The sequence below is a fragment of the Malaya genurostris genome, chromosome 2, assembly GCF_030247185.1.
Source record: "Malaya genurostris strain Urasoe2022 chromosome 2, Malgen_1.1, whole genome shotgun sequence".
NCBI lineage: Eukaryota > Metazoa > Arthropoda > Insecta > Diptera > Culicidae > Malaya > Malaya genurostris.
In genome coordinates, this window is record NC_080571.1 from 74,286,212 (window position 1) to 74,862,927 (window position 576,716).

Genomic DNA, 576,716 nt, shown 5'->3' on the forward strand with positions numbered 1-576,716 from the left:
ACAAAATAACTCAACGCTTTCTAGCTTATTTAACTTAACGTAACGGTTCCCATGTCATGAAAATATCGAGTGAAACGCTTCGTCAAATGAAACATTTTTCCATATTGGAGACGGTTATAGCGTTATGGGTAAGTCGATGCTGGCAACTAACCAGAGCACAGTTGGTTAGTTCATATTTCTCGGATGATTTTTCAAAAGGCCGTAAGACCAAATACAAATAATAATACCCCTAAGTCCCATACAAACGAACCGCTGATGTTTGATTCACAGCCTGAACAAGTAAGCCTTGCAAATTACTCCCTTTCATTGCGATAGTTTGAAAATGTGGAAGGAGATCGTTTCTGGCAACGCTTTATGCTAGTTGCTACGGTGCAAAACAAACTTGTTTGTTTATGTTTATCGTTGCTGTATTAAACTGCATCAATCAGTCTAAATATCACCGGCACAAAAGATGAAAAATGAACACAAACACCCACGAATATACAAATATCAATACAGCTAGTAGTATATTCATGGTGGCTTAACCATTCTAGATTATTGTTTAACTTACATTTCGCTTGTGATCTTGATTATCAGATAAAAACTGTTTGTTTATTTATTTTTCAGTATAATAAACAGTAACTATGGTGATGCCCCGTTTACACTTCTGCTGGCTGCCAGCATGCTGGTGTCAGTGTACTGCCCTCTTAGGAAAAAACGTTCAACTGTGGTCCAATGATCCAAAGTATTAGACCAACGAAGGACCACCGTTGAACGGTTTTTTCCTAAGAGGGCAGTACACTGACACCAGCATGCTGGCAGCCAGCAGAAGTGTAAACGGGGCATGAACTTGTTCTTACCCTTCAGTGTTGCTAGTTTTATAGAAAACTCGTTAAAGTACATTGTCACTCTGACAGTGTATCATGACAGTATACCGCACGATGCAAAATGTGTCCTTGAAAATTTGTCGAAGTATTCCGTATTATAATTTGTATTTGGTAAGACCAAGTGATAGTTTACATTCTCTTTTATTAATTACCAAACGATTTTCACATCCATCACTCAACTCTTTGTATAAAATGATACTCGAAACCTTCGACTTTCAAACAGAATTGTAAAATCTAAGAAAAACTTCACAATCAAGCCACAATAATCGAAAGAGAAAATGGACAAAAAGGAACTGTCAATTGCATAAGCAATTAAAAATCAACCGAGATCTGCGTGTTACACAGATAAAAATATTTACAACTATTTCCATGCACATATTTGAAGAAGGAAATTGAATATAAATTTACTCCTCAAATCTTTACTTTTCAATATACTTTAAAAGCAAAACTAAGCGTCAATTAAAATATATTGCCAAATTCATTAAAAAAAAACAAGGTATTCTAATTTATATTTTACATCGATGATAATTTTCAATAAAATTTTTTATTCATTTGATGTCTATTGCAACGTACCATTGAATTGCATGTCGTGGTTATTTCATTATTTTTTTCTGTGTACATAGTCAGAGCCGATGAAAGAGGTGGGTGCGGTGGGTAGAACTACCCACCCAAAAATTCCAAAGGTGGGTAATTACCCACCTGAATATTCGAACGAAAAACAATAGTAATATTGTTATTATTTATAAAATCAAGAATATTTTATTGTGACTAGGAATAATAAATAAAATTAAAATTATCGATTGCTTGTACTCAAGGTAGAGCAAGGATGTGAAGATATACAACAGAAAGGTTAGACGTGACAAGGGTTATTCGAGCAAGCAAAAATCTCTCTAGTAACCTTCAACCAGAGGAGTCTAGCTTATGCATCACATCAATGCAAATCACTCGAGTCTCGGGTATGCCGGAAAGTAGTTACCAGAATTTGTTACTTTCTGCTTGAGGCAGCTTTCTCATACACAATGAGTTCTTCACAATCTCTAATAGAAAAAAAATTACTGTCTGGTCGTGAGCGAATGAGACATCCGTTTGAACCAGATTTTCATGCACAGATTTTCGCGAAAGTCTATTCATCTTAGCTCATCTAATCTCATGAATTTTGATTCGGCGTTCATCTATCATGATGTTCAAAACATGCTGTAAATTTTTTCCGAAAGAATACTTCATTTGGCCACGTTTAAAATCATAATACCACAAATCTTTGTTTTAACGAATCCAAGTAACATTTATTAAACCTTGTGCGGGTTTCTCCTTTTAAAAAGCAATGTTTTATCAACACACGGAGTTCGTAATCTCCATTTTTGTTTCCAAAAATGAATAAGTAACGTCACTTATATGTCGGTAGGTTTAGTGTTTGTCGTGCGATTGACGAGAAAATTTGACGTGTCATCTGGAGGTTGGTACTTTCGAAAAATGAAGTTAGTTTGACATTACAAACGTCATCTCTGGGTCAGCCTCGGGACTTTTTGAACAATGTGTTATGGACATCAGCGGTTGGACTGTTTGTGGATTAGTTTGCTGTGCCGTTCAATTCTCGCGAGACACATTTTGATCGAAAATCGCCTGTTTCTTCATATTCGAGAAAATGCAGGATGATCGCGATTATGGAGTACTGGATGAACGAGTTCAGCACCTTTCATCATCAAGCCCAACAAACCGAACCGTCAGGATAACCGAAAGTCTAATATTTTTACAAATTCGCAGACACAATTAAGTTTATACGAAATAGAAAAGACTGCTGCCTTAATATTCAAAACAAATATTGGCAACGATTTTGAAACTAGCTGGGTAGTCCTACATCAGCAGTTCAAGCAACCCCACAATAGCTTTATGTCGTATTTAGCCCATAAATTCGCAATTTTGTTTCGAAACAAAATTCCGAAAACGCTTCAAATTTACGTATTTTATGTAAAGTTATATCGAAACAAAACATTATAAAAACAGACCATACACTTTTAAGGGATGAATATCATTTCAAAAATTAAAAATAGTGGGTCGTTCCCCCGGTAGGAAAAATTACTCACCTGGGCATAACATGTTTCACCGGCCCCGTACGTAGTTAACTAAAACGAATTTATTTTTGAGCATCTCTAAAAACCAAACAAAAAAGAGATTCGAATAAAAACTCTCGTGCCAGGATGCATTACTATAAAAAGTTTCCTAAATGTTTATGTAACTAAAAATATTATAAAAATTACGAATACCGACGAAATATTTGGCGAACATGTTCATGGATGCATTCTAATTTCAAAGTGCTCATCGATATTACTGATTGATTGCCCCCAATGTTCTTGGTGTATGACGAACTGTTATTTTACCAAGAATTTGATCTTTATTTTAAATCAAGATATTCGAAGATTGAAAGGTACAGTTTTTTTTGTGAATAACAGTTTTGCAATTTGAAATAATGCTTCATATGCGCTGTCATAACGAATCGTCGAATTCTCTCAAATTTACCAACGCTCTTCATAATTTATTTATCTGCATTTACTTCACCACAAATTGAAAACTTCACCAGAATTTACTTGGAATCCCATCTATGAAAACATTACCCAGTAAATCCGAACATCGGACGCATCGTGCACGAAAGCTTTTGATTGCGTTTCGAGCTTACATAGTGCATCGGTAGAACAAAAGAATGAAGATATACCAAAGCAGAGAGCGGATGTCTGATACTCGGGGGATGGAATATAACGGGGTTGGATTTCAAACCCCGAATTTAGGACCAGAGTTTTTCTGGGCCTAACAGGCGAATTACCTTAAGGTTAAAGCCTCTATGATCGATACAAATGTTTAACAATCTCACCCTATCGGGAAGACGTCGGCTCGAAAAAGTCTTGTTTGATATTCCTTCGCTATGTTTCTCTAGCGATACATAATGTAAACATAAAGCTTTTTTAGGTCAGCGCGGTTGATGCAAATGGTGCAGAATTGTCCGATGACGGGCCGATCGAAGCGCTACGATCGGCCCTATATCGTGCTCAATCGGTCCGATAATCGGACCGATGATCGGACTTATGCGGGTCTACAAATTTCACTGGGAGTGTACAGCAACATCACAGTTAATTTCACGAAAAGCTTTGCCAAAGCGTGCGAAACAACTAACTGCAGGCGTATTCACAGCCTGTTGTTTGTTCGCTGCTTACCAAGATACCAACTGCATGTAGCTACTGCACAGTGGTCCAGATGCATCATTCAGGAGGACAAAAACGATTTCAACTAAGATTTACGTTTCAGAGCTTATATGTTTTCAAGGCAAATGATCACTTTTATTTATCAAAAAAAAGGTTCAAAAGCATCCTTGTACTAGGATTCTAGGTTAAATGCTAGATTCAAACTAAACTTTTTCAGTTAACATAACATCTGGTTTCTGAACGTTGGATTAGAGTTGTGTTGTTTTTTCAGTCTTAATTTTTATCTTGGCTTGTTTGGATTGATAACTTTGGATATCCACTGGGTTTGGATATAATTTTTTCTCTTTGGTTGAAGTACCTGTGAATCATGATGGCTTCGTGCAACGCTATGTAGGTGACATTTTTCGATACCAAACAACATTATAGCAAACGGTTATCAAAAGATGAGATAACTAAGTGCTGACAAGTTCATCACCCCTATTCTGCAATCTAACGGATTTGTGATACGAACGAATCTACACTTTCGTTCGAGTTCGAATTTTGCCTTCTTTATTCCGTTCGACTTATACGGTTCGATCGACTCTCGTTCGGGAGCACTTGAAATTTTGAACATCAAAGCTGTCAACACTACTTACACGTTCTATATTATTTATATTATTCATTTCTTAGTAAACGAAACCGTCACCGTTATATAAACAAATTAGAATGGTTCTAAACCGAACAGAAGTAATACGTACGCAATTCGATCGAGTAATGTTCGAAAATTGAACAACTCGAAAGAAAAATATTCGAGTTCATACTCAACTCGAACGGAATGCAGAATGGAAATTGAACATTCGATCGGAATATTTCGAATCGATCGACGTACAGAATAGGGGTGCATATCTCTATCGCTGCCTTTTTTAGAGCTTAGTTCAAAAAAGCTAGAACAAAAAAACCTGTTTTAATCCACCTAGTGTTGTGATAATGCCTTTAGCTTTCGTCGAAACAACCTCATTGAAATATTTTTGCGTTTACATTAAGCGTAATTTCGGCTCATTGACACCAAATTATTCAGACTGATTCGGGTAGTTCACAAAAGCATGCGTCAGCACTTATGTCATATATTTTGAAACATATCTCGAACTTAAAGTATCAGCAATAATACATTTGAACGTGATCATATGTCATCACTATCGCCAATCGTCGATTACGTCACTTTAACGATCATATCTCCAAAACTAGAAATTTTTGCCATATGATATTCGAAACTGATTCCTAGCTCGATTCTAGTCTCGAACGAGCCTAAAATTATTGATATTGGTTATGAAATGAGTTTTGACGCGATAATGAGTTTTTAAGTTTACGTCACTTATGCCATTATACCACCGGAATCGTAAGTGATAGCCATTTAAACTTCAAATTTGTTTAAAGAACCAATAGTAGTTTCCAAAAGAGCCCAAGTTTGTTGAAATCGGTTCAACCATTTCTGAGAAAATTGAGCGCGAAGAAAACAACGCGTTTTGTTGGTTACGTCACTTATACCATCATATATCCGGAACCAAAAGTCACACTGTTTTGATCTTTGAACTTGATCAATGACCTAATAGTAGCTTTAAAACGCGCCTAAGCTTGTTAAAATCGTATCGGCCATCTCTGAGAAAGTTGAGCGGCTAACATATTTTCAAAAAGTGCACACACATACACGCATACACACACAGACATTTCCCGATGTCGTCGAGCTGAGTCGAATGGGTTTTCGAGGCTTCGTTCAAAAGTCTGTTTTAAGCAATTCTAATACCTTTCTATAGAGAAAGGTTAAAACCGTCCATATCATTCCTTTAAAAGGCACGACCGAGTTTTAGCAATTATTTTTATCTCTCTCATATAGAAAATTGAAGCTCTCACTGAGAAAACCCGACTTTTGAACCAAGGATCAGGCAGAGTATCAGGTAACATTTGAATCAGTACATCGAGATCAGCAAATGTATGTGGGTGACAAATACCCAGTAAATCCGAGCATCGGACGCATCGTGCACGAAAGCTTTTGATTGCGTTTTGAGCTTACGTAGTGTATCGGTAGAACAAAAGAGTGAAAATGTACTAAAGCAAAGAGCGGATGTCTGATACTCAGGAGAGATGCGATATATCGGGGTTTGGATTTCCAACCCCGAACATAGGGCAAGAGTTTTTCTGGCCCTAAGAGGCGAATGACCTTAACGGTAAAGCCTCTATGATCAAAACAAAACAGCGTTTAACACTCCTTCACATACAATCGGGGAGACGGCGGCCCGAAAATGCCTAGTTTGATTTTCCTTCGCTCTGTTTCTCTAGCGATACATAATGTAAAAATAAAGCTTTCTTAAGTCGACGCGGTTGATGCAAATGGTGCAGAATTGTCCGATGACGGGCCGATCGAAGCGCTACGATCGGCCCCATATCGTGCTCAATCGGTCCGATAATCGGGCCGATGATCGGACCGATACGGGTCTACAAATTTCACTGGGTAGTGTCACTCAATTTTCTCAGTGATGCACAGTGGTCAAAACCTGCAATTTTATGCCTATAATTAATTGGCTGCCTTATCATAAAATTTTCTTTGTTGGTGTCTTCTGCACAGTTGTAGGGGTTATTGACGCGGACTTATGGAAATGAACGGCCATGTTCCAGCACGTGTGTAAAGTCAATTAAATTTAACTTTCCTCTGGGGTATTATCACAGACTAACAGACAGGACACTCAAATTAGATTCTTTAACCAAATAAACGGTCATTTCGAATATTCCTTTAGTTGGGACAGTACTCGCATATGTTATGGTGGCGCCACGTTACCCTATCAAATACATCGTGTCTGTCATCTAGACTGTGTTTATTTTTTTCATTTACCAACCGAGTTGCCATTCATACATAATTACCTGTAATGTATTGATTTGTATACCTCCATGCGAATTTCATGCAGGATACAGATTAATCACATATTGCCAAAACTATATACAGAATTGTGCCTACTTCTCATTCTACAACGCAATACAAAATCGAACTCGTTTTGTTACAATATTTACTTGCTTCTGTTCTGCCGTCACTTAATTTCGGGTGAAAATTACCAACACAATCAAAAATAGTCTAGATGAACAACGTTGAGAAAAATAAACCTTACCTTCCAACATCGCTAAAAAAGTTAAATATATTACCAACGTAATCCAATAATTTATTGTGACGATTCATTATCAAATATTTCGATAAAATCAGGCAACCCTGCAAGCAGCTGATCGGTGTTGACAAACGAGGGGAAACCAACTAGTAAAAAAACTTTTTCGTAACACAAGGGGTGTACCGATAGTAAATAGTTCGCGCAGTACAATATAGGTGGAACTAGTGCATCACGAAAAAAGATTTTTATAAGAATTTACTCATACTGTCATGTCTGTTAGTCTGTGGTATTATGGTACGACCAATTTATGCCAATAATCGTCAATTTTCATCATTACAGGAGCTAAAAAGTTCTATTCTTCAGTCTTGGGAACCTATTGAACTGGCAACACTGCAGCAATTGGTGCAAAGTATGCCAAATCGTATTTTTCAGACAATAAACCGTTCCGGTGGAGCAATGGATCATTAGATGCTTTTTGTTTCTTATTTTAATCATCCGAACCTGAATAAACTGCAAGTGGCCTTATAATTTTGAAAAGCCATTTTTCCTTAAAAACGTTCTATCACGAAGTTTTTCAGCGAAATCAATCAACTCTTGGACTCACATTCGTGTTTTGCAATCTAATTTCATGTTCCATCGAGAAAAAAAAATCCTAAAACTATTCCTTTTTTTTTTGTATCTTGAAATTTATGGGTGGCCTTATAATTTTGAAAAGGTCTGTATAAAATGAACATAATGGAAGGTATATTTCGACAAACTCTATTTCATCTTCTAAATCGTTTGAACTAAAAGTATATGATGAATTGTCATTCTAGCTCAACAACCTTCTTGCATCCGATGAACTTCACGGTGTTGTCGATAGTTTCCTTCAGTTAGTTACTGCGGAATCGGAAAACAAAAAAAAAGTCGCATGAATTCATCTTTGTTGGTTGAAAATTTCTACGATTTTCTTATATCATAATAAAATTCTAAGTTCCTGTTGTGAGACTCTTGTTTTCTTAGAGAATTACATTTTACAGACAGCTGCCAACATGTAAAAGTGTAAGTTGTTGCAAGTTTAGAAAAAAATTTATTAAATTTAGAAAAGTTTTGAGGCCAGTGTGATTTAGGGCGTTTCAAAGAACTATTTTTACGCTTCAAATCTGATTTTCTCAGAAACAGTGACGAATATAAAAAAAACCAACTGACAATCTCTTAGAAAATTAGTTTAGATTATTATGTAAAAATTTCAGAATTGTTTGACTTTAGCGGTCGGGAAAGTCTTTTTTCTGGAGGAAGAATTGCATAGCTAAAAACGGCAACTTTCAACTTGTTCATTGAATATCTCGCCTTCAAAAGCATGGATCAAAAATCTATCCTGACAACGTCTAGATAATTTAATTTAGATGCGATTAGTGCATAAAAACATATATGTTGTCGCGATGAAAATGAAGTGTAAGTTATTTTTGTGGAGGTAAGTCGATTTCTAAGTCGGTGCCATTTTAGTTCCCTGGTAACGTAACGAAACATGAGAGAAATAAAATCGGCTCAGCAGGGCTGCCAAACAAGCGGTAGCTTTATTGGATTTTATGTGATTTAGTCAAACTTGTGAATCATTTTGCACATTTGCGAGAGAGCATGGAGAGAAATGTAATACGCACAGCGAGCCACGTGGTTTTACGCGACCTACTGGCCTCAGATTAAGGGCTCATGTAATCATTTGAGTAATGCTTGCGTATCGCTAGAGTACGTCAATAACCGTTATATTGACCGTTTGTTCCACGAAACAGTTTTTTGTCAAATAAATATATGAAATACTTATAGATACGCAGGACTGCACTTTATTTTAGAAATCATGCAAAATATCATGAAAAAAGCCACTTGACAAAGATGCATTCACGCAACTTCTTTTGTCTTCTGATTCCTTAGTAACTAACTGGAGGAAGCTATCGAAAACGCCATGAAGTTTTTTTTACCGGATGCGAGAAGGTTTTTGAGTTACAGTGATAAGTGTAAGCATTCATACTTGTAGTTTAACCGATTGAGAAAATGAAACAGAGTTTGTTGAACTTTTATATCTTATGTTATGTTCATTTATAAAGGGTGATTTTTTAAGAGCTTGAGAACTTTTTTAAACAATAAAACGCATAAAATTTGCAAAATCTCATCGGTTCTTTATTTTAAACGTTAGATTGGTACATGACATTTACTTTTTGAAGATAATTTCATTTAAATGTTGACCGCGGCTGCGTCTTAGGTGGTCCATTCGGAAAATCCGCTTTTTTATCGACAAATTTTGTTCAGCGATGAGGCTCATTTCTGGTTGAATGGCTACGTAAATAAGCAAAATTGCCGCATTTGGAGTGAAGAGCAACCAGAAGCCGTTCAAGAACTGCCCATGCATCCCGAAAAATGCACTGTTTGGTGTGGTTTGTACGCTGGTGGAATCATTGGACCGTATTTTTTCAAAGATGCTGTTGGACGCAACGTTACAGTGAATGGCGATCGCTATCGTTCGATGCTAACAAACTTTTTGTTGCCAAAAATGGAAGAACTGAACTTGGTTGACATGTGGTTTCAACAAGATGGCGCTACATGCCACACAGCTCGCGATTCTATGGCCATTTTGAGGGAAAACTTCGGAGAACAATTCATCTCAAGAAATGGACCGGTAAGTTGGCCACCAAGATCATGCGATTTGACGCCTTTAGACTATTTTTTGTGGGGCTACGTCAAGTCTAAAGTCTACAGAAATAAGCCAGTAACTATTCCAGCTTTGGAAGACAACATTTCCGAAGAAATTCGGGCTATTCCGGCCGAAATGCTCGAAAAAGTTGCCCAAAATTGGACTTTCCGAATGGACCACCTAAGACGCAGCCGCGGTCAACATTTAAATGAAATTATCTTCAAAAAGTAAATGTCATGTACCAATCTAACGTTTAAAATAAAGAACCGATGAGATTTTGCAAATTTTATGCGTTTTATTGTTTAAAAAAGTTCTCAAGCTCTTAAAAAATCACCCTTTAGTTAAGAACATATTAAATTACATAAAATTCATAAATCAGATATACACGGATACAAATTCATTGCCGGTACCATGATCAAGTAATTATGGAAATCATGAAACATGTCTTCTTAACATAATTGCAATTGAATTGCAGGGTGACATGCACCAAAAATGTAAAAAAATGTCCCTAGCTATTCTCAAAGATTACTGCACTTCTTTTCACAAATTGATATTTCAATCAATAGTATTAATACTCCATCAATATTTCCTGTATATCATTTTGATTGACTTTTGGTTCCGGAATTACAGGGTGATTCATTTTTCTCTAAGACAGTTTAACCGCTATTCACCATCTAAGATTGAAATCGAAGGTCTGCAGGTACCCTACAAAATTTCTGATTTTTATTCAAATCTAACCTCCAGTTCCGAAAGTACAGGGTGATTAAATTTAATATGAAAATGGGTTTCGTCATAATAAATATGCTGTCGTTTTCTCAAAATTTGTGTTTTCTTTCCCGATGATACTCTGGAACTTTTGAAATAGAATGTAAATATATTTCCAGTAAACAAGACCAATTTCAAACGTGGGGGTCCGCTAAAAATGGCCATAGAGGTCAGCTATATACAAATATTGGGAGCCACTGGTTCGTAGAAAAGATATTCTTATGTGATTCAATAGCATTTTATATTCAGAGGTTATACGATACGATCTAGAAATGTTATTTATAAGAAAACTGAATTTTCTAGACTGACATACACTCTTACCAACCGCTACGTAATTTTGGGTCAAAACCTACGCAAAATCAACTAAAGTGCATCATCTCATTTTTAGTGATGACCTTTAGGTAAATGTTAGTTTACTCAGTGCTATGCCATGACAAATCACGCTACCCATTTTTTATGATTAAATCAAAGTTTGAGTAGATAACGACCTAATTTTGGGTAGCTTGTGGAAGAGCTCGACAATGAGTGATTTCTCCTAAAAAATAGGTAAACTTGGTTTTTTAGTGTACAAATCCGTTAAGTCTATTTATGTTCGATTCCCAACCCCACACAAAGGGTCAAAAAGTTAAAAATAACAAATTCGGATAGTTTCTCAATGCATTCGAGCAATGACAGCATTTTTTAATAGAGTTCCAATATATTTCTCTCTGTTCGTTACAATGAAGTTTATGTCACAAAAATCTAAACATTTTCTTGCATCTATGCTGTAATGTGGAAGCTCACATTGAATTGTAAAAAAAGAATATCTGACACTGCGTCATGCAATTATATAATAATTTGTTTTACTTGGTTGATGATATAAAAAAAAAGTTTAAGAAAATGAGATTCATTTGTGATAAAATGATAATGAGCGACGCAGATGCAAAATACAAACTGAAATAGTACAAAAACAAAACCATGATCTACTGCTCTTCAATGCTCGGATTGTTTTGCTTACAAAAAATGCGGTTAAAAGAAATTGTACTAACTCAATAGAAAACTACTCAAAGTGGTTCGCTAACTTAGGGTATTTACAAAACAACAAATTAAACGTGCGCAGAATGGATTCGTGCAAGCTTAACATAATTATTCTCTACCGGGAAATAATGATGAAAACCAATAGTTGTACAAATCGGGCAGTTCAAGGCAACTCATATAAACGAAACTGTAGCTCTAAACGAAACCATAGCATAACTGAATGAGGGAAGTAAACATAATTTCCAAAAAGAAACTATTTGTTACACTGGCCTCCCGCCCGCCCTCATGTGTCGGCGAAGTTCCGAGCAGTACGGGGCGAGAGGTTGTCGTTTCGTTTTTTGTGGCTCTCTACGCTATTAGTAACTAGTGTCGTATTTCATGTTTAAATAAGTGTTTCGACGTACTAACTCTGTACATAATGATTTGCAAAACCTAAAACTATATATATATGCTTACGGGACACTAAAACCTAACAAACAAAAGTATAATCAAATCGACTAGAATCTTGTTTTTTTCTGTTGTTTGCTCTGCTGACGACGGATGGTGCCTGCTGTGTTGCTGTGTTGCAACTGTCAAACCGTCAAATGACAACTAACTCTACATCCAATGGCCAACTAGGATCCAACGGGCTGTAATTTGTGCTCCGTGCTGTTGGTTGATTGGTTCTAATCTCGACGTGTGAGGTCCGCATGAGTGATTCAAAGGCACGTTAGATTATCTGGAACGATGAAATTCGGTTTAGTGTGTAAATGATACTTGCTTTTCGTTGAATCGCGGTTGGATACTGAAATAGTTCTTGCTAAATTGCGAAACATCAAAATAGAACTATGATCATGATTCATGAAATACATGCACAAACAGTTCTACAACACTGAGAATCACTCACCACATTCTGTACATATATCCCACCCACCCAAATTGATGCAATGGTTCAGGGATAATCGATATCCAAACCCTTCCAGAGTTACACACATGTTAGTAGTTTCAAACATCCACACGGGGGATTGTTGCTGCTTGCCTTTTTTCCGACTGCTGCTCGGCTATTCCAGATATCAATTTTTTGTTTTTTACAATTTCTATTACACCCAACGGGCGAAGCGGCTGCGAGCCTACAGGACCAGGAAATCAAATTGTCTCACGTTAGATTATACAGTCTACCACCATTTTCAACACTCAAAAAACCAAAAAACAAAGCTCCCTTGATACCACTTACCTCCTCGACAAATGATTTCTTTGGCGTTCGAATGCCTCGACTTTCGGCGTTCAGAATAATGGTTTCGGCCAAGCTCTTCACTTCTTTGGTTTCCGTGACCGGTCTCGACATCGGGAATTTGATCTTGTCCTACGGAGAAACACGGTACGATTATCAAACGCGACTACCGCTAACTTCCGATACAAACCTCACTACCGCTACTATCTCCGCTATCCCCGGGGAATCTTCGATTGAGCGGGTGAATTTCGTAGCCCAACTTGGAATAGCACCCCTTAACTGGTCGTTCCAATTCCTGAGCGAGACTTCGGGCGTAACCAGATTTGGTCTGGCCGGTAGCAGCCTGCAACTGCAGTTGACCAATCTGAGCCTGTTTGGCTTGCAGCTCCTCGGTGAGATGTTTGATCCGTTCGTCATCGGCATTTCGCAAGGTTAGCAGCTCACGGATTCGGGTTTCCAATGTTTCAACCTCCTCCCGCAGTTCACTGTTGGTTACCTCAATGTGATTCAGCTCTTTCGTCGCTCCCGTCAGCTTACCTCTCATCTGACCGACTTCGGTTTTGTGCGTTTCTTCTACCTCCTTCAACAGTCGGGTGCTCAATGCGAGCTCCTCTTCTAGAGCAACAATTTTACGTTTTTCTTTTTCAAGGTTTTCCACAGCCGGACCTCGCAGATAGTTTTGCAACTTCAGATATTCTTCCTTCAGAGTGCTGTACTCTTCCAACAGTGCCGTATGCTTCGCTACCAGTTCTTTGTTATCTTTATTCAACTTGGCCACTCGATTCTTCAGATTGTTTTCAGCTTCCTCCAAGTGAACGATTCGTTCGTGAGCATAGTCACTGTCTTTGCTCAGTCGCTCCTCCAGTTGAGTGATCTTCGATTTGAGATTCGACTCCACCATCTCACATTTGGATATTTTATCTTTGTACTCTTTTTCCATCTGAGCCCACAGATTGTCCGCATTCTCCAGGGTTTCGTTGTAGGCACGATTTAGTTCGGCAATGTTTTGCGTAAGTTCTTTCTCCCGAGTTAACAACTCACCGAGTCTCGCTTGCAGATCATCATTAGCAGACTCGTAATACTCAATGTTATCCGGTGGGATTTGGTTCAGCGAAATTGTTTTCCGACAAGCCGCCATCTGTTCCTGCAGTTGCCAGCTGTTGTACATCAACAACACGGGAATAAACGCCAGTATGAGATCGATACGATCGTTGAGTTCGTTTTCGGTTTCCTCCAGGACAAATATTCTTTCTTCACACTTGTGCACCAGCTCCTCTAAGCTTTCGGCACTATCCCTGGCATCCTGGTACTTGGATTGGTACGAACTTTTGGACATCTCCAGTTCCGTGTTCCGTTGGCTCATTACCTCGTAATCCACCTCCAGTCGTTGCAACTTTAGCCTGGTATCGTTCTCAATTTCCTCCAGCTCACATCGCTCCTCTTCCAGTCGCTCATTGTCGTCTTCCAGCTTGTTAACCTGTTCATTCAACAGTTTCACCCAACCTTCCAGTTGAATCTCGCGTTGTAACCTCTCCGCTAGCTGCCTAATTTGCTGATCACCACTACTTTCGTAAACTTTAATCTTATTCTCCAACTGTTCCAAACGTTCCACGTAGTACTGTAGGCGTCGTTTCTCACACGATTCCGCCGGCAAAGACAAACTAACTCCCACCGGGTTTTTGCCCCGTCTCTTAATCGAACACTCTTCGATCTTCTTCCGGAAACGGTTCAGCTTCTCGATCTCTGCGCAAAGTTCGGCGTTGGTACGTTCCAAACAGGGAAAGTCCTCCAGTTCCGTTTGGGTGCTGATATTACTAACCGAAATTTCGTCCACGAACACTCCACTCTCCTGCAGACTGGTCGAGCCCCATTTGGCGGACTTTTTCATTCCGCCAAAAGTTTCCGCAATCGATGCGATCGAGAGACTTTTTGGTTCGGTGCTATTGAAGGGCTGCACGGTGGCCACAATTTTACCTTGCTGGCTCTTGAACGGTGTCGAACTCATCGCCAACGTTTTCGGCGGATGACTATCCGGCAAGGGATAATTGTACTTCTACAATAGGGAAAATGACAAAACATTTCATCAAATGATACCATTTTGAATCGAAAAACAGAACTTACCGCAGACATCTCCAGACTCGAATCCTCACTGATAATCTCGTGATCCTGCGACAACGCCTCCAGATTGTTCAGCAGCGACAGAATCTGCAGCAGACACACCCGGTCCTCTTCGTCGTAACACGACCGCTTGGACATGGTGATGATGCGCTTCCGGACGTCGTCCGTTGGAATCTGGTCCAGCAGTGACAAATCACAGCACGGCGACGGCACTCCGCTCGTCCGGTGGTCATCCAGATGGTGGTGGCTGTTCGGAGACGTAACTCCCGAATCCGACCGTTCCGAGTGCATAATCAGATCGTCATGCTCCTTGTCCGTGTCGGTCCATACGTCCTTGGTGCTGTGGCTACCGTTGCTACTACCGACCGTTGGGCTCGGGTTGCTGCGAAGTGACCACTGGAAAAAAAACGAAAAAGAAAAACGGAATAAAGCTCTTGTTCAGTTCCAGATGAATCAATGACTTTGTGAGGGGATCAGCTGTTTTAGAATTGATCAACATTTCAAATGCGCGATCGTGAGTGCCTTGTTCGGGAGAATCATGGGTTGCACAGGAGACTGTCATATCGCACAAAGCCGGTGAGTTTATACATATTTAACAGCGCTATCAATTAAAAGTTGGCGTGAGTAATTAATGTCGAAAGTGCTTCTGCTACGCTAAAATGACAGCAGGGAATTATTTTTAGGTTAGATTCAAAGGTAGCGCAAATGTTATAACGAGCGGCAACTATCAACGTTTCTTATTAATTATTAATTTTTTCGATCTTCCCATCTAAAACATACACTAGTTTTAGTTTCCGTGGGTGAAACTGTTTATTCACTTATTTTTAACTTAGGAAACCGTTAGTTATTCACGGTGTATGATAAATGGTTCAATTCAAGCACATGTAAGTGGTCAGTCAATTTGATAACACTCATTCTAGTGGGGTAGATGAAAAAAAAGAAACACAGAAAAACTGTCCCATTTGGAACGGAAAAAAATCTTCACAAAGGTTCATAAACAATATGCTTAGCCCTGTCACGAATAACTCAGTGCGTTGTTAACATAATTGCTCGGTTTCAGGTGAGGAAACATCATCGAGTCGTTCTCTTGCCGTATGCTTGCAAATTGGAATTTTCATTATTGTGCTACGAACCAGTAAAATATGCTACCAAAACCAGAATCTCGGTTTAGAAACGCACAATTCCTATTTTAATTGCTAATTAGATCGGTTTTTAGCAGGTTTTTTTTTCAATACTCAGAACGTAGATGTAACAGCCAAGTTTTATTTTTTGCAGGCTTTGTTGAATAATGTTAATATTTATTATATTTTTCATTTCATAAAATGGAGAACAATCAGGATCGATATGATCCGATTTGAATGAAACGTTGTATACGTCTTTAGTATTTCTCCAAATCTTTCGGCAACTGTTCAAAAATGAGTTCCAATAAGTTGCACACTCATACAAAAACTCACGTCTGAATTACGTTAAAAATCAGGTAAAATATGATTTATTAGTTTCAGTTGATTTTACGTAAAATCGCCATAACTAAGCTCAATTATGCAACGGTTGAGTGGAAAACATATATTGGAGAAGATCACAGAAAAGATGATTTTTTTTTAAAAAGATGCGCTCAGATACCATCAGGAATCAGAACAAATTGGCTCAAATGGCACGTTCCCCTTGATATTTGGAGATTTGTGCCTTGCCATCAATTTGTTTTTAGCATCATTTTCCCGATATATAAGAGGGAAGGATTGAAAGGAAATAGTAAGAGTTGGACTAGGAGGATGGGGAAAATTGACGACACAAAAACACAAAAAAGCAGAAGTAAATTCTACACCCCTAAGGGATGCTGAACAATCTGCTGGAGAAGTGGAGTTAGTGGAAGCAGAAGTAAATTCTGAACCTCTACTAGGTCCCGAACAGTCTGCAGTAAAACCTATTTAGGTTTGTTACTATGTGCGTTCCTTCTGATGAACGTAGAATGTAGAACGATTCGCAGTATGAACGAGCAGAACAATCTGCTAAACCCTGTTTGAGGTTAATACAGAAATTCATTCCAGGAAGAACGATGAACCCTTCTGACTCTAGCTCCTTATCACATTGGGTGAGAAACGAGATAATATGCTTTTACTGGCATGTTTGGATGCAGCCCAAGAACGAATCTTGTGCTTCATCCAACTAGTTGAAAGTGGTAAAGCTAATTCCGGACCAACGCAATCATTCGTAGCACCAGCTCTAGCCAACTCATCAGCCCATTCATTTCCAGTAATACCAGAATGGCCGGGTGCCCATAAGAAGTAAACAGCATTTGAAATGCTGAGGTCTTCAATTTGAGTTCGACATGCGATCACTAGATTCGACCGTGAATCTTTCGAACTGAGTGCTTTTAAAGCTGCCTGACTGTCAGAACAAAAGTAAATTCGTTCACCACATATTCTCTGCTGAAGTGCCGATTGTATTCCAAACAGTATCGCGTAGATTTCTGCTTCAAAGACAATACAGTATTTACCAAGTGAATGAGACTGCTCTAGACTCATTTCACGACAGTAGACACCAGCACCAGCACGACCACCCAACAGAGAACCGTCCGTATAACAAACTATGTGTTCATCAAATTGTCGTTCTTAATAACCAGATAACCATTTCTCGCGAAGAGGATATCTCACATTGAATGTTTTGAAAGGAAAACTGTATGTGCGAGTTAGGTCACTAGGAGCTATTTACTCATCCCAGGTAACTATTTGAGATCACAAGCGAGTGTGGCTAGTAGCATAATCTAATGGGTTACTGTTCCAAAGCCCTGTAACCTTAAGACGGTATGCACAAGATAATGCTTCTTGTTTTAGGAACACATGTAGTGGTTTAATGCACAGTAGCGCCTCTAGAGCAGCAGTAGGAGTTGTCGTGAATGCTCCTGTCATCGCCATCAGGACCATCCTTTGGAGATGATTTAGCTTTGACTGAACTGTCGCGACTTCTCCTTTCTGCCACCATACAAGACATCCATATGCTAAAATTGGTCTAACGATAGTTGTGTAGATCCAATGAATATATCTGGGTTTGAGTCCCCATGATTTTCCAAAAGCTCGTCTGCATTGGCCGAAAGCCATGCAAGCTCTTTTAATCCTGAAATCAATGTGAGCAGACCAATTCAGTTTTGAGTCAAGAATAACCCCGACGTATTTGACTTGATCGACCACAGTGACCTCTGAACCAAAGAACTGCAACGGACGAGCTCCTGTGATTATCCTACGATGAGTGAAAAGCACCATTGATGTTTTGCCCGGATTTACAGATAATCCAACCTGACAACACCATTGTTCAACAGATCGCAGGGCTTGCTGCATTAAATCAAAGAGAGTGTTAATGCTTATACCGGTCATCAATATATGATAATCGTCGGCAAAACCATAAGTCGGAAATCCAAGGTTATTAAGTTTCCTTAACAAAACATCAGCGTCTAGGTTCCATAAAAGTGGGGATAGTACACCACCTTGAGGACACCCACAGACACTCAGCTTTCTAATCTCTGCTTGCCGAAGCGATGAACAAAGAAGTCGATTGCTAAGCATTGCGTGTATCCAATTTGTGATACTTGAAGGTATGCCATGACCACGGGCTGCTTCCAGAATTGAATTGAAAGACACGTTATCAAAGGCACCTTCAATATCTAGGAAAACTCCCAAGCAAGATTGCTTTTGTGAGAAAGCTTTTTCAATGTTGTACACAACATCATGTAACAGGATTATAGTGGACTTTCCACGCTGGTAAGCATGTTGCATTCCATGTAGCGGATGCACGCCCAGACTAACGTTCCTGATATAGTGATCGACTATGCGTTCCACTGTTTTAAGAAGAAATGAGCTAAGACTGATAGGCCTGAAACTTTTCGCTTCCTCATAAGTGTCGCGACCGCCTTTGGGAATAAATTTGACAATTATTTCCTGCCAGGCTCTTGGAATATATCCTGTCGCAAGACTAAAAGTAAGTATTTTCTTCAAAACATGTTAGAAATGTTCATACCCTTTCTGCAGTAACACTGGGAAAACTCCATCCTTTCCAGGAGACTTGTACAGAGCAAAATCCTCAACTGCCCATTTTACCGATTCAATCGTCACAACACTTCGAGCAAGGGCCCAAGAATCGTAACTACCTGAAAAAGTCTCGGGAAGAGTTGTCGGTGATGGCTCCATACACCCTGAAAAGTGAGTGTTAAAAGGATAGTACATAGTACATCACCTTCATCTTCTTTTTTTTATATAAATGTAGCGTTTTCTTCATACTTTTAAGAAAAAATACGGATGAAATTATTCGTCACGGTTTCGAAGGAATTCTCGAATTTTTGCGGTAACACGTCTCATTAGGCGGCACACACCTTCTTCGTCCATTGTTTTAGCTATCTTTTGTCCACCAGATCGTCATCTGATTGATGTCTTTGACAACCTTTTCCTTTGCCTTGAGTCTCCTCTTCATGATTGCCCAGTTTTTCTCAATAGGGTGAAACTGGGGGCAGTTGGGTGGGTTAAGGTTTTTCGGAACAAACTGGACTCCTTTCTCTGCATACCATTCTTGAACGACTTTGACAGCTTGCCAAATCTGGCCAAAACATTACGGGATGGTCGTGGGATCGAATAAACGGCAAAATTCGTTTTTGGAGACACTCTTTTTGGTATAGTTCCGATGTCATTGTCTTATTTGTAACGAAAACTTTCTTTTTTTTGCCACAACTGCAAATGCCCTGCCAAATCATAAATTTTCATGAAAATTTGTCTTCAAAAACAAATTTAAATTTTAAATTTGCCCGAAGTCAGCCTTGACATAGGTTTCATCGTCCATCAGAAGACACCCGTCGAACTTGGTCAGCACCTGGTCATATAGTTTTCGAGCACAAATACGACTTGATTCCTTCCCGGAGTCGAGTTCTCCTCAAGGTAGTTTGGGCAGCACAGAATTTTCTGGCCAAATCACGGTCCGACAGATTAGGATTCCTCTTATTCGTCTTCAAAATTTTACCACGCAGTTTCTGGTCGACAGTTCCACTCCGACGATTGGCTTGATGCTTCCGAATCGTCGTCAATGTTTCCTTATACTGTTTGATTACGCACCATACGGTATTTCTGGGCAATTTCAGCTGTTTAGCTAGCCTAGATGCAGATCAGAATGGATTCTCCAAATAACTGTGCACAATTTTTTTCCGTCTTTCGGCTTCCATGTTGATTGTTTTCAAAGTCGATTTGCGGAATGTCAAAAATCATACGTGAAGCTGACAAAATTCACGCGTCAAGAACTTCCAAATCCGTCCACCAGGAGCGCCACAATATAAGCAAAAGTTTGTTCCAATTCTAAATGAAGCAAGCTTTATTAATAACTGAATGTTTTAAAATCCTAAAATTAGCTTTAGAATCCTATATAGTGTTTCACAATTATTTGCTTAAGTTTCAAATTTAAATCTGTTGATGAAAGAGTTTCAAAATTGCATTTTTAATGTCATTATGATCGGTCGTGTATCCTACACAACCTTGTTATTTTTTGTACAAAAGTACCTATATTTGAGCAAACATTTAAAGCAGTATACATACACCCATACCTCTGTTTACGTAATAATCGGGGGTTCGTAAATAGAATAATGACTTTAAATTCGATCAGTATCTGACGGAGAAAATAGATTGGAAAGATGACATGCGAATGGAATTATGTAATGAAAACCGCGAAAATGTTACCCCAGTAACGGGACTCGAACCCATAGCTAGCTTCTAGGCGGGAAATTGTTTTGCCAATTGAACTACACTGGAACTACGTCTTAACAAGTTTTGGGATCGCATATTATACGTCGCATATTTGATAAAGTTTTTATATCCGCACGGTTTTTAGATGGTATTTTATAAGATAAATGGCAACATGATGCACAAATGATTCTCGTTTTCCTTGTATTTTGACAGAAAAACTTACGATGATAATCATTTAGGGGTTAGCCAAATTTTGTGCTAGGGCACATAACCGTTTTTATTAGTTTTACGTTTCGTCTTTGACTCATCAGTGCCTGCATCGGCCAGAAATAGTCGAAACACGTTTTCGTTCGGCACGTCAGAAAAGACATTGCACTCCGTTGCAAAACAAAAAGTGTTCTGTAAGTAGCAGAAACTTTACGTCTGCTTAGCGGTTCAAATTGAACTGCCGAGTCAGAGATGGCATTTCACCAGAGAGATACACGCTAGAGTCAGATTTTTGCCACACCGAGGATGAAAAAAACGAAGCACCGCACAAAGCGGAAAGCGCACTTCTTCTCAGTGTCGAATAGACAGCATTTGAGTGTGTGCTTGTGGTTAAAGCAGCTGGCGCGAGTGAAACACATTCTCTTCGCATGAATCGCTCACACGCGCTCTCGTCTAAATATACCCAAGTGACCACTGGCGCGTGATGGAGAGCGAACACTTCTGTGAACTTCAATTAATAGAGAGTAGATCTGGCCTTGCTATGAAAAATTTGCAAGGAAAACCGAAAATTTTACGATAAATTGTTTTATTTTGCTGATTTTGCGTGTCCACGCTTCATCTACGCAAACCATACAGCAGAGTGCTCACCGGCGTGTACACCTCTGTGAAAGTATCTGCATCCACCTCAGAGAATTTATTAGCTAATGCTCTAGCACTTTGGTGCGATTCAGTGGAAGAGGTAAAAGGAAATAAACAAACGCACTCATGATGCGTGTACACTTTACACAACAGTGGTGTATAAATGTGAAAGAGAAGAGCTCTCGTTGAAGTTGTCAGTGCGAGGGGAGAAATTTTGCTTGCTCTTCGTCACACAGAGGAGATAGACATCTCTGTGCCGAGTTTAGCACTAAGCAGTTCAATTTGAACTGCTCTGCACTGATGAGTCAAAGACGAAACGTAAAACTAATAATTACGATGATAATCCACGCGTACGTTCGTCTCTAGTAGTGAATGTCGGAGCGTCCATTACTATTGAGCGACAGGCAATCATTTACAGTGGAGCTCTGATGATTATTTGGTTCATGATTTCGAATTAAGGTGGATTTAATATCAGGTTCATAATAAAAAATATTGCAAAAGTTTAAGTGCGATATGAAAAAAAAAAGTTCGGTAACAGTTAAATTAAAATCTAGTTTCATAACATGTAAGCAATTTTCCATTCAACATTGGTGAAAAATTGATCAAAACTGATATTTCATCCAAAAAGTCAGGCTTAACATTCGTTTGAGAATAAATCAAAACGAGCTTAATCCACCTAACAGTGAGATGATACCTTTGTTTTATCAATCAGCATGTGTTTTTCGCGTGAATATACTTCGTTGTGTATAGTTTTCATGAAATTATTTTAATGACCGTCGTTTTAAATTAATTGTAATTAAAACTTTGAAGCTGCAAGACGAATCAAAGATAGAAATCCGTCCGGGCCTCGAAAAGTTTATCTAAAGTTTGAGCGAATTATATACCTATTTTTATATCTAATAAAAACGTAAAAAGATTGTTTTCAATTTAATCGTTCAAGCCACTTTGATAAACTGGTTGCACTGCATATATTCGCTTACACGGTGCACTTTACGTGCAGGAGAGGAACTTCAGAAATTTTTACTCATTACCATAATTAAATTGAAAAAGAAACACAATCCTTATCCACCTAGTGGTACGATACTTGCCTTCTTCTAGTCATTGACGTTGTCTCGTTAAAACATCTTTTGCCTTTTTTATTAAGATAATTTCAGACACGAATTTGGGCTCATTTTTGATACCAACTCATTCAGATTGATTAGGGTAGTTCTCAAAAGTCTGCTTCTGCGCTTACGCCAACTATTCCTCAAATCAAGTGTTCAAACAATAATAATTTGAACTTGAAATAATTGTGCTGACGGGGGAAAATTGATTTATTAAATAATTGTAACGTTCGACTGATTCTTCAAAAACGAGTTATAAATGAAAACGCGGTGAGCGACACTCCAGTGCTCCGTGATGGAAACCTACCGTTATAAACCTTCATTCTTCTACTATCCGATGCCGTGTTCGGTTTGTCCCTCCCTTGTTTGGTTCCAGTGTGTAGCCAGAAAACAAAATAGGGCAGGTTCCTTTGCGCAACCCTGTAAATGATTATATCTCGGGTACTTGATTGGTCGGCCTTCGGATCTTCGAAATCCATCCATTAACCAATAATATCTTAGGCTCGCCTACAATTGATAAAATCGATTCATCCATATCCGATCAAATGGAGAAATAATGAGTTCTGTCACCATACCATGGTATCTCCAGAACCAGAAGTGATAGCCATTTGATCTTCGAACTTGATCAATGACCCAATAGTAGCATTTAAACGAGCCTACGCTTGTTGATTTTAGTTTTAAGGGTTTCCAAGGAATATCGATAAACCGAAAATCGCCATCTTGGATTTCCCGTACATCATTTTCCGAAATCTACACTTTAAACCCGTTCCAAAAATACCCATATTAGTTTTCATGAAATATAAATGAACCGGAAATTGTTTTCATTATATGCTAAAACCTCGTTTCACGAAGTAGGGGATTTGGTTCGTAAAAAACAACGTAAAAAGAGGTAACGTAAGAAAAGTGGTCGTAAACGGAGGTTTAGGTCTATATGATACTTAGCCCAACGAGCCTCGAATTTTTTTAAAATTTTGTTTAATAACGCATTCTAATCAGATGTTTAACCTAAGAAATTGATCTTTATTAGGAATCGACTGTATCGACTGATTGGTAACGATTACTGATGCTTCATTAAACGAAGCTTAATAATCAGTAATCAAATTCGAGCTAAACTCTAGTAATACAGATCTTCTAAATTATCAATTCATCGAACCAACAAAATATCCATTATTCACATTGAATACGATTAAGAACAACAAAACCCGTTACTCAACAATCAAAACGGAGAAAATCCCCTTTCGTAAACGTTCCTAGAATTGTTCTGAGCCGATGATTATCAATTTAGTTCAATTTCGTTCCTTTTTCTCCTTTCAAGATTTTTCTGATAACTCGAAACAAAAATCTATTTTCGACCGCAAATTACGATAATGCAAAAATAGCACTCAAAACAGAACAAAAATCTAACGGATCGGTGAAACCGATACAGAAACGTGCCAATAAATTCACTCCACCACACAGGTCAGGGATGCCAATCCGATGGATTTTATCGTATATTTTTTCCGTCCGGACTAGGAATCCGGGTTTGAAGTAAGAATTCAATGAGTCTCAACATTCAGGGATTTATAGCCAGCATCCGTATTTTGACTAAAGCTGTGACGTTAAATTGACGGTTTCTTTCAGCACACGGAAGCATTTCCGAAGAAGCAATTCAATTTCATTCGAAAACATCAGTAAATATTTTCTCGGCATCATGGTCAACTCAACCATTTCCATTGGTTATTCATAAACGATCGCAGAGACAAAACATGCGGAAACATTTTCTTAACCCCCTTAATGGTGTACAACAATTAAGAACATGACCTTTCTGTTTAATTCTTTAGCTCGGATCTCCGACTTGGTAGGAAATTTTCACCACCACGAACGACCGTGGCGGCTGAAAGCGGTGGCCTAATGGTGGTTTCTCGTCGTACGCAAACCTGCCTCAAGGTTATCAATCGTCGTGAATCTCTTGAATAGAGCAGTTCGACAGTTAAAGCGCAATAACGAAAAAAATCAGGGCAAGGAGTATGACCAGGTTAGCTCTCTGGCACGGAAATAACACCCTTAGCAACTGATCTGTACCATTTGTCGAACACGTCACTCTGGGATTTGGTCGCTCTTCGAAAACCAGTAACGATCTTTCAAGCCGATTAAGTATTATCTAGAACCGAACTTCTGTCGGCGGGTGTGAGTGGTGAATTATAATTTTTGATTGGGCTGTGAGCTAAGCTGAAAACGGAAAAGATTCAAATAGCTCAACGCACCCACGATCGTATAATCATCGGTCTAATTTACGGTAGCACTTTACGCTTCCTCGCTGTTGTCTAAACACAAAACCCCAACCGGGACCGTGCCGTAGAAACGCTCCACCAGTAAGTAAGTGAGTGAGTGAGTGAGTGAGCGAGCGAGCGGACGAAGAGGGCCCGAGAAAGAAGAACATAAATTAACACCAAAACTGCCAAATTACACGCCAAACAAAGTGGCAGAGCGGAAACGAACCCGGGTGGGAGCGGGAAGCCTATTTAGCTGTTATGATGGGAAACCCATATACATATATTTTGTGTTGCCGAAAGATCCACTTTACGATCGAAATTAAGCATACGGACGATGCAGTGCAGTTCCGTGATCTGCTCTGATATGCATAGACGCAAAAGATGTTAGCCGGGGAATTAGAAAACAAGGGAAGTACATAATTGAATTTTACGAGGAAGAAGCCGTTCGTGAAATTAACCGAACGGGCCCCAAATGAACTTGGATTATTTGGGAGAGAAAAAAAAACACGTCGAAAACAAAAAAAAACCATTGGGCACGAAATTCCCATCTGTTTATGCTACAGTTTGCCACGGTCAGTTTCGTGCCAGGCTCATTACCCCCCCGTTGGAGGGCTGATGGGGTACGAATTAGGAGAAAAAACTGGTGACGCGGTATCTTTTAAACAGAGACTTCGATGCTTGTTTAGTCCACGAACCCGTTACGGTCGATGGAAGTGACCCATTCGAGTTACAAAACGGAGGGACCCGAACTGCCAGTTTGGGATAAGTATTTTATTAGATTTGATGATGTACGCGGCTGAATAAGTACATCGATCAAAACTTATGGATGCAATTTGTTCCTATTTCATACTTCACCGAGCCGGTCGTTAGCCGTTGAACCGTCAAATAGTGGCTAGTGCTGTTCACATGACAGTGCTGAGCTAAGCTGCTTTGAACGACGGATCTTTGACCAGCGCAACTGGAACTCAAATGACGTTTTTGTTGCTGCTGCCGAGATTAGGCGACCCGTTGAAACAGAAAACTTTCTCCTGATGATGCTTTCATTCAAACCTAGTTGATGGGTCTATCAACATTTAGGCGGCGTCGATCTCCTGGTCTGGCGTCGTGCTCCTGATCATTTCATCAAGTTGCTAACATAAAAGCCTAGTAACAAAATTGACATTTTCCCTTCTGTTGAGCAGCATTTGTTCGACCGCAAAGAACATATAAGAAAAGTGAGCATTTACCATACTTCATATGTTCGAAAAACAGAGACGAGATTTTTGAACCCGAAACTGATGCCATGTATATATTGCAAATCTGGTGGTGAGCACGGAGAACCCACCGATAGTAAAATGGCAAAATAATAGATGTAATTTCTTGTGTTGACTGTTTTAACCTGAATATATAGATTCAAGGTTTTTGGCCCTTTCTTTCAATTTTGTTCATTATGACAGATAATTCATAATGATATTCTGGCGTTTCTGCTTGAAGCAAAGCTCAGCCCAGCTCAACTGCTGACAAATGTATGCATATGATAGCGTTTCAGTTAGTATTGACTTCAAGCGTAAACAATATTAGTTTAACTTTTACCAGCACTCAACGAAAGAATAGAGGAAATCGCTTAGAAACAATATTTTTGGGCATTGACGGAGGACTGCGTTTTTATTTTCTATACACGAACTCAAATTACGGAAAGTAGAACCGTGAACACAGTGGTAAGGTTTTGAACACATTTAGCTCAACCGATTTCAAATAGATTCCCGATATCATTACACCTAAAGACTGTCCCAGAACGTATGGACGCAACCAAAAACCGCTGCCATTTCGCAATGGTTCAGTATCTGTCAATTTTTATGGCTGCGTCCTGTTGTTTATACTCTTCTCTAACCACTTGTGCAGTTGTTTATTCGTTTTCATTAGTTTGTTTCGAAATGCGCGGACTTTCAGCAGAACAACGTCGAAAAATTGCTTACAAATGGTGCACAGAACGCGAACTGTCACTGAGAAAGATAGCAAAAATGGAAGAAGTAAGTGAAAAAGCCGTGCGAAATGCAATCAGGAAGTTCGTTGAGGATAACACCTTTGAAGATAAACCGAAAACGGGTCGAAAAAAAGGTCCTGCTAACCCAGAGTTGGATAAACGTATACTGAAGGCGTTCGAGCAAAAGAAGGAGGTTTCAGTTCGAGATGAGGCCAAAAAAGTGAACACCTCGAAGTCAAATGTTCTTCGTGCTAAAGAACGTTTGAATCTTCGAACCTATAAGAAGCAGAAACAACCAAAACGTGGTCCGAAACAAGAAGCATCGATCAGGCCGAGGGTTCGAAAGCTTTATAATACGATTCTTGCTGGAAATTTGAACTGCATAATCATGGACGACAAAACCTACGTGAAACTCGATTACAAATCCTTGCCTCCACAATAATATATGGTGCGAGAAGGGCAAGTGTTAAACCAGTCCGAGACATCGATTGAAGTCGAAAAAGTTGGTAAGAAAGCTATGGTCTGGCAAGCAATTTGTAGCTGCGGTAAGATTTCGAAACCCTTCATCACCACTGCTTCAATGAACAGCAAAACAGCGAAATATACATCAAGGAATGTTTACAAAAACGACTTCTACCCATGATTCGAAGCCACAAGGATCCTGTTGTCTTCTGGCCAGATCTTGCTTCTTGCCACTACACGAAATCAACGGTAGAATGGTATACTACCAAAAATGTCACTTTCGTTCTAAAAGACATGAATCCACCAAATTGCCCACAACTTCGACCAATTGAGGAATTTTGGGCATTAACGAAGGCACATCTTAGGAAATATGTCTCGACAGCCGAAACCAGTCAACAGTTCGAAAAAGATTGGAAAAAAGTGTCAAAACTTGTCGCCAAGAAGTCTGTACGGAATTTAATGAGGAACTATGTAGCAAATGTTGAGAATAATATTCTGTTGTTGTAGTCTAATATTAACAGTATATCGAATAAAATTTTAATATCTAACACTTGTGAATTATTTACAGCGAAATCAAAGTGCGTCCATACTTTCTGGGACAGTCCTTAGGAACAAATTTCATAAATTTCTTTGTCCCTATTGAATTGTACTGTTCACTGTGATCTTAAACGTTAAACCTAACTCCCAAGATAATAGAATGTCAAGTAGAGTCGATAAATTACTTAATAAGGAGTGTATCGATAAGTATCAGGTGTACAACTTTGCTTCCGTCGTTTTCCGATAGGTGGCTGTACCGGCTGAGGCTGGTCAAAATACATAGATGATAATGCCTTTAAAGTGAGTGTGTACAGTGCCTAATGAATTGTCATCCCCGTTTCAGTGATAGTTGTTCTTGTTTTCGTATTATTCACGCTCGAAAATGTCTGTTTATGTGCCCAATTCTCGCCATTTGCGGGAAGTTTTACTTTTCTGTTACAATTAAAAAAAAATGCAGCTGAAGCGCATCGAATGCTCTCAGAAACTTTCGGTGATGCTGCTCTGAGTGAAAGAACGTGTCGGGAGTGGTTTCAACGTTTTAAAAATGGTGATTTCGATGTCGAAGACAAACATGATGGTGGAAGAGAAAAAACCTTCAAAGATGAACAACTAGAAGCATTGAAGATGATGAAGATTCGTGTTAAAACCAAGAAAAGCTTGCCGAACCGTTGGGAGTGAGTCAGCAAGCCATTTCAAAACGTCTCAAGGCCCTGGGTATAATTCAGAAAGAAGGAAACTGGGTGCCGTACGAGTTGAAACCGAGGGACATCGAGCGCCGTCTATTTGTATGTAAGCAACTGCTTCAAAGACAAAATCGTAAGGGGTTTTTACATCGAATCGTAACCGGTGGTTCGATACGATAATCCTAAACGCAGAAAATCATGGGGAAAGCCCGGGATCAGCTCGGTGTGATTTACTACGAGCTTTTGAAACCGGGTGGAACCATCACAGGAGATCGCTACCGAACGCAACTGATGCGCCTTATCCGCGCGCTAAAAGAAAAGCGGCCACAGTATCAAGAGCGACATGGCAAAGTCATCATCCAAAACGACAATACTCGGTCTCACGTCGCAAAAGTGGTCAAAAAGTACCTGGAAACGCTGAAATGGGAAGTCTTGCCCCACACACCGTATTCCCCAGATGTCGCCCCTTCTGACTTTCACCTATACCGTTCGATGGCACACGGCCTGGCAGATCAACATTTTCAATCCTTCGAAGAGTTGGAAAAATGGATTGCTTCATGGATAGCGTCAAAAAAGGACTCCTTTTTCCGAGCCGGGATCCGAAAATTTCCGGAAAGATGGGAGAAAGTTGTCGCTAGCGACGGACAATACTTTGAATGATACATCTGTAAGCACTTTTTCGCAGTAAAGCTTTAAATTTTGGAAAAAAAACGGCGGAAGCAAAGTTGTACACCTGATAGTTAGCAACATTCAAACAGTTATTACTCTGAAATGGCTAAATTTTTTGCAGCGTGTTTTGCGGTGACATGTTTGTTTACATGTCAATAACAGCTGCGCAATCGGTTGGTTTCGGTACGGTTTATCGTTTCAATGATGAGTCGAATTAATCCGGAAACGCGAAAGATAATTCTGTACACTTGGTGCTTAGAAAGTGGTGTCACGTACAACGAAATTGCAAAACGGGTGAAAGTGCACCACACCAGTGTCAAAAATATTATCGAGAAGTTCGGTAAGACCCTTTCCATGAAGGATTTGCCCCGATCCGGGACACAGAAAGAAATAATGAAATTTACACGAGATGTAAATCAACAGTAACATGGAATAGACATGGGTTGAATAGAAATTTTGATTGAAAACCTTTATCGATGCAAAACTAAATTGAATTGCATTGAATTTTCGATGAATATAACTGTATCTTTCAATTAACGTTTATTTTGCGATTAAATTATATTGAAACGTACAGAATTGTAAAGTAATTTTATGTTTAATTACCTGCTCCAAATATGTGCATGAAAATAAATGTAAATTCACAAAATATTTTTATCTGTGTAGGAAAACGGCTCTCAGCCAGCCCGCCGGGACTTAAAAGTGGTTGAGTACATCAGGAAAAACCCATCGCCGTCGACGCGGGATTTGGCCAAGCAGTTCAACACCAGCATCGGGATGATTCAACGGATCGAAGTTCGGAACTTCCTGACAACGTACAAGAAACAGAAGGTGCCGAAAAAGTCCGCATGTGTTTTTGGCATGAATATTCTTCGGTGTTTCAGTTCTCATGATATTATATTAATGACCGTCGAATTAAGCAGCAATTTGAGATTTTATTCACTCATTACTCTGTAATATCGAAACTGCAAATCGGATCGAATTTGAATCTAGAAGTGTGACAATCGATTGAACATTCTATGATATGTCTAAGTAAGTTCCACTTTAGAGTTTACGGTTATTTAAGATACTTCCAGGGCCGGTATTCAGGAACCAGCACAACCCAAACCGATTCGTATGGCCATATGACGAATAAATTGCAACAGTTTTGAGTCCAACTTTTAAGCTTTTCGGGATTGCATTTTCTATATCGGTTTGAATTTAAAAAAATCATCATCCAGTAATTCCAGAATCGGAAGTCAGAATTGGATAATATTTATTAATTTTGTCTTTGTAGATCTGGCTTTTCTTTTAGAAAACGATTGAGCTTTGAGGAACGATTCGATACTGGAACCGGAATTCGAAAATCGATGTAACCGAAGTCAGATAAATTCACCTGAGTAGCTGTTTTGTTTACATTTGTTTCAAAATATTTGAAAATCAGTACAAACATCTTTGAGAAATCATAGTGCGAATTAAATCCGAATCGAAAACTGAATATCACAAAAACTGAAATGAGTTTATTTGGTTATCGACTATCCAAATCTGCAAACCCGATAAACCTGATTAATTTATGTGAAATAGACATTTTTATACTAATCATCCTGTATCCCCTAAACCGGAAGTTGGATCTGACTGAAAAGCAAGATGTTTTACAGGATCTTAAAACTTTTCATTTGAATTTTAGATCGGTTCAGCCATCTACGAGAAAAATGGGTCAACAATTTTAATTTCGTTTCACATATCATCCTGTAGCTCCGGAACCAGAAATCGGATCCAAACATAATTCAGGAGCATACGACTTTTCATATGAATCTGAGTTTGTAGAAGTTGAGTCATCTCCGAAAAAAATTGAGTGAAATTATTTGCCACACACGCATTTGCCGATCTCGACGAACTGATTCGAATGGTATATGGTTGTTATGTTCTTCCAGCATTCATTGCTGTAAGTAGTTTAAATCAATATAATTATGGAATTGCTTTCAACTGGAAAATGCAAATCGGAAGTCGCCATCTTGAATTTCAAAACTACCTCAAACATCGTTTTCTGACATCTACTCATCAATTCCGTTCCGAAAATACCCATATTGCAAGGGTTTTTGAGGAATATCAATCAACCGGAAGTCGCACATCTTGGATTTCCAAAACACCTCAAACATCATTTTCCGGAATCTACTCTTTAAACCCGTTCCAAAAATACCCATACTGTAGTAGTTTCCATGGAGTCGGAAATCGCTTTCGATGAATGACAAAACCTCTTTTTACGAAGTAGGTTCGTAAAAAAGTTTACGTTATTTCGGATTTGGTACGTAAAAAGAGGTACGTAAAAAGAGGTACCGTATAAAAAGTGTTCGTAAACGGAGGTTTGGGTGTACTGCAAAAAGTAGTTCAAAATACGAATCCGCATTGTAAGTATTACATCTTAATGAAAGTGTGTTGGCGTGACAGTATATATTAGTGAGATTGATTAAAAATTCTACCAACAGACCAACGCAAGATAGTGATTCATTAAGTAATTTATCGATACTACGTGAGTTTCTATTGCCTTGAAATTTAAGCAGGTTTAACGTTTGAGATAACGGCGACAATTTGATTTTACCACTTATGCATCTCAATCCTATTGTCTCTGAATGACATTTTAACGCATTGCAACAGTGACATCCAAGGATTAAGTTTGGAAATTGGAGCTTCACTACCATGGAATTTTCACCCTTCAAAAATATTCTACTGTGAGCCAAAAGTAGTAAGATTTTTTAATTATATTTCGCGTGGAAACCTTAGCTATTCGTTTGTATGGGACCTAGGGGTATTATTAATTGTATTTGGATCTAGCCTGGATTAAGTGGAATATCCAATCCCATACAAAACAGTTTTCTAGATTTTTTCAACTTTTCCGATGGATGCTATATTATAGAGCAAGTCGAGGCGGATAACATAAAATGCGCTGATAAAGTGTGCATTGTTCCAATTTTTTAATGGTATAGTAAATTCTTATCAAATGTCAAAAAGATCAGTTTTAAAAGTGACCTTCTGCCGGAATAAATAACACCTATTATTGGAAATCTCTTTATAACGTTTTTGGTTCTGTATGAAATTGAGAATTTTCAATATTTTGAAAAGTAAGATTCGTATCAACCTACACAGAAAAAAATTATGAGGTTTACAGGTTGCACGATTCTACAAACGATACAATTCCTAACTCACACATGGATCAATAAGTCCCGAGACTAAAGCAGAGATGGCGCTCGTAGTAAACCAGTAACCACGTCTTTCTAGAGTACTAACCTTTGCTTGAAACGGGTCAAAATTTTAAGTCGATCCGACCAGAAACAGCTGATTTATCGAGGTTGAAGTAAAGTCGTTTTGTAGTTTGTTTAAAAAATGGAAAAAACCGAGTTTCGTGTTTTGATAAAATATTGTTTATTAATGGGTAAAAACACCGTGCAAGCGAAACAATGGATTGAAAAATGTTATCCGGACTCTTGTCCATCAAAAGCAACGATTTGTCGGTGGTTCACCGAGTTTAAACGTGGTCGTACCGACACAAATGACGCGGAACGCTCGGGTAGACCTGTGGAAGCCGTTACACCGGAAAATGTGAGTGAAGTGACAAAAAATATAATGAAAGATCGTAAAGTGAAGCTCCGTGAGATTGCTGAGATGACACAGATATCATATGGCACTGTATTTACTATCCTTCATGAAAAATTGAGCATGAAAAAGGTTTTTTCCAAGTGGGTGCCGCGATTGCTTTCGATGGAACAAAAACAGCAATAAACAAAACAATGAAAACAATGGCGAAATTGAACGAATTGGGCTTTGATCTGCTTCCCCACTTCCCATACTCGCCAGATTTAGCCCCCAGTGACTACTGGCTCTTTGCTGATCTTAAAAAAGTGCTCCAGGGAAAAAGATTTGGCTCAAATGAGGAGGTCATCGCTGAAACTGAAGCTTATTTTGAAGCGAAAGATAAATTTTTTAATAAACATGGTATTGAAAAATTGGAAAAACGTTGAAACCATTGTATCACCCTAAAAGGTGATTATGATGATGAATAAAAAAAATTTTCGCAAAAAAAAATGTTGTTTCCATTGTTAGTCTCGGGACTTATTGATCCATGTGTTACTTATCGCAATATTCCATTCGTACAGAATTTTACAAGCTCCGAATGTAATTTGCACTCGGTTACCAAGTGCTGCTGTATGGATTAATATGTATCAATTATTCCTTCAGATATATACTTCTGTGGCTCAGTCAAGTTGCTATCGATCTATTGTTTTCTATTTAATTCGATTTCAAGTCATGTAATTTTCAAAGCATACAATTTTACGTGTTCTTTACGATAAATTTGTGTGAAACACGACGCTCCATTTATGTACATCTTATAAGATGTAAAATCACAAGATTTTTTCGAACTCTGTACGTTTAGGTAATAAGCTTCACAGATAAAAATATTTACATCGATTTTTATCCACATATTTGGAGTAGTAAATTGAATAAAAAGTTTCTCCTCCGATCTTTACTTTTCAGTATACTTTTAAAGCAACACTAAGGGTAAATTAAAGTATTTTGTATAAGTCATTGAAAAATTAAGACATTCCAATTCACTTTTACATCGAGAATGGTTTTCAATCAAAGTGTTGATTCAATTGATGTCTATTTCAAAGTATCATTGAATTACACGTCATGTAAATTTCATTATTTTTTCTGTGTAATCTTCTAATTCACATCACATCACATCAGGAAAATAGTTACCGACATTGGATTGAATATAAATACGTGTGCTGTAAACGATACGGTACGGTACGGAAAGTAGTATCTAGTTCTTGTTTTCTTTGTAATCTGATCATTGATTTGATTCAAACGTGTTGGGCGGTGAAAAATTGTTCGATCAATACAATGGCTTTGATCCGACTGCAAAACAAATTGATTCAATCGACATGCTACAATTAGTTTCATTTTTTTCCGTTGAACCTAAAAGTACAAATATCAAATGTTGTTCACTCGTTTATGCCGTGTATTCGAAAAGACTGGCTCACCCTCACGACTGCGGTGCGGCCCCATTCAGGCCCAACCAATGAATAACAAAAGTAAATTCACACTCTCGATAAGTAAACAGCGGCTTCAACACCCATTGACCATTCGTGATTGCCACGAATCGCCCGCATTTTACCCCCAGTCCACCCAATGACTAATAACAACAAACTGCTAATAGTGGATAATTTATGGAATCATTAGAGTACAAATACGACAATCGATCGCTCGGGAACCTTCCCCACAAAAGAGTACGGCGACATACCATTCAATCGTCTATCGGCGCTATCGATTTGTTTTACGCTCCGGTCGCGATCCGCGTCGACTCCCAAAGCCGAGCAGGACGTCGGCAGCTGCATGCAGTCGTCGTACCGCGTAATCACTTTGCTTCTCACGAACGAAAACAAACTTTGAACGGGCTGCTTGTTGCCACACATGCCCTAGCACATTACACTCCTCCAGTCAGCGGCTTGGATTGACAGTCACTGGTTGGCAATTTCGTAAATCTGCCATCCCCCGTTGGCCCAAATCTCTCCGGATGGAAGTTTTATGGACTTGTGACGCCGCGCGCCAGCCGAACTTAACGCTTTGGCGCCATCTCAACGATTTACCAGCAAAGCAACGAACCTGTGGACACTTTCGATTTTGATGGGAGCTTTCCCGCCTAAGCAGTTCATAAATCAAGGATTAGAATCGGCTTTCGCGGCTCCGGTGTGCGACTCTCGGTATCACAATAACGGCTGGAAACCTAAAACCGGATCCGATGCGTATCAATCACTGTCAACTGTAATCAGACGCCACGGATTGATCTCTCCCGAAATATCACAACAACAAAAAATCACAACAACACACACTTCTTCGAACCGATCTGCTCCTGCCGTACGACGTGACCAACTCCCTCGCACTCGCGATCGCAACTAACTCGGCGCTATTTTTTTGACCAGGCGGTGGCTCGACTATAGGCGCCTTCTTCCCTCTCTTCGGGCTGAGAAGGGTTGTTTTGTTTGGTCGATCGGTTGGTCGTTGAGGACTTGAGTCAAAATAAAAATTTACGAGAGCGAGCGGGTGAACGCGCGCACCCGCGATCGTTTGCACCAAAAGATGCGGAACCAACGCGGTCGTACACCGTGGGAGACCTTATGGCTGGCTCGTCGTTTGGAGCGCTTCGTGGTTATTGGGGCTCGTTGGGCTCTCTGTATAGAAAATGATGCACAAAGAAAATCAATTCACGATCGACGCTGATCGGTCGGTCGGTCGGGCGGTGGGGGTACACTACAGATCGATAGATTTTGGACAAATATCAATAAATGATTTAGCTTTGTTCTAATTTTTATGTTCTGCAACTTGCAGTAACAAAATGGTAGTTGAGTAATTCCAAAATTAACAGCAGGAAATGTATGAAAACCTAGGTCGCTTTTATCCGATTTTGATAAATCTTCGTACACGTCTTCAGTATGGCACGGATTGAGAGACGAGATAGACTCAACACTGATTTTTAAATAATAACGCTTTTATTTTTTCTTCTAATATTTTTAGTTCAAACTTCTTATTACAACAAACATTCGACGTTCATTTGATTAGCACCTTAAAAAAAAGGAAGCAGTTATAGAGAGCCCAATCGATCCTCATGTTTCTGAATTAAAGTTGTCATTTAAGCACTAGAATGTGATTTTAAATAATGAAAATAATAAATGTTACTCACAGTGATCTTTTCTCTAGACGTAGCCACTTTTGTCGTGGGACTGTCGAATCTAACTTGAACCCGAAAACTATTAGTGGTATACTCATACCTAAGTTTACGTACACTTATTTACGTTACCTCCTTCTACAAAACACTTTTTTTCTAACCAAACCCCAAATAACGTTAACTTTTTTTTTACAAATTTGTGGATAAGTAATTATAATCAGAGATGGCATTTGACTAGAGTGATAAACCAGGGCGTAAGTTGCAATTGTACACTGCAAATGCATTTGGTGTGCTCCACACAAAGAGGAAAGCGCACTTCTTCTCAGTGTCCATTAGACAGACTTTGAGTGTGTGCTTGTGTTGAAAAAAGCTGGTGCGAGAGAATGAAATTCTCTTCGCACGAATCGCTCTCACGTGCTCTCGCCTACATACACCCAAGTGATCACTGGCCCGTGATGGTGAGCGAACACTTCTGTGTTTTCATATGCAGGGTAGTTTAATTGGCAAAACAATATCCCCGGTTAGGAGTCAGCTACGGGTTCGGGTTCCGTCTCTGCGGTAACATTTTCGTGGTTTTCATTATATAATTGCGTTCACATGTCAATTTTTTAATCTGTTTTGCCCGTTAGATACTGATCATATTCAATTTTTTTTGCTATTTACATAACACTTATACGTATGCTTAGCGGTTTATGTTGAACCGTGAGGTGGCATTAGTGGTGTATTGTTAATGCGCTGATGAATTAAAAAGGAAAAGTAAAATCAAATCAAAATGGGTATGTGTACCTAGCATACATCTGGATGTAAAAAAATAATTGCCTTTTTCACATAGAAAAGCTATACAATCACTGTGAAAACCGTGAACTTTTCTTGGTGATGGTAATACGTGAAAATTAGAGAAAAATGTGCACTCAATTTTCTCTGAAACGGCTCAAACGATTTTCACAAACTAAGAATCAAATAAAAGGTCTTATAGTATCCTAAAAATTTCCCATAAAACTGTCTGATAAATTCTTCTAGTTTGCAGAGCTTGTTAGTTTGTGGGCATAAAAACCGAAAGTGGTGAAGAAAAACTCCAAAAATAGAATTCACTTCGTTTCTTCTGCGATGCTTCAACTGATTTTCACAAATCTTGATCTGAATTAAAACTCATATAATCTTTAAAGCTTTTGTGAAATTTCATCCGGATTCGACCTCCGGTTCCGCAGTTACAAGGCGATGAGTGTCAAAGTTTTCAAATTGCCATATAGAATGACAATAGGTGCGACACCGGTACGTGGTGGTACAATGGAAGAAAAAAAACACAAAACGAACGAAGTGTGCTTTGTTCTATTTCGTACACGTTATAAAGAGAACGAAACGGTTACGGTTATCTGCTACTAGAGTGTCATATTAGAGCAAGTTCAGCAGCTGCAAGATTCATATGGGTGGTCTATAATGTAAATGAAACTGAAAGAAACGTATCCCCAGCAATCCGTTTTAGTTTTATTTTTTCGAGCAGTTCTACTGTCAAATTTAAAACTGGTATACATTGCCGTTCTATTTTTTCTATATTTGAAACACAGATAAAACGCTGCTAGGGCTGCCAGTTTATTTTGTTATAATTTCTAGATTTAAATTTTAAAACTGACATAAATTATGCATCTAGGACTAGAACACTCCTGAATATGCCCTTGAGGTTTCTATGCCCGGTGAAAAATAAACGGCGACTCTAGTGGCGGCCAATATATTTCCTGCTGAACACAAAACAATATGTAAAAGCGATTCACACGTGGCATCAGGTGACTATCACCAACATGGAACGGTTACGGAACAACAACATTATTTGTGAGCAATTCATATGAAGCTACACAACGTCAAGTTCACGGAACATTTTGACGTCGGCTATGTGAATAATATTCGGCTAAAATAAATTATTGAATAAATTTTGATGTCGATCGAAGTTGATTGATCGTCTGAATCGTGTTCAATGCAAGCGTTTCCTGATGAAAACAAACCATTCTCATCTGCATTTGTTGTTGTAAGTGAGCTGTCAAAAAGCTTAATTGGTAATAGGCTTATAGGTACAAAGGAAAAGTCTTACAGTTTCATACGAAATTCCTAAATTTGTTGTGGATACTACTTCCGGTTCCGGAACTACAGGGTAAACAGGATTTGTTAAGTCCGAACAAACTTTCCTATTTCTAATCAATGAAGTTTTTTTTTAATTTTTTTAAATTGGAATTATGAGTTAAAATTAAATTTTTTTTTTTTTATTCAAGAATATAATGTTTAAGGCACACTGCTTAAGCTCTAAGATGCCAAGGGCTTTTACTAATTTTAATTTACGACTAACTTAAAACTAGGGTTGTATCATTGAGTAATGTCATATTTGGGTCGCAATGGTTGACTTTGGCAGATCCAGCCTTCAGCTGGTGATCGGCAGTGGCCGGTGAATTGAATATTTCATGAGAGTCTTCCATATGGCGTTGGTGAATGTTCATGTTGGCCGCATTCTTCGGTCCGTGTGGGTCCGCGGGAAACACCCCCAGGTTACGAATACCCGGCGGGTGGCCCGCATGCTGTTGGTAAGTTTCCGTGGGCGATGATGGTGTTGTTACAGAAAAAAATGAGAAAAAAAAAATAGCGAAGTAAATATTGCGGAAAACGGAGTAAAAAGGGGACATGGGAATGAATTGACTAAAACGACAGAGATCTAATTAGTTGACATCGAGATGGTGAAGAGACGGGGAGGGGGGAAGCGAAAAGGTTAGTGACAGCACAAAGATCTTGTTAGTTCCGATGAAGATGGTGGACAGATGAGGAATCGGGATAATCGGCGGAAGTTAGTGTCGAACCTGCAGGTGAAGATTATTCTTAGCCACAGTTGAAACAACGTCGATAAATAGGAGGAACTTTCTAAGCCAGATGTAACAGATTACACTTGTATATAAATGTGTTTGAGAAACTCGTATATCAGAAGCATATATGAGCTATCCCGACTCGCCAACACATCCCGAACCGGAACTTCAGGCGGTCTACCTCGGGCCCTGAGGGATTCCAGTAGCTTCGACCTGGCGTCGCGATACTCTACGCACGACCACACGACATGCTCGATGTCCTGATAACCGTCGCCACAGGTGCAGAGCCCGTTCTCCACGATCCCGATACGCCGGAGATGTGCGTTGAATGTATAGTGATTTGACATGAGCCGAGACATAACGCGAATGAAATCACGACTCACGTTCATCCCCTTGAACCACGGTTTCGTTGATACCTTAGGAATAATGGAGTGTAGCCATCGTCCCAGTTCGTCATTCGTCCATGAAGTTTGCCAACTTTCGAGAGTTTTCTGACGAGAAATACTGAAAAATTCATTGAAGCAGATTGGTCTTTCATAAATATCACCTTCTAATGCGCCCACCTTAGCCAATGAGTCTGCCTTTTCATTTCCCGGAATGGAACAATGCGAAGGGACCCAGACTAACGATATTGAATAAGACCGTTCAGATAAAGTTCTCAAGTGTTCCCGTATTTTCCCCAGAAAATAAGGGGGGTACTTTCCTGGCTTCATTGCCCGGAGAGCTTCTATTGAGCTTAGACTGTCCGTGACAATGAAGTAATGGTCTTTGGGCGAGGTTTCAATGATCTCGAGGGTGTACTGAATAGCAGCTAATTCTGCGACGTAAACTGAAGCCGGATCACTGAGTTTGTACGAAGCGGTGATGTTTTGATTGAAGATACCGAAGCCTGTGGACTCGTTGATGTTTGATCCGTCAGTGTAAAACACCTTTTCACAGTTGACTGTTCTAAATTTATTATAAAAAATATTTGGGGCCACTTGAGGGCGCACGTGATCCGGAATTCCACGAATCTCTTCTCTCATGGAAGTATCGAAAAACACAGTAGAATCAGAAGTATCCAAGAAATGAGCACGGTTGGAAACAAACGAAGAAGGATTAATATTCTGAGCCATGTAATCAAAATACAAGGACATAAAACGGGTTTGAGAATTGAGCTCAACTAACCTTTCGAGATTTTCAATCACCAGAGGATTCAAAATGTCGCATCGAATGAGTAAACGATATGAGAGATCCCAGAACCGGTTTTTCAATGGAAGAACGCCCGCCAGCACTTCGAGGCTCATCGTATGAGTCGATTGCATGCAACCCAAGGCAATACGCAAACAACGATACTGAATTCTTTCCAGCTTGATGAAATGAGTGTTCGCCGCGGATCGGAAGCAAAAGCATCCGTATTCCATCACGGACAATATCGTTGTTTGGTACAGCCTGATCAGGTCTCCTGGATGGGCACCCCACCACGACCCGGTTATTGTACGAAGAAAGTTGATTCTTTGTTGGCATTTTCGTTTCATATACCTAATGTGACATCCCCATGTGCCTTTGGAGTCGAACCAGACCCCGAGATATTTAAATGTGAAGACCTGAGCTATGTTTTCACCCCCTAGTTGAAGCTGTAGTTGTGCTGGTTCTCGCTTCCTTGAAAATACAACCAGCTCAGTTTTCTCCGTAGAGAACTCGATACCCATTTGAAGAGCCCATGTGGATAAGTTGGCAAGAGTATCTTGTAACGGCCCTTGCAGATCGCCAGCTTTGGGTCCTATAATAGACACAACGCTGTCATCGGCAAGTTGTCTTAGCGTGCAAGATGTGTTGATACATTTATCGATGTCGTTTACGTAAAAATTGTATAAAAGGGGGCTTAAGCATGAGCCCTGAGGAAGACCCATGTAACTGAATCGTATTGTCGACAAATCACCATGCGCGAAATACATATGTTTCTCAGACAATAGATTATGTAAAAAGTTGTTCAAAACTGGCGAAAGACCATGCTGATGCAGCTTCTCAGATAGGATGTTTATGGAAACTGAGTCAAAAGCCCCCTTGATGTCTAGGAAAACTGACGCCATTTGTTCCTTACGAGCAAATGCCATTTGAATTTCGGTTGAGAGCAACGCCAAACAATCGTTCGTTCCTTTGCCTCTGCGGAAACCAAATTGTGTATCTGAAAGTAAGCCATTAGTTTCGACCCAATTGTCTAGACGGAAGAGAATCATTTTTTCGAACAATTTCCGGATACAGGAAAGCATAGCAATCGGCCGATACGAATTGTGATCGGTGGCTGATTTTCCTGGTTTTTGAATGGCGATCACTTTCACTTGTCTCCAGTCATGTGGAACAATGTTGCCCTCAAGGAACTTATTGAATAAACTCAACAAGCGCCTTTTGGCGGGGTCAGGCAGATTTTTCAACAAGTTGAATTTTATTCTGTCTAATCCCGGGGCTTTATTGTTACATGACAAGAGTGCAAGTGAGAGCTCTACCATCGAAAACGGTGTTTCGTTTGTGTTTGGTGTCGCGGCGCGGGTGATCTTCTGTTCCGGTACAGAGTCTGGGCATACTTTTTTAGCGAAATCGAATATCCAGCGGTTGGAATACTCCTCGCTTTCATTCGTGGTGTTATGATTGCGCATTCGTCGGGCTGTGTTCCAAAGAGTGCTCATAGATGTTTCTTTCGTTAAGCCGTCTATAAACCGACGCCAGTAACCGCGTTTCTTGGCTCTAATCAAGTTCTTAGTTTTAACGTCTAACGCCGCGTAATTCCGGTAATTATCAGGTGTTCCATTTTTTCTGAATTTTTTATACGCGGAGGCTCTCTCCGCGTTTAAATTTGTGCACTCTTTGTCCCACCACGGGTTGGGAGGACGGATGTTAGTTTTCGCGCCGGGTACACGTTTCGTCTGAGCTTGAGTCGCGGTGTCGAGAATCAAGCCAGCCAAAAACGTGTACTCTTCCTCCGGAGGAAGTTGTTGAGTTCTTTCAAGTTTCTCAGATATCGAGGTCGCATAGCTATTCCAATCAATATTTCGTGTGAGGTCGTACGAAACATTGATTGTCTTCGATGGTTTTGAGCCGCTGGTGATTGATATTACGATCGGTAGGTGATCGCTACCGTGGGGATCAGGAATTACCTCCCACGTGCAATCCAACCGTAGCGATGTCGAGCAAAGGGATAAATCCAGCGCACTTGGTCTTGCTGGTGGTGCAGGAATCCGTGTCATTTCTCCCGTATTCAATATTGTCATATTGAAGTTATCGCAGATATCATGGATCATAGCTGATCTGTTATCATCGTGAAGACAGCCCCATCCCGTACCGTGTGAGTTAAAGTCTCCCAAAACCAACGTCGGTGCGGGAAGGAGCTCAATGATATCACTGAGTCGCCGATGCCCAACCGAGGCTCTTGGGGGAATGTAGATGGAAGCAATACAAAGGTCCTTACCTTTGATTGTAACATGACATGCGACAACTTCAATACCTGGTATCGAGGGGAGGTTAATTCGATAAAAAGAATAGCACTTTTTGATCCCTAAAAGTACTCCTCCGTAGGGATCATCTCGATCCAGGCGAATAATGTTAAAATCGTGGGAGTTTAAGGGTATTTCAGAAGTTAACCAAGTTTCGCACAATGCAAATGCGTCACATTTCAGATTATTTACTAGAAATTTAAATGAATCTATTTTTGGGATAATACTTCTACAATTCCACTGTAAAACAGTGATTAGATCCGTGACCTCGGTGGATGATTTAGCCATCGAAAGATACAATCGCTGAAAAAAGGGGCCAATTTGCAGTCAACTGCTTCAAATATGTTTTTACTGTAGGCATGAAAGCAATTAAAATGCTTCTAAGAGGGTCTGAAATATTGAAAGTTGTAAAAATCCAGTCCACAACATCAGAAAACTTGATAAGTCCAGCACCTAGTTGGTTCTCTGGTGGATTTTTAGGGACGCTTGGGGATTTTGTAGTCCCTGGAAGTGGTGGGAATTCCATCTCGGAATTGAGTTTTCCGAGACCAGGAGCTTTTTGCTTCGGTGATTTTTCCCGATTCCCGTTAGCTGTAACTTTTCGAAGCCCTTCGGAAGACACCTTCGAACCCTTACTAGGTAGCTTATGAGAAGATTTATTCATTCTTTTCCTACAGCTATGAGGGACCGCTGAAGATGGACCTTCCAAAGGGTCGTCAGAATCGCTCTCGTCAGTCGACAAGCAGGCATATGGATTCGTTGTCTGTTTAGGAGGGGTGGCACTTTTAAGCATCTCTGCGAAGGAACGCTTGGAGTGCTCCTTTAGGGAACGCTTCATTCGATCACCTCGCAGTTTGTAAGCGGGACAATCAGAGAGGTCATGTGGACCCTCCTTACAGTAGAGACACTTTTCAGCATCCTTACCGCAAGAGCCGTCCGCATGAGCTTCCCCACAGTTAGCACAACGTGGCTTATTGCTGCAATGGGTAGCTGTATGCCCCAGTTGTTTGCAATTGGTACAATTCATTATCCGGGGTACAAATAAACGAACAGGCAAACGAACCCGGTCCAAGAGGATGTAGTTGGGCAAAGCAGTGCCGGCGAAGGTCACACGATAAGAGTCTGATTGGGGATAAGACTTTGTTCCATCCCCTGCGATCGATACTGAATGCAATCGCTTGCAATCCAGTATCTTGACATTCTTAAGTGAGGGGTCTTTAAAACAACCCGCCCCGTACTTAAGAATATCCTCGCAAGTCAAACTCGCATCGGTGACCACACCGTCGATTTCTACTTCGCGAGCGGGCACGTAGACGCGGTACTCCTGCGTAAAGGGATCCTTTTGAACAAGCTCATTAGCCTGTTTAGAGCTGGTAAACAGGACCCTGAGCTTGTCTGGCCGTATTCTATCAATACTTTTTATAGTATTATATCGCGAAAACAGGTCTCGCGATATTTTTAAAATATTTAAATTTTTTTCTCTTGATTTGGTCCGGAAATAGACCGCGTAAGGCCCGGCCGGTAGTGCGAGCCCATCAGGATAGCTCTTTATGCGGGACATTTTACAGACAAGGGAAGTCTCCATTTGAACATCGGGAGCGGGGGGGCCAGGACTTAAATTAGACATGTCGCGGAACTACTTCCGCGCAGAAACAAGTAATTCGGGGGGAAATATAATGGTCAAAAACGAATAATCGAAGTAACGGTACTTAACTTAAGATCCAACGGGGGACACCAAGCTGGTCTTCGTCGGTCGGCGTATCGCCGCTTTGATGATGTGCAAAAAACCTCCGAGAGGAAAAAGCACACTTATTTATAATCCTCACACAATGGCCGCTTGTTTATAATCCGCACACTTGGCCTTGATCGCCGAAACAATAACCGGCTAACGGTACCGTTTCGATCCACCGCTCACAATAAGGCACTGTTCTATTATATAATGCGAAAAAAACCTCTCAGAGGAAAAAGCACTATTGTCTATCACACAATATCGTTTCGATCGTCCGACCACTTTATCACACACACACAACTGGTTTTCAATGCTTTCGCAGTAAATCCAAATCACGTCCGTTCGCTCGGAAGGTTGAAACGGCAATGAAAAAAAAAAATTAAATTATTAAGATTTAAATTGGGTGTTCAGCCACAAGTGGTGACTTTTCAGCCCTATTATATATATATATATATATATATATATATATATATATATATATATATATATATATATATATATATATATATATATATATATATATATATATATATATATATATATATATATATATATATATATATATATATATATATACAAGGTGAGATGAAAAAACTGCAACCAACTTCAGACTGCTGTCATTTCTAAACCGCTCGTCCCACAGCTGTCAGATTTATTCTAGTGACAGCTCATTATATTATTTACAAGCGCACAAAAGCATTTTGGTGGGAATTTTTCAGAAAAAAAGTTATTTGTGATGGAATTCAAGTGTGATAGTGTGATTGCTTTGCATTTGGCTGGAAAACCACAAGTGGCTATCGTTAGAGCCCTCCAGCATTTAAAAGTGAATAAATCTTTTGTGTCTCGTACCATCGCTCGTTACCGTGATACTGGTAGCGTAGCCCGACGTCAAGGAAGTGGACGAAAAAAAACAGCAACATCGGCAGAAATGGTTCGAAAAGTGAAGAAGCGAATTGAACGAAATCCGCGTCGCAGTGGCCGAAAAATGGCTCGTGAGCTGAACATATCGCAATATGCCATTCGGCAAATATTGAAAAATGAGCTTGGACTAAAGCCATTGAAGTTCCAAAAAGTGCAAGATCTTACTGATGCGCAAAAAAAAGTTAGACTCGAAAAAGCTAAAGAGTTGCTTCGCTTGGCCGAAAGTGGTGAACTGCCGAATTTGGTTTTCTCCGATGAGAAACCATTCATTATCCAGCAGTTTGTAAACAAACAAAATGATCGTGTTTACTTGCCAGAGAGGTCAGCTGAAAATTTGCAACTTCGGTTGGCCACCAGAACTCAAAAGCCGGCCATGGTGATGGTGTGGGCCGCCATAACAGCCGATGGTCGCTCGCCGCTCGTATTCATCGACCGTGGGGTCAAAATAAATGCGCAAATCTATCGCGAAAATATTTTGGAGGGAGTTCTGAAGCCCTGGGCACGCAAACATTTCGGCCGCAGACCTTGGACATTCCAACAGGACTCAGCACCATCGCACTCAGCACGCGCCACCCAAGAATGGTTAAGAAATGAGGTTCCTCGCTTCATTTCCACCGCACAATGGCCACCAAAATCTCCGGATGCCAATCCGTTGGACTATTGTGCCTGGGGTAATTTGGAAAGCAAGGTCGGCACTAAAAAATACCAAAGTGTCGATCATCTCAAGCAAGCGCTTCGCCGAGAATGGGACAAAATACCGCAGAGCCACTTTCGGGCAGCGTGTGATGGTTTCATTGGCCGTTTGAAGGCCATAGTTCGTGCCAAAGGTGGCCAATTCGAACAAATCTAAACCGATTCTCAAATTTGATGTTATTTCCGACATTTTTTGCTTTCATTCAATAAAATTTAAAAAAAAAATGAAAAAATTATGGCGTTTTACTTTGTTGCAGTTTTTTCATCTCACCTTGTATATATATGATTTGGTTTTTACCATGAATTTTTGTGTAGGGAAAATTCTAAACCTACTTGTATTGTGTAATGGGGAAAAGGAACTTATATACTAACTTACTAACTAATACAGAGAGCGAATCGATTCAATTGAAGATTGCATCGATTTTTGTCGGAATTTGCTTATAATATTATGTGACATTACATCTGATGGTTCTATATTTGTGAGTCTGTGTAACTCATTTGTACTAAACCAGGGAGGACGCTTCAAAATCATTTTCAGAATTTTATTCTGAATCCTTTGAAGCATTTTCTTCCTGGTGGAACAACAACTTGACCAAATTGGTACTGCATAAAGCATGGCTGGTCTGAAAATTTGTTTAAAAATTAACAATTTGTTTTTTAGACAGAGCTTAGAATTTCTGTTTGTAAGAGCAAATTCAGCAGCTGCAAGATTCATATGGGTGGTCTATAATATAACGGAAACTGAAACAAACGTATCCCCAGCAAGCCGTTATAGTTTTATTCATTCGAACAGTTCTACTGTAAAATTTAAAACTGATATACGCTGCCGTTCTATTTTTTCTATATTTGAAACACAGATAAAACGCTGCTGAGGCTGCCAGTTTATTTTGTTATAATTTCTAGATTTAAATTTTAAAATTGACATAAATTATGCATCTAGAACTAGAACACTACATGCCCTAAGAGGATATAAACATTTAATATATTTATTACACTTTGCCTGGATTCCTTCAATGTGATCCTTGAAAGTGAGTTTTTTGTCATACGTTAAACCTAAGTATTTAGCTTGATCAGACCATGTCAATTCCAAGCCATTCAATTTGAGAATGTGGTTATTGTTTGGTGTGAGAAAAGAAGCTCTTGGCTTATGAGGAAAGATAATTAATTGCGTTTTTGCTGCATTTGGTTTAATTTTCCATTTTGACAGATAATCACTGAAAATATTTGAACTTCTTTGTAGGCGACTGCAGATCACTCTTAGATTTCCACCTGTGGCTAACAGACTTGTGTCGTCACAGAATAGCGATTTCTGACAACCAACGGGTAGATTTGGAAGATCAGAAGTGAAAATATTATACAAGATTGGAGGTACGCTCGAACCCTGCGGAACACCGGCTCGTACGAGTAGCAATTCAGATTTACAATTCTGATAGCTAACCTGAAGAGTACGATCAGTTAAATATTTTTGAATCATTTTGATCAAATAAATAGGAAACTGGAAATCAGACATTTTTGCTATTAAACCTTTGTGCCAAACACTGTCGAATGCTTTTTCTATGTCTAGAAGAGCAACTCCAGTGGATAACCCAGAAGATTTATTTGATTTTGTCATGTTCGTTACTCTGACAAGTTGATGAGTAGTTGAATGTTCATGACGAAATCCAAACTGCTCTGGTATAAAAATTGAATTCTCATTCATATGAGACATCATTCTCAACAAGATAATTTTTTCAAAAAGTTTACTGATAGTAGAAAGTAAGCTAATTGGTCGATAACTTGATGTTTCTACTGGATTTTTATCAGGTTTCAGGATAGGAATTACTTTAGCGTTTTTCCATCTTTTTGGGAAGTAAGCTAATGAAAAACACTTGTTGAAAATTTTAACCAGGAGTCTCAAGGCAACATCGGGAAGATTTTTAATAAGAATATTAAAAATTCCATCATTACCAGGAGCCTTTATGTTTTTGAGTTTCCTAATAATTGATTTAATTTCATCAAAATTCGTCTCAATAATGTCATCGTGTGATAACACTTGGGTTGAAATATGCTCATATTTCAGTGAGACTTCATTTTCAATAGGACTCACAACGTTCAAATTAAAATTGTGTACAGTCTCGAACTGCTGAGCAAGTTTTTGAGCTTTTTCGCCATTTGTAAGAAGTATTTGATTTCCTTCCTTGAGAGCAGGAATTGGTTTCTAAGGTTTCTTAAGAATTTTAGAAAGTTTCCAGAAAGGTTTAGAATATGGTTTAATTTGTTTAACTTCTTTAGTGAAATTTTCATTTCGCAGAAGAGTAAATCTATGTTTAATTTCTTTTTGTAAATCCTTAACTATGTTTTTAATAGCAGGATCACGAGAACGTTGATATTGTCGTCGACGAACATTCTTCAACCGAATGAGCAGTTGAAGATTGTCATCGATGATAGGAGAATTTAATTTAGTTTGAGCTTTGGGAACTGAAAGATTTCTAGCTTCGATAATGTAATGATTCAAATTATCAATTGCTGTGTCGATGTCCGCAGAATTTTCTAAAACAGTTTCATGATCCACATGATTTTCAATGTGAGATCTGTAATCCAACCAATTAGCTCTATGATAGTTGAATATAGAACTAATAGGATTAATTATAGCTTCGTTGGAAAGTCTGAATGTTACAGGAAGATGATCTGAGTCAAAGTCATGTGTAATCGGTTCACTACAAATGTGATTTTGATCCGTTAGAACCAGATCAATTGTAGACGGGTTCTTCACTGAAGAGAAACAAGTCGGATTACTGGGATAAAGAACTGTGAAGTAACCAGCTGAAAGTTGATTATGAAGTATTTTACCATTACTATTATTTTGCCAACAATTCCACTGGACATGCTTAGCATTTAAGTCCCCTATTACGAAAAATTTCGGTCGATATCTTGTGAGTTTTTGCGAATCGCCTTTAAAGAAATTTAATTGTTCGCCGGTGCATTGGAATGGCAAATATGCTCCAGCGATGAAATAAATTCCATGAATGGTTTCAACTTCGATTCCCAAGCTTTCAATAACTTTAGTATTGAAAGAAGGTAAAATTCGATGTTTAATTTGCCGTTGGACAAAAATGGCAACTCCACCACCCATTCCAGTAAACCTGTCAAATCGATGAACCACATAATGTGGATTACTTTTCAATTTGTCATTTGGTTTAAGAAAAGTTTCTGTCACAATGGCAATATGAATTTTGTGAACTTCGAGAAAATTATAAAATTCATCTTCACTCGATTTCAAAGATCGAGCATTCCAATTTAAAATATTGAAATAATTATTTACCATCACTGTTAAATTTTAAATTCATTATAATATTTTTTGCAAATTTCCATCCGATTTGAAATGCTGAAGTCGAATTCATTTGGATGATCATTTGAAAAAGTTGATCTTGTAGGTAGATCATTTTATTTTCAGTTATATCGCCTAAATCGACTTCATTTAAAGAAGCGAATGGCATTGAAGAAATATTTGTGGGTAGACTGCCATTAAAAGAAGATGATATGGCCGATCTACCTATTAATAAATTGTTTTCGTTAGAAGATGAACTGCAAGGCGGTCCTGTGTTTTGATTATTTACATTAGAAGAATTAAGTAGTAGATTTATACCTGTTATACTAGCATAACTGACATTAGAACAAGACGATGACGAGGTCGATCTACCTGTCAAAAAATTGTTTTCGTTAGAAGACGAATTGGAAGGCGTACCTGTTTTTTGTTTTAAATTCGAAGAAATAAGTGCCTTAGAAGAATTAGGCGTGGCATAAGTACCGGTTTTTTGATTATCAGGTATGTTCTGTAAATTTAAGGTCGTTGATTTGACTTGTTGTCTAAACGAACGAGCGTTTAAATTTTTTTCCCTGACAGGACATTTCAAACAATTGGATTTATGATTTCCATCGCAATTTGAACATGAAAATTTATCAGTGGTTTTATTCATTGGACAAACGTCTTTCGAATGCGATTTACCACAATTCAAACACCGTATATCCATATGACAATTTTTGGTTCCATGACCGAAGCCTTGGCACCGACGACATCGCGTTAAGTTTGCAATACGATTATGCCGTTTATAATATTTCCAATGAATTTTAATGTGGGAAACAAAACGTACTTTTTCTAAAGTTTTCAAATTGTTTACGTCACTTCGATTGAAGTGTATTAGGTAAAATTCATGGGAAGGGGCAAAACCAAGCAATTCTTTTAGTTCATTTTTGATTTCATCAGTACTTTGATCATTTGATAAGCCTTTCAAGACAGCCTTGAAGGGTCTGATTTTATATCATATGAATAAAATTTATGAAGTTTCTCGGACAAATATCGGATAAGACGTTCGTAATCTTCCAATCCATCAACCAAGACTCGATATTCTCCTCTTCGTCCGATTTGAAATGAGACTTTTACTTCCGGGAGAAAATTAGAAAGCTCAGTACGGAATGCTTTGAAGTCGGAAATCATCACCGTCACTGGAGGCTTAGATTGTTGTTTTTTCCCAGAACGACAAGCGTCCATTTTGAGAATTTTTGAAGAATTTTCTTCTATGTCGCTACAATCGGATTCAGGAAGAATATCGTAAATATTGTTAGACGGCAAAGAATCAACGGAAGGGAAATCCGTCCGTTGTCTTTTATTTTTACATTTAGATTCCATAAGATCGTGAATGTTATTAGAAAAATGTTGAATAACGGATTGTGATTTATTCCGTATTGAATTATTTTTAGCCTTAGGCTTGTTGCCTTTCCGGTTGGACGCAGGCATTTTTGAAATGAATGAAATTTTGAAGTTTGAATAATAGTTCTTTGAATAGCTAGCCTTAAAAAAGGCTGATTAATTTATTAGTCACTCTACTATCACTCTTTCTATCACTTAGTCACTCTAATATCTCTCTTTGTATAGCCTTGAGAAAGGCTGACTAATTGATAGTCTTTAAAAAGACTGTTAGTGATTCAGGTAGCCTTGAAAAAGACTGTAGCCTTGAATCAATGAAACTCTAGGTAGCCAGAAAAAATTTCCATGAGCCAAGAGCTATATGCGTGCGATGCGAACGACTGTTCAACACCGACTGAGATCAATGAACAGTTGTTTTTGCAAATTCCACAGTTATAGTTATGATGTTATGAGTAATATGAGAAAAGCATCACTACACCACTAGGTGGATTACAACAGGTTTTTTCTCTTGAAATTACAACATCTGTGTGTGATTTTGCCTCCGGCATTGCCATTCGGCGTCATTTTAATTATTTACGATTTTTTGTGCCTTGCACGAAAGTTTTACTCAAATGCAGTTTTTTCATCTTTCTTCTAACAGAACTCTTGTGAGCTTGAATCACTCGCTTGTGATCCTTTTCACTATACGGATGTCAATTTTGGGCGCTTTTTTGTCTTTCTCATATAGAAAGATATATGCAATCACTTGAAAAATCAACTAGCCAAAAAATAGACCCAAATGGCAAAGTGTCAAATATATCATTCGACTCAGTTCGTCGAGCTATGCAATGTTTGCGTGTATGTGTATGCAGAGATTGCATTTCACTAGAGTGATACACCAGAGCGTAGTTTTCAATTATACTCTGCGGATACATTTGCTCCGCTCCACACAAAGAGGAAAGCGCACTTCTTCTCAGTGTCCAGACAGACAGACTTTGAGTGCGTGCTTGTGTTGAAAGAAGCTGGTGCGAGAGAATAACATTCTCTTCGCATGAATCGCTCTCACGTGCTCTCGCCTAAATACACCCAAGTGATCACTGGCGCGTGATGGCGAGCGAACACTTCTGTGAACTTCAATTAATAGAGAGTAGATCTGGCCTTACTATGAAAAATTTGCAATGAAAACCGAAAATTTAACGATAAATTGTTTTATTTTGCTAATTTTGCGTGCCCCCAGTGCTCACCGGCGTGTACACCTCTGTGAAAGTATCTGCATCCACCTCAGAGAATTTATTAGATCTGCTCTAGCACTTTGGTGCGATTCAGTGGAAGAGGTAAAAGGAAATAAACAAACGCACTCATGATGCGTGCACACTTTAAACAACAGTGGTGTATATCTATGAAAGAGAATCTCTGCGTGTATGTATATGCACGGAACGACCGAAATTAGCTCTGCGCCTAATTCGTATTACTGTTTTTGAATTAGTTGATTTTAACAACAAAATTCCCAAAATAACTATAAAATTAGTTAAAATTGAGAATTTACTTTGCTGAAAAAAACTCTTATTTTTAGAGAATGTGTTTAGTTGGCGAATATTCTGGACACAAACCAGCAATATTTCAATCCAGTACGAAATTCTCATTGACAACAAAATTTGTTATTAAAATCAGAAAATTTGTTTCTATTTATCTATCACCATCATTACTGAAGGACAGCGCAAAGAAAACAAAACTGAAATGGGTATTATTAACAAGTTTATTTGCTAAAAACTCATGAGAAGTGTCAAAGCAAAACAATCCATTAAAAAGCTAAATGGGACAGTCTTGTTGAAACTGCTTGCAAATTGTTTAGATGTTTTTCTCATGTGTTACGATATAGCCATATATAGATTTCTAAACCGATATGTGAAAATGACGTAAACTGTTAGTGGAAATCGTATTTATTCAGAATTTGTGCGCACTTGAAGCGATTGTGCGTAATAATGTTTTTACGCGGAACAGTGAAGTGAATTTCGAATGTTTCACTCTAATTGTGATGAAGTTTTTTTGTATCTTCAAACCTTCCGAGCTGCGCCGTCCGGTGTACTACTTGTATTCGGTTTTTGTTTTCCGAGTGCTCAAAGTTTTCAGTGAGAATGGAGAAAACAGTGATTTAGAAGAAAAAAAATACAAAAAGATGTTTATGTTTCGTTTATGTCTTTTTCTCCAATACAACATCATATTTATACCTGCCAATATGGAAAAGACAACCGCGTCTGAAATTTTTTCGGCAGTAGTGTGCCATCTAGTGGCTAGTAGTCATTACGGTGTTACCGTTTCGGTGACAGGGCGCCATATAGCTGCAGATTGCAGAAGCCAATTCAACCATTCATATTGGTTGAAAACAACATTTTATTTCTTTGATTCAACTAAAAAATTAGTTGAATGGAAATGAAATGTGCATTAGCTAAGAAATGACAGCACGTTTAATTTGTGAATTCGACTAAAAAAAATAGTCATTTCAACAAATATTTTATTATTATTAGGGGAATGAGAATAAAAAATCTAAATTAGCAAAAGTAAGAATTTTTTAGTTGTCTCAAAAAATAACTAACTAAAATCAGCAAATCAACTAAATTTTTCGCGAAAATGCTGATTTCGGTCGTTCCGTGTGTATGTAGAATTGAGCAATTCCACCAAATGAAGTTTTTTTTGTACTTTTATATTTGAAACAATTTGAATCATCAGTTCACTATTTTACCTCTAGTCTTACTTTTGAGAAATGACTAAAAAAAAACACTTGAACTTTTTTTTTTTTGTTTCGATTATAGAGGTTTTAACCTTAAGGTCATTCGCCTCTTCGGGCCAGAAAAACTTCCTGACCCTATGTGCGGGGTTGGGAATCGAACCCAGGCGGGCTGCGTGAATGGCATCGACTTACCCATCACACTATACCCGTCCCCCTCGTCACTTGAACTTATTACTTTTTGAGTTATACTTTGTTTGTTGACAATATCTATCACAAAAGCTTGAACACCGCAAATTTGGAATTAAAATTAGACACAATTTTCAATAAAAATTTCTTAATGATTGCAAAAGAACATAATTGTTTGACTGTCACGTGTTAAACCTTATATTAGAAATTTTTCATTATAATTGAATTCATAGTGATAACCCTTACATATGATGTAGAAAACATGTTGATCTATAAAAAAGGTATCATCTCACTGCTAGGTGGATTAACGTTTTTGGAGCTTCTCTTCAATATTACCGATGCGTTCGGAAGCGGAAACCAGGGACTAGTAATCCCAAAGTAGTTTTATATATCCACTAACTAACAAGGTCTGCCATCTAGATGAATTTACCAGCAAAGTTTTATACAAATTTGCACCTCGTTTCGCCATCGCTTATGAAAAACTACTTATGAAATTGAAAATTTTTACTAATCGCGCTGTGATACCAGAACCGGAAGCCGAATCTGGATCTACTTTTTGGGGACATTTTAAAGGATTTCAGGACTTTTCGTTTGCATCTTAGTTTGTAAAAATCGGTTAAGAATTTTCCGAGAAAATTGAGTGCGCATTTTCTCTTAGATATGCACATATTGCCTTGTAATTCCGGAACCGGAAGTCGGATCGGAATAAAATTCAATAGCGATCCATGGGACAATACGACCTTTTATTTAAATCTGAGTTTGTGAAAATCAGTTCAGCCATCTCTGAGAAAATCGAGTGACATTACTTGTCAGATACACACATTTTGTGATCTCGACTATCTAAAGGCAAAAATGTAGTACTGTTGAAATTTTTTTTGTTTATTTTTTTTTTCATCCACAGAACGACTTCAATCCTCTGAACGCATCGGAACTGTGGCCAATTGAAAAGTACTGGGTACTTCGGGTAGGCACTTCGAAAATATCCTAAGAAAGTAGAATCGGAATTAGACATGAGGGAAAAATGCATTTCCACGCAACATTTTTTTTGTGTGTGTTTGAACATTGTATTGAAATTGAAAGAAACGAACATGTAAAAAGTTAAATAATATCTTTGATTTCATTCCCTGAGAGGGAGGGGGGGGGGGAGATGATCGTTTAAATAAGTGAATTTTGCTATAAATTTCCTTGTGATGCAATTCGAATACATACACCCTTTTTAAGCAAACAAATCCTCAATGTACCGCAACTAATTCGACGAGCCCCTCAAGATTTGTTTTTTCCTTTGGCCTTAAACTAGTAATTGAAATCTAATATATTTCCACTGATTACATTCAAACCCGACACGACAAGCACATATTCAAGAAAAATATTATCAAAATGACAGTTTATTCATTGCAGAATTCGTATCCTTCATATTCCGAATCAATTGATCGTAAAGCTGGTTTCAAAATTTTCTTGAATTTGGAAACATTTCGAAAAAGATTCAACGCAGGTTTACGCTGACCTTACGAAGAATGGTCCACTAGGCAGGAATATGCTTTTATAGTGGTTTTCAGTAGGCTTTCGTGGAGATTAAAGTTTTAATGAAAGATTCATGATGAAGCATTAAAGACAGCTACAAGTATTAATATTAAAACTATTGTTTGGAATAGCATTTTTGCTGGTTATTTTTACGAAATTTTAAATATAGAACAAAAAATATTTCAATTGATACTGGAAATGTTTCTCAACAGGAATGCGATAAAAAGGGTTTATTTTTGGGTTGCCCAATCTTTTTATGTTTCGAATACAAGAAATATAAGTGTTGAACGGATTTTAAAAAAAATGGCTGGTCAGTTTCATTACATGCTTTGCATATATTGTTGTGCTAGGGTTTAACAACTTTGGTCGTTCTACTTTGAAGATGATGAAATAAATTTTCGAAACGTTAACTAGCAGCACAAAATTAACTTTTGATAAAAGAAAAAAACAAATTGACCAAAAAAGAAGTTTTAATTCAAAATAGATGGGAAAGGAATTATTTCACTTTGGATGAATTAAGAATTGTTTTAAATAAAATCAAGCGGTAATGATTATAAAGAGATTTAAATATATTATGATTGAAAGCTATTGATCAGGCAATTTTCGAATATTTAGGGTTTTTGCCATGTTTTATATGAGCTGGCAACACTGCGCGAAGGGATGATTTTTACCCTACTTGATGCCTGTTACGATTTGTCGTATAACATGTATATTGATTTACAGAATTCTGGAGTAAAATTGATCGTCCGGAAAAAATTACTTCATTTCAGTAAACTAAAATTCATGATGGTACATTATATCAGTTATTTCCAATGACTCCAAAGATTGATTGTTTTCGTCGAAAACAAATTCCAAAATCAAATCTTGTTTATATAATTGTCCGTAAATATCGAAATATTTCACCATTTAATTTGATTTAGTCATTTAGAACTTTGCAAAACAGATATATTTTCAAGTCTTAGTTTTACCCAAATTTGAGAAAAAATTAGCGTAAAGTGAACAAATTTATAGTAGGAAAAAACTTACATTTTCAATACACAATAAATCAAGAACAATAATAAAATGTAAAAATAATAGATGTCTTGTTACGGAGAAAAATCACTCAATTATTACTAACACACTCAAAAAAATTCGCGTAAAAATCCTGAGTCAGTGTCTCATTGTTACGGTTATTGTTATTTAAAAAAAAAATACGTAGAAGTAAGTAATTATATTTTGGCGGTTTTATTTTTTTGCAGTGTAATCGAAGAGAAACCGTAAACAAGCGTATGAAGAATTGTTCAAACACAGACAAACGACGTTCTTGCAGAATGACTCACACCGGACGGACACAAGTGCGAAGTGAAGAGCCTTCAAGTTTTTTTTTTCGAGGCTCCGCGCAATTAGTCTACCCGTGACCCCGTTGCGATTTGGGTGGTGCAGCAGTCAATTGCTGGCGTGAGTTCGACAGAAGAGGAGAAAAGCAGAAATCGTCGAAACCCTGAACGAAAATAATCGACGTTTGATTTTTTCTATGCCCATGGGTCAATGGTTTGAAGAGACGCACACACACAATATAGTGAAATTATGATTTCCTTTCGTCCAAAAGACGCCGTTTAAGGGAGTAAGAGTTAGTTTTCATCTTCAAACACCTAACCTCTTTATGACTCCTGAAACAATTGCCTTGTGATGAGACGTCGTCCATAAATCGCAAAACTTCCGCAACAAACTGTGTATTATAGGTTAACTAAATCACGAAGCAATCCCTAATAAATGTCAGAGAGCAGGATTATCACGAGCCGGGTGACAGCCCCGTCAGTCCGTCCGTCCGTCCGTCCGTTCGTCTCTCTGTCCAATGCCACAGCTTTAAAAAGTAGAAGAAACAAAATGTAGAACACTAACAAGGCTAGGGTCATCAGCAGAGACGCGAGAGCCCGATGATAGACTAGACACGGATGATGGCTTGACATCGCGTGGTTTTGAAAATGAAATGCTCTTCATGAGCTAGTTATCCAGCATGGAGGAAAGAAGGGTCGCTAGTTTCTATAGTTTATTGCGCGTCTTGCTCTAAGGTTCATTAAGCGTATTTTCACACCGGTAGGGCAGGTTAGGTTTTGATAATTAACCAATAATTTTGTTCCAGATAGCGATTACAAAAGGGTCTATTTCATCAAACTAACTGCAAACAACTTCATTGCTGTCATAGAAGAAACGGCTGTATGTCAGCCCGCGTCCGTCGCCAGTCGTGCTTGAATGACTTGTTGTAGCGTGACGCACTAGGCTTTTCGAACCGAAACAGAGGAGGAAAAAGGGGCCAACGTTGGCAAGATACACAAAGGTGCGAGGTGCCTATTCCGGAACTCGCATGATTAGCGTGTGACTGAGCGACTTGCTCCGTGATCTCCAAGTGTTCTCACTCGTAAATTAGCGGATCACCACCAGAAGCAAAAAAAAACAGAAGTCGAAGCCGACAGGGTGGAACCGAGGTAAAAACGAAATTAGTGGAGGTGGTTTAAGAGTTACAGATGGCGGTGAGAATTATAATTCTCTAAGCTAGTACCCATGAATGCGAATTACTAATGGAATTTTAAGCGCAATAGTTAGATATGGAACTGCGGATGCACTTAGCAAAGTTGTAAATTGCTATAGTTATCCGACAAATGTGGATATGGATATTAACAAATTGTGTGCTTAGAGCGATTATCATAACTGAGATTATAGCAAGGTTAATGTTGAATGTTGCTGTGATACTTGATCTTGGAAATAACTCTTTTAGAAAATAAACTAACATAAACCATGACATACTTTTTAATATGATGATAGAATATTAGGTAGTATAAGGTTTCTTTGTTTGAGATTAGTTGCCGTTGACTTAATTAGGCCGTTTGCACATAAAAACAATCCGGCTTTCATCCATCTAGTGATGTAATTATACCTTTTTTTTGTTAGTAATATTTACACGTGAATCAATAAGTCCAGGAATTGACTAAGAAAAATACTTTTTCGGTGGCAAAACTCAACTTTATTCATTAACATAGTCTCCTTCAAGAGCAACACAATCAATCCAGCGATTCTCTAAGATTTCAATTTTTGTTATAAAACGAATTATCTTTTGTTTCGAAATAAGGCTTTGTTTCAGCGATGACTTTCTCGTTGAAAAAGAATATTCTCCCGTGGGGCATTTTTTAAGGCCTGCAAATAGATAGTTATCACTGGGGGTCATATTCGGTGAATATGGTGGATACGGCAACAATTCAGAGCCTAATTCATGCAATTTCAACGAGGTTCACTTCTGTATGAGATATTTTTAAGATGATTTCGATTTAGAGGAGACCGGGGCTAAGCAGGATACTTTTTGGGGATTGAAACAAACATCAATTACACTAATACGTTTTTACCCAAGTGCAGTGTCAACCTTCATCTACAATTCTTAATTTGTGGTTCGGAAAAATATCGAGTACAGTGGGCGCTGAATCTTAAGATAACTTAATGAGCTCAAAACAAAAATGAAAACGTGTTCGTGAGACGAATGACCACCAGGTTAACACTTCTATCAAAACAAACACTGATATTTTCTTCATATGTCACACTGTAACTCTGAAACCAGAAGTCGGATCCGGATCATTGGCTCAGCCATTTGTGAGAAACACAAGTGCTTATTTTGCCATATGGACACAGACATTTTGCGATCTCGACGAAATGATTCGATTGGTACATGCACTCGTTTATTAAGTCGATTTTCACAGTAACTGTAAAGCCTTTCTCATTTTGTGAAAATCAAAAAAAAACTATCCAGTGAATGGTTTTACACCCACGAGCATTACACACTGTTAAAAATAGATCAAAACACGTGACTTTACTTAATATTTTCATACAAATCCAATCAAATATTTCCAACGTAAGCGTTTCTTAAGCAAAAATGTCCATCTGTACTTTGAAAACCGACTGTGAAATTCTTCGAAAATTGAATGCGTGTTACAAAAAGATATTTCTGACATGTTGATAACTTCAAAAGATGAAAAGAAGCTGCCCAAAGTCTTACAGTACATAGCTTTCATCTTCAGTAAATATTCGCGATACAATTTCCGATTCCGGTTTTCAGCCATCACATTCTGTTGATTATTACGGTTTGGTACAGTTTTTACCTTAAACGATTTCATACTTTGCCGGTATTTAGAAGTGTGCACGAAAGTTGGAGACATTTTTATTTTGCTAGCCACAGTAAGTACCGAAAGATCTGGTCTCTTCTACCATATTTAGAAAAACTTAAGCACGTGCTGTACAGTGCTTGCAGGAAAATCAACTATAGGAGTATCCAAAGATATTGCATTTTCGAAAAAAATCGAAAACTTCGGAACTATTCCAACATGCTGCAACCTACAGACTGTCCCAGAAGGTATGAACGCACTTTGATTTCGCTGTAAATAATTCACAAGTGTTAGATATTCAAATTTTATTCGATATACTGATAATATTAGACTACAACAACAGAATATTATTCTCAACATTTGATGCTTAGCCATTGTAGACTAGCTGGCGCACCTTCTTGCGAACGTTCCTCATTAAATTCCGTACAGATTTCTTGGCGACAAATTTTGACACTTTTTTCCAATCTTTTTCGAACTATTGAATGGTTTCGGCTGCCGAGACATGTTCCTAAGATGTGCCTTCGTTAATGCCCAAAATTCTTTAATTGGTCGAAGTTGTGAGCAATTAGGTGGATTCATGTATTTTGGGACGAAAGTGACATTTTTGGTAGTATACCATTCTACCGTTGATTTCGAGTAGTGGCAAGAAGCGAGATCTAGCCAGAAGGCAACAGGATCCTTGTGGCTTCGAATCATGGGTAGAAGTCGTTTTTGTGAACATTCCTTGATGTATATATTGCTGTTCATTGAAGCAGTCGTGATGAAAAGTTTCGAAATCTTACCGCAGCTACAAATTGCTTGCCAGACCATAGCTTTCTTACCAAATTTTTCGACTTTAATCGATGTCTCGGACTGGTTTAACACTTGCCCTTCTCACACCGTATAATATTGTGGTCCCGGCAAGGATTTGTAATCCAGTTTCACGTAAGTTTCGTCGCCCATGATTATGCAGCTCAAATTTCCAGCAAGAATCGTATTGTACAGCTTTCGAACCCTCGGCCTGATCGATGCTTCTTGTTTCGGTTGTTTCTGCTTCTTATCGGTTCGAAGATTCAAACGTTCTTTAGCACGAAGAACATTTGACTTCGAAGTGCCCACTTTTTTGGCCACATCCCGAACTGAAACCTCCATCTTTTGCTCGAACACCTTCAGTATAAGTTTATCCAACTAATAGCAGGGTTAGCAGGACCTTTTTTTCGACCCGTTTTCGGTTTATCTTCAAAGGTGTTATCCTTACCGGACTTTCTGATTGCATTTCGCACGACTTTTTCACTTACTCCTTCCATTCGTAATCAAATGGCGCTCCTTTTGATTAAAAAAGTTACTAGGGTGGTCCTTATTTAGATTGAAATCTGAAATCTAACTTTCTTAATTGAACTCAAAAATTATTTTGTTGTACAATAAAGTTGGAGGAAATTTTATTGCAAGCAACTTTGCTGAAAAAAGCACTTCTCTAGCTCTTCATTTGATCGAGTTACATCAATTTTCCCGAGTAAAAGTAGGGTGGCTTCTGAAAAATCACTTTTTTTGTTCTAACTTTTTTATGAAACGTTCCACAGAAAAGTTGTCTTTAGAAAAGTTGTTGAACTAATCATTGCGCACAATTTTGCTCAACAAAGCTTTTACATATGAGCTACCAGTAAAAAGTTATGATTGTTTTTTCATCAAAAACTAGCCATGCTTCAAATATCAATATTCATTAGATGCCAGATCGATAAAAATGTATCCTTTGTCGCGCCATTTGATTACGAACAACTTTTGTGAAGACATCACCTACAAAAAACTAATATTTAATAGTGAAAATATTTTTGTCACGCTAATTTCCCGTTTCGGACCACTGTGCAATGGTGTAAAAAAAATTTATTCTAACTTAAATATTCTACTAAACACTCAGACCCTGTTAATTAGGAAAATCAAGCTTTTTCCCAAGTTTGCTTACTGACAGATTGGAATTGTCATTACGACCGCACCCAACTACTTTTCGCATTTGCTATTCTTTCCACACCACCTTCGATCTAAAAGCTTGAACTATCATCAGTCTGCGAAATATTTCACGCGTTGATGAAGTATTTCAAGAGATGTATGTATTTAGGGGTGTCCATATTTTGCGCGGATAAGCATTGTATTACGTAGAGAACCCCCTGGAATGACATCACGAATACAAATGTTTGTCAGATTTAAATTAGTCTGCATAACACGATTCAGACGGTCATTGGAACGATCTGTAGCCTACTTTTTAGGATTGACTATGTAATATAAATCAATATTGTTCAATCGTATAACTAAAACACGATTTATGAATATAATTGAAACGTTTTAAATGATCTAGTGCTTCTATTCCTATTTCCAATGTTGATTGGAAGTATTTGATTTGCTTCAGGATTGTAGCAATTTCAACTAAATATTATGACAAGTGATAAAGTTGAGTGAAACGGTATAACTCAGTTCGTGCTCGCATCTCTCCCGACAAAGTCGAAAATCGTTTACGGTCGAAACAACAGAAACAAAGACAATACAGTGCAGTGAACAATAGAATGTACGGAATGGTCAAATACGATTTAACAACGTCTGAAACTTGACCGAATTCAATTTGTATAGATTTCAAGCGTTGCAAAGTTAGACCAGCAGCAAATGAAATTGAAATCTTACTTAAAGAACGAATGCATCTAGACGCTTATAATGTAAGTGAGATTCAATTCAACAAGGCGTCTAACTGTGTGTACATTAGGTTCAAACGTGAAAGCGATGCAATTGCATTCGCTTCGGTTAACAACGAGGTGCACAGCGTTGAGTGTGACAACATTGAATACAAAATCCCTGTGCACATGGTGGACAATGTCATAGAAGTACGCGTGCATGACCTTCCCCCGCAGACCAGCGCACAGTGGTTCAAGAGCGCAATTTCACGCTCTTAATTGATAACTCATAGGAACGTGGTTTTTGAGGTACAGTATCTTCAGCAAAGTTGCTCAGAATAATAGATGCCATCTTTTGGCAAATTTTATTTTTGTATTATTTTTACGTTTCGTCTTTTACTCATGAGTGCAGAGCAGTTCAACTTGAACTGCTTAGTGCTAAACTCGGCAGTTCAATTTGAACCGCTAAGCATTGCATTACTCATTTTTTAGTTATTTGTATTTATTTTATGATAGCTGACAATATTTTTAAACAGCTAAAAGACTCTTAGCATCGCCCGACAGATTCTTCTTGGACTGTTTTGGCCAATTCATGGGATCGATTCGTAAGTATTGCTCGCGTGTACCTTATGATAAAAAAAGAACCGGAATTTTCATTTTAAAATTCCCGCGCTTGTCCATTCGGTAAACTTTTATTCTCCCTACGTTGGCAACACTTTTATACAGATTCTGTCAAATTTTGACGCATATCGTACGATTAGTTTATGTTTGGCGTCTATACAAAGAAGTTGAAAAACTTTCGTGTGGCGATTTTTATAATGGATGAAAATTTAGAACAACGTGCGTGCATCAAATTTTGTATTGCAAATAGAAAAGGCCTTTGGTGAATCGTGTCTAAGAAAAACACAGGCATACGAGTGATATAAACGCTTCAAAGGTGGTCGTACAAGCTTGGATCATGATGAGATCCCTGGCCGCCCAACAACATATGTTACTGAAGAAAACATTGAATCGGCGAAGCAAATCGTGTTGCAAAATCGTTCTGTACCGATTAGAGAGATTGCTGTGATGTTGGGCATCTCTTATGGATCAGCCGAACACATTATAACTGATGTTTTGGGTTTGAAACGCGTCGCTTCTCGGCTGGTGCCAAAAAAGCTGAATGCGCCGGCTCACACAGCGTTGGTTGTGTCGCAGTTTTTGGCCAAAAACTCAACCAATATCAGCAACCAAGCACCGTACTCTCCAAATATGGCCCCGTGTGACTTTTTCCTCTTCCCCAGACTCAAACTGCCATTGCGGGGAACGCGTTTTGAGACCATAGAAACCATAAAAGAGAATTCGCTGCGTGAACTAAAGGACATACCTTCGGCGGCCTATAAAACTTGTATGGAAAATTGGATCAAGCGTTGGCATGCATGTATTGCCGCAGGAGGAGAGTACTTTGAAGGCGATAATAAAGAAATTTATTAAAAATTGAAATTTTGCGTTTTGCCTTTCTCATATAGAAAGGTTATGTAATCACTGTGAAAACCGACTTTTGAACCGAGGCCCGGAGGGCCGAGTGTCATATACCATTCGACTCAGTTCGTCGAGTACGCAAAATGTCTGTGTGTGTGTATGTGTGTGTGTGTGTATGTGTGTGTGTGTGATTCAAATGATAGGTCTTGTGGTCCCATACAAAATTCCTGAATATTATTTGAATCCGACTTCCGGTTCGGGAATTATGGGGTAAAATGTGCAAAAAATTGTGAAAATAAGTGCACTAACTTTTCTCAGAGATGGATGAACCGATTTTCACAAACTTGGGTTCAAATGAAAGGTCTTGTAGTCCCATACAAAATTCCTGAATATTGTTTGGATTCGACTTCCGGTTCCGGAGTTATGGGGTAAAATGTGCAAAAAAATGAAAATATGTTTTCTAGCTTTTCTCATAGATGGCGCGACCGATTTTCATAAACTTAGGTTCAAATGAAAGGTCCTGTGGTCCCATACGTAATTCCTGAATTTCATCTGGATCCGACTTCCGGATCCGGAAATATAGGGTAAAGTGTGTTAAAAATTGTATACCATCACTGAAAAGGACGAAAAACCGTAAAAAGTTTAGTAAATCGACCTCAAATCTTCTCCAATTAATAGTTTTTTTATCAGCAGACGGTCAAACAAACCGATTTCGGTTATTTTTTTTAGGAATCGAAAAAAATTATTTTGAAGAATACCACAGTATTATATATGATAGTATGATTGATATGGGAAAGGCATCATTACACCACTAGGTGGATTAAAACAGGTTTTTTAATAAAATTCCGGTTCTTTTTTGATCATAAGGTATAATACTCTTGAAATCTGTATGAAAGAAACTTCTTGATCATTGTAAACAGTACAATAGCAATAGCAAGCGATTATCGATCTCTACTTTAATTGATGAATAGAGGATATTTATCCGCAGAGCTTTTCTATAGAAAAACTTACCAAAAAAAGACATAACGTAATTTGACATGATGATTACCTTTTTTCAAAGTCTAATCTTTCTAATCTCACTTTCAAAAAACGTCCGTAATGATTATTAAATTTTTCTATTTGTAGACTTCGATGTCCATAAAAATCATTTATTGTGAGAGTTACCATGGTAATGAATATATACTAAAGTCTGATCTGATACACAATAAACCTTATCATTGCAAATGTCAAGGACAAGGATATTTTAAAAAACCATATCTCGCCTGCAGACGATCGCAGACGAGTAATTCAACGACTGTATGAAAGCTCTTTTGAAGTAATTTAATATGTAAGTAATCTCATCTGTACCTTCCTGAACCTTTTAATGATAGACAAGTTGAAATTTTGTAAAAAAACATGAAAAATGGCTCTATTTCATTAAATTGAAATGATAGCAGCATAGTCTGTTTGAGAAAGTTGTGTAGTTTTTAATGATGAAAAACTTTGTAAAACATGAAAAACTCATATAAATTGAAAATATATGTGTTTTCTTACAAAACCTGGTTCTAGGACACCCTTTTCAGAAAATACATTACATCATGAATTACACTCAAGTTATTGGAATAATACCTTCAGCAAATTTGTTTGAAATAACTTTCTGCACAATTTTGTCGAAGTAACTTGGCCCCTATGTTGGCCATGAACTAAAATAATATTCGGATCTCACTTTTAGGGGGATTAATGACATAAATTAAATTTGCCAAAAGATGGCGTCTATCATCCTGAGCAATTTTGCTGAAGATACTGTACCTCATAAACCACGTTCCTATCAGTTATCATTTAAGAGCGTGAAATTACGCATTTGAACCACTGTGCAACGATCAGTCCGTTCGGGAAATCATGTCGCAGTACGGTGAAGTTCTTTCCATCGAAAAAGAAGTATGGCGGAATGTTTTCCCCGGCATCTGGAATGGCGTGCGAATGGTACGTATGCAACTACGTAAGGCAATTCCATATTACATCATTTGTGGTCAAGGTGGAACACATCCGTGAAAAACGTTGATTACCTATGAAAATCAGCTTGTAACATGTCAGTTTGGTGAACAACCTGCACACTACGGTAAACCTTGCACTGCGTAGTACTCCTGTTTCACCATCAAACAAACCAATAACTGCAACCAATGTACAACAAGGCGCATCTACAGCAACTAGCAACGAGCTCAAGACTACGAACAACAAGGAAAATCAAAAGAAGACGGAAATCAACAACAAAACCGCCGATGCGGCAATAGATGCCGAGACGAGCCACGAAAAAAGTTCCCCTCAACCCTTGCAGGAGAGAAATGGAAGCTCTTCTCCTTCTAGAAAAAAAAGTGACAACGAGATCCACTTCAAAAACTTCTTTATTTCCAAAATCTGGTAATTCGGCCACGTAAAGTTTGTACGCAAATAGGCCTGAATTAAAATATATTTTAAATTAAAAAAAAACAGTATAACGATAAAAGAAAAGTCGTAAAACAGTCGTAGTATTTTTTTATATTAAAATAAAATTCAATTATCAACTGCCATATATCAGAAAAAAAATAGATCGAAAATACTTTTTTTGAGGAAACCGATTTTTCAATTTCATTTTGGAAATAAAATAAAAAAACTACTACGACTGTTGACGCAGGACTACACATATGTTGTCAAAATCACTTTGAATTTTGAAAGACCGTTTAGATTACCTCGGCCAAATGAATCTAACAAGTAACACTTGTAACAAATACTGTAATCTTTTCCAAAGTGTAAATCGGTACAATACTAATTCTGGTTGAGTAAAGTATAACCACACACACACACACACACACACACACACACACACACACACACACACACACACACACACACACACACACACACACACACACACACACACACACACACACACACACACAAACACACACACACACACACACACACACACACACACACACACACACACACACACACACACACACACACACACACACACACACACACACACACACACACACACACACACACACACACACACACACACACACACACAAATACATTGAAGAGTAAATGCGGAACTAGCATAATGGAAAACTTAGGGCACACGTTACAGATTGTTTCTTGGTTGATTATTTTGTTGCTAAATGATTGAGTTTAAACAACGAAAATCCCTACTAGTTCTTTGTGATTTGATTGTCGTTCTTGCAAGAATCGAATTAATAAATTTCTCTCACATTTAACACAGTCCATGGTTGCTTTGATAATAGCTTGAAAAACAGGAAACACTGCTGGAATTGTTCATGTCATGTAAATTTCATGTTTTTTCTTTGTAGTCAGAACATGAAGCATATTTTGTCATTCTTGATTCTTGGTACTTGCTAATATTCCACTATGCTACATAGAGTATCGAATCACTCGTTATATTTTTGTAACAAGTAACTCTAACTTCATTGAACATTTATTACGTTTCGCTCCTTGATGAGATCAGTTCCATTTACCTACTACCAGAACAATGTGACGAGCAAACCAAGCCCTCCGCACCCAGCGTTAATCCGTTGAGTTGAAAACCGTATCAAATAAATTATTCATAGCTTTTGGCCCAAAACGACAACAACATCCCACAAGCACGCATTTTTACGCATCGCACCGAACTGATCGGATCGGAAACTTATTTGGTTACCCTCCGACCGCCCGCCGGCGCAAAAGATGCTTATCTAAACGCTCTTGACTTGACGCTCCGAAACAAGGCCAATCCGCGCAATCCGGGCAGATCTCGAACCACCGCCGTGAGCGTATATTTTTGACTATTGATCTATCGACGCACGGAGCCGTTTATTTTTTCTCTTTCTTTAATTCCATTAGTCATTCGAAAACAGAAACTCCATTACCTGATGCCACGGCAAAGCCTCTGAGGTTTGGGGCAATATGCGAAAGGCCTTTCGCGTTTCAATTCGAATCGCTCTTGAAAAAAAAATCCATTCCGATTTATCGCTTGGATGCTGAAGGAAAAGTTGCTGCGCCACTTCAGCTGGCGGGTGCTTCGAAGGTTCCACAACCGAGTGGCATTTATGAATGAAGAGACTTCGGACCTCCGCCGGACCTCGTCTCGGGATTGGAACCCTTGCCAACAACGTATGTATTTGCATAGCCGGAGCCCCCTATCAGCAAGTAAGCAAGCGAGCAAACTAACGTGAGAATTGATCGGCAAAAGTTTTTCAGGTACGAAAGACTTGGGTGCTTGGGACGCCAGTTGCATGACTCAATTTCGTCGTCGTGGCTCGCAGGTCGCATAGCCATGTGGACGCTAACCATTCGAAGGTGGTTGCCAGCGAGTAGATTAGATAAATACAACGGCAACGGCGCGGTGTAAAAACTGTCTGTTTGACGGCTGTGAGCGAGTTCCGAACTATATGAAAAGTGAATTTATTTCGCACAGGTGGGGCTACCACAGTGGAAACGCATAGGTGGGTTACCTTTTTATCCGTGAAATTTTCAGTAAGTCGATTCAAACGGAAAAGTTAATAACGGTAATGAAAAACGATTGATGAAACTGCTTTTGTAAAAGTTGAAACACCACAGAACACGATCGATTCCTGAGAACCATTTACACTTATGGTCTATTCATTACCGCGTCTAACCGCAGCGAAGGATGCTAACTCAGGGTGCCTACCCTCGATCACCACAACCCTCTACTGGGTCTCTCCGTTTACCGCTAGAAATTTTTACGCAACCACAATCTGCACATGGGATTAGTCATAATTTAGTCATTCCGGTGCTTATGTTGTGTGGTGCCATTAGCCTTCGAGGGCAACGTATGAGTGAGTGTGTGTGTGTGTGGTTATTTTTTCCTGGCTCCTAGCAGATCCGTCCGATTACCACCCGCCCCATGCATATATTGAGAGAGAGAAAAAAAAACAACTGAAACACTCAGTACCTGTACCGAACGAGTGCTTAGCCGATGCATTTTAATCCACCACATGTGGCTGGTGGCCGGTGATTTATGGTGTGCGGCGGTCTATACGATGCTAGTCGGAATCAGAAACGGTTCCAATCAAAAGCAGCGCAGATTCGATCGTTAATTGTTTCAAAAGCTTTGTTTGTTCTCACGCAAACCCGTGGCAGTCTGCGATGAGAGCTGGAGGTGGTGGGGTTCCCACTGATGGATGGTGCAACATTATGCCTCCCAGTGCTAACAACAAATCCAACAATCGGTCAAGCCTATCCAAGTCAAGTTACGGTTTGTATGGGAAAAACCGGTAGGTCCGTCCAATCAAACACACTCTCAGAGGGCAATAAAAACATTACACGCATTTTAACCGGCTTTTTAGCCAATGTTGGATGGATTTCGTTTGTCAGTGCCGCCCTCCGGGGGCAGTAGTTGAAAAGTGGATAATTTCTGGTTCACTGGAAAGCTTGTTTCGCGTGACAGATTTTGTGAAATATGTGTACGATCGGTAGATGCCCGGGGGACAACAAAACGAAAGAACCCAAGAGTCGTGGCACAAAACACAGAATAGAGTAGCAGTAAGTTCTTCGGTTCCATGGCTTGGTGGTTGCTGATGAAATTATGTCAGTTTTTGTCGTGACGGTTGACAGCTGTGACAAAACTGACAACAGTTTTCATTGCGAGGCAGAACATAGGCTAACTACACTTGCGTCTCCAACGGCTTGAACTAGACCGTTTTGATCTTAGTGTCTTAGTCCACACAGAAAAACTGATATCTCAAACGAAGCCTCAAAGCGAGTAGTTCGAAAATTATGCAATACACAAGGCAATACAGCTGTTAAAGCGAAGTGAAAACTCGAACCAATTGAACCTAAATTAATCTTACTCTTAAAGTCTATCAATCTATGAAACAGAGATAACGGATCTTACTCTAACTGATGATTTTCATATATGAGAAGATTACTGGATCAGGAGTGAAGGTGGGTACCATTACCCTAAAGACTGTCCCAGAAAGTATGGATGCAACCAAAAACCGCTGCCATTTCGCAATGGTTCAGAACCTGTCAATTTTTATGGCTGCGTCCTGTTGTTTACACTCTTCTCTAACCACTTATGCAGTTGTTTATTCGTTTTCATTAGTTTGCTTCGAAATGCGTGGACTTTCAGCAGAACAACGTCGAAAAATTGTGTACCAATGGTACACAGAACGCGGACTGTCACTGAGAAAAAAAGCAAAAATGGAATGAGGAAGTGAAAACCCCGTGCGAAATGCAATCAGGAAGTTCGGTGAGGATAACACCTTTGAGGATAAACCGAAAACGGGTCGAAAAAAAGGTTCTGCTAACCCTCAGTTAGATAAACGTATACTGAAGGCGTTCGAGCAAAAGAAGGAGGCTTCAGTTCGGGATGTGGCCAAAAAAGTGGGCACTTCGAAGTCACATGTTCTTCGTGCTAAAGAACGTTTGAATCTTCGAACCTATAAGAAGCAGAAACAACCATAACGTAGTCCGAAACAAGAAACATCCATTAGGCCGATGGTTCGAAAGCTGTACAATACGATTCTTGCTGAAAATTTGAACTGCATAATCATGAACGAAGAAACCTACGTGAAACTCGATTACAAATCCTTGCCAGTACCACAATATTATACTGTGCGAGAAGGGCAAGTGTTAAACCAGTCCGAGACATCGATTGAAGTCGAAAAATTTGGTAAGAAAGCTATGGTCTGGCAAGCAATTTGTAGCTGCGGTAAGATTTCGAAACCCTTCATCACCACTGCTTCTATGAACAGCGAAATATACATCAAGGAATGTTTACAAAAACGACTTCTACCCATGATTCGAAGCCACAAGGATCCTGTTGTCTTCTGGCCTGATCTTGTTTCTTGCCACTACTCGAAATCAACGGTATAATGGTATACTACCAAAAATGTCACTTTCGTCCCAAAAGACATGAATCCATCAAATTGTCCACAACTTCGACCAATTGAGGAATTTTGGGCATTAACGAAGGCACATCTTAGGAAACATGTCTCGACAGCCGAAACCATTCAACGCCTGTGAATTATTTACAACGAGATCAAAGTGTGTCCATACTTTCTGGGACAGCCTTTAGGTGTCAGAAAATTTGTCAGTCGCAAATTGAATTGAAAATTCAAAGAAAAATCTATAGCGACATGCCAATTCCAGTTATTCTGCTTCTGTGTAGCTATAGACGAATTTAGCGCTAAACCGTATTCGCAGTTGGCAACACTATCTCAGATTTAAATGAAACTTTCTGGACATGTTGACTGTGCAACTTTGCATAACCGTTTTTACTTTTCTTTACGTTTCGTCTTAGACTCGTCCGTGCAGAGCAGTTCAAATTGCGCTGCTTATTGCGAATTTAAACAGTTCAATTTGAACCGCTAAGCAGACGTAAAGTTAATGCCACTTGCAAAACACTTCTTCGTTTTGGTACCGGAGTACCACATCTTTCCTGACGTACCGAATAAAAACGTTGGTTTCAGCTTATACTGGGTGATTCAGGTATGGTCATAGGCTAACCCCTAAATTATTTTTATATTCAAAAGATATTTTATTCAGGCCTATTTGCGTACAAGCTTTACGTGGCCGATTGAGCTGAGTTTTTAGATAATTTTTTTTTTGTTTTGGATCTCGTTGTCACCCTTTTTCTAGGGGGAGAGGAGCTTCCATTTCCCTCCTGCGAGGATTGAGGGACAGTTTGTTCGCGGTTCGTCTCGTCATCCATTGCCGCATCGGTGGTATTGTTGTTGATTTTGTTGCTAGTTGCTGTAGATGCGCCTTGTTGTACATTGTTTGCAGTTGCTGGTTGGTTGAATGGTAAGTTGTTAGCTGCAGCTGGTGTACTTTGTTCTATAGGGGATACGTTGAATGGTTTCGTTGAAGGGAACGCTTCACTGTTGTTGGTGACTGTCACATAGCGACTACATTTGGGTGCTACATTCATTTAACACTACACTTTTTTTGGCTGTTGGTTAAAATGCGAGTTTATTTTTGTTTTGTTCCGACCGAGTTTTCGTTAAGGAAATCATGTGAGAAATGTTCAAATTGTTCTAGTTGAAATATTTATGTAGCAGACAGGTGGATTTTGTTAGCGTTCCGAAACGTTTCGAGAGATCACTGCGAATAGTCGAGTAGATGGCAGTAGTATTTTCAACGTATAGAGAATTTGAAATTTACACATGATATTGAAAAATTTGGTTCGAGCCTGTATATTTGTGATTTGCGATTTTATGTTACAAATAACACACTCCGGGAAAACGGATAAATCACAGTTTTGAGTGCCTTCCGTCCTTGCTACCGCTCGATCGGACCCTAAAAAAGGCATCCATTGAAGCGTTTTCTTCCTGGTGGAAAAACAGCTTGACCAAATTGGTACTGCATAAAGCATGGCTGGTCTGAAAATTTGTTTATAAATTAACAACTTGTTTTTTAGGCAGAGCTTAGAATTTCTGTTTATAAGAGGATATAAACATTTAATATATTTATTACACTTTGTCTGGATTCCTTCGATGTGATCCTTGAAAGTGAGTTTTTTGTCATACGTTGAACCTAAGTATTTAGCTTGATCAGACCATGTCAATTCCAAGTCATTCAATTTGAGAATGTGATTATTGTTTGGTTTAAGAAAAGAAGCTCTTGGCTTGTGAGGAAAGATAATTATTTGCGTTTTTGCTGCATTTGGTTTAATTTTCCATTTTGACAGATAATCACTGAAAATATTTAAACTTCTTTGTAGGCGACTGCAGATCACTCTTAGATTTCTACCTGTGGCTGCACTCAGTCAAAGACAGGTGATGCATTTTGTTCTCTCTCTTCTTCTTCTTCTTCACTTCTGGTGGCGTCACCTCACTTGAGATGACGCCGATTGATGGCACAGCGATTTAGCTATATTGCCAGTTAGTTTTCGTTTATAGTCCAATGGACTTTCTTTTCACTGGACTACAAGTGAAACCCTCGCTATGTGACAATGTGGAGTCACCGAAGTACGGATGAAAATCCTTTCTTTCTCGCGAAATACTCGAATTTGCACCGCACTAACAGGATACGACGTGTTCACTCGTTGAGGGTTTCACCGGAAGTGTTCTCTCTCTCATTCTCCTATTCCCTGTTGAAGTAAAAAAATTCCATGAGAGTACTAACATAAACATAAATTGATAAAGTTCATTGTTCTTTGTAAAAAGTCATCGGATTTCGGTGTTTATTGGTGTACATGAATTTGATTCAATGTTTATGCTGCTTGATTAATATTTAGTCACATCGTAATCAAGCAGTGACAGGAGAAGTGAAGATAATATCAATCGCATCGGCAATCAATGAGCGTCGTGGTGAGTATAATATCAAGAGAATTTAAGTTATGACAGATCGGCTCTCAGACACTCAATATATGACGATTGGTAGAGCCTGGTTGGCAGCAGTCCGGTGACATAAACTTTCCAATCTTCGTCGTGCAAAGTTGCTCGTTGATAGTGACATTTAGCAGCTCTGTTTCTTACATCCAACGGGTAGATTTGGAAGATCAGAAGTGAAAATATTATACAAGATTGGAACTATGCTGGAACCCTGCGGAACACCGGCTCGTACGGGTAGCAATTCAGATTTACAATTCTGATAGCTAACCTGAAGAGTACGATCAGTTAAATAATTTTGATCAAATAAATAGGAAACTGGAAATCAGACATGTTTGCTATTAAACCTTTGTGTCAAACCTTGTCGAATGCTTTTTCTATGTCTAGAAGAGCAACTCCAGTGGATAACCCAGAAGATTTATTTGCTTTTATCATGTTCGTTACTCTGACAAGTTGATGAGTAGTTGAATGTTCATGACGAAATCCAAACTGCTCTGGTAAAAAAAAATAATTCTCATCTATTTGAGACAACATTCTCAACAAGATAATTTTTTCAAAAAGTTTACTGATAGAAGAAAGTAAGCTAATTGGTCGATAACTTGATGTTTCTGCTGGGTTTTTATCAGGTTTGAGGATAGGAATTACTTTAGCGTTTTTCCATCTTTTTGGGAAGTAAGCTTATGGAAAACATTTGATGAAAATTTTAACCAACATCGGAAAGATTTTTAATAAGAATAAGTTTTTTTAAGTGAAATAACCAGCTGAGAGTTGATTATGAAGCATTTTACCTTTACTGTTATTTTGCTTGCAATTCCACTGGACATGCTTTGCATTTAAGTCCCCTATTACGAAACATTTCGGTCGATATCTTGTGAGTTTTTGCAAATCATCTTTAAAGAAATTTAATTGTTCGCCGATGCATTGGAATGGCAAATATATATTGTTTTCGTTAGAAGATGAACTGCAAGGCGTTTCCATGTTTTGATTATTTACATTAGAAGAATTAAGTGGTAGATTTCTACCTGTTACACTAGCGTAACTGACATTAGAAGAAGATGATGACGAGGTCGATCTACCTGTCAATAAATTTGTTTTCGTTAGAAGACGAATTGAAAGGTGTACCTGTTTTTTGTTTTAAATTCGAAGAAATAAGTCCCTTAGAAGAATTAGGCTTGGCATTGGTAACGGTTTTTTGATTTTCAGGTATGTTTTGTAAATTTAAGGTCGTCTAAGCGAACGAGCAATTAAATTTTTTTATGCCTGACAGGACATTTCAAATAATTGGATTTATGATTTCCATCGCAATTTGAAAATGAAAATTTATCAGTGGTTTCATTCATTGGACAAACGTCTTTCGAATGCGATTTACCACAATTCAAGCATCGTATATCCATATGACAATTTTTGGTTCCATAGCCGAAGCCTTGGTAACGACGACATTGCGTTAAGTTTGCAATACGATTATGCCGTTTATAATGTTCCCAATGAATTTCAATGTGGGAAATGAAACCTACTTTATCTAAAGTTCTCAAATTGTTTACACCACCTCGATTGAAGTGTATTAAGTAAAGTTCATGGGTAATTCCAGAGCGTGGTTTGAAAGTACCATTCGCTCTTTTATCATAAGTATTACTTGGGAAGAGGCAAAACCAAGTAATTCTTTTATTTTTTTTTCATAAATACGTTTATTTCTTAAGGCAGTTTACATAAGTTTTTCTTCGCCGTAGCATCACTTTTACATAATATTCTTATCCTAATTTAATTCTAACATAGTCACAACGTTTGGCATTTATTAAAACATATTCTCTTATTACTTAAATATCATCTTAGGTAACTCGTCATTAATTATGAAATCTACTCGGAAATATTATTTGAACCAAACGATTAACTTCTATAAATTATAAAATAAGCTGTTATTTTCAGACATTTTGTTAATAATTTCATAAACTGTTTCGAGTTTGTTTGTATCATTACATTATTTTTATTCTAATTTAGCTATTGGTTGAACTCATGGACGCAGCTGGGATCAGAACTAAGTCTTGAAAGGGGCCTTTATTAAATTGAAACTCCAGTTTTCTTTATGAAATGATAAATAAGTTTCATGTATGAAAGGTCACGACAAGCAAGAATGTCTCGAACTGGGATATTGGATAGTCTACCTTGGGTACGCAAAGAATTTATTAGTTGAGATCTGACATCACGATACTCCACGCATGTCCAAACGACATGATCAATATCTCGATAACCTTCGCCACAAGCACAATGATTAGTCTCGGAGAGCCCAATTCGAAGGAGATGTGCATCTAACGTGTAGTGATTGGACATGAGTCTGGACATCACACGAATGAAATCTCTACTCACATCCAGTCCCCTGAACCATGCCTTTGTCGATATTTTCGGAATAATTGAGTGCATCCACCGACCCAGATCATCTTTATCCCAAGAAGCTTGCCAGCTGGCAAGTGTTCTTTGGCGAGACGAGCTATAGAATTCGTTGAAAGCAATTGGTCTCTCATAAATTTCACCCTCAATAGCACCACGTTTGGCTAAAATATCGGCTCTTTCATTGCCAGGAATGGAGCAATGAGCCGGGACCCAGACTATAGTGATTAGATAATTATTGTTCAATATGTCGTTCAGGCACTGTTTTATTTTGCCCAGGAAAAACGGTTCAGTCTTGCCAGCCATGTTTGAGCGAATGGCTTCAATTGCACTCAGACTATCTGTGAAGAGGAAATAATGGTTTGGAATTAATGTGACGATTACACTCAAACTATAATGAACTGCTGCTAGCTCTGCTATATAAACAGATGCAGGTTCTTGAAGCCTAAATGAGGCCGAAACATTATTGTTGAACATACCAAACCCTGTCGCTTCTTCAATTCGCGATCCGTCCGTGTAAAACATTTTCTCAGAGTCAATATGCCTGAACTTACTTGAAAATATTTTTGGGATTTCCGTCGAACGTAGATGATCCGGGATTCCACGCACTTCGCGCTGCATGGATGTATCGAAAAATAAAGTTGAGTCAGGGACATTTAGGAGGCTGACACGGATAGGAATATATCTTGAAGGGTTGATTTCCTGTGACATATGGTTAAAATATACTGTCATGAATTTTGTTTGAGATCGAAGCTCGACTAGTCGTTCGAAATTATTAATTACCATGGGATTCAGCACCTCACATCTTATTAGCAGGCGTGATGAAAGCTCCCAAAATCGATCTTTTAATGGAAGAACTCCCGCCAGAACTTCAAGACTCATTGTATGTGTCGAATGCATGCACCCTAAAGCAATTCGCAAACAACGATACTGAATTCGCTCCAGTTTGATAATATGAGAGTTTGCAGCGGAACGAAAGCAAACGCATCCATATTCCATCACTGAAAGTATCGTTGTCTGATACAATTTTATTAGATCTTCCGGATGAGCACCCCACCAAGATCCTGTTATTGTTCGAAGAAAATTTACTCTTTGTTGGCATTTTGTTATCAGAAACCTAATGTGTCCTCCCCACGTGCATTTGGAATCGAACCACACCCCGAGGTATTTAAAAGTTAAAACCTGTTGGATCATTCTTCCCATCATATGGAGCTGAAGCTGCGCGGGATCATGCTTTTTTGAAAAGACGACTAACTTTGTTTTCTCCGCAGAGAATTCGATACCAAGATGAACAGCCCAATCGGACAAGTTATCTAAGGTATCTTGCAATGGTTTATGCAGATCAATAGCTTTGGGTCCAGTAACTGAAACCACGCCATCATCTGCCAATTGTCTTAGTGTACATGGGGTTACTAGACAGCTGTCAATGTCATTTACGTAAAAATTATAGAGGAGCGGACTGAGGCATGAGCCTTGCGGGAGACCCATGTAACTATTTCTGAGTGTTGCCAAATCGCCATGTGAAAAATGCATGTGTTTCTCTGACAAAAGGTTGTGCAAATAATTATTTATAACCGCTGGGAGTCCATTTTGGTGGAGCTTGTCTGAAAGAACATCAATGGAAACTGAATCAAATGCTCCTTTAATGTCTAAAAATACAGATGCCATTTGTTGCTTTTGAGCGAAGGCAATTTGGATGTCAGACGAAAGTAATGCAAGGCAATCATTCGTCCCTTTATTTCTACGGAAGCCAAACTGAGTATCTGACAACAAACCGTTCGTCTCGACCCAAGTGTCGAGACGTCGTAGAATAATTTTTTCGAACAATTTTCTGATGCAGGACAACATCGCAATGGGTCTATATGAGTTGTGATTGGAAGCTGGTTTCCCCGGTTTTTGAATGGCGATAACTTTCACTTGTCTCCAGTCAGGTGGAACAATATTTTGCTCAAGAAACTTGTTGAACAATTCCAACAAACGTCTTTTTGCGAGGTTGGGCAGATTCTTCACCAAGTTGAATTTAATTCTGTCCAACCCTGGAGCGTTATTGTTACAAGACAAGAGTGCTATAGAAAATTCCATCATTGAAAATGGGTTATTAATAAAACCATTATTTAGAGGAGATTCCCGTATAATGCTCTGCGTAGGAACAGAATCTGGGCAAACTTTCCTAGCAAAGTCAAATATCCATCGGTTCGAGTATTCATCACTCTCATTGCCCACGTTACGATTCCTCATTCGTCTGGCCGTGTTCCAAAGAGTGCTCATTGAGGTATCTCTTGACAAACCTTCGACAAAATGTCTCCAATAGCTACATTTTTTGGCTCGAAGTATGCTTTGTACTTGGTTTCTAAAACCATAAGTTTTTCAAAATTCTGAGGAGTTCCTCCTCCCCGTTTTAGAAACGTCTTGCAAGCATTTTGTTTTGCGAGTTTAGCCTCTGAGCACTCTTTGTCCCACCAGGGGTTGGGAGGCCTTCTGTTAGTCGTTGGCCCAGGAAAGCGTTTAGTTTGGGATTGTTCTGCTGCCTCCAGAATCGAACAAATGAGGAAGTCATATTCTTCAAGTGGAGGGAGCTCTTCCATTGAATTCAAAATACTAGAGATACTACTTTGGTATTTAATCCAGTCGATATTTTTTGTCAAATCATATGGAATACTAGCTGAAGTAGCAATGCAATTGCTACTGCTAATTGAGATGATGATTGGTAAATGATCGCTACCGTGTAAATCAGGCAATATTTTCCAGGTGCAATCTAGTCGAATTGATGTTGAGCAAAGAGATAGATCTAATGCACTTGGGCGTGCCGGAGGTCTTGGGATCCGTGTCATGCTACCCATATTTAATACCGTCATGCTAAAATTGTCACAAATGTTTTGTATTAAAGATGATCTGCTATCATTGTAAACGGAACCCCACATAATACCGTGCGAATTTAAATCTCCCAGAATCAATCGTGGTGCAGGAAGGGCTTCAACCATTTCATTAAGCTGTCGCTGTCCAACTTGTGCTTTTGGAGGAATATAAACCGAAGCTATGCAAATATCTTTGCCTTTAATGTTTATTTGGCAAGCAACAACTTCTATACTAGAAGTTGAAGGGATGTTTAATCTATAAAAGGAATAGCATTTCTTAATTCCCAAAAGCACTCCACCATACGGAGAGTCTCTATCGAGACGTATAATGTTAAAATCATTAAAATTTAAAGCTATGTTTGAAGTAAGCCATGTTTCGCATAAAGCAAATACATCACATTTTTGACTATGCAATAATATTTTAAATGAATCAAGTTTTGGCATGATGCTTCGACAATTCACTGCAGGACAGTGATTGTATCATTTGCGACGGGTGATAAATTATCCATCAAAAGATACAAAACCTGAGACAAATGGCCATTGAGCTGATAACTGCTTCAAAAAGGTTCTAGCTATTGGAAGGAATGCCATTATGAGGGTCTTTAAGGGTTCAGATATATTGAATGCTGAGAAAATCCATTCAACAATTTCCGAAAACTTCAGTAATCCTGTTGGTGGCTGTGAAATGGAGCCCACTGGATTATTATCTTTTTCTGTACTAGATCCTGGATTGGTTTGTGAATTTGACAAACCAGGAGGCACAGTCTTTGGTTTTGACTTTTTTTGTTTAACACGGGGATCTTTTTTTCAAGATGAAATTTTAGGTGTCTTTTTTGGTAATTTGGAGGAAGACTTCTTTCTCTCAACTGACCCTTGGGTAGTGATAAACGAATTACCTTCACTATTTTCGTCAGAGTCAGAGTCCTCTGGTTCCTCTAGATTTGAAAACCCGTTTTCGGTTTCCAAAGGGGGGACATCAATGACCGTTTTAAGCATTTCTGCATATGTGCGCTTAGACCGTGCTTTTAAAGAAAGCTTAATTTTGTCTTTGTGCACTTTAAATGCAGTGCATACTGAAATATCATCATGAGGACTATTCCCACAATAAATACATTTTTCAATTTCCTTGTTGCAATCATTATCTTTATGAGGCCCTTCACACTTAATACATTTTGGTTTATTACTACAGTAAGTAGCTGTGTGGCCGAATTTTTTGCAGTTCGTACAATTCATTAAATTTGGGACAAAAAGCCGAACAGGGAGGTGAATTTTATCGACATAGACATGGGACGGCAACGCAGACCTGGCAAATGTCACTCGAAACGAGTCTGATGGGCGATAAACTTTTTTTTCCTCTTCATGAACTACTGAGTACAGTTGTTTGCACTCCAGTATTTTCACACCCTCAAGCATAGAGTTCTTGAAACGACCAACACCATGCTTGAGTAAATCATCTACCGAAAGACTCGCTTCGGTAACAACACCGTCAATTTCGACATCTTTGGAGGGTATGTAAACTTTATACTCTTTATTGAAATGTTCCGAAGAGACAATATCATTCGCGTGTTTCAAATTATTTACCACAACACGAATTTTATCGTTATTTACTTTTATGATCTCTTTGATTGAAGAGTATCGTGATGTCAAACCTTTATTAATTTGAAAAATGTTTAATGGCTTTGATATACGTCTAAAAAAGACTATCCAAGGCCCAGAAGAGCTCTCCTGATATTTTTTCGTTCGTGGGGGTATCGGATTCATGCTAGGATTTACGTCCATGGATTCATCCATTACATTAAAATTTTTAACTAAACTTTAAAATAAAATTTGAAACCAACACTACACAGTACTCAATCAAAAGGAAAAGAAAAAACTTCTACCTTGAAATTGTTGTCTATCTCCGTTGCACTGCCGTGTAGATCCTCGTTGCTCTAGATGTTCTTGTTGGATGTATCTGGACGTTGATACAATGCTGAAGCTCACTGTAGCGATAGAATACGATGTGATGCTACTGCTACCTGACATCCAGCACCACTCGAATTCCGATTTACTTTCGTCTTCGCCAGCTGTAACCAGCGCAGGTCACCGGTGTATACCTGCGTGTTGTATGGCAGTGGAAAGACCGAGTTGTCTTGTCTCCTTCTTCCTAGTGCTCCGCACCGATATGCTTCTGCACCGAAGTGCCTTCGCACCGGTGTGCCTTTGCACTCTCCTGCTTCTATGTTCCTTTGCACTCTTCCTCTTCGATGTGCCTTTGCACTCTCCTGCTCAGCACTTGTGGCTGTATATTGCGGCCTGGGTAGAGTTTGGGAAACGCCCTTTGTTGTTTCCTTCACCAGCTTGGCCCAGCACTAGGGCTCTCTTATGCAGCACGACTATACGTTTTAACGGCTGCTGCCAACAGGTCTCTACCTGTAGTTCAACCGTTGTCGTATTTAACGCGTGTAAACCAACCAGCGTTATTAAACTGTACGCTTCTATACACAACCTTCTCGGTTGAACGGCTATTACTGAATGAAGTAATTCTTTTAGTTCAGTTTTAATTTTATCAGTACTTTGATCATTTGATAATCTTTTCAAAACAGCCTTGAAGGGTCTGTCTGATTTTATATCATATGAATAAAATTTATGAAGTTTCTCGGACAAATATCGGATAAGACGTTCGTAATCTTCCAATCCATCAACCAAGACTCGATATTCTCCTCTTCGTCCGATTTGAAATGAAACTTTTACTTCCGGGAGAAAATTAGAAAGCTCAGTACGGAATGCTTTGAAGTCGGAAATCATCACCGTCACTGGAGGCATAGATTGTTGTTTTTTCCCAGAACGACAAGCGTCCATTTTGAGAATTTTTGAAGAATTTTCTTCTATGTCGCTACAATCGGATTCAGGAAGAATATCGTAAATATTGTTAGACGGCATAGAATCAACGGAAGGGAAAATCGTCTGTTGTCATTTATTTTTACATTCAGATTCTATAAGATCGTGAATGTTATTAGAATAATGTTGAATAACGGATTGTGATTTATTCTGTGTTGAATTATTTTTAGCCTTAGGCTTGTTGCCTTTCCGGTTGGACGCAGGCATTTTTGAAATGAATGAAATTTTAAATTAAATTAACTAGGCTAAATTAGTCTTCGATTAGACTCCTAGTTTGGAAAAGTCTTGATAAAGACTGATTCTGTGGTAGTCTTAATAAAGACTGATTAGTTCGAAGAAAAAAAGCAAAGTCTTGGTTTTACATTCCTTTGGTGGAATTTGGCCTTTCTGTTTCAACAGACTTCGCAGCCGATTCTTAGTGTACAGAATCATTGCATGGCTAGTACTATGGATCCTACTGACACTAAGAATCCTTCCAGGTCGGGGCTCGTACTATGCATTGAACCGCCATCCCGGGACAGTTAGTTCGAAGAATAGTTCTTTGAACAGCTAGCCTTAAAAAAGGATGATTAATTTCTTAGTCTTGAAAAATACTGATTATATTAGAATTTCACACTTTGTGTAGCCTTGAGAAAGGCTGACTAATTGTTAGTCTTTAAAAAGACTGTTAGTGATTCAGGTAGCCTTGAAAAACATTGAAGCCTTGAATCAATGAAACTCTAGGTAGCCAGAAAAATTTTCAGGAGCCAAGAGCTACACGCGTGCGATTTTTTTTATTTCTCTCCCTTTTCCGAACGCTACTACTTAAAAGTGAAGATATTCGATGAGCACGTGGAGGTATGTCATTCAAAACGTTGCAGTTTTTTAGCAGTTCTTCAACTACAGCAAAAATACAGCTCGAGCGGTGCGCTCAATGAATCATTTTGAAAATTTCACAGAATATTCTTAACCAAATTTCAAAAACTTTGTCAGGTGTATTTTTCGATATTCATCAGCGTTTCAAAGAAAATTTGATTTGAAACGGAAAAGTATTTAAAAACTTACGACTTAAATGTGCTGTCCTTAGCCCTTAGTGAGACTGTCTAATTGACAAGAGAAAAGCATTATCACACCAATAGCTTTTAGAACCCAAAACAATGATCTAAAATACTTTGATTGGCCATCAGTTAGAAATACACCGTAGGGTTGGGGAAAATTATTAAACATTTTTAAAACATTTACCAGCGATTAGCCTAGTTCATGACTTATCAGATAATGTTAATGGGCAACTTTAGATTGCCTCAATACAGAAAATCGTTCAGATAAGTTTATGATGATTATGATAATTATTTAAAATTTCAATTCAAGCCATAACAACTTTGTTTGATTTGAACAACCATGCACCCACTTTGAATCCAATTCAGACAATATAAACGGTTATTGCATTTTCGAGTAGATAACTCCCAACATATCCGAACTTAGCTAGTATTCAAACCACTAACGATCTTCGGTCGTTACTCACATTCAAACAAACTGCGTTACATCTCACTTACCTTATCGTGGCTCTCCTCCAGTTCTATGATGCGAAATTCGAGCAGTTCATTTTGTTCGCGCAGTTCATGGCTCTCGCGCAACAAACTCTCCTCTCGTTGCTCCAAGTAGTCCAAGCGTTCAACAATTTTCGCTCTTTCCTGTGTTACTTGGGTAGCCTAAAAGGGGAGAAACGATAATGAAACCAATGAACGGTGGAAATTGCAACTCGATTACTGAGATACGAAATCGAGAGTTTCGCCTCTATCTTGTAACCGAAGAGTTCTACTGAGTAGTTACTGACCTCCACCAATTCCCGTTCGAGTTCATCGATCTGCTCCTTGGCCCGACCGTAGTCTGCGCTGAGTAGGTCGTACTTGGCCTGCATCCGGTCCAGTTCCATTTTGATCTCGACTAGTTGGCTTTGGTCGCGCAGTGCTACCTGCGGATGATGATGGGCTCGCCAAACTTCCGGAGAATTCGGACAGCCGGTCGCCTGTGGGCTGAGCGACGGCGGTGCCGAAGATATGGCCGAATCGGCATCCGATGTCACCGACAGTTGCCGGGGTCCGATTTGGTCGATTCTAGTCGTTCCGATTTTACTCGGTGATGTGCTGCCGTTCATCGGAACTGGGTCGGTTGTGTTTTCTATTCTACTGTTACTACTACTAATACTACTGCTACTAGAAGAAGCGTGCAAATCGTTGTGAGCTTCCATGGTTCGTGATTCGTGTGGCTGAAAATTTTCAAAGAGCGGTTGAAATTTTTTTAGTGCGATTAAGTCATACAGTAACTCACCATTGACCTATGTTCGTCATAGCCACACGTCGTCGTTTCTAAGTCTATGCTTAAGCTACTACAGTTTCTACTAGAATTAAAATAGTCACTCGTTGATTGACCGATGCCGTCAGGTTTGACGAAGTCCGGCGAAGGAGAACATTGCGGATTTAGTGACTGTCCTAAAACTGCGTCAGCTTCAGCATCGTTCTGTCGTTCCAATTCTTCGCAGACCGAACGGATGCTACTGTGGCTGTCACTTTGGCTGACGTTTCCGCTACATGATTCGGACTCATGCAGTTTTCGCATCTGAAAATAAAAAAGAGAAAGGAGTTTTCATTAGTGTATAATTTCTTTATAACACTCGAATCGGAGTTGCGCTTGAAAATATTTGTTTTATGACACCACCAGCGGAAGGTTGTCATAAGCTGTCATGTCAACCAGATGGAAGCATAAAAAACAATCCGACCGATGTCAGAAATGTCAGCTTTCGCGATGCAAAATTACATAAACTTTTACCACGAAGATTGCCATCTTCGTCTCGGCCATCTGACAGTGAGAGTAAAAGTAAATTATGCTACGAGGCGATGTTCCATAACTTTCATGCATCATCCTACGCACTTGTTGTGCATGGATCGAAATTGCACCTCAAAGCGCGGCAAGATGTCAGCAGAGTTGAAGCCAGTGGTTCCGAGCACCATCGCAAAGGCACATCTTCGACCAGCACGGCTTCAACCCTGCCCTGGCAGCGAGTGAGCCCACGATTGTCGCTCGGTTCAGCTCCAATTGCCCGACTTGCTTCTGGGAAAAAATGTCTGATTCGTTTCATCCGCGAACCGGCCATGTAACTCGGTGCCAGCATAACCGTCTCACATTCCATGCTCGAACTAATGTTGCGAATGTGAACACGATTAAGTTCAATGTTTCCTTCCCCCCTGCGGCTCGGTTGGACCGCCGCAAAAAGCAAAAACAAAAACAGTAAATACTAATTGTTAAGCGGAAATGCTGTTGCATGCAATTTTAGTACTAATAGCACAATACCACGGACTTATTCTCAGCACTCGCACGTGCGTTGGCTTCCAATGCATTCAAATCACTTAACTTGGGTGGAATGCGTGGCACAAACCCACAGTCGTGCGAACGCCCCATTGGTGTAAAACAGAACAGAAAGGAGACCGCCGAACCGTGTCAACATTCACAAAACTCGAAATCATCAGTTGTGTTGCGGTGCGGTGCGGTTTTGCACGACTTTCGTTGATGCGGGCAATTAGTCCTAGCCGATTGAAGATTGAATAAATGTTGGCAAACGTAGCTTTGCATCGCTGGCAAATTCGCACCTGACACAAGTCGGTGGACCGAATTTGAAAAGGCGTTACCGCCAATAAGCAGGCGATTCAAGCTTTCCAAATTCACCCTACCACGTGAAATCCACGGTCGCGAACGCACCGATCACATTTGCGTTTGCAATCACTGGAATGAGGTTGCGAGTCGGTTCTATCGATGATTGCTCGACAGATAATTGGTGATGTTGAGGTAATTTGGGCAAATTTTTACGACCCACCAATGAACAACCTCCATTTGAACTTGCAGTCCCTCGTAATGTTCTATTTAGTTTAAATTTTGTTCTAGTAAGATTCGGTGAACTAATCATTGCTTAATTTTTACGTTTCGTCTTCGACCTAACAGTGCATAATAGTTCATGAAGAACTGCCACATCATTCAACATAAGCCGCTAAGTAGGTGTAAAGTTTACTCTACATGAACTTTACCGTTACGATTTACCATTATACTGAGCCTTTACTGAAGATGTTCAGAATTTTATTAAATTACGACATATTGGTTCGGTGAACCTTAAAGAGTTTTCCAAAAGAATTTATGTTGAACTACTGAGTGGCGTGAAAGCTCAACATGAACTGCTCAGAGCTGATGAGTTGAAGTCGGAACGTAACAATATATGAAAAAAGTCATGAGAGCTTCACACAAACCGGTTACTTGTAATCGGAAACCCTGGATGACTAATCATTTCTTAAACTCAACCAATGAACAGTCATTCGCAGCACATACGAATAGCTATTGACTTCTGGATTTTTTCTGGTTACTTTGAGTCAAGCGCTTACAAAGAGATTTTTTTTTGGGTGTAGGTTTCAGAATATGATGATTAATCTCCATGCGCTTGGAAATATGTATACAATTATTTGAAATTTTTTTGGATAATAATGACCTCCAGTTTAGTTTAATTCTCCATAAAAAACACATTTTTTTATTAAAATAAAAAAGTTCTTTTTTATCAGGTGTACAACTTTGCTTCCGCCGTTCTCCGATAGGTGGCTGTACCGGCTGAGGCTGGTCAAAATACATAGATGATAATGCCTTTAAAGTGAGTGTGTACAGTGCCTAACGAATTGTCATTGCCGTTTCAGTGACAGTTGTTCTTGTTTTCGTATTATTCACGCTCGAAAATGTCTGTTTATGTGCCCAATTCTCGCCATTTGCGGGAAGTTTTACTTTTCTGTTACAATTCGAAAAAAATGCAACTGAAGCGCATCGAATGCTTTCAGAAACTTACGGTGATGCTGCTCTGAGTAAAAGAACGTGTCGGGAGTGGTTTCAACGTTTTAAAAATGGTGATTTCGATGTCGTAGACAAACATGATGGTGGAAGATAAAAAACCTTCAAAGATGAATAACAATTTACTACGAGCTCTTAAAACTGGGTGAAATCATCACAGGAGATCGCTACCGAACGCAACTGATGCGCCTTAGTCGCGCACTAAAAGAAAGGCGGCCACAGTATCAAGAGCGACATGACAAAGTCATCCTCCAACACGACAATGCTTGGCCTCACGTCGCAAAAGTGGTTAAAAAGTACCTGAAAACGCTGAACTGGGAAGTCTTGCCCCACCCGCCGTATTCCTCCGATGTCGCCCCTTCTGGCTTCCACCTATTCCGTTCGATGGCACACGGCCTGGCAGATCAACATTTTCAATCCTTCGAATAGTTGGAAAAATGGATTGCTTCATGGATAGCGTCAAATAAGTCCAGGAAAGATGGGAGAAAGTTGTCGCTAGCGACGGACAGTACTTTGAATAATACATCTGTAAGCACTTTTTCGCAATAAAGCTTTAAATTTTGGAAAAAAACGGCGGAAGCAAAGTTGTACACCTAATAATTGTTTTTGAATTTTCATAGTCAATTCGATATGGAAGTTTTTCAGTATTGTTATTGGAAACTTTGACAGATTTTGCGAAAATCACTTGTGAAATATTTTTTTGTGTGCTCTGTCATTTTTGTCAACTATTCGAAAAAAAAATTTTAAAATTGTTTAGCCCATTTTAAAAGACATTCTAGATTAATTTTAGAAAAACAAATTATGGAATGTGACATTTTAGGACGAAGTCTACATGTCCTGAATGTTTAATTGTCATATTTAAGTCAATTATAAAAAAAATAATTTTCAACAAACTACAGTCCACTCACAAAAAATATCAATTGGAGAAGATTTGAGGTCGATTTAGAATTTTTTTTACGTTTTTTGCCCTTTCAGTGATGGTATAAAATTTTTAACACATTTTACCCTATATTGCCGCATCCGGAGATTGAATTCTGATGAAACTCAGTTATTCCGTATGGCACCACAGGACCTTTTATTTAAACCTCAGTTTGTGAAAATCGGTCGCGCCATCTATGAGAAAAGTAAGAACACATACATTCATTTTTTTGCACATATTACCCCATAACTCTGAGACCGAAAGTCTGATCCAAATAATATTCAGGAATTTTGTGTGGGACCGCAAGACCTTTCATTTGAATCTAAGTTTGTGTAAATCGGTTTAGTCATATCCGAAAAAGATTGATGCACATATTTCCGCATAACTCCGGAACCGAAAGTCAGATCCAAATGAAATTCAGGAATTTAGTATGGGAAATAAAGAGCTTTCATTCGAATCTAAGTTTTTGAAAGTCGGTTCAGCCATCTCCGAAAAAGATTGATTCACTTATTTTCACAATTTTTGCACATTTGACCCCATAACTCCGGAACCGGAAGTCGTATCCTAATAATATTCAGGAATTTTGTATGGAACCACAGAACCTTTCATTTGAATCTTAGTTTGTGGAAATCTGTTCAGCCTTCTCCGAGAAAAATTAGTGCAAAAAAACGTTACATACACACACGCACCAGAGCCGTAGTGAGTGTTTCTGGCGCCCGAGGCGAACCATAAAATATTCGCCCCAACAATTTTTTTACCAACTGAAGTTGAATGAAGATGTTCCGACTGTTGCGAAGATCGTGTTATTAACATTTCTAGATGGGTTTAGATATTTTTGCACTTTAATGGTTTACATTAAAGGTATATAGAAAAAATGATTGCATTATTTGACGAGCATAGTGCTTTTGGCACAACTCAGAGATTATCAACCCTTATGATATGCATGGAAGAAAAACTAAAAATAAACTAAAACAAACTAAACTACTAAACAGGGGAGTCTATTGTAATGATTCATCGAGAAATAAAACCTTTTTGCCTTTTTCTATAGAAAGGTATTAGAATTGCTGGAAAAACCGACTTTTGAACGTTTTACCACCAACTTGAAGGTTTTTTTACATATTTTTTTAATATAATTAAATATTTGTATCACAACATAAATCTCGCCATGAGATTATAAACTACAGATGCTCACTGCAAAAATCATTTTGAATGATACAGGATGATATGTGTAACGAAATTAAAATCCTGTCACTTAATTTTCTCAGAGATGCCTTAACCGATTTTCACAAACATAGATTCAAATAACAAGTTTTATGGTCTCATACAAAGTTACTAAAATTCATATGGATTCAACTTCCGGTTCCGGAATTACAGGGTGATATGCGCCAAAAGAGTAAAAATAATGTCACAGGCCCGTGCGTAGGGGGAGGGGGGGGGGAGGATTGGCACTTTTAAATCTGCAACCATCCCCCCCCCCCCCCTAATAGAAGATTTTTCAACAGTAAGTACCATGAACAATAGAGTACTTTTTCTATAAAAGTGCAAAAATTTGACTTTTCTTTCAAATTTTTGCCTTTTTTACCTTTTGAACCCCCCTCTCTCCCTTGAATCCTCACCCCCCTTGAAACCACCCCGTTGAATGATTCCTGCGCACGGGCCTGCAATGTCACTGAATTTTTAGTTGATGATTGAACCGCTTGGATTCAACTACAAAGTTCTAAAATGCCATTAGAATATCCTAAGTTGTATTCTGATCCAACTTCCGGTTCTGAAGATAGGATGCTCAGTGTAAAAATGTCAATCTCAAGAATATTTTTTCCATAGGTTACCAATTGTTTAATTTGACTTATCAATTTCGCTAGTCTGCAGATTATGATAGTCAAAGCAAAGTCTTGACATTACATTCCTTTTGTAGAATTTGGCCTTTCTGTTTCAACAGACTTTGCAGCCGATCATTAGTGTACAGAATCATTGCATGGCTAGTACTACGATCCTACTGACACTAGGAATCGTTCCAGGTCGGGGCTCGAACATACGACAACTGGCTTGTAAGATCAGCGTTCTATGCATTGAACCGACAACCCTGTGACCAAATAAAGTACTGACTATTTAAAAAAAAATTCGCTGAATTTTCTCCAAGTCTGACTTCTGATTCTAAAGTTGCAAAGTGATCTGATTTTCAAATTTCAAACCGTCATGGAAAATCGTAAAAAATCCTCTAATTCGGGCTCAAAACGCACTTCAGCGGTTATCTTAATGGTTAATGTGCAGCAAATGTCCCCAACAAAGGGGGTTGTTGACAGGAGGTATAGTAAGTGTACTTAACAGAGAGAGTCTGAGGAAATATATTTCGTAAAGTTTAATGAAGATGTTCCGACTGTTGCGAAGATCGTGTTGTTAACATTTCTAGATGGGTTTAGATATTTTAACACTTCAAAGATTTACATTAAAGTTATATAGAAGAAATGATCGCATTATTTGACTAGCATAGCGCATTTGGCACAACTCAGAGATTATCAACCCTTATGATATGCATGGAAAAAAAAACCATTCTTAATCCACCTAGTGTTGTGATAATGCCTTTCTCTTCTTTCATAACAGTCTCATGAAAATATGTTTCATACATTTATAAAATAGTTTTAGACGCCAATTGATTCAGATTGATTCGAGTAGTTTTTTTTTTTGTTTCAATTATAGAGGCTTTAACATCTTAGGTCATTCGCCTCTTCGGACCAGAAAATCGTTCTGACCCTATGTGCGGGGTTGGGAATCGAACCCAGGCGGGCTGCGTGAAAGGCATCGACTATCCCATCACGATTCGAGTAGTTCACAAAAGCATGCTTCAGTGTTTATGTCACACAGTCAGCATCATTTTTCCAAACTAGTGCTTGACATTTGCGTTGCCTATTTGTATGAGAACAGTGATGCTAATCTAAAAAAAAAGCCTTCTTAGTCCACTTAGTGAAATTTTCATATATCTTGAAAAATCACCATAGGGGGGAGTACATGAAATTTTCGAAATCGAAAAAAAATTTTTGATGCCAAAAAGCTTAGAATTGCATGAAACGTCGAGATTTAGTGTCATCTCGAAAAAAATTTTTCTGAAAAAATCGACTTTTTGGGACTTAGAAAAAATATGAAAATGAAGTCCCAGAAAGTTGATTTTTTCAAAAAAAATTTTTTTTTTAGATGACACTAAATTTCGATGTTTTATGCAGTTTTAAGAGTTTTGGCATCAAAAAAAATTTTCGATTTTGGAAATTTCATGTACTCCCCCCTATGGTGCTTTTTCAAGATCGAAAATTGTCAAACCTTTACCACCGGGCAGCACCCCTTAAGCATGTCCGATTTAGGTCAAATTTTGCATGAAGGCTTTTTTCGAGGTGCTTAAACTTTTGAGCACTAGAACTTAACGAAAATAGAGGTGATCCCAAAATTTTGGCACCCTTATATATAAGAGCGGTAAAAATCAACGTGTTTTGTCGGTTACGTCACTTATACAATCATATATCTGGAACCAAAAGTCACAACCATTTGATCTTCGAAATTGATCAATGGCCCGACAGTAGCTTTCAAACGAGCCCAAGTTTGTTAAAATCGGATCAGCCATCTCTGAGAAAATTGAGCGCGTTCAAATACAACGCTTTTTGTCGATTACGTCACTTATACAATCATATCTCCGGAACCAAAAGTCACAGCAATTTGATATTCGAACTTGATCAATGGTCCGATAGTAGCTTTCAAACGAGCCCAAGTTTGTTAAAATCGGTTCAGTCATCTCTGAGAAAATTGAGCGCGTTCAAATACAACGCTTTTTGTCGATTACGTCACTTATACAATCATATATCTGGAACCAAAAGTCACAACAATTTGATCTTCGAACTTGATCAATGGCCCGACAGTAGCTTTCAAACGAGCCCAAGTTTGTTAAAATCGGATCAGCCATCTCTGAGAAAATTGAGCGCGTTCAAATACAACGCTTTTTGTCGATTACGTCACTTATACAATCATATCTCCGGAACCTAAAGTCACAGCCATTTTATCTTCGAACTTGATCAATGGCCCGACAGTACCTTTCTTAAGAGAAAGGCAAGAACTAAAAAAAAACTAAGCTACTAAACAGGGGAGTCTACTGTAATGATTCAACGAGAAATAAAACCTTTTTGCCTATTTCTATAGAAAGGTATTAGAATTGCAGAAAAAACCGACTTTTGGACGGAGCCTCGGAGACCCATAGTGTTATATACCATTCGACTCAGTTCGACGAGATCGGAAAATGTCTGTGTGTGTGTGTGTGTGTGTACTTTTCGAAGATATTTATACGCGCTAAATTTTCTCAGAGATGGCTGAACCGATTTTAACAAACCTATGCTCGTTTGAAAGCTACTGTTGGACCATTGATCAAGTTCAAAGACCAAATGGATGTGACTTTCGGTTCCGGAGATATAATGGTATAAGTGACGTAACCAACAAAACACGTTGTTTTTTACTGCTCTAATGTATACAAGGGTGCCAATATTTTGGGATCACCTCTAATTTCGTAAAGCGCTACTGTTCAAAAATTTAAGCACCTCGAAAAAAGTCCTCATGCAAAATTTGAGCTATATCGGACATGGGGAAGGGGTGCTGCCCAGCGATTAAAGTTTGAAAATTTTCGATCTTGAAAAAATACCATGAAATTTCCGAAAGAGAAATTTTTTTTTTGATTTCAAAAATCTTAAAATTGCATGAAACGTTTTTGATAGTATCTGTCACAATTGACCTTGAAAACAGAATATATTTTCAGACTTAGATTCCGCACGGTAATACCTATTCAACAAGCCATAGATTGTTCAAATCCGTCCATTTTTAACGGAGATATCTAAATTTTTGTGTAAGCGACTTTATCCCCTATTCCAGCAGTAGAAGTTTTGAGCGCTGTCTGGCATAGAAATGCTTGGGAGCAACATAAAATACCATTTTTTATAATGTTACATACATTTGTTTCCAAGTACCCAAAAGACTGTGTACAGCATCTTTTTATGACATTTTGCCTCGGACCGATTTAGGCACGGTTCGTTTTTGGCAACATAATCGTTCGAATATGGCATATGTAAACCAGATGATGGCAGAATTTTCGAGTTGAAAGTAATTCCGTAAATATATTGATTCACACTCCTTACAGCAATAAATGCTGGAAGAACATAACAGCCATATACCATTCGAATCAACTCGTCGAGATTAGCAATGCGTGTGTGACAACGTCACTCATTTTTTTCGGAGATGACTCAACCGTTTTCTACAAACTCAGATTCATATGAAAAGTCGTATACTCCCGGTTCCTGAATTATGTTTGGTTCCGACCTCTGGTTCTGGAACTACAGGATGATATGTGAAACGAAATAAAAACTGTGTAACTCATTTTTCTCGTAGATGGCTGAACCGATCTAAGATTCAAATGAAAGGTCTTAAGATCCTATAAAACATCATGCGTTTTAGTCAGATCCAACTTCCGGTTTCGGGAATACAGGGTGATTAGTATAAAAATGTCTATTTCACATAAACTAATCAGGTTTATCGGGTTAGCAGATTTGGATAGTCGATTGAGTTTTCGATTCGGAAGGTACCCAAAAATTAATTTCGTACTACGATTTCTCAAAGATGTCTACACTGATTTTCAAACATTTTGAAACAAATGTAAACTATACAGCTACTCAGGTGAATTTGTCTGGCTTCGGCTACACCGAATTCCGAATTCCGGTTCCAGTATTGAATCGTTTCTTAAAGCTCAATCGATTTCTAAAAAAAAAAACAAATCGAATATCAGAAACAAAATTTCAAATTAAAATAAATCCAATTTTATTCAATTCTGACTTCCGATTCTGAAATTGTAGGATGATGAATTTTTAAAATTCAAAGCGATATAGAAGATGACAATCCCGAATATCTTTAAAGTTGGACTCAAAAATATTGCAATTTATGGCCATACGAATTGGTTTGGGTTGTGCTGGTTCCTGAATACCTTAAATTACCCTAAACTTTAAAGTGGAAATTACTTCGACATATCATGGAATGTTTAATCGATTGTTACACTTTTAGATTCAAAGTCGATCCGATTGCAGTTTCGACATTACAGAGTAACTGCTAGGTGGATTAAGCACGTTTTTGCCTTTCTCATATAGAAAGGTTATGCAATCACTTGAAAAACCGACTAGTGAAAATTGGCCAAGTGTCATATACCATTCGACTCAGTTCATCGAGCTGCGCATTGTCTGTGTGTGTATGTGTGTGTGTGTGTGTGTGTGTGTGTGTGTGTGTGTGTGTGTGTGTGTGTGTGTGTGTGTGTGTGTGTGTGTCAAATATTCTCACTAGGTTTTCTTGGAGATGGCTGAACCGATTTTGACAAACTTAGATTCAAATGAAAGGTTTTCCGGTCCCATACGGAATTCCTGAACTTCATCCGGATCCGACTTCCGGTTCCGGAGTTATAGGGTAAAGTGTATTCAATATTGTACACCGTCACTTAAACTAACGGAACAAACGCCGTAAAAAATGTTATAAACTGGACTCTAAGCCATTATTCCAAATCTTAGGGTCAATCGAAAGGTCTTATGGTCCTACCAAAAATTACTGCATATTTTCGGATGCAACAAACATTTAAATCGTAAATAGTAGAGTTTGTATGTCATGTTAGTTGGTGGCCGTACGAACCGACTTTGATTATGCCGGTTCTCGGGTTCCGGTGCCAGAAGTGCATATAATAGTGAACCTACTTCGTTTTCTTAAGGATGACCTACGCAATCAAAGCACTGTTTTATTATGTGTTATACTAGTTAATGCACAAACAATCTCTTGGTTTCTTTCAAAAATCGAAGAGAAATTTTTTGAATAGAATACCACAATATTATACATGAGAAAGGCATCATTACACCACTAGGTGGATTAAAACAGGTTTTTTAGATTAGCATCACTCTTCTCATACAAATTGGCAACGCAAATATCAAGAACTAGTTTGGAAAAATGATGCTGACTGTGTGACATAAACACTGAAGCATGCTTTTGTGAACTACTCGAATCAATCTGAATCAATTGGTGTCAAAATTAGTATCCGAAATTATGGATTAAAAGTATGAAATATATTTTCATGAGACTGGCATGAAAGAAGAGAAAGGCATTATCACACCACTAGGTGGATTAAGAAGGGTTTTACCTTTTTTTATATATATAAAAAATAGGTATAGAATTCGCTCAAACTTTCGAAAAATTTTCCGAAGCCCGGAGGGCCGAATGACATATACCAATCGATTCAGCTCGACGAACTGAGCAAATGTGTGTGTGTGTGTGTGTGTGTGTGTGTGTGTGTGTGTGTGTGTGTGTGTGTGTGTGTGTGTGTGTGTGTGTGTCTGTATGTGTGTTGTCAACTAAGAGGTCGATATCTCAGAGATGGCTGGACCGATTTTGATCAAACAAGTCGCAAATGAAAGGTCTCCCCGTCACCCAAAACGCTATTGAATGGTTTTGAGATCGGATGTTTACTTTTTGAGTTATACAAAGTTTTATGTCAAAATTTTCAGTTTTTTGACAGTATCTGTCACAATTGACCTTGAAAACAGAATATATTTTCATACTTAGATTCCGCACGGTAATACCTATCCAACAAGTCATAGATTGTTAAAATCCGTCCATTTTTAACGAAGATATCAAAATTTTTGTGTAAACGACTTTTCCCCTTATTCCAGTAGTAGAAGTTTTGAGCACTGCATGACAAAGAAATGCTTGGGAGCAACGGAAAACACGATTTTTCATACTGTTACATACAATTGTATCTAAGTACCAAAAAGACTGTGTACAGCATCCTTTTTCATGACATTTAGCTTCGAACCGATTTTAGCACGGCTCGTTTTTGGCAACATAATCGTTCGAATATGACATATGTAAACCAGATGATATAAGCATTTTCGAGTTGAAAGTAATTCCATAATTATATTGATTTAAACTACTTACAGCAATATATGCTGGAAGAACATAACATCCATATACCATTCGAATCAGTTCGTCGAGACCAGCAAATGCGTGTGCCCAAATAATTCCACTCAATTTTCTCGGAAAATTTCTTTTCTACAAATTCAGATTCATATGAAAATTCGTATGCTCCCAAACAAAGTTCCTGAATTATGTTTGGTTCTGACCTCTGGTTCCGGAACTACAGGATGATATGTGAAACGAAATCAAAATTGTGTAACTCATTCTTCTCGTAGATGTCTGAACCGATCTAAGATTCAAATGAAATCTAAGAATCATCTAAGATTCAAATGAAATCTAAGAAGCATCTAAGATTCAAATGAAAAGTTTCAAGATTCTATAAAATATCTTGCTCTTCAGTCAAATCCAACTTCCGGTTTCGGAGATACAGGGTGATTGGTATAAAAATGTCTATTCCACATATATTAATCAGGTTTATCGGGTTAGCAAATTTGGATAGTCGATAAAAAAATTAACTTTTTTCAATTTTAGTGGTATTCAGTTGTCGATTCAGAAGGAACCTAAAAATTTAATTCGTGCTATGATTTCTCAAAGATGTCTTCACTGATTTTCAAATATTTTGAAACAAATGTAAACTATACAGCTATTCAGGTAAATTTATCTGACTTCGGCCATACCGATTTTAGAATTCCGGTTCCAGAATAAATTCGTTTCTCAAAGCTCAATCGTTTTCTCTAAAAAAGCCTGATCAAATTTCAGAAACAAAAATTCAAATTAAAATAAACTTATATACAAAATTAATTAATTTTATACATACACACAAAAATTATTAATTTTATCCAATTATGACTTCCGGTTCTCGAATTACATGATGATGAACTTTTCAAATTCAAACCGATATAGAAGATGACAATCCCGAAAAGCTTCAAAGTTGGACTCAAAACTGTTGTTATTTATTCGTCATATGGCCATACGAGTCGGTTTGGGTTATGCTGGTTCCTGAATATTGGCTCTGGAAGTACCTTAAATTACCGTAAACTCTAAAGTGGAACTTACATATCATGGCATCTTTAATCGATTATCACACTTCTAGATTTAAATTCGATCCGATTTGCAGTTTCGACATTACAGAGTAATGAGTGATCTCAAATTGTCGCTTAAAACGACGGTCATTAAAATAATGTTATGAAAACTTAAACACCGAAGAATATTCATACAAAAAACACATGCGGATTGATAAAAAAAGGTATCATCTCACTGCTAGGTGGATTGAACACGTTTTTTTTTTTCATAAATACGTTTATTTCATAAGGCAACGTACATAAGTTTTTTTTCGCCGTTGTATCCACGAAATAAAACCTTTTGATGAGTACAGATTTTACCATCAGATAACAGTGGGTTATAAGGATATTGTAAGAGAAGGGGAATTCAGCAAGTGTCTTGAACATGGGGAAGTGTAAGATACAATTGATCAGATTTGACGGAAAATGGTAATTTTCGACGATTACTGCACATTTATGTAGTAATTGAATGAACTGAAGAATGTAACATTGATTTAAGTTGGCCATTAAATTTTATTTTTTTCAATGATCTCGGTCGACAAATTTACCAAGAAATACTAGGTGTGACAGTCGGTCTGTAGGTGCTGCAAATTCAGAAAACCAATAACCAGGTAACTTACTTACCAGATCTGGCACCATCCAACTACCATCCTCTTCGTCCCGTTGAGCCACGCAGTATCCACAAATTACCAGACAGATGACAAAAATGTGTAGAAAGCTGTGCAATATATTTCGAATAGTATAACCATTTCTATGTTATTGGAGAAGTGAAGAAAATTTCCGGTTTTTTACAAACCTTATTGAAAAGTCAAGTTAATTGAAATACTAATAAATAAATAGAAAAAGAAAAAGTATGAGCCAGTATGAAACGTTCAAAACCGGACCTTCGGCATTACGTATCTGAGGAAAATATGTTAATGCCATTCGATAAGAATCGTCTCTAAACTTATGCGTCGAACGACCTTTGAAAGTTCAAATACCACTCATAACATCAACAGTATTTTTTTCTATCCGCGGATGGCAAAAAAACGAAAATCCTAATCAACCTAGCGAACACATGTAGTTACATCATGTTACCTTTCATTTTCTGTGTTGTACATTCTCATCCACCGTTTCATCTGCCGCAACATATTGCCCTCAATTATAGACACAGTAGTAAATGATTTGGCACATGCAAAAATGTTGGCAGTTAATGACTCTCGAGCCGGCTAAGATCAACAAAAACGAAACAAAAACACACACACACAGACATGAAACGAATATGCTAGCAAATTGCAAACCGTCGATTTCGTGCAACATTGCCGGAGGCTTTCCGATGATGACCAACCAGCGAGCCAACCAGCGGAAAACCGTGATGTATGGATCGATTCTTAGCCTGGGCAGCGCTGCTGGAGCGACGCGACGGTAACGATCCGTGAAACTGACCGCCGCTTCCGCCACCGCCGCCGCCGTGAGTTTTCAATAGAATGGAATGGCGTTAGCAGCGGATCTTCGGAGTGGATCACTTTCACTGACGGAGCGTAGCAGATTGTACACAGATCGTACGGATGAGTGTGTTTGTGTGTGAATGTGTTTTAATCAAATTTACCAACGCTTAGGGCATCAGGTGGAAAAACAAAGAAGGATGATGGTTACAAAACGGTTTGTTATGGAGGAAAACAATCGAATGTATGTCAGCCGATCGGTCCGTTGCATTTCCCTTTCGATTTCGATCGGTTCGATGACCCACGCAAAGGCTCATTCTATGGGCCTTTTTTTACGATGAAAGGCTAAAAAACGCACGGTAAAATGCAAAAAATGAAAAAAACAACATTACATGCGGTAGGTTTGATTGTCCCGGGGTAATTTGAACGCTCGGTACCCCCATTCTGGGTGGAAAGTGGCCAATTTGATTTCTTTTTACATAATTAGTCCGAGTGAGGAAAAAACAATTTCGAAGAACAAGTCCAACATCGCGAAAAACCTCCGCATGTGTTCGATCTGTTGTTACATAAACCGTGTGGTGGTCCACTTCCACACCTTTCTCGGTGCCATTTCCCAATCCCAATCCCATTCGCGAATCGAGGATCGTAAAAACACGAAAGAACACTCCACTGCGGCGGACGAAAATTGACCGAACTTTCACTTGTTGACTGATGCAGGCTGAACAGGGAAAAGATCAAAACAAAACCACTTTCCCCTTCGCCTTCCCAGGCTGGCTTGGCGCGGTGGTACAGTTCCTAAAGCCAGACAGGACCGACAGGAGGCGGACGGTTTGATAATGACGAAATTCATTTCACCTTACGGCGGTACAGAAATGGCACCGAGCCTTCGGAGGTTATCTCGGGCTGGTTCGAGTTGAAATGGAGAGGAAATACGAGGCGCTATACGATTACGTGCCAATATCAATTGCAACCTCGAACTGGGACACTGTCGAACCGTTCCGTGCAGGAAGTGTGTTGAGATAAGCGGGATGGAGGATCACTAGGAGCAAGGTGAAACTAAATAAATCGTGATAGTTAGTTTCAGAGCTGGAAACCGTTTATCATGAAAATGTTGATATATCGTTGCGCTTTCAAACATATACATTCAGGGGTAAACTATTTGAAATCATGATTTACGGTGTCCTCTGTCTCTCAATGCGAAATTATCGGAAATAAAAAAATCACCAAATTAACACAGTTGTAGTAGATGTTTTCATAGTTCCCTACGTTTCTAAGTTTCATTATATTATATTTTGATTTTTTGGTGATTGTTTACAACCAAAATTGCTATTTTCCGCGAAAAAATCCTCTATTTCGTTGCTGTAAAACTTTCAAAACTAACAAAAAAACGTTGGGGTTGGGTATATTATATGTAGAAAGTGTGTGCGAAATTAGAAAATAATTGGTGAAGTAGTTTAAGGACACGGACTGCTCTCTCGAAAACGGGTTGGAACTTTTTTATCTATAAAATCGAAGGAAATAATCTTTTCTTCTAAGTAGGGTCAAACACATTCGAAAAATCATATTTTTTCTTTGTTCTGTCAAATTTTCAAGTCAATCAAGCAGAACTCTTGGGTCTAAGCGTCGAGCAGTATGAGATAAAGAAAAGTTAAAGGCCCATAACTTCCAGAGCATTGCTAGGGGCTGAGGTCCATTAGGAGATTGATAGTACCTATTGTCTTTCTCCGGACAGAACCAGCCTAGATGCCGTGTGGAATCCGGCGGAAAAAAATCTTAACCAAGAATAGATCTACTATTAGATTTTTTCTACGTTTTACATCTGGTTACTAAATTATCTCTTCATTCAATAAAGAGTATAGTTCAAAAATATTTTCCCCTCATTTCACTCATCTATTTCCATCTAGCTTCTGAGTTTTATCCGTTTTTTTCTTCCATGCTATTATTTGTTTTGAAACATTATCAATTAAATGATAAAAATCAACTATGGCGAATATCCGTTAATACTACACATTCAATAACATTGATCGGTAGGCTAAATAAATAGTAGGGAAATGCTACTCCGATAGATTTCAAGTAAATACATAAATAATTTAATGAACCATTTTTCGCGGTAAATTATATAGTGAAAAAAGTAAACAATCAAAAATTTCAAATATTTTTATATAATTTATAGAATAATTAATTTATTTATCAGGTGTACAACTTTGCTCCAACCGCCGTTTTCCGATAGGTGACTGTATCGACTGAGGCTGGTCAAAAAACATAGATGATAATGCCTATAAAGTGAGTGTGTACAGTGCCTAACGAATTGTCATCGCCGTTTCAGTGACAGTTGTTCTTGTTTTCGTATTATTCACGCTCGAAAATGTCTGTTTATGTGCCCAGTTCTCGCCATTTGCGGGAAGTTTTACTTTTCTGTTACAATTTGAAAAAAATGCAGCTGAAGCGCATCGAATGCTCTCAGAAACTTTCGGTGATGCAGCTCTGAGTATAAGAACGTGTTGGGAGTGGTTTCAACGTTTTAAAAATGGTGATTTCGATGTCGAAGACAAACATGGTAGTGGAAGAGAAAAAACCTTCAAACATGAACAACTAGAAGCATTGCTTGATTAGGATTCGTGCCAAACCCAAGAAGAACTTGCCGAATCGTGAGTCAGCAAGTCATTTCAAAACGTCTCAAGGCCCTGGGTATGATTCAGAAAGAAGGAAACTGGTTGCCGTACGAGTTGAAACCGAGGGACATCGAGCGCCGTCTATTTGTATGTGAGCAACTGCTTCAAAGACAAAATCGTAAGGGGTTTTTACATCGAATCGTAACCGGTGGTTCGATACGATAATCCTAAACGCAGAAAATCATGGGGAAAGCCCGGGCATACTACTTCGTCGAAGGAAAACCGAATATTCACGGCGCTAAGGTGTTGATTTGTATTTGGTGGGATCAGCTCGGTATGATTTACTACGAGCTCTTAAAACCTGATGGGTCCATCACAGGAAATCGCTACCGAACGCAAAAGATGCGCCTTAGTCGCGCGCTAAAAGAAAAGCGGCCACAATATCAAGAGCGACATGACAAAGTCATCTTCCTACACGACAATGCTCGGCCTCACGTCGCAAAAGTGGTCAAAAAGTACCTGGAAACGCTGAAATGGGAAGTCTTGCCCCACCCGCCGTATTCCCCAGATGTCGCCCCTTCTGACTTCCACCTATTCCGTTCGATTGCACATGGCCTGGCAGATCAACATTTTCAATCCTTCGAAGCGTTGGAAAAATATATTGCTGCATGGATAGCGTCAAAAGAGAATTCCTTTTTACGAGCCGGGATTCGAAAATTGCCGGCAAGATAGGAGAAAGTTGTCGCTAGCGACGGACAATACTTTGAATAATACATCTGTAAGCACTTTTTCGCAATGAAGCTTTTAACTTTGGAAAAAAATTGCGGAAGCAAAGTTGTACACCTGATACATTATCTGCTGAATAGAGCTTTCGGATGATGTCATGTCACTGAAATTAATCAATCATTTTGTCTAAATCTCATTCACTGGTTTATATTGTAGCAGGCAGTTTCATTTCGGAAGTTTTTATTCGTTCTACGACAGCACTAAAAATTTTCCCTCAGATTCAACGAATAAGAACTGAGAATCGAGACTTTCCGGGACTTCAATATAGGATATTGTTGAAACGTTCACTCGGGAAGTCCATTAGTTTTGTGGAACATCTGAGCATCTAAGCATACTAAGTCGCGCGCGAATACTTTACTGAAATTCATACTAACAAATTTTATACTCCTACTCCCGTGACACTTGTCACTGCGCAGTAGCAAATACGGTCTCTAGAAACAACAAGTGTTTGACTAACATCCCTTGCCATTCCTTAGGCGATCTACGTTCGGGCCTAGCCGGCGCCGGTACTGATCAATGAATTCTGGGATTATTTTGATTTCTTGTCGAAGGGGAACGAGTGACGTTGGTATTGATACTCGCTTTTGTTGCAGGGAGAGACGAAAATGCTGCGACTCTCTTCGTTTGTTTTGGAAGCGTTCACTTACGAATAAGACCACGAATCCATCTTTCTAATATCTCTCATATTCTCATATATCAATGTGTAATATTCTTCAAAATAATTTTCATTGATTCTTGAGAAACGAAAAGATTTATCCATAAACTAGTATAGCCCACAGAGTGAAACTGAGTACTGTTTCGGCCATCTCTGAGAAAACGAAGTGAATTTCACAATAGCAGGTACTTCCGAAAACGGAGTCTTGATCTTGAACGGAGTGTTTGATTGTCTATTGATAATAGCTACTGGTTGGAATAGTTTCGAGACCAGCTCAGAATGTTTTAACGTGTTTTGTTCCGCCGCTTCAAGTGACGGTATCAAATTTTTAACACACTTTACCTTCTAACTTTGAAACCTGAAGTCGGGTCCTGATCAGTGCTGTAAAACTTCATTCAATTCAATTGAAACTGAATGTGGAACACATTGACGATCTCTCGAATGCAGTAAACTTCACTCTCTGACACACACAATGTTTGCTGACGGCCCGAACGGGCAGCATTCAGTCATCAATCGTTTCTCTTCAATCGAGGCTCAGTTTAACCACCGTCAGTTGATCTCTTGAAGTAACAAAATATCTCTTTCAATAGTGTGAGAGCGGACTTCAAATGAGGTTCATGTAAACATTCCAATTGGTTCAAGATAATAGATGAAAGACAAACCAGATTGCTTAAATATCAATCACAGAATACACATAAATTAATTGTTTCCTCCTTCAGTTTTCATTTTTAATACTTTACTCCATTTATAATTCTATTCGTTCGAATTTGCTTACTACCAAGAGCGAAGGCAATGAAGGAGCTACACTACTCCGCACTTGAAACTGAGCAAGCAAAACTTCAAATGACTATCAACGATTATTCAACTGACGATGAATTCCGGGAGCTTCACTTGAAAATGGCAGCAAAAGTCAAATGAATTAGTAGGGATATGCTGACGGTCAGCGGCCATAAATTTCGTTTTCATCTTATATTATTCGATTGAAAATGAAATTTTACCGCACTGGTCCTGATGCCATTTGGAAGTTTAATATTTATATATACCTTTGTTGAAATCGGTCGCGTCATCTCTGAGAAAAGTGAATTGCTATTGTACAATGTGTATCGAAAGATTTAAGAACGTTATGAACAGTTTTCTTGGTTTTTGGTCACTTTTATTACTGACAGGTTTAGATTGTATTTGCGATCGCGCAAAGCAAAAAAAATTTTAAAAATTCAGGAATATTTCAGGAATCATGGGAAACCTTTCTGATTTTTTTCAGAATTTTTCAAAATGTATTACATGTGAAAAATATGTTAAAAATTTTCGTTTTTTTTAATCGCACTCACAATTTTGGTACCACTCTAGATTTATATAAATAAAATCATTAATGAGTACAATACGCTGTATTTTTTTCAGATTTTTAAATAATGTGGACGAGTATAATATCAGACTTCAAAAAAAAATCATTCGGAAAACCATGCGTTCCCATCAAATTGTCATCATCCGATGGAGACGCATGGTATTTAGTTCTAAAATCATATATCACATGCCCTTAGAACTATATACCATGCGTTTCCATCTACAGCTTGAGTTCAGGGATTGAGTATTGACGTAATTACTAATTATAAAAGAATTTTATTCCTTATGTTATTTACACACGCCCGCACGCCTGGGGCGATTTACCAAGCAATGATGTAGGGAATACATTAGTGAACATGTGTGCCAACGGACGGTTGTAATTCGTTTCTAACTTCAACATCTTGCGGGATAGACTGGAGGTTAGCTATTAGCAGTCCTAAGAAATAATATAAACCAGAAATCAAGTCGAAGCGCCTGCAGCAAGTCCCGAAGACCCAAAAATAACGTATTAATTCGCATTATCGATTTTCTATACAAAAAACATGTTCTTTTAAACTTAATATTTTCAGTTTTTTGCTATTTCCTGAAGAGGACCCCTTTATTAAACAGTTTCGGAAAATCGTATTGTTTTATTGCTTTAATCGAAATATGTAATATATAATATGTAACCACCCTAACTACACAAATATGGCAGCTAAAGGGTTAAAATTTTGGGAAAATAATCCCCAATATAAATTCTTTCAAACAGCGTATATCAATTTTTATTCTGTTTGGGGACCATTTTTATATGCAAATCCGGCTACATCCTTTCGCGTAAATTAAATAGAAAATTGCGTTATTTCAAATTTTCGCTTAAAAAAGGTTTTTTCTACTCCATTAGATTTTAGTAGAAATAACCAAAAAAAAAAATTAAATTACGTCCGTACGCAAAAGCATCTAGAACTATACGAGTATATTCTGCGACTATGACAATCTGTACGAGATATTCCAACATCCAAGAACTACTTAGAATTTTATTGTTAGGGAGTACGCTGTGCCACAGCAAGAACTACAATGGCTAATTTAAATTTATTTTTGTTTGCTGTTCATATTTTTAGCCCTACACATTGCTTACTTATTATTTATAGCTGTTTTAGGTATGTTCACAGCAATTAGTAGCTTATGAATAAATTTTCAATGCTGTTCATAGTCGTGGAGTTACATAGCTGTTTCTCTCTCATGTTTCGTTACGTTACCAGGAAACTGGAGCAGAAAAAATGGCGCCGCCATAGAAATCGATATCATTAAAAACTACTGATATCTTTCGAAGTTTATCACTCGCTAAGAAACTGTCCTGCAATATTCATTCTTTAAGAATCGTTTTCGCGAAACGTCAGAAATTTTGGAAAAGAATCTGATGCTACAGATATAAATGTAGAATAAAGTACTCGGTCTGCTTAGCGGTTTCATATCAATATTGGAGTATTGGATTCGTCTGGCATAGGAGGAAGTGGCTGAATAAAACCTAACATTACGATATTCAGTGCATTTTCAAACGACATCAGTAATGCAGTACGCCAATGGGAAAAAATTATCAGATTTGCACGAAACTCTCCAGAGTAATCTACAGATGTGAGAGTGAAAAAACGGTGAATTTTAGGTAAAAGGAAATGTAGTTCTCTACATTTATATTGAAAAATTATTCCAATGAGTTAACTCGAAATGAAAGACGGCGAACATTCGATGAAAACTAACATCTACGAGGTCTGTTCAAAAAGTTCCCGGAATTTTTTAATTGCGCGCGTCTGGAGAGTCCGGTGGTCAAAATTTTTTTTTATTGTGTTGGTACATATGTCCCTAATGTATGGTAAAATTTTCAGCTGTATTCATTGTTTACATTCTGTCTTGTAGCGGCTGGTGTAGACGTGTTTTTTGAGCTCGGCGATTTTTGTCTTGGTGACGTTGGGTGCTTCCACGTGGACGATTGCGCTTTTGTTTCGACATCATAACCGTACACCCATGTTTCATCACCAGTTATGACCCTTTCAAGTAAATTTGGATCGTCGTTGACGTCGTTTAACAGCTCCTGAGCGATGGTAATGCGTTTGTTTTTTTGATCAAAATTCAGCAGTTTTGGAACGAATTTTGCTGCCACTCGTTTCATGCCCTAAACATTTGAAAAAATATGATGGCATGAGCCAACTGATATGCCAACTTCATCAGCAACTTTTCTAATAGTGATTCGGCGATCATCCATAATCATTTTTTCCACTTTTCTCACATTTTCATCGATTATTGACGTGCTGGGTCGACCGGAGCGTTCGTCGCCTTCAACGTCTTCGCGACCATCTTGGAAACGCTTATACCACTCGTAAACACTTGTTTTTTCATAGCAGACTCACCGTAGGCTCTCTGTAACATTTCGCACACTTGGTTACATTGTATTTCATTTTTCACGCAAAATTTAATACCAATTCTTTGACTTTTCAATTCTTCCATTGTTTAAACTAACAAAAATCGCCGAGCTCAAAAAAACACATCTACACCAGGCGCTACAAGACAGAATGTAAACAATGAATACAGCTGAAAATTTCACCATACATTAGGGACATATGTACCAACACAATAAAAAAAAATTTTGACCACCGGACTCTCCAGACGCGCGCAATTAAAATAATCCGGGAACTTTTTGAACAGACCTCGTATATCCAATAAAAACATTCACATGATTCTCCTTTCTTAGTGTCGATGTTACATCTTTTCAAGTACCATATGTGCGCGTTTGTGGATTACTAAACAGCACTGCTTGAAGATCTAATAGTCAAGCAGTACGAGTGAAGAACCCCGAGAGGTAAATAATCTGTTATGACAGGTTTGACAGCATCGCCAATGTTGATTTTCGACGTTCGCACTTTTGTATTCCTAACCCGTCCGAATTACATCCCAACCATTCAACCAACGACGACGACGACGAGTAAATTGTTCATAATCGACCGAACGTGATCTAATGATTATAGGGCAAAGTTATTCCAACGTGTTTCCTTCGTTTCACCTGTGCGTTTGTCATACAGAACATCATCGTCTGATTAATCGTCTCTCTATCTCTCTCTCTCTCGGCCGAAACCACCTGAAGCTGCGTTCGAACCAAACAGCCAGATCCCTGGGCACGCGTGCCGACGCAATCGGCGCAAATTGATGGCTACAATTTATCTGTCCACAAGCCGCTTTCTTCTCATCGGAACCATCGGATCGTAAAACAAGAAGGAAAACACGCAATAACATAACCACCTGCGATTATTGTACTCCCACATAATGGATGCCGGCGATTATTGATGGGGAAGCTGCCTGCGCTGCGTCGCGACCGCCGACTGCTGACCGGCAAAAACCATGCACAATTTCGATTCGCGGCATCACTTTTCTGTGGGGCTCAGTTATCTCATCTCTCTCGCTCACTGGGTGGGTAAACGGGCTTTTATTGGCCGGCAGATCGATGCAGTACCCCGGTTCGGTTCATCATCGGGGAGGTGATTCGAGCGGTTCGTTGGTTTGAAGTTACTGAGCTGCGATCGTCGATTGCGATAATTTACCGTCCGATCAAAACGTTTATCGTGATTTCGGGTGAAACGCAGGTGGTTCGTGTTTTGCGCATTGATGGCTTCTTAATCGATAGCCGCAGATGTTCTGTTCAGAGCAGCAGTTTTAGATGCTTAAACCGGTGCTATGCAGAATTATCTCGGTAATCAGTGCCAAAAACAGTTGCGGTTTGCACATTTGTAAACGCTTTCGGGCCATCATTTAACAGTTTCCAGAGTAGATTAATTGTGGGTTAAACTTACCTGAAACAGAAATAAAAAAAAAGGAAATGTTAGTTGAACTATTCATAATTAATAGAAACATAAGTATGGTAAACAAAATGAATTTTCTGATACAATTTGTACAATCGAAACATTGAAATATTGGCGAGCTCACTCGTTCATAAGTAAAGTATTAGGAAACTTTCTATGATTATCTACTACTTATCATAAACGGTCTTAGAAAAAGCAATTGAACTCACACACGTGAGCAGTAAAAGATCATTGCTTACGCAGTGAAAATAACTGTAATGTTGGTCGATGTGAAAAAAATATAGATGCATTAAATATAAGGCACAATATTTTTTCACCTTATATACATACTGCACAAAAATAGCGTAATCTTACATCGAAATAACGCAGTTAGCTTAGTACATCATTTCGACTTAATATTGTGCTCAAACTTGATAGATAGTAGCTCTTTTTTGTGTAATTTTATTCACATAATACTAAATTAAACTCGACGTGAGAAATAATGTGCAGCAACTCCGATGTAATATCACAGAAATGTTTTTTATATTACACGAAAAGATTCATAATTTTCTTTCATATGCAATATTTAGTCAAGCTGATGTAGTAACAGGTATATAAGTTTTTGGATGAAAATACATATTTAGTGTGAATAATAGGTTCAAGACCCTACAGACAAATTTCGCGATAACTCGAACAAATGTTGACCGCACCCTCTTAGATTTTAATGAAACTTGCTGTACTTGAAGACTTTTTCACACAAAAAACTTTGCATACTTCGTTTTTCCAAAAACGATCAAGACTGTTTTCTGAAAAGGGCCAAACAAGACAGATTTTAATTTAAACTTTCAAATGAGCGAGTGGTCGTTGCTGGTGAAAAATCTAAATAAAAGGAGATAAGACAAAGCGAGGTACTCACTCTCACTTAGCAACACTGAGAAAAAACGCCTTAAAATAAAAGATTAGGTCAAGATCCAATTTCTACCTAAGAACCGTTTGCCACTTTTGATTACCAATCTTGAAATCGTTACCATTTCACCAATCAATAGAACTATAAAATTAAGCCCTTTAAGCAGTCTAGTAACAACGAAAAGGTATTCTAATTCAAAATATGAAAAAAAAAAAAATATTTTCAGTGTATAGAAGCAATAAAAAACATCATGCATGCTATTGTAGAGCTTCAAGATTTTTTTTTTAATAAATAAATATTTGTGTAAAATTCAATTCATAATGGGCTACTCTGGCCGAGGGGGTGGTTACAACGATCCGCACTTTCCATACCGGACGAACTAGGCTATGGTGCCCAAGTGAACACTAGTAACGAAGGAGGAAATCCTCCAGCATGTAACCCAAGCGACAGATTCCTTTACGGTTATCAACTTACAACGAAAGATACGAATATCTTCTATTGCAAGTTCGCCAGAGAATTTGTCACTTGGGCAGGAAGTGTGTGCTTCACCTTATAACTAGTCAATCATTGAGTCGTGCGTCTGTATCGTATTAGTATTTTGTCATCCTACCAACCGCTTCTGTGTCTTAAATGTCCTCGTCGATGAAACTATGCAAAATTTCGCTTTGTATCCGCTTCGGTCTTGGCCCTGCTTTTCTATATAGTCTTTTATGTCTGAAGCGGTACTAACGATTATTACTTTAAAGTTCCTAAATAGATGTAGATATGTTTGGTCTACTAACACTATCCATTCTAATCTGCTCTGATTATTTCTATCTTTGTCGAAGTTACGTTACATTTCCTTTTCCCCCATTGCATTGTTATTTACTATGACGGAGAAACCTGTTAATATCACAAGCTAATAGATTATCAAGAATAAAGGAATAATAATAAGATTGATAATAATAATAATAATAATAATAATAATAATAATAATAATAATAATAATAATAATAAAAATAATAATAATAATAATAATAATAATAATAATGATAATATTAATAATAATAATAATAATAATAATAATAATAATAAAAATAATAATAATAATAATAAGAATAATAATAATAATATTAATAATAATAAAAGTGATAGTAAAAATCGTAAGGCATTTTACTTACCAAAAGTAAGGTAATTTTATAAAATACCTATTTTTCTTCATTTTCTTGAGAGCATTCTAGGGTCTTTCTCTTGGTCTTAAATCTTCGATGATAATCCTTTATTTCAACAGGCTCGTTTTTCGTCAAGAAAATAAAATAAAATAAAATCAGGTGTTAGTAAGTTTGTTAAATTATATAATGTAAGGATGCGCATTTAACACTAGATCGCCAGAAAAGTAACAATATGTAAACAATGGAAGGATTGCTTAAAATTCTGTGAACTTTTTTTATTCTTTATTCAACGATATATGCACTAAGGGCACACTGCACTAGCTTTTATTTATTCTGTCACAGTTTTTATTATTGACTTTCTCTCTTCCAATCATTTTAACTGGTTTTGAGCAATTTAGGTCTATACTAAGTTTTGGGCCTTCTAGTGTTGAGCACGCATCCAGGAAACAAGAACTACATGTATTTAGTGAAGAAATACTAGGTGTAATTGTATGAAATGGTCCACGTGAACCGTTCTCTTCCAAAAACACACATCTCACATTCTTAGTTAGAAGGTGACATCTGTGTCCAAGTTGGAGAAATCTAAGTACATTCAAACCTTTCCCGATTTTAGAGTGTATTTACACCTGATCAATCAGTTTCGCCGTCATTGCAATTTGTAAACATTACCGATACCGAACTGGTTCGGAAAGGTTTGAAAATTCCTAAGCGGTTCATAAGATATCAATTTACTCCTATTCCTGATAACAATAGTCCTCCTTTTTATATTAAATTCACCAGTTCAGGATGACTATTATATATTAATATTCATTCCAACTAGATCAAGATAATTCAAATTGGTGACCAATTCCAGGCATAAGAATGCTCGAAACCACCTAATGACCTTGTGTGTTAGTACAACTAACGTATCTAGCCCCGTTTGAATAAAGCTAAAGTAGCATAAATGATTAAAATGTGATTTGTAATAAAACACTTATCTTAAACATAATTTCCCTTAATACAATTAGCTCAAATATACTTACCATACAAATACTTACCTTACTGTAATACACTTACATTGCGCTCGATTGTGTTGCTCATACTTACCTACTGTCAGATGAAACTGAATACATTTTTTACTTTTGTTTGAACTGTCGAAGAGTGAACAAGCATTCCTTTGCACAAAAAGAAATCTCCCTGCTGAGTATAAAAGTTTTTTTTTCTTACGAAAGTTATCGTCGTTGTCGAAGTGCTACACCGTTTAGTCCGTTCCTGCCGAGTCCCGTGAGAGAGATTGGAATTATCGTCAACAAAAATTGGTGCCGAAACCCGGGAACGAAGTTGCAGACAAAAAGGAACGGAATCGTCGTCGCCAACAAGGAGCAGCCATCTTTCTCGCTGTGGTAGCTCATGTTGGGCATAAATCTCTGGAACTGGAATTTGTCGTCGTGGATTCAGAAACAGAAAGGATCTATTTCTCGCAACATTCAACATTGTCGTCGTCGGCCGCTGCAGTGCTATTTGCTGGTAAAGTCGAAATTACCAGCTGTATCGTGGAATTACACTAAGGAAATCCAATCCAGCACGTGTCTGGAAAGCAAGTTTGAGGTTACGTCGAAGGTAACGCATTACATCACAATCAGGTGGGTGCGTTTTATTTGTATTTCGTGTCCATGAGCTTGATTAAAACGTCACCGCCGAAGAAAAAGGCGATCCGTTCATATGCTACCAAATTGAAAACGCTTATGCGGCAACGTGCGAATATTCTCGGTTCGGCTGCTTTAATAAAACGATTCAATGAACAATACCAGGAGGGTCAAGTGCATCAGGTACGGGTGCGGATAGACTCTCTCGATCAACTTTGGGCAGATTTTGCGAGTGTCCAAGATGATATTGAGGAAATTGAGCATCGTGCGGACGGTGACGGTGAAATCGAATTGACTTTATCTGATGAACGAATCCAATTTCAGGATCTTTACTTTGACCTCAAAGCCTCTCTTATTAGTAAATTACCTGACTGTAGGCCTGCCACTGAGCAACCAGTACCTCGCCCGCAACCAGCTCCGTTACATTCTGTACGTTTACCGGAAATTAACATACCTGATTTTTCTGGAAATCCATCAGAATGGATTGCCTTTCGAGATATATTCAAGTCCATGATTAATGCTAGCGTTCATTTGTCACCTGTACAGAAAATGCATTATCTGAAAGCAGCTCTTCGAGGTGAAGCTGCTCGTATAGTCGCTAATTTGGAGGTAAATGCTGATAATTTTTTGGTCGCATGGAAATCGGTTTGTGAGCGGTATGATAACCCGAATTTATTACTCAAACATCATTTTTCGGCCTTGTTCACTATTCCTAGTGTTAGAAAGGCTTCTTCGTCTGCTTTGTACGATCTTGTAGACGAATTCGATCACCATGTAGGTGTGTTGGAGAAATTAGACACACCAGCGAATCTTTGGAATACTGTTCTCGTTGAAAGCTTGAGTAAGCGTCTTGATCCAGTAACGTTAAAGGAATGGGAAAATACTTGTGAAGGGGATGCAAGACCTACTTATCAGAATTTAATTGATTTTGTTCGGAAAACATCAAGAGTATTACAGTCAGTTAAATTGCTGCACAATTGCAATCAAACCGCTGATGTTAAGCCTGTTAAGTCCAAACCGATTTCTGCACATATAACGGCTGATGCCACGATTAAATGCCAATTGTGTAAATATGCTCATCCACTGTTCAAATGCGATCAATTTCTCGGAATGGAAGTCAAGCAGCGTTTTGAGTTGGTGAAGAAGCATGGATTGTGTATTAATTGTCTGAAGGGATCACATATAGCAAAGAATTGTAGCAGCGGTTGCTGCAGAAATTGTTCAAAGAAGCACCACACATTGTTGCATTTGCCCCCCCTTACTGGAGCCACAAAAACTTCAACACAAACATCTTTAGCGTGTTCAGTTGTGTCTAACAACTCTATTTCTTCAGAACAACAGTTGTCGCATGCAAGTTCGTTCGCATCACAATCGTGCCCTTCACCACCTCCGCCGCAAGTTGTCACGCGTTCGTCGGATCCGGTAACGGCTTTTTCGTATTCGGTCGTCGTTGCTCCCTCCTCGTCGCCGGTTGGTTCGTTCGCGAAGTGTTTGGCAAATAATTTTGATAAACAATCTCCTCCTATGGCTTCATACATATCTCCGAAGAAGGACACTGCTAACGAGAATGAGGTATTTCTGTCAACTGTTGTTGTGAAAGTTAAAGACATTGCTGGTAATTCTCACTTCATTCGTGAAATTTTGGATAGTTGTTCCCAAGCAAATTTCATTTCGGAGGCCCTTGCCAGAAGGCTCGAATTGAAACGTAATAAGACAAACATGGATGTAAGCGGCATTGGGCAAGGAGTTGTCCATATTCGTTCGAAAGTGCATATGAAAATTTCCTCACGTTTTGGAAAATTTGAATACTCTCTGGAACGTCTCGTTATTCCACATATTACTGTGACTCTTCCAAGCAAGCACATCGATATTTCGCGTTGGAATATTCCTGCCAATATACCGTTAGCTGATCCGCGCTTTAACATAAGTGCTGGTGTCGACCTGCTCATCGGAGCAGACATTTTCTATTCACTGCTTGAAAGCCATAAAGTACTTTTGTCCGAGGGCTACCCAACCCTGTTCATGTTTACATGCTTGTGTAATTGAACGATTGTTAAGAAACCGAACTAATCAAAATACACCACAAAAAACTTTTCTTCAATATTTTTTTTCAATTTTTTTTGCTTCACTTTAGTCTGTATACAACCCCTTAAAACAGTCTTCGGATACGTCGTAGCTGGAAAGCTATTCAAGTCGTCCAATTCCTCGCCGATTTGCATCGTGAGCGCTTCAAAGGTTTTGGATTCTGCATTACAGCGTTTCTGGGAGGTGGAAAACTTCGATAATGACAAGACTACGACTCCCTTGGAGCAGGCATGTGAATCGCATTTCAAGGAAACGGTTTCTAGATCAGAAGACGGTCGTTATGTGGTTCGTCTTCCGTTGCGCGAAGAGCTCCTACCCTTCCTGGGAGAGTCGTACGCGGTAGCTCAACGTAGATTTTTAGCAATCGAGAGAAAATTCTCTGGGAACAAGGAGTTCAAAATGGAATACGTATCGTTTATGGAGGAATATCGCAATCTGGGCCATATGGAGTTGAGTCCTCGAGCCGAACATCCCCAGTTTGTCCTGCCACACCATGCCATTCATCGTCCAGAGAGTTCGACCACGAAGACACGAATAGTATTTGACGCCACATGCAAGGGTACCACACAATTGTCGCTAAATGATATTTTACTCGTCGGGCCGATTGTGCAGCCATCGTTGCTCACCATCGTGTTGAATTTCAGATCACCAAAATTCGTCTTTATAGCAGACATCGAAAAAATGTTTCGCCAAGTGTGGGTTCATCCAGCGGATCGCAAACTGCAGCAGGTTCTTTGGAGATCGGACACATCACAGCCTGTACACCGGTACCAGCTAACTACGATCACGTATGGAACTGCAAGTGCTCCATATTTAGCAACTCGTGTGCTCAATCAACTAGCAGAGGACGAAGGTGCAAAATTTCCGCTTGGTGCCAGAATCATTCGAGAGGGATTTTACGTAGACGATGTGCTTACCGGTAGTGATGACATTGATGAATTGATAGAATCAAGCAAACAACTCTCGCAGCTTTTAGAGTTGGCTGGTTTTCGATTAAGAAAATGGTGTTCTAACAAACCGCAGATAATAGCTCACATACCCGATCAGTTGAAGGAATCTTTACCGTTAACGGAAATCGACCGTTCTACCACTGTCAAGACACTGGGTCTGCTGTGGTCGCATGATTCGGATCATTTTGGGTTCAAAATTCCTCATCTTCCGAAGTTGAGCACTGTAAGCAAGAGAATTGTAGTATCAGAGATGGCTCAGCTGTTTGATCCTCTTGGACTGGTGGGAGCTGTCATAGTGAGTGCCAAGATATTCGTACAGCAGCTGTGGGCAATGAACCTTTCGTGGGATGAAGAACTGCCGGCTAAACAACGAGATTGGTGGTTCAATTTCCGGAATGAGATTACTAAATTGGCAGAGCTACAAATACCTCGACGGGTCATAGCAAACACTGAACATCGATTTGCCTTGCATTGTTTCTGTGATGCGTCACAGCGTGGATACGGCGCTTGCGTCTATGTTGTATCGTCGGACGCTTCTGAAGTCTTACACAGCTATTTGCTCATCTCAAAATCTCGCGTCGCTCCTCTTCGGGGTCTCACAATACCGAAGCTAGAATTGTGTGCTGCGCTACTTGGAAGCCAGCTTGTAGCTCAAGTGGTAAAAACATCTCAGTTCAATGAGACTGTAACTTTCTGGACAGATTCCAGCATTGTTTTACACTGGATCAAATCACCTCCGACATCGTGGAAAGTTTTTGTGTCAAACAGAATTGCGGAGATACAGAAACTCACAGAAATGGATAGCTGGCGTTATGTTCCAACTCATTTAAACCCAGCTGATCGACTTTCCAGAGGAACACTACCTTCGCTCGTACTTCAAGATTCTCTATGGTGGCATGGACCTGACTTTCTCGTGCTACGCTCGACGCCGTGGCCAGAGAATATTGTGAGACTAACAAAAGCTGATGAACTAAGTACAGAAGCAGAAGCTCGGAAGGTGTTAACGTGTACAGTATCTGAAGTTGTAAACCCTATTATTTCTTATTACTCCGATCTTGGAAAGCTTTTAAGAATCGCTAGCTATTGCCTGCGATTTTGTCGAAACAGTAAACGTTCAAATGAACCTCGTGTTGTTGGCCCTCTGCATCCTACAGAAGTTGATGCCGCATTGAAATCGCTTATACGCTCGGTGCAGTCTGTTGAGTTCGCAGAGGAAATTCGTTATCTTATTTCAACTCCTCGTCGGGTCCTTACGAGTAAGGATAGAAAACTGAAATCATCAATCAAGGCTTACAATCCGGTTTTGGATGAGACTGGACTCCTGCGAATTTCGGGACGGCTGGTGAACATGCGTGTTTCTTTGGATACAAGAGCACCAATTTTACTTCCTGCAAATCATCACTTAACATTGCTCATCGCTCGCTCTATACACATTAGAACCCTCCACGGAGGACCAACACTTCTTCTCGCTACAATGAGACAAAGGTTCTGGCCAGTACGAGGAAGAGACTTGGCTCGCAAAGTCGTACATCAATGTGTTACTTGTTTCAGATGCTCTCCCAAACCAACTGAGCAATTCATGGCACCTCTTCCGACTGTACGAGTGATCCAGGCACGAGTGTTTTCAAATAGTGGCTTGGACTACTGCGGTCCATTCAACATTCGTCCGTTGTATGGGAGAGGAGCAAACGTTAAAGTTTACGTCGCGGTGTTCGTATGTATGGTGGTGAAGGCGGTACACCTCGAAGTCGTAACTAATTTGTCGGCGGTCGCGTGTATAAATGCGGTAAAACGTTTTATCGCTCGTCGCGGTCGGTTGATAAACTTGTACTGCGACAACTCCACAGCCTTCGTTGGCGCTGATCGAGAGCTAAAGCAGCTGCGCGCCCAGTACTTGGAACAATTTTCTTCAGAAAGGTGGAATGGATACTGTCTCGAAAATGGAATTTCTTTCCATTTTATCCCACCCCGCTCTCCGCACCATGGAGGATTGTGGGAGGCGGGTGTGAAATCATTCAAGCATCATTTTCGTCGAATCTTGGGAAGCAGATCCTTTACACTCGATGAGATGTCTACAGCTGTCGCACAAATAGAATGTGTGCTTAATTCTCGACCACTTTCTTCATTATCGAATCATCCACAAGACCTCCTGAGTTTGACCCCTGGACATTTCTTAGTTGGGGAGCCGCTGTATTCTATTCCGGAGCCTGACTACACCGAAAAACAACCTAACAGGCTCAAACGGTTTCAGGAGATGAAACGAGGAATTCAGGATTTCTGGAAGCGGTGGTCCCGTGATTATGTCAGTGAATTGCACCAACGCTCAAAGTGGCAATACGTCCGTGATGAAGTCAAGGTGGGATCATTAGTCCTATTGAAGCAAGAAAATGCGCCACCATTACAGTGGAATCTCGGTCGCATAGTGACAGCTACTCCGGGAGATGATGGACATGTGCGAGTTGTAGAGGTTCGCACTGCTAAAGGAATCTACAAACGCGCTATCACTGAAGTTTATCTCCTTCCTCTGGATGCTCAGGAATCAGTTAGTTCCAAGCGATCAACCACGACTATTAAGGATGGAAGTTATGAATAGTTGAAACGGACCGTTTCAACGGGGGCCTGTGTGTGTTAGTACAACTAACGTATCTAGCCCCGTTTGAATAAAGCTAAAGTTGCATAAATGATTAAAATGTGATTTGTAATAAAACACTTATCTTAAACATAATTTCCCTTAATACAATTAGCTCAAATATACTTACCATACAAATACTTACCTTACTGTAATACACTTACATTGCGCTCGATTGTGTTGCTCATACTTACCTACTGTCAGATGAAACTGAATACATTTTTTACTTTTGTTTGAACTGTCGAAGAGTGAACAAGCATTCCTTTGCACAAAAAGAAATCTCCCTGCTGAGTATAAAAGTTTTTTTTTCTTACGAAAGTTATCGTCGTTGTCGAAGTGCTACACCGTTTAGTCCGTTCCTGCCGAGTCCCGTGAGAGAGATTGGAATTATCGTCAACAGACCTATTGTCAATTTCAAGCAGTATTAGTCCTGTCCACTCCGAGATCGATCCAGATAACATAATATTATACATCTTTTTAATTTTATAATCGAACGATCGATCGATCTCGGTGTGGTCCGACTTTGTCAATTCGAGGTATAAATTGACTCCCACCCCCATCCGCCAAAGGGGGGTACGCGCCCTGTAGTTGCTCATCCAAAGCCTAGGGAAAAATATACTTAGTTTGCTATATTAGACAATATCTTCTCACAAACTGAGTTTCATTGAATTCTGAGATAATTATGACTTTCGTTGGTTAAGTTTTCGATAAATTCACACTGAAAAACAATATCAAATTGGACAAGAAAAAGTTTTTTCAACTAAATTTGTTTTCCTTAGAAGAGCCCAACTTGAATTTTTGATTGTAGGAAGAGAACATAATCATCTTGTAACTAAATTTCAAACAAATTTTCAAAATCGTTTTTTCAATGTAGGATTAGTATTTTGGTCAATATGTTTATTCGAAAACTCGACTAATTTTGTAAAAACCAAACATACAACATTTTTTGTAGGATTTGTTATTTTTCGACTACAGTCATTCAAAAAAAATGGTAAAAAAAGTTGAAAAAGAGTCTTGATATTTGGGGAACGTGCCATTTGAGCCAATTTGTTCTGATTCTATACCGGTCACCTGAATCCGGTTTCGGAAGAATTGGAAATGGCGAATAAAAACTGCAAAAGGGTCTCACTCGTTTTCCTTCAATATGGCCAAATCGATTTTCACAATCTTATAGGTTCAAAGGAAAAGTCTTACAGTTTTATACAGAATTCCTAAATTTGTTGTAGATACTAATTCCGGTTCCGGAACTATAGGGTAAACAGGATTTGTTAGATTAAAATTGGCTCGGCTCGGCTCGGTTCGGACAGTAAATGGCAAACGACCTTTGCCTTTACTCAGAGACTCGGATGACTCGTATCGCTAAGATGCCTAACAGTTCGGCTGAAAAGTTCGTATCGTTTAATAGAAACACACATTTTTTGCCAAAATTCGTTTTTATTATTATATTATTGCCATCAGGGGCGATACAGCGATTATAGCGATCTTCCAACTTTTCGATACCATTTTTGTAGTACGATTTGTCCTTTGCCTCAAAATAGGCCTCAGTTTCAGCGATTACCTCTTCATTGCTTCTAAATTTTTTACCAGCGAGCATTCTCTTGGGGTCTGAGAACAGGAAAAAGTCACTGGGGGCCAAATCTGGAGAATACGGTGGATGAGGGAGCAATTCGAAGCCCAATTCGTTCAATTTCAGCATGGTTTTCAATCATCAATTCGTTGTTGTTTTTGATCGATTGTGAGCTCACGCGGCACCCATTTTGCACAAAGCTTTCTCATATCCAAATATTCGTGAATAATATGTCCAACACGTTCCTTTGATATCTTTAGGGTGTCAGTTATCTCGATCAACTTCTCTTTACGGTCATTGAAAATCATTTTGTGGATTTTTTTACGTTTTCATAGATAACAGCCTCTTTTGGACGTCCACTGCGTTCATCGTCTTCGGTGCTCATATGACCAGTACGAAATTTTGCAAACCCCTTACGAATTGTTGCTTCGCCCGGTGCAGAGTCTGGATAACATTCATCAAGCCATTTTTTGGTATCGGCGGCACTTTTTTTCATCAAAAAGTAGTGTTCCATCAACACACGAAATTCTTTTTTTCCATTTTTTTCACAATAACAAAAGTAGCTTCACTCAAAATGCAATATCTCACAAACTAATAATCAGACAGCTGTCAAATTTATACACGTATCTTTTGAAGGTTGGTACTAACTGAAAATGGTATGGATTTAATTCTAGTGGCGCCCTCTCATAGAAACGATACGAACTTTTCAGCCGATCTGTTAAGTTCGACTCCTCTGGTAGAAGGTAAAAGTTTAGATACGAGAAGCCTTCTGCTTACTTAAAATGACCCTTGTCACGTTTCACTTTTCCGCACTTTATTCTTCACATCCTTGCTCTTCCTTAAGTACTATGGCTCTATGATTTCATATTCTTTCTCCTCTTATAATCTCCAGTTAGTTTGATATCGTTAAAAAACCGAAAAAAAGTAAAAATTTCTGACTGACCAGAAGTCATAAATAAAAAAGTAAAAAGTTATTTATTATTGAATTCAAGATCTTTTTTATACAAATATAGCGTTTTCTTCATACTTTTAAGAAAAAATACGAATAAAATTATTCGTCACGGTTTCGAAGGAATTCTCGGATATTTCCTGTAACACGGCTCAATAGGCGGCGCACATCTACTTCGTCCATCGTTTTAGCTATCTTATTCCACCAGGTCGTCATCTGATTGATGTCTTTGACAACCTTGCCTTTTGCCTTGAGTCTTCTTTTCATGATTGCCCAGTATTTCTCAATAGGGCGAAACTGGGGGCAGTTGGATAGATTAAGGTTTTTCGGAACAAACTGGATTCCTTTCTCTGCATACCATTCTCGAACGACTTGGATGTAATGACAGCTTACCAAATCTGGCCAAAACATTACGGGATGGTCGTGGGATCGAATGAACGGCAAAATTCGTTTTTGGAGACACTCTTTTTTATATAGTTCCCATGTCATTGTCTTATTTGTAACGATAACTTTCGTTTTTTGCCACAGCTGCAAATGCCCTGTCAAATCATAAATTTTCTTGCAATTTGTCGGCAAAAACAAATTTAAATTTGGCTGGAACATCTCCCCGAGCCGTTGCCAAGTAAAATTTCTGACCTGGGATTTGCCCGAACTTGGTCAGCACCCGTCGAACTTGGTCAGCACCTGGTGATATAGTTTCCGAGCACGAATTTTGATCACACTATTCTGTTTTATGGTCCGATTTGGCTGTTTGCTAGCTCGAAACGACTTGAATTCTTCCCGGAGTCGAGTTCTCCTCACGGTACTATGGGCAGCACCGAATTTCCTGGCCAAATCACGGTCCGACAGATTAGGATTCCTCTCAATCGTCTTCAAAATCTTACCACGCAGTTTCCGGTCGACAGTTCCACTCCGACGATTGGCTTGAGGCTTCCGAATCGTTGTCAATGTTTCCTTATACCGTTTGATAACGCGCCATACGGTATTTCTGGGCAACTTCAGCTGTTTAGCTAGCCTAGATGCAGACCACAATGGATTTTCCAAATAACTGTGCACAATTTTTTCCCTTCTTTCGGCTTCCATGTTGATTGTTTACAAAATACAGTCGAATTGCCGAATGTCAAAAATCATACGTGAAGCTGACAAAATTCCCGACACGTTGGCGCCAAGAACTTCCAAATCCGTCCACCAGGAGCGCCACAATATGAGCAAAAGTTTGTTCCAATTCTAAATGAAGCAAGCTTTAAGTAGTTCCGAATTACGTTTTTATGCCCACAAACTAACAAGTCCTGCAAACTAGAAGAATTTATGAGATCGTTTTATTGGATTTATACCTGTTTTTGACAATCGTTTGTGAAAAAATACTAATGAAATTCGTAATTTTCCACTCATCACGCTTCAGTTCGGGAACCGGATGTCGGATCTGAATAAAATGTTCTAGAAGTTTTTAGGAAACGCTAAGACTTGAATCTTAGTTTGTGAAAATCGATTGAGCTGTTTCAAAGAAAATTGAATGCACACTTTTTCGCTAATTTGCACATATTACCATGTAACTCCGGAACCGAAAGTTCGATCCAAATGAAATTCAATAGCAGGCTATGGGATCATGAGACCTTTCATTTGAATCTTAGTTTGTGAAAATCGGTTCAGCCATCTCCGAGAAAAGTCAGTGCATATTTTTGTTACATACATACACACATACACACACACGGACACATACACACACCCAGACATTTGCTCAGTTCGACGAGCTGAGTCGAATGGTATACGACATTTGAAAAGTCGGTTTTCACAGTGATTGCACAGCCTTTCGATATGAGAAAGGCAAAAACAGAACGGCTGTCCGGAGTTTTACGAGTCTCGGAAGAAATATAGTATTTTAGTAGAAAGCACATATTAATATAAAACGCTATAAAATTGCATCGTATTCTCGGTAACTGGCTACCCAGAGCAATATACACATGATAATATTATTCGTAATAAGTAGATCCCATTATCTACCAACATAAATCCTCGCCCCACTAACACCACTCCTTTCCTGTGACACATGTGGCGATGCAGAGAATTCCTCGGTCATTAGTAGCAACAAGTATTGAACTAACGTTCCTTCCCTTCCCATATTGACCTGCATGGGCGTGACCATCTATGTTATTGATCAGCCCATGTTTTAATGCATTTGGTTCAATATGCAATTCCCACTGGTTTCTGATCGAACGCGGGAAACTCACGAGAGGTCAAGTAAGCTAAGCTAAGCTTAAAGCTTTTTCTAAATTTTAGTTTTAGATAGCTATTACACCAATTTAAATTTAGTTTTGATACAAATTCATTCAGCTTGATTCAGGTAGGCTACAAATGAACAATTCCACCGCAAATGTCAGATTTTTTTTAAAGTTTATTTTTGTATTTTTTCCATAATCGTTATCCATGGCCAAACGAAACAATTTGCCGTTTTACACTAGCCTTACTTTTGAGAAGGGACTAAGCAAAAATCTTCTGCAATATTTTAGGACTATGTAAAAAAATGTAGTATAGTCAGAGTAGTGTAGTCAACAAATTTTTTGCTTGATTTTCAGTCCACAAAGAACACTTAGAATTCAAATACCTAAAAAAAAGCATTTTTGATTTTTTTAATTTTTTTGTTTTAGTCGAAGTCCAAAGTTAAATACTTTCACTAGAATGAAGAATTAATATCAGAAAAAGTTAGAAATTTTCAAAATAATGTAAATTTTTTAAAATCATTACAAGCATTTTTTTATATTTTTCAACAAAATTTTATGAAAGAACGCTTAATTTCCAATTAAAAAGATGTTAATCAAAATTTAGCTATATGCTACAGTTCTCGAGATACAGCGGTTTTTTTGTTTTGCAAATTGTCTCTTTTGATCATAAATGCAAAATTTGAGCCAAACCAAAAAAAAAAAACTCAAGAAAAAATCGATGATTTCTTAATAGTAATAACCAAATCATGTATGAAAAAAAAAGCTGAAAAATCACCACTTGTGGCTGAACACCCAATTTAAATCTTAATAATTTAATTTTCTACTCATATTTGAATAAAAAAATACATTTAAAAAAACACCAGTTTTACAGAACAAAATTGTCTTGAAACAATTAAAACAAAATATGATGGAATCAGTGGTGGTTTTACTTGTTATTGCTTAGCTCATGTTAATGAAAAAAAACGACGTGAAACGTAAATAAAATCATTATTTTTTTCATAAAATTCAATCAGTGGAAAATAATGCACTACGGAGCTCAACAACTAAATCTTGGTCCCGCGTTTTTTCAAACGAACGGTGTTCCGTAACTTGATAAAAAAAAACTAATAAATAACATCCGTCGTGATCGCTGCAACGCCAGGTAGGTTGGTTCCTTGTTGAGACAGGTCACTTCGATACGGTCCCTCACTGATAAACAATCACTGGTCCGCAGAAGTCCTACAGTTACATTCGAACGCACATTTACGATGCTATCAATTATACGCGAGGTAATCGAATGAAAGTTATTTATGGCGGCACGAATTTCCTCGGATTTCGTTTTTATGAGCTGATGCGATGCAATTCATGCTGCTCGCCGACAAATGAAGTAATTATGGACACATGAATCAAACCAAAACCGCAACGGTGCCGGCGTTTCATTTATGCGACGTAAGGAAAGATAAAATCTTTCGCCACATCAAGATATAGCTGAAATTCTTTCGTTGTGTCAATTTTCGTGCTATTACAAAAGAACCGCACCGAAAAATGAGCCTTCATCTGTTCCAAGTACGGAATGCAGGTCACCAGTGCCAAAGTCGGCAACCTGCACCCAGATTATCCGAAAGTTTCAACAGCTAATCTATATTCAGCAACGGGTTGGAACGACGACGACGATGACAACGACCTTCTTTGGGCATCCATCGCGCAACTTCGGTACTGCGTGTAATAATAGATCATCGACGGGCGACCAAGTCGCCACTCCATCTCGCGACTCCCAATAACTGTTCAATTATGATTGAAAACAGGCGGCGGTGACTAAACAAAAAAAAAAGGAAAATTGGAACACCGTTGGCACCCACTGCCATGAATGAATCTGGTGCCTGGTTGCGTTGCGTCGCGACGCAAGTGCCTTGCGCTATTTGGCCTGAAGTACAGACCGACTGATTGCTTATGATTCCTCGGTGGCACTACTAATCAGCTTGTGGCATTGTTTCAGCGGCTCAATAATAGATCCAACTGTCCAACTGAACTGCAACTATTATCGATCAACGAAGTTCACCCGAAAGCTTGCGAATCGATCGTTTGGCTGCCGATGACGATGATAATGGCGGTCGATGATGAATAGGTTCGACCTGATACTTTGTTTTGAAAACATGCCCGTCTCGTTGCCGTGGTCGGAGGTTGGCTTTCGGAATTTTCGCAAATCGGTGCGGGTGGGGTTTGCGAGGATAAAGTTTCGTCAGTTTGTCTCCCTGCGCCGGAGACACGAGTGACTGACTGGCGCTTTCGTCGGTCGGTTGGAATGCTGCAGTTTGCAGTTGCGCAACGGTTCAAAATAGTTGTTACGCAAGGAACACACGCTGAAAGCGCGTTTTTGCGTCCAGTGCCGGAATGCGAGCCACCCACGCCACGAACAGTACCAGCCACAAATTAGTAACTCTAAAAGGTGGCCTTTTTGGTCCTGGGAACTGAAACACGCACGACAATGTGTGTGTGTGTGTGTGTGTGTGTGTGTGTGTGTGTGTACAACCTTTCACTTCTTCAGTGCAACGAACGGTTTCATAGATCATACAGCAGTTGCAGTTCGAACAGTTTTTTTTCCATCGGTTTTTTTATGCACGATGACTAAAATCGCTTAATTTGTTCGGCCGGATTAGGACAGATCGTAATTAATTGTAGTACCGTAGTTATTAATGAACCGGAGAGGCACGACTTTGCTCGCATGTTGTCTGTCACGTGTGGGATTCTGATGGGTTAGGATGGAGTGTACGCGAGTGAGTTTCCCGGAGCGTAAAAAGTTTCCTGATGTCGGCTGACTAAGCTGGACCCTTTCTTGAAATAATTTGCGATTTGATTTGTGCAGATCCCATTCGTTTGGATATTCTCTTAATAGGGAATTACAAATACTAAAAAATATTTTTTTTCTCAAGCATCTCGCAACGATAAATAATAATTATGAAGATATATGCTTTATTGCATGAATCAAAGTTAATGAAATTTTGGGTAAAACTAGTTTAGAGTATAATATTTACAAACACAAACTTTCGGTACAATCTGGTTATCGATATAGTTGGGGATTGACAATTCGACCGTTCCCCGTAAGATCAAATCATTCCTAGCAGACCAAATTATACAGCGACGAGATGGCAGCGAATAAAATGCGTACAAATGCAATCTCGTGAACGCAAGGAAGACGAGAGATTACTTCAAGCGCAATCCGATCCCTTCGATTCGGGACTTGACAAGGAGGGTCAATTTAAAGGGTTTGGTTTACACAGCAAACAATGAGGCAGACTGAACTTCATGTTTTCACAGTAAGGAAAACGTCTGACCGAACCGAATATGCCCAAGTAACAATGGTAACTTATTGAACTTTCAAGATGTTTTACAATTGATTTAGAAATGTTATTTATGTTAGATATGTTTAGAAATATACATTAAGATTGGTTGTGCAACTGTTAAGTTTCACAATACTACCGAAAAAATCATTGTAGAACAACTTTAAGTACATCTAAAACAATTGTGCAGTAAATCACCAACTTGTTACTGTTTCACTAGAAGCTCTACAAAAAATTTCACATCGTCATGTAAAACGGGAGTAACTATAACAATTGTGTAACTTATCAAAAACTTTCCAAACGGCTGTCATAATTGTACCGGGCACAATATGCGTCGAAATTGTTATAAATCTCTTGTGGAAGAAAAATTAGTGAAATGATTGATGCTCTTCGCAAGTAAAAAATCTCCGCTGTAAAAAATATATTTCTGGAGAGTCCGCATTGTTTTGGCTGCCTCATGAATTTTTAGATCAGTGTGCGCAGTTTTCTTCAGTTTTAGAAAAACATTGATATAAAATTGCACAAAAATGTTGTGCAAGATGTTCGAATTGAACGCAAAACTTGCAGACATGAGATTTTTATCATAAAATTTGCAGGAATACAGCGTTATATACGCAATGAAAACAACAATATATCAGATAATTTGTATTCGGTTTTCATCTCGCGAAAAAAATATAAGCAGACCTGACATCACTTTTTGAAGATATTGAACGAAAAGTTATATTAACCGCTTGTGCAATTTATTTTTGCAATTCCAGCACACGGACTTTCCAAAATAATACCAACAGTGCGTTTCACAAAAGTCGGGCCCTCTAAGATAAATAACTATACTGTATTGTTGTTTAATTTAACTAGAAGATTAAATCTGATGAAAAACAAAACGTAGAGAATTTCTTTCCGAAATATTAACATGTTAATGTTTCTTGTTATTTAGATAATATATGCCATTACGTTGGGTGAACCATTTTCTTTTCAACTCACTGTTACAATCGATGCCATATTGGAAAGTATTCAAGAAAAAATCATTTCGAGATTTTTCAGGTTTAATTACACATTAGTTTGATCAAAATCGTCTGAGAATTTTAAAGAATGTTTGAATACACGTATTTTTTAAACACCATTCCGAAGATACTCATTAAAATAATAGACTGTTATTTTCACAGAAATTTGTGTACAATCATCAAAACACGATAATTCTAAGGCGCTTGAAAATTTCGGGCGCACGAATACATGTTTCACCATAAAAATGCAGTTCGTTGTGGATTTTTCATTTACAAAAACACAAAAGATTAATTCTACAATATGTAGCATTATCATTTTTCACGTGCAGATTATTTTACAAGATCCATGTTTGTGTTGAGTGTGCAGTTATATTGAAAATCAAATGTGAAACTTATTTATTACAAATTATGTTTGTTATATTTTTGTAAACGTCATTCCATTTCTTGTTTATATTACGTAATAGTTCTCATGAATTTCACAATTGTTTTTTCGCTGATTTTATTACTGCCTTTTTGATGGGATCGACGCATGAGTTTTTGTATCAGTTGCACAATCGTTGTGAATAATTGTTCATAATAACGGATGAACTTGAAAGTATGTTGCACAACACAGAAAAATTGCGCTTTTTCCATAACACAACAGTTACTAGAATAGTGATATAAACTTACTTGATAAATTGCACAATCGGTAGAAATATACAGGACAGCAACTTAACATGCTACTTGGGAGGTCTTACGAAGGGAAAACTCAAGTTTGGTCGGTTCTGGCATCGTACCACTACGCGAACCAGATGATGGAATGGTACGGATCCAAAGATGTTGGTTTTGCACAGAAAGAGGTTAATCCGATAAATGCACAATTGGAAAAAATCAGGGCGATTAATGAAAGGCAATCGCCTGAAAAAAAAAATTCGAAAGTGACAGAGTGGATGGAAGCGTATAAGATAGATGGAGCATGGATTGGATTTGATGAGTAGCTCTATGAAACGGTTGAATAAAATAAAACATTTCCTTTATTTTACTGTACAGAATCAGAAGACGACCGGAAAATTTCTTTTAGTGTATCTTTAGATGTACGTTTGTAGATAAGAAACACAATTTTTATATATGTAAAAAACAACAAAATGGTGGACATATTGAGGGTCTTCCGATGCTGGATCTAAAAGAGCTCTCTTTCAGATCACACGGTATCGTCTGAGGCTGAGCTCGGATGCGTCCAAACATGCCAACAAGAAAAACAGGATATTTTTTATTGTTTCAATTAAAAATACAATATTCAAAACAAACATTTTATGCAAGTGTAACATCCAACAAAATAAAATAAACCGTCTTAATCCACCTAGTGGTGTGATAATGACTTTCTCTTTTTTCAAAACAGTCTCATGACTTTTTGTTTTTATTAAATATTTTTTGACACAAAGGGTGTAGCCGGGTTTTCTTATAAAAACTGCCCCGAACAAAAAAAATTATATACGCTATTTGAAATAGTTTATATTGGAAGTGATTTTCCCAAAATTTTAACCCTTAAACTACCAAATTTGTGGAGTTAGGGTGGTTCTTCATTTTATTTAAATTCTTCAAAAACCTCTTTAGCAAAAAAATTGAAAAGAATCAGGAATATTTTAGGAATTATGGGAAACCTTTCTGATTTTTTTTCAGAATTTTTCAAATGTATTTCATGTGAAAAATAAAGGTTCAAAATTTTCGAATTGTTTGAGAATATCGGCTTTCTGGGGAAAAAGTCTGTTTCATGCAACTCTAAGACTTTTGGCATCAAAACATTTTTTTTTAATTTCGAAAATTTCATGAACAACACCTCCCCCCATGGTGATTTTTCAAGATCGAAAATTTTCAAAACTTAGCCGCCGGGCAGCATCCCTTACCCATATCCGATTTAGCTCAAATTTTGCATGGCGACTTTTTCGAGGTGCTTAAACTTTTGAAACTTAAACTTACGAAATTACGAGTGGTAAAAAGCAACGCGTTTTGTCGGTTACGTCACTTATACCATCACATCTCCGGAATCAGAAGTCACAGCCATTAAATCTTTAAACTTGATCAATGGCCCGGCAGTAGCTTTTAAACGTATCTAAGTTTGTTGAAATCGGCTCAGCAATTCGAAAAGTGCACACACATACACACACAGAAGCATTTTCCGATTTCGACGAACTTAATACAACACTATGTGGAATGGTATATCACACTTTGCATCTCCGAGGCTCCGTTCGAAAGTCGATTTTTCCAGCAATCATAATACCTTTCTATAGAGAAAGACAAAAAGGCTGGAGAGTAATATCAGAAACATAACTGAATGACGTGAATACTAATAACATTAACATGCTTTTGCCAAACATCCGAATATCGATTATCGTACGTACTAGTTGGTTGTTGAACCGTTAAGCCATCTAGGATTAAAAAATCTAATATGACATTGATTTCAATAACTTACTTGTCAAACCTGTCTCGCAAACACAAATTGTATAGCGATTTGAATGAATATCAGCAAACCGAATAAAAAAATATGGTAAAATATAAACAACAAGACAAAAAGCCTCTACAATTCCTTCAAAAATTCATGAGAAATTGTGAAGTGGTACTCATTTTTATACTGATATGATATGCACCTCACAAACTATATATTTTCAATACACATCTTACAAGTCAGTTGTAATTCCATATGGAAAAGATCTTGTTTGAAAATTGATACATAGTTGGAATCAGCTAGGTGAAGTATTGTCACCATGCAAAAGGTTTCGATCTGTAATAATTCAATTCGTGCGGTTGGAATTTTGCACGCCTTATTTTGGCACTGAATTTTATCTTATTGCTCGTTCATACCAAACATTTTAGAAAACTTCAATTTTGAGTTATGTGTGGTTATCTCATACTACCGCTTTTACATAGTGGCAGTGGGGCACCTGCTCCCGGGCCCACGGTTTTAGGGGGCCCTTCATGGGACCCACCGAGCAAAAAAAAAGGCTTTCAGTTAGTTAGGGGCACAGAAATAAATCTTGCAAAATTTTGGCTAACTGAAATCATATTAAATTTAAGAGAAACATCCTCAATGATTTGTTTTGGTCTTGTTAAGGCGTAGAGCCGTCTCGAGCTAGTTTTAAATTAAATCCGTATCTAGCGAGGAAAACAGATTGAAAAAATAATATGCGAATACAACAAACTGCAAAAAGCTTACCACATAGATGGGATTCGAGCCCGTAACCTATAAGGAGAAATTGTTTTGTCAATTAAACTACCCTGCATGTGAAAACATGTGAAAAAATCGAGTATGCTTTGCTTTACTCGGGCACCACAGTATTCATTTACCCGAAATCAAAAAATCTCATATCCGCGTCTGACGGCAAAGCAGAAAGTGATGATAAACTGCGATGCGCTATGTATGTGATTTGCTGGCGGAGGGGTTGCCATAGAGATAGGACTATAATTGAATGCTGTGGCGCCCGAGTAAAGCGAAGCATACTCGGTTCTTCTAGTCAATTTGGCAATTTTTTCATGTGCTTCACATGCAGAGTAGTTTAATTGGCAAAACAATTTCCCCGGATAGGAGCTAGCTACGGGTTCGAGTCCCGTTTCTGCGGTAACACGGTTGTATTCGCATGTCATTATTTTAATCTGGTTTCCTCGTTAGAAACCGATCAAATTAAAAAATTCTGATTTCCAGTGAAACCGCTCCGTAATGGGAAAACGCACCCCAGACTTTTTTTAGATATTTTTTTTTTGAACCTACTATTGAATCCAATACATTGACGTTAATGAGACTCATATTATTTTGAAGTATAGCAGTTACAACTAAAACAGTTTTTATTTACGGTGTAATTGATCAAAGATCTGAGCTCTGTGCATTACTGAATATCTGCAATTCCAGGAATGAGTAGACGAAAAAGTGACAAAATCAGACTTGACCTTCTCCGATTTGGATGAAACTTTGCACATGGCTTCAGTATGGCAAACCATAAGTTTTGAACCGATTAAAAGGTCAATCCGACTCACGACTGAATTTCAAAAAGGGCGTATGTATTTTTGCATTTCACGAAAATTACCTTTTTCAAATCGTTATAACTCGGAAACCGTTAATTGTACAAAAATGGCGTTCAGGAAGAAATTGTAGGGAATCGATTGGGCAAAAAATATACACTGAAATTTTTTTTTGAATTTTTTTCTCAATAATTACAAAATAATCCGAAAAAGTTAAATGAAAAATAGGATGGTTTAATTTTTTTTTTTGATAATTTTTATTTTAAAGATGTTATTAAAACCTACAGATTGATGGCTTTTGAAAAATGAAGAAGTTACAGCTAAAACAATTTACAGATATATTCGAAATTTCAAGTTCTCGTTGAAAGATAATCATTTAAACAGTAGAATATTATTCTACACGTTAAAGGCAATAAATTTGTTCATAATATCCTTTCTTCTAAAAGTAGCTGTTCTTGAGATACTTGGATATTTAATTATAACACCTATTTTTATGTTTCCATGAATTGTTTATTTGCTTGCTATATCTACAATTATTACATGTACATGAATAATTCTTAATTATACTTAAGGTTTTAAGTTTTTGAAAATTGTATGAGTACTGCGTGCATCGTCATTCGAATACAGTCTTGTGACGATTGTGGTTTCTGAAATCGGAACGAAAGAATGGTATTTCTGTGTGCCTGGAATCATTTTGGTATCCTTATAAACACTACTCCACTCGGTCACACCCCGTTCATATTCTTCTTGTGACACAAAACAAAAAGACATGGTCGTGAATGCATCTCGACGTCTCTGCTCTGCCCATTCATATAATTGTTTTGCAGTTGTGATTGGGTGTTCATGTAGCCAAGCTTTCACGTCGTACCATTCGCTTTAAATTGCCCCCGAGTGCATCACATGGGCCTTCGTCATGAGAAGTTGCAAAAAAATGCCACTCAGCATCAATGTTATACATTGATTTAAATTTACAGAGACTTGCATTTTTTTCTGTTTTTGTACTGCGAGGCAGCTCCGTCAAACATAAATAAACCCTTAAATATAATTAAGAATTATTCATGTACATGTAATAATTGTAGATATAGAAAGCAAATAAACAATTCATGGAAATATAAAAAATGGTGTTATAATTAAATATCCAAGTATATCAAGAACAGCTACTTTTAGAAGAAAGGATATCATGAACATATTTATTGCCTTTAATCTGTAGAATAATATTCTACTGTTTAAATGATTATCTGTCAACGAGAACTTGAAATTTCAAATATATCTGTAAATTGTTTTAGCTGTAACTTCTTCATTTTTCAAAAAGCACGGATAGGATAGACATCAATCTGTAGGTTTTAATAAGAGCCTTAAAAAAAATTATCAAAAAAAATCGACACTGATTTTTTTTAATTTAATTTTTTTGGTTCATTTTGAAATTATTGAGAAAAAAACCAAATTTTTTTTTCAGAGTATATTTTTTAAAGAGTGATTCCCTACAACTTCTTCCTGGACGCCATTTTCGTACGATGAACAGTTTCCGAGAGACCTGTAAACTGTTTTAGCCGTAACTTCTTCATTTTTCAAAAGGTACGAATGGGATAGCCATCAATCTATACGTTTAAATAACAACTTTAAAATAAAAATTATTAAAACCATGCTTTTTTTAATTCAACTTTTTCGGATTATTTTGTAATTATTGAGAAAAAAATTGAATTTTTTTTCCGTGTATTTTTTTTTTAGAGTGCCCAATCGATTCCCTACAATTTCTTCCTAAACGCCATTTTTGTACAATTAACGGTTTCCGAGTTACAACGATTTGAAAATGGCAATTTTCGTGATATCCAAAAATACATGCGCCCTTTTTAAAAATCAGTCATGAGTCGGATTGACCTCTCCATCGCTTCAAAACTTATGGTTTGCCATACTGAAGCCATGTGCAAAGTTTCATCCAAATCGGAGAAGGTCGAGTCTGATGATCTGCTAAGCATTTCTGGAATTGCTCATATCTCAAAAAAATTGAATCGACAATATTGGCAAATTTTCGCATCTGGAAGACCAGCCAAAAGCATTGCAAGATCTCCCAAATCCCAAAAAAAGTCCCTATTTGGTGTGGATTATGGGCCGGTGGTATTATTCGTGAGAACCTGCCGATATGTTGGAGAAAGTGTGTCAAAATTGGACCTTGCGCATGGGCCATCTAAAACGGAGCCGCAGCTAATATTTGCATGAAATCATCTTCAAACATTAAATTGTATTGATCGTTCTATCGATTCCAATTAAGATTTTTTTTAATCCTATACTTTTTATTTTTTTTAAATCCTATACCTCTTAAAAAATCACCCTTTATATTCTACTTCAATTTCTCAATTTCTTCACGTGTCGCCTTCGGCTCATCAGTGCTTAAAGCAGTTCAAGTTGAACTGCCATCTCAGCTTAGCAGTTCCATTTAAAGCGCCAAGCAGACACAACGTGAAGAAATCGAAATTAGATATGTGGTTTTTGCACAAACCGAGAACCCCTAAATGTTAAATATATTATATACTTTACGTCTGCTTAGCAGTTTAAGTTGAACTGCTGGGTGACATAACAGGTCGACATGAACTGTTATGAACTGATGATTCGAAGACGAAACGTAAACAATAATTTTACTTTCATTGAGACTCTCGTAACAAACTGGTAGAAAGTGAAACCAACTGGATGACAACTTCACGTCAAAAAAGATTTAATTACCATTGATTATGTCAATGCGTTCAGAATTATCCAGCCTGTTTTAGTTTTGTTTGCGTTTGCAAAATATCGTTAACCGGTTAATAAGCTTGTTTATTTGATAACCGAATCCGGTAAATGCGGTGTTGCATAAATCCACCAAATAAACAAACATAATCAAATGCAAACAATCAAATCACGTTTTCCTGTTTTACATGATCTAATCCACCCACCTCCCACAAATCACTTGTCATTCATTTTTCAACAACAACAACAACAACAACCACGCATGACTAGCCTATTTTCAACTAAATTACTGGAGCAAAACCGACTGAATGCCACAATCCGGTGGTGTCGTGTGTCAAGTTAAACTACCAACGGAGGAATCTTATCAAACGCAATTAATTTGCATCTCTTACGCTTCACACCTTTCTCCGTTCCACGCACGATCACCTTTTTCCCGATCGGCCGGCTGCAGTCGACGTCGTCGTCGTCCGATTGCTATCAGTCTGGGCCCGGTCAAGCGCGGGAACCCGTTTTTCGATTCGATTCGATTCGATCCCATGGAGTGGATATTGCATCGGGCACCGGCACTGACTGGCTGTCATAACGATAATCCATTGACCGGTCGTTCCCTGCTATGGAATTACGACCCACCGCAGAGAGGTCGGTCCAACGGTCGGCAACATGTCCTGCTTATGACAGAAAGGTTTATGCCAATTTTTGCCAGGCCGGTTTCTACACCGTCATTACTTAACACCTTCGGTGTTGGCGATTAAAATTTCGTTTCAGGTGTGATGAAATTCAATATTTTATTAACTTTCCAGTGAATGTTGGTAATACTTATTTTTATTACTGCCCCCTGGGTGGCAGCCGGTACAAGGATAGATGGACAAATTTTCTGACGGACGGCTTTGTTTTCCTCAAGATTTAAATATCCGCTTTTCCAGGATTGATTTTATCAATAGAAAAGCCAATCTGAGGAAAAGCATGCCATCCCAACTTGCCAAGTAGCTCAAAGCGAATTTAGTTTCTTCACAATAGCACTTCTTCATGCATTATGCAAAAAACGAAACCAAATGATTCTAATTTATACAATTTAAATCAACTGTCGTTAAACTGGCCGTGATAGTAATAATTCCATTGAAATCGGTTCGATAGGCACCAAGCCGAGGCCAAGCAGCCACTAGCGACACCTGTTCGAAACGATCGCCGTCATCTTGGTTTGTTTCAAATTGAATTTTATTTGACGACATTACTTGAATAAGCTGCTAATAAATACGAGATACCCGAGGGTCTAGTGATAGCAGTTGCATAACCACTGAAGCACCGATCAGCTAAATATGGATTTTTCATATCGCGATTTCGTATGCCCCTAGCGATTGAGTAACGCCCGTATGACGGCACATTTATTAGCTGCGAAAGATAAGCTTCAGTCATATTAAAACGGCTCCAACAGAAATTCGTGTCCAGTTGTTTGGCAAGGTTTTTGTGCATGACGAAAAAGTTTGCATAACGAAAACAGAACTTGAGCTTCAAGCACGATCATAGATCATTCAACTTTCATGGAGTGAAATTAATGACAACAATTTAAATTAATCCACCTACACTACTTACTGAGAGATGTCAATCTTAAAAACTGCAAATATTCCAAGCTTTCATATACTTCCACTCATTGACCGCAGATCCGTTGCTCATTTCAGATTTTCCTTTAAAAATAATCCATTTGACTCAAACCTAATTTTAACCTAATCGCCATTCGCCTCTCTTGTCAGGAATGCTTACTGATCCTATGTGAGGGGATCGAAACAGAAACCAGAAGTTCATGATTTTCTCCATCACACTATGCGGATGTTTCTCTCTATTAAAATTGGGGCGGGTCATTCGGCAAAATGACTTTCGTCGAAATGACATTCGGGGTAACGACTTTCGGCGAAAAGGCTTTCGACGGAATGACCCGCTCCCCAAAAATCCTACACGGAAAGAAATCCGTTATGATTTAAAAATCATGAAACTAATCATTTTAACTTTTCATGAAGTCATGATGAATGTTCATGATTTTATGATCAAAAGTGTTCAAAGCATGAGCAACAAGTTTTCTCTCATGAAAATTAATCATGGTCAGAAAAAGTATTACTTGATCATTACTGACAGAGATTGTCAGTGTCCCTTTCGGTGAAATGGCCCTTTCGGCGAAACGACTTTCGGCAAAATGACGCGAATTATCGAAACTAAGCGGTTTTTTTTGCGCAAGTTTCCGAAAGTACGCGGGAGAGAGAGAAGTAGGCCTTGCCAAAGTTGGATGTCAAAAATTTTCGTGCCAAGTGTTTTTTTATTGAAAATTAGTTTTTCTATCAATTAATCCTAAACGGTTTATTCCAATGCGTGTCTCTCAATTTGTTTAGCTAGTGTAGTGAAGAATACATTATTTTCTTTTGGGAGATTTTACTACAAGGAAGATTCTCGGAGCTTGAACGGACTTGACTATGAGCATAAAAGCTAAGTATTCAAATCGATTTAGTATTATTCTTTTTCAATGCTACCCTCTACATAATCTGTGCGATGGCTTCCGTAATAAATATTTCACTACCTGCTGACAGATTCCGATACGTTTTGATGACTGTTAATAGTCATGTTGAACTGAACTGGATTCTCTCAAGTCATATTTATGTGCATAAATTCGGAAATTCTCATTAAATGAAGCCGCATAACTCAGAGAATTAGGAAAAAAATGTTGTTGCTTGCCAGATTCGAAATTTTTTGAAAAATCGACTCACTGAGACTTGTATTTCGAGTGTTTTTTCATGTAGGCTTTTTTAAAGGTGCCTTAGGCGTCGGAATCCGTCGCTGTCGCGAATCTGGAACTTGAAAAATTCAATTTTTTTCAAGCAGACTAGAATTAATTAATCATATAATCAGACTTAGACGATAGGAATAGAAAAGGTTTCCTAGGATTTTTTTCTTATATATTTTTTTGATATTGATTTATTCGATTTGATTTTAATAGTATTTTGAAGAATGATATTTGTTAAATCGATAGACGGCAGATTCTCTTTACTAAATTTCTCTTCTGATGATAGTTCTCCAATTTTTACGTCTACTTCATAACTATTTGTAAGGAATGACATCCACGTTGTTCCCCCTTCTATCCTGTAAATTTGATCGAGCTACTTGTGAAACATGATTTTGTAACGAGTATCTTTCACTTTGCATAACATAACTACGATATCTGTGGTCCTTTGTTTAGTGACTTAAAATGACTTGATGATTTATTGAATATGTCAGTAGAATGAATCAACTATATTGTCTAAATCCTATTCACTCGTTTATTTCGTAGCAAGTAATTCCATTTAGAAAAAAAATAGGGAAGTTCTTTTTCGTTACATGATAGTATTTCGAATTTTCCCTCAGTTTCCGCGAAAAAGAAATTTGAATCAATACTTCCCGGGACTTCAGTATCGGATATTGTTGAAACGTTTACTCGGGAAGTCAGTCAGTTTAGTGGTGCATCCGAGCATCTTGAAACCGGAACATACTAGGTCGCACGCGAATACTACCATTACCACTTGTGGAGTGCGCAGTAGTATATACGGCCTCTAGTAACAACAAGTGTTGGACTAACATCCCTTTCCATTCCTTAGACGATCTACGTTCGGGCCTGGCCGGCGCCGGTACTGATCAATGAATTCTGGGGTTACCAGAAGATGTACATTGAAGGATGATTTGCCAATCCCAGGTCGGATCATCTAGAAATTCCCTGTACAATTTCAGCTAATCCCGATCAGTAACGGAGTAGCAACCAGGGATGGTCGCTCAAGCTCAAGCTCAAGCTCAAGCAAGTTTCCGAAAGTACCCGGATTTCCCAAGTTACGCGGTTTTTTATGCGAATTTGCGGTTTTCTTGTTTTTTATTACAAATGCACAAAGCGTCGAGATCTAGTGTTATCCCATAATTTTTGTCGTGAATACGACTTACTTTACTATGGGGCGCCTTTTCAAACTTTACCATGTACAAGAGTGGGTAGAATTCAATCATGAAAATCCCTTGTTGTACTTAACCCAATAACATATTTTTTCATATAAGTTATCGGAAATATGATCAGGAATTTATGATTAACTTTTTCAACAGTGTAAGATAACTATAAATAACTCAAAAGCAAAGTTTTCTAAAACTTTTGGAAACAATGAGGAAAACATATCACACTTACTTGCCTTTTTCGCACCCGGACGACGGTTTTGAGGTAGTCAGGCACTATCAGTTCTTCTGGACAAGTATAACACTTTGATCCGGAGTCGTTCGTTTCTTCTTCCACCAACATCAGTAACAACAAACCTGGTTTAAAGCGTCGTGATCTTATTTAGACTTCGGAGAGGAGCATTCGCCAGCTATGAAAGCAGACCTTTTGCATGGTACAAAATCTCAAACGCTCAGGTCGGGCTCTCATTTGTGCGCAGATCGCATTCAGCTGCTGAATATTGGATCTGGATTCGGGAGCTGAATTTTGGATTTATTTCTGTAAATGAATTTTAAAACTGAGTTCCGCATCTAATCCTGGTCCTGAGTTCCGAACTTAAGGTGAAATGTTGCGGAATGCGCGAATCGCGTTTTTGATCAATTATTCAAAAACTAGACCGATTTTCGAAAAACCAAAAACACTTAAGTTTTCGAAATCAAATTTATCACAACTAAGTATTCTTAAAATTTTGAAATTTTGGTTTGCCGAGCCGTAATTGGTTTTTGAAATGTATAAACGGTTACTGTTCCGTTCCACGGGGATGGTTTTAGAACTGAAACATAATGTTTGTAGCAGAATTTCACAAAGAATCTGAAAATGCAACTCAAAATTGTAAAATTAAGGTAAAAAAAACCAAAATTTGAAAAAGTTTACATAAACTTTTCCGCATTTTTTTATTGCTTGTGCGTTGCTGTTTCGTATGGAGATGGTATGAGCAATGAACGATTTGAATACAATAAAATAGGTACCTTATGATCAAAAAAGAACCGGAATTTTCGTTTTAAAATTCCCGCGCTTGTCCAATCGGTAAACTTTTATTATCTCAACGTTGGCAACACTTTTATACACATTCTGTCAAATTTTGACGCATATCGTACGATTAGTTTTTATTTGGCGTCTATACAAAGAAGTTGAAAAATTTTCGTGGGAAGATTTTTATAATGGATGAAAATTTAGAACAACGGCTCGCCTTCGAAGCGCCATTCGGTCGATTGTTGTGCGGTTTCGACGTCATATTCTTAGATCCACACCTCATCACCAGTTATGATGCATTCGATGAATGTGGGGTCACTATCTGCGTTGGAAATCATCTCTTTGGCCACATCAACACGACGCTGTTTTAGAATGAAATTCAGCTTTTCTTGGCACCAGCCGAGAAGGGACGCGTTTCAAACCCAAAACATCAGTTAAAAAGTGTTCGGCTGATCCATGAGAGATGCCCAACAACACAGCAATCTCTCTAATCGGTACAGAACGATTCTGCAACACGATTCGCTTCGCCGATTCAATGTTTTCTTCAGTAACAGATGTTGTTGGGCGGCGAGGGATCTCATCATGATCCAAGCTTGTACGACCACCTTTGAAGCGTTTATACCACTCGTATACCTGTGTTTTTCCTAGACACGATTCACCAAAGGCCTTCTCTAACATTTCCAACGTTTCGGAACACCTAAATCCATTTGCAACACAAAATTTGATGCACGCACGTTGTTCTAAATTTTCATCCGTTATAAAAATCGCCATACGAAAATTTTTCAACTTCTTTGTATAGACGCCAAACAAAAACTAATCGTACGATATGCGTCAAAATTTGACAGAATGTGTATAAAAGTGTTGCCAACGTTGAGAGAATAAAAGTTTACCGATTGGACAAGCGCGGGAATTTTAAAATGAAAATTCCGGTTCTTTTTTGATCATAAGGTATTGTAAGAAATCGTTTATTTTCTATGTAACTGTCATTTATAATGCTAAAAATGTCCAACTCTGTTGAGCTCAATGCATTGATGTTGCTGAAGCTATAATGCTAGGCTGTGTAATATCATATATATAAGGTATAATTTTAGATTGTAGCAATTTTTAAAGCAAAACTAAAACTTCTACCTTGACAGACTACTGATTGAAATGATTACAAGCCAAGTATTATCGTTCATGTAGAATATTTGAAAATATAACTTTTATAACATATAACCTGTGATACAAACAATGTGGCCTGTTAAACTACTGGCAAAGATATCGAAAATACTTGAATGTTCTCTTGTCTTCAATCGTTCTTTTGAAGAAGAATCCATGCTTGCTACTAAACTAAGGATTCAAAAATCCATTACGAGAGTCTCTTTTTCACAAGACATCATAACGAGTGGTAAGCCCACTGCGCTCAATCACAGAAAAAAGTTCTGGTTTCTATGTGTCGGTTTTTCTTGTTATGCTTTGTGCAACGGTTCGTTCAACTGAAGCTGATGAAATTTTGCGCGCATTTTATGACGCTACATTTCACCTTAATTTCAGGTTTTGAATTTAGTTTCAAAATTCTGTTTCAAAATTTAGCTCCAGAATTCAGAGCCTACATGCTGGAACTGAATTCTGGGACTGGACTTCGGAGTTCAATTCTAGAATGGTTCAGTTCTAGAACTAAATTGTAACTAAATTTTGAGCTTGTTTAGTTCTTGAACTCAGGTCCAGTTTCTGAATCGGCATAAATCGGTTCGTTTTAGAAATAATAATATAAGTTTTCCTACTATGTAAATCTAAGAAAAAAATCTATAACATTGTTGTAATTTTACTGATGTTTGGACGGCATTTTTGTCGTGAATACGACTTACTTTACAATGGGCGCCTTTTCAAAATTTACCCTCTGAGAGAGTGTTAATTTTAAGATAGTGAATATCTCTCGTTGTATCTAACGTATCAAAATTTTTGTTACATTCCATTGGATATATGATCATCAATTTATGATGAGTTGTATGGCACAATCACTAATAACTCAAAATCTTTATGAAATGTTCAAAACGACGAATGTAACAATGAGAGATTCTCTTTGTTTACTTTCTCTTTCGATTATTACGGTACTCCTAGCAGTCATTCTCTTCAATTATTTACCGATAATAAAAACTAAAGCTATCATCTTTCAATCTGCACTGCAGAAATTACCGAAAAGAGCAGGAATATTTCGTAATAATCGAAAGAAAAAGTAAACAAAGAGAATCTCTCATTGTCACATTCGTCATTTTGAACATTTCATACAGAAATTTAAGTTTTCTGAAATGTTCTGTATCAACGAGTATCAAAGAAGAAATCTTATGACGCCTTTCTCGTACCTGTGCAGGTATAAAAGTTTAGAATTTGAAATATTTACAGTTGCACCTTGCAGTTGACTAAGCATGCGTCATTCCTGTTGGTTCAGGTCTAGTTCAAGTATCGGGAATTCAGTTCAGTATTGAATCAATTGCGAGACGTTCTCAGAGCCAGTTTTCCTTTAAAAAAGATCGACTGCGTCTTCCTGCTGCTGGTCGTTTGCATTGGAGAAAAATACAACGAAAAGTGGACAACGATGGGGAACATTATGCAAAATCAGCTCTTTTTATGACTCTAAATGTTACCTAAAGAACTTTAAAGATTGCTTCTTTGAAAATCGGAGATAAAACCCATCAGTTTTGTGCAAATCTTGAATAATTTGATAAACTTTGTGCAATGTTTGCAACTCGTCATTCGCACCAAACAAGTGCGAATGAAGCCAGCATTTGACTGCTTCGCGTTCGACAAAAATGCTCCAAACAGTGTTCAATATCGTAGAGAACTCCACAATTTGGCCCTTCTAAATGCCATAAATTAATCCCGTACAGCATTTTGACCTTTTCTTCACTGAAATATGCAAATCAGAAATGGAATAATCGACATAAAAAGTATGAATGTTTGTATTTTTTACCCTCATATGTTCCGCGTTATTTAATTATGTGATATAAAATATTTGTCGCCAATAAGTCAATCTTTAGTATAATTGCATCATTGCAATTCTGGAAGAAAAGCAGTAAAAGTTGCGAAATTCACACAATCAACTAATACGAAGCGTTATCATTTTTATCCGTATTCACGTCCCCCATTTATGTCTGTGGCATAACATCACCGCCGTTTTTTTCTCAGTTTTAAGTCTCTTTGACACTTGGAAAATTTTCGACATTTTCAAAAAAAAATATTTTTCGAAATTACACCAGATTTCCGTTCATTTGTTTGAGTATAAAAAACATTTTTTCGATTTCGTAAATTTCAAAATTTTTCAAACTAATTTTTGTCGAGATAATTTTATAAATTTTTGTAGACATTTGGCAAATTTGTCTATAGTTTTGCGGATTTCTAAAGTTATGCAGTATCTTTTTTACACGGATTTCCGAAGTTACGCGGTTTTTGTCTGGTGTACGTGCACGAAAACTCGACCCAATGTACGTACTGTGTTCGTTCGTGTACGGTGCTCGAGATGAACTTGAACATGGACTCACAGTAATCTTGCTGTTGAATATGTGCTTGAAATTTCGTACATAGGCTCAACCGTGTCGATGGGAATACTGGTGAAAATCGTAGACCTCGGAGAAGATGAGACTTTTTATAATGATCGTAAATGTTTCGAAATTCAAAGCGATCGCCGCCACTTTTTTCCAATCTTTTTCGAACTGTTGAATGGTTTCGGCTGCCGAGACATATTTCCTAAGATGTGCCTTCGTTAATGCCCAAAATTCCTCAATTGGTCGAAGTTGTGGGCAATTTGGTGGATTCATTTGGGACGAAAGTGACATTTTTGATAGTATACAATTCTACCGTTGATTTCGAGTAGTGGCAAGAAGCAAGATCTGGCCAGAAGACAACAGGATCCTTGTGGCTTCGAATCATGGGTAGAAGTCGTTTTTGTAAACATTCCTTGATGTATATTTCGCTGTTCATTGAAGCAGTGATGATGAAGGGTTTCGAAATCTTACCGCAGCTACAAATTGCTTGCCAGACCTTTCTTACCAAATTTAACACTTGCCCTTCTCGCACCGTACAATATTGTGGTTCCGGCAAGGATTTGTAATCGAGTTTCACTTAGGTTTCGTCGTCCATGATAATCCAGCAAGAATCGTACTGTACAGCTTTCGAACCCTCGGCCTGATCGATGCTTCTTGTTTCGGACTACGTTTTGGTTGTTTCTGCTTCTTATAGATTCGAAGACTTAAACGTTATTTAGCACGAAGAACATTTGACTTCGAAGTGACCACTTTTTTGGACACATCCCGAACTGAAACCTCCTTCTTTTGCTCGAACGCCTTCAGTATATGTTTATCCAACTGAGGGTTAGCAGGACCTTTTTTTCGACCTGTTTTCGGTTTATTCTCAAAGGTGTTATTCTCACCGAACTTCCTGATTGCATTTCGCACGGCTTTTTCACTTACTCCTTCCATTTTTGCTATCTTTCTCAGTGACAGTCCGCGTTCTGTGCACCATTTGTACACAATTTTTCGACGTTGTTCTGCTGAAAGTCCACGTATTTCGAAACAAACTAATGAAAACGAATGAACAACTGCACAAGTGGTGAGAGAAGAGTGTAATCAACAGGACGCAGCCACAAAAATTGACAAATTCTGAACCATTGCGAAATGGCAGCGGTTTTTGGTTGCGTCCATACTTTCTGGAACAGTCTTTATTATAGCATCCCCACTTTACTAATGAAAGTTTATTTCTATAGTACCGCGAACAGTTTGTTTTAGCTCCAACCAGGAACAGTTCTTGGTGCCTGTAGGATTATATCACTAGCCATGCAATTGCTTTGTACACATACGAATCGCTTCCGCTCAGGAATTCAGTATCCTAACTTTACTTCTTAGTATAGTAAGTTTTTCCTTTACTTTATGTGAGTATCTCGATGTAATCAAAAATTGCGAAATAGAGACTTGTATTCAAAATTTTTATATGATCAATAGAATATTGCAGAAATATTGATAACAGCAATTTACTAGTCATGAAATATGATACTGTTTTCAGCTTACCTTATTATGGGTTTAACATGACACTACTTACAGTTTTCAGATGATTTTGGTTATTAATCTTATTAATCCAGCTTACCTGAAAAAAAATTGAAATAGAATAGAATTAATGTTTAATGTCACTGAGTTACAATACACTGAGGAAGGAATATGGCAAATACACCACAAAAAATTAGCATAATTCAACTATCAAAGTAAATCTTTTCCCACACATCCTCCACCCAGTTCCGCCTGATCCATGCTACAATAAAGGTGAAAACTGCACGATTCCATCAATCATCCGGAGTCGAAGACGCCCCGAAGGTATATAAATTATGGATTGGCAGCAAAAATAGACTCAACCCACGCCAGCCTACCGCGCGCCCCTTCCTGTTCCCTCTCGGTGAGTTTCGATGCATCATCACAATCATTAGCGGATTTCCCTGCCGCACGAAGGAAGTTTGCATACGTAAACAACAACGTGCACAGTGAGCCCCTGCATAGCGAAGGAGGGCTGGAATTCTCGTCTGTATTGACGTATTTTTTTTTGTTATTCCCCTGCCCAAACGCTCAATCGAATACCCCAAGGGGCAACATAAATAATACTCGTGTTGTTGATGGGCACTTGAAAAAACGACGGGGGTCTCCGTGATAGGGGCCATTGGAATATACGAATGATGGATCGACTGATGGATGTTCCGACAGCCGATGAAACTGATTATCTTGCACTTGAAGTTTGATAGGTGCACGACTACTTTGTAGCGGCACTCCGCGGTGGATCCTGACCGGGGGCTGACTGTAGCCTATTAGTGTCCGTCCACAGCCAACAGCGCAAAAAGGTCGATGCAAAGTTCGAAAATCTTTTCCGTGCCATCTTCAAGTTTAAACCTTCAACCTACCATTAGATGATACTTTCTAATCCATCCGGCGATCATGGCGTTTGCTTTCCTGAACTGCGCTGAACTTAACCTCTCCTCCTTGGGAATACGGTGGCAGATTGATTCGAGTTGTCCCCGGGTAAATATTGTGACTTTCTGCGGTAGCTTTTTCACCAAATAAACAACTGAAAACATTCACCGAATTGATTGCTTTGGTTCAGTTTGCATTTCACAACAGCTTCGAGGAAGTTTTCAATTCTCGGCCATGCGCAGGGCTTCGTTGTGGTTGTCGGAGTTACTATGGTGACGAGTAACAATAAACAAACAAACTAATCAAGCAAGCGTGCTCGGAATTACGCACAACGTTAAGGTATTCAGTTGAGTTTCACAAGTTAAATTGCAAAACTTTTTAAGCATTCCACTACTGATAGAGCCTTTCATGGCAGCATTCTATTTTTCTTTAATTATGAAATCGCAGTGAATAATTTTTTCGAAGAACAAGAATTACACTACCGCGGTTAAAACAACTTATAATAATTACCCACAAGAAAATATCATCAAAATAGTCCAAAAACATGTTTTTTGGTGTAATTTCTAGAGCGGTAAATAGTGCAAAAATAATTTAGCACATTTAGAAAGACTCTAACCAAAATTTCAGTTACTTCGGACGATTTTTAATCTTTAAAAGTCATTAAATTTGCTTCAAATGTCCGAAATGGAACATATCTTTACCAAATGCATGGAACGGCGAGATCTTTGTTCCACTCTCTTGAACTTTCGAATTGAGATGCGACTGAAGTTTAAAGTAGCAGTTTTCAATGGAATTGCTAAGTAGTTATTTCCAATGGTATACAAACGTTTCTCAGATCAACTGGAACCAAAATTTGTATCTGGCATGTAATATTCTATTTCAAAATCTTGTCATGCCTAAATACGAAAATTTTCTTCGTCCGAGAGAGTCAATTTCCCTCCAGAAATGTTTCGCGTTGGCTGTCATCACTTAATCATGAACATGACTTAATCAGTCAACTTTTGCAGGAGATAGCGGGGTACATTGAATGAAACAAAGTTCGAAAAAGTCTTGTGATTTTACATCTTTGAGGATTCACATAAATGGATCATTGTATTTCACACAGATTCATATTCAATAACATGTAAAATTGTGTGGTTTTAAAATTGCAGCAGTTTGAAATCAAATGAAATAAAAAACAAAAGATCGATATAAACAGCACGACTTGAACCGAGAAACATTAGATCTCAAAACACGTCAGATGATCGACTGAACTACAGAAGCAAATATCGGCTTGATGAATAATTGATACACATAAATCAATACAGCGTTACTTGTAAGCAGAGTCAATAAAAGTCATTTTCATTGACTCAAAATAGATGAAAATGACGATAAATTAATGTGACTCTCAGCTTCGTCTGCAAACTATGAGAACGAAAACCATGTCCAGTCAATGACATAAGCGGAACATAGTTTCAAAATTATGTTCTCTTTTTCATTTGCCATTTCAGTCATTTGCGGTTTTCAGTGAAAATCCAATAATATCCAGTGTCGGTATTCAACCGAAGCTTTGAGAATCGAAAAAGACCACAAAAAGGTTTCACAATGATTTTTACCTGTTGGTGCAAGAATTTGTAGTAGTTTTGGTTTCCAAACCGGTTCTGGGATGTAATTACTTTGATTTGTCGTATTTTAGTAACTTTTTATAGCCAAGCGTATCATATTTTCAATACATCGATGAAATAACGAGAATTAAAATTCTGCTGATGCTCCCTGCTGACGTTAGTTTGATTTCGTCTTGTCATTGAGGAAAGAGTGACGTTGGCAATTATACTCTCTCAATTTTTTCGATGAGGAACGAAAATTATTCGTCTCTCTTCGTTTGTTCTGGTGTTGGTCATTTACGAACGAGACAATAAAATATTGAAAATAATACTGTTGGAATGGTTTCTTTCATTGAGAATGCGTGACAATTTTAAGCTCTGCTTGGAAGCCGAGTGCAAATTACACTTGAAGTCTGTAAAATTCTGTGTGAGTAGAATTTTTCGTCATTTGAAACGTTAAGTAATTATGAAATGCACCGTTTGTACACATTTCATAACTACTTAACTTTCAATATTTTATTGTCTCGTTCGTAAATGACCAACACCAGAACAAACGAAGAGAGAAGAACAAATTTCGTTTCTCATCGGAAAAATTGATGTCACCAGTAGAATTTAAATTTTTTTTCTGTGAAGCAATTCCAGAATTTATCAGTAGACAAGGTGGCAAAATCAAGTGATAGAGTCGACTCTCTCTCTCACTCTTTGATTTAGATGAAATATTGTACACGTATTGAATGTGCAAACCATTCATTTTGCATGGATTGCTTGATCGATTCAACTCATTACTAGTAATTGAAAAGGAAGAATTCATTTTTTGCAAGCACAAATCGTTGTAACTCAGAAAGAAGGCAGGAAAACTCATTTTGAATCATCTGTAGAATTATGTTTGAAAAAAAGAAAACCAATGTTTATACATTAAAACTATTCAAAATGGCGACCATATCGAGCATCTCGCGAGACTGGTTTAAAAGAGGCCACTTCCCGTTCACATGATCTCTTCCGATATTAAACTCTGACACATCCGAATAATGTGTGAATGTTTAATACTTAGCTACATATGAATCATACACAGTACGAAAATACACTGTGATAACAGCTAATATCTGTCACTAGCAACTAGCAACATTGCACAATAAAGATAGAATGGCTCGTGTCACTGGACAGCTGCCAACCATGCTCTACAAATCACCATGTATTGAGCGTCTGAGGCTGTGGATGTCAAACCTAAGGTTTTATCGATATTTCACTGGTTAGGACGCTCATCGGTTGCCGATGCATTTGATATTATCTTCAATTCTTCTGTCACTGCTTAATTACGATGTGACTAAATAATAATCGAACAGCATAAATATTGAAATCAATTCATTTACTCCAATAAACTTCAAGTCTGATGAATTTTTGCAAAGAATAATGAGCCCTATCAATTTATGGTTATGTAAGTACTCTCTTTTATTTTTTTATTTCAACAGGGAACAGGAGAATGAGAGAGAAAACAAAAAAAGTCGTCTGTCTTTGACTGAGTATACTTCTGCTTGGTCATAGAACTATCGAGTTTCTCATTTGGCAGCCACTTTCACAGTACACATAATAGTTGACGATGATTTTAATCAATCTGTCAAGGTCATTCGACGTGACTGACAAATTGCAACACTGCTTGTGATTTTATATCTTATTGGATCCACTTGCGTGAACCGTCGTCGCAATTCACGCAAATTCCCGTGCGAGGGCATGTAAAATTTTGTGATTTGAAAATTACCAGGCTTCAAATTAGATGGAACAAAAAACAAACAAAAAATTATAGTGACTACGACTTGAACCTAAGCCACAGAAGCACGAGCAAAACAAATGAATGTAACAGGTAATCTAATCCTACATATCATGCAATTCATTAAGACTTAATTTGTCTTACCAGCCACGCTGTTGAGTGCTTCAATGTGTACAGCAAAAAAATATTAAAATTAAACGGCATGTAAATCCATGAGTTTAAAAATATACATTACTGTACAAATAATGACTTACTTGAGTGTACAAATATTACATTACAATTTATTTGAAAATTCAATAAGAATCAAAGCACATAATTGGAGCATGAGAAACGGTGTAATTTAATTAGTTTTAACAGCTTGTAGTTTTCAGTCATTAGTTTCCAAACCATTTAGCGGTCATCAGCATTCTTATGATTAAAAATCTAATTTTTAATCGGCGTGTAAAATTGAAACAACTTTTTTAATGGTGCACATCCCGTCTTCGGATTGAATCAATATATGATAAAAAAATGACATCGTTGAACGTAATTTCAAAGTTTTATTGATTGTGAAGTGTTTAAAGTGCTGTTTATATGTGGAGATATCTTTTTCCTGTTGAAAAATGTTTTGTTGTTTCAAAATATATTTAAAACCCCTATTACGGTTGGCTCTCTACGGTTGGTCATCTATACAAAAATCTTTTGCACAAAAAGCTTTCATATTCGAATTTTACCAAAACCAGTGAATAAAGTAGCGTTCATGGGCTAAAGTAATCCATTGTTCAAACTCCCGAGGCAGACGCTCTGGAAATCAATCAAAAATCAAAGAAAACACTTACTACAACCATACCAGATATAATCGATAATTTTTTGAAAATATTACCCATATTTATTCATTCAGCATGCATATGATTTGAGAATCTTTTGTTATGCTATAACCGTTAATTGAGCTGTTTGATATCTTCACGATAGTTACCCAACCGAATGAAGATACTTTTGAAGTGATAAAGCCATGTTCCAAAACTAACTGTAAAGACACAAAAAGTCAAACTTTTATTGTAAAGAAATAGGTTTTTGGTGACTTCGACAATGTCAAATCCTGAAATTAGTTTGCTGAAGGCATAAATTCTTTATCTCTTATAACGAATTGTATTTCAGTCTTTGTTAAGACGTCGTCTTGAGCTACTGTAAATATGATCAGTGTTTAACGGGGAAAGCATATTGGAAAAGTGACATGTGAATGCAATTATGTAATAAAAACCGCGAAAATGTTACCGCAGAGACGGGACTCGAACCCGTAGCTAACTCCTAACCGGGGAAATTGTTTACCAATTAAACTACCCTGCATATGACAGCACATGAAGAGAAAGTCCAATTGACTGGACGAAACCAAGCATGCTTCTCTGTACTTGGTCACTACGGCATTCACTTTACAGTCCTATATCTTTATCTCTTATATGTCGTTTTCGCTTGATACCAAACCTAACCCAGTTTCCACCCTAACTGCTGTCAAACCGTTTGTTTGCGGCTAGTTCCGAGCATAAACAATTAAAAAAAACCCTGTGATTTAACATCTTATTAGATGCACATAAATGGAGCGTCGCATTTCATGAAAATTTACGTGGAAAAACATTTAATATTGTGTCTAAAACTCCATGACATGAGATTCATTGAAATAAAGAAAATAGTACTGTAGCAACAACCACCGCGACTTGAACCGAGAATCATTGGATCGCAAATTCGTCTGATAATCGACTGAGACACAGAAGCATGCATCTACTTGGCCGGTAAAAGGTGCATTTAAATTCATACAGTCGCACCTGCTAGTAGAACGCAAGTTACAATCGAAACCAGTAAAATTCAAGCTCATCTAGCATTAAGTCATTACAAATAAAATATTCCGCCATTTGACAAATTAGGTCTTTATGAATTACATCGTATGAGGGATTAAGTCACCTGTAAAATTCAATTTTTTTTTGAGTGTAGTTTCAACGTTGTTGAACAGAAAATCAAGTCAATTTTGAACATGATTGTTATATCAAGTTTGCTCAAACCCCCGTTGCTAAGTGCGAAATCAACACAGTTTCGTGAAAAGTGTTTGTTTGATGAAACTACCCTGGGTCAGTTTCAGTTTTCTCAAGCGAAAACAACAATAGTTTAGAAGATATGGACGATGCTATTACAGTAAGTTTTAAATTAAGTAAGTTAGTTAGTTACAGAAAGCATGGTTTGTCAAATAAAAAGAATCTTCATCTTATGCTGAGTAACAATCGTGAAGACATCAAACAACTCAGATTAACCGTTACAGCACAAACATGGAAAGCAAATCATATAACGACCACTAAGGACTGTCCCAGAAAGTATGGACGCAACCAAAAACCGCTGTCATTTCGCAATGGTTCAGAATCTATCAATTTTAATGGCTGCGTCCTGTTGTTTACACTCTTCTCTAACTACTTGTGCAGTTGTTTAATCGTTTTCATTAGTTTGTTTCGAAATGCGTGGACTTTCAGCAGAACAACGTCGAAAAATTGTGTACAAATGGTGCACAGAACGCGGACTGTCACTGAGAAAGATATCAAAAATGGAAGGAGTAAGTAAAAAAGCCGTGCGAAATGCAATCAGGAAGTTCGGTGAGGATAACACCTTTAAGGAAAAACCGAAAACGGGTCGAAAAAAGGTCCTGCTAACCCTCAGTTGGATAAACGAATACTGAAAGCGTTCGAGCAAAAGAAGGAGGTTTCAGTTAGGGATGTGGCCAAAAAAGTGGGCACTTCGAAGTCAAATGTTCTTCGTGCTAAAGAACGTTTGAATCTTCGAACCTATAAGAAGCAGAAACAACCAAAACGTAAACAACCGGAACAAGAAGCATCGATCAGGCCGAGGGTTCGAAAGCTGTACAATACGATTCTTGCTGGAAATTTGAACTGCATAATCATGGACGACGAAACTCACGTGAAACTCGATTACAAATCCTTGCCGGGACCACAATATTATACGGTGCGAGAAGGGCAAGTGTTAAACAAGTCCGAGACATCGATTGAAGTTGAAAAATTTGGTAAGAAAGCTATGGTCTGGCAAGTTGCGGTAAGATTTCGAAACCCTTCATCACCACTGCTTCAATGAACAGCAATATATATTACGGAATGAGCCATTGTTCGAACCTTGTGTCGACTTTCGTTTAGTAACTACAAATTTCAGACTGTTTTGCGGTCTTCGAAGATTTTCTTCTTCGTTGAATTTCGTACGAAAATAACACATGCACTGACTTTTAGAGCCTAGAGGGTGATCTCCAGACAATTTTTTCAAGTCAATTTCCCCATAATAAATCCCATATCAATTTTAAACCTCGGGCGCGAAAATATACCTTCCACCGATCGAGCTAAAATTTTTCAAACTTCTTGTGGGATCTAAAAACAGCACGAAAAGTTTGGTGGAGTGAGAAAATAATCCTTTTCATTTTTACCTTTTTTTATATATATAAAAAGTAGGTTTAGAATTCGCTCAAACTTTAGAAAAATTTTCCGAGGCCGAGTGTCATATACCAATCAATTCAGCTCGACGAACTGAGCAAATGTCCGAGTGTGTATGTATGTGTGTCTGTATGTGTGTGTGTGTCTGTATGTGTGTTGTCAACTAAGAGGTCGAGATCTCAGAGATGGCTGGACCGATTTTGATCAAACTAGTCGCAAATGAGAGGGGGACCCCAGAACGCTATTGAATGGTTTTGAGATCGGATGTTTACTTTTTGAGTTATACGAAGTTTTATATCAAAATTTTCAGATTTTTTGACAGTATCTGTCACACTCGACCTTGAAAACAGAATATGTTTTCAGACCTAAATTATTCAAGGTAATATCTATCCAACAAGCCATAGATTGTTAAAATCCGTCCATTTTTAACGGAGATATCGTTATTTTTGTGTAAGCGACTTTTCCCCCTATTCCAGCAGTAGGAGTTTTGAGCGCTGCATGACAAAGCAATGCTTAGGAGCACGTAAAACAAGATTTTTTATACTGTTACATACAATTGTTTCTAAGTACCAGAAAGACTGTGTACAGTATCCTTTTTCATGACATTTTGCCTCGGGCCGATTTATGCACGGTTCGTTTTTGGCAACTTAATTGTTCGAATATGACATATGTAAACCAAATGATGGCAGCATTTACAAGTTGAAAGCAATTACATAATTATATTGATTTGAACTACTTACAGCAATAAATGCTGGAAGAACATAACATCCATACTTATACCATTCGAATCAGTTCGTCTAAATCAGTAAATGCATGTGTGACAAATAATTTCACTAATTTTTTTTCGGAGATGACTCAACCATTTACAGGATGATATGTGAAACGAAACAAAAATTGTGGACCCATTTTTCTCGTAGATGGCAGAACCGATCTAAAATTCAAATGAAAAGTTTTTAGATCCTGTAAAACATCTTGCTTTTCAGTCAGATCCAACTTCCGGTTTAGGGGATACAGGATGATTAGTATAAAAATGTCTATTTCACATAAATTAATCAGGTTTATCGGGTTTACAGATTAGATAGTCGATAACCAAATAAACTTTTTTCAGTTTTAGTGATATTCAGTTTTCGATTCGGATTTAATTCGCACTACGATTTCTCAAAGATGTTTATACTGATTTTCAAACATTTTGAAACAAATGTAAACTGAACAGCTACTCAGGTGAATTTATCTGATTTCGGCTAAACCGATTTTCGAGTTCCGGTTCCAGTATCGAATCGTTTCTCAAATCTCAATTGTTTTCTAAAAAAAGCCAGATCTACGAAGACAAAATTAATTAATATTATACAATTCTGACTTCCGATTCTGGAATTACAGAATGATGAATTTTTAGAATTCAAACCGGCCCTGGAAGTACCTTAAATTACCGTAAAGTGGAACTTACTCCGACTCATCATGGAAAGATGAGTTGATTGTCACACTTTTAGATTCAAATTCGATCCGATTTGCAGTTCGATATTACAGAGTAATGAGTGATTGAAATCTCAAATTGCCACTTAAATCGACGGTCATTAAAATAATGTCATGAGTACTAAAACACCGAAGAAAAAACACATGCGGATTGATAAAAAAAAGGTATCATCTCACTGGTAGGTGGATTAAGCACGTTTTTTCCCATACAACCTTGTCCCAACCTAGTGTAATGTAAAAATTCCACTTTTGAAATTATTCACTCAATTTTCTCAAAGATGGCATGAACGATTTTTACCAACTTAGAATGAAATGAATGATCCTATGATCCTACACAAAATTTCTTAATTTCATTTGGATCCGACTTCCGGTTCCGGAATAAAAGGGTAAAGTGTGTTAAAAATTTTATACCATCACCTAAAGGGGTAAAACAAAAAACGTAAACAATTTTCTAAATCAGCCTCAAAACGTCTGCAATCGGTAGTCATTATCAGTGGACAGGAGAACATTATTTTGAAGAATATCACAGTATTATGTATGACAGTATGATTGATATAAGAAATAATATATAAGGCATCATTACACCACTAGGTGGATGAAAACAGTTTTTCTTTTCAATAAATTATTATTTATAAGTTATCGTTACTGACAAACTACAAGACAGTTAAGTAATAATGTCATATCGATTACCGTATCCGCTGTTCTTCAAAAAAGAAAAAAAACGAGTGTGACGTACAGTGTGGATTATAGGTTTCCCGGACAATAATATTAAATCAATAAGTTGAGAAAAATTCTGGAATTAAAAAAAAGGTACAATTCAGTTTGCGCTAATACGAAAGAAGGGAACATTATTACGCTTTGTCACGGCAGTGTAGGTTAGCAAAAGTCTTCTATTAAATGCAGTGAATGAAATATTTCGACTTTTCGCGCATGTTTTCAATAAGTACAATGATCAACTTATGGTGAAATTGCGAATAGCACATAATTTTGAAATATTTTGTTATGCCAAATATCTTAGAAATGCATAAAATGTAGAGATCTGGTGAAATTTGTTTTTAATCGAAAATTGTCAAAACGTGTCAAAGAGTTGACTTAAAAAAAATTCGGGACAACACCAGATCTCGACATTTCATGCATTTCTTAGACAAAACTAGAAAAAGCGGATAACTTTGAAAATTCGCGTAAAGAAGCCGCGCCAAAAAACAAGAATTCAATCCATTCGTTATAAAGGACTTGTTTGACAAACCTCGGTTAGTAGCACAAGCTCTGGCTCTTTCATTTTTCAGGTTTCACAGCAGTTATAATGCATGTTGCTTTGTCTTAACCTTGTTCCATGAATTTGGTACTGTTAGTAAAGTATAACAACCTTACACTTACTCACTAACCAAAGCTGCGGTTTTTGAGTCACTTGTATGATTAGATGTTAGTGACAATCATACGATTTTTTTGTTACAAACTATTCACTAATAAGCTACCGTAATCAAAATTGTTACTTGGGATAAGTTCTTCAAAAAATGTACGATTCGGCGAGCGATTGTCAGTTGCGCTCTTAAAACTCGAATTTAGCTCCATGAACTTGCAAAAACATGTTCTACCATTCAACAAAGAACAAAAAAGCATTTAAAAAATTTGATGAGATTTGATCGGCTGCCATCACAGTTGAGAGAGGCTTTATTAATACATATCATGACAATACAGTGGAATTAGTCGAAAAAGGTCTCAATCAAAATATATTGGACAACTGTTGGACGAAAGCTGAAAAAGATTGGAAAAGTGACTCGGGATGTATTTTGATTGGAATAGATGGTGGAGTAAGATAACCGCTGAAATTGACGAACAAAATTTCCATAGATCATCTTTTCTAGCAAACAATTAAAATTAATTTCTACGTACAGATATAAGTGCGACCGAGCTCTATTGAAAAAAGTTGTTAGTTATTCAATAAACAAAGGAGTGAACATTCAAAATTGTGGAAATGAAACGGTGTAAATTTAGCTCAACTATTGAAAGAACGTTATACCTTATCAAAAAAGAACCGGAATTGTATTAAAAAATGCAAAATTTCAATTTTTAATAAATTTCATTGTTACCGCCTTCAAAGTACTCTCCTGCTGCGGCAATACATGCATGCCAACGCTTGATCCAATTTTCCATACAAGTTTTATAGGCCGCCGAAGGTATGGCCTTTAGTTCACGCAGCGAATTCTCTTTTATGGTCTCTATGGTCTCAAAACGCGTTCCCCGCAATGGCAATTTGAGTCTGGGGAAGAGTAAAAAGTCACACGGGGCCATATCTGGAGAGTACGGTGCTTGGTTGATGATATTGGTTGAGTTTTTGGCAAAAACTGCGACAAAACCAACGCTGAAATTCAGCTTTTTTGGCACCAGCCGAGAAGCGACGCGTTTCAAACCCAAAACATCAGTTAAAATGTGTTCGGCTGATCCATAAGAGACGCCCAAAAACACAGCAATCTCTCTAATCGGTACAGAATGATTTTGCAACACGATTTGCTTCGCCGATTCAATGTTTTCTTCAGTAACAGATGTTGTTGGGCGGCCAGGGATCTCATCATGATCCAAGCTTGTACGACCACCTTTGAAGCGATTATACCACTCGTATGCCTGTGTTTTTCCTAGACACGATTCACCAAAGGCCTTTTCTAACATTTTCAACGTTTCAGAACACCTAAATCCATTTGCAACACAAAATTTGATGCACGCACGTTGTTCTAAATTTTCATCCATTATAAAAATCGCCACACGAAAATTTTTCAACTTCTTTGTATAGACGCCAAACAAAAACTAATCGTACGATATGCGTCAAAATTTGACAGAATGTGTACAAAAGTGTTGCCAACGTTGAGAGAATAAAAGTTTACCGATTGGACAAGCGCGGGAATTTTAAAATGAAAATTCCGGTTCTTTTTTGATCATAAGGTATTCGATTAATATTATTATTATATTATTTACACAATCAACAGAAAATAACCAAACACTCGATCATCTTTCTATTCAAACATATTGTTGTTACCCGGTTTTTTAAAAGCCAACAGTTTATCATACTTTTATTGTACAAATTGGGTCATGATATATATTTTAGTTTTCTTTTTGGAGGCAACAGATTTGTCCGCAGTGCCTCTATTACGATATTAAAACATTAAACACGGCGAAATGTCAAACTCTTGTTCCACGTTCAGATAAGAATCTTCACCTGCGGCCACCGTGACTTGACCTGTACGGAATTCTTCAACTGGTACAGTAAATGAATTGAAAACCGTTTAGCAAGTCGCGTTCGAATGGTTTTCGAGTGTCTAACTGCATACCCTTGTCTCACATTACTCACAAGCAGTTTTGTCACGCGGTGATTCGATTGCTGCTGAAATTGGCGTGACTATTTTTTTCCCCAGTTCCCACAGCTACTTAGTTTTCAGAACGATTTAGCTAGCGAGTAGCTGCTACTCAATGAACGTCATTTGACTGATTCGTTGGCATTAGCAAGTATTAGTGACCAGTAAGCCTTTGTCACTGATCGAAACGTAGCCTTATCAAGATTGCATACCGCAACCGTTATGCTTCTAACTCCTATTAATTGGATGCCAAATTTACCGTCCGGAGAACTGGCTAGTTTCAAATCCAATTGGCGGTTCCAAACGGTTTGTCTCGAAGGTGTTGCATGATAAAAACCTGCTGGTGCAGTTGAACTGCTTTCGGTTGATGATTGCGACGGCCGTCTCACTTCAGTGGCCAAAAAGCGGGTCAATCAGCGTAATTTGATTGATGCTTCGTCGATTGTTATTTGTTTATGATCATTTATGGTTGGACGACGCTAATTCGTTGTTTTGTGTTAAATCAATCGGTTTGACGAAGGAATTTTCTCACAACGCGAAGAATCATGTGAAATGTGAATGGAGGATTACGCTAATACTGCCCTTGCATCGCATGACATGGTTCGGGTCCTTTGGATCGGTTGTTTTCAATTTTTCGCTTATTTTTGACTCACATCCATCTCTTAACTATAGGCATATTCAGTAGAGCATGTAAACTTTGAAACAAACACAAACCATCAAACAAGTGATTAATGTCGGTAGCAACAGTCGAATTCAAATTAACTGCGCAAAACTTGCAAGGTCTCCCATGCATGGTCTTGGGCCTGGCTTGCATAATATGAATGATGAAAGCTGTTTGCCGATCATAAATCATACAAAGACCGTAATTCGGCACTTTTGATCCCTAGTGCATGCTTTTTAAAGATGAAAATTTTTCACAAGTGATTTTCAGACAAAAAAAAATGAACGATCAGAAAGCTCACTAACGATAAGTTCAGTACTGACGCGATTCTCACTGAAACTGATTTCACATGGAAAAATATCAGTTGTAAAAAGTTCACTAACGAACATTTTATTAGATTATAATTAAGAAAAAAAAAGTTCGCATTTGAATCTCGAATAGAAGATTTTTGAGAAAATAATTTTCATAGGGTCAACTCTTCGCAGAATACATGATGAGAAAACACGCAACAGGAGCGGGACTAACAGGAGCGCTACGCCAAATCAAACGCTCCATTCAAACGCTGCGCCCGCTGTGTGTTCGAGACATGCCGACAATGCTGCGCTCCTGTTACTTCTATGAATAAAATTAATGCGTGTTATTCGGTTTAATCTAAATAATTCAGTGTAATCAACCAGCTAGAATTTAAACAGTTTTTCGTTGCAATTCTCACTATTTAAAATGTAGAAAAATAATGATATTCATATTTACTACCCTACGTGCATCGAAAATATCGCACTCAATTTTTTTCTCATTTGCGATTCAGTCACCGTCGAAATATCATCGAAGACTATTCTCCCTTTTGACTATCTCTTTAGCGATATTTCTATGAGTGAAAATTCTTCATCAAGCTTCGCTGAAACAAAAAAAACACTTGTGAACTTCGAGGTTCAAAGTTTTGTGTACGCTTGTTTCATGAATGAAAATCCCGCAAGTTTTTGTTTTTTAGAAAATCTCTTGAGCAGATTTTTTCACAAATGATAATAAAATGAACTTTTCCTGATCATGATTTTCCCGTATTCGGTGCTTGATACGTACGGAGCTCCACGTTATATTCATTCAACCAAAACAAAAAAATTTTCGGAATATAATTGATTGAAGTCTGCAGCACCTATTCAAGTTTTCTATCTAGAATTTTCAAGTTTATAAATTTCGGGTTGAAAGGAGAACCCGAATTTATTATTGCACTTACAACTGGCTGTAACTGTTTTACTGTTGAACAGAAATTACCCAAATTCTGATTTATACATCTTCTACTTTGTGTTTTTGAATGCATGTACAAAGTGAATAACTGTTATCCTCGTTTTTCCTCCGCCTCAAGAGTGTTAAATAGGTTCAAACACCGCGAGACCGGTTGACTTTGGAGCACAAGCGCGGAAATCTCCATAATTTTCTACCTGAAATAGTCTCTAAGGTAGTAATCTAGCATGCTCTTAGAACAGTGACATGAAGTTAAATCCTACCAAAATAGGGTTTTCGATGTATTGAAACAAGAATGGTAATAAATGGTTTTGGGGTGGTCTTCACTTTTCTCATTTTCAATGCTGATGGAGTTTTTGGCGAAGAAAGTTTCACTTCGCATCCCATAGATGAGGTGTTTCGGTGCAAATCTAAACCATTTCTTCGTTTCGAAACGATCTTCCACATTAAAATTATATTTTTTGTATAAATCAGCAGTGAAAATTAGAAAAGTGAAAACCATTCGAAACTATTTATTATCACTTTTGTTTGAATACAACGAGAAAGCCCTATTTTGGTAGGTTTTAACTTCATGTCACTGTTCCAAGAGCATGTTGGAATGCAATGCTGGTTACTTTATAGACAATTTCTCGTGGGAAACTGTTTAAATTTTCGTAGAAATTACTCCTAATCTTTCGCAGTTACGGATATTTCCACTTGTGGTTCAAAGTCAACCGGTTTCCCGGTCTTTGAACCTAGCAGGTGTACAACTTTGCTTCCGCCGTTTTCCGATAGGTGGCTGTACCGGCTGAGGCTGGTTAAAATACATCGATCGGGAGTGTCGGGAATGGTTTCAACGTTTTAAAAATGGTGATTTCGATGTCGAAGACAAACATGATGGTGGAAGAGAAAAAACCTTCAAAGATGAATAACAATTTACTACGAGCTCTTAAAACCTGGTGAAACCATCACAGGAGATCGCTACCGAACGCAACTGATGCGCCTTAGTCGCGCGCTAAAAGAAAAGTGGCCACAGTATCAAGAGTCATCCTCCAACACGACAATGCTCGGCCTCACGTCGCAAAAGTGGTCAAAAAGTACCTGGAAACGCTGAAATGGAAAGTCTTGCCCCACCCGCCGTATTCCCCAGATATCGCCCCTTCTGACTTTCACCTATTCCGTTCGATGGCACACGATCTGGCAGATAAACATTTTCAATCCTTCGAAGAGTTGGAAAAATGGTTTGCTTCATGGATAGCGTCAAAAAAGGAATCCTTTTTTCGAGCCGGGATCCGTAAATTTCCGGAAAGTTGGGAGAAAGTTGTCGCTAGCGACGGACAATACTTTGAATAATACATCTGTAAGTACTTTTTCGCAATAAAGCTTTAAATTTTGGAAAAAAACGGCGGAAGCAAAGTTATACACGTAACTCTTGAAACGGAGAAAAACGAGGATAACAGTTATTCAATTTGTTCATGCACTGAATTCAAAAACACAAGGAAGGAGAAATTTAAATCAGAATTTGAGTATTTTCTGTTGAAAAGGCCTTATTTTAGGAGGTTTTACCTTCATGCCACTGCACTGTTCTAAGAGCATGCTGAAATACAATACTACTGATTCGATATATTTGGCTTCCAGAAATATGAATTCATGAAACTGGCATAGATTAAGTTCAATCGAAACCTAACGAGAAACCATGTAGCCGGAACTCGGAGAAGAAAATAAATAATACAGTTGAAATGCTTAAGGGCTGAGGACGGCAGGTTTAAGACGAAAGATTTTTTAATTTCTTTCCATTTCAAATGGATTTTTTTTTGGAAACGGGAATGAATATAAAAAAATGATGATGTCTTTGAAGTTTAGTTATGAATATTCTGTGAAATTTTCAGAATGATTTATTGAGTTTACCGTTCGAGTTGTGGATTTTTTACGAACTGAAAATTGCTGAAAACTGAAACGCTTGCAATAGCATACCTCTACTTGTTCACCGATTGTCTCGATTTTTAAGGCTTATATCATAAATCTACCGAAAGGACCGGGGCTCAATAGGAGATTGGTAGTATCTATTATCTTTCTCCAGACAGGATCAGTCTAGAGGTCAAGTGGAATCCTCGGACAAAACAATGTAGCCAAGAATAGATCCACTGGGTTTCTGCTTCCATGTCGTAAAAGGCCCAATTGCAAGAGTTTCCTACCTTCACTTACCAGAACATTTCTTCCTGAACTATCACTTTGTTCAATTATTGTTTATAGTTTTCTTTATTTCATATGCATTTTTTGCTAATGTAAATTAAATTATGAATTTAGTTTTCTAATGCATTTTCTAAGTCGTCTAGATTAGAGCACATACATTCCTAATTGAAAACTATTTTGAAGTATTCGAATACCAAAGTCTGAATTCTGCTTGGTTCGTACGTCATGGCCATCCTTCACATTTTAAGGTTCAAATAGTTGATGAGGTGAGGTTGAAGATCAGAACAAGACAAGCTAAAACTTTGTTTTGAAACTGTTAGGATGAGAGTTGATACAGAACATACAGTTTCACTGTGAGACAAATTAAGAATCACTAAACTAGAGCGATATTTGTTCTTAGGAATCAGTTCATTCGAAAACAAGCAAATATATAAACATTATTATCATAGCACCTCAATTTAGAACTATTTGGCCGTCAATTGAAATAACTCAATATTTATCTCTCGGTAATCGGCTGCCTAGAGATAGAGGAAAAAACTGTATGCTTAAAAACCTACGTTTTGTTTCTTTCCTTCTTCCTTCTACTGAGAATCCTTCCATATTGTTGATAGAACCTACCTGCACTACCGGCAATTAATGAGACAAGAGCCCCCAACTCGAAGTAAATGCGTTCAAAAAATTTCACGAAAATGATTAATTTCTATCTATTTCCCAAAGACACGTGTGGCGGAACGCCACTCTGCAAAAGTGGGAAAGCAAAAACAAATCTCAATTTCGTCGCATTAGGAGTTTGAATGATTGGAAACGCTCGCTTTGAAATGGACGGCCCGGTGCCAAGCTTTCAGATTTAACATGCCTAATCCGCTAATTTATTATTATGGTCTTTTTGTGACTAACGAAACCGCATTCAGTCGGACATTGGATTCATCCGTACTAGGAGAGATGATATTTAGTTGATTCCTAGGACTGCATGGGGCTAATGGTGTGGAATTGAGATGCTTACATAAAACGTGTCATTAGTGCGGCTTTTTAGCCGGGATTATTTATTCCACGTCGAGCATCGAAACTCTTACGGTAGGTTTATAAGGTCAAACTCTAAAAATGAATAAAAACTTATAAGTGTACCACTAACCGTGCTGTATTATCAATTTAGGCTGACGTTCCAAAATTTGCTAGACAAATTATTTGCAAGCCTAATATTTTAGATAAGTACCTGGTCATTTGTACTAGTATTTCTTCTTTTTCTGAGTATTTCAATTAAAAAGAAAACTTGACAACCTTATGAGATACATGTTCTATTGCGCTAGGATGTATTCGAAAGGAAAATGACAATGTTTCGTCACCTGTGTAGATGTTTTACACCACATATGAAGCACCACGATTGAATTTTTTAGCATTTCTTTGCACCAATCGACACGAATCTTTTTGTGAGCAATTGCCAAATTATGGGGGATCAAGGCTGTCTCCATTTCACGATACGTCACATGGCGTTCTTTTATTATCAGATTTTTTTTACAACTACGATGTTTTCTGACAAAACAGTTGATTGTGGACGACCTTCTTTGAATTCGGATTGCGGTTTCAATTATCTAAAAAAAATTCAAGCACGTTAAATCGTAGCTGAAGTATTTTTCTATTCAACGTATATTCTTTTGTCGAAATCTGTAGAGAAACATCGGCACACGAGCTCTTCAAAAAAACGTTCACATTACCCTTTTCTACTCTACATTTCGTAAAATTCAATTCGTTTAAGAATGTTGGATTGTTTCGCGAGTCATTTCGCCAAAAGCCATTTCGCCGAAAGTCGTTTCGCCGAATGCCATTTCGCCGAAAGTTATTTCGCCGAATGCCATTACGCCGAATGCCATTTCGCCGAAAGTCATTGGATTGTTTTGCGAGTCATTTCGCCAAAAGCCATTTCGCAGAAAGTCGTTTCGCCGAATGCCATTTCGCCGAATACCATTTCGCCGAATGACATTTCGCCGAAAGTCGCTTCGCCGAAAGTCGTTGGATTGTTTTGCGAGTCATTTCGCCAAAGGCCATTTCGCTGAAAGTCGTTTCGCCGAAAGAGTCATTTCGTCGAAAATGACATTTCGCTGAAAGGGACATTTAGAATACATCATATTATTATTTTTTGTGTTATTATGATTACTGTATAACTGATGTAGCTCGGCGGCATAAAGCCACTGAGGCGACACCGGCTGAGTTGGCCGCCGACCCGCCGTCGGAAGCGGTGGCTTCTTGCATACAAACCTGTAACCGCCTCGGTTTACTCAAAGCTAGGTTTCTTTGCTTTAGTTAGGTCCGAACGAGCGGAAGCGAGGTTGGACAGTACATGAACCAAAACGATGTGGCGTAGCCGCATTAGATATTTTTTTCATTTTCACTAAAGAAAACGGAAAATACCACATACATTTGCCGGGTCGATACATCTATGCCATTGCTTTGATGCTTAGTAGCTAACAGTCAACAAGTTTTCTTGTGAACTCCGTTCTGTGGTTCATGAATCAATTTTCATTCAAGAAGTACAATTGAAGGTCAACAAAACTGGCGTTAACGTATTATCATTCATTTGTGTTTATTTTAAATCAATTCAAATTATAATATCAAGACAATTGCAGGAATCGGCGAAATGGCTTTCGACGAAATGACATTCGGCGAAATGTCATTCGGCGAAATGACCCTGATACGATTATTTGGTATACGTATAAATAAAAACTTTCCTTCGCGTAAATTAAATTCGCGTTGATTAAGTACGCGTAACAGGACGGTTTTACATCTCATCCAAGTCAGTCAATAAAACAAAACCGCTTACGTTGAGGACAGAAGAAACCAAGTACAGTATTGTGTAGTGAACAATAGACCTCGAAAATGAGTGAACCAAACGAACAAAAGCAACCACCGACACGAAAGAATACAATTGTTGTTGACTTCAGGCAGTGCAAAATTCGACCTTCGATACGAGAACTTGAAGGTTTGCTTAAGGAGCAAATGCAGCTTGACATTAACCGTGTGCATTTACTTCAATGCAATAAGACGAATAATGTTGTTTACATCCAGTTTTATAAAGAGTTGGATGCAATTCAATTCGCAAAAGACAATAACAAGGTGCACTATGTGGAGCACGAGAACATTAAGTACAACATTCCAGTATATATGGATGATAGTGCTATGGAAGTGCGTGTGCATGATCTTCACTCAAGCGTCACCGATTCTTATATTCGCAAAACTATGTCCCAATACGGGGAGATTCTCTCTATCGAAAAAGAAAAGTGGAAGAATTTTTTCCCCGGTATTCTAAATGGCGTACGTTTATTACGCATACACTTGAAGAAGCCTATACCTTCTTATGTGATTTTCGGTCAAGATACAAGAATTCCGTGCAAATCACATGTTACCTATGACAATCAGATGGCCACATGTCAATATTGCCAAAAAGCTGTTCACTACGGTAAGCCATGTGATAAACTGGACAAGGAGACAACTACACCAAAGGACAACGGTGCTTCCTTCCCACCAACCCAAAGCAACCTCAGTACAGCTGTAACAGTCACCAACAACAGTGAAGCATCCCCTTCAACGAAGCTCCTCTCCCCCTAGAAAAAGGGTGACAACGAGATCGAACTCAGTAAAAAATTTATTTAAAAAATCGGCTCAATTGGCCACGTAGAGCTTGTACGTAAATAGGCCTGAATAAAAAATATCTTTTAAATAAAAAAAAAAGTATGCGTAAATTCATGTTTTAGTGTATCGCATATGTCATATAACAATGTACAAAAATACAAATATGAAATTGAAATTTGGCTTGAGATAATATAATAGTTTTCCAATTTATTCACACATTGTTCGAAAAAATATAAACTTTAAAATCTAATCAAATGTTACGTTTTTCGTTTACCCCAAATCAGGATATCGTTAGTTAAAAAAAAGCTTTACAAATGAATAGTTAAACCTTAAGCCGCTATAATAAAAAACAGTAGTTTGTGAGGTACAACGAATCTCTTGATTTAACCAAATCTCCAAGCCCAAAGATGAAATCGAAAACAATCGTTTTCTGCTAAAATTGCTTTCTGAGCCACTGTGCAATGTTCGAATGAGTTCAGTACTTTTTTCGGCGTATTTTTTCTCAAACTACCCAAATTGATTTCCTAAAACTTTTTCTCGAGCGCCATTTGTGTAGAAGTTATCTGAAAATATAAATAATATTTTCCTATGTAGCTTTTCATAGGAAAATATTATATGTTTTTTCATCTTTTCATAGGAAAATATTATATGCTTTTTCATCTGAAAAAACATATAATATTTTCCTATCGCCTAGATTTATAAAAGGTGAATCATCAGGGTGGCAAGTGAATTAGCGATTTCAATTTCCCGGTTTTTTCCCGATTTTCCCGGTGCGCGAGATAAAAAATAAAATAGTCTATGTTCAGTTTTCTTTAAATATTTCTCTCATTCAAACTTTAAGTAGAAATCCCATATCCAACAAAACATCGAGAGTTGAGAAATAAGTATTTTTCGGGTATCTCCTTGGAACTACGATTTAAAATCTCATCCACAGTTTATCCAAACCTGCATCATCCAGCACAATGTATTCCATTTCTATTTTGTCTTTTACTTCGCCAGTAACTTCGAGGTAACAGTAGGATCAAAACAAGAAACATATCTGACCAACGGTGATGAAAGTGATCAGTTTCTTCTTATTTTCACGAAGGAATGAAGCATCAAAATTCTTGAAATTTTATTGAAAAATCAACACATTTTTGCCTTTCTCATACAGAAAGGTTATGCAATCACTTGAAAAACCGACTAGTGAAAATTGGTCCGGAGGGCCAAGTGTCATATACCATTCGACTCAGTTCATCGAGCTGAGCAATGTCTGTGTGTGTGCATGTATGTGTGTGTATGTGTCAAATAATCTCACTAGGTTTTCTCGAAGATGGCTGAACTGATTTTGACAAACTTAGATTCAAATGTAAGGTCCCATACGGAATTCCTGAATTTCATCCGGATCCGACTTCCGGTTCCGGAGTTATAGGGTAAAGTGTGTTCAATATTGTACACCGTCACTTACACCGGCGAAACAAAAAACGTAAAAAATTTTCTAAACTGGTCTCAAAACAACACAAATTGATAGTCATTATCAGTAGGCAACTAAACAAACCGATTCCAGCTATCCTGGTTCCCGGTATCCGATTCCGGAAGTACCGGAAGTAGTGGTCATATATACCAAAATAGATTTCACTCACTTTTCTCAGCGATGGTTTGACCGATTTCCACAAACTTAGATTCAAATGAAAGGTCTCGAGGTCCCATACAAAATTCCTGAATTTCATCCGGATCCGACTTCCGGCTCCGGAGTTATAGAGTAAAGTGTGTTTAATATTGTACACCGTCACTTAAAATATTTTCGGATGCAACAAACATTCAAATCGTAATTCAGAGTGCGTACTAGAAGAGTTTGTGTGTCATGTTAGTTGGTGGCCGGACGAACCGACTTTGATTATACCGGTTCTCGGGTTCCAATGCCGGAAGTGCATATAATAGTGAACCCATTTCGTTTTCTTAAGGATGACTTACGCAATCAAAGCACTGTTTTATTCTGTATGTTATACTAGTTAATGCACAAACAATCTTTTGGTTTCTTTCAAAAATCGAAGAAAAGATGTTTGAATAGAATACCACAATATTATAAGTAACATACATGAGAAAGGCATCATTACACCACTAGGTGGATTAAAACAGGTTTTTTTAGCTTTCACATCATATACGATTATTGGTCGTGTTTTGTAGTTTTCCAGAAATATCAATTATTTTAAAGCCTAATGATGAAAAAATAAATTTAAAGTCTTACAAATAAAATCAAAATAATTATTTTTCGAACTTTTCAATCTTTTGCAAAACTACCACTGAATCAGTCTTTTTAAGGCTATCTGGAAAATCAGTCCTTCTTAACACTTATGCAAATTAGGAGTGTATTCTAGAGATGGGCCAAGCCGTGCATTTCGAAGAACTGTTGAATACTTAATAGTTGTACCGAAAAAATTAGTTCTATTCATTTTTCTGAATCTTTATATGCTTCTTCGAAAAGAATATGAGAGCTATAAATTATATTTTGTAGTAAACGGATTCAATAATAGTGAGTGCTTTTTGCATGTGTTCTACCAATAATCATTCTCTTTTGTAGAGATTTTCAAAGTTCGGGAACTTCTACCAGATTCCTCAAACCAGCAAACGTTTCAAAAGACGCGACTTATTTGTATACATACTCAAAAAACTCGATTAATTTCATTTCTACATATTGAGAAGAATAAATAGTTATCATTCTTTTATAATTCTTCTACTGGAAACTAGTTCTTTTGAACCGTTCGCGGACTGACCATATCTAGTGTATTCCAATAATATTTTAGCCTAGTTTAGTCTAAAAAAAAAAGTATAAGGTTAAAAATTAAAAATGAATGAACTAAAGAACATCACTTCTCCCGCAAACCCGATTCCTTCTAACAACCAGTGACGTCTCGTGACAAAATTTACGGGTTGTGCACTGCTTAGGTATGGTATGATATCACAGCCATTTCGACGTTGCAACTGAGACAGCAATTTCTTTTCAACTGCCATAAGCATAAGCCTCTGAAGCCTCTCCTGAATGTGTGCATACAGGTTCTCACAGAGCCAATTTGACCAGTTGTGCAGTGCCCAAGGTGTACTAGGTGTAAAATTATTAGACATGTTACCTGATGTTACTTTTACCATTGCATACTTATTCTGAAATTTGAAGACAAACAGTGCAAATGACAGTTTCTCTTTCTTTACTCTTTCTTTCGATTATCACGGTCCTATCGGCAACCCTTCTATCTTACACTTTGCATAGAATAACGACTGAAACTATCAACTTTCGATCTGCTGTTAAAAAAAAATGTTGGAAAATACAGAAATACGCCGTAATAATTGAAAGAGAAAGTGTCATTTTCACTTGGAACCTTTTCTAATATTTGTTGGGATTTAATAGAAATCCAGCAGAAGTATCCACATTATCCTTATTTTTCATTATGAGCATTCATTGTGCCGTTATTGATGACAACTAAGAAAGCTCTAATTAATTTAAAATTGCTGTCAAACCCATACAAAAACCGTTGAGACATGCGGTGTTGGCCCCATTTTCAATGGATTGTACACCACTGAACCTGTGTGAGATAATAAGATGTTTCAAAACTTGTACTGAACTTCTAGTTCAAACACAAAATTGAGTGTTGCCTGCAACTTTTCATTTGTTGTATCAGGAAAATCACGATACTGAAAATCGTTACTAAGATTAGGACTAGTAAATTTTTCCGGATTTGCAAGGTTTATAAAACACGGTAGACTACAGTGGGCTGGACATTAGGCAAGAATGCCGGGAGAGAGAATGGCCTGGGTGTGCGCAATCGAAGAAGATGCACGCGCAGCGGGAGTACAGATACAGATTGGAGAGCGGCGGCTCAAGAGCGAGTATCCTGGAAATCTACACTTCGTTCGGTCATGTTCCGGAGACGGGATGTGCGCCGTTAAAGCCAAAAATGTTTGCCAAGTTTCATAAAAAAATAAGTAAGTGCGATGCATTGCTACCCATTTTGGGAATTGTTCTGTCCCCGTAATTTTTCACGAGAACAACGATTGACGGTTATTTAATCAATTTCTTCTATTGTAAACCCATGTTCTAAGGTTGAAAATGAATCCATTAACCTTAACCAAAATACCAGAACACAAAATGAGAACGGAAAAAAATGAACTACACGTGTCTGCTCCAGTGGCCCAATTATCAGTTCCCTTCGAATGAGACCGGCGAGAGAACCTGAATGAGTTGCATATTTGCGGGTGGTTACACCACTGTTATCTAAAACCTACTAACCTATTGAAGGTTGCCCCGATGAAGCGACCATATCCGCGGGACTGGAGTCACATTGATTGATTTCTTCCTTCGTTCTTCACTATCCCATGCTACCGTAGTTCCCCGTCATCTGTCCCACATTCCACGCCAGTTTCGATCGCGTAACGCAAAATAGTAATCAATGTCGGCACCTCGCTCCAATGATGTTATTTCTTTTATTTTCTCCGATCCAACAAGTCTGAACAAGTTCCTTTTGCTACACTTCCCCACATGAACTCAATGAAAGCAGGAAACCGTCCGTTTCTAAATCGGTCATGCCCAGCGTTCAGGGACTACAAGATCGTAATACGGTCATAATTTTCGGAGTCGGAGTGTTCGATCGGTGTGGTGCAGAGTAGCACGTTCGGATGGGTTCTCGCTTTCCAATCTGGTTCGGAACTTGTTCCAGCTGCATTGGCTGGTTCAAAAAGATGTCAATATTGTAGATTCTCTAAGTCACGGACGGTAACTTTTCATCATTCGCCATCAAATAGTCCTACTGAATTACGCAATTCATATTGATTAGTCTTCTCCTAAGCCGTTGCGTAAGGATTGATTTAAGTACAAAAAATACGCAAACATTTAGTTACCAAGCTGAAATCAGCGGCTGTATTTACGGTCTAATCCTCAATTTCCAACCTAATAAGCGCACTTAGCGATGATTGCGTGCATGCTCCGAAACATGATTACCACGCAGTTTCAGTTGGAAACATCAACGATTAACCTGTGCCGAGGTGCCAGAGGTACGATCAACCCCGATCGGGCCGAGTATTGCACCACAAAGGCAACTCTTTAATGAGCTGTCGCGCGTCAGCATCTGAACAAGTGGCAACTTTGCCGCATAACTTCACATGCGACGAAACTTTCACTTTCTTGGCACCCCGAAAAACTTAACCTGCCCGAATAGAGTCATGCCCGAAGTATCGAGGAAAAAATACCGCACCGAAATCCGCGGAATCTCCGCTGCCAACATATCTTCACAGTCAAAAGCATACGATTGAATTGTTGAATTGAATTGGATGATGCTGAGAGGGCTGCCGGGAGAAGCCAGAAATGAATGCAATTTGCAACTTCGCTAACCCCGTCATACGTGTACATCGGAACAGACAGGAACGATGGCATAACGAAATGGGTGCGGTATGTGACAAGAGATGGAAATGAATCTAGTATTCGATTCAGGTACCAACGTTTTCGACCATGTTCGGTTAAATCCGGTTCCAGTATTAAATTTTTATAAAATGTCGTTGAACACATAGCACTAAGAGTAAACATTCAGCTAGAGTTTTTGTTGTTTTAATGAACCAGAGAAATTCTAGCGCACTGTAAATAAATAATTCGCAAAATTACGGTATTTTCAAAATAGCACAAGAGGATTCCAGTGGTCAAGTGTTCTGAGCACGCATACCATTTAAAGTTCTCAACCATACGGTGCTAATTTAAAATTGTACGTATTAAATTGGAATATTTTGTCTAGGTAGCCAGTCGTCAAGTTCGATTAGTCAATTTGCGCTTCCCAAAGACCTCTGATTATATCAAACTGCTCGTACAAGAAAGTGAAACTTAAAATTATTAAAACTGTTATAAAATAATCCACTTACTTTTCTTGATAACGGCTTTCTCCAGTTCGCTTTCACAGCTCATCCAAAACAATCGATAAAACAAACCACCGAGAGCTTGAAATCTATAGCTTTTTATGTGACGTTTGGTCAGGACACAAGAAATCTAATTTCGAAGGCCGGAATAGCCGCAGTTGGTTCGTATGACCAGCAACAAATATGACCTACAAGTTGAAACAGTATTGAACCTAGTTAAAATGAATTTTTCATGCTTTCACTTCGTCGCTTTAGGTGGTGGTATAAAATGTTCAAAGCCTAATCAGCTCTGAGAAAATAGTATCAGTTTCATTTTGGAGTATTTCAACACTATTTTCAGTGCTTCCAGAATCGGACATCGCCAGGATAGCAGCAATTAATTTGGTAGTCCGTCTACTAGCAATGGCTAACGGTTGGAATAGTTTCAAGCCCAGTTCAGAAATCTGGAGGTCCTTCCACCCCACCTGTCCTATGCTAGCTACGGTCCTGGTTTAAGCCTATGTTTGTGAAAATAGATCACGCTATATTTGAGGAAAGTAAGTAAGTAATCAGCTTTGGCGTGTGCATCGTTTGTGAAGGCATGTTGTGTTTTCTTCTTCAGTGCCAGTACGTACCGTTGCTTCCCGGCTTTGTATCGGCATTTATACATGTTTTTGCAATCGTTTGTGAAAAAATACTCATGAAATTGAAGATTTTCCACTTATCGTGATCTGGATGGAATTTCCTAAGCCATTTTTGAATAACTTCAATACCATTCGTTTGAGTGTTTGTTCGTGAAAATCGGTTAAACCATTTCCGAGAAAATTGAGCGCACATTTTATTGTTAATTTTCACATATTACCCTATATCTCCGGAACCGACAGTCGGATCGGGATAAAATTCAACAGCAGACAAAGGGACCATAAGACCTTTCATTTGAATATAAGTTTGTAAAAATCAGATTAGCCATCTCCGAGAAAAGTGAGTGCATATTTTGAATACAAAACATACATACACACATACACAGACACAAACAAACATTTTCTCAGTTCGTCGAGCTGGATCGAATGGTATATAACATCTGCCCTTCGAGCCTTGGTTGAAAAGTCGGTTTTAACAATGATTGCTTATCCTTTCTACATGAGAATGCCTAGACACGCTCCTGAAAATGAAATTTCAATACCTATCAGTCTGTAATTTCGGAACCGGAAGTCGTATCCGGATGAAATTTGGTAGGGTTGTATGGAGTTTCATTATTTTATTTGAACTAACGCTTGTGAAAATTGGATGAGCATTCTCTGAAAAAATCGATTGCACGTTTTCAATTCATTTTGCACATTTTACCACGTTACTCCCGAACCGAAAGTCGGATCCAGTCCCATTCGAGTAAAATTCAATAGCAACCTATGACCAAAAGACATTTTTTTTTAAATCTAATGTCGTATTTCATTGAGAACACTCGTGGAGTGTTTTGCTCGATTCGTGCACTTTTCGTGCAGTCGGGCAATCAAAACAGGTGCACTGTGTTTCATTGACTTGCACCGCACGAGAAAAATGCACTTTCGGGGCAATTCGCGGGCAACTTTTTTGTACCCGTTCTCTTTTCCGAGCAGCATGCGTGCAAACCAAACTTTACAAAACCGTTTCATTGATCGGCTGTCAGGGCAAAACACTGGCACCGAGCGAGTGGAATCAATGAAAAACGACATAAGTTTGTGAAAATCGATCCAGTCATCTCCGAGAAAATCTAGTGCACATTTTTATTACATACATACATACATACATACACGCACGGTATGAAATGTTCAACGCCTAATCAGCTCTGAGAAAATAGTCTGAGTTTCATTTTGGAGTATTTCAACACGCACAAACATTTACTCAGTTCGTCTATATCGGTTGAAGAGTCGGTTTTCATAGTGATTGGGTAGCCTTTCTATATGATCTCTTTATATAATGGCCACTTTGAGCTTACGAGCAAATGAAAAACGTTCTTAATCCACCTAACAGTGATATGATACCTTTCTTTTCCAATCCGCATGCGTTTTTGCATGAATTTTCGTCGGTGCTGTTCGTTTTCAAATTAATTCTAATAGTCTATAAAGGCATGTAGTACATGATAAAAAAAAATGTGGGTGGGGAATGTCAGAGACATAACTGGATGCTGTGAATACGAATAAAACTGAGGTGCTTTTTCACACTTCCGAATATCGAAATCGCACGTACTAGTTGATTGATTGTGTGAAGTTTTCAAACTTTCAATGTTTCACTTGCAGAATTCGAACAGTATAACGCGGAACACGCCAGAGCAAAAAATTGCTGGGTTTTGAAGGGAACTGAACATAAAAATTCATGAGAAATGGAAATTACACACATAATTTTACACACAACTGAAACGAAATGAAGCAAACCAATCATATATTCCAACCCCAGTTTTCCTAAACCATAAACCTAATTTACTCCAATTGCTCCTTTTTGAGAACCTGCGAATACCGATTGAAACTAAGCAGTAGGTTTGATAGACAACTGATCGTTTTTTTGTTTTAAATGATCGAGATTATTCGGTGTAAAGTGCTTCGCGATCCACAAGTCTGCCCCGAAACGGTATATGTGAGTAGAGTTACATATTAGCATAAGCTTCTGGTTTAATCGAAAAAATTTCTATCTATGGTTCATGATATAAAATTGAGCATATAAAAAAGATTTGAATATTATTCAGCTTTTTCGTAAAATGATGCACAAATGGAATTAGCTAGGTGAATTATTGTTAACATGCCAAAAATTTTGATCTGTTGCAAAGAATTTTTTTTTTATTTAAAAGATATTTTTATTCAGGCCTATTTGCGTACAAGCTTTACATGGCCGATTGAGCCGATTTTTTAAATAATTTTTTTTTTTGAGTTGAACCTCGTTGTCACACTTTTTCTAGGGGGAGAGGAGCTTCCATTTCCCTCCTGCGAGAATTGAGGGGCCCTTCGTTCAAGGTTCGTCTCGTCATCCATTGCCGCATCGATGGTATTGTTGTCGATATCCGTCTTTTTTTCGTTGCTAGTTGCTGTAGATGCACCTTGTTGTACATTGGTTGCAGTTGCAGGTTGGTTGGAGGGTAAGTTGTTAACTGCAGCTGGTGTACTTTGTTCTATAGGGGATGATGATGGTTTCGTTGAAGGGGATGCTTCATTGTTGTTGGTGGCTGACACAGATGTGCTGGGATTGCTTGGGGTTGGTGTGAAGGAAGCACCGTTGTCCTTTGGTGTAGTTGTCTCCCTGTCCAGTTTATCACATGGCTTACCATAGTGAACAGCTTTTTGGCAATATTGACATGTCGCCATCTAATTGTCATAGATAACAAGTGATTTGCACGGAATCTTGTATCTTGACCGAAAATCACATAAGAAGGTATATCCTTCTTCAAGTGTATGCGTAATAAACGTACGCCATTTAGAAAACCGGGGAAAAAATTCTTCCACTTTTCTTTTTCGATAGAGAGAATCTCTCTGTATTGGGACATAGTTTTGCGAATAAAAGGATCGGTGACGCTTGAGGGAAGATCATGCACACGCACTTCTATACCACTATCATCCATATATACTGGAATGTTGTACTTAATGTTCTCGTGCTCCACATAATGCACATTATTATTGTCTTTTGTGAATTGAATTGCATCCAACTTTTTATAAAACTGGAGGTAAACAACATTATTGGTCTTATTGCATTGAAGTAAATGCACACGTTTAATGTCAAGATGCATTTGCTCCTTAAGCAAACCTTCAAGTTCTCGTATCGAAGGTCGAATTTTGCACTGCCTGAAGTCAACAACAATTGTATTCTTTCGTGTCGGCGGTAGCTTTTGTTCGTTTGGTTCACTCATTTCGAGGTCGTTCTATTGTTCACTACACAATACTGTACTTGGTTTCTTCTGTTCCGAACGTCAGCGGTTTTGTTTTATCGACTGACTTGGATGAGATGTGAAAGCGAACTGTGTTACAAAGAATTGATAATTACGCTACAGACGAGAATACCAATCATAAGAACATATTGATAACAAATCGAAATACTAAATTGATCGTCGTTAGTGTCTATTTTACTAGCGACCTAAACATGTCGGCCCACTGCGCTCTATCACTGAATATATTCCATATTTCTAGGTGTCGGTATTCCTTACCTTTCCTAACCTAACAGCTATAGGCCTGGGGTGTCCTTTGCTGTATCAAGCATACGTCTCCACATAACTGAGATCACCCTCCACTTGATCGATCCACCTTGCTCGCTGCGCTCCTCTTCTGCTTGTACCAATCGGATTAGATTCAAGAACCATTTTCACTGGGCTGTCGTCCGACAACCTTATGACATGCTCAGCCCATCGTAGACGTCCGATTTTAGTTGTTCGTACGATGGGTGGTTCTCCTAGCAGCTGTTGCAATTCGTGATTCATACGCCGTCTCCACGTTCCGTCTTCCATCTGCACTCCGCCATAGATGGTCCTCAGTACCTTTCTTTCGAAAGCACTGAGGGCGCGTTGGTCCTCTGCCAGCATAGTCCAGGTCTCGTGGCCATATAGAACAACCGGTCAAATTAGCGTTTTGTAGATGGTCAATTTCGTGGGGTGGCGTACTTTTCTCGATCGAAGGGTTTTCCTAAGTCCAAAGTACGCACGATTTTCTGCCAAAATACGTCGCTGAATTTCTCTGCTGGTGTCATTGTCGGCGGTCACCAGTGAGCCCAAATACACGAACTCGTCAACCACCACGATATCGTCACCGTCTATCAATATTCGTGGTGGGAGGCGTAGTGTTTCTTCTCTAGAGCCTCTTCCTCTCATGTATTTTGTTTTCGACGCATTTATGGCCAGTCCGATACGCCTAGCTTCAGCTTTCAGTCCGATGTAGGTTTCCGTCATCTTCTCAAGGTTACGTCACGATCGATTGTGTCGTATGCCGCTTTGAAGTCAATGAATAGGTGATGCGTGGGTATGTTGTATTCACGACACTTCTGGAGTACCTGTCTTATCGCGAATATGTGATCCGTAGTGGCGCGGGCTCCAGTAAATCCCGCTTGGTACGGCCCTACGAATTCCTCAGCTGTTGAGGATAGACGACGGCAAAGGATCTGGGAGAGTACCTTGTAGGCGGCGTTCAGCAATGTGATTGCGCGGTAATTGCAACAATCCAGCTTATCGCCCTTTTTGTATACGGTATATACCACTCCATCCACCCATTCCTGCGGTAGAATCTCCTCCTCCCAAATCATAGAAATCATCCAGTGCAGCGCTCTAGCCAGTGCCTCTTCGCCATGTTTGATCAGCTTGCCTGGTAACTGGTCATTGACCGCGGCTTTGCTGTTCCTCAGCTTGCCGATCTCCTCAATTATCTCCGTCAGATCAGGTGCTGGCAATCTGTCGTCGACTGAGCGTGCACCCAGATTGATTCCTGTGTCGTTCTCTGTTTCCTGTGCTTCGCCATTTAGATGCTCGTCATAGTACTGCTTCCACCTGTCGATCATCTCACGTTCGTTCGTGAGAAGGTTACCACTGGTATCTCTGCACATTTCGTCCTGTGGCGTGTAGCCTCTACGTGAGCGGTTCACCTTCTCATAGAATTTCGTGTGTGATTTCCGCGGTACAGCTGTTCCATCGCTTCGCGATCTTGATCTTCCTGGTGACGCTTTTTCCCCCGGAAAACCGTGTTCTTTCTGTTCCGTGCCTGTCTGTATCGTTCCTCGTTCGCTCTAGTGCGGTGTTGCAGCATCCTCGTCCTTGCTGCATTCTTCTCTTCGACCAACTGCTGACATTCGCCGTCCTCGATTCGATAACCTCGTACCTAGTACGGTTGAAGCAGTGTTACTCACGGCGGATCTTATATTCCTCCAGCCGTCTTCAAGAGTCGCCGCGCCAAGCTGCTCTTTCGTTGGTAGCACTAGCTCCAGTTGTTGGGCGTATTCCTCTGCTGTACGAACGCTACGTAGCTGCTCGAGATTGAGTCCCGGCGTTCCTGTGCGACGAGTATTGTGCACCGTCGATAGTTTTAAGCGTATACAAACCGCGACAAGGTAGTGGTCAGAATCAATATTGACACTGCGGTAGGTGCGGACATTGATGACGTCGGAGAAGAATCGCCCGTCGATGAGAACGTGGTCGATTTGATTTTCCGTATGTTGATCAGGTGATCTCCAGGTGGCTTTGTGGATATCTTTGCGGGGGAAGAAGGTGCTTCGAACTATGTGGGCAGTGCACATTGATGATGCTGTAATTGAAGAAACGACCCTTGATCTTCAATACGCACATTCTATCACTGATTGGCTGCCTCCCAATCACGCGCTGGCGCATCTTGCCCAACACTACAAATCCCGTTCCTAGAACGCTGGTTGTCCCACAGCTCTGGTAGAAGATAGCCGCTCGATGCCCACTGTTCTACACCTTCTGTCGCGTACAACAAAGTTCCCGCAGTGCTACGACATCGAAACCGCGGATTTGAAGCACATCATGCAACATTCGGTCGTATCCTGGGAAGCCAAGCGATTTGCAGGTCCAGTCCAGTAATCAATCGCTCGTAACATGGAGAACAGACGCTGTTTCGACCCGCACCAACATGGGGAACAGACGCTCGGGTAGACTCGCTCTCTGTAAAGAGAAGGCAAGCCCCCCCTTCTCTGTCAGCAAACGACCAAGGTCTCACCGGGGTTGGTTACCCGATCTTTCCTATGGTTACTCGCACCCCAGCCGTCACCGCAGGGAGGTAGGGATAGGAGTTACTGGACAAGAGGCTATGAACCACATTGGGGCCTGAATTGCGCATTGTCCAGTCGTTTACCAACCACTATTCGGTATTCGGTATTCCTCTATACGCTTTTTCGATTCATACGGTTGAAATTTGGCGTGCCTTTTTTTAGCACTGAATTTCACCTTAATGCTTGCTCATATCAAAACCATTCAAGAAAGCTTCAATATTGTGTTATTTGTGGTTATCTCATACTATTGAAAATTTTATCTAAGCATATTTCTGACGGCATGGAAAAAAGATTATGTAGCTGGGCTAAATACAACAAGAGATATTCACGGATAAATTTTGCCCAGTTTTTATGATTATTTTTGGTATCGTCATTTTCTATGACGGTTTGAATTCTAGAATCCGTTCTCTCTGAAATTTCGGAATTGTTGGGTACCTTTCGGGATCGAAAACCGAATATCGGTAGAACTGAAACAAATTTATTTGGTCATCGACCATCAAAATCTGCAAACCCGATCAACCCGATTGATTTGTGTGAAATTGAAATTTTATACTAATTACCCTGTATCTCCTGAACCATGTACAGAATCTGATTAAAAAGCTAGAAGTTTGTATGGGATCTTAGGAGCTTCATTTGAATCTCAAATGGAGGGAATTGGTACAGCCGTCTATGAAAAAATGAGTGACATCATTTTAATTTATCACCTTTCATATGAATTTAATTTTGTAGAAATCGGTTAAGCCATCTGCGAGAAAATTGAAAGAAAATAATTTTTCATACACATTTGCTAATCTCGACGAACTGATCTCGAATGGTATATGGGTGTAGGAAGTTATGTTCTTTAAGTAATTATTGCTGTAAGCAGTTTAAATCAAACCCCTGAAGAAATATCTTTTACTTGTCCCGAACCCGTCGGAGCGAATTATATACCTTTTATTATATTTATAAAAAGGGTGAAAATGTTAGGGTAGTTCTGGAATATAAAAAGTGTAAAAAAAGGAAATTCAAAGATGTCGAATATGAACGGTTATTGAACAAAGACAGTTATAAAACGCAAATGAGTTTGAGCAAATTATTACGTTAGAAACGCCCAGATACTATCGAGAGACGGAACAAAGTGTGGTATCGATTCTAGGACTAAATCGAAACTAGCAAGTTTTATTTATTTTTTGAAAAGATGATCAGGATTGTTACCCGAAAGGTGGAAGCAATGAGCTCGGCCCAATAAAATCGTGCTCTTGATAATAAAGTATTTTAACGATAATATTTCTATTGAGAACAGAGCAATAACGGATTTGTAAGCCCAACGCGTTTTGAAAAAGTTAAGTATCATATAGCGTTCCCATAGTTGAACAAATTGACTAGAATTTTAATGACTCGCTCTTAGACTATTTCCACAAACTTCTTTCTTAATACATCTCCGATAGGGTCTAAGATCAAGACAACTAATTTAAATACAATATGGTAAATCTCCCAGACAACCAAGACAACCACCAACCACAACAACCAACAATTACAGTAACCGGCACCGGAGAGAGAGAGACAGTGTAAAAACACAGGAACGAAGGCAAAGATTCTTGTCTGATTCCTTCCCGTCTATAGTTTGACAAGAAAACCACGAAAGTGCTGCAACGATCAATCGCACAGACGATTTTCCCATCGGCCAATCGGGGTTTCTGACCAACATTGACTGCGAAAATCCCATCAATTATCCATCGTCTTCGTCGTTGAGCACTGAACCGCAACTAATCGTGTGGTCATTAGCAGCTACACATTCCACGAAATCATCCCCTACCCCTCCTGAACTTGGTTTTCCTTCACTATTAAACAATTAGTCGCGAAGCGAGTGCCGCAATTAAGTCGTTGGTGTGCTCTCCGAGGCGTACCGAGTTCGGTCGGAGTGTCTACTGAAATACATCGGTTCTACTACTACACGGCAGCGAATGGATGTGAACTCTTCTTCGGGACAAGATAAATCTAGCTTTCCTTCCGTGCAAATCATCTGTTACATATCAACCCCCGGTAAGTGGCGGCCACCAGCGGAACATCGGAACAAGCGTGGGGAATGTAAATCAGTTCAAACGGGTTGCCCCATGCGAAGTGTAACCCTTCTGCACCCCGCGATCAGTGCGCCATTGTTTCGCTAAGTGGGAAATGGATTACTTTATAATGTTTTACATCCCTCCGGTTCCCTTGACGGAAAGCAGATCTTCACTTGTGGCGATTAGAGCAAGCAATTGAGATGGGGATCAATTTACAGTTTAATTAGGTACATTTCGATTAGATCGTGGTATTTTTTTTCTGTGACTATTCAGACTGTTGGTGCTGGTGGTGGTGAACACAATTCGGCCGTGTCACTTATCAGCTTGAATTAATATGAGCATCGATTTTATCAACTGTGCTACAAATGAGGATATTTAAAGGACATTGCGTTTGGTTTTGAGAGCAGAAACTTTCATTTTTCACTGGGACAAATAATACATCGGCCGAAAAAATCTTGTCAGATAATTATTAAAACGGTTTTTTGACCGAATTTTCAAAGTTATATGGTTTTTATACGGATTTGTCGTAGAAATGCATGTAACATCGAATTCTGGTGTTATTGTGACTTTTTTTAAGTCAACCGTTCTGTTTTTTTTTTTTTAATTTTATTCAAAACTTTTTTTTATTTCTTATTCCTTCATCTGACCTCTCATAGTCTCCATGAAGCATTGGAAGGGGAAAAGCCCAATTGAGGATAATTCAATCGTCAAATTGGGCGTAAAAACCCCTTCATCTTTTCTGACGGTTGACAATAATACAATTATACATACATTTTCATATTACATTGTGGGCTTACACTTATACACTACAATAATCTTCTTAGTCTGTCTTTAAAAACATCACATGAAATGGAAAAATTCATAGGCACTATTAAAACTATTACACATTCCCCTAATGGGTTCGTTTTGTCCATAGTCAGTACGTTGATAGTCAAGTCTTAAAAAGTTCCGCGATCTTCAAGTTCTAGGTGGTACATTGATATTTACTTGAGAAAGGATATTAGGAGCGTCAATTTGTCCCATCAATAGCTTCCCTATAAATACAGCTCTGGAAATATTTCTCCTTTTTGAAAGTGTGTCCATGCCCAGTAATCGACAACGATCAGTATAAGGTGGTAATTCTGTCGGGTTGCACCAAGGTAAAGATCTGAGGGCGTAGCGTAGGAATTTAGCTTGTATTGATTCAATTCGGTTAATCCAAAAGTCCGCGTAAGCACACCATATTATCGATGAAGCTTCAAAAACAGATCGGACAAGGGTGAAATACAATGATCTGAGACACTAAGGATCACTGAATTCTTTTGCTATTTCAAAGATAAATCCAAGATTCCGGTTAGCTTGTGCGATGATATGGGAGTAGTGGTCTCTGAACGACAACTGAGAATCAAGTACTACACCTGAGTCCCTTACAATTGATACTCTCTCTAGGAATTCTCCAAAAATAGTGTATCTCCAGAGAATAGGTTCTTTCTTGCGTGTGAATGAAATAACGGAGCATTTCGATATACTAAGCGTCAATCGGTTACGCGTACACCAGTCGCTGAAGACATCAACTTGTCGTCGTAAGACGCTGCAGTCTTCTTCAGATCTAATGATATGAAATAGCTTGAGATCGTCTGCATAAACAAGCCTACACCCTGGTGGCAAGACAAAACAGATGTTGTTGTAGAACAAAGAAAATAGCATAGGTCCGAGATTGCTACCTTGAGGCACACCCGACAGATTCGAGAAGCTATTTGATTCACAATTTCCAAGCTTAACAGAAAGTGAACGGCCAACAAGATACGATTTAAGCCAATCTGTGAATGTTTCCGATGCACCTAGTTTTCGAATTTTAGCAAGTAGCAGAGTATGGTCAACACGATCGAACGCTGCTTTAAGGTCTGTATAAACTGTATCAACCTGTGCTCCATCTTCAATGTTTCTGATGCAGTGTGACGTAAACTGAACTAAATTCGTAGCTGTTGATCTACCGGAGAAAAAACCATGTTGATCGGTCGATATGTATGATTTGGTTTTTTTAAACAGATCATTGCTAACGAGAATTTCAAATAACCTAGAACCAGCACAAAGAGAAGTGATACCACGGTAATTTGCTACGTCTTGCTTATTTCCTTTCTGGAACACATGGAACATGTACGATTTTTTCCAGCATAGTGGAAATATTCCTTGCGACAGAGACTTATTGAAGATTATCTTTAGAGGAACACACAGTGCATTCGCGCATCGTTTGAGTATGATGGCAGGAATACCATCTGGGCAAGTTGATGTTGATGACTTCAGTTTTTTCAACGCAAAAATGATTTCTTCGCATGTGAATTGAATGTTACCGAGACTTATAATATCGCATGGAACATCTCTGAGCCCGAATTCCATCTGAGCAGGATCAAATAAAATTGTTTCGAAGACACTTAAGAAATGTTCAGCGAACAAGTTGCAAATTCCAGTAGATGAATTTGAACATTCATTTCCAAGAGTCATAGTAGAAGGGAGGCCTAACTCCTTGCGTTAAGACCAGAAACGTTTTGGATGTTGTTTAAGATCGGCTTGTGTTTGAAAAACATGTCTAGAATAAAGCATGCGGTTATAGACCTTGTAGTTGTTACTAGCGAGAGTGAATTCGTGCTTAGTTATAGGGTTGCGTCGAATTGTGTAATGCCAAAGTGCAGTTGCTCTTACGCGTTTCAGTGCACGAGGGTGCCGATTTGACCAAGGTGGTTTTAGGCGGGGTCGTGACGCTGGTACATGTATATTAAACAAATATTTCAGCACATGTGTAAGCTTTCCTACCGCTGCATTGACATCAGTTACATTATCCAAAAGAGGTGCCCAATCGATTGACTCTAATGAGCTATTTAGTCCGGTGAAATCGGTTTTCGAGAAGTTAAATTTCGAGTCTTCGACAGTATTGTTGAAGCCAACTTTTTGGTAGCATGTCAATTCAGCCAGAAGAGGTGGATGATGAGGACCAATCCCAACGAGAGGCTCGACAGCTTGACGCACGTGACAATTCGCTAATGCTTCCTCGTTTATGAACAGAAGATCTAGAGTACGATTCAATCTGGTTGTCACCATACTAATTTGGAACATATTTAAAAGAGACAACCCGTCTATTAGAGTGCAATTTGCTCCCGAAAGAGAGGAAGATGACGGATCGATGGTAGCATAACCGTGGGAAGTATTCTTCCATACAAGACCAGGTTGATTGAAATCTCTAAATAGCAAATGAGAAGTAGAAGGATCCAGTTCACTTACAATATTCAATGAAGATTCAAAACTTATATTTAGATAACATGAAATTTCGACGTTTCTTGCATTTTTAAAACATTTGAAATAAAACAAAAATTTCTAAATTTTTGAAATCCGAAAGTCGATATCCAAAAAAAAAAATTTTTTTCTAGATAACACCAGATCTCGACATTTCATGAATTTCGAAGACATCGAGCATCAAACATTTTTGCGAATTTTTCAAGTTAGGCGTGATGTTACGTCATTTATCAACTTTATATCACTCTGTTTCCACGAAACACGAAACGATAGTAATTCATTGAATTGCAAAATTGAATGTTTGACGGACGATCCTTTCGACGAGTAAACAAAAACGCTTCTGGTACGACATCTTTAATTTCAAAAAGGGCACGTGAAACTTGGACAATATTTCAAAATTTTCCCCGTTTGTTTTTTCGTCTTAATTTCAATTGTTTTATTTGCAAGGCGGGTTAAAGAATTCATTATCTTTCTAATGGTAAAAACCATCACTTTATAAATGAACAATTATTTTTTTTTTCATTTTCAACGGGTAAGGGTTTGAAAAAAATGCTTAACCGACCATCTCTTATGTGTACATACGAGGTCTGTTCAAAAAGTTCCCGGAATTTTTTAATTGCGCGCGTCTGGAGAGTCCGGTGGTCAAATTATTTTTTTATTGTGTTGGTACATATGTCCCTAATGTATGGTGAAATTTTCAGTTGTATTCATTGTTTACATTCTGTCTTGTAGCGGCTGGTGTAGACGTGTTTTTTTGAGCTCGGCGATTTTTGTCTTAGTGACGTTGGGTGCTTCCACGTGGACGATTGTGCTTTTGTTTCGACATCATAACCGTACTCCCATGTTTCATCACCAGTTATGACCCTTTCAAGTAAATTTGGATAGTCGTTGACGTCGTTTAACAGCTCCTGAGCGATGGTAATGCGTTTGTTTTTTTGATCAAAATTCAGCAGTTTTGGACCGAATTTTGCTGCCACTCGTTTCATGCCCAAAACATTTGAAAAAATATGATGGCATGAGCCAACTGATATGCCAACTTCATCAGCAACTTCTCGGCGATCATCCATAATCATTTTTTCCACTTTTCCCACATTTTCATCGATTATTGACGTGCTGGGTCGACCGGAGCGTTCGTCGTCTTCAACGTCTTCGCGGCCATCTTGGAAACGCTTATACCACTCGTAAACACTTGTTTTTTTCATAACAGACTCACCGTAGGCTCTCTGTAACATTTCGCACACTTGGTTACATTGTATTTCATTTTTCACGCAAAATTTAATACAAATTCTTTGTATCTTCAATTCTTCCATTGTTTAAACTAACAAAAATCGCCGAGCTCAAAAAAACACGTCTACACCAGCCGCTACAAGACAGAATGTAAACAGTGAATACAGCTGAAAATTTCACCATACATTAGGGACATATGTACCAACACAATAAAAAAAAATTTTGACCACCGGACTCTCCAGACGCGCGCAATTAAAAAATTCCGGGAACTTTTTGAACACACCTCGTATATGGAAAAATTACACAAAAATATGCATTCAATTTTCTCAGAGACTAATGAAACGATTTTCACAAACTTTGATTCAAATGCACGGTCTTAAAATTCATATGAACTCCCTAGGGGTGTCACAACGCCTTTGCCGTATTACTCTTGTTCTCGTAAACATTACAGAGATATTCTTCAAAATTCTTCTCATTAAATCTAGAAAAAAATACAACAATGTTCGGCCGTAAACTAACATAACCCAGTAGAATTTTTCCTATTTTGCTTCGTCGCTATAAATGACGGTTTTTAATTTTAAACACACCTCACCTTGAGATACCAAAAACTAATGCCGGATCCAGATGAAATTCAGTAGCACTTTTAAAGGCTGTAAAACCTTTCATTTGAGCCTAAGATTGTTAAAGAGCTTCGGTCATATCTGAGAAAATGAAGTGAGATCCGTTTTGGAGTTTTCGAATTACTATTTCCGGTTATTTCGGAACCCGGAACTGAGAACATCCGAAATCAATTTTGTTATTGTCATTCACTAACAAGACGTACACAATATAGAACACTTGACTGTAAGAATCTAAATTTGTTCACTTCGATTCAGCCTTCTCTGAGAAAATTGAGTGCATATCTTTTACTGTTTTTTGTCTTTATCACTCTAATCTAATTAATCTAATTATCTAATTCTGGGAATCGAAGTTGGATCCGCATAAATTCCTGTGTTTGTTCAGCCATCTCTGAGCAAAATTCGAGTGTTTTATGAAAGTTTTTACCGTTCTCATACAGAAAGGCTATGCAATCACTGTGAAAACCGAAAACCAGAGGGCCGATTGTCATATTCTGTTCGACTCAGTTCGTTGAGTACGCAAAATATCTGTTTGTGTATGTGTGCGCTCCGAGATAACTGAACCGATTTTCACAAACTTAAACTCAAATGAAAGGTACCATTGTCCCACACCATTTATTTTTTAATGAACGACTTTTCTCAGTCTAAAAAGTGAGGCAGACGATTTATTTCCAAACTTACCAAGCCGTTCGTTGCAGTACAACAATCCATAACCAGTCGTTAAAGCAATTTTTAAAAATTTAATATGGATCTGATTTTCGGTTCCGGAATTACAGGGTGATGAGTGCAAAATTCAAAAGGAACTAACTCATTTTTTCTCGCGACCGGTTCCAGATCTTCCAGATTTGGCCAAAAACAAGCTAAACAGATTTTCGGAATGCCATCTAACCCAATGAAAGGGATTTTAGTCGCAGAGAACGCTACTGAATTTTAACCGGATTCGACTTCCGGTTCCGAAGATATAGGTTAAAATGTTAACCATTTGCAAAAAATTGCAAAACGTCAAAATTTTGTCGTGAATACGACTTACTTTACTATGAGGTGCCTTTTCAAAATTTACCCTCTGAGAGAGTGATAAGTTTTTGATCGTGAATATCTCTTGTTGTATCTAACAAATCAACATAATTTTTGCTACATGCCGTCGGAAATATGATCTCAATTTTATGATAAAATAATCAATTGTCTGACATCAATCTCAAATAATTCAAAATTAAAATTTTCTGAAATGTTTGGTATAAACGAGTATCAAAGAGGATAATTCCTAAGGCGCGTTTGCCTTTCTCGTATTTTTAAAGCTCATAGCTCAGTGATCTGTGGAAGGATTTATATAATCTAACTACCAATAGAATCGAAATTTTTCAACTTAAATGTGTATAGCAAAAGCATTGAAGTATTTCAATAGTACACTATTGAAAAACCTGTCTCATTTGACCCATGTCAACACCAGCCAATCAAAACGCGTTCTGAGCAAGAGAACAAAATATCTGCTGCTGTACAACAAATCGTTCGAGGAAAATGTTCCGAACAGTGTTTAATATCGTAGTGATTTCCACAATTTGGTCCTTCTGAAAGGCAGGAATGAATCCCGTACAGCATCCGGATAGTTTCTTTCAATGAAATACAAATCCGAAATTAAAATTCTATATGCTGCTATTTTTATAGCCGTTAGGACCGCCCATTAGTGAAAAAGCTACAGACGAAATCACGTAAAAAGAAACCTCTTAACAAAAATTGGATCAGTTTGGATTCTATCGCCACAGCGAGCAGATGTATTTTGTGTCGTTTGCGAAGCTAGTTTCGCTTTCGGCAAGAGCGGTGAAAAAACAAAGGTGGCGAGCATTACAAAAATCAGCCGTTCTAATGGCTCTAAAAGTTTTCTAAAGAACTATTAGGATTTCTTTTTCGCAATTCGAAGGTAAATATTCTCAGTTTAGTGCAAATCTAGGACTGTTTGATTTGATTTGTGGACTTTTCGCTGTGTGAAATTCACAGTAATCGAGATCAAGTGAAGCCTTCTTCGTTTTTATGAAAAATGTGAAAAAGGGGAATGCTTGCATAATTCATACAATTGATCAACTAATTGATATTCGGAAGTGTTAAGGAACATGTCAGTTGTTTTCGTATTCACGACATCAAGTTATGTCTCTGACATTACCCACCCGCTTTTTTTATCAGTTTCAAAAGAACTTTTCCTTTGCAAAAAAAGGAAAAGTTCTTCTAAAATTGATTCAAAATTGTTTCATTTTGTAGATCATGACAGTTTCTTACAAAACGCAACGAAGTCGGCTGTACCGATTCCTAATTCTCGGTTCCAAAAGTAGTGTGCTGAAAATTTCAAACCGTCACTTAGAGCGAAGCAGACAAAACGGAAATTTTTTTCCTAAAATGGCATATTTTTTACAAATTTAAAAAGGTTATGTAAGTTCATACCCAAATAAACTTCCTAGTTTTTCTTCAAATGTTTAAAACAAATTTTTTAATGATATTTTTTTTCATAAATACGTTTATTTCATAAACAATGATCTAATGATATTTATGAAAATATAAGAATATGAGAAAAGCATCATTAAACGACAAGGTGGATTAAAACAGCATTTTTTTGGTTTTACAAGTGATATTGTAAAAAAGAGAGAAAATATTCAAAATGATTGTTAAAATCTTCTAGTTTGTAGATCGTTGTGGGATTTTTTTTTCATTTTCGTCATTATTATTCTGGTGTTGTTATAGGCAGTAACAAACGTATCTTAATTTGAATTAGTAGTAGTCGATATCTTATCAGAACAATTTTTTTACCGGTTAGATGCCTTTTTGTACAGTTACTCGCAAGGCAAACCGTAGTGAACGGGTTCGGAAACATTCACAAGTGGCCCGCTGACTGTCGTAGGGGACAGCGGTACATTGTGTTCGGATCGAAAATCATACAAGAAGGAGTTAGTTTCCCAAAGCGTATACGTAGAACACAAACGCCGCGTAGAATGCCGGAAAAAAACTACAAGGATCAGCCACATGGGGTTGTCCGAGCCATTGATGTGGAACAAGGCAACCAAAATTTCTAATGAACTACAATCAAAGAGTTCAATCAATCCGAACCAACACCGAACATCATTTGTCTTGGTTTGCATTCGTTTTATAGCCAACGAAATTACACTAATATCCCAAATGTATGCAATTATCTTTGTACATACTTGCGATTTCGATAATTAAGCTTCTCTTCGCCAAGCTTGTGTTCAAGTTTTTTATGCAAGCAGTTTTTTTTAGCGTTAAGTTTCTTTACCATTCTGCGATTTCGGTTGAAGCGATAAACTATTTCTCATTATCAATCGAGATCATCTAATATAAATTAGAAATTATTCTTAAGCATCCAAAATTTATCCAGAGGTAGTTGTCAATTTCTCATGGGGAAACGACATAACATGGAATTCCGAGCTTGCATGACACAAGATCAGAGCATTACCAATTAAGGGCTGAGGCCAGTGTGTTTTAGGGCGTTTTGAAGGGCTATTTTCACGCTTCAAATCGGATTTTCTCAGAAACGGTGACGAATATAAAAAAAACCCAACTGACAATCTCTTAGAAAATTAGTTTAGAATATTCTGTGAAAATTTCAGAATGATTGTTTGACTTTAGCGGTCGGGAAAGTCTTTTTTTCTGAATGAAGAATTGCATAGCTGAAAACGGCAACATTCAACTTGTTCATTGAATATCTCGCCTTCAAAAGCATGGATCAAAAATCTATCCTGACAATGTCTAGATAATTTAGTTTAGGTGCGATTAGTGCATAAAAACATATATGTTGTCGCGATAAAAATTAACTGAATGTTATTTTTGTAATGGAAAGTCCATTTCTATGGCGGCACCATTTTTTTCTGCTCTTGTATCCTGGTAACGTAACGAAACATGAGAGAGAAATAAAATCGGCTCAGCAAAGCTGCCAAACAAGCGGTAGCTTTATTGGATTTTATGTGATGTAGTCAAACTTGTAACCGAAAATATCAAAACTTTTTACACATTTACGAGAGAGCATGGAGAGAAATGTAATACGCACAGCGAGCCACACGGTTTTACGCTAACAACTGGCCTCAGCCCTTGAAGCTTCAAATCGTTTCATGGCACGTTTTTGTCTTGCTGTCTAGCAGCAACCTACCTCTAGCATGCTACGAGTAGGACTGAAACGCTAGCTTTAATTTCGCTTCTATTTATAGATTCGCGTGCTTCCAACAGCTTTGCTTTTGCATCGATTGACCAATCAGAGCGATGCTCTCTCTTTGATTCATCGCTTACTCCTTCAAAACCGTCGTCTATGGCAGGGAAATCCGATATGCCGGAGATTTTTAGCAGACAAAATGAACGCTGCTCGCTACTAATCAAAATTTCAATCATATATAAATGAAAATACGTGGGTTGATACATTCAAATCGAAACGTAGAAATATTTCCTATCAAATGATGAAATAATATTAATAATTGATACAAAATAGACTGAGCTGTAAGTGTTTAAAACCTGACCACATTTCTACGTGTAGTTTTTCTTGAGTTTCTGATTTGCACCACTTTATAGAAAATAAAGATGTGTTCCCCATCAAAAATCTTCAGCCCTTTCTTTTCGATCCCTCTGTATATGTTGAAAATTAGTTTCAGTCGTGTGAACACATAACCCGTCTTGAGTTCGTTTTATGTTTTTATCAGAATCTTACAAGAAAACCGCTTTAATCCACCCTGTGCTGTAATGATGCCTTTCTCATATTAATTATACTAAAAAAAAGTATCATTAAAATTCTGTCAAGAAATTTTATTTTCAAAAACTTTTTCGGTTTTTTTTAACAATATCAAACTAACTAGAGATCGTAAGAGGAGAAAAAATTTAAAAATTGTAGAGCAATGGTATTCAAGGAAGAGCAAGGATGTGAAGATAAAGTGCGGAAAGTGAGACGTGACAAAAGTCATGTAAGTAAACAGAAGGCTACTCGCATCTAAACTTTCACCTTCTACCAGAAGAATCGAACTTAGGCATCAGCGATGCGAATCATCCGAGTCTCTGATCATAAGATTTACTGATTTTTCTCCTGAACAATATAGCATTAAATCTGACAACTCTGTAAGCTATACGAAATTGAACAAAGCACTCTGTGTGCTAGGCGGTGATGTTTTCTTCTTCCGTACCAGCACATACCAATGCGTACCGGTTTTGCATTGTCGTTTTGTATGGCGGTTTAAATGTTTTGACACTCAACACCACATAATTTCGGATCCGAAAGTCGGATCTGGATGGAATTGCAAAGTATCTTATACGGCAACGAGTGTTTTAATTTGAATCATTATTTGTGAAAATCGGTTCAAACGTTACTGATAAATCGAAGTGAGTTCCGTTTTTGGAGATTTTATTAACTATTATCGAGGCTGTTCAAAAGCGAACACCGGACTAGTGGTCCCAATGTAGGTTTATAAAGGGTGATTTTTTAAGAGCTTGAGAACTTTTTTAAACAATAAAACGCATAAAATTTGCAAAATCTCATCGGTTCTTTATTTTAAACGTTAGATTGGTACATGACATTTACTTTTTGAAGATAATTTCATTTAAATGTTGACCGCGGCTGCGTCTTAGGTGGTCCATTCGGAAAATCCGCTTTTTTATCGACAAATTTTGTTCAGCGATGAGGCTCATTTCTGGTTGAATGGCTACGTAAATAAGCAAAATTGCCGCATTTGGAGTGAAGAGCAACCAGAAGCCGTTCAAGAACTGCCCATGCATCCCGAAAAATGCACTGTTTGGTGTGGTTTGTACGCTGGTGGAATCATTGGACCGTATTTTTTCAAAGATGCTGTTGGACGCAACGTTACAGTGAATGGCGATCGCTATCGTTCGATGCTAACAAACTTTTTGTTGCCAAAAATGGAAGAACTGAACTTGGTAGACATGTGGTTTCAACAAGATGGCGCTACATGCCACACAGCTCGCGATTCTATGGCCATTTTGAGGGAAAACTTCGGAGAATGGACCGGTAAGTTGGCCACCAAGATCATGCGATTTGACGCCTTTAGACTATTTTTTGTGGGGCTACGTCAAGTCTAAAGTCTACAGAAATAAGCCAGTAACTATTCCAGCTTTGGAAGACAACATTTCCGAAGAAATTCGGGCTATTCCGGCCGAAATGCTCGAAAAAGTTGCCCAAAATTGGACTTTCCGAATGGACCACCTAAGACGCAGCCGCGGTCAACATTTAAATGAAATTATCTTCAAAAAGTAAATGTCATGTACCAATCTAACGTTTAAAATAAAGAACCGATGAGATTTTGCAAATTTTATGCGTTTTATTGTTTAAAAAAGTTCTCAAGCTCTTAAAAAATCACCCTTTATATCCGCTAACTAACAAGATCTGCCAACTGGATGAATTTATCAGTAAGTTCTAAAAAAATTTGCACTTCGTGAAAAAATATTCATGACATTGAAAATTTTCCACTTATCGCGCTACAATACCGGAACCGAAAGTCGAATCTGGATGAACTTTTCGGAAACTTTTCATTTGCATCTTAGTTTGTGATAATCGGTTAAGAATTTTGCTCATAGATTTGCACATATTACCATGAAACTTCGGAACCGGAAGTCGGGTAAAAATGAAATTCAATAGTAAGCTATGATCCCATAAGACCTTTCGTTTGAATCTGAGTTTGTGAAAATCGGTTCAGCCATCTCTGAGCAAAGTGAGTGACATTATTTGTCACATGCACACAGACATTTTGTGATCTCGATGAACTGAGTCGAATGGTATATGACACTCAGCTCTCCGGGCCTCCACGCAAGTTCTCTCCGACAAGAACTTTGAAATACAGTAGAAGTTCAACTTGAAAAATAACATTGTAGAGAACGAAACTTGAACTTGCCCTTAAGGAAATCCAACCGATCCAAACCAATCAGAACGAAACCCGAGCAATTTTCTGCTTCCCACGATCCGTCAGATGGCTTCATTTGATACGGTTTACATTTTGCTGTGCGATTATTTATTCATGTTTGCTCATCCACGTTTCCATCGGCTCAATCTTGACGATTTGCATCGTTCCGAAAATAGCGACACCACACTTCTTGATTATGCAACTCTCGGTTGATTATCAATCGATAACCGCAAAATCTCAGCTCTTCTCCCTCATCAGCCCCGTTTCCGAATCCGCTAGTAAAGGAAGAAAGAAGGTTTGTTCAATTTCTCTCTCTCTCTCTCTCGCGCGTCACGCATTTTTTACAATTCGTTTCGGTTATGCTCGACATCTCGGGCTAAGCGTGCGTTGGATACCGTGCTGTGATTTCATTCACAACTGTATCCTGTCTCTCTCTTTTCATCGCTCGACTCCGTCCGGACCGTTCGTTGCCGTTCGGATAATGTTGGTGATGGTGCGTAGCGAAGCTGCAGTTCAGGTTTCTTCCAGCTGCTTCATTTACCGGATGAATTTCATACATTTCTCACGCTGTCTTGGCGGGAGTGCGACTACAAGCGCCTTGAGAAGAATATCACAAAATTGTACCGGTAAGGGTCGATCCGGCTCGGGGGGTTGGTAGAAACTTGATCCCTTTGGACTCGATCTCGTACTGGTGCTGGAGAAGTTTTATGCATTGCAGCAATGATGTTGATCCTCACCATGAAAGGTTAGTGGAATTGGAGCATCGATTTGTCCCAAGTATGGTCATTTGGGACAGTAGCGCATACGAAAGCGCATCGATGAATGATGCGATGCGTGTGATTAGATGGAGCGATTGGGATCGTGGATTTTGCAGATGTATGTCGATCGTTTAGTTTCATATTCAGAGTAATAGACAGTTTCATATAAATTTTTTGATAGTTTGATTCAACTTAAATGAACTAGAAAGTAATGACTTCAGTGGGTTCAATTAATGTTGAAGAAAGAGAACACCGATTGTTAAAAACCCGAAGCCCAAGCGAGAAAGTGGTACAGTAAAATTTTAAATAATCCGTCGTGTAATAGAAAAAAAAACAAACCGATGATTAAGTATACAGTGTACATGTTCACTATAATCAGAAATCATTTTTCGATGAGAAAATCGTCTGCTACAAAAGTTCAATACTTAATACGACCGAGACAGGCAAATAAATTAAGAATAAAAAGGCGGGTGGGTAATGTCAGAGGCATAACTGGATGTCGTGAATACGAAAACAACTGACATATTCCTTAACACTTCCGAATATCAATTAGTTGATCAATTGTATGAAATTGTATGTAGAATTTGAAACGATGCACCTAAACTAAAGTACAGATTAGTTAAATTTAACATTCTGAAACACAAATATCATGAAATAACCAGTATAGTTCTTCATATTAAAATAATGGTGGCTCTGAAAATAACATTTTATGAAAGCGTTTGTGATGGAGAGTGATGAGTTGAATTCGAATTCCGATGGATGCCGCTGACTTCCGTCATCTAATTCCAGGCTAAACTATTGTACGTAGGTGCGATACTGATATGGTTGGCGTAGGTGTAGCGTTTACAATCGATTATAATCTTCCAATAAAGAAAACATTAATTCGCTGAGTTGATCAATGATACATAAGCCTAATTTATTGAACGAAACTATCAATATGCTATAGGGATTCGTTTCTAGTATTCAGAGGGGTCAAATTGCGTAATTTTCTACGACATTAAACTCTGGAACACATTTCGCAAAAACAAAGAAGGCTTCACTTGATCTCGATTACTGTGAATTTCACACAGCGAAAAGTACACAAATCTAACCAAGCTGTTCTAGATTTGCACTAAAATGAGGATATTTACCTTCGATTTGAGAACAACAAATCCTAATAGTTCTTTAGAAAACTTTTGAGCCATTAGAACGGCTGATTTTGTGTAATGCTCTCCACCGTTGTTTTTTCATCAATGCAAATGACTGGCAGCTGTGACGTAATCGCTCTTGTCGGAAGCGAAACTAGCTTTGCAAACGACACAAAATACATCTACTCGCATTGGCGATAGAATCCAAACTGATCCAATTTTTGTTAGGAGCTTTTTTTTTACGTGATTTCGTTTGTAGCTTTTTCACTAATAGGCGGTCCTAACGACCATAAAAATAGCCGCATACAGAATTTTAATGTCGATTATTTCATTTCGGATTTGCATAATTTATTGAAAGAAACTATCAATATGCTGTAGGGATTCGTTTCTAGCATTCAGAAGGACCAAATTGAGGAACTCATTACGATATTCAACACTTTTCGGAACATTTTCCTTGAACGATTTGTTGTACGGCAGCAGATATTTTGTTCTCTTCCTCAGAACGCGTTCTGATTGGCTGGTGTTGACATTGGTCAAATGAGAAAGGTTTTTCAATAGTGTACTATTGAAATACTTCAATGCTTTTTCTTTACATGATTAAGTTGAAAAATTTCGATTCTATTGGTTGTTAGATTATATAAATCCTTCCACAGATCACTGAGCTATGAGCTTTCAAAATACGAGCAAGGCAAACGCGCCTTATGGATTATCTCCTTTGATACTCGTTTATACCAAACATTTCCGAAAAGTTTAATTTTGAATTATTTGAGATTATGTCACACAACTGATAATTGTATCATAAAATTGTGATCATATTTCCGATGGCGTGTAGCAAAAATTATGTTGGTTCGTTAGATATAACAAGAGATATTCACTATCAAAAACTCATCACTCTCTCAGAGGGTAAATTTTGAAAAGGCACCCCATAGTAAAGAAAGTCGTATTCACGACAAAACAGTGCGGCTTACAATAAGACCTCTATCGAGATAAGTAAGCTTAACGAAAAAAACCCTTCTTAATCCACCTAGTGGTGTGACAATGCCTTTCTCTTCTTTCATAACAGTCTCATGAAAAGTGCTTTGCGAAATTAGAGGTGATCCCGAAATATCGGCACTCTTATATATATGATCTGTAAACTTGATCAATGGCCCGATAGTAGCTTTCAAACGAGCCCAAGTTTGTTCAGATCGGTTCAGCCATCTCTAAGAAAATTGAGCGCGTACAAATATCTTCGAAAAGTGCACACACATACACACACGCACACACACACACACGCACACACTCACACACACACACACACACACACACACACACACACACACACACACGCACACACTCACACACACACACACACACACACACACACACACACACACACACACACACACACACACACACACACACACACACACACACACACACACACACACACACACACACACACTCACGCACACATTTTCCGATCTCGTCGAACTGAGTCGAATGGTATATAACACTATGGGTCTCCGAGGCTCCGTTCAAAAGTCAGTTTTTCCAGCAATTCCAATACCTTTCTATAGAGAAAGGCAAGAAGACACGGACACTACCGTTGCCTCGACTAGAGGCAATCGTTATTGAATTCAAACAGTGTAAAATATAATCAGTGTAATTCCTATATGAAATTCAATTCAACAAAAGTAATAGTGCAATTTACATTCAATTCTTCTCTGAGTGCGAGGCAGGTGAGCTCGCTGATGGCAACATCAACATGCACCTTTTTGCCTCTCTCATATAGAAAGGTTAAGCAATCGCTGTGAACCGATTTTCACAAACTTAGATTTTAATGAAAAGTTTTAAGGTCCCATACAAAGTTCCTGAGTTTTATTTGGATCCGACTTCCAGTTCCGGAATTACAGAGTGATATGCACCAAAAAAGAGAAAAAAATTGTCACACACGTTTCTCAGAGATGGCGTGACCGATTTTCACAAACTTAGATTCAAATTAAAGGTCTTATGGCCTCATACAATTTTCCTGAATTTCATTTGGATCCGACTTCTAATTCCGGAATTACAAGGAAATATGTGCAAATTTATTAAAAATTCGCACTCAATTTTACGGAACTCTCTTAACCAATTTTTAAAAACTAAGAAGCAAATAAAAGTTCTTAAGATTCTTTAAAAAAAATTCGTAAAAATGATCCAGATCCGACTTCCGGTTCCGGTATTACAGTGCGAATAGTGAAAAATTTCAATTTCATGAGTATTTTTTCACAAGCGATGACGAAACGAGGTGCACATTTATATAAAACTTACTGCCAAATTCATCTAGTTGGCAGATCTCGCAAGTTAGTGAATATATAAAACTACTTTGGGACTGCTAGTCCCCGGTTTCCGCTTCCGAAAGCATTAATAATAGTGCAGAAAATCTCCATAAACGGAACTCCGGTCGATTTCTCTGCAACGGTTAAGCCGTTTTTCACGATTTATTATTCAAATTAAAGCTCTCATTGTCTTTAATCATACTGTGCAATTTCAACCTGATTCGACTTCCGGTTCCGAAATTATAGGGCGATGAGTGTTGGTTAATTCGGTTTTCCTTCAAAATTCTAATGTACCCAGATATATGAACACCAAAATATATGAAAGTGGCCAAAATACCTCCTTTGTCCTATTTTAATTTTACTATCCCTTTTTGCTAGCTATGTCATTTGCAGTAGCCACTTTTCAAAACTAAAAAGTAAAACAAAAAAATCGATTCAGTTTGGTAATGGAACTATCCTAACGCCCAAAACCATACGAAGTTTCGAGCGCTAACCCAAAACCAGGTAACCCACATAAACACGAACTGTTCGACTAATGAAGTACATGACCTACCTACTCAGTTTTGCACAAACAAAATCGCAAATTCATACACCGATTGAACCCAAAGATAGATCAAATTCCGAACCACACGCAACAACATATTAACCCAAAAAACCGCACGACTCCGCGAAAACTGTTCCGCCTGGATTCCTCCCGGCACCATTTTCAAATCTCATTGAACACACACGTATATTACCGCGGTTTTTTCAAGCCCCAGGTACGTACACCTATCGCACAAATTCGGCCAAATGTGAACAGCAAATCTTCCCGAACTGGAGAAGAAAAAAATCACCTTGAAACGAACAGAAAAAAAAACAAACACAATTAGATGCCATCAACACGCGGGGGGAGGAAGGGTTGCATGGAAAGGAGGCGAAACTATGCCGCTACGGTTTTTCTTTCAGGGTCACGCAGCGCTGTGACGAGCGGAGCGATGATAAGTGAGTAGTAGTAGTGGGTCACTAATTTCGTGGCGTCGTGGCGCGTCGTGGCGCGTCGTGGTGGTCTCCGGGTCGGCGGGAACCGTTTCCCCTCATCGCACCCTCCCCACCAGACCATATCGGTGGGTCACCACAGTTAAGCAGCATCTAATGGAGCGAAATTGGCCAGCTTCCCGCGCACGACGAGGTGCGACAATGATTTACGGTTTCAATAGTGACGCACTCACCCGAAAGAGACGCGGTAATTAGGGTGCAAAATCTTGTCTAACAAGGCTTCACGCAATGAAACTGAATAGTATAGGTTACCTGGAAGGAAGAGAAAACGAAATGAGCGCATTAGTTTAATTGTTTTGTCATGTTTGAGTGCGAAAATGAAACAGTGTTTTCTAAGCTCCCGGTGAGTGGTGAAAGATGTGCTAAATTTGTCATTTTACATTTTCGAAAATGCACAATTTTTTTCAATTATGTTTTCATGTTTCTAATTGAATCGAAAACGAAACCGGAGCTCATTATTTTAAATATATCATTTCATGCGTTTTTCTAAATATTTGACTAATCTATAAAACATTATTTAACTCACTCAAATATTGATCGAGTAATAGGTAGTTATTCTTATGAATATCACAAAAAACAAGTCCAATTATTTATTTGATTCTGTTACTACCATGACAGGCTAAAGCCAGTGCCGGCCCTTCTTGCACGTTTCTGGTTAGATTATTATTCTATTTTGTATTTTAATCTTTCGATTGTACTTTTACAGTGACTCTCGATGATAGTTTCGCGGTGTCGCAACACTGATTCACTCCAGAACGAGAAAAATCTTTCTTTCTCGAGAAATACACAAAATTTCGCCGCACTAGAGGCGAAACAACATGCTCACACGTTGAAAGCTTCAATGGAGTTTAAAAAACAGCGGATGGGTAATGTCAGAGACATAATCGGTGTGACGGGAATATAAATAATATTGGCTTGCTGAAAATGAAACCTTGCCCTTATAAAGAACGACATCATCTCCACCAACTACAAATGAAGGTTAAAATTAGGGTTTATTAGGGTCGCCAACTCTAAACTGGAACGAACTCACTTTTCTCAGTGATGGCTTGGTCGATTTTAACAAGTTTAGGATCAAATCCTAAATGGCCTTATGATTCAATATATAACTATTGAATCTCATCCGGATCTAACTTCCGGTTGCGAAATTACAAGGTGATAAGTGTCTAAAATTTCAAACCGTCTTATAATGTGCAGAAGAAAACACGACACCGCCTCTACGAACGAATCACGCTGGTGTTCGATTTCATACGCGGTAAAGAAAACAAAAACCAACACCGAAGCTCAGTTTTGAAACCACAAGCAAGTCCATCGGCACCGAGCACACTTGAGTTTTACTATGAGAGTATACAAAAAATAAATAAATTATTTTTCAAAAATGTTAAACCTTACCGCCCTCTTGTAATAGCATTATCAAAAAGAGTAACAACCAACGTGAGTGAACTGCATCTACCCGATTATGCAGCTGAATTAGTCTTAACACGCTAGAAGACAAATATATTATATTTTCATATATAGCTAATAAATGCCTTACATGATGGAGCATTTTTTAATGAAAAAAACCCAATGTCTGAACACAATACAAACAATTAAAAAAAATATTTTCGCCAATTTTTTTGTAAACATGTTCGAAAATATTTTCTATCGAATGCAAGAAACGGATTTTTTTTTCGTTTGACTCAATATTAGACATAGCAGTTTAAAAATAAACTTTTTTTGAACTAGTTTTGCTCATAACTTCGGGTCAGGAAATCCTGAATGCGGTAGTCTTCAAAAAATTGGTTTTTATAAACTCTAAAAGATATTCAAAGACAAAAAAGCGAGAAGTGAAAAATAAAAATGCTAGAGCTAAAAATCTGATTTTTTAGGAACACCCAAAGTTGCACTATCAAAATAAGTGTAACACTAGAACCGTTCGAAATACCACAATAGCGTATTGGAGAAAGCTGTTTGATATAAGTTTCTCTACAATTTTGCCGAAAGATGCAGTCCTCTATCTCAACACATTCGGAAAATAATTTCTGAATCACCCTAATAATAGAAGCCATCCTAATACCATATGCATCAAAATATGGCTCATTTGTTGTGAAGACATTATAGCTATAAAATATTAGGCTAAACCACACATGTCGAAGCAAGAGAAACAACGCATCAAAATACAGCTCGTGCATTTAAAAAATCCGATCTACTCGCAAGACAAATTAACGAAATGGTTAAATCTGGCGAAATTAACCGGGAAGAAACCGGCATTGGTTAATTGAGAGTATCTTTTTCCAATAAACCATCTTTTCTGTTAGTTTTTCATTCATTTGACTTCTCCAATATATGTTTCCGCTCAGTCATTGCCAAACTGAACTTAGTTATGGCGGCTTTACGTCAAACCAACTAAAAATTAATAAATCGATCAACACTTTGCCGGAACATTCGGGATATCGGAAAAGTCACTCTTGCGAACTGCTTTAAGCCTAGTTTTAGCAAAATGAAAGGAGAAAATCGAGATCAGAGAGACTATTTTTGCAGTGTTCTTGGATCTCAAAAGCGCTTTCGAAACCATTTCTAGACCTATACTGTTACAAACACTACAACGCTTTGGTATCGAAGGAGTAGCATATAAGTGGTTTGAAAGCTATTTATTTGAGAGAACCCAGAGAACTGTTTTCAACGATGTTGTGTCTAGTTTCCAGGGTAATTCACTTGGTGTGTCACAGGATAGTGTTTTAGGACCAATTTTGTTTATTATGTACTTAAATGACATGCAGCGAGTTTTACGGTTGTGTGAAATAAATTTGTTTGCTGACGCTACTGTTCTGTTCATTACAGCTAAGGATTTGGATGAAGCGGATGCACATTTGAACGAATACCTACATTCTCTGGTTCAGTGGTTAAAATTCAAACAATTAAAACTGAATGTCGCAAAAACTAAATATATGGTTATTTCTTTTTTAAGCACTGGACATAAAGCCAATATTGAAATTGATGGAGAGATTATTGATCGCGTTAGAGAGTAGAAGTGTCTTGGAGTCATAATTGATGAAAAACTAACATTCAAATCTCACGTTAACAACGTCATCAAGAAGGTTGCCAAAAAGTACGGTGTATTATGCCGCCTAAAAAATGATTTAACGACCAGTAGTATAAACGGATAAAAATCTGTTGCCGGAACCATGATTAAAAATCATGAAATCAAGAATCAGAATAATAAGTCATGATTTCATGATCAAAACGTTTGATATCATGAGCAATAACACATCTTTCAAGAAAATTTTCATGATATCATTCATTTTGCTCATGAAACTTCATGAGAAGACATGGTTCATGGTTTCATGATTGAAAAATCATGGTACCGGCAATAGATTTTTACCCGTGTAATTCTCCTGAATAAATCAATTATCTCTCCTCACATTGACTTCTCATCGATTCTGTTCCTTGCTAACAACACGCAAATATTGAGACTACAGCGATTGCAAAATAAGGTCATGCAATTGATTTTAATATGTAATAGATATACTTCCTCTAATATTCTTTTGAATGCATTACAATGGCGTTCAATGAAACAGAGAGTATATTATTTGACAATGGTGTTCATTTTCAAAATCTTAAATGGAATGCTGCCTCGATATTTGTGTGATCGGATTGAAAGCGGAAGTGACTTGCATAGGTACAATACTAGAAATGGGTCTGATGCGAGCACACCAAGCTTTTTATCAGCCAGATAGCAAAACTCGTTATTGTACAAAGGGATTATTTAGGGGAAACCTTATTTTGTGCTAGGGCACATAAACAATTTCACTATCTTTACGTTTCGTTTTAGACTCGTCAGTGCAGAGCAGTTCAAGTTGAACTGCTTACTGCAAACTTAAACAGTTCAAATTGAACCGCTAAGCAAACGTAAAGTTACTGCTATTTGCCACACAATTGTGACGTGCCGAACGAAACCAGTATTAGCCGAAACTTGTTTTCGTTTCGGCACGTCAGGAAAGACTTAGCACTTTGGTGCTTATTACAAGTGTGTTGCAAACAGGGTTGCCACATATACAGATTAATCTGCATTTTACAGATTTTTCAGATAAATTTGTGACCAAGATTCTGTATATGCAGATTACAGATTTTTGGCAAAAAATACAGATTTGTACAGATTTTTGATAGCGTGGATTAAACATTGTATAATAATCGAGTTAAAATGAATTAAACATGGGAATTGATTTTTTTTCGAAGTGAAAACATTATCCTGATTGTGTGTTAATTATAAAAAGAGGATAAAATTTATATAAAAGAGTAAGTTGAGGACAGTAAACACAGATGTTATATCTGCTAATAAAGATTTGTTTGTGCTTACTTTTAGTTACAACTAGTGTAGCGTAATTGTGTATGCTTCCAAAAATTGCTTCTGATAAAATGGAAAGATGATGGCCTCGGCCATACTCGATCAAATGCACATAACAAAATTATAACAAAATTATTTTAACAGTTGTTATTTTTATCAAAATGTGATATGTTCAGTTATCTATACAGTATATTTGTCGGTTTATAATAACGCACAAAATCAATATTATAACACAGTCTGTTACAATTACTTTCAACGTATACTGTTAAAGTCAAATATTTATTATTGTTTATCGTCTTGAAATCTAACATGTAAAGATAGCATAAAACGCACCTTGAGACAAACAAACATATCGCTTTTTTTTCAAAAAAATACGACAAAATTATTCAAAATATTGACGCTAATTGCTGAATACTGAAGTTATGTTGGGAAACAGCTGATTCCACAAAAATTTTCTTGAAAATAGTTTTGTTCCAATATAGGTCAGATATTTGGAATACAATTAGTTACTCTACACTTATGCCAACTGTGCAAAATTATATAAATTTCAAACTTCAAACAACACTCCGCCATTGGTTCCTAGGATTTAAGTATGAATTATCGAATTAAAGAATACTCGTGAATAATTCTTACATTTACCAAGCGCACTCGCTTAAAAAATGTTCATCTATTTTTAATATAAAAACAACATACTTTAGTAATGAGTTTATATGTGTCGTTCGTTTTGTCATTTTATTGCATTATTATAGTGCAATTAGTAGTCTTTTTACAATTTTCGGAACCCAGGATCGGTTAGAACGAAGCAAATTTATTTGGTCACCAACACAAATTGACCTATTACACCCTAACCTACATTTACGTTATAATCGGGGGTTAGTAAATCGAATAATGACGTATAAAAATTTACGTTACTTGGAATTTTCAACGTAAAAAAAGTTTTTCTTTTGTAAATGTATTATTGGGTATGTATAATATAATGAATAATTTTGGAATGAAAATCATCAGTATTTGCAGGAAAAGGATGTTCTAAATAGCTTCAAAATTCAAGATGGCGACTTCCGATTCATTGAAATGTCATAAAAACCCTTACAATATGGGTGTTTTTAGAACAGGATTGATGAGAAGATGTCAACTTTTTGCCTATGTCAGGTTGTTTAACTAACTCTTACCACTTCATCGAAATTTTCCGACATCTAACCATAGCACCCGATATGAAAATATCAAAATTATTACGGTTTTTAAAGATATCAGTAAAGCGGAAGTCACCATCTTGGAATTTACAACCATTTTAAACATTTTTTCTCGACCCCATTTGAGGACATCTTCTCATCAAATCTGTTCCAAAAACAGCCATATTGTAAGGGGTTTCATGAAATATCAATGAACCGGAAGTCGTCATGTAGGATTTCAGAACCACTCATTACATCATTTTCAGACATCTACTCGTCAAACCCTTTCCAAAAATACTCATATTGTAGTAGTTTCCGTGGAATATAAATGAGCCGGAAATCCGTTTCCTTGTATGCAAAAACCTCTTTTTACGAAGTAGGTTCGTAAAAAAAGTTTACGTTATTTGGAATTTGCTTCATAAAAAAGTTAACGTTATTTGGGATTTACTACGTAAAAAGAGTTACGTAAAAAGAGGTAACGTAAAAAAGTTTACGTAAACGGAGGTTTGGGTGTAATAGAAAACAATAAGACCAATATTGCAAATTACACGTTCGTCACTGAAAGACAATTTTGTAGTCATCATTTAGCGAATTGATAAAATATGCACGAACATGTTATTAGTGGTATCAGTGGAATGTAATCTACCCTGTAAGAAGCAATGGCAATTACATTTAATTTAATCTCTTCCGTCGCTAAAAGATCCTCCTCCAGTTTTGAACTGCTACTTTTATATTTAGTAGAGTAAATGACATCATTATCGTAAGGGACTGTATAATTACTTTCACTGCTACGAGTACAAAGAAGAACAAAAATTAGAATGAATTCTAAATTCCAGGAATAGCTTGTAAGAAATATTCAGCACTCAATTTAGACAAAGTAGCTATTTTAGGCAATCTCCGATCATGCTTTATCACGTCTGCCATTATTTACAGGAATACACAGTTTAAAAAAGACAAACCAGCTTTCAATCTGTAGCGTATAAACATTTAAACATTTCAGGTTTGCATACCCCACGCAAAAACCCGCTTACATGATCACTCACTGATTAAAAAGAAGCGACGCAAGAAGTGTGCGACGATGGAAAACATTCAGCTTATCATATATTAGTGATATTTTCATCCACTCATAGGTAACCTTCACAGTCTCGTGTATTTGAAGTGTGTGTTGGCAATCGCAAACTTCCCGGTTGAAATTTGGTTCCGATTGCCGGATGCTTTTTTTTTATTTCAAGCAAAATCGACTAAAGGTATGCAATTGTATGGCACATAAAAATCTATTTTTAGAATTGCACGGTGAAATCTTACGCACCATAAAATTGGTAATAATAGTTGAAAAACCTACAGGATTCATAACAAATTTTGATATAATATTGATATTAACATATTAAGTTTTGCTACAAATAAGTTGTCATATAAGCCAATTTTAGATATAATTTTTGTTATTTTAACAGCTAACCAGCCAAATATAAAACCAATTTTGTTATGTGAAATAAATATCCCAATTTGTTATAAACTTGTTTCGACCATCTGATTGGGAAACGTAAGATAGTAAAGAAGAAAGATTGCCAATTGCATTATACCTAATGAACGAAAGTGAAAATAATCAGACTAAGTTCTCACTTTCAGATTTCAGTTTTTCGTCAAATCATTATTTCGAGAGGCTCAAACACAAAAACAACTTCCAGCGTTTTTTCAACGACAACACCATAAAATTCAGACTAAGAAAAGTTTTGGTTTCTTTAAATTTGGGTTCTAAAGACTTTTCATTCCGTTGTGCTTCGATTTCTTATCACTTCTATATACAGATTTTCAATACAGGTTTTTGAGCTCGAGATACAGATTTACAGATTATTCTTCTGAAAATGCAGACTTAAATATGGCCACCCTGGTTGCAAATAGCAATAACTTTACATCTGCTTAGCGGTTCAATTTGAACTGCTCTGCACTAACGAGTCTAAGACGAAACGTAAAGCTAGTAGACGAAGGGATAAGTTTTTTTTTCAATTCGATGTCAGAACGAATCAAGCGAGCTGCAACATTAAGGGGGTGCTCAAAAAATTGTGTAAAATTACGAAGATTGTATTTATTTTACTTTTGTGGATTTTTAATAGTTTGTTTCAAAGTTTAATAAAAAAAATGAGTTGTCTACAAAAGTATGAGCCTCGCGCGCTCAATGCAGGTAAAGGCAATCTGGAAATTGAATATGACTGAAACTGGATATGTTCTCTTTTATTTTTGAGAGCTTTAACAATATTTGAATGTTTTCTTGTTCTCAGTTGTACTTTAGAAGGAGAATCTATACCTGCTGGATTAACCAGATCGTTTTATATTTAGTTAGCTGGTTAAAATATGTGATGCAATATTTACTATCATTTAGATAAATCGTCCAGCTCACACCTTTGTAGGGGTGTGAGGCGGGACCATCATCATCTTCAATTGATTACATTTTCCATATTCTTCTTTTAAATCTCACTTGAATTGAGTGATGCACTATTCACAAAATATTTGTATTTTCTTCGGATAGATTTCTTAAACTATTTACCCACTTTTTACGACTCATTGTCCACCTGTTGACCATTTTCAGTTTACTACAAACTAAAAACTAGCTAGATCCAACTGAAGGGCTGAAGCGTCCACTCTGGGAATCACGGATCTAAAGCAACTTGATTAGTCAGAGTTTATGTGATGAATGTAAAAATGTTATAATGAATTTCTTACTGTACATTTTACACCCATCTGTTCGGGCCACCCACATCCACATTTTGCAAACAATCTCTTCCCTTTCCCATTTGTCGACGTCGAACGTCCAACGGGAAAAACATCCGCAACATCCGCTAGGCAAATTCACCTTTTTCACAGTTCTTGTTTCGGGTACGGCTCCGTAGCGCTGAACTAATGAACTAACGAATGCCGGGTAATGTATCGAAAAAATGATCTAAACTTCGGAACCGCTACTCCCCACTAGACTCTATAGAACTGAGCCGCGAGAGTTTAGTCGCACGAGGCCGCGCAGCCAAAACTAGTTTGCTACGGTAAACACCTCCGGCGGGACGCAGCATTCGTGCCAGACTAGGCTTAGGTTAGGTAATTATAACGGGCGTTTAGGAGGAAATACGCGAGCTTCGGCAAGCTTCTCCGTCAACAATAGCCTAGAGGGGGATGGGTGCGCTGGGAGGACGCACGTGGGAGACGGTAAGGTACGATACGGTACCACATTGGCCAGAACAGTTAGCCAGATTGTGTGATATAAACTAACCGCGAAATGAAGATGTTAATCTTCGGAAATTCGGAAAAGGCTCCCGGGCAAAGGTGTGTGAATCAGAACCTCTGACCTATATAAAGTGCGTCAGCTGTCATGTTTGATTACAGTTCAACTACAGTCTTCATTCGATTCGATTTGGAGTCACCAAAGTAAAACGAAATAATCTTCAAAATGAAAGTAAGTCTCTTGTTGTACTAGTGATCGGTGTAAAAAAATTACATTTCTTTCTGTTTTTTTTTCAACAGCTGTTCGCGATCATCCTGTTGACTGTGGCCCTCATCAGCATGTCCTTGGGATCACCGATTTTCATAACGTTGAAACTGAAGAAGCTGGCACGGCCAGTTCTGATCAATGCCTGGAATAAGCACGTGGTACCGACAATCGAAACCTACGGCCACCAGGTGGCGGCACATCCGGTTTACCCGCCGTATTAGTTCGCACGCTTCAATTGACAGTTTATCATGTGATAGTTAGCATAATCAATAAAATAGAACCGTTCGTTGACTTAATATTAGTTTTTTTCTGATGTTCAACTCGAATAATAATAAACATTCCTCGCATTCACATTTCCATTTCTCAGCCGATCGACAAGAGAATAGTCACGATCAAAGGGCTCTAAAAGTCTGATTTTTCTAGAGGATTATGCTCTAGATTCCACAGACAACAATACAAAAACGGTAAAACGATCATATCCCAAAACCGAACTACCTGTTTCTCTGTGCCAGAACAAAACCGTAACTAGCTAGCGGAATGCCTCCGGGTGTTGTTTTGAATAACATCAGTTGCATATTTATCATTTCGAGGCTGAATGCTGAATGCGTTAATCAACACTTGTTCTTGTGGTCCGGACAATTTATAGCGATCTTATCTAAACTGAACTGGACTGAGCATTTGTTCCACTTAATATAGTTTAGCTTTTTCCCCAGTCCCTCGGGGAGAGGGGTTTCACCCTTTCCCCATTACAGGGACGCAATGAAGAATACAACACATTTCGTATAATGGACAATAATTCGTTACGGCACGGCGTGGCATTGGAAAGCTAACGATCTTTTCCGACTCTTTCGCTTCACTTCAACCGGAGTCGTTGGGAAGAAAGTAACCCAAGCTACAGCAACATTGTTGCTGAGATTGGCATGAATTCATTTTCTTGTCTTTTCGTTAGGTCTTAACTGCACAGTAAAGCTCCCCATGATTTTTTCCCAATGATTTCAGCTTGAAATCGTCAAGCCAATAAAACGTAATGGAGTATTGATTTTTCCCATTACTTTGAGGAGTACTCGACAGAGTACCTACATTTGTTACAATTTTGTAGAAAGCATGGAACGAGCACAAGCTAACAAAACAAAGTCGTTACTGATTTCCCCCCCGCTGCAAAGCTCTCAGCTAAAGAATGAAAGTGAGAGTGCACATTCGTAACGGTCAGAATCTCCAATTTCTTCGTTTGTTTCAACCATTACTCATAGCTAATAGGTTCAATATATTTTTATAGGCCGCAACACCTGTCAGAAGACCATTTCTTATGTGTTTGCCTTTCTCACACAGAAAGGATATGCAATCTCTGTATTCACTAATTTTTTAGCCAAGACCAGGAAGAGCTTTCTTTGAACGTGATTTCGTTTGTAGCTGGTTTATAAATGGGCGGTCCCAACGGCCACAAAGATAAATGCAGGCGGTTCCAACGGGCACAAAATGCTGTACGGGATTCAATCCTAGCATTCAGCAAGAGCCAAACGGTGAAATTCTCGACGAAATTAAACACTGTTCGGAACATTTTGTTGAACGCAATGCAACCAAATACTAACTTTTTTTACGCTTATTTTTGTGTGAATTTCGCGCTGCAAAAAGTACATAGAGCTAATTGAACTAAGTTGATGATTTGTACCTCCGATTAGCAACGAAGTAATTTTAATAGTTCTTTTGATAACATTTAGAGCCATTTGAATGGCTGATTTTGTATAATGTTCCTCATCGTTGTCCACTTTTCGTTGTTTTTTTCTCCAAACGACCAGCAACAAGATGACGAACTCGCTCTTGTTTGAAGCGAAATGTTGATATGCTCCCAAAAGAACTAGTTGTTTAAGTTATTAGGAAAATAAATCTGAAGTACTTTCGTTACACTTTCGTGTTGTGAAATTTTGCAAATACACCCAGGTGAGCATAGTAAAACAAGATATAGTCCTACGTCAAAAAAATTCTAGCTTTGAAGAACTCGTTAGTTGATGACCGCGTAAACTCAATTGAGTAATACTGTTCTCTGACTTCGTTTCTAGAAGTATCAATGAGAAAATCAAAAAATGGTGCTCACTTCGAGTTCATAGAGATGCCTGACTGATTTTCGCAAACTAAAGTTCAAATCAAAAAGTTCAGTTCCGTTATTACAGAGTAATTCCTAACCATCGTTCAAATTGACGATGTAAAGGGCGTAAAAACCTTCCCGAAACTGAGCTTAATACTGGGGTGGCATTATGTATCTCGATTCGACTAAAATTTTATCGAATCGACCACGTTTCGTATTATGGTTCTCGATTCGAAGTCGATCATCGAGCTTCGTTCGACTTCACTCGAAGAAGTATTAAAATATCGTGAAGTTTTGGCATTATGGAACCAAAACAATCGAGCTCGTAAACGGCTGAACTCGATAAGAAATGGTCGAAAGCCGATAAGAAATGGTCGAATTACTATCGACTATGAGTTTTCAAATACGTTTCTTTTTTATTTAATGGTAGTTATCAATAACATCTTAGATTTTCATAAACATATTAATATTGATAATCTTAATTCTAATGCATTGTTTCGTATATCATTATATATTTTGTGTGTTTGGCATATTATGTACAAATCGAACTGTTTAAAAAGCATATTAATTGAAAGCTACGTGGTATTTATATAAAATAACAAAAATAAGTCGAAACTAACCTATGCCCAATAACTGTAGTTTGTAATCAAATTTCTGAATCCTGTGAACAGAAAACGTCGCTCAAATAAATTGTGGGAAAAAGCTTATTCGCTTAATAACAATGAGCGAAAACCCCTCAAGTAAATTGAAAAAATTGTCCAAACACCTTGAAAGTATTTAGAGTGTGTATTTAACTCTTCTATATTCTTCTCTTCTATAAATAATGAATACTACAAAGAATAGGTTGCTTCTGATATATTAAAGCCAAAACGATATCTTCTAATAAATATGAGAAAATACTACAATGAAAGCTGCAGAACCTAAAACCCTATGATTAAAACTACACATATGGATGACGTAAATTGTATTAGACTTGCAACAATACATGAAAAACACAGAATTTCAAAAGTTCATCGATAAATTGTGTACAAGAACACGCTTGGATAAATTAAAATGGAAATTTCTTAGGATCAGGGAAAACCCCACTGGAGCTGAAATTATCTCTTTCTCCAACAGGCATAAAACTTCCTCTTCTTTTATACCAATAGAATCGCAATATTCAAACGGTACAACAAGTTTTTATAACATAATAAAACTTTAGACATTTAACTGTACTATATCTATGTGGAAATTTACATTACTGAATAGACAAGGAATCATTGAATAATTGTTTTAAAGCATTTCGAGAGAGATCAGAATCAAAATCCTGAGAACAACCGTTAAACATACGACACATACTGAAAAACGATTCATTACTTCCGTAATTGGTTCTACCACGAGGGACTCGTAACAATGGATGAGAATGAAGTCTGCGACCGTGGATGTCGAAATTGGCCAATCATAGGACATCAGGGCAGTCAATATGTAATTGTATTAAATCAGCGATGAAAACAGTCTTGTAAACGTTTCTACGAATAGACAGCGGAACCAGCTCGATAAGTCGGCAGCGATCTTTCTAATTTGGAAGGTTTAATCTAACAAAGCGATTTTGGCTATCCCAGTTTCTGGTTTCAGAACTACGAGAGTCAGTTAGTGTGATGACCGTTTTCAAGCTAATTTTAGGATTTTTTTTTTGAAAACCCTTTAAAACAAAATAATTTTAATATTTAATATTTTTCTTTTTTTTTCGAAACAATATGAAATAATAGATATAAAAAACACACTTAAAAATCGCACAACTTAAAAAATGGAAAAAATTGCATAAAAATCTGTTTTAATCCAACTTGTGGTGTAATTATGTAATTCTCATCAACATTTCATTAGAAAACGATGCAAGTCCCGATGAAGTTTTTGACAATCTATTTCCAGAACCGGAACTCGGAGACCGTCACAGATGTAAAAAGTTTATACGGCCATCAAATAGCCAGGCCTACAAGCTCAAATAGTTATAAAATAAATAAATATGATATATTGACCAACATATAACAAGTTCTGCGGAAAAAATATTCCATTGAAATGTTGATTATAGAGATAAAGTCTTTTTTTAATTAAAATCTGGGTTGTTTTGAAAACGTTGTAAGTTTTCGTTCCCTCGTACACGCCATATGAAATTAAACAAAGCACACTTTGTGCTTCGTTCCCAAAGGCGGTGGTGTTTTCCTCTTCCGTGCCAACACGTGCCGATGCGTACCGGTTTTGCATTGTCATTTTGTATGACGGTTTGAAAGTTTTGACACTCATCGCCCTATAATTTCAGACCCGGAAATCAGATCTGGATGAAATCGTACAGTATCTTTTACGACAATGAGATCGTTAATTTGAATCAAGACTTGTGAAAACCGGTTCAACAGTTGATGAGAAATCGAAATGAGTTCCACTTTTGGAATCTTTCTTCACCATTATCGGTGCATTCGGAAGCGGAAACCGAGAACTGGTAGTCCCAAAGTAGATTTATGTATCCACCAACTAACAAGATCCGTTAACTAGATGAATTTACCAGTAACTTCTTTAAAAGTGTGCACCTCGTTTCGCTATCACTTGTGAAAAAATAGCGATGAAATTGAAAATTTTACTTTTATCGCACTGTAATACCGAAACCGGAAATCGGATCAAGATCAACCTTTTAAAGAGTTTCAAGACCTTTAATTTACTTTTTAGTTTGTAAAAATCGGTTGAGAAATTGCCGAGAAAATTGAGTGCGCATTTACTCATAAATTTGCACATATTTCCTTGTAATTCCGGAACCGAAAGTCGGATCGGGACAAAATTCAATAGCGATCTATGGAACCATAAGACTTTTCATTTGAATCTGAGTTTGTGAAGGTTGGTTAAGAAATTTCCAAGAAAATTGAGTGCGTATTTTCTCATTGATTTGCACATATTACCTTGTAATTCCGTAACGTATAAAGATGAAATTCAATAGCTGGCTATGGGATCGAAAGATCATTTGTAAAAATCGGTGCAGTCATCGCTGAGAAAATTGAGTCACATAATTTGTCACATACACACAGACATACATTTTGTGATCTCGACGAACTGAGTCGAATGCCATATGACACTCGGTCTTCCAGGCCTCGGTTGTAAAGTCAGTTTTCACAGCGATTGCATAACCTTTCTATATGAGAAAGGCAAAAGGTGCACTCGAATTTCTCAGAAACCGCTTAACCGATTTTCTTCAACTAGGATTCCTTATAATCCCATAGCATGCTCCCTAACTTCATCCGGGTCCGACTTCCGGTTCCGAAATTACAGCACAAAGTTTTTCTTTTCAAGCGCGTGTTCTTAAAGATGACACGGATAAATCGCGCCAAATTCTTACAATAAGTCCTATAATTCTTCAATCGGACAGGTCTGGTTTATTGATGACTAAATACATTGATTTTTTGAGTACAAAGGATCTTCGTTTCTGGTTCCAGGGGTACCAGAAAAAGTAATCTTGTACTCCCAACCGGACATCAATCCAATATCTCAGAAACGGCTGAGCCGATTTTCACAAACTTAGGTTGCAAGGCGTTATTTTGATAGATAATGAAAACATCGGATAAATTGTTCTAATGTCGTTTTCGCTTGAGAAAACTGAAACTGACCCAGGGTAGTTTCATCAAACAAACACTTTTCCTGAAATTGTGTTGATTTCGCACTTAGCAACGGAGGTTTGAGCAAACCTGATATAACAACCAGGTTCGAAAGTGACTCGATTTTCAGTTCAACAACGTTAAAACTAGGTTCGAAACTAGCTTCAAACAAACGGATTGACAGCCGTTAGGGTGGAAACTGGGTTAGGTTTGGCATCAAGCGAAAACGACATAAATTTCGCTTAAAATTGTTTAAATTTACGAGTTATACCGATGAATCCCATCTTATTATTGTTGAAGCTTACAGAGAATATGTTCTATTGGTTGCGACTTCCGAAGGTTGATTTAAATGATTTGAAAGATGAAAAACGCAAAGTTCACCTTAAAATCTATGAAGATGCTCAATTGCAAGGATTTTTGAACGAAGACAATACCTAAACATAAAAATGAATGGCAAAAAAGGTTAAACGTTAGTCGTCAAGCCATTTCTGATCGTCTACCCGTGAAGTGAAATATGTAGAAGGTAATAAACTGGGTTCCTCATGAGCTGAATGATAGGGTGCAGGAAAAACGAAAAACGATTAGCGAAATCAACACCTAATCGATAAAGGAGATAAAAATTGGATCGGTGGGTCAAAAATCTAAAGGCTGAAAAACTTATCATCCCGGGCCAACCATCGACATAAACTACAAAATCTAATCGCTTCGGATACAATACGATCCAGTTCATTCGGTGACATCAAAAAGGGCTCTAAACACTGAAAACAGTTAACACAACCAGAAACACATTTTAAAGCACGACATTCAACGAAAGTGATCATTTACTTCATTTCTGAACTCAGATGGAAGCTTTTCCTCCACACGCCTTACTCTCCAGATTTGACCCTTTCCGACTATCATATGTTTTCAGCGATGTCTTACACACTTAATGAGTAGCACTTCACTAGTGGAAAAATGGCATCATGACTGGATCGCTCTTCAAAAGATGAGCAGTTCTTTCGACGTGGCATTTGTGAGTTGACGGAAAGATGGAAAATAATGTGAATAAAATATCTTGAACTGGTATAGGACAATTTCACGAGTAGTGCTACTATCCTACTGAAACAGTCAGTTTGAACATATGACAGCTGACTTGCAAGCGTCATTTACTCTGAGCAACTGACCATGGTGTCCTACAGCCAGTGATGCCATTTTTCCTTGGGTTCAAATCCGTAGATTTGTTTTCAAGTGTAGGGGAAGGCAGGCATGTCCAAACACAGCACTGCACTGCGTGCTTCATATAACCACCGCCACCGCGTGTATTGAGAATGCCAGTGCGTGCCAGTGCACAAAGAGAAACACGAAACGCAATATCCGAAGCCACGGTGCTCGTGGCGCTGTTTTATTTTCGGCACTGGTGTTTCAAGCTTCGGCATACACCGAAACCGCGTATTTTCAGTTTCGTTAAACACCGGAGCCGAGTGTTTTCAATTTCGCGAAGGCACCGAAGAACACCCATGCGTTGCTTATATTGTCAATCAATTGAATTCAGTGTTTGCCGAAGTCAGGAACACTCGACTTCAGTGCTGCCCGAAAATCCAAGCACCGGTGTTTGACAATTACACGACCACCGCTACGAGTGCTTTTTCTACTGCGTTCGGTGTGTGTTTTTCAACACGGGCACGAAGTGTAGCATTTAATACTCCTGGTGGTGTGCTCACGAGTGAAGGTGAGTACCGTGCAGAACGGATCCGTGTTTTTGCCATGCCTGGGGGAAGGTGTTCGGTTGCCGGCACCCCACCGTAACTTTTGACAGAAAGCAAATAGCGTCATTTCGACAAATGTCATGTGCGTGTAATAGCAGCACGTTCTTTTTATGCCGAATATTGAAGCAAACAGACGCTTGTATCTTTTGCTGCATTCAAAACAAATTTTAATTTAGTGGAAATCAATACAAAAGTTTTTTCTGACTTTTTTTATAGTATCATAAATTGAAGAGCATCAATCGGAAAGGTGAGTGGATTGAATATTTATGAGGTGAAATCGATCTATTTCGTGATTTAATACCGGATGCCATCAAAATTTTCGTAACCAAAGATTTGTTTTGTCAATTTCAAAATGTCTACCGATTTCGTTTACCGGTAGCACATTTTTTTCATGCAAATTTTTTAATTTTTTATTCAATCAAATGAATCAGTTAAGTTTTTAATCAGTTGTTAGCTAGGGACTTTAGCTTTCCAATGATGTATAGATGTCCGCTTAATTTGCATTAAGTCAGAAGTTATGAGCTTAAAATAAAAGGATGCCGGTAACCGCACACTCTCCCCTACTTATACTCTTATATATTAGCACATTGCCAATGTTGTAAATTTTTTAACTCTGGCGCTAAAAATTTTGACAGGAACTTTTTGCTCACACACCAATATTAGTACAAATGCCATTAGTCGTTCACATCAGGGATGCCAGGTTAAATTTTTAAGCTAATTTTTACAAGTTTATGCAATCAAACTGTTGCAGTGACAATGGAAAAAATAACGCTTTTCAGCGAGCAAAAAGAAAGTAAAATGCTCTATCAAGAAACGATGTAGACAGTAAGTTTTCGGCTAATCATAAATTCTTAAAAACGGTCTACTTTATGAATATTTTCTTCAATGTTTTACCTTTTTTCGAATCATAACGTTTTTTTGTTGTCGACTTCACTTATATATTTAAAAACAGCAATAGTTTTGAAGCCAGTTTTCCAAAATTCGCCCTTTTATTTGTTTCGTCATTTATATAATTGTTTGTATTTCTTGAAGCTAAATCAAATCACCTTTCATAAAAGAATATCACACATCGATGAGATGTGATTTTGGGATGTCATTAATCACTAATATTTGCAAATCATAAAAAAGTTAAGAGGTGAGAAAGTTGTTTGTGATTAGGGCACTTGTCCGATTTCTTTTTCTTAATCACTAATAGTACTGTTGTTGTACCGTTGAATTCCACTATGTTATATCACGTCATTACACTCTCACAAAGTCACTATTTTCACAGTCACTATTTTTCCGAAAGTGTATCAAACGTTATAATACAGATACGTATTTCGGAATGCTATTTGCATCCTTCTTCAGTGTATCGGTTTTATAAGTTTATTTTTCTTAATGTTTACGTTACGCAGATAGTATTAACTTTTCGTCTGCTTTTCGGTTTAGGTAGAAATGCAAGGTGGAAGAACAATTCAACATAAACTGTTATGCACAGACAAGTTGAAGCCAAAACGTAAGAACAAAATCAAAATGTATGGATGTGTTTCCATGGAGCTGGGACTATAGTTGAATACTGTGGTGGCCAAGTAAAGTGAAGCATGCTTGGTTCTTCTAATCAATTGGGCTGTCTCTTCAGGTGTTTTCTTATGCAGGGTAGTTTAATTGGCAAAACAATTTCTCTAGTTACGAGTTAGCTACGGTTTCGAATCTCGTTTTTGCGGTAACATTTTCGCGGTTTTCATAACATAGTTCATTTGCATGTCATTTTTTCAATCTGTTTTCCCCGTTAGATACCGACCATATTCAACTTTTCAGTAAAGGACAATTTACAATCTTAGGAAAACTGCCACACTTGTCATTGTTGAGTGGGCATTCAATAAAAAGAAATGTCTGTTCATTTAGTACATTTTTGAAATTAAAATTATATTTTTATGAAGATATATCTTTATCAAGTAGCGTTTTTGGTTACTAATATTGACTGTTTTTCCAAGATTGTAAGTATAAGTTCAATATCTGATCATCATCAGTTTAACATCAGTACAGACATGTCCAACACAAAATTGATTACAAAAAAAACAAAGAAAATTCCCCCGAAACTTGGCGATAAAACTGGTCATCATTTTTATAACCAAAGAAAGACAAAAATCATACCAACCAAATAAATTCAATTTGTAAGACCTTATCAGTTCAATTTTTCCACTTGTCAAATGATAGCTTACGGCACAAACATCTTTGTAAACATCTCAAATCCTAATCAAAAAGTTTAGTCAGACATTCTTACCAAAAATAAAACCAATTCTTCAGACCCAATACAATGCATACACCGGTTTAGCTAAATTCCCGTGCAAACTTTTTATCAGTAGCAAAAATCGACACCTGTTCGTCGCGCACGTGACCTTCGTCGAGCGGAACTCGACTGACTCGAGACAGGCGCCGTCAGTGTAGCAGGTTTCAAAATATGAACTGTCAAACGAACGATCCCGCAGGGCAATAATTTCGGCTCTGTTCGAACCTGTCACGTGCCTATATAAAATGCACCAAACAGTACATTTCACATCACAGTTCAGCATCATTGTTCCTTCTGTTGATTTCGGGCTCTCGTGCAATTTCAAAATACCTTCAAAATGAAAGTAAGTTAAACACCTTTTTATCGAGAAGAAAAGCTTTTCTTCTATTCATACCCTTTCGATTCTGTGCAGCTTTTCGCGATTATCCTGATGACCCTGGCCCTGATCAGTCTCAGCACCAGTTCGCCGATTTTCCTGACACTGAAGCTGAAAAAATGGGCCCGACCTGCGCTGATCAATGCCTGGAATAAGCACGTCGTGCCGACGGTGGAGAATTTCGCCCATCAGGTTGTGGTGGGACCTGCGGTTGTTCCCGCCATCTAGCGATTACGGTGTGTTACGGAGCGTATAGAAAATATGTAGCAAATAACTAGTAGTAATAAAGTGCCATTTGAAAGTGACCCGCATTCCTGCATTTGCTCGTAGGCTGCCCGCCTGCCTGCGTGTGAAAGAAATGAACAATTAGGTGTACAACTTGGCCAGCTAACCTCGTCTCTCTCTCAGACGGGAAGGTTCCTTCTTCATAACAGTCAGGCGCTTAAGATACTTTGATGTGCAATTTCGAAGCTATTTGAATGATGCAAGTGCAATCATTAAGTGGCCAGCCCTCGATTGTTACCAAGCCGAAAATAGATCACATTCCATCTCGTTTGTCTACAAATTATGGGAACTGTTGGATTGCTTTACGATTGACGCATTGTCCCGGTTAGAGTTAAATTACTGAAGTTAATAGATTTAAGACAGGTTTGAATAGTCGAGTGTGGTCAGACAATGTTGATGGAAAGTAGAATAATAGAATAACCGTTTCATAGTTAGGGTTTGGGAAACCTTAATGGTTTATGATTTTATGAAAAAAAAAACAACCCTTCATGTTTTTATTGACATTCAATTAAACGGACAAATGTCGGTACTATAACTACTTTCCCTGATGTAATTCGTTTACATTTTTAGAGAGGAAAACATTTTCAGTATGCGCGTCGAAAATAATATCTTTATCCAACTTCAGACGATTGAAATGATCTAGTCAACAAAGTTTCAGGTAAGTTTCAGTCGAAGAAAAAGCGCTCGAACGGCACTTTGCAGTGGTGAGCCTACCTGGGTTCGATTCCTCATTTCGCTCGAATGATCAGAAAGTTTTTTTTTGACCCGATTATGACGAACATAAACGAGAAGTTCATTCAGTAATAGCCGTTCAACCGAGAAGGTTGTGTATAGAAGCGTACAGTTTAATAACGCTGGTTGGTTTACACGCGTTAAATACGACAACGGTTGAACTACAGGTAGAAACCTGTTGGCAGCAGCCGTTAAAACGTATAGTCGTGCTGCATAAGAGAGCCCTAGTGCTGGGCCAAGCTGGTGAAGGAAACAACAAAGGGCGTTTCCCAAACTCTACCCAGGCCGCAATATACAGCCACAAGTGCTGAGCAGGAGAGTGCAAAGGCACATCGAAGAGGAAGAGTGCAAAGGCACATAGAAGCAGGAGAGTGCAAAGGCACACCGGTGCGAAGGCACTTCGGTGCAGAAGCATATCGGTGCGGAGCACTAGGAAGAAGGAGACAAGACAACTCGGTCTTTCCGCTGCCATACATCACGCAGGTATACACCGGTGACCTGCGCTGGTTACAGCTGGCGAAGACGAAAGCAAATCGGAATTCGAGTGGTGCTGGATGTCAGGTAGCAGTAGCATCACATCATATTCTATCGCTACAGTGAGCTTCAGCATTGTATCAACGTCCAGATACATCCAACAAGAACATCTAGAGCAACGAGGATCTACACGGCAGTGCAACGGAGATAGACAACAATTTCAAGGTAGAAGTTTTTTCTTTTCCTTTTGATTGAGTACTGTGTAGTGTTGGTTTCAAAGTTTATTTTAAAGTTTAGTTAAAAATTTTAATGTAATGGATGAATCCATGGACGTAAATCCTAGCATGAATCCGATACCCCCACGAACGAAAAAATATCAGGAGAGCTCTTCTGGGCCTTGGATAGTCTTTTTTAGACGTATATCAAAGCCATTAAACATTTTTCAAATTAATAAAGGTTTGACATCACGATACTCTTCAATCAAAGAGATCATAAAAGTAAATAACGATAAAATTCGTGTTGTGGTAAATAATTTGAAACAAGCGAATGATATTGTCTCTTCGGAACATTTCAATAAAGAGTATAAAGTTTACATACCCTCCAAAGATGTCGAAATTGACGGTGTTGTTACCGAAGCGAGTCTTTCGGTAGATGATTTACTCAAGCATGGTGTTGGTCGTTTCAAGAACTCTATGCTTGAGGGTGTGAAAATACTGGAGTGCAAACAACTGTACTCAGTAGTTCATGAAGAGGAAAAAAAAGTTTATCGCCCATCAGACTCGTTTCGAGTGACATTTGCCGGGTCTGCGTTGCCGTCCCATGTCTATGTCGATAAAATTCGCCTCCCTGTTCGGCTTTTTGTTCCAAATGTAATGAATTGTACGAACTGCAAAAAATTCGGCCACACAGCTACTTACTGTAGTAATAAACCAAAATGTATTAAGTGTGAAGGGCCTCATAAAGATAATGATTGCAACAAGGAAATTGAAAAATGTATTTATTGTGGGAATAGTCCTCATGATGATATTTCAGTATGCACTGCATTTAAAGTGCACAAAGACAAAATTAAGCTTTCTTTAAAAGCACGGTCTAAGCGCACATATGCAGAAATGCTTAAAACGGTCATTGATGTCCCTTCTTTGGAAACCGAAAACGGGTTTTCAAATCTAGAGGAACCAGAGGACTCTGACTCTGACGAAAATAGTGAAGGTAATTCGTTTATCACTACCCAAGGGTCAGTTAAGAGAAAGAAGTCTTCCTCCAAATTACCAAAAAAGACACCTAAAATTTCATCTTCAAAAAAAGATCCCCGTGTTAAACAAAAAAAGTCAAAACCAAAGACTGTGCCTCCTGGTTTGTCAAATTCACAAACCAATCCAGGATCTAGTACAGAAAAAGATAATAATCCAGTGGGCTCCATTTCACAGCCACCAACAGGATTACTGAAGTTTTCGGAAATTGTTGAATGGATTTTCTCAGCATTCAATATATCTGAACCCTTAAAGACCCTCATAATGGCATTCCTTCCAATAGCTAGAACCTTTTTGAAGCAGTTATCAGCTCAATGGCCAATTGTCTCAGGTTTTGTATCTTTTGATGGATAATTTATCACCCGTCGCAAATGATACAATCACTGTCCTGCAGTGGAATTGTCGAAGCATCATGCCAAAACTTGATTCATTTAAAATATTATTGCATAGTCAAAAATGTGAGGTATTTGCTTTATGCGAAACATGGCTTACTTCAAACTTAGCTTTAAATTTTAATGATTTTAACATTATACGTCTCGATAGAGACTCTCCGTATGGTGGAGTGCTTTTGGGAATTAAGAAATGCTATTCCTTTTATAGATTAAACATCCCTTCAACTTCTAGTATAGAAGTTGTTGCTTGCCAAATAAACATTAAAGGCAAAGATATTTGCATAGCTTCGGTTTATATTCCTCCAAAAGCACAAGTTGGACAGCAACAGCTTAATGAAATGGTTGAAGCCCTTCCTGCACCACGATTGATTCTGGGGGATTTAAATTCGCACGGTATTATGTGGGGTTCCGTTTACAATGATAGCAGATCATCTTTAATACAAAACATTTGTGACAATTTTAGCATGACGGTATTAAATATGGGTAGCATGACACGGATCCCAAGACCTCCGGCACGCCCAAGTGCATTAGATCTATCTCTTTGCTCAACATCAATTCGACTAGATTGCACCTGGAAAATACTGCCTGATTTACACGGTAGCGATCATTTACCAATCATCATCTCAATTAGCAGTAGCAATTGCATTGCTACTTCCGCTAGTATTCCATATGATTTGACAAAAAATATCGACTGGATTAAATACCAAAGTAGTATCTCTAGTATTTTGAATTCAATGGAAGAGCTCCCTCCACTTGAAGAATATGACTTCCTCATTTGTTCGATTCTGGAGGCAGCAGAACAATCCCAAACTAAACGCTTTCCTGGGCCAACGACTAACAGAAGGCCTCCCAACCCCTGGTGAGACAAAGAGTGCTCAGAGGCTAAACTCGCAAAACAAAATGCTTGCAAGACGTTTCTAAAACGGGGAGGAGGAACTCCTCAGAATTTTGAAAAACTTATGGTTTTAGAAACCAAGTACAAGAGCATACTTCGAGCCAAAAAATGTAGCTATTGGAGACATTTTGTCGAAGGTTTGTCAAGAGATACCTCAATGAGCACTCTTTGGAACACGGCCAGACGAATGAGGAATCGTAACGTGGGCAATGAGAGTGATGAATACTCGAACCGATGGATATTTGACTTTGCTAGGAAAGTTTGCCCAGATTCTGTTCCTACGCAGAGCATTATACGGGAATCTCCTCCAAATAATGGTTTTATTAATAACCCATTTTCAATGATGGAATTTTCTATAGCACTCTTGTCTTGTAACAATAACGCTCCAGGGTTGGACAGAATTAAATTCAACTTGGTGAAGAATCTGCCCAACCTCGCAAAAAGACGTTTGTTGGAATTGTTCAACAAGTTTCTTGAGCAAAATATTGTTCCACCTGACTGGAGACAAGTGAAAGTTATCGCCATTCAAAAACCGGGGAAACCAGCTTCCAATCACAACTCATATAGACCCATTGCGATGTTGTCCTGCATCAGAAAATTGTTCGAAAAAATTATTCTACGACGTCTCGACACTTGGGTCGAGACGAACGGTTTGTTGTCAGATACTCAGTTTGGCTTCCGTAGAAATAAAGGGACGAATGATTGCCTTGCATTACTTTCGTCTGACATCCAAATTGCCTTCGCTCAAAAGCAACAAATGGCATCTGTATTTTTAGACATTAAAGGAGCATTTGATTCAGTTTCCATTGATGTTCTTTCAGACAAGCTTCACCAAAATGGACTCCCAGCGGTTATAAATAATTATTTGCACAACCTTTTGTCAGAGAAACACATGCATTTTTCACATGGCGATTTGGCAACACTCAGAAATAGTTACATGGGTCTCCCGCAAGGCTCATGCCTCAGTCCGCTCCTCTATAATTTTTACGTAAATGACATTGACAGCTGTCTAGTAACCCCATGTACACTAAGACAATTGGCAGATGATGGCGTGGTTTCAGTTACTGGACCCAAAGCTATTGATCTGCATAAACCATTGCAAGATACCTTAGATAACTTGTCCGATTGGGCTGTTCATCTTGGTATCGAATTCTCTGCGGAGAAAACAGAGTTAGTCGTCTTTTCAAGAAAGCATGATCCCGCGCAGCTTCAGCTCCATATGATGGGAAGAATGATCCAACAGGTTTTAACTTTTAAATACCTCGGGGTGTGGTTCGATTCCAAATGCACGTGGGGAGGACACATTAGGTTTCTGATAACAAAATGCCAACAAAGAGTAAATTTTCTTCGAACAATAACAGGATTTTGGTGGGGTGCTCATCCGGAAGATCTAATAAAATTGTATCAGACAACGATACTTTCAGTGATGGAATATGGATGCGTTTGCTTTCGTTCCGCTGCAAACTCTCATATTATCAAACTGGAGCGAATTCAGTATCGTTGTTTGCGAATTGCTTTAGGGTGCATGCATTCGACAAATACAATGAGTCTTGAAGTTCTGGCGGGAGTTCTTCCATTAAAAGATCGATTTTGGGAGCTTTCATCACGCCTGCTAATAAGATGTGAGGTGCTGAATCCCATGGTAATTAATAATTTCGAACGACTAGTCGAGCTTCGATCTCAAACAAAATTCATGACAGTATATTTTAACCATATGTCACAGGAAATCAACCCTTCAAGATATATTCCTATCCGTGTCAGCCTCCTAAATGTCCCTGACTCAACTTTATTTTTCGATACATCCATGCAGCGCGAAGTGCGTGGAATCCCGGATCATCTACGTTCGACGGAAATCCCAAAAATATTTTCAAGTAAGTTCAGGCATATTGACTCTGAGAAAATGTTTTACACGGACGGATCGCGAATTGAAGAAGCGACAGGGTTTGGTATGTTCAACAATAATGTTTCGGCCTCATTTAGGCTTCAAGAACCTGCATCTGTTTATATAGCAGAGCTAGCAGCAGTTCATTATAGTTTGAGTGTAATCGTCACATTAATTCCAAACCATTATTTCCTCTTCACAGATAGTCTGAGTGCAATTGAAGCCATTCGCTCAAACATGACTGGCAAGACTGAACCGTTTTTCCTGGGCAAAATAAAACAGTGCCTGAACGACATATTGAACAATAATTATCTAATCACTATAGTCTGGGTCCCGGCTCATTGCTCCATTCCTGGCAATGAAAGAGCCGATATTTTAGCCAAACGTGGTGCTATTGAGGGTGAAATTTATTAGAGACCAATTGCTTTCAACGAATTCTATAGCTCGTCTCGCCAAAGAACACTTGCCAGCTGGCAAGCTTCTTGGGATAAAGATGATCTGGGTCGGTGGATGCACTCAATTATTCCGAAAATATCGACAAAGGCATGGTTCAGGGGACTGGATGTGAGTAGAGATTTCATTCGTGTGATGTCCAGACTCATGTCCAATCACTACACGTTAGATGCACATCTCCTTCGAATTGGGCTCTCCGAGACTAATCATTGTGCTTGTGGCGAAGGTTATCGAGATATTGATCATGTCGTTTGGACATGCGTGGAGTATCGTGATGTCAGATCTCAACTAATAAATTCTTTGCGTACCCAAGGTAGACTATCCAATATCCCAGTTCGAGACATTCTTGCTTGTCGTGACCTTTCATACATGAAACTTATTTATCATTTCATAAAGAAAACTGGAGTTTCAATTTAATAAAGGCCCCTTTCAAGACTTAGTTCTGATCCCAGCTGCGTCCATGAGTTCAACCAATAGCTAAATAAAAATAAAAATAATGTAATGATACAAACAAACTCGAAACAGTTTATGAAATTATTAACAAAATGTCTGAAAATAACAGCTTATTTTATAATTTATAGAAGTTAATCGTTTGGTTCAAATAATATTTCCGAGTAGATTTCATAATTAATGACGAGTTACCTAAGATGATATTTAAGTAATAAGAGAATATGTTTTAATAAATGCAAAACGTTGTGACTATGTTAGAATTAAATTAGGATAAGAATATTATGTAAAAGTGATGCTACGGCGAAGAAAAACTTATGTAAACTGCCTTAAGAAATAAACGTATTTATGAAAAAAAAAATAAACGAGAAGTTGCATGGAGAGCCATGTTGGTGAAAGGTAAGTTATGATTACTAGAAACGTCTATTGCTACTGGGTCACAACCAGTGATGCCATTGTTTCCTGGGGTCAAATCCATAGATTTGTTTTCAAGTGTACTTATACTCGTACATTTATATATTGAAAATGTACCGCTAAAATTTTTGACAGGAGCTTTTTGCTCACATACTAACATTGGTATAAATGCCATATGCAGTTCACATCAGGGATGCCAGGGTAATTTTTGAGAAGGTTTAAAAAAGTTTATCTAATCAAACTGTTGCATTGACAGTGAAAAAATTATCGATATTTCGAGAGCAAAAATAAAAGTCAAACGCTCTAAGATGTAAAATTTCAATAATGTCCATTGAACATATGTGATAATAGGTAAAATCCCTAAATATTTGTAGCGTTAATCAGAAATATTAAGAAATGATGAGAAATCTGGAGATTACTAAAAAAATTGTTCACAATCCGTATATGTCAAGAAGTTCAGCTGTAGATCGGTAGAAAAGACAGAAATCCGTATATCTACGGATAAATCCGTAGCGTTGGCATCGCTGGTCACAACTATCACAAACTAGCATAATTCAATTTATAATTGTTCCAATTGATAAAACATTGAATAATATTATTCCGTATCAAGAAAACATTTATTTCAGTTCGTGCTCCCATCTCACACGACGCAGTCGAAAATCATTTACGGTCGCAAATCATATACGGTCGAAACAACAGAAACAAAGACAATACAGTACAGTGAACAATAGAGTGTACTGAATGGTCAAATAAGATTTAACAAAGCCGGAATCTTGGCCTACAAGACCAAATTCAATTTGTATAGCTTTCAAGCGTTGCAAAGTTACACCAGCAGCAAATGAAATTGAAATCTTACTTAAAGGACGAATGCATCTAGACGCTAATAATGTAAGTGAGATTCAATTTAACAAAGTGTCTAACTGTGTGTACATTATGTTTAAACGTGAAAGCGATGCAATTGCATTCGCTTCGGTTAACAACGAGGTGCACAGTGTTGAGTGTGATAACATTACATACAAAATCCCTGTGCACTTGGTGGACAATGTCATAGAAGTACGCGTGCATGACCTCCCCCCGCAGGACACCGATCAGTACGTTCGGGAGAATATGTCGCGGTACGGTGAAATCCTTTCCATCGAAAGGGAAGTATGGCGAAACTTTTTCCCCGGTATCCGGAATGGCGTGCGAGTGGTACGTATGCATCTACGTAATGCAATTCCATCTTACATCATTTGTGGTCAAGGTGGGACACATCCGTGTAAAACGCTGATTACCTATGAAAATCAGCTGGTTACATGCCAGTTTTGTGAACAACCTGCACACTACGGTAAAACTTGCACCGAAACTGCGAAAAGGACATCTTCAACCAAAGACAAGGTCAACCGTTCAACAATGGAAACTAGTGAGCGCAGTACTCCTGTTTCACCATCAAACCAACCAGCAACTGCAACCAATGTACAACAAGGCGCATCTACAGCAACTAGCAACGAGCTCAAGACTGCGAACATCAAGGAAAACGAAAAGAAGACGGAAATCAACAACAAAACCACTGATGCGGCAATGGATGACGAGACGAGTCACGAACAAAGTGCCCCTCAACCCTCGCAGGAGGGAAACGAAAGATCCTCTCCTCCTAGAAAAAGAGTGACAACGAGATCCACGTCAAAAAATGTATTATTTAAAATATTGGCTAATTCGGCCACGTAAAGCTTGTACGCAAATAGGCCTGAATAAAAATACCTTTTAAATTAAAAAAAACATTTATTAGGATGGCATTTGCTTACAAATTCATATTTTTAGTAGAAGTAATATCGTAAATTATTATTTATTATGCAAGCACAAACGAAAAAAATAATAATTTGGAGTGAAAATGTTTTCTACATTTGAAGTAATACATTCATTTAACGTTTTTTGTTACTTATTTTCTTCATCTTGAAAACTTGTTATGTTTTTTGTATGACGCGGCATATTTAAGGGCCGCTGATGATTTTTTTTCTTTTTTGCTCTGTTCATGAGCAGTAAACTTATTTTCAGTCAATATTTACATTGTCAACGAAAAAAGTGAGGACTACGTTTTTCTTTACTATGCTCACCTGGGTGCATTTTCAAAATTTCACAAAAAAACGAAAGTGTAACGAAATTACTTCAGATTTGATTTCTCAATAACTTTTTCCTTGTTTGAGTAGTTTCTCGAATTCTTTCACGAAACAAATGGAATAAGGTGTAAGATTATTGATAATAGCACGTTTATTGCGTAAACATTGTTTGAATAGCTACAAAATAGGTCCAAACACGAAACATTGAAATCGACCGAATCTATAAATAGACCCTGTTGCACGTTCGCTAGCTTCAGTCTATAAAAAACCATAAACGTGCAATGTCCAGTGTGTGTTTCGCTTCAAACAAGAGCAATTGCGTCATCCAGCTGATGGTCGTTTGAATTGGAGAAAAAGAAAACGAAAAGTGTATAACGATGGGGAACATTATACAAAATCAGCCATTTTAATGGCTCCAGTCACGTACACAAAGGAGGGTGTTTATTGGTTCCAAACCCCCCCCCCCACCCCCCGCCCCTCCCGAAACTCAAGAAATTATTAGAAGGCCTAATAGGAAGACTGGACCATGGTCAAATCGTACAGCTTAAATATCTGACGCGGTAGAGATTACTTGGGTAAAACCCAGTTTTAATGAATACTTTTTTCAATTTCTAAAAAGTGTCTGATTTATCCCCGGTCTCCCCTATATTATGAAAACCACCCCGAAATTTTTTTCTGGGTGCGCGCCTAAAGTGGTCTACATGTTATCTAAAGAATCATTAAGATTACTTCTTCGCAAATCGGAGGTAAAAATCATCGGTTTAGTGTAAGTCACTTTTCGCTGTATGAAATTCGACCGAAACGAGCGCAAATGAATCTAGCATTTGACTGCATCGCATTCGAGAGAAATGTTCCAAACTGTGTTTAATTTAAACATCATTCAGCTGCTGGCCGTTTGCGTGTGAGTGAAATTCTCCGAAAAGAGAACAGCAACAGAAAAAATACATTTAATCCACCCGAAAAATAAAAAAAAATGAAAATCTGAAATGAAATAATCAACCCAAAAATTTTATATGTTGTTATTTTTGTAGCCGTTTCAATCGCTTTTTTTGACAAATGTGCAAAAAAACTAATGTTAAGTGAAAACTTTTCTCAAAAATTACTTCACTATTGAATTGATCCGCACTGTGTGCAGTTCTGCTGCAGAAGGGACTGGAAAAGTTAAGCCTATTGCTCCAGGAAAAAATGCACAATTTTGATCTTTTGATCTACTGCGGCTTTCGCTTCAAACAAGTGCGGATTCATCAAAGTATGGACACAACGGGGAAAATACATATACAAATCGACCGTTTCTAAGGAACATAAATTATAGTGTTATAATCCACTCTTACGGTTAAATCATTTAGTTCTTAATCATTTTCAATATCTCTACATAGAATCAAGTAAAGAGTTAACACATGGATCAATAAGTCCCGAGACTAACAATGGAAACAACATTTTTTTTGCAAATTTTTTTTTATTCATCAACATAATCACCTTTTAGGGTGATACAATGGTTCCATCGTTTTTACAATTTTTCAATACAATGTTTATAAAAAAATTTATCTTTCGCTTCAAAATAAGCTTCAGTTTCAGCGATGACCTCCTCATTTGAGCCAAATCTTTTTCCCTGGAGCATTTTTTTAAGATCAGCAAAGAGCCAGTAGTCACTGGGGGCTAAATCTGGCGAGTATGGGGGGGGTGGGGAAGCAGATCAAAGCCCAATTCGTTCAATTTCGCCATTGTTTTCATCGACTTGTTTTTGTTCCATCGAAAGCAATCGCGGCACCCACTTGGAAAAAACCTTTTTCATGCTCAATTTTTCAATATTTACTATCATACACTTCCATATGATATCTGTGTCATCTCAGCAATCTCACGGAGCTTCACTTTACGATCTTGCATTATAATTTTTGTCACTTCACTCTCATTTTCCGGTGTAACGGCTTCCACAGGTCTACCCGAGCGTTCCGCGTCATTTGTGTCGGTACGACCACGTTTAAACTCGGTGAACCACCGACAAATCGTTGCTTTTGATGGACAAGAGTCCGGATAACATTTTTCAATCCATTGTTTCGCTTGCACGGTGTTTTTACCCATTAAATAACAATGTTTTATCAAAACACGAAACTCGGTTTTTTCCATTTTTTAAACAAACTACAAAACGACTTTACTCCAACCTCGATAACTCAGCTGTTTCTGGTCGGATCGACTTAAAGTTTTGACCCGTTTCAAGCAAAGGTTAGTACTCTAGAAAGACGTGGTTACTGGTTTACTACGAGCGCCATCTCTGCTTTAGTCTCGGGACTTATTGATCTATATGTTAATTGAATTTCCTCATGTACATCATTTAAATTTTATGAAATCAATTTTCAATTAGAATAAGTATCGTCACTAGTACATACAATGTCTAGTATCATGGTTGCCGCGACTCGGTGCGGAACGTTAGTGCTGTTGGGAGGGCACACAACTAAGTGGCAGATTTACTTTGTGCGCCGTTCGCCAACCGAGAGCCAGCTTATTTGTTTAGAATTTCGTTCGTGGAAATAATTATCAACTGTGTTGAAAATTGGAGAAATAGTAACCTTCGGTTCTTTGCCGAATCCAAAGTATTTTACAAAGAACTAATGAGATTTTACTTGAGATAGATGATTTATCAGTAGAACAATGTACCAAAAAAAGGTGCATTTTTAAAGTGATCTGTCACCTTTCGACAGCAGTCCTACGTCAATCTCGCCAACATTACCTACTACTTTTTTCTTTTTGCGATATTCACTAACCATAGTCTATTTTTGTAGGAACAGAAAATGGAAATTATAGAATGATAGTGCTCCAGGGAGAGCAAGCATGTGAATATATAGAACGGAAAGGTGAGACGTGACAGAGGGTCATTTAAGCAAGCAGAAATCTTTTGGTAACTTAACTTTTACCTTCTACCAGAGAAGTCGGGATTAGCCATCTGAACAATGCCAATCACCCGAGTCTCTGGTGAAAAAATTACCTCCTAAATTTACTTCCAATTAAAAACTCATATAAATTACTTAAACATTTTTCGTTAAAACACGAGTGGCCCAGGGCTGCTTTCTCTCCCCTATTTTCTGTTCTCTGCGAATAAAGACTGTCAGCGTTAAATTTCGAACACCAAAATAAAAATAGCAAAAAAAAACATATAATTCAATAAAACCAATGGTTTATATCAGAATAATAGAGTGACATGGTCATTAGAAACAGTTGGTTAAAACGTAAATCCTTATTTCTGTAAAATTCTCGAGCTTTCTGTTGTATATTCGCCATTAGGTATTATTCCATACGACCTTCCATTCCCGGGTTGGCGGTTCAATGCATAGGATGCTGGTCTTATAAGCCAGTTGTCGTATGTTCGAACCCCGACCTGGAAGGATTCTTAGTGTCAGTAGGATCCATAGTACTAGCCATGCAATGATTCTGTACACTAAGAATCGGCTGCGAAGTCTGTTGAAACAGAAAGGCCAAATTCCACCAAAGGAATGTAATGCCAAGACTTTGCTTTGCTTTTCCATACGATACTTACTCATACACACCTGCAGTCATTTGCTTTTGACCTAGAGCCAAGGATGGCTTTTATCGTATCGAAGAACGCTCATTTGCAACTCTTCACACGATTCAATTAGTGCCATCAAAGAGAAACGGATATCATCGCCGCAACAAAAAAAACCGGCATGGTTCATTGAACATAGAATAGACACCAGTGCGAGAGCGAATTTCTCTCGATGACATTTCTGAGAATCAAAGGTTAGCACGCTGCTGTGGGGAACTGAAGCAACAAACGGTGCCTTATTCTCGTTTCGCGATCCGATTCTATACAGTCAGTTGATAATTGCGATAGAATCATTTTACTACTGCCGCTTATTCTAACTATGTGCATATAATCTTTGTATAAGTTGTGTCTATGAAAATGTATGTCAATGCTCTACACAAGGGTTGCATATTGCAACCTAGTATGAGAATCATCAAGTTGAATCATCGATTCGATTTTCTGCGATAATTGTCATTGCGATTCTCTCTTGGGAAATTCCACACAGCACCAATCATTCTCAGAATGCAATTTTTTTAAGGGCCGTGAAATACTCAGAATATGAAGTGGAGCGAAGAAATGTAGAAAAATTCACTCGCGGTTCATGCATTGAGAGACTCGGGTTCTTGTAGCATCTTCTACCGGATTGAAAATGTTGTATACAATATAGATAAAAATCGAGCAGCTTCTGTAAAATTTTCGACAATCACCAACACTGCCTAGAGCCCAGTACTTCTTTATTGGGAAAAGTTCTGGATAGTTTGGTGGATTGACTGTTCTTGGCACGTATTTGACCTCTTCCCCTTCTATCATTCCTGGACGGATTTCACATAGTGGCATAAGGCCAAAGCATACCAAAATAGAGAGTTGTGGTATCTGATAAATGATAGCAACTTCCCGCGGACCAACACGAACCGAAGGATGCGGCCATAGATATTTAACAACGTCATCTGGAAGACTCATGCATTATTCACTTCACCGATCACTGCCGATCGCCAGCTGGATTTTCGAAAATCCGGGACGACATGATCTAATGATACTACTCTAGTTTCAAGTTAGTCGTTAATTAAGATTAAAAGATACCCTTGGCATCTTAAAGCTTAAGCAGTGTGCCTAAAATATATTATATTATTGAATTAAAAAAATGATAGCAACCGCTTTCGCAGACATTCTTTTTTTTTTTGTTTTAATTATAGAGGTTTCAACCTTAAGATCATTCGCCTCTTCGGGTCAGAAAAGCTTTCTGACCCTATCTGGGGATCGAACCCAGGTGGGCTGCGTGAAAGGCATCTACTAACCCATCACGCTATACCCGTCCCCCAGACATTCTTTCTCCTACACGTCCTTATCAGAGTTGCCATTTTAAAATCTGTGTATCAACTTGAAAAATCTGTGTTGCATATTTTCGATCATAATCTGTGAAAATCTGTTAAGAACATTTTGAAAATCGACAACTTTTATGAAATATTCATAAAAATCTGTAGAAATCTGTGAATTTTGAAAAAATCTGTGTTTTTTAACATAGAATCTGTGTGGCAAAATAGGCAAAAAATTCTGGTCCTTATTCATGATGCCGATAGAAACAAAACTTTAAGATCTTCGACCACAACTACATATGACCTACCAAATCAAATACTTTTTCGGGAACTTGAACACCTTTTTTGTTCGAAAAAGTTCAACAAGAACCGAAAGCTATTTTAAATCTTTGATACACACTCAAAAAATCGTCAAAAGAAATCGTTTTATAAAATCCGAAAAATCTCATAAATCGACCAACAAAAATAAAACACCGAACCATTCGTTAAATGACATAACTACATTGCCGTTTCAACCTTCCGAGTGAACGGACGTTCTTTGTGTTTACTGCGAAAGCGTTGAAAACCAGTGCCGTGTGTGATAAAGTGACCGGACGATCAAAACTAGATCGCTATTGTGTAATAGACAATAGTGCTTTTTCCTGTGAGAGGTTTTATGCACATTATATACTGAAGCAGTGTATTGTTGTGAGCGGACGATCGAAACAGTACCGTTAGCCGGTGATTGTTCGATCGATCAAAACAGGCCCAGCGGTGTACGTGATATCACTGTGCGGATTAAAAAAGAGTGTGCTTTTTCCTCTCGGAGGTTTTTTGCACACCATCGCAGCGGCGATACGCCGATCGACGAGGGCTAGACCTTGGTGGCCCCCGTTGGATTTAAGTTAAGTATCATTATTTAGTTTTTTTTCCTTCCTGCATTCGACTGTTCTATTTCTCCCCGATTCACTTATTTCTGTGCGGAGGTAGCTCCGCAACATGTCTAGTCTAAATTCTGACCCCCCCGTTCCCGATGATCAAATGGAGACTTCCCTTGACTATAAAAAGTCTCGCATAAAGAGCTATCCGGATGGGCTCGCACTACCGGCCGGTCCTTATGCGGTCTATTTCCGGACCAAATCGAAAGAAAAAAAATTAAATATTTTAAAAATATCGCGGGACCTGTCCTCGCGATACAATACTATAAAAAGTTTTGATAAGATACGTCCAGACAAGCTCAGGGTCCTGTTTACCAGTTCAAAACAGGCTAATGAGCTCGTTCAAAATGATCCTTTTACGCGGGAGTACCGCGTCTACGTGCCAGCTCGCGAAGTAGAAATCGACGGTGTGGTCACCGATTCGAGTTTGACTTGCGAGGACGTTCTTAAGTACGGGGCGGGTTGTTTTAAAGACCCCTCACTTAAGAATGTCAAGATACTGGATTGCAAGCGATTGCATTCAGTATCGATCGCCGGGGATGGAACAAAGTCCTATCCCCAATCAGACTCTTATCGTGTGACCTTCGCCGGCACTGCTTTGCCCAACTACATCCTCTTGGACCGGGTTCGTTTGCCTGTTCGTTTATTTGTACCCCGGATAATGAATTGTACCAATTGCAAACAACTGGGGCATACAGCTACCCATTGCAGCAATAAGCCACGTTGTGCTAACTGTGGGGAAGCTCATGCGGACGGCTCTTGCGGTAAGGATGCTGAAAAGTGTCTCTACTGTAAGGAGGGTCCGCATGACCTCTCTGATTGTCCCGCTTACAAACTGCGAGGTGATCGAATGAAGCGTTCCCTAAAGGAGCACTCCAAGCGTTCTTTCGCAGAGATGCTTAAAAGTGCCACCCCTCCTAAACAGACAACGAACCCATATGCCTGCTTGTCAACTGACGAGAGCGATTCTGACGACCCTTTGGAAGGTCCATCTTCGGCGGTCCCTCATAGCTGTAGGAAAAGAATGAATAAATCTTCTCATAAGCTACCTAGTAAGGGTTCGAAGGTGTCTTCCGAAGGGCTTCGAAAAGTTACAGCTAACGGGAATCGGGACACAACACCGAAGCAAAAAGCTCCTGGTCTCGGAAAACTCAATTCCGAGATGGAATTCCCACGACTTCCCGGGACTACAAAATCCCCAACCGTCCCAGAAAATCTACCAGAGAACCAACTAGGTGCTGGACTTATCAAGTTCTCTGATGTTGTGGACTGGATTTTTACAACTTTCAATATTTCAGACCCTCTTAGAAGCATTTTAATTGCTTTCATGCCAACAGTAAAAACATATTTGAAGCAGTTGACTGCAAATTGGCCCCTTCTCTCAGCGATTGTATCCTTCGATGGCTAAATCATCCATCGAGGTCACGGATCTAATCACTGTTTTACAGTGGAATTGCAGAAGTATCATCCCAAAAATAGATTCTTTTAAATTTCTAGTAAATAATCTGAAATGTGACGCATTTGCATTGTGCGAAACTTGGCTAACTTCTGAAATATCCTTAAACTTCCACGATTTTAACATTATTCGCCTGGATCGAGATGATCCCTATGGAGGAGTACTTTTAGGGATCAAAAAGTGCTATTCTTTTTATCGAATTAACCTCCCCTCGATACCAGGTATTGAAGTTGTCGCATGTCATGTTACAATCAAAGGTAAGGACCTTTGTATTGCTTCCATCTACATTCCCCCTAGAGCCTCGGTTGGGCATCAGCGGCTCAGTGATATCATAGAACTCCTTCCCGCACCAACGTTGGTTTTAGGAGACTTTAACTCACACGGTACGGGATGGGGTTGTCTTCATGACGATAACAGATCAGCTATGATCCATGATATTTGTGACAACTTCAATATGACAATATTGAATACGGGAGAAATGACACGGATTCCTGCACCACCAGCAAGACCAAGTGCGCTGGATTTATCCCTTTGCTCGACATCGCTACGGTTGGATTGCACGTGGGAGGTAATTCCTGATCCCCACGGTAGTGATCATCTACCGATCGTAATATCAATCACCAGCGGCTTAAAACCATCGAAGACAATCAATGTTTCGTATGACCTCACACGAAATATTGATTGGAATAGCTATGCGACCTCGATATCTGAGAAACTTGAAAGAACTCAACAACTTCCTCCGGAGGAAGAGTACACGTTTTTGGCTGGCTTGATTCTCGATACTGCGATTCAAGCTCAGACGAAACGTGTACCCGGCGCAAAAACTAACATCCGTCCTCCCAACCCGTGGTGGGACAAAGAGTGCACAAATTTAAACGCGGAGAGAGCCTCCGCGTATAAAGTATTTAGAAAAAATGGAACACCTGATAATTACCGGAATTACGCGGCGTTAGACGTTAAAACTAAGAACTTGATTAGAGCCAAGAAACGCGGTTACTGGCGTCGGTTTATAGACGGCTTAACGAAAGAAACATCTATGAGCACTCTTTGGAACACAGCCCGACGAATGCGCAATCATAACACCACGAATGAAAGCGAGGAATACTTCAACCGCTGGATATTCGATTTCGCTAAAAAAGTATGCCCAGACTCTGTTCCGGAACAGAAGATCACCCGCGCCGCGACACCAAATACAAACGAATCACCGTTTTCGATGGTAGAGCTTTCACTTGCACTTTTGTCGTGTAACAATAAAGCCCCGGGATTAGACAGAATAAAATTCAACTTGTTGAAAAATCTGCCTGACCCCGCCAAAAGGCGCTTGCTGAATTTATTCAACAAGTTCCTCACGGGTAATATTGTCCCACACGACTGGAGACAAGTCAGAGTTATCGCCATTCAAAAACCAGGGAAACCAGCCTCCGATCACAATTCGTATCGGCCGATTGCTATGCTTTCCTGTATCCGGAAATTGTTCGAAAAAATGATTCTGTTTCGTCTAGACAATTGGGTCGAAACTAATGGTTTACTTTCAGATACACAATTTGGTTTCCGCAGGGGCAAAGGAACGAACGATTGTCTTGCGTTGCTCTCAACAGAAATTCAAATGGCATTTGCTCGTAAAGAACAAATGGCGTCAGTTTTCCTAGACATTAAGGGGGCTTTTGACTCAGTTTCTATAAATATCCTATCTGAGAAGCTGCATCAGCATGGTCTTTCGCCAGTTTTGAACAACTTTTTACATAATCTATTGTCTGAGAAACACATGTACTTTGCGCATGGTGATTTGTCGACAATACGATTCAGCTACATGGGTCTTCCTCAGGGCTCATGCTTAAGCCCCCTTTTATACAATTTTTACGTAAGTAATATCGATGAATGTATCAACACATCTTGCACGCTAAGACAACTTGCCGACGACAGCGTTGTGTCTATTATAGGACCCAAAGCTGCCGATCTCCAAGGACCATTACAAGATACTCTCGACAACTTATCATCATGGGCTCTTCAAATGGGTATCGAGTTCTCTACGGAGAAAACTGAGCTGGTTGTATTTTCGAGGAAGCGAGAACCAGCACAATTACAGCTTCAACTAGGGGGTGAAACCATAGCTCAGGCCTTCACGTTTAAATATCTCGGGGTCTGGTTCGACTCCAAAGGCACCTGGGGATGTCACATTAGGTATCTGAAACAAAAATGCCAGCAGAGAATCAACTTTCTTCGTACAATAACCGGATCATGGTGGGGTGCCCACCCAGGAGACCTGATCAGGTTGTACCAAACAACGATATTGTCCGTTATGGAATATGGATGCTTCTGCTTCCGATCAGTGGCGAACACTCATTTCATCAAGCTGGAAAGAATTCAGTATCGTTGTTTGCGTATTGCCTTGGGTTGCATGCAATCGACTCATACGATGAGCCTCGAAGTGCTGGCGGGCGTTCTTCCACTGAAAAACCGGTTCTGGGATCTCTCATATCGTTTGCTCATTCGATGCGACATTTTGAATCCTCTGGTGATTGAAAACTTCGAAAGGTTAGTTGAGCTTAACTCTCAAACCCGTTTTATGTCCTTGTATTTTGATTACATGGCTCAGAATATTAATCCTTCTTCGTTTGTTTCCAACCGTGCTCATTTCTTGGATACTTCTGATTCTACTGTGTTTTTCGACACATCCATGAGAGAAGAAATTCGTGGAATTCCGGATCACGTGCGCCCTCAAGTGGCCCCAAATATTTTTTATAATAAATTTAGAACAGTCAACTGTGAAAAGGTGTTTTACACTGACGGATCAAACATCAACGAGTCCACAGGCTTCGGCATCTTCAATCAAAACATCACCGCTTCTTACAAACTCAGTGATCCGGCTTCAGTTTACGTCGCAGAATTAGCTGCTATTCAGTACACCCTCGAGATCATTGAAACCATGCCCAAAGACCATTACTTCATTGTCACGGATAGTCTAAGTTCAATAGAAGCTCTCCGGGCAATGAAGCCAGGAAAGTATCCCCCATATTTCCTGGGGAAAATACGGGAACATTTGAGAACTTTATCTGAACGGTCTTATTTAATATCGTTAGTCTGGGTCCCTTCGCATTGTTCCATTCCGGGCAATGAAAAGGCAGACTTATTGGCTAAAGTGGGCGCATTGGAAGGTGATATTTATGAAAGACCAATCTGCTTCAATGAATTTTTCAGTATTTCTCGTCAGAAAACTCTCGAAAGTTGGCAAACTTCATGGAGCAATGACGAACTGGGACGATGGCTACACTCCATTATCCCTAAGGTATCGACGAAACCTTGGTTCAAGGGGATGAACATGAGTCGTGATTTCATTCGCGTTATGTCACGGCTCATGTCAAATCACTATACATTCAACGCACATCTCCGGCGTATCGGGATCGTGGAGAACGGGCTCTGCACCTGTGGCGACGGTTATCAGGACATCGAGCATGTCGTGTGGTCGTGCGTAGAGTATCGTGACGCCAGGTCGAAGCTACTGGAATCCCTCAGGGCCCGAGGTAGACCGCCTGAGGTGCCGGTTCGGGATGTGTTGGCGAGTCGGGATAGTTCATATATGCTTCTCATATACCAGTACCTTAAACACATTGATATACAAGTGTAATGTGTTATTCCTCGCTCAGAAAATATAATCTCCACCTACAGGTTCGACACTAACATCCGCCCGATTCTCTCGATCCCCGTCCCTGTTCACCATCTTCATTGGAATTAACAAGATCTTTTTTTTTGTCACTAACTTTTTCGTTCCCCTTTCCCTGTTTTTTCACCATCTCGATGGCAACTAATTAGATCTCTGTCGTTTTCAAACATTTTGTTCCCACACCCCTTTTTTACCCCGTTTCCCACAATATTTACTTCTTTTTTTTCATTCTCTTCCGTAACATCACCATCACCGGAAGACCGCTCCAGTCAATGACCAGCATGCGGGCCACCCGCCGGGCCTTCGTAGCCTGGGGGTGTTTCCCGCGGACCCTCACGGACCGAAGAATGCGGCCAACATAGAAAATTACCATGCCATCTGGCCATCATCTCATCCTAAATTCAATTCACCGGCCACTACCGATCGCCAGATACTATATTACATAATGATACTACTCTAGTTTTAAGTTAGACGATAATTAAGATTAGTAAATACCCTTGGCATCTTAGAGCTTAAGCAGTGTGCCTTAATATTATATTATATTATTGAATAAAAAAAAAAAAAAATGACATAACTTAATTTACAGAACTGTCTATATTACCGAACACTCAGTGATCAATGTTGAAAATTTGGTAGAAAATTACCGAATTCTGTAAAATTTTTTGAGTGTGTATTATTGAATATAAAGAAACCAGTACGCTTTACATACGCTAGGTGAAAAGTTCTTGAAATAAAGTATTTTTAGCAGCGTGTACTTCGTGTAAAAACTCACGTTACGAAGTTTTCATTGAATATTCGAAAAACTAAAGAGCAAAATGTTAACAATTTGAGCAAACATCAGCGTAATTCGTACTGTATGAACTGTTTGCTGCTTCAACGATAATATTACAGCTATTAACGTCATTAAACTATCCTTTCACTTACGATTGGCTATGGATTGAAACAGATACTCTATAATTTGCATTCACGATGGACGCTTATGTGATCCGATCGACTTCGCCAACATCGTCATCAAAAGAAGTAACACCACACATTAAACAAGCAATAAAATTTGATACTTTTTTCCGTTCCCCGTACGACTGTACGAGAAAGGTGACAGCCTAACAATTAATTATCAACATGAAATAATGAGCAGTACACAGTGTAAACGTTCGAGAATGTGTGTTTTTTTTTGCGATAATTGAACATGAAATGGAATGCTAGAGCATCCTTCTGAATACTTATCTATGTAAAAAACAAATTAGCTACCATTGCTACCGATTCGAGTCGTAAATGGCACGACGGAAATAACATAAAACCAGTTTATCCATGTCTAAAAAATGAGTGACACAACTTTCGCTTATTTAAATCGAAAATTTAACTAATTTTGTGGACATAACCAGTGTGACACTTTTTTGTAGGATTTGTCATTTCTCGACTATGACCATTAGAAAAAACTTGTAGTAGGTAATGTTAGAGATATAACCGCGATATTGGCGCAGGACTGCTGTCGACAAGGGACAGATCACTTTAAAACTGCAAATTTATTTTGATATATTGTTCTAGTGCTAATAAATCATCTATTGAAAGTAAAATCTAATAAATTTCTTTGTAAAATTCTTTCTCTAACTTTGAACACAGTTGAAAATTATTTCACGAGCAAAATTCCGAACGGTTGCTCTCGGTTGAAGAACGGCGCACAAAGTAAATCTGCCACTTGCTTGTGTGCCCTTCCCTACAGCGCTAATGTTCCGCACCGATTCGTGGAACCCATGAAGTTGGACGTTGTATGTATTAGTGACGTAACTTATTCTGATTCAAATTCGATTTTATAACATCAAATTTAAGAATATGACGAAATCGAATGACCTCTTTGTTTGATTCTATGTGGAAACACTGAAAATGGTTAGGAATTAAATGATTTGAACGTTATTGCAGATTATAACACTATCGTTTATGGAACAAAAAACTGTCGATTATCTCGCATGTATTTTCTCCGTTGTGTTCATACTTTGATGAATTTTCCGCACTTGTTTCAAGTGAAAGCCGGTGCAAACGATGAACATAGTAGATCAATAGACCAAAATCGTTCGTTTTTTCCCTGGCGCAGAAGGCTTCACTTTGTCCGTCCGTCCTATAGCAGAACACAGTGCGGATGCGCCAATTTTAATGAAGGATTTTATTTGCATAATTTTGTTTTCACATTTTCCAAAAAAAAGGACTCAAACTGCTACAAAAATAACAACATATAGATATTCGAGGTTGAGTACTTCAGTTCGGATTATCGTTTCTCATTTTTCTTGCCGATTAAAAGTATTTTTTGCCTTTCTCATATAGAAAGGTTATGCAATCACTGTGGAAACCGACTTTTGAACCGAGACCCGAGTCATGTACCACTCGACTCAGTTCGTCGAGTACGCAAAATGTCTGTGTGTGTATGTGCGTATGTGTATACGTCGCGTTTTTTTGCAATATCTTTTCTCGGAGTTGGCTGAACCCATTTTCACAAACTAAAATTCAAATGAAAAGTACTATGACTCCATATAAAATTCCTGAACTTTGTTTCGATCCGACTTCCGGTTATGGAGTTATGGGGTAAAATGAAAAACGAAAATATATGTATATAGCACATCAAACTATATGATCCCCATCGTTGTTCACTTTTCGTTGCAATTTTCTCCAATACAAACGACCAGCAGCTGGATGACGCAATTGTTCTTGTTTAAAGCGAAACTGGCTATGCGAACGATCCGCAACACAACTACTCACAGTGCCAATTGATTCCAAACTGAACCAATTTTGGTTGAGAGCTTTCTTATTACGTGATATCGTTTGTAGTTTTTTCACAAAAGTTGTTGTCCCAAAGGCCATAAAAATAGCAGCATAGAGATTTTTTATGTCGATTATTTGATTTCGGATTTATGTATTTCAGTGAAAGGAACTATCAAAATGCTATGCGGCATTCAATTCTGGCTTTCAGAAGGGCCAAGTTGTGGAATTCTCTACGATATTAAGCACTGTTCGACACAATTTTCTCGAACACGATGTATCCAAATGCCAGGTTTATTTACGCTCGTTTGGTGGGAATTTTAAACTGCGAAAAGTGCACAAAGCTGATCAAATTATTCTACATATGCACTAAACTGATGACTTCATCTCCGATTTACAAAGAAGCAATTTTTATAGTTCTTTAGATAACATTTGGAGCCATCAGAAGCGCTGATTTTGCATGGCGTTCCTCATCGTTATCCACTTTTCGTTGTATTTTGTTCCACTTCAAACGTCCAGCAGCTGGATGACGCAATCGCTCCTGTTTGATGCGAAACTCACACTGCGAACGTCCAACAGCAAATATGCTCACATAAGACACAGAGTTGTTGTTTTTCTGCGTTTAGGCTTGAGAAACGGGACCTAATAATCGTCATTGACTGAAGCACCAGTTGAGTAATGCCGGGTGTAGTTTCATTGTCTTGACATAGATGGCGGTCTGCGCACTCGATGTTTCTCCGTTCATGGATTATCATAGACGGAAGCTAGCAAACATGCAGCAGGGTCTATTTATAGATTCGGTTAATTTGGTTGGTTCGTGTTTGGACCTATTTGTTCACTATTTAAACAATGTTTACGTAATAAACGTGGTATTAACAACAATCTTACAACTACTTCCATTCGTTTCGTTAAAGAATTAGAGAAAGAAAGGGAAAAAGATATTAAGAAATCAAATCTGAAGTAATTTCGTTACACTTTCGTGTTGTGAAATTTTGAACACGCACCCAGGTGAACATAGTAAAGAAATACGTAGTCCTACGTCAAAACAAAATCCCTTTTCATGGTGTTCCCTACTAAACGTCCAACTATTGCAAGGTGGGAACTTCAAAGGAGAAAAAGTTGTTCTTACTAAACATTTTTACCTCTCTCATATAGAAAGGTTATGCAACCACCGCGAAAACCGACTTTTGAACCGTGGACTGGAGGGCCGAGTGTCATATACCATTCGACTCAGTTCGTCGAGTATACAAAATGTGTGTGTTTGTGTCTGTGTGTGTGTGTGTGTTTGTGTGTGTGTGTGTTTGTGTGTGTATGTGTGCATGTAAAGTTTTTTTGCACTCACTTTTCTCGGAGATGGCTGAACCGATTTTTACAGACTTAGATTCAAATGAAAGGTCTTGTGGTCCAATACAAAATTCCTGAATATCATTTGGATCCGACCTCCGGTTCCGGAATTATGGGGTAAAATATGCAAAAAATTGTGAAAATAAGTGCACTAACTTTTCTCAGAGATGGCTGAACCGATTTTCACAAACTTAGATTCAAATGAAAGCTCTTCAGGTCACATACTAAATTCCTGAACTATATTTGGATTTCACTTCCGGTTCTGGAGTTATGGGGTTAAATGTGCAAAAAATAAAAATATGTTTTTTAGCTTTTCTCATAGATGACGCGACCGATTTTCACAAACTTAGGTTCAAATGAATGGTCCTATGGTTCCATGCGACATTCTTAAATTATATCCAAATCCGACTTCCAGATCCTGAAATATAGGGTAAAGTGTGTTAAAATTTTTATACCATCATAGAAAAGGGCGAAAAACCGTAAACAAATTCTAAATCGACCTCAAATCTTCTCCAATTGATAGTTTCTATCAGCAGACGGTCAAACAAACCGATTTCGGTTATTTTTTCAAGAATCAAAGAAAATTATTTTGAAGAATACCACAGTATTATATATGATAGTATGATTGATATGAGAAAAGCATCATTACACCACTAGGTGGATTAAAACAGGTTTTTTGTCTGGTTTGATATTTTTGCAAATATTGGACAACTAGCTATAGAGTATTCTATGAAATCTCCTCACAAATCGAGTTTTTGCTGAACTCTTGGATGATTATGACTATCAGTAAAAGTTTTTTGTTGGAAAGGAACACAATTACGCATCTTAGAAACAAATTTATAAAAATCAAAAATGGTGTTTTTTTTTAAATCGACATTGAATTCGATTTGGGTCTCTTTTAGAATTTCACAAATTTGGCTGGTTTTGGGAAAATCATCAGAAAAATACATTTTCCGACTAAATTTTTTTGAAAAAAATGGAAGAACAAGTTAGGACCTTTTCAAAAGACAGTCCAGATAAAATTTGGCAAAACAAATCATGCAAAGTGGTTTTGTGTAACAAAGTTAATTTAAAATCGAAAAAAGATATTGATTCCGATTGTAGCTCACGAAGAATTCTAGACTGAAATCTTTAGTTCTTTATTTAAAACTATATTTACTGAAATTTTAAGGAAAATGTTCATTATATATAGTTAAATAATAAAATAGCCATCAATAAAGACTCTATATTCAACGATTTGTTTAGGCTTGCTGAGACGTAGAGCCGTCTCTAACTAGTTTTACATTTGAGCCGTATATAACGGGGAAAACAGTTTTAAACAATGACATGTGAATGAAATTATGTTATGAAAACCGCGAAAATGATACCACTTACTTAGACGGGACTCGAGCCCGTAGCTAGTTCCTAACCGGAGAAATTGTTCTGTCAATTAAACTACCCTCCATATGAAAACACATGAAGAGAAAGCCCAATTGACTAAAAGAACCAAGCATGCTTTGCTTTACTTGGCCACCACTTATAGTCCTATCTCTATGGTAACACACTCGACAGAAAACAAACTCGCTATTCTGCTTTGCCGCCAGCCTATGATTTGATATTTTTGTCTCTTTTGTTACCTACGTATCTTTTGCTACCTATGGGACATTCTCTTCATGTGTTTTCATAAGCAGGGTAGTTTAATTGGCAAAACAGTTTCCCCAGTTAGGAACTAGCTGCGGGTTCGAGTCTCGTCTCTGCGGTAACATTTTTGCAGTTTTCATTACATAATTGCATTCAGATGTCATTTTTTCAATCTGTTTTCCCCGTTAGATACTGCTCAAATTTAAAACTCTGTATTCGTTCTTCATTTTTGTGTGACTCTTTAGTCCGGTTTAGCCCTACGGTTCCTGCACACCAAAAAAAATTGAATACGAATGTAATTCATATAGACCTAATCTGTCAAACGACGGAAAATTTCATTTGTAATGACTTAATGTTAGATTAGCTTGAATTTTACTGGTTTCGACTGTAACTTGCATTCTGCTAGCAGGTGTGACTGTATGCATTTAAATGCTCCTTTTACCAGCCATGCAGATGTGTGCTTCTGTGGCTCAGTCGATTAACAGACGTACTTGCGATCCAATGATTCTCGGTTCAAGTCGCGGCGATTGCTATCAGTGTTTTCTTTCAACGAATTTCATGTCATGGAGTTTTAGACACAATATTAAATGTTCTTCCACGTGAATTTGCGTGAACGGCGACGCTCCATTTATGTGCATCTAATAAGATGTAAAATCACAGGGATTTTTTTAAGTGTGTGGAATATTGGATTTTTGATTGACCAATTCAACACTACTTGGTACGAAAACTAATGCATATTTTGGGAATTGTAGTTGAAGGTTGCAGCCACACAACTGTATAGATAACTTGGATAAATACCTAATTTTAATTTTTCGTTAAATATTTAAGTTCATTATAAAATGAATATTTTTTCACAAATGAATTAATAACCGAAAAAACTCAGTTTTAGAGTACAATTTCTTGGAAAATTGGAAAAGATGATGGAATCAGTATACAACCCGCTTGAAATGTTGAAAAGTTGAAATGTGCATTTTAGAAAAGCCATAAAATAAAGCTTTAATTTCTGGATTCATTTTAACTTGAAATATTCATTCATCTTTTTCTAGATTTTTCAGGAGCAACAGAAATGTTGGGTAACAAACTGATTGGTTTATTAATCATAGCTTTTTTTCATCTTCGGTTTTTAACTTATTCGTTTGTTAACAAAGTAAGTTTGTTTGTATGGCAAAGTATTTTAAATCGAACCTCAGTCATTAAATACTAAGCAACATAAGCGATAGCTAATAGTTCTGCTTCAATAGGAAGGTAATTGCAGTCGAATCACATTGAATGCTTGAGAAGGCATGATATGATAACACTTCAACCGAGAAATTAGGTGTGGTAATCCAGCACGGAAAGAGAGTTTCGATAAATTTATGAAAAAAAGTCTCTAAACCAATTTAGGTAAAACTGCTCTTTCACATCTGAATTCAAAAAACTGATGTTTAGCAACATTTTGGAATCCACACTGGTAAAACAAGTTGCCAAACATAGATATGTACAAAAGTTTGGCCAACAATTTACCATTTATCGGCGATTGCAAGACATCGCCTATCAGTCGCAGTCGACAACTCTTGGGTCCACATCTCAAGTGCACCGTCGTTTACCGTCGAAGAGTGGGAAGAGGAAGTCGTAGGGGTAAACAAAACCGAACATTGTATACACACTTCCGAAAACGAAAACGGTATTAACTTTCTCCGATGCATGGGCGTGTTTGGCTGTGCGTCGTTCGGTGGATTGTTCGGAAGCAAAAAGCCATAATTTATCCGACAAAGTGGCATCTCGTCCCTCAGCGCTGAACGATGCATCCGCGCCTCGGTGGCAGCTTCCAGGGCAGTGCACCCACCGACGGCAGTGACGCGACGCAACGCACATTTTTCGGATGCCAGACCGGAAAAATATTTACATTTCGCGAGAGTTTCGCCACAATTGTGTCGGTGTTGACAGAGAAAGATGGGTGTGTAGTACCGTACTTACGGAGCTAACCGAGTTAAGCAAGAGGTGAAAATGTGTCAAATTGATTCAGCTTACCTTCCGGAGTGTGCACAAGCTGATAGTAAGTAGGAATTGAATGTTACCTGGAATGAACACAAAAATAGAGAGTTTGTTGTTAGTTGTAAAACAATTACTGACAAGTGTATGCTACCAAGTATTCAAATTTGAGAGTTATTTTCGTTGACCCGCCATTAAAAGCACCGGACTTTGCAGCGAAATAGCTAGGTTTACTCATTTTGCCCAGTTTATTCATAGTCACATGATATTGCTGATAGTTGAATCCGAACAGCATTAAATTAACAGGTTAAATTTAATAAGCTTATACGCAGATTTAGGATCACTGAATGATTCGACGAAATGACCTGGCCCGTACCCAGGATTTGGTTTCGGGAGGGGCCCAGAATGAAAAAAATAATGTTACTGAAGATTGCTTAGATAGATAAATTCCGGTGCGCCATTTACTGGCGTTTTTAACAGACACCTTAAACTTTTACACTGAAACTATCATTATTAGATATTTATATAAAATTTGTGACTATGACCGGAAGAAAGTTATTATATTAAATTTCTTAACGTTTAATGTCATGCCATTTCAATCCCACATGTTTAAGACCTTCTAAGGCTGTGCACCATTTCGCGGTTTTGGTTAAAATCTGACACTTGAGTGGATAAATTTGAGAAGTGATCCGAGATAGATCTCTTACTTCGATTCGTGGAGAACGGAAAGCATCTTCTAAATTTGTAGGTTATTGGTTGATGGCCATACAAACTTACTTTAGCTATACAGGTTTCGGTATCATGTTCCGGAAGTAGGGGTCTAAAATACCAAAACGAAACTCACATCGTTTTCTCAGAGATGAATTTTGGTTTGGGAATAGATAACAGTTCTAGTAGGCCAAATCAGGTGAACAAGGTGGATGCGCAAGTAATTGGAGAACTAAATCGTTGATTTTAACTATGGTAGCGATGTCCATGTGCTTCATGTAAGGTTCTTTCACAGCGATTTCGGTCTTTAATAAATTCAGTACTCCGAAAGTATACTATGACAATCCCAGAAAACAGGCATCATGATCTTTCCGACCCATTGAGCCTCCCTTCCAGGCACTCAAGCCGCGACGACTTCAGTTTTATTTCTTTGTCGTATAATAATGGATCCACCCAAACTTGTTCTCGAAGTGCACTTTCGCTCGTCTTTGTAGTCCTAAATAAGTATGTGCGAGATCCAGCGACAGGATATCTTTCTAATTAACAGATTTTTTTTTCAATTATAGATGTTTTAACCTTATGGAAGAGGCGAATCTTCGGGGTAGAAAAACTTTCTGATCCTATGTTCGGGGTTGGGAATCGAACCCAAGCGGGCTGCGTGGAAGACATCGACTTACCATTCACGCTATACCTGTCCCCTTCCAGAATCTTGCTCAACTATGGTAAGCTCGCGCACTTTTATATTCCAGTCATCCAGAATAATTGAGTGTCTTTTTATTATTTTCGTTTATTTTGCCCCGAATATAAATTTCATTTTATTTAGTTTTGACACTGTTCGCTTCGAATCAAACATTTTTTTTATTTCTGTTTCTGATTTCAGGAGGGGCCAGGGCCCCTCGGGCCCCCTCTGGGAACGTGCCTGGAAATGACCCTTCTGTGGAAACTGTCTTCGGCGAAAAAATCGTTTTAAATCATTTGTCAAACTTCAATTCCGAAGCATAGCATTATCCACACCTTCTCCTTTAATTTAAAAATACTCCTAGGATCATCTGATGTGCAAATAATATCTGTACTTTGCAAGATGTATGTTATGGTTTTGAAATATTCAGCCAACTTCACATTAAACTTCCTTTTCTAGAGAGACTCAATATATCCACCCATAAAAATACCCTCAAGGCAATATTTGAGTTCTACAAAACGTATGTATGATGTTGAAAAAGTATCGATTCTAATCAAACTAGATAAATTTTTTCATAACTGCCTCCCCCTAAAATGCCCTTATGACCCACTCTGAAAAGCAAGACGTACCTATGCCAAGTTTGATAGCAATCCGTTCAGTAGTTCTGGAGTTATGCTACGGTTTGGCGTTTAAGAGTTGTTCGACTTTTTTAATTTATTGTAGGGCAATTGAAACACAAATTTAAATAAGTTTAAAAAATATCACCCTCTCAAATTTCTATCCATATTTTTTTATTCTATGACCTATATATCGATCTGGCATCTGCTGAACATTAATATTAGAAGGTTGACGTTTTTGATGAAAAAATATTTTCTTTTTGATGGTAGCTAAAATAAAAAAACTTAGTTAAGAGAAATTGTGCGCAAAAATAAGCTAGATAACTCTTTGGAAGTCAATTTTCTCGTAAAAGTTCTCACAAAAAAGTTACAACAAAATAAGTGGTTTTTAAAAGCAACCCTACTTTTACTTCGAAAATTTGATGTAACTTCATCAAATGAAGAGCTAAGACAGTGGCTTCTTCAGCAAAGTTATTCAGAATTAATTTTGCTGCAGCTTTACTGCAAAGTACATTAATTTTTTAATTCATTTAAGAAAGTTAGATTTCCGATTTCAATCCCAATTTCAGCCACCCTAATGACCTTTTTTTTAATTAATTGCAAGCAACTTTTTGTGAAAACACAAACTACAAAAACCTAATATTTATTAGCGAAAATGTTTTTGTCTCGCATAATTCCTGTTTCGGACCACTGTGCATTGGTCAAGCTCGAAGATCAAGTGGCTGTCACTTTCGGTTCCGGAGATATTATAGTGTAAGTGACGTAGCCGACAAAATGCATTATTTTTTTTATCGCTCATTATTTTTTCAGTAGCATTCAATCCTTATCGCACTATAGCTTTTATTCAATTGAAGCTCATGCACTTTCTTTATGTCGAGGTGTGTTTGTTCGTTAAGCTAGACATCTAATGTTTGAACTGATTTTTGACCATTTTTTTTAGTTTTAGATATCAACACGTTAACAGGTCTAATTTTGTACCGGGAACCAAAAACAACTTCGCTGCATTTCCACAGGGACAGGATCATTGATCCGTACAGAAGCGGTAACTTATTATTCGTTTTCTGTATCATACCCATTTGCCAGTTTAGTCTAACGTAAAACAAAACGAAATCAATTCGCTTGAAATTGCTATGCAACGATCCGAGGACAGTTTATACCCGGCACCACCTCGTCAATCGTCGTTATACACACCCATCGTGGTTCGCTTGACTGAATAACAAAACGGTTCCTTCCTGTGTGCTCGCATTGCGGCATCGCAATTGTATCGCCCGATGCATCCGTTTTGATGCAAATTTCAATCGGAAATCTTGAAATCACTTGATTGGTTTGGTTGAGCTGTTCGACAAAATCAGACCGACTCCGAACGAATTGGGCAAGCGCCAACCATTAACCGTCTTCGGCTTAGCTTCAGCGCCTAGCGACGAGGACAATCGCACCATTTTGAAATTGTCGTGCTTTTTGGCGACAAAATGCGCGGTTTATTGTTTGTCTGCAATAGATTTGGTCCGATTGAAGGTGCAATTAAATATATGGAGTGCGTATTTCAGGGCTGCGTTCCACGCGGTGCCGTTTAATTTATGTGCCAAAAACTATTGCGAATATTCGGCCTGCGTTCGTGGCGTTCACCTTCCTGATTTCGATAAGCCAAAAATAATTTTTGATTTATAGTTGCGGAAATCGAAATTGTTTTTTTAACCTTTCGAAGCAGCAAACCATAAATCTTACTGTTCATCGTGGCATGCGAAATACTTTTGTTCTATTTTGAACTTTGATTTATTTGGATGTAGTCTCACAAGTCACAAAGCTGAAGAGTACAATTCCAAATGTGAATAACATTAAGCGCACCATTTAGTCCTAGAAAAATTTAGTGGCTCGTTAGTTTCGCAAGCAGATAACTGTTGTATAGCGAATGTTCTGGCATATCATAACAGCATTCCTAATTAAGTTATAAAATTAGTTTCAAATATTGTTTGTTACATTGGTCTATAAAAGTCAAAGTTTGCAATAAAACACAAACTGTCATGCAACGAAGAAATTTAGAATAATGAATGAACGAAAAGAATTAGTTGGTGTTGAACAGTCGTTCGCACCGCTCACTGTTCAACACCAATGGCTCCTGGAAAAATTTCCGACTACCTAGAGTTGCTACGATGCTAGCCGCCATTATCAATGCTATCAACTATTTTTTTAAAGACTAATTCATAATCTGCCAATTTTGTGCCCAACTTTCCAAAGAAACATTTTTCTAACTAATTTGTATTTTTCTCGACAATCAATAAATCTTTATAAAACTTTTTGTACATGTAGAAGTTTGAAAAGGGCTAAACATATCGAACCAATTTTCTTTAAAAAGCTGTTGTCGAAAATGATAAATCCTACAAAAAAGTATTATACTAGTGATTTTCAAAAAATCAGTCAAATTTATTTGTAAAAATATTAAAATACTCCTACACCGAAAAAAAAATTACATTAAAAAAAATTTAAAATCATTGATTTTAATAAAATCTTGTAACAAGATAGACAATTACGTTCACTACCAACTAATCATACATTTTAGGATGGGCACATTAAATAAAAACTATTTCTTGTCCAAAAGGGCTTTTCTATCCAGTGCCTTTTCATTAAAAACTAAACTAAACTGAAAGTCATAATCATCCAAGATTCCAATGAATCTCAAATTTTGAGGAAATTTTACCGAATAGTTGCTAGTGGCCCGATATTTGCAGAAAGTATCAGTGCTGCATAAGAAAAGGTTTTTGTTGAAAAAACTTTTTCCCTTAAAGGGGGGAGTACGGGATAATTTGAATCAAATTTTTTTTATAATTTTTCACGGAGAGACAGCTTAAGCAAATTTATTCAAACTCTTTTTACATTATACAGCATCATTTAAAGAATATTTAGTTAATTTTCCGTATATTAATATTGAAAAATAGGGCGGTAAAGAAGAATCCTCTTTTGATAATCACGTTGCACGGTGAACTCGATAACTTGGCGTAGAATTTTCTGAAATCAAAAATGTTTTTCAAGTACGAGTTATTTTTCCCTCCTCCGTCGTTCTCAAGTTATTATTTTGTAACAGTTCGTGGCATATTTAAACAAAAATACGCGATCTTACGCTAAATTTTCCGTCAATTTGGAAAAATTTCAAAAAACGTTCGGGGGAGGCATTTTTTTTTATAAAGAAAGTATAATCCAAGTTCGAAAAGCATCGATTCAGCAGATTTTGCAGGATCGTGGTCACGGACTTCGAAAAATTAGTTTTAGGCAACAAAAAATTTGGTAACTTACACTAAATCATTCCAGTGATTTGAAATTTTGACACAATATTTTTAAAACGTCAAACCAAAAAAAAATTAAAAAAAACAATTTTCGGAAACTGTTTATCCCTTACCTTAAATTTTTTTTTCGTCAAAAACTATTTGTTTATTTTTGTAAATTAATTTTAAATTTCAATATTTGTCAGTGTATGGAAGTTATTCAGTATTTTGATTGGAAAATTTGTCAGGCAATTGTGAAAATCAATAGTATAATAATAATAAAAATGGTTGAAAATGTTTAGCCCTTTTCAAAAGACAATCTAGATCATTTTTGAAAAACAAAGTATACAAAGTATGTGACATTTTCAGACAAAGTCTACATGTCTAGAAAGTTCCATTCAAATATGAGAAAATTTTGACAAATGTGAATATGATTTAGCGCAAAATTCGTCATATTTAAGTAAGTTATAAAATGAATAATTTTCATCAAATGACTTTACCCAAACAATTTTTAAGTGATTATATTTGAATTTATATGCATATGGTTATAATCATCATGTTCATGACAAAACGCGTTATTTTTTTATCGCTCATTAGTTTTTTAGTAGTATTCAATCCTTATCGCACTATAGCTTTTATTCAATTGAAGCTCATGCACTTTCTTTATGTCGAGGTGTGTTTGTTCGTTAAGCTAGACATCTACTGTTTGAACTGATTTTCGAATACAACATTGATTCCTCGGTTCGGGATGTACTCTCCTGGAATTGGAAATAAAACCTAGATAAATTACAATTTTTTTTTCATAAACTATGTGTTTATTTTTGTAAATTGATTTTAAATTTCAATATTCGTCAGTGTATGCAAGTTGTTCAGTATTTTGATTGAAAAATTTGTCAGGAAATTGTGAAAATCAAAAGTATAATAACAATAAAAATGGTTCAAAATGTTTAGCCCTTTTCAAAAGACAGTCTAGATCATTTTTGAAAAACAAAATATGCAAAGTATGTGACATTTTCAGACAAAGTCTACATGTCCCGAAAGTTCCATTCAAATATGAGAAAATTTTGACAAATGTAAATATGATTTAGCGCAAAATTCGTCATATTTAGGTAAGTTACAAAATGAATAATTTTCATCAAATGACTTTACGAAAAAAAATTTTTAGTAGTGATTATATTTGAATTCATATGCATATGGTTATAATCATCATGTCCCGAAACCCTCTCACCGAATTTTGTTTTTTCAGGATAAGCGCTCAACTGCTATGCTTTCTAAATGATTTTTCAACAAACAAATCAAATCATTTGATCGAATGATGTTCGAATACACGTATCATTCGAAACTAAAATAGCATACATTCTAGCGTTTCACATAAGGCGAATTACCAGGATTGGAGTGAAAACAAGAGTGGCATATGCGCACTCCGTTCGTCGTACGGTCGGTACGGACGTAATCAAGAATGAGGGTGATAATATAATATAATATAATATAATATAATATAATATAATATAATATAATATAATATAATATAATATAATATAATATAATATAATATAATATAATATAATATAATATAATATATTATAGGATAACATAATTCATTGCCATATGCACCATTCCATAAGTTCCTCAGATGCTCTGATGTCCTGGTGCTCTCTCTAGTTTATTAAGAAAATGTGTGTGCTCGATTGACGTCACCCGGTGGATACGTTTTCCTTTACAATGGCGTAATTTTCACGTGCACATGACATAAAATATGCAACTGATGATCAAATTACAACACAAATTCAAAGCAATGATATATGAACTGGTAAAAAAGGACGCGGACGAAGTGAACTCACCACCAAAGCAAAGCTCTGGCATTACATTCCTTTTTGTGGATGCCAAATGCCTTTCTGTTTCCACAGATTTCGCAGCCGATTCTTAGGATACAAAGTCATTGCATGGCTAATACTACGATCCTATTGACTCTAAGAATCCTTCCAGGTCGGGATTCGAACATACGACAACGGGCTTGTAAGACCAGCGCCCTATGCCCTGAACAGCCAACTTGACTTGACTACGCTCCTTCCTGTGGAATCCATCCAACAATTTCTTTGTTTCCCAGTGATTTTGTTGATTCTATCCATTTTTTCTTCAACTGCAGCGCTGTTTCTAGCTCTATGATGTTTGCGAAGAGCCGTTTTAATAATTGCCTTGAATTTTTTGATTGGGCAAAGTCCCGGTAAACTTTGGACCACAAAACTGACTGCGTTGGCTCGGTAGCAGTCCAAAGTGTTTCGAGCGTAGCGGCAAAATACAAGATCAGCCTAAAACAGAGTTGAACCCTTGTGGTTCTTTGTGAATGGCAAGCGTCGTTTCTTAAGGGGGTGTTCTCCAGTAAATGGGAGTTTTCGTTCTTTCATTTCAAGCACGGATTAAAAAACTATGAGTTGTCTAATATTCAATTTGTATGTACACGAGCAAAATTACGATTCCAGATTCAGATGAGCAAAAAACAATTCATAATTTCGGGGAAAGAGTGAATTTTCATGCTATGATAATAAACCATGATTAAATTTTCTCGGATCATGAGCCATGTGGACCGATTTTGCTGAAATTTAATCGTAACGGGTATAACTTGAAGCTTATTTCGGTTTTTTTTCCAGCATACAGTCAGGTGCTGTCTTGAAATATGGAAAATATTCTAATGGGAATAATATGAAATTGCATTATAAACGTATTTTTGCACGTGCGATCTCTTTTTTTTTATTTTTGGCCACTGTTACATAATTTTCAAACTCAAATCCTGTAAATATATCTGTTATAAACCGCAGCATGGTTTTTAACTAACATTTTCTCCAAATCATCGTTAAAAACTCGTCTTATTTAAACCAAAATACCTAGATAAAGACAGAAAAATGCTCAAAAGTATCAATACAGCCTGGATTGCCATATCTATGGAACAAATTAACCGTGAGATGTTATACTTTATGTTTCGTCTTCGACTCGTCAGTACATAACAGTTTATGTTGAACTGTTATGTAACCTAGCAGCTCAACATAAACCGCTAGGCAGTTCAACATAAACTGTTATGTACTGACGAGTCGAAGACGAAACATAAAGTATAGAAATCGGTTATGTGCCCAATGCACAAAATAGGATAACCCCTAAATGACCATGAGATGTTGTTTTAAATTTATTCATCGGTTTTCACTAGCTCTCGGAATGTTATTCTATCAACAACAAATTTAAATATGTAATAATACATTAGGATGTATTTAATTCTAGTGAATACTGAACGCAAACTATTAGAGAATATTGAATTAGTAACCTTTTCCGTCACGAAATGGTGTAACTGTGATGTCTTTTTTCGATTTTTGATGGATTCCCTGGAGTGAACAATATATAATATATTTGGAGTAAAACTACCTTTCAATTCAAATAAAAGATGAATCGATGTTCCAATTCAAATGGAATCGCTCACGTTGTTCTGTATCAATATTGGTTTTTATCTTCAAAACCACACGTTTATTAACCCCTAATCGAAAAAGACGATTCAATTTTAACATTTCCCTAGTAATCATCGAGGTTAGCGAGCGATTCATCACTTAATTGAAGAGAACAACGTGTTCCGCAAAAGAAAAACAAACCCATGAGCATTTCGAGCAGCACGCTTTAATGGTAGTAAAGCTAAATATAGCGTATGCAAAACTTGAAAAACGGAATCGTTACACAACACAGAAGGAAGTTACAATGTTTTTTTTTCTCCAGACACAGTTTGGCTCGTTTAATCCGTTTTAAGTGCAATCATCCGTACTCGGAGGGGCAATTTTTTCTGTTCGCCATAATTGTGGGTCAGATTCAAGTACCTTTCATTGAAGTTCGGGCCTAACATTGCTCGATTGCTATTTCAAACCCTGTCATCACTGTGTTTGCTGCAACGGCACCTCACCATCCGATACAATGTTTTCGAAGTTCGAAGGACCATAATCGATAGTCCATTTTCAGCTGAAATTGGTGTTCCATTCCTCACCGAGCCGTTCATCCGCGTGATTAGTATAATTCAAAATGGCTCATTCTCCTCCATTTACTAACCGTGCCGTGAAAAAAAAACCGCAGGACAGATGCCGGCACCACTCGATGCGATGGTGGCCATCATCAAGTCTCCGAGTTTGCGACGATCCGGCCGCTGTTTTCGGTAATTGGACCCATCGAACTTAGCCAACAAATTGTGACCTGACGGTCAAACCAGTCAAAAAAAAAACACTAAAATAGATGCGGGAGCTTTCAAACACGGAAATTTCTGCTGGGCAAAAGCAACGGTTGCATTCGAACTGTTTCCTCCCTTAAAAACACTCGAACTCCAACTACTACTCGCGATGGGTGAATGGTGAAGCATATTTTTTTTTCTTCCATGCAAATCACTTTCGAAAGGGACTACTCCTCAGTGCGCCCGCATTTGGCGAGGGTCTTCAGTGGAGTGTGCAGTAGTTTCCTGAATTATAAATGACTCCTAGACCTGCAAAACCACCGGCACCGGCAAAAACGATTAAAAGTAGCTAAAATTATTCAATTAATGCTACGAGCATTAATTGCTGGACTCTGCTCGTCTCGGTTCGATTGGACGACGTTCTAATCGACCGGTGTGGATTTGTTTTGGCAATTCATGACGGATTAAATGCGCTTCTTTCGAAAGGTGTTTAAACATTCAAAACAGTATCGATATCTCGGGAAAGGGCCCGTCCCGCCGTCGGGTTGCATATCGTGGCGCTGGACACTTTCAGTTTGGAATTTCGTTGTTTCGTTCAATCGTTAATTAGATTGGGTGCCTTTCTCTTCAATTTGAATAAAATTTTGTTTGATCGCGAACAGGTTCGCGCCTTTATTATGTGATTAAGTTTTATGTGATATATTAATTCCAGGTTATGCAACGTGTTGCATGTATGCCGCATTATCATAACGAGCTCACTGGGAGATAGTTCACGCAAACCCACAAATTCTTTGTTCCCTTTCTTTCACGTACAACTACAAATGCGACTTTTAAAATAATCATTGACAGTGGAAACCATTAAAATCAATGACATAATATTATTGTTTCCCAATTTCAAAGATAAATTTTCGTTTGCTTTTGTTAAAATTTTTCCGATTTCATAACATGAGCGGATCCAACAACAAACTGGAATTTGAATGAAACTTTGCACATATCATTTAGCATTTATTTTGCGCTAATGTAAAAACTTACACTAGAACAAAATTTCGAAAATTTTGTGTCAGAGAGTTCATTTTAAAAAAAAATCGGGATAACACAAGATCTCAACGTTTCGTGCATATCCAAGACAAAACAAGAAAACCGCGTAAGTTCGGAAATCCGTGTAAAAAAAACCTCGTAATTTCAGAAATCCGCTTAAAAAAACACGTAACTTCGGAAATCCGCGTAACCTCTCAAATCCACGTTAAAAATTTACGCGCCAATCAATTGAGCACTCTACAAAAGAAAACTTTGAAAAACAATATGAATGCTAGTTCAAGAATTGAAAAATTAACCAAAAATGTTTCTGTTTCATATTAAATCCAACATGAGTATGTCTTTTATAGTGAAGAAGTCAAACATGTCTTGCTTCGGTGTAATGCCAGGACTGCTTTTACCAGAAAATATCGATAGTGTACGTGATTTCCCTGTGTGGGAAATGGGCTCTTTCCTTGTGCACGGAAAATTCGAAAAAGTTGTCATAGTTTAGCTTAATTTCACTCAACATCTGATAAATGTGAGCTAATAGTGAGTATAATTAACCTATTTTTTTTACCAGAATTTCTCAAATATTTTTTCTTAATGTGGAACACATTTTTGTTTTCTATATATGGGTGCAAACTAGAAACTCAAGAAAAATACACGTCGAAATGTGGTCAGGTTTTGAACAATTACAGCTCAGTCAATTTTGTATCAGTTATTAATATTATGTCACCATTTGATTGGAAATATTTCTACGTATTGATTTGAATGTACATAGCCATGTATTTTTAATTGTATATCATTGAAATGTTGATGAATAGCTAGCAGTGTCCTATTCTGTCTGTAAAAAATCGCCGGCATACCGGATTTCCCTGCCATAGTCGATGGTTTTGAAGGAGTAAGCGATATATCAAAGGGAAAGCATCGCTTTGATTGGTCAATCGAATCAAAAGCGAATCTGTTGGAAGCACTCGAATCTATAAATAGAAGCAAAATTATAGCTAACGTTTCAGTCCTACGCATAGCATGCTAGAGATAGGTTGTTGCTAGACAGCAAGACAAAAAGGGCTATAAAACGATTTGAAGCTTTAACTGGTATGCTCTGATCTTGTGTCATGCAAGATCGGATGAAATTCTATATTATGTCGTTTCACCTGAGAAAATGACAACTACCCCAGGGTAAATTTTTAGTGTAGATTAATTTCTAATTTATATAAGATGAACTCGATTGATGATGAGATAAGGTTTATCGTTTCAACCAAAATCGCAGAAGGATAGTAATGGTAGAGAAACGCTATAAAAATACCTGCTTGCGTACAAAACTTGAACACAAGCTTGGCGAAGAGAAGCTTAAATATCGATATCCGTATCGCAAACATGTACAAACATATAATTGCATTCATTTGGGCTATTGATGTAATTTCATCGGCTACAAAACAAATAAAAATCACGACTATTAGAGAAAATTCAGCAGCTGTCAGATTCATATGGGTGGTCTATAATATAACTGAAACAAACATATCCCCAGCAAGCCGTTTTAGTTTTATTTATTCGAACAGTTCTACAGTCAAATTTAAAACTGGTATACGTTGCCGATCTATTTTTTCTATATTTGAAACTCAGATAAAACTGACATAAATTATGCATCTAGAACACTTCTGAACATGCCCTTAGGTTGTTCGCAACGCTGTTTTATTTCATATGGACTGATCTAGGGAAATTTCGAATTATTTAATAATCGAGTATAATTTTGAAACTAATCGATTGAAATTTATTCGTTTATCTGAGTTAATAATCGATTACTCGATTATTCATTCGATTTTTACTATGGGATTTTTTTTTAATTATTCGATTAGCTCAATGATCGAATATTAGTTTAAGGCTAATCGATTAAATATTACTCGATTATCTGGGTTATTAATCGATTACTCGATTAATCAATCGATATTACGACATCCCTAGACTGATCTACTTTAGATCTACAACTGAAACATGTCAATCACGACGCTGAGATTTAGTTCTATTTTTCGAGTACAAATTTAAAACAGATTTAAAACTGCTCGACGAAATTGTTTTAAATTAATGAATATTTGAAACACGAATAGAACACTGTTTTAATTTTTTTTGCGCGAGCGTCTGTTTCCAAAATCTGAGAGACGAGATGTCAAAGCGTCGAATGACATTTCAGAAATTATCAATATAAGCGTTAAATGTTCTGCACTGAATAATACAGTTTCATTTAGAAGCACTCCAGCTCACTATGATCTGTAAAAATATTCATTTCGTTTTCGAAATCATTAATTTAGTTTGTTTGTTACTGATTTGAAACAGTGAAGTGAATAGACACAATACCAATACATTTACAGAAATATATAGAACAGATTTTAAATCTTTCCGTTGAGATCGTCAAGCTCGAGTTTTATTTTTAACAAATTTAAATTATACAACAGTATGTCATTTTAGAACAGATATCCATCACAGCGTTGCGAATAGCCTTAGAGTCTATATTCTGGGTTCGCGTGTTCGGTGTTGGTTCCTAATAAAGATCAATCTAAGCAGACTCTCGTGCATTTGCGGATTCAAAAGTGTGACGATTAATTGAAAATATCGATCATTAGAAATTTTGGTTGCCTTGTTCCACATCAATGGCTCGAACAACCCCAGGGGCTGATCCTTGTAGTTTTTTTCAATCGTATGATTTTTAATTCTAAAATTGTGAATACTACTGATAGAATATTTTGTTTGTAAAACAGTTGATTTATTTTTTGAACCACATCCTTCGAAGTTCTAAACTACATTTTTTAAGAATCCAATTTAAGCGCAATGAGCTAAAAATTGAATAAGGGCAATGAAAATTATTTTATGAGATTTTTAAACAAATTAATAAATAACATAAAACTGGTGATTTGAATTTACTCAACGTTGAGTATTTCCTTTTCGTTGAAAAATAAACTACCAATAGTTTAGTGAAAAAACACGTAGTTTAGAGTTTTAGGCTCGTCGTAAGAAGAGATTTGCGTTTATTAAAATATGTTTTTGGTTTCGAAAAATTTACTGGTTAGTAAAACGTACTTTTTTTATATAATCGTATCATTTTTTTCCATAAATACGTTTATTTCATAGGCAATATACATAAGTTTTGCTTCGCCGTGGCATCCACAATGCATAGCACTTTATACCTAATACATTTCGAATATCATATTTGTATTTTGGTATTTATTAGTTAATCTAAACACTGTTTTTATCGAGCGATTTGCTATTATAAATTACATTAAATGAAATACATTTATTTTGTACATGATCTTATAACTATTTCAGGTTTGTTAGTATCAGTTCATCACTTCTATTTAATATAAGATAGCTGGCAATTGGTTGAAGTCATGGAAGAGAAAACAGTCTAACTTAAAATAAAATTTAAATTGGAACTTTAATGCACTTAATAAAATGATAAAGAAGTTTCATGAAAGAAAGGTCACGACAAGCAAGAATGTCGCGAACTGGGATATTTATTAGTTGAGATCTGACATCACGATACTCCAAGCATGCCCCAATGACATGATCAATATCGCGATAACCTTCGCCACAAGCAAAATGATTAGCCTCGGAAAGTCCAATTCGAAGGAGATGTGCATCTAACGTGTGATTGATTGGACATGAGTCTGGACATCACACGAATAAAATCTCTACTCACATCCAGTCCCCTGAACCATGCCTTAGTCGATATTTTAGAAATAATTGAGTGCATCCACCGACCCAGATCATCTTTATCCCAAGAAGCTTGCCAGCTGGCAAGTGTTCTTTGGCGGGACGCGCTATAGAATTCGTTGAAAGCAATCGGTCTCTCATAAATTTCACCCTCAATAGCACCACGTTTGGCTAAAATATCGGCTCTTTCATTGCCAGGAATGGAGCAATGAGCTGGGACCCAAACTATTGTGATTTGATAATTATTATTCAATATGACGTTCAGGCACTGTTTTATTTTGCCCAAGAAAAACGGTTCGTTTTTGCCAGAGGCGTTTGAGCGAATGGCTTCAATTGCACTCAGACTATCTGTGAAGAGAAAATAATGGTTTGGAGATAATGTGATAATGTGCTAACTCTGCTATATAAACAAATCCAGGTTCTTGAAGCCTAAATGAAGCCGAAACATTATTGTTGAACATACCAAACCCAGTAGCCTCTTCAATTCGTGATCCGTCCATGTAAAATATTTTCTCAGAGTCATTATGCCTGAACTTACTTGAAAATATTTTTGGGATTTCCGTCGAGCGTAGGTGATCCGGGATTCCACGCACTTCGCGCTGCATGGATGTGTCGAAAAATAAAGTTGAGTCAGGGACATTAAGGAGGCTGACACGGATAGGAATATATCTTGAAGGGTTGATTTGCTGTGACATATGGTTAAAATATACTGTCATGAATCTTGTTTGAGATTGAAGCTCAACTAGCCTTTCGAAGTTATTAATAACCAGGGGATTCATTACCTCACATCTTATTAGCAGTCGCGATGAAAGCTCTCAAAAACGATCTTTCAATGGAAGAACTCCCGCCAGAACTTCAAGACTCATTGTATGTGTCGAATGCATGCAGCCTGAAGCAATTCGCAAACAACGATACTGGATCCGCTCAAGTTTTATAATATGAGAGTTTGCAGCGGAACGAAAGCAAACGCATCCATATTTCATTACTGAAAGTATCGTTTTCTGATACAATTTTATTAGATCTTCCGGATGAGCACCCCACCAAGATCCTGTTATTGTTCTAAGAAAATTTACTCTTTGTTGGCATTTCAGATACCAAATGTGTCCCCCCACGTGTATTTGGTATTTAAGATATTTGAAAGTCAAAACCTGTGCGATAATTCTTCCTATCATATAAAGCTGAAGCTGCGCGGAATCATGCTTTCTTGAAAAGACGACCAGTTCTGTTTTCTCCGTAGAGAATTCGATACCCAGACGAACAGCCCAAACGGACAAGTTATCTCAGGTATCTTGCAATGATTTTTGCAGATCAACAGCTTTGGGTGGTTCCAGTAACTGAAACCACGCCATCATCTGCCAATTGTCTTAGTGTGCATGGGGTTACTAGAGAAGCGGACTGAGGCATGAGCCTTGCGGAGACCCATGTAGCTAATTCTGAATGTCAATTCAGAATTAGCTAAACTTGTTGAACAATTCCAACAAACGTCTTTTTGCGAGGTCGGGCAGATTCTTCACCAAGTTGAATTTAATTCTGTCCAACCCAGGAGCGTTATTGTTACAAGACATGAGTGCTATAGAAAATTACATCATTGAAAAGGGGCTATCAAAGGAACCATTATTTGGAGTTCACTCCCGAATAATCCTCTGCGTGAGAACAGAATCTGTCAAACTTTCCTAGCAAAGTCAAATATCCATCGGTTCGAGTACTACTCACTCTCTTTTCCTACGTTACGATTCCTCATTCGTCTGGCCGTGTTCCAAAGAGTGCTCATTGCGGTTTTGCTAGACAAACCTTCGACAAAAGGTCTCCAATAGCTACACTTCTTGTCCCGAAGTATGCTCTTGTACTTGCACGGAGAACACGCAGATCACAAAATTACAATATTGCAATTGTTGTTTAACGCCCTGGTTGCTTTAACTAAAATGTTGTTGATTGAATTAACATATCTGTTGATTTTGTCATAACCACTCAGGTAACCGAAAGACGGAGAACGAAGACAACAAAACGCAGAGCAAAAAACCTCTTCATTTCACCAGAAGCGTTTCAAATTGAAAATTTTCAATGGTAAATGAACGTCATGTATGTTAATTACATAGTAGTCGTTTTATGTAAGTGAAAGTATGCAGAAGAATATAACAGTTAATTGTAAAACAAGTTTTCCATGTATTAAATAGATATTCCTACAGTATACATGTTTTAATTTCATCTGAGAGTAATGTATTCTAGGACAGTTCATGTCAATGTTATTAAAACCGCTTAACGCTTAAAAATTTGCTACTAAAGTGAAGTGGTACTATTTGTATTTTTTGAAAGTGTATCTGTAGCATTAGGTTTACCAGCGAGCCATTCTGCAAGTGAAGGAAAAATTTCCTAATTCCCTGTAACTATCTTTCTGGTGAGTTCACTTTTGAGAATTGTGATCTTTTGGTTCATTTCCATATCCTTTGTGAGTTTATTGATAAAGATATAAGCAGTTAATTAGGTAAAATTTCGTTGTTCAAGCTGTGAAAGATTAGCTGCCCCTCGAAGAGGCTAACAGTAACAAATATGTATTGCAATTGGCGTATTAAGTTCAAATAACTGAATAATTGGTTGAAACAACTGAGACATTTTTTGCTTTCATGCATACAAGTAACTTTGCTGGGATTGTGTCTTTGCTCAATTGCACGAGTTTTTTTTAAACGTTTCATTGTTCGCTCAGGGTGTTTGGCATTGCTCAACTGAAACGTTTCATTACTTGTTTGTGGTGCTTGTCTTTGTTGGAAGTCGTTGTTAAGCTGCCAGCACGATAAATCAAAAATGACAGATTAGTTAAAACAACACTCGATCAGTTGTACCAATTAAAATCAGAAAAAACTAGTATTTTAGTTGTTTTGCGATCGCTGGCTTTTCCGTGAGGTTTCTTAAACCAAGAATGTTTCAAAATTATGATGGGGTAAAATCTACAAAAAAATGAGCATATGAGTAATAACTATGACTGAACCAATTTTCACAAAATCAGATTCAAATTAAAGGTTTTATGGTCCCATAGATAAATCTTGAAATTCATCTTGACCCGACTTCCAGTTCCGGAATTACAGGCTGATTAGTTTAAAAATTCCAATTTCATAATACTTACTCACTTTTACAGCGACCGATTTTTACAAGCTTAGATTCATATGAAGCTATACAAAACTTCTGAATTTCATATGGATTCGACTTCCGGTTTCGGAATAACAGGATAAAGCGTTTTGAACATTTCAAGCAGTTATACACAGCAGTAATACAAAACACGGAAAAATGGCCAAATGTATTCATTCCAGTTTTACCAGTTCCGCTTCCGGAAGCATCGGAAATAGTGGCGACAATCTCTAAAATGGAACAAACTCACTTTGCTCAGTGATGGCTTGGCCGATTTTTCCAAACATAGGTTCAAATGAAAGATATGATTCCATACAGAACTCCCGAAATTTCTTTCGGCTCCGGAGTTACAAGGTGATGAGTGTCCAACCAAAACAAACTAACCGTGACTGAACTGGTAGAACTTTTATTCAAATAATTGTTTTATTATCCAATTAAATGAGGTTAAACTTTTGTCCGAATCCGACTTCCAGGTTAATGAGAGATAAAAATGTCTAGTTGACGCCATAAAAAAGTACGAAATTTTCGGAGCAGATTCTAAAAATATTCGCAAAATGATAGATTAACTGATCTTTGATCATAGCTCATGAGACCCTTTGTGTTATATACCACTCGACTTATTTCGACTAGATCGGAAAATGCCTATGTATGGGAAAATTTTTCGGGTTTTCTCCTAAGCAACTTATAGTGAGAATTCAATAGTGCCTAAACACTAGTGAATGCAACATGTCCAATCGCGCTCTAACATATGTATTTTCTCTCAAAATACACATCTTTGACACTAAAAAAATTTCATTTCCATCTTAAATCTACAGTATTTGTACCAAAAAGGTTCAGCTATCTGAAAATTCATTGCAGATTTCAATCGTAAGAAAGTTAAATATCGTCACGATCTAATCCACTTTCCAACCAGCAGCAATTAGGTTTGTTGCCTTAGCGTGGTGATCTCTGGCGCAGCGGTACTTTCCAGCGGAACATGCAACACCGAAACGGCACACGTGAAATGCCACCACCTGCCTACCGCGTTGTGACGAAAGAAGATTTGCAATGTGTAAACAAACTCATCAAGTTATTAATGTGTCAACTTCAATATTTTGAGGTCACATCAGGCATCGAAAGCAGCAACAAATAGATAGCTTTCCAAAAGGGTCTGAATGGGTTAATGGATTTCGAACGAAATGGTATAAACGATTCGAGCAACAAACAAACGGCCAACCAACAACAGACCAACTTTTGGCTTCGGAATCACCGGCAGTTTCACCGGAGGGATAAACCTAGCCAAAATTAACCAAATAGCCTGGAGGCAATCTTGCTTCGAAAATCGACCAAATCTTCATCTATGGCTATTCCTATTCCTATTCGCACTACAATCGTCATCTTCACCGCCACTCGGTACCGAGACAGGCGTGTAAACGGTTTATACACTTTTCGTAGTCATTTTCCGTGCACTTAATAAACGATGATTAATGGCTCACTTCGGGTTACTGCCAGTTGAATAGGTTGGGAATCTCGTATGAATGAAATTTCTACGGTTTCCCACTCGAACGTCAGCTCTCTAACTCTACTCTGACTGACTGCCCCTTTGAACGCGTGACCCATTAGTGAACCGCAGAACAAATGTACATTCATTTCGTTCACTTATTTTTCTTTCAATTGTTGACTTCTTTTCATATGGAGAAATAATAATCTATTCGTTTTTTTTACTTGCTTCTATTGTGATTATCAATCGAGAAGCCAAACGAATTTGTGGAACTGAGGTGCGATTACCGGATTTGACTCTTTCAACAGTTAGAAACAATTTGAAAACTACTTCAGCAAATACAAGCTATATTATTAAAAAAAAATGAAATGTAGACTAAGGACGTAGGATCGCGTGTTGATATTTGCAATTCAACTACACGAGTTTCCTAACCCCTTCGCAATACGTACAATTGTACATCTGTTGAAGTATGCTGAATGGTGACGTTAGACGTTAGAAGAATACTCCCAAAATGTCTCTGCCTTGGATAGAATTTAATAAAATTATCACAAATTGGTACATTCCAATTAGGGCATCGAACATAAGATAACTAGCTTGTGAAATCAGCGTCTTACGCTCAGAATTTTTGATCCATCCTTCAGAAAATCACAATTACCGAGGCCCGAAGGGTCGAGTATCGTATGGCATTCGACTCAGCAAGTCTAGATCAGAGATTGTCTGTGTGTGTATGTATGAATGTACGTAACAAAAATATATGTCCGATTTTATCGGAGATGGCAGGGTTGGTTTTTACAAATTTTTTAATGAATTTTATTCGGATCAGACTCCCGGCTCCAGAGTAACAGAGTACAATGTGGGAAACATGACAAAAAATGCACTCGATTTTCTCAGAAACCGATCGAACGATTTCCTCAACCCTGAGCTCAAATGAAAGGTTATATAATCGCACAGAACGCTATTGAATTTTATCAGAATACATCTCCATTCTTCAACCACCGACTAAAGCTAAAATTGTAAAATCGGTTATATTTGTAGATTCCCTTCTGTGCGAAGGTTCATACGATGCAGAAGTAAGTGATAATTTTTCTTGCATGACGCGTATCCTCCCTTTACCGATCAAAGTAGAATTGAAATTCGATGTGTAAAGCAACGATCGTAACCGTTGGCCGTGCGAGAGAAATCAAACGGATGACATCATGATGGCATGCTGTGTTTGGCTCGTGAAAACATAGGTCGATTCAAACCAATTTTTCAATAGTTTGCTTTTGAAATAGTGAAACGACTTTGCCAAACATGTTTAAATTGAATGTTTCCGAATCGATTGGTTGTTAAGTTATATCAATCCATCAACACATAACTGAGTCATTATCGTTCAGAATTATGACAGAAAAAGGTTGCGCGACTATTTTTGAAACTTTTAATTGACATCCGGCCCCGAATAGTGAAGACTAAGACAGAGCAAATGTACCTCGATGGAAAAATATAAGAAATTCTATTTAACAAACCTGTTTTAATCTACCTAGTGAGGCAATCAAGCCACTATGGTCCGAAACGGGCAATTAGCGTGACAAAAATATTTTCACTATTAAATATTAGTTTTTTGTAGTTGGTGTCTTCACAATAGTTGTTTACAATCAAATTGCGCTCCTTTTGATGAAGGAAGTTACTAGGGTGGTCCTCATTTAGATTGAAATCTGATATCTAACTTTCTTAATTGAACTCAAAAATGATTTTATTGTACAATAAAGCTGTAGTAAATTTTATTTTGAGCAACTTTGTTGAAAAAAGCACCTCTCTAGCTCTTCATTTGATCGAGTTACATCAATTTTCCCGAGTAAAAGTAGGGTGGCTCCTGAAAAATCACTTTTTTGTTCTAATTTTTTTGTGAAACGTTCTACGGAAAAGCTGTTTTCAAAAGAGTTGTTGAAAAAATCATTATGCATAATTTTGCTCAACCAAGCTTTTTCATATGAGCCACCAGTAAAAAGTTATGCTTTTATTTTCATCAAAAACTAGTCAAGCTTCAAATACCAATATTCATTAGACGCCAGATCGATAAAAATGTATCCTATTCGGTTCCTGAAAGGTCATAATATAAGTAAAAATTTAGGAGAAAATTGGAAGGGTGTTATCTTTTTTAACTTTTTTAAATTAGTTTTAAAAATAGCTTCAAAAAACTCAAAAACATTGCATAACTTCTAAACGCCTCAACGTATCAACATACTTCCTTCAGTGAAATAGAAGTATTAAATTAGTTCTACAAGTGTTCCATACATTGTATGTTCGAGAAATGAGACACACAAAAACTACAGCTGAAAATAGTTTTTTTGTAAGTCAAAGCACTTCCTGAAACCCAAGAAAATCATTAGTTTGTTAAAATGAGCAGAATGTATTTATTCAAACCAAAAATCATTGTGCGTCGTTTTCCGGTTTTTACAGGCTATTCGGTACACAAGTGCATTATATGCATTTTACTAACTTGCACCAGCTTGTTGGAATGGTTGTCGAAATCGTGAAAATTTCTGTTCATAGATTTATCATGGCCAACTAGTTCGGAATTACGGAACCATATTACACAGTGTATCTAACCCTCAGTTGCTCAAACTCAATTGCAATAGTTATTTTGGTAATAAATTGATTAAAATTGTTCTGCAATCTATTTTTGGCTGTAGTTTTTGTGTGCCTCATTTCACGAAAGCACAATGTATGGAACATTTGTAGAACTAATTTGATACTATTATTTTGCAGAAGGAAGTATGCTGATACGTTAAGGCGTTTAGGAGTTATGCAATGTTTTTGAATTTTATGAAGGTATTTTTAAAACTAATTTAAGTAAGTTGAAAAAATAACACCCTTCCAATTTTCTCTTAAATTTTTACTAATATTATGAACTTTCAGGAACCGAATAGCATACATTTTTATCGATCTGGCATCTAATGAATATTGATATTTGAAGCTTGACTAGTTTTTGATGAAAAAATAATCATAACTTTTTACTGGTAGCTCATATGAAACAGCTTGGTTGAGCAAAATTATGCATAATGATTTTTTCAACAACTCTTCTGAAGACAGCTTTTCCGTAGAACGTTTCACAAAAAAATTAGAACAAAAAAGTGATTTTTCAGGAGCCACCCTACTTTTACTCGAAAAAATTGATGTAACTCGATCAAATGAAGAGCTAGAGAGGTGCTTTTTTCAACAAAGTCGCTCAAAATAAAATTTACTACAACTTTATTGTACAACAAAATCATTTTTGAGTTCAATTAAGAAAGTTAGATATCAGATTTCAATCTAAATGAGGACCACCCTAGTAACTTCCTTCATCAAAAGGAGCGCCATTTGATTACAAACAACTTTTTTGAAGACACCAACTACAAAAAACTAATATTTAATAGTGAAAATAATTTTGTCACGCTAATTTCTCGTTTCAGACCACTGTGCAAGCCTTTCTCATATGACTACATTTTCAAAAATATCACTACATGATTCTTTTTTTTTGTAAGTAGTCACAATGGCAGCAGTCCCTTGCTTCGGTTCTACACTGAACCCTTGATAAGATTTGCTTCTATGAGCTTCTATTTTAAATCAATACACAGACGTTCCTAGGCTATGGTGCCCACTTGGTCACTGTTCTTTTTTTGTGCTGATTCAATAAGATTGTATAAAATTGTATTTTTTAATGTGTGGTTGTGTTTCATAGTTTAGTTGTTGTTTTTGTAATGGTCGTAGATCTGGTTTTGTTATAATGTAAATAATAATCTTTCAAATGGGTTTACCTGTTGGGTACTGACATTTTATTACATACTTATCTATACTCTTGCGTTATTTATTCGTTTTTTATATTTCTGGTATTCTGCATCATTATTCTTCTTCTTCCTTCTTTTCCAAGTTTAAGAGCATCTCTTAGTTCGATTTTCCAGTTATCTCAGTGTGAATTAATTTCATATGGAATAGAAATGCTGAGTTAGTAATTATTTACACATGCAATTTACACATACGTATACATCTACATATGCACGCAAACATACTCACGCACATACATACATACATACATGTACTCCACAAGCAAACATCGTAACATTGAGCTACTGTTTCTATTCTAATAGATTCTGACTAGGATTAATGTACCAATAATCATCTCATTTGTAGAGTCACCATGTAATTTTAGCAATTACTCGACTTTCAATTAATGCGTTGTGATCAAATCGAATACAATATCTTTGCTTCGGATTTGTGAAGTACTACCGCAGAAAAAGTAGTTTAAAAATGGTTCAATACTGTTGTTAAAGCGACGCGAAAACTTAAAGCGAAGGCTCCTATTTTCATCTTACTTTTGAAGTCGATCTATCGAATAGAGACAACAGATCTAACTCTAACTAATGATTTTCGTATATGAGATGACTAATGGAGCTGAGATAACTGAGGGTACCGTTACCCTACTTTTATCTCTACCATTGGTCAATCGTTAGTCCTGAGCTGAAACGGTGGCCTTTATTACCGTTCTTGCATACACTTCCTCTTACACTTCACTCTCAGATCATCTCACTCATCAGGTCTCACATGAAAACGACACAACCTCACAAAATGAACTGGATGAACATTGTTTGACAACTATCAGTGGTTTGCTCATTTGTTCAGTCTGTATTATTTTATTCTATTCTCCAATATTCTTTCTCATTCCACAGCATTCGATGGTACACAAACCACCAATAAACGTCAAAGAAGGACTGCATCTACCGTTCGTTTGATGTCATCGTGTGAAACCCAATTGGGATACGTTCACTCCATTTAATTTCCACTTCACACTGGTAATAAGGGCCGGTAGCATGAAAATGAAACATAAAACAGAGCTCAGTTAAGCCCTACCGGCCTCTCCAAACCCCGGATGTTTGGAGCGTAGTGCAATCAACATCTTATTCAAGTCGTTCCGTATTTCATTCATTAAATTCAATAATTAAGCTAAAGCTGTAACATATATCTATATTAAATTCTAACTGTAATTGATTGTATCTGATGATGTTTGCAATACCGTCAAGCCCACCAACCGAGGGAGGGATTGACCCTAAATGACCATCTGAATCGGCCAGTATTAGCCGAAACTTGTTTTCGTTCGGCACGTCAGGAAAACCTTTGCACTTCGGAGCTTATTACAAGTGTGTTGCAAATAGCAATAACTTTACGTCTGCTTAGCTGTTCAAATTGAACTGTTTAAGTTTGGACTAAGCAGTTCAATTTGAACTGCTCTGCACTGATCAGTCTAAGACGAAACGTAAAGATAGTGACAGCGTATTGGAAACCATCAGTCCTCATCGTTTAGTGTCAATGCAAGTGACATAATTCCGCATTTTAGGTAAAACAAACATCTCATTTACGGTTTTCTAATGAGCTGTAATCATAGCTGCTCAGTGTCATTTACATACATTTCTTCTTATTCGGACGGAACTGGGTAGCTACCCACTCGGGTGAAACTCGGAACAATTTACTTGCATCGCAATGCAATATTGCAGAAGGAAAAAAATGCTCATCTAACGAGGCAAATCACGCCTTTTCCTGTTATTTTCTATTTCTCGGTACTATCGTGAGGCGGCAAATATTTTCTGTGTTCCACTGTCATCGTCATTTCCCAACTACCGCATTACTGGTTTCCTGAAAAGCGGAGAAACCGGCACAGATCGGCGCATTTGAACTTGAGCAAGAAACTGCAAAAAAAAATTCTCCTGCCCGTTAACAAACCAATCATACTGAATACTGTGAACTTGAACCCCAACACAAAACACGAACCGAGCATTGGTCAGAGCATTGGTCGGAGGGTGAAGACGAGGGTTAGGGCAAACGGACAACCACAATTGAACTTCCTTCCCGATGATCAACTGCAACAGCAGCAGCAGTCGACAACGACAGACGCTACCGCGCCACGGCCTCATCATAAATTATTCCACGCGAAAGTGAAGTTCGCTATTCAACGCGAACCGCCAAACGTGGCAGGCGATGCGGCTGCATATTGAACACAATGCAAATAAACAAACATCACCCCAATAATGAGGGAAACTTTGCCCACTTCAATGAGGTGACTTTTCATTTTTTTTTTCTTAGCAGAAATTTTGAGCGAATGTTCAACCGGATCTGCCTCAAGATTTCTCTATTCTCTTTTTGTGCCAAAAAGCCAAATGAAGATGAATTTTATCATCGCGAAAATGGAATCAAAGCCACACGAGGTTTTTGCTGTGCTGTGAAAAAATAATCTTTCTCATAAAATAAAACACATAACAAGCAAGTCATATTGTCAACTATTCGGTGCCAAAAAACACCATTCAAACACTCATGCCTCCTGTCCAGAGGTAAACACGTGCCTACGAACAACTTACTGAGGCCCCGCTGATGTCACCGGCTGAAAGCGAATGACAAATAATTTCAAATAAAATGCGGTAGCCATTAGGAATAGAAAAAAAACAACGAGTGCCCAAACCATTTAGCACAGTGTGATTTGTGTGAATCACCCGTGAAACAACTCGGTGCCGTAAGATTTATTTTTGCATGTTCGATATTTTACCCCACAAAATTATCCAACGGCGGCGGCGGTGGTCGAGGAATTTTTCGTCGGATAATCTGGAAGTCGGTCAAGTAGCCCATTATTTGCATTGTTGCCGAATATGGTTAAGCAATTTTCTTCACCGGAGACCAACAAACCAACCAATCAACCAACAACAACAACAACAAAAAACAAATCGCATCGACAATCACTAATATGTCGGAAGAAACGGCGGGCGGTTTTACAATGCGCAAGTCAGGCGAGTTCGTCGCTTGTTGTGAGGCAAATCTCTTGTTTTGTTTTTTGGCACGGGGCTAAAATTGAACCGATAACGAAACTACAAACACTCCGACGGTGTGGGGTTCGAGAGGATGCTTTTGGTATGCTGCCATATTAACCGCAGTATCGATTTGGATCTTCAATTGTTTTTCGGTACTTACTTCGGTGTTGGGGCAATGGCAGATACAAATTGAGACTCTTTATCATTGGCTCAATATTTATATGTTCGAGTATTTCACCCACTCGTGGCGTCACTGACACAAGGTGATGATATTCGTTAAGTGTACTTTTACTGGTGATGACGAAGTGATCTATTTATTGAACGAGGATTCGATGATATGCAAATTTTGTAATAATGATGTGGTAATATTAGTTTGGCATTCCGAGCAGAGAGCCATCTCAGAGTGAATTTGATTTTGGAGTTAAACTATTAAGAATAGTATTAAAGATTCCATCATTACCAAGAGTGTTTTTAAGTTTCGTAATGATTGGTTTAATTTCATCAAAATTCGTTTCAGGTATGTCATCTTGTAGCTTGTAATACTTGAGTTGAAATATGATCCTTTTTCAGTCAGACTTCTTTTTCAATAGGACTCACAACGTTTAAATTTAAATTGTAGACACTCTCGAACTGCTGAGCAAGTTTGCGAGCTTTTTCGAATTCCCTTCTTTGAGAGTAGGAATAGGTTTCTGAGGTTTCTTATGAACTTTAGACTTTTTCCAGAAAGATTTAGGATATGGTTTGATTTGTTCAACTTCTAAAGTGAATTTTTTATTTGGCAAAAGTCTAAACCTGTGTTTATTATCTTGCGAGTACGTTGATATTGTCGTCGACGAACATTCTTCAACCGAATGAGCAATTGAAGATTGTCATCGACGATATGAGAGTTGAATTTAATTTGAGCTTTGGGAACTGCAATATTCTTAGCTTCAATTATGTAATGTTTCAAATGATCTATTGCAGTATCAATGTCAGCGGAAATGTCTAAAACCATTTTTTTGATTCACATGATCCGTGATATATATATATTCAAACAGATACGAATATAGAACTAATTGGATTAATTACCACTTCATTGGAAATTCTGAATGCTACAGGAAGATGATCTGCGTCAAAATCTGCATCAGTGATCAGTTCACTACAAATGTGATTTTGATTTGATCAATTGTAGAGGGGTTTCTCACGGAAGAGAAACAAGTAGGACTACTGGGACATAGAACTGACAAATAACCAGCAAAAAGTTGATTATGAAATATTTTCATTCTAACTTTTTTCACATTATTCCAAGAGAAACAGTTTGTTCAGCAGAGCATTAGATTGTATAGAAATACGTAAAATTATAGAACACTTCGTAGCCCTACGACTATTTTTGAAACTAGAGTGGTTTGATCTGCATTCTTTTACAACCTTCTAAAAATGATTAAGTACGAAAAATGACCACTTTTATATAAAACGACTACTAAATCTTTTAACTATTACACAATATTAGGTATTTTAACAAAATCTAACGCTTCGATTAACAAACTGATTTTTGGAACCCTCCCAACTAACATATAACCTAAACAAAATTACTACATTTTTCTGAGAAATCAGCTCGCTATTTATTAAACTATTCAATTTAGTTCCAATGCAGGTTCTGTCTTCTGAACCCGAATTCTGTAAATGAATTGTGAACCTAAAATAATGAATTCAATTTTGAAACTAAATGCAGAAAATGAATTCTCGTTCAAAAGACAATTCCAAAATTTGGCTTCTGAATTCAAATAAAAAATTTTGTTTCAGAATCAAGATCTAAAATTCATATCTTAAATTATGATCCACAATTCTAAAGTTGAATCCCTGAATCAGAGTGCTTGATACGAATCCCTAGCATAAATAAGGACACTAAATTAAGTACCGAAATCTAGTCAAGAAACCAGTTTCAAAAAAATAGTTCCAGAACCCAGAATTGGAATTCAGTTTCAGAATCAGTTTGAAATTTTGAAATGTCTTTTTTTATCCTTTATTTAGCCCAAGCTTTAGCTTAAAAGAGTCCATCTGCAGGAAGGAACTAAATTCTAAAACTAAATACTAAATCTTCAGTTTGAGCCTAAGTTTAGCCATTTCGACTTCCAATTCCGGATTATGAAGTTATTAGTGTAAAAATTTCGATTTCTTATGCGTTCTTCAGAAAAAAAGGAACTGAAATTCGGATATTTCGAATTTCAGTTTCCGGGATCGGACGCACCGGATTTACTCAAACTTAGTAATATATCAGTGGTCTCCTATTCCCATAGGGTACTATTGAAACCGGAAACTATCGTTCAAAGCTACGATGCAAAAAAACATTCGTAAATGCGCTTAAAACTCACAGATCAAAATATTATGTGAATTTACTTATATTTACTTATTTACACATATTTGGAACAGACAAATGAATGGGAAGTTACATTCAGTGTAGTAAATTTTTTTGATATCATTTATTTTACCCTGGTTTTAACCATTTTGCAGTAAAATTCATCGTCATTTGAATAATCGTACCTAGTCATTTGAAGTTTTGCTTGCTCAGTTTCAAGTGCCAAGTAGTCTAGCTGCTTCATTGTCTTCGCTGTTAGTAGTGAGCAAGTTCGAATGAATAGAATTATAAATTGAGTAAAGTATGGAAAATGAAAACTGAAGGAGAAAACTATTCGCCCTTATTCTGAATAACGTCGTATCACATTTACGGTCGTATTTCATTTGTATTCTTAATAACGCTAGTAAAATCAAAGGTAGCTGGGATTCGATCGAACCATATTCGATCGAAAAATCAATACGTCGTTATTCAGAATAAGGGTGATTAATTTATGTGTATTCTGTAATTGATATTTCAGCTACCTGGTTAGTCTTTCATCTATTATCTTGAGGCAATTCGAATGTTTACATGAACCTCATTTGAAATCCGCTCTCAGACTTTTGAAAGAGATATTTTGTTACTTCAAGAGATCAACTGACGGTGGGTTAACTGAGCTTTGATTTGAAAAAGAATCTATTGAAGAACTGAATGCTGCCAGTTCGGTCCGTCAGCGAACGTTGTGTGTGTCAGAGTGTGACGCTTACTGCAGTAGAGAGATCGTCTGTGTGTTTCATATTAGGTTTTAATTGAATTGAATGAAATTTTACTGCACTGGTTACTTTACAGTTTTTAATTTTTTAATATACTTTGAGCTGAGCTGAGCTGAACTGAAGTAGATCGCCGTAGTTGCACTTCGTGATTGACCGAATGAGTTGAAAAGTACAATGAACCAAGAAAATGAAGCTTGAGAGAAGCTAATCATTTTCACTGTACATACCCACTCACTCCTAACTTTATATCAAATGATCAATAACGACGCTGGCTACGATCAAAAGCTGTGCTACTGAGGGAAAGAAAGGAATGTTAGTCCGATACTCGTTGTTTCTAGATACCGCGAGTACCACTGTATCTCCACGAGCATCACGGGATAGGAGATTTGTTAATAGGGAGGGAAAGAGATCCGGATAAGTTTTGGTAAACAATATGATCTCAACAAAACCTGATTTTCGATACTCAGGAGAAATAAGTAAGAAAAATATAAAATATCTCCAAGGAACGATCTCACCAGTATCCCTTTTCTCCTGCTCACTCTGCTGTCAACAACGCGAGATGAAACACAACCACTGAAAGAATAAAATAAAAACACTCGCGAATGGGTCCGCTGTAGACCAACTCTAGACCTTCAGTCTGAATGACACGATCGACTTGTAAACTTTCACACATTCCATATAAATCCGACAATGACATGCAGACGGCGCTTCGATCGGTTAACAGGTTAACATCGTTGAATTTTGGGGCGGCAAATTCACAGTATCCGCCGCTTGAGCATCTTTAGTTTTGCGGATCAATAATCAATCAATCAACACACTTGCCACACCTGCACTGTCGCTCAAAATAACTATTTCAACAAAATTTTTAACTATAGGGGAAGATGGGGTAAAACGCACCCCCGAGGCATAATGCACCTTTTGCTTTTCTCAAAAGTTATCAATTTTTTCCACTGAAATTTTAATGAAACTGAAAGTCCGTCATAACAACAGATTACTATACAATTTTGGTAGCGATGGTTCAATCATATCTGGAAAACTTTTAAAAAACCAATTATGTCTTTGTTATAAGTAATTTTTGATGTTCGTTCCATTGCAATTTTCTAGGGTGAGGAAGACGATTTTAATTTTGTAACCAGTGAACTTCTTTGCCAACCATTCGGGTTTCTAAAATTAGTTCTAATACAGACGATGTATTTGCAATTTTCTAGAAAAATCGTAGAATTTATCGTCTCATATTTTTGGGGGCAAAACGACCCGAATTGTGTGAGGCAAAATGCTCAAGAATTCTCTTACAACAATTATCCATAAATTATTAATTTAATGAATAATAGTGAACAATCTTCCACCTGGCAAATATTTCGTCAACGAAAAGTCTAAAGCTTTCTTTAAATATGAAGAAGAAGCTTTATGAGGGTGCATATTGCCCTATGGTTGTCATGAGCTTCAATCCGTTGTTTTGATGGATGTTTACCCGTTGTTTAAGATCATCCTGCCTCTATTTTTTTTTTTCCCCTTTATGGGCTGCTCTGGCCGAGGGGGGTGGTTACAACGATCCACACTTTCCATACCAGACGAACTAGGCTATGGTGCCCAAATGAACACCAGTAACGAAGGAGGAAATCCTCCAGCATGTAACCCAAGCGACAGATTCCTTTGCGGCTATCAATTTGCAACGAAAGATACGAGTATCTTCTATTGCAAGTTCGCCAGAGAATTTGTCACTTGAGCAGGAAGTGTGTGCTTCACCCTGTAACCAGTCAATCATTGAGTCGTGCGTCTCTGTCGTATTCGTATTTTGTCATCCTACCAGCTGCTTCTGTGTCATAAATGTCCTCGTCGATGAAACTTTGCAAATTTCGCATTGTATCCGCTTCGGTCTTGTCCCTGCTTTCCTAAATAGTCTTATATGTCTGAAGCGGTACAAACGATTATTACTTTAAAGTTCCTAAACAGATGTAGATATGTTTGATCTACTAACACTATCCATTCTAATCTGCTCTGATTAATTCTATCTTTGTCGAAGTTACGTTACATTTCCTTTTCCCCATTGCATCGCTTTTTTATTATGCCGGAGAAACCTGTTAATATCTCAATGTGATAATTTATCAAGAATAAAGAAATAAATATTTATAATATTACAATAACAACAACAATAATAATAATGATAATAATAAAAGTAATAATAAAAATAGAAATATTGTGACTTACCAAAAGTTAATATGTCATCAAAAGATTTATTACAATAACATACCAATGTTTCGTCGTTTCACTGGGGCTCTTGATTTGTTTTCAATTTCCTTTTGGTATTCCTGTAGCATCCTAGTATATCCATATCGTTTTTGTCTATAAACTTTTATTTTGATATTTTCTCGTGATAAGAATAAAAGAAAATTAGGTGTTAGTAAGCTTGTTAAATTATATAATGTAAGGATGCGCATTTAACACTAGATTGCCCAGGAAAGTCACAATATGTAAACAATGGAAGGACCGCGTGAAATTCTGTGAACTTTTTTAATTCTTTATTTAACGATATATGCACTTAGGAATACTGCACTAGCTTTTATTTATTCTGTCACAGTTTATATTATTGACTTTCTCTCTTTCCATCATTCTGACTGCCTTTGAGCAGTCTAGGTCTAAACTAAGTGTTGGGCCTTCTAGTGTTGAGCACGCATCCAGGAAACAAGAATTACATGTATTTCGTGAAGAAATACTAAGTGTGATTGGATGAAATGGTCCACGTGAACCGCTCTCTTCCAGAAACACACATCTCACACTCTTAGTTAGAAGGTGACATCTGTGTCCAAGTTTGAGAAATCTAAGTACATTCAAACCTTTCCCGATATGAGAGTGTATTCACACTTGATTAATCAGTTTCGTCATCATTGCAATTTGTAAACATTGCCGATACCGAGCCGGATCGGAAAGGTTTGAAAGTTCTTAAACGGTTCATAGGATATCAATTTACTCCTATTCCTGATAACAATAGTCCTCCTTTTAGAATTAAATTCACCAAGCTCAGGACGAATATGATATATTAATATTCATCCCAACTGGATCAAAATAATTCAAATTGGTGACCAATTCCAGGCATAAGAATGCTCGAAACCACCTAATGACCTATTGTCAATTTCAAGCATTATTAGTCCTGTCCACTCCGTGATCGATTCAGACAACACAATAATTTTCATCTTTTAAATTTATAAGCTAACGATCGATCTCGGTATGGTCAGACTTTGTAAATACGCGAAGTGTAAATTGACTCCCACCCCCATCCACCAAGCGGGGGTACGCACCCTGTAGCTCATCATCCAAAGCCTAGGGTTTAAGATCATCCTGCCTCTATGTTCAGATAATCGTAACTTCGCGTAATTTAGAATGTACATTTTTCATGTTTTCCACGATCGGGCGTCATGCCCCGCATATATTTCAATAGACAATTTTTAAGGGGTTTAGAAAATAAGATATTTCATGTATTTTTCAATGTATTCAGCGAGTATTTGTACGTTATTTTGAGAAATAATGATGACGGAAGATAGTCATGCATGAAACTCTTCCGTGTTATTCTCTATAGTTAAGATATAGCTACATTTCCTTAGGGGGTGCATTTTACCCCATCTACCCCTACGTATCAAACAATACAATGAAATTAACTTTTTTTGAGAGCAGCACCAGGACACCGCATCGCACTCCCAGTGATGCCAACTCTCTTTAATTTTTTAATTTACTTTGAAAGCAAAACTAAGCGTTTTTAATATACAGCCTTGTTCATTGAAAAATCAATGCATTCTAATTTACTTTTACATCGACCATGGTTTCAAAATAGATTTTCGATTTCATAGTACTGTTGAGTTCCATGTCGAGTAACTTTCATTATGTTTTTCTGTGTTGTTCAAATTCGTAGGTATTGTTAGTTGATGCCAAAATAAACTTTCTTGTTTTAATCAAATGTTAATGAAAAAAGTATTTCTAAAAATTGAGAATATGAGTAATTTGATATAGGCTCCACCAGTTAGCTTGAAACAGTTTTTTCATTTAGAATTTATTATGGTGTTTGAAATAGAGTATTATTTTGGTGTTTGAAATAGAATATTATTTTGGTGTTTGAAATTTTGGTGTTTGAGGCTCACTATCTCCATCTGACAGTGTTTCTTCTTTCAATAGTTCCTAAGAAACTTGTTTGAAAATCATCTTGTTCCAATTAATCGTGAATTATTGTAAAGTATCATTGCATGCCCATTTTATCTATTACAATCGAACGAATTACTTAAAGGAACCTTCTAGTGTGGCAGCCGTTTTCTTTGTCCGAAGCGTGATGTAAACAAATTGGTGTGATGGTGTGACCAGAACTGCTGCAAATTTTAGTGCACTGTGATTCAGAACACTTTAAAGTAATTTCAAGAAATATATCCTGCTATAGTTTACAGTAACACGGAAAAAATGATTGAAGCCAATTTTGAAAATAAATTGATTACTGATTTATTATTTCTAGTTTGTTCGATGTAAAGTCGCCATAACTAAGTTCAGTTTTTGCAATGGCTGAGTGGAAACATATATTGAAGAGAATGAATGAGAAACTCACAGAAAAGATGATTTATTGGAAAAAAGATACGCTCAGAGACAGAACTCGAACCTGCGTTCTTATGCAATCCGTGCATACGCGCTACCATTTCGCCACCCTAAGCCTTGTGATAGGTTTGCTAAAGCGTCCATCGAACATGGTCTAAATCCTAGCCGCCTCACGACCGATATCATATATCCAAACATCCTTTCTATTCATCTGACAATTACTAATTACTAGTCTGTTTAGATTTTCCAGAAGACGACTGAAATGGTTCGATTCAAATGAAAGATAATCTCAGAGCCTGCTATTGATTTGTATACGAATCCAACTTCAGGCGCAGGAGTAACGCGCCAAAATTTGCTAATAAATGAAAAAAAAATTGCACTCGATAGTCTCATAAACCACTCAACATATTCCAATGGACGTAGCTATAAATGCAAGTTGATATAGTATTTATATTTGTTCAGATCCGATTCCCGGTCCGGGAAAATTGGGTAAAATGTGCTATGAAAATGCACTTTAACCTTCCGATCTCAGAGACCGCTGGAACAATTTGGATTAACTTAAACTCGAATGAAAAGTGTTAAAGCTCCACAGCTAGCAATGAAATTTCATCCGGATCCGTCTTCTAGTTCCGGAATAACGAGGTTAAATGTGTATAGAAAATGCCCTTGATATTCGAAAAAATCGTAATCCGATTAATATAAATGGTCTCATAGTCCCATAACCTGCTTTTGAATTATGCTTGAATCTGACTTTCGTATCGGATTAATAGGGCAAAATGTGCTAAAAAATGGACTCGTGTCTCTCAATCATCGAAGAACCAATATTAGCTAACTTTGATTAAAATGTAAGGTCTCATAGTGACATAACATGCTATGGAATTGTATTCGGATCCGACTGCCGGTTGCGGAGTATGAGGTAAAATGTGTACAAAATGGAAAAAAGTACACTCGATTTTCTCGGAAAGTTCTGGAGAAATTTTCATATACTAAAATTTAAACGAATGGTCTCAAACCCTGCTATTAATTTTTCTCCAGATCCGACTTCCGGTTCCGGATTAACAAGGTAAAATGTGTTACAAAATAAGTTTAAGGCGGATCGGAGTTACGGTATCGGTATTATAGGGTGGATAGTGTTACAAAGTTCAAAATATATTATTCTGGTTATCGTTTTTTCTTTGAAGAAGGCACTTCTAAAGTGTCTTTAAAACAGATTGCTGGCATCATTTTTGGAAATTATGTTTAAATACAATGAATTGATTCGTTTAAAGAATCGAATAATCGATAAATTTTTATTCGACTGACACGCCCCAAGTAGCAAACATTGTTCTAGTACTGAATTTATTAACTCTTCTCGCAACGATTCTGCGATTGGAAAAGCGCACTTTTCTTGTATGATGTGTTACAAGTTTCTTGTAACAGTAATATTTGCTAAGTAAAAACCGGAATTGAAACTGCTCAAACGATCTTGTCCTACAGTCATTTGAAAAATCGGATGTGGAACTTAATCAATTCAGGTTTTTGAGTTGGTTTCACAAGTAGTAATATGAATGATCTTTACATCCCTTACAAAAACGTGTTGAATCAATTGTCTAACAATTCTAACAAAAATAACCGATATGAAGCAATTGTGAAACATGCCAATATAACAAGTTTAAATTGCTACTTGAGGCGCAGAGCCGGGGAGTTTTCGCGCAAAAAAAGGTTTTTCAAATTTCATTTGATTTTAGTATGAATAACATGAACAATCCTACTACGTCTGAAGTTTTAGCGATTGAGGACCTTCTGAGTATGTACTGAGACTATGGAAATGCTTAAAAAATGTTCCAAGATCCAAGAACTACTTGGAGTATTGTCCTTAGGGTATACACTGTGTCACAGCAAGAACTACAACGGCTAATATATTTTTTGTTTATGGTTCATACTTTTAGAGCTACACATTGCTTACTTGTCTATTTATAGCTGTTCCAAGTAGGTTCCCAGTCGTCCAAGAACTGCAGTGAAAACTGGTGTTATGATTCATACGAGCATGAAGTAGTCTATGTATAGTTTTTCAATGATGCTCATAGTCATGGAGCTACATACTGCTTACTAGTGTAATTTAATCTTTTCGCGGAACATTCTCAGTCGTCCAAGAACATCAGTGAAAACAGATCTTAAGATCTATACGAACATTCAGTAGTCTATGCATAGTTTTTTAATCATGCTCATGGTCGTAAAGCTACATACTACTTACTAGTGTATTTTGATCTTTTCTCGGAACATTCTCAGCCGTCCAAGAACTTCAGTGAAAACAGATCTTAAGATCTATACGAGCATTCAGCAGTCTATGTACAGTTATTCAATGCTGCTCATAGTCGTAGAGCTACACACTGCTTATTTGTGTATTTTGATCTTTTCTCGGAACATTTTCAGCCGTCCAAGAACTTCAGTGAAAACAGATCTTAAGATCTATACGAGCATTCAGCAGTCTATGCATAGTTTTTCAATCATGCTCATAGTCGTAGAGCTACATACTGCTTACTAGTGTATTTTGATCTTTTCTCGAAACATTCCCAGCCATCCAAGAACTTCAGTGAAAACAGATCTTAAGATCTATACGAGCATTCAGTAGTCTATGTACAGTTATTCAATGCTGCTCATAGTCGTAGAGCTACACACTGCTTATTTGTGTATTTTGATCTTTTCTCGGAACATTTTCAGCCGTCCAAGAACTTCAGTGAAAACAGATTTTAAGATTCATGCGAGCATTGAGTAGTCTATGTATAGTTTTTCAATGCTGCTCATAGTCGTAGAGCTACATATTGCTCATTTGTGTATTTTGATCTTTTCTCGGAACATTTTCAGCCGTCCAAGAACTTCAGTGAAAACAGATCTTAAGATCTATACGAGCATTCAGTAGTCTAGGTACAGTTATTCAATGCTGCTCATAGTCGTAGAGCTACATATTGCTCATTTGTGTATTTTGATCTTTTCTCGGAACATTTTCAGCCGTCCAAGAACTTCAGTGAAAACAGATCTTAAGATCTATACGAGCATTCAGTAGTCTAGGTACAGTTATTCAATGCTGCTCATAGTCGTAGAGCTACACACTGCTCATTTGTGTATTTTAATCTTTTCTCGGAACATTTCCAGCCGTCCAAGAACTTCAGTGAAAACAGATCTTAAGATCTATACGAGCATTCAGCAGTCTATGCATAATTTTTCAAAGCTGCTTATAGTCGTACAGCTACATACTGCTTACTTGTGTATTTTGATCTTTCCTCGGAGAATTCCCAGTCGTCCAAAAACTTCAGTGAAAACAGGTCTGAAGGTCTATAAGAGCATTCAACAGACCGAGAACGACAAGTTTGTTAATGAACTTTGTTACATTGGTAGATCTTAAGGCATAAACTCTAGGATAGATCATCGGTTACGTTGGTAGGCCTTGAGGCCTTTTCCGAGGAGGTTTTCAATGAACAAGTTCTTCTACAGATCTTATCACAGTATGTCAATTTTCTGTAAATAGTACTACGAGTACATACCGCACTCAATAGTTATATAAAAGCGATTATATACAATATTTGTTTTCCAGAAAATTCTTGTATGTTCACGCTCTTATTTACATGTACATTTCACAATATTCAATTTCCTGAAGCATGTTAGATTGTTTTGTATATGTAGATAAATTGAAATTTCCATCATTATACAAAAATCTTTTTTTACGCGATCATCGCGTAAATTAAATAAAAAAATCGCGTTATTTCAAATAAAACGCGTGAAAAAAGCCGCGTAAATTGAGGTTTTCGTGTATTGGGAATAAGATTTCCCATTCCTTCCTACAATTTTCCTGGAGCATTTCATTTCCTGGATACGGTTTTCAATTCCACTATAAAACCGAACGTCACAAAAACGATAACGCGGATGTCAACTGTAACAGTTAGACGGTTATCCAGTAATCCGGTAATTAAATTGATTCTGCAGGAATGTCCAGCCTGTGCCGCTTCGTTATGTGCACCACACGAGAACACCTTGCTTCCGGGACAGAAAGCAACGGCACAACTTCCTTCCAACCAAGGCACTGGCACTGAATCGTGGGTTCCGATCGAACGAAGAAGTGTAATTGCATTTATGAAAGCAAAAAAAAACATCAGCCTGCGGCAAAGTTAAAAATATGGTTCACCTTTTGTCGTGTGCCACTAATTACAAATGCTATCGCACGAGTCTGGCTAATGAGTGCCCCTTAAAAGTTCGTTGGTTTTGAGACGGGAGACGGGGAAATTGCAAAACCGGAGCTTCACAATGAACGAGAACGAGAATAAGAACTAATATCCAGCAGCTGGTCCAAGCAAGGAGACCTTCACGAGCAACGGAAGACGTAAGTGTGATTACGTTTTCCGCTACTAAGTAATTAGAGTTATCGAGGTTCTCCTTCGCACATTCACCGTCGAGAAAATGTGAAGGCATATTAGAAATTATAAAAATTTCGTATTTTATGCAAATTTGATTGTCGTCAGCATCTGCCTCCAACAAAAATAAATCTTTTTTTTTCGTCCCAACATTTAAATATAATTCGGTTATCATCTTCCTCTGATGCAGAACATCCTTTCGAAATGGCCCCTCGCAAAAGGTTCTCACGATCGTTGGCAATCGATCAAGCTTGAACGTACGTAGCAAAGGGGTTCTCGAGTTCCAGGCGTTTCCGTTCTTACCAGGATGTGGTCGACGGTTGGTGCAACCAAGTCGGCGATAGCGACGAAATCGAAACCGTTGACCGCAGCATGATTTAGCAATGAACCCAAAGTATAAGCACGGACATGGATAACGACTTGTGGCTGAGGTGGGGTGACTTGACTTCTTCGATCGCTTCTGTGCTTTCTAATTCAAACGCCAAGAACTGTAAGGTCAAAGTTGTTTCCGTTTCATGTTTCATGTTGGCTATGATAAATGCTTCACCTGTAATGAGAACAAAACAGTACTGCTACTCAATTCGAACTCCACGATGAAGCTATGAAGTATTGATTTTCATTGTCATTGGAACTCGGCAACGGAGCCTAACAAAAATGACGCGTGAGAATTTAAATGGCACCGTTTTGCACCGACACAAAAGGAAGTGCGAACGAAGGCTGATCGAGCGGGAGAAGATACATACTTGAGAAAACGTTATGAAACGGAACTTCATCGCACCTAAAGCCAACAGCAGATGTCGATGATAATTGTGAGGAGGATGATGATTGCATAAATGCCCTTGCATACCAGAATCAAATTTGTGATTTTCGATTTGATGAAGCCTTTAAAAAAATCGGGCAAGCGCAACCAGGCAAGCAACAATAATTTGCCAATAACACAGTCGGCTTTGGAGTCATTAGAGTGGCATGCTTAAATAGTTCTCGAGACACCGAAAGCTAGCTATCTCTACACATCACACATCGCAGTCGGCCACGTGAAATCAATCACCATGACGCGTACGATTTTGATCGAACTTGAAACAAAGATCGATTCAATCCAACAGTACTACAGTACTAGCAGCGCATAACACCTCGACCACCACCACCACAACCGTCGGGTTCGAAGCATACGAGCGAGCATAAAGGTTCCAGTTGATTGCGAACAAAAGGCAATAAAAAGTGTGATTGATCATCTTCGAAAGCATGGCCACTCAACCAAGGAGAAGTTGGAAAACAATCGAATGCACTAATTGAATGCTATCATCACAACAAAGAAACGAATCCAATGTTGTAAAAGAGAGCTGCTGCCAGCTGCGCAAATACGCAATGTTTTGACATTGAGTGATTTTGGTGGGAGCAGATCGTTGTATTGATTTTTATTCTTTGAATAGAAGTAAACTTGCAATTCTATTCTTCAGAATCGAAAATTCCCACCTTCTACTAGGTTTGTAACACTGATTATTGGATTTATATGTTGTGCTTTAACGTGCCAATATGGGTCAAAATTTTGACTGCATGTGACAAGTTCCAACGGAAATGACGTTTATTCCTTTCTCAAAAAGAAATATCCTGTGAAATTTGACTTTAATACCGAAACCTGTCATACACCCTTCGTCTCAGTTCGTCGAGATCAGCACAGAAAATGTCTGTATGTGTGGGTCAAGAAAGCACTAGATTTCCTCAGAAATGGCTGAATCGATTTCCATAGAGTTTGGTTGAAATAAAAGCTCACACAAACTTCCGATTCCAATGTTACTGAGTAAAATGAGTCTTTTTCGATGCGGGGTACCACTAAAAATCGCATAAAAAACGCAAAACCTCAAAAAACCTCGTTTAAAAACAATTCCATAACTCGGAAAATTCGCATAATAACCGAAATCGAAGAAAAGTTAGTTGTTACCAGATATCTTATAAATGCGAGAATTGTTGAGAGACGGTGTTATCTCGAAAACAATATTTTTTGAAGCTTTAATAAAAATAAGAAAGTTTGCATCATTACTAACATACCTTTATAATTTGTAACCAGTTTTGAACGAAATTTAGAATAAGTTTTTTCGAGTTTTGTATCTAAATGACAGTTTAAAATAAGCAGAGGTCGGATTAAAATTAAATTCAATAGCAAACTATGAAACCATAAGAGGTGTGATTTCAGCCAGACGTTTTCAAATAATTGTTTAAGCATTTTTGAGAAAATGAAGTTCAGTTTTTTTGAGTTTTTGGTCCGTCCCGGGTTGGCGGTTCAATGCATAGGGCGCTGGTCTTACAAACCAGTTGTCGTATGTTCGAGCCCCGACCTGGAAGGATTCGTAGTGTCAGTAGAATCGTAGCACTAGTCATGCAATGGTTCTGTACACTCTGAATCGGCTGCGAAGTCTGTTGAAACAGAAGGTCAAATTCCACTACAGGAATGTAATACAAAGGCTTTTTTGAGTTTTTGAGACTGGGAAAATAACCGAAAATCAAAAATCATTGTGAAATCACCACCACAGATAACAGATATACAGGCTCGAATTAAATTGTTAGAAATCCTGTGTAAATTTCAAATTTTCTATACGTTGGAAACACTACTCCTACCTACTCGACTATTCGCCGCGATCTTTCAAAACGTTCCACTACGTTTCGGAACGATAAAAAAATCCTTCTGCTGTTAGAGTTAATACTTCAACTACAACAATTTTAACACTTATCACACGATTTCCCTAAGTATTTAAGACAGCTTTATTTCCATGTCGCATAAATCACACGAGAATTCGATCGGAATAAAACAAAAATAAACTTGTCATTTTAACCAACAGCAAAACAAAAATCTAGCATGAAGCGAATGTTGCACCCAAAATGGTGGCCCAAGTGAAAGCGGCACCCAAATCATTGTGGCACGTTGAGTCGATCGTGGTGACATCTGCAAATGTTCGCCACGCTGATTGAGCAAATTTTGCACACGGTTCGTATGTGAGCATGTATATCTGTTATCTGTGTCACAACTGATTTGATCTCTAAGTGATTTTGATTTTTGTGATGGTCTAATGACAGATAGTAGATTATAAACCATACCGGTACGTACATGTGTTGGTGAGGATTAAGAAAGCAGTAAGGAGTATGTCGAAAATAAGTTATCCACATACATTCGTATTGTATGCATGCATTCGTGATGGTTTTTATGCTCAGATCACAGCATGCTGTGCGTTTGGCTGTCAGCTTTCGTTTGTTTACTTGTTTGGGCGGTTGAAATTCTGCGTTTTCAAAATGTCGCGTAATGAAAAGGAAGTGAAAATTGTGTTTGGTACATCTGCTATGATCCGCTTGGTTCATAGGTTCAGGACGCATGGCTAAGTGAGAAAGTTACTATACGAAAAATTAGTGAAGCGGTTTGGAATTCATCATGCCAGTGTTAAAGCCATCAATAATCAATTTGGTGAACACTATTTTTTGGATGAGCTACCAGGAAGATGCAGAAAACCTGGTTCTTCCAACCCGAAATCGGACCAGAAATTGGTATCTCTAATCATGATCAATGTCAATAAGTGATTTGGCCAAAAAATCAGGAACGAGTGTCGGAATGATCCAGCGTATCAAGAGGCGAAATCACCTGAAGACCTACAAGAAGCAGTAAATTTCGAAACAAAGTGTAAAACAGAAGAAGCGAGCAGCAACAAGGGCCCGGAAATTGTATTCGCGTCTTTTGCAGTGCCCGGATGCATGCGTTTTGATGGACGATGAGACTTATATAAAGGAGGACTCAAAAACCCTTCCAGGTCCAAAATACTTTACTGTCGTCGTTGCGAAGGATGTGCGCGATGCGGACAGGTCAATTCAAGTGGTGAAATTCGGTCGATAGGTATTGGTATGGCAAGCAATATGTTCCTGTGGTTTGAAGTGAACCATTTTTTACACTACCGGAACTATAAATGCAAAAATCTATCGATATGAATGTCTCCAGAAGAGATTGCTGCCTTTATATCAGAAGCATAGGACACCTCCACTGTTTTGGCTGGATTTAGCGTCGGCTCACTATGCCAAAACCACTCTCAATTGGCTTGCGGAAAAGGGTATAAATTGCTTTGAGAAAAATATCAATCCACCAAATTGCCCTCAGCTCCGACTCATCGAACGGTACTGCGCAATCGTGAAGAGGGTCTTCAAGAAGACTGGTAAGCCAGCTGGGAACATGCACGAATTGAAAAAAAATTGGGCTCAAGCATCCAAAATATGCGATGCAATACTTGTCCGGAACTTGATGAAGAGCGTTCGATCAAAAGTTCGAAAATTCGTGAAAGAAAAAAATTAAATTACTTCCGGTTTTCATTATGCTCAAGTTTAACCTCGTACAATAAAGGATCAATGTTTAGTTTGAGTAAAATATCGTTTTTTTCATAATTTAAAAGAAAAACTTGTGGATAGCTTATGTTCGATACACTCCTTATTACGGGGCCAGTACGAAAGTCTGTTATCAGTGTTTGGTTTTGATTGCACTTTCCCAGCGATCGAGAAAATTCATTGCCACTTTACTAGAATTATGGTAGAAAGAATAAAAGAATTTCAATGAGTTTGTTTGGTCTGTCGCATCGGAATTTCATGCTTCTTGATGTATTTGGAGTTTATTCAGCAATACCGTGTTGGCGGAGTAATATCAATAAAACCAGCAAATAACATTAGCATATATGCGGGTAGGGTCTAAATGATGAAAATAAACACCATTTTAGCGTTTTTACCTATTTTTATATATATAAAAAATAGGTATAGAATTCGCTCAAACTTTCGAAAATTTTTCCGAGGCCCGGAGGGCCGAATGACATATACCAATCGATTCAGCTCGACGAACTGAGCAAATGTCTGTGTGTGTGTGTGTGTGTGTGTGTGTGTGTGTGTGTGTGTGTGTATGTGTGTGTGTCCGTATGTGTGTTGTCAACTAAGAGGTCGAGATCTCAGAGATGGCTGGACCGATTTTCATCAAACTAGTCGCAAATGAAAGGTCTCCCCGTCACCCAAAACGCTATTGAATGGTTTTGAGATCGGATGTTTACTTTTTGAGTTATACAAAGTTTTATGTCAAAATTTTCAGTTTTTTGACAGTATCTGTCACAATTGACCTTGAAAACAGAATATGTTTTCAGACTTAGATTCCGCACGGTAATACCTATCCAACAAGCCATAGATTGTTAAAATCCGTCCATTTTTAACGGAGATATCGAAATTTTTCTGTAAGCGACTTTTCCCCCTATTCCAGCAGTAGGAGTTTTGAGCGCTGTATGACAAAGAAATGCTTGGGAGCAACGGAAAACACGATTTTTTATACTGTTACATACAATTGTTTCTAAGAACCAAAAGGATTGTGTACAGCATTCTTTTTCATGACATTTAGCCTCGGACCGATTTTGGCACGGCTCGTTTTTGGCAACATAATCGTTCGAATATGACATATATAAACCAGATGATGGCAGAATTTTTTTTAATTATTTTGTTTTAAACTACTTACAGCAATAAATGCTGGAACAACATAACATCCATATACCATTCGAATCAGTTCGTCGAGATCAGCAAATGCGTGTGTGACAAATAACTTCAATTAATTTTCTCGGAAAATTTCTTTTCTACAAATTCAGATTCATACGAAAAGTCGTATGCTCCCAAACAAAGTTCCTGCATTATGTTTGGTTCCGACCTCTGGTTTCGGAACTACAGGATGATATGTGAAACGAAATCAAAATTGTGTAACTCATTTTTCTTGAAGATGGCTGAACCGATCTAAGATGCAAATGAAATCTAAGAATCATCTAAGATTCAAATGAAAAGTTTCAAAGTTCTATAAAACATCTTGCTTTTCAGTCAGATCCAACTTCCGGTTTCGGGGATTGTATAAAAATGTCTATTCCACATAATTTAATCAGGTTTATCGGGTTAGCAGATTTGGATAGTCGATAAAAAAATTAACTTTTTTCAGTTTTAGTGGTATTCAGTTGTCGATCAGAAGGCACCTAAAAATTTAATTCGTGCTATGATCTCTCAAAGATGTCTTAACTGATTTTCAAATGTTTTGAAACAAATGTAAAGTGTACAGCTACTCAGGTGAATTTATCTGACTTCGGCCATACCGCTTTTAGAATTCCGGTTCCAGTATAAAATCGTTTCTCAAAGCTCAATCGTTTTCTCAAAAAAAGCCTAATCAAATTTCAGAAACAAAAATTTTAATTAAAACAAACTTATATACAAAAATTAATTATTTTATCCAATTATGACTTCCGATTCTCGAATTACATGATGATGAATTTTTAAAATTCAAACCGATATAGAAGATGACAATCCCGAAAAGCTTCAAAGTTGAACTCAAAACTGTTGTAATTTATTCGTCATATGGCCATACGAATCGGTTTGGGTTATGCTGGTTCCTGAATACCGGCTCTGGAAGTACCTTAAATTACCGTAAACTCTAGAGTGGAACTTACATATCATGGCATGTTTAATCGATTATCACACTTCTAGATTCAAATTCGATCCGATTTGCAGTTTCGACATTACAGAGTAATGAGTGATTAAAATCTCAAATTGTCGCTTAAAACGAGGGTCATTAAAATAATGTCATGAAAACATAAACACCGAAGAATATTCATGCAAAAAACACATGCGGATTGATAAAAATAGGTATCATCTCACTGCTAGGTGGATTAAACACGTTTTTTCCAGAGCTATCGCTCAACAAAATAAATTCAAACGTTTGACATAATACAAAGTATCATTCGAAGAAAGTTTGTTTTTTTTTGCGGAAATATATTGAGGAATAAGTCGGTGAATCATGATTTGCGGTGTCCAGTTTGCGCAGATTGATCAGAAGTCAACAACTCAAAACAGGATAGATAGTGTAGATGTTTTTCTAGACCCCAACGTTTCAGTTTAATTTTTTTACCTCCCCAAAGTAACAAACAACAAAACTAAGAACGTTGGGATCTGGAATTTTACATGTTGAAATTGTGTTCAAAATATAAAAAAAAATGGGACAGTAGTTTCTGAATGGCGATACACGGACTTTCAAAACCTGGTTTCGAGAAAAACGCGTTCAAAGGTTCAATTTATTACTCTAGGGAGCCCGTAGGGTCTAACATCTTCAAAACATTATATGTTTTCTTTTGTATATTATTATAATGAAACATTTCAAGATTCTTCGTAAACTTTTATGGTCAATCGTAGCATAAATCTTGGGCCTATGCGATAAGCTCTTATTTCTTCCCAGTAAAGATAAAGATCCATAACTTGCAGAGCTTTGTTCCAATAGCCTTGAAAATTTCACAGAATATTTTTCAAATGTTTTACTAGAAGAAAATACAAAAAAAATAATGACCCGCCCCTTAAGGTGCCAATATGGGTCAAAATTTTGTCTGTAGTTGCCATATTCGATCCAAATAGAATTGTTAAATGTAAAATATACACTCGATTTTCCCAAAAAAAAACTTATACAAACTTAATTACAAAGCCTTATTGTTCCATAGTCTTTTTTTACCACAGCACCGCTTAAACTTTTATCAGCTTAAATCATGCTATCGCGTTAGGGGCAGAATGAGAGGGTGCAAGTGGGTTCGATACGATAATCCTAAACGCAGAAAATCATGGGGAAAGCCCGGGCATGCTACTTCGTCGAAGGCAAAACCGAATAGTCGCGGCGCTAAGGTTATGATTTGTATTTGGTGGGATCAGCTCGGTGTCATTTACTACAAGCTCTTAAAACCGGGTGAAACCATCACAGGAGATCGCTACCGAACGCAACTGATGCGCCTTAGTCGCGCGCTAAAAGAAAAGCGGCCACAATATCAAGAGCGACATGACAAAGTCATCCTCCAACAAGACAATGTTCGGCCTCACGTCACAAAAGTGGACAAAAAGTGCCCCACCCGCCGTATTCCCCAGATGTCGCCCTTCTGACTTCCACTTATTCCGTTCGATGGCACACCTGGCCTGGCAGATCAACATTATCAATCCTTCGAAGAGTTGGAAAAATGGATTGCTTCATGGATAGCGTCAAAAGAGAACTCCTTTTTTCGAGCCGGGATCCGAAAATTGCCGGAAAGATGGAAGAAAGTTGTCGCTAGCGACGAACAATACTTTGAATAATACATCTGTAAGCACTTTTCCGCAATAAAGCTTATAATTTTGGAAAAAAAAAACGGCGGAAGCAAAGTTTCACGCTAAGTAAGTATTTCTCCTTGACGTCCGATTACTAAAAAATATATTAAAACCCTTAATGTGACTTGACTTAAATTGTCAACTTGTTTTCACGAAAATCGTCGCATCCTGCATGAGGATGATTCCTTATGTAATTTTACGCATAAAGCAAAAATACGTCTTATAAGTAAGAATAACTTTGTCTGTGTAAATAATAATTTTATTCTTATTATTAGTGTTTCATTCAAGAGCGTCAAATATTCAGAAGTGTGCAACATCATACTATATTCTAGTATTAGTAAGATTAGAAAATAATAATTATTCATACAAAACTGAAGAAAATAAACTAAACACGCGTCGATTGCTTGCCAATTGCAAGGTATCGAAAGTCTTTCTGTGCTGTTTGAATCCATTTAATGCAAACATTACATTTAGGCGGGGCTGGTCGATGAAATGAGTGACTTCGGAATATGATTTTCTCTGTGCTCTTCTCGTGAAGCCATAGCAAATACGAAAAAATCATAATATAGTTATTATATAGTTGATTCATTTTTTTCATTTTTTGAATTCACTGCAATCACTGTGGAACCCGACTTCTGAACGGAGGCCCGGAGGGCCGAGTGTCATATAACATTCGACTCAGTTCGTCGAGATCACAAAATGTCTGTGTGTACATGTGACAAATAATATCACTCGATTTTCTTAGAGATGACTGAACCGATTTTCACAAACTCAGATTCAAATGAAAGTTCTTTTAGTTCTTTTTTTTTTTAGATCGCTATTGAATTTTATCCCGATCCGACTACCGGTTCCGGAAATACAAGAAAATATCAGCAAATTTATGAAAAAATGCGCACTCAATTTTCTCGGAAATTTCTTAACCGATTTCCACAAACTAAGGTGCAATTGAAATGTCTTGAAATTCTTTGAAAATTTCCCGAGAAGTTGATCCAGATCCGACTCCCAACTCCGGTGCGATTAGCGAAAATTTTCAATTTTATGAATATTTTTCACAAGTGATGGCGAAACGAGGTGCACATTTTTATAAAGTTTACTGCTAAATTCATCTAGTCGGCACATTTAAATTAATATTTTTCAGGTGAAAGAAAATGTAAATTGGCAAATGTTTTATTCAATTTGTACCTAACTGTTAGTGTGATTACAAAGTCATGACAACGATGCTATTTTATTAAAGTACACATATTGCCCTTCTCATATAGAATTTTTTTGCCATCACTCATAGTCCCATCACTCATAAAATAAAAAATCTCATAGTCCCATAGATTGCTATTGAATTTCATCATGCTTCCCTAGATTAAAGTGTGTTTAAAATTGCACACCGTCATTTAGAGCGACGTTGCAAAAAAGGTAAAATTCTTCTAGATTTGGTTCGAAACTGATTCAATTGGTAGGCTATATTAGCTACTTACTAAACGAACCGACTTCGACCATATGTACTGGCTCCAAGTTCCCGGTTCCAGAAGTACTGGAAATAGTGGTCAAAACTCTAAAACGTAATTTATTCGATGATGACACAATATTACATCCAGAGCTAATAGAAGTCATTCTCATTGACTCAAAATAGACGAAAATGACGAGAAATTACTTTCATTCTCAGCCTCGGTTGCAAACTTTGAGAAAAAAATCATGTTCAGTCAATGACACTAGCGAGAGAGTAGTTTACAAATTGTGTTTTTTCTTTCATTTGCCCTTTCAGTCATTTTCAGTGAAAATTCCATAGTATGCAGTGTCGATATTCAACCGAAGCTGTGAGAATCGAAAATGACAGAAAAAGGTTTCACAATTACTTTTACCTGTTTGTGTACGAATTTGTAGTAGTTTTGGTTTCCAAAGAGGTTCTGGGATTTAATTACTTCGATTTGTCATATTTTAGTCACTATTGATAGCCAAGTGTCACAGATTTTCAATATATCGATAAAAGAATAAAAATTGAAATTCTGCTGATGCTTCCTGAAGACGTTAGTTTGGTTTCGTCTTGTCATAGAGAAAAGAATGACGTTGGCAATTATTCTCTCTCATTTTTTCAATGAGAAACGAAAATGCTCGTTTGTTCTGGTGTCGGTCATTTACGCATGAGACAGAAAAATATTGAAAATGATGCTGTTGGATTGGATTCTTTCATTGATAATGCGTGACAATTTTAAGCTCTGATTACATCTACTAACATGTAAACATAAATTTTGCGTTTGTATCGATGTAAGAGATCAGATAAATCAACTGTGAAGTTGATGATATTACTAATCTTCACATGCTTTGTATTGTGAATGTAAGTGAATCGCGACGCTCCTTTTATGTGCATCTATAAAGATGTTATATTTTCTAAATGTGTAGTATTATGTCACATGTAAAATTCATAATTTTTCCTGTGTATCGACATCGCTTCCCTCGTATATGCCACTAAAGACTGTCCCAGGAAGTATGGACGCAACCAAAAACCGCTGCCATTTCGCAATGGTTCAGAATCTGTCAATTTTTATGCAGTTGTTTATTCGTTTTCCTTAGTTTGTTTCGAAATGCGTGGACTTTCAGCAGAACAACGTCGAAAAATTGTGCACAAATAGTGCACAGAACGCGGACTGTCACTGAGAAAGATAGCAAAAATGGAAGGAGTGAAAAGTGAAAAAGCCGTGAGAAATGCAGTCAGGAAGTTCGGCGAGGAAAACACCTTCGTGGATAAACCGAAAACGGGTCGAAAAAAGGTCCTGCTAACCCTCAGTTGGATAAACGTATACTGAAGGCGTTCGAGCAAAAGAAGGAGGTTTCAGTTCGGGATGTGGAAAAAAAGTGGGCACTTCGAAGTCAAATGTTCTTCGTGCTAAAGAACGTTTGAATCTTCGAACCTATAAGAAGCAGAAACAACCAAAACGTAGTTCGAAACCAAAAGGATCGATCAGGCCGAGGGTTCGAAAGCTGTACAATACGATTCTTGCTGGAAATTTGAACTGCATAATCATGAACGACGAAACCTACGTGAAACTCGATTACAAATCCTTGCCGGGACCACAATATTATACGGTACGAAAAGGGTAAGTGTTAAACCAGTCCGAGACATCAATTGAAGTCGAAAAATTTGGTAAGAAAGCTATGGTTTGGCAAGCAATTTGTAGCTGCGGTAAGATTTCGAAACCCTTCATCACTACTGCTTCAATGAACAGCGAAATATACATCAAAGAATGTTTGCAAAAACGACTTCTACCCATGATTCGAAGCCACAAGGATCCTGTTGTCTTCTGGTCAGATCTTGCTTCTTACCACTACTCGAAATCAACGGTAGAATGGTATAATACCAAAAATGTCACTTTCGTCCCAAAAGACACGAATCCACCAAATTGCCCACAACTTCGACCAATTGAGGAATTTTGGGCATTAACGAAGGCACATCTTAGGAAGCATGTCTCGGTAGCCGAAACCATTCAACAGCTCGAAAAAGATTGGAAAAAAGTGTCAAAACTTGTCGCCAAGAAGTCTGTACGAAATTTAATGAGGAACGTTCGTAAGAAGGTGCGCCAGCTAGTCTACAATGGCTAAGTAGCAAATGTTGAGAATAATATTCTTTTGTTGTAGTCTAACATTATCAGTATATCGAATGAAATTTGAATATCTAACACTTGTGAATTATTTACCGCGAAGTCAAAGTGCGTCCATACTTTCTGGGACAGTCTTTACTCAATACACAGAAAGAAATTATGATTTTTACAGGTGACATAATTCTACAAACGATACAATTCATAACTACTTAACTTCTCAAATGAAGCAATATTCCATTCGTACAGAAATTTACTGGTTCCGAGTGTAATTTGCACTGGCATAGCAGATTTACCAGCCAAGCAGATATGTGCTTTTGTGGCTCAGTCGACTAACTGATGTGCTTTTTGATCTAATGTTTTTCGGTTAAGGTCGCGTTGTTGTTGTCGATATTTTGATTTTTAATCCATTCGTTTTAAAGCTATGTAATTTTCAAATCACACAATTTTTTATCTTCTTGAATATAAATTTGTGTAAAATATGACACTCAGCTTATGTGCATCTGATAAGATGTAAAATCACAAGAATTTTTCTAACTGTGTAATATTATTTTTCAAATGGTTGCTTCTTCAAACATGATATACATACACTCTTAGAGAAAATTAAATTTATGCTTGAAGTAAATTCAATCATGCCGTAATTTCTTCGTTTATGACACACTATTACATCTACTAACATGTAAAAATAAATTTTGCGTCTGTATCGATGTAAGCTTCAGCTATATCAACTGTGAAGTTCCGGCGAACGACCGTAACTTTATTAAAGCTGGGTATAAATAAACGATATATATAAAAAAAACAGTGAAGCTAATATTATGACTTATCTTTACATGCTTTGAATGGTGAATGTAAGTAAATCGCGACACTCCTTTTATGTGCATCTATTAAGATGTAAATTTTTCTAAGAGTGCAGCTATTGTTCAGTAGTGTTGTACACTCTTAAAAAAAATGAAATTTACGCTTGACGTAAATTCAAGCAAGCCGTAATTCCTACAGTGATGACACAATATTATATCTACTAACGTGTAAAAATAATTTTTGCGTCTGTATCGACGTAAGCTTCAGCTAAATTCACTGTGAAGTTAATTATATGACATATTTTCACATGCTTTGAATTGTGCATCTATAAAGATGTAAACTTTTCTAAGTGTGTAGCTAAAAATATTCTCGCTTACTATGTTCAGATATTTTGCTGACAAAAAAAGTCAAATTAAGAAAAACCAAATTTAAATCAAATCGTAAGTTATCAAATTTACGTATTTTTCGTCTTCAACAAAACACTAACATAAAAGCTCTGGTGGGGTACATTTCTACCCCAGGCCTACTTTAAAAAGTGATAGCTCAGCCTGTGTAAATGACGGACTAAGCATCAGATTGAATTATCGTAGAGGTTGATTATGATTACAGTAAGCCGTAACCAAATAACAGAGGTTTGAAGTACCACTGGGGTAGAAATCTACCCCACGAGACCGTTCTAAGGGTTAACGAGTATGAAAATGGCATCATTGCACCACTTAGTTGATTAAAACAGGTTTATTACTGTAATAGACGCAATCCATGAGTAGCCGTGGTATTCAAGCTCAAGAACAGAATTTCATATATAAAACAATATTCGATTTGCTTTTGATATTTTCGGCAAATTAATAAGTTGCTTTCGACAGGATAACTCGTTCGAGGAAATGACATTCAGTAGATGAGCCTCAAATAAATTGGAGCTTCGACCGAATTCCAGGCCCCCTCAACGGTTAAATTATAGCACTTCATCTAACTCAGTGGCCAAATTCCCGTTGTTTAAATAATCGAGCTGCATCCTGTAGTTAGTCGGAGTCACAGCCAGTCCCTAATGCTACAAACAAACGAAATTGATTCGACATTTTTACTAGTTTTCGAAGAAGGCAGACAGGCTTTCATCGGATTGTTGGCGAATCGACCGTCGGTTCACAGAAAAGGAAATCAACAATAAATCACGGCACATTGGCTGCCTACCGGACCAGTATGGAAAAGTTTTCCGTGAACAAGCATGGAATGGCTGGCAAGATTAGCCTCGGAATGGGGAGCCACGAGCAATCGATCCTCGCTCCGCACACAAACACACACACTCACACATCACCGATTTGATGAGTTTGCGGAGGAGGGTGGTTAATGGCCCATGGGATGTATGGATGTATGGTACAGGTATGCAAATTTAATCATCAATTTCTTTTCACTTTCTTCGATTGATTGCTTCGCGAGCTGGTCGTCACACTACTGGACTTCGGTAGTGCACTCAACGACAAGTCCACCGGAGGCCGCCAGAGCAGTGAGGGGTAGTTGTTTTGAGTTTTTGTTTATACCATGACGTTTATGATGGTCAGTTTTGATTATTATTTTCATTGCTGTGCCATTATCGAACTGATGATTCGAGTCGATTGGATAATTTGAGGCATAGATATGTGCATTCAAGTTGCATAGTATATAGGAAAACAATAATTACAGCTACTGGAACAATAACTCTGTTATTGCGAATAGATGCGGAGAAAGTTAACTAATTCATCCCACCTGCACTTTCGATGAAAGTTGTTTTTTTTTCGCGAAGATGCTTACCTGCAAAGAGAAAAAATATGAAAAACAAATGATTAATTGTAAGTAAATAATAAGTAAAAATTTATGCATTTTCGATGCTCGAAGAAATTAAACAAAACCAATTACAGCTAATGTTAAAATGTTACTATTGCAGCTGTGAAAACTGTTGTATTAAAATAATATGATTTATGGCAATCTTGACGGGATTTTCGTTACTAAAAGGCATACCCAGTAAAGTTTGATGAGTTTTTTTTGCCTCGCAACGAAACAAGAAAAGCAAGTAAAGAAAAGACGACTCAGCCAACGGATGGGTGACTTACATCAACATCACATTGGCCGCACCCGTTTGGGCCCAGTTCACACCCTTAAAACCCTTAAACGCGTTTCCTCAAATAAATTGTCCAACCGCGCCTAATACAGGAAGGTGTTGCATCATTAAAACCGAAAGCCTGTGCTGGTTTTAGTACCCACACATAAAGTGAAAGAAACATCATTTTGCTATAGATTTACTTGTCGGTGGCCACTCCGAGTTCGATGTTGCTTCGGAAGGTAGGTTGCCAATTCCTAAACCGATGGAACCAGGCTGTTGATGGTTTGAAGAAGAACAACCATCATCACATAATGCCTTAGAGAGACGAGCTTGTTTGTTTGGCATAATTTTTCCCCGTTGCTTCGAAATGTTTCTTCTCATCGCATCGAAGTTTTTTTTTTGCTGCTCTACCTTCGGGGGCGATTCCCGCGATTATGTAAATCCGATCGCTTGCCCTGTCCCGAATTGATGAGCCGCTGCATTGCGGCAACTAATTGTATCAGTCAATTCTGCGGGAGCGCACAACAAATTTAGCCGAAAACAAACATCGGTTTTGTTGTTGTGTGTGTTTTTTTTTCTCTCTTGCTGTCGTGGGAATCAGAGCAATAGTAATGGCTGCAAATTATTCGCTAACTGGATAAGTAATGTTATGCGTTGTATTGCAACAGTTGCAACCCGGTTGCTGCCGAAGATGATTGATGATTTAATCTAACGGGGATGTTCGCAATGCAGTCTTTTTTAAACCGAATTTTTCCACGATTAGACTGCAGAGTGCTGCACATCTTCACAGTTTCGGAATGATGTGCACGAAGAAGGTAGGACTTTAGAATGCGATACAATTAGCATTAGCATTGTGTGTTGCTACTCCGTTATTGATCAGAACCAATTAAGCTTGCAACGTATTTTTTCTGAAACAACTTTCTTGGGAATAGCACGTGGTTTCACATTGTGTCAACTGCAATACCGACGCCGGCCACATCCGAATGCAGATCCTTTTGGAAAGGAAGGGTTGTTAGTTCAATGAAACCGAGGAATCCTCTGCATTTCCACATGCATCACAGGAAAAGTTTGTTTGTTAGTAAAGTTTCAAACAATATTATCATGTGTTTATTGCTCTGGGTAGCCGACTACCGAGAATACGTTGCAATGTTATCGTGTTTCGTATTAATTTGTGCTTACTCTAGAATACGAAAATTCTTTCGAAACTCGTAAAACTCTGGACAGCCATCTGTTAGGAGGTGCAATATAAATTCATGCATTTAGTTCATTATGTTCTGTTTTTTTTAATGTAGAACACATTTTTGTTTTCTATATAGAGGTGCAAATTAGAAACTCAAGAAAAATACACGTCGAAATGTGGTCAGGTTTTGAACAATTACAGCTCAGTCAATTTTGTATCAATTATTAATATTATGTCACTATTTGATTGGAAATATTTCTAAGAATTGATTTGAATATTCATAGCCATGTATTTTTAATTTTATATCATTGAAATGTTGATTAATAGCTAGCAGTGTCCTATTTTGTCTGCAAAAAATCTCCGGCATATCGGATTTCCCTACCATAGTCGACGGTTTTGAAAGAGTAAGCGATATATCAAAGGGAAAGCATCGCTCTGATTGGTCAATCGATACTAAAGCGAAGCTGTTGGAAGCACGCGAATCTATAAATAGAAGCAAAATTATAGCTAACGTTTCAGTCCTACGAGTAGCATGCTAGAGGTAGGTTGTTGCTAGGCAGCAAGACAAAAAGCGCCATGAAACGATTTGAAGCTTCAATTGGTATGCTCTGATCTTGTGTCATGCAAGTTCGGATGAAATTCCATGTTATGTCGTTTCGCCTGAAAATTGACAACTACCCCAGGGTAAATTTGGAGTGTATAAGATTAATTTCTAATTTATATTAAATGAACTCGATTGATAATGAGAAAAGTTTATCGCTTCAAACGAAATCGCAGAATGATAGTAATGGTAGAGAAACGCTATAAAAATAACTGCTTGCATACAAAACTTGAACACAAGCTTGACGAAGAGAAGCTTAAATATCGATATCCGCATCGCAAGCGTGTACAAACATATAATTGCATACATTTGGGTTATTGATGTAATTTCGTCGGCTACGAAACAAATACAAATCACGACAAACAGAGTCTATATTCTGGGTTCGAGTGATTGGTTTTGGTTCCTAATAAAGATCAATCTAAGCAGACTCTCGTGCAATTGCGAATACAAAAGTGTGACGATTGATTGAACTATTTGATTGTAGATCATTCGAAATTTTGGTTGCCTTGTTCCACATCAATGGCTCGAACAACCCCATGGGGCTGATCCTTGTAGTTTTTTTCAATTGCCGTAATACTGGCAAGATATCACTCGAATACCATCAATTGAACAAAGCAATTGCAAAGTCTTACTAGAATAATGAAATACTCACAGTCTAAGCTATATTTACCTACGTCCTAGTTAAGCACGGTCGCAAAAGAATATCTGCACGGTTATTAATTTCACGCGGGCGTCTTAAACTTTACGTTTAACCCGAAGCAAAAACAGATCCATTGATCAAACGTTCCCCGTATAATCGACGGAGTTTAGTCTAGCCCGATTATTAGTAAGGAGAAATATAATGAGATAGTGAATAAAGGATCAGGGTCATTTCGCCAAAAGCCATTTCGCTGTAAGTCGTTTCGCCGAATGAAATTTCGCCGAATGGGTCACTTCGCCGAATGTCATTTCGCCGATTTCTGCAATTGTCCTAGTGTTATAATTGGAATTGATTTTAAATAAACATAAATGAATGGAAATACGTTAACGCCCGTTTTTTTTACTTACAATTGTACTTCTTGAATAAAGTTTGATTCTTGTACTCTAGAATAGATAGAATTGATTCATGAACCTCAGGACGGAGTTCCCAAGGAAACTTGTTGACTATTAGTCACTAAGCATCAAAGCAATTGCATAGGTGTATCTACCAAGCAAATGTATGTGGTATTTTCCGTTTAACAAGTGATAAATTATCTAATGCGGCTTCGCCACATCGATTTGATTCCCGTGCTGTCCGACCTCGCTCCCGCTCGTTCGGATCTAACTAAAGCAAAGAAACCTAGATTTGAGTAGACCGGGCAAACGAGGCGGTTACAGGTTTTTATGCAAGAGGCCGCCGCTTCCGATTGAATAGAAATAGGAAAGTTTGTTCTAACAAAATCTACAAATCCCTATAGTTCCGGAACCGGAAGTAGTATCCACAACAAAATTTGACCTGGAACAGTTTTGAACCCAGTTAAACCTAGAATTACTATGTCGTGATGAACATTGCATTTCCATCGCGTAGCTTGAAATTGAATTTACATCGCAAAGCTTGAAAATCTGATGTAGGTTTATTTTTTCAAATGAATTTCAATTCATTGACATTCTTTTATTCTTTCGGTCGCACTTATCGTCAAATAGCTAAAAATTTTATCAACAGCAGCACCATCTTTTACCAATATTACACACCAGTAGCAGACATCGGTAACCGTTTCGTTTTCTTTATAGCGCGTACGAAATAGAACAAAGCACGCATCGTTCGTTTTGTGTATTCTACTTCCACCGTACCACCACGTACCAATGTTCTATACATTGCCATTCTATATCGCGATTTGAAAACTTTGACACTCATCGCCTTGTAACTGCGGAACCGGAGGTCAGATTCGGATGAAATTTTACAGTATCTTTTAAGATAATATGAGCTTTAATTATCATATTTGTTAAAATCGGTTCAATCATCGCAGAGAAATCAAAGCGAATTCCATTTTTGATATTTTCTTCACCACTTTTGGTGCTTCCGGAACAGGAAAAGGGGGTACCAGTAGTGCCAAATTAAGTTTTTGTCATGCCCACAAACTAATAATCCCTGCAAACTGTAAGAATTTATCAGACAGTTCTATGGGATTTATACCTGTTTTTGGTAAAATTCCACTTATCACGCTTTAGTTTCGGAACCGGAAGTCGGATCCGATTTTCTCATGTTACCATGTAATGAAATTTAATAGCAAGCGATGGGACCATAAGACCTTTTATTTGAATCTACGATGGTGAAAATCGGTTTAGTTATCTCTGAGAAAAGTGTTGGCATATTTTCGTTACATTAAAAATAAAATGAAATAAACACTCGCGGATAGGTTCACTGCAGACCAATTTTAGATTTTCAGACTCAATCACACTTTAAAATTTTCACACACCCTATAATAAATCTGATAACATAAAACTGCTAATACCGACAGTGATATCAAGATGGCGTTTCGATCGATTGTCGTCGTTCAATTTTGGACGATAAATTCGCATCGGTAGACGTCATTTAATTTTGGGTGGTAAATTTTGAGAGCAACACTTAGGCACCGCATCGTACTTCCAGTGATCCCAACTATCCTCCGTTTCCGGACTTTAGAAACACTTGAATCTGTTTTAATAATACTCGGCCCTTATGGGAGAAACATGAAATACACCTGAACCTCCATTTTCGAAGTATTTGATTGAGGTAATTTATTTCCAGCCAAATCCCAAAACTAATTGTGTTTTACTCACGAATTTTACTGCAAATGTTGATGATTGCTTTTAACGAAGGATTTCTGGTGTATTTTCTCAACTACTTTTGCACAATGCACAATTCAACGAAAAAAAAGTTTTCTCTGAGGATTTTGAAATATCCACGTAGCTGTTAATCCTACTCACAAAACTGACAACGAGCAAAAAAAGATGTTTATGTTGTTATTTACAGGCCGCAAACGTTCTGTCAGATCAGAGCAGTTGCACTTGAGGATCACACTTTCGCTTCAGCACACTTTTAGTTCGATTTGGCACAGTTCATACAGTTCGATTTGGTGTGAATTGTGCAATTGCATATTTTTTCCACGAACCTACTTTGATTTTGTATTCTGTATTTATGAAACTGATTCGACGATTAGTTTCCGGAAAACAATATCTTAATCTGATTCAGAATTCAAGATGGCGACTTCTGACTCATGGCTGGTATTTGTTGATAGTCACATGAAACAGACATCAGCTGAATCGAAATTTCGATTGAAAACCATCATCAAAGTAAAACGAAATTTAAATGCCGTGATTTTCCAATGAATTAAACTGTGCCTTAAAAGTGTATTGAAAAATTGAAAACTGTAAAGTAGGTTTATATTCAACTTTCTGCTCTAACTTTGTGCATGTATTTAGATGTAAATTCAAAAACCATATTTATTATGTGAATATTAGGGTTACCATCTGGAATAAACTATAGAGCTAGTTACCGGAAGACTTACTATGCGTAGGAGATGCGCATGGTTTAGTCTGAGTGGACTAATTATGGTCTTGGCCAAAGCTTCAAATTGCACGCATTTCCAATGAAAGAATCGAATCCAACCGTTTCAGTATTTCACGGAGAAAACAGATTGGGAATTGATATGCAAATGCAATTATGTAATGAAGACCGCGAAAATGTTACCGCAGAGAAGGGGACTCGAACCCGTAGCTAACTCCTAACCGGGGAAATTGTTTTACCAATTAAACTACCCTGCATATGACAACACATAGAAAGACAGTCCAATTGACCAAACGAAACCAGGTACGCTTTGTTTTACTTGGTCAGTACGGCATACATTTTACAGTCGTATATCTACGGAAACAAACTCAACAGAAACACACACACACACACATCGATCATAAGTCCATTTTTTTCTTCTACTTTACCGCCGACACTGTCAATTTTCCAATGTTTTCCCCGTTACAAACTGATCATATTCGAAATTAAAGTTTTCTAATATGTTTGATGAGATGCTACATTCATTCTAGCTTTCGTAGTTGACTCGTTCGCTTCAAACCAGAATCCAGGTTCTGAATCCAATTTCAGAGTTCAGTTCTCAAATCAAACCCAAGACCAAATTTTGTGTCGAATTTCAAAACATGATTTTGGAATCAAAAAAATCTGGAACAATCAAAATTTTGATTTTAAACCAAGATCCGGAAACCAAATTTCGGAAAATAATTCTAGACTTGGATCTGAATTGAGGCTCAGATCAAAATGCAGTTTAAAAACTCCTGGTCGAAATTCAGATGTAGAATTCAGGCTCAGAACTCTGAAACTGAGTACTGAGCCTGAAGTTTTGAAACTTCAGACCTAAATCTAGGATCAGAATTCAAATCCAAAATACAGTTGTGATTCCAGAATTCAGTTCTTAAATACATTCCAGAATCAAGGTTCAAAATTTAGTTCCAAAATGCTGGTCTAGAATTAGGTTCAAAAACTCAGTTTCACTATTCTAGAAATTTAACTGATTTCCTGAAACTAGACTCGGAAGATTTTTGAACCTTCTAGATTCAGAGCAATTCCAGGAATGAGTAGACGAAAAAGTGACAAAATCAGAATCGACCTTCTCCGATTTGGATGAAACTTTGCACATGGCTTCAGTATGGCAAACCATAAGTTTTGAACTGATGGAGAGGTCAATCCGACTCACGACTGATTTTTAAAAAGGGCGTATGTATTTTTGCATTTCACATAAATTGCCTTTTTCAAATCGTTGTAACTCGGAAACCGTTAATTGTACAAAAATGGCGTTCAGGAAGAAGTTGTAGGGAATCGATTGGGCACTCTAAAACAAATATACACTGGAAAAAAATTTGATTTTTTTTTCAATAATTTCAAAATGAACCAAAAAAAAAATTTAAAAAAAACAATCAGGGTTTCGATTTTTTTTGATAATTTTTATTTTAAAGCTCTTATTAAAACCTACAGATTGATAGCTATCCCATCCGTTCCTTTTGAAAAATGAAGAAATTATAGCTAAAACGATTTACAGATATATTCGAAATATCAAGTTCTCGTTGAAGATAATCATTTAAAAACTAGAATATTATTCTACAGGTTAAAGGCAATAAATTTGTTCATGATATCCTTTCTTCTAAAAGTAGCTGTTCTTGAGATACTTGGATATTTAATTATAACACCATTTTTTATATTTTCATGAATTGTTTATTTGCTTGCTATATCTACAATTATTACATGTACATGAATAATTCTTAATTATATTTAAACTTTCAAACGAGTCTAAGATTGTTGAGAGAGATTGAGGTCATCTCGAACAACTGTCTCCATCACCTTGCTCGAAAAATATCTTTTGGAACAATACTTGCCCTACAAAAACATAAAAAATAAATCGTATTCCAAACAACCAGCCAACCGAAAGTAACGAATCTCACGAAATCATCCAAAGGCGACTCATGGAATGTACAAGGTAAGCTATAATTATCTCTGTAATAAGATTTGTTCTAGTTTCATTTCCATCGTACTGCTACCTGTTTGCTACCTGGCATCTTATATAGATTTAACTGAAATGGGTAAGAAGTGATTATCTACTGACCGGAAATAATCATCTCCCAGCCGGCATTAGCTGGTTATTTTTCAGTGAAACCATAGCGCACGAAAGCAACGTTTCGGTCTTTTGTCGACGATGATCCACAAATTCTACCGTACCAATCGAGTCCGAGGAAGTCCGATAATCTGTTCACTTTATTTATGTTTTGGTTTGAAGCATTTGTGTCTGTGAATAATTGTGTAATTATTCAAACGAAACCGAAGATCAACTATCGGTTTGGTTTGGCCACAAAACCTGTTTTGCTTTGTGCAGATCCGATGCATTGATCGCCGTGGATCCGATCGTGCACTTGAACTGCGGTAACTCACGTTTCGAAACTCGAAATTCGTTCGTTTCGGATGAGTTCCGCGCAAAGGTCATCTCCGCGCCATTTGATGAAAGTTTTCAACAAAAAAAAAACCCCGACAAAGTTCAACATCTCAGCTGTAAGCCCCCGTCGAATGCCTGTGAGGCATACCTTTTGCATACCTTTTTCAGCTAAATAAGCAAACGAATTCAGTGTTGAATAAAAAAAAAGTGCTACCTGCGTCATTTCACTCCGCGTCGGCCACGGTCGAGAGCGTTCGTTGCCATTCGCCAAGTACCAATCGACGTATGAATTCCAAGTGCGGCCATCTCCCCCGATGCGTCGGTCAACCGGCTGATGTGCGATAACAACCAGATTTGCCAAAAGAAATGAAGATAATGTTGTCTTTTTGATAAATGGAGAAAAACTTTCTCTTTGCGGGTAAATGCAAACAAACACACATCGGAGATGAAATATACGGAAAGAAAAAAAACCTGATGTCTTGACGCTAGGCAATGAACAGCTAAATGCCACAAGCCTGATTCATCATCCGATCCCTCCAAACACCGTAGGAGTAAGGCACACTGTGGCGGCGGATTGCGGGATGGAAGTGACGACGGACGGAGGGACGAATCAAACGATTTGTCGCGTAACAGGTCACTGATTCCACCACCGCAGGGATGGTCGCTGGATTCATCGATCGATTCATTGATGCGTTTAGCATTTTAAGTGGCGGCTAATAAAGCAATGCACTTTCAGGTGGTGGGCTCTTCCGGGTTCACCCATGCAGATTTTTTTTCAATTTCCATTACATACTCAAATCGTTGGTTATGTTATCTGGTGTTGTTATATAATCAACCTAAAAAAGTAATATTCAACAAATACTTTGGTCGTTAAGTCTCCGGTCTGACAGGCAGGTGTCGTCACTAATTGGAAATCTCCTCTAGCGTTCAATAGAGACATCTTTCAGATTTTTTCAGACAAAATTTCATGATATCCGATTCATTGGTATGTTATTGTGCTTTGAGTGACGCTACTTTTGGGAAAATAGAATCTATGGAGAAAAAATAGTTTCGTCTTCTCAAACGCTTATTCCATCGTTATGAAAAACCGAAAACTAAAGCTGGATGAAATAACTGACATGAGCACTCTGAATAAATATACACCGAAAAAAAACGAGTTTTCTAACCGAAAAAAAGATATTAAATGTAATAGGATCTTTAACTTATTTTGCAATGTGTTTTACTTCGAATATGATAGGCATTTGCGAATCTCCAAATTCTCGAATTTCAAATGTCATTCAATCACTACACACTTAGAAAATTTCGCAGTATTCGGTAATTTTTTACCGAATTTTCAACAACTGAACGTTCGGTAATCAGTTCGGTAATTGAATTGATTACCGATCGTTCGGTAATTGCTGAACTGTCAAACAACTACCGTAAACTGTAAACCAAATGGATCTAACAGATTGTTCGGTAATTTTTGTTTGTTTGTTTTCCTTTGATTAAAATTCTGGATTTTCGGATGTCAAAAAACAACACATATTCACAAAAACGAATGGAGAAAATGGTTTTATTCCACGAGAAATTTAAAACGTGTCAGATGTTCCGACTGGCCGGAATTATGAGCGCCTTCCAAAACACTGAACAATCCGTCGAGTTCAACAAAAATTACCCTTGAACGATTTGTGTTGGCAGCAAGTGAACAAGTGATACAAAATTATTTTCTGCCTATAAGTAAACAAAAAGCTGTTAGTGGCTCTAATGTCTTAAAAACTTTTATCACCTGTACCTCAATTCATCCGATGAACCCTTAAACATTTTTTTCGTTTGGTTAATAAAAAGACACTCACTGAATATTTTAATAACTGTTTGACAGTTAGTTTCATGACAATCAGTTTTCACAGAAGTTCGGTTATTGGAAGATAACTTTACCAAACGGACAGTATGATTTTTATCGTATTCGTCGACTATTCAGCTTTACCGTATCAATTGTATATCTAATACAGAATTCTGTAGTGAAAATTTACGTTAAACTGATCGTTCGGTGAAAATTTGCATAATTGTTGTAAAATAAAACCCATGTACCGAAATATCGGTTATTTCTATAGATTACCGAAAGATCTCGTCAAAAATATTACCGAACAAAGGAATTAAATCTTAGTGTGTAGAATATGAATCCTGGTAAAGTTGTACAATTTAACGAGTACTTTGAATTTCATTTCAAAATATTTTGAAAATAATTATGTGCAATTTTTTTACTGTGAGTAGTAAAATAATATTCAATTATATTATATAATATTTCATTAGCAACTAGTTTGGTACAAAATTGTTCTAGACTCATCTGAAATTTACCCCTCTTTATTTTGCACACACATACATACACAGAAACATTTGCTCTGTTTGTTTTCCAAAGTCTGAACGAATCCTATACCTATATTTTATATTTATAATAGCATTAATAATAATTGGTAAAACTACATTTGGGGCCTCCGATGAACAATGCTCCATATCTCAACATCAATCCATATTAAAGAGTTCATATGTTCGGCCCGTATTCTTGTAATAATATTGTCTATAACTTCTTCGAATAAACGAATTCTCTATCACGCAATATAGGTAACTTATAACTTAAACCTCACTTCTATGTGGATTACTGACAATTTCATAATATCAAAAGAAAGCCACATTTCCAATCAAAATTTCTTCTGAAGGCATTTAGGCCAATTTGGGAAACTCAGAAAGTTATTATAAACGCTAAAACAGAAACAATAGCGTAAATTTTTTGGAGGTCTTGGAAGACCTTTCATTTGCAACCAGCTTGGTCAAAATCGGTTCAACCATCTCTGAGAAATACGCCTCTTAATATAATGCCCGCTGCGAAAACATGATTTGACTCTCCACAAATACCGCATTGTGGCGCCACCTGGCTTTCAACAAACCTAACTAGATAAATCCAGATTCACGAGAGGCCAAATATTTGAAGTAATGCGTCTTTTTAATTATATAAAGCCCAAGGTTAAGGCGATGATGCGTTGGTATAATTTTTCTTTAAGAGCGGAAGATCATTTATTTGGTATTTGTGGGTTTTAACGACAATAAGTTCGCATTAAAATAAGTTGATGTTATTTTTGGAATAAAAACACGCCATGTCGTCAGCAAATAACCACAGAACTGTAATGTTCCTAGATCATTAATGTATAAAAGGAATAGTAGTGGCCGTTTGTTGCTACCTTGTGAGACACCAATTCGAACGGCATCAGAGATCTCATAGAACGACAAAACGGCGAATATACAATTGAGGCTAACGCTCGTTTAGATTATACCGTGAAATAGTGGTTTCGTTCGTATTTCGGAAGCATGTTTGGCTATGCTAATGTAGATTCGGTTGGGATTTCTGTGTCGGTTAATTACTGTTCATGAAACCTAGATCCTTTATTGTACTTCAAAGAACAGAATGATTACCCGACGAGGAACTGAAGCTGGAACGAGTGCTCCAAAACGGCCTAGAGAGGTTCAATGGGTCGGAAAGATCGTGACGTGACTTTTGGAGGACTACTTCGAGAAGAGAATTACCGCCGACAGCCAACATTAGCGTACATTTTTTGCGCAATATAAGGTCTAGATCGCTACTTTCTCAGGTATGAGTTTCATTTTGAAATTTTCGTCATCTATTTCCAGATCCAGTAACCGAAAACTGGATGCCAATGTAAATTTGAATGGTCATCGACTAATATGAACCATAAATTGGAATATTTTGGAGTCATATTTAGAAGCTTTTTCCCGTTTTTCTCGAATCGGAATAAGGGAGCCACCGCGGAACACTTGCTGTTCATGCTGTTCGTGTATCATCTATTCAGAGAATTCAAATCAATTGAAGTAATATATGCAAATAACTTTAAAATATATCGCATCATCACAAGCTTTGTAGATTTTTTTTCTCTACAATTGGACATTAAGAGGATCATAGACATGTGTGACAGAAACGACAGTAAACATCAAGAAATGTAATACAATAGCCTTCTCTCGAGCATAGTCACCGATTTTAATCAAATACTCAATGATGACACTGTTAAATACGTAGGTATCATTCTTAATCGCAAGTTCTGAATCATTGAACAGTTACTGCGAAGGCTTATGCAGTTTTGGGACTTGTCAAACGTAACACGAAAAGCTAGTATTCTGGAATACGGAGTTACAATTGAGGCCCTCTTTTCAAATTTTCAAATTTTTCAAACATTTTTTTTATCTGAAAAAAAAGGGTTCCAAAATCTTTCGTCCTGTTAGCTCATCAAAGAATACTATGGCTGAATTATCTGCAATTGTCACGTTACAAGAATCACTGTGATCTCACCAAACTGCGCACAGTGCAAAATAGACGAGTATTATCTATTGCCACTACTATTGTAAAGTATGAATTTTAACTTTCCGGGTAGATCATTGTGAATCATGCTCAGTTTTGAAATTGAAACAGTTTAGAGCCAAGCTAAGCAGATTTCCAACATTCATCTCTCTGTATTTCGGGACTGGAAAGTTGGATCTCGATGAAATTAATAAGTATATTGGATTATAGGAACTTTCATTTGAAAAAAAGGTAGTTCTTCCATGATTTTGACCATTTTTTTAGGTATGTACCGAAACAAGTTTAGAAAAGTTTTTCAGCAAGTAAATACTAAAATAAAGAGTTTACTAAACTCGAAATGCATGACTCTTTCATTTAAATTGCTAGCATTTTGTAAATTATTAGTGCATGAGATTTCCGAAATCGAAAAATGTTGTTTGTGGCCAAAGGTCTAAAAATTGCATGAAACGTCGAGATTTAGAGCCACCCGAAAAAAAATGTTTTTTTTTTCAAAACATCAACTTTCTGGGATTTGTAAAAAAATCTCACTCTTCTCATACAAATAGGCAACGCAAATGTCAAGCGCTGGGTTCGAGAAATGATACCGAGTGCGTGACATAAACACTGAAGCATGCTTTTGTGAACTACTCGAATCAATCTTAATTAGAATCAGAAATTATTCAATAAAAAGATAAAAAATATTTTCAGATGACTGTTTTGAAAGAAGATAAAGGCCTTATCACACAACTAGGTGGATGAGAAGGGTTTTTTTATCTCCCGACATGAAATACTAGGTACGAGCATGTATGTATATCTTTTTTTTTTCTAAACTGATAGGCCTGAGAGTTAAGATTAAACTTGACAAAAAACCATTGAAAAACAATGTATAGAAAGTTGCGTAAAATTGATGCTTAAAGTCAATAAATCAGTTTAACTGCGCTAACTGTTCAATTAGAGTTTAGGTGAACCCCTATAACTTAACAGATTCGATTCGAATAAAAGGCCAAACAAAATCCTTGAATTTCATCTTGATCTGAATTCCGGTTCTGGAATTACATGGTTATGAGTATTAAAAAAAAAGAATAATGTCACCAACTTTTCTCGAAGATGGCTCAATCGATTCACAATATTTCAGATTCAACTGAATGTTGGTAAGAAGCCATAAAAATATCCCTACCATATAAAAAAATTTCAAAATGGAGCTCTCATATATGCATGAATCGATTTTTACTTTTTTTTTAATATAGAAAAGAAGTAGTATTATGCAAAAGAAATCTTTTGAACTGTTTTCTAAACTTTTTTAATTTGTAGTATTTTGGTTGAGCCCGCTGTAATATAAAGGAAACTAGCTGAATTACCCGGCGTTGCTCGGAAATATTTCGTGAAGGCAAGGCCGAAAAAAAATCTAGAAATTGTCCTCCTCATTGATGCTCTGATTGTAATGGAACACAACTTCAGATGGCGAATGATCAGTGTCCCATCTCAGATCTACCTTCTTAGTAACCTCCGAGTTTCATATGTATATGTGCTTGTAACGTACTTGAATTATTATGTATATGTGTTTGTAACGCACTTTCGTACATCTTCATCACATTCGATCTACAATACCTTTGGCTTCCATGGCTATAAACACTTGCTACTCCCTCCTCTTTATAAATATTTTATGACATCATTACTTCCACGTAAGTGCTCAAAATTTTCCATCTGATAATGATTATTTTATAACAAAACGCTGTTTAACATCATAACTACATTCGTACTATAGAATAACTTTTTTATATCATTTATTTTACCCCTGCTTTAAACATTTTAGTCGATCACAAAACCTATGGAATAACAATTCAGTTAATACAAATGTTGTTGTAAACTTATTTCCATCACCTTGAGTCGACAATTTTTCTCAATTTACATTAAAAAAATGCACATTGATTGTATGGTTTCTACAATTCAGATCAATGTTGAGAATATTTATTCCCCCTCCTTCTTGTGAATATGTTTGTGAGCCTCACTTAGTTGCTAGAAATATGCTGTGCTCGTAAAGAAGTGCCAATTTTTTGTAAAACCCGATCAATTTTCCTTTACACTTTCCATGTTCGGGGCACTTGCTACACTCCCTCGCCCTCAAAATAACCCTCTCATCTACTTTGATTTAACTTCCTTTTTGTCAGTATACTTACTACAGATCTCCTCCATGATTACCCTGAGTAGTGTGGAAAGTATCTGTGCTTATCAAAAAATATCGATTCCCACCTTTGGTACATGTCCCAAACGTGGTGGCGATTCGTTTAGTTGTTCCGTAGTTATGTTGAGACTTAAATACACTACGACCTTGAAAATCTTGCCACTCTCTTGTTTTACAAAAAATGTGAGATGAAAATTTATTTTCAAAAACCCGTCCTTCTAGTCTAAATGTCAATTCTCTTCAAATTATATAAATTTCGTCATTGACCCCTTCCACACATGTTAAGGATACTTGCTACACACTCTCCCCCTTGAAAATATCTTAATGATCATCTCTGAAGAGCAAGAAGTATCTATGCCAAATTTGATAGCAATCCGTTCAGTAGCTCCGGAGTTGTGCCGTTACAAACATTACATCTCCTTTTTAGATGGACGTACTACATCCACCCCACACGAATACCCTTGTAATCATATCTAAGTTGCGCAAAAAGTATCTATGGTTTTCAAAAAGAAGACACTTGCTACGCTCTCTCCCCATAAAAATACCCTTACAACTATTTCTGAACAGCAAAGAGTATTTGTGCCAAGTGTGATAGTAATCCGTTCAGTATTCATAACAATTCGTGCTGTAGTAATTTATAACAATTCGCTTCAGTAATTTATAACAATTCGTGCTGTAGTTCCGGAGTTATGCCGTTACAAACATTACACACCCTTTTTCAGAGGCACACCCTCCCTCCCCATCAAATAATAATATCTAAGTTGTGCAAAAAGTATCTATGGTCTTCAAAAAGTACCGATTCTCTACAAATTAGATAATTGTTTTAATGTCTCCCTTTGTTAGGGACACTTGCTACGCTCTTTCCCCCCCATAAAAATATACTCTTAACCATCTCTAAAGAGCAAGAAATACATGTGCCAAGTTTGATAGCAATATGTTAAGTAGTTCCGGAGTTACGCCATTACAAACATTACCCCCCTTTTTAAAGGAACTTGCTACATATTCCACCCATATAATCATATCTAATATATGCAAACTGTTTCTATGGTCTTGAAAACTATCGATTCTCGTCAAATTAGACAATTTTTTTTCATCACAGACACCGAATAACCGAAATCGGTTTGTTTGACCATCTACTGATAAAAACTATCAATTGGAAAAGATTTAGAAATTTTTTTACGGTTTTTCCCCATTTTCAGTGATGGTATACAATTTTTATCCCACATTACCCTATCTTTCCGGATCCGGAAGTCGGATCCGCATGAAATTCAGGAATTACGCATGGAACTACAGGACCTTTCATTTGAACCTAAGTTTGTGAAAATCGGTCGCGCCATCTATGAGAAAAGTTAGAACACATATTTTCTTTTTTTTGCACATTTTACCCCATAACTCCCGAACCGAAAGTCGGATCCAAATAATATTCAGGAATTTTTTATGGAACCTCAAGACCTTTCATTTGAATCTAAGTTTGTAAAATTCGGTCAGCGATCTCTGAGAGAAGTTAGTGCACCTATTTTCACAATTTTTTGCACATTTTACCCCATAATTCCGGAACCGGAAGTCGGATCCTAATAATATTCAGGAATTTTGTATGGGACCACAAGACCTTTCATTTGAATTTAAGTTTGTGAAAATCGGTTCAGCCATCTCCGAGAAAAGTTAGTGCAAAAAAACGTTACATACACACACACATACACACACAGACATTTTGCGTACTCGACGAACTGAGTCAAATGGTATATGATACTCGGCCCTCCGGTCCTCGATTCAAAAGTCGGTTTTCACAGTGATTGCATAACCTTTCTATATGAGAAAGGCAAAAATGAAAGGTCTAAAATTGCGGTAAAATGGGCAAAAAAATGTGAAAATATATGTATCAACTTTTCTCCAAGATGGCTAAACCGATTTTCACAAAATTGTATTCAAATGAAAGTTCTTATGGTCCCATACAAAATTCCTGAGTTTTTTTTTAATCTGACATCCGGTTTCGGAGTTACGGGGTAAAATGTGCAGATGATGGGGTAAATTCTCGTGGTACGGGGCAATTTCTCTAAGATGGCGTGACCGATTTTCAAAAACTTATATTCAAATGAATGGTCTCATGGTCCTTCACAAAACTTGTAAATTTCATTTGTATCCGACTTCCGGTTCCGGAATTATAAGGTGATTAAGGTAAAAATTCCAATTTAAATGGCCGATTTCACGCGTGACCGATTTCAACAAACTTTGATTCAAATGAATGGTCTTATGGTCCACACCCAAAACTTCTGAATTTCATTTGGATTCGACTTCCGGTTCCGGATTTATAGAGTAAAGTTTGTTAAAATTTTTCTAATATCACTTAGAGGGGCGAAAATAAACGAAAAAGAATTTTTAAGCTAACCCCAAAACTATACCATTCGATAGTCATTATCAGTAGACGGCCAAACAAACTGATTTCGGCTATCCTAGTTCCCAGTTTCCGTTTCCGGAGGCACAGAAAAAAGTGATCATATTTTCTCAAATGGATCTCACTTAATTTTCTCAGGTTTTAATGGAAGGTCCTGTGGTCTTGTACGGAATTCTAGAATTTCATCCGGATCTGAAATCTGGTTCCGGAATCATAGGATAAAGTGGGTTAAAAATTTTATACCTTCACGCGGGCGGAACAGAAAATGTGAAAAAAAATTAAATCGGCCAAAATTAGTATCAGTACTAAACCGATTTCGGTTAATCTTTCAAGAATCGAAGAATTCTATTTTGAAGAATACCACAGTATAATATATGATAGTATGTTTGATAAGAGAAAGGCATCATTACACCACTAGGTGGATTAAAACATTTTTTGCACGTAAATTTGATGGAACTGGATTTTTTTCGTTTCGAACGAAGTGTGCAGGTTTTCACTATCAAAACAAACTTTTTGGGGCAAAACACTGACAATTACTTTCAAAATCACTTGATAATGTGTTCAAATTTCAACATAACATTACTTTTGATGTATTTTTGATTACAGTATGCGTACCGAATACATTGAAATTTGTAAAATTTTACACAGACCAAGCTGATACCTTTAAATCTCAGCGAATTCAACCGGTTCCATAGGTAAAATCAGTGGAATAAATCAACTGTGAAATTCGCCGGTGTTCATTGATGAACCGTACCGAGGCGAAACTATGCGCAAAACAGAATTGATAAGTGTTCAAATCATTCAAATTACCATCAACGGCTATCCGGTTGTAATTGATATTCACGGCTATTTCAGTTTCAAGGGCAAAACGGAGGGCAATTCTAGACCATCAACGAAAAATCAGCTACCGCAGGTAGCATTAAAAAGCCTTACACCCTACATTATAGGAATCACTTCGGCAGCGCAATTACAAATTACGAACTTGCCTGTAAGCTGTAAGTGTATTTCTTGTAGCCCGATCTTGAAACTCTTCTTCCTTCGTCAGCTATTCCCGTCGGCTGCCGGTTTCTCGTCTGGTTTCTTTCTCGTTACCACGCGCAGGTTTACAGGTGTGTTTACCGGGTAACCAGCAGACTCCATGATGAATGATCCATCCTAATCCGCAACGTAACGCAACGCAACGCAGATCTATTTGAACAATCCCCCTCAAAGCAACAGAGGTTCTTGAACTTCAGCGCTCCTCCAGCACCGGTAATGAGTTGCAATTTCTAGCCGGGCACCGATCAGCCACATCTCACCGAATCCGAAAGAACGTGAGAAAAGTGGTTTTTTTTTCACCCAACAGGCACCGGCCGGCCGTTGTGTGGTCGATCGAGCGGAACAGAAAAAAAATACATCTCAAATCTAAAATGGTAATGCTGCGTTGTTTGTGTACCACACGATGCATATGCACAGATAAGACACGTTTTCTCCACTTTGGGCAGCAGCGTCCGTGCAGTTGAGAAAACCGAGAGCAGAGAATATTAAAAGTAGAAAAAAACGGCATACGATTTTCCTTCCCGGGAACCCAGCTTCATCCCAGAGTTGTACGTTGTTGTGGTTTGCTATGGGTTTCGGCCTGCGGCAAGAAACTTGATTTTTTGTGTGTGAGTGCGGTTTGCACGCCGGCGGTTCCTCCGATTTCCAGATGCAAGTGCGCGCACTCTCACCGTGGAATTGGGGGCTCTGCGCGAGCGCGCTCAACCTGACAGGTAAACCTGCAGTTGCCTATTTTCTCCGTGCTGCTGCGTGTGTCTACCGCCGAAGCCTTCAGGCAGTCAGGCAGAGCTTAGATTGCGATGTGAGTCGGGAAGCAACTTGCTGCGGTTGTTGTTGTTGTTGTTGCCGGACGTTCGCAGGCGTTCGTTGGAAGGCGCTGTCGTATTGCGGTGAGCAGACAGGTCAGGTCCGTTTTTTTTTGGTTCTTTCTTTTCATGGATGGTTTATTGTTTTCTTTATTAGTTTCCCTTTCGATCATCGGCCCGGAGCGACGAAAGCGAAACGGGTTAAAATTCCCCGCTCGTTTCCGCTGCGGTGGAAGCTGTGAAGAAAGTGCGCTGTCGGGTCAACTTGTGCTTCGAAGTGGGAATTCTGTAGGCTCGGTCGAGGCGAAATGATTTCTGCACTCAATGAATGAAGGCATTAAAGAAGAATATGTCCAGCAGAAAAAATTGTAAAAATTGTATGGCACATTCGAATAAAAATAAATGTTATTGGGAATACAATTAATATACATACAAATACAGACATTGCTCACCTCGACGAACTGGGTCGAATGGTATACGACACTTTTTGACAATTTTTACTAATCGATTTTCAAGTTATATATAATTTTCTATATGAGAAAGGCAAAAAAGACGTAGTCCTATGTCAAAATTTACCAAATCAATTCGTGTTAGAGTTTAAACGGAAATACGGTTCCGGTAAATCTCAACTTACGCGAATTTCATTTACGCGTTTTGTTTGAAATAACGCGATTTTCTATTTTATTTTGATCACGTAAAAAAAGTTTTAGCATCATGAAAGAAATTTTATTTATACGTATATAAAACATATTTCAGTGAATTAAATTTTATGGAATGTACATTAGAGAATTGTTTGGTTTCACAGAATCTAGTTTAGATTGTGGGCATTCAAGAATTCTCTGGAAAAAAATTAGTATATGAACTCGTGATTGGTGAATTTTGCATGAGCTTTGAGTGCGGTATGTGCTCGTAGTACTACATTCAGCAAATTAACATACTGTGACAATGTCTGTGGAAGTTCTTGTCCATCCAAAACCTTCTTGGTCTACCAACGTAGTCGCTTACATAAGTGAGTTTCTGTTTTACTCGTGGTATCACATTCAATTAATTGGATCATTGTGATGAGTTATGCGGTAGTGCTTGTTTATGGAAAAATGGATGAAACATGGATCTAAGAATAAACATTCATGGACCACGAATAAAAAAATCACTGTTTCACCAAGGCAATGCACCAATTCACCAGTCGATAGCAACGATGGTTAAATTGAACGAATTGCCTCCTCATCCACCGTATAGTCTAGATCTGCCTCTCAGTGACTACAGGCTATTCGCATATCTAAAATAAATGCTCACCGGTAAGAAATTCAACTCAAATGTAGATGCAATTGCTAAATATGAAGCCTGTTTTGAGGCAGAAGACAAATCCTTCTACAAGCACGGCAACGAGAAGTTAAAGAATCGTTATAATAATTATACTACTCTTAAAGAAGATGTGTTTTTCTAAGTGAGACACATTGTGTTCGAATATATACAGTTCGAATTTTTATACACACAGATTGTAACAATACAACGACATCTCGTTACAATGTTTGAGTATCCTTCTAATAGAAACCAAAAAAGAAGAAGGTAATATTATATAAATACAGTTTTCGTTAAATTTCTTAAATTATTTATATTGAACTGATAATTGGAAATCTCAGCGGCTTTGGCAATTATTGGCCCTGAAACGCAAAGGTGTTAAAAGGCAACTTTTGGCGAAATAGGTAGGGGGAAGGGGTGTTTCAGAACGAACTTCTAAATTTTTTTGGGTAGCTGGCACCATAAACCAGAAGAGATATCAAGAAAACTCCGCTCCCGCTTTTCCTCTCTTTTCCCTATGTACAAAATCGTGGTGGAAACAGTATTAATCAGGTTGCTTTCAGAAAAGTTCTGTGTTATCAAGTTCATTCATCGACCTTCTATCGCGTTGGCAGTGGTGAAAAGTAAAAACTGAGCTCAAAACAGCTTTTGGTGTTTTAACACAAAAACCAAAACCAATCGTAAATTCAAAAAATGTAATGAAAAATCTTTGAAAAAAAATGGGATGCAATCCATTCATCAAATCGTTTTTGAAAACCGTTATGAAAGTTGCGTGACATCCGACAAATATACACTATTTGGAATGAACATTCGTCGATGAGGAAGCTCTCGGTGGACGATAAACGACAACGTATCGTTGAATCCCAGCGCTGTTTAGAGCTGTTTCGTCGAAATAAACCGGGTTTTGACGTAGGACTGCGTCTTTCTTTGCTATGCTCACCTGGGTGCATTTTCAAAATTTCGAAAGTGTAACTAAATTACTCCATATTTGATTCTTTTAAATTAAGTTTTACCCTGTTTGAGTATTTTCTCTAATTCTTCCACGAAACGAATGGAAGAATTGTTGGTAATACCACATTTATTACGAAAGCATTGTTGAAATAGTGGAAAAGATGGTCCAAATACGAAACATCAAAATCAACCGAATCTACACAAAAAAAATATGAATTTTACAGGTGACAGTATTCTACAAACGATACAATTCACAACTACTTAATTTTTCAAATGACGCAATATTCCACTTGCACAAAATTTTACATGTTCCGAGTGTAATTTGCACTCGACTACCAAGTGCTGCTGTATGGATTTATATTTATCAATTATTCAATTAACAGATACGATCTCTGCGGTTCAGTCGAGTAACCGATGTGCTTGTGATCTAATGTTCATCGGTTCAAGTCGCGCTGCTGCTATCGATCTTTTGTTTTTTATTTCATTCGAATTCAAGACATGTAATTTTCAATTCACACAATTTTACATGTTCTTGAATATAAATTTGTATGAAATACGACACTCCATTTATGTGCATCTTATAAGATGTGAAGTCACAAGATTTTTTTGAACTGTATATAAATAGATCCTTTTTCACGTTTGCTATCTTCAGTCTATGATAATCCATGAACGGACACACATCGGGTGCGCAGGCTGCCATCTACGTCAAGGCAGTGGAACAACACCCGGCAATATTCAACTGGTGCTTCAGTAAGTGGCGAATATGAGGTTCCGTTCCTCAAGCCTAAACGTAAAAAACAACAACTAGTTCATCTGTGAGCATATCTGCTGTTGAACGTTCGCAGTGTGAGTTTCGTTTCAAACATCCATTATCCAGCTGCTGGTCGTTCGCATTGGAGAAAAACAAAATGAAAAGTGAACAACAATGGGGAACATTATACAAAATCAGCCATTCTAATGGCTCTAAATGTTATCTAAAGAACTATTAAGATTAGTTCTTTACAAATCGAAGATAAAAATCATCAGTTTAGTGCAAATCTAGAACAATTTGATTAGCTTGGTGCTGTTTTCGCAGTGCGAAATTAGCACCAGACGAGCGTAAATGAAGCTAGCATTTGGCTGCTTCGCGTTTGAAGAAATGTTCGGAGTGTGTTTGATATCGCAGAAAATTCCACAATTTAACCCTTCTGAATGCCAGAAATGAGCAGCTCCGTACAGCATTTTGATAGTTTCTTTCACCCAAACATTAAGATGTATGAAATATATTGAAATATATGAACGATTGGACGAATTGTGTTACGATTATATTTATGTAATGATTTCTTCTAGGTCAAGGCGCAAACAGTGGTGGTAAAGCATCGATTTCGAACAAGTAAAACGGTGTTCTTCTGAAACGAAAAGCGAACCACCATCGCGAGTAGAAATTTGCCAGTACCATCGCGCGAGTAGGCATCACCGAACCGATGCTTTAGTTTGCCTAGCCTATCGTTAGTTACAATTCGAGTATTATAGGTTGTTGCTTCGGACGAACCGAACTTTGTCAGCAGCGGCAGGCCGTTAGAGTGTTTGGATAGCTTAGCAAAGTATGGTAATTTTGGACATTCCTAGTGAGCGTGGGTGCCTCAATATGATTTTTTTACCAATGCCAGTTCGATGTTTTATTGGTTGATAAATGAATTAAAGTTCGAATAGGATTATTTTGGACATTTTCAGCGAGCCTAAGGCGGTTTAATATAAAAATATGGAACTATTTTCAATTTTACTGATTCAATGTTTCATTTAGAATTGGGCTGTTTTGGACATTTTGCTTAATATGAAAAATTGTAAATTGTTTTGGCAAATTGGATGCTCTATATAATTGAATGGGTGGTGAATCATCGGTTTCTAACATGTCGTCGAACCATAATTAATAAAACCAAGCATCGAGTAGGAGAGCAATAAATTTTTGGATCGTCATTATTTCCTGTACTGCTCAACGCAATAGCATAATTTTTACTCCATGCCATCACAAACATGACAAGCATATAATGATAAATTTTGGAGCAGAACTACGTTTTTTTACCTTTCCAATAGAGATAAAGGGTGTTTTTGCTAGCATCTTTTTGGCAACACTGTTTTTGACAGATCACGCATGAACCGTGTCTCGTGCCATTGTCAAACTTATTCGCTGAGTCTATAATTTAATCATGAATGGGCACTGGCAAAGTTGGAGGGAGACTCACTTTTTTATCGAGAAATTGTGTTCAGCGGCGGAGCTCATTTCTTGTTGAATAGATACGACAACAAGTGAAATTGCCGCATCTGGACCAGCCAGATGCATTGCAAGAGCTACCAATGCATCCCAAAAAGTCACTGATTGGTGTGGCACTTCTTCAAATGCGATGCTGGGCGAAACGTTACTGTGAATGGCGAGCGCTACCGTATGATGATTGACGATTTTTTTACCAAAAGAGAAAAATTGGACATGCCTGACACATGGTTTCAACAAGACGGTGCTACATCCCACACGACACGCGAAACAATGACTAAATTGGGAGACGACTTCGGTGAACAATTTATCTCACGTTTTGGGCTCGTCAATTGGCTGTCTAGATCGTGTAATTTAACGCCTTTGAACTATTTCTTGTGAGGCCATGGTGAGGCTAATGTCTACAAGGATAAACCAGCAACGATTGACGTACTGGAAGTCAATATTGAAGCAATTATTCGTGAAATAACGGTCGATATATTGGAGAGAGTGTGCCAAAATTGGACCTTGCGCATGGGCCATCTAAAGTGAAGCCGTGGCCAACATTTGTATGAAATGGGAGCGGATCATTTCACCGAAAGCCATTTCGCCGAATGCCATTATGCCGAAAGTCGTTTTACCGAAAGGGTCATTTTGCCGAAAGGGTCATGTCTCCTGTATGTTATGTCTCATATATAACTGATGTGGCGCAGCCACATAACCGAAGCCAAGATGGCTCGGCGGCACAAAGATGGCTCGGTCAGCTCAAATCTAGGTTTTTTTTCTTTAGTTAGGTCCGAACGATCGTTAGCGAGGTCGGACAGCACACGAACCAAATCGATGTGGCGTAGCCGGATTAGATATTTTTTCATTTTCACTTAATAAACGGAAAATACCACATACATTTGCCTGGTAGATACACCTATACAATTGCTTTGATGCTTAGTAGCTAATAGTCAACAAGTTTTCTTGGGAACTCTGTTCTGAGGTTCATGAATCAATCGTTATTCAAGAGTACAAGAATCAATTTTCATTCAAGTAGTACAATTGTAGGTCAACAAAATGGGCGTTAACGCTATCATCTTTCATTTCTCTGTATTTTAAATCAATTTCAATTACGATTTTAGGGCGATTTAAGGATTCGACGAAACGACTCTTTCGGCGAAACGGCTTTCGACGAAATGGCTTTTGGTGAAATAACCCTGATCCGTATGAAATCATCTTTAATCATTTAATTATATGTTATTGATCGTACTATCGATTTCAATAAACATTTATTCAATTTTCTAAAATCTTTTGTGTTTTTGCCTTCCTCATATAGAAAGACTATGCTATCACTGTGAAAACCGACTTTTGAACGGAGGCCCGAATGACCGAACGTCAAATACCATTCGAATCAGTTCGTCGAGATCACAAAATATATGTGTGTGTGTGTGACTGTGTGTATGTGACAAATAATGTCACTCGATTTTCTCAGAGATGGCTAAACCGATTTTCACAAACTCAGATTGAAATAACAAGTCTTATGGTCCCATTATTCGCTATTGAATTTCATCTCGATCCGACTTTGCACCAAAAAATAGAAAAAACATTTCACTTACTTTTCTCAGAGATGGCGTGACCGATTTTCACTAGCTCAGATTCAAACGAAAAATCCTCTGGTCCCATAGATGGCTATTGAATTTCATCTTTATCTGACTTTCGGTTCCGGAATTACAAGGAAATATGTACAAATCTATGATTCTCGGTAATTTCTTAACCGATTTTTACAAACTAAGATACAAATAAAAGGTCTTGAAATTCTTTAAACAGTCCCCGAGAAATTGATCCAGATCCGACTTTCGGTTCCGGAATTACAGTGCGATAAGTGAAAAATTTTCAATTTCATGAGTATTTTTTCACAAGCGCAAAACGAGGTGCAAAATTTTATAAAATTTACTGTTAAATTCATATAGTTAGCAGACCTTGTTAGTTAGTAGCAAATATTCATACACTTTGGAACTACTAGTACCCGGTTTCCGCTTCCGTATGCACCGATAATAGTAAAGAAAAGCTCCAATAACGGAACTCACTTCGATTTCTCAGCAACGGTTAAACCGATTTTAAAAAATCATTATTCAAATTAAAGCTCTCATTGTCTCAAAAGATACAGTGTAATTTCATCCAGATTCGACTTCAGGTTCCGAAATTCATCTGTTAACTGTTACACAAAATCATGCAAAATCGGTACGCATCGGTACATGCTGATACGGAAGAAGAAAACACCACCGCCTAGCACACAGCGTTCAACTTTGTATGGCGTGCAGGGTTGCCACATTTAAATCAATATTAACTTGACTTAACTGTTAGCAGTTTAAAAACATTATGGTAGTTCATACCCGAAGCAAGCCTTTTATTTTATTCAAGTTAGAAAAAAAACTTGTGACAGAATCTTCTAGTGAATCTTTCGGGAATAAAAGTAATATGAGAAAGGCAGGGATTAAAAAAAGGTTTTGTATTTCCGGAAATCAAATCCTATACCTCTTCAAAAATACCCTTTATTATCATCTCCGCGATTTTGTTGATTACTTGCCCTCAAACGCAGAGGAGTCAAAAAGATAACTTTTGATCGAATAGGATTGTACAAAATCGTGGTAGAAATAGTGTAAATCAGGTTCATTTGAGAAAAGTGTTCTCAGTAACCATAGCGAAGCTTTGTTTTTATGTTTTTTAACAATCTAAATGTGTAATTCTATTATAATTGTAAGTTCTTTCATTGTGAAATTTTGTGAATAATTGTTATCATTTTTGTTAACTACACCATAAGTTGAATCTACAGTAGAGGTGACCGGGGCTAGTTGGCCGAAGGGGCAGGTTGGCCGAGTTTCTTTTATGAAAAGGCTACTATGCGCAAAGGCGACATCTATTGTGATTTTGGTGGAGTATTAGGCCATCCATGTACCGATGTAATTTCAGGTGTTTTTGTGTCATCGTTTGTGTAGGAACCCGTTTGTTCTTTTTTTGGAACTTTTGAGCAAATTTAGGTTTTTGTACGATAATATGCGTAACGCGAATTAATTATCATCCGAACTCCAAAAACATTGTACCACTGAAAAGGGCATTCAAAAGCCAAAAAATGGTATCATTGATTCCAGTGCCAGTGTTTTTTTTTTATTTCTGTTAGTGTAAATCGTGGTTGTTCTCGGAAACATCCATTGGGGTAGGTTGGCCGAGTTTCGTGCGGGGTTGGTTGACCGAGTTGTAAATTTAGTGTATTCGTGAAATGTAAAATTTTTTCTGAGTGAACTTAGATATTACGCTAATGTTGATGATTATAAGTGCTGTATTCATAGTTAATTAATATGCATGTACATATTACTATTCGCTCGGTATTATTACTCCCTCATACATACGAGTTACTACAGTTTTCTTGTTTTTTCTCTTCTCTCATGATTCCAATTGATCTGAGTTGTTTCCACTAACAAACGTTTTCCATTTGATGTGTTACACATATTTCATCATACTCGGCCAACCTACCCCGGCCCTAGGGTTAGTTAACCGATTTTTTCTCCGCATTTGATTATTGATAACTTTTTTCCTGATTTTTCTAAAGTTAGCATAAAATTTACATTGTAAGATATACTTTCAAGACAGCGTAAACCGTTTATCAAAAAGTCTAACCAGAATGAGTACAGAAATTCCGAAACGAAAACTCGACCAACTAGCCCCGGTCTCCCCTATTATATTATTCACACTCATATAAGCATTTTTGGCGAGGAACGATAATCTCTTAATTATTAGGTTCAATTAAAATTGCAACTATTATAACACTTTTTTTAGTGTCTAACAATTAAATGCAGTTACCCTGAAAAAGACGCAAATCAATAGCGTCGAAACGTTGGGTATTAAAAATAAAATATTCGTGCTATCTAATTAGTAATTGGGTATTAAAAATAAAATAATCGTTCTAATCTACTATTGACTAGAAATTCGCTAAATAACTCAACATTCTCAAGAATCCAGTCGAAAGATCTCCGGATTAACGTGTTCCATCCTGTATCAGAGTAGTTTAGGTGGTCCACAGTAAATAAAAGTTCAAAACAGCTACTGGTGTCTTAACACAAAATCCAAAATCAATCGTGAATTCGAAAAATGAAATAAAAAATATTAGGAAAAAAATGTGATGTGATGCAATAAATCTGCTTCATAAAACACGTATATTCGATTGTTATTTTAACTTAGCTAATTGGCTTGCTGCATTCAATTGCGGATTGACGAATATTCAAAAAATCAAGAGTAAGCAACACACATTCAGTAGTTCACAAAACAATGCGAAATTTCCAAACCAAGTTGATTAGTCTTTTCAAAATACCTACGGAAATCGCTCAAACTAGTAAAAAGCAGTAAATTCAACAGCTTTCATAAATCCCTAGTACAATGATCTCAAACATCCACCGCACCGTAACTAACCTCTAAATCGCGTGTCAAACCGTTTCGGCTGCCGGTCTGTTTTGAGACACCGTACGAACTGCACCACCGCCAATAGCTCACGTTTTTCCAATTCGAATTTTCCAACGTGTACCCAAACGGCAAAAGCCAACTCTCCTTCGTCCGTCTGTCTGTCTGTCTGTCTCTCCGCTCGTTAGTTGGTTCGGTCGGTTGGTTGGTCCTACAATTGGTGCACCCTTTGCCGAATGGTTCCAAAGTTTCACACCTTAATCATCGACACCGAGAACACACTCGCAGTGAGGCGCTCACGTGCTCACTCACATTAAACACCAAACAGGATCGCGTGCCGAGCTGGCTTTCCACGATGGCACACGGTGGCCGTACCGAACCACCGAATGAATGGCCAAGGTAACGAACGGAATGCACTTGCAACTTTTCAACGGCAGCCTTTCAGCTTTCAGCTGCGTTCTATCCACCGCACTGAGGCGCACAATTTCGTACGGAACACCACAACTTAACCATTTAATTAGACGCATGTACTAATACGCTATACGCGAATGTGCATTTCTCCACCGTTTCTTCTGCCAGCAGTTGTTCGCCTCATTCGGTTGGCTGGTTTTAGATCAATTTTCATTGACTCGATTCACCGGTACTCCTGTTTTGCATTGAACTACTTTTTCTTCATACCTTCATACTCTAAACATGAGATATTTCGACGCCATGCGCTACGGTTTGCCTTTTTTTTTTCCTTCGGACCAATCCGCCACAGCGGTTTCACACCAACTATGAACACATTAGCCGCTTCCTCACCGCAGTTTGTGGGCGGAACATCAACAACACTTTTCCGAATCTTGCCGAGCGGTTGTTGTACTTGATTAATTCCGCTCATTCATTCATTATTAATGCCCCAGGGCGCAGGTACGCACGCATTCCCAACTCTTCCATTCGCGGCAGTATCACGAAAAGCTCTTTCACTAAATTCGTTTATAGATGGTTAGATTCCGAATTTCTCTTTTTAATTTAATTATATATTTTCCTCTCAACTGGTTGCTTCACTGTATCATCACAATTATCACCCTGTTCAACTCCTTTATAATTAGCCAATTTCACTTATTGAGTCAGACATTAAAATTCATCTTCGCAATCCATCATTACACGGTACAGTAACTGTCAACAGGTTTTCCGCTCTGCAAATTTCAAACATCGATCAACCAAACAATTTCCACCATCAGTTTCATCATCAAATCTTTTGCAAATTCTCATCACTGAACTCCGGATCCATAAGGATTTGGAAATTCGTCAGCAACTTGTTACAACCCAAACTAAACGAAACATAACATCAAATCCGCACCGACAAAAAATCCAGAAGGCACCACGCAATTCGATTCACGTTCCAAACCGTACTGGTTCGAGTAGATCGCGGCTTGCACGCTAGGACCAGTACGAGTTGGTTGCAACTCGATCGTTGGACCCCTTTTGGTACTCTCTTTTAAGCCCCCCTTTTTCTCACTCTCTCTCTCGTGTTCAAAGTGAATTATCTATGGTAGAGCTAATATCAACATGTTCACTCTCTCGAGCAAAGATTGATTCATTCATTACCCCACCTCGGTAGACTTCAGACGCTTTCGTTCGATGTTGTTTACCGGTGAAAATGCCGGTTGCTTCCTGACATCGAGATAGGATAAAACAATGTATTATTTTGTGCTCCGGTTCTCCCTCTCTCTTTCATTACATATTCTCTATTCTCAGCGTCTCAAGTGGAAAGAACTTGGGTGAATATCGGGTGGCTTTGTGGTTTCTCTAAAATACTTCAAAGGATTTTATGGGCAATCTAAATGCCAGACTCGAAAATTTCCCAATTTCGTTTAGTAACCGCGTGGACAGAAATTAGAGTCTCTTGATCCACAAGAACATTTCAGTTCTACATTTAAAATGCATGACAGTTTTAAAAATTAGATCTGGAATTAATGAAACATAACTTAGCCTGATTTATTTTACGTTCCGTCTTTGACTCATCAGTGCGTAGTAGGGTATTTGCATAAATTAAGGGGTAAAAAAACATTTCCTCCTTACAATTATACACAATCTGTACGACTATCAAGCCAAAACTGGATTCGTCTGAGACGTCATTTTAGATATGGTTACACTCAGGTGTAATAGCAAAAAGTGTAAGGTTTTCTTTCCACTATATAAGCTTTTCATCAGTATAAAACGTCTAATAATCGGTTGTAACTTAGTAACTAACTTTTAACAGTGTTAATGTCTCTATTTACGGGATAAACATGCAGAGAAACAGTGCCATTTCTTTGATGTACTATTTTTTATAACAGTCACTCCACGGTCATTAAGTCCACCTTCGATTTAACATATTGTTATGTAGATTTATAACGATTATTGAAAACAAAATCTCAAAGAACAGACATCCAAGCTAGTACTAACTGTTTTCAAAAAAGTTGTGTAAAGCATACGAATAAAAATCTGTTAAAAATCTCCGTTGCGCACGACTTTGCACTCATGAATTACCGTGGTATGAAAGCTTGAACGCAAGAGCCCATAAGGGATTACTGGACTGCTTGATGCGCCTCTACCGGAGAATTGCAACTTGATGATTGCTATCAGTTGATTACGCAAATAATTTCTGATGCGAATAATATTTCTTTCTCTGCTTTTTTTCTATTTTGATATTTCAAGGGGGAACATTGGCAAATGTTGTGGGGCTGGTAGTTTGTTGTGGAGCATATTTTACGGTTGCTGCGATATTATGTTTAGGGCAAGCAAAAAAACTGAGAATGTGGTCGTTTTAGAAAATGTGTTTTTGCCTTTCTCTTATGGAAAAGGCTGAATCACTGTGAAAACCGACTGTTTAACCGAGGCCCGGAGGTCGAATATCATATACCATTTGACTCAACTCGACGAACCGAGCAAATGTCTCTGTGTGTGTGTGTGTGTGTGTGTGTGTGTGTGTGTGTGTGTGTGTGTGTGTGTGTGTGTGTGTGTGTGTGTGTGTGTGTGTGTGTGTGTGTGTGTGTGTGTGTGTGTGTGTGGGTGTATGTATGTGTGTGTGTGTGTGTGTTTGTGTGTATGTATGTGTGTGTGTTTGTGTGTATGTGTCCACATGTGTGTGTATGTGTGTATGTATGTAACAAAAATATGCACTCACTTGTCCCGATGCACCTGGTCTCATAGCCTGCTATTGAATTTCATTTGGACTTCCAGTTCCGGAGTTACATGGTAATATGTGAAAATTATGGAAAAGTGGACAATCAATTTTCACAAACAGCACAACCGATTTTGACAAACTAAGATTTAAATGAAAGGTCTTATAGTTTTCTAAAAAATGCTAAAGCATTTTATCCCGATCCGACTTCCGGTTTCGGAACTATAGCGTGATAAGTGGAAAGTACCAATTTCATTAGTATTTTTTCACGAATGATAGTCAAAAACAGGTACAAATCTCATGAAACTGTCTAATAAATTCTTCCAGTTTGCAGAAATTGTTAGTTTGTGGGCATAAATACTTGATTCGGTACTACTGGTCGTCAAATGGTGAGATAACTAAGTCCTCACAAGTTCCTATCCCATGCCTCCCCGAGCGTCTATGATGACATTTGGTATAGAATGGCGTCGACTGGGTGCTATCGCCTTCTGCGTTAGTAGCAGAAGAATGAGAGGGTGCGAAATGACTTGTAGTTTGAAGCCCATCCTAAAGTGCAATATTTATCGTGGTATATTGCAACATGTGGTTCTGTTGTTTGTTGCAGTATTTGTTATATATTGAATTGAATTATGTTATTATTGTTATTAGTATTATTATTGTTATTATTACTATTATTATAATTATTATTATTATTATTACTAAAAAAGAAATATTATATTGCCTGCAGTACTGCAGTAGTTATTTTATATATTATCTTCTGTTGTGTTATATTATGTTATATGGTATTATACTGCATTGCATTATATCAGATTATATTGTATTATTTTATATTATATTATATTATATTATATTATATTATAGGACAACAATTTTTTAACACCATTGAATTCCACTATAAGTATTATGTTATAGTAACACATGGATCAATAAGTCCCGAGACTAACAATGGAAACAACATTTTTTTGCAAATTTTTTTTTTATTCATCAACATAATCACCTTTTAGGGTGATACAATGGTTCCAACGTTTTTTTCAATTTTTTAATACCATGTTTATAAAAAAATTTATCTTTCGCTTCAAAATAAGCTTCAGTTTCAGCGATGACCTCCTCATTTGAGCCAAATCTTCTTCCCTGGAACATTTTTTTAAGATCAGCAAAGAGCCAGTAGTCACTGGGGGCTAAATCTGGCGAGTATGGGGGGTGGGGAAGCAGATCAAAGCCCAATTCGTTCAATTTCGCCATTGTTTTCATCGACTTGTGGCAGGCTGTTTTTGTTCCATCGAAAGCAATCGCGGCACCCACTTGGAAAAAACCTTTTTCATGCTCAATTTTTCATGAAGGATAGTAAATACACTTCCATATGATATCTGTGTCATCTCAGCAATCTCACGGAGCTTCACTGTGTGACGGCTTCCCCAGGCCTACCCGAGCGTTCCGCGTCATTTGTGTCGGTACGACCACGTTTAAACTCGGCGAACCACCGACAAATCGTTGCTTTTGATGGACAAGAGTCCGGATAACATTTTCAATCCATTGTTTCGCTTGCACGGTGTTTTTACCCATTGAAAAACAATGTTTTATCAAAACATGAAACTCGGTTTTTTCCATTTTTTAAACAAACTACAAAACGACTTTACTCCAACCTCGAAAACTCAGCTGTTTCTGGTCGGATCGACTTAAAATTTTGACCCGTTTCAAGCAAAGGTTAATACTCTAGAAAGACGTGGTTACTGGTTTACTACGAGCGCCATCTCTGCTCTAATCTCGGGACTTATTGATCCATGTGTTATATTGTTATATTATATTGTTCTATATTATATTATATTATATTATATTATATTATATTATATTATATTATATTATATTATATTATATTATATTATATTATATTATATTATATTATATTATATTATATTATATTATATTATATTATATTATATTATATTATATTATATTATATTATATTATATAATATTATATTATACTTTTGTATATTGTGTTATACTATATTATATTATATTATATCACAGAGAACAGATATCCAACAGACATTCATACGTGTGAAGTCGTGTACAACGGTGATTTTTAACGGATTTTTGCTTGTATGCTTTACATAGCTTTTTAAAAAAGTTTGTACGAGCTTGGATGTCTGTTCTCTGTAGTTATATTATATTATATCATGTTATATTGAATTATATTATGTTATATATGTGTTGTATTATATTGTATTGTATTATATTATAATTTTTTATTTTAATCTATATTATATTATATTATATTATATTGTATTATGCTCAAGTATATCGACAACGGGGAGGGGCAAGGAGTGCATCAGGGTATCTTCCAAGTGAATGACTGGATGATGGAGTGGATTGCCAACCTGAGTCACGTGGGGGAAGCTTTGTGTTTTTCCCTGAAGGTCTGAAATAAGTAAGACGCCCCATTCTAACAAACAAACCATTAGGCGGGTTTAAGCCGGTACAGCGAAATTCTTTATTATATGGCCGGATGTTTTTGCTGGAAGGCGCCGGGTCCTCAAAACCCATTTTGGCCTTCCTCACAGCAATTATATGAAAACTATCTGATAATCAAATTCGGATCTACTGTAAGTCTACCCGCATACACTGGTAATGCCTTGAACTGATGGTGGCTTCACACATACATACATACATACATAAATACTTAACTACTAGCACTACTAGTCCCCTCTTTTCCTGTTCCGGAAGCACCGAAAGTGGTGAAGAAAAACTCAAAAATGTAATTCACTTAGATTTCTCTGCGATGATTTAACCGATTTTCACAAATCTTGATTTGAATTATGAAGCTATGAAGAAAACGAAACGGTTACGGATGCCTGCTACTAGTGTGTGATATTGGTAAAAGAAGGTGCTGCGATTGAGAAAAATTTTAGCTAATTTCTGATAAGTGTGACTGAAAGAATAGAAGAATGTCAATGATTTGCAATTTATTTGAAAAAATATGCAATTTTCACAGCCGGTAATGCAGGAATACCGTGCTGGTTGTGTAGTGATGTCAGAAATAATAATAATAATAATAATAATAATTATTATTATTATTATTATTATTATTATTATTATTATTATTATTATTATTATTATTATTATTGTTATAATTACAATAATAATAATAATAATAATAATAATAATAACAATAACTTTAATATTAATAGTAGATGGCAATATCGATTTTCAGAAACTTATAGGTTCAAAAGAAAAGTCTTACAGTGTCATACAGAATTCCTTAATTTGTTGTGGACACAACTTCCGGTTCCGGAACTACAAGGTAAACAGGATTTGTAGAGTTTGTTAGATTAAGTCCGACCAAACTTTCCTATTTCTGTTCAATGAACAGTTGTTTTTGCGAATTCCACAGTAATAATTATGATGTTATGAGTAATATAAGAAAGGGATCATTACACCACTAGGTGGATTAAAACAGGTTTTATCAATAAATATTCATCACTTCTACCAGAATCATTGAAAATTATGTTCCTCAGTCGTATGCCAAATAAAATATCCACACTCTGGAGGAAAATATGTTTATACATTTAGAAATATCTCAATGTTTTCTTAAGGGGACATATTATAGCACTACACTGAAATGAAAATCTTATTTATAATCATTAGATTTGTCATATGAATCATATGCAGAATATAATTTATGGAAGCTATATGGAAACTTATAATCTTTATTTAAAGTGTACGTTAAATCTAAATAGACGTTACCATAATGAAAATAATAAAAATATCCCATATAATGTATATGGAAATCCGATGAAACCTAACTCGTTACATAATTTATATTCATTGGATATGTCTTATGAATCCTACGCAGATGGTATTTCACAAAAGACATAGAAACTTATGACCTTTAATGGAACTCTACATAAAATCTAAATGATGTTCAATATATTTTATATCTTCGTCTGTCTAATAAGAGGATTTAAATTTTTTATTTATAGTTTCGGGATCCTACTTCTCCTTCGCAAATATCAGGAGGTGCTCCCTTACAAAACTAACGACTAGTATAGCTCAAATCCTCGAGAAAAGAAGTAGTTTCCGATTCGTTGTGCATCTGATTCGTCTGGTAACAGTAAATATCCGATGAAATCAGCCAGTTCCAAAGAAGTACGTGCAGTTGAAATATTAAAATAAATTTTCATTATGAAACTCTTTACATACGAAAAATATAACAAGTTTTTTATAAGACAATTATTTTTATTGTTTTTGATCCCCTTAAGCACCATTATCCCAGTAATTTAATTAATTCGAATCTTACATGTATCACTTATTCCATGAAATAGCAATCATTTGATCTATATATAACTGCTATATAGAACTGGGATGACCTCCATCAAAAGTTATATATAAATTTTATGAAACTAGTCATATGGTATAGATAAACCTATCTATATTAATTCAAAGTGAATATAATATGCGCTTCATAAATTGTTTCAATGTATGTTGTGTGAATATCTAGTAATGGTTATGAGGCGCGCCAATAAATTTGACTCAGTTTGGAAATTTCATTCGTTATATGAAAATCTTATAAAAATAACGTTACGAAGGGTTTTATGTTTCATAAGATTATCTTATATATTTGACATGATGTTGAATACACTTTGTAGCTATCAATGGAAATGCTAATAGTGAAAAATCATTAGAATATCATATAATGTGAAAATGAGAATTTAGCTCAGTGTACATAACTCAAATTATAATTTGAAACCTGATATTCAAGGAAGTCATAGCATCACGAAAGTTTATTGTCACACTGAGAGTTTTTTTATCTGACTTTAAAAATTGGAATTCAACTCAATAAGTGAACATTTTCAAACTAGATATGTATATGAAATTGGTTTTCAACTATTGTTGATGGAAAAAAACTTTTTTGATCCACCTAGTGGTAAAAAGATGCCTTTCTCATATTATTCAGTATCTCCTATATACATTACAGCAATATTAATTAAAATGCTACAAATTAAGAAAAGTTTATGACTCGATTTTGATTACTTCTTTTACATGATACACTGAAGTCTTTTTTTATGCGAATTTACGTACCGCATAAAAAAAAACCGCATAACTCTGAAAATTCGCATAAAAAAACCGCATAACTCTGAAAATTCGCATAAGAAACCGCATAACTCCTAAAATTCGCATAAAAAAAGTCGCGTAAAAAACGCATAAAAAAGACCTCAGTGTACTACTACATTTAAATATTTCATTTGAATTTGAGTTAGTGAAAATTGATTCAACCATATTCGAGAATTTGAAAAAAAAAACTCTTATAAAGTTTGACCACTATTTCCGGAACTTTTGGAATCGGAAACTGGATACCGATGTAGTGAAATTCGGATCATTCGATTTCAATGGCGGTTTGAAATAAATGACGCTTGTATGGCTATAAACTAACATGACCTACGAATTTGAACAATTTCGAGCACGACTTAGAAAATATTTTACGATATTCTATGACGGTTTGAGAATTTGAAAAATTCTCACCTAGTAATGTTAGAACAAGCATGTGATCGCTTTGATATAGGGGAAGATGTTCGGTTGCCGGCACCCCACCGTAACTTTTGACAGAAAGCAGATAGCGTCATTCCGACAAATGTCATGTGTGTGTGTAATAGCAGCACGTTTTTTTGTGCCGAATACCGAAGCAAACAGACGGTTGTACTTTTTGATGCGTTCAAAACAAATTTTAATTGTGTGAAAATCAACACAAAAGTTTTTTCTGACTTTTTTATAGTATCATAAATTGAAGAGCATCAATCGGAAAGGTGAGTGGATTAAATATTTATGAGGTAAAATCAATCTATTTCGTGATTTAATACCGGATGCTATCGAAATTTTCGCAATCAAAGATTTGTTTTGTCATTTTCAAAATGTCTACCGATTTCGGTTACCGGCAACCTAAGGTGTTCGGTTACCGGTACCCCATTTTTTTCTACAAATCGGGCAAAATTGTCAGTGATATGCAGGCTGCTGTCGAGACAAAGCAAGCCAAAGTTTTGGCCAAACATCTAGCTGCTCATACAGCAGATGCTCCGGCTAAGAAAAAAGCGTGGAAGACCAGCCAAATCAACACCAAAGGCGCCACCATCCAAATCATCGGCCAAGAGTGCCAAGGCAAAGTCACCATCAGACAATGAAGACTTTTGTTTAAAACGCCCCCGAAAAGAATGAATTCCGGGTTTCCTTTGAATAATTGCATTCTTTACTAATATTTTTCCGAAATTTCTTAGAGTGCCGACAACCGAACACCTTTGTTGAAATTGCCAAAATTTATCACTTTACTAAATTGACAATAAATTTTTGTCAATGAAATGAATGAACTTAGTTTCCTAATCAGTTGTTAGCTAGGGACTTTGGCTTTCCATTGATGTATAGATGTCCGCAAAATGTGCACTAAGGCTTTAACCTTAAGGTCATTCGCCTCTTCGAGCCAGAAAAGCATTTTTTTTTGTTTCAATTATAGAGGCTTTAACATTAATGTCATTCGCCTCTTCGGGCCAGAAAAACTTTCTGACCCAAAATGCGCGGTTTGGGAATCGAACCCAGGCACACGGTGAACCCTTCGATCATAAAATTGCGATATCGCAGTTTTTGATTTTTGCGATAGTTGATTTAACTAATTTCTTTTTGATTCAACCAATATGGTTTTTGATTTGCATATATTCAAGTAGTTGAAAAATATGTTGTTTTGAATGCTGTCAAATGCCGGACACAGTTGAAAGCAAAACAATAATCGCAATGCAAAATCAACAACTTTTTTTGTTGAAATCTTTTCGCGTCGCTTCAAAATGTCAGTGAAAACAACATCGATGAATAAAAAGTTTGGTGAAATTGTGTCCATTCGATTTGAGAAATTTATGATTCCATAACAAGTGTTTATCTAACAGCGGTGTTGTGATAAAGTTAACGTTGTTTAAGATGAAAAAGATTTGGTGATAAGTTAGAAAATGTTAATGAATGATCATCTCGTTATCTTTCAGGTATGCTCAAAAATTTTATGCTTCAAATTCGATCATTGATTTACTTCCAGCAGGCTGTTTTACTTCCAGCTGTTTGATACCGATGATGATGTTCATGCATTAGCAATAAAAAGCTTTTTGACATGAATTTAATTTATAAAAGTAACAGGAGCGAATGGTTTCAAACACACAGAACGCGCTGCGATTGAATGGCGCGTTTGAATTGCCGTCGCAAAATTCTAATTCCCAGTGGTTGATGCATCCAAGTTTATATAAATTGACTAAAATTATCAGTGCATAACTTTAGTTCAACCGTTTGAAGGCATCATCTTTCAATACTCATTTTAGGTAAATTTAATAATTTCGCTAATTTACTCGCCCCTCCGGGCACTTTTGCTGATTAAAAACGTTTTTCTACATCAATCATTTCCGATCGAATCAGAAGTATATTTTTAGAATTTAGATCTTTACTGATCTCGACTTGACATGATCATGATCATACAAAAACCAAAATGACTTAGAGATCAGATCAGTTCTGATTTCGTAATGATAATTTATTCCTTGGTTAAGATCACTTGAAATCAGCAGTGATCGGTGGTTTTACCATCCCTAATGATATTACATGTCAATATAAAATACTGTTTATATTTTAACAACGATATTTATTTCATGAATCTCAACATTCCGAATTTATTTCAAATAGAAAATAACGTGTATCAGTAAGTATATTTTGATTATTTTCGCAAATCAATAACATTGTTAGAGTTGATTCAACTATTTGCAATGTCTAAAACAAATAAAACCGATTTATTTTTCAATTAACAGAATTTTGTTTAAATAACAACACCAGTTATTTCAACTAAAATATTTGTTGAAATTAAAAGGTATGTGTCCTCACTATTTGACAGCATTTTTTTTTCAACCCTCGTTTCTGCTAATCGAAAAACAAAAATGACAGTTTAGTTAAAGCAACAATCGATTAGTTGTACCAAATTTTAACCAATCGAATTCAGAAAATCAACTAATATTCTGGTTGAAATGGGATCGCGGGTGGTTCCGTGCAGGCTGCGTGAAAGGCATCGACTTACCCATCACGCTATACCCGTCCCCCTCAGAAAAGCATTCTAACTCTATGTGCGGGGTTGGGGATCGAACCCAGGTGGGAAATTCTTAGTTTTAATGGTTAGGTTGGGAGATTAATTGATAAATCATGATCGAAATTTATTTTATTTGTCAATTTACTCATGCTTTATCACCTAAATGAAATCTCTAAGTGAACTGAAAATTTCGAATTTCGTCCGAGATTTTCTTGGTAATAGGAAAATTTTAAACCATACGTGTTGTCCACGTGAATAATCATTTTTTCGACTCATGATCATGATTCGACTCAGTAGAAATGTTCGTATAAATAAAACAGAAACGACTGGCCGGGATTGCGTTTATTCCAGTTTTATAATCCATCACCCATTTAAAACATCCGGCTGTTTATTTTGTGCTTCATGTAAGTTTGTGTTAGTTTCAGTTCAAATTTGAGTTGCTGAAAATTACCTTTGAATTCAGAAATTCCTGCTTGACAAGCTGAAATACCAGGTTCACAGATTAATCATTGTTTAACAGATTACCAATATGCTGCACAGATGTTAAAAATGCAACAGATTTCCGAAAGCGAGTACAGGCTGACAATGAGTCACAAAACTTCATAAATTTTCCAGAGAAAACACAATGAAAATGTATTACCGACAGTGCGCCTAAAAGTACAAGTTGACAAAAATTTTGCACAGGCTGATTCTTGGAACAAACACAAATTTTTGAAAAAAATGACCTGGCATCCTTAAGGTTCTAGTCCAGCAAGCGAAAGTTGTAAGCATTATTGGATGAAGAGAACACGTAAGCGTAAACTCAGTATCGAAAGATGCTGGTTTAACAGTAGAAAAAACTCGAACAATGAGAAAGATTCTGACAGCAAAAGAATATTTTAGACCATGATAACACGCCACCACACAAGCCGAAAGCCGTTCGCGACACGCCTCCAGTGTACAGTGCTTAACCATGCTGCTTACTCACCAGACATGGCCCAATCCGACTACCATGCCTTTATCACGTTGGACCACACCTTCGCGCATATTTCGAATTAAACAAACACGCAATTTATTACCACCTAATTTTTCAAATGACAGAAAAATCTATTTGTAATGACTTTATATTGAATTAAAATGAATTTTACTGGTTCCGATTATAATTTGCATTTGGAATAAAACCAGTGTTAGTTCAGTCCGTCTAAAGTATTACATAAAACAGCCAGCCGGGTCTGTTCCCTTAGTGAACACAGTATTTACTTGCATTGATAGAATCTTCAAAGGGCATCATTCATTCAATGCCGTTGTCGTTATATTATCGCATTACTGCTCCAATAAACATTGCTTTCAGATTCATATTTTCCGTACGTCGATGGCAGCCATTGATAGGGCTCTCGCCGTTATTCGGTTCGGAAGCCCACAAGGTGACGCAATATGCATTTATAAGTCAGGTGTGAATTTGTTAATCTCCAGCATAAAAACCGAACGTCGATTGAAGTTCTCAAAGGCAAAGGCTGGCCTCTGCGAAATAAATGCTTTCAACAGCATTTGAAAACAGAAACGGTGTCAGAAATGTTACGGAAACGTGAGGAACCCTTTGTTTCCGACAAAGTTTACACGTTTCTCAGTAGATTTTTTCATCAGTCTATTTCACAAGATCTCTCCAACGTAGACTTTTGATCAGTTTATTAAAACATTTAGCTCATTTGTGATGGGTTACGATAATTCCAAGGAAATGTTCAACCACTCTCGCAAATACCAATGCTCATTTACAACTCAATGGCACGCAAATCAATCGGATTTCATCGGAGGAACGCGAACAAATTTCCAAACAATAATGCTTAAGCATTCGAATAAACATTTCACCGCCGATAACCACACGATTGTCCAATTCGATCAGGTTGAATAACAATTCCGCAGCATGCATGTCAGCATATATGATTATATGTAACGACGTACCTACCAGACTTCGACAGCTAGACGGACGAAGTTTTCCCCTGAACACCGCCTCAATCCCTCGAAACCTTCGGCATTTGCGCACAGGGGGGACCAATCAAAGCGAACCATCGACATGCAAATCCTTTCGCTAATTCGTTCCACCAAGCGGTAAATTGAGAAACAAAAGGGCCATAAATTAGTAACAAGAACAGTCTTTCCCATGTCGGTGCGGGTCGGCGAAAGATAACAATTTTCCTATTACGAGCAAGCTTCGTGCGCGCACACACACACATTCGCAAACCAAAGCTCTCGAGCATGTTTGCCGAGCAAAGCAGAGCATCATATCACAAGATCAACCTTTTACTTTGTTTAGATCGATAGTAGAGCGGGGTGATTGGAGTGAGATGTTTCTTTCAACTGCACCGGTTTTAAATAGACGAGAAATAGTAAAGAAAAGCAAACGATTAAAATATTGTAATTTAGAACTTTACTAGACAAACAAATATTTACGTTGTAAAAACTTTACGAACTACTCCAAGATATAAACCAAGACGAACGAAACGATTCAATTTAATAATAATAATAATTTTCAATACATAAGCGATACAGAAACTCGTTCCAAAAATACTCATGTTGTAAAAAGTCGCCAATTACTTTTCAATTCTATTATTCACATGATTTAGTTATTGTTATCAAGAAATTATTTTTGTCGGATTTTACTTATAATACTATCAAAGATAAATGTTAAAGATAAAGATAGTTCAAATTAACAAAGATAAATAAAGAAATAATAGTGTTTTAGTCACATGTAATGCAAAAGAAGTATCTACGATTATCTTCATATTACAGGTTTGAACTGAATCCATTTGCAAGCCACCGCTTTGCTCGTAAATTTAAAAATTCAGTGTGGACACGACCGCGTCGACAAATCAATCCATTTTTTAGGATACAATATTCAAGTAATGCTTTCGAATGAAGTTAAATGTGTCTAGCAAATACTTTTGTTGTAATCCAAGAAATGATTTTTTTTTTTTCAAAAACCCTTTTTTTATCCACCTAGTGGTATAATAATGCTTTTCTCATATTACTTATACTTTCAAAAATATCACTAGAAAATTTAGTGAAGAATTTTTTTTTCAATCTTAAACAAAATAAGAAACTTTCTTTGGGTGTGAGAAACATAAACTTTTCATTTTGTTAACATTTATGCCAAGTTAATAAGAATTTTTCAATATTTTGCATCTTCGCATTGAATGATTAAACACACTTTGCCCTATAGTTCTGGAACCGAAAGTCGGCCCCAGATGAAATTAAACAACAACCTATGAGACTTTAGAAACTTTTATTCGAGCCTGTTTGTGGGAACCGATCAAATCATCTCAGAGAAAATTGAGTGAGTCTCGTTTCAAACTTTTTGACCACTATTTTCGGTAGTTCTGGAACCGGGAACTTGGAACCAGTATAGCCGAAGTCGGTTCGTTTAGTAAGTAACTAATATAGCCTACAAATTGAATCAGTTTTAAACCAAATCTAGAAGAATTTTACTTACATTTTTTTCACCTGAAAAATATTAAATTTTAATGTGGCAACCCTGCACGTTATACAAAATTGAACAAAGCACGCTGCGAACGGAGCAAAACCGCACGTACCGACGCGTGCCAGTTTTACATCGTCATTTTGAATGACCATGTGAATGTTTTGATACTCATCGCCCTATAATTTCGGAACCGGAAGTCGGATCTAGATAAAATTACACAGTGTATTTAAAGACAATCAGAGCTTTAATTCGAATTATGATCCGTGAAAATCGGCTTAGCCGTTGCTGAGAAATCGAAGTGAGTTCCGTTTTTGGAGATTTTCTCCACTATTATCAGTGCTTTCGGAAGCGGAAACCGGGGACTAGCAGTCCCCCAGTAGTTTTATATATTCACTAACTTACAAGATCTGCCAATTAGTTGAATTTAGTAGTAAGTTCTATAAAAATGTGCACCTCGTTTGAACATCGTTTGTGAAAAAATGCTCATGAAATTGGAAATTTTCCCTAATCGCACTGTAATACCGGAACCGGAAGTCGAATCTGGATAAACTTTTCGGGGGCTTTATAAAGAATTGTGTTTGTGAAAATCGGTTAAGAATTAACGAAAAAAATGATTGCGCATTTTATCATAAATTTGCATTTGAATCTAAGTTTGTGAAAATCTGTTCAACCATCTCTGAGAAAATTGAGTGACATTGGATGCAATTCAATTCGCAAAAGACAATAACAGTGTGTACTATGTGGAGCACGAGAACATTAAGTACAACATTCCAGTATATATGGAAGATAGTGCTATAGAAGTGCGTGTGCTTCACTCAAGCGTCACCGATTCTTATATTCGCAAAACTATGTCCCAATAAGGAGAGATTCTCTCTATCGAAAAAGAAAAGTGGAAGAATTTTTTCTCCGGTATTCTAAATGGCGTACGTTTATTACGCATACACTTGAAGAAGCCTATACCTTCTTATGCGACTTTCGGTCAAGATACAAGAATCCCGTGCAAATCACTTGTTACCTATGACAATCAGATAGCCACATGTCAATATTGCTAAAAAGCTGTTCACTACGGTAAGCCATGTGATAAACTGGACAAGGAGACAACCACACCAAAGGACAACGGTGCTTCCTTCACACCAACCCCAAGCAACCCCAGTACACCTGTGACAGCCACCAACAATAATGAAGCAACCCCTTCAACGAAACCATCCAACGTATCCCCTATAGAACGAAGTACACTAGCTGCAGTTAACAGCTTACCATCCAACCAATCAGAAACTGCAAACAATGTACAACAAGGCGCATCTACAGCAACTAGCAACGAAATCAACAACAATACCACGGCAATGGATGACGAGACGAACCACGAACAAACTGCCCCTCAATCCTCGCAGGAGGGAGATGGAAGCTCCTCTCCCCCTAGAAAAAGGTTGACAACGAGATCCAATACAAAAAAAAATTTTGCTAAATAATAAAAATACTTTTATATAAAAAAAATTTAAAAAACAGTTACAATCGATTTAGTTATAAAAATGTATGGGCTATCACTTTGAATTCGAAGACAATGCAAAATTTCCAATATAAGGTTTAACAAATCACAGTTGAAGGTATGTTGCCAGAAAGGAACCGTGCTAAAAGCATATCGAGCCAAAATACTACGCTAAAGACTACTGCATTCAATATTTCAATCACTCAGAAACGATTGTACTGAAAATTGTGTCTAATTTTGATTTCAAGAGTCATTTCAACGTACTTCGTTCGACGTACTTTGTCAAAAATATTGTACATTTTGACATAAAAGTTTGTATAACTCGGAAAGTAATCATCACATTCAGAAACATAAACCAATAGCGTTCATACTTCCTAATTTTGCCATGCTTATATTTGCTTTGAACTTAGTGAATATAAGCATGGCAAAATTAGAGGCGTAGATCTCTAAGATGTAAATGAAAGATCTTCATTTAATTTACATCTCAGAGATCTACGCCTCTAATTTTGCCATGCTTATATTAGGTAAGTTCATCGAGCTGAATCGATTGGTCACTGCGGGCCTCGGAAAAGTTTTCCAAATTCGATGCATATTTTTTATATTTATAAAAAACTATTATTAATCCACCTAGTGATGCAGTTGATTTGATGATTTCTCATATAACTCATGTTTTCATTAATATTATTAAGAAATTCTTCAGAAAACTTTTCTTTCAATCTTGAATAAAACAAAAAAAATAGTTTGGGCATACACTCGCAAAACCTTTCCAATTTGAGCCAAGTTAGTAGGAACTCTTCGTTTACTCTAAATGACGGTTTAAAATTTTAAACACATTTCCCCCCGTTGTTCCGGAACCGGAAGTCAGATCCGAACAAAAGTCAAAAGCAGTCGATTATTTTAGGAGTAGACCCTTTCTTTATTCGATTATGGAGGTTTTCACCCTAAGGTTATTTGCCTCTTCGGGTCAGAAAACTTTCTAGACTTATATACGGGGTTGAGAATCGAGCCCAAGTGCAAAAGACATCGACTTACTCATCCTGCTATACCCGTCCCCTGGGTCTAAGTTTGTAAAAAATGACTCAGATATCTCTGAGAAAAAGAAGAGAGCTCCGTTTTTGGTTACTACTTTCAGTACCTTCGGAACCAGAAGCTGGGAACCGATATAACTGAAATTGGTTTGTTTGGCCAGCAACTAGTACCCGATCAGCATATCGTATCTAAACTATTTCTCTTTTAGATACCTGTTATAAAGTTTTGATATTTTAACTACTAACGAGACCAGACTTACATCAGCACTTGCTACGAAAACAGCTTTTTGTTATAAATTTGTAACGGCTTGATGATCGGGTACCTACCATAAATTGAAACAATTTTGAGCCAAATTTCGAATAATTTTTATGTTTTGCCTTTCTCATATAGAAAAGTTATGCAATCACTGTGAAAACCGACTTTTGAACCGAGGCCCGGAGGGCCGAGTGTCATATACCATTCGACTCAGTTCGTTGAGTACGCAAAATGTCTCTGTGTGTGACGTATGTAACGTTTTTTTTGCAATAACTTTTCTCGGAGATGGCTGAACCGATTTTCACAAACTTAGATTCAAATAAAAGGTCTTGTGGTTCCATAGAAAATTCCTGAATATTATTTGGATCCGACTTCCGCTTCCGGAATTATGGGGTAAAATGTGCAAAATATTGTGAAAATAAGTGCACCAACTTTTTTCGGAGATGGCTGAACCGAACTTAGATTCAAATGAAAGCTCTTAAGGTGCTATACAAAATTCCTGAGTTTCATTTAGAATTTCAAGTACTTTCGGAACCGAAAAGATGATCCGGTATACTCAAAGTCTACGTATTTGGTCATCAACTATCCATACCTGTCTAATTGAAGAATTATTAGGCTTTTGAATGTATTTGACTTGATTTTTCCGTATAAAAAACCGTAATTCTGGAACCGGAAGTTGTATCCGGTTGAAACTCGGTAGGGTTATATGGGATTGTAAAACCATTTATTCGAACCTATTTTTGTAAGCGGTCTCTAATAACATCGACTGCACTTTTTGGATCAGTTTCCCAAATACTGACTATTAATCGGTGCAAACACGTGGCCAACTTTTCTGGGCCCATCTTGATGAGCTCAGCTGCAATGCCATCCTTACCAGCTGCTTTGTTGGTTTTGAGCTGGTGCATGGCATCCTTAACTTCCCTCAATGTGGGAGCTGGATCATTTCCATCTTCTGCTGCACTGACGTAGTCGTTTCTCCCATCATCTTGAACCCCCATGCCTACGTTCTCCGCACCGTTCAGGTGCTCATCGAAGTGCTGCTTCCACCTTTTAATCATCTCACGTCCATCCGTTAAAAGGCTCCCGTCCTTATCCCTGCACACTTCGGCTCGCGACACAGGGCCGTTGCGGGATTGGTTGAGCTTCTTGTAGAATTTCCGTGTTTCTTGAGAGCGGTACAGCAGTTCCATTTCCTCGCACTCCGCTTCTTCCAGGTGGTGTTTTTTCTCCCGAAAGATGCGGGTCTGCTATTTCCTGTTTCCTGATTTCCTATTTCCTGATGATACTGTTCTGTTCATTACGGCTAGAGATTTCAATGAAGCTGTTGCACATTTAAACGAGGATCTAAGTTCGCTGGTTCGATGGTTAAAATTTAAGCAACTGAAACTAAACGTCGCGAAAACTAAATATATGGTTATTTCTTCTGTCAGCACCGGTCATGACGCCAATGTGGAAATTGATGGTGAAATTATTGATCGCGTTAGAGAAATGAAGTATCTTGGAGTCATAATTGATGAAAAGTTAACATTCAAATCTCATATCAATAACGTCATCAAGAAGATTGCCAAAAAATATGGTGTATTATGTCGTTTGAAAAATGACTTAACGACCCATAGTAAGATTCTTTTGTATAAAACAGTCATTTCACCACACATTGACTTTTGCCCATCCATTCTGTTTCTTGCTAATAACACACAAATCTTGAGATTACAGCGACTGCAAAATAAGATCATGCGATTAATTCTAAAATGTAGTAGATATACCTCCTCAGATTTTCTACTGAACGCATTACAATGGCTTTCAGTGAAACAGAGAATTTACTACTTAACCATGGTATTTATTTTCAAGATATTAAATGGCATGCTGCCTCGATATTTGTGTGATCGAGTTGAAAGAGGAACTGATTTGCATAGGTACAATACTAGAAACGCGTCTGATGCTAGAACACCAAGCTTTTTGTTAGCCAGATCGCAAAACTCATTGTTGTACAAGGGAATAAGTTTTTTCAATTCGATGCCAAGAGAGATCAAACGCGCGGCCTCATTGGTGGAGTTCAAAAAGTTATGTATTTCACACATAAAGTCCGCTTTGTAAGCAAATATTTAGTTAGTTAGTTCAATTTTTTTAGATTTTTTATTTTTTTACGTATTACGAAGATTGTATTTTTTTTTGTTTATATATATTATTGTGAGACGTATTAAGTTACTATGTTCGGTATGATGATGATGGATTTTTAGTTTGTTTGAGAGTTAAAAATAATGAGCAGTCTACAAACGTTTGAGCCTCGCGCGCGAAGCAGGTAGTGACTATTTGGAAAGCGAACAGGACTGGCCGAAGAGCCTTAGCATTCAGTGTGTTAAGTTTGCTCTTGACCTTGATCGCAAGGTTGGATAATTATTTAAGGAATAGATTCGGGAAACTAATTGGGATCGACAGTTGTTGATGGAATTGGGCTTGGCTCTGCTCATCCGCAGTCTCGTTACTCCATCGTAGCTGATGTGTGTAGCGATGAACTGGTCCGGCGGGAAGGGCCAGGTGAATTACTGTCTGATACTGGTAAAGATATCGGGTTCGATTCCTGATGTGATCAAGGATCTTCCCGGGTTGGAAATTTTCTTGATTAACCCTGGATAGTAAATCCGAGATATTTGAATGTTATTTTGTGGTCAGTCGTTCTTTTGAAGAAGAATCTATACCTGCTAGATTAATCAGATCGTTTTCTTTTGTTTACTGGTTAAGATATGTGCAAAAATATTAATTATCATTTAGATAACTCGTTCTGCTCACACCTTTGTAGGGGTATGAGGTGGGACCATCATCATCATCATCATTTCCGCTTCTGTTTGTATCATTCCATGCTCTGCCGGGTTCCATGCTGCAGCATTACCGCCCGCGCTGCGTTCTTCTCCTCCAAGATCACTCTGCACTCTTCGTCGAACCATTTGTTCCGTCGACTCCGTTCCACGTACCCGACGGTGCACTCGGCTGCGTTGCTTATGGCTGCTTTTACTGTACTCCAGCAGTCTTCTAGGAGAGCCACATCGAGCTCGCCCTCGTCTGGCAACGCTGCCTCGAGATTCTGCGCGTATGATGAGGCGACATCCGGTTTCTTCAATCGCTCTATGTTGTACCGTGGCGGTAGTTGGTACCGTGCATTGTTGATGATGGAGAGTTTTGGGCGCAGTTTCACCATTACCAAATAGTGGTCAGAGTCGACGTTAGCGCCACGATAGGTCCTGACGTCGATGATGTAGGAGAAGTACCTTCCATCAATCAGAACGTGATCGATTTGCAATTCCGTCTGCTGTGGTGATCTCCAGGTGTAACGATAAGGGAGGTTATGTTGGAAGAAGGTGCTACGAATGGCCATGTTCTTGGAGGCGGCAAAATCGATGAGTCGTAAACCGTTTTCGTTTGTCAGCTGATGGGCGCTGAACTTTCCAATCGTCGGTCTGAATTCCTCCTCTTGGCCTACCTGAGCGTTTAGATCTCCAATGATGATCTTGACGTCGTGACTTGGGCAACAGTCGTACTCACGTTCGAGCTGCGCGTAAAATGCGTCCTTGTCATCATCAGTGCTTTCGGAGTGAGGGCTGTGCACGTTGATTATGCTAAAGTTGTAGAAACGGCTCTTGATCCTCAACCTGAACATTCTTCCGTCGATCGGCCACCAACCGATCACGCGCCTCTGCATATCACCCATCTCGATGAAAGCTGTTCCCAGCTCGCGTGTATTGCCGCAGCTCTGGTAGATGGTACGATCACCTCTAAACGTTCGCACAATAGATCCTGTCCAGCACACCTCCTGCAGCGCTACGATGCCGAACCCGCGGTCCTTCAGTAGATCGGCGAGTATGCGGGTGCTCCCGATGAAGTTGAGAGATCGGCAGTTCCACGTACCGAGCTTCCAATCGCAAGTCCTTGTTCGTCGCAGGGGTCGTTGCCATTGGTCTCGATTCGTATTACTCTCTTGCTGATTTTCCGTTGCAATAGTTTTTTACGACTGGCTCGCAGGGCCGGACTCCAACCCCCTAAATTTCTGGAGGACCATAGTGCACAGTTAAGCTTAGACTCCTTTACTGGCACTCGGACGTCGATCAGCCGCCCCTAACATGGGGAACAGACGCTGTTGTTAGCCGCTCCTAACCTGCAGAACAGACGCTCAGACTTGCAGAAGTAAACTCCCCCTTCCCTGTCAGCCTACGACCAAAGTTCCCACCGGGGTTGGTTATCCGATCTTCCCTAAGGTTGCTCACAGCCCAGTTGGTTCCGCGGGGAGGTAGAGATAGGAGTTACTGGGAAGAGGCTGATGACCTCAATGGGGTCTGTGTTGCGCGTTACCCAGCCTTTACCAACCACATACCAATAGATATTTTTAATGAATAACCAGAATTTGCAGTTTGCTAATTCATTGTGAGATGTAAACGAAATTAGCTTGTCGACGAAATAACTCTTTCGGCGGAATGACCTTTTCGGCGAAACGACTTTCGGCGAAATGACCTATTCGACCAAATGACTTTTGGATAAATGGAATTCGGCGAAACGAGCTTGGGTGAAAAATCTTTCGGCGAAATGACCCGCTCCCCACCTTTTTAGTTCATTTTGCACATTTTACCCAGGAGATCCGGAGCCGGAAGTCGGATCCAGATGAAATTCAATGGCAAGCTATGGAATTATAAGGCCTTCAATTGAACTTGAATCGGTTGAGCGGTTTCTAAGAAAATCGATTGCGCTTATTTCAAACATTTTACCCCGTTACTCTTGAACCGGGTATTCAATCTGGGTAAAATTCAGGAGAAACCTGCGGGACCATAAGACGTTTCATTTGAATCTAGGTTTATGAAAATCGGTCCAGCCATCTCCAAGTCGACGTCGACGAACTGAGTCGAATGGTCGATCCTCCGGGCCTCGGTTCAAAAGTCGGTTTTCATAGTAATTGCATAGCCTTTGTATATGAGAAAGCCAAAAAGTAGCTTCTCTTAAACAGCTGTCGTAAGTATTCAAAATGTCTTGAAATTTCAAACATAGTGTTTCGAAAGTTGGTGCTTCAAAAACGCCATATGGATTTGGCAATGGTAGCGCCATCTGTGTGTCGGTCACATGACTTATTGAGTGGTGTGTTAAAATAAATTCCATAATACCCCATCATATCGCATAAATCCTATTTCCTCAGCATCCCGAAGTAACAACGAGTCGTTTTACGCCACGATACCCCATTATGTACTCGAACCACCAAATCTAGTCTGACAGCAGCGAGCAGCCAAGTGCCGTAATCTAACGCCAATTGCATGTTACAAGATTAATCATATCGAGAGCTTTGGTAATGCTGCTAATTATGTTCGTTAGCTCTAGAGTCAGGCAAAACAATGATGAGAATTGATTACCTTCTTGGGCCTGAGACGCGACGCGTAGTTACTACGGGGCACACCTCCACTTCATATCAACAACCGACGCCCGTTGAAGAATCTTCCGCATATGCGTTTGTATTGAAGCGATACAGAAAGGTGTTATCTTTCAAATTATTCAACGAAGCTAGCTTTTTTTTCGCTCGAGTGCTCGAGGTTATCTCAATACCAGACTCTTCCCACTGTTCTGTCTCATACATCCAACTCTCCTTGGTCGGAAGATAATAGAAAGGTACGGCTTTGATATTACATGGCACAGTGATCCAGACCTAATCTGGATCAGGTGTCGATTTTTACCAACTACCATCGGTGATCTAACCAGCGAACACACTGTAAATGGGAATCAATTTGTACATCGGTTTCAGTTAAACCTAGATCGTACATTGCATAACCAAATTAATTGCAATTATGAATTCGATTAATATCCGATCGATTTCATATGACAGTTTGAAAAGTCATTCATTTCTTAACATCCTGATTTTGGTTGTTTCTTTTTCCTGATCATAATCGAATTTATAACTCGTAGACGCAATACATATAAATACATCTGTAAGCGCCAACCATCGGTAGCAGCTTAGTTAGCAAGTTTTAATCGTCTCTGATCTAATCGCAACCCGGTCAGTCGATCGGTTCGATGGTGCAATGTGGGAAATTAAATTGCCCCTAATTACGGTTTCACTGTTTAGTCACTTCCGAATCGAGGTGTGCTGTAAAATTCCCCTGACGGTACCATAGCTCTACCCGAAGACTGGATGGGGAGGGGATGTTGAAGCAATGTTGAACATCCGCAGCCAGCACCAATAACTCCGATGCATGTAAGTCACCTTTCATTAGAGTGTGCCTACGGGTGCCAACAGACAGAGTAGCCCCCGCCCGATAGAAAGTGTCCAGTGTTTTCCAGTAAATGCCGTTTAATTATTTTCCCATCAGAAAACGATTTTTTTTTATATCTAATAGGCATCGACACAAACACGAACACCAGTGAGTGACGGCGGTGGTGGGCGCTGACTAGTGAAAAGCAAACATCCGAGACCACGGTTACCTCACGTGTGGGAGATATGCAACGAATTGAGCCACAAGTGAAAGAAGTATCGTTCGTATCTGAAACTGATTTGCATAAATAATTAGCATTGCCAATTAGTTTGTGCTCAATTCGTTATAAGAAGGGCGGTGGTAGGCACCAAGAACTACGGCCGCATGCGTTAACACAGTAATCGAATAATTGTTTTGATTTAGAAAGTGATATTTCATAGTGTCTGGTTAGGAAAATTTTCTGCGTGATTTGTGTTAGGAGAATGGGAGCAGCAACCTGGTTTATTTTATTTTCGAAACGATACTCGATAAAAATGGTACACCGAAAATATTCAACAACTTTTGAACCGTCTGAATCTAACGTTAAGTTTACAGTAGTTCCAGTCATGTCGTCAAAACAATAAATTTTTCGTGAAAAAATATTGCCACTTTTAATCAAAATTTCTATTAAAACAGTGTCTCTTGTGATAAAGGATGTGATTAGAGATGGCCGATACGCTCGCAAATGGTGCAAAAGTAAAAAGTTTTTCTCACTAAGAAAGAGTCAATAAATGTTTGTTCTCTGTTCATTTCAATAGAAATGGAAGTAACCAAATTCTTTGAGAATGTATTCAAATTAACTAATATGTTACTTCATTGCCAATTCGTAGTTCGACGTTCTGGAGAACGTTAGAGTGATGGACTTATCGAAATAGGCAACGAAGTTCCTGATCAGGCAGGTGCACAGTTCGAAAAAATATTGTAATTTTACATATTATAAGATGCAAATCAATGGAGCGCCGTATTTCACACAAATTTGTATTCAAGAATATGTAAGATCGTGTGGTTTGAAAATTACATGGCTTGAATGCGAATAACAAAAGATCGATAGCAACAGCGCGACTTGAACCGAGAAATATCAGATCACAAACACATCGGTTGATCGACTGAACAACTGAAGCACATATGTGTTCGTTGAATAATTGATACATTCAAACCCATACAGCGATAACAGTTCGGCTGAAAAGTTCGTATCGTTTATTAGAAACACACATTTTTTTGCCAAAATTCGTTTTTATTATTCAACATAATTGCCATCAGAGGCAATACAGCGATTATAGCGATCTTCCAACTTTTCGATACCATTTTTGTAGTACGATTTGTCCTTTGCCTCAAAATAGGCCTCAGTTTCAGCGATTACCTCTTCATTGCTTCTAAATTTTTTACCAGCGAGCATTCTCTTAAGGTCTGAGAACAGGAAAAAGTCACTGGGGGCCAAATCTGGAGAATACGGTGGATGAGGGAGCAATTCGAAGCCCAATTCGTTCAATTTCAGCATGGTTTTCATCGACTTGTAACACGGTGCAGTGTCTTGATGAAACAAAACTTTTTTCTTTTTCAAATGAGGCCGTTTTTTTGAAATTTCGTCCTTCAAACGCTCTAATAACGCTATATAATAGTCACTGTTGATGGTTTTTCCCTTTTCAAGGTAGTCGATGAAAATTATACCATGCGAATCCCAAAATACAGACGCCATAACCTTACCGGCCGATTGTTGAGTCTTTCCACGCTTTGGGTTCGGTTCATCGCGTGCAGTCCACTCAGCTGACTGTCGATTGGACTCCGGAGTGAAGTGATGGAGCCATGTTTCGTCCATCGTTATATATCGACGAAAAAAATCGGTTTTATTTCGATATAACAGCTCCAAACACTGCTCAGAATCATCAATTCGTTGTTGTTTTTGATCGATTGTGAGCTCACGCGGCACCCATTTTGCACAAAGCTTTCTCATATCCAAATATTCGTGAATAATATGTCCCACACGTTCCTTTGATATCTTTAGGGTGTCAGCTATCTCGATCAACTTCACTCTACGGTCATTGAAAATCATTTTGTGGATTTTTTTCTCGTTTTCTTCGGTAACAGCCTCTTTTGGACGTCCACTGCGTTCATCGTCTTCGGTGCTCATATGACCAGTACGAAATATTGCAAACCACTTACGAATTGTTGCTTCGCCCGGTACAGAGTCTGGATAACACTCATCAAGCCATTTTTTGGTATCGGCGGCACTTTTTTTCATCAAAAAGTAGTGTTTCATCAACACACGAAATTCCTTTTTTTCCATTTTTTTCACAATAACAAAAGTAGCTTCACTCAAAATGCAATATCTCACAAACTAATAATCAGACAGCTGTCAAATTTATACACGTATCTTTTGAAGGTTGGTACTAACTGAAAATGGTATGTAGAATTATGTCACCTGTAAAATTCATTATTTTTTTCTGTGTGGTTATATTCATTGCACTTCATTCGCCGCTTTTGGAACAGTCAAGAACGCGATATACACGAAAGAGCTCCCATTCACAAGGAAGCAAGAAAGGATCACCTCTTCTTTGGTTTGATTCAGCGTCCCGCCACTAGGCTCGGAACGTGTTGGAGTGATAGAAAACCAATCGGGTCAATAATATATGAACCCATTAAATTCACCGAAACTTATGTGATTCAAATATGTCTCCATTTTCTCGGAGAAAGATGAACCGATTTTCACAAAGTTAAATTCAAATGAAAGGTATTGTGATCCCAAAAGCTGCTATTGAATATGGCTCTGATCCAACTTCCGGTTTCGGAATTACAGCGAGATAAGTGGAAATATTTATTTACTAAAGTATTTTCTCACAAGTGACTTTGAAAAAGGAGCAAATTACTGATAAATTCCTCTAATTCGCAGATCTTCATCGTTCATGCTTTCAAAATTTCACAACACGAAAGTGTAACAAAATTACTCCAGATTTGATTTCCCAATAACTTTTTGTCTGTTTGAGTATTTTCTTTAATTCTTTCACGAAACGAATGGAAGTAGGTGTAAGATTGTTTTTAATAACACGTTTAAATGGTGAAAAAATAGATCCAAACACGAAACATAAAAATCAACCAAATCTATAAATAGAACCTGTTGCACGTTTGCTAGCTTCGGTCTATGATAATTCATGTCATCTACGTCAAGACAGTGGAACAGTTCGCGTTTACATCTCATCCAAGTCAGTCGATAAAACAAAGCCGCTTACGTTCGGGACAGAAAAAAACAAGTACAGTATTGTGTAGTGAACAATAGAACGACCTCGAAAATGAGTGAACCAAACGAACAAAAGCTACCGCCGACACGAAAGAATACAATTGTTGTTGATTTCAGGCAGTGCAAAATTCGACCTTCGATACGAGAACTTGAAGGTTTGCTTAAGGAGCAAATGCGTCTTGACATTAAACGTGTGCATTTACTTCAATGCAATAAGACAAATAATGTTTTTTACATCCAGTTTTATAAAGAGTGCACTATGTGGAGCACGAAAACATTAAGTACAACATTCCAGTATATATGGAAGATAGTGCTATAGAAGTGCATGTCTATGATCTTCCCTCAAGTGTCATCGATCATTATATTCGCAAAACTATGCCCCAATACGGAGAGATTCTCTCTATCGAAAAAGAAAAGTGTAAGAATTTTTTCCCCGGTATTCTAAATGGTGTACGTTTATTACGCATACACTTGAAGAGGCCTATACCTTCTTATGTGATTTTCGGTCAAGATACAAGAATTCCGTGCAAATCACTTGTTAACTATGACAATCAGATGGCCACATGTCAATATTGCCAAAAAGCTGTTCACTACGGTAAGCCATGTGATAAACTGGACAAGGAGACGACCACACCAAAGGACAACGGTGCTTCCTTCACACCAACCCTAAGCAACCCCAGTACACCTGTGACAGTCACCAACAACAGTGAAGCATCCTCTTCAACGAAACCATCCAACGTATCCCCTATATAACAAAGTACACCAGCTGCAGTAAACAGCTTACCATCTAACCAATTAGCAACTGCAGACAATGTACAACAAAGCGCATCTCCAGCAAATAGCAACGAAATCAACAACAATACCACCGATGCGGCAATGGATGACGAGACGAACCACGAACTAAGTGCCCCTCAATCCTCGCAGGAGGGGAATGGAAGCTCCTCTCCCCCTAAAAAAAGGGTGACAACGAGATCCAACTAAAAAAAAACAATTATTTAAAAGATCGGCTCAATCGGCCACGTAAAGCTTGTACGCAAATAGTCCTGAATAAAAATATCTTTTAAATAAAAAAAACAGTGGAACTACATCCGGCATTATTCAACTGGTGCTTCAGCCAATGGCGAATATAAGGGCTCCGTTCCTCAAGCCTAAACGCAGAAAAATAACAACTAGTTATTCTGTGAACATATCTGCTATTGGACGTTCGCAGTGTGAGTTTCGTTTCAAACAAGAACGATTTCATCATCCAGCTGCTGGTCGTTAGCATTGGAGAAAAATCAAACGAAAAGTGGACAACGATGGGGAAAATTATACAAAATCAGCCATTCTAATGGCTCTAAATGTTATCTAAAGAACTTTTCAGATTACTTCTTCGCAAATCGAAGGTGAAAATCATCAGTTTAGTGCAAATCTAGAAAAATTTGCACCATTGGGTGCATCGCGTTTGAGAAAATTGTTCCGAACACTGTTTATTATTGTAGAAAATTCCACAATTTACGCCTTCTGAATGCCAGAAATGAGTCCCATACAGCATTTTGGTAGTCAATAATAAATATGCAAATCCGAAAGGTAATAATCGACATCAACATTCTATATGGTACTATTTTTGCAGTCGGTTCAAGTGGCCCAATCATGAAAAAGCTACGAAGGAAAACGTAAAAAGAAAGCTCTTACTCAAAATTGATTCAGTTTGGAATCAACCGGCACTGTAAGTAGTTTGAGCGATTGCGTCATCCTGCTGCTGGTCGTTTGCATTGTAGAAACAAACAACGATGTGAAACGTTATACAGCCCTTCTAATAACTAAATGTTATCTAATGTTATATAAAGAACTATTAAGATTACTTCTTTGCAAATCGAAGGTTAAAATCATCGGCTTAGTGCAAATCTAGAATAACTTGATTAGCTTTGTGCTAATTAAAATAACATTAGTACCAAGCGTGCATAAATAAAGCTAGTATTTGACCGCATCGCGCTTGAGAAAATTATTCCGAACAGTGTTACAGTGTTTATAATTGTAGAAAATTCCACAATTTAGGCCCTGTGAATGCCAGAAATGAGGCCATACAGCATTTTTGTAATTTCTTTCAATGAAATATGCAAATCCGAAATGTAATAAAAGATATCAAAATTCGATATGTTACTATTTTTGCAGCCATTCGGACCGCCCATTTATGAAAAAGCTACGAAGGAAAACGTAAAAAAGGAAGCTCTTAATGAATATTGATTCAATTTGGAATCAACCGGCACTGTAGTTTGAGCGATTACGTCATCCTGCTGCTGTTCGTTTCCATTGTAGAAAAAAACAACGTTGGGGAACGTTATACAAACCAAAATCAGCCCTTCTAATGACTCTAAATGTTATCTAAAGAACTATTAAGATTACTTCTTTGCAAATCGAAGGTAAATATTATCAGCTAAGTGCGAATCTAGAATAATTTGATTAGCTTTGTGCTAATTAAAACAAAATTAGTACCAAGCGAGTATAGATAAAGCTAGTAATTAAATAACAAATTCTGAATGCCAGAAATAAGTCCCGTACAGTATTTTGATAGTTTCTTTCCCTGAAATATTAAGATGTATGAGATGTTTGAATATATGTGCGATGACTTGTGTTACACTTATTTTTATGTAATGATTTCTTCTAGGTCGAGGCTCAAACTTACAAATGACTTGAAATGGCGCCCTACTGCCTGGAATACAAACGTAATAAACAGTAACCAAATAGTAATTTCCAAGATACCAAAGCCACTAACGGTTCTTTTAAGGACCCCAAAATTAACGTAAACAACTTATTTAGAAAACTGTTTTAAGCTACCGCTCCAATTCCTAGAATACAAACGTAATATTCCGAAATCGAATGGTCTTTTTCAGGACTAAGAACTCTTAAATGGTCAAACGATATCGAATCAGTTAATATCTATACACATCTTGAATGTAGTACTACATCAATCTTGCGGCTATGTCTCTGACATTATTTATTCCAAGTTTTTCTTCTGTTTTGCGCGCCTCAAAGACAATCATATTCTATTGCATTGATCAACTCGTAACTCAGGAATCGGGAATCAGATCCAAATCAAAGCTAGCAGAACCCACAGATCGCCTGCCACACTGAATATTTCTTTGCAAGTTTTACGATCTTCGTCTTCCGGAACTTCTCCGGAACATCAAGGCGGGATTTGCCAACGAAAATCTCCAGCCATCCGCTTTAATCTCGTCTTCCATTACGATGCTTTTCGGTTGGCCCCAACAATTCCTTCCATACCTTGATGGCATGAAGTTCAGTCCGATCGATTTATTGTCTACTGGACGACGACAGACGATAAAATTGACCTTCTTGCACACGTCTCAAGTTGAAAGGTTCGAATTGCGCTTGAAGTAATCCCTCACCTTCCTTGCAGTTGCGCCCAGATTAAGGTAGCACTTCGTGCTTGGAAGACTTTTCGATAATCATTTGACAGATCGCAACGGAATTTTACACATATAAACATCACAATAAAAACCATTTTCAATCCACCTAGTGGTGTAATGATGCCTATCTCATACTACTTATATTTTCAATAACATCACTGGCAGATTCTATCAAGATTTTTTTTTAAACTTGAATAAAATCAAAACTTTTTTCGGTATAAACTACCATCACTTTTCCATTTGTGAACAGTTATGTTAAGTTAATAAAGATGTGTCAACCCTGCACGCTATACAAAATTGAACAAAGCACGCTGTGTGCTAGGAGTGTGCATTTTCTTCTTCTTTCTTACCAGCACGTACCGATGCGCACCGATTTTGCATCATTTTGTATGACAGTTTGAAAGTTTTGATACTAATTACCCTATAATTTTGGAACCGAAAATCAGATCTAGATAAAATTGCACCGTATCTTTTAAGACAATAAGAGCTTTAATTTGAATCATGATTGGTGAAAATCGGTTTAATTGTTACTGAAATATCGAAGTGAGTTCCATTTTTTGGAGCTTTTCTTAACTATTACCGGTACTTTCGGAAGCAGAATTTGGGGACTGGTAGTAAATCAACTTTGATTTATATATTTACTAACTAACAAGGTCTGCCAACTAGATGAATTTACCATAAGTTTTATAAAAATATGCACCTCGTTTCGCCATTGCTTGTGAAAAAATACTCATAAAATTGAAAATTTTTGCTAATCGCACTGTTATACCGGAACCGGAAGTCGGATCTGAATCAACCTTCAGGTTACTTTTTGAATAATTTCAAGATCTTCCATTTGCATCTTACTTTGTGAAAATCGGTTGAGAAATTTCCGAGAAAATTGAGTGTGCATTTTCTCATATATTTGCATATTTTGCCATGTAATTCCGGAATCGGAAGCCGGATAAACATTAAATTCAATAGCGATCTATTGGACCATAAAACCTATCGTTGGAATATAAGCTTGTGAAAATCGGTCACGCCATCTCTGAGAAATGTGCGTGACATTTTTTTTTTCATTGTTTTGTGTATATCACCCTGTAATTTACATATACATACACACGCAGACGTTTGCTAAGTTCGTCGAGCTGAGTCGAATGGCACATGAAATTCGGCCTCGGTACAAAAGTTGTTTTTTACAGTGATTGTATAGCCTTTCGATATGAGAAAGGCAAAAATACTCATGAAATTAAATATTTTCGCTTATCGCACTGTAATACCGGAACCAGTAGTCAGATGTGGATCAACTTTTCGGGGACTTTTTAGTGGCATTTCAAGAACTTTCATTTGCTTCTTAGTTTACGAAAATCGGTTAAGAAATTTTGCGCATTTTTTCATATATTAGCACATATTTCCTTGTAATTCCTAAACCGGAACTCGAATCCAAATGAAATTCAAGAATTTTGTATGATGCTAGAGCTTTCATTTGTATCCAAGTTTGTGAAAATTGGTTCCGCCATCTCTGCGAAAACTGAGTGACATTATTTGTCACATACTCACATACACACACAGAGTTCTGAAAATAATTTCAGTTTTAGATTTTAGTATAAGAATTAAAGTTTAAAGCTTAGTTCCAGAATACAGGTTCGGAGTTTAAACTAAGACTAAGTGCTGGTTCGTGTATTTATAATCGCGTGTCTACTGGCTGGCCTTGTCGTGTTTTGGAGCTGTGTCTATCACAAGGCTTAGGATGGTGAAATGGTAGGGCGTATACACGGAATGAAAAATCATATTTTCTGTTAAGTTTGTCATCCGTTTGGCTTTTCCAATATATGTTTCCACTCAGTCAGGTTAAATTACACAAATTTCATATGAAAATTTTTCGAAAAGCAAGAGCCGTTCAACTACATTTCAAAATCGTTAGATTGTAACATGTTTACACTTGTGGTAAGGAGGTTAATGGCGCAGCCCGTTAATTCATATTGTATATAACAGAAAAACTACAAATAACATAATTTTTATAATTTTATTGGAAAACATAACAGTTCACTTATTTAAATCGTTTAGAATTCGAAGTTTCAGCATCTGAACTTCTCAGTTTTCTGGTCATTTCTTCTAGAGAAGAGACATGAAACGTCATTACCCCTAGCCCTATAACTCACACAAATGCAATAAAGCAGAGAACGACACAAACATCTCTATATAAATCATATTCCAGTATGACGAATGTGTTTTGTCTCTTCTATCCATGAAAAACGTGTCGTCAACAAATTTATCCTCCCTGGTCAAACTCACTTCTAAAACTATATAAACGTGAAAAAAGGTCTACCTTAAAGAAACTCACAAAGCTTCCTTCTCTTCAACAAAGATCACATTATGTGTTTATTAATAACCGTTATCAACGACTGATTAAAGCGCTCTACTATAACCACCAACGCAACTTCCAGAACAATATTAAAGATAATCCCAAACGTTTTTGGAACTATATCAACGATCAGAGGAATGAATCGGGATTATCAACTCATATGTTTTTTGGTGAATTGGATGCTTCGACCACTTCTGGTGTTTGTAACCTATTCCGCAGCTACTTTAGCAGTGTTTTCTCCAAGGAAACTTTGTCTACACGCAGGATATTCTCTTGGCCACCAGCAATGTTCCACTCCGTTCATCGTTTGGCCCTCATCCTACGATTACGACTACTGTCGTTAACAATGCATTTTTGAAACTGAAATCATCATTAAGTTCCGGCCCTGAAGGTATTCCATCATGTACCTTTGACAAAACTGTTCAACCTATCTCTCCAGCTTGGAGTTTTCCCCGAATCTTGGAAAAACTTTTACGTTTTTCCCGTTTATAAGAAAGACGATAAATCCCTTATTTCAAACTATCGAGGAATTGTCGTATTATGTTCAGTTTTAAAACTATTTGAAATAATAATCCTAGACTTGAAAAAATCACAACAGCTCCAGTTACATATCTGATACTCAACACGGTTTCATGCCTAAACGATCTACATCTACAAATCTTGTTCTATATACATCATATATCATTCGATCTATGTATGCGCATCATCAAGTTGATGCCATCTATACAGATTTCACTGCTGCATTTGACAAGATTAACCATTAAATTGCAATTGCAAAACTCGACTGGCTTGAATTTAGCGACCCCTTTCTCAATTGGATTGAATCATATCTGACTGGTCGTAGTATGACCGTGAAAATTGGCGACTGCGTTACTCCATCATTCATCGTGAGCTCTGGCGTTCCTCAGGGAAGCCATCTAGGACCATTCATATTTCTGCTATATCTAAATGATCTGAATTTCGCACTGCAATGTATGAAGGTATCATTCGCCGACGATTTCAAGCTGTTTCATCTCATCAAAGATCTGAAAGACTCAAATTTCTTGCAGTCACAGCTGGATGTATTTTCCAACTGGTGCAACGTCAACAGAATGGTCCTGAACGCCTCCAAATGCTTCGTTATCTCCTTCTCTCGTAAACGAACCACGATCACGTATTATTACACTATTTCGCAAAAGATCACATAGAATATACCCTCTCTAAGGCATTCAAGTTGCTAGGTTTCATCTTTCGCATCTCAAAAAATTTGAATAACATATACTGCCTGAAATCGTTATACTGCGCTCTAGTTCGCTCTACTCTGGAGTGTGCTGTTGTTGTTTGGTCACCATATTATCAAACTGATAAGCTGCGTATTGAAACTGTCCAGCGCAAGTTCATTCGTTTTGCTTTGCGTCGCCTGCCCTGGAGAGATCCATTGAATCTTCCGGGCTACGAAAATCGAAGTAGGCTCATACACCTAGATTTGCTATCTGTCCGCCGTGATACACTGAAAGCTGTTTTCGTCGCGGACCTTATCGAATCTCGAAATAATTGTGAAGATCTCCTACAACATCTAAGTTTTAACATTCAGTGGCGTAATTTGCGGTTCAATCCCTTTCTCAGAATTCCTCGTGCTAGAACTAACTATGGCTCCGAATCTTTTCCCGTTAGTTTTATTAAGATAATTAGATGATATCAATAGTTGTTAGTTAGCTTTGTAGTTTAAAGAAGGGTAATTTAAGATTTCGTTATGTATCATTTGGACAAATGTTATCTGTTGATACAAAAGATGAGAAGGTTTTATGCCTGCTGGAGAAGGAGAACAAAAATTTCTACAAAACAAAAATAGCTACTTCTACATACAAGATAAACAATGCTATTGTTCAGCAATGTTATAGCTAGTAGTATCCTTTACATTTTTCTCGTTTACTATGATTAGAACAAAAAAAGTTATAATCAAACTTCCATATTTTTCGATCGCAACAACACACAAACGTATATGCTCTCGTGGGGTATATTTGTACCCCACAGCAACTTCAGACAGTCGTATCTCAGCCGGTTAAGTAAAATAAAAATAATGTATCATTGGATTCTTAGTGTCAGTAGGATCCATAGTACTAGCCATGCAATGAATCTGTACACTTAGAATCGGCCGCGAAGTCTGTTGAAACAGAAAGGATAAATTCCAAAAAAGGAATGTAATACCAATACTTTGCATTTTGATATTTAGCCATATTATTAAGTGCTGAAACGCGTGTAAATTTACACGCCTGTTTGAAATGCTGGGTATGTTTAACACATACTTGAATCATTCTTGTAAAATTCAGTCATTTTATGAATTACGTTCATGTGAATTCAGTCATATGTAGACTTTCGTCACCAATAAATTTCATCAGATTTGCTGTGCAGAATGAAGAAACCGGTACACAAAATAGTTGAAAGTGGTCGGAGATTTAGGAAAAATTAGATTTATGGAAATGAAATGTGCTAGCCAAACCTATTTCATATGATTAAATTTTTCATGACAAAAACTGCTCTCACTTTTCAAATATGGCTCGTAGGCTATCAAAGCTGTGGAAGAGAGTTTCTATTCAATTGTCGGTACAATAATCTAAAGTTACATTCTGTCAATCAAAATAAATCACATCGATCGTAACACTAGATCCCGAGGCCAAGCGGTTCCAGGGGATCACCCGATACTCATTAATTAAGTACCCTCTTTGCGGATAGCATTTCTCAGTCGGAGTGGCGGGGTTTGAACTGAATTTAATTTGACCACCTTCACGGATATTCAATCCATTTATGGTGGCAACAACCCTGGTGCGAAATCTCCCACGATTTACCGGTGAAACGGATGTCATTTTAAACGATCAAAACCTCAAACCACGTGCCCTCGGTTCAACGTGATTGAACCTTTTAATTTTCCATTGCTGCATCAGTCAGAGAAATTTCACTCGCCATAGGTTCAATGTACCAATAAAATCACTTCAACAATATGCACAAATGTATTGGAGCCGTCGAGAAACGAGGAAGAATATTAAGTGAAGCGAAATCCACTCTCTCGAAGGGTGATATAATTTGTTGGTCGATTATCGGATTTTCGTGATCGATCAACGACACTATCGACATAAAATGCAATGCGTCAAAATCGCAATGTTTCGATTTTTTCCGCAACCACAGAGAAAGAATCAACACGCTTTCTTCCTCCCCGAACGCGCGCGTGCAAAAACTTCGTCAATCGAGTCCGGCACGGGCAGATACCGTTTCACGATCGAGCTACTCCAGAACAAATAACAATTTGTACGTTGCCACTAGAACCGAATCGTGATTCGAATGCTGTTACTGCTGCTGGTCGCGGCACTTGCAGAAGCCAAGTAACGCTTCTACGGCAATTTGCAGCCGAGAACCGTTCGGTAAACAAACGGCGCTTTTATTTGGTCAACAACATGCAAATCATTTTGTGCGAAACTTCTGTTTATCTCTTTGGCAACTTACCTCTTGCGATTGCTGAGCGGAATTTTTAGCAGTCTTTTTCTCCTTCCTGGAACCTCCTGCCTTCTGCAGCGCTAAAATCTCCTTCCGCAGATGGCCAATGTTGCGGTCTTTGGATTTTAGCTCCTCCAGCTAAGATGAAAAGATAAAAAAAAGAAAAAGAAAACAAAACTATCAAAAAGCCGTCGATTTGATACCGTTTCAATTGCACACTATATTCGATGCGATCGCATCATCAGTGGGTTACTGGATCGGAACCCGTTTGACAATTTGATGACAGGTGCTAAACGGTCGATCGTTGGAAGAAAGCAAGCCATACAATTCAATCGAAACGAACTGGTTGTGCTGCTGGAGTATCACATGAAAAACATGGAGGTTTTTTTGCTAGATATAGGTAATAGATTAAAAATCACATTCGCTTTTGTTGATTTTTTTATACAGCACTGTAATAAACACAGGAAAAAATAATAAAATATACACGATAAGTGAAACAACGATGATACCTGAAGAACATCGCTCGAGTCAAAAACTTGATTAACCCCTTAACGCTCAAGGGAAATATGTTTCCCTTCTATAAAAATCGTTATAGATTCTTCAATTACTATTAAATCGATGCTTTTTTACTGAATGTGAAAGAAAACTTATTTCCAATGAGACAAATGTGTTTCTGAACGAATAAATAAAAATAAATATCAATCTTTATTACACTAAAAAAGTTTGTGCAAAATGAAGTATAGAAAATAGAACACATAATGAATTTGTTATGTGCAACGTCCACAAGTACATGAAATCGTTTCGTAGAATGCCATAACTAACTATTCATTATTATTTATTATTATTAATTATTATGATAACCAAAGAGATTAAAGAAATAAATCAAATTACGATATAATAAACCCAACTCTTCTTTTATTAATTTCTAAGAATCATAGGGGAAAATATTTGCCATGAAATCGTAGGAAACTTATGCACCCTACTATGTTTTTCTGGTGATATTCTCTTAATTTACACCCCTAATAGCTAAGATATTGTCTTCTACTGACATATTTCGTCCTGCACATCTTATGGTCGTGAAAGGGTTAAAAGCCTTCTTCGATATAAAACGCTGCTATTTTTTAATTCAATTTTGTTCTCCAAATATTCACATGAAAAGTGCGGTTGGTCTATGTTGAACTGCTGAGTGGTGTGGCGATGTGATGATAGATCTACGGAAATCTTTCAAGGGTGTGCGAGCTCAAATTGCATCAAGTTCAAATGGCTATAGCTTTTTACCCATTGGATATTTTCAGTCAGAATTTGAGTGAAATTAGTTCAATATGAAATGTTTACATGTATGTAAGTGCAGTAGTAGTTTTGCAATCGTTGCAAAGTCGTAGGCATCTTGAAATCCGGATCTCTCTCATCGTTTCCCCGTAGGAAACTGAGCATTGCACAATCTACGGTTTCTCGAACATTTAACTGTTGATTGAAAGCCGAAAAGTGTCCCAGATGATCCCAAAACCGCATTATCTCATTATGGATGACGAGAGGTATGCGAAAGCAGACCTTTAACAGCTACTGATGTCCCCGAAAATGTTAAAAAGTAGGAGATGTTAAAGTTTACCAAAAAAAATCATGATTCAGCAAGCAACTTGCTCATGTAGAAAGCATACTCCGTTTGTGACAACCGGTACGATCAATAGGCATATGCACATAAAGGAATGCCTCCAAAAGCGTCTATTTATACTGTCATACAACGGCCCTACGCATTTCCGGTAGAATGTAGCCTCGTGCATTATTCGAAGTATGTTTCTTACCTCTTTTCATAGATATAAAAAATAGGTATAGAATTCGCTCCAACTTTCCAACCGATTCTGCTCGACGAACTGAGCAAATGTCCGCGCGTGTGTGTGTGTGTGTGTGTGTGTGTGTGTGTGTGTGTGTGTGTGTGTGTGTGTGGGTCTGTATGTATGCTGTCTACCAATAGGTCGAGGTCTCAGAGATGGCTGGACCGTTTTTGATCAAAATAGTCACAAATGAAAGGTCTCCCCGTCACCCTGAACGCTATTGAATGGTTTTGAGATCGGATGTTTACTTTTTGAGTTATACGAAGTTTTGTGTCAAAATTTTCTGTATCTGTATCTGTCACCAAGGATGGCTTTTATCGTATCAAAGAACGCTCACTGGTAACTCTTCACTCGATTGAATCAGTGCCATCAAAGAGAGACGGATATCATCGCAGCAACAAAAACCCGGCATGGCTCATTTAACATAGAATTGACACCAGTGCAAGAGCGCATTTCTCTCGATGACATTTCTGAGAATCAAAGGATAGCACGCTGCTGTGGGGATCCTTTCTGAAGCAACAAACAGTCGCTTATTCTCGTTTCACGATCCGATTCTATACAGGCAGTTGATAATTGCTATAGAATCACTTTACTATTGCCGCTTATTCTAACTATGTGCATATAACCTTTGTATAAGTTGTGTCTATGAAGATGTCTGTGAATGCTCCACACAAGTGTTTTGAAATATTGCAATCTAGTATGAGAATCATCAAGTTGAATCATCGATTCGATTTTCTGCGATAATTGTCAACTTGCGATTCTCTCTTGGGAAATTCCACACAGCAACGATCATTATCAGACTGTAATTTTTTTGAGGGGGTGAAATACTCAGAGTATGAAGTGGAGCGAAGAAATGTAGCAAAATTCTCTCACGGTTCATGCATTGAGAGATTCGAGTTCTTGTAGCATCTTCTACCGTATTGAAAATGTTGTATACAATATATATATATATAGCAATATAGCAGTTTCTGTCAAATTTTCGGCAATCGCCAACACTGTCTGTCATACTTGACCTTGAAAACAGAATATGTTTTCAGATTTAGATTCCGCACGGTAATAGCTATCCAACAAGCCATATATGTTGAAAATCCGTTCATTGTTAACGGAAATATCGATATTTTTGTGTAAGCGACTTTCCCCCTATTCCAGCAGTTTTGAGCGCTGTATGACAAAGAAAAGCTTGGTAGCAACATGAAACATGGTTTCTTATACTGTAACATACAATTGTTTCTAAGTACCAAAAAGACCAGATGATGGCAGCATTTTCAAGTTGAAAGTAATTCCATAATTATATTTATTTAAACTATCAGGTGTACGACTTTGCTTCCGCCGTTTTCCGATAGGTGGCTGTACCGGCTGAGGCTGTTCAAAATACATGGATGATAATGCCTTTCAAATGAGTGTGTACAGTGCCTAACGAATTGTCATCGCCGTTTCAGTGACAGTTGTTCTTGTTTTCGTATTATTCACACTCGAAAATGTCAGTTTATGTGCCCAATTCTCGCCATTTGCGGGAAGTTTTACTTTTCTGTTACAATTCGAAAAAAATGCAGCTGAAGCGAATCGAATGCTCTCAGAAACTTTCGGTGATGCTGCTCTGAGTAAAAGAACGTGTCGGGAGTAGTTTCAACGTATTAAAAATGGTGATTTCGATGTCGAAGACAAACATGGTGGTGAAAGAGAAAAAACCTTCAAAGATGAACAACTAGAAGCATTGCTTGATGAAGATTCGCGCCAAACCCAAGAAGAGCTTGCCGAATCGTTGGGAGTGAGTCAGCAAGCCATTTCAAAACGTCTCAAGGCCCTGGGCATGATTCAGAAAGACGGAAACTGGGTGCCGTACGAGTTGAAACCGAGGGACATCGAGCGCCGTCTATTTGTATGTGAGCAACTGCTTCAAAGACAAAATCGTAAGGGGTTTTTACATCGAATCGTAACCGGTGATGAAAAGCGGGTTCGATACGATAATCCTAAACGCAGAAAATCATGGGGAAAGCCCGGGCATGCTACTTCGTCGAAGGTAAAACCGAATATTCACGGTGCCAAGGTTATGATTTGTATTTGGTGGGTTCAGCTCGGTGTGATTTACTACGAGCTCTTTAAACCGGGTGAAACCATCACAGAAGATCGTTACCGAACGCAACTGATGCGCCTGAGTCGCGCGCTAAAAGAAAAGCGCGCCACAATATCAAGAGCGACATGACAAAGTCATCCTCCAACACGACAATGCTCGGCCTCACGTCGAAAAAGTGGTCAAAAAGTACCTGGAAACGCTGAAATGGGAAGTCTTGCCCCACCCGCCGTATTCCCCAGATGTCACCCCTTCTGACTTCCACCTATTCCGTTCGATGTCACACGGCCTGGCAGATCAACATTTTCAATCCTTTGAAGAGTTGAAAAATGGATTGCTTCATGGATAGCGTCAAAAGAGGACTCCTTTTTCGAGCCGGGATTCGAAAATTGCCGGAAAGATAGGAGAAAGTTGTCGCTAGCGACGGACAACACTTTTAATAATACATCCGTAAGCACATTTTGCAAGCTTTAAATTTTGGAAGAAAAAAAACGGCAGAAGCAAAGTTGTACACCTGATACTTACAGCAATAAATGCTGGAAGAACATAACACCCATACACCATTCGAGTCAGTTCGTCGAGATCAGCAAATGAGTGTGTGACAAATAATTTCATTCAGTTCCTCAGAGATGGTTGAACCGTTTTCCACAAACTCAGATTCATATGAAAAGTCGTATGCTCCCAAACAAGGTTCCGGAATTACGTTTGGATCCGACTTCTGATTGCGGAACCACAGGATGATATGTGTAAAAACGAAATTGAAATAATCCAACTCATTTTGCTCGTAGATGGCTGAACCGATCTAAGATTCAAATGAAATCTAAAAATCATCTAAGATTCAAATGAAAGGTCTTAAGATCCTATAAAACATCTTGCTTTTCAGTCAGATCCAACTTCCGGTTTCGGGGTTACAGGGTTATTGGTATAAAAATGTCTATTTCACATAAATTAATCAGGCTTATCGGGTTTGCAGATTTGGATAGTCGATAACCAAATAAACTTGTTTCAGTTTTAGTGAGAGTTTTCGATTCGGACGGTATTCAAAAATTTATTTTGCGCTACGATTTCTTAAAGATGTCTACACTGATGTTTAAACATTTTGAATCAAATGTGAACTATACAGCTTCTCAGGTGAAATTCACTGACTTCGGCAACACCGATTTTCGAATTCCGGTTCCTGTATCGAATTGTTTTTCTGAGCTCAATCATTTTCTAGACTGGAGACAAATCGAATTTTGTACACAAAAATCCAAATTAAAAGACTTATGGTACCATACCAAATAGGTGAGTTTTATCCGATTCCGGCTTCGGGTTCTGGAATTACAGGGTGATGAGTTTTTAAAATTCTAATCGATCCCGAAAAGCTTTAAAGTTGGACTCAAAACTATTGCCATTTTTTCGTCATATGGCTCTGGAAGTACCTTAAATTACCGTAAACGCTAAAGTGGAATTTACTTCGACATATCATGGAATGTTTGATCGATTGTCACACTTTTAGATTCAAATTTGATCCGATTTGCAATTTCGACATTACAGAGTAATGAGTGATTAAAATCTCAAATTGCCGCTTAAAACGACGGTCATTAAATAATGTCATGAAAACTGAAACACCGAAGAATATTTATTCAAAAAACACATGCGGATTGTGAATAAAGCACGTTTTTTGTGCCGAGAGCATATTCTAATTTTAATTAAATATTTACTTAAATCTAGCATAATTTCATTAATAATGGTGATGTCGCATTTGCTTAAGGGGCGGGTAGGGTCTAACACTTTTGAAAAATCTTTTTTTTCTATTTTCTGATAGTAAAACAGGATTTCTGCTTCAATTGACTAAAAAACTTGACAAAACATTCATTATAACAAAATACTAAAGAAAAAATATGGCTTTTTGAGAATGTTATAGCCTACGTGCTCCCTTGAGTAATAAATTGTTTCCTTCGATTTTATAGACAATAAACTTTAAACGCGTTTTTCTCGAAAGCAGGTTTTGAAAGTCCGTGTCCATCGTCATTCAAAAACTACTGCACCAATTTTTTCAAATTTTGCACACACTTTCTACATATAAAAAACCAGACCCCAACGTTTTCCTTTTCGTTGTTTGTTACTAAGGGGAGGTTTTACAGCTACAAAATGGCCGATTTTTCGTGAAAAATCGTACTTTTGTATTTAAACAATTACCAAAAATTTAAAAAATTAAAAAAAAATCAAACAGAAACGTTGGAGTCTAGAAAAACTTCTACTCTAACTGTGCTGCTTTGATTTGTTCACTTCTGATTAGTCTGCGCTGAGATACAGTGGACACCGTTGTTCGAATGATGCTTTTTGTTATACAAAATATTTGAATTTAATTTGTTAAACGATAGTTCTGAAAAAAAATCGCAAAAATCATGATTTTTTTTTCATCATTTAGACCCTACCAAAAACCTCTAAATAACTAAGATTTGTTGACGACCAGAATGCCGTCACTCAGTCACTGACACACTGATGAATCGAAGGCGAAACGTAAAAAGTGAAAATAACCATATAAGCATCTTTCAAACGTGTTTGAGATTCTCGAGTTCAGACATTGTCGAGAAATTGCACTGAAAAACACTACGTTTTGTTGGTAAAGTCATAAATGAGATTACATCTCCCGAACCGGGAATGTTTTACATAATTTTCTAAACTTGATCAGAGATCACATTACAGCTTTAAAAAAAACCCTAAGTTGATCTAAATTCGAGATCTTCGAGAAGTTTGTACCAATGAGAAAATTGCTGTTAATCGATTACGTCACTTATGCCATTATATCTCCGGGATCGGAACTGACAGTCATTTGATCTTCAAACTTAATCAGTGGCCCAATGTAAAACAAGCCTAAGCCAAAGATTGTTGAAGTCGGTTCAGCCATCTCCGAGAAAATTGAGTGGTAGAAAAGCAACGAGTTTAGTCGGTTACGTCACTTATACCATCATATCCCAAAACCAGCTTCCAAATGAGCATAAGCTTGTTAAAATCGGTTCAGTCATCACTGAGATAATTGAGCGATAAAAAAAAAACAACGCCCAATGCCGTCTCTTATCCCATTATATCTTCGGAGAAGACAGCCATTTGATCTTCGAACTTGATCAACAACACAATAGTTGCTTTCAAACAAGCTTCAGCTTGCCAAAATCGGTTCAGCCATCTCTGAGAAAATTGATACTGCGCAACAGTAGTTTTAAATCGAGCCTGAGCTTGTTGAGCTCGGTTCAGTCATCTTCGACAGAAATTAAGAGGAAATAAACAACGCGTTTTGTCGGTTACGTCACTAATACCATCATATGTCTGGAACCGGAAGTCACAGCCATTTGCTATTCGAACTTGATCAGACAGCATAAGCATGATGAAATCAGTTCAGCCATCTTCGAGAAAATTTAATGGTGAAACATTTCGTTGAAAGGTGCACACACAGACATTTTCCGATCTTGTCGAGCTGAGTTGAATGGTATAAAAAGCTATGAGTCTCCGAGGCTCCATTCGAAAGCCGATTTTTCCAGGATTTCTATTACCGTTCTATAGAGAAAGGCGAAAATGGAATAAAAATGGATAAATTTGATTCTGCTACGGAATACCAGGAAACTATTTTGTCCGGAGACCAAAACCTGTTTGGAATCGCTGGTCAGTACGTCATTTTGGTTGATTCTGCCAAGGTTAAGAATTTGGATCCAGAACTCTGATCCCGAATTCAGTTCCAGAGCTGTCTGTTTAGAGCCAGTTCCCGAATCCAGGTCCCGAATTCAGTTCCGAATTCTTTTTTTTTCTGAACCTAGACTTTGGAATTGACTTTTGGAAAGGAATTTCCGAACTAAAATTTTGTTAGAAAATTAAGTTTCAAATTAGGGGACGGGTATAGCGTGATGGGTAAGTCAATGCCTTTCACGCAGTCCACCTGGGTTCGATTCCCAACCCCGCAAATAGGGTCAGAAAGTTTTTCTGACCCGAAGAGGCGAATGACTTTAAGGTTAAAACCACCATAAAAAAAGTTTCAAATTTTCTGTCCTGCATTAAAGCTCCCAGTTCAGTTTGATGCTCTGTCATTCGCTAGGAAAATCATTTCCTAGATTAATCGAAAGAAGCCCATATTTTTTATCAAATTTGAACCGCAATTGTTCATGGAAAATAATACTGAAATATCTTCAATGGTTAGAACCCCCTAACACCCCCCCCCCTCCTGCGCACGGGCCTGATTTAGGCATATCTTCAAAATATAGATTCAAGATTTTGGTTTGTTTTTTTAGCCTGATCAACAACCTACTGCTCAACTTACCCACAATCGTTCTTATAAACGTATCCAGTCAAATCAAACTAATTATACAATTCTACCTGTGTGCTGAATAACAACCTTAGCTTAGTCATCCTTTGTACAGAACATTCCAGTCCCGAAGCTTCGAAAACCAAAACGGCTAACCCTGCCACGGGTGCAGAGGCGTGGGAAGTTCCCTAAGGCTAAATTTGGCATGCATCACAACGATGATGATGCTGATGATGATGATGATGGTCGAGAACGCAATTCATCCATTTCAGAAGGCATCAGATCGTTACGAATATACCACAAGAAGAACTGTAATTTGTATTCCGACTGGGTGCAACCAAAGTTGAATCCTTCCACCATTCATCTTTGCCAGACGGAATATCGCCTGACTGACGGTCATCAGCAGACGCGCCTCGGGTCGGGAGGCAGTGCGAACATGATAATACTTCGAATTAGTTGAATGTTGGCACGGATTTGGGTTGCTTGGTTTTTGCTTCCTAAGTGCGATTAGTATTCAAACTTAAATATTATCCTCCAAGAATCGCCTATTGAAAACTTTGAAAAGAGAAAAAATAAGTTGTAGAAGCTTATTATTTTGACCCTGTTGAGTTGTCATTGTCTGACAACTAAAATCTGACAAATGTCTAGTTTCCCACAAATCAAAACACGTGCCACTGGAACTTATGCGACGGTTCTGTGCGTATTAGAAATGAACCGTACTGCCTCAAGGGATAGTGTGGAATTACCTGTTGGGCAAGTCACTGACCATTTATGCTTATCTTGGGATTTCGCTCGAGGAAAAATATGTCAAAAGTAATGTAATAATACCCGAAGAAGAACGTTTGCAAATTGAACGCTGGGAAACTGAAGAAGTCAGTTTCATTCAAGCAATTTCCAAGCTCAAGGCACGCAACCTCAAAATGAAAAAGTATCGAATTATTTATTTGTAGTTTCTCTTAGGTACCCAAACCAATTGCGGGCAAACCTTATTGTGAAGGAAAATTCTTTTAACGTGAATATGACTTACTTTTGTACAGGGTGATTTTTTGAAATGCAGTGTGTCAGTTTCATTGGTATTCATGTCAATCCTGTTATACGTCTGACATTTGCATTCCACCAATCTTCAGTTTATCTGCATAAAAAATAACGTATTATGGATTTAGAACTTTAAAACGACTCTTCGGTATAGCTTCACAATAAAGTACTTGGCCATAGTATCTTCCATAACTAATCCCATCAACCGAGATTTCAGAGTAAATATATAAACAAAAACAAACCAATTTTAACTCTTAGGACCTCGGTGGAAAATTTTGCATCATGAACGACGACACGAAATCACCAGGTTTATCAAATCGTCACTAAAACTGCGGGAAACAAATTACCATCGGAGAATTACTTACCAGTCGTTGAATTTCGCTTCTGGCAGACTTAGTCAGTTGAGTCAATCGCAGTTCGTACAGGTCCCTTTGCACTCGCATGTCAGAAGCTTTCCGCCGTTCAGCCTCTGAGGAAATCTAAGGAAGAACAAAAAAACATTTATGTAGTAATGCCCTTTAATGTATCTAGTTTGTATCTGTTTACAAAATCATTTATCAAGTATCGAATCAAAATCAACTTACTGCTTTGAATAAAGTGAAAATTGAGACCAATTCTCATTAAACTGTGGAACACTCTTTCAAATTCTCCAAAAAACATAGGCACTATGTCTAAACAATTCTTTCCCACGATTTAATGTTTTGTTTAGATATATAACTTCCAAAGTCTTGAACTTTGTTTTACTGTTAAAGACTGTCCCAGAAAGTATGGACGCAACCAAAAACCACTGCCATTTCGCAATGGTTCAGAATCTGTCAATTTTTATGGCTGCGTCCTGTTGTTTACACTCTTCTCTAACCGCTTGTGCAGTTGTTTATTCGTTTTAATTAGTTTGTTTCGAAATGCGTGGACTTTCAGTAGAACAACGTCAAAAAATTGTGTACAAATGGTGCACAGAACGCGGACTGTCACTGAGAAAGATAACAAAAATGGAAGGAGTAAGTGAAAAAGCCGTGCGAAAAGCAATCAAGAAGTTCGAAAAAAAGGTCCTGCTAACCCTCAGTTGGATAAACGTATACTGAAGGTGTTCGAGCAAAAGAAGGAGGTTTCAGTTCGGGATGTGGCCAAAAAGTGGGCACTTCGAAGTCAAATGTTCTTCGTGCTAAAGAACGTTTGAATTTTCGAACCTATAAGAAGCAGAAACAACCAAAACGTAGTCCGAAATAAGAAGCATCGATCAGGCCGAGGGTTCGAAAGCTGTACAATACGATTCTTGCTGGAAATTTGAACTGCATAATCATGGACGACGAAACCTACGTGAAACTCGATTACAAATCCTTGCCGGGACCACAATATTATACGGTGCAATAAGGGCAAGTGTTAAACCAGTCCGAGACATCGATTGGAGTCGAAAAATTTGGTAAGAAAGCTATGGTCAGGCAAGCAATTTGTAGCTGCGGTAAGATTTCGAAACCCTTCATCACCACTGCTTCAATGAACAGCGAAATATACATCGAGGAATGTTTACAAAAACGACTTCTACCCATGATTCGAAGCCACAAGGATCCTGTTGTCTTCTGGTCAGATCTTGCTTCTTACCACTACTCGAAATCAACGGTAGAATGGTATAATACCAAAAATGTCACTTTCGTCCCAAAAGACATGAATTCACCAAATTGCCCAGAACTTCGACCAATTGAGGAATACTGGGCATTAACGAAGGCACATCTTAGGAAACATGTCTCGGCAGCCGAAACCATTCAACAGTTCGAAAAAGATTGGAAAAAAGTGTCAAAACTTGTCGCCAAGAAGTCTGTACGCAATTTAATGAGGAACGTTCGCAAGAAGGTGCACCAGCTAGTCTACAATGGCTAAGTAGCAAATGTTGTTGTAGTCTAATATTATCAGTATATCGAATAAAATTTGAATATCTAACACTTGTGAATTATTTACAGCGAAATCAAAGCGCGTCCATACTTTCTGGGACAGTCTTTATCAGTACGAGCGTTTTTACTTATGTATTTTGCCTAATAACGAAAACACTCTTCTTAAGGTAACCCCAAAAACACGATTTTTGAACGCGTCAGAAGCTTCTTCACAGGAGTATTGAATCGCTCTCCACGCAGTTTATGCTTCACGGGAACAAATAAAAGTTGTTAGGTGACAAGTCAGGACTATACGGCGGGTGGCCTATCAATTCGACGTTTTGGGTGTTCAAATATTCGGTTGTTTGAGTCGATGTGTGAGAACTTGCATTGTCGTGATGAAGAATGATTTTGCGTCTTGCGTTTGTTTTCCTTATTTAAGGGCTGAGGCCAGTAGGTCGCGTAAAACCACGTGGCTCGCTGTGCGTACACTGAGGTCTTTTTTTTATGCGGTCTTTTTTTATGCGTTTTTTTTACGCGACTTTTTTTATGCGAATTTTCAGAGTTATGCGAAGTTTCAGAGTTATGCGGTTTTTTATGCGAATTTTCAGAGTTATGCGGTTTACCCTTCTGCGGTCTTTTTTTATGCGAAGTCTCAGAGTTATGCGGTTTTTTTTATGCGAATTTTCAGAGTTATGCGGTTTTTTTTTATGCGGTACGTAAATTCGCATAAAAAAAGACTTCAGTGTATTACATTTCTCCATGCTCTCTCGCAAATGTGCAAAATGACTCTCGATGTGGCCGAGTGGCTAAGAAAGTTTTGACATTTTCGGTTACAAGTTTGACTAAATCACATAAAATCCAATAAAGCTACCGCTTGTTTGGCAGCCTTGGTGAGCCGATTTTATTTCTCTCTCATGTTTCGTTGCGTTACCAGGGAACTGAAATGGCGCCGACATAGATATCGACTTACCTTCACAAAAATAACATTCACTTCATTTTTATCGCGACAACATATATGTTTTTATGAACTAATCGCATCTAAATTAAATTATCTAAACAGGCGAGATATTCAATGAACAAGTTGAAAGACGGCGTTTTCAGCTATGCAAGTCTTCCTTCAGAAAAAAGACTTTCCCGACCGCTAAAGTCAAACAATCATTCTGAAATTTTCACAGAATAATCTAAACTAATTTTCTAAGAAATTGTCAGTTGTTTTTTTTTATATTCGTCACCGTTTCTGAGAAAATCAGATTTGAAGCGTGAAAATAGCCCTCTAAAACGCCCTAAAACCAGGCCTTCCGAATGCTCATGCGTGCAAAAATGCGACAGCGAGAGCGCACCGAAAATGTGTGTGTCGCATATTTATCCTGTGAGCGTGAGCACCGACTCAAAGAGCAAACCAAAAGCAAGTAAGAGACGCGTAGCGGGCACATAGAAACGGGATGTGCTGCTTGAAATTTCAGAGCATCGCATTTTCTTCTGCGCGCGACTCGTGCGCTTTGGTCTCAAGAGACAGCGCACGAGATTTTTTATGAGCGCAGCTTGTGTGCTATGTGAGCCACAGTAAAAGCTGCTGTTATTATTATTTGTTCGTGCCTAGAGCGGTTCGTGCGACTTGTGTCCTATCCTAAAGGAAGAGATGAAGAGGATGAAAATAACGTACAAACCACTCGTAGATCGCATGAAGCGAGCGCGCCGCGCTATCTCATGCGACGAAAGCGCTTGAGCCTCGCTCTTGGCAGAATGCGATGAGATTATACAGGGTGATTTTTTAAGAGCTTGAGAACTTTTTTAAGCTGGCCTGAATAAAAAATTTTTTATGCAAAAAAAAAAAAACTTTTTTAAACAATAAAACGCATAAAATTTGCAAAATCTCATCGGTTCTTTATTTTAAACGTTAGATTGGTACATGACATTTACTTTTTGAAGATAATTTCATTTAAATGTTGACCACGGCTGCGTCTTAGGTGGTCCATTCGGAAAATCCGCTTTTTTATCGACAAATTTTGTTCAGCGATGAGGCTCATTTCTGGTTGAATGGCTACGTAAATAAGCAAAATTGCCGCATTTGGAGTGAAGAGCAACCAGAAGCCGTTCAAGAACTGCCCATGCATCCCGAAAAATGCACTGTTTGGTGTGGTTTGTACGCTGGTGGAATCATTGGACCGTATTTTTTCAAAGATGCTGTTGGACGCAACGTTACAGTGAATGGCGATCGCTATCGTTCGATGCTAACAAACTTTTTGTTGCCAAAAATGGAAGAACTGAACTTGGTTGACATGTGGTTTCAACAAGATGGCGCTACATGCCACACAGCTCGCGATTCTATGGCCATTTTGAGGGAAAACTTCGGAGAACAATTCATCTCAAGAAATGGACCGGTAAGTTGGCCACCAAGATCATGCGATTTGACGCCTTTAGACTATTTTTTGTGGGGCTACGTCAAGTCTAAAGTCTACAGAAATAAGCCAGTAACTATTCCAGCTTTGGAAGACAACATTTCCGAAGAAATTCGGGCTATTCCGGCCGAAATGCTCGAAAAAGTTGCCCAAAATTGGACTTTCCGAATGGACCACCTAAGACGCAGCCGCGGTCAACATTTAAATGAAATTATCTTCAAAAAGTAAATGTTATGTACCAATCTAACGTTTAAAATAAAGAACCGATGAGATTTTGCAAATTTTATGCGTTTTATTGTTTAAAAAAGTTCTCAAGCTCTTAAAAAATCACCCTGTACAACGAAGCGTGCATCAGTTTCTGGTGCGGTACGTAAATGTGCCAAAGAGTTCTCTTGAGAGCGGCAAAAGTACGTCGCATGCGCGTGGTTGTCTTATGAGAATGAGAATTTATTTGTCTCGGCGCAAAATAAAGAGCGCGCGTGCATAAGGCCTGCCTAAAACACACTGGCCTCAGCCCTTAATGAAAAACTTCTGGCAAACAAATGATGATATACCAATGAGAATTGACGGTCACACGATCCTCCAAAACAACGGTACAGCGATATGTCCGTTTATACCGAAAACCTATTTTAGTCCACCTAGAGGTGTAATGATGTCTTTCTCATATTACTCAGAACATCATAAATATTTCTGTGGAATTCGCAAAAATAACTGTTTATTGAATAGAAATAGGAAAGTTTGTTCGGACCTAACCTAACACAATCTACAAATCCTGTTTACCCTGTAGCTCTGGAATCGAAGGTAGTATCCACAAGAAACTAAGGAATTCCGTATGAAACTGTAAGACTTTTCCTTTGAACCTATAAGTTTGTGAAAATCGATTTTGCCATCTTGAAGAAAAGTGAATGAGATCCTTTTTGCAGTTTTTGATTACTATTTCCAATTCTTCCGAAACCGGATTCAGATGACCGGAATAGCCAAAGTTGGTTCGTTTGTCAGCAACAAATATGACCTACAAATTAGAACAGTTTTGAACCTAGTTAAACCTATTCCGATTAAACCAATTAAACGAAATCCATCAAACGAAGCCAACCCGCGTTTCTGTTACTTTTGCATATGGGGCATTTCACACAAAATCAGCCACCCAATCTTTTTTTCATCCAACTATTTTTTTTCGATTAAGAACTCAAAAATATTCGACACGTTTTTTTTTTTTTTTTTTCAATTTTTGAATTCATTTTTACACCGCGATATTAACTGAAACGTTGCCAACAATAAACTGTCAAAGTTAGGATTCGATCAGTGGCGCGACATGTGTCGACAAGTTAAGCCCGTGTTCGAGCGAGTTGCGCTGCGGTACACTCCGCGTGTGCGGGTCGTGATTGAAAAATTCACTGCTCCGAAAGTATTGATCTTTCCACTCTGAAACTTTGCCAAGATTGAGTTAAAACCCTAAGGCTTCTTTTTCTAACTAAAAAAAAGATTGGGCCCAAGTATGGAATATTTGCATTTGTTTATTAATTTTTAACTGTTTTTAAAATATACTATAAAGGTTGTTTTATGGAATCGCTTAATTGAAAGCTGAGGAAAAGACGCACATTCCAAGTAACCACGACGCATTATAACCTCACATTAATTCAGCTTTAAAAATTAACGTAAAATTTGATTAAATGCAGCGGAGTTACACATGTTTATACAATGCTATTATAAAGCTGAAAAAAGGCAATTATTCGAAAATTTCACGTACCATATTGAAATTGAAAAAATACGTGTCGAATATTTTCGAGTTCTTAACCGAAAAAAATAGTTAAATGAAAAAAAAATTCTTGGGTGGCTGATTTTGCATGGAATGGCCCATATGTAAGTCAAGCTAAACAGCATGAATGAGCGTTTCGTTATGAATGTGTTTTCTTCTTCCACGTTGCACGTACCGGTGTTGAACATATTGTCATTTTATATAGTGGTTTGAATACTTAGACACTCATCGCTTTGTAACTGCGGAACCGGCAGTCGGATCCGGATGAAAATTCATATTAGCTTTAAAGACAATATGAGCTTTAATTCAAATCAAGATTTGTGAAAATCTGTTCAAACATTGCTGAGAAATCGAAGTGAGTTCTACAGGGTCCGGCACTCGAAGTGTAACCAACTTCAGACCTTCGAGCCTGGCGTCAAGGTAAATGCGACATATTATCGGGAAAGTATTCTGGAGGTTGCTTTGAAGCCGTGGGCAGACAAACATTTCGGTGGCAGACCATGGACGTTTCAGCAGGACTCGGCACCGTCTCACAAAGCTCGAGTGAACCAAGAATGGCTGAAAAACAACGTTCCGAACTTCATCACGTCCACACAATGGCTCTCGAATTCACCAGATGCGAATCCAATGGATTATTCTCTTTAGGCCATTTTGGAGAGCAAAGTCCGAACTAAAAGATACACCAGTCTCGAGGCGCTGAAAAAAGTTATTGTCCGCGAGTGGGCCAAAATACCTGCAAGTCACATTCGGCCAAACGAAGCAACTCCTTCGCTCTCTCAAGTCATCAAGTCAAGGCAAAAGGTGGTCATATCGAGCAAAAGTGAATTGATTCTGAATTTTGTATTATTTTTACACATTTTGTACTTTGAATTAAGTAAAAGTAATTTTCCAAACTGAATTTATGGCCTTTTTAATTGGTTACACTTCGAGTGCCGGACCCTGTATTTTTGGAGTTTTTCACTACTTTCGGTGCTTCCGGAACAGGAAAAGTGGGGACCAGTAGTGCCGAATTAAGTTTTTATGCCCACAAACTAACAAGTTCTGCAAACAAGAAGAATTTTTCAGAATGTTTTATGGAACTTGTACCTGTTTATGACCATCGTTCGTGAAAAAACACTCATGCAAACTATAGGACCTTTCCTTTGAATCTTGGTTTGTGAAAACCGGTTAAGCCGTTTTCGAGAAAATTAAGTACACATTTTTTCTCTAATTTTCACGTATTACGCTGTGTAACTCCGGGACCGGAAGTCGGATCCAAATGAAATTCAATAGCAAACTGGGACTACAAAACGTTTGAATCGGTACAGCCATCTTTAAAAAAACGTGAGTGCATATTTTTTCAATTTTTTGGTGAATATCACTCTGTGTCTCTAGAACCGGAAATGGGATCGAGATTAAATAGAATAGCGGACTATGGGACTATGAGACTTTCCATTTCAATCTAAGTTCGTGAAAATCGGTATTATATTAAGGGCTTTCTCATTCCAACAAAGAAAGGTAAGGCAAAAGCTTTAAAACACAACTAATAAATATTGGAAAAAATTCTGTTCATTGAATTCTGCAATGTTTCCTCAGATATGATTTTCACAAGTTTGAAGTCAAATGAATGATTGAATTCTTTAATTTTATCGGTGACCGATTTCTGTTTCCGAAACACAGTGTGATAAGAGTTAAAAATTTCAAAACGTTTTCAAAAATGACGCTGCAATAAACGAAAAACAAAATCTAAACTGAGCTCAAAACCAAAATCTAAACTCAGCTCAATACTTTTTCGATTAAAAGGTCTTTTAGTTGCAGACTGAAAATAGCGACTTTAGTTTTACCGGACCCCGGATAGATCCTAAATCAGTAAAATCGAAATTAGTTGGTTAGGTCATCAATTGATAAGATCTACAAATTGCATGACCATTTTTACATTCATGAATCAGACAAAAACGATTTATCGCACCATAATACCTTCGATTTGAAAAGTTCTATCTATCCATATCTGATAAATTTATGATAGTCTCATTTCGTAGTATTTTATTTACTTCCAATCCGAAACCATGAGCTGGGACTCGAAATTTGCAATGTAGAGTTTAAAGCAACCGACCCGCATTATGAGACTTTCCATTTGAATCATTTTTTCTGTGAATCAATCTAGGTAGATATCAAACGATCAAACCGGAATGAAAGTTCAATTTTGATGGTTTTTGAACATTACTTGTGGGGCTTCTGGCTGCGGATATCACAAACTAATGTGACTAATAGGCAATTGGTTGATCATCAATCATAAAAACTTGTTATTCGAATCGATGTTATGGACACTTCTTCTGATTTTACACAGTCTTTCAAACGAATTTTTATTCTAATCTGAATTTACGAAAATCGATTAAGCCATCTCCGAGAAGATTAAGTGCACATTTTTATCAAACATACCCGCCAATCGACTCACATACACGTACAGACAATTCACTACTGCAACTGTACGAGATTATTTTTGTAGCAATATGGACCTGCACTAATTATTATATGATGCCAATATATCGTTCCATCATCAGTTGATTCTCATGCCCCGATGCAATCGTAGCGTATGTTGGCAACTCAAAACTTCCCGGTTCGGAACCAGTCGCTTAGCTGTGCATGACTTATTTATGGCAAATCAAATCGCCTATTTTTAGTTTTGCACGGTAAAGCCTTTTCCCCCAAAAATGGGTAATAACAGCTGAAAAGTCGTACTAAATTTGTAACAAATTTATATATAATATTGATATTTATATATCAAGGTTTGTAACAATTTTGTTATCAGTTAGGTTAAATTGAGTTATAATTTTTGATATTTTAACTATTAACGAAGCCAAGATTATGACTAATTTAGATAGAAAAAAAACAAAACAACCCGAGATACAATTTTGTTCTCCCTTGTTGATCGGGATGGGTTTGTATGTAACGATCCATTTAAAACACAATGATTATTACAAATTCTTTAAATAGGTTAAGTATTTGGCCTTCATGTCCTATTGCTGGAGTGTATTTATACCCTTAATGTGACTTTAAATTGTCAACTTGTTTACATGAAAACCGTCTGCAGTATTCCTTGCAATTCATAACTTAGCATTTTGCATATCATCCTTATATAATTTAACGCATGAAGCAAAATTAAGACGTAAGAATAACTTTTTGTGTATGAATAATAATTCTATACTAATTAATAATTGGCTGGTTCAGGAAACTGAGGGTTTGGAAGGTTTCGATACAGTAAGTGAGTTGAGGGTGTTGGTGAGATTAGAAAATGTTAATTATTCATACAAAACTGAAGAAAATAAACTAAACACGCGTCAATGGCTTGCCAATTGTAAATAGATAAAAGGCTTTCTGAAATGTTCGAGTCCATTTGATACAAACATTTCATTTAGGTAGGGCTGGTCGATGGAACAGTGACCTTGGAACAAATTTGCTCTGTGGTCATCTGAATTCGATGCTGGACTAAAGTTATTTGCATTAAAGACTGTTCAAGAAAGTATGGACGCACTTTGATTTCGCTGTAAATAATTCACAAGTGTTAGAAATTCAAATTTTATTCGATATACTGATAATATTAGACTACAACAACAGAATATTATTCTCAACATTTGCTACTTAGCCATTGTAGACTAGCTGGCGCACCTTCTTGCGAACGTTCCTCATTAAATTCCGTACAGACTTCTTGGCGACAAGTTTTGACACTTTTTTCCAATCTTTTTCGAACTGTTGAATGGTTTCGGCTGCCGAGACATGTTTCCTAAGATGTGCTTTCGTTAATGCCCAAAATACCTCAATTGGTCGAAGTTGTGGGCAATTTGGTGGATTCATGTCTTTTGGGACGAAAGTGACATTTTTGGTAGTATACAATTCTACCGTAGATTTCGAGTAGAGGCAAGAAGCAAGATCTGGCCAGAAGACAACAGGATCCTTGTGGCTTCGAATCATGGGAAGAAGTCGTTTTTGTAAACATTCCTTGATGTATATTTCGCTGTTCATTGAAGCAGTGGTGATGAAGGGTTTCGAAATCTTACCGCAGCTACAAATTGCTTGCCAGACCATAGCTTTCTTACCAAATTTTTCGACTTCAATCGATGTCTCGGACTGGTTTAACACTTGCCCTTCTCGCACAGTATAGTGTTGTGGTCCCGGCAAGGATTTGTAATCGTGTTTCACGTAGGTTTCGTCGTCCATGATTATGCAGTTCAAATTTTCCGCAAGAATCGTATTGTACAGCTTTCAAACCCTCGGCCTGATCGATGCTTCTTGTTTCGGACTACGTTTTTGTTGCTTCTGCTTCTTATAGGTTCGTAGATTCAAACTTTCTCCAGCACGAAGAACGTTTGACTTCGAAGTGCCCACTTTTTTGGCCACATCCCGAACTGAAACCTCCTTCTTTTGCTCGAACGCCTTCAGTATTCGTTTATTTAACTGAAGGTTAGCAGGACCTTTTTTCGACCCGTTTTCGGTATATCCTCAAAGGTGTTATCCTCATCAAACTTCTTGATTGCATTTCGCAAGGCTTTTTCTCTTACTCCTTCCATTTTTGCTATCTTTCTCAGTTACAGTCCGCGTTCTGTGCACCATTTGTACACAATTTTTCGACGTTGTTCAGCTGATAGTCCACGCATCTCGAAACAAACTAATGAAAACGAATAAACAACTGCACAAATGGTTAGAGAAGAGTGTAAACAGGACGCAGCCATAAAAAATGATAGATTCTGAACCATTGCGAAATGGCAGCGGTTTTTGGTTGCGTCCATACTTTCTGGGACAATCTTTATAAACAAAACACAAGAAAACATCTTTTTTTTCTGTAAACCGCTGCCAGACTGTGGGGCCTGGGAGCTTGAGCTTGAGCGACCACCCCTGGTTACTGCTCCGTTACTGACTGAAATTGTACAGGGAATTTCTAGATGATCCAACCTGAGACTGCTAAATCATCCTTCAATGTACATCTTCTGGTAATCCCAGAATTAATTGATCAGTACCGGCGCCGGCCAGGCCCGAACGTAGATCGTCTAAGTAATGGGAAGGGATGTTAGTCCAACACTTGTTGTTACTAGAGGCCGTATATACTACTGCACATTCCACAAGTGTCATGGGAGAAGGATATTTGTTAGTATTAATTTTAGTAATGGTAGTATTCGCGTGCGACCTAGTATGTTCTGGTTTCAATATGTTCGGATACACCACTAAACTCACTGGATTTCCGAGTGAAAGTTTTAACAATATCCGATACTGAAGTCCCGAGGCGTCTTGATTCACTGTTCTTATTCGTGGAAACTGAACTATTTTTTCTAAATGGAATTAGGTGATACAAAATAAACGAGCGAATAGGATTTAGACAAAATAGTTGATTCACTGTAGTAACATAATCTAAAAATTTGTATAAAATTATTTTAAATCACCAAACAAAGGTCAACAGATTTCACGCGCGACTTAATTTCTTATTATTTCCGCTTTATTATTTTAATTATTTATTAAAATTATTGATTGATTATATTGGTTGATTTGGGCAGCCGGCTACCGAGAGAAAAGTATTAATTTATCAAACAAACAAGTATTTTTTACTATTTATCCAATATACCGATATATGTTATCTCTGTTATTAGCTTTGTAATATTAACGAATTTGCGCAATAGTTGATTTTTACCATTCAATTTATAAAATTGAAAGACAAGCAATAACATAGAAGAAGAAAACATATCAAATAAAACTTCTATCCAAAGCTAGTCGCAAATTGATAAGTTGATTGAAGAGATAATTTAGTAAAATAGAGTAATCAGAAGTGAATTAATTTAGTAAAATAGAGTAATCAGATGTGAAATATCTAATAGCTGAAAGGAAATAGGAACTCCTGCAATTGTCGCCTTTTACGACATGGAAGCAGGAACCCCGTGGATCTATTTTTGGCTCATTTTTTTTCCACCGGATTCCGGCATCTAGGCTGTTACTGTCCGGAAAAAGGTAATAGGTACTATCAATCCCCTAGTGGACCCCAGCCCCTGCTGCCAGACTCTGGAGCCTGTAATAAGTTAAACACACACTAATAAAATTAATACTATCAAATTTTGGCCTTAATAACAGGTTCAAAATAAATATATTGGCAAAGCAAAGTTAGTATTCTATTAATGTATGGTTTTCGAATTACAACGGTTTGAAGGAAATAAAAACGAAAATAGAAAAACATCCGCTCTTTTAAACAAATCGGTCTTGAGTCGAATTGGTTTTTCCATCCGTGCATTCCATTCTGCCATTCTGAAGGTGTGCGCAAAATTTCATCCAACTTGGAGTAAGTGAAGTCAAATGACTTGTTACGCATTTCTGGAAGAGCTCCATTCCAAATTTCAAATACTGTAATCAGTCGCACTACTAAGCTTAGTACGCTTCTTAAATAGCTCTTTAAAATCTTTTTCGGCTGCTCGGCCATCCATGGAAGTTGACCATCAATGTCAACTTTCCCTCTCTGAGCAGCCTAGATAGCCGTGTAGTGTCGGTAGCGGTTTCCCAACTGACTAAGAATAACGCTACGGTCCACCTGTACCGATGGTATAAGTCCACCAAACAGGTAAGCCGTGTGGCATCCGGCGGAATTATTTTTTATCAAGAATTGATCCACTGGTTTCCTGTTCCATGTCGTAAAAGGCCACAAAAATAGGAACTCCTAAGTCAAGGTGTATTTCCGTACCGATGGCTGAATGGCTGCAGGAGGTTAAACAATGCAGTCGTGAACGGAATATCTTGGGTTTTTCCCTTACTGGATACACGCAATGCTTAGCAATCGACTTCTTTGTTCATCGCTTCGGCAAGCAGAGATTAGAAAGCTGAGTGTCTGTGGGTGTCCTCAAGGTGGTGTACTATCCCCACTTTTATGGAACCTAGACGCTGATGGTTTGTTAAGGAAACTTAATAACCTTGGATTTCCGACTTATGGTTTTGCCGACGATTATCATATATTGATGACCGGTATAAGCATTAACACTCTCTTTGATTTAATGCAGCAAGCCCTGCGATCTGTTGAGCAATAGTGCTGTCAGGTTGGATTATCTGTAAATCCGGGCAAAACATCAATGGTGCTTTTCACTCATCGTAGGATAATTACAGGAGCTCGTCCGTTGCAGTTCTTTGGTTCAGAGGTCACTGTGGTCGATCAAGTTAAATACGTCGGGGTTATTCTTGACTCAAAACTGAATTGGTCTGCTCACATTGCACAGTGGTCCGGATCCACAATTTAGGGGGACAAAAACATTTGTGGCTTAGCCTTATACTTTAGAGCTAAGATGTCTTCGGAACAAATGATCAGTGAAAGATAAGCCATATTTTGAAGCATATGGTATTAGGGTGGTTCTAATTAATAGGGTGATCCAAAAATTATTTTCCGTATGTGTTGAGATAGAGGACTGCATCTTTCGGCAAAATTGTAAGAAAACTTATATCAAGCAACTTTGCCGAAAACACTATTGTAGTATCTCTAACGGTTTTAGTATTACATATATTTTGATAGATCAACTTAGGGTGTTCCTAAAAAAATCAGATTTTTTGCTCTAGCTTTCTTAATATTCACTTCTCGATTTTGGTGTCTTTGAATATCTTTTAGAGTTTGTTGAAACCAATCTTTTCATGACTAGCGCATTCAGGTAGCGTTTTCTGAACCGAAGTTATGAGCAAAACTAGTTCAAAAACAGATCATTTTTAAACTGCTATATCTAACATTGGAGCAAACGAAAAAAAAATCGGTTTGTTTCATTTGATAGAAAATACTTTCGAGAATGTTTATAAAAAAATGGCGGAGGAGATATTTTTTCAAATTTTTTAAATTGTGTTCAAACATTGGGTTTTTTAATTGAAAAATGCTCTTTCATGTGAGACATTTATAAGCTATACATATTAAAATAAGGTATTGCTGTCTTCTAGCGTGTTAAAATTAAAAATGTTAATTCATCTGCATAATCGGGAAGATGGAGTACACTCACGTTGGTTGTTACTCTATTCGATAATGCTATTACAGGATCAGACGTTAAAAGAAATCGTTTGAATACATCCTCTAGATTCACTAAACGATTGAAGTTCTGCGGATGGAACTGCCTATACTTGCGAATTGATTTATTTCGACTCTCTTGCGCTTCCTTACTGTACAATATTTGCTATCTGTTTGGTTCCCTTGCGATTGATTGTTGAGCAAGAAGGCTGGATAATCTGGAACAACAATTATCCTTCATCTGTTTCCCCTTTGCTGCCCAGAATAATAATCTTTCAAAAGGAAAACACGGAACTAACAGCAGGAAGTGGACAAAGTAAATGCAGAAATTGCAGAGCTTTCTCCCACAGTACTGGGGAAAGTATTTGTATCAACGAAGCTAGTGTTCTGCCTGAACGATACGAAAGTGTTAAACGACATAACAGGCATACACTCCCAAGCTTGGTACATATGCAAGCGCTCAGGAAAAGCTCTGAATTTTTCAAGAACTGAAACAAATGAGATTAATCCAAACAAATATCAATTCGGAATTTCGCTTCTGCACGCAATGATTCGATCTATGGTACTTTGGCTAAAAGTGAGTTATTGTTTGCACATTGAGAAACCGACATGGCGCGTGTCCCGACAAAATCAGCATGTCAAGGAGCAAGAGACAAACATTCTAACGGCATTAAAAGAGCGGCTAGGGTTACGTATTAGCAAAGACATCATATTAACAAGATATCCAGCTCGCACATTTCTAGAATAAATCATTGGAAACATCCTTTTTTGCGAGTATGGTGCCCTCAGGTGAGTCCGCATCGAATCTCGTACATTGAAGTAGGGAAGATAAACGTCAAAATCTTGCGCGCCAAAATAGCAGCACTGCGCACCCACACAATTGACATGATATGTTGAATGTGATGCCGTGTGATGGCGTTCCTATACTGAAGATTGATTTCGCTCCAAGCTGACAGGGTCTAGCATTGGTGAACCATTACCTGGAGGCGGCAACTCGAATGATGGTATCTGGGTCCGTAGATTTTTCAAAGAATATAACACAGTAGCGCAAATCATCGAGTTAAATGGAAATATACTTGAACGGTTTTTTTATAATCTTAACGTTGATAAACAGCAATGTGAAGATTTCGGTACCTGCTTTCCAGGAGAATTCGTTTTGTGGAGCTGTATGGATGGTATGCTCTGTCGCCAACCGTGCATAAACTTCTGGTGCATGGGACTGCAATTATCAAACATGCTTTGCTTCCTATTGGTATGTATAGTAAGGAAGTGCAAGAGAGTCGAAATAAATCAATTCGCAAGTATAGGCAGTTCCATCCGCAGAACTTCAATCGTTTAGTGAATCTAGAGGATGTATTCAAACGATTTCTTTTAACGTCTGATCCTGTAATAGCATTATCGAATAGAGTAACAACCAACGTGAGTGTACACCATCTTCCCGAGTATGCAGCTGAATTAACATTTTTAATTTTAACACGCTAGAAGACAGCAATACCTTATTTTAATATGTATAGCTAATAAATGTCTTACATAAAAGAGCATTTTTCAATTAAAAAACCCAATGTTTGAACACAATTTAAAAAATTTAAAAAAATATCTACTCCGCCATTTTTTCTATAAACATGCTCGAAAGTATTTTCTATCAAATGAAACAAACCGATTTTTTTTTCGTTTGCTCCAATGTTAGATATAGCAGTTTAAAAATGATCTGTTTTTGAACTAGTTTTGCTCATAACTTCGGTTCAGAAAACGCTACCTGAATGCGCTAGTCATGAAAAAATTGGTTTCAACAAACTCTAAAAGATATTCAAAGACACCAAAATCGAGAAGTGAATATTAAGAAAGCTAGAGCAAAAAATCTGATTTTTTTAGGAACACCCTAAGTTAATCTATTAAAATAGCTGTAATACTAAAACCGTTAGAGATACTACAATAGTGTTTTCGGCAAAGTTGCTTGATATAAGTTTTCTTACAATTTTGCCGAAAGATGCAGTCCTCTATCTCAACACATACGGAAAATAATTTTTGGATCACCCTAATATTTAGAACCACCCTAATACCATATGCTTCAAAATATGGCTTATCTTTCACTGATCATTTGTTCCGAAGACATCATAGCTCTAAAGTATAAGGCTAAGCCACAAATGTTTTTGTCCCCCTAAATTGTGGATCCGGACCACTGTGCATTGACTTCAGGATTGAAGGAGCTTGCATGGCTTTCGGCCAATGCAGACGAGCTTTTAGAAAATCATGGGGACTCAAACCCAGATATATTCATTGGATCTACACAACTATCGTTAGACCAATTTTAGCATATGGTTGTCTTGTATGGTGGCAGAAAGGAGAAGTCGCGACAGTTCAGTCGAAGCTAAATCATCTCCAAAGGATGGTCCTAATGGCGATGACAGGAGCATTCACGACAACTCCTAATGCTGCTCTAGAGGCGCTACTGTGTATTAAACCACTACATGTGTTCCTAAAACAAGAAGCATTATCTTGTGCATACCGTCTTACTGGCGCAGCTTGCAAACTTGCGCTCAGACAAAAGCATTTCTACCAGATTTAAATCTGAAAATGTCAAAGTGTCTACTGCATTTCTCCAAGTATCATTGCAGTATTCTGGTCAGAGCTCTGACTGGACATTGCAAACTCAATTATCACATGGCTACTATTCAACGTGCTGAGTATTATTCGTGTGATTTGTGTGAATGCGATTATGGTACTTCATATCATCTGATATGTAACTGTCCCGCATTGACGCAGCTACGTATCCGGGTTTTTGGTTCTCCATACATGGTTGAGTCTGTGTATGCGGAGCTAAAATTGAAGGATATTCTCTCGTTTCTCACCCAATGTGGTAAGGAGCTATAGTCAGAAGGGTTCATCGTTCTTCCTGGAGTGAATGAATCCCTTCTGTATTCACCTTAAATAGGGTTTAGCAGATTGTTTGGCATCCTTTGGGGGGTACCGAATTTACTTCTGCTCGTACATACTGCGAGTCGTTCAGCATTCTTCCGAGAATGGTGTCGCTTTTGTAAGATCTCTAAATCCTCTCGGGGGTTGGCGGTTTTATTAACAGCAGACTGTTCGGGACCTCGTAGAGGTTCAGAATTTCCTTCTGCTTCCACTAAATGTTATCCTCAGCAGATTGTTCAGCATCCCTTAGGGGTGCAGAATTTACTTCTGCTTTTATGTGTTTTTGTGTCGTCAATTTTTCCCATCCTCCTAGTCCAACCCTTACCATTTCCTTTCAATCCTTCCCTCTTATATATCGGGAAAATGATGCTAAAAACAAATTGATGGCAAGGCACAAATCTCCAAATATCAAGGGGAACGTGCCATTTGAGCCAATTTGTTCTGATTCCTGATAGTATTCTCATTATTTCATACTCATTAGTCCAAATAATTTCTTTAGACCTTCGGACAATGTATGGTTTTCGAATTACAACGGTTTGAAGGAAATAAAAACGAAAATAGAAAAACATCCGCTCTTTTAAACAAATCGGTCTTGAGTCGAATTGGTTTTTCCATCCGTGCATTCCATTCTGCCATTCTGAAGGTGTGCGCAAAATTTCATCCAACTTGGAGTAAGTGAAGTCAAATGACTTGTTACGCATTTCTGGAAGAGCTCCATTCCAAATTTCAAATACTGTAATCAGTCGCACTACTAAGCTTAGTACGCTTCTTAAATAGCTCTTTAAAATCTTTAGAAAAAGTGACCTGATAGTTTTATTAAGTCGTATACTATTTAAAGACTGTGAAGGATAGAAAATATTTCCACGATAGTATTATATGATAGTCAACATGCGTGGGCCTCGAACTCGCACACATTTTAATTGGCTTTTGTTTTGGTATATAAAAATGCTATAAAACAGAAAACAACAACAAAGTTGTACCTAATATCGCATACCCTTCAAAAGTAAAAACCATTTAGCAGTTGTCTAGTAGGTAAATTTCATAACATCACCTCGGTGACGACATGTCACAATATATCGCACCCGTGACCTCCTCCTGCTCATTTCGTGCAACGGAGAGATAGCTATCTACAATCTCCTAATAGGATTTAATTTATTGTACACCCCAGCCTGTGATCCCAGACGCAAATGAAGATTGGCAGCTCTCTGACCCATGCACGATAAAAGCATCCTCCCGGTGCACACACTCGCTAGCTTGGTTTGCATAATCAAACCCCCAACATCTTTATTATCTTCGCGTTCGGGTGTCATAATTCATACTGGCATAAACTTGAGGTGTCTGGTTGAATTACAACCATTTACTGGCAAGCGACTGCTTCTGAGGTTCTTTATTTTTTGCCCTCACCGGTAAACCATCGGTGTAACCTCCGAAGTACATTATTTGGTTATTTTATGCAATTTGAATTCGCACCGTACGCCGTCGTAGTCCGAACATATTTTAAATTGATTTAAATAGCGCCCATATAAGTACAACAAAACCTTCCCGCTCTTTTCCTTTCCTTCGGTATGTCTGTCTGTCTGTCTGTTTCTTATCGAAAGGTTAATCCTTGTTTGGTTCGACACGTAACAATGTCCTTAATGGTGGTGGCTATGGCATGGCAGCAAAACAGCATCACCTTCCTGGAGAGCAATGCGACACCTTGACGAATTATACGATAAAATAAGTAATAATAAAGCTTACCCCGCAGTAATACCTGCTCAAGGGGGGTTCGATTTATTTCAGCCATAAATTATGCAACGCTCTGCAGGTCAAACGAAAGCAATAAAAATCACCCTTTAACCCGCATAAAAAGTAAACTATCGGGGGCTTTTCCCATTCCGATTACATCACTTTTCCGCACCAATCGGGATACCGTGCATCTGGACAGGGTCATAAGACAATCACGGTCACGTCACGGCCTCGATGCGGTCACCAATCGATGGTTCGATTAATGACGAACATGCCCAGACTGATCGACTCCGTCGTATAAACACGCTTCGACAGATAAAGAAAACTGCTGTAACGACAAGACGCTCGATTGGATTTTCTGAATGCCACCAATTATCGGAGATAACGATACCTGCATCTTGTTGAAGTCAAAAGAGAAGGAGTTTAATAATTAAGATTGTCGACCTAAACGGATTGCATCTCTTTTCCTACTATTAAACATATTCCTTCAAATCGTTGGAAATCGGAAACTGCGTTATTGGTAGAAAATTAGAGTCGAAAAAGTAGTAGAAAATCGAATGGGTACTCCATAAAATCAACACACTGGAAGAAAATTTAAAAAAGAATGAAACATTTTTTTGCGGGAAAACCACATCCGAAACTAAACTTGTTATTGAAATTGACGTTAATGCGAGTTTTTGCCTTTCTCTATAGAAGGGTATTAGAATTGCTGGAAAAACCGACTTTCGAACGGATCCTCGGAGACTCATAGCGTTATATACCGTTCGACTCAGTTCGACGAGATCGGAAAATGCCTGTGTGTATGTGTGTGCACTTTTCGAAGATATTTTCATCGCGCAAGTTTCTCGGAGATGGCTGAACCGATTTTAACAAATCTAGACCCGTTTGAAAGCTATTGTTAGGCCATTGATCAAGTTCGAAGATCAAATGGCTGTGACTTTTGGTTCCGGAGATATGATGGTATAAATGACGTAACCGACTAAACGTGTTGTTTTTTTTACCGTGCAAGTTTCTCGGAGATGGCTGAACCGATTTTAACAAGTCCAGGCTCGTTTGAAAGCTATTGTTAGGCCATGGATCAAATTCGAAGATCAAATGGCTGTGACTTTTCCTTCCGGAGATATGATGGTATAAGTGACGTAACTGACAAAACACATTGTTTTTGTACCGCGCAAGATTCTCAGATATGGCTGAACCGATTTTAACAAACTTAGGCTCGTTTAAAAGCTACTATCGGACCATTGATCAAGTTCGAAGACCAAATGGTTTTGACTTTTGGTTCCGGAGATATAATGGTAAAAGTGACGTAATCAACAAAACACGTTGTTTTTCACCGCTCTAATGTATACACTGAGGTCTTTTTTTATGCGGTTTTTTTTTTACGCGACTTTTTTTATGCGAATTTTCAGAGTTATGCGGTTTTTTTTTTATGCGAAGTTTCAGAGTTATGCGGTTTTTTTATGCGAATTCTCAGAGTTATGCGGTTTACCCTTCTGCAGTCTTTTTTTATGCGAAGTTTCAGAGTTATGCGAAGTTTCAGAGTTATGCGGTTTTTTTTATGCGAATTTTCAGAGTTATGCGGTTTTTTTTATGCGGTACGTAAATTCGCATAAAAAAAGACTTCAGTGTATAAGGGTGCCAATATGTTGGGATCAGCTCTAATTTCGTAAAGCGCTCTTGTTCAAACGGTTAAGCTCCTCGAAAAAAGTCCTCATGCAAAATTTGAGCTAAATCGGACATGGGTAAGTAGTGCTGCCCAGTGGTTAAAGTTTGAAAATTTTCGATCTTTAAAAAGCACCATAGGGGGGAGTACGTGAAATTTCCGAAATTTTTTTTTGATGCCAAATATCTTAAAATTGCATGAAACGTCGGGATTTAGTGTTATCTCAAAAAAAAATTTTTGAAAAAAATCGACTTTCTGGGACTGGGTAGGTAGGTGTAATGATGCCTTTCTCATTAACATTTCACGAGAAATCGATGCAAATTTCATACATTTTGAATAACTTTCCGGAACCGGAATCGGGAGACTGTCAAAGTGGCAGAAAGTTTCTAGGGCCATACAATAGCCAGGCTTACAAGTTCGAATAGTTTCACAATCTGTTTCGAAAGTTTCGTACTATTTCGTGTCGTTAACTATATAAAGGTTAGACATTCCATATCTTTATCAAAAATCACACATCGGTAACAGATATTCGTGCCTGTGCCGTGATTCTGTTTTCTTCATAACGATTAAAAATCTGACTCATGTATGCTCGGTGCCGATGAATTCGCTTGTGTTTTTAAAATCGAGCTTCGGTGTTGGTTTTCGTTTCTTTTATCGCGGGTACGAAATCGAACAACCCACACAGTGTGCTTAGTTCGTATAGGCGGTGTTGTGCTTGCTTCTTCCTTACCACCGCATGTACGTACCGGTGCACTTTATAGGCCGGTTTAAATTTTTGGAAGCTTACCGGAACCGTAAGTCAGACAGGATGAAATTAAGAAGATTTGAATAAGACCATAAAACCATTCTTTTGAATATAAGGAAAAGAAATTGAGTAATTTGAAATTGGAATTTTTACACTAACCACCGTGGGATTCCGGAACCGGAAGTCGGATTAAAACGAAATTCAGAAATTTTCTATGGAACGATAAAACCTTTCATTTGAATCTGATTTTTTGAAAATCAGTTTAGCCATCTCTGAGAAAAATTAGTACACATATTTTCTTTTTTTTTGCACATTTTACCCCATGATTCAGGAACGGGAAGTCAATTCAATTCAAGAATTTTGTATAGGATCACAAGATCTTTCAATTGAATCTAATTTTGTGAAAATCGGTTCTGCCATCTCCGAGAAATGATGTTGTACTTATTTTCATATTTTTTCACATTTTAGCCCGTAGTTCTGGAACCGGATATCGGATTTAAACAATATTCAGGAATTTTGTATGAGACCATAAGACTTTTCATTTGAATCTAAGATTGTGAAAACCGGTTTAGCCAACTCCGAGAAAAGTTAGTTAATAAAAACGTTAAATACACACATACACACGGACATTTTGCGTAATTGAAGAATTGAGTCGAATGCTATATGCCACTCTGCCCTTCGGGCCTCGATTCAAAAGTCGATTTTCACAGTGATTCCATAAATTTTATATATGAGAAAGGTAAACAACAAGATGAAAAGAAATAAATTTCCACTTAGTGACCATCTCCGAAGAAGTCGCCGTTTTCGAAACATTTATGCATGAAATTAAAAATTTCAATTTTTTTTATTAAATTTCGAATGTTGTAATTATTATAGTTTTAAAATTTCGGCTTTCAGTCTTCAGGAAAATTTGAACCAAGTTTTCAGTTATATGTTTTATGCAAAATTACTGTTTTTATATGTGTAGACTTATTGAAACGGAGTAATTCATTAATAAGCTTAGTTCTTCGAATTACATGTTTGATCATCTTTAAAACGGCTTCTTTTGGGACGAAGATAAACTTATTGCTTTTTATCTGTAAAATCGTATTTCATTATTTAAATAACTATTTTATTCATTAGAAAATTGACATTCATCAAATAAGCAACAAATTAAGATTTAAAATTTTAGTTCAAAATAAAACTTGAAAAAGACGTGTGGGTAATTTCAGAGACATAACCGGATGCCGTGAATACAAATAAAATGGATGGTTTAGTTTCTTGGCTTTTAAAGAATTCTGGATCTGGAATTAAGGAACTGAGTTTTGAAGCCGAATGATAGAACTGAATTTTGGAGCTGGATTCTGAAGCTTAATTTTGATGTTAGACTCTGGAACTGAATTCTGAACCTAAACTTGGGAACTAAATTATGGATCAGAATAGTAGAGTTGATCATTAAACCTGTGTTCTGGAACTGAATTTTAGGCCATTTAAATTTTAAATCTGAATTCTAGCGCTGAACCTTGGACCTGGATTCCGATCTGAAGTAAAATTTTATTTATAGAATTCAGTTTTTAAAATTGGATCCAGAGCTCATCTCCGAAATTCAGTTCTAGAATACAGACCCGGAGTATAGTTTGAAAACCTTCAGAATCTAGTTTTTGAATTCAATTATACTTGTGAAACCGAATTTTGGAACCAAATTTTAGTCCTGCATTTTGGAACTGAATTTTGGTAATACAACTGAACTTTGGTTCTCAGTTCTGGTCTGAAGCTCCAGAACTTCAGATTCAAAACTATGTTTCAGAATCTGGATTCTCAAACTGAATTTAAAATCTGAATTACGAGTTATGAGTGGTTATCTCACACTACAAAAAATTCTATCACAAATTGTTGATCACCTCTCCGATGTCTTCAGTAAAAAATAACCCGACTAAAAACTATTTTTATCTTAAACATTCGTAACATTAAGTAATTGTTTAGAACGATTAAAAATAGTTTGGCAGAATAGGGATATTTTATAAAATCTCAGGATAAAGCCGTTTACACTAACAAATATTTATGAATATTTCTATTCGATCAACAACTGGTGGTTAAAAAATTATAAATTTTAATTTTACAATAAAAGTTCAGAAATAAGATCGAGTAGAAAATTGGGTTTTGCGTACTATTTTGTCAAAAAAAATTGCAATGAATATAAGACAATAAAAAAATTTCTAGCACATCAAAATTATATCAGTAAGATTGAACCAGAGTTGGCGCAACATAGACAAGGTACGGTTACATGACGTTGATAGGCTCATTTGAATGCTACTAATAAGCATTGATAAAGTTCGAAGATCAAACGGTTGTCAATTCTTTTTCCGAAGATATAATGATATAAGTGACGTAACCGACACAACGCATTAATTTTTTTACCGCTCAATTTTTTCAAAGATGGCTAAACCGATTTTAACAAACCTAGGCTCATTTGAGCGCTACGTCATTAATCAGGTTTGAAGACAAAATGGCTATCATTTCTGATCCCGGATATATAATGGTATAAGTGACGTAAACGACAAAACGCACTTTTTACCTTTTTCTATAAATATAAAAATAGATATATAATTCGCTCGAACTTCAGAAAAATTTTCCGAGGCGAAGGGAGATGCGAAGATTTTCATGACATTTCGATTAGTCAGAAAAAATAATAGCAATTCAAGTGAAGCAACTTTTTCAAATCAACGGATTTAAAACAATTCCGCGTGTTAACTCAATTCTTGATGAAAAACTCTACCTAAAAACAACATCGCGTTGACAATTCTGAGCACTGTTCGGCCATGTGAATAAGTAATGAATCAGATTCTTCGCGTCGATATGAGACAATGGATGAAACATGGATCCACCAGATCATTCTGGAATCAAAACAATTATCATCTGACTGGACTGCAGCCGATGATCCACCACTGAAGCGTTCAAAGTCAGCTTGGGAGGTTATGGCTTCAGTACTTACGTGCTTCGTTCGCAAAGCGGTGGTGTTTCCATCTTCCGTACCAGCACGTACCAATGCGTACCGGTTTTGCATCGTCATTTTGTATGACGATTTGAAAGTTTTGACACGCATTGCCCTATAATGTCGGAACAAGAAGTCGGATCTGGATGAAATTTCTCACTATCTTTCCGGAAAATGAGAGCTTTTATTTAAATCAAGATATGTAAAAATCGGTTAAACCGTTGCTGAGAAATCGAAGTGAGTTCCGTTTTGTCGTATTTTTCTTCACTAATATCGGTGCTTCCGAAACCGGCAATCTTGAACTAGTAGTCCCAAAGTAGGTTTATATATTAACATGATATGAAAACTAGATGAATTTACCAGCAAAATACTCATGAAATAGAAAAAAAATTCAATTACGCGCTGTAATTCCGGAATATGGATCGGGATAAATTCAATAACAGTCTATGGGACCTTCCATTCGAATCTGAGTTTGTGAAAATCATTTCAACCATCTCTGAGAAAATTGATTGACATTATTTGCCACATGCACACAAACTTACATACACACATACAGATCTTGACCAACTGAGTCAAATAGTATATGACACTCGGCCATCCGGGCCTCGGTTGTGAAGTCAGTTTTCACAGTGATTGCATAGCCTTTCTATATAATAAAGGCAACAATCTATAGCGAGTACTACATAATGATTTTAAATCGTTTGAATGCAAAAATTAATGAAAAAAGATCTTATATGTCGAAGAAAAAACACTGTTTCACCAAGCCAATGTACCAAATCGATAGTAACGATGGTTAAATTGAACGACGAATTACACCTCGAATTGCTTTCTAATCCACCGTTTAGTCCAGATCTGGCCCACAGTGACTACTGGCTCTTCGCTGATCTCAAAATAATGTTCGCCGGTAAGTGATTAAACATAAATAAAGAAGCAATTGCTGAATGTGAGGAAACAGACAAATCTTTTTACAAGCACGGCATTGAGAAATTAGAAAAGTGTTGGTATGTTTGAATTGTTCTTGAAAGAGATTACATTGTTGAATAAAATCGATTATCGACAAACGACTTATTAAGTGAGTGTTACTACTGAGAGCGACTTCGTAAATGCAGTATACTAGTAGCATTTCCATGAGTGATCTTAATGAGTATAAGATTTCACAAAACATTTTTATTAATTTTTATATGAATTTATGGCACGGGTTTGAAAGTTATCTGTCAAAATTGACACCAAAGAATTACGATCGTACCCCTACTAATCAAATATGTCTGACAGTGAGAACCAAAACAAAACAAGAAATTAGCAAAGCCGTTAGGAATTAAAAAAAACATAAACTAAAAATATCATTGAAGGCATTTTTTCCCTGATTCGAGTTAAGAAATCTCTCTGGGTTTAGTAGAAACCTCTGAAATTTCTAGATTTTTCGGTTTATTTTTTCCAGGATTTTAAACCCGGCATAGGAATGATTCAAAAACAAAGAATAAATAAAAGTTTTTTTCAAATTATCACTATCGATGTTTTTGACCGGATGTTTTCTTATGTCGTTTTCGCTTGATGCCAACCCTAACCCAGTTTCGACCCTAACTGCTGTCAAACCGTTTGTTTGAAGCTAGTTTCGAACCTAGTTTTAACGTTGTTGAACTGAAAATCGAGTCAGTCTCGAACCTGGTTTTTATATCAGGTTTGCTCAAACCCCCTGCTAAGTGCGAAACTAATACAGTTTCGTGAAAATTGTTTGTTTGGTGAAACTGCCCTGCGTCAGTTTCAGTTTTCTCAAGCGAAAATGACATTAGTAATGATAGTAACGATTCTACTTAATTGTAGTAAATCGAGTTTATAACGAATCGAGTTTTCGTATCGTATTGAGTTATATAAGGTAACCCCCATTCACCTCAACTCCATTAGTCATAGAGGAAAAACATTAGTTAGAGTATTCGGTAGGTTGCTCTAATGGTAAGATGAAAATAGGTGCATTCGCTTCGAGTTTTCGCGTTGCTATAACAGAACTATTGCACAATTTTCGAACTATTTTTTCTATGGTATTACTTCTTGAAACCGAAACAAAGATAGTGTATCCAATTTTATCACAATTCGTTTATCAAAAGTCGAGTATTCGCAAAATACTATTGCGACTATTTTTATGGAATGTCTTGTGTTTTATTTCCCCGATTATTTCCGAAATATTTTGACTTCTTCGAATCATGTTTTCATTATTTGTAACGGATAACCATTTTGAAGTAAGCCGCCGTTTGATACAGTTTCGTATCTCGAAATTGAGAATTATCTTGCATTATTAGAACTACAATTATACCACGTTCACACTACGAGTTAAAACGAGTTTTAACTCTGATTTCATGTTTTTGGCGAAATAACATGTTTTTCTTCCGTGTTATTCCATATTCAGAAACGTCACATTAAAACATGTTTTCCTAAAATAACATGACATAATGATCAGTCAAGCACAACCCTGCTAGCATTTTCCGTCATTGTTCGAATATGTCAATTGACAAGCTTTTATCGAAACAGTATTCCATCAGAGTAACCAGAACAAGAAACTTGTACAACCATGCTTATTTTTTTGTTTAAAGACATCATTTATTGCTAAAAATATTTATTTCACGTAAATGGCCAAAGTTTCGAAGCAAATACCCTTCGAAACGTTGACAACTAACGTGATATAAACATTTAATTCCAACAAATGGCCAAAAATGACTTTTTAATACGTAGAAGAAAACTTTCTGAGTGAAGAAATGGAAAAATTGAAGCGAATGACATAATATTTTTACCAATTTTTCCGAGGCATTGTGAAAAACCATGCTTCTTGAAACCGGGAATGCAATCATCAATTTTTTCACTGTAGATTTTCCTATTTCGAAGTACTACAAACTATTCTATGAGAATTCCGGAACCCAGTAAAGTTCCACAGTAATTTATCTTCTTAACAAGTGCTTAATATTTGCGACGTAAACATTTTTCTGTTTGTTTATAAACAAACTCAATAACAAACAATATGGCATGCGTATAACATAATACAAGTGTGAACAGTTAGGTTTTAACTTTATATTATTATCGTTAAAACGTGTTATTTTCTGCAGGTGTGAACATAGTATTATTCTCTCATCATACTCAGTAAAAATCTCATATTGGTTTAGCACATACCATTTCGATTCTCCGAAGGTGGCAATTTAAAATGATTGAAATATTTTGCAAACCTTTCTTTTGCGTTATTCAACACTAACGAGAACTCAGAATTTCCTACACAAATATAAAAATTTCTGATCATATAAAATGCATACTACGGCTTGCAAACATTTCGTTTTGCCTAGCCTAGCGTTCTTGCACGGAACCTGACACAAACTTTCATGCAACCTTCACTGCAACCTCGCACGCCATACTCACTTGTATTTTATCCTCCAAAAACTTATTAGTCTCACGCAAAGCGGAAAGCTCCTGGTTGAGTTTGAGAATGTCCAGATTCAGCTGGTGAATCGAAACCGTTTGGCCAGCGTGTACGTCATCCGCGGTACCGCCAGCCGCCGTTCGATTTGTTCGTTTGGCCGCCGAAGAAGCCGCCGGAGCGACATTGCGCTTCTGATGTGAGAGAGCTTCCTGTAGTTTTTTGCACTCGGTCTTCGACCGCCGAAGATCGGATTCGTTTTGAGCCCTTAGAAAAAAGAAAAATAAACATTACTATCGGGATAGTTTGTATTAATTTCCTTGAAACTTTACCTTAAAACTCTCACAGCATTTCGTTCCGTGGCCAAACTGAGCCGCAGCTCATTTATTTCCAGCCGCATCTGTTCATTCTGAGCAAGCAGCTTCTGCACGGTCAACGCATTGTGGGCCTCACTGATCACATGCTTCTTCGACTTCCCCGCGCCCACTTGCTGTTGTTGTTGATGATGTTGTTGCTGCTGCGCTAACCTGCCACTATCTGGTTTCGGTGGAATGGGTGGTTTACTGACAATTAGTTTGCCCTCGCCACCTTGCAGATCTATCTTTATTCGTTTGCTACTGGAGAATCCCACGGCACTGACACTGGCCGTAGGCGTTGGCTGGATATTCTCGGCGTCCGACTGTTTCAGCACCGACGCGTAAGTAGGTCCCCGATCTTCACCGTCACTCAGCTGACTCACCGATGGCACTTTCTTTCGTTTGAGCATATTGACTTCTTTATCACTGTCACATTTGACTAGATTGGTACTCTTCCGAATTGACACAGCCGCCTGGTCGTATTCTACACTGTTGGCCAGCTTGCTGTGATATTCACTGGCCTTTCGGGCACTTAGATACAAGGTCACTTTTTCACTGTCACTTTCGCTCTGTCTGGCACACCGGGACCGGTTGATTATTTTCCGGTCCGTCTTTGCGGTTGGTACATTATCGGTAGTTCCCCCGATGTTGTTTTTATGCTGCTCACTGTCTGCCATTATTGCTGCTTGCTTCGATCGGTTTATTTTAACATTTAATTTTAATTTTACGTTAGTCAAGTCACTTGTGATCCGTAGTTTTGAGTTTTTGTGCTTTTCTTCGAATTTCCTCCGATCAGGGAAATATTATTTGACTTTGCTGTTTTTCGTTCGTTTGTTTCGATTGCAGGTTCAATCTGAGGAAAAAGATATAGAAAAAAACAAGTATCAAATATGTATGTATTAGAATGTATAAATTTAATTTGTAAAGGGTGATTTTTAGTTGGTGTCATTTTGGCAACACTGTTTTTGACTGATCACGAGTGAATTGTGTCTTGTGTCATTATCAACCTTATTCAGTTTTGTTTATAATTTAATCATGAATCGTCGTTTGGTCTATAGTTAATTCACGAATGGCAAAGGTGGTGGATGATCCATTTTATTACCGAAAAATTGTGTTCAACTACCAAATTCATTCCTGGTTGAAAGGAGCAAAATTGCCTCATCTGAAGTGAAGACCAGCCAGAAGTATTGCAAGAGCTACCAATGCATCCCAAAAATGTCACTGTTTTGTGTGAATTTTGGACCCATTATTCGTGACTGAGACCTCAAAAGAAAACCTTGAAATTTTTTCAGTAAACGATCGAAGGTTTCGTTGCTTGTGTAGCACGTAGCACCGTCTTGTTGAAAGAAGGCGTTGTTCATATAAAAAGCATCCAATTCCGGCGTTAAAAAATCATCAATCATTTTTCGATAGTGTAATCCATTCATCCTAACTGTTGCCTGTCATTTTGGAAAAAGTAAAGTCCCTTGACTTCGCCAGACCATAAACTGCACCAAATTGTCAAACTTTAAGGAAGGAGAGACTTTTCAACAATAAATCTAGGGTTTTCCAAAATTCCGGATCGTTTTCATGCATTTCAAGCACCCAATTTGCAAAGGCACAACGTTGTTTATGATCGGTATCATTCCATTTTCAGTATAGTTCCTGCTTGTCAAATGTCAAAAAGTTACAGTATCAAAAGCGACATCTTCCGAAATAATGGGCTATTCAAAGTTACAGCTCTTGTTGGAAACACTGTATTAGCCATGTATTTATGTGATGCATATCAAATATTACTCCAATTAAATTTAACAACAATAACTGTGTTTTTTTTCGAATTCCTCGATAATTTACGTAAATGTTTTTTTTTTTTGTTTTTTTGGTTAGCAACACTGTTTGAAATTATGTGAATTTCAAACTATTTCAACTTCCAATCGCATTTATTCCATACACACAGAGAAATGGAGCTTGTTTAGTGTTTTAACAAAACAGTCGATAGACTAGTAAATTTGATTCATGTTAATTTCAAGCTAGAATATGATTGTTTTGAACCAATTTCTCCCTTCAACATCAACAATGATATCTGTTTGATTTGAAGCAAAGTTCTGATCTAAACTAACGCTAAAATTATTTGTTTCAGTTGACTCTATTGATGAAATAAGTGAACTATTTATTACAGGGATGAGTATTCACTCGCTCCTAGTGACCTAACTCTAACATGCAGTTTTCCTTTCAAAATATTCAATGTGAGCTATCCTCTTCGTGAGAAATGGATTTTAATACATTTGGAACGACAACTTGATGAACACATAGTTTGTTATACGGACGGTTCTCTGTGGAATGGTCGTGCTGGCGCTGGTGTCTACTGTCGTGGAAATGAGGCTAGAGCAGTCTCATTCACTTGGTAAATACTGTACTGTGTTCGAAGCAGAAATCTACGCAATTTTGTGTGAAATACAATCGGCACTTCAGCAGAGGATCTGTGGTAAACGAATATTTTTGTTCCGACAGTCAGGCAGGTTTTAAAGCACTCAGTTCGAATGATTCACGGTCGAATCTAGTGATCGTATGTCGAACTCAAATTGAAGACCTCAGCATTTCAAATGCTGTTTACTTCTTATTGGTACCCGGCTATTCTGGTATTACTGGATATGAATGGGCTGATGAGTTGGCTAGAGTTGGTGCAACGAATGATTTCGTTGGTCCTGAACCAACTTTACCACTTTCAACAAGTTGGATAAAGCACAAGATTCGTTCTTGGGCTGCATCCAAACATGCCAGCAACTGGCGCAGCTTGCAAGCATGCGCTCAGACAAAAGCATTTTCGCCAGATTCGAATCTGAAAATGTCAAAGTGTCTACGTGCTGAGTATTATTCGTGTGATTTGTGTGAATGCTATTATGGTACTTCATATCATCTGATATGTAACTGTCTCGCATTGACGCAACTACGTATCCGGGTTTTTGGTTCTCCATACATGGTTGAGTCTGTGTATGCGGAGCTAAAATTAAAGGATATTCTATCGTTTCTCACCAAATGTAATAAGGAGCTATAGTCTGAAGGGTTCATCGTTCTTCCTGGAGTGAATGTATCCTTTCTGTATTGACCTTAAGGTGGGGGGTGTCTAAAAGATGAAAAAAATCATCATTTTTGCGATTTTTTTCCAGATTTATCGTTCAACAAAATCAATTCAAATGTATGATAAAAAGCATCATTTGAACAACATTTTGTAATTTTTTCGTGGAAAAACATTGAAAAATAAGTCGGTGAAGAGGTATTTTTGATAACGCTTCTTAAAAATCATGATTTGCGGTGTCCACTGTATCTCAGCGCAGACTAATCATAAGTAAAATTTTTTTCAAATTTTAAAATTTGATTGATTTTTGGTGGTTGGTCAAAGTGAAAACTACTTTTTTTTTCGAAAAAATCCACCATTTTGTAGCTGTTAAACCTCCCCAAAGTAAAAAACAACGGAAAGGAAAACGTTGGGGTCTGGTTTTATATATGCAGAAAGTGAGTGTAAAATTTGAAAAAAAATTGGTGCAGTAGTTTTTGAATGACGATGGACACGGACTTTCAAAACCTACTTTTGAGAAAAACGCGTTTAAAGCATTTTGTCTATAAAATCAATTGAAACAATTTATGACTTCAGGGAGCCCGTAGGGTCTAATTTTCAAAAAAACATATTTTTTTCTTGTATAATTTATTATAATGAAAAGTTTCAAGAATGTTTTGTCAAGTTTTGAAGTCAATCGAACTAGAAATCTTTGGCCTGTGCGCCGAGCTCTTGCTCCTTCGCAGAATGAGATAGGCATAGATATAGGTCCATAACATCCAGAGTTTCGTTCAAATAGGCCTGAAAATTTCACAGAATATTCTTGAAATGTTTTACTATAAGTAAATGTAACGAAAATAATAAATGATTTTTCAAAAGTGTTAGACCCTACCCGCTCCTTAAACAGGTTTCAGCAGATTGTTTGGCATCCTTTATGGGGTGCCGAATCTACTTCTGCTCGTACATACTGCGAATCGTTCTGCATTCTTTCGGGAATGCAGAATGGTGTCGCTTTTGTCAAATATCTGAATCCTCTCGGGGGTTGATGGTTTTATAAACTGTGCATTCTTTCACCTGCAGATCGTTCAGCACCATCCATGTTTCTTTTCCACTATCCACTGTCACCAACATAGTGAAAGGATTCGGAAATCTTATTGCTCTGCATCGGGGACATTCTATATCTAATGCATGTATTTATATGCAGGAGTGAAATCGTCGATTGCACTTTCTCGAGCAACACAATTGCTACGTTTTATTCGTGAGCCTAATTTTGAGCTTGAAAGAATTGTTTCGTTAATTTTTTGTAGGATTTAGCAACTCGCCATTATAGAAAAATGGCATGCCGTGAACAATTTCCTGGTGGTGCCCAAGGAGCATTGGTGTTTTTTTATTTGAAGGATTGAACGCATGACATGAATTTCTTGTATTCATTAGGAAAATATTCATCTACCAGAAAACAGAATATTATTTAATGCGTATGTCGGTTGTATAGGGTCCTGGTACCAATAGTTCATCTCATTACACCAAAATCTCCGTTTACGAACACATTTTTGGCGTTACCCTTTTTTACGTAAACCTGTTTCACGAATCAATTACCAAATAACGTAAACTTTTATTTTACGAATCTACTTCGTAAAAAGAGATGAAAACGATTTCCGGCTAATTTTTTGCACTGCACAACCGGTCAAATTGAAATTATTGACTGCATCCCCATCCCCATTGAATTATTTTTCATATTCTCTATTTAACCGATGAAATCAGGTCGATCGATCATTGCATTGCCGAAGTCAATACGTGGCGATCTGAAGTCGAGCACTTTGCCTTGCGAATCAAAATATACATCCAACTTGAAATTTCAGATATCTCTGGTCACTGTGTTAGTGTCTTTTCTGTGCACATGATTTATTGCAAAAATTCAAGAAGAAAAGAAATTACTCAGCTCAGCGCTGCTATGAACATCGTCAGAAGAGGCTTCAGTAGCTTATGTTTATGGCAGATGAAAATAAATTGCTGTCTTAGTTAAAATTTCGAAGCGGTTTTACTGATGAAGTTATTGACAGATTTACTCGACTTGCAGAGCGACGAAATTTTCTATGGTACTAATGATACGAAATAAGCTTTATAAATCCCAAGTATATCGTTATCTCATTATATTGAAAAACACAAGCGAATATTCATTCGTCAATCCTTAGCAATCACTTGCAACGAACTGTTACATTTGATATCAAACCACAGAATCAGTGCACAGCCCGTAGGTTTGGGCAAGAGACGCCACTGAATATATTTAAATAGTAGATTCCAGAAAATGATGTATTTGGTATTTTGGAAATACAAGATGGCGACTTTCGGTTTATTGATATTCCTTGAAAACCCTTACCTAAACCTTATATTTTTGGAAGGGGTTTAATGAACAGATGCCGGAAAACGATGTTCGATGTCGTTTCGAATCCCATGATAGCGACCTCCGGTTTATCGGTATTTCTTGAAAACCCTTAAAAAGGGTATTTTCGGAACTGATTGGATACCAATAAACGATTTTGGAGCTCCTTCCGAATTCCAATATGGCGACATTCAGCATATCGAAATTCTTTGAAAACCCCTTACAATATAGGTATTCTCGGAACGGATTTGATTAGTAACATCCGTAAAATTTAGTTTTGGAATCGTTTTGATGGTTGAATGCAAAATAAATCAATGTTTGAGATTGTTCCGTAATTCAAAATGGCTTCTTTCGGTTTATCGATATTTCTTGAAAACACTTACAATATGGGTATTTTTGGATGGGTTTTAATGAACAGATGCCGGAAAACGATGTTTGATGTCGTTTCAAATTCCATGATAGCGACCGAACTCAAAACATTGTTATACAGCACGTATTCATCAAATCCGTTCCAAAATTACTCACATTGTAAGGCTATTCTAGGAATATCAATAAACCGAAAGTCGCCGTCTTGGATTTCGAAACCACCCCAAACATCCTTTCCTAGCACCTACTCTCCTTTCCGAAAATAGCCGTATGATTAAGGGTTTCCACATTCATCACACAAAGCATTTTTACGAAGTAAATTCCGAATAACTTTTTTTACGAATCAAAAAAAATGTAATAAAATCGAATGCAATATCTTTGTATCGGTTCTAGTAATACCGCAGAAAAAATAGTTTGACAATTTTTCAATACTAGAGTTTAAGCGACGCGGAAACTCATAGTGAATGCTTCCATTTTCATCTTACCCTTAATGTAAATCTATCTGTCAAAAACAACAGATCTCCCTCTAAATAATGGTTTTCGTATATGATACGACTACTGGAGCTGAGATGACTACTGGAACCGCTACCCTACATTGTGAACACAGTATTATCTATGAGGGTTTACAACAGAAAGCCGGCATCAGAATGATGCAATTTCCATTCAATCCACTTGTGTTTCTGGAACGATTTTAATACAGTCGGTAGGAGATTTTCCATGGTGTTTTGAAGAGGTTGTTGAATAATGGATAACTCTTTTAATACTTTCAATAGAACTGATTCCATAAATGTATGTGATGTGTAGATTGCAGGTTTTTATACGCTTTAAACAATCTGTTTTGTTTTGGGTAATGTTCCGAAGTCTGTTGATCTCATAAATATATCAGGTGTACAACTTTGCTTCCGCCGTTTTCCGATAGATGGCTGTACCGGCTGAGGCTGGTCAAAATACATAGATGATAATGCCTTTAAAGTGAGTGTGTACAGTGGCTAACGAATTGTCATCGCCGTTTCAGTGACAGTTGTTCTTGTTTTCGTATTATTCACGCTCGAAAATGTCTGTTTATGTGCCCAATTCTCGCCATTTGCGGCAAGTTTTACTTTTCTCTTGAAATTCGGAAAAAAATGCAGCTGAAGCGCATCGAATTCTCTCAGGAACTTACGGTGATTAAACTTACGGTGAAGAACGTGTCGGGAGTGGTTTCAACGTTTTAAAAATGGTGATTTCGATGTCGAAGACAAACATGGTGGTGGAAGATAAAAAACCTTCAAAGATAAACAACAATTTACTACGAGCTCTTAAAACCGGGTGAAACCATCACAGGAGATCGCTACCGAACGCAACTGATGCGCCTTAGTCGCGCGCTAAAAGAAAAGCGGCCATAATATCAAGAGCGACATAACAAAGTCATCCTCCAACACGACAATGCCCGGTTTCACGTCGCAAAAGTGGTCAAAAAGTACCTGGAAACGCTGAAATGGGAAGTCCTGCCTCACCCGCCGTATTCCCCAGATGTCGCCCCTTCTGTGACTTCCACCTATTTCGTTCGATGGCACACGGACTGGCAGATCAACATTTTCAATTCTTCGAAGAGTTGGAAAAATGGATTACTTCATGGATAGCGTCAAGAGACTCGTTTTTTCGAGCCGGGATCCGAAAATTGCCGGAAAGATGGGAGAAAGTTGTCGCTAGCGACGGACAATACTTTGAATAGGCTGATCGTCTACTTAGCGGTTTATGTTGAGCCGTTAGGACGCGCTGGCAGTTCAACGTAAACTGCTACGCACTGATGAGTCTAAGACGAAATGCAAAATTAAAAAAATACTAATTATTTGAAATATGTTTTTTTTTTTTCTAAAAATGATTTGTTCGAATTTGATCTACAAATTGTTTTGAAAACATAGTATCGCAGTCCTACGCATGATTGAATAAATTACATAACCGTGGACTCACGAGATGACATAGCCGTTCATCAATTACGGTGACACCGACGACACTTTGCAACATATTTTTTTTGAAGTCGGTAAAAGTTGACATCCGAAACATCAACAAACAGTTGATGCGCGGTGACGAGATTCATCATCATTGGAGGAACGTTTTTTACCACAAACTACTGCGAAATAATTCGGTTAGTCATTACCAGTGAAACGAATGACCCGGCCCGAGGGGCGTAAATCACGTAAATCATATTTTTGCTACGAGAAATGGAATTGCAACGCGTATATCCGACCGATCCAGATGATCTAATCGGAGATATTTTTAGTAACCGACTAAACACACACTGTCCGGATGTCGGTGGTGGTAGTAGTAGTAGTAGGGGTGAAGTTGATTCAAGCATATCGCCATTTCCACTTTCTCTTCTAGTTGCCAAAGGATGGATTGGTCGATAATTTGAACAACGTTCCTACAAACAACGGAAGTTAGTCTATGAGAAAGTGTCTGCGACCTTGGCATGGGACATTGCTTTCTTTCACTTCAACTGTAACACGGGAAAACGACGGCGGATACATCATTTTCGAAATACAAGCAAATAAATACTCTAGACTTTTGCGGTGTACTTTTTCCGATGTGAATGAGCCTATGTTTTGACTATAAAATACGATGTTTTGTGCCTAGTCTAGCACAAAGTATGCAGTGATTTTAACCTTGACGTAAAAATGGTTTTATTGCCTCAATCGCATTTTACGGTTTTACCAAGAGCATCCAATCACAAGAAGCATTAATTGTGAAGAATGTCTGATAAATTTCACCATCCCGTGTTTGGTTGACCTACCGAGCCGGCAGATGGAACAAAACAGTCCGCATTTTGTCGCTAAGGTCACACGGGCGAAATCCCGCGCTGTCAAGTTTGTACGAATGCATTCATCACGATAATCACCAATTTGTTTCGAATTCTGTGCATACCTTGAGGGCAGTTGAAAAATTGCATCTGCCTGCCATTATTGTTAAGGCACTTATACTTCCAGCTCAGCTTTGGCTTTGGCGTGATCCAGTGATCATTCGAGATGCAGCAGAATCCGCTCGAGTGGCCTTACGGGTCAGTAGCGGCGAAAGAAGAAAAAGAACGCAGAGTAAGCTATTGTTAGTCTGCGCTGACATGAGGAATTTAGTGCACAGTTGGTGCACTCCAGCAGCACAGTTTTATTTCTTCTCTGAAGATGTTATTTGCGTTTTCAATGAATTGACTTCTTCGATTAACCTTCAGATAGCATATTGATATAAATTTCATTGATCGGAATGTCCGTACGTGTCAGGGATTTGTAGATAGGCAGTTTTAGTTGACGATTGAATTGAGTTTGGGCATATCGGAGGTGCAGGTCGTTATTATTTCGAAGGTTCGCCTGTCACCCATTAAGGTACCGTCGATCTTTGTCGGCTTATTCTGGGATGAATAAAAACAAAAGAGAATTATTCACACTCTTAAAAACAACAAAAATTTCGATTTGCATATAAACTTAGTACTGAAAACATGCTTAATCTTTATTTTTTTTAAAACAATTCGGACATGAAATATCGGAAATAATTAATTTGAAAGGGTTTGTACTGGAGATGATTTTCCCAAAATTTTAACTGCCATATTTGTGGAGTTAGGGTGGTTATTCTGAACCTATTCAAAAACCTATTTAGTAAAAAATTAAAAAATAAAAATATTTTAGGAGTTATGGGATATCTTTGTGATTTTTTTCATTTATTTATATTTTAGAAGTTATGGGATATCTTTCTGATTTTTTTCAGAATTTTTCAAAATGTATTTAATGTGAAAAAAATATTCAAAATTTTCGATTTTCGAATTTTGGTGCCACTCTAGATTTTACATCAAAAATAAATCATTTATGAGTACATTACGCTGTATTTTTTCAGATTTTTAAAAAATATGGACGGGTATAACATCAGACTCTAAAAAAATAAATCATTCAAAAAACCTAGCATCTCCATCAAATTATCATCTAATGGAGACGCATGGTATTTAGTTCTAAAATCGTACACCAGTCACCTTCACGATTAAACACCATGCGATTTCATCTACAACTTGAGTTCAGGGCTAAAGAAAGAATTCCATTCCTAAAGTTATTTACATACGCCCGTACGTCTGTCTCGATTTAGCTAATAATAATGTAGGGAAACAGTTCGTTTGAACGCATTAGTGAACATGTTGCCAACGGATGTTATATACCAGTGAGAGAAACTTGAATCAGAACTAATGAATTGAAGAGTATATTTAGGTTTTAATATACGGTTAAAAGTTTTTATTTAAGAACTGATGTAATTTTACAATTATTTTTCATTTATTTTCAAATCAAATAAATAAACAAACGCACTGTAGTCAATTTTAATATCACATTTTTGCTACATTTAGTAAAAATTCCAAAGAACATTAAAATTATAGTTCTTTTGCAGAAAAAAATATTTTGAGCTTATTCGCCATTTGTATTAAGAAGTATTTGATTTTCTTCCTTGAGAGCAGGAATTGGTTTCAGAGGTTTCTTAAGAACCTTTGGAAGTTTCCAGAAAGGTTTAGAATATGGTTCAATTTGTTCAATTTCTTTAGCGAAATTTTCATTTTGCAAAAGAATAAATCTATGTTCAATTTTTATTTCGTAAATCCTTAACTATGTTTTTCATAGCAGGATCACGAGAGCGTTGATATTGTCGTCGACGAACATTCATCAACCGAATGAGCAGTTGAAGATTGTCATCAATGATAGGAGATTTTAATTTAGTTTGGGAACTGAAAGATTTCTAGCTTCGATAATGTAATGATTCAAATTATCAATTGCTGTGTCGATGTCCGCAGAATTTTCTGAAATAGTTTCATGATCCACATGATTTTCAATGTGAGATCTGTAATCCAACCAATTAGCTCTATGATAGTTGAATATAGAACTTATTGGATTAATTAAAGCTTCATTGGAAAGTCTGAATGTTACAGGAAGATGATCTGAGTCAAAGTCAGCATGTATAATCGGTTCACTACAAATGTGACTTCGATCTGTTAGAACCAGATCAATTGTAGAGGGATTTTTAACGGAAGAGAAACAAGTCGGATTACTGGGATGAAGAACTGTGAAGTAACCAGCTGAGAGTTGATTATGAAGTATTTTTCTATTACGGTTATTTTGCCTACACACTTAGAAAATTTCGCAGAATTCGGTAATTTTTCACCGAATTTTCAACAGCTGAACGTTCGGTGATCAGTTCGGTAATTGAATTGATTACCGATCGTTCGGTTATTGCTGAATTGTCAAATAACTACCGTAAACTGTAAACAAAATAAATCTAATGAATACTTCGGTAATTTTTTTGTGTTTGTTTACTTTTGGTTGAAATTTTGAATTTGAATAGATTATCGGATTTCATGTTGTTTCATGAAGGCTTACGATATGGTTTTTCGGATTTGGATAGTTTTCTTAGAAACGAGTGAAGAAAATTCGAACCAGTCGTGACTACGGTGCACTATTCACAAAAAAATATAAAAAAGGTAATTCAATTTTCTGGTTGGCCGGAATTATGAGCGCCTTTCGAAGCATTGCACAACCCGTCAAGTTCACCAGAAATAACTCTCGAACGAAATGTATTGGCAGCAAGTTGACATAGTGATATGAAATTATTTTCTGCCTATAAGTAAACAAAAAGCTTTGAGTAGTTCTAATGTTTTAAAACTTGTGCACTTGAACCTCATTCCATTTGACGAACCTTTCAAGATATTTTTTCGTTGGATTCATAAAAAGACACTTACTGAAAATTTTAATAGCTGTTTGACAGTTAGTTTTCACGACAGTCAGTATTTACAGAAGTTCGGTTATTGGAAGATTAATCTAGCATACGGACCGTATGGTTTTTACCGTACTCGGTGACTATTCAGATTTACCGTACGAATTGTATATCTATTTACAGAATTCTGCAATGAAAACTTGCGTAAAACTGATCGTCCGGTGAAAATTTGCATATTTGTTGTAAAATGAAGTTCATGTACCGAAATATCGGTAATTTCTATTGATTACCGAAAATTTTCATGAAAAAAAACGAACAACGGAATTGAATCTATTCGATATTTTGCGAGTTTTTGCAAATCGCCTTTTAAGAAATTTAATTGTTCGCCGGTGCATTGGATTGGCAAATATGCTCCAGCGAAGAAATAAATTCCATGAATGGTTTCAACTTCGATTCCCAAGCTTTCAATAACTTTAGTATTGAAAGAAGGTAAAATTCGATGTTTAATTTGCCGTTGGACAAAAATGGCAACTCCACCACCCATTCCAGTAAATCTGTCAAATCGATGAACCACATAATGTGAATTGCTTTTCAATTTGACATTTGGTTTAGGAAAAGTTTCTGTCACAATGGCAATATGAATTTTGTGAACTTTGAGAAAATTATAGAATTCATCTTCACTCGATTTTAAAGATCGAGCATTCCAATTTAAAATATTCAAATAATTATTTAACATCACTGTTAAATTTTAAATTCATTATAATATTATTTGCAAATTGCCATCCAACTTGAAATACTTCAAAAAGTGATGAAGTCGAATTCATTCGAATAAACATTTGAAATTTCCGTTATCGCTTAAATCGACTTCGTTTAAACAAGCGAATGTCATTGAAGGAATATTGGTAGGTAGATTAGAGACCTATTAATAAATTGTTTTCGTTAGAAGATGAACTGGAAGGCGTTCCTGGCTTTTGTTTGTTTACATTAGAAGAATTAAGTGGTCGTTGTCTACCTGTTACCAGAGCGTAACTGTCATTAGAAGAATATGATGACGAGGTCGATTTTCCTGTCAATAAATTGTTTTCGTTAGAAGACGAATGGGAGGCATACCTGTTTTTTGTTTAAAATTCGAAAAAATAAGTGCCTTAGAAGAATTAGGCGTGGCATTTGTAACGGTTTTTTTTGATTTCCAGGTATGTTCTGTAAATTTAAGGTCGTTGACTTGAATTGTTGTCTAAGCGAACGAGCGTTTAAAGTTTTTTCCTTGACAGGACATTTCAAATAATTGGATTTATGATTTCCATCGCAATTTGAACATGAAAATTTATCAGTGGTTTCATTCATTGGACAAACGTCTTTCGAATGCGATTTACCACAATTCAAACACCAATATCCATATGACAATTTTTGGTTCCATGGCCGAAGCCTTGGCAACGACGACTTTCCGTTATGTTTGCAATACCATTATGCCGTTCATAATGTTCCCAATGAATTTTAATGTGGAAAATGAAACGTACTTTTTCTAAAGTTTTGAAATTGTTTACATCACTTCGATTGAAGTGTATTAGGTAAAGTCCATGGGAAATTCCAGAGCGTGGTTTAGAAGTACCATTCACTCTTTTTTCATAAGTATTACTTGAGAAGGAGCAAAACCAAGCAATTCTTTTAGTTTATTTTTAATTTATTCAGTACTTTGATCAATTGATAAGCCTTTCAAGACAGCCTTGAAGGGTCTGTCTGATTTTATATCATATGAATAAAATTTATGAAGTTTCTCGGACATATATCGGATAAGACGTTCATAATTTTCCAATCCATCAACCAAAACTCGACATTCTCCTCTTCGTCCGATTTGAAATTAGACTTTTACTTCCGTGAGAAAAGTAGAAAGCTCAGTACGGAATGCTTTGAAGTCGGAAATCATCACCGTCACTGGAGGCATAGATTGTTGTTGTTTCCCAGAACGACAAGCGTCCATTCTGGGAATTTTAGAAGAATTTTCTTCTATGTCGCTACAATCGGATTCAGGAAGAATCTCGTAAATATTAGTAGACGGCATAGCACCAACAGAAAGGAAGTCCGTCCGTTGTCTTTTATTTTTACATTCAGATTATATAAGATCGTGAATGTTATTAGAAAAATGTTGAATAACGGATTGTGATTTATTCCGTATTGAATTATTTTTTGCCTTAGGCTTGTTGCCTTTCCGGTTGGACGCAGGCATTTTTGAAGTGAATAAAATTTGAAATTAAATTGACTAGGCTAAATTAGTCTTCGATTAGACTCCTAGTTTGGATAAGTCTTGATAAAGACTGAATTTGTGGTAGTCTTAATAAAGACTGATTAGTTCGAAGAATAGTTCTTTGAATGACTAGCCTTAAAAAAAGCTGATTAATTTCTTAGTCTTGAAAAAGATTGGTTATATTAGAATATCACTCTTTGTATAGCCTTGAGAAAGGCTGACTAATTGTTAGTCTTTTAAAAGACTGTTAGTGATTCAGGTAGCCTTGAAAAGACTGAAGCCTTGAATCAATGAAACTCTAGGTAGCCAGAAAAAATTTCGAGGAGCCAAGAGCTATACGCGTGCGGTGCGAATGACTGTTCAACACCGACTGCCGATCCGACTTCCGAAAAAAAATATCATTCACTTTTCTCAGAGATGGCGTGATCGGTTTTCACAAACTTAGATTCAAACGAAAGGTCTTATAATCACATTGAACGCTAAAGAATTTTATCTTAATCCGACTTCCGGTATCGAAATTACAAAGTAATATGTGCAAATCTATGTTAAAATACGCACCTAATTTTCTCGAAAATTTCCACCGATCACCGATTTTCACAAATCTTGATTCAAACTAAAGCTCTCATTGTTTTAAAAGATACTGTGCAATTTCATCCCGATCCGACTTTCGGTTCCGAAATTATAGGGTGATTCAAATGTCAAAACATTCAAATCGTCATTCAAAATGACAATGTAAAACCGGCACACGTCGGTACGTGCGGTACGGAAAAAGAAAACACAACCGGCTTTGATTCGTTCGCTTCAATTTCGTATAGCGTGCAGGGTTGCCGAATTTAATTCTTTATTTTTTAGGTGAAAAATATGTAAATCTGTAAATCTTTTATTCAACCCACTTGTTAGTATTATTACAAAATTATGATAACGATTCTATTCTATAAAAGTATACTTAAACATTGCCGTGAAAATTGCCACGGAAGGACTAAGTTTCATATGCTATTCGACACAGTTCATCGAACTGAGTAATGTCTGTGTGTCTGTGTGTGTGTGTCAAATAATGCCACTCATTTTTTCAAAGGTGGCTGGACCGATTTCCACAAACTTAGGCTTAAAAAATCTCATAGTCCCATAGGCCGCTATTGGAATTTCATCATGCTTTCATATGTCGTTTACGCTTGATGTCAAACCTAACCCAGTTTCGACCCTAACTGCTGTCAAACCGTTTGTTTGAAGCTAGTTCCGAACCTAGTTTCAACGTTGTTGAACTGAAAATCAAGTCAATTTCGAACCTGATTTTTATATCAGTTTTGCTCAAATCCCCGTTGCTAAGTGCGAAACCAACACCGTTTCGTGAAAGGTGATTGTTTGATGAAACTACTCCGGGTCAGTTTTCTCAAGCGAAAACAACAATAGAGTAAAGTGTGTTTAAAATTGCACACCGTCATTTAGAGCGACGATGCAAAAGAGGATAAAATTCTTTTAGATTTGGCTCAAAACTGATTCAATTTGTAGGCTATATTAGTTACTTACTAAACGAACCGACTTCGGCTATACCGGTTCCCAGTTCCTGGTCAAAATCTCTAAAACGAGACTCACTCAATTTTCTAAGAGATTATATTCATGGATTTACACAAATGAATGTTCCTATAGCCTAATAGTTTACTGTTTTATCTCATCCGGGTCCGACTACCGGTTCCAGAGTTATAGGTTAGAGTGTGTTTCGACGGCAGAGAATAAAGAAAAATTCCTATTAACTTGACATAACTGTTTACAAATTGAAATGGTTGTGCTAATTTTATTCAAATTTGAAAATAGTTCTTGACAGAGTCTTCTAGTGATATTTTTTTTTTTAATATAAGTAATATAAGAAAAGTATCATTAGTATCATTCAGCGTAAGTTTTTTTTTTTAAATTAACTACCCGGTCCACTTTCATAAGCATTCAACATCCAATCTTATTAATGCACCGTCACTGCATAATTGCATAAATTAAGCCGCTGTTTTCACTTGCATGGCTTTTATTTGAAACATTACCAAGAAATGATCTAAATGAATACGAACAAGTTCATTAAGCTCGTAAGCTTCTACTGAAAAATTTTAAAAATTATAATAATAATTAAATTCGGTTAACTTCCCAATGCTTTAGAAGTTGTCCTTAGAATGGCCCAATATTTCTTGATAGCGAAATTTACGATGAGTTTAGATGCTTTTGAGACGATTTCTTGAACCACTCCCACATTTAGACAACCAGATCGAGCTGCATCATCGGTGTTATTGAACTGAAGAAATATCAAAGACTCAAGGTGGCTACCTTGAGGAACTCTGAAGCAGACTGCAAATAGTATTCACTATTTGCAACATACATTGGGTAGAGATAACATTACTTGCACAATCATTCCACGATGATATGTTTATTCGGATAACATAAAAAGTGTGCACTGAAACCTAGTACTTATACTAATATTTGCCGTTTCTAATTAAAATACCTTTTATCTATAAGAGTTTTTCCTTCGATACTATTCGAATTTGTGTTTATCACTGCCGCCTTCTATTCGATATCAGTATGTAAATTAAGAACTCCTCGCTCGTTGTCACCGACCGCGGGATTGTGTGGGTGCTCGTTAAAATGATGCTAATGTTGCGCGCCACTTGATGATTAGTAGACTACAATGAAGTACATAATCAGCATATGCCGCATCAGATCATTTCACACTTGTCCGCCGGTGCGCTCTCTCTCTCTCTCTCTCTCTCTCTCTCTATTTTTGTGACACTTTCCGCGCACACACAACTGTTGCTCTGACCGCACTTCTGTGTCACAGGCGGCACGAAAACTGTATTCTGTATTTTTTTTTCTGTTCCCTTTGATCGAATATATTTGATTAGACTAGCTTCTGTTTTTTTTTTTTGTTTCACTCCCCCACAGAAGGGTCACACAACTTCGGTTTTCACACTTTCGCACGTTTGAATGGCGTAACTTAATTCGATGTGTTTTTTTTCAATAAAAAATTCGCTAAACAGCTCTTCTTAGAACTGGTGAATGAGATTCGGTAATGCTTGGTATAAAATTTGAACAATTTGAAAATTATGATTCGTGCGAGTAATTTCTCCTGTCACAGCACATGGTATTTTATTTTGTGTTCGTTTCCGTTTTCGTGTGTTGCTTTGCACAAGGATCAGATTGATGCGTGATTTTATTTTTCTATCCAGCTTCGTTTACGGCACGCGTGATTTGTGACTATTAAAAATAGGTATGACTTAACTTCGAATGGTTCGCGTATTAGTTTAATAAGACTTAAAATTAAAATTAAATGTTGCCTTTCGGGTGGACAACGACTGACTGGCTGTTCGGGGCCAACCGACCGAGCGTGAATGAGCACAGGAAAGTGTTCGAAAATATTCGCATCATCATCATCATCATCGGATCGCCACCACCAGGTCGGTGGGTGGCACTATGAAGTGCAGAGTTTTGTACAGCACGCGCATCTCGGCCGGCGCATTTTCGAACTCGTTCTACCCGGCCACTAATTGCGGGTTCCCGCAAGCCGGTGCGGCTCGGTTTGTTATGACGGTCAGATCAAAACGGGACTGTACGTGGTACGTGGAAGGACGATGTGACGAGGAGAAAATCATCTCCAACTGTGAAATGGGTTAGAACTTGAATTACAATCCGCGATTCCCAGAGTACCGATAAATCGTTTCACTTTTAGGAATAGAAAAACAAGCATCTAACGTAATCCAAAAGTTAAACCCACAAGAAACTACTCATATTTGAATTGTGAATGAGCAAACATCATCGGCGTACGAACAGTATTTCTTAGTACAATACCGATTCGGCTTCCGAGGGTTACGTTTCTATTATGGGCATTTTCAACCGAGCGACCTACTGTTGAATGTTGTCATCACCGTCATCGACACGTTGTCATCGGCGCGGTCTTCGTCGGTATAGTGTGCATGCAGTATGTGGGGCCATTTACGAATATTTACTTCCTCCATTGTTTTGGCATCACTTTCATAACAGATAAAAACCTTCAACCTTCTAAGTCGTCACTGGTATTAAATAATTATATATTTAGGTAGTGTCCTTACAGGAACTCATTTTTCATGAGAGATGTCAAAATAATTGAGAATGATATTCGGCTGTCATTTGTAATTTGATGTCTCACTATGAGATGCCGTTTTAAAATTTCGCTCTATGGGGGAATGATTAGAGTTTGATCATTATGATCACATGATTAGCCACTAACTACAAAACTACAATGATTGGAAATCGTCAACAACAGCATGTGAAATGAAGATGTTATGAAGTATATTTTCCCACCGGAATTAAAAACAATACAACCTAAACAGTGTACCCCACTATCCCTAAACCCTATCGATTTTCACTCCTTCTGCCTGTTGAATGTTGGTGGTAATCTGCAACACGTCTACCGGTTTTACACACCCGAATCCGGAACACACGGACTGATTGCTCACCATCCATCACCGTCATCAACGTCGCAACGTTTGTGTGTTTTGCGGTGACGTTTTATGTGCACTATTTTCGGAAATAAGATTGTTTTTTTTTTAAAATAGATTCACGTTTTATTTCCCAATCGTCAAAACTAAACCATTTCAGAACCAAAGGAGTAAGGTTTCGTTCATTTCGGTTTTATGGAGGAATGAAACTCAAAGTTTTGACACCCATTGGGAACGAGATGCACTTGTAAATGTGTCATTTCAGCCCAACAAATCGACATTAGGTCTGGTAGACAATTATGTCGGCCATAAAAAATGCCATGTTAGTAATAAAATGTTCTCAACAATATATTTGCTTCTACTTGATGCTTTGTTCTCAATTTCTTCGCGTTGTTTTCGCCTTTAAGGTGCGGCTTTCGTTCTATAACCGGAGAACAAAGTTTCCAAACTTATAAATTCGTAAAAGAAATATTCGAATGTTCAGAGAATACCGATTGGAACAAACCTGCAAAATCACTGATACCAAACCACGTGCATCCATCTCGTTTTGTGAGGTTATGTCATGTTTCCTTAAAACCTAACGTTATGTCGTTTTCGCTTGATGCCCAGTTTCCACCCTAACTGCTATCAAACCGCTTGTTTGAAAATACCCTCTCAGCAGGCCGTTCTATTTTGTTGGCTCTTGAGCGCTTGTTGGACGACATACTGCACGACATATTCGTTCAACTTGCTGGAACGGTTTGTTGTTTTTTTTTTCTCTTGCCAAAATATAGTGAAAAGTGTGTGTTACCTTCATATAGAAAGAAAATTTATTGTTATTCTAGGCGAAGTAGAAGTACTGTGCAGGTATGTAGTGTTAGTTTAAAAAAAAAGTGGAATAAATTTCAGAAATTATCCAGTAAAACTAGTACAACGGGGCTCCAACTCCTCATGGCTCAACAATAGACCTCTGTCTGCCGGGTTTGTTGAACGAAAATAATGGCATTCGGTTCAACGGTCTGTTTCAAAATCGGCAAACGAAGGTCCCGTGTTGGCCTCCCGTTGAACGATTGATTGGACTTTCATTGGACCAATAATCCAACGTATTGGACCAACGAAGGACCACCGTTGAACGTTTTTTTCTAAGAGTGTAGTTTCGAACCTAGTTTCAACGTTGTTGAACTGAAATCGATTCAGTTTCGAACCTGGTTTTTATATCAGTTTAGTTTTTACTTGCTATTTCTCAAAAACTATATAACTTGAAAGCTATTCATTCCTTGGAACAAAACCTTTAGATGACTATGAACAGCTATTAATGGTTCCGCAAAAAAAAATTGTGGGAAATCGAGACGAATCTCTAGAAAAATGAACATTAAAAATAAAGTTGTTTTGCAAAATTAGGAAAATAACCGAAAAACAGATACAAAATAAAAATATATCTCTATTTATCACAATACAATTGTATTGTACCAACTGAAGAAGACATTTACAAAATTCAAAATGTTCTGGATGAAAAATAGTCTAAATCATTGAATTATGATTTTATAAAACAAGATAAATGTTTTTAAATAGTATGTATAATGTATATGTATATGGAATAACGTTTGACCTGGTTAGATTCAAAAAGCCGTCCAAGTAGTGTTGATAAATTTGCGTCATTCTTTTGACTACCATGTTTTGTAAGTTCGTCATTCTCTCATTACTTCTGTTTGCAAACATAAAACAGGTGAATATTTTTCTATTTTAAATCATATTACCATAGTGTATTCTAGTTGTTAAAATTCCTACACTCTAGTTGTGAAAATTTTTAGTTCTCTGCAGTGATTTGTAAATTGAACATAACTCATTGAACATAACTCAAACTTGAGTGACACATAACTCAAATTCATAAAAAGTGCACGTACGCTACACTTGAGTTTCCACATATCTACTTACTTTTGGGTAAAGGGACGAAGCTGTCAAAATTTTAATACTTTTTACTCAAAATAGGTAAAAAATAGAAGTAATCGCAACTGAAACAATTGAATTTCAAAAAATCGAATAACTAGTAATCGATTACTAACCCAGATAATCGATTCAATCGATTAGTTTTAAAATTATTCTCGGTTATGCCCCGTTTACACTTCTGCTGGCTGCCAGCATGCTGGTGTCAGTGTACTGCCTTCTTAGGAAAAAACGTTCAACTGTGGTCCAATGATCCAAAGTATTAGACCAACGAAGGACCACCGTTGAATGTTTTTTTCCTAAGAGGGCAGTACACTGACACCAGCATGCTGGCAGCCAGCAGAAGTGTAAACGGGGCATTATTGAATAATCGAGTAACTCGATAAATCTGACATCCCTACACGGTGTATAAAATCGAGTTGACGGATCCAAGTAATTTTGTCGTCCGTCAAACTTACCCACGGATTGAGTAATGAATTGAGGTTTCTATGCCCGGTGAAAAATTAACGGTGGCCCTACTGAAAAATGGGTGGCCAACACGTTTCCTGATGAAAACAAAACAATTTGTAAAAGCGATTCACACGCAGCATCACGCGGCTATCACCTGAATGGAACGCTTACGGAACAACAACCTTTATTGTAAGCAATTCATATGAAAGGACACTACGTCATACTTTTAACGTCGGATACCTAAGACAAGACCTGACATCTGGGGGGGCTGCTTTTGTTCCAAAATGGACCAGTTTCTGATTGGCTGATTTTGATGTTGCCACCTGCACATTGTGAAAAGAAAAAACTTTTGCAGGGTACGCGAGCAATGATGCCAAGTATAAAGAAAATCAGAAAACATATTTATTAAAATGTATAATTTTATCTCACCAAAATTTTCGGAGAATGTTTCACATTTTTTTCAATCTCATTGGTAATAAATGTTTATAGTGGCAGGACTGTGTAATTAAAATAGGCATCAAGCCGTTTTTCTTTTTAGTGAATTAAAGGTAACCAAAAAATATTTGTTAAATTAGTGTAAACTCGAAAGTGTGTTGAGTTTCACGAGAAGAATGAACTGTTGCGTTCCACACTGTGATCGCATTAAGCATTTCTATCCAAACCTGACTTCTTCCGGTTTCCAAAAAATCCGGTAATACGTCAATAAAGAATTCGATTTTGCGTTCAACAAGAGATATTTCGTGTTTTGTCATCAAAGCTCAATTAATTGTTTTTAAGCATTAATATATAATAAAGAAATGCATTCACCAAAACATGTTTTATGTTTGTTTCAAACCAAAAACCTAAAGTCTAAAAATTTATATGTAATATTTTTTTCCTAGCATAGTTATTAAAAAATCTGTAAATATGGCTACACTGTAGCCGATACGTTGGTATTTATTCCACAGGGTGGAAATGACGAGAAGGATGATTCGGAAGGAAGAATAAGAAGCCAGTTGTCAGGTCTTGTCTTAGTCGGATACGTGAGCAATATTCGTCTAAATAAAATTCTAAATTTCTGTTTGAGCTGTTAGTAGAATGTTCTCACTAATAGTACTGTTGTTGTACCGTTGAATTCCACTATGTTATATCACGTCATTACACTCTCACAAAGTCACTATTTTCACAGTCACTATTTTTCCGAAAGTGTATCAAACGTTATAATACAGATACGTATTTCGGAATGCTATTTGCATCCTTCTTCAGTGTATCGGTTTTATAAACCGTAAATACGTATCTGTATTATAACGTTTGATACACTTTCGGAAAAATAGTGACTGTGAAAATAGTGACTTTGTGAGAGTGTAATGACGTGATATAACATAGTGGAATTCAACGGTACAACAACAGTACTATTAGTAAATAAAATTAATAAACCAATCTGGACGTCGACCGAAGTTGATTGATCGTCTGAACTGTGTTTAATGCATTCGTTTCCTGATGAAAACAAACCAATCTCATATGCATTTGTGGTTGTAAGTGAGCTGTCAGAGAGCCTAATTCTTACTTGGCTGTTCGTTTTTGAGTGCTCGATCAAAACGGATTGACAGTGACATTATAAACAACATTTCGCTCATTTTATGAATGTGTTAGTTGTGCTAGTTTGAAAGGCGAGTTACACCGACTTATTACACTTTAACTAGAGAAACAAACGAGACAAACCAATGTAGACCTCTAATTTCTAATAGAAACTGTTGAAATTTGGTGAAACCATCAGTTTCTATTAGAGTGCAAACCTAAAATTTACCTACACACTTGGATTTTTTCTCGAATCTCGGCAAAACTTTACCGAGATTTGAACAGTCGAATACTCGGTAATAATTTCGGTAAACATTAAAACAACTGAAATTCTCGGTATTTTTCATTTGACAGATAGCATTTATCGAGATTTTCGGTTTAGAGAAGACTATAAATTACTGAGTTCTTCGTTGCTTTTGAAAATTATCGGTGTTAGTGGATGTGAGTTAATGCCGAAATTTTAGGCAATCAATTGAAATGAAATTTTAAATATAAAATAAAGATTCCAGTTGAAACTCGCTATTATAGATAAATTGATTGATTGATGATACCGTAGAATGGATGCACTTCCATGTCATTTACCGTAGGGAACATAATTCGATTTCCCACTGTAGATTTCGGCTACACCGAAAGTAATGGCTCAATAAAACATTGAATATTTAATGAAATATATTATACCGGAATCCAATCAATTTCATGCAGTATTTCATGGCAATAAGTCGAATTTTTCTCGCTCAATTTCGACTTATTGCCGAACAATTCGTTTGGAGGCAAAACTCATTCGAAATAGGTTGTCGTGTTAATTCGAAATTGAATGGAATGTCAAGTGAAAATAGTTCGCCCTTCAGGATTTGACTCGGAATTCATTGTGACATTATCACCTCGGAATGAATTCCGAATCAAATCCGAGTGAGCAAAAAATTTTCATTCAGAATTGCATGTGGAATTCAGTATGAAATCCGAATCAATGCGAATTTCAGCGCAACAATCGATGTTGAATGAATTTCGGCTCCAACTGATTGCATCGGAAATCTGTCGGGATTGAGTGAGAAAAATATATCTGAATTGCCAATTTCTTCTATTCATTTTATTATCCAATTTTGCACGTTTTCGTGCTTTCTCACTAAATATATAAATATGAATCATTATCGGATATATAGATTTGATAATTGATCAATTTATCCTAGAATTCCAGTATACATTTTTGGAATTTACTGGAAACCAATAAAAAAGGCTACCTAAAATCGTTTTCGCTTGATGCCAGACTTAACCCAGTTTTTCACCCCGACTACTGTCGACCCGCTTTTTTTTTGTTTCGAACCTAGTTTCAACGTTATTGAACTAAAATTCGAGTCTGTTTCGAGCCTGATTCTTATTTCGGGTTTGCTCACACACCCGTTGCTAAGTGCGAACCCAACACAGTTTCGTGAAAAGTGTTTAGCCGGCCTTACACGATCATTAAAAGTGTCATTACTAAAAAGTAATGTCATTTTTAATGAACGTGTAAGGACAGTAAGGATAAATTCTCCGTACAAATTTGGATGGTCATTACTTAGGCTGTGAACCATTTCGTGGTTAATTTTAACTTTTGGTTGAAATCTGACACTCGAGTGGTTATTTTGATGTTGTCAAAAATAACCCTGCTCGAAAGCATGATTATTTTTGACAGATCGATGGTTATTTAAAGCAAAGTCTTGGCATTACATTCCTTTTGTGGAATTTGGCCTTTCTGTTTAAACAGACTTCGCAGCCGATTCTTAGTGTACAGAATCATTGCATGGCTAGTACTATGAATCCTACTGACACTAAGAATCCTTCCAGGTCGGAGCTCGATCATACGACAACTGGCTTGTAAGACCAGCGTCCTATGCATTGAACCGCCAACCCGGAACGATGGTTATTTTCCGACACTAAAAAAAATTTTTGCAAAGAAAATTCTAACATCAACTCTTTAGTCAAAATTATTTCCAGTGCAAAATAAACCCAAATAACTTTACATCCGTCAAGCTGTGAAATGGCCGCAGTTTTAGTTAAACTCGATACAAAATTCACCGCGAAATGATTCACCGCCTTAGTAGTCATTAAAAATGACATTAATTAATAAACGTAAAGATAAGTAAAAAGTGTGATATCGTATTTAAATTTCATTTCCATTGGAATTTAGGAATACTTCGAAATAGTGGATTGTTCCTCCCTGTGCGTAAATTATTCGACCCTTATTTACGCACACGGAGGAATTTTACGCACAGATAAATTCTCGGTGAATTTTTCAAAAACCCGTGTTAGCAAGTTTCACCCATCTCTATTAGAGACGACAATAAAATATTTGTGGTTCTTTGAAAACATTGACATTTTGTAAATAATTATTCTTATTTTACAAAGTCTCCTTCCCGACCTGTTCCAGACTGAAAACAATGAAAAGTAGGTGTTATTTTTCTACTAACCAGAGTGGCGACACCTGTTTGTTTAGCATAACAGCTTCGTTCAAAACAAGAAAATAACAAGTCAAATACAATGTAAAGGTAACGAAACTGTCAACATTTCAGATGAAAGAGAAAAGTTTTCTCTATCGTCTGGTGTTAAATTTAATACTCGATCTTTTATAACTCGCTTGCAATTTCTTTCGAAAGTGGAAGTTGACAGGTGGCTTATTAGTGGTTCTCAAAAAAAAAAACGCGTGAGTTCTTCTGTCAAATTTAAAACTGGTCTACGATGCCGTTCTATTTTTTGTATATTTGAAACACGAGTAAAACACAACTAGAACACTAATGAATATTGTAATTTTCACTGTCGGTTAGAAAAGATTGCGATGCAACAAGATAGCGACAAAATGCCGCAAAGATAGCGAAACTGTCATTCGCATCGATTCAACCTCTTCGAGACCACGAGCCAGAAAAAATATTTTTCAAATTGACCGTTACAATGACAAATTTCTATTAGCAGAATAATTATTAAATAAACTTCAATCATAATGAATTCATTTTAATAATACGTATGTGATCTGCCATCGGCTAGAACTGGCAAGGATTTTTTTAAGCATGTGTTATTTATTTGACATAATGATTATTTTGTGCTTAGTATGTTTCCTTTTCAATCATATGCTGTATTAATCGATGCCTTGATCTTCAAAACCTCGTGCTTTATTCGAAACATTGTCGATTTTAACTATAAAAATAAACTATTACAAAAAATTGTAAATCGTTCACTCCAAAAAGTTGGTCGTCTTTAGCAAAAGTCATTAAATTGGACGTATGTTTATAAAAACTTGGAAAATATGCAAACAGTCTGCTTGATTGCAAACTCTGCTAACAAAAGAAATTGCAAATTTACATACCAATCTGAAAACCTGGCATCCATGGTTCTGACGCTCATTATTTTGCGACGATTCCGTCGCATTCTATGTCCAGCTGAAAACCACTGTCAATAACATCTGTCAAAAATATGCTCTAATTTCTAGGAGATGGCTGGACCCATTATAACAACCTTAAATTCAAGTAAAAGGAGATTTCATGAACTGCTTGCAATACATTTTATAAGGATTCAATGAATCAATTCTGGAATTGCTAAACACATCAATTCCAATAGTGAGTGACAATCGGCCCCCTGTCTCGACGCTATCTTGGTGAAATAAAAATCGGAACTTCAAAATCAGCTGATTACAACGTAAAAAAAACAATCACTAATGCAATTGTTTTATGGTTTGCCTCGTTTATTGCACGTGAAATAGAGATTTTTGGATCGATTCTTTCACAATAACTTGTCGGTTTACCTGAAATACAGCAGATAGTGTTTTGAGACATAAAGTGGAAGTAATTTTCACAATTTGAGTCGCGATGAGCATTCAAGTTTGTTTGGGAAGTATTCAAATTGTTGTATTTGTAATATTTTTATAATAGGTAGGAGTACTATGTTATCGTTCCGAAACGTTCTGGACCGTTTTGAAAGAACCAGGCGAATGCTCGAGTAGTCCTTGTCTCCAACGTACAGTAAATTTGAAATTTCCACAGGATTTTGAAAAAAAAATTGTTCGACCCTGTACATCTGTTTGTTATCTGTGCTCTAGTTATATCAGTCCTCAGTTTCCGGTTTAAAGTCGTAAATGCAAACAAATAACATTCTTTTGGTAGTTCACAATACTTACTACAATCAGTTAAATTAGAATTCCAAAATGAACAATGAACCAAATTGATGAAAAACACGTACTTGTGATGCAAGTTGAAACTCACCTTTCAATCAAAACAATATCCACAAATTTTGCACAATCATTACTACTTGTTTACAGCGAATCTTTTCCCGGCAATCTTCACCAAATGTTATACTTTCAACACTTTACTTTCTCATTTCTCGAATTCCTTCACATCTCTCCCCTTTCTTCCCGACACCACAGTCCGCAGGTTTTGCACAGCTATCGTTGAAACAGTAATTCATGGTTAAAAGGCTATTCCTGGCGGATGTTATTTTTGGAGGCCAATCTTAGCTTCTCCTCTTTCTAGAACGCCATTCGTCCGAATGTCGACCGCGTAAACAACCAAGCTTCTCCACTGCACGAACCGTCGGTGCCACTTTACTTGCACTTTCTTCTGCGTGTTCAGTTTTGCGTTTTTTTTTTGCTGTTATCCGGTAGTAGACGTATTTGGTTTCTATTCTATCTATCGTAGGCACTATCCGACAAGACCGGCAGAACGTCCAACAGACACACTTTCCTATTTTTTGTGGGCAGTTCTATTTTTACGGAATCGCTATCAGCACCAGCACTCACTAATCCTGTGGTTTCTACGTTGAAACGTAAGGGCTAGGAAACCTTCGCGAAGCGATTTTTCCATCAACTCACTTAAAATCAATAAACACAAGTTTTACTGCAAGGAGTTGATTGCGGATGATTACAAAGTACCTGTTGTAGGGCTTATTACAACAGTAATCCGATAAAGTTATCGAACCGAATGTTACGCACTGGATGCATCCGATCCGAACGCGGCGTGTCACAGAATGAAACTGAAAGTAGGAATACTGTGCTGTATACAGTTCAAACAGAATTCACACAGAACAGAAATTCGCCTTCCTTTTTTTGCCGGGTTGAGAGAAATATTTTCGAGAAAGAATAAATAGACCAGCACAAAGAATTATTAGTCGCACGAGGAGCGATTGGTAGTACATTCAGGACACTTGATGGTGTTTTAAGCTGTCGTAGGTCGATTGAGGTATACAAAGAATGCATTTTTTACTCTTATCACTGGTTTATTCGATACAAAGGCTGAAACCGTTACAAAACATAAATTGAGGGGGAAAGTTTTATAAAGCGTTTCTGTTGGCCACAACGCCCCACTCCATTTTTAAAGCATTCAAAACTTTTCTAAACAAAAGTTTTATCACTAACACTATCTTTTCGTATGATCTTTCGGCTATGCAAGTTTGGAAGTTGTCATTTGCTGGAAAATATGAAATAAAACTGGTTTTGCTTCGACTTCGATAAGCATTTTATCCGATTAAAATGTCTAATAGTCGGTTGCTACCAACCGGGTGAATATTTGGTGAATATTTTGGTGAAAAGTTTGTGAACATTAGACACAAACGCAGTGACCAACCATCGTAATGTACTAATAAAACTATGTGTTGATTATTTCCTAAAAGTTTGTATGGAACAATTCACAAGATATTTCCACTGTGCGAAGAAATTAATGCCAAAAAAAAACTCACCATGCTAATTATGTTACTAAATGACTAAATAGGAAGAAGTTTTTAAGTAACTAAAATATTTTTTTAATCATATCATAATAACGCCCTTTTGAAATGTAATGAATTGTTTTGACAAAACCAGAGAACAAAAAAAATGTGTAACGCTTGAGAACAATGGGAGCTGTCAAGTTGTTACCCGGTTTGTTGCCACTTAGGCTGTGAACCATTTCGCGGTTAATTTTATTAGGTTTTTTATCGTGACGACACAAATGAACAAGTATTCATTCTTGACAGTTCAGCGGTACTGTTTACAAACAAGCTTAAACAAAAATCGAAGAGCACATCTAAAACAATCATCTTTACGCTTTGCAACTAGTCACTTTTATTTAATAAATATCAAAAACGAACCGTATTCAATCGTGAACAAATGTTTTAAAACTTTATTTAGGCGATACGGACCGTAAATGGTCTGATCCAATTTGTCAATAAGCAAACAAAAGAAATTTCTGTTTACAAACAGTACTGCTGGACTGTCAAAAAGTGTTCATCTGATTGAGGTTAGCAGTGTCGGTAAAAAACCTAATTAGGTTTTTTACCGTCACTGCTAACCTCAATCGGATGAACACATTTTGACAGTTCAGCAGTACTGTTTGTAAACAGAAATTACTTTTGTTTGTTTATTGACAAATTGGATCAGACCATTGGACCGTAAATGGTCTGGTATCGCCTAAATAAAGTTTTAAAACATTTGTTCACGATTGAATTCGGTTCGTTTTTGATATTTATCAAATAAAAGTGACTAGTTGCAAAGTGTAAAGATGATTGTTTTAGATGTGCTCTTCGATTTTTGTTTAAGCTTGTTTGTAAACAGTACCGCTGAACTGTCAAGGATGAATACTTGTTCATTTGTGTCGTCACAATAAAAAACCTAATAGTGATTTTCACTGTCGGCTAGAAAAGATTGCGATGCGATAAGATAGCGACAAAATGCCGCAAAGATAGCGAAACTGTCATTCGCATCGATTCAACCCCTTCGAGACCACAAGCCAGAGAAAAATATTTTTTGAATTGACCGTTACAATGACTAATTTTTATTTATCATTAAGAAAACTTCAGTCATAATGAATTCATATTGATAATGCGTATGTGGCAGAATACGGCTACAACTTGCACGGATTTTTAAGGCGTGTGCTATTTATTTGACATAATGTACGATTCAGACGATCCGCCTCCTTCCGTCACCGGAACGTCAGCTTCCGTCAAAATTAGTTTAATACTTTCTTTACTGGAACGTTCACACGCTCCGTCCGTCAAGAAGTTCCGTGACGGTGTCGTTACGTGTGAAGGGCTCCATAAGAATGCATGTAATTAATTTTGACGGTGCCGGTGACGGAGATTGACTGTGACAAAAGAGAACGGATCGTCTGAATCGTACATATTTATTATTTTGTGCTTAGTATGTTCCCTTTTCATTTATATTTTGTATTAATCGGTGCCTTGGCTTTCAAAACCTCGTGCTTTATTTGATTGTGCTTTTTGTCTACTCTAAAAAGTTGGTCGTCTTTGACAAATATACATTTGTTGATGCTTTCGATGAACGATGAAATAACAATTGTCGCTAAGGAATTTTATCAGTTTACCAGTTTTTTGCAATTGGCCTCAATCCAACAGCCAATTAATTTTTCTTTTGGCTCTAATGCTAGTTAATTTCAATACAACAGACAGCGAAGGTGTTAAAACAGCTGTCCAATTTTCTGGCAGTGATGCCAGGTGAAATTTTAGGCGTCTGCGTATTAGAAATGGTCCTATGCGACCTCAATATTTAGAAGTATGAAGAAAAAACCAAACGAAAACCCTACACAGTAATAGCAAAAGTCATTAAAATGGACGATTGTTTATAAACATTTCGAAAATCTGCAAAAAAGTCGGCTTAATGGCAAAGTCTGGTAACAAACGAAATTGCAAATTTACATACCAATCTGCAAACCTGGTACCAGTGGTTCTGACGCTCATTATTTCGCTATCCTGCGACGATTCCGTCGCATTCTATGTCCAGCTGAAAACCACTATAACTTTTGGTTGAAATCTGACCCTTGAATGGTTATTTGTTTCGAGTAGTTAAATTTAACCAGACCCTGTCAGCTTGAAGCGAAATCAATCTTCAGTTCAGCAACGCCATCGCGCGGCATCACATTCAACCTATCATTTATGTTGTATGGATGCGCAGTGCTGCTATTTTGGCGTGCAAGATTTTGACATTTCTCTCCCTTACTTCTATGTACGAGATTCGATACGGACTCGCCTGAGGGCGACATGCTCGCAAAAAAGGATGTTGCCAAAGATTTGTTCGGGAAATGTGAGAGCTGGATATATTGTTAATATGATGTCTTTGATTTAATTACAACTGTGGCCCAGGGATGCCAGGTCATTTTTAAAAAAACTGTGATCAAGCCAAAAACCTCACTACCAACACGCTCTGTACCTTTTTCCTCAACCGCTCTGTACTTTTTGGTGCTATACTGTACTCGATTTCAAAAATCTGTGAAAATCTGTGATTTTTTCCAGAATCTGTGAAAATCTGTGATCATTTTCAGAAATATGTGAAAATCTGGGTCATTTTTAAAATCTGTGCAGAAAATTGAAAATCGGTGAAACACAGATTAATCTGTGAACCTGACATCCCTGCTGTGGGCCATTTCAAAATTTGACGGATGGAAAGTTATTTGGGTTTATTTTGCACTGCAAATAATTTTAGCTAAAGAATTGATTTTAGAATTTTTTTGCAAGATTTTTTTCAGTGTCGGAAAATATCCATCGATCTGTCAAAAATAACCATGCTCTCGAGCAGGGTTATTTTTGACAACATCAGATTAACCGCTCTAGGGTAAGATTTTAACCAAAAGTCTACATTACACTGGTTTCTGTTTAAAAAAATGTTTATCCGAAAAAACCTAACCTTACCTAATTTCACACATTTCTGAAGATTTTCCATGTTTAATCGTACTTTACACTAAAAAAAAAGTAGTAGTAATCACTTTGATATCAAATTTCTTCTACTCCGAGCGTACTTTTATTGCTGATATTTATTTGTACTATTGAATAAACGATAAAAATGTTGCAAATCACTACTGCCGATATGAAAATTTCATTGTCTTTGTTTACGGTATTGGGACATTGACGCAAAGCGGAATTACCGGTAGCGACACTTCTCAATGAAAAATGGAACCAAGGAAAGGATTCTTCCGAAAATTTTCATATCGGTAGTAGTGATTTGCAACGATTTTGTTGTTTATTCAATAGTACTAATAGATATCAGCAATGAAAATAAACTCGGAGTAGAAGAAAATCGATTTCAAAATGATTGCTACTACTTTTTTTGTGTCAACTACTATTAAACATGGAAAATCTTCAGAAATGTGTGAAATTGGGTAAGGTAAGGTTTTTTCGGACCAGCATTTTTTCAAACAGAAACCAGTGCAATAATGATTTCTCGAGTACTAGAATGTTTAGCGATCGAGTACCATTTATTCTAGATATTTTATTTGTTATTTCCTGGCATTTGAAAATGGTATTGAACCAAGTATAACGCCCAATTCTAACGTTATTGAACCAAGTGTAACGCTCAATTCTAACGTTATTTTTCGCACAATAAATTATGATCAACATTACCACCTCAAAGTAAAAAATGTTTCTTCCACTTCTAATTCTATGATTTTTCAAATGAATTTATGGGAAATCGTTAAAAAGGTGAAGTAATTGAAAATTATCGGTTAATTTTTCAAAAGCGTGTATAAGCAAGTGATAAGCGTGTATAAGCAAGTTTGTTGACTTTCTCTTCTATTAATTACCAAGTGGTTTCCAGGTTTATCACTCAACTCTTTGCATGAAATGATACCCGAAACTTTCGACTTTCAAACAGGATAGTGATATCAAAGAAACTGCCAACATTTCAGATTAAATGTTTTGAATTCGTACCAACATTACAAATGAGAAGTCGTCACTCTGGTTATAGGCACTCTAGTGGTTCCTAACAGAGTTAATAAAAGTCATTTCCATTGACTTAAAATAGACAAAAATGACGAGAAATTAATGTCACACTCAGCTTCGCTTGCAAACTAGAAAACGAAATACATGTCCAGTCAATGACATAAGCGGAACAGTAGTTTTAAAATTGTGTTCTTTCTTTCATTTGCCGTTTCAGTCATTTGCGGTTTTCAGTGATAATCCCATAGTATGCAGTGTCGATATTCAACCGAAGCTTTGAGAATCGAAAATGACAGAAAAAGAGCGGGTGGGTAATGTCAGAGACATAACTGGATGTCGTGAATACGAAAACAACTGACATGTTCCTTAACACTTCCGAATATCAATTGTATGAATTATGCACGCATTCCCCTTTTTCACATTTTTCGCAAAAACAAAGAAAGCTTCACTTGATCTCGATTACTGTGAATTTCACACAGCGAAAAGTGCACAAATCTAAGCAAACTGTTCTTGATTTGCAGTAAACTGAGGATATTTCCCTACGATTTGCAAACAACAAATCCTAATAGTTCTTTAGAAAACTTTTAGAGCCATTAGAACGGCTGATATTGTGCAATGCTCTCCACCGTTGTTTTTTCCCAATGCTAATGACTAGCAGCTGTGACGTAATCGCTCTTGTCGAAAGCGTGCAGACGACACAAAACACATCTGCTCGCAGTGATGATACAATCCAAACTGATTCAAGTTTTGTTGAGAGGCTTGTTTCTACCTGATTCCGTTTGTAGCTTTTTCACTAATGGGCGGTCCTAACGGCTATAAAAATAGCCGCATACAGAATTTTAATGTCGATTATTTCATTTCGGATTTGCATATTTTATTGAAAGAAACTATCAATATGCTGTAGGGATTCGTTTCCAGCATTCAGAAGAGTCAAATTGCGTAATTCTCTACGACATTAAACTCTGGAACATTTTTCGCAAAAAAAGGCTTCACTTGATCTCGATTACTGTGAATTTCACACAGCGAAAAGTGCACAAATCTAAGCAAACTGTTCTTGATTTGCAGTAAACTGAGGATATTTCCCTACGATTTGCGAACAACAAATCCTAATAGTTCTTTAGAAAACTTTTAGAGCCATTAGAACGGCTGATATTGTGCAATGCTCTCCACCGTTGTTTTTTCCCAATGCTAATGACTGGCAGCTGTGACGTAATCGCTCTTGTCGCGTTGAAACTAGCTGTGCAGACGACACAAAACACATCTGCTCGCAGGGGCGATAGAATCCAAACTGATTGAAATTTTGTTAAGAGATTTCCTTTTATGTGATTTCGTTTGTAGCTTTTTCACTAATGGGCGGTCCTAACGGCTATAAAAATAGCCGCATACAGAATTTTATTGTCGATTATTTCATTTCGGATTTGTATAATTTATTGAAAGAAACTATCAATATGCTGTAGGGATTCGTTTCCAGCATTCAGAAGGACCAAATTGAGGAACTCACTGCGATATTCACCACTTTTCGGAACATTTTTCCCGGACGATTTGTTGTACAGCAGCAGATATTTTGTTCTCTTCCTTAGAACGCGTTCTGATTGGCTGGTGTTGACATGGAGCAAATGAGACAGGTTTTTCAATAGTGTACTATTGAAATACTTCAATGCTTTTGCTATACACGTTTAAGTTGAAAAATTTCGATTCTATTGGTAGTTAGATTATATAAATCCTTTCACAGATCACTGAGCTATGAGCTTTAAAAATACGAGAAAGACAAACGCGCCTTATGAATTATCCTCTTTGATACTCGTTTATACCAAACATTTCAGAAAAATTTAATTTTGAATTATTTGAGACTATGTCACAAAACTGAAAATTTTATCATAAAATTGTGATCATATTTCCGATGGCATGTCGCAAGAATTATGTTGATTCATTAGATACAACAATAGATATTCACGATCAAAAACTTATCACTCTCTCAGAGGGTAAATTTTGAAAAGGCACCCCATAGTAAAGTAAGTCGTATTCACGACAAAAGGTTTCACAATGACTTTTACCTATTGGTGCTCGAATCTGTACTAGTTTTAGTTTCCAAAAAGGTTCTGGGGTGTAATTACTTCGATTTGTTATATTTTAGTCACTCTTTGTAGCCAAGCGTCACAGATTTTCAATACATCGATGAAAGAATGAAATTCCGCTGATGCTCCCTGCAGACGTTAGTTTGGTTTCATCATGTCATATCGGTCATTTACGAATGAGACAGTAAAATATTGAAAATAAGGCTGTTGAATTGGATTCTTTCATTGAGAATGCGTGACAATTTTAAGCTCCGGTTCCTAATGTCTCTTGTTGCTGGGCATAACACTGATTTGTTGTGGGCATATCATACGGTTGGTGGAGCATTCTTTCTAAGGCAAGCGGAAGAACTACAAATACAAAGTATTTCTGTTTTGCTTCTTGATACCTTCAACAGTGTATTTATAGTTTTAAATCTATAAAATCAGCTGTTTTACAAAGAAGGGCGAATCTTACAAAAGTAAACAAGTCGAATTTCTCTCACCTAATAAGAGCAAATTCAGCAGCTGCAAGATTCATATGGGTGTTCTATAATGTAAATGAAACTGAAACAAACGTATCCCCAGCAATCCGTTTTAGTTTTATTTATTCGACCAGTTCTACTGTCAAATTTAAAACTGGTATACACTGCCGTTCTATTTTTTCTATATTTCTGCATGAAATGTTCAAAACGACGTATGTAACATTTCAGCTGAACCGAGAAAAGCGATGTTGGAAAATAATCGCACAATTTTAAATCCTATTTAAAATGAGTAATTGAAACAACTTCATCTCTTTACTAAATCGTCCAATTTGTATACGTGCAACGTATCATAGTGACTAATTCACAATTTTCAACTACAAAGATAACTTTTAGGCAAAAACGACACTTACGTCGTTTTGTAATTTGATCATGTACATTGGACAGAATGATAGGTCGTTTTTTCCTGGTTGACTTGACACATAAGTCGGTTTTGCTTCTGTTAGTTACGTCGTTTTGCGAAAGTCACAGTGTTCATTCGTCGTTTTGTTACTCGCACTTGTGTGAAAGCCAGTTTTGCTTGAAAACAAGAGCTTGTTTTGCATATCAAGTGGAAAAAATAACAGTCGACTCATTTTTAGTGTGTTTTGATAATTTTCGCTTTTGTTTGACGAAAGATTCATAACGGTTTCTACGATTGGAAACAAATCAGTTTCTTTCCAAATTAATCAGTGTATTTTTCAACAAGCTTAGTAGCAACTTGAACCCATTAAATATCTTCAACTCTACAGTAAGTCGCACTTTCATAATATCACACTAGATCGGCTTTTTCGTGGAAAACTATTTTGTCGTATGTCCGCGCATACACTTTTGTTTATGCTTTGGTACATTGGTCAAAACATTTCCAATTGACGTAAGTAGCATTAATGATTATTTTTCATTGATTTCGACATACGTCAAAGGTGTTGATAGATTTTTTAGTGAATCTATAGTGAATTGAGAAACGGTGTTCGGGTAGTGCGTGTATTAGGACATTCCTAACAAAATGCAATAAAAATCTCGGTTTGTTTACTTTTGTTAGTTAAGTCGTAATGAACATTTTATACAGATTTGAAACACAGATAAAAGTCTGCTGGGGCTGCCAGTTTATTTTGTTATACTTTTTAGGTTTAAATTTTAAAACTGAAATAAATTTTGCATCTAGAACTAGAACACTCCTGAATATGCCCTAAATGCTTCTAAATCCTACAATTTTACCCAAAAATTCGGATTCTACAAAAATCTTAGGCTTATTAATACAAATAACTATAAAGGACGAAACTTGTTTATGTAATTTTCTCGCCCATGTTCCATGCCAACAAACAGGGCCATAATTCAATTGCTAGTAAGGAAGGGTGAAGCTATTTATTTTCTTTAGTTTAGATGGTTTCCGGACCTTTTATTACTGGAAATAGTAAATGAGAGGATAAAATTACCCGCAGATTTGTCTTAGTCGCGAAAACGAACCAATTTCACGAAAAATGCGCAAGGGCGTAATTTCATAGTTCACACAGGAAGTATAAAAGTAAACAAATCGAAAGAGGTGAAACTCTTTTTATGCTGATTTATTCAGTTGATATAGAAGGAAAGTGGGGAAATTTGCATTCCTTTTATAGATAAACCAACAGTTCATCGACTAATGAAAAATTGGTCTGTTAGATTCACCCTTCTTTGAAATACAATTGAAATATCATCGAAGCATAAACTGGACGAAAACAGCATTCAATGCAAATACCGGATAGGACAGCCAATGTTCCAGTCAACCAAAAGTTTCACAATTACTGAAATATCCACTTTCTTGTTGCCTAAAATTACACGCAGGACTTTTGAAGAAACTGAACAATGTAATCTAGAAGTTGCTTGGAAGTTCGTTCGGTTGCATTGCATGAAATTTCAGGTTTGGATAATTAATTTAAAAACCTGTTTTATTCCGTCTAGTGGTGTAATGATGCATTTCTAATATAATTCATGTTTTCATAAATATTACTAAGGAATTCTTTTTTTCTTTGAATCCTGAATATAAACCAAAAAACACTTATAAACTTAGAGCAAATTCAGCCGCTGCAAGATTCATATGGGTGGTCTATAATGTAAATTAGAGTGACTATAATCAGAGTGGCGACAGCTGTTCGTTTGGAATGACAGCTCCCAGTTCCAAACGAGCAAACGACCTGTCAATTTAATGTAAAGCTAATGGAATGTTTTGAATTGTTGCCAAAATTACGGATGAGATGTCGTCACTCTGGTTATAGGCACTCTAATGTAAATGAAACTGAAACAAACGTATCCCCAGCAATCCGTTTTATGTGCGATTACTAATGACTCGGTAATTTATGATTCAATCCTTATCGCTTTTGCCGAGCTAATCCTAAAACTTTTTTGTCGCCATGTGAAATTTGTGTTAAGTAATAAAATATACGTGTGTAGAGGGCCAAACCAATTTTCACAAATTTGGATTCAAATGAAACACACTTAAATTTTATTGCTGAATATCGGCGAAATAATTGCCGAGATTTGCACAGCCGAGGGCTCGGTAACCGTCTCTGCAAAATGTATAATTACTGAGAATTTCGGCAATCCTGAACTGTCAATTATTGCCGAGCTTGTCAGCAGCAATTTTTCTGTTTGTTCAGCAAAAGCGATCGGGATCGAATCATGGATTACCGAGTCATCAGTAATCGAGTGTAGAAAGGATTTTAATTTATGATTGCACGAAAAATTTATCACGAAATCCAAGTTTTGGTAAAAGGTATATATTATTAATGCTTACTTTAATTAAAATCACGAAAAGAAATATCACTGATAAAAACATTTGTTTCTAGTGCTCGCCCTACCTGGAAATAAACGAATCAATCTCTTTCATTCGTCAAATTTGAATCAAATTTTCAGCTCCATGAGGCGACGTCCGGAACTGTACAAAATCGATAGTTGACATAAGATGACAAGTGTCGCACTGAATTTCTAGTAAAAGCTAACACACTGTTCGAAATCTCGGCAAGCAGGTTTGCTGATTTCGGTATATTTGTTGTTTACGGACAAGTTCAGTAACATATTATGCCAAACTTCGGCAATAAAATGCGCTTTACCGAGATATCAGAACTTTACAATAACGAATTTCGGCAATGAGCATGTGAATTACTGTACTATCATTAAAATTTCGTGTTGCCCATCTAATTCGGCATTTCAATTTACCGAGCTCGAGAAACGATTTGAAGTGTGAAAGACTTCCAAACAATATACCTGAATCTTATTCGTATTTGACTTCCGGATCACGAATTACACAGAATGAAGTATTGTTTATTGCTATATGAAGTGACGATACAAAAACAGTGATAAATCTCCTTAACTTCCTTAACTGATTCACCTTTTTTTCTTTTAACCTTGTCCCGATTTTTATCAGAATCCTATTACAAAATTGTTTTGTATTAAGGCATTTGTTCGACACTCTGAAAATCATTTCTACCTTTTTTTAGGAGAAATCACTCATTGTCGAGCTCTTCTATAAGCTACCCAAAATTAGGTCGTTATCTATTCGAACTATGAGTTGATCGGTAAAAATGGGTAGCGTGCTTTGTTATGGCATAACACTTGTACTAAACTTACATTTACCTAAATTTTGAGGTCATCACTCGTTACCCAAACTTGGGGAGATGCGCTTTAGTTGATTTTGGGTACGTTTTGACCCAAAATTAGGTAGCGGCTGGTACGAGTGCAGATACAAATTTCGATTCGTTTGTTTAGGTAAGTTTGGCCCTTATTATAAACAATCTTTTTGAAAAGAAAGTTTAACATAATAAATCCGGCAGCACTGATGTGTTCACGCGGTTGTCTTGCACACGGTTCATTAATTTCAAATCGAATGAACTCGGTTAGCAAAGTTTACATGTCTGTTTGAAAACATCATGCCGATCAGGAAGTGTCTAGTGAAACTATCGTAGTTATGTGAAATCGGTGTTGCTCACAGTAATCGAAAGGGTAAGTAATAGGTAATCTTATTAAAAATGTTTATACTGGATTTAAAATAATAAAGATCGCGTTTATGAAAATCCGAATAATTACATAAACATTGGCACTGAATTTAGGTACAGTAATTGTAAAACATTGGCTGATTTTGTACTTACGATATACCTTAACAGTTCAAATCAAAGCTTAATCATATGAATAAAGAAAAATGAGATGAATTATATCCCTTATAATTGGCAGAATGTCCATGTTCAACATTAGAATACCAATACCGTATGATAGTACGCAATATAAATCAAGATGTTATCGGCATAGATCGTCTTTGTTTATACCATCTCGAAGTCACACTGATATAAACTAAATAAACAACATACTGGCTTCATAGTTTAAAATAAAAGTTATTATTTCAATCAGTTTCTTGCATCAGATCTTGTAATACAATATTCCCAGTTCCCAATTGTTTTGAAGTTAGAGATCATATATCTGCTATCGTAAATGACTTGATTTTTGGAAAATGTTTTTCCAGCCATAGCCTACCAAAATTTATGAACGAATACAAAAGTAATATGAATATCGAATAAACAGAATGCAATCATTATAAAATGATAATGCGAATAAAACAGCTTCGTGCTACGATCAGGCTCAAATGAAGCATACATTTAGGCTATTTATTGAAAGTCTATTTTGTTCTGTCTCAATAAGCTTCTCTTTTGTTGTTTTATTCGATTTTTATTTTGTTCTTAAAATTATATCATATTTCTGAAAACGTTCTCGCTATAATTTCAGCTATCTTCTATTAGAGGTTTATTTCTAACGTACTGTAAATTAACCACCGTTGATGCCTTCAATCGTACGTCAAATTTAGCCTTCACCATCCAACTGTTCATCCAACTTACACCGTCACTCACTTGTCTGAAACGGTGTAGCACAGTTTCCATTCACGCGAACGTCGGCTGTTCGCATGTCCCTCATTAAATTTAACTTCAATGTAAGTTACCTATCAGAAATCACTTTCACCCACCCGCTATTCCATTTTACGCAAAACGTCGGTCGACCTTGTAATAGTTCGAAAATCGGGAATTAGATAGTGGCTTTCGTACAGCATAGTAACGTGGCAAAATAATAAGGTGTTTAACTTACAAAAAGTGTTATTAAATTGAACATTTTCGATGGTATAAAACATTCTCAGTTTGACAGTTCATTGTTTGGCATGTAAGATCTATGTAAAGTATCAACTTGGAAAGCAAGCAACAGGATCGCTAAGAATGTAATATTTTATAAAAGTTGTGTCTTTAATCAATAACAAACAAATTACTAACATAACTCTACGTTTTAATTCGCAGAAATTTTGCTTATTTGTCAGTGATATCAATTGTAAGAAACAAGACATCATGCACATCACAATAAAAATACTGAACCAGTTGATTCGATGCAGATATCCGAAAAGGTTCAAGTCAGAACTGAAAACAGCATAGTTCTAGGTAAGTTATTCTCTAATAAATATGTTAGCTCAATAATAATCATCCCATTTGACTACTATTCTATCCCATTTGACAATTCAATTCAAATCAAAACATAGTAGAATTTTTCGAGTACTGAAGATTGCTGAATTGCATTACTAATCATATTAAAACATTGATGTTTGAAGGAATAGTGGTAACGATTTATAAAGATACATGTATTGAATGTAATATTTCTAAATCACCTGTCGTTACAATTCGGTGATCTGCTTCTTCCAATATAAATTACTGACACATGCATATTCAGCTGTCATTTTAAGCTTTAAATCATAGATCAAAATGTGATCATGGAATCGAAACAATAGAGTTCAAGAGCTCCTTATTTATTAAAACAATGAGTCTGATTCAGCATTTGATATTGACCTCGTTTTTGACAGACATGAGAGTCAGACATAATTGTATTCCAACATTAGATCAGTTAGCATCGTTCAAAGAAAAAACTGAGCTCATTCGTTAAAACATTGTTATAAATGTAGTTAATAAAACGTAATCATGTTGTGCTATTACTCCATTCGATCGATGTGGTAACGGCAGATTTGTTTTCACTGTTGATGATTGTAAGTTGCATTCAAACCGTTCATTTGGCCTGATCAGCTGGGACGGTGACAGTGTTCATCGGATAGTCATTCATCTGTCAAAAACAAAAAACGGTGTATTCATCGCCATCGGGTGAAGCAAAATATATTTCGGGCGTTAATTTTCAATAGGAGCAAAGCAATTCGCTGTTAAAATTCCATAGAATTAAATCAAATAAAATTTAATTCCGTAGAAATAAATCATATAATCGAATTTAATACTTCATTGGCTATTTTTGTTAAATACGCAGGCCAATGATATTTTTTCATATGGTTAAAAAAGTTATTAACTCAACTTAGAGTTAATACAGCCTCATTTCAATTTCTAAGAAGAGTGAATAAAAGTATAGTATAAGTTAACTTAGAATGTTAGAAAAAGAAAGACCCTACAGACAATCCGAATCGGTGTCAACCCCATAAAATCTTTTCCGATTGAAAAGATAGGGCTGAGATATCTGGGATATTATATTTTCGTTATTTCCATCATCAAACTTTCCTCCGAGATAGCATTTAGATCCTGTTGGGCCTTGAGCGTCTGTTGAACTAAACGATTTTTTTCATATAAAAAGAAAATGTGTTGTTATTCTACGCGAAGTAGAACCAACCAAAGTCCCGAATTGGCCTCCCGTTGAACGATTTATTAGACATTCATCGGAACAACGGTCCAACGTATTGAACGTAGGGAGGGCTTTAGTTGGACTTTTTTTTTCTAAAGGAGGTTTTCTACCCTATCTTTCGATAGATATTTAAATATAATGCGCTTGAAACAAATACTTTTTCAAAAAACACTCGAAATCATGCTACAGTGTGCACATCACTATGCGAAACTGCTTCGGAAATGTATGCAAAATGTGCATCTCGACAGTAACCAATCGTATGATAGCTTATGACAAAAATTGTAATTGATTTTGACTGGAAATGACAGTTTTTCTTAGACTATTTCCTCAAAAAATATTTTTTTAGAGCGATTGCTGCAATGAATTTAATCGCTTTTAAAGAAAACAAAAAATCCGTTTATTTCCACTATTTGAATAAAGTGAAATTAAATGGAATTTATCTTTTAAGAGACTTTTTTTCTATCGGTTATCATGGTACTTTTGGTTATATTTCTCTCTTAATCTTCTTATAGTAGGACGAGTGAACTTTTACACTCTTTCGATGTAGAACACATTGTTAACAATAAAGTATGGGTATTTTGCTATGCATTTTATATAGCAAAATAATAGAAAGTTCCTACAACAACTACGAACTCCAACTGGTTGAAAAAAGAACCGTATACAGTACAGTAAAGAAAAAAATCGCATAGTTTTTTGGGAATATGTAATGGTTCTAAAAATAACCGTTTGAAAGAATTCAGAAATTAGGGACTGGACCTGAGTTCAAGAACTAAATTCAGAACTTAGAACAGGCTCAGAATTCAACTGAACTTTAGTTTTTGAACTAGTTTCGAAACAGAATTCAGTTCCGGAATCCAATTCCAACATGAAGTCCAAATGAAAGCACGATCTAAGCGTTTGAGGCTTTATGCCACTCAAAAGGTGATTTCATTGCCGACTGCTCCACCTGACGACCGAAGTCCAAATGGGAGCACGACCTGAGCGTTTGAGGTTTTGTACCACGCCAGCTCTCATTACTGGCGACTGCTGCTCCCAACGATTGAAGTCCAAATGAAAGCACGACCTGAGCGTTTGAGGCTTTAGATCACGCAAAATGTCTGCTTTCATTGCCGACTACATCACCTAGTTTATGTTGAACTGCTATGTCACCGTTCTGCTACGGTTTTCGATATTAAAACAAATCTACGAGTAATTTTATCGGCTCATTTTTATTTACAGCAGTAAAACGATCAGTTTCGCCCTTCCTTCCAGGCAGTTGAAGTACCGCTCTTCTTTTTGGCATGGAACGCGAAAGGCAAAACTGACGAAAACAAATAAAAGGATGGTTTCGCCCCTTATAGTTCTTTGTTTTATTAAGATTGAAATTTTTATAAAATCCAAATTTCTAGGTGAATTGTGGGATTTTGAAGCATTTATTCATGGGAAATGGATACTCAATTTGTTCACTTTTGTGAGATTCGCCTTTTTTTAACAGCAGATATGAAACGCTTTTAAACAACTTTACAATACCAATCAAACTGTCAAAGTAATTTTTGGTGGCATTTAACAGAACTATGAAATAAATTGTAGCTATAAATTTAAAATTGCTTGTTAGAGAAACAGTAAAACGTTATACTTTGAGTGTCCGTTTGTAATGTTCTGTTGGATACCATTTTTACACCATTATTAATCAATTTCCGAGCTACAAAAAAAATGAAGGAAGTGCATTCAAAAAAAATTCACCGTTTTAATAAAACAATTGTTTGGTTCACACTAAACAATCAAATTCGAAACTGACGCGAATTTTAGGACGACTTTGAGACTAGGTTCGAAACTGAGGCCTTGCTGAGCCGATTTTATTTCTCTCTTATTTTTCGTTACGTTTCCAGTTTCCTGGAGCAGAAAAAACGGCGCGTGCATAGAAATCGACTTACCTTCATAAAAGTAACATTTACTTCATTTTTATCGTGACTGAATATATGTTTTTATACACTAATCGCATCTAAACTAAATTATCTAGACATTGTCAGGATAGATTTTTGATCCATGCTTTTGAAGGCGAGATATTCAATGAACAAGTTGAAAGACGGCGTTTTCAGCTATGCAATCGAATAATCTAAACTAATTTTCTAAAAGTGTCAGTTGGGTTTTTTTTTTATATTCCTCCTCCGCTTCTGATAAAATCAGATTTGAAGCGTGTAAATAGTCTTCTAAATCACCCTCAAACACACTGGCCCCAGACCTTAAGCAAACAGTTTGACATGAATTAGGATTAAAACTGAGTTAGGTACTACATTAACCGAAAACGACATTAAAAATCGACCTTCGACTTCCAATAAGTATTGTGAAATTTACGAAAACTGGTATAATTGCGTCACAATAATAGAAAAAGAAACTGTCATTTGCTCATACGACCCTTTGAAAAATCAACTGAGAAATAGAAGAAAAAAAGGCGGGTGGGTAATGTCAGAGACATAACTGGATGTCGTGAATACGAAAACAACTGACATGTTCCTTAACACTTCCGAATATCAATTGTATGAATTATGCACGCATTCCCCTTTTTCACATTTTTCGCAAAAACAAAGAACGCTTCACTTGTTCTCGATTACTGTGAATTTCACACAGCGAAAAGTGCACAAATCTAAGCAAACTGTTATTGATTTGCAGTAAACTGAGGATATTTCCCTACGATTTGCAAACAACAAATCCTAATAGTTCTTCAGAAAACTTTTAGAGCCATTAGAACGGCTGATATTGTGCAATGCTCTCCACCGTTGTTTTTTTCCCAATGCTAATGACTGGCAGCAGTGACGTAATCGCTCTTGTCGAAAGCGAAACTAGCTGTGCAGACGACACAAAACACATCTACTCGCAGTGGCGGTAGAATCCAAACTGATTCAATTTTTGTTGAGATTTCCTTTTATGCGATTTCGTTTGTAGCTTTTTCACTAATGGGCGGTCCTAACGGCTAAAAAAATAGCCGCATATAGAATTTTAATGTCGATTATTTCATTTCGGATTTGCATAATTTATTGAAAGAAACTATCAATATGCTGTAGGGATTCGTTTCTAGCATTCAGAAGGACCAAATTGAGGAACTCACTACGGTATTCACCACTTTTCAGAACATTTTTCTTGAACGATTTGTTGTACAGCAGCAGCTATTTTCTTCTCTTCCTCAGAACGCGTTCTGATTGGCTGGTGTTGACATGGGTCAAATGAGATAGGTTTTTCAATAGTGTACTATTGAAATACTTCAATGCTTTTGCTATACACATTTAAGTTGAAAAATGTCGATTCTATTGGTAGTTAGATTATATAAATCCTTCCACAGATCACTGAGCTATGAGCTTTCAAAATACGAGAAAGGCAAACGCGCCATATGAATTATCCTCTTTGATACTCGTTTATACCAAACATTTCAGAAAAGTTTAATTTTGAACTATTTGAGATTATGTCACACAACTGAAAATTTTATCATAAAATTGTGATCATATTTCCGATGGCATGTAGCAAAAATTATGTTGATTTGTTAGATACAACAAGAGATATTCACGATCAAAAACTTATCACTCTCTCAGAGGGTAAATTTTGAAAAGGCACCCCATAGTAAAGTAAGTCGTATTCACGACAAAATTAACAGCACGTCTTTTCTCGTAAGTGCAATTTTCTCACTTAGCTGTTCGAAACCCACGCAACCATTCAAAATTTGATAGTTATTGAAAGCTTTTGACTCGCCACAGTTCTATATATGAACGTCCAAACTTACTAATACATCATCCCAACAATGAAAAAAAAATAATAGTTTTCAATAAGCTCCGTTTTTGTTATTTATTTCCAGCATCCATTTCAACGGTCAAATTGAAACCGAAAGACGTCACAGCGGGCCCGCTGCGGTGTGACGGTCGATTTGAAACATGCGCGCGCGGACGCCATTTCCAACATGTTTGCCGCGATGCTTCCGTTTTCGGTGAGCTACGCCGCCGTCACACACGTCACCCGTGGAGCGGCGCTTGCCAAGAGAAGAACCCGCTTGCTGCTCTCGTTATATCGAAGAAAGAAAAAAAACCACCACCCATAGAACGGACGCGCTCGTGCTGTCGCGTTCGCACACCCGGCCGACCAAGGGCAACGGCAAGAACGAGACGGAGCACGGTGATTCGACGACGGCTGCCGTGAGAGAGCGTCGAAAGTGGCTGATGAAACCTGAAAGCAAACGCAAATTTTGCAGTGAGCAGCAGGAATAATCATTTTACTTGTGTGAGATCAGCCCATCGGATAGGAGGTAGTAGCAGCGCATTTTTTTTTTCGTCGTTAATAATCTGGAAAATTTTCATTCCGGGGGTCTCGGTGTGCCATTTTTGCTGTTGATTAACGTGCGACTAGGTGCAAGTGCAAAGTATCACTCGAAACGGTGACTGATTCGATGTGCAGTTGAACGGAAATGTGATTTTTTCTTCGGTGCGAAAGCCCGTAAAATTTTCCAAATGCGAAATGCGCTTCCTGCTTGATTCGTTCTTTTTCCATTTGCTCTAACGAAATAGAGTACAGCGCAGAGAGCGCACACAGTGAATAAGTGAGTGTGTGAGCAACCTCTATCCGCAGTGAATTTCGTGTGTCGGTGAGCAGTGAGTAGAGTGAGCAAACGATTCGGTTAGTCCGATGAAAAGGGAACGGTTGGCGATCAATCGCATCGTCTCGGAAACGTTTTGCACGAGGTAGTGCAAAGCAGCAGATTGTGAAGCCAGACGTCGTCGAGTGTCCCTTTTCGCACGGAACCGTGCCGGAAAACAGTGATTTTTTTTTATTTGAACGTGCGACAGTGGTGCACAGTTGAATTGTTGCCTATGGTGATATGGCGGAAAATATTCTCTTTTCTGTTTCCGCCGACGGTAAAATAGTGGCCTGACGAAATAAGCGGAGGTAGAAAAATCGACTTTTTTTTTTTCCTAAAACAGCGCAAGCGACGGTAAAAACGAGCAAGACAACGTAGCGCAAACACTACGGCGAAGTGAAAAAGAACCCTAGCAGTGGTGTGGGTCCGGCTGGTTTTGGATTGTAGTTGTAGGGGTGTAGTGGTGAGTTGAACTTTTTTTTCATCTTCTGAGTATGTGTTAGTGATAGATATTTTTTTTTTCGTTCGGAGTAGATTGATGATTGAATTATCTGGAAATTTAACTAGTTTAAAGATTGATTTTGAAGAAATAATACTCAGGCAACATGGAAAATGCCCCCACGATTTTCCTTTTGAGTGACAACCGTTCGACATGTTGAGCTATTTGCGTATTTTCCTATATATTTTACGCTTCGAATGGGATACAAGGGGTGCTCTGATATATTTCCTAAACAAAGTTGAACTCGAACGCATTTAGCCTAACCCAATGTCAAGCAAAATACTAAATTTGTTGTCTTGATTGAAATATTCATTTCATTGTGTCCAAAAACATGCCTGAACTGTCGTTTAATCGAACAAAAAAAATATCGTATTATCCCAGATGTAACACAATTTACACTCGCTTGAATTTTGAGGCTTCTGTTTCTCACATACCACTACCTGTTTAGTTGAAATTTTTTAATGTTCTAAGGAATTTTTTTAAGTTATATGCGCGAGAAAAAAAGCGTTCTTAGTCATTCAATAAAACTCAATGATTATATTATTTTAGTACATTTGAATTTAAATGCAAATTGAAAGTAAAATTCCAATAATTGTAATAGTTGTTTAGTTTGTTAGATCTGCATTCTAATCGTGTCAACTCGGGTTTTGTAATGTCATTGTTTCTTTCGTTTGTCTGTTGTAAAATTTACATATCAAACCGGGTAAATTTTGAAACAATTTTTTCAGAAGCTTTGTCTTCGTATAAAATAAAAGAATTATTGCTCAATTCAATGTTTTCGAGCTTTTTACCTTTCTCTATACAAAGAATATAGAAATGGTGCAAAAACGGTTCCATCGATAGAAGCTCCGTAAACCCCTAGTGTTACATGCCAATCGACTTAGTTCAACGAAGTCGGAAAACGTCTGTGTACATGTGTATGTGGTTGTGTGTACCTTTCAAAGATTTTTCTATCCGCTCAATTCTCTCGGTGTTGACTAATCCGATTCCAAGTTCAAAGATCAAATGGTCGCTTCCGGAGATATAATGTAATAAGTGACGTAACCGACAAAACACACTTTTTTCTTTCCTTTCAATTCTTTCGAAAATGGCTGTACCGATTTCAACACTCTTAGAATTGTTTGAATTTCACTATTTATTGATTGGGTTCGAATATCGAATAGCTGATAACTATGTGTTGCGGAGTTATTGGTATAAGTGACGTAACCGACGAATCGATAGTCCCACGACAAAAGGGCCTAATCGCAAATGAGAGCCTCTCTTTGTTTACTTTCTCTTTTGATTATTACGGAGCCATTATTACAAATTCTTCAAAGTTTCCAATATAAATCGAAAGCTTGTAATTTTACTTAGAAAGTTTTGCGAAGAGTAAAGCGTTAAATATAAAATCAGTTCGGTAAATCGTGAAAGAAAAAATAAACAAAGAGAAAGTGTCATTTGCAGTTAGGCCCTTTTGTCGTGGGACGGTCGAAATCGTCATTTTTTGCACAAGCCCTCATCTTCGACTTTTACAACGAGGAAGTATCTTATCTGAAAAAGGACGTCTTTTCAAACTCTTCCATAGGAGTCACGGAATTGATGATTTAGGCCTGTCAGAGGTTTGTGGTTCGCTAGTACTTATTCTTATTTTTTATACGGTTTGTGCTAGGAACTTTTAAGTGAAAAAGTGTGTTCTAATGATTGTATATTCAATATTTCGGCAACCGACTGTGAAGTGAGATTTTATGATTTACTTTCGAAGTAACGATGAGGTTTGTTCTTCGCCTTCACTAATTATATGGATTTTCAACAACAAAAAATGCGGCTTTTTTATGCGGATTTCCGTTACAAAATTACACGTTTTTTGCCAAATCTTTATGCGGCTTTTCGAATATATTTTGTTTTCTGGTTTTGTCTTAGAAATGCACGAAGCGTCGAGATCTGGTGTTATCCAGGAATTTTTTTTGAGGTAATTTTCGATATTTAAAAAAAAATATTTACGAGATTGCACCAGATCTCGATGTTTCATGAATTTTTAACAAATATTTTTTCTACAGTTTTGCGGTTCTTTTTTACGTGGATTTTCGAAGTTACGCGATTTTTCGCTCGGTTTTTTGTGCGCTATGTATCTCCCGCGTTAAAAAGACAGTTTATTTTAGTTTTCTTTACGTTTCGTCTTCGACTCGACAGTGCATAGCAGTTTATGTTAAATTGTTATGCCACCTAGCAGTTCAACATTAACCATTCAGCAGACGTAAAGTTTCTGCTTTTGTTCCTGCTTTCGTTCGGTACTTTAGTTAAGACATCCATTCACTCAGTTGCAAAACAAAAGTTGCAAATAGCAGGAACTGTTTTTTTCGTTATACAAGCGAAAAAGAGTACTCAGAAACTACGTTTTCTTAGCGGTTTATGTAGAACTGCTGGGTGGCATAACAAATCAACAGAAACTGTTATGCACCGATGAATCGAAGACGAATGGTAACGAATCTAACAACGGTTAGTTAGTTTCTCATATAGAATGATTATACAATCACTGTAAACCCTGATTTTCGAACCGAGGCCCGAAGGGCCGGATGGTCTACACCATTCGACTCGGCTCGTTGAACTGAGCAAATGTATGTGTGTGTGACAAATAATGTCACTAGATTTTCTCAGAGATGGCTGAACCGATTTTCACAAACTTAGATTCAAATTAAAGATCTTACTATTATCTCGCTATTGAAATTTATCCCGATCCGACTTCCGGTTCCGGAATTACAGGGTGTATGCATCTAACAAATAAAAAAAATGTCACTCACTTTTCTCAGACATGGCGTGACCGATTTTCACAAACTTAGTTTCAAACAAAAGGTCTTATGGCCCCATAGATCGCTATTGAGCTTTATCTTTATTCGACTTCCCGTTTCGGAATTACAAGCCAATATGTGCAAATCTATGAGAAAATGCGCATTCTATTTTTTCGCATATTTCTCAACCGATTTTTACAAACTAAAACATTCTTGAAATTCTCTAAAAAGTACCCGAAAAGTTGATCCAGATTCGACTTCCGGTTCCGGTATTACAGCGCGATTAGTGAAAATTTTCAATTTCATGAGTATTTTTCCACTAGCGATGACGAAACGAGGTGTACATTTTTATTAAATTTACTGGTAAATTGATCTAGTTGGCGTACTTTGTTAGTTGGTGGATATGTAAATCTCCTTTGGGAGTACTAGTGCCCGGTTTCCGCTTCCGAACGCACCGGTAATAGCGGTAATTCACAATTCACTGTTCCAACATGTAGGTTCTGAATTCTGGAAATGAATGCTGAAACTGAATTGATTAATTAAATTCTGAAACTTAGTGTAGGAATTAAACTCTGGTTTTGAATTCATTTTTTGAATGAAGGTTCGGTGTTCAGACCTAATATTTAGTTTCAGAATCTAAAATTCATATCCTGAATTTTGTTTATTAATTCTGATGATAAAATCCTAAATCATATCTCTGGATTGATTCGAATCCCTGAATAAGGAGCTAAATTTGAAACCAGTTTCAAAATCCAGAAATAGGATTCATAGTTTTCCTCATTGTTTCCAAAAGTTTGAGAAAACATAGTTTTTGAATTATTTATGGTTATTTCACACTGTTGAAAATTTATCAACAAATTCCTGATTATAGTTCTGATAGCATGGAGAAAAAATTATGTTGTGTTAAGTATAACAAGAGATATTCACGATCAAAAACTTATCACTCTTCGAGAGGGTAAATTTTGAAAATGCGCCGCATAGTAAAGTAAGTCGTATTCACGACAATAAAATCTGGACAGAATCTTCTAGTGATGTTTTTGAAAACAGGAAAATATATGAGAAAGGCATCATTACACCACTAGGTGGATTAAAAAAGGTTTTTTTGTATAAACGGCTTATGGGTCAGCTGTCCACATCCACTTGGAAGATATTACACCTTTCATTTATCATTCGAATTAGGTATTTTGATAAAGAATTTCTCATATAGAAAGGCTATGCAATCACTGTGAAACCCGACTTTTGAAAGTCTCTTGGGCTCATAACCTTGGGCTTCGGTTCGAGAGTAATAGAGTAAAAAGTACAAGCAAAATATAAAAAAGTGCACTTGATTTTCTTAGAGAGACCGCTTAACCGACTTTCTTTAATTGATATTCAAATTGAAGGTCTTATAGTCTCATAGCTTATTATTGAATTTCATCTGGATCTGACTTCCCGTTGCGGAGTTACGGGATGAAATGTGCAAAATAAATTTGAAAAAGTGCACTCGATTCTATCAGAGATCCATCCATTTATTTAACACTAATTTCAAATGAAAGATATTACAATTCCATATAACTCTTCTGAATTTTATCCGGATACGACTTCCGGTTCCGAAATTGCAGATTAAGTATAAAAATTCCATTTTCAGGAGTTTTTATCACGGAAAAATCGAGCAAAATATTTTCAACTAGCCGTATCATTCAATCGAACATCATTGTCATCGCCGTTTCAGTGACAGTTGTTCTTGTTTTCGTATTATTCGAGCTTGAAAATGTCTGTTTATGTGCCCAATTCTCATCATTTGCGGAAAGTTTTACTTTTCTGTTACAATTCGAAAAACATGCAGCTGAAGCGCATCGAATGCTCTCAGAAACTTACGGTGATGCTGCTCTAAGTAAAAGAACGTGTCGGGAGTGGCTTCAACGTTTTAAAAATGGTGATTTCGATGTCGAAGACAAACATGATGGTGGAAGAGAAAAAACCTTCAAAGATGAACAAATAGAAGCATTGCTTGATGAAGATTCGTGCCAAGCCCAAGAAGAACTTTCTGAATCGTTGGGAGTGAGTCAGCAAACCATTTCAAAACGTCTCAAGGCCCTGGGCATGATTCAGAAAGAAGGAAACTGGGTGCCTACGATTTGAAACCGAGGGACATCGAGCGCCGTCTATTTGTATGTGAGCAACTGCTTCAAATACAAAATCGTAAGGGGTTTTTACATCGAAACGTAACCGGTGATGAAAAGTGGGTTCGATACGATAATCCTAAAAAATCGTGGGAAAAAGCCCGGGCATGCTACTTCGTCGAAGGCAAACCCGAATATACATGCAGTACGGACGAACATCGTTTATCGTCAACGAAAACCTTAATCGGGTCCCTTTTTTATGGAAAGTTTATTACAAATTTTGTCATCATATACGCTTTTGTAACCATCCGTTTGTCATTCAATACCGATTCAGTTTCTAATTCATGATTACGACGAATCATCCGTTCCGAAAAGTCACCGTTCGACGTGATTTGTTTGATGTTTTTCTTAACAGATCGGCTGAAAAGTTCGTATCGTTTCTATGAGAGGGCGCCACTAGAATTAAATCCATACCATTTTCAGTTAGTACCAACCTTCAAAAGATACGTGTATAAATTTGACAGCTGTCTGATTATTAGTTTGTGAGATATTGCATTTTGAGTGAAGCTACTTTTGTTATTGTGAAAAAAAATGGAAAAAAAGGAATTTCGTGTGTTGATGAAACACTACTTTTTGATTTTGATTTTCAATGACCGTAAAGTGAAGTTGATCGAGATAGCTGACACCCTAAAGATATCAAAGGAACGTGTTGGACATATTATTCACGAATATTTGGATATGAGAAAGCTTTGTGCAAAATGGGTGCCGCGTGAGTTCACAATCGATCAAAAACAACAACGAATTGATGATTCTGAGCAGTGTTTGGAGCTGTTATATCGAAATAAAACCGATTTTTTCGCTGATATATAACAATGGACGAAACATGGCTCCATCACTTCACTCCGGAGTCCAATCGACAGTCAGCTGAGTGGACTGCACGCGATGAACCGAACCCAAAGCGTGGAAAGACTCAACAATCGGCCGGTAAGGTTATGGCGTCTGTATTTTGGGATTCGCATGGTATAATTTTCATCGACAACCTTGAAAAGGGAAAAACCATCAACAGTGACTATTATATAGCGTTTTCAGAGCGTTTGAAGGACGAAATTTAAAAAAACGGCCTCATTTGAAGAAGAAAAAAGTTTTGTTTCATCAAGACAATGCACCGTGTCACAAGTCGATGAAAACCATACTGAAATTGAAAGAATTGGGCTTCGAATTGCTCCCTCATCCACCGTATTCTCCAGATTTGACCCCCAGTGACATTTTCCTGTTCTCAGACCTCAAGAGAATGCTCGCTGGTAAAAAATTTAGAAGCAATGAAGAGGTAATCGCTGAAACTGAAGTCTATTTTGAGGCAAAGGACAAATCGTACTAAAAAAATGGTATCGAAAAGTTGGAAGATCGCTATAATCGCTGTATCGCCTCTGATGGCAATTATGTTGAATAATAAAAACGAATTTTGGCAAAAAATGTGTGTTTCTATTAAACGAACTTTTCAGCCGAACTGTTATGCTGAGCGTATTTACGCGTGCCGGGCGTCTGAGCATCCCGCATCCTTGACGTTTGGTTTGTGATCTATCGTCTGTGTGAATTTCATTTTCGTTCCGCACCGGTTACGACCAGCTGACGGAAACGCCAGCTCTACAATCTACAGACATCACATCATCATGTTATTGGTTAGAATCATTCGTTTGTTTTGTACCAGTTTAGCGTACTATCAACAACAATCACCATTCTAAATTCCGTTGTTCGAATAGAATTCGTTTCGTGTAAAATTGACACCAGCGGTCATCGGTCAAGTTCCACCGCTGACTAGGTATTACTAGATACGACGAATGAGTCAATCACGATTCATGACTCGTCGTTCTACTTTACATCATCTGTACAACTGCAACCGAGGAAACATATTCATTATGTAATTACTTTACCAATTACAGTGCTTCTCGTTGGTACGACGTCGTTACTACCGTTAAGTTTACTCCGTCGTCGTCCGCGCTCAGGTCACCCGATAGGTGAGTTCCCTCAGGTTAATTATTTGGTGCTTGCAGAAACGTCGTATTTTTTTCGCGACCACCAATGACTAATGCTTCACAATGCAGCGCAGTTGAAACACAGAAATTCGCTACCCAACGACGGTGCCTCCAGACGCTGAGAGAAATGTAGGTAATGTTCTTATCGAAACTGCTGCTCACGGCGAGGATGACGACAGCCACTTTCGCTTCTTGTCCTTGTTGTTATTGTTGTTGTTGTTGCTTCTCACTTTTCATCCGGCATGTTGAATATTCTCAGCTGCCCACATCTCGCGGTATCAGAACGATGGATGGCAAACATGTACGACCGAACCAACACTACGATAAGTCTCCGTTTGCGCGTTGCGGTGACAGACGAGTCAAATGCTAAACAACTACTACAGCGACAGAAAAGCTATGCTCCCGAATGTATTGGTGTTTACTCTAAAAATTTGGATACCGACGGACTGTGTTTTGTTGTGTATATCTAAAGTAGTGTCTACAAGCTTCACTTTTGATTGTAGTTATCTCTGTTTCTGAGCAAGCGAACGAACGAACGAACTTGAATACTAGCGCTTTGCTCGCTAAAGTCCGCTCATTTGTGAGAAGAGAGCCCGCTTGCTTGACAAAAGACTGAGTGTGGAAACAGTTTGATGCTACTTCCTACAAGCGTTCATGAATGCCGGGTTTTCAGGCAAACGTGTCCGCCGGATTCCAATTGGATTCGGAGCGGCGTTTCTAGAGTTCCATAGTTCGAATGAGCGCGTCTGGTTTTTTTTTTTGGTTTTTCCACACAATCGGAAAGACGAACTACGAACGCGACTAGCCGGCGACTCGTTATCAGGGTTATCCGGTGCGTACGGAGCTTGATGTGTGGCCTCTGTGTGTCAATAGGAAGCCGGTTTGAATGGTAAAAAAAGTCACGCTTGATGTCGTTAACCGACCCGTCTTCAAATTTCAAAAACATCCTTCTGAAGGCAATTCTCAGTTTGCTTTTGAAACCCACTTGTTTTTTGAGTTCAACGTTAAACCCGCCAAACTTTTCTCTCAATTTGTTATAGAAAACATGGTGTTCTAATTGATTTTACAATAAAAATGTTTGCTAGACGGAAAAACAAATTAGATTAGACGAGATTAAATCGTGCTCGTCGGATGATGGAATCAGAAGGCAAATTCGGAAAGTAGAAATGGTTTACTTTTATTCTACAATCGGCTAAACGTAACATACTCAAATTTGTGCATATCGTCTGTACGTGTACACTGAAGTCTTTTTTTATGCGAGTTTACGTACCGCATAACTCTAAAAATTCGCATAAAAATAAACCGCATAACTCTGAAACTTCGCATAAAAAACCGCATAACTCTGAAACTTTGCATAAAAAACCGCATAACTCTGAAAATTCGCATTAAAAAAACCGCATAACTCTGAAAATTCGCATAAAAAAGACCTTAGTGTACTTTGCGTAGTTATTTCAGATGTTATTTTGATGCAGCAGTCATTTACCTGTCTGTGCGTACAGCAAACCATATCCGTGATAATCGTTTCTTCGGACAGCTGTGAAATTCGCGCTGTAAATGGATGTTTGTTTTCAGGTTGATATATAATATCAAGCATTGCTCGGAACACGTCCAAAATACTCACCAAAATACAAGAAAATCATTTGACAGCACAACAACGCCCCCTGCACAAATCTAAAGCGATCAAAAACATAATTTCTGAATTCAGATGTGCCCTTTGCGCTATACTCCCCAGATTTGACCCCTTCCGACTAACATTTGTTTTCATCAAAGTCTAACACACTTGCAGCAATTATGAAGATGTGGAGAAAAGGTTTCAAGCCCCTTACAAATGTAAACAGTATTTTCGACATGCAGTATTCGAGAGTTGGTGGAAGGATGACAAAAATGCATAGCTTTCGGAGGCAACTAAGGAGTGTATCGATAAGTAGTTAGCAACATTCAAACAGTTATTACTCTGAAATGGCTTAATTTTTTGCAGCGTGTTTTGCGGTGACATGTTTGTTTACATGTTAATAACAGCTGCGCAATCGAATGGTTTCGGTACGGTTTATCGTTTCAATGATGAGTCGAATTGATCCGGAAACGCGGAAGAAAATTCTGCACAATTGGTGATCAGAAAGTGGTGTCACGTACAACGAAATTGCAAAACGGGTGAAAGTTCACCACACCAGTGTCAAAAATATTATCGAGAAGTTCGGTAAGACCCTTTCCATGAAGGATTTGCCCCGATCCGGTAGGAAAACGGGTCTCAGCCAACCCGGCCGGGACTTAAAAGTGGTTGAGTACATCAGGAAAAACACATCGGCGTCGACACGGAATTTGGCCAAGCAGTTCAACACCAGCATCGGGATGATTCAACGGATCAAAGTTCGGAACTCCCTGAAAACGTACAAGAAACAGAAGGTCCCGAAAAAGTCCCTGGTACAGCAAGTTCAGGCCAAAACAAGAGCGCAAAAACTGTATAACCAAATTCTACAGAATAAAGACGGATGCATCTTGCTCGACGACGAAACCTGCGCCAAGGAAGACTCCCGAGCGCTGCCCGGACCGCAATATTATACGAAATCGGTGTACCAGAACCTGGACGACGCTGACACCACGGTGGCGATGGAAAAGTTTGGGCAGAAGGTGTTGGTCTGGCGAGCAATTTGTACCTGTGGTTTGCGGTCGTCGATTTTCTTCACGAAGGGCACAATTAACGCCAAGGTGTATGTTTGAAGAAGAGAATGCTGCCACTGTACAGAAAGCATAAGGCTTCTCCTCTCTTCTGGCCGGATTTGGCTTCAGCCTACTACGCCAACTCCGTTCTACAGTGGTTGTCAAACAATAATGTACAATTCGTGCAAAAGGACATCAACCCACCGAACTGCCCGGATTTTCGGCCAATTGAAAGGTATTGGGCAATTGTCAAGCGGCACTTTCGGAAGGAAGGTACAGTGTCCCAAAACATGCAGGAGTTCAAAAAAAAAAAACTGGACAGCTGCCACCAGGTAAGTCACAAAAGTAACTGTGCAGAATTTAATGAAGAATGTCAAGCCCAAAGTGCGAGCGTTTCACAGAAACTAGGATTTTCTTCAATATAATCAGTGAAATGCATAAAAATGTAATTTTTCTACAATATATCGAAAACTGATTTCAAAATATGTTTTTTTTCTCGCTTTTTGATTCAATAATCAATGTTGCTAACTACTTTTCGATACACTTCTTACTTTCAAATCGTGGTAAGCCGGAAACGGTAGATTGTACAAAAATGGTGTCCAAGAAGAAGTTGTTGGAAATCGATTGGGCACTCTTGAAAAAATCCACTGCGACCTCTCCCAGGTTCTCTGCTGAACATCACGTAGGCCATTCTTTTTCGGCATTCTTGCTACATGTACAGCTCACTGTAGTCTGCCGTGTTTTATATGTTAAGCCTTCCAGTGTCCGCATGTTTGTATACTTGGTACAGCTCAGCGTGATTCATTCGTCTGAGCCATTTTTAATTCTCTCCTTCTCGCTGTTGTAATTGGATGTTCATGTAGTTTGACCAATCATTCGTTTTAAATTACCACCGAGTGCATCACATACATGGTCTTTTATCATAAAAATTTCCCACTCAGCATCAATGTTATACATACATTTAAATGTACAAAGACTTGCAAGATTTTTCCTGTTCATTTGTTTATTTCCATTTGACATAAATACTGCTTCCTGGATTTGAATTCTGTATTTTAAAAATTGTAAAATGAACACTTGAATTGCAATAACTTAATTGATATGTTTACGTTTCATCTTTGACTCATCAGTGCATAGCAGTTCAAATTGTACTGTTTTATGCAAAACTCGGCAGTTCAATTTGAACCGCTAAGCAGACGTAAAGTTTCTGCTATTTACTGCCGAGTTTGCAGTACAATTTGAGCTGCTATGCACTGATGAGTCAAAGACGAAACGTAAACATATCAAAGTCGGTTATGTGCCCTAGCCCGAAATTTAGATAACCCCTGAATGAATAACTTAGTTTTTTATACTCAATTTTTTTGCAGTGTATATTTTTTAGGAGCGCCCAATCGATTTCCTACAACTTGTTTTTGGACACCATTTTTGTACAATTTACAGTTTCCGTGTTACCACGATTTGCAGAAAGTGTATGCGAACACCCCTTTTAAGAATCAGTCTTAAGTCGAATTAGTCTCCACGCAAAATGAATGTTTTGTCATACTGAAAACGTGTGCAAAGTTTCATCCAAATCGGACGATGTAAATTCTGATGGTTTACTAATCATTTATGAAATTGCTCAGTTAGCAGAGACGCATCGAGTTCAACAGGAAAGATCCAGATAGAAAAATAAGATTTTGCTCCTCGACAACTTACCATCGCCGACTAAAATTGTAACTTTCAAACGGCTGTAACATTTTATCCATTGGGTATTTTCAATTAAAATTACAGATGAAACTAATTCAATGTGTAACTTTTTCATTCTGTTAGTGACAGTAGTAGTTTTACAAAAAATCCGGATCTTTCGCATCGTGTCACCGGAAGAAGGGCTGGAATTGTACAATTTACGATATTTCGAATATTAAATCGGTACAACGAAACGTGGTCAAAATGGAAGGTGAAAAGAATCACAAGTGGGTAGTTCGAGCTTTCAAGTGGAATTCTATAAGAGATGTGGCACAAAAACTGCAGTTGAATAAAACTTCAGACGTGAAAGACTACACAAGTACAGAATTCAAAAGGCATCGCATTGAACGGCAGAATGCGGTAGGAAATTCACGTACCCGGAAGTGCAGACAAAACTGCATTCTCTCATTAAAGATGACGCAGGAATTTTATCAGCTTTTTATTTTATTTTTGACATTCCGCAAATCGACTGTACTTTGTAAACAATCAACGTGGAAGCCGAAAGAAGGGAAAAAATTGTGCACAGTTATTTGGAAAATCCATTGTGGTCTGCATCTAGGCTAGCTAAACAGCTGAAATTGCCCAGAAATACCGTATGGCGCGTTATCAAACGGTATAAGGAAACATTGACGACGATTCGAAAGCCTCAAGCCAATCGTCGGAGTGGAACTGTCGACCGGAAACTGCGTGGTAAGATTTTGAAGACGATTAAGAGGAATCCTAATCTGTCGAACCGTGATTTGGCCAGAAAATTCGGTGCTGCCCATAGTACCGTGAGGAGAAGTCGACTCCGGGAAGGAATCAAGTCGTATCGAGCTAGCAAACAGCTAAATCGGACCATAAAACAGAATAGTGTGGTCAAAATTCGTGCTCGGAAACTATATGACCAGGTGCTGACCAAGTTCGGCGGGTGTCTTCTGATGGACGATGAAACCTATGTCAAGGCTGACTTCGGGCAAATCCCATATCAAAAATTTTACTTGGCAACGGCTCGGGGGGATGTTCAAACCAAATTTAAATTTGTTTTTGCGAACAAATTTGCAATAAAATTTATGATTTGGCAGGGCATTTGCAGCTGTGGCAAAAAAACGAAAGTTTTCGTTACAAATAAGATAATGACATCGTAACTATACCAAAAAGAGTGTCTCCAAAAACGGAATTTGCCGTTCATTCGATCCTACGACCATTCCGTAATGTTTTGGCCAGATTTGGCAAGCTGTCATTACAGCAAAGTCGTTCAAGAATGGTATGCAGAGAAAGAGAGAAAGGGGTCCAGTTTGTTCCGAAAAACCTTAACCCACCCTTGATCTTATAACTATTTCAGGTTTGTATCAGTTCATCATTTTTATTCAATGTGGACTTAATGTGAACTTAATGAAAAGATAAAGAAGTTTCATGTATGGAAGGTCACGACAAGCAAAAATGTGAGATGTGTATCTAACGTGTAGTGATTGGGCATGAGTCTGGACATTACACGAATGAAATCCCTACTCACATCAAGTCCCCTGAACCATGCCTTTGTCGATATTTTAGGAGTAATTGAGTGCATCCACCGACCCAGATCATCTCTAACTCATGAAGCTTGCCAGCTGGCAAGTGTTCTTTGGCGAGACGCGGTATAGAATTCGTTGAAAGCTATCGGTAGCCCATAAATTTCACCTTCAATAGCACCACGTTTGGCTAAAATATCGGCTCTTTCATTGCCTGAAATGGAGCAATGAGCCGGGACTCAGACTATAGTGATTTGATAATAATTATTCAATATGTCGTTCAGGCACTGTTTTATTTTGCCCAATAAAAACGGTTCATTCTTGCCAGTCTTGTTTAAGCGAATGGCTTCAATTGCACTCAGACTATCTGTGAAAAGATATTTTTTTGGTTTGGTGATAATGTGACGATTACACTCAAGCTATAATTAGCTGCTGCTGACTCTGCTATATAAACAGATGCAGGTTCTTGAAGCCTACATGAGACCGAAACATTATTGTTGAACATACCAAACCCAGTAGTCTCTTCAATTCGTAATCCGTCCTCGTAAAACATTTTCTCAGAGTCAATATGCCTGAGCTTACTTGAAAATATTTTTGGGATTTCCATCGAGCGTAGGTGTTCCGGGTTTCCACGCACTTCGCGGTGCATGAATGTGTCGAAAAATAAAGTTGAGTCAGGGACATTTAGGAGGCTGTCACGGATAGGAATATATTTTGAAGGGTCGATTTCCTGTGACATATGGTTAAAATATACTGCCACGAATCTTGTTTGAGATTGAAGCTCGACTAGTTTTTCGAAGTTACTAATAACCAGGGGATTCAGTACCTCACATCTTATTAGCAGTTGCGATGAAAGCTCCCTAAACGATCTTTCAATGGAAGAACTCCCGCCAGAACTTCAAGACTCATTGTATGTGTCAAATGCATGCAGCCTAAGGCAATTCGCAAACAACGATACTGAATTCGCTCAAGTTTGATAATATGAGAGTTTGCAGCGGAACGAAAGCAAACGCATCCATATTCCATCACTGAAAGTATCATTTTCTGATACAATATTGTTAGATCTTCCGGATGAGCACCCCACCAAGATCCTGTTATTGTTCGAAGAAAATTTACTCCTTGTTGGCATTTTGTTATCAGATACCTAATGTGTCTCCTCCCCATGTTCATTTGGAATCAAACCACACCCCGAGGTATTTGAAAGTCAAAACCTGTTGGATCATTCTTCCCATCATATGAAGCTGAAGCTGCGCGGGATCATGCTTTCTTGAAAAGACGACCAGCTCTGTTTTCTCCGCAGAGAATTCGATACCCAGATGAACAGCCCAAACGGACTAGTTATCTAAGGTATCTTGCAATGGTTTTTGCAGATCAATAGCTTTGGATCCAGTAACTGAAACCACGCCATCATCTGCCAATTGTCTTAGTGTACATGGGGTTACGAGACAGTTGTCAATGTCATTCACGTAAAAATAATAGAGGAACGGACTGAGGCATAAGCCTTGCGGGAGATCCCTGTAGCTAATTCTGAATGTTGCCAAATCGCCATGTGAAAAAAAACATGCACTTCTCTGACAAAAGGTTGTGCAAATAATTATTTATAACCGCTGGATGTCCATGTTGGTGGAGCTTGTCTGAAAGAACATCAACGGAAACTAAATCAAATGCTCCTTTAATGTCTAAAAATACAGATGCCATTTGTTGTTTTTGAGCGAAGGCAATTTGGATGTGAGACGAAAGCAATGCAAGGCAATCATTCGTCCCTTTATTTCTACGGAAGCCAAACTGAATATCTGACAACAAATCGTTCATCTCGACCCCATTCTGTCGAGACGTCGAAGAATAACTTTTTCGAACAATTTTATGATGTAGGACAACATTGCAATGGGTCCATATGAGTTGTCAATGGAAGCTGGTTTCCCCGGCTTTAGAATGGCGATTACTTTCACTTGTCTCCAGTCAGGTGGAACAATGTTTTGTTCAAAAAATTTTTTGAACAATTACAACAAACAGCAAGTTGAATTTATTCCTGTCCAACCCAGGAGCGTTATTGTTACAAGACATGAGTGCTATGGAAAATTCCATAATTGAAAAGGGGCAATCACTGAAACCATTATTTAGCATCTGAGCATTCTTTGTCTCACCAAGGGTTTGGAGGGCTTCTGTTAGACGATGGACCAATAAATCGTTTGGTTTGAGTTTGTACTGAGGTCTCCAGAACCGAACATACGAGGAAGTGATATACTTAAAGTGGGGGGGGGGAGTTCTTTCATTGAATTTAAAATACTAGAGATACTGCTTTGGTATTCAATCCAGTCAATAATTTTTGTCAAATCATATGGAATATTAACTGAACTATATATTGCTATCTTAATCGAAGAAAGTTTTGTTTTCAGTATAATTTTCCTCCATGAAAAAAAAAATGCAGAAAAATCATTCCAATCATTGGTATAATTTTTTAAATGCATGTTTTAGAACTAGAATTTATTTTGCTCTTTGTCTTCTGATAATTCAACGTCGGTCATCACTTGCTCGTTTAAGAATTTTTCAATACTGGAACATCTAACCATTTTCGAACGAGAAAGTTTCTTGCCCTACTCTAATGTTTTTTTCTCTTTTATTTGCAGAACGCTTACTTCAATTTTGAAAAGTCTAGCCTAGCACCCGCTAGTAGCAGAGTGCGCGATTGGTTTCGGAGCTCTCCAGTTGTGACTGTGTGAGGTGCTATTTCTTCACCCGTCGACCGGCTTTTTTTTTGTTTGTACATAAATTCTGTGAATTGGTGGTGGATCGGTGTGTGAGTGCACTGCACAAGTGGATTACTCATTTTTGTTTCGAACCGCACCGCACCGCCGAAAAGTGCGGGTATGCGTGTTGCTGCTGCCGGAGAAAACCAAAGCGAAGAATATAAAAAAAAGTGATAATTTACGGTCGAAGAAAATAAAAGAAAAATATGTTTGCGTTTTGAGTGAGGTTCAAATTCGAACCGGCCCGTCGTCGTCGTGCGAGCAGTGGAAAAGTGAAAATAAAAAAAAATAACAACAGCTTATCAGTTCAGTTCTCCCGGGCCCGGATCGCCGAAGTTTTGAGCGGGCTCTGAAGTTAGTGGGTGCTCCTCCTTTTTGGCGTGAGCGAGCGAGCAAGTGAGTTCGGCTTTCTCGGGGGGGTGGACGAATGAGTGAATGGGACTGGCGCGCGTTGCAGCAAACCTGATCAAAGTACCCGATGCAGTTGACGAGATGGCTCCCGCTCTTACCGAGCCGCTGAGCCAAAGTAAACTCTCGTCGTCGGCAACGTCCGGGGCCTCACCGCGAACCGGTGTTGAAACCAGCAGCCAACAGGAAGTACCGAGCAGTGTTAGTACGGATTCCGGCACCGGTACCGTTTCGACGAATCCTAGTGAAACCGATCTCGTTCTAACGGATAATACGGCTGCTCCTGGAATCGCAGAAACAGTGGACGATATTCAGAATAATAACAATAATAACAACGACGGGCAATTGTTAAAAATTGATTCGGATAGTGGGAAAGATCTCATCGAGCTTGCCCTTGAGCAGCTCCATCGAGATGAAGCTGTGGCGACGGCAGCTGAAAGTGCTATAGCGGGCGTTAGCACACCGACGGATACCGATATTTCGCAAGCTGTCATCGACCAGATTGTGCAGGTGGCTGCTTCGACCAGTGAAACGGCCACAGCCAGTGAAGTTCAGGGTGACCTCCAGCAGCTAGACTCTCAATCGTCTATCATTTCCAGTTCCAGCACCACCATGGGTCTGCAGAAAGATTACCTGAAGGACAATCCGGACATGGAACAGATGCTCGGGGAGCTAGCGTCTACTTCGGATATGGAACTACTTCAAGTGTTCAAAAGCCTCGAAGGTAATCCCAGTGGCGATGGGCTCTGTGCCGAACTGGCCGGAGGTCTATCGCTTTTCAACGATGTGGATGTGGTGAATATGTACGAAGAAGTGACTCAAGCCACTCCGACCAACAAAGATCACGAGCGGCTCGAAATGCACGCCGAGATCGTCAAACGGCAGTCACAAATGCAGCGAAAGTATGACTTTCTCATTAGACGGCTCAACAAGCTGCAGGCTCGCTACATGGGTCAACACGTGAGTGAAGAAATTGCCGGCCTGTTTGAATACTCGCAACGCTACTGGAAGAAAAAGGACAAAGAAAATGCCAAAGGTCACGGTGCCAGTTCGTCCACGGTTTCGCCAACATCGCTCATTCCGGACATCATCCCGTACCAACCTCATCCACCTTCGTCGTCGGACAAGCTGAAACCCATCTCGGCCAACGCTATGAAAACGTTTGCCAAGCGGCTGGAAGGAATCGCCACCACCCAGTGTTCGACGCAAACCAAACGAATTTATAGCAACCGATATTTCCAAGGTACCACCGGTGGTCCATCACCGATGGAGACATCATCATCGTCATCCGCACCATCAAGCTCGATCCCGAAGTTCGATGATACGGTAATCGATCAGTTGGAGCAGACGGCTGGCCTGTTGCATTCGGAACTGCACCAGGTACAGTGTACGATCGACTCGGAAGCGACGGTCAGCAGTTCCGGTGGTGAATCGGCGGATGAAATGGTTCTGTACAATAACCTCAATCAGCAATCGTTGACAATGTAAGTACACTTTTCAGCATTTTCATTCATCAACTGAGAAATGCAAATGTCTGTTCATGGTGAAACCAAAACGTTATTTCCGTTCTTTCGATTTGTTGCATCATCTCATCCTACTTGTTAGAGTACAGATCATAATTGACGGGGAGTGTACGCACTACTAGTCCGGTAAAACTTTCACTATCACATGTATGCTACCATGGCTGATGTGGTTTTGCTCAGTATCTGTTGTTCCCAACCGTAATGATGCAACCTTCCGTTAGATTATGCTGGGAGAACCTAAAGGTTATGCTGGGATGCGACCGAACCAAAGAAAACCACACTAGCTGTTGCGAAATAGCTAGTGGAAATCGTTTGCAAAACGTTTTCCTCTTTCCATCTGCTGCTGCTGCTGCTGCTCACACAATACACCACCAATACTACTTCAAACCATGCTGTCTGTCTCTTGAAGGGAACTCGTTCGAATTGGAAACCGGGAGGCATGTGCTCTGCTGACTACTCTGCGTTAGTGTGTTAGTGTGTACTGATGTTTTTGCCTTTCTGCCGCTGCCAAGCCACGCACAGACCTTGAACTGAAACCAGGCAATAGCACAAACAGCGGTAGAAAGACATATGCTTACGGAAAACCGGCAATTTTTGTATTTTTTCGACAAGTTGAAACACTGTCGGGATGGTTTGTGTGTTTGATGTTACAGGTTCGTGTTCGTTCACGACTAAACATGAGCCAGCTTTGGAAGCGCGCGGCGCGGTTTTCCCATGTTGTAAAACCTCAATTTGATCAATTTCGAAGCACTCTAGAATAAATAAATGATTTGTAAGTGTGGCGATCGATCCAATTAAAGTTGGAAGCAGGGTGTCGAACTATTACTGTGTACTGATCGTTCATCGTAAATAAAACACTAATAAGGATACGTTATAAGTATGAGCATGAACTTAGCGAGGCACCTCTCGCCGATGGTAACGCAAATAGTTGAATAATTTTGCTAATTAGTTACGATAATTTTGAACTTGTTGCTCAATTTAATTTTATTTTTTTGAGTACTTCGCTTAGTTCATGTGAAGTTAGCGAAGCGCCCTTCCAAATATGCTTCAAAACAAATCATAGCCCAGTGAATAATTTGTTGATAATTAGTTACGATAATTTCAAATTTGTTGCTCAATATATATTTTTTATTTTTGATGTGGAACACATCTTTATTTTCTATATAGGGATGCAAATCAGAAACTCTATTTTGTACCAATTATTTATATTATTTCATTATTTGATTGGAAACATTTCTAAGTTTCGATTTGAATGTATCAAGCCACATATTTTCAGTTATATATGATTAAAATTTTGAATAGTAGCGAGCAGTGTCCTATTTTGTCTGCTAAAAATCTCCGGCATACCGGACTTCCCTGCCACAGACGATGGTTTTGAAAAAGTAAGCGATATATCAAAGGGAAAGCATCGCTCTGATTGGTCAATCGATGCAAAAGCGAAACTGTTGGAAGCACGCGAATCTATAAATAGAAGCAAAATTATAGCTAACGTTTCAGTCCTACGCGTAGCATGCTAGAGGTAGGTTGTTGCTAGACGGCAAGACAAAAAGTGCCATAAAACGATTTGAAGCTTTAATTGGTATTCTGATCTTGTGTCATGCAAGCTCGGATGAAATGTCATGTTATGTCGTTTCGCCTGAGAAATTGACAACTACAAATTTTGAGTGCTTATGATTAATTTCTAATTTAAAAAAGATGAAATCGATTGATAATGAGAAAAAGTTTATCACTTCAACCGAAATCGCGGAATGGTAGAGAAACTTAACGCTGTAAAAATAAATGCTTACATACAAAACTTGAACATTAGCTTGACGAAGGGAAGCTTAAATATCGAAATCGGAAATATGTACAAAGATAAAATTGCATACATTTGGGATATTGGTGTAATTTCGTCGGCTATAAAACAAATGCAAATCAAGACAAATGATGCTCGGTGTTGGTTCCTAATTAAGATCAATCTAAGCAGACTCTCGTGCAATTGCAGATTAAAAAGTGTGACGATTGATAGAACTTTTGGATTGTAGATCGTTAGAAATTTTGGTTGCCTCGTTCCACATCAATGGCTCGAACAACCCCATGGGGCTGATTCTTGTAGTTTTTTGAGTACTTCGCTAAGTTCATATGAAGTTAGCGAAGTACTCAAAAAAATAGAACCAAAAATTGAGCTTCGATCTGTTTTGAAGCATATTAGAAAGTGTAGCTTCGCTAACTTCATATGAACTTAGCGAAGTACTCAAAAAAAATAAAAAAATGAGCAACAAATTTAAAATTATTCTAATTAATCAGTAACAAATTATTCACCTATTTGCGTTATCATCGGCGAGAGGTGCCTCGCTAAGTTCATGCTCATGTTATAAGTAATTTCATAGTAGTGATAAAAAAATTGTTCATATTTTCGGACGATTGGTTGGTTCAAGAAAGAACTAAAAGGAAGACTAACTACTGGAGTAAACGATTGAATTTTAATGGAACTGAACTGGAATTACTGCATTTTCTGGCTTTTCTTCGGTTACAAAGTAACCGTTCTGTACAAAAAGTAAGGAGTGTATCGAAAAGTAGTTAGCAACATTGATTATTGAATAAAAAAGCAAAAAAACATATTTTGACACCTTCGACTGTACCTTCCTTCCGAAAGTACCGCGTGACAATTGCCCAATACCTTTCAATTGGCCGAAGATCCGGGCAGTTCGGTGGGTTGATATCCTTTTCCACGAATTGTACATTATTTTTTGACAACCACTGTTGAACGGAGTTGGCGTAGTGGGCTGAAGCCAAATCCCGCCAGAAGAGAGGAGGAGCCTTATGCTTTCTGTACAGTGGCAACATTCTCTTCTTCAAACATTCTTCCTCGTACACCTTGGCGTTAATTGTGCCCTTCGTGAAGAAAATCGACGATCCAAACCACAGGTACAAATTGCTTGCCAGACCAACACCTTCTGCCCAAACTTTTCCATCGCCACCGTGGTGTCAGCGTCGTCCAGGTCCTAGTACACTGATTTCGTATAATATTGCGGTCCGGGCAGCGCTCGAGAGTCTTCCTTGGCGTAGGTTTCGTCGTCGATCAGGATGCATCCGTCTTTATTCTGTAGAATCCGGTTATACAGTTTTCGCGCTCTTGTTTTAGCCTGAACTTGCTGTACCAGAGACTTTTTCGGCACCTTCTGTTTCTTGTACGTTTTCAGGGAGTTCCGAACTTTGATCCGTTGGATCATCCTGATGCTCGTGTTGAAGCTTGGCCAAATCCCGCGTCGACGCCGATGGGTTTTTCCTGATGTGCTCAACCACTTTTAAGTCCCGGCCGGGCTGGCTGGAACCCGTTTTCCTACCGAATCGGGGCAAATCCTTCATGGAAAGGGTCTTACTGAACTTCTCGATAATATTTTTGACACTGGTGTGGTGCACTTTCACCCGTTTCGCAATTTCGTTGTACGTGACACCACTTTCTGAGCACCAAGTGTGCAGAAATATCTTTCGCGTTTCCGGATCAATTCGACTCATCATTGAAACGATAAACCGTACCGAAACAACCGATTGCGCAGCTGTTATTGACATGTAAACAAACATGTCACCGCAAAACACGTTGCAAAAAATTAAGCCATTTCAGAGTAATAACTGTTTGAATGTTGCTAACTACTTATCGATACACTCCTTAAGATTCAGTTCCAGTGTTATAGTTTAAATTTCTGAACCTGTAATCTAGAACTCAATCCTGAAACTGAATACTAAGATAACCTGGAATTAAGTTCAGAATTCAGATGGACCAGAATCTAGGTTCTGAATTCAGTTTTTGGTTTTGTACCAGAATCCAATCCAAAATTGGGGAAGGGTATAGCGTGATAATGAATTTTCTTGGGCTTTCCGTTGTGAGAATCATGAATCAATCTGAAAAATAACCCTTTCGGCGAAATGACCCTGATCCGATTTTAGACCGTGCTTTACATTTTATGCTCTTCCAGTTGAACTTCGGGACTGATATATGGCTGATTACTTCAAAGCCGTCTTCCGAATGCGAAAAAGGCAAGCAAGCGTAATGAGCTTTCCTCATTGTTTCCAAAAGTTTGAGAAAACTATATTTTTGAATTTGATCAGTATCAAACGGAGAAAACCGATTAAGAAATGACATGTGTGACTTGAATTCGTAGTCAACTCCTAACCGGGGAAATTGTTTTACCAATTAAACTACCGTGAATATGAAAACACATAAAAAGATAGCCCAATTGATTAAAAAAAAACAAGCATGCTTCGCTTTACTCTTCCACCACAGCATTCAATTACAGTCCTATTCCTATGGAAACACATCGAACAGTAAATCAAAACACACACTCTAGTCTATCTTCATTTCTACTTTGCCATCCGACACTGGTTTGAGATTTTGTGTTTGTCTCCTCTTTGCTGCCTTCTGACGCTCCGGACGTAGTTCGCCGGCCGCAGTTGACTCAGATGATTATTGTTTTGATTCCGGAGTGAAGTAATGGATCCATGTTTCATCCATTGTCACATATCCACAAAAAAAATTGATTTATTACTTGTATACATTGGTAAAGTACGACTTTGAATCATCAAGACTATGAGAAGAGGTGGCAATAATTTTGAAAAGAGCTTTCTCATGGTCAAATGTTCATACATAATTGTGAACACACTTTTTTTTTTAAATTTATCAGAAGCCTCAGCTATCTCACGCAATTTCAATTTTAAATTTTTGTACTTCTTGCTGTTTTCTGGAGTAACCACCTCAATTGGACGACCGAAAGGTTCACCTTCTCCGGTGGCTGTACGATCACGTTTGATTTCAGAAAACCAATAACAAAAGTTTTTTTTTTCGATGGAGCAGTCTGGATTATACTTTTGAAGCCATTGCTGGGCTTGCACAGTTTTTTTTCTCATCAAGAAGCATCGATAAGTTAACACACCCAATTGCTTCTTATCCATTGTTTTGAAAATAACAAAAGTAGCTTCACTTAAATGGTCACTTTTTTCCTGATTAATCGAAATATCATTGATATACTTCATATGGATTTGGTGATGATAGCGCCATCTATGTGTCAGTCACACGACATATTGAGTGAATAGGCATATAAAAACATACGATGAACCTTGATCCGATTCATTTGATTCTCACATATCGGTAAAAACTAAGAATCTGGCATTTATGTTTCTCAAGGTATTTGGTCCTTGAAGCGCAGTCATATCGTGTTTTATGTATGAATTGTTATCATCTTTTTAAATTTGATATAGAAACTATGTCAGTGGATTCGGTTTTCGGTTGAAATAATTCCGCTGTACAGTTACAAGGCTTAGTTGTATGGAATACTTTTATAACCGGGATATTTTCTGCAAAACACTGAACGACTGGACAAAAATCACTATGATTGTTTAAAAGTTTCATTACACTACCTACTGATGCTTCGAATGTCATATTGATGAGTACTAAATATTACAAATTTACCATGCAAACGAGATCAAGAGGTTCATTGGTTTTCCATCGTCAACGAGTTTCCAAATCTTGAACTAGGTTTAATAATCTGTAAAGTAAATAGTTCTTAGAACCTCTTTCAAGAAAAATCGTCTTTACTGTTTTTCCACACAAGCGAAGAATTCAACAAACTCCAAACCATTCTATTCTGACTGCTGTCGCTGCTCGCCAGAATGACAGCTCATCATCTGCCGAGCGAATGGAATGACATTTCCGTATCTTCCATGTTCGCCTTCGTCTGGTGGTAAAAGTTGATGTTCCTGCTCTCATCGAGGCAAAGGAGGATCCATACCTCTTTTACAGTCGGCCGATCTCACTTTGTCCATCGAGTAGCACTCTGTCAATCGCGTATGGTTCTGGCGTTCAAAGTGTGGTCGTGGTCGTGGTTGTTAGTTGTGTCGTGCCTCTCTACAATCAGTTCCAATATGCATACACAATAACACTATACACGGCGGCCTACGGCCAGCCAGAGAAAGAAACCGCATACGGCGTCGTTGAACGTGGTTCGCACACCGCCTCACGACTAATCAAATCCGTCGGCTGTCGGTATGAACAAACCAACTTGGCAACGTTGCTCGCATTGCCGTGCTTTGTAGACTATAGAGAGACTATGCGGGTGCCCGTGGTTGCGGCCGGCGGCACAACCTCTTCACGCACTTAGTGTCTGTATACACATGCTTGAATAGAAGTAATCATACGCTCGTTCTCACATGGTGTGCTGGACTGGACGGTCGAATCTAGGGGTGATGATTTTTTCCCTTGAAGGAGTTTTTTTGTGAATATTACTCATGTCAAAAAACAAGTTTCTGATCGTTTCGACTAATAGTCAATGTTTGGTGATGATGATTTTACACGTCGATGTACTTTAAAATTCATTGGAGACTTACTTCCAGTCACGCCACGGATGAAGCTTTGGAAACATAAAATCTACTCAGACTCATACTAATTCATGTCATTTATTTATTTAATGTTCCATTGACCAATTATTCTGTTAGCAACTAATTCAATGTTGCTTAATTTTACTTTGTATGATAAATTACAGTGAGTTAAAAACAATGTTATCAATTCGTTTGATTATCTTGATTGAATTCTGGATCTAAAACAGCTATTTTGAATGCTTGTTTAAACGGTGAAACTTTATTCTGGTGATTTTTTTTTCGAAAAATATACATATAGGATAGGGTATAGGATAACTATATGTGGCGTCTCGTGATAAAATTTACGGATTGTGCACTGAATAAGTGGTATGCTATCAGATATAGTAGTTCGTTGTAAATAAAAACTAAAAATTGAAGAATGGATATTCGCTTGTGTTTTTCAACATAATTAAATAACGATGGATTTTTTTAATAAACTTATTTCGTATCATCGATAAAATAAGTGAATTCGGCGTTCTGTACGTTGAGAAATCTGTCAATAACTTCATCAATCAATTGCTTCGGCAATGCAACTGAGACAGCAATTCGTTTTTAACTGCCATAAACATAAGTCTCTGCTGAAGGTGTACATACAAGTTCTCACACAGCCAAACGCGGCGCTCTCACGAATGATGGCCAATAGCTCGCCTGTGCGCTCCAGTAAACGTAGGCTACTGGCAGAAGTGGCAGTTTCGATCCTCAGGTACGGCAGCCCGGTATGGGCGTCGGCACTGATGTGTCTTCGCGTGATCAGTGCATACCGCACTGTATCGAGGGATACGGCCTGCGTGGTTGCAATTATGATGCCTATTGGTCTGATAGTGAATGAAGAAGCGGAGTGCTACAGCATGCGAGGAGACAGGAACGCTCGTAGGGCCTCCAAAGCCGCTTCTCTACGCAATTGGTGGATACATCGGCTCATACCTAGAGTCTCGAGTTGGTTAAATAGACCTCACGGAGAAGTGAACTTCGGCCTGACGCCATTCCTCACAGGCCACGGGTGCTTCAGGTGGTACCTCCACAGGTTCGGCTTCGCGACATCTCCTGTATGTCCTGGCTGCCCAGACGATATTGAGACGACAGAACACGTCTTGTTCGCATGTTCCCGTTTCGCGGCTCAAAGGAGTGAGCTACTGGAGGCATATGGCATTGACACCACACCGGAGAACCTGATCCAAAGAATGTGCCACTGCGTAGAGAACTGGAACGCAGTGTCGACCGCGGCATCCTAAATTGCGAAATGGAGTGCGGAACAACAAGTAGCCGCGACCGCTGGTCGCGTGCAATCGTAGTAGGCTCAAGAGGGATCAGCGAATAAACGTTGGTCCGGGAGAACCTCCTTCGTCGGGGAACTCTCCGTCGGTGTAGGCTAGATCCTTCGGGCGGGGGCTAGTCGAGTAGTCGCCACAATACCGATTCGAGTCGTCGAGGCGCCAGCGAACCGGAAGCCATGCTCCAACCGGAATCATCGGACCGACCTCGGCACTCTTTCGGGTGTCCCGTGTGGTGTAAGAGAGGATTCGGTGTCGGGAGAATCTCCTTCGCCGGGGAACTCTCCGTCGGAGTAGTCTAGATCCTTTGTCGGGGACTAGATGAGTAGATCGTCGCGTGGTACCGTTAGGATCGTCTGAGCGCCAGTGAACCGGAAGTCACGCTCCAACCGGAATCATTGGATCGACTTAGGCATCCTTTCGGTCGAGTCGTAGACGTGTACCATAAGCGTCGGTTCGGGAGGACTTCCCTCGTCGGGGAACCCTCCGTCGGTGTAGACTAGATCTTTTGGCGGAGACTAGTCCAGTAGTTCCGCGACGTAGCATCAGTTTTGGGTCGTCGAGGCGCCAGTGAACCGGAAGTTACCCTCCAACCGGCATCACTGGACCGACCTCGTCATCCAACTGGTCGATCCCTCGAGAGCAGGATGCTGATCCCCATTCTGCATAAATCTGGGGAGGGTGCTGTGAGTACCAATAGCCTTCCACCTCGAAGTAATACCTAGCGGTGGTGCCGGGGAGGTAGGGTTGGAGATCCAAGGTGTTTTAGTGGGTAGTTCCAATTATCAGTTGGATAGTCCTGTGGAGAGTCCCACACTCCGTGCGTAAATTGCATTTCACCTTGTAAAAAAAAGCCAAACGTGACAGAGAGAACAACAAATCTCAGAGCTGAGCTGAGTGATGCCTTTTCGTCTTGAATCTGTACAGTTACTCGTGTGCACAGAAAAGACACTAACACAGCGACAAGAGATTCTTGAAATTTAAAGTTGAATGTATATGAGATATTTGTAAATATACTCTATTTCGGTGCACAAGGTGAAGTGCTCGAGTTCAGAGCGGCTCCACGTATTCATTATTTTATATTCGGTATCATCGGACATGCTTTCATCAAATAATTAGAGAACATAAAAAATGATTGAATGTGGATGGGGATGCAGTTAATACCTTCAATTTGACCGGTTGTGCAGTGCATATGAGGACGAGACGCCACCGCTTCTACTATCCTACTGACACCAAGAATCATTCCGAGTCAAGGTACGCAACATTTTGTACTTTTCGAGCATATTGAAAATGACTGGAGCTAACATCCTTCAAAAACCGCACACCAAGTAGTTTGGGTGCATGATAAATGTAGATAACTCTTAAATTGCATTGCGGAATACTTAGTACTTTTTGAGACATTCGTTGCAATACTAATGCTTAACTCATTCATCAATCCTCATTCGTACTCGTAAGTGTGCCTTTCCACAAGAACATCTAGTAAATCGAGTGCATGATCAAATTGAATGTATCCAAATACATACATAGAAGGTCTAATTTACTTCTGCTGGTTGCAGACGACTGCTGCCTACGATGTCTAAAAAGCGAATGAGCGTTTAAGGCAGAAGGTTTATTGTTACTGATGTTGGTGCAAGATCCTCACCACGACGTCCAGTTCCGTCTAACGATCGGCAAGCTGCGACTCTTTAGATGTGATGTAATTGAACATTTTTCACTTATCGTACTCTAGATCAGAAACCAAAAGTCGGATCCGGATTAAATGTTCTAGGAAATATTCAATAATTCTAAGACCTTTCGTTTGAATTCAGTTCAGTTTGTGAAAATCGGTCAAGCCATTCCCGAGAAAATCGAGTGCATATTTTATAATTTTTTTCACTTATTATCCTAGAACTCCGGAACCAGAAGTCGGATCCAAATGAAACTCAATGGCAGACTATAGGACTATAACACATTTAATTTGAATCTAAGTTTGTGAAAATTGGATCAAACAATTTCTGAAAAAAGTGAGTGCATATATTTTCCCAGTGTCGTCTCGTCCTCATGTGCACCTCGTGCACTGCACAATCGGTCATATTGAAGGAATGAACTGCGTCCCCAACCCCATCCAAATTCATTTTTTTTTTTTGAATCTTTATTTATTCAATGAAAGCAGGTTGGATCGCACCAAAATTGCGTGTATTTAGACGCATCTCATATATATATCAGACATAAAATTTCAAGTATCTGTTGTCGCTGTATTAGTGTCTTTCCCGTGCACATGATTTACTGCACAGATTCAAGAAAAGAAAGAAATACTTATCTCAGCTCTGAGATTTGTTTGTTTAATGAAAAAATCCATCCGAAAGTATTTCGTTATCTCACTATATTGAAAAACACTAGTGAATCTCCATTCCTCAATCTTTAGTTTTCACTTAAAACGAACTATTACATCTGCTATAATACCTATCATAAGTAGTGCATAAGCAGTCAATTTTGTCACGAGACGTCACTGGTTTTGTTCAAGATCTCAAATTTTTTCCATAGTTGCAATAATTTTCCTAAAGTTGAGAGAATTCTCTTTTCACGAGAACCCAATACCGCTCCGGGCAGTTAAGTGGATTCGACCCTCTTTCGGTACAACATGGACTCCATTTGCTCATACCATTCTAAAACATCTTTGATATAGTGACAAGATGCCAAACCAAACAGAACAGCGAGGGAGCATCATAGCTGCTTAGAAATGGTAACAGTTGCTTCTTTAGGCAGTTTTAAGGTATATTTCTTTGTTTACCGTTTCGGTAGTCATGAAGCATTGCCTTGTTCGATCACAGCTACATATTGCCTGCTAAACCAAATATTTGTTGGGAAGCTTGACATTTTTCTTCATCCTGAAACGCTCATCTACGCCGTTCATTTGCATGGCAGTATAAAAAGACATTCACGGAAGCTACTTGAAATCTTCGAGTACATAAGTTTAATCGTGCATGGTCACGCATTGAAACTTCGTTAAATTCTGTTTGTCATTGCGTTGGTTGGAAGTAAGCACAAAAGTTGGAAACATTCTTAGTTTTCTTGTCACAGTACGTATCGAAAGATCTGATCTTTTCAACAATATTGGCATCACTTTCGCGTCCTTCTGGTGTTTCCTGAGATCCGGTTTTGTTCCACTCCCAGCCTTCCTGACTGTTGTCAAATGTGTATCGAAAGATTTAAGAACATTGTGAACTTTTGAGCATTTATTTAGACGCCATATTCTATCTGAAATCTTGTAGTATCACCAAAAACTGATGCAACACAATTTAGCACACACACACTTTCATCAGTCTGTGAAATGTTTCACGCGTTGATGAAGTATTTCCAGAGATAAACGTATTTAGGGGTGTACAGATTTTGTCATGACCAAACCCAGTGGCGTCTCGTCCTCATGTGCACCTTGTGCACTGCACAATTGACTAAATTTAAGGAACTAACTGCAACCCCGGTCGCATTCAGTTATTTTTTACATTTTTTATTTATTCGATGAAAGTAGGTCGGATAGTGCCGTAATTTTTATTTGTTCCCAGCACAAAATGTGCACATGTTTTTTTTTTCATCCTAAGCTGCTTGCGCTTACTGGTCAATAACAGTCAAACGATCTTTTAATTCCACATTACCGTAGCCAGTATGTGGCGCTCTGAACTTGAGCTCTTTCCCTTGTGCACCGAAATTGCGAAAATTTCAAGTATTTCTTGTCGCTATGTTAGTGTCTTTCCCGCGCACATGAGTTACAGCATTCAGTTCAGCTATGAGATTAGTTGTTATCTCTGTCACGCTAGGCTTCGTAAGAAATTGTATATGCACAGTGGCTTATGCTTATGCTTATGGCAGTTGAAAACAAATTGCTGTCTTGAAGCTATTGACAGATTCGTGCAAAGGGCCTAATTCTCCTATTGTATTGTATAATTATTGTATTATTGAAACAAATGAGTTTAATAAAAAAAATCCATTCAAAAGTAGATCGTTATTCCATTGTATTGAAAAACACAAGCGGATATCCATTACTCAATCTTTAGTTTTCACCTATAATGAATTGTTACTTCTGATATCATACCACATAATTAGTGCACAACCCGAAAACTTTCTCACGCGACGCCACTGACCAAACCATAATGACATGTCATAAACCTGACAGGTTAAATCTTATGATCAAGTTAGCTCAAAATTGTAAGAAGTTTAATGGAAGAATTTTTAATTTCCAAACCTTGCGTTTGGAAATCTGGTTTAGCACCATTAGTAAGATTCAAAATTTTGTTTAACTTTCTAAAGCGTACCATCTTCTATCAAGGGATGATAACATCACTCTCTTGAAACATGATGTGTGATCTGATTGGTGATGACGGCATTTTTTTTATTTGGGTACGGCGCGACTAAAATTTAAACCACATCGACCATGCAAAGTTTGAATATATATGGAGTTCTATGTAATCGAATTGCCTTCAGAACTATGTTTCATAGCATCTAGAATAGTTCAGTTGATAGTACGATTTCACAAAATTGAAGTAGAATGTGAGTGCGATTTCTCCCTGTTCGTAGGTTTGCATTCAAGATATTTTTATCCATCAGCTGTTTTTCAGTCGGTCGAGATCTTGACGAGTCGATGTCAATAGATGTTTTCTTGCGAATTAACATCGCACGGGTGAGACTAAAATTAAATTAATCTATCTACAAAGTAGACTAATTGATATCAATTTTAGAATAACCGAAGGATTTAGTTTCGTTCTCCAAAATAATAGCAGTAGATAAAAATGTAACACACAAAATTGGTTTATTTCAGGGTAATAGAGTTATATATACATTAGAAACAGTTGATAAAGATGCTAATCCGTCTTTTTGTAAAATTCTCGAACTTTCCTTAGTATACCCGCCTTTAAATCCGTACGGTATCAAACACACCCGTGGTGACGAGTTTTCATCTTCTCTTAAAATCATTGATACAATTTGCTTTTTGCTTAGTTTTGAAAAGTTTCCGCATAAATTAAGTTCAGTACTTCTTCATTGGGCGAGATTATGGATAATTTAGTGGAATTTGACAAGTGTAAATCATACCAAAACAATGCTGAATAATCGTGTCTTCCGATAATTGGTAGCAAATGCTCTCACTGACATACTTTCTCGTACACATCTTCATTGATAGTGCCAATAGAAACGAAACAGTTAGATTTTACGACCACGACTGCATATGGCCTGCCAAATCAAATGTTTTTTTTTTCGGAAATTTGGGCACCTCATTTGTACGAAAACTCTTGGCCACGGCATTCCTTTGCATTGCGGTATGGAAAGCCAAACCCGTTAGCTGTTTCAAGTCTTCAAGGTTTCGTTGTCCTTTGTGTTACCAGAAAATTTTAGCAACAAAAAAATAGAGTAAAACAGCATGGCTTTTTGTAGTAAAATTTTGCTTGTCATTATGGTTGGACTGACATCTTTTTAACGTTTTATGCCTCCAGTTCTTGAATATGCGTCACATTACTTTGCGAGTGAAACAATAGCTTTTTCTTAGCGGTTTATGTTGACCGGCGAGGTTTCATTTAGTAGTGTTTCAACATAAAACTGCTAATGCATGATGAGTCTAAGACGAAATGTAAAAGTAACCAAAATAGATATGTACAATTGGCACAAACCGGATACTTTTCGGAAGTACCGTAAAAAGTTGTTCAAATACTCTGGTTTGATACTCACATAGACTACTAAGAAATGGTTGGACTGATTTACATATGCTTATATCCCAATGAAAAATATTACGATCTCTTCGGTTGCAATGGTATTATGTTCAGATCTACATGTAGATGAGCTTAAAATTTCAAATCGTTGAAAAGAATGTGCGAACTTCTCAAAACTTCTTTTCCAATATTCAAATTTGTCGATCTTGTTTATTTACTTCGATTCGGGTTTCAATTTCAAAGATACCGAAAGCACTTAAAAATAAAAATTCCATTGATTTATTTTATAAACGTCGATGAGAAAGGCTTATCACGAAAGAAGTTTTCCAAAATAGATTTTATTATGCTGTTATAACGCATAAACGAATTAAGTGGCCCATGTTCTTACACATAAAGATAAAACACTTCTAGTAACGTACCTGTCATTCAGATGAAACTCGGATGACGAATGGATAAAGCACATTTTGTTCATTTATCGAACTGACACGTTAAATTATAAGCACCGATAGCGTATGTTCCAACGCAAATCTGGAACGATTCTTAGCGAAATTCAGTGACTCAGTGATTCAAAAATGGTCAAACTAACGAACAAATTAGTTTTTTGAATCATTCTAACTTGAAAATGATCTCTTCCTAATAAAAAAATTTATCTTTTCAATGTGGGCTGACCTTTGAAATTCTGAAAGGTCGTACATTACAAACACATATGACATAGCAAATTCCTAGAATAAATAATATCTTATTTGACAAGAAATTTGTACTTGTGGTAAGTAGAACCAGACTATTTTTAGTATAACTACAAACAAAAAAGGTATTTACAGAGAATATTTTTTACGATGTCTAAACTATAAACTTTTGTAAAAATTAAACTATGAACTTTTGAAAAAAAAAGGTAAATTATCCAAAGTTATAGCTATCAAATATTTATTTAGCCCTAAGTGCCCCGCAATCGAGAGCTAAATATAATCTGTTTCAAACTAGTTATTTCGAATCATGAACGTTTTTCAAACTAGCAGAACAAAATCATGTGAAATTATATTTTTGTAGAAAGCTTTTTGTATGAAAATAAATTTTAAATAGAACCTCGCATAACAATTAAATACTTAGTCTGTACATACACAGTCATTTTAACTTACGAACTTACGCAATATCTCTGCTTGAAACATAATAATGCGTTAGAATCGTCACATCAAATGGACAAATCATTGTAGTTCAAAAATTCATTACGCCCCATTAGATAAGCACCCCGACATCAACCTTTTTGTTTGGTAGTGTGTGCAACTCATGTGAACATATGCGCGATACAATTCATTACACTAATTACACTTCCACACGTTCGACTCAAACAGCGGGTCGCTTCGTTCGTCCGTCCGTCCGTCCGGACGGTCGGTCGTACAAAAGTCTAGAACTGAGCTCACCACGCCTCATCATCACAGCTCACATGAGTGAGAGTACGAACTCATTGCGATCAACTCACTCGCTCATTAACACTCACCCACTACTCTCGCCCCACTTCACGTAATAGTGTTAGTATCAATTGTGTGCTTGACCGATGGTGGGGAGGAAGGGTGCGCTGCTAGTATATTGTTTTTATGTTACATCCCTTTGACAAAGATTTTCGTGGGATCCATCGACTTAACATTAGTGTGTGTGAGTGAGTTATTTTTTTGCGTAGCATGTTAACACATGATTCGATCAATTTGTTGTATTTTCGCCAAACAGTTTGATGATTGTTTGACCGGAATGTTTTTTTTTTTTTTTTTTTTTTTTTTTTTTTTTTTTTAATAACTATTTATTGGAATATGAGTTAAAATTAAATTATTAAGATTTAAATTGGGTGTTCAGCCACAAGTGGTGACTTTTCAGCCCTGTTATATATATATATATATATATATATATATATATATATATATATATATATATATATATATATATATATATATATATATATATATATATATATATATATATATATATATATATATATATATATATATATATATATATATATATATATATATATATATATATATATATATATATATATATATATATATATATATATATATATATATATATATATATATATATATATATATATATATATATATATATATATATATATATATATATATATATATATATATATATATATATATATATATATATATATATATATATATATATATATATATATATATATATGATTTGGTTATTACCATGAAGACATCATTTGCTTCCGCAATTCTGAGATTTTTGTGTAGGGAAAATTCTAAACCTACTTGTATTGTGTAATAGGGAAAAGGAACATATATACTAACTTACTAACTAATACAGAGAGCGAATCGATTCAATTGAAGATTGCATCGATTTTTGTCGGAATTTGCTTATAATATTATGTGACATTACATCTAATGGTTCTATATTTGTGAGTCTGTGTAACTCATTTGTACTAAACCAGGGAGGACGCTTCAGAATCATTTTCAGAATTTTATTCTGAATCCTTTGAAGCGTTTTCTTCCTGGTGGAACAACAGCTTGACCAAATTGGTACCGCATAAAGCATGGCTGGTCTGAAAATTTGTTTATAAATTAACAATTTGTTTTTTAGACAGAGCTTAGAATTTCTGTTTATAAGAGGATATAAACATTTAATATATTTATTACACTTTGCCTGGATTCCTTCAATGTGATCCTTGAAAGTGAGTTTTTTGTCATACGTTAAACCTAAGTATTTAGCTTGATCAGACCATGTCAATTCCAAGCCATTCAATTTGAGAATGTGATTATTGTTTGGTTTAAGAAAAGAAGCTCTTGGCTTGTGAGGAAAGATAATTAATTGCGTTTTTGCTGCATTTGGTTTAATTTTCCATTTTGACAGATAATCACTGAAAATATTTAAACTTCTTTGTAGGCGACTGCAGATCACTCTTAGATTTCTACCTGTGGCTAACAGACTTGTGTCGTCACAGAATAGCGATTTCTGACAACCAACGGGTAGATTTGGAAGATCAGAAGTGAAAATATTATACAATATTGGAGCTACACTCGAACCCTGCGGAACACCGGCTCGTACGGGTAGCAATTCAGATTTACAATTCTGATAGCTAACCTGAAGAGTACGATCAGTTAAATAATTTTGAATCATTTTGATCAAATAAATAGGAAACTGGAAATCAGACATTTTTGCTATTAAACCTTTGTGCCAAACACTGTCGAATGCTTTTTCTATGTCCAGAAGAGCAACTCCAGTGGATAACCCAAAAGATTTATTTGATTTTATCATGTTCGTTACTCTGACAAGTTGATGAGTAGTTGAATGTTCATGACGAAATCCAAACTGCTCTGGTAAAAAATTGAATTCTCATTTATATGAGTCATCATTCTCAACAAGATAATTTTTTCAAAAAGTTTACTGATAGAAGAAAGTAAGCTAATTGGGCGATAACTTGATGTTTCTGCTGGGTTTTTATCAGGTTTTAGGATAGGAATTACTTTAGCGTTTTTCCATCCTTTTGGGAAGTAAGCTAATGAAAAACACTTGTTGAAAATTTTAACCAGGAGTCTCAAGGCAACATCGGGAAGATTTTTAATAAGAATATTCAAAATTTCATCAAAATTCGTCTCAATAATGTCATCGTGTGATAACACTTGGGTTGAAATATGATCATATTTCAGTGAGACTTCATTTTCAATAGGACTCACAACGTTTAAATTAAAATTGTGGACACTCTCGAACTGCTGAGCAAGTTTTTGAGCTTTTTCACCATTTGTAAGAAGTATTTGATTTCCTTCCTTGAGAGCAGGAATTGGTTTCTGAGGTTTCTTAAGAACCTTAGAAAGTTTCCAGAAAGGTTTAGAATATGGTTTAATTTGTTCAACTTCTTTAGCGAAATTTTCATTTCGCAAAAGAGTAAATCTATGTTTAATTTCTTTTTCTAAATCCTTAACTATGTTTTTCATAGCAGGATCACGAGAACGTTGATATTGTCGTCGACGAACATTCTTCAACCGAATGAGCAGTTGAAGATTGTCATCGATGATAGGAGAATTTAATTTAGTTTGAGCTTTGGGAACTGAAAGATTTCTAGCTTCGATAATATAATGATTCAAATTATCAATTGCTGTGTCGATGTCCGCAGAATTTTCTAAAATAGTTTCATGATCCACATGATTTTCAATGTGAGATCTGTAATCCAACCAATTAGCTCTATGATAGTTGAAAATAGAACAAATTGGATTAATTATAGCTTCGTTGGAAAGTCTGAATGTTACAGGAAGATGATCTGAGTCAAAGTCAGCATGAGTAATCGGTTCACTACAAATGTGACTTTGATCTGTTAGAACCAGATCAATTGTAGACGGGTTTTTCACGGAAGAGAAACAAGTAGGATTCCTGGGATGAAGAACTGTAAAGTAACCAGCTGAGAGTTGATTATGAAGTATTTTACCATTACTGTTATTTTGCCTACAATTCCACTGGACATGCTTAGCATTTAAGTCCCCTATTACGAAAAATTTCGATCGATATCTTGTAAGTTTTTGCAAATCGCCTTTAAAGAAATTTAATTGTTCGCCGGTGCATTGGAATGGCAAATATGCTCCAGCGATGAAATAAATTCCATGAATGGTTTCAACTTCGATTCCCAAGCTTTCAATAACTTTAGTAGTGAAAGAAGGTAAAATTCGATGTTTAATTTGCCGTTGGACATAAATGGCAACTCCACCACTTATTCCAGTAAACCTGTCAAATCGATGAACCACATAATGTGGATTACTTTTCAATTTTACATTTGGTTTAAGAAAAGTTTCTGTCACAATGGCAATATGAATTTTGTGAACTTTGAGAAAATTATAAAATTCATCTTCACTCGATTTCAAAGATCGAGCATTCCAATTTAAAATATTCAAATAATTATTTAACCTCACTGTTAAATTTTAAATTCATTATAATATTATTTGCAAATTTCCATCCGATTTGAAATGCTTCAAAAAGTGATGAAGTCGAATTCATTTGGATGATCATTTGAAAAAGTTGATCTTGTAGGTAGATCATTTTATTTTCAGTTATATCGCCTAAATCGACTTCATTTAAAGAAGCGAATGGCATTGAAGGAATATTTGTAGGTAGACTGCCATTAGAAGAAGATGATTTGGCCGGTCTACCTATTAATAAATTGTTTTCATTAGAAGAAGAACTGCAAGGCGGTCCTGTGTTTTGATTATTTACATTAGAAGAAATAGGTGGTAGATTTCTACCTAATATACCAGCATAACTGACATTAGAAGAAGATGATGACGAGGTCGATCTACCTGTCAATAAATTGTTTTCGTTAGAAGACGAATTGGCAGGCGTACCTGTTTTTTGTTTGGAAGAAATCAGTGCCTTAAAAGATTTGGGCGTGGCATTTGTAACGGTTTTTTTATTTTCAGGTATGTTCTGTAAATTTAAGGTCGTTGATTTGACTTGTTGTCGAAGCGAACGAGCGTTTAAAATTTTTTCCCTGACAGGACATTTCAAATAATTGGATTTATGATTTCCATTGCAATTTGAACATGAAAATTTATCAGTGGTTTCATTCATTGGACAAACGTCTTTCGAATGCGATTTACCACAATTCAAACACCGTATATCCATATGACAATTTTTGGTTCCATGACCGAAGCCTTGGCAACGACGACATTGCGTTAAGTTTGCAATACGATTATGCCGTTTATAATGTTCCCAATGAATTTTAATGTGGGAAATGAAACGTACTTTTTCTAAAGTTTTCAAATTGTTTACATCACTTCGATTGAAGTGTATTAGGTAAAGTTCATGAGAAATTCCAGAGCGTGGTTTAGAAGTACCATTGGCTCTTTTTTTCATAAGTATTACTTGGGAAGGGGCAAAACCAAGCAATTCTTTTAATTCATTTTTAATTTCATCAATACTTTGATCATTTGATAATCCTTTCAAGACAGCCTTGAAGGGTCTGTCTGATTTTATATCATATGAATAAAATTTATGAAGTTTCTCGGACAAATATCGAATAAGACTTTCGTAATCTTCCAATCCATCCACCAAGACTCGACATTCTCCTCTTCGTCCGATTTGAAATGAGACTTTTATTTCCGGGAGAAAAGTAGAAAGCTCAGTACGGAATCCTTTGAAGTCGGAAATCATCACCGTCACTGGTGGCATAGATTGATGTTTCTTCCCAGAACGACAAGCGTCCATTTTGGGGATTTTTGAAGAATTTTCTTCTATGTCGCTACAATCGGATTCAGGAAGAATCTCGTAAATATTGTTAGACGGCATAGGATCAACGGAAGGGAAATCCGTCCGTTGTCTTTTATTTTTACATTCAGATTCTATAAGATCGTGAATGTTATTAGAAAAATGTTGAATAACGGATTGTGATTTATTCCGTATAGAATTATTTTTAGCCTTAGGCTTGTTGCCTTTCCGGTTGGACGCAGGCATTTTTGAAATTAATGAAATTTTAAATTAAATTAACTAGGCTAAATTAGTCTTCGATTAGACTCCTAGCTAGCCTTAAAAAAGGCTGATTAATTTCTTAGTCACTCTAATATCACTCTTTGTATCACTTAGTCACTCTAATATCACTCTTTGTATCACTTAGTCACTTAGTTAGTGATTCAGGTAGCCTTGAAAAAGACTGAAGCCTTGAATCAATGAAACTCTAGGTAGCCAGAAAAAAATTCCAGGAGCCAAGAGCTATACGCGTGCGGTGCGAACGACTGTTCAACACCGACTGACCGGAATGTTGATGGATGATCATCACAATCATCATCGCTGACTGAAATAATTTTCTGGTATTGGTGGTGAAGTTACTTACTTACGGTGGATCATTTTCATAAGTTTTGTGCAGACATATGTTTTTGTTTTCATTTTTTATTCATACTGTGCTATGATTTCTTTGTATCGAGTTATGTTGATGTCGTATAGTTAATCCTATATCATTCTGGGTATGATAGAAGTCGGCTTACTACGGTCTTTATATCCTATTCTAAATTGTTGTTTTAGCCTCCAAAAAGTATGGTATATGATGCATGTCAATCAATCCGTTTCGGGCCACTAGACAAAGACATGATGCTTGGAAACTGCTATTTGAAGCCAGAACATCACAGCATTTGTCTTCGATGTCGATGAATCTCCGATACAGTTGAAATTGTTTTGTCCCGTGACTCTCAAAATCGAAAATCATAAAATTTATATTTTGCATTCTGGCGACGAACAGATAGTAACTCGAACACAATTTGATTTATAGTCATTCGCTTTGCAGTTTCGAAGACGAATCGTAAAAATAAACGAGGATAATGATGCTGCATTGGCGGCCATACTAATTAGAAGATGCCATGTATCTCAATTGTTTAGTAATGAAGAGTAACCAGATAATATCAACTAGAGCGCAGAACATGCCATCTCCTGAAGTTTATCGTTTTTAATTTACTTGTTATTATGTGCATACCATGGAACACACACCCCATTGCTCAATATTAATTGCGTCACATTAAAGCACTTCAAAATTGATGCCTGAAGTAATAGAACGTAAGATTATCAGTACAGAGCAATTTTCCAGAGTGCAGAGATCGTTGATGAATATAACGAATATTAGCGGTCCCAAGTGGCTTCCTTGAAGAACACCGGTTGGCGTTTCGAGTAGGTATGAGCGTGCGATGGCGAACGCGTTTCATCCAGATAGATATTATTGCAAGCAATTGATTAATTGTGAGGAAATCATATCGTTCTAGCACATGACTAATTTTATTTGTTTTGCGTTTCGCACAAACGTTAGGTATAGTTTAAATGGCATGTGGCTACATATTTTCCATAGGTAATTTGCGATTTACATGAAATCTTTGTATCCTGACTCATCACTAAGGTTCGTTTTATAGAACTCATTGCTCAGCTTATGATTGCTGTAATTCTCAATTTAAAAAAAAACAACCGTTCATAGTAATGTGATATTGTTTTTTTGCCAGCATAAATTCATTCGGACAGTTCACAAGAGGGCGCTTCAGCGTTTACGTCGCATATTCGGTAACATTGGCGAAAACCGATAGTAATTATACTTTAGAAATTGACAGTATGAAAGCTTCTGAATATTGAACGGCTTGAAAAAAAGCAATTTGTTGGTTACGTCTCTTATATATAATATTATATCTCCGGAAAGTATCAGCTATTTGATCTTCGAACTTGATCAATGATCTAGTAATAGCTCTCAAACAAACCTAAGAATGTTGACATTGGTTCATTCATCTCCGAGAAAATTGAGCTTATACCTCTACGACCAAATCTCCGAAACCGTCTACCATATGATCTTCGAACATGATATAAAACTCAATAGTAATAGCTACTAAACGAGTCTAGAACATGAAAAGGAACACATACACACAACCATTTTTCTAGCTCGTCGAGCCAAGTCGAATGGTACATAACACTAAGGGTTACCGGGGCTCCAATCAAAAGTCGGGTTCAGTAATTCTATATGATTTCTATAGAAAAAGTCAAAAACTCATCGCTTATCAGTACCCTCGATTCGTCGAAGGGTGAAAATGGTACACGTATATTTAATCATCAAAATCAAACCGATTGCCGAATTTTCTTGAATATTTTTGGGGAATAAAAAACCATTAAGTTATGATGTACAAAATTTGTTTTATTCAATTTCGTCTCCCATTCCGAATAAACGGATCTTTCTTCTCACTCCACCCATCAAATTTTGTACTACCGATTTTCCAATGTTTTCGTAGTTTTTACTCAAATTTTCTTCAACTTCTCCAGCTCTATTTCAATAGTTATGTAATGAGAGCGAAATGTCATCTTCACAATTGCCTAGAATTTGGCAATTGGGTGCAGTTCCGATGAATTTGTTCGGTACATATCGTTTGGTACAAAATTGACTCCACTCCAACACGTTTCGAGCCTAGTGGCAGGATGCTAGATCAGATAACAACAGAGTGGATCTTTTGTACTTTCTCGTGAAAGGCGAAAGATACATCTTAAGGCACTCTTCCGCACAATTCGCGCTGTTGATTGTTCCGGAACCACAGCTGCATTTCGTCTACCAGATCAAAAACTGTTTTGTTTTACTCCGGAACATCGAATTGAAATTAGAAAACGAAATACCTTGTACAGAAACATGACAGAAATCGGTATCTATATATTGCTCGATTTATTCAGGTATAATCAACAGACGCAATATGGTCCGAATGAACATTTCTATTTTTTTTATATTACCTTCGCAAAATAAAGTGTGCCAATCGAACCTATAATTCAAAACATCTGCTATTAATAAAGCACATCCATATTATAAATTATAAGCTGCGAGAAGCTTTAGAAACAATATATCACATCACTCAAAAAGTCGTCATGTGATTGGTACACATATAGCGCTTCGTTGTCAAATCCATATGATCCATATACTTATCCGCGCTCAGTTTCATCGAAAAGAACTATTTGTTATTGGTTTGCTGAAATTAAACGTGGTCGTACAGACACCGATGATGGTGAACATTTTGGTCGTCCAATTGAGGTGGTTACTCCAGAAAACGAATAAAGTCCACAATTGGATTATACATATTCGTAAATGGAAATTGCGAGAGATAGCTGAGACCGTAAAGATATTAGAAGGCAGTGTGTTGACAATTATGCATGAACATTTAACCATGTGACAACTCTTTCCAAAGTGGGTATCGCGTTTACTCATAGTGTTGATGATTCAGAACAATGTTTGGCCATGTTTACAAGTAATAAATCAGATTTTTTTCATGGATATGTGACAATGGATGAAACATGGATCCATCACTTCACTCCGGAATCAAAACGATAATCATCTGAGTGGACTGCATCTGGTGAACCACGGCAGAAGCATTCAAAGGCACAACAGTAAACTGGGAAGGTTATGGTTTCAATATTTTGGGATTCACATGGTATAATCTGCATCGACTATTTTGAGAAAGGAAAAACAATTAATAGCGAATACCAGATAGCGTTATTAGATGGTTTGAATGCAAAAAAAAGTCAACGAAGAACGACCTCATATGTCGAAGAAAAGACCACTGTTTCACCAAGACAATTTACCGATTAACAAGTCGAGGGCAACGATGTCTCGAATCGCATAGATTCCAGTCAACTCCTGTCCAAACTAAAATTTTACATACCATCTCGGCGTTTAAGAAATCGAAATATTTTTATTACAAACCACCAGCGAACAAACTATGCAAAAAATGGGCCAATAAATCAATTGATGGCTGTATACAACAAGCATTCAGAAGCAGTCGATTTCACTATGTCAAAAAACAAACTAAAACAATATTTCAGTTCGATTCGGTAAGCCAATTATTATTATTTAACTCATAATAAATTATACATTATTAAGTGATCTATTTAGAATAGTTTACTAATTTAAGACGATTATTGTAATTACCCTTATGGTCTACTTTTGATTGACGACAAATAAACAAATAAAGGTTAAATGGAACGAATTATACTTCGAAATGCTTCATCATTTACCGTATTCTCCAGATCTGGCCCCCAGTGACTACTGGCTATTCGCTGATCTAAAAAAAAAGCACACTGAAAAAAAGTTAGGATAAGAAAAAGTTCTTGGTAAATGTTTTTTCCTGGTAAAGAACTCAATTACCTATCTTGGGAAAAAAAGATGTAATTTTGTATATTGGCTAAATTTTTTAGATCGATTTTTTTCAGTTCAAGATTCGATTTGAATTTTTATTCCAAAATTTTACCGATTTTGGGAAGAATCTGTAGTGTAATACATTTTTTCATTAAAATCTGAGATAGTGCTGTCACCATTTGTGTCCGAATTGACATGAAATTCGTCAATTAATTATTTCATCAAACATTTGCATTAGTTTCATCCTTCCTCACAATGCAGAACAATATTATAAAGCTTTCTACTTACGATTGCAGAGCTAAACGAGCGGCGTGGCGATGGGCCAAGGATCGTGCCTCGGTGGCAGCTCGATGGACCTGGCTGCTAGCCCAAATATCCGATCTGGAGTACCGCATCCGGCAGCACAACGAGCTGTACAACAAAATCAAAATCAACAAAGGTGCCGTCACATTGGAGAGTGCCCAATCGCAACCACCACAACCTCCCTCGCAGCAATCGGTCAACGGGTATCGGGGAACTCTGCCCGGTAATAGCAAACCGTTGGACGACATTCACGATACCATCAACGTTTCCTCGTGTAGCGGTACAGCTCCGAACGGGGCTTACGATCAGACTGGCGGCAGTTGTCGAACGCGACCTTTCCATCGAAATGGATTCCGCAAGCGGAAGTTACTGCAGACTGCAAATCTGCACACTATTTCGAAAAAGGCAGCTCGACCCAGGTAAGGCAGTAGCGAAGTAAACGAGAAACAACTTTCGTTGTACTGATGTTTTTTTTGTGGTTGTCATTTCTAGCACTGTAAAATGTGGCTGCGCGTGGCCGTTACAACCGTGTGCGCTGTGTACCGGCCGACAAGACCCCACAGCGCCCAGAGATCTACCTGATACGATGCCGGCATCGGAACGAGTGGCACTGCTGGATCCGTGCTTTCACCCGGTGTTGAGTTTTCCCGAAGGTAAGAGTTTTAAAGCCACCACAACCACACCCTTTACCCGACAATAATACCCTTCTATCGTCGTTTTTAGACGTTTCCCAGGGAATTCACTTTGAAGCGATTATGCGAATACCGGAGTGGCAGAACAAAATGATTCGAAGCACCGCCAAATCGCTCAGCCGGAGTGCCGGTATATCACATAAATCGAGCAGCTTCGGTTCTACGTCCACCGGTGCCGGTGGTACGCTTCCCTCCAGTGCAACTCCAGCGTTCCTTTCCTCCGGCGATGAGGCAGTGCCTCTGAGCGGAAACAAAAAATATGGCCCCGATGGCAAGCGGAAGTACAACAAACACAACAAACTTCACAGTTCTCAGGAACTGACGAATCATAGTAAGTAGATGACGCCTCATTTAACAGTAAGAGAACAAAAAACAAGAGCAGAATATGCTATGCTGTTAATAAGAAGGGGCACATTTTGTTAAGATGAATTCCAGTGTCCTGCTATGTACCGAACCGACGAAATCCAAGAACTAGAACATGTGTTGAAAATCAGCTACTTTGAAGAAATCTAATGCTAACGAAAAAGCGAATTTCCTTATTTGATTATTGGTAAGCATTGTGTTTTCTGTTATTCGTGTTGTTCAGATATGCAGAAGCCCATGCTAATGTTGTAGATATATAAAAAAATGTTTCATGATAAAATGAAGTTCTTTATCAGTCTGTTTGGATTGTAATTTATGGGTTCTGCTACGAAATACCATTTGTTTCGATAATAATTGTAAATAACAGGAATCCCAACCTCAAGTAGTTGTTATTGGCTCAATCGAATTTCGATTGAACTAAGCGTGCGACTTTCTGGCAATAAATGGTTACCAACAAATCATTCAAACTATGCTCCATCACTAACTATAATTGTTCATGATTTTTCTGGTACAGCTCGAGTACCTTGACCGGTGTGTGAAGTGTTTGAGGAGGCTATGCACGAATGAAGTCGTTTCGTGACATCTTCATATGAGTGCTAATCAGTAGAACTATGCCTTATTTGTCATCTAACGGAGTAAGTGGTAATTGGACTGGGACATATCAGGAGAATATAGATGGGAGAAGGTATAACCTACCATTTGAGCAATGGGTTCAGAGTTTCCAATCGTAGTCCTTATTTCGTTGCATATTCGGTTGTTTAGATTAGATATTTTTCAGTATTGATCATAACGTGTGTTTTGTCGAAGGCGGTTTGTGTGGCCTTCCCCAACTCGCTATCTCGATGGAGGATCATCGTGTCAGCTTTGTTTAGAGTCCTACGCTGGCACAAGATCGACAATCAACCGCCTATAACATGGAAAACAGACACTGTTTTGTGTCGCCCCTAACATAGGGAATAGACGATCGTATAGTAGGGTGGTAAGTGACCGGGAAAAAGTCGGGAATTTGATTTTCACTGGGAAAAAACCCGTGAATTTTAGTGCAAAATGGAAAAATATGATTACCCCAAATATAAATAACAATTTCAGCATCACGGAAAATTGGAATCGGCAATCGACTTGCCACCCTGTTTCCTGCTTGAAATCACTATACTTCACTAGTTCGCTCTTTTCTGGAATAATGATTCAACATAGATTCGTTAGATTCACTCTTCACCGTGGACTAATCCTCATCTAATACCGAGCTATGAATGTCGCGAATTGTCCCATAAATAGAACATTTTCACATCACGTTCCGAACAACCGTAATACACCTCCTCCAGTTTCGCATGGAACGTTTCTTTGTCATCGTCGGGTCTCCAATCATAAGGAGTGTATCGAAAATAAGCTATCCACAAATTTATCTTTCAAATTATGAGAAAAAACGATTTTTTATTCAAACTAAAAATTGATCATTTATTGTACGAGGTTAAACTTGAGCATGATGAAAACCGGATGGAATTTAAGTATTCCTTCACGAATTTTCGAACTTTTGATCGAACGCTCTTCATCAAGTTCTGGACAAGTGTTGCATCGCATTTTTTGGACACTTGAGCCCAAATTTTTTTTGAACTCCTGCATGTTCCCAGCTGCCTCACCGCAGTCTTCTTGAAGACCCTCTTCACGATTGCCCAGTAACGTTCGATGGGTCGAAGCTGAGGGCAATTTGGTGGATTGATGATTGATGATTGATGATTTATCTCAACGAAATTTATACCTTTTTCCACAAGCCAATTGAGAGTGGTTTTGGCATAGTGAACCGACGCTAAATTGCTTCTGATATAAAGACAGCAATCTCTTCTGGAGACACTCAGATCGATGGATTTCTGCATTTATAGTTCCGGTTTTGTACAAAATGGGTGGCTCCAAACCACAAGAACATATTGCTTGCCATACCAGTACCTTTCAACCGAATTTCTTTACTTGAATCGACCTGTCTGCATCTCTCACATCTTCCCCACCGACGACAGTAAAGTATTGTGGACCTGGAAGGGTTTTCGAGTCCTCCTTTTACATAAGTCTCATCGGCCATCAAAACGCATGTATCCGGACACTGCAAAAGATGCGAATACAATTTCCGAGCCCTTGTTGCTGTTCGCTTTTTCTGTTCTACACTTTGTTTCGAGATTTTCTGCTTCTTGTAGGTCTTCAGGTCATTTCGCCTCTTGATGCGCTGGATCATTCCGACACTCGTTCCTGCTTTTTTTTTTGCCAAATCACGTATTGACATTAATTTGTTCTTCATGATTAGAGATACCACTTTCTGGTCCAGCTTCGGGTTGGAAGAACTGGGTTTTCTGCCTCTTCCTGGTAGCTCATCCAAAGAATAGTGTTCCCCAGACTTATTAATGATGGTTTTAACAATGGTATGATGAACTCCAAACCGCTGCGCCAATTTTCGCATAATAATACCCTTCTCACTTAGCCATGTTTCCAGAACCTTAATTTTCACTTCCTTTTCAATACGCGACCTTTTGAAAACGCAGAATTTCAACCGCACAAACAAGTAAAGAAACGAAAACTGACAGCCAAACGCACAGCATGCTGTGATCTGAGCATAAAAACCATCACAAATACATGCGTACAACACAAATGTATGTGGATAGCTTATTTGCGATACACTCCCTAAGGACAGTGTACGTTAATCATGTTGTAGTTGAAGAAACGGCCTTTGAAGCTTTGCTTACACATCCTCGCGTTAATAGAATTCCACCCAGTCACACATTGACGTATCAAACCCAGCACTACGATGCCGGTTCCCAGCTTGTTTATGTTGCAACAGCTCTGGTAGAAAGAAGCTACTCAAAAGGCGCTGCATTGCTACTACTTCGAAGTTGCGTGGTTGTAGTTTCGCAAGTTGACAAGTAGAGACTCACAATTCCATGTTTCGAGTTCTCAATTGTAATCCTCATTTCGTCGATTAGGCGTTTGTTGCGATTTCTTCCAACATTTCTCGCAACGTGTTAAGGGCGGCTTGTGTTGTGATGATGTCTTTCTCATGTGGCTTGTATTTTCAGCAATATTACTGGGGAATTTTAAAATAGAAACAGGAAAATTTGATTGGGTGTAAACTGGCATACCTTAAAATCGAAATAGTTTCGATTCAAAGTTAGAATCGCATCGAACGCATCATTTAGGTTGAAATTTTAAACACACTTTTCCATGTAGTTCAAGAGATTTTCGGTACTTCTGAGGACTGGGAAAAATGGAAGTCAGTTCTTATGGTCAGAAACTTACATACATTGAAATAGTTTGGGTTCAATTTAGAAAAAAATTACATCGTCGCTCTATACGCGACGGCTAGGAATTTCAAACATTCATCACTATTCACTGTGTTTAGGCAATTAGCTCATCTTTACACTTTCTTCTATAAAAGCTCCGGTTTACTTTGCTTTAATGGTGCACATCCCGTCTTCGGTACATAACCGAAAGAATTTTAGCTTTCCAGGATACTCGATCTTGAGCCGTCGTTCTCTGGTCGCTCTGTACTCTCCGTATACCCAGCGAGTGCGAGGTCTAGCCCGCAGTCGACGACCTCTCCCAGGTTCTCTGTTGAACATCACGTAGGCCATTCTCTCGTCCGGCATTCTTGCTACATGTCCAGCTCACTGTAGTCTGCCATATTTTATAAGCCTTCCAATGTTCGCATGCTTGTATACTTGGTACAGCTCGTGATTCATTCGTCTGCGCCATTTTCCATTCTGTTTTTTACTGCCGCGTTTTGAGCACAAGATTTTTTCTCTCAAAGGAGTCCGAAGGATTTTTCTCTCAAAGGCGCCGAGTATTCGAATATAAAATAATTTGATAATTTGAAGAAAAAAAAGATTATTTTTAACCCCCAAATTTATGCAAAGTGCACATACCCATTTTCAAAGTTATTTACGTTTCGTCTTTGACTCATCAGTGCGTAGCAGCTTATTTTGATCGGCTAGCACGAGCTGGTGGCTCAACATAAACCACTAGGCAGACGTAAAGTTAATGCTATTTGCCAAACACTTTTTGCCATTACACCGAAGTGTAATATCCAAACTGACGTCTCGGGGGAAACTTTGATTCGTTCGGGTAGACCATAATTTTGATTCAAATCAACGAGAAATCATTGAGATTTTGAAGAGAATCAATTCAAAACAATCATATTCGGATTAGATATCAAAGCGAACTGCAATCATAAGAAAGTGTTCCGTGATAGGCTCTGACTTTGATAATATTTGTCGGTTGATTTTTCATTAGGACGTATAAGCAAGTGACAGTTTCTCTTCAATCAGTCTCTCTTTCAATTATTGTGAAGTGATTGAAAAGATTTTCTTCGATATCACTATTCTGTTTGAAAGTCGAAAGTTTCGGGTATTATTTCATGTATAGAGTTGAGTAATAAACGTGGAAACCGCTTGGTAATTAATAGAAGATAAGGCAAACAAAGAGAAACTGTCACTTGCTTATACGCCCTTTTGAAAAATTAACCGAGATTTTTTGAATAGCTTCCGTCAATCAAACCCTATTCGATTTGAGGTCTCTTGGATTCAAATCATAGAGATCACAAGTTCGTGTCTGGAACAAACCTTTATTTTTATTCAATAATATAATTTTTAAAGGCACACTGCTTTAAGCTCTAAGATGCCAAGGTCTTGGAACAACCCCTTATTGATAAATGCTTTCAATTCATTCTCATCGAAGATTCCCTTCGCGTGGATGATCGTCAACATCGAAATCATCGAGTTCAGAGTTGGAATAGGTTTGACATAAACAACGAAAACGATGCAAGCTTTATCAAAATTGCTTACTTGAAGAAACTGCCCAGGTTTAGTTTTAGGTTTTTCAAGCCAAAAAGATATAAGATATTGCTTTTTATAATGCGTACTTCTAATGAAGAATCTCCACTATGAAGTCCTCAAGAATTTAAAAAATGGACTATACGAAAACCGTCTTTAAAAAAAATGATAGGTTTCTTTTGGATCCAAACTTTGGACTAAAAAAACGGTTGAAAAAAATTTTAAATTTTATAGTTTGAACAGTCGTAAATCTTAGGAGGCCTATTAAAATCCTACTCCTTATCTTTGACATTTAAATGAGCTAGAGTAGTTCATATTTATTTGTTATTTCTTCCGATATTCTCATTGCAGAACTTAAAAAATCGAAATCTCGTCGAAATCTAATACTGACCAACACCGGCAGCGGCAGACGTAAATCATCAATTGGTTATCATCCCAGCGGTAGCAGTCATTACGGTCCGACAGGCCACGGTGCCACTCCCGGTGGCAGTTCGAACAAGTACTACAAAAGCTCCAGCAGTAAATATCGGAAATCGTCGAACTCGTCGGTTACGGCACCGCCCGGAGCAGCTGGTGCCATCGGGGGCGGCGGCGGCGGCGGCGGCGGTTCCAGTGCGCTAAGTCGATACAACAGTGGAGGTACGGTCGGTAGCGTTGGCGGTGGTGGCGCGTCCTCTGGACTCGAATATATGGACTCGGCTGGATTGCATCACGATGGCACCGGTAGCGGCAGCAGTCGCAGTAAAAATTCGTCGCCAACACCAAACCATCATCGTAACGAAAGGTATACTTCGGTGTAAATTGATCACTGCTGGTCAAAAAATGAAAATTTTTCATTTCATTTTTCAGAAAAAGTCGTCCCTCATACGATATAGATAACATCGTTATTCCGTACAGTATGGCAGCCGCGAACAAGGTGGAACTCTTACCGTACAAAGAAATTGTTACACCAAAGTAAGTAGCGGTACTATTTGCTGGTTTATTCAACAGAAATTCAATCTTAACTCTTCCAACAGGTGGCGTATTGTTGACGAAAACGAAGAATCAGTAGACCCGGACTCGGAAACCAGCGAAACTAGTCAACTCACTAAAACAGGCAGTAGTGGCGACAATGCAGTTCCTGATGTTAAACCATCGGAAACTGCCAACTCGACTCTGCCACTGCCAACGAAACCTCCTGCGGTTTCTGATTTAACTCAATCACTTACCGAGGGTCATTTGATCGTGCTACCAGCCATCGACGAGGAGGATATCTCCGAGGAAACCATTCTGATCAAGCACGACCGTGCCCTGCAGGATGAACGCAAAAAATTCCGAACGTACATGAAGTTTCCCTGGAGCAGACCGCGAGCGAATCGAAGGACCGATAGTCGGGCAGAGTCGAGCGGAGCTAATACGCCGGATCCCACTTCTCCTGCGCCGCCCACTCCACTGGTTGACATTGAGGTATTTTTTTCTAGATTTTGTTATGTGTGAGAGACTGATCTGATTAATTATGTTCTGCTATTTACAGTCGAACACATCACCTGCATGTCCGTCAACTCCGCTGATGCCGCTCGATACACAGGAGCTGTCGGAAACCAATGTTCTGAACGGTAAGTGGTTCCGAAACGACATTCCACTATAGACTATACCCTATTTTTTGGCGGTGATAATAATATGCAATTCCCGACACTCTAAGCCAGTGATTCTCAACTTTTTTATATCGTAAACCCCTTTGAAATCATAATAGTTCTCAGCGGATCTCCACGGTCTTTTTCTTCCTTCTGGTTGGCGTCACCTCACTTGAGATGACATTGGTGGCGAAACAACTTAGGCTATATTGCCAAAGTACGGATAAAAATTCTTTCTTTTTCGCGAAATACTCGAATTTTCACCACGCTTTTTATTCGTCTTGTATCCGACGAAATTATGTCAATAGCCCAAATATGTGCAATTATATCTATGCGCTTACTAGTGTTACAGATTTAAAAATATAAGCTGCTCTTCGCCAAGTTTGTTTTCAAGTTTTGCATGCATGCAACTATTTTTATAGCGCTAAATTTCTCTTGTGAATGTGTAACATAGCGATTTGAGGCTTTATGGCAACTTGGCTAACTTGATATACTCCAAATGACTTTGATTTCGAATTTAAAAACTTGAATTCGTGTCTGTATTAGGGTTGAATTTCTAGAAATGAAATTATGATAAATAAAAATTAAGTGTGCTGCTAAATTTACCATAAATTCTTTTTTTTTATTTTAATTTAATAAAATACAAACTTAACAGATGAATAAGGGAATTTTGCAAACTTTTTTTCCGGCGAATAAACAGAAAATTTTAGGTTGTGTAGCGTAAGAAATAAAACTAAATATTTACTCATATATTAAGTTTATAATATTAAAGAACAAATTTTAAATGCACTTCAATTATGGAAGTTATTTATATATTGCTTCCGAAGGAATAAAAGTAATGTTGATTTCAGGAGCTATCTCAGTTTGTGAGTCTGTTCCAAATTTGATCGTTACAAAAAACAACCACGTGAAGTTTGTGCGTGTATAAGCTGTAGTTTAAAAAACCGTTAACTGTGAAAATCACATGTTGTTCACTTGTATTGGAGGTGTTTCTGTCACAGATGAAATGACGGTATTATCCCTTGAATAAACTGTTAGTGAGTTTCAAAGCCAAGTTAAACAAAAATTAAAGTTTTGAAAATCAATCCTAGATGAAGCTCATCAGTATAGAAATAATTTTAATTACATTTTCGGTTCAGAATATACGTTTCTTGATCAATGATTATTTGATAATCAAAACAATAAATTCAAATGAATTTGACCCTTGTTAAACAAAATCATTTCACAATTTTTTGTATTTACTGTGCTCGTTTGGTTCAACGTTTGACGGTTCGTTTGGTTTCTTTTGGCCTCCTCCTCGCGCGTCGCTGATTATAACAAGAACCCAAATCCAGCTCACTTTGTAAGGTTATGTCATGACATAATCACACAAAATTCGCTGAATGAACATCATTTGACAGCTGACGAGGGTTTGTTTACATGTTTATTCTGATTTGAATACGTGTTATTTTAAATGTGAACAAACTATCACTACGTGTCAAACATGAACTTTATACATCACGAGTTCATTTGTAATGTCATCTTACAAAAACTAATTAGGCTTTGCTCGAACATGATATAACCTCACAAAATTCACTGAAAGAATATCATTTGACATCTTTCGGTGGTTTGTTTACGTGTTCATTCTAATTTGAATACATGTTATAGGAAATGTAAACAAACCACTGGTACATGTCAAACATGAAGTTTACTCATTACGAATTCATTTGTGACGTAATCTAAGTAGAATGAACACGTAAACAAACCACCGATTAGATTTTGCACTATGACGACACGAATGAACTACCGATAAATCAAGTTCATATTTCGACAACTATTCGTGGTTTGCTTCCATATCCATTAACACGTATTCAAATAAAAATGAACACAAACAAACCAGTGATAGCAGTTAAAATTAGTTCATTTTTTGTGAGGTTATGTAATGTTCGTGCAAAATCTCGCAAAAATGAACAAAACGAATCAATTTTGACAGCTATCAGTGGTTTGTTTATGTGTTCATTCTAATTTGAATAAATGTTAATTAGGTTTTTAACCGTCACTGCTAACCTCAATCGGATGAACACTTTTTGACAGTTCAGCAGTACTGTTTGTAAACAGAGATTTTTTTTGACAAATTGGATGAGACCATTTGCGGTCCATATCGCCTAAATAGAGTTTTAAAACATTTGTTCACGATTGGATACGGTTTGTTTTTGAGATTTATAAAATAAAAGTGACTAGTTGCAAAGTGTAAAGATGATTGTTTGAAATGTGTTCTTCGATTTTTGTTTAAGCTTGTTTGTAAACAGTACCGATATACTGTCAAGGATGAATGCTTGTTCATTTGTGACGTCACGATAAAAAATTAATAGATATGTAAACAAACCACTGATAACTGTTAAAAGATGAACTTGATTCATCGGTAGTTCATTGGAGTGGCCATCGTGCAAAACTTAATTAGATTTTTTATCATGACGTCACAAATGAACAAAAATTCATCCTTGACAGTTCAGCGGTACTGTTTACAAACAAGCTTAAACAAAATCGAGGAACACATCTCAATCATCTGTACACTTCACAACTAGCAACTTTCATTTAATAAATCTCTGAAACGAACCGTATCGAATCGTTCACAAATGTTTTGAAACTCTGTTTAAGCGATATGGATCGTGAACGTTCTCATCCGTTTGTCAACAGACAAACAAACAAAAATCTGTTTACAAACAGTCCGCTGAACTGTCAAAATGTGTTCATCTGATTACAAAATTGCTGAACTGTCAAACAACTACCGTAAACTGTAAACCAAATGGATATAACAGATTGTTCGGTAATTTTTGTTTGTTTGTTTTCCTTTGGTTAAAATTCTTTTAATTTCAAATATTAAAAATCTACACATATTCACAAAAACGAATGAAAAAAATTCCAACCTGTTGTGGCTATGGTGTGGTGTGGCTATTCCACGAAAAAATGGGTCAAATGTTCCGGCTGACCGGAATTATGAGCACCTTCCAAAACACTGCACAATCCGTCGAGTCCACCAGAAATTACCCTCGATTTATTTGTGTAGGCAGTAAGTGGACTAGTGATACACAATTGTTTTCTGTCTATAAGTTAACAAAAAGATTTTAGTGGTTCTAATGTTTTAAAAACTTTAGCACCTGTACCTCAATCTATTCGATGAACTCTACAAGATTTTTTTCATTTGGTTCATAAAAAGACACTCAAAATTTTATCAACTGTTTGACAGTTAGTTTTCACGACAATCATTATTTACAGAAGTTCGGTTATTGGAAGATAATTTTACCATACCGTCCGTATGGGTTTTACCGTACTAGGCGACTATCGTATGAATTGTATATCTATTTACAGAAATCTGTAATGAAAACTGATTATCCGGTAAAAATTGGCATAATTTTTGTAAAATGACGTTCATGTACCGAAATATCGGTAATTTCTATTGATTACCGAAAGTTTTCATCAAAAACATTACCGAACAACGGAATTGAATCTTAGTGTGTACACTTCACAACTAGTCACTTTTATTTAATAAATCTCTAATACGAACCGTATCGAATCGTTAACAAATGTTTTGAAACTCTACTTAGGCGATATGGACCGTGAACGTTCTCAACCGTTTGTCAACAGACAAACAAAAAAAAATCTGTTTACAAACAATACCGCTGAACTGTCAAAGTGTGTTCATCCGATTGAGTTTAGCAGTTACGATAAAAAAACCTAATAGCTATCAAATGATGTTCATTTAGTGAATTTTTTGAGGTTATGTCATGTTCGTTCAAATCCTAATTTTTTATACCTCATTGGTACTAGTGTGGTTGCAACATAAAGAGCAGCCACTGCTTCCCTGTTTGCTGTGGAATCGTTCTTAATGGTGGAATCGATCTTTATGTGGAGCGCGATACAGTCTCTAGCTCCATTCCGATAGAACTCGGGGGGAGCTCTTGATTGGTTCGCCGATCGTTTCAGTCACTCGGAGAGAAAAGAATAATCTGTCACTTTCGATGTATGAGCTGCTAAAATGAGTAGAAGATAGTAGTTCCGAAATGATTGATGTCTTGATTGCTTTGTTATAGGCCGGTTCCAAAATTGATTAGAGTACGCGCAAAGCGGAATCGAACACCACGGTTTTATTTGATTGTCGTTTGCATAGTGCACATAGCAAATTCAATCTTGCCTTAAATGCCTGTTTTACCTTTTCAAAGTGGTCGTTAAAGCTTCATCTGCAATCTGGACGCATATTGAAAATTTGTTCCGGATTGTAATCCTGTTGGCGATAACAGGAGTTCGGTTTGGACGATGTAGTGAGGAGCATATGAGTGTCACGGCACTTTTTTCGGGAAATGTTGAAAAACGAATCGAAACAACATTCGTTGGCTACAGTCAAACCTCAGGAATCGTCGTTTAGCAGACGATAACACTTCCGAAGAGTTCCTCGCATTATCCGGAATACCACATGGAAGTAATCTCGGACCGTTAATATTTTTACTGTACTTTAAGGATGGCAATTTTGCTCTGGAAAATCCTCGCTTATCGTTTGCTGAAGATGTCAAGATCTATTGCAACTTAGAAGATGCAGCCTTTCTCTAGGGGCAATTGTTAATCTTTGCAGAATGGTGTAAAGTTAACCGTATGATTGAAAATCCCGACAAGTGCTCGGTCATCACGTTCACGGTTAGAAAAGTGAATACTTTCCGGATGGATCGTTGATTGGAAGATCGACAAGCGTTAAGGATCTTGGCGTCCATCTCGATGAACAACTTACATTGAAGCATCACATTATTCACATTGAAGTTGAACCTTTTTGTTGCTTTGGATTCTTGATGGGGATGACTAAGCTCTTTACAGACGGACGCTGTCTATAATCCCTTTATTGTTCGCTTGTTCGTTCCACTCTCGAATAATTTCAAATTTTCATAATATTATTGGGAATTATCATTAGGACCAATTGTGCATGTTGAATGTAAATGAATATATATTAATAATGTATGAAATTACCTTACCATAAATCATGTTCTCAATTCTTAGTACAATAGAATACTTATCCCCTTTATAAGTTCGCTACTATCCAATTCAAACGATATTCTTTCCCGTTCACAGCTCTCAATCAAAGCCTCAACAAGAAGGAACGTAGGCGAACTGTATCAACCAAGATAGTACGGGACGAAATTCAACGCAGCACTAGTCCAGATATCAAAGAGGTAAGCATTTTTAAGGTAGTATTGCTATCGTCGTTCGGCCTAACTAAACCTGTATCTTTCAGGCCGTACCACCATACGAATCACTGCAGTTCCCGCTGCCGGATGATCTGTACGATGAAATGATTCGGACGATGCCGAGTGATCATCTGACCATGGTGGAAGATGCCATCAACAAACTGACGCGACCGAATCGACCGAACAATAATCTACTGTTGGCGAACCGGAACAATCTAAACTTGGCACCGTCGAGCAGTGGACACAGCCGGAACCCACTTAGTTCCAATCTGTCCACGACCTCCACAACACTGTCGGCCACCGAGAATGATCTCGATGATTTGGACTGTAACGACAACGATGACGAGCTGCTGCAGGCGAAGAAGGTCGAAAATCAAATTATTATGGAGAAGCTACTGAAGAGCTGTGATGAGAATCGAATGTTTGTCGGAGTGCGCCAAGTGCTCGATGATGACGACCCGATGGATGACGAGGAAACCGATACCGGCGAATCACTGTTTGTCGAGGAAGATGACCCCAACGATCCAGAGTGGTACGACCGTCCTGGTCGCGGTCGAACGTAGGATGGTTCTGGTGACGAACGTAACCGTTTATCTGATCTCGATCGCTACAGAAGTTATTCGCATCATTGCGCTGTATTTTCTTTCACTAACGCTTTCGTTTCACTTCTTTTACACATTAGGACCTAGATGATAGCATTCAAGTCTATCAACTGATAAGGACAGATTTTTAAGTATATCTACTATTGAGGAAGAAAAATAACAAAAAGAGCAGGAAATATATATGTATATGAGCAATACGATGCGTCGTCGTAAGTCATATAACCCATGTTAAAATTAATTTCACATATGCAAAAACAAAAAAAAAGATTTGTTTCTTTTCGAAACGAACAATAAGTGAACGTTTTATCTATAACGATGTTATTAGAAATCTCTGCACATATTGCCGGGCATTATCAAGTTTCTCATACATAAGAACAAAATTACGAACTAAATAATCACATAGACCATAACAATTACACAGAAATAGACAGTAGCATATGCTGAAATAAAAATTAACGAAAACAAACTGTTGTAGACATCTGTGAATAAGTAGTTTGTAAGCAAATTCGAACGCTTGAAGAAAACAAAACAAAACAAATGGTATATCTTCTGCAAACGTGTACATATTACACAACCTAGCTGTGACGTAAGCCAATTTAAGTTTCCTTTCACTTTGGTTAAGATGTGTTTCACCAACTGTAGGTACCGGAAACTCTAGCATAGGTACAGACACAAATGAAAATTGGATGTATGAATAATTTGCGTCTTATGATGAATTGTCGTTTTGTTTCCCTTTCGAGGAAGGATCATGCTTTTTTTATATTCTGATTGTTTTCCTTTCGAAATTTTATTGAAATCCTCCAGAAGCAGGAAGAAAATGAGGGTAGAGTGGAATGTGTTATGGTAGTTTTTTTTTGCGTTTTAAATATAGAGCAAGCAAACTAGGTTTACGAGCAGTCAACGTTAATGGTAGATAATGTTATGTATAGCAAGCTCAGAAACGTTCCAGCCAGACGACAGATGAGCGAAAAATATAAACCACACAACTGTGTACATACATAGTTATACAGCAGGAATATATTGTAGAGATCACCTCTCACCAGAACTTTTGCAGAATAAAATGCTCGACACGCGGCTTCTCACAGAGAATAGGATAATCCCCGCGTCGAGGTCGTTTTATGAAACCAGAAACAAAACCTAGCCTCTGTTTGGATATACGAAAGAAATCTCCTTTTTTGTCTAGGCTGCACATATTCAGCGCATCACGTCGATTATTCTTTCTATCGGCATATAGTTGATCTCATTAGCCTCGTGCCACTTCCTGAACATCTTACGAGTAATGACACGAGGCCAAATCTAACCAGAAAAGCGTAGGATTCGTTGCTTTTAAACGTTTGTATACGTGTTGTGCTTCACATTATTTTAATGAAACCGCAATTTTTTCGCCACATCTCTTACAGAACTGTTTGGTTTCTTCTTGAAAGCTTGAACTATTCAAATGTGATCCTATTCACAACGAAGGTCCGTTTTGGTAATTTTTCCCTTATATAGAAAGGCTATGCTATTACTGTGAAACCCGACTTTTGAACCGAGGTCCGTAGGCCCGAGTGTCATATACCATTCGACTCAGTTTGTCGAGATAGGAAAATGTCTGCATGTATGTAACAAAAGTGTGCACTCGTTTCTCTCGGAGATGGCTGGACCGAGCTTTCTTTTAAGCTCATAACTTCTGACTAAGTGCACATTATGCGGACACATATAGTTCAATGGAAAGTTCCTAGCTAACAACTAAATAAGAAAATAAGTTGATTCAATCGATTGAAAAAAAAAATTATTATCAAGTTAGTAAAGTGATTAGTTTTGGCCTCGATAAATACTCGAATTTCAAATGACATGAAAATGACATAAAGGCCCTTATTACCGGTATCAGTACACGGTGAATCCCAAGTGAAGTGATTGTCCTGAAATCCTGGTGGATACGGTGGTATCACTTGAGGTGTATGTCTGGCAGTCGGACACCTTTATACCCGCTGGTAGCCAAGCCAATGCGACAGTTTTAAGTCGCTTCGTAACGCCTGGAACTTTCAAAAGGTAACGTCTCGTAAAGGCCTTAAGCTTACAAACAAGTAACGCATGTAACACTTCGTAGCACCCAAAACTGCCGAAATCTCACACATGTAACGCTTGTAACTTACAAATGAGCAGGGGCGGCAACTAACCCCCCCCCCCCCCCTCTAAAGATTTATTGGAGTTGCTATGACCCCCCCCCCCCCCAATATTTTGGCAACTGGAATAAAAATTAAAAAAATTTATTAGAAATATCTTATAATATTACATTTTTCTGTTATTCCCGTAGTTCGTCTCCGTAATCCTTCATATTTCTTAACTAAGTATATATTGCAAAGTTTTATGATCTGTAGTAATAATTTTTTGTGCCTAATAAAGTTAAAGCTTCTATAAAATCCTTTACCTAGACTAACAACTGGACTAAAAATAAAACAATTTGTACTACAATAAAACCATGCAAACACTCTTAGTATTGCTTTCAAACATTTTTTTAAAGATATTGTCAGTTAAATTCTTTCATAAATCTAGTTTTGTGTGTGTGCGCGTGTTCATTGGATGACATTTTCCCTCAGAGCAAATTTGAGGGTTCTAAAGTACATTTATGACACATTTGTTATGGGCTATTTGATTTATTGCTTCTTAGGTTAAGTGTAATTTGCATTTAAGAATATTTCATGGCCACCATAATGATATTCTTTGCCGTAGCCTTTATTGATATCAAATAAACTTCGAAATGCAAAAACGAGGAAATATGATGGACTTTCATGATTCATTTTCAGAACGTATGCACAAGTTTTAACGCCACGAAGGCGATAAGTTATAATTTTTATTTTTATCCATACATTCACGATAGAAATAAAAGCGCATGGAGTTTTTACGTTCGGAAAAAGCCTCCAACTTGTAAATAAAATCTAGTAAATTCTTTCTGGTTGCATTCAAAGCAGACATGGCACACACATAGTAAAGATAAATATTATTAAAACGAAAGTTTATTTATAGTGGAATTCATTCCACCCGAATAATCGTAAAGCTGGTTTCAAAATTTTCTTGAATTTGGAGTTTTAACGCAGGTTTATGAAGACTTTATAAACAATGGTTCACTTGGTAGGAACATGCTCTTATAGAGGTTTTCAGTAGGATTTCGTGGAGTTTAAAGTTTTAATGCAAGATTTATTATGTAGCATTGCAGCATAAATTAAATAAACCTAGATTCCCCAGTGTAATAGTATTGTAGTTGAGCAACCCGTGACACCAAAAGTGCCGCCTGGAGTAAAATGGGTGCGTAAATGCTCCTAATATGCATGTACGAAGTTGCCTGCGCATTTAACACAACCACAGTGCTAATGGAAAAAAAGTACACCCGTTACTCACTTGCTCCTGCGGCGGCCTCTTGCATACAAACCTGTAACCGCCTCGTTTGCCCGGTCTACTCAAAACTAGGTTTCTTTGCTTTAGTTAGGTCCGAACGAGCGGTAGCGAGGTCGGACAGCACATGAACCAAAACGATGTGGCGTAGCCGCATTAGATATTTTTTCATTTTCACTTAATAAACGGAAAATACCGCGAAATGGCTTTCGGCGAAATGACTTTCGGTGAAATGGCATTCGGCGAAATGGCATTCGGCGAAATGTCATTCGGCGAAATTACCCTGATCCAGTCGATGCCTTTCACGCAACCCGCCTGGGACCGATTCTCAACCCAGTTTCTAGCCCGAAGAGACGAATGACCTTAAGGTTAAAACTTCTATAATCTTATACTTTTTGCCCTTCTCGTATAGAAAGGCTATGCAATCGCAGTGAAAACCGACTTTATAACCGAGGCTCGGAGGGCTGAGTGTCATATACCCTTCGAATCAGTTCGTCGAGATCACAAAATGTATGTATGTGTGTATGTGACAAATAATGTCACTCAATTTTCTCAGAGATTGCTGAACCGATTTTCACAAACTAAGTTTCAAATAAAAGGTCTTACCGTCAGACAGATTTCCTGAATTTCATTTGGACTTCCGGTTCCGTAATTACAAGGATTTGTGCAAATTTATTGAAAAATGCGCACTCAATTTACTCGGAAATTTCTGAACCGATTTTCACAAACTAAGAAGAAAATGAAGTCTTAATATTTTTTTAAAAGTCTCCAAAAAGTTGATCCTGATCCGACTTCCGGTTCTGATATTACAGCGCAATTAGTGAAAATATTCAATTTCATGACTATTTTTTCACAAGCGATAGCGAAACGAGGTGTATATTTTTACAAAACTTACTGCTAAATTCATCTAGTTGGCAGATCTTGTTAGTTAGTGAATATATAAAACTTCAAAATAAAGAAATATTCTTATTAACTTGACATAACTGTTTACAAATTGAAAAGGTTATGTGAGTTCATTCTCGAAGAAAGTTTCTTATTTTATTTAAGATTGAAAAAATTTTTTTTCGAAGAATGTTCTAGTGATATTTTTGAAAATATAAGTAATATGAGAAGGCATCATTACACCACTGGGTAGATTAAAAAAGGTTTTTCTGTATTTTTATTATTGTCATTTATTTTACTCCGGTTTCATTCTCCATTTGATGTGGGTTTGACTCTGTTCTGCTTCACAGGCCTGCCGCTGCGTGGCTTATCGGCAGTGGAGTTTTGACCATCACGTAACTCTCAAAACCTCTATCTCACGGTGAAATGTACAGGATCAACGGCATCATAATATTTCTCAATTTTTATTTTTTTCGTTTCGGTTTCTAATTTCTGGTTATATTACAAATATACCGGACAATAGACATACTATCTCTATGCCTTCAATTAATCATTCTAAATGTGACCGGGAGTTGTGAGTTCGGTAAGGGCAAAGTCCACAGATGTTCCGTTTACAACTGCATTATTTAAGCTCCTGTAGCCATACAATCATCGTCACGGAAATACACCTTCACTTGCGAGTTCCCGTTTTAGTGACCTTTTATGAAATGGAACAGGAAACCAGTGGATTAATTCTTGGTTGAATTGATTTCGCAGGATGCCATACGGTTTACCTGTTTGATGGACTTACACAACAGGGAAAGGTGAACTGTAGTGTTATTCTTAGCCAGTTGGGAACCGCTACCGACACTATACGATTATTTAGGCTGCTCAGAAAGAGAACATTAACATTCATTTAAAGGGTTATTTGTAAAGGGTGATTTTTTAAGAGCTTGAGAACTTTTTTAAACAATAAAACGCATAAAATTTGCAAAATCTCATCGGTTCTTTATTTTAAACGTTAGATTGGTACATGACATTTACTTTTTGAAGATAATTTCATTTAAATGTTGACCGCGGCTGCGTCTTAGGTGGTCCATTCGGAAAATCCGCTTTTTTATCGACAAATTTTGTTCAGCGATGAGGCTCATTTCTGGTTGAATGGCTACGTAAATAAGCAAAATTGCCGCATTTGGAGTGAAGAGCAACCAGAAGCCGTTCAAGAACTGCCCATGCATCCCGAAAAATGCACTGTTTGGTGTGGTTTGTACGCTGGTGGAATCATTGGACCGTATTTTTTCAAAGATGCTGTTGGACGCAACGTTACAGTGAATGGCGATCGCTATCGTTCGATGCTAACAAACTTTTTGTTGCCAAAAATGGAAGAACTGAACTTGGTTGACATGTGGTTTCAACAAGATGGCGCTACATGCCACACAGCTCGCGATTCTATGGCCATTTTGAGGGAAAACTTCGGAGAACAATTCATCTCAAGAAATGGACCGGTAAGTTGGCCACCAAGATCATGCGATTTGACGCCTTTAGACTATTTTTTGTGGGGCTACGTCAAGTCTAAAGTCTACAGAAATAAGCCAGTAACTATTCCAGCTTTGGAAGACAACATTTCCGAAGAAATTCGGGCTATTCCGGCCGAAATGCTCGAAAAAGTTGCCCAAAATTGGACTTTCCGAATGGACCACCTAAGACGCAGCCGCGGTCAACATTTAAATGAAATTATCTTCAAAAAGTAAATGTCATGTACCAATCTAACGTTTAAAATAAAGAACCGATGAGATTTTGCAAATTTTATGCGTTTTATTGTTTAAAAAAGTTCTCAAGCTCTTAAAAAATCACCCTTTAAATCTTGGTATTGAGTAACGAAAAAATCAAAGTAATCATGACAGATCGTTGTTCATAGTAATGTCACCTATCATCTAGCAAATGAAACTTTTACTGAACTGATTGCTGAATATTTAGCACATTTTTCACACTCATTTCACTGTGATATTTTTCCGTAGAGTATCGCAAAATAATGTGCTGCCTGAACGAATGTGATAACTATTAGTGAAATTATTCTACGTCCGATTAGCGTCCAGATTCCGACTACTCTAATTGAACCTAATAAGTCAAACCCAGTCAGAATCGGAACATCATCTGATTAACACGATTTTGACACTAAAGAGGGATAAATTTAATAAAGCAAGTGTTTTCATTCACCTAAGCAGCAAGGATCGTGACTCTCCCTAGAGCGATACAATCGGCATAACATTGAGAAACAATGCACCTGACTTTTTACTTTTTTGCCACCACAGATGGTGTTTGCCGTATCCAAAATGTCGTAACATGCATGGAAACTGAGTAAATTTATTAGTACCGCTGTTTTCCGTCTGCGACGGAGGGTAGAAATTATGACAGTTTTATTAAAAACGTGAACGAATGGTTCGGACAAATTGCTTTATAATTGGAGAGGGGTGATCTTCTTTGTCTCACAACTGCAGAACTTCAATGCTTTGCGCTGTGTGATGTTGGGAGGGAGATTTTATTCTCGTTGAAATGTTCTATCGAAGAATTTTTCCGGTTTGAATAACTATTCCTACTGTGCTAGCGTTGATCGAACAGGAAATTAGCTTAATTTGGAACATACGCTTCGCAGAGATTATCCACCCAGTAAGAGGATTTCCAACTTGACAGGTATATGAGCAACAAAGAGTTAACTTCTAGTATTCGGTATCAATGCATTCTTCCCATCTAGAAGGGTGAGTGTACAAGTTAAAGAAAACACTCGCCAAAACAGTAGGGGTGCGGCTTTTTCATTCATCCCTTCCCGATCGTGTCATCATCATCCGTACAATTGCCGTGTGAAAATCAACACTTGCAAATGCAATTGCAGTAGGGGCAAAGCGAAACAAATTTTTGCGGTGAAAACATTCTGTCGATAAGTTATTTTTTCAAACTCTGATCAAACCAGAAAAAATATGTTCTTAGTCATGACTTTTTATGAGCCAAAATTGAAAACCGAATCGTATACGAGCAATTTGTATCATTTTTCTTTTAGAAAATATTGTAATTTCCACTGTCCGCTAGAAAAGATTGCGATGCGATAAGATAGTGACAAAATGCCGCAAAAATAGTGAAACTGTCATTCGCATCGATTCAACCACTTCGAGACCACAAGCCAGAAAAAAAATATTTTTTAAATTGACCTTTACAATGACAAATTTCTATTAGTGAAATAATTATTAAGTCAACTTCAATCATAAAGAATTCATTTTGATAATGCGTATGAAATCTGCCATCGGCTACAACTTGCACGGATTCTTTAACCGTGTGCTATTTATTTGACATAATGGTTATTTTGTGCTTAGTATTTTTTCTTTTCAATCATATTTTGTATTAATCGACGCTTTGGTCTTCAAAATCTCGTGCTTTATTTGAAACATTGTCAATTTTGACTATAAAAATAAACTATTACATAGAATCGTAAATAGTCCACTCTAAAAAGTTGATCGTCTTGGACAGATATATATTTGTTGATGCTTTCAATGAACAATAAAATAACACTTGCCGCAAAGGAGTATTTCGAGTTGAAACTGCAATGACCTTAATCCACCAGCCGATTATTTTTTCTTGTGGCTCTAATGCTAATTAATTTCAATACAACAGACAGCGAAGGGGTTAAGATAACTGTCCAATACTCTGGGAGAGATGCCAGGTGAAATTTTGGGCGTTTCCGTACTAGAAATGCTCCTATGCGAGTTCAAAATTTGAAAGTATGACGAGAAAAACCAAACAAAAACCCTACAGTAATAGCAAAAGTCATTAAATTGGACGATTGTTCATAAAATTTTCGAAAATCTGCAAAAAGTCTGCTTAATTGCAAAGTCTGCTAACAAACGAAATTGAAAATTTACATACCAATCAGAAAACCGGGCACCTGTGGTTCTGATGCTCATTATTTCTCTATTCTGTGACGATTCCGTAGCATTCTATGTCCAGCTCTAGGACAGGACCAGACAACTGGCTTCTTTTTCCAGAAAAATATTTCTCTTCTTATTCCGGTTGCTCCCTGCTGTAAATAATAAATGCCTCGCGATCACTGTTGCCAGTAGAGATGATCAGATCAGATTATTCATTCTGAAAACTTTCTCCCCTTATAACATGCAATTATTTATCATTTGAAAACACTTAGACAAATGTTATATCGGTCAAAATATAGCTCTGGATTCATTTTGATCAGATGTTTGTTTTGAAGAAAACGTTTAGTTGAAACAGCTTAATAAAATTTTTCTAAAACACTCAATTTTGGGTAATTAATTCTTGCAGCTTTATTAACTAAAGTATTCAACATATTCTATTTGAGAAAAATAATAACATACAGAAGTATCCAAAGATTCGGTGCTATTCTCAACCAACATAATCAATATTCTCGTCCATATCACACTTCGTGATTTCAGGCTTTCTCTTTGTATCATCCAGTGATTGTTAAATGTACTCGTATACTTTCCGCATTGACAGGACTTAAAAACAAATTGAACTTAAATCTTATTGAAATTAATAATTTTGAAAAGATGACCCGAAAAATAAAATATCCAATATCAGCTACATTGTTACCGACGATACTGACAACACTTTTTCTACCACCCTGCAGTAATATTGATTTCAACAACTTGTACTTGCTAATATCAATTTCAACCAATCACGAGCTGGTCCGGAATTGGTCCTAAAAGTGGATTAACAATTGTCAGGTCCTGTCCTAGGTCCAGCTGAAAACCACTATATGTCAGTATTTCAGATTGAAGAACTTTCTCACTCTGATTCAGGTTTCATAGTACAGGTATGCCAAACAGGTTCCTGCGGTATTTCTGAGTGTTAGCTAGAACGAGTTTGTTATGATTACACACTTAGAAAATCTCGCAGAATTCGGCAATTTTTCATCGAATTTTCAACAGCTGAACGTTCGGTAATTGAATTGATTGTTCTGTAATTTTTTGTTTGTTTATTTTCCTTTGGTTCAAATTCTTTTATTTTCGGATTTTAAAAAAACTACACACATTCACAAAAACGAATGAAGAAAATTCCAACCTGTTGTGGCTATGGTTTTATTCCACGAAAAAAGGGTCAAATGTTCCGGCTGACCGGAATTATGCGCACCTTCCAAAACACTGCACAATCCGTCGAGGCCACCAGAAATTACCCTCGAACGAGTTGTGTAGGCAGCAAGTGGGCAAGTGATACTTAATTATTTTCTGCATATAAGTAAACAAAAAGCTTTCAGTGGTTCTAATGTATTAAAAACTTTAGCACCTCAATCCATTCGATGAACTCTACAAGATTTTTTTCGTTTGGTTAATAAAAAGACACTTACTGACAATTTCATCAACTGTTTGACAGTTAGTTTTCACGACAATCAGTATTTACAGAATTTCGGTTATTGGAAGAATATTTTACCATACGGACGGTATGGGTTTTACCGTACTCGGCGACTATTCAGATTGACCGTATGAACTGTATATTTATTTACAGAATTCTGTAATGAAAACTGATCGTCCGGTAAAAATTTGCATAATTTTTGTAAAATGGCGTTCATGTACCGAAATATCGGTAAATTCTATTGATTACCGAAAGTTTTCGTCAAAAAAATTACCGAACAACGGAATTGAATCTTATGGCGTTTTCGTTTTTAATTGCACTACACCGGTGCAGTGCTACACTGAGGCATGAATAAACGAACAAAAATGACGAAAACATAAACAGTAACCATTGACTACAATGAACGATTCCATTGCACAGAGCTACACCAAACTTTTGATGAGTGCTACACCAGTGGTATCGGTGCAGAAAAAGTGTAGCACTGGTGTAGTGCAATTGGTAAAAACGAACGGTTTCAGTGCAGCTTTCGCTACACCAGTGTAGTGCAATTTAAAAACGAAAACGACATTAGTGTGTAGGTTAGTATGTTATGATACGGCTGAGTTTAAACTATGTTGCAACAAGAACATGAACATGTTTTTCATGTTATACTGGTTCAAACAATATGACAGCAATGTTCTTCATAACATAATTTTTTATGAAATAGTTGTTCAGGTTTTCAACCACCACATATTTTTGTCATTTTGTATTAACTATAATTTATAAACTATCGTTACTTGATCCAAACATATCTTTAATCACAACTAGAGGTGGGCAAAACAGTTCATTTCAAAGAACCGTTCAGTGATGCAGAGTTCTATTAAAAGAACTAGTTCTCGAGAGTCGTTCGTTCTCGTCATAGTTAGTTTGCTTGTCGAAAGATTGATCGAGACAGCGATCTCGAAAAAGATTGAGCGAGCATAAAAAAAAGGTCCACGAACTTGAATTGAAGAACTACCGTTCTCAAAAAAAGATCTATTGGTCATTCATTATTTCCAAAGAACGAGTTCTTTTGAACCGTTCGCGAACGAAATACCCATCTCTAATCACAACTATACTTCAAGCTACTAGTTGAAAATAAGTTTATTGGACTTCAATAGTAGCAACCTTTAGCTAGTTCTAAAAAAAAAATTTGGTTAAAACAAAATGACAGCAGTGCTTCGTTATAACACAAACATTGAACTAACTATCAAGTTAACGTTACTTAATTCTAACATGTCTTTCTATTCTTTGAGCTACAAGTTCAAAAAAGGTTTATATTCCGTTGCGGAACCATTATAAACACGTAAGTGTATATGTAAATCGTAATTGTAAATTGATACAACATATTATATAAAAGTTTATAAAAAAGATTTTCGTTCAAATTATAAAATTTTTGGAAGACAAAACACCACTACCAATGAAGCCCGCAGCGAAAAGCCTTCCGATGCGGTGACAATAGACAATGTCAAAACTAAAAAAAAGTTTAAGCAAGATTCTAAACATAAAAAAGATTTCCTGCTGCTGGCTGCCGCACCTACACACTGAGGACTAAAACGATGAACACGAGCACACTTTGGAATCATGTTTTGTTATGCTGATGCAGACTCGGTTGGACTTTTGGTGACGTTTGTTTACGGTCAACGGAATCTGCATCCATTATTATTCACCAGAGAACAGAATGATTACCCGACAATGGACTAAAGTCGGCATGAGTGCCCCTAAGCGGCCCAAGGAGACTAAACGGAGCGGAAAGGTCATGAAGTTAAAGCCTGTTCGCACTATACCGGGACGACCGGGACGGGACCATCCGGAACTATCCGGGACGTTTTTTTTCCTCATCGGCGATGACTGAGCTACCGGCGTGTGTAAGTATTGGAATCCAGGATAAAATCCATTTGGTTGCCGCCGATTTGAGGTCGATTTAGAAGTTTTTTAAGGCTTTTCCCCATTTTCAGTGATGGTATACAATTTTTAACCCACTTTACCCTATATTTCCGGATCCGGAAGTTGGATCTGCATGAAATTCAGGAATTACGCATGGAACCACAGGACCTTTCATTTGAATCTAAGTTTGTGAAAATCGGTTTAGACATCTCCGAGAAAAGTTAGTGCAAAAAAACGTTACACACACATACGCAAATACACACACACATACACACACACAGACATTTTGCGTTCTCGACGAACTGAGTTGAATGGTATATGACACTCGGCCCTCCGGGCCTCGGTTCAAAAATCGGTTTTCACAGTGATTGCATAACCTTTCTATATGAGAAAAGTGGACATAAATCAGTAGCTGCCAAACGGTTCTTTTATTGTATATAGTTGCTTTTAAGAAATTATTTACAAATATATACCGCGTAATTTGATTCAATCCCTAATTGTCAATGGCCTAGTTTAACAAAAAATATAACCATAACTATTTTTCCTGAAGAGATAGAATTTTTTTTTCTATAAAGTTTTAGAACTATTGAACATAGTTTACTTTGTCAAATACACCAAAAGTCTAGGTCGCACCGTTTCGAATATACAAAGCGTTTTTATGGCAACTCCCTTAAAATCAGTTTTTATTCATAACTTGTTTCGAGTTATTTTTTATGCAAACTTTGTTTGGCATAATTGAAGATAATAAAAAATCCCATATTTTTGTTGAAGGTAGTGCATAGGTTTTTGTTTCCTGGCAAAGTTATACAACATTTTACCTTTTTTTAACCTATCATAAAACCTCACGTCAAAGCGAAATGTGCAACTTTATGCAGCTGATTTTTACAAAATTTATAGGAAAAGATATACCCAAAAATATAAAAAAAAAATCTAAGTGGAACTCGATGGAATTTTTTTAGGCCTTTCCAAAGTTAGTTTTAGTTATTGAATTATGACAACCCCCTTAAAACTAGTTTTCTAATAATAACTTGTTTCGAGTTATTTTTTATGCAAACTTTGTTTGGTATAATTGAAGATAATAAAAAATCCCATAATTTTGTAGAAGGTAATGCATAGGTTTATTCTTTTCTGGTCAAGTTATACATCATTTTACCTATTTTGACCAAGGAAACCTTGTATAGAAGCGAAATATGCAACTTAATGCAACAAACTTTTACAATACTTATAGGAAAATATTTTGTCCTAATCCAATTCATTTTTCATTGAGAATATCCTGAGTACTGTTCATCTGACTCATTTTCACTATGGCCATGCTGAAACCATGAATGGTTAAGAAACGGAGGGCGTCTGCTATTTTTGTAACTCACTTTTGCAGTGTGCGTAGAGATGGATAGATTTTCAACCTTTTGCACAGATTTAAAAAATGGCACAGATTTTCACAGATTTCTGAAAATGGTCACAGTTTAGCACCAAAAATTACAGAGCGGTAGGAAATAGTGAGACCTTTTTTTTGCTTACTAAAATGATTCCAATCAGCTTTTATGGAAACGGGAAAACGTGCACAGATTTTGCACAGACAGGTTTTTGGCTTGATCACAGATTTTTGAAAAAATGACCTGGCATCCCTGCTGGTAAGGTGGAAACAAGCTACGAGCTGAACGGATCTTCGGGTCTTGAAGAGCGAGTTATAAATGAGAATAAATGTGTGCATGAGCTTCAGTTCGTTCTTCGAAATGGGCATCTATCCTTCTTTAACAGATTGAATGAACCATCCGACTTCCGGATCCGTAAATATAGGGTCAAGCGTGTTAAAAATTTTATACCATCACTGAAAAGGGCGAAAAACCGTAAAAAGTTTTCTAAATCGACCTCGAGTCTTCTCCAATTGATAGTTTTTATCAATAGACGGTCAAACAAACCGATTTCGGTTATTCTTTTAAGAATCGAAGAAAATTATTTATTATTTTACCACAGTATTATATATGATAGTATGATTAATATGAGAAAGGCATCATTACACCACTAGGTGGATTAAAACAGGTTTTTCATATGTGTTGCATTCTTGATAATTTTTCAGATTTTCAATATTTAAAACTAATTTTGGAAAGGCCTAATAAATAGCATCGAGTTTCACTTAGATTTTTTCTAATATTCGTAATTGTCAAAAAGTAAACAAAATAAAAATCACAACAATTTGCTCTAGTTGGGCGTGCAAGCATGAGCTTGTTTATGCGCACGCTTTGTAGTAGATACTTAGGTAATAGAGGTAAATCGTAGATGAATCTAAAAAAACTGTTTTAAAAATAAAGTGAATATTTCTCAAAAAATAACTTTTTTACATTATTTATATCTTCAGCAAAAATTTTTTAAATGTTTTTTTCTTCATAATGAGATTGAAAAAAAAACATTTTTTTGCGAAAAAAAATTATTTTCACTCGAAATTGGTACTACCCCCTTAACAAAAATTAAGGTGCCACTTTCAAAAGAAGCGTAATATAATCTTGTGAAATTCCTTCGAAGACACGTTAGCACTTAAAAATCAATGAAAGTCAGTATAGACTTTTGACCGTCTTTTTCCAGTTTTGGACCACTGTGCGTCGGCGCTGTAAAAAACTCGGCGAGGAATATCGGTGGCAACCAAATGGATTTTATCCCGGATCCGCATTGTTGGAGCGATTGAAGATCGAAAAAATCGTTTTTTTTAGACAATAAGCAGCGCATGTGTTGCATTTTGAAGTTCTTGACCACTACTTTCGGAACCTGAATCCGGGAACCTCCAAAATAAGTTTGTTTCCTCGCGCAGTAAATAAGGCCGAGGTAATATAAATAGACATAATAATAATAAGTTCGTATGACATAATAATAATAAGTTCGTATGACATAATAATGAAAAGTTCGTATGACTAACATGACTTACAAATTGGGATAGTTTTGATAAAAGACATTTTATGTTCTTAACGAGTTGAAACAAGGGAGCTAACTTGGACCACTCTTTCTCATGCTATTTGTGAGTTATCAATCCACTGTATTTTTTTTTATTTGAAAGTTATTTTATTCAGTCCTGTGACCAATTGAGCCGATTTTTGATTTAATTTTTTTATATTGGATCTCGTTGTCACCCTTTCTCCAGGGGGAGAGGAACTTCCATTCCCATCCAGCGAGGATTGAGGGTCACTTTGTTCGTGGCTCGTCTCGTCATCTATTGCCGCATCGGTGGCATTGTTGTTGTCAAACGTATTATTGTATGTGGTTTACGTTTTTTCTCGCTCATTGCTGGTTGCTGTAGAAACATTTTGTTGGCCATTGATTGCAGTTGCTTGCTGGTTTGATACTGAAAACGTTTTTGGTTACCGTTGCTGAACGGGTTTCCTAGTATTTGGTTGATGATGCCCTTTGCACAATTTCAGTGCATGGTTTATTGTAGTGTGCGACATGTAATCAGCTGATTCTCATAGGTAATCAGCGTTTTACAAGGGTGTCTTCCGTCTTGACCACAAATGATGTTAGATGGAATTGTATTATGTAATCGCATACGTAACACTCGCACGTCATTCCGGATAACGGTGGAAAAATTCACCCAAACTTCCATTTCGATGGAATGAATTTCTCCGTACTCCGACATATTTGCTCGAAGGAAATGATCACTGGCTAGCGGGAAAGGTCATGTAAACGTACTTCTATGGCATCGTCCACCACGTACACAGGGATTTTGTATTTAACACTGTCATACTCGACACTGTGCACCTCGTTGTTAACCGAAGCTAATTTAATTGTGCCTCGTTAACGTTTAAACATAATGTAAACAGAGTTAGACGCCTTGTTGAATTGAACGTCTAGATGCATTCGTTTTTTAAGTAATATTTCAATTTCGTTTGCTACTGGTCTGACTTTGCAGCGTTTGAAATCAATGCAAATTGAATTTGATATTGTAAGTCAAGTTTCAGGCTTTGTTAAATCGCGTTTGCCCATTTCGTACACTCTATTATTCACTACACTGTATTGTCTCTGTTTCTGTCGTTTCGACCGTAAGCAATTTTCGACTGTGTCTAAGCAGATTTTGAAGCCATCGGATCCAAAACATCACTTCCGGTGAATCTCTCAACGGGTGAGCACGTTGAATCGTGCTAGTGCGGTGAAAATTCAAGTATTTCGCGGGGAAGAAAGAATTTTTATCCGTACTTTGGCGACTCGACGTAGCCACGTGGCGAGATTTTCGCTTGTAGTCCAGTAAAAATAAAGTCCATTGGACTATAAACAAAAATTAACTCGCAATATAGCCAAAGCTTCTGTACCATCAATCGGCGTCATATCAAGTGAGGTGACGCCAACCAGTAGAAAGAAGAAGAAGAACTCGAAACTTTAACTATGTACCTATATTCGTCTCCATAATGTTTACACTGCACTAGTACGCAGTTTTCTGGTGTACGGTGTTACGATCGCTCTCGTCAACCAATACAGTTGAAAAATCATTTCGGTGCAATTACTCTTTCAGTGAAATTGGCTTTCATCGACATGACCCATTCGGCGAAATGGCTTAGTTTCATTTGTGAGAAAACGATGTGAGTTCTATTTCGAAATATTTGATCGCTTTCGGAACCGTGATTTTTTGTTTTGTTTATATTATAGAGGCGAATGACCTTCAGCTCTTCGGGCCACAAAGCTTTCTGACCCTATATGCGGGGGTTGGGGATCGAACCCAGGTGGGCTGCGTGAAAGGCATCGACTAACTCATCACGTTATACCCGACCCCCGCATCATTTGAATTTAAGCCCTTAACGCTCATGGGGAAACATTTTTCCCTTCTATATAAATCGTTATAGATTCTTTAATTGTTATTAAATTGATGATTTTTTTACTGAGTGTTAAAAAAAATTATTTCCAATGCTTTCTGAATGAATAAAAAAAGAACTGTCAATCTTTATTGCACAACAAAAGTTTGTGCCTGCTATAGTCCTGCTATGTTTTTCTGGTGATATTCTCTTACTAGCTAAAATATTGTGTAGTACTGACATATTTCGTCCTGGACATCTTATGGTCGTGAAAGGGTTAATGTGTTCGACAAATAATCATCAAAATTTGAAAGCTAGAAGCGCCTTCTAAATAGTTTCAAAGTGTTTGTTTCTTTATACATCGTCACTCATTAAAATAAACTCGTGAAATTGACGGTTTCAACATTCATCACTCTGTAATTTCAGAATCGGATGTCGAATCCAGACAATGGGACTATATGATAAGAGAGTGATATAAATCGATCTCTTCTCTATAACACGTAGAACTTTTTGCATCAAACACTCACAGTCCCATCCAAAATATGTGACTATTTACCTGAATTTCTAATTACTTTCTATCCGCATTCGAAGATTTTTTTGACTTGTACTCTAGAAACTGTATTCACGATTCCAAGAAACAAAAGATATTAAAGGCGCACCTGCAACTATTCGTATCTCCGGCTTTAGCCTAAGTGAAGTCGTTCGCAGGACCTAAAATTAGATACATAAGGAATAATCAGTAAAATGTTTCATTTGTATCTGTGGGCCCCACCCGGAACGAAATTTTGGGTTCTTCTAGTCAACTAGGCTGTCTCTTCATGTAGGGTAATTTGACTGGCAAAACAATTTACCCGGATAGGAGCTAGCTACAGGTTCGAGTCCCGTATCTGCGGTAACATTTTCGCGGTTTCATTACATATTACCCCATTATAATTCTCGTAGTTAGATACTGGTCAAATGCGGCTCCACGTGTTCACAAGATTAAAACAAATCATTGAAGAATTCCTATAAGATTGGTTCAGAACTGTTGATAAACTAAATTATTTGCTTTTATTCCAGATTCAAACAAAAGTTTTTCTAAGAATTCAGTGGGGAAAAAACGATCAAAAACGCGACTTTGCCCAATAATTTTATAAAAACATGAGCAAATATTTTCAAAATTAGTATTTCTTATGCAAATTTTTCTGTAGAATGATTTATGATCGGTGTTTGGACTAATTTTGGTTAAACAAGACAGTTCTATGTTTCGCATATAACCTCAAATAATAATTTACAGATAGTGTTCATGACCGCATGCTTCGTGCTACATCGTTTTACCCCAATTTTCCGACAAATATAATTTTATGTTGAATTCAGATTTACAATCCCGAAGCAGATCCAATATGACCTACCAATATTGGTTCATATTACCTGCAAAACATATGCGAGCCAAGTAAACACAATGGGATGACAGTACTAGCCTGTTTAACCTGTTTTATCCCAATGCAACTCATAAGTCGTATTTCTGGTTAAACTTTTTTTCGCATACCGAAAGCAGGCTGATTGCGGTTGATGAAAATCGATTGATATTACGAAGAAAGACCTGAAAATTGGATTACAAATTATGCGAGAGAAAGTTTAACCAGAAATACGACTTTTGATATAAATTGGGGTAAAACGGGTTAAACAGACTAGTACTGTCATTCCCATTGTGTTTACTTGGCTCGTTTTGCACGTATTCCGAACCAATATTGCTAGATCGCATTGGATTGTAGATCATATTTCAACTGAAAATTATAACTAGAAAAGAAATGGGGTAAAACGGTGCAACGAGTTTTCTGCTGTCAATAAAACTATATGCAATCGATTTGTTAGACTTTTTACACCGGAAACACTCTATTCGCTCTTCTGCAAGTTCTTCGGTTTCATGTTATATAGTTAAACTTGAATACAATGCAGTATAAAAAAGGAACTTGGGGTGAAATGAACATAATAGCGTTTCGTGCTTTGTGATCAGCTGTATCATGCCTCCCAAAAAAATCGTCGCGTGTTTGGTCCATTTTTCCCCACTGTGCGTTGGTTGGTTGATGTTTTTCTCACCATTTTGTTGTTAATGACTAATCTTTATTCCCTGATTTTTATTCAGGAATGAAAAAAATCACATATGTGCTCTAAAGTTGTTTTTCATGATTGTGCAAACCGTTTATCAAAAAGTCTAGTACAATACAGAAATCCTGAATGAATATAGAAATTCTGAAAGTAAAACTAGACCGATCAGCACCGCTCTCCCCTTATGACAGAATCCATGTCGGAAGTATTTTTCAAAAGATTTTTCTTTCGTTTCTCACTTAAGGGAAGACTGTTATATACTTCAAATAATGTTGCAATTGGTTTCTAGCATTCTAATATCAGTTGGAAAATCTCCGTAATCTCTAACGTCAGAGCATGTTCCGTGTTTTTTTGCAGTATTATGTGCGGCCAAGCTGATACCACTTACTACCACAGCATCCAGTGCCACCCTAGTCGATGTTTTGTCTAGGAGACTCCGCCCCACTGGGAACACATTTCGGCAGCCAATGGTGAAACGTGTTCACCATCCGTGCGCCGGTCGTATGGCACAGACGGCGTCCCTCGCACAATGGTGTTTGTGGCTATGTGTATGTACGCAACCGGACGCCATACTGTGAACCTATGCGGCAGAATCGAAATAGCCCAAAATATACGGAATTTTCTTTCCCTCACTTGTGGGAGGTGGTGTCGGCTTCCCAAGTGGCGGTAGCTAGATTTAAGATTTGGTACAAATCTAAATAAACTCTCGGCTTATTGCGAATTAGAAATGTCCCTTGTTTGAAAAAAAAAACAAAACTTGAAATTCTGGGAGGATGTCCTAGTTTTTTTGTTACGAATAAAACTACATATTTAAGATCACATAAATTTAGACAATTTTTCTACTTATGAAATTTAAAGTGTAAGGAAAAATGAAGCACCGTGACTTGCAACACATTTTTCCCGTCGTTTCGATTCCATTCGCAAAGAAAACGAAATGGGGTGGTGGTTTCCTGAACGTGTGTGCACTTTCACCAACCGTCACTCGAAGGGACGAAACATTAGGTACAACCTGACGCAGTTGATTGGCGCATCATCCCGCGTATCCTTGCCGAAACGGTCTGTGTTTTACTGTGTAGGTGCTGGTACAGATGGAACGGCATTAAAAATATATTAAATTGGCTTGCAAGGAATAGGACTGCTGACGGTGCCGTGATTTGATGTCACAGTCTGTCAGGATCAGGATACTGTTGCAGGCTGATGGTTCACATCTAGTCTTCCACGGGAACTCGTATCGATCGGAACAGTTTGGACCGAACCGCGAGTGTTTGTACAGAGTATTCACTTTAAGGAATGACAAGTTTTGCTAGTGACCCTCATCATCATTGGGAAAACGTGAATGGTGTATGTGATCAGTAATTTCCTATTGTTTGTAGAGTGAATTTTGCTTCATATCGAGCCCATTGCTCAATTTAGTGAGTGCATTCGGTAATCTTCTACTTTTCTGGAAATCACGCAAACCTAAAAGCATATGGAAGCGCCGTTTCCGCCGGAAGTGTCACCATTCACACCCATCTGGAGTCAGGATAACCCGTCGCCAATGGTTCATTATCCGGAGCTGATGGCCGCTGGGTTCCCATGTGCCGATTTGGGTAATGTTTTTTTTATTTTCTGCTGAAAATCGAAATTCTCGAACGCAACTATCAAAATTTAGGTCAACCTTAAAGATCATATATTGAAATATCAAAGCAAATAACCAAAATCAATGCTATATTAATGTTTTTTTTTTCAAATCTCGACGACAGCTTTGAATGTGTTTCAACAAAAAAAAATATTGTAAGGTATTTTTCAAACCCCTTTTAGTCATTATAGCACTCGTGAACACGTCTCTCCATGACCGCATTTGGTCATTCCTCGTTAAAATCATAATTCTAGGGCATTTGCTCAAAAATTTATGATATAATTTTCTGCAGCATTAGATAACCACACGGAGAACCCTTCGATCATAAAATTGCGATATCGCAGTTTTTGATTTTTGCGAAAGTTGATTTAACTAATTTCTTTTTGATTCAACCAATATGGTTTTTGATTTGCATATATTCAAGTAGTTGAAAAATATGTTGTTTTGAATGCTGTCAAATGCCGGAGACAGTTGAAAGCAAAACAATAATCGCAATGCAAAATCAACAACTTTTTTAGTTGAAATCTGTTCGCGTCACTTCAAAATGTCAATGAAAACAACATCGATGGTTAAAGCGTTTGGTGAAATTGTGTTCATTCGATTTGAGAAATTTATGATAACAAGTGTTTATCTAACAGCGGTGTTGTGATAAAGTGAACCTTGGTTAAGATGAAAAAGATTTGGTGACAAATTAGAAAATGTTAATGAATGATCATCTCGTAATCTTTCAGGTATGCGCAAAAATTTTATGCTTCAAATTTGATCATTGATTTACTTCCAGCAGGCTGTTTTACTTCCAGCTGTTTGATACCGATGATGATGTTCATGCATTAGCAATAAAACTTTTTGTCATGAATTTAATTTATAAAAATAACAGGAGCGAAGGGTTTCAAACACACAGAACGCGCTGCGATTGAATGGCGCGTTTGAATTGCCGTCGCAAATTCCAATTCCCAGCTGTTGATGCACCCAAGCTCATATAAATTGACTAAAATTATCAGTGCATTACTTTAGTTCAACCCTTTGAAGGCATCATCTTTCAATACTCATTTTAGGTAAATTTAATAATCGCTAATTTACTCGCCCCTCCGGGCACTTTTGCTGATTAAAAGTGTTTTTCTACATCAATCATTTCCGATCGAATCAGAAGTATTTTTTTAGAATTTAGAATCTTTACTGATCTCGACTTGACATGATCATGATCATACAAAAATCAAAATCACTTAGAGATCAGATCAGTTCTGATTTCGTAATGATAATTTATTCCTTGGTTAAGATCACTTGAAATCAGCAGTGATCGGTGGTTTTCCCAATTATTACATGTCAATATAAAATACTGTTTATATTTTAACAACGACCAAACTTATTTCAAATAGATCATGACGTATATCAGTAAGTATATTTAGATTATTTTCGCAAATCACTAACATTGTTCGAGTTGATTCAACTATTTGCAATGTCTAAAACAAATAAAACCGATATATTTTTCAACTAACAGAATTTTGTTTCAATAACAACATCAGTTATTTCAACTAAAATATTTGTTGAAATTGTAAGGTATGTGTCCTCACTAATTGACAGCATTTTTTCCAAACAGTTAAATTAGTTGTTTCAACCATCGTTTCTGCTAATCGAAAAACAAAAATGACAGTTTAGTTAAAACAACTATCGATTAGTTGTATCAAATTTTAACCAATCGAGTTCAGAAAATCAACTAATATTCTGGTTGAAATGAGATCGCGGGTGGTTCCGTGCACTTACTCGAGTTTTCGCCGCGAGCTTTCAAAACGTTCCAGTACGTTCCGGAACGATAACAAAATTCTTCTGTCTGTTAGAAAAATATTCCAACTACAACAATTTGAACACTTCACACACGATTTCTCTAATCGTAAAAGACAACTTTATTTCAAACGGAGTAAAACTAATACACTAGCCATTTTAACCAGCAGTGAAACGAAATTTTTTTCGAAAAGTGAATTATGTACCCAAAACAGTGTCGTGATGTAAATGCTGCACCGAAAATAGTGTCGATCGCAGCGACATCTGCAAGTATTCGTCACCAGAGCTTAAAATTGTCACGTATTCTCAATAAAAAAATCCAATCCAGCAACATCGGCCCTTATTACCGGTATCACTTCACGGTGAAAATCGAGTGAAGTGAGTTTAGGTCCTCAGTACGGAAGTCGCTTCAAAGGCAAAAGTAATTATTTGGATGAACTTGATGTCATTATGAACATCACGCCACCAACATTTCGTTGAAAAAATGAGTTTTTTCCACTGCAGTGATCACTTCACTATGCGTGATACTGGTAATAGGGAAAATCAAGTGAAGTGACATGTAAGTGAAGTGAATGTGAAAGTGGAAGTGATAACGGTAATAAGGGCCATCATGTTCGTTTTTTTTACTGTCTCATTCGTAAATGACTGCATCTAAGACAAACGAAGAGAGATGAAGCATTTTTGTCTTTTATTGTAACAAAAGAGAGTGTAATAGCCAACGTCAATCGTTTCTTTATGACAAGACGAATCAGTAGAATTTCAATTCTCATTCTTTTATCGATATATTGAAAATCTGTGACGTTTGGCTATAGAGTGTCTAAAATATGATAAATCGAAGTTATTACACACCAGAAAACAAAACAACTTCAGATTCGAGTATCAACGGGTAAAAATAATTGTGGATCTTTTTCTGTCATTATCGATTCTCAAAACTTCGGTTGAATATCGACTTACACTGAAAATCGAAAATGTCTGAAAGAGCCAAAGAAAGAAAGAACACAATTCTGAAACTACTGTTCCTCTTATATCGTTGACTGCAAGCGTTCACATTATTTGCAAGCGGAGCTGAGAGTGCCATTTATTTCTCGTCATTTTCGTCTATTTTGAGTCAGTGAAAATGACATTTATAAGCGCCGTTCGCCACGCTGCTTGAGCAAATTTTACACACAGTTCATATGCGAGCTTGTATATCTGTTTTTAGTCGTTTTATAAATTTAAAAAAATAAATAAAATGGTTGAATTATCAAACATCTCCCGAGGTTGGTTATGTCTATTATGTCGCCCTCGTATCGTTCGTGTCACACGATATCATCCGAAGTTGAACTGATATATTCAAATTGTATAATATTATTTTATTATAAATAAAATTAATCAGGAGACTTGGAGACTATTTTTCATAGAGTAGCCCCCTTAATGAAGGAAGGTTGAATACCTATTATGGGTTGCCTATTGAGGAGGCTACTGAGTTTGATATTTTCAACAATAATTCATCCAACTTCCTTAGCAACTTGAAGAACGTGCTTCAGTTGAAATAGCAAAACTAAAAGTAGTTGCATATAGCCTAATTATCATCAATTTGTTACTGGCATCTTAGAGCATTAGCAGTGTGCCTTTAAATATATTATTAATGAATAAAAAAAAAAATCAATTTGTTACTCTCGAATCATTGTTTCATCATCATTCAGTAAGTGTTTCAGCACTACAGGAACTGTTAGATCAATGAGAATCGATCAACATGAACTGTTCTCAAATAAATGGCTTTCCGGTTTAATCACGGAGAAGAAACTGGGCATATTGAAACAACAATTATCACATTTGACATTTCATATTACGTATTAGTTAATTCAACATTAAATACATTTCACAAACAACCATATTCATGTTCAAAACAATCATATTTCATTTTTATTCTAAATGTGTTAGTAGGTCAAACATGAATTGTTCCATAAAACAATAATATAATATAGTTTGTTTAAACAGCGCTTCATAGTAACAGTCAATCATAACAATGGTCATACAACAAAAAACATTTATATCTATTTTTACATTTTCCTCTAAAAGTAATTTGTTTATCAGTTGTACAACTTTGCTTCCGCCGTTTTTTTTCCAAAACTAATAGCTTTATTGCGAAAAATGCTTACATTTATTTATTATTATTCAAAGTATTGTCCGTCCAGAAGGGGCGACATCTGGGGAATACGGCGGGTGGGACAGAACTTCCCATTTCAGCGTTTCCAGGTACTTTTTGACCACTTTTGTGACGTGAGGCCGAGCATTGTCGTGTTGGAGGATGACTTTGTCATATTGCTCTTGATATTGTGGCCACTTTTCTTTTAGCGCGCGACTAAGGCGCATCAGTTGCGTTCGGTAGCGATCTCCTGTGATGGTTTCGCCTGATTTCAAGAGCTCGTAGTAAATCACACCGAGCTGATCTCACCAAATACAAATCATAACCTTGGCGCCTTTCCCCATGATTTACTGCGTTTAGGATTATCGTATCGAACCCACTTTTCATCATCGGTTACGATTCGATGTAAAAACCCCTTACGATTTTGTCTTTGAAGCAGTTGCTCACATACAAATAGACGGCGCTCGATGTCCCTCGGTTTCAACTCGTACGGCACTCAGTTTCAAGCAATGCTTCTAGTTGTTCATCTTTAAAGGTTTTTCTCTTCCACCACTATGTCGAAATCACCATTTTTAAAAAGTTGAAACCACTCCCGACACGTTATTTTACTCAGAGCAGCATCACCGTAAGTTCCTGAGAGCATTCGATGCGCTTCAGCTGCATTTTTTTTCGAATTGTAACAGAAAAGTAAAACTTCCCGCAAATGGCGAGAGTTGGGCACATAAACAGACATTTTCGAGCGTGAATAATATGAAAACAAGAACAACTGTCACTGAAACGGCGATGACAATTCGTTAGGCACTGTACACACTCACTTTAAAGGCATTATCATCTATGTATTTTGACCAGCCTCAGCCGGTACAGCCACCTATCGGAAAACGGCGGAAGCAAAGTTGTACACCTGATAAATAACAGGAAACATTAACATGTTAATATTTCGGGAAGAAATGTTTCACGGTTTTTTATCAGTTTAAATTTTCTAGTTGAATTAAACAACAATACAGTATAGTTATTCATCTTAGTGAGTCCGACTTTTGTGATACGCACTGTAGGTATTATTTTGGCAAGTCCATGTGCTGAAGTTGCGAAAACAAGATGCTCAAGCCGAAATACCTAATACAAATCATAGGATTGGGGACGGGTGTAGCGTGATGGGATAGTCGATACCTTTCACGCAGCCCGCCTGGGTTCGATTCCCAACCCCGCACATAGGGTCAGAAAGATTTTCTGGTCCGAAGAGGCGAATGACCTAAGATGTAAAAGCCTCTATAATTGAAACAAAAAAAAATCATAGGATTGATTTTTGTTTTTATTGCGTATGTAATGCTGTATATCTGCAACTTTTATGATAATATTTTCATGTCTGCAAGTTTTTCGTTCAATTCAAATAGATAAATCTTGCACAACTGTTTTGCAAGTTTTAAATTTTATTTCATTGTTTTTTCAAAACTGAAGAAAACTGCACACACTGACCAGAAAATTCTCGAGATAGCCAAAACTATGCGGACTCAGCAGAAAAATATTTTTTTCAGCAAGTTTCTCAATTCGGATTATCATTTTTTGCTTTGCGGAGGGTATCATTTCGCTATTTTTTCTTTCACTAGAGATTCATAGATACTTCGACGTATATCGTATCCGATACAATTATGACAGCCGTTTGGAAAATTTTTGATAAGTTGCACAATTGTTATAGTTACTCTCGTTTTACATAACGATATGAAAATAAGAGAACTCCTATAACTGCTAGTGGAACATTGACAAGCTGGTGATTTGCTGAACAATTGTTTTAGATCTCTGGTGATTTTTCGGTAGTATTGTGAAACTTAACAGTAATAAGTTGCACAACCGATTTTAATATATTTAAACATCTTTCTGAACATATCTTACATAAATAACAATTCTAAAACGACTGTAGAACATCTTGAAATTTCAATAAGTTACATTTGCTACTTAGAGAATATTGCTAGTTTACGCCCAAACAAAGTTTTGTGTTCTTATTTTAAATTCAAAGACATGTTTTTTGAAGAAGAATACTTATGAAAACATGAGTTATATGAAAAAGGCATCCATATACCACTAGGCATATTAAAACAGGGTAAATTCCGAGGGGGATGACAGTATTGAATTAATTCTGATTTCGAAGTAGAAGTTAGTCTGGCAACGAGAAACTCATTTCAAAGGACTACTATAACGTCGAAATTCTTCGAAATGCTTTTTATTCTTTATTATTGCAAACAAGAGACGACATATCCACATGCATCTACTTGCTAGTAGCACACATCTTAGCTAAAAGAAATGATTGACAGTTCAGTAACAGAGTATAATTTGTCTAATTTCATATTTTTTATGTACAAACATATCTTTCTGCCAATTAAATGTGAAATTAACAACAACAATTTATGATAAAAACAAGTTATTCTGACTAGTATGGTTGTTTATAAATAATTAGTCATATTCAACTGATAATTGATGATGGTAATTCAAAGCGCGAATAATTTTCCCAGATGGTTACCAGCTTTAACCGATTAGGTTTTGGATCATGAGTAACTTGAGACCTCACAAGATTCAGATATATATATATATATATATATATATATATATATATATATATATATATATATATATATATATATATATATATATATATATATATATATATATATATATATATATATATATATATATATAAGAGACAATATTTATCGGACAGAACATAACATATATATTTTTTCATTATAACGCAGTTAATTTTAATTTATATGATGTTGCTTATCGAACTATTTCTTATTACTAACAAATTTATTAATGTACTTTGCTGAATTGCAATCATAAACTAATAAGCTATTAAAAATCGATGGCTTTTCTAAATGTGTTATATACCTATCGATGTCTATCTGAATTTTGCTACTTTGATCCGAAATCTCCAATAAAAATTCGTTATCAAAATAAAAAATGTCAAAATATGAACCAAGAATAATGATACCACGTCTTTTTGCACCCGTTGGTACATTAATTGGCGCACTATCCAGAGAGTAGTTCTTATTCTTCCCTGTCATGTTTTTGAAACCATACACTTTACAAACTTTGAAACTATATTCTCTCACTAAAATCCATTCTCCTATAACTATATTATTCAGAACATCATTTCCAAATCTTTGTATCGACAAACTTGCTTTCTCTTGTGATTGAAAACGATAAATTCTGTCTGTCGAGCAACGTTCGGTTTGATTCGAAATCATCCATTCAAAAGTAGATTTTTTTAAATGTACAACCTTCCCGTTGCGGTTTCGAATTTTAAAAATATTGTTCGGCTTTACATTACACGAGTCTTTCACAATAAATTCCGTTCCAGCCTCCGGGCATATTTCGTATCCGTTGTAGACGGTCTCTTCATGTTCCTCATTTTCCATCGTCGGCACACGACCAAACTCAAAATGTCCACAGCTTGAATGTGGCTTTTCTTTAGGTTTCCGCAAATGTATGCTCTCGTTGAAAATGATCTGAGAGTCATGTATTCCTAGATTTAAAAGTTTCTGGTATGCAGCATACCTACTGCTCTCAATAATAGATACTATTTCGTCATCTGTTGGAAAATATGTTTCAACTTGGCTTGATGTATTTGAAAGACGTGGGAAAATCAATTCTTCCTTCCGCTTGTACATAATTTCTTCTTTTGCTTCGACTTTATTCAATCTAGACTCAAATGATTGCATTGTAAAATTTACTACTGTAGATTCAGTTGAGGTGAATGATCGCGCTTGTTCAAAAAAGCTTTCGCATGCTTGGCTTTGCAAACAAGATATTTCGAATGGGATATTATCATCACGGCAACTCACCACATATATGATCATACCGTGGGCGTTTATTTCCAGATTGTAATAACAGTTAGTTGTAACGGAGTGTTCAATATTACCATACATGGAGACAGTCCAATTTCGCCATGCTCTTGTGAACAATAGGGCAAACCTACAATTATTTGTATATTTTTGTAAATGAACTCAGACTAGTACATTACGATCATACCAAATCTTGAACAAACGCTCTTTAATAGAAATAGAAGGATCCATCAACGCGAGTTAAATAATTCCTTACCTAAACCTCTTTTTAAAAAAGAACAACCACTTGGTTCACTGCCTAGAATTAAACTAAACTTTATTCTTTCATTCGATTATGTCTACAGTTCATACTGCCGAATTGCACTTTCTAGTCAACGTGACGCTCCTCCGCTCCCACGGATCGATGCCCTCAGGTACAAAATGCTCCGTCGGCGCTCCTGTCTGTCCCGTCGGGTCGGCGCCGATGCTAACGTGTCGTCAGCGATTCTCGCTGCCCTCGTTCGGGTAGTTCCGTTGCTAACTCGTCCTTCCTAAGAGATGAGGTTCCGTACGAATCACTTCTCTGATTGTCAAATGTCTAATGTTGGGTTGGATGTCTGGTACTGGATCTTCGACTGTTGTGGTCGGGGCTGCCTGTTGTATGTTTATTGTAGATGATCTATGGATGAGAAATCTAAGGAGAAATGCTATACCGATTAAGCTAGGTAGGGACATAATTCCCCCAAAAAGAGACAGTGTTGGCCACTTTATACTATTGGTTGATAGTCGGATGACGTCTAACTCCTTCCTCGTTTCCAGATGGAGTTTATGTAGATGGTCCAGGCTGATGTTTAGGATCTCTTGGTGCATTTTTACCGCGATTCCGTCTAAGGGTAGTTGTATTGGGTTTCCCGGTAAGGTTTTCATTCTTGAGTTATATGAAGCGTTATTGATGTATAACTGGCAATTTCTGAAGAAAACTACGAATGGTCCGGTCAGGTTTCTGTTTGTTATGCCACAATTTGATGATAGGGTGAAATTTTTTATTGTGTTTATGAACAAGTGTTGGTTGTCTAGAAAGATAACTTCTTCTTCGACTGGGTTGACGGTGAAATTACAAGTTGCCTGTTCTCCTTTCAATAGCTTCGGTATGCATGTTGAATTGTCCAAGTTGATTTCGTTTGCATTGAATATAGTAGGTTCGATTGAGTTTATGGAGTAAACCTCATCTTTGTGAGTTAGATAAAATCGATGATCTATATGAATTTGCTTATTTTTGTGAATGATCGGGTATAGTCGTACTTTGTTGAATATTCTGGGGTCGAGTTTTGGCATTTTTATCATGAGAGCAATTTCCAGATTGTTAGTTGCCACTGATGTCGTCGCATAATTCGTTGCCTCCAAAGCAGTATGAACTGTTATATTTTCCCTAGCTAAATCATTAATTAAGATATCTATTTCACGCTGGCTTAGAATTTTTTCGTTTACTATTCCTAGTTTAGCCAACATGATTGCATCAGTTATTTGGTTCAATTTCTTGGATAAGTAATTCAGATGAAACAATATCTTAGTAGAATACATTTCGATTGATCTTGTGTTGAACAAATTAATCGCCTTTTTGGTTTCGAACATTGCTTCTTCCAATTGTAGGTTTATCTCACGGTTAATTCTGATCTGCTCATTATTGTTCGTAACTAAATTATTTATGGTAGAATTGATGATTCTCAAATCATTGGCATCTGGACTGCCGGCTATAAATTTCCAAACTGTACCTACACTATCCCAACGTTTATGCCGTCTGATTGGGTCTATGCTTTTTAATGCGAAATCTATTTCGTTGAATTTTTCTTCTACTAGGTCAGAAAATTGATTTTGGCTAAAGTTTTCGAACTGATCCCTAAGGCTTTTTACTTGCATTCTAATGGTCGTTAAATTGAAGTAGTGAATGTAATACGTGTGGTCAAGTTTGATCCGTGCCTCGCCTTGATCGAAGATCAGGACTGGCTGGCGTCCTACGTCCCGTAAGTCGGCTGTCACATCGTGTCTTGATAGTAGTTGGTCTGGTTGAATGAATAATAGCAGTAGCAATCTGAAACGTAGAAGTAGAAGTCGTGTTTTATATTTTCCTTATTTTTAGGTCATCTTTATGAATTCGTCGATTATCGTCGGTTGTAATTGTGCTCTTGTTTATTTTCGAAATTTTTATTTTCTTGTACCTTTTCTTGTGTTTAAGTCTTTGTCGTGTCGTCTCGTATGCGTCTTGATTTTCCTCGATTGGTATAGGTTTCTTTTTTTTATTATGGTGTTCCAACGCGTTTTTCTGAGTTTGCAGTAGATTTCTGTAGGTTTTTTCAATAATTTCTGGGGTACGAGAAGAGGGGAGAATTATTTCCAAAGGAGTGAAATTTGTGGAGGAGTGAATAGAAGAATTATATTTCTGTACAGATAGTTGGATCAGGTCTGGCGTTGCTAGATTCGGGTTTTCAGTTTTTGTGATTCGATAAATTTCGAGGAGCGTTGAATGGAAACGTTCAACGATTCCGTTCATCTCACTCCGTCCGGTGGCGGTTACGTATGGGTTGATTTTATGTATGTTGTAGAAATTAACGAGCTCTCCCGTCATAAAGGATTTCTCGCCATCCATCACAAGTGTGCTTGGTGCTTTGTACTTTAAAAGAATATCCTTTATTACTGGTATGAGGTCGATGGCTGCTCTTGATTCAATTTGTGTGACTTGAGCGAATTTTGAAAATTTGTCGACATATGTTAGAAAGTGAAGACTTTCCAAAAACATAATGTCGATGTGCGCTATTTCGAATGGAGCCTTTGGAATTGGTGTTTCTTGTATAGGAAACTTTATCGGGTTCCTATCATATTTGCACTCATGGCAAATCTGACAGTTAGTGATAAAATCTCCTACTTTTTGAGCTAATTTTGGGAAGAAGTATTTCCGAAATATTTGCTGCTTATTTTCCTGTGCACCTCTATGCGCTCTGTGATGCTCAGTGCGAATAATATTCCATTGGTCATCTTCTTCTGTTATGTCCTCGAGCATATTCTGAGTGAAACGAATCGTTAACAGATTTTGTTGTCCGAAATGTCTTTTATAGACTTCTTGGATTTTTCCCATTATGTTCTCATCTGTTAACAAACCATTTACCTTAGAATAGTTAAAGTGGTTTTTTAGTACCTGTAATAATAAATTGTCGTTAATTTCATTTATGTAAACCGTAATTCTTGTGTATCCTGAAAATGGAATTTCTGTTATTGTTTTATCGGGTCCTTTCTTTATTATTACTTGATGACGAAATACGTTGATTGGCGATTCCGTTGAGGGTATATAAAAGTCGTCGCTATTTTCGGCTGAATGTTGGGTTGCTGTTAAGGAGCATACAATTCTACTTAAGGCGTCTGCCACCACATTTGCTTTTCCCGGCTTATACACGATTTCATAATCGTGCTCCTCTAGATATGCCTTCCATCTTTTGAGTTTGGCATTTGTGTTTTTTGGGGATAAAGCAAACGTTAACGGTTGGTGGTCGGTTAAAATTTTGAATTTTGCCCCGTATAAATAATTCCTAAATACTTGCAGTGACCAGAAAATTGCTAGCATTTCCTTCTCTGGTACTGAGTATTTTTCTTCCGCCGAAGACAAAGTTCTGGAAGCAAAGTGAATCGGTTTGTCTTTTCCGATGTCACCTTGGGATAAGACAGCACCTATAGCAAAATCAGATGCGTCTGTTGTGAGAATGAAAGGTTGCCCATAATCCGGGTAAATGAGGACGTCAGACGATTTCAATACGTTTTTCAACTTGTCGAAGCATCGTTTTTCATCACATGAAAGCGAAATTTTCCTATTTGATGAGGGATTCCTTTCCCCCCGAAGAAGGTTTGTAAGAGGTTTTGCGATTTTCGCAAAGTCTTTTACAAATCTTCGATAATAACTCATCATTCCGAGGAAAGAACGGAGCTCTTTGAGATTCGTAGGCTCTGGATACCTATTGATAACATCGATTTTTTTAATATTAGGTTTGATTCCTTCCGCTCCAATAACAAACCCTAAAAATTCAATCTCAGAATGCAAAAACTCACATTTGTCTAACTGAATCTTGAGATTTGCATTACTTAGTGTTTCTAGAACAATTTTAAGATTTTCCAAATGTTCATCTAGGGTCTTTCCAAACACGACAACGTCATCGATATACACATAGCATATTTTCCCTATGTGATCTCTAAGTACGTCGTCAATTGCCCGTTGGAAGATCGCAGGAGCGTTCTTCAAGCCAAATGGCATTCTAGTAAATTCGTACTTCCCGTTGTTAATGGCGAAAGCAGTTTTCTCAATATCTTTCTCCTTCATTTTAATCTGGTGGAACCCAGACGCTAAATCAAGAGTGGTAAAATATTTTTGACCCTTGAGCTGATCTAAAACATACCCTATCTCTGGCATTGGATATTTATCGGGAATTGTCTTTTCGTTCACCTTCCGATAGTCGATCACCATTCGGAACTTTTTTTCTCCTGAAGCGTCGGGTTTCTTCGGTACAACCCATACTGGTGCCGTCCACGCTGAACGAGATGGTCGAACAATACCATCTTCCAGGAGTTTGTTAATTTGTTTCTTTACCTCGTCTGCATAGGCAGCGGGGTAAGGATATACCTTCTGATGAACTGGAGTATCATCAGTGGTATTGATTGTGCATTCAACATTTGTTGAGCATGTTAATTTTGCATTGGTTTCATGAAAAACTTCTTTGGAGTTGTCGAGGACGACTTTTAGTTTAGTATGCTCCTCTTCAGTAAGATGAGCAGTTCGAAAAACACTATTAGAAGCACAGTTTGTCTGAGAATATACGCAAAGAGGAATGACAAGTTTCTGATTATCAGAGTACAAGGTCAAAATCTTATTAGAAAAATCAATGTTTGCATTTAAGTCATTCAGTATTTCTGTCCCTATGATCCCGTGGAAAAATGAGTGGAATTTATGTAAGACGAATTTTGTAATGTAATTAATTTTCGGATAGAAAAAGTTTATATCTATCGCAGAGGTTGCGTTAAATTTACCGTTAGCACTAGTTATGCCTTTGGCATTAAAGTCGTACGGCCTGCTATCCTTGTAGGCCCAGGCAAGTTTTGGGTTAATTAAGTTTATGTTCGCTCCTGTATCTATTAAGAAGGGAAACTCTCCACTCGTAGTCTTCAAGTTGATGTAGAGCAAAATAGGTTTCACCAACTTGGGTTCCATTCTAAAAAATTAGAGGCTGTAGCCTCATCTTGCTGCGGTTCTTGTTCGGTTTGCGTGTCTAATTTTGGTTCCGGTTCTACTGATGGTTGAATATCATAATATGGATATAGATCATTGTAATAATCATATTCGTAATTATAGAGATCATCTGTTTGATCATCAAAATTTGTATCAACCGGGTGAGCTTGCCTTTTGAAGGGGTACGGATATGTTTGCCCCGACATTGGCGGCGGTCTTTTAAGATCCATTGATGGCCTGTTGCCATAATTTACATTGTGTGTTCTCATACTTTGATCGATATCCATTGGCTCGGGTTTTGGTAATGGTTTTGCAGCCCATGGTCGTGGGGGTGCTTGAAACGGATTGGGTTGGTACTGAGGCCTGGTCTGGGTGAAGGGATTGGCTTGGAAATATTGCCTGCCAAATAGTGGCATCTGTGGAAAGCCTAAGTTTCTAGGGGCTGGAATTGGTGGAGGTGGATATCTCCGTGGAGGTGGTCTGGGAGGAAGTCTATTAATTTCCAAATCTCTTGGTTTGGGAGCTGGGGTGAAATGTTCATTTCGGAAAGGTGCCGATCTAGTATCCATATTGTAGTAGTCTAGGCAAAACTGATATGCCTGATTTAACGTTTTTGGATTAAATGTTTTTAGTAGCTGACACAAAGGTTTTTCTAAGCCTCGAATGAATGCATCTACTGCCTTTTCTCTAAAGTAATCGATATGTGAATTAACGTGTGGGGCCAATTTTTCTTCTGTTTGGATTTGAGCTACTATGGATGAAAGTAGTTCGTTCACCCGGGAGTAGTAACTGCCTAAAGTTTCGTTTGAGTTCTTTTTTATTGTGGTTAATTCGAAGTCCAACGTTTTTATATCACGTTTGTCCCTGTAATACAGAAGCAGCGTAGATTTTATTTGTTGCCAATTATGCACAATGTTATTTGAATTAAGGATATCGGCTGCTTCGCCTCTGATTTTTCGTCTCACGGAGCGCTCGATTAATTCAAGTTGCGCTTCCGTGGCTCGTGCATCTCTGTACATACAGAAAATGCCCTCAACATCCGTTAGCCATGCTAATAGTTCTGTTGGCTTGCCATCATAATTTTGTAAATCTCGAATGAAATCTGGTAATTTTCCCAGATCAATGAATTGTTGCATCGTCAGTGGTGCAGCAACCGGATTCGGTACTGGATTTGCCATTATTTTGTGAAATAAGAATTTAACCGAGACTGATGAACACTTTTTCCACTTGTTTTACCAGTATTCTGGATTTTCTTGGCTTTTTTTCCACAATTAATTTAATGGTGGCAATGCGAACAAAAACACTATTTATTTCCGTTGGTTTTGAGCAATATCTCTAAATTTCCTTCGTTCGTTTCTGAACAAAAATTACTAATATATATTGTATAACTAATTACTTACATAAAAGACCGTGTCTTAGTTGCGGCCAACATCGGTTGGACTTTTGTTGTGGCTGTCCTCCGCAAACGGGGGAATCTACGAGCAGGCACGTTTGGTGGATCCGTTTTACTATTCGTTACTTCGGGCCAGCGGTGCCGATCGGGTCCGGTAGGTATCCTCGGTGTCTCGTAGCTCGCTTTCGTGATAGCCAGACCTGGCTCTTTTAACCAGCATATGCAACTTGGCTCTTTGAACCAGCAATGAACACTTATTTTCCAAGTGATTTTCTTAAGATTTTTGTTACACTGATTTGAAGATTTTTGCACTGCACTATCACTTTATCCTGTTCCCGCTTCGGAGTATCTCGCCGGAGCCTCCAGTTAAATAATTCCTTACCTAAACCTCTTTTTAAAAAAGAACAACCACTTGGTTCACTGCCTAGAATTAAACTAAACTTTATTCTTTCATTCGATTATGTCTACAGTTCATACTGCCGAATTGCACTTTCTAGTCAACGTGACGCTCCTCCGCTCCCACGGATCGATGCCCTCAGGTACAAAATGCTCCGTCGGCGCTCCTGTCTGTCCCGTCGGGTCGGCGCCGATGCTAACGTGTCGTCAGCGATTCTCGCTGCCCTCGTTCGGGTAGTTCCGTTGCTAACTCGCGGACATAATTTTTTGTATGAGGTCCAAGTAAATAGTAGTACCTTTTGCTTCAGGGAGCTTATTTCTCATTAAATTTATGACGCGTGGTTCTGTGATTTTCTGAGTGGGGCGAAATCGCATTTTATCAAAGGTATTTAAATCCGAGGGCGAAAGTCCGTGCTGGTCTTTAGAAAATACCAATAGCTCCTGCAGATGTAACTTAGACACAATGTATTTGCCTGGAATGGAAGAATTATTAGGTATGTGTGATATTATCAACAGCATTAGCACACCGATGAAAAGTAGCTTATCTTGTCGCATAAGGCGAATTCTCAACTTGTTAGCTAAATGCGTTGGATCTTGGATGCATACGCTATTTGCAGTATAATTCGATACAAAATAAGGTCCAAATCGTGTGTTTGATTGGCTAGGTAATTGCATCTTGCGCATCATGGCTTGTACCAGTCGCGAATCGCCATCCGATGCTCTACATGCTATTACTAATCCTGCCTTGGAACATTCAGATTCAATATGTTGCCATCGCTTAATCACATCGTCTGCTGTAAATCTATTGTCGGAGCATGCGTACATAAGACAAAACGCGGCAGATCCCGAATTCAGTGGTTGTGCCATAGTCACGTACAAATTTCGACCTATAGGGAAGCTTCGAGTGTATTCCTGTATCTTCGCGGGAGATGAAGCTTTGAAAAAATTTTTGATTGGCATTCCATTCATGTCCATAGGAGCAACAAGACCATATAGAGTATCCTTCGTTGAGTTATAGCCTATGCCTCCGGTAATTCGAGTAGCATCCTCGCTTAGTACGAACACTTTGGGAAGTTTGTGAATTTCCAAATATTTGATAAACTGATCAATCCGTAAACAGTCTGACTCAATAGACCGACCCATTTTTTTCAAATACCGCTGACATGTTCTAACGTTTGGTGATATAGTATTTGAATTTTCAAACTCGTACGCCGACTTACCGCTCTGGACAAATTTATATGTGAAAAAATCAAGTTCTAGTTCTGTGTATCTTCGTCCTTTTTTAGAACGATTTCCAATACGATTTTCACATTGTGATAGTATTGCTGTAATACCTGATGAACCACGTTCAAATGTTTTAGCATTCAGAACATTGACACTGTTGTCAGCTATATCACAGTTTCGATTTAGTTTAAATAATCGATATTTTCGTCGAGGTTTTCGCCTTCTTTTTCGATATATTCTACTTCGAATGTTTCAGGTACAATAAGAGCTTGCTTTGGAGCATGATTATCATCATATTGCTCATAATTCACGGGAACTTCCTCATCTGCAGACTTACTGGGAGTTGGGCGTTTTCTGGACCGTGTCATATTTTCAGTACACTTATCATTATGCTTGGTTTTGACGTGAGCAAAAAAGTTTGATAATTTCCATGTACCACTTCTTTCTGGACGAATAGTAACAATGCTCAAATTTTCCATATTACATATGGGACAAGTTATTTGAGCCATTACTCCGAGATCGTCCATTTTGACACAAATTCTCATATTTTCAATTTTCGAAAGGAACTCATAATCTTCTGGGCTATTTTATAAACAAAACTCAATATTTTAAAACATTTGATAACTAAATATTTTACCTTTTAATATAATGATTCCGGATTTTATTCCGGATATGATCTGCTGTTTGTCTATTTTCTGGAATGGTATTCTGTTTTTTATAAAACTTATTAATACCATATTTATGTATGTTGGCGGCAATCATCTTCAAGCTACTTCGCTCGCCAGCTTTGAATCGGAATGTTTCCAATTGTCCTGTGAAATCCGGAATCGAATTTGTTAAATCGGTTGCTGTTTTAGTAGAGGAAAGTTGTCTAATATCAGCTTCAATTGCATCGATTGTAGTATCATCAAGATATGCCAATCCGCTATGGATATATTTGGTTTCCATCATCGCAAATTTTACAACGCTTGATATCGGACCGGTCATTTTAGTCATTTCAATCCAAAATCTTTCCTATAAAATAAAGCATTGTTACACACAATTCTTCCATTTTTCGGGGCTCCAGCTCGAAGAATTGATGTTAAATTTCTAGCACCAATTAATAAAATGTTGGAGTAGATTATAGCATTGGTAATAGATGGAAAAGAAAAATATAACGGCTCACTTTAATTACAAAATAAAGTAATAAGCACATTGATAATGTTTGCATGTTGAACATGCGTCAAATCTCTAAATCATTACTTAATTTTATTATACCTACCATTATCATAAGAAGTAATACGATTGTTAGGATTGAACTAATTCGAATAATTTTCAGAGCAACTGGGCTAGCAGCTTGAAGCTGGAAATGTATTTCCTTATTTAATATGCATTCAATTCACTCATTACATTTATTACTTACAAATTCAGTCTTCTTGCACGTATTCAATTCTTTCGAACATGAATTTATTTCACCGCTTGTCATCAACGATATTGTTGTATGTGTTGTCATAGCAGTAACTATGCAACACAAGCAAATTATTCATGAATATTCTTGTAAAATCTAGATAAATTGATGATATACCCACGGTGATCTAAAAAGCGAAGCTTACTTTTCATATTCTCATTAGGTGAGAAAAAATGACACATATGAGCCTCAAGCAATGCGAAGCGGAGTAAATTTTTCAATGGTAATTAGGAAATGAATTACTGTCATTCCCCACGATAAATTCCTTAAATTTAGCTCAAACACAAGAAAACAATTGATTAAAATGTTTTCTAAATTATAATTTCAGCTATTTGGCCCCGCCAGCAAGTGGGTAGCTTCGTAGCCCAGCGTTTGTCACCAAGAGGAGCCCAACCTGCGTCTCATTCATCGACCAAGAAAACACGCCGACGGGTTGCTTCGATGGCACAACGACGGGCAGCGAATATTCGTGAGCGACGGCGAATGTTCAATCTAAATGAAGCTTTTGACAAGCTGCGGAGAAAGGTAGACTCATCATCTGATACCTTTACTTAGAAAACAGATCCAATAAATTGTTTCAGGTACCAACGTTTGCGTACGAAAAACGCCTGTCACGCATCGAAACGCTTCGATTGGCCATCACCTATATCGGATTCATGTCGGAATTGCTGAACGGAACTCCGACGCACGATGGTCGATCGCCAGAACTATATCCGAATTTAGTACATCCGCATCACACGAACCACATGCATCCGTCATTTCATCAGAGGGAGTACATTTCGCCGTATGGTTCTCATACTGGTTGATAAGGGAACTACATATAGATAATAAGTTTGTCGACTTAGAAAATCGTGCAGAACACTTTTTCTGATTGTTTTATGATATTTATTAGTTTTTAGATGCCTGTTCTTCCATTAAAAATAGAGTAAATATAATTCCTAGTGCGTAAAACTGAATAGATGATTCGTATTTTTAGGTGACATTCAGCTGTGAGCAAACTAACGTTACACTTTTATTGGATTCTGAGTAAAAAATATCCAGAATGAACGAAAAGTGCACAACGCTAAATTTTTGGAATTATTTTTAAGCAATCATGCATAGGAGCAATTCCAACAATTAACAGGAAAGAAGTTAAACAGTTAAATTGGCTCCGATTTAGATAAAACTTTGTACGTATCTTCAATAGATAGCAAAAGGGTGATTTTTGAAGAGGTATAGGATTCGATTTTGAAAAAAAAAAAACAAAATAAATGAGAAAATTGAAGAAATCTTCATTGGAATCAATAGAACGATCAATATAATGTCATGCAAATGTTGGCCGCGGCTCCAGTCTCGGCAGGTATTTCACGAATAATGCCACCGGCCCGTAATCCTCACAAAACAATGACTTTTTTGGGATGTATTGATAGCTCTTGCAATATTACTGGTTGATCACTCCAGATGCGACAATTTTGCTTGCTGACGTATCCATTCAATCAGAAATGAACTTCGTCGCTGAACTCAATTTTTCGATAAAAAAGTGAATCTTCCTCCAACTTTGCCAGCGCCCACTCATGATTAAATTATAGACCAAACGACGATTCATGATTAAATTATAGACCAAACTGAACAAGTTTGACAATGACACACGACACGATTAACGCGTGATCTGTCATCTGTCAACAGTGTTGCCAGCAAAAAATTACCCTTTATCAATTTTACACGGATAGAGACCGATTCGACTCTAGTTTGGTTTTTAAAAAGGACGAATGTTTTTTTTTCTGTATGCATTTACTTCAAATCGTTGTAACTCGGAAACCATTAATTGTAAAGACATGGTTTCTAAAACGAAGTTGAATTGATTATTCAATAGTCTAAATTATACACTTAGAGAAAAGTTGAATGCTTTTTCAAAAATTAGAAGGTTGACCGAAAATTGAATTGAGAGACGAACCTCTATTTCATTTTAATATTTTGATTCTAAACTAGAATAAGATATTAAATTCAAATAAACTTTCCCCTAGACGTTACCGTCCTCGAGATATTTGAACATGTAATTGAAAAATTATTGATATTTTTCAGTATTTCTATAGAGTACCCATCCTGTAAATTCTTTTCAGACACTTCTCTAACTTTTTTTTTGTAGAATTGAACAATTTTATTTCAAATCGTCTAATCGTTCAAAATTACTCTAAAAATCTTAATTGTACAAAAATAGTGTCTAAGAAGAAGTTACAGGGGAAGGCAAATAGATATTCTAGCAAAATACTGAAAAAAATCAATGATTTTTAACCGATCAAATGAAGTTAAAATAGAATCGCATCTTTGAACCTGATGTGTTTCTAATAACATTTTTCCCGTGTATATTCCCAAGGTGTTCACTTGATTTCCCATAACTTTATCTTAAACTTTGATGAAACTAATACTTTTTGAGTTACAATGATTAGAAGAAAGTGCATGCCAAAAAACATACTCCTTTTTCGCAAACCATTCTTGAGTCGAACCGGGCTTTCTATCCGTGCAAAACTAATACTTTTTAATACTGAAAACGTGTGTAAAGTTTCGTCTGAATCGGAGACTGTGAAATCTGATGACTTGTTATCTATTTCTATAATTGCTCATAGATAAGATCAACATGATGATAATTTACTCTTATTTTCCAGTGAATTACGCCAAACTATGGTTAATTTTTGTACTAATGTTCTGATTATGATTCATAAATACGTTTATTTCTTAAGGCAGTTTACATAAGTTTTTCTTCGCCGTAGCATCACTTTTACATAATATTCTTATCCTAATTTAATTCTAGCATAGTCACAACGTTTTGCATTTATTAAAACATATTCTCTTATTACTTAAATATCATCTTAGGTAACTCGTCATTAATTATGAAATCTACTCGGAAATATTATTTAAACCAAACGATTAACTTCTATAAATTATAAAATAAGCTGTTATTTTCAGACATTTTGTTAATAATTTCATAAACTGTTTCGAGTTTGTTTGTATCATTACATTATTTTTATTCTAATTTAGCTATTGGTTGAACTCATGGACGCAGCTGGGATCAGAACTAAGTCTTGAAAGGGGCCTTTATTAAATTGAAACTCCAGTTTTCTTTATGAAATGATAAATAAGTTTCATGTATGAAAGGTCACGACAAGCAAGAATGTCTCGAACTGGGATATTGGATAGTCTACCTTGGGTACGCAAAGAATTTATTAGTTGAGATCTGACATCACGATACTCCACGCATGTCCAAACGACATGATCAATATCTCGATAACCTTCGCCACAAGCACAATGATTAGTCTCGGAGAGCCCAATTCGAAGGAGATGTGCATCTAACGTGTAGTGATTGGACATGAGTCTGGACATCACACGAATGAAATCTCTACTCACATCCAGTCCCCTGAACCATGCCTTTGTCGATATTTTCGGAATAATTGAGTGCATCCACCGACCCAGATCATCTTTATCCCAAGAAGCTTGCCAGCTGGCAAGTGTTCTTTGGCGAGACGAGCTATAGAATTCGTTGAAAGCAATTGGTCTCTCATAAATTTCACCCTCAATAGCACCACGTTTGGCTAAAATATCGGCTCTTTCATTGCCAGGAATGGAGCAATGAGCCGGGACCCAGACTATAGTGATTAGATAATTATTGTTCAATATGTCGTTCAGGCACTGTTTTATTTTGCCCAGGAAAAACGGTTCAGTCTTGCCAGTCATGTTTGAGCGAATGGCTTCAATTGCACTCAGACTATCTGTGAAGAGGAAATAATGGTTTGGAATTAATGTGACGATTACACTCAAACTATAATGAACTGCTGCTAGCTCTGCTATATAAACAGATGCAGGTTCTTGAAGCCTAAATGAGGCCGAAACATTATTGTTGAACATACCAAACCCTGTCGCTTCTTCAATTCGCGATCCGTCCGTGTAAAACATTTTCTCAGAGTCAATATGCCTGAACTTACTTGAAAATATTTTTGGGATTTCCGTCGAACGTAGATGATCCGGGATTCCACGCACTTCGCGCTGCATGAATGTATCGAAAAATAAAGTTGAGTCAGGGACATTTAGGAGGCTGACACGGGTAGGAATATATCTTGAAGGGTTGATTTCCTGTGACATATGGTTAAAATATACTGTCATGAATTTTGTTTGAGATCGAAGCTCGACTAGTCGTTCGAAATTATTAATTACCATGGGATTCAGCACCTCACATCTTATTAGCAGGCGTGATGAAAGCTCCCAAAATCGATCTTTTAATGGAAGAACTCCCGCCAGAACTTCAAGACTCATTGTATGTGTCGAATGCCTGCACCCTAAAGCAATTCGCAAACAACGATACTGAATTCGCTCCAGTTTGATAATATGAGAGTTTGCAGCGGAACGAAAGCAAACGCATCCATATTCCATCACTGAAAGTATCGTTGTCTGATACAATTTTATTAGATCTTCCGGATGAGCACCCCACCAAGATCCTGTTATTGTTCGAAGAAAATTTACTCTTTGTTGGCATTTTGTTATCAGAAACCTAATGTGTCCTCCCCACGTGCATTTGGAATCGAACCACACCCCGAGGTATTCAAAAGTTAAAACCTGTTGGATCATTCTTCCCATCATATGGAGCTGAAGCTGCGCGGGATCATGCTTTCTTGAGAAGACGACCAGCTGTTTTCTCCGCAGAGAATTCGATACCAAGATGAACAGCCCAATCGGACAAGTTATCTAAGGTATCTTGCAATGGTTTATGCAGATCAATAGCTTTGGGTCCAGTAACTGAAACCACGCCATCATCTGCCAATTGTCTTAGTGTACATGGGGTTACTAGACAGCTGCCAATGTCATTTACGTAAAAATTATAGAGGAGCGGACTGAGGCATGAGCCTTGCGGGAGACCCATGTAACTATTTCTGAGTGTTGCCAAATCGCCATGTGAAAAATGCATGTGTTTCTCTGACAAAAGGTTGTGCAAATAATTATTTATAACCGCTGGGAGTCCATTTTGGTGAAGCTTGTCTGAAAGAACATCAATGGAAACTGAATCAAATGCTCCTTTAATGTCTAAAAATACAGATGCCATTTGTTGCTTTTGAGCGAAGGCAATTTGGATGTCAGACGAAAGTAATGCAAGGCAATCATTCGTCCCTTTATTTCTACGGAAGCCAAACTGAGTATCTGACAACAAACCGTTCGTCTCGACCCAAGTGTCGAGACGTCGTAGAATAATTTTTTCGAACAATTTTCTGATGCAGGACAACATCGCAATGGGTCTATATGAGTTGTGATTGGAAGCTGGTTTCCCCGGTTTTTGAATGGCGATAACTTTCAGTCTGTCTCCAGTCAGGTGGAACAATATTTTGCTCAAGAAACTTGTTGAACAATTCCAACAAACGTCTTTTTGCGAGGTTGGGCAGATTCTTCACCAAGTTGAATTTAATTCTGTCCAACCCTGGAGCGTTATTGTTACAAGACAAGAGTGCTATAGAAAATTCCATCATTGAAAATGGGTTATTAATAAAACCATTATTTGGAGGAGATTCCCGTATAATGCTCTGCGTAGGAACAGAATCTGGGCAAACTTTCCTAGCAAAGTCAAATATCCATCGGTTCGAGTATTCATCACTCTCATTGCCCACGTTACGATTCCTCATTCGTCTGGCCGTGTTCCAAAGAGTGCTCATTGAGGTATCTCTTGACAAACCTTCGACAAAATGTCTCCAATAGCTACATTTTTTGGCTCGAAGTATGCTCTTGTACTTGGTTTCTAAAACCATAAGTTTTTCAAAATTCTGAGGAGTTCCTCCTCCCCGTTTTAGAAACGTCTTGCAAGCATTTTGTTTTGCGAGTTTAGCCTCTGAGCACTCTTTGTCCCACCAGGGGTTGGGAGGCCTTCTGTTAGTCGTTGGCCCAGGAAAGCGTTTAGTTTGGGATTGTTCTGCTGCCTCCAGAATCGAACAAATGAGGAAGTCATATTCTTCAAGTGGAGGGAGCTCTTCCATTGAATTCAAAATACTAGAGATACTACTTTGGTATTTAATCCAGTCGATATTTTTTGTCAAATCATATGGAATACTAGCGGCAGTAGCAATGCAATTGCTACTGCTAATTGAGATGATGATTGGTAAATGATCGCTACCGTGTAAATCAGGCAGTATTTTCCAGGTGCAATCTAGTCGAATTGATGTTGAGCAAAGAGATAGATCTAATGCACTTGGGCGTGCCGGAGGTCTTGGGATCCGTGTCATGCTACCCATATTTAATACCGTCATGCTAAAATTGTCACAAATGTTTTGTATTAAAGATGATCTGCTATCATTGTAAACGGAACCCCACATAATACCGTGCGAATTTAAATCCCCCAGAATCAATCGTGGTGCAGGAAGGGCTTCAACCATTTCATTAAGCTGTTGCTGTCCAACTTGTGCTTTTGGAGGAATATAAACCGAAGCTATGCAAATATCTTTGCCTTTAATGTTTATTTGGCAAGCAACAACTTCTATACTAGAAGTTGAAGGGATGTTTAATCTATAAAAGGAATAGCATTTCTTAATTCCCAAAAGCACTCCACCATACGGAGAGTCTCTATCGAGACGTATAATGTTAAAATCATTAAAATTTAAAGCTATGTTTGAAGTAAGCCATGTTTCGCATAAAGCAAATACATCACATTTTTGACTATGCAATAATATTTTAAATGAATCAAGTTTTGGCATGATGCTTCGACAATTCCACTGCAGGACAGTGATTGTATCATTTGCGACGGGTGATAAATTATCCATCAAAAGATACAAAACCTGAGACAATTGGCCATTGAGCTGATAACTGCTTCAAAAAGGTTCTAGCTATTGGAAGGAATGCCATTATGAGGGTCTTTAAGGGTTCAGATATATTGAATGCTGAGAAAATCCATTCAACAATTTCCGAAAACTTCAGTAATCCTGTTGGTGGCTGTGAAATGGAGCCCACTGGATTATTATCTTTTTCTGTACTAGATCCTGGATTGGTTTGTGAATTTGACAAACCAGGAGGCACAGTCTTTGGTTTTGACTTTTTTTGTTTAACACGGGGATCTTTTTTTGAAGATGAAATTTTAGGTGTCTTTTTTGGTAATTTGGAGGAAGACTTCTTTCTCTTAACTGACCCTTGGGTAGTGATAAACGAATTACCTTCACTATTTTCGTCAGAGTCAGAGTCCTCTGGTTCCTCTAGATTTGAAAACCCGTTTTCGGTTTCCAAAGGGGGGACATCAATGACCGTTTTAAGCATTTCTGCATATGTGCGCTTAGACCGTGCTTTTAAAGAAAGCTTAATTTTGTCTTTGTGCACTTTAAATGCAGTGCATACTGAAATATCATCATGAGGACTATTCCCACAATAAATACATTTTTCAATTTCCTTGTTGCAATCATTATCTTTATGAGGCCCTTCACACTTAATACATTTTGGTTTATTACTACAGTAAGTAGCTGTGTGGCCGAATTTTTTGCAGTTCGTACAATTCATTACATTTGGAACAAAAAGCCGAACAGGGAGGCGAATTTTATCGACATAGACATGGGACGGCAACGCAGACCCGGCAAATGTCACTCGAAACGAGTCTGATGGGCGATAAACTTTTTTTTCCTCTTCATGAACTACTGAGTACAGTTGTTTGCACTCCAGTATTTTCACACCCTCAAGCATAGAGTTCTTGAAACGACCAACACCATGCTTGAGTAAATCATCTACCGAAAGACTCGCTTCGGTAACAACACCGTCAATTTCGACATCTTTGGAGGGTATGTAAACTTTATACTCTTTATTGAAATGTTCCGAAGAGACAATATCATTCGCGTGTTTCAAATTATTTACCACAACACGAATTTTATCGTTATTTACTTTTATGATCTCTTTGATTGAAGAGTATCGTGATGTCAAACCTTTATTAATTTGAAAAATGTTTAATGGCTTTGATATACGTCTAAAAAAGACTATCCAAGGCCCAGAAGAGCTCTCCTGATATTTTTTCGTTCGTGGGGGTATCGGATTCATGCTAGGATTTACGTCCATGGATTCATCCATTACATTAAAATTTTTAACTAAACTTTAAAATAAAATTTGAAACCAACACTACACAGTACTCAATCAAAAGGAAAAGAAAAAACTTCTACCTTGAAATTGTTGTCTATCTCCGTTGCACTGCCGTGTAGATCCTCGTTGCTCTAGATGTTCTTGTTGGATGCTGATTGTTGGATGTGATGCTACTGCTACCTGACATCCAGCACCACTCGAATTCCGATTTGCTTTCGTCTTCGCCAGCTGTAACCAGCGCAGGTCACCGGTGTATACCTGCGTGTTGTATGGCAGTGGAAAGACCGAGTTGTCTTGTCTCCTTCTTCCTAGTGCTCCGCACCGATATGCTTCTGCACCGAAGTGCCTTCGCACCGGTGTGCCTTTGCACTCTCCTGCTTCTATGTGCCTTTGCACTCTTCCTCTTCGATGTGCCTTTGCACTCTCCTGCTCAGCACTTGTGGCTGTATATTGCGGCCTGGGTAGAGTTTGGGAAACGCCCTTTGTTGTTTCCTTCACCAGCTTGGCCCAGCACTAGGGCTCTCTTATGCAGCACGACTATACGTTTTAACGGCTGCTGCCAACAGGTCTCTACCTGTAGTTCAACCGTTGTCGTATTTAACGCGTGTAAACCAACCAGCGTTATTAAACTGTACGCTTCTATACACAACCTTCTCGGTTGAACGGCTATTACTGAATGAGTCTCGATGATGATGATGACGATGAGTCAAAGGGAGAACAATTGAATTTTAGTACCTTGATCGTGAAATTCCCGGAATCCCCACCTTGTGGCACTCTCAGTTACCCGATTTAATTTTAGTTTAGGTTGTCGCTTCTGTCATTGACATTCTATCAAATATTCAGCTTGATACCTGAACATTTGTAAAAGCTACGCTGTATTGAATACATCAGTGATTGTGCGTGTCCTCGATTTTGCACAGTTTTCAGAAAGGAATTGAATTTGCAACAACGGGTTTGTTGCATTAAATTTTGCGTTAGGAACCGGTTTCATTGGTGCGACGACATTGCAAATGTTAGAAGAGTATTTCCGCAACAATACTCTGAAGAAAATAGTGGTCGTCAAATGGTGAGATAACTAAGTCCTCACAAGTTCCTATCTCATGCCTCCCCGAGCGTCTATGATGACATTTGGTCAATAGAACGGCGTCGACTGGGTGCTATCATCTTCTGCGTTAGTCGCAAAATGAGAGGGTGTCAAATGGCTTGTAGTTTGAAGTCCATCCTAAAGTGCATGTTGTTTGTTGCATTATGTGTTATATATTGAATTGAATTATTTTAAATTGTATTATACACTGTTGTTATTATTATTATAATCATTATTATTATTATTATTATTATTATTATTATTATTATTATTATTGTTATTATTAAAAAAAATATATTATGTTTTGTTATGTTATATTATGTTGTATTGTATTATACTGCCTTTCACTGTACAATATTATATTGTATTATATTATATTATATTACATCATGTTATATTATCTTATATTGTGTAATGTTTTATTATAATGTGCTATATTATATTGTATTACGCAGTATTATATTGTGTTATATTATATTATATTATTGTATATTATATTATATCACAGAGAACAGATATCCAACAGACATTTATACACGCAAAGTCGTGTGCTACGGTGATTTTTAACTGATTTTCACTTGTATGTTTTACACAGCTTTTTAAAAAAGTTTGTACTAAAGCTGTTATATTGAATTATATTATATAATATTGTATTATGTTTATTGAATTATATCATATATTGTTTTGTATTGCATTAGGATGTGCTATATTATATTGTATTGTATTATATTATATTTTTTATATAAATTTATATTATATTATATTATATTATATTACAGTATTATGCTCAATTATATCGACAAAGAAGAGGGGCAGGAGTTAGTTGATAAAGAATGGTACACAACCATGGAATCTCATGTCTCAATACACAACAACACAATTTTTAATTTTGAAGTAAAACTTCTAAGCTCTTTTTACGTGCGTCAAGCATGTTTTTTACCGATAACACAGTTTTAGAACATATGCCGAAGAAGAATGCCCGGATGCTTTTTAGTATGAACCTTTAAAATTGTAAGAGTCGAGAATAAAACGCTTCTGAATTGCATAAAACCAATTTTAAGTCTAAATGGCATTTAATCAGGTGGTAAATATGGTTGATTGAGGGTTAGATATTAAGAGTGACTTAACGAAAATTAGTTTTACAGTTTACTAAAGAAAATAGCTATTATAAATGAGACGATATTTTAAACAGCATATATAAGAAATGGGAGCGGGTCATATCGCCGAAAGCCATTTGGCGTAGCCGCATTAGATATTTTTTCATTATCACTTAATAAACGGAAAATACCACCTACATTTGCCTGGTAGATACACATATGCAATTGGTTTGATGCTTAGTAGCTAATAGTCAACAAGTTTTCTTGGGAACTACAATGGTAGATCAACAAAACGGGTGTTAAGGCTATCATCTTTCGTTTGTCTTTAATTTAAATCAATTCTAATTACGATTTCAAGACGTTTTCAGGATTCGGCGAAATGACCCTTTCGGCGAAATGGCATTCGGCGAAGTGACCCATTCGGCGAAATGTCATTCGGCGAAACAACCCTTTCGGCGAAATGGCTTTCGGCGAAACGGCTTTCGGCGAAATGGCTTTCGGCGAAATGACCCTGATCCATAAGAAATATATTGCATTTACTACGAATTTTATGACGATTCACGCAAAACAAATTAAAACAAGATTTATGCTAAAAATGTTTTTGGTGTACGGTTTGAACATAATTTTAATTTGTTCAAGATATTCTGATTCTCGAAGATATGTTATAAAGAAGATTTTTTTTAGCTATTTTATCGAAATAATATCACTGCTTCACATTTCCTTCATTTTTCCTTCTCGTCTGATTTGAAATATTCATTTTAACCCATTAACGCTCATGGGGAAATATATTTCCCTTCTATAAAAATCGTTATCGATTCTTCAATTATTATTAAATCGATGTGTTTTTTACTGAATGTTAAAAGACTTATTTTCAAGGCGACAAATGTGTTTCTGAACGAATAAAAAAAAAGAACTGTCAATCTTCACTGCACTAAAAAAGTTTGTGTAAAACGACGCATAGAAAAAAGAACACATATTAAATTTGTTATGTGCGACGTCCACTTGTGCTAAACAAGTACACGAAATCGTTTCGTAGAATACCATAACTAAATATTTATTTTACCATTCTGATAATTAAAGCAATAAATTAAATTACGATATAATAAATCCAACTCTTCGTTTATATATTTTTGGTTCTGATCATAGGGAAAAATATTTCCCATGAAATTATAGAAAACTTATGCACCCTACTATGTTTTTCTGGTGATATTTTCTTACATTAGATCCACAATTGCTAAAATATTGTGTTGTACTGACATATTTCGTTTGGGACATCTTATGGTCGTGAAAGGGTTCATATGTAGCAAATTAAGTAAAGTTTCCGATCCAATGGGTAATCACATCCGTTAGTGCTAGATCTAAAAGTCTTCACTAACTAGCAGATTACCGATCGGATAAGAAATTATGGCTTCGGATTGGCCCAATTTGACAAAACTATGCGTATCTTTTACGCATAGTAGGTTTTCTGGTAATGAAATCCCGGGTTGAACATAATATTCACCTCTAACAAAGTGCAAATGATATGGTAAAATCAGTATTCAAGTACGTATCCGGCATCCCCATCAGATTTGATTATCAAAACTGTATCAAATTTTGATATTATAAATAACACAAAATCTATCTGAATTTTATATAAATTCACTATGGATAGTTGTTAAAATATCAAGATTTTATATCAAATATTTGTATCGATTGTATCTGATTATATCTAAAATTATTTGTATGTAAAATATTATTGTCGTTTAATGTATGAATGAATAAATGAATACCATTATTTTGAAAACAAATTTCGTAACTATTTTAATAGAATTATCTATGGACTGGGAAACGGTACATCTTACAATTTTAATATAATTCTGATATGGTTTTCTGATCGGGATCAGATATTACTCCTCAATTTTTTTTTAATGATTTGATGATATTTCCAGTATATCGATGAAAGATGAAAAATTCCATTCATTTCAATTGCAGGTTTTTTTTTCTGGAAATAAAATGGCTGCCGGTCGAGAGATGCAACTGAGGTGTTTACCCTATCAAGTGATGATATCATCGTTCTTTTGGAATATAATCTGTATCCATTTAGAGGTTTTGGTACCACATGTGTTATTCGTTCGTGCTGAGTGCATATTACTAAGTTACTTGCTTTACGTTTCGTCTTTCACTCATTGGTGTGCCTCAAAATATTTCATTATGAACAATAAATAGTACTTGAATAATTGTTATTATAAAAAAACTAATTAATTCCAAATGACTCAACGAGGATATTGTTACTACAAGGTGTCTTACGGAAAATTTCGAATTTAAAAATGCAATAATAAACAACAAGTTTTGATAGAAAATTTTTGTTTTTTATTTGATTTCTTAGAAATCCCTTAGTGATATATTAGTTTATGAGCAAATCATCACTGCACAGATAGGTGGATAATGTCTTGTTAACAAACATATCGTGATTGTTGAATTTTTATGTCTATACCAAATGCTTGACTGCGTATTCAAGAGAGGCCTAAAAAAATTAACGTAAAACCAGATAGCATGTTGTTATCTGACTTCTATACGACAGCGGCATTAAGTGAATTTATTGGCTAAGAATCCTACGATTTGCTTCCGGATAAAAACTTTTTTTCACCATCGAAACCTGTTTCCAGCGAAGAAATCAACGGTTAAAACAGTACAAAAATGTACATGATTTGCCAGACTCCAACTGATGCTTTGTAATTTGCGTAATTATAAAATTCGTCATCAAACACACCTTACCAATCGTGCTTCGTCAACTTTATACAGTAGCAATTCCCGAAGAATTCGATATCGGTTTCGTTATGGTTCGACATGAATAAAAACTGATATCGGAAATTATGGAAGACGCCAACGTGATGATGCAAGAGAGGTGAAGCAGAAGGGCGTTTCCATAGGAAATGACGGATTACAACTGTTTTTTTTTTGTGAAATCTGTATAAACCTGCATTTAAACTGTAACCTACATAAAATCTGTTTTCTGTATAAGAACGACGACCATAATTAGGTTAAAGCTGGATCAAAATAAATGATATAATTAAAATAAAAAATATTATAATAATAATAAGATCGGTACATGGCAGACTGGATCCACCTAGAAATAAATACTTCGACCATAATCAGAACATTCATTCAGTAATAGCCGTTCAACCGAGAAGGTTGTGTATAGAAGCGTACAGTTTAATAACGCTGGTTGGTTTACACGCGTTAAATACGACAACGGTTGAACTACAGGTAGAGACCTGTTGGCAGCAGCCGTTAAAACGTATAGTCGTGCTGCATAAGAGAGCCCTAGTGCTGGGCCAAGCTGGTGAAGGAAACAACAAAGGGCGTTTCCCAAACTCTACCCAGGCCGCAATATACAGCCACAAGTGCTGAGCAGGAGAGTGCAAAGGCACATCGAAGAGGAAGAGTGCAAAGGCACATAGAAGCAGGAGAGTGCAAAGGCACACCGGTGCGAAGGCACTTCGGTGCAGAAGCATATCGGTGCGGAGCACTAGGAAGAAGGAGACAAGACAACTCGGTCTTTCCACTGCCATACAACACGCAGGTATACACCGGTGACCTGCGCTGGTTACAGCTGGCGAAGACGAAAGCAAATCGGAATTCGAGTGGTGCTGGATGTCAGGTAGCAGTAGCATCACATCCAACAATCAGCATCCAACAAGAACATCTAGAGCAACGAGGATCTACACGGCAGTGCAACGGAGATAGACAACAATTTCAAGGTAGAAGTTTTTTCTTTTCCTTTTGATTGAGTACTGTGTAGTGTTGGTTTCAAATTTTATTTTAAAGTTTAGTTAAAAATTTTAATGTAATGGATGAATCCATGGACGTAAATCCTAGCATGAATCCGATACCCCCACGAACGAAAAAATATCAGGAGAGCTCTTCTGGGCCTTGGATAGTCTTTTTTAGACGTATATCAAAGCCATTAAACATTTTTCAAATTAATAAAGGTTTGACATCACGATACTCTTCAATCAAAGAGATCATAAAAGTAAATAACGATAAAATTCGTGTTGTGGTAAATAATTTGAAACACGCGAATGATATTGTCTCTTCGGAACATTTCAATAAAGAGTATAAAGTTTACATACCCTCCAAAGATGTCGAAATTGACGGTGTTGTTACCGAAGCGAGTCTTTCGGTAGATGATTTACTCAAGCATGGTGTTGGTCGTTTCAAGAACTCTATGCTTGAGGGTGTGAAAATACTGGAGTGCAAACAACTGTACTCAGTAGTTCATGAAGAGGAAAAAAAAGTTTATCGCCCATCAGACTCGTTTCGAGTGACATTTGCCGGGTCTGCGTTGCCGTCCCATGTCTATGTCGATAAAATTCGCCTCCCTGTTCGGCTTTTTGTTCCAAATGTAATGAATTGTACGAACTGCAAAAAATTCGGCCACACAGCTACTTACTGTAGTAATAAACCAAAATGTATTAAGTGTGAAGGGCCTCATAAAGATAATGATTGCAACAAGGAAATTGAAAAATGTATTTATTGTGGGAATAGTCCTCATGATGATATTTCAGTATGCACTGCATTTAAAGTGCACAAAGACAAAATTAAGCTTTCTTTAAAAGCACGGTCTAAGCGCACATATGCAGAAATGCTTAAAACGGTCATTGATGTCCCCCCTTTGGAAACCGAAAACGGGTTTTCAAATCTAGAGGAACCAGAGGACTCTGACTCTGACGAAAATAGTGAAGGTAATTCGTTTATCACTACCCAAGGGTCAGTTAAGAGAAAGAAGTCTTCTTCCAAATTACCAAAAAAGACACCTAAAATTTCATCTTCAAAAAAAGATCCCCGTGTTAAACAAAAAAAGTCAAAACCAAAGACTGTGCCTCCTGGTTTGTCAAATTCACAAACCAATCCAGGATCTAGTACAGAAAAAGATAATAAACCAGTGGGCTCCATTTCACAGCCACCAACAGAATTACTGAAGTTTTCGGAAATTGTTGAATGGATTTTCTCAGCATTCAATATATCTGAACCCTTAAAGACCCTCATAATGGCATTCCTTCCAATAGCTAGAACCTTTTTGAAGCAGTTATCAGCTCAATGGCCAATTGTCTCAGGTTTTGTATCTTTTGATGGATAATTTATCACCCGTCGCAAATGATACAATCACTGTCCTGCAGTGGAATTGTCGAAGCATCATGCCAAAACTTGATTCATTTAAAATATTATTGCATAGTCAAAAATGTGATGTATTTGCTTTATGCGAAACATGGCTTACTTCAAACATAGCTTTAAATTTTAATGATTTTAACATTATACGTCTCGATAGAGACTCTCCGTATGGTGGAGTGCTTTTGGGAATTAAGAAATGCTATTCCTTTTATAGATTAAACATCCCTTCAACTTCTAGTATAGAAGTTGTTGCTTGCCAAATAAACATTGAAGGCAAAGATATTTGCATAGCTTCGGTTTATATTCCTCCAAAAGCACAAGTTGGACAGCAACAGCTTAATGAAATGGTTGAAGCCCTTCCTGCACCACGATTGATTCTGGGGGATTTAAATTCGCACGGTATTATGTGGGGTTCCGTTTACAATGATAGCAGATCATCTTTAATACAAAACATTTGTGACAATTTTAGCATGACGGTATTAAATATGGGTAGCATGACACGGATCCCAAGACCTCCGGCACGCCCAAGTGCATTAGATCTATCTCTTTGCTCAACATCAATTCGACTAGATTGCACCTGGAAAATACTGCCTGATATACACGGTAGCGATCATTTACCAATCATCATCTCAATTAGCAGTAGCAATTGCATTGCTACTTCCGCTAGTATTCCATATGATTTGACAAAAAATATCGACTGGATTAAATACCAAAGTAGTATCTCTAGTATTTTGAATTCAATGGAAGAGCTCCCTCCACTTGAAGAATATGACTTCCTCATTTGTTCGATTCTGGAGGCAGCAGAACAATCCCAAACTAAACGCTTTCCTGGGCCAACGACTAACAGAAGGCCTCCCAACCCCTGGTGGGACAAAGAGTGCTCAGAGGCTAAACTCGCAAAACAAAATGCTTGCAAGACGTTTCTAAAACGGGGAGGAGGAACTCCTCAGAATTTTGAAAAACTTATGGTTTTAGAAACCAAGTACAAGAGCATACTTCGAGCCAAAAAATGTAGCTATTGGAGACATTTTGTCGAAGGTTTGTCAAGAGAAACCTCAATGAGCACTCTTTGGAATACGGCCAGACGAATGAGGAATCGTAACGTGGGCAATGAGAGTGATGAATACTCGAACCGATGGATATTTGACTTTGCTAGGAAAGTTTGCCCAGATTCTGTTCCTACGCAGAGCATTATACGGGAATCTCCTCCAAATAATGGTTTTATTAATAACCCATTTTCAATGATGGAATTTTCTATAGCACTCTTGTCTTGTAACAATAACGCTCCAGGGTTGGACAGAATTAAATTCAACTTGGTGAAGAATCTGCCCAACCTCGCAAAAAGACGTTTGTTGGAATTGTTCAACAAGTTTCTTGAGCAAAATATTGTTCCACCTGACTGGAGACAAGTGAAAGTTATCGCCATTCAAAAACCGGGGAAACCAGCTTCCAATCACAACTCATATAGACCCATTGCGATGTTGTCCTGCATCAGAAAATTGTTCGAAAAAATTATTCTACGACGTCTCGACACTTGGGTCGAGACGAACGGTTTGTTGTCAGATACTCAGTTTGGCTTCCGTAGAAATAAAGGGACGAATGATTGCCTTGCATTACTTTCGTCTGACATCCAAATTGCCTTCGCTCAAAAGCAACAAATGGCATCTGTATTTTTAGACATTAAAGGAGCATTTGATTCAGTTTCCATTGATGTTCTTTCAGACAAGCTTCACCAAAATGGACTCCCAGCGGTTATAAATAATTATTTGCACAACCTTTTGTCAGAGAAACACATGCATTTTTCACATGGCGATTTGGCAACACTCAGAAATAGTTACATGGGTCTCCCGCAAGGCTCATGCCTCAGTCCGCTCCTCTATAATTTTTACGTAAATGACATTGGCAGCTGTCTAGTAACCCCATGTACACTAAGACAATTGGCAGATGATGGCGTGGTTTCAGTTACTGGACCCAAAGCTATTGATCTGCATAAACCATTGCAAGATACCTTAGATAACTTGTCCGATTGGGCTGTTCATCTTGGTATCGAATTCTCTGCGGAGAAAACAGAGCTGGTCGTCTTTTCAAGAAAGCATGATCCCGCGCAGCTTCAGCTTCATATGATGGGAAGAATGATCCAACAGGTTTTGACTTTCAAATACCTTGGGGTGTGGTTTGATTCCAAATGCACGTGGGGAGGACACATTAGGTTTCTGATAACAAAATGCCAACAAAGAGTAAATTTTCTTCGAACAATAACAGGATCTTGGTGGGGTGCTCATCCGGAAGATCTAATAAAATTGTATCAGACAACGATACTTTCAGTGATGGAATATGGATGCGTTTGCTTTCGTTCCCCTGCAAACTCTCATATTATCAAACTGGAGCGAATTCAGTATCGTTGTTTGCGAATTGCTTTAGGGTGCATGCATTCGACACATACAATGAGTCTTGAAGTTCTGGCGGGAGTTCTTCCATTAAAAGATCGATTTTGGGAGCTTTCATCACGCCTGCTAATAAGATGTGAGGTGCTGAATCCCATGGTAATTAATAATTTCGAACGACTAGTCGAGCTTCGATCTCAAACAAAATTCATGACAGTATATTTTAACCATATGTCACAGGAAATCAACCCTTCAAGATATATTCCTATCCGTGTCAGCCTCCTAAATGTCCCTGACTCAACTTTATTTTTCGATACATCCATGCAGCGCGAAGTGCGTGGAATCCCGGATCATCTACGTTCGACGGAAATCCCAAAAATATTTTCAAGTAAGTTCAGGCATATTGACTCTGAGAAAATGTTTTACACGGACGGATCGCGAATTGAAGAAGCGACAGGGTTTGGTATGTTCAACAATAATGTTTCGGCCTCATTTAGGCTTCAAGAACCTGCATCTGTTTATATAGCAGAGCTAGCAGCAGTTCATTATAGTTTGAGTGTAATCGTCACATTAATTCCAAACCATTATTTCCTCTTCACAGATAGTCTGAGTGCAATTGAAGCCATTCGCTCAAACATGACTGGCAAGACTGAACCGTTTTTCCTGGGCAAAATAAAACAGTGCCTGAACGACATATTGAACAATAATTATCTAATCACTATAGTCTGGGTCCCGGCTCATTGCTCCATTCCTGGCAATGAAAGAGCCGATATTTTAGCCAAACGTGGTGCTATTGAGGGTGAAATTTATGAGAGACCAATTGCTTTCAACGAATTCTATAGCTCGTCTCGCCAAAGAACACTTGCCAGCTGGCAAGCATCTTGGGATAGAGATGATCTGGGTCGGTGGATGCACTCAATTATTCCGAAAATATCGACAAAGGCATGGTTCAGGGGACTGGATGTGAGTAGGGATTTCATTCGTGTGATGTCCAGACTCATGTCCAATCACTACACGTTAGATGCACATCTCCTTCGAATAGGGCTCTCCGAGACTAATCATTGTGCTTGCGGAGAAGGTTATCGGGATATTGATCATGTCGTTTGGACATGCGTGGAGTATCGTGATGTCAGATCTCAACTAATAAATTCTTTGCGTACCCAAGGTAGACTATCCAATATCCCAGTTCGAGACATTCTTGCTTGTCGTGACCTTTCATACATGAAACTAATTTATCATTTCATAAAGAAAACTGGAGTTTCAATTTAATAAAGGCCCCTTTCAAGACTTAGTTCTGATCCCAGCTGCGTCCATGAGTTCAACCAATAGCTAAATTAGAATAAAAATAATGTAATGATACAAACAAACTCGAAACAGTTTATGAAATTATTAACAAAATGTCTGAAAATAACAGCTTATTTTATAATTTATAGAAGTTAATCGTTTGGTTTAAATAATATTTCCGAGTAGATTTCATAATTAATGACGAGTTACCTAAGATGATATTTAAGTAATAAGAGAATATGTTTTAATAAATGCAAAACGTTGTGACTATGTTAGAATTAAATTAGGATAAGAATATTATGTAAAAGTGATGCTACGGCGAAGAAAAACTTATGTAAACTGCCTTAAGAAATAAACGTTCTTATGAAAAAAAAAAAATCATCATCGAGACTAGCAAAAGCGAACAATTTAACAAATAACTATTTTAAGTTTTTCTTTGGCTCGAATGACTATTTCACGGTTAACCACACATATTTCAAAATCTTAATTAACTACTTCGCAAAATATATTAAACTCGGACGTCCAACCACTCGGTAAAAAGTTTGTTTGCATAGTGATTGCATTACTTTTCCGCATGGGAAAGGTAAAGTAGAATAATATTCGAAAATGACGCAATACTTTATTCGTCTATTCGACAAAAAAACACATTGATGATTGAGTAGCCCCCCTCTCGTGCGACTACAACCATGAGTAATTATATTCTCGTTTCTTTGTTAAAAGTAGCGAGAGAGATAAAACATTGAATGAATCACTTACCAAAACGTCGCACCAGCCTAGCGTTTTGGGAATCAGTTACTCTTCTACGCTTCATTCGGTTAGATGCCCTGTGTGACAAGTCGCGCGGCTAAATCACGTGCTAAGTTTTAGTGTAGTGTTTGTCAACGACAACAACGGCCGTATCAGTCAACCGATCTACACACCCAAAAATGGCTTCTCCCGAATCAAGTGATAAAGAAGCACGGAATAATTACTCAGCAGTAGAACGGGATGTGCCGGAAATCCCCGCCTGGTTAGATGAGAAGTTTTTCGAAGATATTTTCGTGACCAAGGTCAATCTGGAACGGGGTAAATTTAAAGTCAACATCAATGCCATTGTGCCAACTGGTGGCGCCGGGGAGAATTACACCTCACTGTTGTATCGGGTGGACGTAGCAGCTGAGTGCGAAGGTGATGCGATCTTCTTCAGATTTCAATGATGAATATGTGCTTTTAAATTACTACTCTGTATTGTAGATGGTACAAGCAAAAATTTAAAGCTTATTGCGAAGGCAATGATCACCGAACCAGCATTGAAAGCTTTCAGTGTATTCACCAAAGAACAATGTGCATACGAGCAACTGTTGCCTTCTTTGGAACGGCTCTGGTCAGACGAAGGTACAGCAGTCCGTTTTGGTCCCCGTTGTTGGAAATCGGTTGAGGGCGATGTTGATATCATTGTCTTAGATGACCTATGCGCCGAAGGGTACAAGGTAGCAAACCGGCAGAAGGGAGCAGATATGAACCATGCACGAATACTACTGGCTAAGCTAGCTAAGTTCCATGCGGCTGGAGCCGTTGACTATAGAAAGGTATGTTTGCTTTTGGATTGATTAGCATTACTTCACTGTTATAATGCAGTATCTTTCAGAATGGACCGATCCATGAATTGTATAACAAAGGCATGGTTCAACCGGAATCAAAGCCACTATTCGATCAGTATTTAAAGGTCGTAGGACCAGTGTTTCTTGCATCAATGGAAACCTGGACAGGACATGAGAGATATCAAAATAAAATGGTACGAATTGAAAACTATACTTTGTTCGTAAATATTCTCACTAAGACTTCCTTAGAGACAAAATCTACAAGGCATATACGAGAAACTACGTGACGCAACATCGAAGGATGATTCCAGTTTCGTAACGCTCTGTCACGGTGACGTTTGGACCAATAATCACATGTTCAGCTATCATGAATCCGGTGAACCATCGGATGTACTTCTGGTGAGTTATAACAATAGAACAAACCGATCACCTTAAATTTTAAACATCCCGTCTTCGATTGCAGCTTGACTTCCAAAATCCATACTATGGTTCACCAGTTCAAGATTTGTTCTACTACATCATATCATCCTCCGCATTGGAACTGAAAAAAGACCACTTCGATGAATTAGTACAGTATTATCAATCGTGCCTAGCGGAGAGTCTGGAAAAATTGAACTACTCTGGTGCGGTGCCGAATCTTCGCGATATCCACATTGAGATGCTAAAACGAGGCTTCTTCGGAATGCAGTGCCTGTATGGGATACTTCCGATCGTCTTGGCCGATAAAAATGACAACGCTAATTTTGCCGGATTTTTTGGAGAAGATGAAAAAAGTCAAAAATTTCGGCAAGATGTTTTCTACAATCCAATATATCATGAGCATTTGAGAGTTCTGTTGAAGCTCTTCGATTCTCGGGGGTTACTGGATTTCGCTTAGAATATGTCTTGCTACTTTGCCGCGAGAAATGTTTTGAGTACAAACGAAAAAATATATACATCAAGTTTGAACAATTCCATGAAAATTTTTTGGAGTATTTTTTTTATTACAGAGAACCAGAACCTGATAGAAAATCGTGAAATAGCTATTATCCTATTTTTAAAATCATTGGAAGCTCTCTCAACAACTAAAAAATAAAAAAAAATTGTTTGATTGATGAAATTTGAGTGTAAAAGGTTTTAATACGATTCCATTTATATTAGATTTGAGTGATTTACACTTGTAACTTGAGTGTAGAGTCATATGCGGCGGAATTAAGTGTAAAACAATTCAATCTACGTGTCGATTTTTATCAGTGCATATCATACCCCCGTAAGCCATTCGGATCTGGCCGTGTCACCGAAAGCCATGTCGCCGAAAATCGTTTCGTCGAATAGATGATTTCGTCAAAAAAACATTTCACCGAATACAATTTCACCGCAATTGTGTAATTGTCTTAACATAGTATTGGAAATGAAGAAAAAGTGTGTGGGTGATGTCATATACATAACTGGATAACATTAATACTAATAAAACTTCCTTATCTGAAATCTTTTTTTTTTTGTTTCAATTATAGAGGCTTTAACATTAATGTCATTCGCCTCTTCGGGCCGGAAAAACTTTCTGACCCTATGTGCGAGGTTGAGAATCGAACCCAGGCGGGCGGCGTGAAAGGCATCGACTTAACCATCACGCTATTCCCGTCCCCCACCTCTGAAATCATTCTCATAAGCTGATATATGGCGTGAGTTGTGTAAGGTTTTATTTCTTTACTTCCAACTGTAACGGTGCACCTTTACTACACTGAGGTCGTTTCTACGCGGTTTTTTATGCGTTTTTACGAGGTTTTTTTTCGTGGATTTCCGAAGTTACGCAGTTTTTTACGCGGATTTCTAAAGGGTGTAGCCGGGTTTCCATATAAAAACTGCCCCCAAACAGAACAAAATTGATATACGTTGTTTGAAAGAGTTTATATTGGAGATGATTTTCTCAAAATTTTAACCCTTTTACTACCATATTGGTGGAGTTAGGGTGGTTCTTCTGATTTTCATTTTATTTAATTTTGTCAAAAACCTCTTTAGCAAAAAATTTTTAAAAAATCAGGAATATTCTAGGAATTATGGAGAACCTTTCTGATTTTTTTCAGAATTTTGAAAAATGTCTTTCATGTGAAAAAAAATGTTCAAAATTTTCGAATTTTTTTTAATCGCACTTACAATTTTGGTACCACTCTAGATTTTACATCAAAAATAAATCATTTATGAGTACATTACGCTGTATTTTTTCAGATTTTCAAAAAATGTGGACGGGTATAATATCAGACTTTAAAAAAGTAAATCATTCGGAAGACCATGCGTCTCCATCAAATTGTCATCATCCGATGGTGACGTATGGTATTTAGTTCTAAAATAATATATCACATGCCCTTAGAACTGAATACCATGCGTTTCCATTCACAAATTGAAATTGAGCTCAGGGCTTGAGTATTGACGTAATTAATAATACTAAAAGAACTTTATTCCTTGTGTTATTTATACACGCCCGCACGACTGGGTCGATATACCAAGCAATGATGTAGGGAATGCATTAGTGAACATGTGTGCCAGCGGACGGTTGTAATTCTTTTCTAACTTCAACATCTTGCGGGATAGTCTGGTGGTTTCGAGGTTAGTTATTAGCAGTCTTAAGAAATACTATAAACCAGATAGAAATCAAGCCGAAGTGCCTGCAGCAAGTCCCACTTGACTATGACCACTCTTTGCCTCCATTTGATCGATCCACCTTGCTCGCTATGCTTCTCTTTTTCTTGAGCCTTCCGAATCACATTCAAGAACCATTTTCAAATGTTTGCCGTCTGTTATCCTGATGACATGCCCTGCCGATCGTAGCTGTCCAATTTCAGCTATATCTCCAGCTAATCTCTTAGGATCTCCAAGCAGCTGTTGAAAACCGTGGTTGATTAATTGCTTATTACTTTTCTTGAATCCGGTCATTAATAAATGAATACACAAATTCATTGAACTACCACATCGCCACGCGCTACGCGCCATTATTCGAATGGAAAGGTGTTATATTTAAGAGCCTATCCCTCTCCCACACATTGGTTTCGACGGATTTACTGTCAGTCCTATCCCAGTTTGACTAATCCGTCTTTATGAGCTTAAGCCGTTTGACTATAGCTGTCTTGTTGAGCAATTCCAGGCAACTTGGCTATTCATACCATGTGAAACAGAACGTCGACGAACATTTGACCTTGAAACTGATAGTTTTTTAGATTTCGCATGGTTTCTAATTTTTCTTGATTTTGCCCTCGATATCTAGGAATACTTTTTTACAAAAGAACTAAAATTTAATTGTCCTGTAGAATTTTTAATAAATATAGTTATTATTTGATTTGAATACAATAAATGTAAAATAAATGTAAAATGACTTATCAGTTCATGAATGAAAACTTTTAACCGTATATTAAAACCTTAATATTTGTCATTTCTCTAGTTCTGATTTATGTTTCTCTCACCGATCCTTCCTTATGAAAATTCTTTCTTAAGCCCTGAACTCAAGTTGTAGATATCATATATCACATGCCCTTAGAACTAAATACCATGCGTCTCCATCGGATGATGACAATTTGATGGAGACGCGTGGCTTTCCGAATGATTTATTTTTTCAAAGTCTGATATTATACCCGTCCACATTTTTTTAAAAATCTGAAAAAAATACAGCGTAATGTACTCTAAAATGATTTATTTTTGATGTAAAATCTAGAGTGGTACCAAAATTGTAAGTGCGATTAAAAAAGATTCGAAAATTTTGAACATTTTTTTTCACATGAAAGACATTTTGAAAAATTTTGTAAAAAATCAGAAAGGTTCCCCATAATACCTAAAATATTCTTGATTTTTCTAAATTTTTTTGCTAAAGAGGTTTTTGAAAAAAATAAATAAAATGAAAATCAGAAGAACCACCCTAACTCCACCAATATGGCAGTTAAAGGGTTAAAATTTTGGGAAAATCATCTCCAATATAAACCCTTTTTAAACAGCGTATATAAATTTTTGTTCTGTTTGGGGGCAGTTTTTATATGAAAACCCGTCTAAACCATTTGAGCGGTTTTTTACGCTGCTTTTCAAAGTTATTTGGATTTCTTGTTTTGTCTTAAAAATGCATGAAACGTCGAGATCTGGTGTTATCCCGATTTTTTAAAGTTAAATCTCTGACAATTTTTATTTTCGCTCGTCCGTTACAGTTCTTCGGTTCAGAGGTTACTGTGTTTGTTAAATACGTCGGGGTTGATTCAAAACTGAATTGGTCTGCTCACATTGACTTCAGGATAAAAAGAGTTTGCATGGCTTTCGACCAATGCAGACGAGCTTTTGAAAAATCATGGAAACATGTATGGTGGTAGAAAGGATAAGTTGCGACAGTTCAGTAAAAGCTAAATCATCTCCAAAGGATGGTCCTAATGGCGATAACAGGAACATTCACGACAGCTCCTACTGCTGCTCTAGAGGCGCCATTGTGCATCAAACTAACTTGGTAACTTGGGATTAGTATTTACTCGCTCCTAGTGACCTAACTCTCACATGCAGTTTTACTTGTAAAACATTCAATGTGAGTTATCCTCTTCGTTAGGAATGGTTGTCTGGTTATTTGGAACGACAAATTGACGTTAATCATACGGATGGCTCTCTGTTCGCGCTGGTGCTGGTATCTACTGTCGTGAATTGCGACTAGAGCAGTCTCATTCACTTGGTAGATACTCTACTGTGTTCAAATACTGTTTACTTCTTTAGGGTAACCGGCCATTTAGATATTACTGGAAATGAATGGGCTAGAGCTGTTCGATGGTCCTGAACCAGCCTTAGAACTGTCTGCCAGTTTGATAAAACACAATATTCGTTCTTGGGCTGCATTCAAACATGCCACCTACTGCATTTTTCCAAGCAATTGTAGAGTAGAATGGTTTCTGCAAGTTAAACAATCGCTTACCTCAACCAATCACAATGACTTATCTATAATTTATATCGAATATATTATTCAAAATATGTAAAAAGCAAAGTATGTCAGTATGAAAATTCAATATGTAATATATCTGATTTGATATGAGCCAATAATATAAATGGTAACCTAATTATACTGTGTCAAAGACAAAGTCAAAGTCAAAGATATGATTTCTGATCAATAATGTGAATTAATTCAAGACAAAGCACACCAAATCGTCATTGTCGATTCATCAATTTTCATTCGTCGCCGACATACTGTTGACTAGCAACTACTGTTCTTATCTGAATGTTCTGGAGCTGTTTCCAAAGATGGTATTGAGTAGAAATGTTATCATGTTACATGTTATCATTCTAAGTACATATAAGGCATCATCGATGACTGTTGGCAACTGTTATCTACGAAATATATTGATAAGTCACTTACAATTTCCGTTCGTGAGATGCCTCATATTAAAATATTTTGTTAAGATGACAGGCACTGTAAGTAGAGGAGAATCGGAAGGCTTGGACCATTTTGCACTAAACAATTTTTTATAACTGTAAATAAAAGTTCATCTCCTTGTCTTAATTATGTTTTTTTTTTGTTATTTATACATAAAATTTGAGTTTGAAAATTTGTTGACATTTGGCCCAAAGCACACTGCATGCCTATGTTTCAATTGATACAACTTTGAATTATACTGTTATTTATGAAGAAAAAAAAAAGAATTAAAGATGTATTAGCTCACAAACTCATATCTTTACTAGAAGTAGTATTGGTAATTATGATGTATGAGATCATGCAATTAAAAATAAAAACAAATAAAGCGAAATTGGTTTCTACACTTGACGCAATACATTCACTTTTTTTACATATTTTCTTGGTATTGAGGACTTTTACGTTTTTTTTGCAAATTTCAGGGCCATTACCAACTTAGATTCAAATGAAAGGTCTTATGATCCCATAGCCTGCTATTGAATTTCATTTAGATCCGACTTTCGGTTTCAGAATCGTAGGGTTATATGTGAAAGTTAAGTATAAAATATGCGCTCCATTTGTTTATGAAAAGGTCTTAAAATTATTTAAAATTTTCTAGAACATTTTATCCGGGTTCGACTTCCGGTTACGGAACTAGAGTACGAAAAGTGGAGAAATTTGTCTATTGCATGAGTATTTTTTCACAAACGATGGCAAAACATGTACCTATCCCAAAAAACTGACTAGTTTGCAGAGCTTATTGTTTGTGGGCATATAAATCTGGTTCTGTACTAATAATTTCCCATTTCCTGTTCCGTAAGAACCGAATGTAGTGGATAAAATCTCCAAAAATAGAACTCACTTCGATTTCTCAGCGATGCTTTAACCGATTTTCACAAATTGATTTGAATTGAAGCTCATATTGTTTCAAAAGCTACTGTGAAATTTCATCCGGATCTGACTTTCGGTTCCACAATTATTGGGTGATGAGTGTCAAAGCTTTCAAACCACCATATAAAATGACGATACAAAACCAGTACGCGTCGGAAAGATCAGGCGCGGAAGAAGAAAACACAACTCGCCCTCACAAACAATGCACAACAGCAGGCTTTGTTCAATTCCGAACACGCTCGTTTCTGGCCATACGGACCAACTTCGGCTATTCCGCTTATCGAAATTAAGTTTCGGAAGCATTGGAAATAGTGGTCAAAAACTGAAAAAAGGATCTACCTTATTTTTCTTCAAGATGGCCAAATCGATTTTCACAAACTTATCGATTCAATGGAAAAGTCTTATGGTTTCAATCTGAATTCGTTGTGGATAATACTCCCAGTTCCGGAACTATAAGGTGTTCAATTAGTTAAGAAATTATGTTTTTCATAGCTATTGCTGAGTGTGCGGAGCGTTGTTGCGAGCAATGCTTGATCGTATTTCATCATTTGTTGTTAGTATTTACAGTTTACTTTGGTTTAAGAAGTTCGTAGTATAATACACCGTTTCGATCCCACAAAGGGTAAGTCATCGTTGTCTTTCCGAAATGATAAGATTTTGCAGCTGATGTCTATAGTTAGCCAATATCGACCCATGGTTTTCTGCACTTTGGATTCTCGAAATAAATCCAAAGTAAGAGAGCTCTTTGCTTCTTACCGAGAAAGCAAATTTATTATTGTCTATTATTCAACTCATGAGGAATCAATACTTCCATGACGTGTCAATGATCAGTAATGGCTTGACGACTAACAGTTAACCTCTCCTCTATTTGTTTTTTGAGTTTGGGTATTGTCTTCGTTCAATTATGCATGCTATTCGGCATCTTCATTTTTTTTCTAGGTTGACCTGTGCGTTCTTTGGCTTTCACTCTGAACTTTTAAACACTATTTTCAAAACAAACTAATTAATCAACACTTCCCGTTAATGCTCTTTATTTGACAAGCATTTTGACAGATCACTAAATGCATATGACAAAACCATGCAAATGTCAAAATAGCGATGGATTTACTGATCGTGAAGTTGCGGCAAAAAAAAAACAAGACACAATAGCTTTGACGGTGCAAAAACCTTCCTTGAAAAATAATTCACATTATTGCCTGACATATCTTGTATATAACATTGAAACAAGAGAGAATATTGTTTAGTGGATTCTCAAACTGGTCACTACAGCCCACCAGTTGGCAATAGTTATTTTTTAGTGGGTAGAAATTGTTTAAGCAAATGAATTGATAACAAGTTTATATAGACCTATAGAACATCTATCAAGAAATCATTGATAAATCCTGGCCAGGATCAAGCCAAACTCTTAGTTAGAGATATGCTGAGTATAGTGAATCATTAAATTCGTGTGTAAAAAAATAAATGAATAAATAAATTTTGGTGTAATTTTTAAGAAAGACCATAAACGTGATCATTTAAAAACATAAAGGGTGTTATGTTCAAAAACTAGTCAAACAAGAATGAGAGTAAATATGTCAAACTGTCAATTAAAATTCATATCATGTCAATATTCGAAGTTTAATTCATACAGAGTATACAAAAATATTAACTCATACCTTCTTTATAGCAAATGTGAATATCCGAGCCTTTCGTTTAACTCTTTACATTAATTTTTATACTGCCTCCTTGGTAACTTTCGTTCGTGTACTGCATCTAGTCTGTTTGCCTTGAGCAGCAGCTGACAACAGCTCTAGCATCTATGGCGTTATTCGTCGAATACCATTCCATGAAGCCGAGATGACAAATCTGGCCAGAACAGAACGGATTGCTTGTACTACTTAAGGGAGGGAAGCAAACGATTGTCCGAGTGCAAAGTATTGTATTGGAAAAAAATCCAAATTTCGAAAATAGCAGCTGAAATTTTCAGGCAAGTGATTTTCAGGAAAAAAATCGTCGATCAGAAAACTCACTAATGATTTTTGCAAACACAATTGTCACTATAACTATCTTTTCGATGATATTTAAGAAAAAAGTTCGCACATTGAATATATCTGATATGATTCTCGAACATAAGATTTTCGGGAAATGAATTTTCATAACAGTTATATCTCAGCCCTTTGCAGAATACATGATGAATAGATTTGCCGATGAACAAAAACTGAACCTTTCTGAAAATATCCAGTGCTCGTAGGGTGGGCCCGGGTTGGTGGCTCAATGCATAGGGCGCTGGTCTTACAAGCCAGTTGTCGTATGTTCGAGCCCCGACCTGGAAGGATTCTTAGTGTCGGTAGGATCCATAGTACTAGCCATGCAATGATTCTGTACACTAAGAATCGGCTGCGAAATCTATTGAAACAGAAAGGCCAAATTCCACAAAAGGAATGTAATGCCAGGACTTTTAGGGTGGTTGATAAGTGGATCAATAGTGGTGATGTATTCGAAATTTATTCAGCAATACCGTAGTGTATCACAGCAAGTGCTGTGATTAATAATAGTTATAATGATAATAAAAACATTAATAAAAATCATACCACAAAGCATGTTATGCAGCTGATTAATCCTATTTAGCTTGAGTATCATACACAGAAGTAACAGGAGTATAGCCTATCGCTTCACCAATTCAAAAACGTCATTCAAACACTGCGTCTGCTGTGTGTTTGGAATATGCAAAATGCTGCGCTCCTGTTACTTCTATAAATCATTTTCATGCTAAATAGCGTTTTATTAGGTTTAATCTAAATAGTGCAGTGTAATCAACCACTTTTTGAAAAGTAGAAAGAAATATTGTTCGTATTGATCATCATATGTGTTTTGAGACGAATCAATTAGTAAATATTCAGAATCACGACGAATTGTAAAATTTGAGACGAACTGGAAAGTGAAGTTATTTTTTAATGAACAAAACGATAGCTGGAGGGTTTTAAACCAGTGGGGTAAAAACTTAAATAATTTTTTTTTACATTTCACAATTTGGTCCTGGTACGTGGAAAGTTTATGATTCAAGTGGAGGGTTACGAAATGACGGGATAAGATGGATTTAGGAGCTCAGATGAAATATGGAGCCGTAACCCTATATATCACACGAATCACTTCGGTGTCGAACTAAAGCGTAATGGAAATTCAGCATAATATCATCGGAGACTCTTCTCCCTTTCAATTTTGTCCTTAGCGATATTTCTGTGAGTGAAAATTCGTCATCAAGTTTCACACAAAAAATTGACACAAAAAATGACTTATGAATTTCAAGATTTAGAGGTTTGTGTATGCTTGTTTCACGAATGAAAATCTCGGAAGTGATTTTTTCAGTCACCGAGTTGCTTTTAGAAAATCTCTTGAAGTGATTTTTTTACGAGTGATAATGAAATGAACTTTTTTTGATCATGATTTTCCCAAAACTGCGCATGTTTTGATTGATTATTCCGGTTGTGGTTTAAATGTCACTCTTCCAACCATTGGAACAGATTACTCGCCAGTCGCGAGACGTTTCTTTGCAAACTTTGTTAAGACGTAGAGCCGTCTTGAGCTAGTTTTATTCAGGCCTATTTGCGTACAAGCTTCACGTGGCCGATTGAGCTGAGTTTTTAGCTAAACAATTTTTTGTATTGGATCTCGTTGTCACTCTTTTTCTAGGGGGAGAGGAGCTTCGGTTTCCCTCCTGCGTTGATTGAGGGGCAGTTTGTTCGTGGTCCGTCTCGTCATCCATTGCCGTGGTATTGGTGTTGATTTCGTTTCTAGTTGCTGTAGATGCGCCTTGTTGGACATTGTTTGTAGTTGCTGGTTGGTTGGATGGTAAGCTGTTAACTGCAGCTGGTGTACTTTATTCTATAGGGGTTACGTTGGATGGTTTCGTTGAAGGGGATACTTCACTGTTGTTGGTAACTGTCACACGTGTACTGGGGTTGCTTGGGGTTGGTGTGAAGGAAGCACCAACTCTTTATAAAACTGGATGTAAACAATTTTATTCGTCTTATTGCATTGAAGTAAATGCACACGTTTAATATCAAGATGCATTTGCTCCTTAAGCAAACCTTCACGTTCTCGTATCGAAGGTCGAATTTTGCACTGCCTGAAGTCAACAATAATTGTATCCTTTCATGCCGGCGGTAGCTTTTGTTCGTTTGGTTCACTCATTTTCGAGGTCGTTTTATTGTTCACTACACAATACTGTACTTGGTTTCTTTAGTTCCGAACGTAAGCGGTTTTGTTTTATCGACTGACTTGGATGAGATGTGAAAGCGAACTGAGATTGGTACATTGACAAGTGAATGTAGTTATGTAATGAAAACCGCGAAAATGTTACCGGGACACGAACCCGTAGCTAACTCCTTACCGAGGAAAGTGATTCGTCAATTGAACTACCCTGCGTATGAAAACACATGAAGAGAATGTCCGATTGACTAGAATAAACCAAGCCGAAGGTTGATCATCTTCAATATATGTTCTTGTGTTCGAGATCACAAACGTCACTCCTTCTATCACAAATCAGCTGAGAACGTCAAGTGGATGTATGTTGCTGACGTGAACCCAGATAGGTTGCAAAATAAACAAAAACAAAGTCTCGAATCAGTGTCGGCGGCAAAGTAGAAAGGGAACAAATAGACTTGTGACCAGTGTGAGTGTTCTGTTGAATTTGTTTCCATAGATATAGGACTGTAAATGAAAGTCGTGGTGACCAAGTACAGCGAAGCATACTTGGTTTCGTCTAGTGAATTGGACTTTCTCTCCATGTGTTTTCATATTCAGAGTAGTTTAATTGATAAAACAATTTCCCCGGTTAGGAGTTAGCTACGGGTTCGAGTCCCATCTCTGCGGTAACATTTTCGCAGTTTTCATATTCTCTTCTAGTAGCCGCAGTGTATTCCAGTTCTGAAAGTCCTTGTAGAGGTTTTATAATACCGTACTCAGTAATTTAAATTCATCAGCTACTGCGTGACCGACTGACCGTCTTCATTTGCTTATCGCACGATTTCGAATCATCACATTCTTATAAGGAGTGTATCGAAAAGTAGTTAGCAACATTGATTTTTGAATAAAAAAAGCGAAAAAAACATATTTTGACATCAGTTTTCGATATATTGTAGCAATATTACATTTTTATGCATTTCACAGATTATATTGAGGAAAATCCTAGTTTCTGTGAAACGCTCGCACTTTGGACTTGACATTCTTCATTAAATTCTGCACAGTTACTTTCGTGACTTTCCTGTTGGCAGCTGTCCAGTTTATTGTGAACTCCTGCATGTTTTGGGACACTATACCTTCCTTCCGAAACCTGTACCTTTTCCACGAATTATACATTATTTTTTGATAACCACTGTAGAACGGAGTTGGCGTAGTGGGCTGAAGTCAAATTCGGCCAGAAGAGAGGAGGAGCCTTACACTTTCTGTACAGTGGCAGCATTCTCTTCTTCAAACATTCTTCCTCGTACACCTTGGCGTTAATTGTGCCCTTCGTGGAGAAAATCGATGACCGCAAAACACAGGTACAAATTGCTTGCCAGACCAACACCTTTTTCATCGCCACCGTAGTGTCAGCGTCGTCCAGGTCCTGGTACACCGATTTCGTATAATATTGCGGTCCGGGCAGCACTCGAGAGTCTTCCTTGGCGTAGGTTTCGTCGTCGATCAGGATGCATCCGTCTTTATTTTGTAGAATCCGGTTATACAGTTTTTGCGCTCTTGTTTTGGCCTGAACTTTCTGTACCATGGACTTTTTCGGCACCCTCTGTTTCTTGTACGTTTTCAGGCAGTTCCGAACTTTGATCCGTTGAATGCTGGTGTTGAACTACTTGGCCAAATCCCGCGTTGACGCCAATGGGTTTTTCCTGATATACTCAACCACTTTTAAGTCCCGGCCGGGCTGACTGGGACCCGTTTTCCTCCCGTCTCGGGGCAAATCCTTTATGGAAAGGGTCTTACCGAACTTATCGATAATATTTTTGACACTGGTGTGGTGCACTTTCACTAGTTTTGCAATTTCGTTGTACGTGACACCACTTTCTGATCACCAAGTGTGCAGAATTTTCTTTCGCGTTTCCAGATCAATTCGACTCATCATTGAAACGATAAACTGCACCGAAACCAATCGATTGCGCAGCTGTTATTGACATATAAACAAACATGTCACCACAAAACACGCTGCAAAAAATTAAGCCATTTCAGAGTAATAACTGTTTGAATGTTGCTAACTACTTATCGATACACTCCTTAAGTGGACTGTTCTAATAGTTATTTAATTCAACGCACGATTCCCAGCTTGCTTGCGACATCTTGGTTTCAGATGTTGGAATTCGGCTCACTCTTTTCTACGATTTTGCAACATCCGGTGTTTGATTTCTCTTCGATTCAAGGAGGTGGTCGACAAACGTTCTCCGAATACTTTAATCGCATTGGTAACAGTTAGTTCTGCCACATCCAACATTTTCGATTACTTTGCGTGCGAGTAGGTGAAATTTTCAAAATGTTCGAGCAAAATTTTGATGCATTCCCGATCAGATGGTAAAAACAAAATTTTAACAACTGGAGTAATTTATTTCAGAAATATTTTGCAACAAGTTTTGCAATATTTTTGGCTGGTAAGCTGTTGAAATAACAAAAATCATAACAAAAAGTCTCTAGCGGGAACAAAATCGTAACAGATTTTGAATCGTTTGTATCACTATTATTGTTGAATTTGATATAACTACAGAAGTCCAAAAGCAGAAATTTATAACAATTGTTTTAATAAATTAGATAGCAAATTTAACACAGAAAAACTATATCACAGCTAACTTTTAGCATCGTTTCAATCCAAAATTGTTGAACGATGTTTTTTATTAATTGAATAATTTATTTAGTGATCTGATTTCTTCTTTTAGTTTTTTGAAATTCTGATCATTATATTTCGATATAAAGCAAAGGAAGAACTCATTATTTTCAATTAAGGAACTTTATCATGAGTCTTGCAAATGAAAATAAAACATCATAACTGATTTTGTTATTATATTGTTATCATAAGTTTTAACTTTCAACTGTTGATATACTTGTGTTATGATTTTGTTATGTGCATCTGATTGGGTTTTTTACCTTTGCTTCGATGCCACAACCGAACGACTCAGAAGCAAATATCAAAATCAAACAGAAGGCATTTTACCTGTTGAGGTCGAAGGTGACATGGCGTACGTTAAGTACGTAAGTCAGCTTGCAATTGAAACGCGATCAATCTAATTAGGACAAATAACGGAAGGCGGGAAGTTTACACAATCACCGTATCTCGCCTAATGACACGCTAAAGATGGAGATCTGCAGGGATACTGCGCACATTTGGATTTTTTTTAGAAGGGCATTGTTTCGAGATATCTAAAATTCAAATATCCCCGTTTGTTAATACTAGGACATTATTTTTAATAAAAATTTTAACCTCTTAATTTCAAAGTCAAGAAATTTGCAAGTGAGGTAATTAACAAATCTAAATTACTAACGGTTAGCTGTTTTTATTTGTTGATGATGTAGAATTAGTTGCGAAAACTAATAGGTTGTAACTATGCAAATGTCAGATATTTTTGTCTCAGTACCATATATAAGTTTTAGAAAAACCTAGAGCTTTAAAAAATCAACCCTCAATGTCCATGATTCCTACAACTGTTTTTTTATTGAACTGATGACTACAACCATGTGTAGTTTAATAGTTTCTGTGTTGAAGCTAGAGAGAAAGATAAAACATTAAATCAATATATTACCAAATTGTCGGACTACCCAGCATTCAGACAATCAGTCGCTCTTCCACCCTCCATTCGGTTAGATGCGCTGTGTGACAAGTAGCGCGCCCAAATACTCGATTCACGTGCCGTATTTCAATAGAGTGTACTCAGCAGACATTTGCTTTCATATCAGTTAAATAAACTACACATCCTAGAATGATTTCTTCCGAATCAAGTTCCAAGGAAGCGATAAACGACTCCTCAGAAGTAGAGCAGGATGCGCCGGAAATTCCTGCCTGGTTAAATGAAAAGTTTTTCGAAGATATTTTCGTGACCAAGGTCAATCTGGAACGCGGAAAATTTAAAGTCAACATCAATGCCATTGTACCAACTGGTGGGGCCGGAGAGAATTACACCTCACTGCTGTATCGAGTGGACGTAGCAGCTGAGTGTGAAGGTGATGCGATTTTCATTAGTTTTGATTGTTAAATTGATTTTTATTATGAATAGAATGTCTAGTGATTGTTATCTACGGTTAAGGTTTCGTGTAGTGCTACCAAAATGTTCTATTCTGAATTATTTCCCATTTGCTTCAGAAGGAACCAGGAAAGATTTGAAGCTCATAGTGAAGGCAATGATTGCAGACCCGAACTTAAAAGCATTCAACGTGTTCACGAAGGAGCGATGTGCATATGAGCAACTGTTGCCTTCTTTGGAACGGCTCTGGGCAGACGTAGGTACAGCAGTCCGTTTTGGTCCCCGTTGTTGGAAATCGGTTGAGGGCGATGTTGATATTATTGTCTTAGATGACCTATGCGCCAAAGGGTACAAGGTAGCAAACCGGCAGAAGGGAGTAGATATGAACCATGCACGAATCCTGCTGGCTAAGCTAGCTAAGTTCCATGCTGCCGCTGCCGTTGACTATAGAAAGGTATGTTTGGTTTTGGATTGTTTACTTTAGTTTACTATTGTAACGCAATATATTTCAGAATGGACCGATCCATACATTGTTCGACAAAGGCATGATTGACCCGGAAACAAAGCCCCTATACGATCAGTACTTGAAGGTCATAGGGCCAGTGTTTCTTTCATCAATGGAAACCTGGACGGGACATGAGAAATATCAAAATAAAATGGTACGAATTGGAAACTATACTTTGTTCGTAAATATTTTCACGAAGACTTCCTTAGAGACAAAATCTTCAAGGCATATACGAGAAACTACGTGAAGTAACCTTGAAGGATGATTCCGGTTTCGTGACGCTTTGTCACGGAGATGTTTGGACCAATAATCACATGTTCAGCTATGATAAATCCGGTGAACCATCGGATGTCCTTCTAGTGAGTTGTACACATGAAACACCATCATTATCATAAACGCGCATATAAAAAAATCTTCAATTGCAGCTCGACTTTCAAGTTCCTTTCTATGGATCACCGGTTCTAGATTTATTCTATTACATCATATCATCAACCACACTAGAGCTGAAAGAAGATTGCTTCGATGAACTAGTACAGCATTATCAATCGTGTCTAGCGGAGAGTCTGAAAAAATTGAACTACTCAGGTGCGGTGCCAAATCTTCGAGACATCCACATTGAGATGCTAAAACGAGGTTACTTCGGAATGCAGTGTCTATACGGAATAATGCCGATCGTTTTGGCCGATAAAAATGACAATGCAAATTTTGCCGGATTTTTTGAAGAAAGTGAAGAAAACCGGAAATTCCAACATGATGTGTACTACAATCCCCGATATCACGAGCATTTGAGAGTTCTGTTGAAGCTCTTCGATTCACGGGGATTATTGGATTTCGCTTAGGCCGTGGGGCGAAAAAAGTAGACCAAATTGCATAAGTGATTAGATAAAATTATATTTTATGTAGTAACAAATAAAGATAGCATGTTATCATTCCTCAAAAGTTCAAGTGATGATAAAGTAGGGGAAGATTGGGTAAAACGTACCCCCGAGGCAATATGCACCTATTGCTTTTCTCAGAAGTTACCATTTTTTAACAGAAATTTTGATGAAACTTTAAGTTTGTCGTGGCAGTAGATTACTATAAAATTTTCGTAGCGATGGCTCAATCATATATGGAAAAATAACGAAAAACTAATTATGTTTCTGTTATATAATCTGAAATAATGGTGACGGAGATTAGTCATACATGAAGCTTTCACATCTTATTTTATTATGTCAAGATTTAGCAACATTTCCTTAGAGGGTACGTTTTAGCCAATCTACCCCTACTACTTTGAACATATTTCAAATTAGGTGTTACCTTCATGTATAAAGAAAATGCTTTGTTATTCTTCGTGAAGTAAAAGTATTTGTTAAAGCAGTAGCTGCTAAGTTACTACGACCCCAACTGTCGTCAACAGTAACAGCTATAACAACCGTAGCTGTTAGAGAAGAAAAACTTTTCATCAGCACAAATTTAACTACCAATCAGAACAGTTCAGAAATAAACTACTTTTAATTGTTTCTTTCCGGTCTTGCTTACTGCACTCTGTAACATATAAGAGTATTGTGCAGGTTTGAGTGTTAGTTAAAAAAATTAGTGGAAAAAACTTCGGAAATTCTCCAGTAAAACTAGTCCAACGTGGCTCCAACTCCTCATATTAAAAATTATCTCAACAATGAACCTCTGTCTGCCGGGTTTGTTGAACGAAAAACATGGCATTCGGTTCAACGGTCTGTTTCAAAATCGGCAAACGAAGGTCCCGTGTTGGCCTCCCGTTGAACGATTGATTGGACGTTCATTGGACCAACGAAGGACCACCGTTGAACGAGGGTAATCTGTGAACCTGGCATCTCTGACATCACTACACACAGAGAAAAAAATTGCTAAGAGTACCAAATTTGGGTTTCACCAAAGACATCATATTAACAAGATATCCAGTTCTCACATTTTCCAAACTAATCATTGGCAGCATACTTTTTTGCGAGCATGGCACCCTCAGGCGAGCCTGCATCTAATCTTGTACTTACGAGTAGTTGAAAGACATGCCAAATTCGTGCACGCGAAAATAGCAGCTCTGCGCATCCATACGATTGCCATGTGACATATGTTCAATGAGATGCCGTGCGATGGCGTTGCTGAACTGAAGATTGATTTCGCTCCAAGCTGACAGGTCTGGTTTCAAACAGAATTTTTTTATTAAAATAGTGGCAAAATAAAATCTGAATTGATATAGCTAATATTGCTACTAATAGAATACTAAAGAAGATAAGTGGATTTTTTTTCAAAAAAGAACAAGATAAGTGAATTTTTTTCAGAAAAGAAATAAACAAATGTTGTACTTGTGCATTTCAAATAATATCACATTAAATTTAAAAAATTTGGTTTAAATGAATGAACTTTTGATAAAGTTAATGATGATGATTGTGTTTTAAATTTACAATCTTTTAAGTTGAAATAAACGAGCCTAAAACGATTAGTTATTTAAACTATCTCTTTTGATCGGTAAAATCATACATTTTTGTTTGTTTTATAGATTAAAACGATTTTTTTCAAACTTATTTGCATAGTAAATTTTGATACAACACTCTTAGAAAAAAATTAAATTTACGCTTGACGTAAATTCAAGTATGCCGTAATTTCTTCGGTGATGACACAATATTACATTCACTAACATGTAAACATAAATTTTGCGTCTGTATCGATGTGAGTTTCATCTAAAACAATTGTGAAGTTAATGATATGACTTATCTTTGAATGCTTTGTATTGTGAATGTAAGTGCATTACGACGCTCCTTTTATGTGCATCTATAAAGATGTAACAATTTTTAAGTGTGTAATTTTATTCCAATTTATATCCGATTTCAAATATTCAAAAGCCAAGCTTTTGATTGACATTGAAAACTTTTAACACATTTAGCTCTTTTGTCGCTAGACAATCGAATGATTCACATACCACACACGTACCAGCCCTTTCGAATGTTTTAATTTTTTTTAGGTATCCGATGCTTATTCGGTGCTGCATCAGTCCGGTCAAGATAAAGATACTGCATCATTGCTGATAACATCAACTTAACGTTGGTTGACATCAACGATGGCTTTTATCGTTTCAAATAACGCTCACTGGCAACCCTCCACACGATTGAATCAATGCCAGCTCGGTGGCAAGGATAGGACGCTACAGCAAGTGCTATCGTAGCCAACATCTTGGGCATTTGGTGGGCAATCAGAGCGCTCAGAGTATGGTAAACAAACATTCGAGCATTTCAAATTGAGTAAAATCTTAATTTTCTTATCGTAGTGATGATATTCTGATCGATAATTTGCGGGGAAATGCGGTAAAGGGTACTGAATAAACAAGTAGTTTGTAATATCAATTTTTTGTTAGCCATTCTTCTTCACTGTTTTGGTTTTTGCAGAATGATGCTGGCCACAGTTTCATGAAGTTAGCAGGGGGCTGATCAGTGCCATCAAAGAGTGACGGATATCATCGCAACAACAAAAACCCGGCATGGCTCATTTAACATAGAATCGACACCAGTGCGAGAGCGAATTTCTCTCGATGATATTTCTGAGATTCAAAGGCTAGCACGCTGCTGTGGGGATCCTCTCTAAAACAACAAACGGTCGCTTATTCTCGTTTCGCGATCCGATTCTATACAGGCAGTTGATAATTGCGATAGAATTATTTTACTATTGCCGCTTTTTCTAACTATGTGCATATAACCTTTGTATAAGTTGTGTCTATGAAAAAGTCTGTGAATGCTCCACACAAGGGTTTTGAAATATTGCAACGTAGTATGATAATCATCAAGTTGAACCATCGGTTCGATTTTCTGCGATAATTGTCAACTTGCGATTCTCTCTTGGGAAATTCCATACAGCAACGATCATTATCAGACTGTAAATTTTTTTTTAAGGGCGCGAAATACTCAGAGTATGAAGTGGAGCGAAGAAATGTAGCAAAATTCTCTCACGGTTCATGCATTGAGAGACTCGAGTTCTTGTAGCATCTTCTACCGGATTGAAAATGTTTTATACAATATAGATAGCAATATAGCAGCTTCTGTCAAATTTTCGGCAATCACCAACACTTGTTGACATGTAGGGGAGACCGGGGGCTAGTTCGGACATGGGTTTAAACCGGACAGCTCAAATATTTTCTAAACCAGCAATTATTTCTGAAAAAGTGAATTTCTCCCGCTCCCCTTCCCTTCTCGACGGTTCTGACTACATAATGCTAAATAATTCAATTCACCCAACATGTGAATAAAAAATACTACCTTATTTGAAACTTTAATTGATTTTTCAATTAACAAGACTGTATATGTTTTGCTTAGTTTGGCTTTCAGAGTATATTGAAAAATGAAGAACTGTTTTATTCAATTGCGTGCTCCAAATATGTGCATGAAAATCGATGTAAATTCTCAACATATTTTTTGTCTGTGTACTGTGGTTGTGTGAAATGCACAGGTAGCTTTAAACATATCAAATGTTTGGCATGTTTGTATAAAACTAGGAATCTAATCATTACATAGCCAACGATGCGATGGAAATATACATTGTTTTGTCTGTGCGAGCTTATTTTGCTCTTAACAAAAAAGAATTCAGCAGATGGGTTATCTACTCATTGTGATGACGTGCACCTCTCGAATTGTGAGATCTAGTTTTCCATGGCTGTACAAGATTTGTTTTACAAAACTGATGAAGCAGCTACCCACGTGATTGCTTTAGTCGCACCGACGACACGACCAGGCACTCCGAAGGAAAATCGAATTGAAAAGTACCCGTGAGCAATTTACCGTCAGTTACCACAAATATAGCGACCCCTTGTAAATGATAAAAATGAAATTCTTAAGCAACACTGTTCTGGTTGCTACAAAATAGTTACCAAGGTACCCTAAAATATAAATAAACAAATAAATTAAAAAAGTTCGTCTGAAGTCCTATATCGCTAGATTGCTTCTAGAAAATTTTAAAATTTTTTAAAATATTTTTCGCAACAGATTTATAATTCCAGTTTGACCAGAAGATGGGTAACAATATATGCTTTAGAAGAGGCTACAACCTCTTTAATTTGGTAAGCTTTTATATCTGAATCTCCAGGAATTTGTACAAAATTTAGCTGTTTTTTATATTGGAGAGTTAACTGTGGAGCTATACGTTAACTACGAATGCGACCTTTACCATCAATTTATTCGAAAATTTGATGAAGGTACCAATCAATTGTTTTCTGATAAGAAATGAAGAGAGCAGCGCAGGAGTTCGGCCGGTTGCTCAACCAAATTGTTATCTGTCTATAGGATAAATATCGATCCTACCATGACACGAGCTACCGCGTACGAAAATATGCAGGATGCCGAACAGGAGAGCCTACTAAGTAAGTGGCATACGAGTTCCCCGGATATTTCGGTCAATCGATTACATGCTGCAACTTAAAAATGTTATGCAGAATGCTCACGTTAGGACGATTTGGACCGGTTTGATTATGTTGGATGGATTAAAAATTAAAGAGACAAGAGCAAAAATGCGAATTACGATTATTAGAAGTACATCTGGATTATTTGTGTTTTACAAATTTATTCGTTGAAATATACAGATGACACAAGAAAGATCTTGTCATATCAAAAATACTTCTTCACTAAGAATTCGTATCAAATTCGAGTATCGTGATCTCAATGGCTGAATTCGGATGGCTTTAACATTTTTTTAATTTCCATTGCTTTTTCTTCAATCGAACTGCATTTTTGATTACTGGATGGAAATTTTCCAGTGGTACGAATTGAGATACTCTTACTTGTTCAACAGAATTGATGGACCTCAGATATGGTCTTTTTTCAAGAGAAGAATTCGGCAAGCTAACTTATTTTTTTTCGATTATAGAGGTTTCAACCTAAAGGTCATTCGCCTCTTCGGGCCAGAAAATGTTTCTGACCCTATGTGCGGGGTTGGGAATCGAACCCAGGCAGGCTGCGTGAAAGGCATTGACTTACCCATCACGCTGTACCCGTCCTCGAGCTAACATATTTTTCATCTCCTTTTTTTAAAGATTTGTATAATAAAGCTCACTGCCTTAATTTAATCTTTTTTTTATGATTTTGCTATCTTGAAGGCCGTCCACTCACTTGGATTTTCAAGCATAGATGCATAAGCAGACGATTTTGAAACCTTTTAAACGAAAATCGTTTAATATGAGCTAACCAATTTTATGAAACCCATAATACTATTATATTTCATTTAGGGGTTAGCCAAATTTTGTGCTAGGGCACATAACCGTTTTCATTATTTTTACGTTTCGTCTTTGACTCATCAGTGCAGAGCAGTTCAAATTGAACTGCTTAGTGCTAAACTCGGCAGTTCAATTTGAACCGCTAAGCAGACGTAAAGTTTCTGCTATTTACAGAACACTTTTTGTTTTGCAACGAAGTGCAATGTCTTTTCTGACGTGCCGAACGAAAACGTGTTTTCGACTATTTCTGGCCGATGCAGGTATGGTCATTTAGGGGTTAGCCAAATTTTGTGCTAGGGCACATAACCGTTTTCATTATTTTTACGTTTCGTCTTTGACTCATCAGTGCAGAGCAGTTCAAATTGAACTGCTTAGTGCTAAACTCGGCAGTTCAATTTGAACCGCTAAGCAGACGTAAAGTTTCTGCTATTTACAGAACACTTTTTGTTTTGCAACGAAGTGCAATGTCTTTTCTGACGTGCCGAACGAAAACGTGTTTTCGACTATTTCTGGCCGATGCAGGTATGGTCATTTAGGGGTTAGCCAAATTTTGTGCTAGGGCACATAACCGTTTTCATTATTTTTACGTTTCGTCTTTGACTCATCAGTGCAGAGCAGTTCAAATTGAACTGCTTAGTGCTAAACTCGGCAGTTCAATTTGAACCGCTAAGCAGACGTAAAGTTTCTGCTATTTACAGAACACTTTTTGTTTTGCAACGAAGTGCAATGTCTTTTCTGACGTGCCGAACGAAAACGTGTTTTCGACTATTTCTGGCCGATGCAGGTATGGTCATTTAGGGGTTAGCCAAATTTTGTGCTAGGGCACATAACCGTTTTCATTATTTTTACGTTTCGTCTTTGACTCATCAGTGCAGAGCAGTTCAAATTGAACTGCTTAGTGCTAAACTCGGCAGTTCAATTTGAACCGCTAAGCAGACGTAAAGTTTCTGCTATTTACAGAACACTTTTTGTTTTGCAACGAAGTGCAATGTCTTTTCTGACGTGCCGAACGAAAACGTGTTTTCGACTATTTCTGGCCGATGCAGGTATGGTCATTTAGGGGTTAGCCAAATTTTGTGCTAGGGCACATAACCGTTTTCATTATTTTTACGTTTCGTCTTTGACTCATCAGTGCAGAGCAGTTCAAATTGAACTGCTTAGTGCTAAACTCGGCAGTTCAATTTGAACCGCTAAGCAGACGTAAAGTTTCTGCTATTTACAGAACACTTTTTGTTTTGCAACGAAGTGCAATGTCTTTTCTGACGTGCCGAACGAAAACGTGTTTTCGACTATTTCTGGCCGATGCAGGTATGGTCATTTAGGGGTTAGCCAAATTTTGTGCTAGGGCACATAACCGTTTTCATTATTTTTACGTTTCGTCTTTGACTCATCAGTGCAGAGCAGTTCAAATTGAACTGCTTAGTGCTAAACTCGGCAGTTCAATTTGAACCGCTAAGCAGACGTAAAGTTTCTGCTATTTACAGAACACTTTTTGTTTTGCAACGAAGTGCAATGTCTTTTCTGACGTGCCGAACGAAAACGTGTTTTCGACTATTTCTGGCCGATGCAGGTATGGTCATTTAGGGGTTAGCCAAATTTTGTGCTAGGGCACATAACCGTTTTCATTATTTTTACGTTTCGTCTTTGACTCATCAGTGCAGAGCAGTTCAAATTGAACTGCTTAGTGCTAAACTCGGCAGTTCAATTTGAACCGCTAAGCAGACGTAAAGTTTCTGCTATTTACAGAACACTTTTTGTTTTGCAACGAAGTGCAATGTCTTTTCTGACGTGCCGAACGAAAACGTGTTTTCGACTATTTCTGGCCGATGCAGGTATGGTCATTTAGGGGTTAGCCAAATTTTGTGCTAGGGCACATAACCGTTTTCATTATTTTTACGTTTCGTCTTTGACTCATCAGTGCAGAGCAGTTCAAATTGAACTGCTTAGTGCTAAACTCGGCAGTTCAATTTGAACCGCTAAGCAGACGTAAAGTTTCTGCTATTTACAGAACACTTTTTGTTTTGCAACGAAGTGCAATGTCTTTTCTGACGTGCCGAACGAAAACGTGTTTTCGACTATTTCTGGCCGATGCAGGTATGGTCATTTAGGGGTTAGCCAAATTTTGTGCTAGGGCACATAACCGTTTTCATTATTTTTACGTTTCGTCTTTGACTCATCAGTGCAGAGCAGTTCAAATTGAACTGCTTAGTGCTAAACTCGGCAGTTCAATTTGAACCGCTAAGCAGACGTAAAGTTTCTGCTATTTACAGAACACTTTTTGTTTTGCAACGAAGTGCAATGTCTTTTCTGACGTGCCGAACGAAAACGTGTTTTCGACTATTTCTGGCCGATGCAGGTATGGTCATTTAGGGGTTAGCCAAATTTTGTGCTAGGGCACATAACCGTTTTCATTATTTTTACGTTTCGTCTTTGACTCATCAGTGCAGAGCAGTTCAAATTGAACTGCTTAGTGCTAAACTCGGCAGTTCAATTTGAACCGCTAAGCAGACGTAAAGTTTCTGCTATTTACAGAACACTTTTTGTTTTGCAACGAAGTGCAATGTCTTTTCTGACGTGCCGAACGAAAACGTGTTTTCGACTATTTCTGGCCGATGCAGGTATGGTCATTTAGGGGTTAGCCAAATTTTGTGCTAGGGCACATAACCGTTTTCATTATTTTTACGTTTCGTCTTTGACTCATCAGTGCAGAGCAGTTCAAATTGAACTGCTTAGTGCTAAACTCGGCAGTTCAATTTGAACCGCTAAGCAGACGTAAAGTTTCTGCTATTTACAGAACACTTTTTGTTTTGCAACGAAGTGCAATGTCTTTTCTGACGTGCCGAACGAAAACGTGTTTTCGACTATTTCTGGCCGATGCAGGTATGGTCATTTAGGGGTTAGCCAAATTTTGTGCTAGGGCACATAACCGTTTTCATTATTTTTACGTTTCGTCTTTGACTCATCACTGCTCTGCACTGATGAGTCAAAGACGAAACGTAAAAAATAATGAAAACGGTTATGTGCCCTAGCACAAAATTTGGCTAACCCCTAAATGACCATACCTGCATCGGCCAGAAATAGTCGAAAACACGTTTTCGTTCGGCACGTCAGAAAAGACATTGCACTTCGTTGCAAAACAAAAAGTGTTCTGTAAATAGCAGAAACTTTACGTCTGCTTAGCGGTTCAAATTGAACTGCCGAGTTTAGCACTAAGCAGTTCAATTTGAACTGCTCTGCACTGATGAGTCAAAGACGAAACGTAAAAATAATGAAAACGGTTATGTGCCCTAGCACAAAATTTGGCTAACCCCTAAATGACCATACCTGCATCGGCCAGAAATAGTCGAAAACACGTTTTCGTTCGGCACGTCAGAAAAGACATTGCACTTCGTTGCAAAACAAAAAGTGTTCTGTAAATAGCAGAAACTTTACGTCTGCTTAGCGGTTCAAATTGAACTGCCGAGTTTAGCACTAAGCAGTTCAATTTGAACTGCTCTGCACTGATGAGTCAAAGACGAAACGTAAAAATAATGAAAACGGTTATGTGCCCTAGCACAAAATTTGGCTAACCCCTAAATGACCATACCTGCATCGGCCAGAAATAGTCGAAAACACGTTTTCGTTCGGCACGTCAGAAAAGACATTGCACTTCGTTGCAAAACAAAAAGTGTTCTGTAAATAGCAGAAACTTTACGTCTGCTTAGCGGTTCAAATTGAACTGCCGAGTTTAGCACTAAGCAGTTCAATTTGAACTGCTCTGCACTGATGAGTCAAAGACGAAACGTAAAAATAATGAAAAC

At 37.5% G+C, this 576,716-nt stretch overlaps 4 protein-coding genes across 8 annotated transcripts; 3 read left to right on the forward strand and 1 right to left on the reverse strand.

Annotated features, from left to right (window-relative positions):
- Window positions 1-11,465: 11,465 nt before the first annotated feature.
- Window positions 11,466-419,600, reverse strand: LOC131431882 (nucleoprotein TPR). Of its 4 annotated transcripts, none has more exons than XR_009229752.1 (13): window positions 418,884-419,600; window positions 392,519-393,395; window positions 392,189-392,453; window positions 365,131-365,244; window positions 355,561-355,689; window positions 82,597-82,884; window positions 82,103-82,534; window positions 81,822-81,977; window positions 14,964-15,356; window positions 13,033-14,895; window positions 12,846-12,974; window positions 12,519-12,741; window positions 11,466-12,350 (listed from the first exon to the last, which is right to left on the reverse strand). XR_009229752.1 is itself a non-coding variant. In XM_058597827.1 (12 exons), the coding sequence occupies exons 2-12, from the start codon at window positions 393,217-393,219 to the stop codon at window positions 12,342-12,344; spliced, it is 4,479 nt and encodes a 1,492-aa protein (XP_058453810.1). In that variant the 5' UTR covers window positions 393,220-393,395; window positions 408,759-409,621; the 3' UTR covers window positions 11,466-12,341. The 4 variants fall into 4 exon arrangements, 1 of the variants encoding a protein (XP_058453810.1); XR_009229753.1 differs by lacking the exon at window positions 418,884-419,600 and adding an exon at window positions 408,759-409,621 and having other exon boundaries at window positions 12,651-12,741; XR_009229751.1 differs by lacking the exon at window positions 418,884-419,600 and adding an exon at window positions 408,759-409,621.
- An 11,157-nt stretch (window positions 419,601-430,757) lies between these two features.
- On the forward strand, window positions 430,758-494,810 carry LOC131427306 (uncharacterized). Of its 2 annotated transcripts, none has more exons than XM_058590372.1 (13): window positions 430,758-430,861; window positions 432,193-432,330; window positions 437,385-438,621; window positions 454,055-456,066; window positions 480,380-480,805; window positions 480,879-481,039; window positions 481,110-481,409; window positions 486,601-487,033; window positions 487,099-487,203; window positions 487,266-487,695; window positions 487,763-487,844; window positions 492,957-493,057; window positions 493,120-494,810. In XM_058590372.1, exons 4-13 carry the CDS (start codon window positions 454,610-454,612, stop codon window positions 493,633-493,635), a joined length of 4,011 nt encoding a protein of 1,336 aa, XP_058446355.1. In that variant the 5' UTR covers window positions 430,758-430,861; window positions 432,193-432,330; window positions 437,385-438,621; window positions 454,055-454,609; the 3' UTR covers window positions 493,636-494,810. The 2 variants fall into 2 exon arrangements, with proteins under 2 accessions (XP_058446355.1, XP_058446354.1); XM_058590371.1 differs by lacking the exon at window positions 430,758-430,861 and adding an exon at window positions 431,814-432,116.
- Window positions 494,811-513,216: 18,406 nt separating this feature from the next.
- LOC131428190 (protein Fer3-like) lies at window positions 513,217-532,037 on the forward strand. Its single transcript, XM_058591916.1, has 4 exons — window positions 513,217-513,380; window positions 513,505-513,628; window positions 531,431-531,627; window positions 531,684-532,037. The coding sequence occupies exons 1-4, from the start codon at window positions 513,330-513,332 to the stop codon at window positions 531,906-531,908; spliced, it is 597 nt and encodes a 198-aa protein (XP_058447899.1). The 5' UTR covers window positions 513,217-513,329; the 3' UTR covers window positions 531,909-532,037.
- An 18,907-nt stretch (window positions 532,038-550,944) lies between these two features.
- Window positions 550,945-567,647, forward strand: LOC131428660 (uncharacterized). The gene is made up of 11 exons (XM_058592705.1): window positions 550,945-551,327; window positions 551,394-551,728; window positions 551,788-551,934; window positions 551,990-552,139; window positions 552,204-552,611; window positions 564,398-564,489; window positions 565,942-566,183; window positions 566,323-566,657; window positions 566,716-566,862; window positions 566,918-567,067; window positions 567,134-567,647. Exons 1-11 carry the CDS (start codon window positions 551,087-551,089, stop codon window positions 567,545-567,547), a joined length of 2,661 nt encoding a protein of 886 aa, XP_058448688.1. The 5' UTR covers window positions 550,945-551,086; the 3' UTR covers window positions 567,548-567,647.
- Window positions 567,648-576,716: the final 9,069 nt, after the last annotated feature.

Coding starts and splice junctions, on each gene's coding strand:
- LOC131431882 (XM_058597827.1), bottom strand. CDS start 393,219: ATGGCAGACAGTGAGCAGCATAAAAACAACATCGGGGGAACTACCGAT. Junction 14,896..14,963: donor CGAGTCTGGAGATGTCTGCG/GTAAGTTCTGTT, acceptor TCCCTATTGTAG/AAGTACAATTATCCCTTGCC. Junction 12,975..13,032: donor GAGATAGTAGCGGTAGTGAG/GTTTGTATCGGA, acceptor GTTTCTCCGTAG/GACAAGATCAAATTCCCGAT.
- LOC131427306 (XM_058590372.1), top strand. CDS start 454,610: ATGGGACTGGCGCGCGTTGCAGCAAACCTGATCAAAGTACCCGATGCA. Junction 487,034..487,098: donor AACCATCATCGTAACGAAAG/GTATACTTCGGT, acceptor TTCATTTTTCAG/AAAAAGTCGTCCCTCATACG. Junction 487,696..487,762: donor CTCCACTGGTTGACATTGAG/GTATTTTTTTCT, acceptor TGCTATTTACAG/TCGAACACATCACCTGCATG.
- LOC131428190 (XM_058591916.1), top strand. CDS start 513,330: ATGACAAGTTTTGCTAGTGACCCTCATCATCATTGGGAAAACGTGAAT. Junction 513,381..513,504: donor ATTGGGAAAACGTGAATGGT/GTATGTGATCAG, acceptor CAAACCTAAAAG/CATATGGAAGCGCCGTTTCC. Junction 513,629..531,430: donor GTTCCCATGTGCCGATTTGG/GTAATGTTTTTT, acceptor TTATAATTTCAG/CTATTTGGCCCCGCCAGCAA.
- LOC131428660 (XM_058592705.1), top strand. CDS start 551,087: ATGGCTTCTCCCGAATCAAGTGATAAAGAAGCACGGAATAATTACTCA. Junction 551,729..551,787: donor GAGCCGTTGACTATAGAAAG/GTATGTTTGCTT, acceptor AGTATCTTTCAG/AATGGACCGATCCATGAATT. Junction 551,935..551,989: donor AGAGATATCAAAATAAAATG/GTACGAATTGAA, acceptor AGACTTCCTTAG/AGACAAAATCTACAAGGCAT.